Here is a 540,251-nt window from a genome sequence, read left to right on the forward strand (position 1 = left end):
GGAATAAGGGGAAAATGGGAGGGAGGGAAGAATGGGAGGATACAAGGGATGGGATAACCATTGAGATGTAACAAGAATAATTAATAAAGGAGAAAAAAATAAAAAAACAAAAAACAAAAAACAACAACAATAACAACAACAACAACAACAAAAACAGAATTGGGGACCACCAATGCTGAGAATACATGAATGTCACTTCTAAAATTTCACCACTTTTTTACTTTTTAATGGGTATAAAACATATTTGCTGAAAATAATGTATATTACTGTAAGTAACAATAAAGCTAAAAGCTACGAGCTCACCAAAAATATACCCTTTGGCCAAAATACTCTGTTTGTCCCCTTTTATGTCACCCCATCCCCAGCTCTGGATACTTGCACAAGACCTGCACACACAGAAAGGCAAGAAAGTAGAAGAGGGGCTGGTTGGGAAAAAGAAGGGGTGACAGCAGAAGTCAGGGAGATAAGAGATAACAATTGGAGTCATGTGACATACAGTGCATATGTGTGTGAAAATGACCAAGAATTAAATTTAATACACATTTTTTAAAAGAACATTCTGCAAAAACCTACTTTGCCAGATAATTGAATAATCACATCTCACAGAGTCAAGGATTACACACATGTGCCAATTTTATTACTGTCCTAACAATGAGAGACAACAAATAAGAGGCTTGCTGTTGTTTGAGATGACGTAATTCTTACTGAGCGCTGGCAATCTCCTGATTTCTCTTTCCAAGCATTGTGACTGGAAAGGATGGCTTGGCTTCACTGGGTTTGGAACCAAAGAACTGTTGGAAGAAGGAATCAGGGTCCAGCAGGAAAACATAGAAGTCACACGACTAGTTCAGTAAAAACAAAATTAATGTGTGAAACTAGTTCCGTGGCCATGTAAAGCCCTGAGCAAGCAGGGGAGGCAAGCCAGCCCACAACACAACAGCTGCAGAGAGCTGCTTTGTCTTGGAGCCTGGAGGAACCAAGGAAGGATACTGTGCTGAATCCCAAAAGCATCCAGTAGAAATCACACCAAGTGAGAGCCGCCCAGCAGGCGAGGACAGTCAACAGGACTCAGCTGCTGCTTCAGAAGCACCAGACGCAGAAATAATGTGAGCTTTCTCTCTTTTCCTATCACTTTCAACCAGAACACCTTCTTTGCCCAGCATAGCACAAGTCTCTCAGCAAAGGAGATTGAGGCTGTACTATGTCGTCTTTTACAAAGTAGCTTCCTACAATAAAGAGCAGACGGGGAAGCTGAGCGTGGTTGACACATGCCTTTAATCCCAGCAATGGGGAAGCAGACGCAGTCGGATCTCTGAGTTCAAGGCCAGCCTGGTCAACAAAGTGAGTCCCGGAGAGCCAAGGATACACAGAAAAACCCCGTCTCGAAAAGCCAAAAAAAAAAAAAGCAGACAGGGGAAGTACAGGAAATGGCGCTCAAAGTGAGGAGCAAATAGCAGGTAGATGCGCACAGTCAGACCCAAGCTCCTTACTCTTTTTAAAAAATCATTGTTGACACCCTGCCCTAAGAAGGGTGGGGGTCTTAATAATCATTAATGAAATTGCACTCCTTATCTGGGCACATTTAATTGTGTCATTCTACTCAATCTCAGAGTGTTCTGGCCATGTGATCTAAAGAGACACTGCTGTTGCCACTGCTGCTGCTCCTGGAGCTGAAAATCAAATGGGTTTTCCAAGGTCTTCAATCAACTAGTGCATGAATACTAAGCGGAAAACCCCTATTCTGACAGTCCAGGGCAGCATTCCTTCACCACATTGTGTTGACCCTTACTTGGCCTAAAAGTGAATTTTCCAATTTGCAGTCTCAACAGTAAAATCTGAGCATTGCTCCAGGACCTTAAAGGGAAAGCAGTTAACAACACCCGGGGTGGTCTTTCTTTTAAAAAAGAAAAGAGTTTTTTTGAAGTGTATTTCAATCCAGATCTACATGAAGAAAAGCTTTGTATAAATGAGAAAACACTTGAAATGAAAATTTAATTTCCTTGAAAAGCACCATTTCTAGGTGACACACTGAAAATCATGCCTGTGCCTCCTTGTACCCAAGATGCTTCCAAAGTAAATATAATATTTCAACTTATAAAATATAAAATATGAAGAAATTAATCTCCCAGTGGCAGTAAGATGAGAGAGAATATCAAAATGCAAGCTACATCATGACTAACACTGCAAATGTCGGCCACTCCAAACACAATATAAGGAGAAACTGGAATGTGGGGAGACATCAAGAAAAAAGATAGGACAGTGTTACCACGTATCTCAAACATAGCCGACTATTAAATAACTTAAGATGTCACCCAAATCCCTGGGTGGTAAATCCTATAGTTTGGCTCACTTAGCAGATATGCCAACAGCCTTTTCCTTTGCTCTTCTCTAGCTTAAGAGAAGTTCCTCCCCTCCCCCTCAGCAGAAACATAAAGCAGACCATAAAGGGGATAGTCATGTCTACCAATGAGTTCTGCCAGTAAAGTTCAGAAGTCCGAAAGTACAATGACTTTTTACAATGACAAAGATCGTTGTCTGAGGGGCCTGCAGTGTAAGTGGTTACATCTCTGCTCTGGACCCAAGAGATAAGACCCAGCAGAGGGCAGTGGGAAGGGTCCCGCAAGTGGCCCAGATGTGCACAGAAGCCTCTCTAACAGAACAGTTTTGTGTGTTAGCCACCACACACACACGGTTAAACACAGCAAAGTCAGCCACACTGGGACCAGGGCTGGCACTGAGGCAGGGCATCCTAGAGGAAAGACCTCAGCTTCCTGTCCCACTTACCTTTGGTTCTGCAAGGAAATACCTAACTGTCTATAAGCCTATATTTACAGAGCTTAAAAATCAGCCCACCAAATATGTATCTAGATAGATATACTAAGCCAAAGGTGGCCCACATAGAAAATGAACCAACTCCCCATTCTTAAATATGAAAGGGCAAATACTGGCCAGGAGCAGACATAAGAGAGACAAAGTTTCAATCTCAGGCCCTCAGTTAATGATCTCACAATACTTTAAGCCTGCTAACAAATGGTACCTGGCTAGGCTCTCAGCCTTTATTTACATTCTGGGCTTCACAAAACTAGTTCCTACTACAACACGTGTAAACCCTTCCAGGTCAGAAACAAAATGGCAGCAACCTGGGGAAGAGAATGAGAAAATGAGCAAGAAACCTGACGACACGACGGTGTCTCCAATTGATAAGCTCACTCTGCTATGTCTGAAATGCTTTTATTACTCGTCCTCCTGGGCCCAGCTGGGGCGCCAACATTTGAGAGGCAGAAATGAGAGCAGCTGAGTGGACGATGGGGCTCTCAGCCTCTTGCCTGGTGGTACTTGGAAGTGTCAGTAGACCAGGATACAGAGGTCTTTGAAGTTAGCAGCCAACCAAACGTATTTCCTCCAAAATAAAGAATTCCATCTCCATCCCCCCCCTCCAGTGAGCAAAAACAGGAAGGGTGAGAAGAAGTTAACCCTCATTAGAAGATAAGGTAGAGAAAGGTGGTGTGTGGCGTTGTGGGTTTTCCTCGTTAGCTCCTGATTGGTTGTTTTCTCTGTGTATTAGCTGATTAAAATGTAATAAACAGCTAAGCTGTCTTTTTAATATAAACTTCGATGATGTAGTATAGATTCTACTTCTTTCCTGTAATTATTTTCTAACCTTGATAATGCATCTTTAAATGGCTGGCTTCTCCATTCCCAATGTAATCGTTAAAATAATAAGCAATTCTGTGGGTAGAGATCATATTTCTAAGGAATTAAGAAACTGGAATGAAGTGATTAACACCCCCAGAGAGAAGCTGGGGTCGTAATTAAGCTGCTCTGTATGCAAGGACTACTCAAATTTTAAACCATATGCATGTTTAAAAATATTTGTAGAATTTTCTGAATTGATTATAAAGTATCGCTTTCATCAGAGACGTGATCATGATCTTGTGTTATTTTTAGCTTGTTTATTCATATGTCTCTTAAGAACACCTAGAGGGGTTATATTTACATGAATACAAACAAGAATATTCATAATGTCCAAACATCATATTTAGGTTGAAATAACACAAAGATGTCCTTCAACTCACTGGTCACCTTTCTGAGAATTTTAATCTCCCCCATTTTGCTTGCATTCTTTCCTAAGTAACTTTTTTGTAATGTTCTCCAACCTGGGGTAGACACATCTTCCCCAAGACTGTCAGCTAGGTGTCCCTTGTTTGATGACCTGTGTTCCTACTAGGTCTTACTGAAGCACAGAATACAATTGGACAGCCTCTCCTCCTGCTCCTTTTCCTCCTCCTCTTCCTCTTCCTACTCCTCTTCCTTTCTCTCCTCTTCCTCCTCCTATCTCTCCTCCCTTTCCTCCTGCTCCTCCTCCTTTTCTTGAGGCATGCAGTCTGACTTACCTCCACACAGTGACTTATCTAGATGCATCTGTTCACTGAGATTCACAAGATCCTCTACCACAGAGCCCTGATGAACCACACCAAGCTCTATCAACAGCTCTGATTTTTCCTCAAAGGGACAGTTCTGGATTTTCCCTATACCCAGTCAGCCTAGATTTTCCTATGACTGAAATTCTGCTTCACTTTCTTCCCAGAGTGACTGGAAAGGTTCTGGGAAGAACATGGTCTCATAGGATCCAAACTTTATAACAGGCTTCCAGGGACCAGATAGCCAGCTTCACAGTCAGAAAAACGTCCCTTACCTACCTAACAATTAGCATCTATGTTGATATGATGTTTTCTTACTTCCTTGATTTTCCTTGAAGTTATAGTCCTGTTTTTCTAGGAAATATTTTTAAAATATAGAAACTTTTATGATTATATAATGTATATTTATTGGCCTTTTTAAAAATATCAGATAAAACAATATGTAAATGTGAGTCTAAAATTTATTTTTTTAAAAAATAAGGAACCACACAAGAGTTTATAATGTTGCAAGGAAAGCCCACCAGAGACCATCATACACATATTCTTAACGCTGAAAAGAAAGTCTTTATTGACAGCCAGTGGCTGTATAAGGAACTTGCCCAAATCATGCAGCTCTGAGCCTTACCACCCTTTGTCTTTTATGCACAAGAACCGCATCCTAGCTGTCATGCTCCATTTATCAAGCAGAACTACAGAAGTCAAAAACCAAGGTTAGTAGGTTCTCCTACTCAGTGTTACCTCTTCATCAAAACTTGATCCAAAGAGAATATTCTGACATCTGTATAGTGTCTACTTACTTTGGGGTGACCTTCTGTATCCTTGGCATGGAAAGCAGGGAACAAAAAGGTATCACATTGCTTTTACCCACCCACCCCAAAACCCACCCACATTCCACATGTATCTGTTTCCCTGCTCAGAGAACATAAATGAAAACCAATTGTCCTGGATAAACAGATGATAATGTCTCCCAACTCAAATCCTATTATTTGGAGAAACTGTTCTTCCTATGCAACCAGTGCCTTCCTGTTTTCCTATCCCATGAGGAGACTGTGGTGTATACCATCCTAGAGGCCATTTAATATAACTTTCATTTTCAATCATTCTCTTAGTTAGGGTTACTATTGCTGCAGCAAAGGACCATGACCAAAATGCAAGTTAGGAAGGAAAGATTTATTCGGAGTACATTTGCAGATCATAATCCATCATTAGAGGAAGTCAGGACAGGTACTCAAGCAGGGCCGGAACCTGGAGAAAGGACCTGATGTAGAGGTTATGGAGGCATGCTGTTTACTGGCTTGCTTCCCTTATGGCTTACTCAGCCCGCTTTGTTATAACCACCAACCCAAGAATGGCACCACAGCAATGGGCTGGCTGGGCGCTCCCCCATTGATCATTAATTGAGGAAATGCCTTATACTTGAATCTCATGGAAGCATTTTCTCAACTGAGGCTCCCTCCTCTTTGAAGACTCTATCGGGTCAAGTTGACACACAAAACCAGCCAGAACAACCATGGTCCTGATCCCTTTGTCCTGTGAAGATGAATTTCCCTAACCTACTCTCTCAAGAAAAGCAACATCACCAACATACTCACGTCCACACCAGAAGAGCTCAGAGATCAAGGAAGAGTTTGAATGAGATGTTGCATATAAATGGAAAGATCTGAACTTGATCAGTTCCATTTAAAAGCTTGCCCTGGGTCCTTAACTATTAAATATTACCTTGAATCAGACTTTCAGTTGAAGAGTGATGAAATCCCTTTGCCCATCTTCCAGTTATATCAAATCTCCTGAACACTCTCCTCTGTCATAAAGAAAAATAGCCCTGTTTCTCCCCATGGGAAAGAAGAAACCAAGACACTTCTGTCTCTTCCAGGATAAGAGACCTCTACATTCTTATTGCTTTATTTATATTAGTTTGGGAAAATCTGGTATGAATGAAGATAGCAACCAATCACAAGGTCATTAAACTTGAGCTCTCTTATTAAACGCTCAATTAAGAATGCAGCTGGCTCCAATTGCAGGGTGTCCTCTGGGCTGCTCTAAGCTTAAAAAGTAGAGGTTCTGAACCATTTGTACCCAGGGGTTGGCATTTATGGAGCTACTGTACAACTGTAAAAATATCACCAGCATCTTTGTATGTCTACATTTATCATCTATCCATGTCTCTGAACAAACAAAAGTGAAAAAATATACTCATGAAGGCCACAGAGCAAGAAATACATTGGAGAAAAGAGAAAACTACAGATAAAGAGATATGGATGATAGTATATAAAACATAGGAGACTACCAAAAAATAAATCTTTCACTTGATGCCTGATCACTTGGACAAATTGCATAGTGATATAAAATATACTTGAGATGCTTGGAAAGTATTCCTCATTGCATAGTTTAAAGTAGCATTGCAGTAAATATAAATCTATTGACATATTACTTGATAGGTTTCTTTTTGTAAATTTATAAAATTTTATTGCGTGCATCCATTATACAAGACACTGTTAATAGGGCAGTTTGTTCAAATATACTGTACTGTAAGGGTAAGATTTTTGAAAGTTAATTTTGTGAACTTGCTTTAAAAAGAAATGATATAGAATCACACGGTGTTCGCAAGGAAGATAGAACTTGAAATTGGCTGTCTTCCTCAATCAGTGCCCAGTAGAGTTTTTGAAATAAGGTCTTTCACTTAACCACGAGCTTGCCTGCTGGATATACTGGCTGGCCAGTATGCCTGGGTTTCTTCCTTTGTCTGTTCTCCATGTGCTGGGATTATGGATGCCTGATGACATAGTTGGCTTTTATACATGGCTTATGGGAACCAAACTCAGGTCTTCATGCTTGCACAGCACTCACTGCACCTTATTAACTGAGCCATTTCCACAATCATCAACCTTGCTTTTTAAAACTAGAGAAGCTAACTATCCAGAGCTGAAAAATCTTTGGTTCCATCTGTCACTGGAACTCGGTTTTGGTTGCCCCTTGGTGGGGTACGTGTACCTCTATCCATCTATTCCCAGCTTCTGTCACTGTTTAGCTTTTCTCAATACACGATCTTCCTGGCCCTATTCTAACATCCCTGTGCTAGGGAAGACAGAATGACTGGCAGCATTGTTGGAAGTAGAAAAGACTAAACTTCAGGAAAGGGTTTGTCACAAGACAGCACAGGCCAAAGCCTGTACGCAGGGATATTGGCTCTGGGTAGAACAAAGTTTTCATTCATTCAACCACCCACCAACGTATTCATTGCATTCCAGGCTTATTCATTCTCTGTCCCACCAAATATATCTTAGTAGTCTGTTCTGTGGGGCCTGGGGACTGGCCAGTGGGAGTTCAGAGAACATAAGGTAGCAAGGGTTTGTGTCTTAAAAGAGCTTTCAATGTCACTAGTCAGATGAACACATTTACAGCTTTGGAAAACTGTTGCAAAGGTGTCTAAGACATCGAAGACATTAGAATTGGGGGAGGGCTCAGTCAGAGGGGCTACAGAAGATTTTCTAAGAAGCTACTACTGATAAGTGAGTTGGGATGCATATTGGCACAGAGAAAGGCAAGCAGATTCTAGGAAGAGGAGGCAATTTATGTGAAAATGAGTCCAAGAAGCTAACCCGGAGTCAGCAGCACAGAGATGGAGAGATCTGAAAGACGCTCACGAGAGACTGGGGCTGAAGAGTATCGGTAGGCTGCTGGCATGCCCTGTCCTGCAGCCTTTGCGGAGGAATCATGTGTCATCTTTACCTAGGTACCATGAGAGTGCACTGATAGCTTTGCCGTGGTTAGTAAAAAAAAAAAAAAAAAAAAGAGCGCAGGCTATCAAGATTATTAGATATGTATTCATTTTGTGTCTCAGCCTAGTCAGTAGAGAAAACAGAATCAATAGATGGAGACACGTAGCCAATGGTACAGGATAAATTCAAGGTATTGTTCTCAAGCAGGGAAGCCTTCATGAGAATTTAATCAATGTGCCTAGAAGTAGACATCTGCTGTGGTGTGTGTGTGTGTGTGTGTGTGTGTGTGTGTGTGTGTGTGCATTTGAAGGCTCAGTCCCCAGCTCCTGGTGCTGTTTCAGGGTGTAGAGGTTGCTTTTCCCATTGTTGGGATAAAAACACTCTGCCAAAAGCAACTTGCCAAAGGAAAGGTTTACTCTGACTCACAAGCCAAGGGCTCAGTCCATAGTGCTGAGAAAATGATGGCGGCAGAAGTTCGAGGTAATTGGTCACATTGTGTCTACATGAAGCCAAGGAGAATGAATGCAGTGTTTAAGTTCATGTTCTTTTTTTAAATTCAGTCCAAGACTTCAACCCAAGGAATCATGCTGCTATCCACAATTAAGGTGAGTCTTCCTGTTTCAATTAATCTAATCAAGATAACCCCTTGTCCAGAAACTAATATAAATAGACAATCCCTCACTGGCATGCCCAGGGACTTGTGTCATGGGTGATGCCCTGCGAAGTTGACAATATTAACCATCATAGGAAGCTTGTGGAATTTTCACAGCTTAAGACCCTCTAGCTGGCTGTCACAGTCCATTGTCTGTAGGCTGCCCCTGTTCTGGTCTAACTCTTTATTTCATGGGCCATCAAGATGGGAACAAGCTATGCCACAAGCCCCTGGTACCCAACAAGTCACAGCTTTCCTGACACCATGAACTGTTCTCTCTAGGCTTTGACTGAAAGTAAGCATCACTTCATTCCTTCTATTGATTTGTCAGTTAACGGTCCTGGCAGCAAGGACAGTGATATGCCAATCATCTGGACACGGTGAAAAAATACTTAGGAAGACAGGACAATAATAAGTCTTGGTGTAGAAAGCAAAATCATCAGAGAGGAATATTAAACAGGGGCTAAGTGACAGGAAGGCAGAGATATGATGTGTTTCTTAAGAAACCAAAGCATGCATCCGCTCAACAGAAGGAATGCCAGGTGGCAGCTAGAACATCTCTATAAAGACCACAGCACTCTCTGTTAGTCCCTAGTCTAGGAGAGAGTCTTTTGACATTACTCTGACTAAGGAAGGAACCACCGATGGATTCTGCCTCACCCAGAAATCTCAGAGCAACAACCTTCCAGACCAAAGAGGACCTAACAGCATCCACAACACTGTTAATATTTCCAGGTCCACAGCTGAAAATGAGATCCTAATGGGGAAAGCTCTGCCTAAGAGGCCCTATTAGCATTGATAATCACACGTTTAAGATGCTCCAAACCATCGTCAAGAAACAGAAAGGAAATTATAAGGCCAAATTAAGGATATCTCGAGAGAGGAATGAAAATAATGAAATCTATGCTGAGTATAAAGCAAAACCAATTAACTCTGCAACCGTGCAGGAGGTGATAAATTCTACTAATGTGGTTTAAAATAGAAAAGAGAGAAGAACACTAGAGTTACTGCTTAGCACTTAAACAAGGTGATTGTAAGACAAATAAGTTATCTTATTTATGTCGTGTCAGATCATAATCTGATATTTATAACAAATAGTCTTTTATTTATATTTGTGTTCTCTTAGTGTTTGCAGCAAGCTGCGGTCACCAGGCTCTCAGACCCCTCCAAGCTTATATGGCTCCCTTTCCCAATGTTAGCCTATCACAAGAGAGAGAGGGAAATCATTAACTTTCAGTGAAGAATTCTTAACTCTTTTACTTCCTTAATGGGGTTATTTTATTTCCATTTTTTGTACACATTCTTCTGGCTTACTACCAGATTCCTGGGCAAATGTATACATCCAGTAAAACCACTCAGTATAGATCAAGCCTTCTGCTGCAGTGGTTCTCAACCTGTGGGTCATAACCCTCTTGGAGATAGAAAGATATTTCCACAGGGGTCTCCTGAGACCATTGGAAAACAGATATTTACGTTAGGATCCATAACAGTATAAAACCACAGTTATGAAGTAGCAACAAAAAATTATATTTGGGGGTGGGTGGGGGTCCCGACAACATAAGGAACTATATTAAAAGATTAAAACATTAGGAAGACTGAGGATTACTGATCTACTGGCTGGTCCAGGGATAAGAACATCACCCAGGGCAGCCATAGAAGGAGTAAATGCTCGCAAGTTTATGGGCACAATTTAATAAAACACTGTTCAGTTGGGTTTCTGGCTGTGTAGAAGATGGAGGTTAAAGCAGTGGTAGCCTTCCTGTGATCCAGCTCAGAATCCAGCTGCTGAAGGATCCGATATGGAAAAACCAGATCTGAGGGACAGAATGAAACATGGTCTGAAGCCAGGCATGATTCTGAACTCAACAGCACGAGTCAGTGTTTTCTTTTATGCTGGATTCTGTTTAGATTGGTTTTCCTGGTCTGGTTTTTTTGTTTGTTTGTTTGTTTGCTTGCTTGCTTGCTTGTTTTGTTTTGTTTTTTCGAGACAGGGTTTCTCTGTGTAGCCTTGGCTGTCCTGGACTCACTTTGTAGACCAAGCTGGCCTCGAACTCACAGCGATCCGCCTGCCTCTGCCTCCCGAGTGCTGGGATTAAAGGCATGCGCCACCACCGCCTGGTTCTTAACTGATACCATATTTAGCAAATGTAAGAATGCCTCTGTATCTCATACACACACTTCCCATTATATGTTGCAGCCACAGACCATGACCGTGAACTCTATGCATATGGAATAAACCAGGCTGGACAATGTGAGCAAACACCTAAAAGACATGCCTCTGCTGTGTAAAGCATGAGAGACAAGTACAGGGAAGCAAGACCTTGAGGGCTTATGGCTGCCAGTCACCCGAATCCCCACTATAGAGATGCCAAGTTTGGCAAACTCCAACAGTAACAGTATCCAGGATAATCTACAAAGCCACTATTTATGCTCCTTCATGTATAAAGGACTCCGTTATATTTTTTTATATTTGGTTTACAAAAGTTGTATAGTGTTATAAGACCTAAAACATCTAAAATGATCTAAAGCCAATATGATATATTATATAAATAACACACACATACACACATGTAATGATAGTCGTGTTTCACTTCTGTAAATCACACTGGAATTTTAGTTCTATTTAGGAAAATGATTCTTTAAAAACTTTTTCTTCTGAATTTAAAGAAAGTTGAAAAAAAGGAGCAAGGCCTTGTGTAACCTTGTGTAACTCTAAGGGAGCTGAAACAGGAGGATTAGAAGTTCAAGGCCAGCCTATGGTAAGAGCTCACTCACTTGAGGGCACATTGAACAACTTGGTGAGGCTCTGTACCAAACTTTAAATATAATATGATGCACAATGTGTTTGTATGTATTTATTATTAAGCTGTGGATATATTTTAGAGGCAGGGCATTTGTCTAGCATACATGGGACCTTGGTCTCAATGGCAAGTACTGCAACAGCTACAACAAGGAAATGCCATATATCCTAACACACTTGACTAGTCCTCCCCAGATGACAATATCCTGTACAACAATAGCACAATATCCGAAGCAAGAAAATGATCCTTAGGTGATCCGGAGAGGCCACTCAGTGTTGACCAGCCTCTCACGTGTGTGCACGCTCCTGCACATTCCCCATCTGTCTTATGTACAAGACCCAGAATCATTTTTTTCCCAAGATTCCCTAGTGCTGGCCACAACCACATCCATTCCTACCTCCCATCCCTGGTATCCACCTATCTCTTCTCTACCTCTATAATTTCGTCAAAAAAAAAAATGAAAAAAAAATGCCAAGCAGATGGAATCATACCGCCTGTAACCCTCTGACACAGACATTTTCTTTCACTCTCCACTCTTCCCTTAGATCCTACCGCATTGCCCTGCACAGCAGTAGTTTTCTTCCGATGCCTAAGCAGCTGTCATAGTATGTATGGACCCTAAGGTCCCATAAAGGGACCATGATTGCTTCCAGTTTGAGGCCATAATAAATAAAACTTGAACATGTATTTTTGTGTACATGTTATTGTGGGAAAATATGTTTTTATTTCTCTGAACTAAATGCCCAAGAGAGCAATCAGGAAATGATTTTAAAAGACAGAACCTTCAATCGCCTCTCACCTCCCAAAGTCCTCACTCCTCGGCTCTCGGCCTCCAGCATTCGTGGGCTTCTCTAATTTCTACCAGATGCAACTTCTAAACCTTGGTAGAGCTGAGTGGGACAGATTGTTTCTCTCATTCTTTAACTCATATGCTAAACATTTTCCCCAACCTGCTGCCTGGAAACAAGTGGCTCTGAAGACATTGATTCTATCTCCCTGTCACAGTGAGAAGCTCTGGGCACCAACAAGGGCCACTTGGTGGCCATAAACCGCCTCCTCACACTGATTCATGCTTCACAGCCACAGCCACTTGCAATCAGGAAAGGTGACTTTTCAGGGACCCCTAAGAAACACTGATACTTGAAATTTCAACATGGCAAGGGCCTAGAAACATATGGCGTCTTTGTATTGTACTGTTACATTTCTGGTAAATTATATTTATGAGAGAAGCAGGCAAGGCATGAAATGTGATTCATAGAATGTTAAAGAATTTCTTATGTATGAGTTGTCAGATTTATTTGTTCCTGAGAGAGAGAGAGAGAGAAAAAAAATCCCAGGGGAAACATATTCAGCAGGCCACAGAGGAAGAAAAATATGTACTTCCTGCAACATACAATCCCTCCTTGCTTTATACAAGACTCCCTTTCGCCAACCTTGTTTGTTTTCACAGTGGTTTCTGAACATAACGTTTAGATGTTGTGTACCCAGCAGGGTCCCTGGGTGAGATTCAGACACATCTGCCCCAAACACCACACCATGCAGTGTGTTGCATGGGAACAGAGAAAACAAATCCAGCCATTTCTTCCATAATGCTTACGCCTGCAGGCCCCATGCTAAACACATGTGACTCACTAGAGTGAACGTGTTAGATTAAAAGTCCCTTCCTGCAGATGAGACAAAATTCAGGGTAATAAGTCCAGATACCCAGGAGCAGCATCACGGGGGGGGGGGGGGGGGGGCTGGGAACGCCACCACTTGAGTGGAGATATACTGAGACATTTCCCAGATATGAACGGCAAACGGACCACGAGGAGATGAGGAGCAGCGAGATGAAAAAAGAAAAGTGGAGTGGGACAGAGAAGCATTTTAGGTGCAGGACATAGAGCACACTTGTCAGCGATGTGGCTTTTTCAGCCACTGGGAAAGGCATGAAGTAGTCACGCACCGAGCGTGAGGAACTCTGTGAGCTAAAGGTGAAGAGAAAACAGACCCAGGGCTTGAGTGGGTCTGTCAGGAGGAGCTGGGTACTCTTTCCTTTAACTTTAACCCTGAGCACTGATGATAATCAGCATTGGTTTTCTTGATTGCTTGCTTGATTTATTGTTTTCTTTTCCTAAAATAAATCCTTGAGGGGGATTTGTGGAAAATAAAACATATATTTACTGAGGAAAAAATTCAAACAAGGCAAAATATTATTAGATTGTCCATTAAGGTTTAAAATTGAGAGTTAAAAGCAGGAAAGCATCAGATAAGTGTTTTCATGGCAAAGCTCCCTGGGACTCTGTTTATTCTAAATTCTCCACGCGTGTCATGCCCCATGTACATACGCATCCCTGGACTCCACATTCTCCATCACTCAGACTCAGAACCAAATAGCTCTTTACAGAGCACCCCAAGGCACCCACCTGATGTGTTGCTATGTTTTAACTTAATATATGGATCTTTATTAGGCTGGGATCCTTAAGGACAGCCTCTCTCTCTCTCTCTCTCTCTCTCTCTCTCTCTCTCTCTCTCTCTCTCTCTCTCTCCTATCGTGTGTGTGTGTGTGTGTGTGTGTGTGTGTGTCAGTTTTATATCTTCATTCATTCATGGAATAAATATGTACTGGGAGTTTTTCGTGTGGGCAGCTTCACAGGCTTAAGAGATGTGTCAGTGAATAGAGAAGTCAACACCCCTTAGCTTCTTTGTGTGTGTGTGTGTGTGTGTGTGTGTGTGTGTGTGTGTCTTTTTTAAAATATATTTTATTAATTTATTCATATTACATCTCAATTGTTGGGCCCAGGTGTCCTGCCCCTTAGCTTCTTGGACTTCGTACTACAAAACAGCACAGACGAGAACTGGACACTGCCATTTCCTGGTTCCTGAAGAGAAGAGTTTCAAATTCCCAAATTCTGCAGAGAATGGGTTTTATGATGGGATTGAAGTCCGTTGTCTAGTGCTCCACTTAGTCTAGATAAGACAGTCTAGAGTCTAACTTAGGCTTTGTGGAAAAGGAGGAACTCATTGCTCCCCACTGCTGACCTCCTGTTCTTTCCTGGATGCTCAACCACGCTGATGGATACTGACTACAGAGTACATCTCACGTTTGCTGGATCTGAGTTAAATTTGGCGATGGGAAATGCTAGCACACATTTCTCTAGCAGCAAATCCCTTTCCTTCTATACTTTAGAATGTAAAGAAAATTAAATAGGATTTGAAAATACATGTGATTTCCCCCCTCAAGCCCTTTGCGTTCCTTTGAGCGGCCACTTCACTGATGAGCAAGTCCTTTGGAGTCCTAGAATGAAGGGCTCATCACTGTTCATGATCAGGTCTTTGGGTCAATGCAGGGGCCAGCCCACTGATCTCTTGTTTCTAACTATATAAAAATTCCAAAGAACTCAGTAACGTTCTCTGCTCCTGAGTGTTGTAAGGAGTCTGTGTATTCATTTCAATAGATTCATCTCACTTTTACACTCTTCAGTTTGGGTATTTCATAGACTACCTCTTCATTCTGGGCTCTTAGGTCCTTTTTATCTCAACCTTCCCCACACTAGTGGGACAGCCTACAATCTCTTCTAAAGCACTCAACGCCAGCTCCTCCCACCCTTGTGTAACAGGAGGTCATCTGGAATGGTCTCAAAAAAAAAAAAAAAAAAAACCTGTTCAAGCTGAACTGTGTTCCAGACACATTTAAAAGCAAGTAAGAACACTTATATTCTGATTTATGACATGCCCCCATGTGCATCCTAAGGAATTTCCAAATTGCCGTAGACCACTGTTTTCTAAATACACTTACTGGTGAGGACAATATAGACTGCTTAATGCTGATTATCAGGTGCTTCCCTTTCAGGATTTCATTTCCTGAGTCTGCACAAGAAGAAGACATTCAGACTGTTTTCCAAGTCTCAGGTGAATCTCTTCACCAGTCCATTGGGGGCATTATCTCAGCCTCTCATGTAGCAGGTATTGCTTTCAAGTTTATAATTAGGAAAGGACTGAGGAATATCTGTCATGGGTGTAAGACCTTTAAAAGAAGAGAAATTTTAGAAATGTTTCACCTCTTTGTATTTAGGGAAATCTCCACATAGTTGCACTTTCTTCCACTTGTAGGACGAACGGCCTTGACTAGATGTAAACATTTCATGCATAGCTGCTGGACCATCTGCATCAAACCCGAATCATCAAGTTTCCTGGTCCAAAAACAAACAACTAAACATGACATGCATATCACTGCTCCCCGAGACTCAAGAAATATCATAGAAAGGATGTCCTTAAGGATGATAGGGAGATGGGATATGAAATGCTATGTCCTGGGCATACCACAGCCATTGCAATCATGAACTCGGGGTAGCTGCAATTGCCTGCACTGGTCCTGCACAAGATGGGGGCCTGACAACAGTCAGTCATAGATGGAAGAAGTATCCTACTCTTTGCTGTTGAATTATTGCCTAATAGATGCTGGGAGAGAGTCATTGTCCTCAGGTCTGAACACACCAATGAGCTCGGCAGCCTCCAGTGGATAGTTCCACACCCATAGCCACAGTGTTGGTTAAGCTCAATGGCTGCCAAAGCAAAGTAAAAACGACAAAAGCATGACAACGGGACTTGAAGGAAAAGGGGGTTGGCAAGGGTAAACGAGAGAGACAAGAGAGTTTCAGGTCAGATAATTATAATGCATTCCATAAGTATATAAAATTGTCAAAGAATAAGTTTTGCTAAGAAAAACAAAAGGGGTCATGTGTGCTAGAACACAAATGCAGGGCATATTTTACAAAGCTCAGGGAGAATGAGAAGGGCCTCTGGGAGGAAGTAATGTCCAAGTTGATGTACGGATCTCCTGAGTCTATTTCCTCATTGTGCAAAATGAGATCCCAAAGTCTTATTGCTCTGCACCCTAAGGCATCACTGGTGCTAAGCGCTGAAGTGACCACTTCCTTTTTGGAGAATGTTAAAGAATCAAAAGACAAAAGGCATTATGAAAAGGAGCAGAGAGACGGTGGCAGAGCCTCTCCCAACCTAACAAAGTAGGAAGCAATCACCATCAGTGTATCCTAACCCATCACTCTAAAGGTGAGCACACACGAATATCCCCAGGTACTGGTGCCTCCTCCTGGTCTGCATTTGGATGACATTGCTTCAGAGCAGAAATGCCCTCCCCTGCTTTCTGTACCATTTCTTATCCTGTACCCAATGCTCAGTTGAATAAGACTAGCTACATTTTATTTCAATTAAATTAAGACAGAGAGAGAGAGAGAGAGAGAGAGAGAGAGAGAGAGAGAGAGAGAGATCTATTTTGTAAGGCACCCAGAGTCATGAATCAAATCAAGAACCTAATGTGGATGTTAGATTCTTGCCATTTAATTATCCAGGGTTTATAGTCTATGGCAGAGGAAATCTGGAGTTTGAAGCCCTCTTACCGGCCTAATCAGAGGCAGCTAATGAAGATTTAAAATGAAGGCTTCCTGATTTCCTCTCCTGAAATAGAAGTACCAGGTCATTTTTCTAGCTGATAGCTAATTTATTAAGAAAAATAATTTAATGTCGCTAATATTCTGCCTTCGATGGAACACAGCCAGGAAATCACTTAAAGTCATAGCAATAAATTGTCTTAAAGTTTTTATAACACGAGAAGAAAAATAAAACCTCTAAAACTGAAACACTCATTCCCTCTGGTTATGAAACAGAAAAGTTGGCATTAAGTATAATGAAAAGAATTGCTTGTTAGACTTAGAAATTTGAAGTGGGTAAGTAATTTTAATTTGGGATATTTGGTCTTATCTGCCTTATTTGTTTATTTTAGTTTTATGGTGTCTTCACATTTGTAAGGTATCTTTTATAACAGAAAGAGATGTATTTAATGTACACTTTAATGTAAGATTTATGCTTAATTAAGCTGACTATAAAGTAAATATGAAAGAGGGAGAGCCTCTTTATGGAGCATTAAATAGGAGCACACACAGTCCAGCTTTTAAACTGATGAATAGGAATTCTGTAATATACAGGATCTTCAGCTAGAGAGATGTACATTCTTAATTAGTTCCTGAAACCGTATTTTGTAAATTCCACATAATAATCTAGCTTTAGGGACTGGGAAGAAAATGGCTCCACAGGTAATGACATTTGCCACCATGCTTGACAAGCTGCATTTAATTTCAGGAAAGAACAAACTCCTGCAGGTTGTCCTCTGGCCTGGACAATCTTGCAGTGGCATTCTTACAGCTATGCACAAAACCACAACAACAACAACAACAACAATAATAATAATAATAATTTTAAGCCAGATTTATAGTGTTTCTTAAAAAGAAGGAACCATCCCATTACTGGAGTTGCATGGCAACCATACATTTCAGGAGGGGCCTGTGATGTCTCCAACTGCCATCCTCTTACTCATCCTCACCTTTCGTTTCTGTTCTGAAGTCATCCTGAATTAGGAGCACTAACATTATCCTAACACTCGTGTGCAGGAAAGGAGATTTATCCAAGGAAAACAAGAGAAATTCCCATGATGACCCCAAAGCGCTGCACAGTAAGCATCAGAAGCGGCCTGGAACAGTAAGCATTTGTTTTGTTCCAAGTTCTGGAAGTCAGCTGCGGTTCTCTGGGGATGACCTGACTCTATATGACTCACTCTTCTCCAAGCACCGACAGATAAGCCCAGTGGGTTCTTCTCGTGGCCAGGGACAGACACAAAAAGGGGTAGGGGCAAGGCCCAACCCACCTGATGCCTGGGATCATCACTAGCCCACCATGACAATCAAGTTCACAAAGCAAGTTCATGGCTGAACCATTCAAGGAGTCAGGGAATAAACTGTCCTAGTGGGTGAGATGTTACATTGTTGGCGGCATAGAAATATAAGTCTAGGTTAAATTATTATAACCCACAAAGCCAGGCATAGTAATACAAAATATTAATCCCAGCACTTGGAAGGCTGAAACAAGGAGATTATGAGGTTTTGATAAGCCTGGGATAGGCTACATACTAAGATGGTGTCTCAAGACAAGACAAAAAAATAATACAAATACAAAAATTAGTAACCCTACCTTGTATTATAGACATATGATATGGTAGGAAATTTGACACTGAACAATAAATGCCATTTAGCAAGGTCAGAGTAAGCAGCACAGTTTCTGTTATGGTTTCGGATGGGGACACAATGTAAAAACACTTTAGGACGTTGCAAAACCCAAATCTTTCATCAAAGAGTTTGATCTTGACTCCTTTTAAGTCCTCCTCAGGACTCCTGTAAAGATAAGCGAGGACTGAACTCCATGCTACACTCCATGGCACATGTGCAATGTCACTAGTCTGTTCCTCTGAGCTCACTGCCGAACATATTTTAAAGATGTTTGCGGAAGCAGAGAAGCTTCTAGCCTACATTTTTTTTCTGCAAAATTTGTTGGGAAGAATTGACTGTTACTAAAGGACACAGACTCCAAGAGCAGGACAAATTTCCAGTGGCTTAGTTTCAGATAATTCCAGAGGTTGTGCCAATATATATTAGCTTCCTCATCTGTGAGAGACAGACAGGAGAAGCTGAGAATGTGAGGGTGGGACAGAGGGTTAGGAAGGGCTACACACACACACACACACACACACACACACACACACACACACACACACACACACACACACACGCCGTGCTGCTTCAGATTCCAGCTGTTCTCCAGCTGTGGAGGGTGACTAGAGACAACTGGTAACCCAGCTCTCCTGGCAGAGTTGCAAGATGGCATTCACCACGGCATTTTCCTAATTTCTTTCCCATTAAAGGATTTTAAAGGTATTCCTGGAAAAAAAAGTAACAAAATACAAAATTCTCTGAGTTTGATTTTTTTTTCTTGCAGTTGCTCTAAATAAATGTCTGCTATAAAAATCCAAGTGGAGCCACCATATCTGCAACCGTTGTTTGGGGTTGTCTTGTGAACTTCCTTGCATTATATGAAAATAGTAAGCAGGTTTGTTAAGAATAAGACACACTGTCATAAAATGGACATTCGTAACCATTTCCTCTGGATTGCCAGCTGACTCAGTTAATTGCTTCTATCCAAACAATGAAGACTATGAGATGCTGTCCCCGTGGATATGCAACACAAATTGGTGCTATAGTTTAAGAAAGTTCCCCAATGGTACATATGTAAAAGGTTGGTCTCTCTAGAGTGCTCATGCTGGAAGACACTATAGACATTGAGATGGTAGAGGTAAGACTTTGAGATATCTTATATTGTTGGATATACTTGGGGATATTTGTGTTTTGTATTGTCTATATGTCATCTATCTATCTATCTATCTATCTATCTATCTATCTATCATCTGTCTCTTTCTTTCCTCTCTCTCTAGCTTGAAATGTGAACATTCACTTTGAAACCCCCCCATAATGTACAAGTTTCAGTAGAGATTCAAACATATAATACTATCCCACTGTGGACTTTTACTCTCTAGAGCTATAGCCAAAATCTGTTTCTCTTTACTTTGTAAGCAGCCATGGTCAGATACTTAGGTATAGTGGTGCAAGGTTACTGTCACTAGGGAGATCTGCCTTGACAGCAGGCTCTCTGTCTCTCTTGTGCAGTCTCTATAAATAAGCAAAACCTGTGTTTGAGAGGTTCATGAATCAAAGAACAAGAAACTTAGGGTGGATTGAACCAACAGAGATTGAAGAACCATCATTCACCTAATACCCTTCAGGGAACTAGGTCCTGCCAATACCACAGAACTTAGAAGCAGCTCCTGCAACTACACACCATCTGGGATAGCTTGACCAACATTCTATTGATGCACTGGGAGAGGCCCTGAATCTGAGGCACACAAGTAAGATAAGGCTGGATTACTGACACACAGACCCTGGGAAATAATAAACGTGTTACTTAAATCCAGTCTCTTTGAGGAGCAATTTGTTATAAAATAACAGGTAGTTAATAAATAATAGGTAGTTCTTTACAATCATGGGTAGCCAATACATCAAGCATCAACCTCCCCTTGAACCATTTAGTTTCTCTTTCTCTAATACTTTTAAGGACAAAAATAAAAAATAAAAATGATGTATAGAAAAATGGAGATACTTCTATAGGATAAAAATGTTTTATAATCTTAAAATAGATTTAGGCAATAATACTGATTTGCTATAAAATATCAATGTACTCCTTGAGGGGACTACAGTTTCAAAGGATATTTTGTCCTCTCAAAGAGATGTGATCCCCAGTTCAGGTCTACTCTAATCTGAAGAGGAATGGAATTAACAGGGAATGATGGGGAGGCAGTACTCCAAGCTGAAGTTTTCCAAGTGAAGTGCTCCTCGAGAGCCATGAGACAGGGAACCTAAAAGAACTAGCAAATGAATACCCTGGGCTGGGGTAGCTCTACCTCAATCTGGTCCATAGCTAATAAGACACAGACATTTGCCTTAGATTTGGTCAGCCGGTACCTTTCTAACAGTGGGATAGGCTATTACGTAACATGAAGAAAGGAATGTGAAATACTATCCCAAACTGTATCTCACACAAAGGGAAAAAATGGCTTCCTTTTACCCCGAATCTGCTGCCTCCTTTCATTGTCTATTGAGTACTGCCTAATTAGGGCTTTGCTGCTGTGAAGAGCCCCTATGACCATAACAACTCTTATGAAGGAAAACATTGACTTAAGGATGGCTAACGCTTCAGAAGTTTAGTCCACCATCATCATGGTGAGAAGCATGCGGCATGCAGGCAGACATGTGGTCTTGGAGAGGTAGCTGAGAGCTCTACGTTTGGATCTGCAGGCAGCAGAAAGTGACTGTGACACACTGGCCAGGCTTGAGCTTCCGAGACCTCAAAGCCCACTTTCTAGTGGTGCACTTTCTCCAACAAGGCCACACTGCCTGGTAGTTCCACTCCCTGTGGACCCATAGGGGCCATTTGTATTCAAATCACCACAAGTATGTTGCTACTATACACCCTGCAAGCTGCATAAGATCTGAGTCATCAGCTGGGTATCAGAAAAGAGTTTTATTTTTTGGTTCTTTTTTTTTTTTTTTTTTTCCCCCGGCTACATGAAAGAATCTGAGGCTCCTCCACTTTGATTTCAGTGTGAGTGTGTGTGTGTGTGTGTGGTTGTTTGGTTGTCACCGTTTGGGCACTGGACTTCATGATTCTGTTGAAGAGAGCCAAGAAGAGCCTTCTGTTCATGGTGTTATTTGATCATCCCAAGAAGACATGACCAGAGAACTTCCACTCCCAGTGTCCCTCTTTGAAACTAAGGGCACACTGACCAGACCCCAATGGGTGCTTTATAAGCTTTTAAGCTTTGGGGACTATGTTTTTATTGTCACTTTAAGGAGGCTAAACTAAAGTAGGCACCTCCATCACCTCTATGGTTAGAATTTTAAAAGCCTCTTTAACATGAACAGCCCGTTGGAGTCTCACGTCCCCGGTCCAGTTTTTATTATTATAACTTTTATAGTTTATACTATTTTTTTCTCCTGGTGTCTGGAACTGATTGGGGGAAGGAAATACATGGTTATTAACTAGGCCTTTCTTGACACTGCTTTGTACATTTTCTAAAGGCTTCTTTCTGTTGGCTCTTTTATAATACGTACCTAGGTTTTCATCTTCTCTCCAGATGACCTCCCACCCTTTGACATACTTTGATGGCTTAGTGACACACCTTTAAGGATGCAGGTAACAAGGTACTTCACCCTTTCCCTATAGACCCCTGACCATAATCCCATTGAAGTTTCTCACCCAGAATCTGAACTTCCTGCTTTGTACATATTATGGGCTGGATGATTATGTTACCATCAGCTACTTCCCTGGCCTTAGCAATTATTCGAGCTCTTCCATCTCTGCTGCAATAGCAAGCCAAAACTACCACCATTTTGATGTATACTGTAGAAAGACTTCAATAGTTTGGTGCCTCTATACAAGTGTGTTACAAGAAAATGGTACATAAGGATGGTATGTAAGATAGAAAAGTGACATTATTTAATCTACAAAGATACTAAAATTTATTGGAGGTAATAAAATACCTTTTATGAAGTGAACACTGTGAGGAGTGTATCACACATTTAGCTATAGCAATGCTACCCACCTTGATAAAAAGACAAGATTTGTTGGGCCACTCAGGGAAAGCATCATAGAAGAAGAGGGCTTGCATTGAAATTTAAATAATAGTTGGAGGTAAAATAAGGAAAGAAGAAACTCCAAGCTGGGAAAATAACTTTGGTCTAAGCTATGAAATATAGAAAAAACAAGCCAAGCATATAAAGGTAACCACTAGACCTATCAGATAATATATAGATCTGCAGTATGGGCTACTGAGCGACCCGCCCTGCTACATACTGAAAGGGATCGTTCCTTCAGGCCTCAGGGAACATACAAATGACCATCCTTTTAGGATAGATCTAAAAGAAAAGTCCAATTAGTGCTAGCAAGGAATAAGGCTGGAATTGCCCCAGTACCAGGACAGGAATCACAACTTCAAAGGCACTTAACAAAACAAAATCCACTAGGGAAATTACATTTAATAAGTTGTCAAATTGGTTTTCTTTGAATCTATAAATACAGAAAGTGGATTTGTGGATGAATGACATCTTTGAAATATTGATTTTGCTAATCAGTAAATATTGAATGTACTTATCAATATTTATAATCTACTATACATTTTCTTGGTTTTCATCTCAACAACTTACAAATTTTTGTTAGAGTGCTTTAATGTTTTAAGCTATTTCAAATGTTATCACTTCTTCATCTTTGCTTCTGATAATTCATGTATAGATTTCCTAATCTTTGTTGTTAATTACCATTTGGTAATTTAATAATTAGTACATTCTTCTGAATCTCCCATTACCTAATTATACCATGTCAGAAACAGCAGTTTCTATTCCTCCAGTAACATCCTTCTAGGTTTCTTCTGTGTTGTTACTGGCCTTATTGTCCTATGAAGGCTATTAAGTGGCAGCCATAGACATTTTCAAATTTATTTAAGTATATTTCCCATTGTTTAAATTAATAATCCTACATTTTTTTCTAGTTCACAGATCATCTTAAACACATAATAACTGCAATTGAGTCAAGGATCTTTTCTGCATCACCAAGTAGACCACATGATCTTTTCTTCCTTTACTCTGTGATGTAATGTGAATTCACTCTCAGTTACTAGCTCAACTCTATAATTTTAGCATGAACTCTACTTGGACACAGCTGTTTTATCAGCATGCAATTTGGTAGAATTTTAAAAATCTATGCTTATAAGTGAGATGAACTATGATTTTAATTTTCTCATGCTAAAATTTGAGGTGTGTTATAAAACTTATGTTAGCCTGATAAAATAGACTAATGTGTACTAGTTCTTTTTGAGTTCTATAACTGGTCTACTGGGCAGACTGTCAAAATACGCGTGGATATGCAGTTATCTCTTGTTGAAACTGACTTTGTTTCCCTTAGGCAAACCCAGGAGTGATATAGTTACATGTTGGTACTATTTTTAATTCTTTTAACAGTTAAGAAAGGAGTTAACAACACACACATGCAACAGACACACAGAGAAAAAGACCCTCTTCAAAGCACAGGCAGGACTAAAAAAGCTGAAAGTCTCTATTTTTAATTTTTTAAAGAAAGTCCGTATTAATTCCACAATAACTATACTGATTTGTCTTCTCACCAAGAAAGCATAAAAGTTTCATTTGTGTTTATTGATAATGGCTATTCTGGTTTCAATGAAATAGAATCTCAATGCAGTTTTTATTTTCAGTCACCTGATAGCTAAAAGTATAGAAAATTTTAGTGTAATTCTTTAAACTTCATTTGAGACATGTCTTATTGGAACATTTACTAGCTTCTTGTTTCATGCAACCTCAACCTTTTGTTCATAAAGATTTTTGAGGTCTTTATATATTCTACATACCAGTCCTCTAAAAGACTGAAGGTTAAGAAACATTTTTATACCATATCCCATTTTGTTGGCTGTTTGCTCTGTTAATAGGTGTGTGTGTGTGTGTGTGTGTGTGTGTGTGTGTGTGTGTGTGTGCAAAGCTTTTTAATTTAACCTATTTCCATGTGCCAATACTTGTTGTTGTTTTTTACTGATCTATTGGTGCCCTGGCCTGTAGCAAGTTCTTTGAGAGTTTCTCTGATGTTTCAAAGTTTTATGCATTCATTAAGGTCTCTAATACACTCGGAATGGGGTTTTGTACAGAGTGAGCAATGGGATTGGCTTCAGGAGTATACACACCGACATCCAGCTTTCTTAGACTACAGGCTGGAGAAGCACTCTCCTTTCCAATGTCTCTTTGACATGTCATCAGTCGCAGCAGGATGTCCTAGTCTACTCCATCAGCCCCTGAAGCTCTGTTGTGTGAGTGCCACGTTGGTTGATTCTATTATTATGCCTCTGAAGTGTGATTTGAGATCAGGTATTGTGATCCTCCTAGCATCCTTCTTTCTCCTCAGGATAGCCTTGACTACTGATATCTTTTGTCCTCCCATGTGAATTTTATGATTGATTTTTAAAATTTCTGTAATTAATGGAAAAGTGGGAACAAAACTACAGTATAAAAAAATACAGTATATTGATTGTGTAGGAGGCAGAGTTAACAGAATGCGAAGTGGAGAAAGACATCCTAAGAAAGAGTAGCCTTGGTGTAGGCAAAGGGCCAGAATAAGGGGAGGGAAAAAGAAAGAAAAAGAAAAATGAAGAGAAGCAACAAGTAGACAGGAAGGTAGGGAAGGAGGAAAGAAGGGAGGGAAGTGGGAGGAAGGGAGAGGGAGGGAGGAAACGAGAGAAGAAGGAAAAAAGGGAGAAGGAGGAAGAGAGAAAAATTGTAAAAAGAAACACAGAAGTAATAAATGTTAAAAAATATTGCCTCTCCTTGTCACTGCGCATGATCTGAAGGTGATGCCGGGGCCCAGGTGCTTCTCTGCTGGCTTAATATGTGACCGTGTACTGTGGCCCTTCTAGCATCCTCCTTTCTCCTCAGGTAGTGCTAGCTGCTGATATCTTCTGTCCTTGCATGTGAACTTCAGAGTTGTTTGAAAAGTTCCGTAATTCATGGAAAAGTGAAACGTAACTGGATAGGAACCGAGCATAGCTGTCATCTGAGAGGCTTCATCCAGCAGATAATGGAAACAGATGTAGAGACCCACAGCCAAACAATAGGTGGGACTCAGGGAGTCTTGTAAAAGTTAGGGGAGGGACTGAGGGAGCTGGAAGGGTCAAGGGCACAACAAGAAGACCTATATAGCCAACTAACCTGGGCCAATGGGGGCTCATAGAGACTGAAGTGTCAACCAAAGAATAAACACGCACTGGTCCAAGACCTCCTACACATATGAAAGTGATGGGATGCTTGGTCCTCAAGTGGGTCACCTGACAGTTGGAGCAGGGCATTGTTTCTGATTTGGACTTTTTGCCTTTCTCCAGATCTCTTTTCTCTAGCAGGGCTGCCTTGTCTTGCCTCAGTGAAAGGGGAGTCACTTAGTCCTGATGTGACTTGATGTTCCAGGTTGGATCGGTACTTGGGGGTGAGGGGGACATTAGGGAAGTGGTTAGGACTTGGAGGGGAGGAGGGAGTGGGATTGCGATTGGGACGTAAAATGAACAAATAGATACATTAATGAAAAAGTAGAGTATACTGATTGTGCAGGAGACAGAGTTAACAGAACGGGAAGAGAACACTGTCACTCACTCTTGACTTGACTTTCCTCCCTTGTATGTTTCTGTCTCGATGGTAAAGTAGGATCAACACTGAGCTCATGCCAGCCTTTGTCAAGCGATCACTGACTAATAGATCTGAGAGGTAGCCCTTTGCTTCTACGTTTCCATCTCTTTTATTAAGAACACTGGCCATCAAAGCACGCCACTGGAGAGCAGCAGGGACAGCAAGGTGGCCTAGGTGATTTCCATACCCCTTGCAGCTTTATCATCTCTACAGTCCCTATAGGGCTTTGTTCACTAACACCAAAACATGGCTTTGTCTCTTCTTAACAGAGAACTCAGGCTCTGTTCATCAGACTTCCTGTCACTACAGAGAGTGTGAATCCAGAAAGAGAACTCACACCCAAGAATAGAACTAAAACCTCTTAAGTAGATTCACACACTAGCCACCAGGCTAGGCTTTCATGAGTAGGTGTCACCAAACTAACAGTGGTTAGATAAATGTTGAAGTGACTGAAAGCAAGAAGGGGGAACAATATGTTATGTCTTTAGAGAATATTCCGTTGAACATCAGGAGTCGTACACATATGCTTTTAAGTAGCTCAGGTGTAATAGTTTTCCTAGCAGAATACTGGCTTTGTGGCAGCATCAGAAAGGGCTGTTGTTAGCACAAGCTTGATGCTTTATGAGTGTGATGATGCTAATAGCCCTGCTTTTAAAACTACAAAAAATACTATGATTTTATAAGGGATTTTGGGGCAATTTTCATAGTAGGTTTCCTATTACTTTTAAATTGCCTTTTTTTTAAAAAAAAAATTGGGGTTTTTTTTAAAGGTGTTTTTGTCCTTTCCACAAAGATAAGAAGAAAGGGGACAATATCCATGATTAGTCAGAACAGAACACATTTCTAAGCCCACACATGAGAAACTGCTAAAAGATAAAAGCCATGAAAACCCTCATCTAGTTGTATCAATAAACTCTAATAGCCCTGTGTGGAGGAACAAAAGCCTACTAGTCTTGCTTGAATAAACATCCCCACAACACTCAGTCTAATAGTTTTGGGGGGCCACTCCATGGCAGCAGGCCGCTATGCTTACCCCCACCCCTTGACACCTCCCTTCCGTTTCACACAGCCCAGAGCAATGCTGTGAAGCTTCTCTTCACTTCTCTCTACCACAGGAAGGCACAGGAAATGAGTTCATGCAAATGCCGAGCACACCAACACCACAAGCTAGGAAACAGGCTGCAACTACTGAAATCACACGAGTGTTTTCACTCAAGAAAATTTTCCTGAACATAATTGGTGTAAAGCACCAATTGGATCTACCAAAAAACACGTTCGTCCCATCTATTTCCTACCATCTAAGAAAGCTAAGGAATGGAGGCTTTGCAAACCTTGTGTTATAAACTTTTATTAAAATTGGTATTTAACTGTTGATCTAAGACATTAGGAACAGTATGTTTCTTTCTGATGCTACTGGGAGAAAATGCATTTTCTCAATCTTTTGGAAAATTATACTTGATGTTGCTAAATATACTTGTTGTAACATTTCTTATTCTATAAAGAAAACTACTAATGATATCATAGCTTCTGGTTGGTTTATAGTATGCACTATTGTAAGCAAATTGCATACACACATATACACGTGCATACACATGTATATGTTAATAAAGATTTATATTAAAACTACCTACACTAGAAATCTAGTTCTAGAAACAATGCCACAATTTAAACTTAGTAAAAATTTTAGTGTGTTTATGTAGATTTCTCTGTAGTGTTTCATTTTTTAATATGATAAGTATTTGTATACTTTGAATTGTTTAAGAAATTGGTAAAAGATATTTTTAATTTCTGTGTATTAAAAATATTGAATTTTCTTGATTATTTTCTTTACAAGTATGTATTCAATGATATCATTTGCCTGTTGGCCTTTTTTCCTTTTTTTTTTTCATTCTGTGTGTATGCGCACATGCGAGCATGTGTTTGCACGTGCCTTTGCACAGGCATGCTTGCCCTTGAGCACTTAGTTGCATGTGTATGGACACATTTGAGGAGGGTAGGCACGTAAAATTGTGTATCCACAGTGATGCAGAGGCAGGCAAGTATCTGTGAGTTCGAGGCCAGCCTGGTCTACAAAGACAGCCAAGACTATACAGAGAATTCCTGTCTAAAAAAGAAAACAAACAAAAAGCACAAAAACTATAGAGAAAGGATTTTCAAGGTCACTCTGTTAAGTCATCTTGCTGCTGCATAGGGAGGTGATCTTACATTTTGGAGATAAGTTCTTTCTGAGTTAGAAGTGGAAGTTCAAAATATACTTTAAACACCTTATGAATATTATTATAATCATTTTGTATTTTCATACTTCTGGCCTGTATGATCTCTTTGTAATAAAACAATAGGATACATGACGGTTTTTTTTAATCTACAATTTTATTCTGCCTGGTATTCTAAGGCAAGTGTTTCTGAATTGTAGAACACTGGGAGTTATTCTTAGTAAAACCTAAATTATTGTGAAATAGTAGATGGGGAAATCTTGAATATAGACCAACTACCCCAGAGGAGATTTAGAACTGGTAACATTTCTACCATTTAAAAGGGTACCAAGACCAGATGGCTCTTCAGCTGGATTCTGTCCAACTTGCATAGAAGAAATAACCCCAATGTTATTAAAGTTGTGGTAGGCATGGAAAGAGACAGAAAGCTCTCCTCACCCAATTTAGTAATGTCCCTGACTGAGAATACCAATTCCAAAGAGAAAAGAGTAGGACAATCTCATTTGTGTGTGCAAAGGAAATTTTTGCAAGAAAACATTAAAAATGGATTCATGTTTTTCTCTCTTAAATATAAAATAAATAAGTACATTACAGCTCTGTTATATATCAAGGTATATGTCTTTAAGAATGATGAATCTTGGGAATAAGCAACACATCAGAGAAGGAAACCAAAATGCCTATGAGAGTGAAGATGTAGAGTTTCCTTACATGAGTAAGAATAGAAACATCCCTCTTTGACTTCTTCAAAGTGTGTGTGTGTGTGTGTGTGTGTGTGTGTGTGTGTGTGTGTGTGTCTGTGTAGTTTATTAATTTATTCATATTACATCTCAATTGTTATCCCATCCCTTGTATCCTCCCATCCCTCCCTCCCTCCCACTTTCCCCTTACTCCCTTCCCTTATGACTGTGACTGAGGGGGACCTCTTCCCCCTGTATATGTTCATACATGCAGTAAACTTCGAACCCCTACCCGGATCTACCCAATGGACAGGACATTATCCACAGCTGAGTGGAGAGTGAGGTCTGACTTTCACATGAACTCTGGTGCCCCATATCTGACCACGTCCCCTGGATGGGGAGGCCTGGTGGCACTCAGAGGAAGGATAGCAGGCTACCAAGAAGAGACTTGATACCCTCTCTGACTTCTAATCACTTTCTTCTTCCTTATATTGAGCCAAAATCTGTGTCTTCACAACAGGTACTGAGGGAGAAATGAAGACCCCCCCGGGTGTGAATTCTATAGTCAGGCTACAAGTTAAAAACACAAAATGTGTTTCTAATAAAGAATGACACAGACAAAACTCTTTCAGTCACTTACATATCCCTCTGGCCTTTGCCTTCTGCACTAATTGTGGCAGAGCAATGCAAAGCACAGGTGTCAGCACAGACACCAGCACCTGGCAGAGATGCGCACTCAAACCATACGACTCCAGTACAATCTGCTTCCAAGAAGTGATCTGTCTCCTAAGTACACTAAAGAATACATAAGAGGCTTAATATATTTGCCCATAAGCAACCCAGAGGGAATTTCAGTTTGTCAATTGGCTCTAGCTCTGGCAAGAATTAATAGGGTCATTATTAATATCATACCTTTTAAGCTAGACTTCCTTGTTGCTTTCTTATTTCCTTGACAAGGTGGCATGGGAGCAGGTTTGGGGGTGGCATACACTGTGAAATAGCATCCAGTTAAACAACAGTGATTTTAAAACACTATAAATAAATTCAATGGCTTGTTTTTTCTTAGTATTAGGAAAACAAGAAGTTCCTGAACCAAAGCCATTTCCCCCCACTTGGCTTACAATTCTGGTTGATGATTTTGTTACTGCTGAGTTAGCTGTGAACTTTTAATAACCAAATGAAATTATATTAATTTAACCACCATACTTTTAGATAATTATCAAGGTAAGTGACCTGCTTCTTTGGATTCCCCCCCCCCCCCCCGATACACACACACACATACTATACAATAGGAAATATGGACTTGTCCCCTAATAGGGAGTTAGCTGGACAATGGTGGTGCATGCTTTTAATCCTAGCACTTGAGAGACAGAGGCAGGTGGATCTCTGTGAGTTCGAGGCCAGCCTGGTCTACAAAGTGAATCCAGGACAGCCAAGGCTACACAGAGAAACCCTGTCTCAAAAAATCAAAAATAAATAAAATAATATCAGAAAATAATTTCAACTGACATCTGTATAGCTATCACACAAAATGCTGTATTTAAATAGCCATGCTACAATATTCCCTCTCAGCTTTCTTTTATGCATGGGGCTAGGACTTGCCTAGTTTAATGTAGGTTGCTCAGATAACGACCATGACCTTAAGCCACCTGGGGATGAAAGGGTTTATTTCACCCTGCAGCCTACACTCCCTCATTGAGACAAGCCAGGACAGGAACTCAAGCAGGAATTTGCTGGCACTTTATTATTGGGATAATTTTACTGGAAAATATTGCCACTGGTCTTAAGAAATTCATCTTCAAAATCGTACTGTTTCCTCTTACCAACAAATTCCAGTCATGGTTTACAAGCCAGTTACTCTGTTTGAAATGTTTTGTGGAGGCAGAAACTTCAGTGAGTTCTGTACCACTTGGCACAGCGCGAGAACCCTTCCACAGTTGGTGCGCCATGAGTGGTTACTGAGTGGGGTCACTTCTTTCTGATGAGAGAGCCAGCTCAATGGACAGCAAGAGCTGTGACTGGACAGTCCCTGATTCCAACTGTGCCGTCATCTATGCATAGTGAAGCTGAGGTGTGCCCATGGCGAGTTGAACCTCTCGTCACTGTTCCGTAGTCTATTATTTACTTATCCAGTTGCCATGACAACATACCCTGGGAAAATTAACTGAAGATGTAGTTTGCATTGGCTAACATTTCAAGGGTGCCATCTGGCAGAGCAGGGAAGTCATGGCACAAGTTGAGGCAGCTAGTCCCATGGCATCTACAGCCAAGGAGCAGAGAGAGGTGAATGCTTGTGCTCAGCTTCTTTTAAGACATTCAGCCTGAGACCCCCGAGGCATAGGGTGAGTAGGAGGCCCATACTCAGGGTGGGTCTGTCCACATCAATTAACCTAATCTAGATAATTCCTCATAGACCTGCCTAGACATTGGTTTCCACGGTGATTCCAAATCCCACCAAGCTGACAATAAAGATTGACCATCACACATAATATTTTAGATCTTTAAATAGTTGCTTGTTTTAGAGATACAGAACCATACTTACTGTGTTCCTGTAATGGTATCCCTTAAAAATAAAAAGTAAAAAGGAGAGACTGCAGAGATGGCTTTTTCATTAAGAGCACTGATTTCTCTTTCAAAGGACAGGGGTTTGTTTCTCGTTACCCACATGGCAACTCACAATCATCTGCAACTCCAAGGCATCTGACACCTTCTTCCAAGAGTACCAGGGATAATATATATATACTCTATATATTACGTATATTATATATGGCATGCTGCATGATGTTTACAGCCATAGCTACGCCCACCTTCTCAGATGATTAAAATTACAGGGACATGGATGGGCAAATAGACACTCAATCATAAATCCTTCCACACCAATGAATGGTGGTGACCTTCAAGCGGATAAACTTGTTACCAACAGTGAAAACCCAAGTGATGTTCCGGTACGTGATGCTGTTGAAGAGCAGGTTTGCGTATGCTGCTTCATGTGCCCTGCTTAGTTTTTATGTCTGACTTGACACGACCTAAGGACACTTGTGGCTGTATCTGTAAGACTTGATTGGTGATGAATGTGGGAAGGGCACAGCTGATTGTGGGTGGCACCATCCCGACTCAGGTGGGCCTTGATTATGCAAGATGAAGGGAGCCTAAAGCAAGCCAAGAGTGCTAGCTAGAAAGCAACATACCTCCAAGGTTTCCGTTCCAGACTCCTGCTTCCATGTCTTTGCTTTGAGTTTCTGTCCTTCCATAGGTATCTGTGAACTGGAAGTGTAGGCAAAGTAAATCCTTTACCTCCCCACCATGATTTTGGCCAGAGTATTTCAACACAGTAAAATAAGTCCAAACCTGAACTGTTGTTGTAGCCAAGACACACTAGGGTGCATGATCTGTTACCATCCAGAGCCTTTGCTTTGCTTCCGGAACACTTTTCTCTTCTCTTTGCTATCCCCCTGCTTCAGCACTCAGGTCTCTGACCGCATCAGACTTTCCAAGCCTTTTGAGAGTCATTCATGATCACCAAGTATTGGGTCCCTACTATATGCCAGACAGTATTCCGAGACCAGGAAAACTGATTGTGAACAGCTTGTCACATGTTAAGACAGAGTCACACTGAGTGCAGCCCAGACTTTCCTCAAAGCAAGCCTGTCAGCCTACAAAGTACACGGCAAGCATAAGCCACACCACAAGGTTAAACAAAAAAAAAAATGTTTTTAACTTTAGAAAAATGTAGAGGTCACAGGTCCACAAAAAGCCCCTTTAAGAAAGCCAGAATGTCCCAACAGATCTCTCAGGAGCCTTGCCTTTTTTACCCACCCACAATGGGGGGAGAACCTCCCTGCATGTGACTTGAGATAAGAAATTCAGAATACTTTCCTATCAGATAGGATAGGCAGAGTAGGTGGGCATTTGATATGAAGGCAGAAAAATAGACTAAAATCCACCCACAGTGCCCCACTCACCCTACCCACTAACCCAGCAAGACAGTTTTTATCCATCCTAACTCCATCCTGTAATCTCTTACAGGGCCCAGATATACACTAGATTTTAATTCAAATTAGTATGCAAAGTTAAGGAGGGATTTGGCAAATCACCATCTCTTGTTTCGTTTTCCAGAGCGGTGTGGCTGGTGTAGAATAAGAAAACAGTTTAGGAAAAATTGGTGGCAGGTGTGAATTCCTACTGACTATCCCAAGACCAAGTAAAGACTCTGGGTCCAGAGAGACTTCAAAGCAAGGATCCCAGCCACCAGAGATCCTTAATAAACCTCTAACCCACCTCTAAAGGTGCACAGGAGACCTGAGTTAACCCTTCTCCTCTTTTTAGCCTCAAAATATGCCAAAGCTCCAACGCTCCACGGACATCAGATTTGAGAGTAGGGAGGTAGGCAAATGCTACTCGGAGCCCGCTGCTGCGGCCCCGGGTAGGCGGCGCGGGTGGAGCCACCCCACGCGCGTCCCGCGACTCGCACTGCAGATGCGCCTCAGCCAGGCCGAGTTGGCCAGCGCAGCCCAAGAGGCGCAGAGTTTGCAAAGTCGCCGCGGAGCTCGGGAGAGCGAAGGGGGTGGGCAGAGTGGGGTTGCGCGCGAGAAAAACCCGCCTCTTGTGAGTTGAGCGGGGAAGAGGGGGGGAAAGGCTCCGAGTTCCGCTTCCTGAACGGCGTGTGGGTAGAGCAGGCTGGCGCGGCCCGGGGACCGGCGGGACACACTCGCTCTGGGGCCCAGGCGCGAGCGGCACAGCCCGCTATGGCCAGCGAGCGGACCCGCAGGTTCACCCGGAGCCTGCTGAGACCCGGGCAGGCGGCCGAGCTCCGGCACAGCGCCGCGTCTGCCGCCGCGGTGGCGGTCAGCAGCCGCCAGCAGCAACGGGTGAGTGCAGTGCGTCCTTTGCGCCAAGGCTGGGCTTGCCAGGGGACCCTAGGCAGGCCTCTCCTCCAGCCCTGTGAGCTCCTGTTTGGGAGCTAGTGGGTTCCTGACCCTCGCATTCTCTTCCCCCACCACCTAGTAGAGCGACCCAGGAGCTACCTCCGCCAGGCAGTGTCACCAAAGAATTGAGGACCAGAGGCACATTTGGGGACTTTAGGGACATGGGACGCTTAGATGAGCAGCTGCGTGGGAGAGGATGTGCCCACGTTTTAAGGAGGGTGGAGGAGTCGGGAATGCTTGTAAGCTGGCATAAGGTGACAGGAGTGACAGGGACCTGGGGCGGGGGTTGGGGTTGGGGGTTGGGACGGAAGTGGTGGTGGAGATCTACGCTGATGGAACCTGTAGATCCACAAGTCTGCGCGCCCCTCTCATCCCTGTGGAACCTGGAAAAGATGCAGGGTGAGCGCCTCAGCCAAACCAAAGCTGAAACCTTCGCCTTATATCTAACGGGGCAGTAAATGCAGTTGGCACAGCTCCCCCTCCCCCTCCCTCCACAGGCTGAAACCCTACAAGCCACTTTACACTATTACAGAAAGGGCTGGGGAGACAGGATGGAGGGGACCTGGGTTTTTAAGTAGCTGGTGGCCTCTGGTGTGTTTTCATGGAGTTCTCCCTCCAGAAGGTTCCACTGGCTACTTCCTTGTAGAAATACCTTCTAAGTGCTGGGTGATTTCCTCGGGAAGTCCCTGGGGTAACAACCCGCATCAGGTGCCTAAATCATAGCCAGGCGTCTCCAGATATTCATAAATTCCAGTAGGTGTCACAATACGGGATGGAAGTGGCAAGCAGGGAGCGCGCATCAACTGTGGTGAAAAGGGGAAACTGTAGGAGCAGCCTTCCAGCAGGAGTGGGACTCAACTATGGAGCTCTTGGCCGGACTTGGCTGGACCGGAATGCTCGTTGTGCATTTCACTTTCCTTTTTGCCAGTAATACCATTAGGAATTAAACAACCCTTTTCTAGAGTGTCAAAGAGAAAGTGTTGCTTTTGCCAGTCACCAGAGAGGAGAGAGCCAGAGCTGGTCAGAGCCAGTTCCCACAGCCAGAACCCTTCTCTAAAGCCAGAGGTCAGGAAGCTGAACAGAGCGGAAGCAAATTGCCTGGCAGAGCAGCCAAAGCATCAGATGCCCCGAAGGGTGGGGGTGGGGGCAAAGCTTGGGGTGTGAAAAGAACTAGTGGCCAGGCTGCCTTCTCTTTCCCTTCCCTCACCACTGACTGCAATCTGCAGTTTCCAGAGACGATTCGACCGTTAGCCAGTCCCTTGACAGCGCCAGCCTGTGGTTTTGATATCTGTATGCATATTTTTAGGGAAGAACAGACAAACTGTCAAATGTTGGTCATTCTGAAAAGCAGGGGGAGCTATTACGAAATCAGACACGCATAAAACAGTAATTTTTACTTTTAAAGCAGCGATTCTCAACCTCCAGGACAAGACCCTTTTGGGATTCAAACGACCCTTTCACCAGGGTCGCCTAACACCACCGGAAAGCACATTTACGTTACAATTCATAATAGTAGCAAAATTACATTATGAAGTAGCAATGAAAATAATTTCGTGGTTGGGGGAAATCACCACAACATGAGGAACTGTATTAAAGGGTCACAGCATTAGGATGGTTGAGAACCACTGTTTGAAAAAATTGCTCAGGGTGTGCCTTTGTTATTCGGCCATTTGCTTTATTAGATACTTTGCAGTTAATTCATTTTAAGGACTCTTAGTAATAATATGACAGAGAAGTTTAGCAGTGATGACATCCGACCAGCTTTGGCAGCATGGACTCTTTTCATTTGTGTTTTGTTTGTAAGTGGATTCTTATAACGTTTCTGTAGCAATGGAATTTCCGTAAATAATATGTATCCTAGCTGCCCTTGTACACACACACACACACACACACACACACACACACACACACACACACACACACACACACACAAACCTTCTCCAAGATTACCTGACATTTGAATCCTAGTGAATGAGTGCAGGGTCTTTAAGGGCAGTGAGAAGCAGCACTTGCCTCATTGGCACAGGTGCCCAGCCTTCCTCACTTCAGCACCTTGGCCAACACTCCAGACGCAATTCTTGCCAAGACATTTCAAGGGATCCTACTCATCTAAGTAGGCAGTGCTGGCAGTGATTTTGGCAGGAAGATGTGAGCTTTGCTTTCTCCTCTACCAGGGCTCTTGAAGGGAAGTAGGAAAAGTCGGGCTTTTTGAGTGGATACCACACTCAGTGGGACCCAGAGGGCCGCTGGTCTTTCAAAGAACCTAAAACCTTAGCTTTGGCCTCCGGGGTAGGTGATCACCTTAGGCTTCTTCAAGCTCTGAGTGTGTGTTGCTCCACATTCTCAAAGCCTGTTTGTCAAGGGAAAAAAAAAAAAGGTGGAGAATGGGGGCAAAGGGGAAATATCATGGTTAGTTCACTTCAATACAACATAATAGGCATCCATCTGTCTGGTGCAGCAAGCTGTCCTCTAGTACATTTGTGGGATTCTGGGGGTTTCTATTGAAAACAAAAACCTATTTCACTTCTCTGTTTATAGCGTTTTCTGAGAGCCCTGCAGGGTGTTACAGAGTCTTGTAGCTCCTGGCCTGTGCTATACCTAATAAAGATAGACGAGGAGTTCAGATGAACTACATCTGAGAATGAGATGACGTCTTCGAAATATATTTAGGGTGGGGAGAGCAAAGATCAGGGAAGCTGACAGAGGACATGGCCAAGGCCATCTTTGACAGTGTCTGGCACAGGAAGTAGAATGGGTGCCAAGGCAAAGTTGACTTGAGCATTACCCAAACCACTGGGTTAGGCTTACATGTGGACACATGGGACTCCCGCCTTGGACCTACCACATTTTCACTCTCTCTAAGAACCTTTATGCATAATAGACAGATGTTTTGAACAAAGTCACGGTTTCTTTAATTATTCTACCTTTATGTTTAGAAAATTAATGGTTAATAACTTATTTTATGGACAAATCATAGTACTGTCAAGTTTAAATTATTTACTGAAGTTGCTTTGTCTGTCATCTTATAAACAAGCTTTTCTAGTATGGAATTTCCATTCTAATATGATTGGAAATAAGCCTCCCATGTTAGGGAGTCAAGTGTTTTACCACCATGGTTGAATACACATCCACATACCAGATTACTTTTTTGTTGTTGTTGTTTCTTAAGGTTTTTTATTAATAATTTATTCATATTACATCTCAATTGTTAGCCCATCCCTTGTATCCTCCTATTCCTCCCTCCCTCCCGCATCCCTCCTACTCCCCTCCCCTATGTCTCTGACTGAGGGGAACCTCCTTCCCCTATATATGATCTTAGGGTATCGAGTCTCTTCTTGGTAACTTGCTATCCTTCCTCTGAGTGCCACCAGGCCTCCCCATCAAGGGGACATGGTCAAATATGAGGCATCAGAGTTCGGGTGAAAGTCAGACCCCACTGTCCACTCAACTGTGGAGAATGTCCTGTCCATCAGCTAGTCTAGATAGGGGTTCGAAGTTTACAGCCTATATTTTCCTTGGCTGGTGCCATAGTTTGAGGAGGACCCCAGAACCCAGATCTGCCTGTCATAAAGTTCCTCTTGTAGGTTTCCAGGACCTTCTGATCCTTCTATTTCCCCATTCTTTCATGCTTCTCTCACCTAAAGTCTCAATAGATACCAGGTTAATTTTAAAGTGGTATGGCCACTAGTTTGAAATTCTTTCTTGGTAACAAACTTTTCTTTAAAAATAATGAGGTATGTCTGTATGCATGAATTTTTTACTACTCATTAAAGTATGAACTTAAGATGTGTGAACTCTTCTGCATATGTGTTTGATTGCACTGCAAACAAATATCTTTAAAAAGCATAAGTAAGTTTAATCAAGCACCACATCAGATCTGCATTGTGTCTATAGGAGGAATGTGTTTAGGTGGTCAGAAAAATGAATAGCTTTGGGCAACAGGGAAAACATCAAATGGCAGTAAGCACACGGCCACATGGATGCTTGCAGAGCACTGAGTAACCATTTGGTCAATTTGTGTGCCTGACATATACTGCCTAGACTGGAGTACATTAGTTTCTGTGTGTACAATTCAACGCATTGTTATGCAGTACATCCTCTGTAACTAATTCTTAGTTGTATATACTTGGTTATTAACTTCTTTCAAAGAGGAAATAGCTTGCCAGAAGTGATTGCAGCTAACCATGGTTTCTCTATGCCTGCCCACTAAGGAAGGGTAAGCAGTGAAAGAAGAAAAACTCTTATCCTGTAATCACAAGAGCCCCACCTACTGGCTTTGATGTCTCCTAAGTGTGATAGGAAACATCAGTACTGCTTTTGATATTTTAGGGACCCCTGAATAAATAGAAATGTGGATCTTCCAAAGAAATTTTAAGAGGAATGAGCTTCTATCATATATGCATGAGGAATTCCTAGAAAGAAAAATGCTCTCCCCTCTGAACTTTATGACATTTAAGTAGTGGAGAGTAGGAGGGATTTTGGAAAGTTGAGTGGGGGAATCTGGAATTTCCCAAAAATTAAGTTAGAAGGAAGTAGAAAGATGTTGAAAATGCTATTGGATGAAAACAAGGCACTTGTTTTTACTGTGAGTGTTGAGCATCAAAAGCAATGTAAATGTGCCTGTTGGTTTGGTATCTCTGTCACACACAGCCCTTTACAAAGAAAGATTTGTTTAATTACTTATGATTTTTATGTGTATGTTTGTGTGGCTGTATGAGTTGATACACACCAGGGCCTATGGGAGCTAGAAGGGAGTGTCAGAAGCTGTAGTCACAGGTGGTTGTAAGCTGCAGTTAAGGCACTGGGAACCAAACTCTGATCCTCTGCAATAGTGGCAAGGGCTCTTAACCATGGAACCATCTCTCTAGCCCCAATATTTTTCTTGTATCAGGGTTCTTTATGACAAGAAGACTTATACGTTAGCAGAAATCACTCTCTTCCTTTTATCAATAAGAATAAATTCCTTGGACATTTTTGCTTGGTAAGGAAGTCAATGCAAAGTTCAAAAGATCAAGTCTTAATACAACTGATGCTTAAGACGTCATTGGGAAAGTAACATCTAGAAAAGTTTTAGAAGGGTCAACAATGAAGGATTTTAGGCTTTCTGGCCCTATGTCCAACCATTTCATGAAGACTTGCTTATCTTAGTCAGACTTTTTAATCACTGTGGGAAAAAACAAAAACAACCCCCCAAACAACAGCAAAAACCACCTGACATAAAGAATGCCAGGGAGGAAGGGATGTTTTCTTGTCTCCTGGTTTCTGAGAGTTATCCATCATGGATACTAGGAGAGTGTGGTGAAGCAGAGCAGCTCCCATTATGAAATGGCAACCAGAAGGCAAAGAAAAAAAGAGAGCAAGAGGAAGCCAGGGCAAGATATGGCTCTCTAAACCATATGCCTTGGGACACACCACCTCCAAGACCCAAGAATGCCATCATACTATGAGCCCATCTCAGCTGCATGTGGACCTAGAACCCTCGCAGTCTATTTATCTGTAGAAACATCCACATAGACACAGCAGAGGTGTGGCTGTCTAGTTTCTAATCTAATCAAGTTGATAGTCAAGAAAGGAGGGAATTATAACTGGATTACACTAAACCAGTTGTTGAGAACCTCTAGCATGCCCAACACAATATTAAATGCTTTACTTAATTCTTGGAAAAATACAATGGGGAAGTTACTGTTGCAAGTTCATGAGAGAAGGCCGTTAAGACTCCAAGGATTAAACTCATTGCCTGAGGCTGAGTGATTGACATGAAGCATTGCTTCTGCACACTAAATAATAACTATACTGGGTTACTTTTCTAATAAACCTCTACCAGGTTTGTGCCTCCTTCAGTAGCACCACTAATTACTGAGCATAGAAAGTTAACTTTGCTTATTTTTGTCTTCTGGTCTACCCAAGATGCAGCTAGCTCATCTAAGGAACAGGAAATCATTCTTCCCACTCAAGTTTCGCAGAAGCTGCTAGCATTCACATCATCCTTCCTGTGAGGTTCCTAGCAGCACTAGAGTTGTTCCTTGTACCTTTATAATAGACCCTCTAGAGGCAAGTGAATGTTCAGTTGCTAAATCTGCAAAAATGTGAACTCACTTGGTCATCTTCATTTTCCCTGTCTGGTGACACCTTGAGTGAGTCTTGTAAGCAATGGGATTGATGCTGTTCACATCCACTTCTGGGACTGCTTATGTCTCTGTTACCCATTTCACAACCCCTACCTATGATATGCTTGTGCATCCTGGAGCACATTTTCCACTTCTCTTAACCTGTACCAGCATTCTTGTTTCCACATCTTTTCTCATCCAGAACAGCAAATTTAAGTGTCTTACAAAGAAGCCTGTAAGACAGCAACCATTGTTAGTATCCCAAGAGTACAAAAGGCAACAGTAGTAAGAATAAAAATCAATATTAGGAAAGTTAGATACAGTCAGACTTGGTCACTGCAGTCAAATCAGTGTAATCAGTAAGTTTGGGAACTTTGCTAAAAGTTCTTCCTGTGGCCACGTGAAAACGGAAATTTGCTGTGAAGTTTAAAAGGTTCATAAATAAGGTCAAAAACAGTAATCTGCTCTAGGTATATTCAACATTAACTTCTAATGATACTCCAAGGACAATTCCTCATTATTTCTCACAGAGGAAAGCATACACAATTATGGACCCTTGCTGTGTAAAGCATATCACCAGGACCAGAAGCAATGGCATCACTTAGGAGCTAATTGACAGTGCAGAATCCCAGGACTCACACCACACATACCAAGGCTACACTTTAATAAGATCCTCCATCTATCTGTAAGCACCTTAACATTTGAAAATAAATGAGATATACCACCAGCCATTATTTTTTGCATATCATCAGTTAAATGCAATTGTGTGACAGTCCAATGCCACGTGGTTTACAGTGCAACTCTGAATGTTTTGCTTAAGGCAGAGGCAGAGTTTAGACTAAGCTACCTATTAGTGAAAATACAACCTAGGGATTGCTAAATGACCTCAGAGAAATCTCTTGCTTTCTTGTACATATTGCCTTCTCTACTTTATTGTAATACTAAATTCATTTAAGTTTTTAGGTTGAGAAAAACCAACCCTAGCATACTGTATATAGTGCCGATCCAAGTCAGAAAATGTCCTCACCCTGGGTGACAGAGTGAGAGTCAACACTCTAAAGATGAATGAAGTTGAGGTTATCACGCCTCATACATCCCTAAGGACTTTAAATAGTTATAACCTGTGAGTGATTGATTGAATGGAACCCTTCCCCATGCCCCAGACACCTGTGTCAGCATTTTAACTTACCCTCAGTACTTGGGGATGGTACCACTGGATGACAATTTGAGGTAGATTGGGTCATGAAAATAGGAGTTTTATGAAGGCGCTAATGAAGTAAGAAGGTTTCCTGCCTACAAACTCATGGACCAAAGATCTTGGCTTTGCAGCCTCCACAGCTGTATGAACCAAATGCCTGTTATTTAAGCAACCTGTGTTGTTACAGCAGCCTGAACTGTCTCATGCAGCATGCTGTTGTCATGGCTCCTTGTTGCTTTATACAAACTATTTTGCTATCATGTTGAAATGTTTGGAGATATAAAAATAATTCAATCAGTAAATTTTAAGATTAGAATCAGAAAGTTAAAAAGATAATTTTTCTCTCATAATCACAGATTAATATCTCTCTCTCTCTCTCTCTCTCACACACACACACACACACACAGTTTAAAACCTTGATTTCCTTATATCCTATGATGCCATGATCTCTTCAGTTGTTCTTCACTACCATTGGGATCCTCTTTCACTTCCTATCAAAAGTTTGACCACATGGGGTTCTAGTCAAAAGGTGTTATGAAATGGCAAGTCCTATGAAGCTGGTGTCTAGAACTCCATATCCAACCCCTGGGCTTATAGTGTGACATCACTTCTGTCTTTGGAGGCTCAGATTCTAGATCTGTGATTTTGGGTCAGATGTGATGTGCACACCTTTAATCCCAGTACTTGGGAGGTAGAAGCAGAAGGAGTGTTGTGAGTTCAAAGCCAGCCTGGTTAACACAGTGAGTTCCAGAACAACCAGGACAGCCTAGAGAAACTCTTGTCTCAAACAAAACAAAACACTTAAAATGAAAAAAAAAAAATCACATGATTTGGTCCTTGCATTTGCAGTTCTTCTGCTTCAGAGATCTGATAAGTTCTCCACACCCCCTGTAGGTCAAAGATTCGACCTGCTTAGGAATGTCATCCCGGGCATCACATGGAAGTTTCCACTCCACCTCTCTAAGGCCCATTACTCTGTTGATTTCCTAGCTCACAATGCTGCCTACCATGATCTGTTGTAGAAAATGTTTATCAAAACTTATTATTAATACATAGATTATTGCTTGCGGTGGTTATTATTTAACCCATTATTATATCAACAAAAGGCACAAGCACATATTAGATTTTTTTTTAAATAGCCTTAAACCACTGGGGCAGGGCAGATATCAAGCCCCTAAGGGACCTTGTTATCTCCCAGATCAACCTCCATGTCCTTGGGTATAAGTGTTCCTACTGGGCTACTTCCCATCCCAAATCCCATAAATACTTGCACATGTTTTCCATGCAGGCTGCTTAGCTCCACCTACCTCTCGTCTGCCCTGCCTAGGTGTAAGCATTGCTTTATTGGCCAATCAGGGATAATTTGCAAAGTTACACAGGGTTTAATCACAGAACATTAAGAATCTCAGGGGGTGGGGCAAGCAATAACATCTGAATGCATGGTGACTCCAGTTAATCCACCACAGCGATCTCTTGAACTTGTCTGTTGTAATTCTTTTATACTCTGCTTACTGTATGAAAGTAGGCGTGAAGCTTACTCACTGCAACTGAGGTACTTAAGGAGAGCCAAGACAGTGGGCTGGGTGCACTGAGTGGGAGGTTGGAGTGAAGGTAGGCCTTGCTGTCAGTGTGAGCTAATGATATTCCCTGATGTATAAGCCTCATAGTCTTGAAGCATGGAGAGAGCAATCCAGGAAGACACCAAGATGCCCTGTGTATCAGGTATTTTGTTTGGGTATACAGTCTATTTTCATCTCTTGTTTGTTTGTTTGTTTGTTTGTTTGTTTTTCAAGACAGGGTTCCTCTGTGTAGCCTGGACTGTACTGAACTCACTCTGTAGAACAGGCTGGCCTCCAGCTCACAGAGATCTACCCGCCTCTGCCTCCCCAAGGGCTGAAATTAGAGCCATGTACCACCACACCCAGCTTACACAGTCTATTTTTTAATCAACCTTTGGCAATGGGTTCCTGGTCCCATCTTATAAGTAGGAAGGTTGCTCACAGACAAGGAAGCTGCCCCTGGTTAGCAAGTGAATGGTGAGTCTAGAGTCCATTGCAGGCAGTCTGACTCAATGGCCCAAGTTCCGGAGTGGAGCAAATGAACCTCCCACCAGGTAGGAAGAGAGGAAGAGCCTCATTTGATATGCAGTTAGGTTCTAAGAGTGAAGGAAGCCATTCAGTCCCAGTTTCCAAAACGGGTTCTTAACAGAAAGCACTGGAGAGACTTTCATTCCGCTGAACAGTTGACCTGAGATAGCCACGCAGGGTGAGATGTCGGAGCTGATGATCTATCTCTAGGGCCTCCATCTTGGCCCTTAGTCATTTCCCAGCTACAGGGTTGGCACAGAGTGGGTTAAGTTTTGCAAACAAAGGACCCTTCAGTTCTAAAAGGAACATCATTCCATTCTTCTCCTTCTACACAAACACATTTTTGGCAAGATAAGCATGGAGTGGTTGGATTGCAATTTGCATCCATTATGGTGTCTCTTTTAGTCTTGATGATGTTTGTGTTTACAAATAAGGGGATTTCTTTCCTTCAGAGTCATATTTGTTTGCTTCTTATCATGCACAGCAGTGTCTGTGGACTACTAATAAATGCCGGTGTTTGCTGGGCTCGACATGTTGACCTACATTTAATGATGTAGAAATAATAAAATTTAATGAATTTGAATGAATTAGTGGCAAATAGACAAAAACATTTGCCTTGGGAAAGCATTAATATTCTACAATTGGACTAAAGTGGACATGTCTGCCTCTAAAATGAAGAGAATTTATAGAGCTGCATTATTCAAAGTCCCTTTCATTTCTGCTTCTAAAATATGAAAGTTCTTTGTTTTTATAATCTAATTTGAGCATACCTTTTCTCGTGACATAAATTTTGGGAAGCTAGGCAGCTCTTTAATTCAAACTTAATGCCAAAAATGGCAGAATTTAACAAAAGATTGGAAGGGAGTCTATTTGAAAAGACGACACCATTTGTGATCAACACAATGAGGTTTTTCCTCCCTGTAATGGTTTTAGCAATTACCAATTTAAATGACTAATTAAGGCTGTCAAAATGACCAGGGACTTTTGGCCTTTCAAATCACACGTTCTATGAAAAGAACACAGGTATGAACATTTGACTCGGCAAACAACCAAACAAAAAACTTCGCAGAACTTGCTGTTCAGTGAAACATAATAATTAAATTATTCTTGAACATGCATTGTTTATTTAATAAGATGCTCAAGGTCCCTTTGTCCTAAGTCTTTGGCATGAGAAAAAAAAAAAAGGAATTGAATGCAGCTAGGAAATCTTCACCAGTTGTGATTCATGTTAGAACTCTGTCACATTAAGGAAGAAAATGCAAACATGGAAAACTAATATCTAAAGATACATATTTTTTACGTTTTTCACGCTCTATTTAAAAATCATCCATTTGTTCTAAAAGAAGATGTCATTTATAAAGTGAATAAAATTGTATTCTGCTTTGCTTTATTACTATAGAGTAGGGCATGGATAGCTATAGATTTGTTCTAAATCTGAAAGTGCTAGTCATAAAGTTTATTGGAATACCAAATATAGAGATAAGATCCTTCCAGAACCTTCCTGAGTACCAAAATCATCTTGAAAAAATGCATGTCTTTATTATTAGCAAGTGCGGTTTCCAGGCAATGTATGTAATCTGGACCGCATAATTAACCTTTGGGTTACTTCTAAAATAAAATGGTCAACACCAAGACCTGGAAAGATGCTTTTTAGTTATGAACATCTAAGAAGTCCTTTGTGATTTAGAGGTTTCAGAGACAATAAAGCTACTATTTGGCTGGTTGGTTTGGTTTGGGTTTTTTGTTGTTGTTTGTTTGTTTGTTTGTTTTGTTTTATTTTTTGTCACACCACCAAATTGATGGATACCTGAGGTTAGCAGCTGGCAGAACAGGTTAAAATGTTTTACATCCAAGAAAAAAACACCAGCATGAGAAGTGATCATCAGGGAGAGGAAGGTTACTTAAGAAAGGGCCTGGCAAAATGGGACCAGACCATGACAAAGTTGGACAAGTCAGCTTCTTTCAGCCTTGTGGAGAAGGAGACAGTCCCATTTTCCTCTTTCTACCCTAAGATAAGGGAAATATTCACCTCACTCAGAAAGTACCCTTTCCAGGACACATAAGACTCAAGGCCTTGGTGAAAACCCTTCCCACACAACTGATGGGAAAACGTGAATGTTCCCCCTGGCCCTGTCTACCCTGTCCTGTCAGCCACTGATAAGACAATGAGAGTGTGCCCCCATGCCTCTCTCTCTAACTTGTTTTCATCTCTATGACCCAAGCGACCTGCTTTAAGCACAGTGTAATCTCAGAGGTGTTCAGAAGGTGTCTCCCCCCGCCCCACCCCCATTACCTGGGCAGCCACATTGCACAGGATGGGGCACCCACAGTGTGTTCACTTCAGAGCACAAATGAACTGTCAGGATAAACCAAGCAGAAGGCAGGGGTTAGGGTACAGGAGATGACGTTTAGATATTTGGAGATGAGTCCTAAAGGGCTGCTCTCTAGAAGTGTTTAAATGACATCTGTCCATCACAAGTTAAATGATGCTTGCTTGTGTTACTTCTTCTGGATTAAGAGGGAAAGATGTGGCTTCCCCCCCCCCCCATTTAGTTCTAATATTCTGAGGACTTTCAGGTCAGACATGTGGCTATTGTGTCTTATTTGCCAGGACAGCAAAACCCTGGCATACAGTAGGTGCTTAATGAGCACTCCTCAAATTGGAAAAAAAAAAGTCACATATGGAGATGGTAGAAGACAGATGAGGCATGTGAAAAGAAACTGAAGTGCCTGGTGTAACAGAAACAGAATCCATAGATATGGTCACACTTGGCTTCTGGTGTGAGGCACAGTCCTCCAGGCCAAACAGTTGCCATCTCTAGGAGGTCAGCAGTGTCTGCTTGTGAGAGTCCATCAAAATCAGGCCTGTGAACAAGAACTTCGCAGTATGGGCAATTCCAGTTGTCATGCCAACGTGGATGGGGGAAGTCATATGGAGTCCCTAGAAACTGCTGAGGGAGAGAGAACTCTTCCCCAGAGATGACCATCCCAATGGTCATCCAATCCAAAGTGGTCAACCATAAAATGTTAAACATATAGGCAACACTAAGCAAACTCAGTATGGTACATATCAATGTATATCCACACACAGAGACACAGACATGTAATTGTAATAATAAAGAATTATTTAAATTATTTAATTTAATTACTTAATCATTGTTTTATGATATATATAATTTAGAACATGTACAATATATTTTATTATTATTCAATAAATTAAATATTGAATTATTTTAAAACCGTGAATTTGAAAGGAGTTGGTATGTTTTAATTAAATTTAAAAAGAAGAAAACCAATTGAAGATTGGAGGAAAAGAGACTATGGTTGTAGACTGTTGGCATGCCCTCGTGGATGGAGGGATGGCACTGGGGTCTCTCTCCTGGGTATTCAGCCACGTTTCCCAGTCATCTCTATGCAGTTTTTGCCTTACGTGCAAGTGGTTTTGGGATTGGGGGAGGTGAGGAATATACAGCCGTCATCCATGCTGGGTGAAGACTTCTGGTATGGCTGCTTTGGAGTCTCTCCTATCAGAATTCCCTCCCCTCTGCTCTGTAAGTAAGACCAATACACTCACTGGCTCCCCAGAGTGAACTGTGGTGGAATTGTACGTTGATTTGTCATTGGACCTTATGAGTTGAGGGTAGCTGCTGCTCACATCTCCCCGAGGGAAAGAATTTTAACAATAGCTTTTAAACAATGATGTCCACCTTCTGTTCAAAAGTTGCAAAGTGGGTGGTAGTAAACTGGATAGCTTGTAATTCAAGATTCTTACAAGCCAGTAAAAAATTAGAAAGTCTAATCTTGAAGTTTTTAATCTGCATGAACCTAATAATCAACATTGGGCCACGCAAGTTTTTATCTGTTTTGTGACCCCAGGTCCTTGACTAGGTCACCACACAGGTCTTGCTGTTCAGCCTGGGGTGTTAGTGTCTTTCCTGCAGATGCTATTAGCAGAGAGTACTCGATTAAAATGGAGGTATCGTAGGACCACAGGGTTTTGATAGCAATTTGTTCCCAGTGCATTAATGGAGGGTGATTAAGATTAAAAAGACAGGACAGGTGTGGGGATAGTAGATTCCCCAGAGTATTGTGATTTCATCGGTGAAGGCAAATCCTATTTTAATTCTATTATTTATGCTGAAAACTTGCTGTTCCTGCATGAGGGGAGATGATGTTCCTGAATGTTATTCTTACTGCACTGCCTCCAGTGTTGAGACTTTGCAGTCTCTTTGTACATCTCGACTTAGAAAAGGTGGGTTTTTTTTTTATTCATTTAATAACTAAAGAAAAGCTTAATACTCACCCACAGTCTTACTGACAACTAATAACACATCTGTACTTCCTGGGTATTTATTTGAAGCACTTGTGTCTTTACAACACACCTTGTGACATAAATGCTAGCTAATATTGAATATTTAAAGTTTTAGTGTATGTCCGGCTATTTGAGCTAAGTTTTATGTTTTTTTTTTTCCTGCTGGAAACTTCATATACAAGTACAACCTGAAACTTATGCTAAGAACAAGGAACAAAGCTCCCCTTGACATTCTACAGCAGTAAGCATTTCAATCTAAAGGGAAATTTTTATCTGGAATACAAAGGAAGCTAAGCCACAGGAGGTAGCAGGGATGCAGTCAGGGTCACAGGGTCATGAGACAGTGTCTCGCCCTGTGCTTCTCCTCCATCTGTAGCAGTGAGTATAAGTAGATGCTTCTGCTTGTATTTCCTTGGACTCTTCAGGTAAGGTGAAGGGGCCTTCCATTGAGCAGAGGACTGCTCACTAAGGAGCTTCACTGGTCCATGTCCACCTAACATATAGACCTGTTTCACAACTTGAACATTTGAGGTTACATTGTTTGCTGAGACTCTGTACAGAAGTCTTAAACGTGTGTGACTATGTTCGTCTCCCAGTTGAGAACAGGTATATTCAGTTCATGGATGCAGAAAGGACCTAGATGTGCCATTGGGTTTGAGCCATTTCTGTGAGCTGACTGTTTTTTTGTCACCAACCCTAATAACCTAAATGACTATATTTGATCTCTCGGTGCCCTGAGAACCGAGTGACACTTGGCTGAACCTGGCTTGGTAAGATGTGAGTTTTGTGAATGGAGTTTTGTTGCTTTCGCAGCCAATGACTACAATCCAGTGCTAAGCAACACTGATTGTTTCATACCAGTGAGAAGTCGGTAAAGGGCTCTACAGGCTGTGATCAAGGTGACAGCCGAGCCTGTCTTTCTTCTGTTTCTTGTTCTGAGAACGTTCAAGGAAAATGTGTTTTGTGCTCATTTGGGTTGTCATGAAATTTAGATCCTTGAGTTTGTTGGGTGGAAACCCCTATTTTTCTTGTTGAGTGTAGATGGAGGTCAGCCTCTTCAGCCTGGCTCCCTTCTTCTGTCATCAAAGCATACCACTGTGGCTCAAGTACATCTCAGGCTGCATCCCTGCAGCCCTTTTTTTTTTTTCCTGCTTCCTCTTTCACTGATAAAGATTCATGCCATGACCACTGAGATAAACGGAACCATCTCATGATGTCCAGGTCTTTAATCTTAAATACATCTACAGTGCCCCTTTTCTTTTTTATTAATTAGTTAATTAATTAATTAGCTTTACATCCTGATCACAGCTTTCACTCCCTCCTCTCCTCCCAGTCCCACGCTCTCAACTCCCCTCTGTGCACCCCCACTTCCCTTTCTCCTCAGAAAGGTTAGTTGACCATTCCCTCAATTTCTGTTTCATTGTTATCCCTGTACATCTTTTAGGCAGAAAAAAAATTTTGAGTCAAAGGCTTTGTGGGTAGGCTGGTGTCCCCACCCTTCCAGACTCTGAGATTCCATCTTATAACCATCAGAATGGCTAAGATAAAAAAATTCAAGTGACAGCGCATGCTGAGGAGGATAAGAAGAAAGGGGAACATTCCTCCATTGTTTGTGATAGTGCAAACTTGTACAGCCACTTTGAAAATCAACCTGGCAGTTCTTCAGAAAGTTGGGAATAGTTCTACCTCAAGACCCAGCTATTCTACCCCTGGGGAATATACCCAAAAGATGGTCCATCATACTGCATGGACATTTGCTCAACTATGTTCGTAGCAGCTTTATTGATAATAGCCAGCAACTGGAAACAGCTTAGATGTCTCTCAACTGAAGAATGGATAAAGCAACTGTGGTACATTTACATAATGGAATACTACTCAGCTATTAAAAACAATGGCATCATGAAATATTTAGGCAAGTGGATGGAACTAGAAAGGATCATCCTGAGTGAGGTAACCCCGACCCAGAAAGACATGCGTGGTATGTACCCCCTTTTCTCTGTCTAGCTTTAATCCTAAATACATCTGCAATGCCTCCTTTTCTACGTAAATACATCCATAGTCCCAAGGAATTTGGTACAGATGTCTTTGAGAGGCGAGGCCCAGAACAAAAGATGCCCAGAAATATACTTAAAAAAAAAATTATCCCCCAAGAAACTGCTTTCTGATGCAAAAGTACAGTCAAAGAAACAGAGACCATAGGCCACGGGGTGGGGCCACCTGCAGTCAAGATGGGTCTTCCCTCCTCATTGAAACCTCTCTGACGATGCTCTTGCAGACATGCCTGGTAGTGACTGTAAGTCCAGTCAATTCGAAAATGAAGACTTACCATCACATTGTCACTATTTACTCCATCTCCTGTGCCATCTCCCTTGGGTTCTTACTTCTTGATCTTAGCCTCTTCTTTCTGTGTTTCCAGAACACCAGGCAATTTCCTGAGTTACCCTTGACTGCAATCGCATAGCCACTGCCTCATCCTATCCGAAAGCTACAGTTTTTATTGCAACTTCATATATGATTCTTGGTTGGATGGGCAAGCAGAAATATATGTTTTATTATGGCTCTTTTTAAATGCTCTAAACACTTCATGCCATTCTTAAAAAGGGCATGCATCACAAGGCTCATAGCAAGCTCCTCTTTTTTGCCTGATTTCCATGCTTTGGCGAGACATGCTTTTCAAAACCAAAAGCCCAGGCGTTCAAGTTCAATGCTTTTGAAAACATAAAACAGATTCAGATGATTTCTAAAGGACCTCATTTTAATTATTGCCTTTCAGGGCGATAATGGAACCATGGAAGGAAAAATGCATCTTGGGCCTGTTATTTCTTTATATTTTACGGTACAGAACCTATCATTTCTAACTTGGAATTTTTGGTTATCAACATTTACTTTTTTCTAAAATGCTTTCCCCCCCCCAGTCGTGATGAGTCATTCCATTAGATATTAAATTTGTAAACGTGTGTGTGTATGTGTTATGTGTGTATGTATATGGTATGTGTGCATGCCATGTATAGTGTATGTGGTGTGCGTGAGTATGTGAGAGAGAGAGAGAGTGTGTGTATGTATGCATGTGTGCATGCATGCGTGTGCACACATGTGTTCTTGTGTGCATGTAGACAAGCCTGACTCACCTATGAGCCTTGAGATCTGTCTGTCTTTGCCTCGTCTGCACTGGGAGGATTACAAGCACAGTCCCCCATGCATGGCTTCTTTTGCTTATCTCAGGGCCTCATGTTTAGGATGCAAGTGCTTTACCATTTGAGCTATGTGTCCCTCCATCCCTAGCCTTGGACATGAAATTTCTACAAGTTACTCTGTTGGTTGGAGGAAACATGAAGACACAATAAACCATCCTGCTGCTACCTCACGTTTTACCTCACGTTTTAAATCCATAATCTCCTTGCTGCCTAGGCCAAAGTTCTATGTGCCACAGTTGAGCATCTGTACATGGTATTTACCTTTCAATCATGGCCCTCATGTTCGGTCTTTCTTCTACCCAGAATGCTCCTATCACTAGAATCTCTCCATTTTTATCTCAAGGACCCTTTCTCCACTTCCCTAGGAAGCTTCTAAGTTTGGGGAGCTTTAGTTGGCCTGGATGTGTCTTTCTTGTGGCATCTGCCCTTACCATGAGCTTCAGCATCTGATGCAGGCACTTCCCTGTAGCCGTTGGCTGTGTGGATGCTGTGTGAGCCATTTCCGTCTTATTCAGTTTTCATCTTTTGCTTTAATGAACATTGTTTTCTAAACTTTCTTGTGCACAGACATGGACTTCTCTAGGGCAAACTCTTCCTCAACCTTAGTAATACCACAGGAAGGAGGTGCCACTTTCCACTTTCATGTGAAGCATTTCTTTCTACCATTGCTTTGACACTAAACTTTCTGTCCAATTTTTGGGGGAAAATTTAGCAGGTAGACGATGCTGCAGCATGACGTTTGTCCTTGACATTTTCCTGTTTAAACGCTAAAGAGCCTTTGTGTGTGTTATCCTGCTCTTCTGCCCACTGGCAGTTCTGTCTTAGATGATTCACATGAAAACAAGCGGGTCTGAAGTGAATGTTTAGAATATTAGAAGTTGTTCTGTGAGAGCAAACTTAACTGATTTTATTTGAGTTGTATTTTGAAGTCATGTTAATGTTCCCTCAAGATTATGCTGGCAATTCAACTCAGGACCCTTTCATCACCAGCTCTCTGGACCTCAGTGCTCACTACAAACCAGTCCATATAAGCAGGGACCACTGCAAATGAGTCCATACAAAACCTTTATAAGGAGATTCACAGCAGGAAACACAAACAGCCATCTTCATTTAAAGGTTTTTCAAAATTGTTCCTAAAACTAGGGACAATGGACATATTTGGGCTACACAGTTTTCTTGACCTCAAGCATTTCTTGTGAAAATCCTGCTCTATTGAAATCAATCTTAATTATACATTGAAATCTAGTTACATAATATAGAAAGAACTCCAGGCCTGCTAGGCGGACTGAAATTTCAAGGCTTTAGAATTTTCACAAAAAGAGATTCTGGTGATAGAACTTAGGAGCTCTCTGTTTAAAACTTGATTAAGGGTTAAATTCTACATGTTTATGCACATCTGTGGTTGGAGGGTAAGGTTCATGTCGAATATTCATTTTTGTTACCACAGGGATGTTATGGATAAGAAGTGTGACTTGGGGGAGTCTAACGGCCCCATTATACAAGTTCTGGTTAACAAAATGAAACTGTCCAGGCAGAGGTTAAAGAGGCCTGTATCACATCAAAACTGGCAATTCCAATGGAATCCAGTACAGTGTTGTTATTTGACTTGTCCAAGATGGTGCCGTTGTGAAGACAGAGCTACAAATCCAAGTTTCAAATCTCACGATTTAGCAACTATATTGTAAAATACTGTTCTGTGTGGATGTACACCCATGTACATGCACATGGACGTGAACATTAGAGTCCTATAAATTTAAAGTCACAGCAAGAAAATGCCTAATTAGGATAGGGTGAGCGAATGTTACTAAATCTAAACTCTAACTTGATTTGGAAAAACTGCAGTGCTGGAGGGTAGCTCAGTGGTTAACTACTTGCTTAGCATGTCTCAAAACCGTGAATATTATCATCAGTTCTCCCCAAGGTCAAAAAGGCCAAGCAGATTCTCTATAAAGCTCACAAGTTGTAGCTTAATGGAACAGAAATATTCATAACTTTATACTGTAAGTTATTTAATGCGTGAGTCTCATCTTTGGGTTATCTGATGAACCTCAGACTGGCTCAGTACTGTGACATCTGTCTATGCTGCCAGGAATACTGAAGGGCAAAGGCACTGAAATCTGTGTCTCAAGAAAGAACTGGGGGGGGGGGAGCTTTGACAGAGCTATCTTAGTTGTTTTCTATATTGTCATACCTAGTCAACCTGATGAGAGAGGTTATTTTGGCTTATGGTTCCAGTGGGGATAAGATCCCATCATGTTGGGGTGGCACTGACAGTGAACAGTAGGCATAGAGAGAGGACTGGGCTGCTGAGAGACCACATGTTCACCAGTGAGCATAAAACAGAGAGAATGAACTGGAAATGCACAAGGCTATGAGCTTTTAAAGCCCACCCCCAGTGTATACCACTTCCTCCAGCAAGATTGTACCATCTCCCCAAATAGCACCCCCAAACAGAAACCAAGTGTTTAAATACCTTAGCCTAAGGGAGACAATTCTCATTCAAACTACCACAGAAGCAAACAGAAACAGCAAAACTGGGTTGTTCTTTCTTCTACTTCTGTCTCAACCAAGTTAGGTAACAAAAATGCAAATTCAGCAAAGCTGAAAACCCTGAATTTTTGAGATTCTTAAAGAAGCCTGGAGCTAGGACTTTAGAGCAAGACTTCTAGGAAAACATAAGCTTTTGTGGAAAAGTCCCAATTTATTTTCCTGAAATTTCTTTCACTTCTTTAGTGACGCATTTAGATAGCAATTAGCTTTTTTAAATAGTAAGGGGTGTTTATAAGAATAAGAAATCATTGGTGGTCATCCTGAGGTAGGCAGCACCCCTGGTTGGAGTGAGGGAGCATAAGGATGCGCTTAGGAGATGTGAGCAGGAACAATTTATGAAATGATAGGTTTCCTGGTGTTTAACCAATCTTTCATTACCCTCAACATTCTGTGATGGACACAAGTGACGCTCATTTCTATTTATGTTCATGTAGTTAAAAAATATTATCTGCTGGGAGTGCTCACATTGTTACATGGAGATATGATCTGTACTGGGGCTATGTACATGATAAGGCACATACTGCTGAACAAAACAGTAGTGGATCCTGTCCCATTTGTATTCTCCTCTCAGGCTAAGATCAACAAGCCTTGACTTCAGCAAGTCTTTGTCTAGCTCTCTGCAAAAGTGTCATTACCAAAAGCAAATGCATAATATCTTTATAGATTTCCTGAAAACCAGTCTATATAAAAAATATTCTGCATCTTATATGCATTTCAACACATTTTCAAAGTTGTTTTTACATAAGGGCAAGAAGTGTGTATGTGTGTGTGTGTGTTTAAGTGTGTTTAAGTGTGTTTAAGTAGTCCAGGATCCTTAGAAATGTAAAATGTTTCTGTTTCTAAGAAAACATTCTAATGTATGTCAGAAGTTACATTTCTGGAGGTGCAATTGTTCTTTTTTTTTTTTTTTTAATGGTGGCAAGTAACATTTTGCTTATCTCACATTGAAATGCTTAGAACATCGATTAGAAAATTGCATCATCTTGTGACATCACTGAGCTGGCAAATTGTCCTCCAGGATTTTAAAATAGCTCCACTCAGAGAACAGAAACCCCCAGAGGACATCACAACGATCATGGTAACTGTTGTTCTTTTAAAGAAGTGTTGTAAAGTACACATTTTTAGAGGATAATCATGAGGAGAAATATATAGGGTAAAGTTGGCTTTTTGAAACTTGTAAGTTGCTCACCAACTTGTTTGGCAAGAAATAGACTCTGTTTCACAGTTAGCTCACTGTATTTCTATGCTCCACCAATGTGTTCACCATATTTTATCTTCATCTTCACTTTGACTCATCTGCTCTGCTCTATAGGCTATATTGACAACAGATGAGCATTAATGCACACGTCATTCTCAATAAAATGTCAAGTATACACAGTAAGAAGTGTTATGACTTACCTTTTTAAAATGCTTTATATTTTAATATCTATTTTAGACCATTTTACTTATGAATCATTAATGGGAGTGTACTAGACTGGGGAAGGGAAAAACAGTATCCTGTTGGCAGTTTTTAGGTTACAAAGGGCTGTGGAGCTAAGTGTTCTGTGTGTCGAAACGCAGGTATGTGCTGGGTCTGTATCTCTGACTCTGAGTTGGAGTCATAAGTTCTTAATTGCTGAGAAAACAAATGGGCTGAAAATATGCTTGAAATTTATATCCATATACTAAGGGGCTTGGCCTGTTGGTTCAGCTCTGACAATTGGTCACATAGCTGGTCAGAAGGCATGGGAACCAACCTAATTCGTACTCTGATTTTTGGCTGCTGGTCCTTAGCTTAATAACTGTCAAAATAACTACATCAGTGCTTTTGAGAATGAGGATTGTGGGGCTGGTGAGATGGCTCAGTGGTTAAGAGCACTGACTGCTCTTCCAGAGGTCCTGAGTTCAATTCCCAGCAACCACATGGTGGCTCACAACCATCTATAATGTGATATCATGCCCTCTTCTGGTCTGTAGATGTATATGTAGGCAGAGCACTGTATACATAATAATAAATAAATATTTTTAAAGAAAAGAGAATGAGAACTGAACTTTTGATCATATTTGCACTCTCATATCTCAGCATCACATGATGTCAGGGATAACGGCAGGGTCTGTCAAGCATCTTCAGTGATGAGCAGATGAGGAAATAAGTGAGCAGGCCAGGATGTGGACAGAAAACAGAAGTCATGAGATAGCTAAGGACTCAGTGGAATGTAGTGTTGAATATGCCCCACACAACATACATGATATAAGATTTACTGTAGAAGCATGGGGAGAGAAGGAAGGGTGCCCCAGGGGGACAGAGAGAGAGAAAGAGACAGAGTAAGAGAGACAAACTAGGTATAAGAGAGCAATGCATTGTGGCAGGTTTGTCCTTTTTACCCTGGGCCCCTGGTTGCCATGGCAGGTGATGACATCAGAGCTTGCTAAGCAACCTGGGGACAGGTATGTTACTATTTCCTCCCTTTTCCTATAATTAAAAAAAAAAACTGAGGACTTCGGATTGCTTTCCATGCAAGTTAAATTAAAGTATATAAATGTAGGTCCATTGGAACCAACTCTTGGCCACCATGAAAGAGGGGAAGAGAGAGAAGCAAGAACAACACAATGTCCAGATTATATGGCAAGAGGAAGGAAAAGCTCTGCCCTGGAAAGTTCAGGGTAGATGGCAGGGAATGCAGCAGACAGGAATCTAGGGGTGCTGGACTGATCAAAAAGGGGTGCAAAGAGACGGATCAGGCATGAGAGGCTGGAGTGGGGCTGGGTTGAGAATTGAGGACTTGCATCTTAGCCAGGAAAAAAAAATTAAACCACATTCTCTTGAGCTTTGAAGCTGCCAGTCCCCAAATTTACAGTTGTCTCCTTCTACTTAACCATGAGCGTCTGTTTCAGATCTTGTGAACTCAGGCCCTGTATTCATTGGGGAGTGTGGTATTTCCCCATATCTGCTTAGGAAACAATCACATCATGTGGTCAGAGTGACAGCATGAAGTCATTCATAGCTCCCCGCATAATAGTAGGGGTCCTGAAGCAGTAAAGGGATTCAAAAAGGAACCTAAAGAACAAATGGTAAGGGCCAGTCTCCACCCAGGGCCCCACCAATGAGGCTCTTTTCCATCTCTAAATGAACTCTTAAAGTCTTATGAAGAACCCATTAAAAAGGGCCTCAGAAGATGTACAGCCACTCAAAACAGTTGTTGCTATTGCTGTCAGAGCTATTCTTGAAAAGGCCTGGACCTTCTCTACTCCCAGTGGCAATTCATTTCCCTTCTATGGGAAAGGCTCCTCCAGGGAGGGGCTGGTGTTGAGAACTGATGTCAACCTGTACTTTGATTTAGGCCTTCAAGGAATGGCAGCTCACTCTACGCTGACCCTGGATGAGCGCTTCTCCCTTCCAGCTGGTGGGGAAACAGATGAACTGTTTGGTCCAATGGTTGATATGCTATTCAGACTAGAGCAGAGAAGAATAAACGCTTGCAAAGAAAAATTATGAAAGGTTTCCGAATACACGTTGCTCTGCATTTGGAAAGCACCGTGGACGTCGTGTCATTATAATTTTGCTTAAAGCTTAATTTTTTTTTTTTTTTTGCTATCAAAAAACTCATCAAATAGCAGATGTAGGACAGCGATGGGACAACTGTGCCATCACTGTAAGCTGAGTAAGTGATATGAAGAACCAGGGAGTGCGACTGGCAGCCAAACGGTGGCCTCTGTTTTTTGTTGACAGGGATAATTTTTTTTTTGTTGGCAGGGATAACGAAGAACAGATACAATTATGAATAGAATGATGGCCCAAACCAGGATCGCCAGGATAACTCAGTCAACACAAGGTTTTGTTTGATTGAATTTCGTAGATGATTTCGTCAATGATTAACCTAACATCATTAGTGGCCTCTAAAAGGAGGGCCCACATATGCACATTCAAGCAAGCCCAGCCTGGCATTTCCTTCTCACTTAGTTTTGTTCCTTTTAGCAGTGGGCATATTTCAGTTACTGACACCTGTGGCCATCCACAGTCAAAGCAAAAAAAAGATTAGTAATAAACTCAGTTTGGAGGTCAAAAGAAAATGGAAAGAGTGGAGAAGTAGCCGTGTTGAATAAATAAATTATCTTCAATGGTTTATGCAAATAGTGTACAAATCCAACTCTTTTCATCTCTCCCTCTTTCTTTCCCCTCCCACAACTACTCAAAGTCATCTTTATTTCTACTTCTATCTATAGAACGTGAAGATCTTTGTATGCATATCAAGGTTTTCCCAGGGGCTAAGAAATCTTCCAAATAGAATTTGGATGCCTGATTCCTTTCTAAATTAATTTTTTTGACATGTTGGCAATCCAAAAACATAGAAAATGTATTCGGAAGGCCCCAAGCAGAAGTGGTTGACCCTTGCCGAGTAACAGCTTACATTAGAAAATTCTTTTGAAGCTTCACCTCTTTTTGATCTAGAGCTTGGAAAACTTAAATATTATAAGGAAGAGAGCTTACCATATTTGATTAAAAAAAAACACCATTTGGATTTTAGTTACAAATTTGCTCTCTTGTTCACATTCAAAAATAACCCTCACAATGTTTATTTACAAATTACTTTAAAATTGTGTGTGTGTGTGTGTGTGTGTGTGTGTGTGTGTGTGTGTGTGTGTGTGTAAGGGGTTAGTGTATATTTAGATCACTATTGTGCCCAAAGATGCCAGAATGGTGTTGCAGACAGTTGTAAGAAGTACCGCATGGGTGTTGGAAATCAAACTCAGGTGCTCTGTGAGAGCAGTACCTGTTTTTAACCACTGAACCAGTCCCTAAAAGTGACCCTTATTTTAAGCATAAAATAATTTAGTATGCTTTTTAGTGTTTTAATTTTATGTACATGTGTGTGCCTGAGAATGTCTGTGCACCATGTGTATACAGCACAACCAAAACCAGAAAAGAACATCAGATCCTAATGGGACTGGAGTTTCAGGCAGTTGTGAGCCACCACCGTGTGCCTAAGAGTTGAACCTAGGTCCTCTGGAAGAGCAGCCAGTGCTCTTAACTGGTGAGGCATCTCTCTAGCCCCAAGGAACTTTTACATATAATGCAAAAGTACAAATAAAATAATACATTTTGACACCCAGATCAAGTATTTTATTTTTCATCTTCTCATAGAGGAAATTTCATACTATGACATTTAAAAAGAAAATTCCATGGTAGTGTCAAACATGTTGGCCAGACCCCTTACAGCCGCCTGAGGTTAGGTGAAGAGGCCATAGTATGTTTTCCCATTCACAGGAGTGGTGCGTGAATACTGTGAGGAGAATTTCAGTACACACTGTCTCATTCAATCCTAGAGATTTTCTATAATGGAGAAACTGTAGTTGAGAGTATTTGAGTGAAATCTCTAGCACAGAGGGCCTTATCTTGGCTAACTACCTGATTGTTCTGACATTTTGATGTGCCGTCTACTTTTCTGTGCCTACCAGAAGTAAAGATGGGGAAAAATATCAACAGGAAAATTGGAAAGAAATACCTGTAATCTACACATAACATCTTGTAATGCTGAGAGTGAAGCAGAAACAGTGGCCTGTAACCCAGGAGGCATTGTATGAACAAGTAGGGAAGGAGAACTCAGAAGGTCCAAACGTAAAGAACTGAAAAACAGATACAAGCATCCATTACTGTAATGTGTGCCTGGTGCACTGCACAGACGTACAGGTTACCACACCATCTCTCATTAATGTACACAATTGTTGCACGTTAACTGAACTAAAAGTGAAATTAAAAACATTGGCTTGCAGGCTGATGTTACAGAGCATAAGAGGAAGCTGAACGTTACGAAAAAGTACCAAGCTACCTCAGAAATCAAAAGATGAATTTAGTTCTTTGTTTTGTTTCATTTATTGTCTGTATTAGAAAGTTTTTTTGTAAAGACCATTATTAACAATTTTGTAAAATATGATCAGCTCATAGCATCTTGGGAGATTATTAGGTGCTCAGTCCCAGCATACACAGCACCATCACCCAAGGGCTGAGAAGATGCTTTATTCATGAAGGTCCATATGACAGAGACAGGTTTAGGGCCCCGCCTCTAATTGCTGCAGTTCACATTAAGATCTTTAAGTGGTGTGATATGGGTAGAAATATAGTGTAGTCAGTGAAGTGTTTGCTTTGCAATCATAAGGATTTGAGTTCAATCCCCAGAACCTGCACTAAAAACAAGGGTAAGGCAGCATGCGCTTTTCATCCTAGCACTGAGGACCTGGAGACAGGTTAAACCCGTGAGCTCACCAGACAGACAGTGAAGCTTGCTTAGAGAGCTCCAGCCCAATGAGAGACCATGGCTCAAAAAGCAAAGTGAATGGCCCCGGAGAAATGACACTCAAGGTTATCCTCTGGTCTGCATATGATATGCATGCACAACCACCTGTACACACATTCTCTCTCTCTCTCTCTCTCTCTCTCTCTCTCTCTCTCTCTCTCTCTCTCTCTCTCTCTTTCTCTCTTTCTTCTTCTTCTTTTCTCTCTCTCTCTCTCTCTCTCTCTCTCTCACACACACACACACACACGCACGCACACGTGAGCCAAGAAGTAGATTTTTTTAATGTCTGCAAAATTGATAATAAGAATAAACACAGACATGTCATACACATGAAAAATTTATACCTGATATTAAAGAACAAAATTCAAACTTGACCGAACTCAAAGGAAAACTGAAGATATTAAAGAAATACTAAATCCACACATGATGAAGGTAAGAGTAGTCAAGATACTAAAAGTATGAAAGAGAAAGTGTATAGCGTTAGCTGTGCTAACACCAGCAGAAGAAAGAACACAGTGAGCTCCTTAGTAAAAGCAAAATTAAACAAGAGGATATGCAAGGTGTGGTGGTTAAGCATCCCAGAGAAAAGTGCAGAGCAATGTCTGTGCATACACAAACTAAGGTTTACTAGCAATTACATAGTAAATGTAAAATTTAATCTCACCTATTACAAACTAAAGAATAGGCTTAGTAATAATATTAAATATACTACATATTTTTATTTTATTTTTGAGATGGGTTTGTGTGTGTGTGTGTGTGTGTGTGTGTGTGTGTGTGTGTGTGTGTGTGTAGCTTTGACTATCCTGGACTGCTTTGTAGACCAGACTGGCCTTGAACTCACAGAGATCTGCCTGCCTCTGCCTCCAAAGTGCTGGGAATAAAGGCGTGAGCCACAGTGCCTGGCTACATTTTACATTTTAAAAACCTCTAACAATAAGGGAACTTTTTTCAATTAATTGAATTTTTTTTAACTAACCAGATTTTTTATGAACAAAGAAATGTCCAAAGCTCTATCTCAAATTTTTTCTTTAATTCCAAAATATACTTAAGAGAAGTTTTTGGACTGCAAATTTTTGGACTGCCATGGCATCTGGTATCCCTAGTGAGTAACTGACACCATAAAAAATTCCTAGAGACAGAGAATCAGAAGGGTTAAAGTGTCCATTTAATTTGAGGAATTTTATTTCCTTCCACTGTCGACATTTTTCCCTCTGTTGTGTTTTTAAGCTGGATTTCTTATTTGTTATTACAAATAACTTTTTTTATTATGGCTGACCTCTTGGAAATTTTGAAATTTTCAATTCTTGCTATTATCTAAGTGGCAGTTTACTGAAGTGCACAGAAAAGAGAATAAATAAAGAACCTAGAGACGTAATTTGGAGGCTGGCAATTCCTGTCACCATTTGAGTATGGCATAAAAGCACCAATAAATGCACTTGAGTGGTCAAGGCACTTCTGCAGGAGACTGTTGATTCTTCTCATCCGACAGGAAAATGGTTCTTTTCCCAGAGAGAGAGAGAACTAGAAATTATGGTCTTTGAGTAAAAAAAAGAAGCATAGTTTGATTTTTAACAAGAACACGAACTACACGGCGTCTGTGATGTGAGTTAACTACAAGTGTTGTTCGGGTTGAGGTTTCATTTAGCCCTACTGTAGCTGGTCAGGAAAACACATCTCTAGGTTTTCTTATGCACCCGGCATTCCCAGATGTGACCCCCCAGGAACAACAGAATCTTAAGCAGCTTCCACCTTCTCTTGTTAAAAATGGAGGCAATGGCCATCCCAGCTTGCTTACGTGTGTGTGTGTGTGTGTGTGTGTGTGTGTGTGTGTGTGTGTGTGTGTGTATGGGGTTCCTGTGAAGATTATTTTTAAACGGCAAGAGTTGGGTTGCATTGTGCGCTGTGCTCTATCCCCCATGGCTCACATTGTTATGATAGGTTGTTACAGCCACAGCTGTATCTACGGGCTCCCAAAGCCTCCTAAGCTTTGGCCTATCTGATGGAAAAGTAGAGTTGTCTTGGCATTCTAGTTTTTCAGACATGGGATATAAGACAAAGAAAACACATGTTATTTTGTAAATACACTAAAGGATAAAGGGGATTGTCTTATTTCTTATTTTGCAAATAAAGTGGAGGCAGATGGAATTCAGTATGAAATTCTGATTGAAGTGAAAAGAACTCAGGAATGTATTTTGGTTGCTGCATGCATTCTCCCTGGCCAATTCTCATGTATGCCTGTAAGTGTTTTCCAAAACTCCTGATTTAAACAAAAGTACCATTCAGAATAATTGCTGCCTTCTGTTGTTGTCTGATTGCTGTCCATCATGGTTTGGACCAGAGTCGTTATAAAAGCCAGGTGGAGAGTGTGTAACCATCAACTCCCAATGCAGCACGTGACAAATGTCCATGCCCGTGTTCTAACTCCCCTTCTGTGTAACTAGAGGATATGGTGATTAAATATGAAAAATAAGATGCCAGGCAACAGATGCGATATGGAGAAGTTCATTGTAGAAGCATGTGAGAAAAGAAAGGGGAAGGGGTACCCCAGAGAAAGAGAGATAGAGACAGAGACACAAAGAGAGAGGAAAAGAGAGCAAGAGGGAGAGGAAGAGGGGCAGAGTGAGAGAGGGAAGGGAAGGAAGAGGAGGAGGGGAGAGAGAGGGGAGGGAGGGAGACAGAGACAGAGACAGAGAGAGACAGAGAGAGAGAGACAAGAGAGAGAGGAGCAGCTGGTACACCTAGTGGTTGGGCAGGTGATGATGTCATAAGTTGCTAGGCAGACTGGGGACAGGTAGGCTAACAGTGGCTCCATCTTGCTTATGAACAGCAAGTCTGAATAAATGGAATATTTCTGATAAATATTGGATTGCTATTGGTAACGATGATAGTGTACCATGCAAAGGCACTGTTGACTGCCTTTCCTACTTCCTACTTGGTGGATTTCGCAGAATCTCTTTCTCTGCTCACAGGCAGAGAGTTTGCCCTGCTATGGTTTTCTCTTTTGAGCATGTTCCCATGAGCAGCTCAGGTCGTTTTGATATTATTTTTCTTCAGTTCCCCACATCTCCGTTCTGAAGATAAAGCCTGGGACTTCACTTGTGAGAGGCAAGCTGTCTAAGGCTGAGCCGCACCGGCTCTAGGGGCTCTGCAGAAGCTGCAGGTCTCTTTCAGAACAAGTTAGGCCTGTGGGACCTTGTATACTGATATGGCTCCCGCCACCGCCCATCCCCCCATTTCCCAATCCTCCAGTTCCCAGCTTCCTGTCATTCAACCATAACAGCTCTGATCTTGACATGGAACAGTTTCTTTGCTGCCGTGTTGTCTTTTATTTAAAACCCAGGATTATGAAAATGTGTTTCCATTTCAAAGGTTTTCTTTGTTTTTTTTTTTTAATTTTAATTTTTTTATTTTTTGGTTTTTTTTGAGACAGGGGTTCTCTGTGTAGCCTTGGCTGTCCTGGACTCGCTTTGTAGACCAGGCTAGACTTGAACTCACAGAGATCCTCCTGCCTCTGCCTCCCAAGTGCAGGGATTAAAGGTGTGTGCCACCATGCCCAGCCTTTTTTCTTTTTTCTTTCTCTCTTTCTTTTTTTTTTTAAGTCATAATTGAAACCTCCAAGATGAACATTTTATTGCATGACAAAAACCACATGGGTCCTTGAGTCATAACTGTGGATGACTTCTGAGAGCACTGTGGTCACTGGTACTCGATAGTCAGCACCCTTTAACAGTTAAGTTATTTCAGCTATTCTGTGTAACTCAAGCTAATTTGGTTTTCAAATTTTTGTTTCCTCTTTGGCTGATGAGGTAGCAGTCACTTCAAGGATATCTGGAGTGAATACCTAAGTAGATTTGTTTGCCTTGGGGACATGATCCCTTTCCTCGCAGGAGCAGAGAAGGGAATTATGATGAGCATTTTCTCTACTTTGCATCAAGCCACAAGATGTTTTGGCAGCTACATCAATACCTTTCTGTGCTCCATCTTCCTTCCTTCCTTCCTTCCATCCTTCCTTTCTTTCCTCCTCCTCCTCCTCTCCCTCCTCCTCTCCCCTCCTCCTCTTTCTTCTTTGTAGATAATATTAACTGTTGTCAAGTCTTTGTGCTGGTGATTCACCAAGACCAGCTGGGAAAGACTCTGAGTGGGCCATCTGCTGAGACAGATAGCGTATCAGGGTCCCCATCACAGCTGTCAGAGAAGAGTGCCCTGCAGTGAGTCTGACTAGGTTTTCCTACAGCTGACTTCAAAAACCTGAAATGCTTTCCATGGTATCCCTTCAGAATAGTTCACTGATCCGCTTTCCAGGCCTTGGATTTGGTTTAGAGGAGTGAAGGCCAGAGCTGATATTAGAGTTGCTGTGCTGAGTGCTAGCTTGGAGGAAAAGTGCTCTGGGGTCGGGGCTTGTGCTTGCTGGGAAAGCCCTACTTTTGGATCCTCCCTCTCTGTCTCTCTCTGTGTGTCTCTCTATGTCTCTGCCTCTCCCTCTCTCTCTGTCTCTCTCTTTCTGTCTCTCTGTCTGTCTCTGTCTGTCTGTCTGTCTGTCTCTCTCTCTCTTTCCAGCTGTTTCCTTTTCTGCATTCGTTTCTCGCACTTGAAGCAACATGTTCAACTCCAATCCATTGTTTACAATGTTAACTTCCTAAACTGTGTGAACCATCTGACTCGAATGCTAGTATTCTTCCCTTCCTGAAATGTCCACTTGGTGTCGCCAGGCATGGTGGCACATGCCCTTAATCCCAGCACTCAGGAGGCGGAGGCAGGCGGATTGCTGTGAGTTCGAGGCCAGCCTGGTCTACAAAAGTGAGTCCAGGACAGCCAGAACTGTTACACAGAGAAACCCTGTCTCAAAAAAAAAAAAAAAAAAAAAAAAAACAAACAACAACAACAACAAAAAAACCAACCATGGTGTCACACAGGTACATTGGTGGCCTATAGCTTTGTCTGGGTGTTTGATGTATGTGTCTTCCCTCTAGGTGGATAATGTGGAGTTTTGTACCCAGAGGAGACAAGGTGAGGGAAGACACGTGAATGACATGTATGTCTTTAGCTTCGGATCATCCATGTTCCCCACGACCTCCGGCCTCTGGGAGTTTGTGGAGCCTTTGGGAAATAGTTCCTGGCTGGCAGATGTAGGCCACTGGAGACAGACATCCAGGGTTATAGGTTCCTGTCTTCTGGTTCCTGGTCAGTCATTACCATGTGAGAAGTCTTGGCAAACTTTGTCCCCAACAGAAAGTTGTCCCAGCTTCCTTGGGTTCCCCTCTGTGATAGACTATGCACTGAAGCTGTGGTCCTAAAGAAACCCCGCCTCCTTCAGTTGCTTCCACTGGATATGATAAGAAAAGTAACGATTGCAGGGTTTAGGAAAACGTCATCACAAACCCATTATTGTGTATGCCAACAGAAAATGTAAAAGATTCTGTTCCTTTACATGATAGATTGATAACATGATGCATCCCCAACCTCACAACCCCCATCTCCTGTCAATCTTGTCATCTCCTGCACAGTGGGCTACCTTTCCATGACTAGTGATTAGACTTTGTGCTTTGGCTAGATAGAAATAAACTAAACATATATACACAGAGAGGGGGGGGGGAGAGGGAGGGAGGGAGGGAGGGAGAGAGGCGGGGGAGGAGACAGAGAGACACAGATAGAGAAAAAGACAGAGAGACAGAGAGACAAAGAGACAGAGAGAGAGGCAGGGAGGCAGAGATATGGGACATAGGCACTTGTTCTGTGCCAGATCTACCCAGACAGCTCTCCAGCTCCTCAGTAGTACAAAGTGTTGCTTTCTGAAGTATTGGGTACTTGTTACTAAGCAACAGCCAATGGATGTACCTGTTAAAGGAATTAAGTGCCTTAGCCAGACAGGAAGAGAGCCCTCCAAAGGCCCTTCTCTCTATCTATGAAATCACATCTGCAGTAGCCCAAAGGAGTTAATTATATCGTTAAGTGTGATAGGACGCAAGCATTGTATTGCATCTAAATAAAGAATAATAATAATGTAATAGGTGTTTTGGTCAGTTTTTGTTTACCGCTGTTAGAGAGGTCTCTGCTTCCAAAACAATCCTTAGTATGTGGATTGTCTGTATTCCCTTCATCTGTACTTATTCCTTTTAGGTTTGCTACTGATCACACAGAAACAATGAGTTTGGGGGGAGAGTAGGAAATAAGAAAAAACATTTTTTTACATGAAGGATTGTAGGCTTCAAACTCTTTCAAACCTACTTTATTTGGGGTTCTTTAATGATTCTACCTCCCTTCCAACCCACCTACCCTAAATAGAAGAGAAAAGAGGTTAATGGGAACAGGAGAAGTATACTTTTTTTTTTCATAAAACAGTGGCTTTATACTTCATTGTTTATTGATATAGAGTCTTACTATCTAGCCCAGGGTGGCCTTGCTAAGGTGTCCTCCTATCTCAGCCTTCAGAAGGCTGGAATTAAAGGTATGGGGCTGGAGAGATTCCTCAGCGGTCAAGAGCACCATCTGCCCCTCCAAAGGTCCTGAGCTCAACTCCCAGCAACCACATGGTGGCCCACAGCCATCCACAATGTGATCTGATGTAGAGTCAGTTCCTTGGAGTGATTTCACTGGTGTAGTCAGGAGGATTCCAGCAGCCTGTTAAACAGCAAGCCCGTAATTCAACAAAAGTGACTGCAGCTGCAGCAGCCGGAACCCGGAACAGCAGCCGGAACCCGGAACAGCAGCCGGAACCCGGAACAGCAGCCGGAACCCGGAACAGCAGCCAGAACCCAGAACAGCAGCCGGAACCTAGAACAGCAGCAGGAACCCGGAACCTCAGAGCTTTTGCTGGAGCGGCTCTCTCTAGAAGCGACCTGAAACAAAGCAGTGAACAGCCAAACAATAGGAAATGATACCAAAGGCCTAGCCTGTTTTGGGCTCGTATATATTGACAAAGACCAAGTCCTTGAGAGAAGAGGTTCCTCTTCTAATGTATAAAGATCTCCCCATCCCACACTTGGGATCAAACAAAAACATGTTTACATCCACTACAAAGGACAGTTACAAAGGTCATCTCTGTTTTACTTGAAGAAAGTAAGTTGATAGAAGGGATACTTTATGCTTTCCTGGTTTGACGTCTCAATGAAAGAAATCCTCTATTTTTACTGATAATTCTGTCAAACATGTTTTAATATCCACCTTCCTATATAAGCTTTATATTTATAAAGCTCAATATCATCTTTTGTCAATATTTTATTAAATGATTAGTGTCTTACTTCCGTTAGAATATTATATATTAGATAAAATCAGATATTTTATGCCTCCTTAGTTAAAAACTTTTTTATTTTTCTATCATCTATGTATGTACCTATCTGTGTATGTATGTGTGTGTGTGTGTGTGTGTGTGTGTGTGTGTGTGTGTGTGTGTGTGTACCAATCTATCTATCATCTATCTAATCTGTTTTTGGAGATAGAGTTTTAATAACCTGAGTCCAACTTACTTGTGAGTTGGCCTAGTTATTCATGCATTTCTCCCTAGAGGGCGCCAAATCGCCTCTTCTCAATGTTTCCCATGTTGGCTTTTGGCCCCATGAAGGGAGTCATGCGAGATTGAGATCCTTTAGGTCACCAGAGTTTAATGGTTTTGTAAATCCATCAGCACCAGGCCCTTCACTTAAACACGATGAGTGTAAGTTTACTGAGAATATTTTGTGTGGGTGTTATGGCAAATGAGAGCTTGTGAGGGAACACAGCAATGTCTGTTACCATGGTTCCAGCTAACTGTTCAGTTCAGTCCTCCTTCCTAGGTTTGAGGGAGCATCTGGTCAACAGCGACAGTGAGGTGTCAGGTGGAATGCTAGGATGCACTCATTGGACCTCTTCTTTCAGCTGGGTCACATCACTTATATGTCTCGCCCCTTAGACTTCACTTTCATCAATAATATAGATTCAGTATGATTAGAGAACTTTCTAGAATTTTGCCACCTCTGTTAATCATGATTTTTGTTGCATAATGAGAGTTCTGTACATCTTAATAGCAGAAGTGAGATGAGGGCTCCCAACTGATGATATAATGGAAATTTACGTAGTTACCCTGTGAAATTTTGGTGATGATCTGGTGTCCGCTAGGGAGAAATGCTTGACTGAAAAGGAAGATTCATAAGCAAAAGGCCGAGGATGACTAAATTAAAATGGTTAAAATGTGTGTTTATAGAAATTTGTCAACTAAAAAGAATATCTGATTTTTCATCTAAGATATAATATTCCAGCAAGCCAAAGTAAACAGAAATTGTTAAATAAAAATTTAAAATATGCCACAGAAGATTATAAAATGTTGAAGGAAAAGAGCTGGCTAAGTGTTGAAAGCATAAATTCTAACAAAGATGTTTTGATCTTCTTAAGGCGCACACATTCCTATAAAGTTAGTCTACTACGTTGATATAATAATACTGGCTCAGAGGGAAATTATTAACAGCTAAAGATCAGCAGTGCCACACACAATGAAGAATCTTTGCTCAGGAGATGGTTGTTGCACTTATGATAGAGGAACAGTGCCTTCTGGGTAAAGTTTTTGTTTCTAGGACATTTTTGATGATATTGCGTCAGAAAAAAAGCTCATGTACTCTCTGCAGTGGCATTGTCTACCCCTTTTCAGTATGATGAACACATCATATTACCATGCACATGAAGGTGGGTTTTTGTTCATTGTTTGCTTGCTTGCTTGTTTTTAGTTTTTGCCATACCTTTTAAAAAAAAATAGACGGTAGTAGAATCTTTTAAAGAGTGGAGTTCATATTCCTGGCTATGACCACAACTTTTTCCAAAGTTAAAAAAAAAATGTGTGTGAGTGCTTGCATGTTGTATGTACACCACATACATCGTGTAGTGTCTATGGAGGCACAGCCCTTGGACCTGGAGTTGCAGCTGGTTGTGAGCCATCATGTGGATGCTGAGACCCACACTAGGACCTCTGAAGAGGTTCTTAACCTCTGAGCCATCTTGGCAGCTCCTTTTACTTTAGCGTTTTGAAAATAACTGTAGAGTCTTATACAGGCATACCTTTTCATTGCTATCTAGCCATGCTTCTCTGCATGCTACCTTTGAACATTTTCTGCTGTCGTTCCTTCCCTTTCAGTGTGTTGCTGTTTGTCCACAGTGTCTTAGTATGTCTTTGGGAACTACAGTATTGAAAGTATTATCAGGGACAAGAAAGCCTTACTGTCTCTTTGTCTCAATTTTTAACTACACTTATTTACTTGTTTATTTATTTGCTTATTGTAAGTGGGTGTAGGTATGTAGGTGTGTTTGTATCATAGCGAGCTTGTGGAGGTCATAGAGCAGCTTGTAGGAGTTGGTTCCTCATCTTCTATCATTTGAACCCTGGGGATCCAATTCAGGTCATCAGCCTTGATGACAAGAACCCATAGAGCCATCTTGCCAGCCCATTCTTTATTTAAAATACTATTCTGCAAGTCAAATTTAACATTCTGTTTACTTCAGGTTAGTTCTTATTGATGCCCAAATATTTTTTAAAATGCATCATTGAATAACATCTTTCCTTTACATATTTGTGATTTTTTTTTCTTTACTTAAACTAGCTAGCGTCTCCTTCTAAGCCTTCACTGAAGAGCAGAGCTTTAGACTCTGGTTACATGTGAGAATGTTAGGTTTATGGTTACATCAACCCACTAATTCTGCTACTAGATTCATGATATCAGAATGTTTGCATGGCCTAGCCTCAGGTCTAAATTAGACACACCAAGAGAACCATTATGCGCACTGCTGTAAACCACCTTCCAAAGATGCCTAGAGGAACAAGTCGGAAGTCATAAAATTCAGACAACCTTCCTATCTTAGTCCAAGGAAAAGGGAAACAAGATTCTCGTGGTCGGATTTGGTCTCAGTGATCTCTGCTGGTCTCTGGTAGCCTCTGTTTCCTTTCCCACAAGCTGACAGGCCATCTTGTTACTGCACTCTCTACAAATGAAGTAGGCAGTAAAACAACAGTTCAAAGAATCTACTCTCATTCCTTTTATAAATTCTGTGGTGTGCTGTGCTGTGCATCGCCAAGTCTCAAGGCCATCGGGCACATATCATCAAAGTCCCTGCCTGCAGTCAGCTGAGTTCAGTTGTTGCACTAGATAATCTCCTGCCATTGACATTGGTCCTCAGGGCTTCAGTTATGCTTTTCTAGCTGGGGATCTTGTTTTCTCTCTTCTCAGAGTTCAACTTACAGCACAGATCACTGTCAGTAAGGAGGGACTGAGAAGAGTAAGACAGCCTGTTCTACTTGGAGTGTAAAAATCTCTATTTTTATTCCTAGCGAGTTCAGGGATTTGTAGCCCTTAAAATACTCTGGTGGAAGGTGGTGAAGTCTCTGTCTCATGGTGCAAAGGTTTAAAGGTTGTTTTTTTCTAACAGGCATATGAGGTCTCGTTTCTCAATTCACTTCCAAATCTACTGTAATTTATCTAATGACCTCCTTTCTAAAATTAGTTTCATGAGAGGTTTTGATTGATCTGAGACTCTTTATACTTTTAACTTAATGCTCATCCTCCATTGTATTATTGCCCAGCATGAGTAAAGACAATTATGATTAGAGAAATAAAGCAGGCCCGTTGGGGGCCAAGTATAGAACGGTCTATCCCTTGGTTGGGAAGCTGGGCCACACATGAACTGAACTGCTGATGTTCAGACTCTAATGGCTCTTTTAATGCAAACAAAAAATTGATTCTGGGGGCAGGAAGCTGCAGGATGAAGCTGCCCTGAAACTCTGCCTCAGCACACATTCAGCATTCTTAATTCCCTCTTAGGGAAACAGGTGCTTTGTAGACTGGGAAGCCAGCCTGTGGCTTTGTGATTAGAGCTTACATAGAGTAAGGAAAGGAGACTCTCAGCTGGAATATGACTCTAGTTCCATATATTAATGCTTAGCTGTGCAACTCTGGGAAGCCACCTTAACTTCTCCAAGCTTCGGGTTTCTAAATATTAAGGATGCATGGGTTTCTTTCAGCTGTTGTAGCAAAATACCACCCCACCCCCACCCCTGATAGCTTACAATAACTGTAATTTACCCTTGTCACAAGCCAAAATCTGAAAGCAGTCTCTCATGGGGAGGGTCTGTGATGCCTCACCCAGTATGTAGCAACACTGGGCTTTTTTTTTTTTTTTTTTTTTTTTTTTTTTTTTTTTGGCTAGACTGTAGGACTTTAGTTCCTACCTCCATCCTCACAAGGCTCTGCTTCTCTTCTCTACACTCTGCGTCTTCTGCTCTGAATGATCCAACACACTCTTATTTTCACATCTGTAGTTCATCTCTAAATACGTGTGTTCCAGAGGTTGGCGCTAGCATGTCTTGAGGGACAGGGTACCACCTTGCCTACCATAATGATAACTATTTATTGATATCATAGACTAAATAATGAAGTGGGAAGCAAATTGGAAGCTTGAGAGAAATGTTAGTCATCATTTTATGTTTATTACATATCCTTTAATTTTGCTGTCATGACACTTACTTTTGAGAGAGCAGGTTGCATCCAACAGGAAGCTCTTGCTGTGACTCACAGATGAGCAGCTACGAGATTCCAGCTGAAGTGTTTTAAATAGAGGAAAGATGCCCTTTCTTCCAATAGCTTAGATATCCTTCGCCTTATTTTGACAGTGTGACTGCATGTTAAAGAACTTTTTAAATGCAGTATTCCTTGTAGATTTAGCAGGCTGGAAGCTCATTGGTGACCAGCCACGCTAATGACGAATAAACAGGGCTCTGTGGAACTTAGCACAACAGTGGCCATCAGAAGCAACTTTTCATTTGAAAACAAATTAAGTGAAATTTATTTTGGAGTTTGGGGCTTGACTTTGTACAAAAAAAAAAAGATCAATCCTTTATTGTTTGTTTGGGTTCTTGTTTTTGTTTTTGAGTGGGTCGTTTGTAGCCAGGGTTGGCCTCAAACTACATATATAATGGAGGGCAATCTATAGCTTCTGATGCTCCTACATCTGCCTCTTAAGAGTTGGGATTATAGGTTGTGGTGGTTTGAATGAGAATGGCCCCTATAGGCTCATATATTTGAAGACTTAGTCACCGGAGAGTGGCACTGCTTGAGAAGGATTAGGCTGTGACTGTAGTTTTACTGCTTTACAGGTTCCTCTTTCTTTCACCCTTCTCTACCCCTTTTCTTCCACCCTTTTAACTCCCTAACACTAGATAAGAGAGAGAGAGAAAAGGATGGAGAGGAAAGGAGAGAGATCCCTGAATAAAGTCAGGGGAAAGAGGACGATGTTATCATTAGACTACTTCCTGCTGACTAGGGTATCGAGCTCCTTGGGGCAAGTTTGGTCTTCACCATCCACATATCTGATTTCTTCTTACTGTTGTTTCTTCTCTGTGCACAACTACTTAACAAATTACAACCAACAGTCCACCTTCCCTCTTGGGGACCTAGCATTCCAAATATCACACAATCACAGAAACTATCTGCAGCTGGCAAAGCCATGCCTGTGCTAGAGTATGAGGCGAATTACAGTCAGCTGCTGCAAAGCAGCCCCAAATCCCCATGCCTGGGATTAAAATTGAAACATTTTGTGGTGGTGCTCATCTTTTTAAAAATATATATATATTTATTTATTTTTATTTATTTATTCATTCATTCATTCATTCATTCATTCACTTTACATCCTGATTGTAGCCCCCTTCCTCCCTCTTCCTCCATTCCCCTCCCCTGTTCCTCAGAGAAGGGGAGCCCCCTACCACCACCAACCCACCCCAGCTCATCAAATCACATCAGGACTAAGCACCTAGTCTTCTTCCCCTGTGGCCTGGTGAGGCAGCCCCGCCAGGGGGAAGTGATTTTAGCCATATAGTACAGGATAAAAGCAACTATAATTCAAAGACCCAAAGACGATAAGTAACAAGGATGACCCAGGAGAGGATGCTTAACTCTCACTCAGAAGGGGAAATAGAATAGACAGTGGACGTGGTTGAAGAGAGGGAGCAAGGTAGGATATGGGTGCAGAGAGTAGTGAGAGTGGAGATCAGACCTGGGAAGAGCAGGGGCTGGAGGACAGAGGGGCCTGCAGAGAAAAGAGAAACTGTGGGTGGGAGCGTCTCTGCGACAAGCTGGAGACCTAAGGCAGGGTAGGCTTCTGGGAGGATATGCGGGTGACTCTAGCTGAGAATCCTAGTAGCATGGAAACTGGAGAGGACACCTCTAACGAGACAAGACTTCTAGTGGGGAGAGGGGAACACCAACCCATCCTCAAGTACTTTGACCCAAAATGTACCCTGCCTACAAGACATGCAGGAGTAAAAATAGAGGAGAGATTGAGGGGATGTCCAACAGATGCCTGGCCCAACCTGAGACCCACCCCATGAGAGAGAGCCAACCCCTGACACTATTAATGATACTCTGCTATGCTTGCACATGGGAGCCTAGCAGAGCTGTCCTCTGAGGGGCTCCACCCAGTAGTAGATCTAACAGATGCTGAGACTCACAGCCAAACACTGGGCAAAGTATAGGTAGTCTTGTGGAAAAGTGGGGAGTATAGAGGGTCTGGAGAGGACAGGAGCTCCACAAAAAGACTAACAAGCAACTAACCAGGGCCCAAAAGGGCTTGTGGAGACTGAAGCACCAACCAAGGACCCTACACACCTGGTACAGAGATGTAACAGAGGGGCAGCTCCGGCTTCATGTGGGTCCCCTAGTAAGGGGAGTAGGGGCTGTTTCTGACATGCACTCTGTTGCCTGCTTTTTTGACCAAAAACATATTCTTATAATACTTCTGTGTTTTTAAGGAAAGAAAATTCAAAAATTGTCACTGCATTAGGAGGTGTGGCCTTGGAGAAAGTGTCTTACTGGGGGATGGGCTTTGAGGTTTCAAAAGCCCATGCCAGGCCCAGTCTTTGCCTATGGTTCAGGATGTATATACATCTCAGCTCCTTCTCCAGCACCGTGCCTGCCCGCCTCCATGCTTCCTGCCATGATGATAATGGACTAATCTCAGAACCTGTAAGCACACTCCTGGTTAAATGCTTTCTTTCCTAAGAGCTGCCTTAGTCATAGTGCCTCTTCATAGCAATAGAACAGAGGCTAAGATATAGGTACACATTAGCACACACCCCCGTTTTGTGCAGTGCTTCCTGCACGCTGGAGGAGCAGCCTGCCACCTGTGCTCCCTCCCAAGCCTGGCACACATTCTTTTGCTTAAAGGTGAACTCAGTAAACTCAGGAAGAAATTATTTCAGGATTATGGGTCTCTTCTCTGTCGTGGAGTGAAACCCTTTGCTGGGATGGTTCTGCTCTCGCCATACAGCACTCTGGTGGGATAGTGAAGCAAAGAGCCACTTCCACCTCCTGCCATCAGTGCGTTCAGCCTCTCCTATGCATGGTTAGCACAAACACTCATTCAAAACCGTAACCTTCCTGAACAGTTGTGGAATAGATGTGGAACGTGTAACTCACAGGGCTTTGCTTTAAGGGTGTTTGTTTTTTATGTTGTCTTCGTCATCATTGTCATTAAGTCATTGTTGTTAGTTGTTTCTATGCAGACCACACAGATCTGGTCATGTGGATTCTGAGTCCTTAGGACAATCTCAGCTCCTCCTGTCCTGGAAGCTGTGAGAAGAAGGGCTGTCACTAGCTCCTTTCCATGAGGTATAAATGACTAACATGCCCCAGTATGAGCATCTCCTAAGACATAGTGTAGCCATCGTCAATGTAACTAGTAACTACTGAAACACTGTTTCAATATTCTCATGAACTCAGGGGAACTGAACAGTTGATCAAATGCCTGCCAGAAAAGCCAAAATAGTAATGATATGTGTGTCAATAATGGGCTCTCGGAGGTAGAAGCAGTTTCCTTCCTAAACTCACGAAGAAAGTTCAGTGTTGCGTGCTGTAACATGTAGTTAGGGACCAAGACCTGGAGAAAGGAAAGCATGAATAAATGGCATTGGGGATAGCAGTTCCTTCTCACAAGGCAGCATGACAAGAAGGCCTCCTCTTGAAGTGTCCTCTATACATGGACACCAGGGGGCGATGCTTTTGTGGAAAATGCCAGCATATTTACTTTCTAAGGCTGTTAGCTTCCCAAGTCAGAGCCTTTCGTCAATAAGAATATTATCTTCATTTTTCTACCTGTATCAGTTATCCAACACTCACGACCTAGACTTCTAAGAAACCATGTCTGAGCCTCTTGGATGAATTAACTGGCCCTCCGCAGCCAGCATGGCTTGAAAGTTTTCTGTCCTTTTCAGAATTCTAAGGATGCAATCTCAGCACCAAGGCAAGGAAACCAGGATGGGTGACTCTGAGTCCAGTTGTTAGAGGGCAGAGTCTTCACTAATGAAATCAAGCCCTGGGCAGCTCTTTCCAGCAGGTGAGGACATAGATGTTGACATCTGTGACCTAGAAGGCAGACCTCTCCCCCAACTCTAAATCTACCAGTGCCTTAAGGGGTCTGGGGCTTCTCTATCTATTGGGAATGTAAGAAATGAATTTATATTGAGTATGGCACCCTGTTTTGGTAGCTATGGCAGTCTGAATGGAATGAGATATTATCTTTCCATAGTTTGGTGATTGAAACTCTGAGGATAATACACTAGTGCCTATAGCAGTCCTCAAATGCCTGTTGTTGACATAAAATAACCTTAAACCATTTTTTAGTAGGCCAGCTCTCCAATTAGTAAAATTTGAACCAAATGAACACAATATCTAGTGGTTGACTTTTCTCCTTAGTAATAGCTTGAGTTCTCTGTGTCTTTCTCAGAAGGGAAGACACAGGGCCACTGGCTGGCACATATCAGCCCCATTTTCCAGCCCTGCTGTTGACATGGATTTCCTTGAAACACTGAACATGTTGAAATTCTCTGGGCCTTCTGACAAGAGTGGCACTACTGCTTTCTATGAAACAGTGACAGGAAGATGACAGGAAATGCTCAGAACAGTACAGTGACTTCTTCCCTTATTGGAGTGTTATCCTTGAAGTTTTCCATGAAGGAGTTGGATAATGATTGTAATGATTGTGTGAGTATTATGATGAACAAAAAAAATTATTTTAGGTGCCAAGGTAAACTTAAACTTCAGGAATCTTCCTTTGGGTTCTTAAATGCCAGCCAAAGATGATTAGAAAGGACATTGGTGAAACTGAAGTCAGTTTTCTATAATGTGAAAAATTGGTGTGTGTGTGGGGGGTAAGTGACCTCAGTGATGTTTTACAAGACATAACCCTTGTGGCTTCAAAAAGCACATGGCAAGTCTTCCTTAAAGACAACTGTATTTTTGCATAAAAGGAGTAAAAAAAAATGAAAGTCACATTCTTTCCCCCTTTGAAATGCTGTGGTTTTTCTATCTCAAGGCCACTTGTTAGTCTAACACTAATTGCTTTAATGCCATGTGACATCAGACAGAACACAATCTGAAGGATGATCCAAGGGATGCGGTGATACTGCACATGACAATGCTTTCAAACCACGGCTCAGCCTGTCTGGGCATTTGCTATGTAGTACAATACAGATTAGTGTCCACTGCTGGGTTCTGTAATGTTGCAACCCTCAGGTTGGGAACCTATGAAAGGTTGCTTCTTTAGACTTAAAGTTTTCTTTATCAAAGTTATTGCCAGCAAAACAAACGATAATTTTTATGAATAGTATTACCTCAGGAAAGAATTACTTTCTTATGTATTTGCACCAGTGTACATGAGGGCAAGGAAAGCTATCTGTGTTCCTGTGTGTGTTCCTCTTCTCCTGGGACTTAAAATAGTATTTAACAGCACCCTGAAACTACTACTTCAATGTGGAAAGGAAGGGGAACTAATGTTCCAATGTCATGCATCAGAATATCATTTCCTGCAGTAGCATTGCTGAGGCCATTCCAGAGAAGATCCTCACAAAAAGCTTAGTTCTGTGAAAGGTCAAAAACAACACTTTGTAAGAGAAAATGCATCTGAGAATGTCCACCACCCTTTTTCTATATAAAATCATCTACTAGGGCATGCCCAGGACCCCTTTGATGGGGTTGAATGTTTGTAATAGACACCCTTAGCTTAAGAATAAATGGCAAAGGATGAAAAGGAAAGTAGGATCCGTAAATGAATTTTTCTGTTGTTTGCCAATGAGGGAAGGCCAAAGAGTGTCACGGACATTTCAAGACTAAATGAGATATTATTTTGTTTATCCTGTATGTGGGAGAAGATTTTGTGCTGCTTATCGGAAACAGCCAGCAGAGGGAGGAGGGTGAGTGACAGACCATGACCCTGGAAGACAAGAGTTCACAGAAACGGGGCTGAAGGAGCAAGAACTTCCCTCTCAACAGCAGGAAGGAGAATGTGGGGGGAGCGGGGGGGAAATCTATGGAAATATTTTAAGAGAGCAACAATCACACAAATAACACCACGCTACTGAGCCAAGAAATCCCAGACACTTCTGAGACATCTTGGTGATGCGTGTGTGCTACTTGTTCATTCATTTTTCACTCAGCTGGTAGTGTTGACTCAGACACCAGCAACTGAGGCAAATGTTGAAAGAAATATATGAAAACAATATAGTGCATAAAGTTCTAACAGGGAATGGTAAACAGGTTGCCATTTGTCCAGTCCCCTACGTTTTGTTCCTGGAAAGTAACAGCTATAAGGAGGTAAGGGGGGGGGGTGATGTTAAGAACTGAAATATTTGAAACATGAGAGCTTGTGTGCAGGCCACTGGGAAATCTGACAGTGTGGAGGAAGTTTGCAGCTTTAGACACTAACATGAGAGAAAACACAGAGAAAAGGGCAGTTGGAGCCAAGCATCTTTGCTTGGCAGAATGAGCCCTTATCTCCGTGCCCACATACCCACCTTCTGCTTCCTCTCCCTTTGGATTCGTTTTTTTGTTTGTTTGTTTTTGTTTTTTGTTTTTTGTTTTTTGTTTTTTACTCTATTTCAGCCTCTACTCTTCTTTCTGAGAGTCTATCATCAGATCTAGCATCCTCTAAGCACTCTGGGCCTTATGAAGTGGAAACAAAGTCTCTTAGAGTATCTTTCTCTACTATTTTCTACCTTATGCCTTTGAAATAGTCTTTCACTGGATGTTTGGCTAGGCTGTCTGGCCAACAAGCCCCCAGGGGAATGCCTGTTTCTGCTCCTCAACATTGCGTCTACTTCCGAAACTATGAGGGAGAACTACTACAGGAAGCGGATGAAAGAGTGATGTATCTCATATGCAGGTAGGCAGGGAGAACTCATCTGCTGATGCTGGACATGAGCCAACAACCTCTTCCCTGGAAGCTTCCAACGGGACATTACCAGTGAGGATCATTAGCGAAACCATGCTAACATACAAGCTTATAGAAAGGCGCAGCCTTGCTGTGTGTGGGTTTTGGTGACCTTTCCTATGGATGTTTCCCACTTTCAATTGACAGCTGTTAGTTTGAGTTTGTTTGCTTCTGGTTTTGTTTTTTTAAAAAAGCATTCTAAACATATTTTAACCTCAGTCCCTAGGAGACAGAAGCAGGTATATCTCTGAGTTGAAGGACAGCTTGGTCTACATAGTTCAGTTTTAGGCTAGCTGTAGCTACATAGTGAGACCCTGTCTAAAAATAAATCACATACTTTGAATTTCATAATGATATAGCACATCACTACTGATTTTGAGAGTTGTGAAGTGATTCATGAATAGTGACAACCAGCCACGGTGTCTCTTTATCCCTCTGTTGGGTAGCAACTGGACCCTGGCTAAGGTTCTACTAAGCTAATTTTCAATGTATTTTAGAATTGTACCTTGATCATATATATATTTCTAAAAGCCTAAGAACATGCTCAGTTTGACTGAGGCAATGCTTTGTGGACCCTTGCTTAAGGAATTATCAAGGTAGAAACAACACTAGTCTAGGGGCCCTATGTCTACTCCCTTCCCATTACCAAGAAGTCGCAGAGAAAAGTTCCACTTGAACAGTGGCTTTGCCATCTGGCAGCTTGGCACCCTGTCTTTGTTAAGGGAAGACAGAGAAGGCTTAGAAGAGGGAGGTAGGAGACAGATACTTTCCATAGTGAAATTTAAGCTCCCTTTGTGGAAAATGAGCGTTCTTTCTGTTTGTTCACTTCTGCACTTGAATGGAAAACAGGATAATGATGCTTTGCCTAAAGGGTAAACACCAACATCCTGCATTCTGCCTTGCATTCTTCTCTTCTAAAATGCTGGGAGCCAGAGGTTCTCCCCACCCACGACCGGAGGTTTCTGCTTTTCCAGGACTGCCAGAGCCTTTGGCAACGGAAGGCACAATGCGTGCATCGGCTATTATAACTGGAGACTGTGGATCTTGCTCAGTGAACTCGTAAATTCTAAGACCCCTTTCACTGAGCTTTTGTTATCCCAGGCATCGTTTGGATTATCTCATTACTCATCCTCACTTAAGAAATTCCCTCATCCCTGTTCTCCAACCACTTCCGGCAACAGTGAGGTCTGTGCAGCCTCTTGGAGAAACAGTATTGGCTCCACATATCAGCAGAATAAACTAGATTTTATTTTAAAAACAAGAAGGTTAAGCTTTAGGCTTTAAAGAGGAGGTAGCCCTCATCTTATGACTACCTCCACACTCTGCCCCAATCCTTCATTAAACCTTGGCTTGCCCTGTCTCCTTTTCAACTGTCTTTATCTGGGGGTACATTGGATGTGCTCAGATGTTCTCAAGGTGCCAGCCTCCTTCTCATCTTCATAATTCATCTGGGAGAACATTTGTCAGTGGCTTCAAAGACTGTCATCTTGGTGTTTGAAAAGCAACTCGTGATTATTGTAAACTAGATTTCAGTTGGGATGTTTAGGATGTGGGTGGTTAATTCCTGCCACAACTCAAAAGCAAAAGTGAGCCTTGAGGGATAAAACAGAACAAGTGCTGAAAGTACACTCAATAGCTTACTTATCTAGTGCCATCTGAGAATATTTTTCCCATAACTCGCTTTTGAAAATAACTCCATTTACTCAATTTAATCACTTAACTTTTCACCACTAATCACAAGAAGTACTTGTCAAAGTACAAATTCTGGAATGTCTTAGAGATTTCTCTGACCCTAAATTATGGCTACTAGACACTATCTGATATTTCTGGGTACATGGTGCCTTTGTGAGTCCCCCCTAATACCCAGGGCCTAACACTATGTCATTTATATCAACCTTTATTTTGTATAGAGCTCACAGCATAGATTAAGCCCAGATACCAACGGCATTAATTTTTTTAATCGTGTAATTTTTGTTGGGTTGGTTACCACCAGTCCTTCCCTTTGTGATAGATACTTTCCTTTGTATGTAGCTCATAGTTTAAGGTAGCCTCACTCAGCCTCATACTGAGCCCATTTCATAGGTGAGGTGGATCCATTTACACTTTCTTCTCTATCTCCCTTGACTCTGTTTTCTTATTCTAATGCCAAGGCTTTGCCTGTTGATTAACTATTGTCTTTTTTTCTCCTTTATTAATTTATTCTTGTTACATCTCAATGGTTATCCTATCCCTTGTATCCTCCCATTCTTCCCTCCCTCCCATTTTCCCCTTATTCCCTTCCCCTATGACTGTTCCTGAGGGGGATTACCTCCCCCTGTATATGTTCATAGGGTATCAAGTCTTTTCTTGGTAACCTGGTATCCTTCCTCTATTGTCTTTATACCTTGTCTTGGAGGACCATGACTTGCAGGTACATAGGAAAACATAGTTGCACTAATCGCAGTGCTAAAACAATAGGTAAGAAGTTTGTGCCAGTGTTATACACTGCCTTTGTTACAATTCATATTGGACAGTTAAGGAAAATGGAAGTCATGTTCCAGACAACAAAACCAGGATTCTAAGTCTGATCTCTTTGACCTCAGGGCTCATGTTTATTGCCTTCAGCCACTCCCTAATTTCCACACTGGAATAATGCAACTTCATCTTCCACCAGGAGCACAGCCAAAGTCCTGTCTGGTGCATGGATCTCAGTAGGTTGGCTTGATGGCAGGACTGACCATTGTCCTTTGGAGCAAAGTAGGCTTGCTTTCAACAAGAACATCCCTCTATTTCTGACTGTTCCATATTTGTATTGGATCAACACTCTACTAGAAATTTTTTTTGTCTCTGACCAAAAGCTATGGCCAGTTCAGTTCAGCAAGTGTCTATAGGGTCCCATGTAAAGTGGTATGACAATGTGAGATCCTGCCCCGTAAACTGCCTCCATAAGTTTTGTAAAATTAAACATGAGCCATCTCTTTCTAGCTCTGCAGAAATAGTTTCTGTTTCTTCCAGGGACTTGGCTGTGATTAGAATAGTTGAGGTTGCAAAATGAGAGACCTTAAGCTAACCAAACATTGTTATAACATTTTAAATTTGTTTACTTGTGGAAAATGACTGCATATAGTTCTGGAACTTGTGACCTGTTACCATGGAAACTAACTTCAAAACACAGGGGAGGCATATCTAAAATCCTTATTCTCCCATCACCCAGGGAACATTGTGTGTCCATGGACAACAAAAGGCAGGTGGAAAAAAGAAAACACTTGAGGAGGAGGTAGGGAGATACCAGGCAATATCAGGAAATTCTTAAGTCTCTTTTTCAATGATGATGAGATATGAAGGTTATTTGCTGTGTATGTGAATCAGAAATGAGCCCTTGACATGTGTGTTGGGTCCTTGTGAGTACTCATGTTTTAACAGACAAGGAAACAGGCTTTAAATTTTTGCTCAGGCTGAGAAAGGCATTAAGTGACTCAATGGAAACTTAAACTTTGGCAGTCTGCTTCCTTATTTTTATTTTTTATTTTTTTGCCTCACTGCTACACCATTAAGAAGAAGAAAGATTTACCATGTTCAATGCAACATAGACACCTGAGAAATGTAATACATGATATTAATGGAACATTTAAATTATCCATGCACTCAGCAGGAAGCACACTTAGAGAATGAAGAATAATTCCTTGATGCATCTAAGTGTAACAACAAAAGAATAATTGGCTTTTGTGTTGTGCCAATGCCAAGGGGAAGAAAATAAAGATAAAGGAGGACTTGGCAACTACACCTGTGTTTTTAAAACAAAAGAATCACATGCCTGTTCCCAATATGATTAATTGTACAACTCAGTCAGCACACAGGAAAGATGCCTGAAACAAGGAGGCCACTATAATTAAGTGAAAATAAAGAGAAGAAGAAGGAAAAGGAAGAACTCTACAGACAAAAGTATGGGAAAAATAGGTCATAGGTTATTATTGAAGTTCATACATTTGCTAAGTTCTTGAGTTGAAGTAGGCATGGGAGAAGTAAGTTGATGCCTTAGGGAGAATCACTTTGGTATGCATAGTTTCCACCTTTCAGCTATAAAAGCCCTGGTACAAACTACCTAGACATTAAATTCAGATTCTGTATGAAAGAACTTACCATCTGGATATAGACATAGATGAAATCCTTTCTAATTCCAAACCTGGTAAACAGCCAAATCCTGTGAACTGGTTTGAATTGACTTGGAAAGATCTATTTTCCTTTCATCTTTGATTATGCTCCTCCTTTGGGTCACTTTTTCTTTCTTTCTTTTTTTTTCATTTTTTATTATTATTAATTTATTCATATTACATCTCAGTAGTTAGCCCATCCCTTGTATCCTCCCATTCTTCCCTTCCTCCTGCTTCCCCCCCTACTCCCCTCCCCTATGTCTGTGACTGAAGGGGACCTCCTCCCCCTGTATATGCTCATAGGGTATCGAGTCTCTTCTTGGTGACCTATTATCCTTCCTCTGAGTGCCACCAGGCCTTCCCATCCAAGGGACATGGTCAAATATGGAGCACCAGAGTTTGTGTGAAAGTCAGATCTCCTTCTCCACTTAACGGTGGAGAATATCCTGTCCATTGGCTAGTCTGGGTAGGGGTCCGAAGTTTACTGCCTATATTTTCCTTGGCTGGTGCCATAGTTTGAGGAGGACCTCAGGGCCCAGACCCACCTGTAGTTTTCCAGGACCCTCTGTATCCTTCTATTTCCTCATTCTCCCAGGCTTCTCACACCTAAAGTCTCAATAGGATGTCCTCCCCTCTGACCCACTTTCCTGGTAGGTAAAGTTTTTCATGGGGACGTACCCCTTGGACTAGTGTCTCGATATAAGTGAGTATATACCATTTAACTCTTTTTACTTTTGGGTGAACTCACTCATTATGATAATTTCTAGTTCAATCCATTTGTCCACAAATTTCAGGAATTCCTTGTTTTTAATAGCTGAGTAGTATTCCATAGTGTAAATGTACCACAGTTTCTTTATCCATTCTTCTACTGAGGGACACATAGGCTGTTTCCATGTTCTGGCTATTATGAATAAGGCAGCTATGAACATGGTTGAGCATATGTCCCTGTTGTGTGGTAGTTCATCTTCTGGATATATTCCAAGGAGTGGAATAGCTGGGTCTTGAGGAAGCCCTATTCCCATTTTTCTGAGAAAGCACCAGATAGATTTCCAAAGTGGTTGTACTAGTTTGCATTCCCACCAGCAATGAAGGAGTGGGTCACTTTTTCTTGGAAACAGTTGAGCCTTTGAGAAACCTAACAAGAAGCCCAGTATAATTAGCAGCTCAATAGTGGTGGAGGCAATGGTACTAGTGATGATTTTATCTTTATATTTCTACTGATTGAGTTGTTCATCCTACAAAACTGCATTTTGCTCCTGTGTAAAGATCTGCTATCATTTACATAAGCAGAAGGGTTTTCTGGATCTCTGCCTTGGTCTCCAGGTCTTTCCCATGTTTTTCTCATCACTCAACAGTATATACCATATGGGGGTAAGAAGGCAGGTACACAGAGTCTGGGAGAGAAGTGGACTCTACCAACATATATGGTGGCCACCATCAGATTGTCATTGTATCTGAGGATAAGTAACTGATGCCCTATGTAGTTGTTGTGACATGGCCAACTTGTAGCTGGCTCTCCAGGACCTCCATTCTGGGGGCCATTTTGGTGTTGTCCATCCTCTCATATCATTAAGATCAGTGAGGGATTATATACATCAGAATACCGGCCGCATTTCCATATCCCAAATATACACATTGGTGGTATCCATGCTGGTTGAATGACTAAAATCATTCCAGCTAATGAACATTTCTCATGACAAACATATTTCTTCAAAACTTCTCTCATCTAATCTGTTGCTTTTAAATCCCCCATAAAATGCAACTTAAACCAATCATCACCCTAACAGTTTTTTAGAACTGAAAATTTTCCTCTGTAATTGTGATCCAAGAAACCCCATCGTCTTCTATCGGGGACAGGTGAGTTCTAAAGGGGTATTTTCTGGGGCTTCTTCCCTGATACTGTGCCTCACATCCAAGGTTTGTCTAGTATAAACCTGTCTTTGGAGGACAAAAGTTGACGCTGACGTATTTAACATTCAGAATTGCTTGTAAGGTTAGATTCTGAAGCCACGTGAGAAAATTCAGATTTTGCGCCTGCCTCCTCCCTGTAGCCACAATTCTATGAGCCACTCAGCCTCTCTGTGCCTCTGTTTCCTCAATTGCAAAAAGAGGGTGAACATAGCACTCTCCTGTAGGTGGAGGTATAAATAAATCTATGTGTATAAAATCAGAGTTGTGATACGCACACAGTGGGAGCTCTGTTCAGCTGTGCTTTCTTAGTGGTTCCATCAGATTATTGTCACACACGGAGTATTGTCTGCAAGGTGAGCCCCGTATATTTAGTCAGCCAAGTAAGAATAATCTTGGCTTTTACAGAAACATAGTTTCATAGTTTTGCTCTCTCAACAACTCCTATGAGCCACACTCGGTTTCAGTTATATCAGTTATATTAGTCATAGTAGTTACACTAATAGACTCAAATATAAAAGATGTACTCTCATTTTACATTGGCTACCTCTGAGATTCAGTTGGCCAAGTTCTTTGATGACACACTTCCTGCAGCTCATGGAGCCTTTAATTCAGCTGGGTTCTGAGGCTGAGGATTTTTGTATACGTGTCCCTTTGCTTGCTGGTTTCCCTTCAATCAAAGCATCATCAGGACAAGAATATCTTTAGACTGAAGCCATGTTGTTCAGACATTTTGAGTCTATGCGTGGTCCATTTTTTAAATAAATTATCTATGGATAGCTTTCCACAGTTGAGGTAACTGCTTCTGGGGACAGATGGACATTGGAAGTGTCCTTCTTCATTTGGTCATACTGACAATCTCTGCTTGATCTCTTAGAATAACCAGTTGCATCAACTGTAGATTTGGTTCAAAGATGTTTGAACCGGACTGGTAGATAGGCAAGATATTGCTCCTGCCAAAACCAAACAAGAGGGTTCTGTGAAGTACTAACACATGCATGTCGGGTGTTGTGGAAGAAATTTCCTCCTTTTGCAAGTGTTTTCAGAGGATCCTGGTGTGCTGCATGCTGAATGCTAGGGAGGCCTTCTAGTTGATTTCTCTAATTCCCTTGCCTGCTTCCTCCAGATGGGAGTCCTTCCTGGACGCCATGTGCTGAACCCTCCTGCTGAGCCCCTGTGACTCCTTGATCCTTCGCTATTAGTTACAGGTTAATGTGATCACATTCACTTTTCATATTTCAGTGATGTTCAAATTCTTTCCTGATGAAGGAACCCAATCTCCCCTTCTCATTAGTCCTTTATTGTACGACTCCATGATGTCTTTACTGGGTTTGGAGAAGAAGGAAAGTGACAGATGTGCTTTTTCTGCTGTCAGAGTTCTGGACCTGCAGGCTCCATTTATGGTGTAGCTGAACTCTGCTGGCTCACAGGCACATAGCACATGTATATGCATGTGCACATGCACATGTGCACGCATGCATGTACACACACACACACACACACACACACACACACACACACACACATACACACCAAACAAACACATGATGGGTTACACAACAGAAATTTTCTTGTAATTCTAGAGGCTGCAAAACTCAAATATCCTTCTCATTTATATAGCTACCTTCTTTCTGTGTCTTCTGTGTCCCCTCTATCTTGTGTACTTCAGGAAAAGAAAGAGAAAGAAGGAAAGAAAGAAAGAAAGAAAGAAAGAAAGAAAGAAAGAAAGAAGAAGCCTTCGTGTTTCCTCCTGTTGTAAGGACACTTGTCTTACTAGATTAGGGCACCTCTCTTCTGATCTCACTTAACCTTTAACTTCTTTCTCTAAATGTTAAATACCCTCTCTCTAAATGTTGCCATGTAGTGAGGAGTCCAGGGACATTGTGGGAATTTGATGATAGCACAGTTCAGTCCAACAACCCCAAATTTCAGCATTCCAATGCATTTCCCCTTTATGAAAAAGGTCTGCTCATAACTTATTACAGTCTTGAAATAGTGACCTAAAACTAACACTGAGTAATCAATGAAGGATGTCCAGATAACACTAAATACCATATCTGTTCCTACCACAAAACCTTCAGTGATCAGTCCTGGTTTGTAGTACATTGACATCACACAGAGTACAATAGAAGATCCCCAGATCCCAGCTGCAGGTCAACATTATCTATCAGGAGAAAACAGAGAGGTACCAAGTGTTTGAGGATGCAAATAACCCAAGGTAACTTCATCCTGCCCAACTACAGTCCAATCCAGCATTTCCGGGATAGATTTAGGTGCACGGCAAGATACATGAGATATACAGATATGAACAGACAACTCCTACATAATTGAACAAAGCTGGAAAACTCCAATACTTTCAGTTGGCATTACATATTTAAATTAAATGTGTTTCCTTTCCCATTAAAGAAAACAAGACCTTTGGATATACTACCCTAGTGGTAGACATGCCTGCTCCTACTCGGAAGGAACTTTTAAGCCAAAAAATCTTAGACAGCTACACTAAAAATCCCCTCCACTTGTCAAGATGGATGCTTCCCAGGTGAGGAGCAGTTTTCTGAATCAAGAGCTGGTACCCTCTTGATATAAAAGGATTTGGGGGGGGGAGTGATTTCTTTTCCTTGTCCCTTAATTCTTTTTCCTCCTCTTCTTCCTCCTCTTCTTATCTTTGCCCACTATTATTTTACTTCTTACTCTTATTTTGCTTTCTGCCTGGGGTACAGTAACCTAACAATTGCACTTTCCTTCTCTCTTCCTTTCGTTAATTTAAGGTTAATTTAAATCTACATAACATAGTTTTTCTCAAGTTCTTTTATTTTCCCCCCCGCCATGCATTGGCTTAAGATTTCATAAATGCTGGGTGAACTGATACTTAGAATGTCTTTAACTACTCTAAATCTTGCTCCCAACACTTTGGAAGCCTTAGTAATGCATATTGTTACCAACAGTAGCTCCTCACTTTAAAAAAAAGAAGTTTAAAATATCATCTATTGAGTTTACATTTAGTCAGTGTCTAACGAAATCATGAGCGAGTGCCCAGTTAGGAGAAGGACGTCGATGAAAGCGAAGGAAAAGTCTCTGTAAGTTACTTACAGGTTGGGTCATATTTGAAGCCAAATTAATGATTCATAAGGGAAACAGAAGACTCCTGATGAAGGGTGTACAGCTCGTTTTAAACTATTTTCTTCTTGCCCATGTACATGCTATATTGATAAGAGGGAACGTTTCTTTGAGCGGATTTCTGTCTTCTTCCCTGGCCTGACGCACCCCTTGCATTGATATAAGCCTTAGCTCTCAGAACCTGGCCCCTTTCTTACCACTTCGCTGCAAACTGACAATATTTCATGTTGAACAGGTCTTACTTCTCCCCTCCCACTTTTCATCCATTTTGATGCTTGACCCATGGATAACTGTTTTAAACACTGAATTTGAAAAGAAATGCCCATCGTCCTTGGGTATTTTCTGAAAATGGGGATTTAGAGTGAGAAGGCAAGAGGGTGAGAGTGAGGAGGGAAGAAGTGGGGAGGGTAGTGAGAGCCCACCCCTAGCAGTCTGTCAATAACACGGGGCAGATTCCTCTGAGGCAAAGAGAGGATCGATGCAGACAGGCTTCTTCTAATAGCTAGAAAGCATCCCGTGCAGATCCCTAAAGACTGTGCCATCTGCCAAAAACATCTGACTCCAAAAGCCACCCCAGAGTGTAACACAGACTTAAAGAGAGGTGACCAGAAGGAAGTTCAGGAGCCAAAGTGTGCCTTTGGGCCCCCAGGGTGTGTGGCTGAGGTAGGAGTCTTTTCCTCTCCATTTTCCAGCTAGAGCTGGAATGTTTGGTTAGCCACGTGCTCATGATCAGATGATCAGAACCCACATAAATGACTGGAAGAGGAGGTCTACGATGAGATTGGGAGTAGGTGGGTAGTGAGCACCCTTATTCGTAGAGCCTGGAGAAGTAGCCACATTTCAAAGGACATGAGCACAACGACTCACACTTGGCACTTGTTATACTTATTCAATAGACTTGCACAAGATGATCTAAACTGTGGCCTCTTGTCAGTAAATGCCCCAGTTGTCTGGAGTGAAATGGTTTAGACTAGAGCACAGGCATGCCGACAGAGGTCCAGAAGAAGTTAAGGACTTGCCAGCAGCGTTAGCATTTTATTTTCTTCCTTCTCTGGCAGCACTAAAATATGTTTTCTCAAAACAGAGTGAGAAGAAAATTATTGGCAGTCAGTGCTTCTTAAGAGAGGAGGAAAAAAAAAAAAGAGAAAAAACATGTTTTATTTCTCTGGCAGACATACCAATTAAAATGATTCTGTGTTATGACAGAGCACTGAGTAATTAATGCCTAATTGAGCATTTTGCTATAGGCTTCTGTGAGAGTGACTTGACTGTGGCTGGGCCAAGCACACCTTACAGAAGAACATATTTTCACTAAACTGCAGACAGTAGCACCCGATATACCAGGAGCTCCAAAACTCAATAGAACATTGCTTTGTTTTGATTTTTTATTTCAATCTCTGAGAGTTGGGCTGAAGGAATTAGCTTGGCAAGAAGATCCCAACATTGAAAATCCTCCTGGGATTTCATGCTTTCCTCGTTTGTAAGCAAAATCCATTTTCCAGGAGATATTTTTAGCGCTTGTATCCCCTGCTGTCCTATCTTCTTTCAGTATACCATTAGATCTTGAGGCCATTCCAGATGGGTCACGTGATTTCTAAGCATCCCTCTTCGGTTGCCTCTTAAGTGACTAGTCTCACAGAAGCCAGGGAGTATTAGACCCTTAACTACCGGACACCTCGGTGTGTTTCTGCAGAGCTTTGGTTCTTATTGATAGGATGGCAAAAATGTTTCCCAGCTATTTTCTAAGAGGTCGGCTTGGCAGAATGCACTGGGTGACCTCAGGCAGAGAGAGATCTTCAGCCCTGCAACCGCCTATGTAAATATAAAAATGTATTAGGCGGCAGAACTGTGTGTGTGGGAACAGAACAGCCTCACCATTGAGAAGAAATCACCACGGAGAACACTGGCATTTCTCTCATGGTTTGTGATCGCATGCATACTTTTATACACACTATCTTGATTCAGGCTACTCCATAGTTCTGGTGCCAATTGTCTTCTGGAATTTATGCAAAGTAAAACCCCAATGACTTAATGAGGTGACCCTCCCCCCACCCCACCCCTAGAGGGGAGAAACTTTCTTCAGAAAGTGCTTACATATTTAAAAAAAAAAAAAAAAACTATCGTCAGGTCAGTCAATATACTGCTCATTTGCCTTGGGAGAAAGTCAGCGTGACGTCAGATTTTTTCGACTGTTTAATTAGAAGAATGATTTATGATTGTGTGTGTGCGTGTGCATGTGCGTGCGTGCGTGTGTGTGTGTGTGTCTGTGTGTGTGTGAAAGATGTATTTACCCAAAGCTCCAAAGCAGGGATCCAAGACAGTCACTGTAATAAACAGAAACCATGCTTTCAAACTGCACGGAGAAGAAACCCTCTCTGGATGAAACGCTCTGGGGCTGAGTGTGTTCAGTTTCTGTGGATCAAATCTTTCCCATCTCTGCAGCCAAGCTATTTGGCGGTGATCAGATGATCAGAGCTCAAGGAAGGGATTGGAGCGTGAGCTGGCTGCAGCTGCTGTGTAGGCTCGTTCTCAGGGACAAGGAGCCACTGTTTTTCAAACATAGCATCAACATAGAAGTTATTCTGTAGGCTCCAGGATGCAGCGATGGGCTGCACTGCCAGCATTGTTCTGCTTCAAGCTTTTCGCACTGTGGTCCAGAGGAGCTGTCCACACATTTGTAGAAGACGCCAGGAGGAACCATCCCATGAAATCGTGCCTCTTGAAAGTGACGATGAAATGAGTAGACCCAGAACCCTCATAATGGTACTGTATTCTTGGCAAACAGCCTCTCTTGATTGAACTGTTATTACGGAGATAGATGCTACAATTTGGGAGGTTTGGGTGTTTGGCTTCAGGTCAAGATATGTGTGACCTAGAGTTTTCTATGTTCTTCTTGCTGTTTTTGTGTAGGGGGAGGGGATCTCTCAGAAGCATTGCTAATGTTCAGAGCTGATTTTCTTTCTCTTAGATCTGTCACGTAAATGTGTGGTGTGCGTCTGAGAAATTCTCTGCTTCTTAGTATTTGTATGCTGTTAACTCTGTGGCATCAGGGGAAAAGAACAAAAATTTGACATTTACTTTCAGTGAATTCTGGTTTATAATTCCTAGTTTGGAAGAAGAGCCCAGAATTGAGTTTCTTTATAGGTCACCTATAGGCAATCACATTTTGTAGAGACTGGTAGTTAGACTTCCAACATCAAGATATCTGGGGTTGTTTTTCTGTCCTTTTCCTGACTCTGAAACGGAAATGCTTTTTCAAAATACTTGGTTAACTCTGGCATGAAATCAGAGCAATGTACTGGGAGTTTTGTGGAAGTGTGGTGTTTTCATTTGAAAGTTTTTTCTTGACAATTGTCAAGATATATATAATGTGTGTTTTTATTGTAGCAAGTAGTGTTGCTGCTCTGTGCCTGTGTTTGAGCAGCAAGGATAAAGTAAAGAGTCCTTCCTTACTTTAAGGTTTGGGGACCTAGCTCTGCTTAGTCATTGAAAGCCCCTCTTGAGATATAGCCAGCTGGTGTGCTGAACTCTACAAAACTGGGGATGTGTTGAAGTCAGGGTGTTTTCAGCACAATCGACTTTTCTTTTTGCTCTTAGATTTCAGTGTTCAAGGATATAATAAATAATGAATGAAAAAATACCTGTTGCACTAACAGTTCTTAACGAAAGTAATTTGGTCCTGGATATGCCTCTGAATGACAAGTGACCACAGTGTAACACTGTATACCAACTCCTTTGACAAATCAAAGTTTGAGTTTTCACAAAGCAAAATTGCTCTTGAATTTTGGGATATGATTATCTCTTCATGGAAGTATGAAGTTCAATGAATTTCTTCACACTCATGACCACTATAAAACTTAAAAGGATTTGAGATCATTCAAAGGTCAAAAAGTCCTGTTTTCTAATTCTTATTAATAGCATAACATAATCACAGATTATATACATACATGTGTGTATGTTGTTCATACCAATAGTTTTTCAAAGTGGATAATAGTTTTAACCATGTAAAACATTTTAAATTATTCAATGCTAACCAGCTATTTTTCCAAGTATTCTTTTGATTTATCTAATTCTTTCACCAACATTAAATGAAATAATAAAGAATTCACCATAGCTAGTCACAACCTTTATGCATATGTTTTGAATTTATATATTTTATCCCATATATAAAAAAACATTTTTCCTAAAAATATTTTGGGGTGTGTGTGTGTGTGTGTGTGTGTGTGTGTGTGTGTGTGTGTATGTGTTGAGGATTGTAAATGAATGTTTTATCATGTTTATTTTGCTAGAGTGACTTTAAAACAAACTAAAGGTCCTAAACTCCAAAAACAGAAAGAAGTCACCACATCATCGTAACGTACAATGTATTTAAAAATCTAAAAGAAAGAATTTTTAGTGTTTTTCACCACAAATCAATGACAGATGTTTGAACAAACAAATACACATACCCCAATCTGAACATTATGCAATGAGTACATAGACTGCAGTGCCACATGGCACCCCATAAGTGTGTGCAGTTATCATGGGTCAATTAGAAAGTTTAACATGTTTAACAAGAACTTACTGATGACAAATCATCTTGCTCACAGTTTAAGTGTCAGCGCTACAAGCCACTACAGGCCTTGATTCCAAAAGTCAGTGTGCTTTCCACTTTGGTTGCATCTCAAAGAAAAATAAAGATGGAACTAACAAATTAACTGAGCTTTGATTTAAAACAGCAACAGCAACAACTCTGGGATCACTTAGGGTAGCATATGCTGGCCCACAGTCATTGTGCCTCTTGAAAACAACCTCTAGGGTAACTCCAAAATCCACACACCTAGCACAATGGAGAAAAACATCAGAAATCTCTGCCTGCACTGAAAGTGTGCATTTCAGGAGGTTTTTTTCTTATGGATGTGCTGTGTTAGGTTATTTAGTGACCACATCTGTTAATGAGAGCATTGCCCACCTCCCAAGATGGTGCTTTGATAATTTTTGCTTGGTCCAACTTCATGTGGGAGCTGCTATGCATGTAGATTCTTCGCCTCTGGGTTCTGGTACTTTTATATGAGCCGAGATGGTGGGGATGCTGGGACTCGGTGCTGTCGTCAAACAATTCTGGTTCATTCCAGCAGAGGATCACCTGGGATGCCACTATGAAGAGCATGAGAATCTAGCCTTTCCATCTTGATACCTTTCTACCTGATGGGTTTGAATTTCAACGCTTGAATTTGAGAGTCTCTAGAAGAGAGTAACAGGCTCTAGGGCTATGGAAGGCAAAATTAGGAGCAACAGGGACATTAGTAGTCAGAAAGCTATTGCAATGACTCCAGCTAAGGTGTAGCATGGTTTCCCCCAGGCTTATGGGAAGTGTTTGCGTACCATAACAACTAGGCTTTACTATGAGTTACTACCAAGTGTGGGGCAAAGAGAGCAGTCTGAGTTTGCTGTGCACATTTCTTTAAAGGGCTTATTTTTATCTTATATATTTGAATGTTTTTCCTGCATGCATTTGTACCATGCTCATGTGTGGTACCCACAGAAGGCATCCAATCTCAAGGGACTGTGTTACTGGTGGTTGTGAGCCACTAAAGGTAGCTCTTGGAAACTGATCCAGGGTCCTCTGCAAGAGCAGCAAGTGTTCTTAATTGCTGAGAGATCCCTCCAGCCCCTGCTGTTAAGTTTTGACTTGTACATTTAGAACCAAATTGCCCTCCAGGAGAAAAGTGTATGAGGACAGGCACTCAGGAGCAAGATTCTAAGTCTATTATAAAGGTGCAATGTCAAGTAGGATGCTTGACACGGGACTCTGGAGTTTTAAGGAAATTGATAAGGAGGAGTAAAGCCTGGATCTGTGTAAATACCAATAAATGATTGATGAACTGGCAAATGATCACTTTTCTAATGTCCTGTATTATTTATAATGTGTAAGTCCATTTTACTGTTAAGCACACATTACCTTTTAATCTGTCTCAGGCTAAACTTTCAATTGCTAGTTTACTATTTATATATATATATATTTCTTGTATTAGTGGTACATAGGAAATATGCACAGATAGTTTTTGAGCTTTTGTTTCGTTTTGTTTTGTTTTTTTCAGTGGTACTCAGAACAATGCCTTTAATAGACTAACACTGTGTAAGAATCTGTGCATTGACACCTTTGAGCAGTTAACACCAAGATGTTAACTTGGTTAACCCTAACCCCTTAAGTAATAGTACAGAAATGAATTAAGAAAGGAGATAAACACAAGAGTTGACTGTTGGTGTCCTGCAGATATGGTATGGCCGCTCAGGACTTGAATTCCTATGTTTGTACTAAAGGACTTCACTTTACTTGTTCTAAGTCCTGCGCAAGACTTTCGTGATTGTAGTTTCAGTGTGTGGTCCAAATACAGAGATTTGCTAAACATGAATATGAAGGATATAATCCTTTTAGCATTTTTCAAGGACAGAAATATCATAACAGGCTGAGACTGTTAGACTATTAAAGTTCAGTGAAGATGAACTGGAAAAAACTTCAAAGTTCTAATTTGCCTGTAATGCAGAAACTTTTCTGATGGGAGAAATTACAGAAATGTGCTGGGGTGTGTGTGTAGCTGTTGGTATGAAGACAGAATTCAAGCTTGGGTTTTCTTCCTTACAACATTTTCTATTTTTTTTTTCTTTTCTGAGAAAATCTTTCTCAACTGCGTGGAATTTACTGATTACATTAGACTGGCCGGCCAGCAAGCCTCAGGCACCTGCCTGTCTCTTCCTATTCAGTACGGAGGGAGTTTCAGATGTGTTTCCAGGGCCTTGTACAACAAACTCTTAGCCAACTAAGCTATTTTCTCAGTCACCCCAAAATATTTACAAACTATTTTTTTCTTATTCTACTTACAGCCTGTTTTGAGAAAGCTTACAGATACCTAGTTTATTTTGTGTAGACCTATTTTCTGCTTATTTCCTGTATTTTCTGGTGTCTTGTGGTCACTGCTAACCCCAGAGGTTTTCTTTGTTTTTAAGTCCTTTTTCCTTCCTCTCAAATAAAGAATGATTATCCACTGACACAAGAGCAGGCTGGGAAGCAAGAGTCAGGCAGGCTTCTGTCTCTGTGTGGCTTTGTAATAAATCCCCACACAACAGATTCACAGGTCTCAACTAGAAAGTGAAACATTTTCTAAAATCCGTGAGTGTTTTGAGATGATTCTCAAATAGTGGAAGCCATAAAATGTAAGTTTGGGGATGGCAAGGACACAGTATATCCATAAGGCCAACTGTGGCTTTAATTTTCATTTTTCTCAAAGATTAAAAGATTGTGGTAACTCTGGGCAGTGAAATCATTGCCAGCCAATAATATGCACTTACTTATCACCTTGAGTGACTCTTAGTTACAATTAAGGAGGGAGGGAAGATTGGGAGGATACAAGGGATGGGATAACCATTGAGATGTAACAAGAATAAATTAATAAAGGAAGAAAAAAAAACAATTACCACCCCAAGTCCTGCATCATAACTATCCTTTGATATTGTAGAGTTTCCTATATCTGATGCTTTTGTGAACCACACAGCATTTATGTCAAGTTCTGTCTTTAGTTCACAGACTGTGAAATAAGAATGGTTTTTACAATTTTAAGATGGCATAAAATGAAGGGAAGAAACCAAATATAAGGAGGAGAAAGGAAGAAATAAAAAAGGCCAGAGGGATATAGAAAGGATGATGGTGTACCAAGTCTAAAATACTATAGTGACAGAAAAGTTTACCGACCCTTGTCTGGTAAATGGCAAGGCCTTCATCACTAGGAAATCTTCTCTTGTCCTTCACTTTGACTTCTGTAGTATATTGTATTATCCAATTGATCCAAAGGAACTTGGATTTTCTTCTGGATCCCTGTCATTTACTTGAGGGTCTAGGAGCTAATGCGATTGAATAGTGACTTCTATATTTGGAGTCAAAAGAGCAAAGGCTGGAGTCTCAAATATCTTCTTTAATGAAAACCTAGGTGACCTGGGCATTCTGGATCATGTCTGTGGTTGACATAGAGCAAAGTGTATGTCTTGTCTATCGGAACATCAGAATATTTACCTTACAGAATCACATTGCACACCAACGAGTATTTGTGTTAGTTGCATTACTCAGCACTGTGGCAAAATACCTACAGAAGCAATTTAAGTGGGAAGAGATTTATTTTTTGGCATATAGTTTGGGGAGACTTCAATCCATCATGGTGTAGAAGTGTACACATATGGCAGAGACTTCTCACACTGCAAGGAAAGACCTAGAAGTAGAGTGGTCAAGAGTGGAACTAGGGTGGGGCCATAACCTTCAAAGGCCTGTCCCTCTTTATCAACTTCCTCCAACAAAGTAACACATATCAAATACCCTTTAGCCTTTAAAATAGCACCAAGGGCTAGGGAACCGGAGTGCAAATGTGGGTTTGTGGGAGACATCTCAGAGTCTACTGCAGCAGTGTCATAAGTGGTGGAAAATTACAAGTGTGCAGGCTAGCTTAGCTTAGGAGACAGCCTCTATAATCTTCACAGTGGTGATCTGTTACCCAAGTGGGTAGCTCATTGCAGCAAGACAAGGTGGTCCATTTGCATTATGAGTTAATGCATTTCTTCAGTATCCATTCTCAGAGGATGCTACGGAGAGTGTGGTCCAAAACCACAGGCCAAGGACTGTGTTGATACAGCTCTGCTTCAGTTACTGTTTGATCCTCCAAATTTGGATCTCTTTTCAAGCACAATTATCCTTGCTTTTTGATCAGGTACTTTAAACACCAGGATGAGAAACAAGGTGGAGGAAGGAAATAATTATTTATAAAAACAATACTTACATCCTCTGGGACTCATTTGTTTGTATATATGTTTAGTAAACAGAACAAGGCCCAAAGAGGAGTTTGACAGGGGAATGGCTTCAGAAGAAAATAAAACAATCTCTTCATATCCTCCTACTAAATAGTCTAATAAAACTTTTACAGAGGAATTCTTCACATTCTCCGCCCAGTTGCATATTTGTTGAATGGCTCTATGAGGAAGAGGTCTTTAAGGTCTCTAATCCCACACTAATGTTCTGCCTGCTTTAGTGAGAATAGATTTGAATATACTGACTGAGGACTTCCTCAGGAAGGGAACCCCATGTAAATAATGGAAATTGAGTGTGCTAAGGATAGTATAGCACGGAGCCTAAGACCCCAGAGAATCGTTGGCAGTATATTTTGCATGTGAACTCATTTTGGACCGAATCATGAAGCCATAGAAAAGAGGCAAATGCTTTGGGTGTCTTCTCCCTGGGTAGAAGAACTAACTAAATATGCTTAGAGCTTAGCCATTAACAACACAAATCTCTCAGGAAAAGGCTTATAGAACTCAAATAATGTATGGCATCCGGTTGTCCAAATGATAGTGTGTTGCTATTGTTTCCTAAGTTGTACCAGTTTTCAAAATGATAAGAAACAAAAAGTGTTTTAAAGTTAAAACCTATAATATGATAAATAAAAGCAGAAAGCCATGGGAGTGTTGAGAGGTGTGATAACCAGGGGTGTAAATCAAAACCAAAGCACAGATTCTACTACATAGACATAGTTATAAATATGTGTGTGTGTATGTGTGTGTGTGTGTGTGTGTGTGTGTGTGTGTGTGTGTGTGTGCGCATGCGTAAAATATTCTAGCTTGATATAATGCTTTGGGAGAAATCATTGTGTAAAGGTTGTAAAAATTATTATTACCAAGTAAACATATTTTGCTATATGTCTAGAAAAAAAGAATTAAATTACTGGTAATAAAATGTCCCTCAAATTTTGAAATATAATTAAATATAAATTTTAAGTGTGACATGTGTGCTTTCAGTGAGTGGAGGTGTGGGTTTAGGCTTATCCTTCAACTCTGTGACTCAATATGACCCTAACCCTAAACACTGATGTTATGAAATGATAATGATGTAATTAAGAAATTGAAAGAAAAAAAGTAATGATGCAGCTGAAAGTCAGATGTGTCCTCTGCAAGTCAAATAAAAATGTAGCAATTTGTCTTGCTTTTTTAATGAGGTTTTCCTGAAAAGTCAATTCATTTCCTTCGGGCTTTATCTTCATGGATCTGATTTGCTTAGGTAAGGGACTACAGTTAGGGTTGTTGAAATCCCTGATATGGTTTGGATCTTGAGTTAGGTGTTACATATTGGCCTGGAGTTTATGTAGTTCTCTGGAGATGGCGGGACCTTTACGAATTGAGGCCTCATGGAAGGAGATAAAAATCAGTAAGATTAGCCTGTGCATGCAATGTTTTGTTTCCCCGATGCCTGATGGTAAACAGCTTCCTTCAGTGTATGGATTCCTACCATGTGGGACCATGTTGCTCCATGTCCAACTGCCATGAACTGAAGTATCAAGAACTGAACCAAAATGAGCCTCTCCTTCTAAATTGAGTATCTTGGGTTCTTTTGTCTCAGCAACAGAAAGCTGACTGATACTCTTCACTTTCTAAAAAATCTATTTTTATTTTATATTTTATCTTAAAAGATGCATTTGCCAGTGCATCTCAATGTTTTGAATGTGTTATCAATTGTCTAAACATCAGTAATCGAGTATAGAACTAGGCCGAGCTGAAGACTGAGAGACAGTGTCACAGCATTCATCGGACACAGGTGACAATGGTCTGGCTGCTCTAGCCTTGAACAGTACAATAGCTTTTGCTGCTGTATTGGACAGTGTAGGCACAGCGTATAGTGAATTGTCCAAAGTCACACGCCTCAGAGGGATCTGTTGAACTACTTTTGAACCCAGGGCAGTACTTGCATCCACACCCCTGCACTACCAAACCCTGTGAGCGATCCACAGCTGAGCCTGACTGTGTTCATTTCTTTGGCTAAAACAGAAGCTAGACACAACAACAATAAACAACTGGCCATTTCATAGCTTTAAATTATGCAGAAAGGACATAAAGCAGACTAGGTCAACTGCTAATCTGAGTGTTTAAAGTGAATTAAAAATGTATCATTCTTCTCTTGTCCCCAGAATATTCTCCTAAAGTGGATAATTGGCAGCATTATCAAGTTGGCAAGTGGACGATAACAAAATAAGACAGAAATAAAATGATGCCTAGGATAGCGGTAGAGGCAGAAGTCTCCTGTGTAGCCATTGGCCAGTGTATACCTGCCACTTACCTTGCTGCTGGCAGCACAGCCATCCTTACACTTTCTTCCTGTATAACCATACCCATGCCTCTCTTTCCACTCACTGGGCCTCCTCCCCTACAGCCTGGCCGTATCCATCATTTTCACTTTTCTACCCCCTTTTCTCACTTCCAGACTGGTCGTGTCTAATATCCCCTCTTGCATTTCGTGTGTCTATTGTCTCTGGCTTGGATTTCTGGCTGCTGGGTTGAACAGTGCAGGCCCATCAGATAGTGAACTTGCCCAAAGCCGTGCCTCTCAGCAGGACCTCAATGGTTTTGAACTCAGAGCAGTGTCGGCAGCCGCACCGACACACCACGGAGCCCTGTGTAAACTATGTCTGATGGGACAGTGAGCATAAGAGCGTGCCGTTCTTCAGCATGCTGCCCAGTACTGGAAGAAGCCCACAGCGTTCCCTTAAGTTCACAGAAATTTCCAGTGAAGGCTCTTTAGAATAACAACATGTTAGAATCTGAGATTGCAGATTCTAGTTGGCTTGCTAGAACAGGAAGATCAAGAAGATAAGTTGGCATGTCGGTGTCTCTCTTTGACAGTTGGTGCCAGAATAAAGATCTTTGATAAGTTCTGAAAACCAAGAGACTCACAATATACGCTAGCCCTCACCCTTTAGCTCACAGGCGATGGGCAGCAGTTCCAGATTTCATGCCTAATTTCATGTTGAGCGCCATACGTGCTAGCTGCAGTGTGCCCTGGTAATAATAATGTCAGCAGTGTGCAAATGCTAGCCAGTTACTGATTGTCTTAGGAATAAATCCATTGGCAGGGATGAAAAGCAATTCTGCCTTTCTGTTCACTAGGGACTCCAGCTCCAAGTTAGTCCCTTGACTTTTCCTCAAGGACTAAATAAAAATAAATGCATTCAAGTTCATCTGTGGAGTTAAACGGTGACAAAGCTGAACAATGACAAGTTCCAGCAAACAGCTGTGGGGATCCGTAGGGCCCATGACAGACATGATGAAGGGCTTAGAAGGCAAATTATTCTCTTGTCATTTCTTCACATTAACTGCTTCCAGATTTCTGTTGGGGAACAGACACGTATCTCTGTGGCCTTATGGAACTCTGAATCTCAAAGATCTATGACAGAAACCAGATGGTTTAATGGCATGGCCAGCTTGTTTGCTATTTGGAAAATAGAGTACCTGAGGGTCAGTCCTTGAGTTCTCTGAGCCTCTGTCCTGAGTTGAGGCACAAAAATGACTCTTCATATTTCTGTCCAGGATGAGAATCCTTAGAGCACACTGTCCAGATTTTTCCAGGCACCACACTTTGTTATGTTCATAAAAAACATGGATATCCATTGTCCCCAGCACCTTAGAAATTAAGATAATGGCCTCTGTAGGTAGAAATTTGATCTGAATGTTATTTGGGGATGGTTTTCAGGAGACATCTTAGCATGCCATTTCCCACTGTTCAAGAAACTAGAATGCTAAGTTAGAGACTCAATAAGTAAACAATTTATCCAACAAAGAACTCTGTGAAAATGGTAGTTGTTTTAGTTAGGGTTTCAGTTGCTGTTACAAAAAGCAAGTTGGGAAGGAAACAGTTTATTTGACTTACACTTCCATATTGTTGTTTGTTATCAACGGAAGTCAGGACAGGAACTCACACAGGGCAGAAACCTGGAGGCAGGAGCTGATACAGAGGCCATGGAGGGGTGCTGCTTGCTGGCTTGCTCCTCATAGCTTGTTCAGCCTGCTTTCTTCCAGAACCCAGGACCACCAGCTGAGGGACGAAACCACCCACAATGTGCTAGGGCCTCCCAGATCAACTTCTAATTAAGAAAAATGCCTTACATCTGGATCTTATGGAGGCATTTTCTCAATTGAGTTCCCCCCCCCCCTTTAAGATAACTACGTTATGTGTAAAGTTGGCATAAAACCAGCCCACACACCAGTGAAACAAATGATGATCTCCAACTGGAAACCAATTAAAGTATTCTCTCATAAAGCTTGCTTTAAGAGAAATGTGCCTGTAGAGGAAGTTTTATTTAGAACATGGCTTCTCTGGTAAGAGAGCTCATCCAAAGACCTTCTAGGTCTGTGTGATCCAGCTGGAATACAAATACGTCTTTAATCCAGGAGACAGAGGCAAGCAGATCTGAGTTCACGGTCAGCCTGGTGTAGAGCAAGATGCAGGTAAAGAAAAGTATGGTGGTATAGTCATTTAATCCCAAACAATGATGGGAAAGTTAGTTTATAGAAGGAAGCACCCATGTTTGAAAGTGGCTTCTGTTGAGTGGCAGAAAAAGTGACAAATCAGGGAAAGATTTGACAGAACAGGATATGCCCAATTCTCGTGAGAAGGGAAAGGACAAGGAGGGAACACACATAGAGTGAGGAGAGAGGAGGCAGTTTTCCTGGGACCGTATTAGAGAGACAGGCTGCAGAGAGAGAGAGAGAGAGAGAGAGAGAGAGAGAGAGAGAGAGAGAGAGAGAGAGAGAGCGCAAGCTAGAGACAGATGAAGGCTGAATGAGCCAGAGAATAGGAAAAGGTCAGAGAATGAGAAGGAACCAGAAGAGTAGAGCAGATTGCTGGAGTTAGTTTGAGGCCAAGCAGAGCAATTCAGGGGACAAGAGAGAAGCCAGATTGGGTAACTCAGCTGGGAGAGGAGTTTGAGCCAGAACAGCTGAGTTGAACCAGCCAGCCCAGAGCTCAGAAGAACAAGTAATAGTGAGCTTATTCAGCAGTAAGTCTCTTAGGCTGAAAACATTCTAGGCCTAGGTTAGATTGTATGGAAGCTAGAAGTTTCCAGGGCTAGGCCTAGGTTAGCAGAAGGAGGTAGTAAGCCTCCAAGACAATTGTCTCAGGAGAATAAAAGTTCCCCTTACGTGTTTCCTAGTACCCCTTAAAACAGTGACATTACCATCCATATTGCTCTCCCACTCTTTTTTTATTCTTTAACATTTTTTTTTTCATGGTGGTTGCCATATTGTGGTCCAATATTACTTATGTCATTGAATACTGTTGAGTTTGAGTTGAGACTATATAAATCCATTTCTTTCATGTGGTTCAGCAAGTTAAGTGAAAAATGTCAGGTCTGTGAGTAACAGCACATTAGAGATTGGAAATTGTTGTTGTTTTCTTTTTTAAAAAAATAATTTATTCAGATTGCATCCTGATTGTTATCCCATCACTTGTGCCTTTCCCTTCCCCCTGCTCTCTCTTCTATCCTACTCCCCTCCACTAGACCTCTGACAGAAGGAGACATCCTCCCCCACCATATGATCACAGCCTATCAGGTCTCATTCAGATGGATAGCCTGCTTCCCCATCTTCTGAATGCTACCAGGCCTCTCCACCTAGGGGAAGTGGTCAAATTGGGGGCACCAGAGTTCATGTCAGAGGCAGTCCCCGCTATCCCCACAACTGTGGAGAATGAGCTGCCCATTGGCTAGATCTGAACAGGGGGGCTAGGTTTACCTTGGGTGGTACAGCAATTTGTGCAGGCACCCCTGGGTCTAGATCCTCCAGCCTTGATGCTGTTTGTTGTTGTAAACTGTGGGCATAAGAACCAGTAGATATCTTGGAGTATTGATTTGGAAAAATAACGGGAAATAAAACAGTATCATCAAACAACTCATTATGCACCATTAGGAAAAAAACAAACAAAAAGATATGCATGGCCTCATAATAATTTCTATAACCTCCAAAGTTACCTTCACGTGTCGTTAGGGAAAGGGCTGTTTGCTGTAACTGTGGTTAAAATTAAAAATGCAGATCATCAAGATGTTACCTGACCACCTTAAAGATGAAGATTAACAGAAGACTCAGGATTGTAGAATTGTTATCAGGAAACAAACCCAAAAGACTCTTTTCCTTCAGTCACATTGTCATGTCCAACTTTGATATGATAGTTTTTGCCTCATCATTTTAAATTTCATTTTGTCATGTTTGGATAGGCTCTTAGAAGCATCTTTTTTTCTAATGAGAGACAGAAAGGGAATGGACCTGGAGGGGAGGAACTGGGAAAAGTAGAAGGAAGGGACACTATATGTGAGCAAAGAAAATAAAGATGATATCTAGAAAATAGAAGTGAAGCATAAAACAAACCTCCCACTTTTCCTTTCATTTTTTATTTTTGACATGTTTGGTTGATTGGTTGGTTGGTTTTGGTTTCTTTGAGACAGAGTTTATCTGTGTGGCCTTGGTTGTACTGGAACTTGCTCCATAGACCAGGTTGGCTTTGAACTCACAGATATCTGCCTGCCTCTGCCTCCCAAGTGCTGGGATTAAAGGCGTGCACCACCACTACATGGCTTATTATTTATTTTTTATTTAAAATACAATTACATCATTTCTCCATTCCCTTCCCTTCTTCCAACTCCCTTAGTCCCTCTCAAATTCATGGGTCTTTTCCTATTATTATTGTCGTGATATATATGCATAAACATATAAATACAGGCTTCTGACTCTATTTAGTAGGCTTGTATGTATATAATTTAATAAGCGACTGTTTTGTATTGGATAACAAATTAGGAGCCTATCCCTAGGGAAAAGTAATTCTTCTTCTTTCAGTAGCTATTACTTGCCTATAGTTTTTTATTTAGGCATAGGATACTGTTATATTTCTCATGCCCACGTTAGCATGTCTATTGGTGTTGGCCTTGTTCAATTCTTGTTTATACAGCCATATTGTAATGGTGTAGCTTTCCTGTCCTTTCTTCCTTTCTTTCTCTTTTTCTTTTTTGCCTTGAGGATTTTGCTAAGAATTTATAGTTCCGTTAAACTAAATATTCAGTCTCATATGAATCAACAGTCCGCAAGGAAAGTGTTGGCATTTATTTAATATCTTTGGAGCAGCGTATTATCAAGTAAGATTACATTTTTTAATGAGCAAAGCACTAAAGGGGCCATGACTCCGAGGAGGTACCATCCATCTATATTTTTTAATTGCTTCCATATTACATATCAGAGAAATGTAAGCCCTTCAGAAATAACTTTGACAACAACTTGGAGGGAAGGAGAGCTCAGCCAGTGGATGATACCCAGGCTAAGCACTTGGGAATGTTGGTCAAATATCTAAAGGCGTCATAGTGTCTGTTGTCCCCACTGCATTGTGACGGGGTAATGTTAATCAATTAGTTCAATCCTGCCATAGATAGTAGTAAGTAATTGCACTCGCTGGAAGCCACAGTGGCCTATTAATAATGCATCCTAGTTTCTAAAAGTAGCATTTCTCTTGGCTCTTAAAAAAGCTGGTTTCTGTTCTTTGTTATTTGTCTATAAAGCTCATGATTGAAAGAGAGTTTATGTGCTTCTCATAAGTGACCTTATCAGAAGAAATACATAATTGTGAATAATATTTCTGATCTTTTCTACATAAAATTAGCATAATTTTCCTTTCTTTTTTAAGAATGCTAAAGTAACCTTTATGACAGTGTTTTAGGCTATAATATTCATGTTTGAGTCAACACTCAGTCAAAACTTACAGTCTACATGTGAACTTTCTGACATTCTTACCACTAAATCACACAGCTATAGATTGTCCCAGAAGTACAAATACAGCAAGGTTCTTGTTGACTACCCAGCTTTAGCACTGTCTTTCCTGTCGTAAGACGAGATCAATGTGGTCAGGGAGTGAATGCAAAGGGAAGCTAGTAACCAGAGCTATTATGATTTGAAACAGTCTCCCAGTGTTTAAATGCTATTGACAAACTCACACATCTACAACCATGGAGGAAAGACTACAGCTCTGGGACGGAGTTGAGTCCCAGGCTGCCTGCTTGTAATTCTCACATACAGTCATATTAGAGTGTCACTGTAATTGAGCCATCCAAGTTCAATAAATACCTAACCTCCTTAAAGACACTACAATTACTTTGGCTGATGTCTGTGGAAGCTTATTTTGATGCTATGTAAATATAAAGCTAAGGATTATATTTTAATTTCCAAAAGTATGTGCGCCAGCTTCTAATTCAGAAGGATTTCTATGGGTGTTAGTGAATAAATAACAAGTTAAACTATGTTGCCTTGACTCTTAAACAATCAAAGAGGGAGTGTAGGCATCTGTAGCTCACAAAGTAAAACACCAAAAGCAACAAATGTTTTCCAAAATGTGTTTAAAAACCAGAAGGAACCTCAGCTGCTACTTCAGAGGGCAGTAGAGAGGGACCCAGATGACCACTATATGCAACTAAATGGAGCCATTAATTTTTGTCCTTGCTGACTGCAGTGCTTACCCAGTCCTTACTAAACACCACGAACATCCACCTGTGCTTCATCTAATTAAGCTGAGATTTCACAGAGACCCAGCAAACCCAAACCCACTTATTTAACCAGATACTGCCCTTCACCTAGTTCAAAATTAAATCACTTTAAGTATTTATTTATTTATTTAAAGGTGTATTTTCCAAGCTGATGTACACAAGTATTTTGGTCATACTATTTGCCATCAAAAATGACTCTGGGAGAGATGGGTGACTTGGCTCGTCCTTGGAAAGGAACAAGCCAATACTAGAAAGATGCAGACATCTCTCCCTGGAGTCTATCCCCTAGCTACCTTGTGGATAACAAGTGTCACTCTGCTTTAATGCCCTTACAGCCCAGTGTCAGTCTTGTGTCCTTGCTAAACCCCAGCAATCAAGATGTTGCAGTCCCCTGCTTTTACGAAGATACTTAAAACTCTCTGAGTCAGTCATCTGCTCTACACATCAGGTGCAAACCTTGTTTTCTAAACTGTGTGGCCCAGAATTGAATGTTCTGAAGCTGGGCTCCTTGTTGCCTGTAGCACTAGCCCTCAGAAAGTTGAAGCGGGAAGATTGTCGTGAGTCCATGACCAGCCTGGGAAAGAAGGACTATAGTTAGAATATTCTAAAGGCAAAGTGTTTGCACAAAAATAAGCATGGGAAACATCACACACCACAGACTCCCAGGAATTTTGTTTGCATGTTGGAAATGTACAACTAACTCCGGCAAGCTCTGCACCAAGGAGGCCAGTTTAGTTAGGCGCCTGCTCATGTTTCCTAAGTGTAGCTGACTTTGTGAGTCCCCCAATCTTAGGACGCTAGGGAACTCTGGAAACTGGAGGAGAATACAGAGATACTGACAAGAGGGGATGCGGTTTGCAGCTTCTGAACCGGGAATGTCTTACTTAAGCCCGACTTTCTCAATAGAAAATGCTACCATAGGAAACAGCCTAAGTGTCCCTCAGTAGAAGAATGGATAAAGAAACTGTGGTACATATACCCTATGGAATACTACTCAGCTATTAAAAACAAGGAATTCCCAAAATTTGTGGACAAATGGATTGAGCTAGAAATGATCATAATGAGTGAGTTAAGCCAGAAGCAGAAAGACTCAAATGGTATATACTCACTTATATCTGCATACTAGTCCAAGGAGCATGTCCCACGAAAGCCTTCACTTACCAGGAAACTGGGACAGAGGGGAGTACATCCTATTGGGACTCTAGATGAGAGAAGCATGGGAGAATAGCAAAGTAGAAGGATCCAGAGGGTCCTAGAAACCTACAAGTAGAACATTATGAAAGGCAGATTTTGGCCCAGAGGTCCCACTCAAACTAAGGCACCAGCCAAGGACAATACAGCCAGTAAACTTTAAACCCCTACCCAGATCTAGCCAATGGACAGAACATTCTCCACAGTTGAGTGGAGAGTGGGGTATGACTGTCACACGAACTCTGGTGCCTCATATTTGACCATGTCCCTTGGAGGCGGAGACCTGGTGGCACTCAGAGGAAGGACAGCAGGTTACCAAGAAGAGACTTGATACCCTATGAACATATACAAGGGGAGGAAATCCCCCTCAGGAACAGTCATAGGGGAGGAGAATAAGGGGAAAATGGGAGGGAGGGAGGGAAGAATGGAAGGATACAAGGGATGGGATAACCATTGAGATGTAACAAGAATAAATTAATTTAAAGAAAGAAAGAAAAAATGCTACCATAGGAGGGATGGTTAAAACAAAAACATTCCAACATTAAATTTTATGAGGGTTATATAAAAGAGAAGAGGAAGTTGAGAGTGAGTACCAAGTCCCTAACCTTACTTTCTAGGTGGATGTAATGCCGTGAGCATGGGAAGACCACATGGAACAGGATTTGAACGATAGTGCTATGAACGTTTGAAGGAAAATAGTAAGGCATCTTTTTGTTGTTAATTTTTTTTTAGTATTTTCTAATGCAAATTTCCTATCATTGCACTCCTCAAACTATCTCCTTTGGGCTCTGTGTGGGGAAAAGGACTTTATCTTTTTGATTACCCTGAATAGTGTAGTATCTGGGCTCATTCCTGGAGTAAACAAGTGGCTGCCAGCAAGGAATAACAGTTGCAAAAGGAAAGTGGCCTTAGCGAAGAGTAATAATGAACCAGGAAGTGGGTGTAGTGCCGCAGACTGTAGCTAAAGTTCAGGACAGGCCCTGGGGAAGCTCAAAGAGGAATAGAGCCCCAGAAACAATGACGAAAAAGCGTGCAGAGCTGAGAACACTGCGTTGGTATAAGTTGTATCTGTGTTTTTGTTTTTGTGCCATTTCTATCAGGCCGTAAAAGTCCAGCGGGGTCCGAGCACTTTGATGTGCTCTGGGAGGTAAAGGGATTGATGTGTTACTGAGGAGAAAAATCCATGCACGTTGACCATATAATAGGAAGAAGAGAGCGAGTCTCCCAGCTGCCTTCACTCTGTCCTGTGCTGTAGACTTGAGGCTCCTGATTGCTAACCAAGTCTTCATTCAGTAACCTTTAGTAGGGATTGCCCACAATGAGTCTCTTCAAAGGAAGGAGTCAGGTAGCACTCAGCTTCAAGAACCTTCTAAAACCACTACTTTCTCGGTGTTGGCTTCAGTTCTTCAGCTGCATTCAAGTTGAATGTAGGAGTGGGGTGTGTGTGTGTGTGTGTGTGTGTGTGTGTGTGTGTGTGTGTGTGTGTGTGTGTATGTGCATGTGTGTGTTTTAAGAAGCATTTATATGCATATTTCATCAAGCTAATATGAGGAAATTAATTGAGTGTGAAAATAAGGATAATATTCTTTTCAATGTATGTTTACAAACCTTTTGAAGGCCAGTCATGTCAGAAGTTTCACTTGCTTATATGTGAATGCTCTGTAACAGAGGACAAAAGTATCATCTTTGGGGACACACCATAGGGACTGAATATGTATAGAGAGGGCTTCTAAATGGAAATTGCCTTTCTTTTCCAACAATCATCTGAACTAAGAAAGAAAAGAAAAGAAAAGAAAGAAAGAAAGAAAAAAGAAAAAACAAAGGCTTTTCTTTTTCTACACGTCAATTTACTTGAAAATAGATGACACAGATTGGGTTGCTTAAAAACACAAAAATATACTCTACCAAGGATGAGAAAGGCTTTAGGACAAAGACATCCAGGGAGACTACTTTTTTTTTTTTTTTTTTTTTTACCCAAAGTCACCCAGCACAGAAGTGAAGAGCTATAACTCACTGGAGTACTCTTCCTAAAAGAGAGAGAGAGAGAGAGAAAAAAGTGGCTTATCAAGGGCAGTCTCCACTCCACAGCTACGGCTCCTGAAACACAGAAGTGAACACAAATTGAAAGCTGGCTTCTGAATATACACATCTCAATGGCAGCCCAACCTTAAATCATGCCAGTGAACTTTTGGTGCAATCTAGGTACCCGATCTCCTTCCCAACCTATAGCATCCTTGGAACAGAGTGAGCAGATTAAACGTCCCTTTGTCAGTGTACTTTAATACCTGCTTATATCCTTGAAAAGTTATGGGAAAAGCTTAGGGGAAGACAGAAAATGAGGTGCCATGTGCCCCCCTTTGTCCTATTTACAACATCAAATTAGTAATTATAATAACGGCCCTTGCCACATGCCAGTAGACGACCCAGCACAGTTGAGACATAAAGATCACACTGTTTATGGCTCTGTGTGTTCCCAGACCTTGTTTAGGCGGGAAAATAACCATGAAAAGATAAAGCAGCATATGCTATTGGTTAAAGCGTGGCTTTCTAACTTCCTTGGCATTTGAGCCTTCTTGTGTGGGATGAAGGGAGACGACAGAGAGAGGGTAATTGGAACCTTTTGTGGTTGTGTGACAGGATGATTTAAAATTGAAATGACAGCGTTGCAAGAGGCAAGAGGCATAAAGAAGTCGGCTGTGGAGGGTACGCAGGGGCGGATGGGCCACTTCAGCTCATTATTGGCATCCATGCCAAGTGGGTCTTTTACCACTACCTTCATGTTGGCCTGCTCCTGACACTGCCACCTGCAAAGCACTTGTGTGCCCTATGGGTGTCCCTGCCTCTCCTTTATTCTAATGGTCATAGCATAGATCTCTAGGGTCTTTACCCATTTCTACACACATTCCACAGGCACCCAGCTTCAACCCAACTCCTCAAAAAGATTTCCTCATAGCCACACTTACAGCTAAGATTCATGGAGCACGTTCTTAAATCCCAGGCACTTGGCATATACTCACTTATCAACTCTCATGACATCCAATGAGGGAGGCATCATGGCTCTCTTCATGTTAGACGGTGACTTATCCAGAGTCCTGCAGCAAGTGAGACTAGGCATCCGACATAAGCTGGCTTATTTACAATCATTGTAATCTCACAGCGGCAAACACCATGCTTCCATCTCTACCCTCCATGAAGGTACTCTCATCTCCAACTAACCTAGGTGTTTAGCTTGTCTCTCAGAAGATCTCATCTGATGGCTTCCAATCTTCCCCCAGTAATACTAGAGGCATGCATAGCCTCCAAACAGCAACACAAGCCCAGAGCCTCAGAGAATGGTCGTTTGAGATGCTGTAGAGAAGAATAAGAGTTGATGCCAGGAGGCCAGAGATTCTTTCAAGTGGGTCAGTTCAGCATTTCAGAGGCCCTAACTAAGCTTGAGGTAAAGACACCCGCCCACCGTCATCCAGATGCCTAATGTGAACTTGGTTATCAGACAAACACTGCATCTGAATCCCCACATGGGGCAAACATAGGCTGCCTCCCTTCCGAGGGAGATTGTGTGGTGGATGGGAGATGGTTGACTGTCACAATGGAACAGAACTGCAGGTTGGCAAGAAGAAGAAGAAGAGGAAGAAGAAGAAGAAGAAGAAGAAGAAGAAGAAGAAGAAGAAGAAGAAGAAGAAGAAGAAGAAGAAGGTACAAATTGCATCTCCTGGGGGAGAATCCAGAAAGACGCAGTCCTAAACATCCCACAGTGCACGGGATTCTCCTTGGCAAAGAATGGGCTGGTCTAAAATGTTTAAAAGTCAAGAATTCAGTCTTAGACAATGTGGTTTAGATAATAACTTTAGAGAGGCGTGGCAAGCATAGCCACCTTTATTAAGTTATAAGCAGAGGAACAGCCCATGAATAGGAGATGACGTGAAGTCAGAGGTGGGTGTGACATATAAAAGGGGAGTGTGAAAATAGGTCTAAGGGTCAGCTTTTGATGGCTGGCTTGACTCCAGAGGTTTCTCCTCACTCACCCCAATATACAACACAATACAACTGGTTAGTTAATTTCCCTGATTGGGGGTACGTTAGGGAAACGAAGAACTTGGTTGGATAGTGCAGTCTCGGTCTGGCATAAATAAATAATTTGCATATGGAGGTGGTCCCCACAAGAGTGCTAGTGAAAGATTCTCTGCCTAAAACACTGTTGGGTGAACTAATTTCCTGGTCACTGTTTCTCAAGGGGTGTTCTATGCAGTATCTGTGGTGCATATTGCCAGGCTGCTCAGTTTAACAGTAGATGACTGGCCTACATAAGACTACTCAGGTCCAGGGTAGGAATCCACTGTTTTAACATCTTTCCTTTTGTAGGTATATTGGAGATTTTTCTTTGGCTCTCATTACCATGGTGATGTTAAAGACACTATTTTGCCTTTGTTTTGTATTTGTTTCCCTTAAAAAATTATATAGGTAAGCCAAGTAGGGTGGATAAAAATGTGTTATGTGTTATTGGCACTGATTTCTTGTCTTTGTGCATGGTGTGTGTGTGTGTGTGTACGCGCGCGCCAGAGGTCAACTCTGAGTTTCCAGTGTGTATTTTGAGACATTGTCTTACTGAATCTGGAGCTCACTGATTCAGCTAAACTGGTAGCCAGTGAGTCCCAAGAGTCCTCATTCTCCGCCCTGGCACTGGGATTATAGATGAGAGTTCTGCTGTGCCCAACTTTTGTAAATGGCTACTGGAGGTCCGAACTCAGGTCTTCAGGCTTGGATGACAAACATTTCACTGGCTAAGCCATTTCCCCAGATCCTACCCTTGATTTCTGAAAACATATCCTTTCACAATAACAAAGATAGTGGCAATAAAATCTATATAATGGTGATATTCTATAAATGAACCAAAATTCCCATTGATTGCTGGTCTTCTCATTGTGTATCATATGATTTCCAGAGTCATTATTAAGGAGTAGGAGTGGGGGGCATTTATATTGAAAGTCATCACTAGGAATGGTAGGATGCCAAAATTTTAGGTATGTATTTTGTTTTTTGGGTTGTTTTGTTTTGTTTTTATTTTTTAATTTTTTTAATTTTTAAATTTTTTAAATAAAAAAATTTTAATTGCATATTTTGTTTTAAAGGGAAAGGACTGTGGTCTGTAGTAAATTTTGCCAGCTGGAGTGGGGTCTAAGCCAGTAAGTAAGCAAAGAAACACTTCTGTCTCTGTGGAAAAGTCCACTGTACAGCAGTCTTTATCCACTGAAAAGAGATAGCTTTTATTTAGATTTCCTAAGTTCCATATAGAAGAGGCTGTATTTGTGTGTTTCCACTTGGCAGTCTATGAAAGAAATCATCTGATCCAACCATGAATATCTTGTAGTTCTTCCTCAAAAGATAGAGAAATGATACTATGATTTTTTTAAAAGTATTGCTTTTTGAGACAGTGCATTGCTCAACCCTCACCAGAGAGGCTGTGTCTTGAAGTGGAAAGCAGTTAACCCAGACACGCACATTTGTTCAACCTTCAGAGAATAAGAGACATTAGAGTACTCAACTTTAAGTGTGACGTCTACATCACATTCTTGACTTCAAGACGCAAATATTTATGTGAGAAAGGGTTTAAAATGATCGAAAGAGCCAAGGTGGTAGAGGACTTTAGGGAAACAAGACACGACAGGGCAAGAGTATGTATGAACTACAGACATTGTAACAGTATGTGCAAGGTCTATACAGGCTCAATGCAGACAAAAATCCCAACATAGAGAGGCACAGTGGGCACGAAGTTCCACTCCTGATTGCTGGGTAGAGAGAGTCAGAGTTCTTTAATAAAATGATACTTGCTATATCAATGACATTCCATGGCAGGCCTCACCCCCATGAGTAGTCAGCCAACACAAACTGGACTAGACAGACTTTTAATGAAGATACATAGACAAGGACAGACACAGAATGAATATGAAGTTAAGTGGGTAGGAAGGTAGGGGAGGATCCAGGAATAGTTGAGGGAGGTGGGTAAAAATGATCACAGTACATAGTGTGGAATTCTCACGGGAATAAATAAAAAAACATTATACAAATAAACAAATCATATAACTTGGAGGGATTTCCAGGTTCTTTTCCAAGATGAAAATGGGAGGGGGGATAGAGGAAGAGAAGGGACTGGAGAAAGAGAGGGAGTTGATAAATACACAGAATATATGTTTTTTAGCAACTAATTATATTTTAAAAATTGTAGGATGTAGAAGAAAAAAGTGATTTGCCTTTGGAACAAAATGTAATGGAAAAAGAAGCCAAGGAGAGTTAGCACCCCAATTCTTCTAAGATAACCATGTCAGTCTAACTGTATGTTTTAATATGAGCCAGAGGAGTAAGAATTCCACTCCAGCCATGTTTTTGAAGTTACCATCATTTCTTTGTTTCCATAACCTGATGTCTGAGGATGGAGGCAAACGGGTGTGGCTTAGGTCCTCATTTTCATCATGCTTGGTCCTTGGAGTGCTCATGTTTTTAATAACAAACTACCCTGATGCTGGACACATTTCAACACACATTACCCATTAAAGACAGGTGTCATCCATAGAATGTCAGCCCCTATTCCTTATAATAAAGCATCAAAAATTGTAAGATTAAAGATGAATAAACTCTAAGCCCACCAATTTTAGCAATGTAAGACTTATGGCAAATTGTATAAAACTACAGTGTTTTTTCTAAAGATGGAAGTCTGGGACAAATGAGAAAGTCTCTGATTGCTATTAGATTCTAAGACAGGCTGAGAAACAGGTTCCTTACCTTCCGTATGCCCTATCCCATCTATCCTGAGTCAGAATTTTTACCTGCTGAATTCTATTCAAATAATAATATGAATAGATGTCCTTATAATGGGATACATGTATGAACGTAACTGGATGGGTTACTATAAGTTATTTTAATGCAATGAACACATTATAAAAATCATCATGCCCAACTGATGTACTTACACATTAAGTCAACACACTATGCCCAGACACACAACATACAGACACCATATGCTTCTGTTCCTACCTTGTTGTAATTCATACTGCCTGGTACTTCTTATTTTCCATGAAGGCACAAAATACTTTATTCTAAAAACAATATTATTTGAAAGGAGAGGTACACTAAGAGGGGGAAAAAAACAACCATTGTATTTTACCAACCATGCCCACTGATGGCATTGTGTATAGAAGTGGGAGGTTTGGTTGAAAAAATTCCTGCTACCTTTGGTGACTCAGAACCGTGCAGCTAAGTTGGCCTTTCACACAAGCGAAATGGGCTTACAGGCTTGAGAGCTAGTAACCTGAATAGTATTTCTGTCTGGGCCGAGACTCCAGTGAGGATGAGGAAGTACCGCCTTGGTGCTTGGTTTCCTCTATCTGTGCCACATGGTGGTGAGCAGTGCTTGCAGGTGCGCTCCAAGGACCAAACTCGATTTACTCTGAGATAAAAACAACAAACAACAAACAAACAAAAACAAAAAACAATGCAGTGAGCTCCCAGCAGGCAAAAGGAAGATCAATTGGAAACAGAAGAAGAAAAGATATATAGAAAATAAGCTCCTTGGCCACTCTTCAACTCTAAGGAGGTAATTGGCAGGTTCTGAAAAGCTCAAGTGATAATGCAGGGAGGAGGCACTGAAGGTCAGCTGGCTGACACAGGTGAAAGTGCTGCTCACACAAGTTCAGATTCAGGTTTGCAAACCTGGGCGGCCTCATGTGTACACGCACAACTCTCAGCCCCCAAGATTCCTGATGTTCTAATTCTTGTAGTCATTTTTAGGAAGTGGATTTGAAAACAGCTATGAGACACTATCAAGTTTCTGTCCCAGATTTAGGCTCAATGATGACATCACTAGCAAATTGGATAGCCTGGATAACTGGATGCAATCGTAATCGAACATTTTCAAGCATTACATAATTGAGCATGTGAAAGGGTCTTCTTAAAGCTGTCTCCTCTACTGATTGCTTTTGTTGCCTGCGCATATGCTTGATTATCCCTGTTACTTCACTTCCTCTCTTCCAATTTCGTTTCTTTGTGCTACCCTCTTATATTTCTCACCTTTATTTCATTGTGATGTTTTTCCAGTAAATGATCCACAGACTCAATTTCTATTTACTCCCACTCATTTTCAGCTCAGTAGAGACCTAGATCTCACCAAGCTGCTCAGTGGAAACCATGTTCAAAGGTCAGATCTTTTCTTCACCTACCCCTCCTTCTCAATATATTCTTATGTTTAAAAACACCTTGAAAAGTTAAATGCACAAAATGCCAAACTATGCTGAGGTGGATGCTGTCCTTGTGATGTCCCCCAAGGAGAATCAAATGCTAATCTTCGGGTGCTCCTGGGCCATGTTTTAAAGGTTCTGAATTAACGTGGTGTGATTGTTCGTTTGGAATGTCAATTTGCTGGACCCTGAATTGTATAAGAGAGAAGAAAACTATGTCAGCGGAGTTAGCCCCAGCAAGCAAGCAGCCTGGGCTCTCTTGTTCCTCCCTGCTCGTGAAGGGGGACATGGTGTCACTGGCTGCTCTGAGTTCCTGCCTTGACTTCCTTGCAGTGCTGGAGTGGAGCCTGGAGTCTTAAGCCGCACAACCCCTTCCCTCACCTCTGCTGCTTTTGGTCAGGGTATTTTATTACAACAACAGAAATGAAACTAAAGCAGGTTACTAACCACATGGCCAGAAAAGATTTTGTGGATGATTCTAGAAAAATAAGATTGCCTTCCCAAGGCCTTAGACACCCAGGCAGTTTTCATTCTTAGAACAAGGGAAGCAGAAAGTGCATTAGAAAGATGAGGTACAACATGAGCCAGTGGACTTTTCATTGTAAGAGGGGTTCAGCTGCCTCTGACTTCGAATGGGACTATTAGCCCAGGATCCTGTAGGAGCCTCCAAGAAACTGAGAGGAACTTCAGGCCTCCAAGAAATGAATTTGCCAGCCATCTCCCATGAGCCTAGAAATGGATTCTCCCTCTGGAACTTTGAGAAAGGTCACAGAAGTACCAGCATCCAGATTTCAGACTTGTAGGACTCTTATAAGTAAGGACCAGTAAGGTCCTGGGTGCTCAGACTTTTCACTTTTGAAGACTATGAGATCATAAGTAGGGGTTGAGTTCAGTCTCAAGGTGTATGGCAATTTTTCATAAGAGCATTAAAAAACAAAAATAGATTGCCAGCATACATATTTTCTCAAATTTCTGAATCTTAGTATTCAGATTCCTATTTCTTTTAAAGCATGACTAAGATTGTTTGTTTTAACTTCCAAACAACTATTGAAAATTGCAAATGTACTTTTCCTGGCTGGACACACAGTCTCTGAATGCACACACAAGGATGTGTAGCCCCACGAGTGTCCTACTTTTCACCTACCCCTACTTATGTGCTTATTGCTTCTTTCAGAAATTCATACAATGCATGTTAATCATACTAACCACTTCCCCCAAACTCTGCCTAGATTCACCCTCCTTTCCTACCCACTCAATTTTTATCCTCTTTTTAAAAAGCCTAAGGAATACCACATACTCTTGGATGTGGCCTTCCCATGCAGCATGGTGGACACACCAAGGGATATGACTCTTCTGCTAGCAGCGATTAGCTGCCAATAGCTCCCATGGTAAGCGTAGGACTTTGTGCAAACCTCCCCTTTCTGTGCTGGGATGTGGTCTGACACGGCAGGGCTTGTTCGTGCTGTCGCAACCACTGCGAGTTCATATGTGCAGCTGCCCTGCTGAATCTTTAAAAAAAAAAAAAGCTGTTTGCTTGTAGTCGTCTTCCTTGAGCGCTTACAGTCTTCCATGCCCTGTCTTCCACCATGATGCCTGAGCAGTGTGAACAAAGGATGTGATAGAGATATCATGTCCTTGTACCCTGACCAGTTGTGGATCTCTGTGATAATTGCTACCTACAGCAAAAAGGTGCTTCTCCAATGAAGGTTGACAAATGCACTATTATATAGGGTACAAAAGGATGAGTCAGCGGGTGGTGGTGGCACACGCCTTTAATCCCAGCACTCGGGAGGCAGAGGCAGGCGGATCCTTGTGAGTTCGAGGCCAGCCTGCTCTACAAAGCTAATCCAGGATGGCCAACATAACATAGAGAAACCCTGTCTCAAAAAACCAAAAATAAATAAATAAGTAAGTAAGTAAATAAATAAATAAATAAATAATGATGAGTCACCAGGAGTTGATTTAAAACTGTGTCCACTTGACGGAATAATAATAGTAGGTTTCCCTCTACAGCTCATGACTTGTCTAGACAGTTTCTTGGGCCCAGTAACAGTGACAGTTATGGGTTCCATCTTGTGAATCAGGCGTTAAATCCAATCAGAAAGTGTTTGGTTGCTCCCATGACATTTGTGCCACTATTGCACCAGCGTCTGCTCTTGCCAGGCTGCTCATTAGTGAAGCTCACAGGGCTCACAACTGGGTAAGACCAATGATTACTTTTCTCCTTTGACAGCATGCAGAGCACCTTCCAGCACTGTGAGAGCTAGCCAGTAGGGAATAAAGCTTCCAGGTGAATACCAGTTTTATTTCCCCATGTTTTATGACTCAAGTATGTAATGTCTTCAACAACAGGGTCTTATCATCAAGGTCAGAAAGAGTAAAGGCAAGAGACTATAATTTTAGTGTCTCCAGGACCTTATTAGTCAACAACTCTTTTCCTGGAACTGGGGCTTTTATTTGTTAACCTCTGATGCCTAGTAGAAGGATTTTTCACCTTATTGTAGGGCAGTTCCCTTCAAACCCTGTTCGTATATGCTTGTATGTGTATATTTTAGGAAGCTTCTACAGTAGTAGGTTTCCACATGACTTTTTCAACATTTCTTTAGTATTTCTTATCTCTTCCCATCTTCTCTCTTCTTAGACTCTGTCCTCCCATAACCTACCCAACTTAACCCTTCCTATTCCATTATTTCCCTTTAGCCATTTACAGCACCATCTTATATATCCTCTCCTGTAAAAGAATCCCAACACCTAAATAATTTCATGACCTCTATGAGTATTCCAAATAAAACACATAATTTCTGAAGATCCAAAACTAGCATCGATAAGCAAGAGAAAGTGTGTGAAGTTTGTCTTCCTAGGTCTAGGTTCCCTCACTCAGAATGATTATGTCCAGCTCTATCCATTCACCTGCAAATATCATAATTTTGATTGTATCTGCCTCATATGCTACATAGGCTCAGATCCTAGACCTATCCCTGCCTCAGGTGTCACACAGCTTTCCTTCTATACGTCTTACTAGAATGCCTGGGCTCTGCACTGTGCTGGTAATCATTATGGCATCCCAGTATTTTCTGAATTGACTTCCACCTGCCACATTCAGAACAACTCTAGGATCATTTCTCGATTCTATATTAGTTTCTGCAAACTTCAGTTTATTTTTTGTAACCTCTCAGCTGAACTCTGTCCATGTCTTTCCTTTTCACGTCTCCAGCCTGGCTCTTTCCCTACAATTTAGGGATGTGCTTTCCTGTATCTTCTTGACTCAACATTCAGCACTGAGGATTCATCTCCCTGATATACAAACTCGAAAACCTACAAGATAACTGGCTTTGGGACTCCTGTTACTGTGGGCCCGGCTATGGCTATCTTCTTATATAATACTAGGGAGGAAAAAAGAAATAATAAACTTACTTCATGGTTTAAATAAGCACTTGGGCCAACACCCAGTGCCTATGTTTGCTCAACAAATTCATTCCATTATCTTATTATTCAATTGCTAAGTCCTTTTTTATAGCCTCCTTATAGTCGATGCTGTAGGATGATACAACTCGTTGAATAACCGTCTCGGCAACCTACCCAGTCTATAGCTGCCAAATGAGGAGCCTCCTAAAATACCATATTAGTTAATATTTAGAAATCCCTCAGTAGTCACTATCATTTTCAGACAAGGCAGAAACTTTCCTAATCCGGACATTCGGATCCATGAGGGAACTATTTCTGGCTTCAATTTTCCATCCTCTCCACTCCTATTTAACTCTTGGCTCTAGGTACCTCAACATCTAGCTTTTTCTTAATATTCTGTTTTGCTCTACCCATTAGCTACATTAACTGATAACTTCATTTATGATATAATAAGCAAGGTAATACATTGACTTTTTAAAGCATTGTCTTGGTTTTCCTTATAATTTCTACAGAGCAGTGACTATGACGTGCCTGTTTCATCAATGCAGAAAAGGAAACCTAACGAGGGTTAGCAATTGGCCAAAAATGATCAGTCTCCATGACACTGACCATTGTCCCCTGATGCCTGGTCATGCTACATGTCCTGACCTGCAGGATCTCTGCCCTTGCACTCACCTTTTTGGTACTCACCCATTATTCAAAACTTCCTTAAAAATGACATTTTCCATACATCTCCCACAAGCTTCTGCAAACTCTAGTGAGATCCAACACAGCTTCCTAAAACTAGGGGAAATGTCTTGCATTTCTACTAAGGTCCAGCAATGCTTAAAAATCAATTCTGATTATATGCTATAATCAAGTTTTTGTTTTGTTTTGGTTTTGGGGGGGGGTTGTTTGGTTGGTTGGGTTTTTTTTGTTTTGTTTTGTTTTGTTTCTGATAAACGTGACGGTGACTTTTTCTGATTGGGCTCCTGTCTGGTTTCTCTTTATCAATAAATGATTCTTGCTCATTGTTTTTGGGTTTTTGTTTTTGTTTTGTTTTGTTTTTTAATTTTTCAACACATTTCTGAAAAAAGACTTATTTCAGAATGGGACAAGATGCCACAGGATGCTGGTGATGCAGACTTTAGAGCCCCCTCAAATTGCCATCCCATGGGCCGTGGTCTACTGATCTATTGGGCTTTCCCCCACTTTGCAGTCACATGGGGTCAGTCTAACTAGACTCAGTTTGGTAATGCCTCTTTTTAAGGGAAACTGTGTTCAACAGCCAAAGGGATAGAGAAATGACAATGACGCAGTTATTTTTTTTCCCTCAGGCTAGGTATTAAAATCCACCCTCACATATAAATTGTATGAGTTCTTCTATGGAGCTACAGCTCCAGCAAACATGAGCCAGTTTTAGATTGCAGAAGCTGAGGCATGGGAGGAGCTCCAGGATTCAGAACTGAGGCGCCTAAAGAGGAATAGAAGACAGACTATATGCAAAGATTAGAAAGAGAGGAAGTTGCTTGGGAGTTTCTTGAGATTATTATGTTTTTCTTATAAGGTGTTTTGCCTATTGTCTAAAACTGTAAGTGAAAATTTGGAGTTCCATAGTTAGAAAAACCAACAAATATGGTTCTAGAGTGATGATCCCTGCCAGGCTTGGCAGTTTCTTAACACTTGACACTGCTCCACTGAGAGGGTCCATGAGCTCTTAAGTGTGTCTATGAGAGAGAGAAAAAATAAGTTGTAATTATTTTCCAGCCATGAATATAAAAATATATCTTACACTGGGAAAATCAAGTGATGTGTATGCAGTCTCCTAACATACCCTATCAAAAAAGGTTACACAGGGAAGTCTTTTTAGAATCATTCATACAGATGCTCAGTGGTCTATGTCACTGTCATGCACTAAAGAAGGTGGCTAGGGGGACCCTATGCATAAAAGCAGCAGTTCAACAGCTGCTAGTTCGCTGCTCACAGGAAGTGGTGACTTGTGGGTTTGCCTTTCCTTTCGGTTGAGTTATATAGATGCAGTATGAACACTTCCCTTCTCAGGGGAGCAGAGAGATTTGTTCAAGCAGCTCAGTGAAGCCCCAGAAAGAAAAGGTCTAAGGACAGCCGTACTTTTCAAATATTTTATGACTCAAGTTCAAGGCCTATGATGAGCTTCCGAGGAAAGGAATTTTGGAGGAAGAGGCGGACAGTGAAGAGAGTGAACCCAGAAGGAATCCACAGGGTTAGTGCTGTAGGTATCTGCGCCGACTTTTCAGCTGATTGTCCATGCTTTCTCTGAAAAATGATATGCTTTAAAGCAGGTTTCTACCACAACTTGGTAGACAACGTGCTCTATAAAACAGCATATTCTCTTTGGCTCATAAATAACCTTTTAAAAAATTAGATATTTGTTTTGATAGTTGTGCCATTTTTAAGCTTCATGTTTCTGAAAAAAGCTGATACTAGATTTAATCTGAACATTGCTAATCAGAATTCATCTAGGGTTATCTTAGTATTTATGTATTAATACTTCTGAAATTGTTTCTCTTGGTTCTATTTGTTTGCTTTTAGATTTATGTTTTGGTCTGAGTTCTGGGTTTCTATTTCTGAGACTGAGTCTCCCACTGTTAATCTAGACTGGTCTGCAACTACTATGGGGTCCAGGCTGCCTCAGGTTCCCAGAAATCCCTCTGCTTCAGCTTCTGAATGGAGAGGTTACAAGTGTGAGCTGTAACTCTCTACTCACTCTTTTTCTCCAAGAATCATTTGCAGTTCCCTGAATTAAGGCCCCAGCTTGGCGAGATGGCACATACCTGTAATCTCAGCACTCAGGGAGACAGAGGCAGATGGATCTCTGTGACTTCAAAGCTAGCTTGGTCTACAAAGTGAGTCTAGGACAGCCAAGGCCACACAGAGAAACCATCTCAAAAAACAAACAAACAAAAAGACTCCAAAGTACTTGCCTGTTTATATTGGTGTTCTATTTTTATCAAGTACCACTAATTTACTTTAACATTCCTAGAAAGACTAATTAAAGGAAATAAATAATAGCTAGAAATATTCTTAGAAAGAATAATGCAAAGGAAAAAGTAGAGTTTCTTCGACAGAGCCAAGGAAGATTATAAAAGGTCAGAAAGATTTTATCTCACCATGAAAATGGTTCTTCCTTATCCTTTTTGCAAAATGAAAGAAAAACTATGGGAGGATACATGTCCTCACAGATGTGCGTCTAGAATATTCTGTAAGACTCAGTGGCAGTTGACTGCCAAGAAGTCTTCTGTAACAGGGAAGGCTCACTTTATATGGTGAAGGCTGCAGCAATGTTGTCGAATAGCTCCTTTTCAGAAGGTTCATCATTTTATAGAGCCCTCCAAGTTCTGCTTAACATCAACCTCGACGTCATGGTCATTGGGATCTGAACATCCTTATTGTGGGGGTTCTTCTGTGCATTGTAAGACATAGAGCAACATACCCGCCCTTTATTTATGAAGTCTTGGTGACAGCCGTACTGGAAGACAACTCTATCAAGTGTCCTTGGTGGGAAAGACTGATTATTGGGTTGAGAACTGGTTTTCAAGGAGTTAAAAACAAAACAAAACAAAAAACCTGATAAACCCTTTACTAATGCAAACATCCAGATGTGAAAACAGAGATGACTTATAATCACACATATCATACATACACACATAAATATATATATATATATACATTATATATGTATATACATATATACATTTTATACATGCATATACATTATATACATACATATGTATATAAATACATACATGACTTTCTTTATTCTAAAATGGTTTGGTTGCTATTTAAAAGGAGCAGCATCTATTATTAGCAGTCTGGCTTTTAAGGTTAGCATTGTGTTGTTTGTTCGGCTTCTATCTCACTAGTACATACCAGCATTAGACAAATTCACACGTGTCCCTCAGCATTTTTCTCCATGCATGTGAATTGGGTTTGCCCCCGAATTTGCTCCCCATTTGCCAGAAATGTGAGCTCAGTTGTCTCCTCTTGACTAGCCCCAGAAGAGCATCCTCAGCTGTTTATCTGTGTCTGCTAAAGGGTATAAATATTTCAAAAACTCTCTCAATGTGTGATGGTTTCAACCTTCAGACCAGTCCAGGAAACAGAATTCTTCTCTTATCTCTCTTTGTACTTAAAGCACTGTGGCTTAGGTCACCGTGAGATTTACTTTTTGCTTCTACTAAAAGAGAAAACACAGAGAAGAAAGCGCCTGTCTTGCATCCACCACACGTACAGTATTGGCAAGAGGACAGTCCCCAGTGTCTCGCAGTATAATGAAGCTAATCACTCTATGAATTATCTTAATTGAATTTGAACGTATTGCTACCGAGTACTATGGGAGAAGCAGCCAATAAGGGCCTGGTGCTTCCCCCCCACCCCCCCACACACAGCATTTGGTAGCAATGCATTCAAATTTAATTAAGACCATTCATATAGTGACTAGTTTTCTTCTGTGGAAGGCACTAGGGACTTTCCTGCTACAGCTGCCTGGTTTGGGTCTGCCTAAAATAAGGCTATCTACTTCCACAGGCTTTCTCTTCTATTGAGTAGAGAATTGTTCAATCCATCCTAAGATGTGGCTTTTGTTTTGGAAAGCAGACTCCAAGAAACTGAAGGGATTAAATTAGAGGGGGCCTGCAGGAAACCTGGGCGCATACTCTCGCTCTCTCTTTCTACTCACATGCAGATTATTTAAATCACTCTGAACCTGTGTTTCCTCTTCTGGGAAATGCTCACCTAACTCCCTTCCTACCTTAAGACCGCTTGTTAGAACTGCGCTGATGCCTTCTGAACCTAGTTTGAAAGATGCGAAAAGATAAAAAAAAAATTTTTTAAAGTATTGTTCTTTCCAAGGGCAAGGGGAACGTGGACACAATTGCAGTGCTCAGTGGAAGCCACAGAGGTACAGGGGATTCTGCCGTGGTGAGAGGAGCAGTAAATGTAACTCTGGTTATGTTAATGCTATGTGGATGGAATGGGGCTTGCCTCAGAAAGGGTGTGTCATCTCTCTACTGTGGATACCTAGGTTAGCAGAAGCCCACCCAAATGGAACTTTCCATTGCACACTTATCTAGGCTTCTAAACTACATCACTAGGTTGCCCTCACAGCCTCCTGAAGAGATGGTAAAGAAGATATAAATCAAGTAACAGAGTTCCTCCGCAGCTCCCCAGAGACTTAAAGTCATGCTAGGGAATTTTAAAAAAATGTATGCCTTTAAATTTTTTGACTATTGTTATATATAATAGTGAAAGGAAGATAGTGATTGCTAGATATACTTATCACAAGTTCTTTCTTTCTTTCTTTCTTTCTTTTTTTTTTTTTTCCTTTGTAATGATCCTGTGAACACTGGCACAACACTTAATCTTTGCTCTCTGGCAAAATTACAGTTTGCTGAATTTTATAGTAATCTAGAAAACGTATTCAGAACGAGAACTTCCTGCGACACATGCCTTTCAAATATTGTGCTCTCTTGACCCAGACTGATGGATTTTGTGCATTCTGCGTCCTTCAAGGGCTGCTTAAAGTTGTATAACTTACTCTGTTGGAATTCTTTTTATTTTGAGGACTGGAGATAGAGCTGAGTGGTAGACGGTTTGCCTAATGTGCAAGGCACTGGGTTAGACCCCCCAGCAACTCAGGAAAAGAAAAATCATTGTTACAACCTCCTTTGTGTGGCATTTTAAGCCTTTTGGAGGCTTAGCTTATTAAACCAACTTCAAAATGCATCAGCCAAGAAAGGCCTTTATGTATTTGAGTTCATCTTCCCCTAGGCAGCATACAGGTTAGGCCAGCGGTTCCCAACATGTGGGTCACCACCCCTTTGGAGGTGGAAGGATATTTTCACAGGGGCCCCTTACAAAATATGCTGCATAGCAGATATTTCTAATAGAGTTCATAACAGTAGCAAAATTACGGTCATGAAGTAGCAATGAAAATAATTTTCCATCCAGGGGCTCACCACAACATGAGCAGCTTTTAAAGTGTTGCAGCATTGGGAAGGCTGAGAACCACTGAGTTAGACAGTACTCTGCTGAGAGAAGTGTTCAGGAGAAATGAAACTTACTTGTGGAGCCATTGCCAGTCTAAGTCGTTGAATCTTAGACCTGTGTGTGCTGTTCTCCAGTTGATGGTTTTCTCTTAAGCTGCATTTGTATGTTTATTTTTAGCTTTTTTTTTTATCAGGACTATTTAATATGATCTCTAGTGCATAGGAAGTCTTAATGAAAAGATCATTTCCTGTGTGAGTTTCATGGCCTAATTTGAAAAGATCAAATCCATGATTGGGCTCTGTTATTAGGTCTGTCGTCTGTCCAGTCAGAAGCAAATGCGGAAGTTTAAAAAATAAATGTGATTCATTGTTTTCAAGTTGTCACTGGCTTGTGAGTTATTAAGCTGCAGGATTTCTGGGTGTCTGGGGAAACTTGGGTACGTCTTCTCCTTAGGAATGCGGTTGCCTTGGAGCACTTTAGAAAAATGAAAACTATAGGTAGAAACACTAATTGGAGAGGCTTCTGTTGGTTTCCCAAACTTGTCGTAGCATACAGCATTGTTTTGCTTTCTTTCTGGTCAGGTCTAGAGTTCTTATCGACAATACCTCTTGTAGGCTGATGTGAATCATCTCCCTTCCTGGTCACATCCTCCCTTGCTGTCCTGTTATGTACGAATGATTAGAGTGATGTATAGTTAGCAAAAGGGAAGTACAGAGTAAGATGACTGAAGTGACTGCTCATGGTGCTCTTCCATTTTCTTGTGACACTGGGGATCAACCCCAAGGCCCCGCACGTGTTAGGCGAGCACTGCCTACCGTTGGGCAGGATGCTGCCTGGGGAACAAGGAGTAAAACAAAACTGGATTGCCAGAGTGAAATTCACAAAAGGATACTGTGAAAGAAAACAGAAGAGAAGAGTTTCCAGAGACTTCTGAGCTTACTCAGTCCACACAGAAAGGAGATGCATGCTTTGAAACCTGATCCAGACTGAGAGTTTATGTGAAGGCAAATCAGAGGAATCCAAGGAGATGGCAGAAAGGGCAAAGGTAACTCAGGTGCCAGAGAGCTGCAGAAGGGCTGCCTCCAAATGGGACTTGGGAGGGGATGACCTCCATTTCCTTGGTGCTGACTCTTGTGGGGAAAAGAAATGATGCAGGAAAGGAGCACCTGTCCATTAGAATGTGCGGTGGGCCATTTGTAAGAGGAGAGAGGGTTCAGAGTGCACTGGGCTAAGGTCGTGATCCCAAACCTTTCCTAATATGGGATGTTTAAAAAAGATTCCCTTGAGGGCTCGGCATTCTCGCTGCATAAGCTTGAGGACCCAGGCTAGGGTGGCACTAGAGGCCGGAGCTCATTGAGTAGACGGCCTAGACAGAATGGGTGAGGTTGGGTTCTGTGAAAGGATAGGGCAGAAGCGGGAGGGAGAGAGGGTGGGAATGGAAAGACAAGAGTGAGGGGATAACAAGTGGGATGTAATGTGAATAAATTATAATAAGTAAATTTAAAAAAAAAGGGTGAGGCAGAGAGCAGTTGAAGAACACACCTGACACTGACTACTTAACTCCAAATGGATGCACATGGACATGCACCCTCATACACACATACACACACCTGCATTGACAGGTACATACTCCATACACACATATAAACACAGCATGCCCTCAGTTAGTGGCAATTTCTTATGTGGCTCCTGACAAGGCATTATCTGTCTTCATTATACAGTTCCTGCATCTACCTTTTCATTTTCTTTTCTCATCTTCCTTGCACTCGCATAAATAATTCCTTGTCTTCCTTTCCTGCCAATTTCCCTTCCTGGGGGACCCAATGATCTCTTCTAATGTTCTGCACTGTTAAGAGAAAAAAAGATCACAAAGTGGGCAGGAAATAGTATTCAAAATTATAGATCTGTTCTAGCATCTTCCCAAGAGGAAATAATTTCTGGTGTTTTGGCCCTTGCAAGTCCAAATTATTGACAGGGAGGACCACAGTCTTCAAGGTGAACCAGAACAAGATATCAGCTCTTCCATCAACTTACTGGTCAGATTACACAAGCTTTCAGAATCCAAGGATCTCTGTTTGGGGAAAAAAAATAATCAACACTGATATTCTCTTCTAGAATTAATATAGTTTTTTTTGTCATTGGCCATAACATCAGCAATAAGAATTGTTATTGCCATTTATGATAAACTTATTTTAAAATGACAGTGGCTATTGTTACTATTATGAAGTATTTTGATGTGGCTATGGAATTTTTCAGTAAGCAAACATGTATGAATTATTCTTAATATAAGTCATATCAAATGTGATTCCTGAGATGAAAACAATAGAATGAAACAACATGACGTGAGCCCAGGCATGGCTTCCAGCTGCTATTATAAACCTGAGAGATCTGCCAACACTCCCCGCACAAAGAGGTACCTCCCATGGAGAGCAAAATTATAGTCTCTGACTGTCAGCACTGAAAGCAAATGTAGCCACGTACTCTTTTTGGTAGCTTTCATAAGAAAGTGATGGTTGGATGAGTCTGCCCTGATAGAAAATCAGAGATTAGAGCTACCCTTCATGTATGACCCTGGAAAGCCAAAAGCTTATTGAAGCCTCTCATTCATACAGCGCATGGTACCTAGTGTGTTTTTTCCCCCACAGTATGAAACGCTATTGGGGTGTATCAGTAATACACAACTGTTCAGCTCCTGCATTTCAAATGCAGAAGTCATTGGCTGCAAGAGGTTGTTCTTGGGCATTCAGATCTGAATTTTAACTTGGGAAGTGATAGGCCCCTCTTGCGGCTACTGGTCCTGGTATTACAGATCACAGCTCTATCATTGAAAAAATTTAAAATCTACTCACATGAACAGACACAGTCCAGAGAAGGAAGCTGAAGGCAGGCTGTAGATAGGCTTGGGACAGAGCAAGTAGGGGCTGGGGGGGAAGGGGGGAAGGGGAGGGGAAAAGGCGGGGGGGAGGGGCGGGAAACCTCAGAACCACGGAGGTAGTGGGAAATCCTATCATCTTGGTAGTTGGAAGCAACGGCCCATTTTGTGAAGCTCAGCCCCAGAGATGTAGAAGCTTCCATCCTCTTTCTCAACCCTGTCATCCCTTCATTCAAAATTTGGAATTCCAGAGGGAAAGAGTGAATGAGCTTCACTCAGGCTCCCTTCCCCATTGACCCAGAGAAGCAGACATTTTCAACAATCAGACACATCATGACTAATCTTTAAGGAAGAAACTACAAAGAATGGGCTATCATCTGGAGATTTGCTGAAAGCATAACTAGTTGGAAGACTCGTTCATGTTTGTTTTGTGCTTATATGTATGTACGTGCACATCACATACAACAACAACTTGACCTGAGAGTGAAAGTTTGTACAAATGCCAAAGTATTAAGATTGTATTAGAGTATAAGCTGGCAGTGGCTTTCATCACAGACCTTCTATAAATTAATTTAAAGTTCCCTGCAGCTTGTGCAGAGGCATTAATTTCCCTGGTGTCAGGCTGGCTTGTAATTGGCTTGTGATGTATTTTTAATGATATTTATTATCTTTCAAGTGTTTCTAGAAAGCTAAATGAGACGTGTAATTTAATTTAATTTAGATCTCTTGTTGGATATTTTCTATATCTTTACAAGTACAACCATCACATGGAGAAACAGTCATTGATTTCAATTTTTATTTGCTACACAGAACCTTGGACCTTTTGCCATATTACAAAGATAAAGATATATATATAGGATTAGCAGGGCCTATCACTTCCCAAGTTTCTAAAAATAAAACAAGACTGGAAAAGGGAATTCCATTTGAGAGTGTCCCTTTTACAGTAAATTCTTTAAAACTGGTTTGTCTTTCATCTGTAATGAAATTGTTCTAAACATGAAAAATTGACCATACTAATCTCACATTTGATAAAGTTTTATACACTTTATCAGGCTGATATTCATGTTTCTGAAATGAACTAATATTCAAAGAGCAACGACTTCTTGATTTCTTCCATGATCTGTCTGTCTTTGTTGCCAAGGAAACCATTTTGAAACTCAGCTGAATCTGAGTTTGCCCAGCTGTGTAATTCTTAACTTTGATTTTAGCTAGTGTTTTTCCACTCTCATGAAACTCTGCGGTTCAAGACAGAAAGAAGGTTAAAGGTTCAGCACAAGATGGCTTATTCCTTACTTAATAATTTCCTTTCTGGTTAGAAAAGCTGCTGTTGTTTTCTGAAGCCCAGGCTTCTGAGATGCTGTCCAGCGGAATGCCCCCTGATGAAAGGCTGAATTAAATCTGTCACAGGACCACAGGGTGACAGCTGTGGCCATAGATGCAGCTGTGAGGGTTCTCTCCAATCATCCCATTTGTTCCAAACACAAGCAGTGTGGCAGTTGGCCCCATTCCCATCACAATAAGGCCAGAGAGCCCTGCATTTTGTTAGCATCTAAAGAACTCTTGTTCATTTGAATTTTTTTATTTCTTCTAAAAATTTCATGCACACACACACAACTCTCTCTCTCTCTCTCTCTCTCTCTCTCTCTCTCTCTCTCTCTCTCTCTCTCTCTCTCTCTCTCTCTCTCTCATTGTGTAGCCCCGGCTGGTCCTAGAACCTACAGTGTAGACCAGGGTGGCCATGAACTCTCAGAAATCTACCTGCCTCTGCCACCCAAGGGCTGGGATTGTAGGTTTGTGCCATTCTCCCTGGCTAGCTTGTTATCTTGATGACTCTGAAGTTTGTGTTTTACTTTATATTTTGTTTTTTATTGTATGGATGTTGGTATTCTGCATGCATATATTTCTGTGTACCCTACGTGTGCAGTGTCTGCAGAGGCCAGAAGAGAGTTTTGGATCCTCTGGGACTGGAGATACAGACCACTGTTAGCTACAGTGTGGGTTCTGGGAATTAAACTTGGGTCCTCTGTGACTGGAGATACAGACCTCTGTTAGCTAGCTACAGTGTGGGTGCTAGGAATTAAACTTGGGTCCTCTGGGACTGGAGATACAGACCACTGTTAGCTAGCTACAGTGTGGGTGCTGGGAATTAAACTTGGGTCCTCTGGAAGAGCAACCAGTGCTCTTAACCACTGATTCAGCTCTCCAGCCAATCACCAAAGTTATTTGACCGCTATGTTGTTTGTGAAATGATCTGTTGAACTAAAGACCGGAATGATGATGATTACGATTATAGATAGTTTAGAATTCCTCTAAATAGCCTATGGGCAATCACTGAGGGCTGTTTGCTTTTCTGAATTATCTTGGGTACTAATAGAGTTGAATCTACTGGTCCTTGAGTAAACTTTTATTATTTTCCTGTGTCATTAATTATATTAGTCATATATGGGTTATATACCACAAAAAAAGGCATCTATCTATGATGTTATGTTATGTTAGTAAATGACAGGATATGAGAGTAAAGATTCAGATACGTAGAAATGATGTAGGGTGTGGAGGATCAAAGAAGACTGGCAAGTCCCAAGTAGCATCACAGGATCACTGTATGACACAAAAAGATCTTGAAACTTCACAAACACAAGGGAAAAACTATTTCATGCCATTTCTCTGAAAAGACTGGCCTTTAATGAGAACCAAGATTAGCTAATGTAGAACAACAGAACTGGAGGACCCAGTAGAGACCTTCAAAGGCTCACATCCCCTGATTACACTTCCACTTTAGGACCCAGGTGCATGAGTGTGTCCTCCAAATACAAAGGGTTAACTACTTTCCAGTTTCTGCCAGCCTTTCCCTGTCCAAGGCTCCCTGCGGTGGGCAGACTCATTTGTATTTGTATAAATTAGAGCTACAGAGTGAAATTGGAGGCATAATTTTTATGACATTGATTTTTCTCTGGAAATTTGTGTCTGCAAAGTTAATTTGCTTTATATTAAACCGATTTCAAATTTGATCATTTTCTTGTCATCTGAACGTATAAATACAAAAATATTTTCTATGCTATTTTTCAGGAAATGCGAGAGGCAGATTCTGAAAGCCAATGTTGAGTTAGTGACAGGCATACTTAGGGTGCTCACCTTCCTTTTCTGGGATGGCAGAGAGAGGCCAGCATCTCTTATTATTTGAGATGATGATGATGATGATGATGATGATGATGATTATGATTATTATTATTATTATTATTATTATTATTATTATTATTATTTTGGTTTTTTGAGACAGTGTAGCCTTGGCTGTCCTGGACTCACTTTGTAGACCAGGCTGGCCTCGAACTCACAGTGATCCACTTGCCTCTGCCTCCCCAGTGCTGGGATTAAAGGCGTGTGCCACCACCGCCCGGCTTGAGTTTATTATTATTAATCTCTTACTTTGATTAGAATTATTCCATTTCAATAGAATTTTAAGAGAAATTTATATAATAAGTGTAAAACATAACAATTCTTGGTAAATGAAGAATCCAATTTTCTGGGTATGATTGGTTGGACTTGATTTAAGTATAAATCTCTGGGTAGAATACTTTTTAAATAAAACAAGTCTGCATTTTGCTGGTATCTAGTGGTTCTTCTACCACACTGACATATTTTATCTGCTTGATCTTGACAACAACATGCCCTTTTTTATCCACCCTGATTACCTTCAGCCAAGATCCTGATGACTTGCTCAAGTCACACAGCTGGTAGGTATGAGATTTTAAACTTCCCACTTGGAATTCTTTGCTTCAAGCCCCATTTCAGGATGGTGTTTAAGCAACTCACCAGATGTTTGTGGCTCCCTACAAAGCTAAAAATAGTTCAGTTATTAAATCTCTAATTGTGCTTCTCTGTTTTGCTGGCATGAGCTTCTAGAACCACATGCCCAATCTGTAATTATTTTCTCTGGTCTCTTTTCCCCAGTGTTTTGTGTATCTTTTGTTGTAATTACTTGAATCTGTTAGTGGTTGGATTTCTATGTGAAGCCCCACTGTGATATTTCTGGGCTTCCTCTCTGGTGGATTTTCAAAGGGTAAACAATTTTAAAATCAAATAACTCCCCCGTGTTTAATGAAGGCTTGATTCTTTTGAAAACCCAAGTTCATCCTTTTACCATGATGAAAGCAACACATGTCCATCCAAAAACATAAAAGTAACAGCATCCTAAATATTATAGTACCACTCAAATGAAATAAGCTAATGATGTTTGAATGTGTATACTTAGCTTTCTTTATAGTTTTAAAGTCTTGTGTAGTTAGTCTATTATGTAATATTTATTCTAATTTTCTTCAAACACTAATAAATAAGCATTTTTACCATAAACTTTAGAAAAAACTATTTTAATAAGTGTTTGATGTTTCATGGGCTTCATCTATTATAATTTCTGAGTCAGGCCATTCTATGGAAGCCTAGTGACTTCTTAGAAATTTAGGTAGTATAAATTGCAGTTTTCACTCAGTCTCATGAGTGGATCAATATTACCTTGAACTGATCACTTTCTGAGACAGTACCTTTGTCCTTCCATACGGACCTTATCTTACTCAGCTGTTCAACAAAACACCAATTATATGCAAAATATTGACCACTAACTAACACTAGTGAAGCACTGAGGAATCTAGAAAGTCCATGGATGTAGTGTACAGTTCTCCACTGGTTTATTCCAGACCCTATTCTAGTCTTAATGTCCTTTCTAAAGTGCCTTACTCTCTTACCCATGATTCTTGAAAATTACTGCTTTTGAAAGGCTATACTTTAATGTCTTCACAGGTTAGGAATGGCTACTTTTAACCTCACCTACCTTTTTTGCTATGCTTGGATGAAACTGAATACATTTCTCCAACTTGTAAAGAAGATAATGTTGCAAAGACATCTTCATATACATCTTGGATTTTGTATGTGTTTATTCCCCTCAGATGGAATCTAGGCTATCCCTGGATCTGGAAGAAGGGACGTATTTACTTAACTCTGAAACACAGGTTTATTGAGTGTGCCCTATCCACATTACAAGTACATTACAGGTGCTTTCAATATACAGCTAGCAACAATTGTAAGCCAGTCTTTATCTACTTAACATTTGGGAAAACAGTATTCTAGATTGTGTATTATTCTAAGAAGTATATCATTTCATCCTCTGAGGTCATCCCTACTAAGTCATTTCACAAATATATAAAGTAAGGAATGAGGAGTTTAATGCCCATGCCCAAAGTGTCCTAGCCCATAAAGGTGAGCAGGCATTCTCAATGTTTTTTCATAGAAAGTCTACTGCCACATCCTCTCATAGACTTTGAACTTGGCTAAAACAAGGCTAGATAGTCTAGGTTGATTTCTAGTTGGAGAGTACTCTGGAGAAAGGTTGGCAATTCAGTCATGTGATCTTTAGAGTAATATATTTTAAATGCTTATTTTCTTCAGTGTCCTTTCTTCACCCAGTTGATTTTGAGTTGCTCTGATGAAAACAATACAGAGTTTTGTGTTGTCCTCCTTTACTCAAAAAATTAAAACCCCCACTTAAGATGTGCACAATCTACTTGTCTCAAGCTAATTGAACAGTCTTGACAGCCTGGACTGTTACCAAGATGGCAGCTTGACTACTCTGGAGCTTGCACATTGTGTTAGCATACCATTAGGCGCTGAGGAAGAAAGCTTTTGTTTTTGTGACAGGAGTCCATTCTAATGTTGTGAAGTTGATTTGGAAGGGAGCTGTGGACTTGGGGAACCACATCAAACAAATCTCTTAATAGTGCATAAGAAAAATAGAGCCTGCTACCACTGTGGTGCAACACCTCCTGCTCCACAATACCAGGTGCTGGTGGTGGGTGCTTTTCCCAGGCACAGTGACTTTAAAATGGCTAATGAAATTCATTACTCATTTGAGAGAAAGAGTAAGAGTAAAAAGCACTATTAAAATCCAATCCAATTCAGGGTAGTCTTGGCACATACCTTATCCTACTTGGTGTATATCCAAAAGAAACGGTCTCATTAAATTCAGGAGGGACAGTTTGATCCTTGTTAAAGCCATTAATGCTGCTCGGTTCCCAGCTCCACTCGGTGTCTCTGCCATGGGCAAGAGTAAGAAAAGAACTGATCCCACCATCCTTGAGTATGCCTTTCTCTCTGAGCAAGAGGTTGAGCAGTCAGCTCTCTTGCTTTAGAAACATCTGCTGTCTGTCTAACATTGGGCTCTCCCCACAACAGAACTAGCAACTCTCCATGTAGGCTTTGCCAGCTTTCAGCTTCTAAGTGCTATGGAATCTCTTAGTGACCTTTTGAATCATTTGTTACAGAGCCTTCTGTATCCCAGACTGTCTTTGAACTCACCAATCTAGCTTAGGATGACCCTGAGCTGTTCCTTCTACTTCTACTTCTATCTCCTGAGTGCTGGGATTATAGGATTGTATGACCACATCCAGTCTATGCAATGCTAAGGGTGGAGTACATGGCCTCACACATGCTCAGCAAGGACTCCATCAACCAAGCTACATCCTTTACCAACATCAGTACAATTTACTTGCTAAATTCATATACAGAGGGCTACAAAAAGTAGGAGGTCTTGAGTGATACATATTAAGAAAATCCCTGGAAGAACAAGAGTTTACTAATGTATTCCACAAGCAAAGCTTACTGAGCAGATATTCTAACTCTGAGATTCCCCATCTGAAAATAATCTCAATACACTGTCTAAAATAGGAAAGGACTAAGGGATGTCATTCACGAGTTCACTGATGTGCCATAGGTTGATTCAGATGCATAAAAATTCATCTTTCCAAATGTTTGTGATCTATATCTTTTACCAATCTATCAAGAAGAGTTTCTGGCTTCCTTTGTAATTTGTTGAGTCAATAGTTTTAGACTGGATCCCTGATGTGCCTCTTGTACTAACTTGAATAATATTAACTTTAGCTAAAGTTTGCATTTCAGTGGAAAGTCTTCTTTGAAATGTCCTTTTGCTTTCAATTTCTTCTGTATGCATGTTGGGGGAGTATGCCTCCATGTACACATGTGTATCACATATGTGCCCCTGAAGGACAAAGGATAACCTTAGGTGTGATCCTCAGGAATGCCAGTCATCTTCTTTGAGACCAGCTCTTTTACTGGAGCTCAACAATTGAGCTAGCCAATGGCCACCAAGGGCTACCTCCTGCCCCTGCCACTGTGGTGCTGAGAGTACAGGGTAGTCAACCAACATTATGCCCAGCACTTTTACCACAGGTCCAGGGGGTCAAACTCAAGACCCAGTGCTTGCAAGGCAAGCTACTTCATTTAGTAAACCAACCCGTTAGCCCCATTTTCTGAATTATGTCGTTTCCCTTTAAGTCTTTGGGTTGCAATGCACTCACACTACTGCACTCCTGTTCACACCAGAGGAGAAAAAGAGAAAGATGCTAGCAACCATTTCACAGGCCATTACAGTGAGTAGTGACCATCATTGCATGCTTAAAAGACAACACTAGTAAAGGAAGCGCCTTAAATGACCCACCCCGTCTATGGCAGAGATAAGAGCTTTCTGATGAGTTTCATCATACATTTTTGTTTTGACTTTATGTGTTTTATATATACATATTAATTTGAGGCCAAAGAGAAAGACAGACCAACAGGGGGCAGGGAAGACAGAGAAGATTGTTTTATCCTTTGAAGGTCCAAAAGAGTAGTTTTTAATATAAATTCAGGTTGTGGCAAGACCAGGAATTATATAGAAAAACTGAGACCTGTGGCTGCCCTGGAGTGAAACACCACTGCTTAAAGACATTCAAGGCCAATGTAAGTTGGGATTTGGGAGATGGCTTAGTGGGCAATGTCAAGCCTGAGGCCCTGAATTGGATTCCCAGCACCCACATCGCGTGCCTTTAGCCTCAGTACCGAGGAGACAGAAACAGAGGGCCCTAGGAGCTCACTGGCCAGCCAACCCAGCCAAGAAAGGTGACGTCCAGGTTCACTGAGAAGTTTTTTTTCTCAAAAACTAAGGTTGATGGTGATGTAAGAAGATACTGGTGTCAATGTCCAACATCCACTGCAAGTCTACAGCCATGCGCATCTTCATGCATGTACATGTGCATATTCGTACACTGCATGCACAGTCTTCCTCTTTTTGTGATCCTTGGAATTAGCTTTTGACTGGGAAATAAGGAGATGTGAACTGAAAAATAAGTGTTAAAAAATCGAAATACAACAAATCTAAGAAGAGCTTCCTAACTGCCCCAGAGCTTCTGGAAATTCCGGCTCCAAAATGTACAGTGTTTTACATCACTGTCAGAAAACACACCATGTTGGGCAACTCAACTCCTTTTCTTCAAATGTCCCATGGAGCAGTCTTTATTTTTACTTGCTACGTGTACTTGCCAGTGGGCTTGATGGGCCCTTCCAAAGAGAACACTCACTTCACCAGTTCACTTAGGCATTTGAGGTACTGGTTTGCTTGTTCTGTTTGTTTGTCTGATTTTCATTTGACCCAGAAAAATGGATGGGTATCTTTGCTATTGTTCCATGATGCTCACATTTTGCTACTTCTACTATTTGGAAAACCATCCAAACAAATATTGACTGCTATTTTAGGAAGCCCATTAGCAGTTTTGAAAACATCGATGAGAATTTAGAGGACTATGCTTTACAGAGGTGGGGCATCTAGTGGGAGGCCAGGAGGTTGATAGGACAGTTGCTACTGTCGTTGCTATTTACAAGACCCCATTAGCACCAGGGTTTCATTGTGATCCTTCACACTTCACACTTCTAGGACCCGAACCTCACAAACAAACCTAAGTAAGGACCAGTCTCTTCATTTCATTTGCATGAGGTCCATCGAAGGATTAGTTTGGTTTTCTGTTTTGTATTACTTTCTTCAGGGGAAGAGCCCTCTTTGTGATCTATGTTCAGGGCAGAGCAAACATATCAACTCTATAATGACGCATTGCTTCTCCCTCTAGAATTTATCTTTTCACACTAGTGGGGTAGGGTGCTTCTTGGTGGTTGTGCGGCTTCTCTTGGGCCCAGGATTTTAATACCATATAATTCTCTACATATTTTTTCAGCCTCTTCCATTTCCACCACAGAGTCTCTCTCATAGTTGAGTTGTTCTCTTCGGGTAGAGTCTGAGCCAGATTCTCTCTGTAGAGGCAAAGAAGCACAGAAGCAAGCAATTAATCTTGACACAAGATCCTCGGTTCATTGACAACAAAGGCAGCCTGCAGTCGTTTGACTCCTAGCAGGGTGCCAACGTTTGCAAACTGACCTAAGTAGGACTCACAGAGTATCTGACTCAGCACAAGCTGTGAGGATCATTGTCATAGCACCATCCTGAATGAGCAGCCCTTTCCAATGTAGGAAAGATCGCGGCTACATAAACATCTACCCTGTCCCTATCTGTGCAGGCCCAGGGAGCCTTCCAGTCTTTTAGGGTCCCCTTACTTTATTTCAGATCTGGAAATAACCACTGTGCAGTTCTGCCACTTTGTCCCAAACTCCTGGTGTCTGTGTGAGACCACACTGCAACACCCCAGTGACAGCTTAAAAAAAAAAAAATGGAAGCAGTCATAGAGAAGAAGCAGGACGATACTCATAAAGACTCACTCCATTTTCTTTTGGTTGCTACAGCAGGAAAAACCAAGACTTTTGGAGCCATTGGATTATGAAACTGTCATTGAAGAACTAGAAAAGACCTACCGGGACGATCCTCTGCAAGACCTTCTGTTCTTCCCCAGTGATGACTTCTCGGTAAGTATCCTCTCGTCCTTTCTGGGGCCACCTTATCTCACATGACTGCAGCAGAAGGCTGTTTCCAGCTATAGAATAACAGAAGGGCATCCTCAGCTTGGAGGAGTAGATGTGAGGTTCCAGAGCGGACACAAAGAACCAGGGCTGCCTCAGTCCAGTTAGTACCCATGTTTCTGCCAATGTCCAAGGCTCTTACCATGGCCTTCCTTTGACCTGCAGAGTGCTTCTCCCTTCAGACTTTTGTTTTGGTTTCTCAAAACAGGGTTTCTCTGTGTTCCAGCTCTGGCTGTCCTGGCTCTCACTCTGTAGACCAGCTGACCTTAAACTCACAGAATCTACCTGCCTCTGCCTCCCAAATGCTGGGATTAAAGACACGTGTGCCGCCACCACTCTGCCCCTCAGACTACTTCTAACTAAAAGCTCCTAAGAAACAGAACTCAGCCAGGAGAAAGAGTAGAAGTTTACTGGTACAAAAGAGGCAGTTATTTCAACCCATCATGAATCTTTTATTCAGGAGATGGTGAGGCTTGGGGTCAAAGCAAGGATATCTTGGTGGAATGATTTATGATGTGAGATATGTTCCCTTCAGGACAGCGGATATTTAAGATGCTCCTGAGGTTCGTGGAGAGAATGAGCAAGAAGGAGGAGAGCTAGCCCTATAAGCTTGCCATGCAAGCATGAGAACCGGAATCCACTCTGGCAGAACCTACATTTAAAACTCTGGTGCACTGACACATACTTGTACTCCCGCTGCTGGGAAGATAGAAATAGGAAGATTCTAGGAGCTGGATGGCCAGCTTAGCCTCATCAGCCAGCATCAGGTCAGTGAGATAGACCAAGAGAGAAGGAAAGAAAATTAGTATTGATAAAGTTGAGGATGATAAACACCAGTACACCCCAAGAATTAAATTATGTTACTTGTAGTCACCCGGAGCACTGAAACACTGTCAGTAAATGGCTTTGCAAATGGAAGTTCAGAGGTTGTGCTGGGCAGTTGGTAACAGTTTCTACTTTTTCTTAAGACAGCTCAGTCTTCAGACTGTAGTCATAAACATCTCAGACTTCAATATTACAGATGAAAAGGCAGCTGGAGGGTAACAGTGCAGAGCAGGCTGTACCCGTGGGTTTCTCAATGAGGAAGTACTGGCCTCAGTTTCCACATTTTACTAAGGCAGCTTTAGTGGCATACTCTCTCACCTTTGGAGATACATCTGGCTTCTGGCTTCAAAGGTTTTTTTTTTCCCTTCATGGATTTAAGAGTCACATGAAAATTGACAGACCTGAGGATGCAGCTAAGTCGAGAGAGGGCTTGCCTGAAATGCATAAGGTTCTGTGTCTAATGGAATGCAAAAAGGAACTGAGGAGATGGAATTAATACTTTTCTGTTCCAAGTAGGGATAACAGTGGGAGAAAGGAGGCAGATACAGGTATAAGAAAAATCATTCTTCCAGTCACCAGTTTAAAATGGCTTCTACTTACTGCTGGCACATTTTAAGAGAAACTTACCTCTGTAGATGGCCGTTCTATGGTTGCACCATGCACTGGGCCTTGAACTGCAACACAAAGCTGAACAACCTTCTTCCTCTTCCTCTTCTTCTTTTTAAATTCCACATCCTTGTTTTGATTCTTCAGCCTGGAGGTAAACCTACCCAAAAGCCTTTCTGTCAGACAGCAACAAATTAACGAGTCTTGGAGCATCTTTTCCTCCAGCTCTGTCATCCAGAAATATGCCAAGTACCACTTAGAAAGCCCCTCCAGCTCAGAAAGAGAGTGGGGAAGCAGGGGTGAACTTCACTTTTGCTCTGAATTTGAACTTTAGATTTGTCAGTGTCTCAGCCTCATTTAAACATTGTTTCTGATAGTTTTCTTTCTTCTTTCCCTCCCTCCCTCCCTCCTTCCTTCCTTCCTTCCTTTCTTCCTACCTCTGCTATCCTTAGCTGTGTAAATAGAGCCTATAATAGCATATCACTCTATTTTCCCAATGTGAGCACTCCAATCAGCTCACAGGACTATTTTATAGAGTGCCTGTTCAAACCCCACGTGTGGTTCCTCGTTGCTTCAGTAATGAAGTTGTAGGGAGGGCTCAGTGAGTAAAGGAAGCATCTTTTTTTGGTCCTACCAAGCTGAAGGACCCAAGTTTGACTCCCCAGAATGCATACAGTGGAAGGAGAGAATGCATTCCCACACTGGGTCTTCTGGGGTCCTCCTACCCCAGCCTACTTCACCCCCACAGCCACTTCCGAGCCCACGGAAGTAAAATATTAATCTAACCATGTTATTCCATCATACATCCCTATTCCCTCCATTTGTTCAATAAGAATGAGATGTTAAATACTAAATATTAATCATTGTTCTAAGAATTAAGAGGTAGCAGTGATTGAACAGAAATATCTTGGTTCTAAGGGTACTGAGCATCTTATTGATATGTCAGGGGAAGATAATAAAACTGATTAATGAATCAATTAAGAAAATACGGATTATTTTATAAGGTAAAAATAGGGCAATATGATGGAAACTGAGCTTCAGGACTGAATTAGTCTGGGTGACTAGGCAGCCACTCTGACTAGGTGACATTTGAACTGTGTTCTGATTTCCAAAAGGGGACTAGACACCTAAAAAACCAAGGAAGGGCTGGTTTATGCTGATAGAGGACCAGGGGTGAGGTTATGAAAGCTCTCAGGTCAGACAGGGAAGGCTGCATAGAGAGTTTTCTGAGGCAAAGTTGCCCAAAGATGAGATAAAGCTTTCGTACCCTCTTCTAAATGCAAGCAGCAAGTCGCTGGCCTGTCCAGAGAACAAATGACTGCGGTTTACTATTAGCAACATATGTGACCTCTGTGTGAACAACATGTAATGGGGTTTAGAAGAAGGCATTGGCCAGCTTGGAGAAAAGCACCCAATAGTGCAGCCAAGAGGTAAACAACGGCCTCTAATATTGTTAGAAAATGACATTTCCTATAAATGGCTGAATTTTCATTCATATTATCAGGGAATATTGAACACTAAATCAACACAAAATTGCCAGGGATTTTAGTAACAGTCTGACATACTTTTCTCACTCTTTCTTGCCCTGTTTTTCTCGTTCATGTCCTATGCAATTTGGCTTGGAATTCTACACCCCATGGACAGTGTGCTGCCTATTTTTGTGTGTCCTGTGAGCTAAGAATTGTTGATTTAAATAGTTGAATAGAAAAAATGTTGTTGGTAAGAAGTGAAAATGATCCAAAATGCATCCATAAGCCGGGTCTTACTAAAACACTTGTACCGGTTCATTTGATCATTGCCAGTGGCTTTCGTGCTGCAAAGGCAGGGCTCTAAGTGGTTGCAGAAGTTTGCATGGGACACACAGCACTGTTCTAGCTCTGTTGCTGTCCTCAAATATCCTTGACTAAAAACAACCTAGTAAAGGTACGGGCTTACAATCTCAGGTTAGTCCATGACTGTCAGGACTTAAAGTAGGGCATCTATAGGCAGAAGCTGGGAATAAATGCATGGATGCTCACTTGCTGCTTGATGTGTGTGTGTGTGTGTGTGTGTGTGTGTGTGTGTGTGTGTGTGTGTGTGTGTGTGTATATATATATATATATATATATATATATATATATATATATATATATATATATATGCTCAGCTAGTTTTCTTCACTCTTGTACAACTTATGGCCCAGTTCATGAAATGGTGATGCTTGCAATGGATGGAGTCTTTCTGTACCAACAACCAAGACAGGCCTCCTAATAGGCATACCACAGCGCCACCTTGATCTGCATCATTCCCCATTCAGAATCTTCCCACAGGGCTCTCGATAGTATCATGTTAACAGTTATAACTAGCCAGAACAAGCCCTAAAAAAACTTACCTCTGACTCTATGCATCACACACACACACACACACACACATCACTCTGATAAAATATAACTGTATTTGTTATGGACAGTTCTTTCATGCTCTAAATTGACTATATATTGGTCTCTAAAATGTCTGACATCTGACATGATGGGTCCCATTCAGAGCCTATGTCATTTAGCAGTGTTGCTCACCACCAAAACCACACTCATGCTCCTGAAAGTATATCATGCCCTTGACTCGCTGGAGCCTTGGGATTCTCTGTGGTGTGTCTGGACAGCCTTCATCCATCCAAACAAATGCGGCAATGAAATGACAAAACTAATCTTAAAGGGTAGAATATGGAGGCTCTTAAAACTCCCACCTGTCCATCCAAACACCAGCAATCAGGCTCCTGTTCTTCAGATTAAAGACCCAGCTCATTTCTCTGTTTCCATGGTTCCAAGCACCCACACTTCCTGCCAACATGATTCATTAGTTGCTTTGTTTAGTCAATATTTATCCAGCACCCACAGGGTGCTGAATAGAGAACAATGCTTCCTAGAAGAGTGAGACTGACAAGGAGAGCAACAGTCTTATGCTTTACCAATCGTGCCCTGATGTGGATAAAGAGTAAGGTTGGTGAAATCACCTGTGGTTAAATACCAAGGGGCAGCAACTGCATCTGGCATTTGATAACCACCACAAGAAAGAGTTTGCCTCAGCATGCAGTATTCTTGCATTGCAAGCATGAAATTTTTGCCTCTTCACTCCAATGGCATGAGATCCCATTCTCACTTTTTGCCTAAGCCCCCAGAATTCCCATCAAAATGTCTTGCTTTGTCCATAGACATACTTAGATTAATTCACATTCAGTCCTCATGGGGAACTTTCAGAGTCACAAGCCATATAGCCTTGTGCCTCTGCTTAGAACCTTCCTCCACCCAACCCAACTCTTCACTCTTCTCCCGGTCACCTGGCTCCTGATGGTCTCAAAGCCTTCGTCTCCTGACCTCATCCCTGTGTCACCACACAGAGCCCCTGACATTCCTTCTGTTCTCATGCTTAGCAAACACTTTGCCTCTGAGGGACCTGTGCTCCTTATACAGCTGGCTCCTGGGATTCTTCTGTGACTTAAATGTACATGTGACCTGTCTGTTTGTCTGTTTGTTTTTAAACAAAATCCTAAACATTAGATTTCACCAATAAAGATTCCGGAGCCAGGTGCTGGAGTGAAAGCCTGCTAGCTCAGAGAGGCAGATAAAGCAGCCACCTTACCTTCATCGTCATCCAATGTCCCAAAAGAGCAGGCTCCTTCCCCCTACTGTCTCAAAAAACCTTAACTTTCTGTGCATTGCTCTATCCATCCTCCTGACTTCCTCTTATACTCTTTATGGTTTTTTTCTATTTTCACTTCCTTTCTACTGATTGCTTGCTCTGCCTCTTGACCTAGAGTTAAATTTATTTTTCCTGTTTATAATATTCAAGCAGAAAGCTCATGGATTAAAGGCGTGTGCTAGGGCTAAGCCACACCACAATTAGAACAGCTTTTCCAGTAAACAACACAATCTCAAGGTTCACAGTGTGACCAAATATCCTGCAACAGTGACCTCTGTAAAGAAAAACCATTGAAGTACAGCCTTCTCTCCTCCTGTACCAGATTTACACCTATAGCTTCACTTTAGAGTGTTGGTTACTACCTGAAAACATCTCCATCTTTGTTTGCTTGTTAACTCCTTCCTGTACAGTTCTGGGATGCAAGCCCAGGCCTCTGTGCCTGTACAGCAGGTACTCTACCACTGAGCTGATCCCTTACCTTTCAGTTTGCCTTCTTCACCTTCCTAGTACTTGTTTCGCACCAACTTACAACTCCAGCAAGCCAAGGATAATTTCCTCCCTTATCAATGTAAGACGCACAGCAACTAAGGTAGCACTTGGCACAAAGCAAGCGCTTGGCACAAGCAATAAGTTTAGTGACTGGAGATACGGCTGTGTGGCTAAGGCATATAAACATGGGAACTAGAGTCCAGACACCAGCAAGTGCAGTAAATTTCAAGCAGGCATGGCAGCCTGCTGAGAACTTCAGCCTTAACTGACTGAGGCAAGACTAGCTCAATTGTTGGACTCTAGGTTTGGGTGTGACACTATTCTTCAATGAATAATATAGAAAAGCGGTGAAGAACGATTCCTTATATCAGCCTTTAGCTTTCACATGCAAATGCATTTACATACATGCAAAACATACACACACACACATATGTGTACTACACACACATGAAATACAGAAAAAGAAAAAGAAATAATAAAAGTTAATGTCATGAATTTTCTTTCAGAAGCCATTGGGTTGTTACTTTAGGAAATGACTTTGATTCTTTGAGTACCTTAGAAACCAAAGCCATTCTAAAGTAAAATTCTTCAGTTAGAAAGAATTTCTTTCTTAGATGAGGAGAAAATGAAGGTTCATAAGAAGCTCTCCTCTTTGACACAAATCAACATATTGTCTTAAAAAGCAAAGCACTGAGAACTTGATCCCCTCTCCAGAGGCTCACTCTCTAGTACAGTGCTGGCACACAGCTGACATCAGCAAAGGCACTAGTGTACTAATTTGATTGATTTCTGTTGCTAGGTAAGGGTGACATTAGTTCATTTCCATAGATCACGTACCCAACATACTGTATGGCTCATGGGCATTCAAAAACATCTGTCAAATAGTGAGTTATGTGTTCTTGCAGAAGCATTTTTCTTCAACTTGGCACATCAGGTAGAAGCCACTCTCCTGCTATGTGGATTCAGGAACCAGACTACTGGTTCTGTATCACTTCCATCATAATCTTCTGGTCTGAAAAGCCAATGAAAATGTATGTATTAACTCATGTATTCAAAGACGTGTACTGCTTCATCGTGGAATTTGTTACTATTTGTTTTATTTTTAATTTTGAAGTTGGTAGTACTAGAAACGACCAAAAATATGGTTGGTCATCTACGTGTGACTCAGTAAAGTTGCTATGGGGTATAGTGGGGGAAGGGGAAGCTGAAGAACAGTTTCAAGGGCACAATGAATCATGTTTGATGACTCACAGTAAAAACGAAGGCAAAATCACATAACAGAAGGAGACAGGCCCGTAAGTGACTTTTTTTTTGCTGGGTGAAAGGTGCAAAAGGCCTGAGATAGAATCACTTAAACAATGAAGCTCAGATATCTAGAAACAAGGGACACTACCCAGGCCGCATTGTTTCCCGGTGGTGCCCATTTAGACAAAACTCTATTAAAGTTTAACTTTGAGAATGCTCTTTAGTGAGCTAAGCATATATATCAATGTGGACAAGGGGCAATGCTCACACTGAGACAGCAGGGCTTTCTGCAGCGAGAGGGCCAATTCCAAAGCCATAGTTCTCAGCTCTCAGTTCGAAGAAACTACCCCATCTCCTCAGAGCTCATCGTTTCTTTTTTCTTTTCTTTTCTTTTCTTTTTAACTGATTTTTTACAATTAATTTATATGTTAACTTTATGCCCTGATGATTACAGTCGCCCTCCAGGTCCCTCCCTCTGACCCTCTTCCACCTATCTCCCTTCCTCTTCTCCTCATAAAAGAGGAGACCCGCCACCACCCACCCACCCCAGTACATCAAGTTGCGTCAGGACATGAAGATCAAACTGCCCGTCTGTGATATATGTGGGGGAGGGGGCGCCTAGCTCCAGTCCATGTGTGCCCTTTGCTTGGTGCTTCAGTCTAGGTTAGTTGACTCACTTCATCTTCTTTTGGCATTCTTGTCCCCTCCAGGTCCTTCTATCCACCCCCCCACCCCCCCCACCCCCCCCACCCCCCCACCCCCCCCACCCCCCCCACCCCCCGCCACACACACACTCTTCCACCAGACTCCCCAGGCTCCACCTAATGCTGACTGTGAGTCTCAGCATCTGATTGGATCAGCTGCTGGGTGGAGCCTAGAGTCCATCTTCTTAGTAACTGCTCAGCCTCAGTGGTTCCGGAGCACTCGGCTTCATCATGCATTTGTCACTGGCGGCTGCCAAAACTGAATGAGAGATTTCATCATTTATCAAGGACTTAACAGTTTTTTTTTCAATAGTGTATTTTTAGTGATTGAAAGCAACTGGCACTTGGGGACTTCCAGACTTTACCACAGGAGCCCTTCTAAGAGAGGAAGTTGAAAGAGCTCACTATGGTTAAAGTTACAAGGCAGAAAGGTCGTGAATTATTTTTTTTTAATCTGAAATACAACTTAATATTTTACAGGAATCTTGACTCTTTTTAAATCTGTGGCTTTTGAGTCTGGAAAGCAAGCTTTAAATGGCTCATAACATTTGTACAAGGACACAGCAATTGTGATTTGAAAGCTAAGTATTCAGCTTGAATTCAGTTAGATTCTTTCTAAGTTATAATACCCCTCTTGTTGCAGTGGACAGGCCCTTGACCAAGGTTGTAAGCAACTGAATAAAAAATTCAAACATAAGCACCTTGACTCTTTGTTTCCTTCCAAACAATATAATATATAACCTATGCTTCCTAAAAAAAAATTTTTGTGAAGCATCTAAGTGGGAGTAAATGTTGATTCCTGAGATCTCACTGTGAATAATATCAAAGTGTCAATGTGGCCGTCTTTAGCTGCAAACAACAAGATCATGTTAGTCCCAGCAAAGTGCATGGAGCTGGACATGGCATAAGTCTTTCAAAGTCACATGTTGCACCTTTTCTCTCATAGGAAATCTAGAGAGTAGAGATATGAAATAAAAGGGAGACTGTTAGGTATTTGGAAGGGGAAATTGGGAGAATAAGAAAAAGTGATAATGGTGGTGAATATGATCAAAATGCATCCTATACATAAATGGAATTGTTGTGATGCAGCCTCTTTGGATAATTAAGACATATTAATTTAAAAGAATAACAGATGAAAGCAACAAAATTAGGGTAGTGAAGCAATCCTAGCTCTTCATCTTAAAGATGGTATGTCAAGGCCCCTCTCTGTGTTTCGTTGTCCCCAAAATGTATGTCCACAGAAAGTTTTATACCTAGAAGGTTCACATAAGCATAGGCCCCCCAAAAGGACTGACTCACCTGAACTGACTAGAAGTCAGAGATCTACATGTCTCTGCCTCCTGCTGGGATTAAAGGCATTTTCCACCACTGCTGGACAAATTGGTTTTTTGTTTGTTTGTTTTTGTTTTTTGTTTGTTTGTTTTTTTACCTGAAACTTGCCCTATACCAGGCTGGCCTTGAACTCAGAGATCTGCTTGCCTCTGTCTCCTGTGATTAAAGGCATGCCTGTATTCCAGCTGAATCACACTGACAAAGAAGGTCTTCAGATATGATCTCTTGCCAGAGCAGCCATAGTCTGAATGAAAACGTCTCTGCAGCCCTAAGTCTGGCTTATCAAGGGGACATGCTGGAGCAGCTCATACCTCTATGCTGATGGAGCATTTTTCTCTATTACTGCTCACATCTTCCCTTATGCAGAATGTACAATTAAGTGCCTCTCAAGAAAAATTTTAGTGCCCAAAAGGACAAGAATGTTAACTACCCAGATGTGACCATTGCGTGCTATGCGCGCATCAGATTGTCACATGTACTCCACTAGTTCTTCAATAACTCAAGTAATAGTCATTGTTAAGGAAAAGAATGTTTCATTCTTACCTCATTAGGAAATGGAAAATTCACCTTGAGTCTAGAACAGTGGTTCTCAACTGGTGAGTCACGACCCTTTGGTGGTTGCATATTAGATATCCTGAATATCAGATATTTAAATTTCACTTCTTAACAGTAGCAAAATTACAGTAATGAGGTGGTAATGAACTAGCTTTATGGCTGGTAGTCATCACAACATGAGGAACTGTATTAAAGAGTTGCAACATCAGGAAGGTTGAGAACCACTGGTATAGAAGATGAATCACAGAAAAGTGAAATAGCTTTTTTCAGTACTTTGCTGGTCTGAGAGTAAATGACCTTGTAAATGACCTTGAACCTTACCCACATACTTAAATAGTAATATGACTAAGTTGTCATGCTGGGCCTTGCTGCATCACGGGTGATAGATGATGGCTCACAGTTGGTGCAACCTATTTTCTGTAGTTTTCCTCGAAGATAGAAGACTCCCCATAGAGCACATTGAACTTATTAAAGAGACATTCTCACATAGTTAACAACAAATAAGAAAAAAACTCATTGGAGGTGTTACTTTCAGAATGTAGTAAAAAGTGTTTATGAAGGAAGTACAGTAATGTGTCTTCTCCAACAGAACTCAGCATAGGTGCTTCAACCTCCTAAGTTAGTGGCATTTCTTTTTCAGTACATGATTAAGCCAGGGCAGATCTTAAGCGTGCATTTCTTGCTCATGTGGAGCTGCTTTCATCTAGTTTAGGGCTGGTGAATTACCTTTACTTTAACAGGCTGTCTTTTCTGGCCTTGCCTTTAGCGACTGGGAACTACCATAAGTTCTGACATAGAAGAAAGTCTTCTCAGGCCCAGGCTTTAGCATTTAGCCAACCGAGAAATGGGCCCTGTGCACTTAGGCTGCTGGCTAATGTGGAGACGTTTTAGCCAGCAGAATGGCAGCTGCAGTGAGACCACAAAGACTACTGAGCGCAACATAGAAGGAACTAGAAAGTAACGGGGCTGCAGGCAGTCAAAGACACCAAACATCATAAGCCTAAAACTGCAAACACAGGCTTGGGGCCATTAGTACAGAAGTTTTCCTATCCAAATGCCTGACAATACACCCCTTGTAAAACTCTTGCCACCAGATGAGGAGCTCAGCAGCGCCCCAGTGCTGTCTCAGATCTGTTCCATGCTACACTAATTGTGGAACCGAGCTTTAGTAAAAGGAACAGGAAGTCTGTTGTGGCCAAGACGATTTGTAGCGGTCTGAAAGCATCAACTTCTCAGAAAAGAAATTCTTTTTAAATGTATTAATATCCTTAACAAGTAGAATTTTTTTTATACTTCTATTTTGAACAAGTTACTTGTGGTCCAACACAAGCACTTTAAACAAATACAAAACAAGTGGAAGAGAACCAAAGTTTTGAAAATTCTAACCTCAAATCCTTAGGGATTTTTAAAGACAAATCTCCCAGTGTCATACTGAGAGAGCTAGCACATTATGGCATGCACACACCTGCACATGCGCATTCCTTCTCTTGTGCCATGTTGCTGTTGACCTGCACAGGCATTGTGAAATATGCCCTAGATTTATCACAGGGTTTCATGAGCATGAGTCAGCGACAATGGTCTTAGTTAACACCAGATCAGCATCATTTCGTGACTACAGATGATCAGGAGTCCCTCAGTGTGTTGTGCACATGGGGGGGGGGGCGTGTTGTCTAACTGCAGGGATGGTCTCTAGCCTCATGTGCTGCACGTGGCTATTAACTTACTTAATCCGTTTATCTTCATTATTCTAGACCACTAATGAAATAAGTAGATACTGAAGCCGACTCCGGAAACTTATCATTTTGCTTTCTAACCCACCGCTCTTTTTTCACCAGCCAAGCAGTGATCTTAGTAGAACAATAAGCTTATGGTGTCACTTGAAGCTTTGTTTGGAATCACATTACTCTGATTTCCATCAGGCTTAAGGAGTATTTTAGGATGGCTGTAATCTAACAAATAAAAATAAAAACAAGAAAAAAGTGCCATCATCTTAGGAAACGGGAAAAATAAATGTATTTAAAAATGTATAAAAATATGTATAGTGCTGTGGTATTTTTTTAAGTTACAGAAAACAAACTCTGTAATCTCAATTCCGGACACTTTCTGAAAACAAAGCCAGTGGCCCCATGCATCTGTGAGCTGTCTCTCCAAAGTCATTCCTGCATCACTGAAATCTAAACAACGGTCCCCAAGGCTCAGTCTAGACAGAGTTGTTAGTATTCACAGAGAGACTAACAATAAAGGAGCCACTTGAAGGAGGAAATGTATGAGGAATTAGAAATGAAAAACTCCAGCTCTACCCCGCCTGGCTTCGTTGCACTCCACACAGAAACAACCACTTCCTGGTCTGTCTGCAGACTTCTGCTCCACCGGCAAGATGTACATTTACTCTCTCTGTCTACACCAGGTTTAGATTGTCAGTTGCAGCCCTTGCATCCTCTTTCCTGCAGTCCTGGAGCCTGGTGAGCTTGCGCTGTGCCTGTGTTTTACGTTGAGCATCACTTTTACTAAAGTAAAGTATCTGGAACACTATTATTTTTTCATTACTTTAGTCCTCTGATCTTAGATGCCCATGACATCCTTCCTCTTCCACAGTGATGAAATCCATGCCTCCCATGCACACATGCACATGCACATTCCTAAAGACAAATCCATGTATCACACACATTCACACATGCACAGGGATACACAGATTGACACAGTACAGGCATGCACACACCACACCCGTGAGCAGCATCTATGCACACTATAATTGCACATCCTTTTGCACAACCACAACTACACACCCACACTTCCTGTACAGACACACTCATACATTATACTAATCAGACACACACACACACACACTTAGCCGCTCGCCACACCCACACATAGCAGACACTCAAATGTGCTTCTGTACACCCACACATCCTTACGCTGAACACTCGCTCCATAAAACACTCAGAAAAAAAATTGGACAGATAACCAGTGAAGCACCCTGTTGAATATTAATGTTATGACAGTGACAATAAACAAATTATTTTTCTACATGGGACTTGTATCAGTGGTAAAGGGAAAATTTAAAGAAAATCCCATGTCTGGGGTCAGATAAAAAGGCCCGATGCCCACAATGCTGCTGTTGCTGGCAGAGCTGGCTGCAGCACCCATGAGCTCAGAAGACAAAACTCCAAGAGCCCTCTTGTAGCCATTTTTCCTAAACGTAACTGGTTTCTGAGACTCTCATCTGTTTCAATCACTGATTTAGAAGCGTGCTTTTCACCAGGACCAGTTTGTACAAACTGTAGTTTGTATTTCAGAAACTCTTAGGAATCGTTTGTGTTTGGGGAATGTGTGGTATAAAAGCTCTCAGGGTTGGTACCATGGGTGGGACTGTCAGTCATTTTCATCCTTCGAGTATACAGACTTGGGGAAGCTGGCGGCTGTGATGCAGTCATATTAGAAAAGTGATAAGCCAGAAGCAGGAGGCACATCAAATGAAAACAGCCTTTGAAATTCTAGTCCAGATGTCTTAAGACACACTTTACATATCAGTTTATGTGTACCCATTTAATAGAATGCTATTTGTTTAAATTTGTGGAAAAAATCTTTACTTATTTCAACAGAAAATAATATGTAAAGCCTGATCTATTTTCTTCAAAGTCCAAGTTTATTGTACATTCTTCCTGCCATATACTTGTGTACACACACACACACACACACACACACACACACACACTTCCCCAAAGAGGCTAAGTTTACATGTTACTATTTACAAAAGGATTTTTGTAAGTTCTTAAACCTCATTTCAAATTTATTTTAACATGAACAGCAGGAACAGTAACAAAAGATTGCAATAGAAACAAGTTACAAACACAGATGTTCACATATTTCCTCTCAGTAATAAAACCAATCTTAAAACTTGGAGCCCCACAGATGGAGCAGCATCTACGGAAAGGCTAGTAGTCATGGTTGGGGGCTGTTTGGCTCTTTCTTCTTTTGTAGGGATTAAATTCATAAGGGGCTGGAAAGCCTCTCTGCCCAGCTCCATGACAATCTATTTTCGGGATAAAGGTCGGCGGCTCCATGCTTTCAAAATGGAAGGCTTAATTTCTTTTCACTGTTCTTCCCAGACAGCCACGGTTTCTTGGGATATCCGAACACTGTATTCAACGGTCCCGGAAGAGGCGGAGCACAAAGCAGAAAGTTTGCTGGTGAAAGAGGTAAATGTGATGTTTTCATTCACCCCAAGCCACCATGCGAGGCACTCTCCCTTTTCTATGTCTATCCTTCCGTGTTCTCAGAGACTGGTACAGATTGTCTCAGTCATGATGCCTTTCAGTCTCCGGGTGGCCCTCCATCTTTCTGTAGCCATTTTTTGTTTTGTTTTGTTTCTGTTTTTCGAGACACAGTTTCTCTGTGTAGCCTTGGCTGTCCTGTACCAGGCTGGCCTTGAACTCACAGCAGCGCTTTGCCTGCCTCTGACTCCCGAGTGCTGGAATTAAAGGCGTGTGCCACCACGCCAGGTCTCGGTAGCCATTTTTTTTTTAATTATACTGCAACTGCTCAGCTTTCGGTTTCCCTTTTATTTGTTCTTTTCTTTAAACTTCCACACTGCGAAGTATCGTGTATTTTAGTAGAAAGATTTGATTTGGTTTTACTGATTCAGACAACGCTGAAAAATGAAGAGAGTAGTATTTGAGAACGTCGGGTTATATAAAGTATCTGCTTTTACTAATATTGTTCTCTTGTCTGCTATGAAAACAGCTGAGGGTACATTTCTGCAGACAGCGTGAGGAACTGACTTAACACTCTGTTGACAACATTTACTTGAATTCAGTTGGTGGAAAGTTTGACTAACCTTCTGACCAGACAACAGGCTGCTTTGGGATTGGGCCAGTCCACAGCAGCTGAAAGCAAGATGAAGCCAGCCCCTCCTTTACACACAGTGGAGGGTTACAGTGTAGTTCCACACAGCTTAACTGCTGGAGGAAGGGTCTGAATGTCCTCTTTACTTTAAGAAAATGATGTATCCTAATTAGGATTCAAATGACACTTTTATGATACTTAATTATCAAGTTGGACTGTTAACCAGGTTGTCTTCTGTGTCGTTCACTAAGAGCTGCTTGCTCTTCATAGTGTCACTGATTGGTTACTAGATTTAGTTCCTGGTTCCTTCTGGTTTTATTATAAAGGAGAGTACAATTTTTAAAGTACAGTTACTTTTCTTACTGTTAATTGCTAATGTATTTAACATCTTTTAATCTATTGATTTTAATATGAGTAACAAATTCATCAATTCTTTATGGCTATTTTATTTTCAGATTCATTGGTTTTTAATTTATTTATTTCTAATTTATTCACTTTAGGTCCCGATTGTAGCCCCCTTCCTCATCTTGTCTCAAGTCCACCCTCCCTCCCTTTCCCCCCCCCTCCTCCCCTAGTCCTCAGAAAGGGTAAGCCCTCCTCCCCTACCACCTGACCCCAGGTACCAAGTCTCAGATTCATAGGTATATCATTTGTAAATGATTGAATTTTCTTCTCAAATAAGCATATTATATCCTTCATTTTTCCTCATTGTATTATCTAATATCCATAAAATAATTTTGGATACTAATGCTAACATCAAATGGGCTGTTTTGCTGTCTGATTTATTTTGATTTTCAGGGGAAGTCATTATTATCTTTTCTATCTTATAAAATACTGGCTCTTACATTGGTTTCCGGTATTGCACAATTGTCTTTTAAGAAATGAATTTCTTAGTACCTTTGAAGCACTTATCAATCTACTGATATATAGCTTTTCTGACATAGCTCAGCACTGAAGTAGATTTTTGTATGTTTATTTGCATTTCTCATATGAACTTTCTTCTTTATTTTGTATAATTGCCCTAATAAGCGAGTAGATTTCTTACTGCTGTTTTATTACAAGCTTTTGTATCTATAGGCATGAGTAAATTTTGCATCTTATATATGAGTAAATTTTCATCTATAAACATGAATAAAGTTTATTTCTGGCTTTTACTTTATTCTGTTGGTATTACAGAAAAATCTGGCTTTAATAAGTAAATTGGGGATACAACAATAGTGGCTATGGTAATTAAAAGATTGACTAGACATTACTAAAATTTCTTGGGAACAAAAGCATAATTTCACAAGGACATAATGAACGGAGAGAAGAAGCCCCATGTGGCTTCAAACACTCTCGCATCATGTGACCACATTGACGTCATCGAATGGTCATGAATTCATTGTACAACAGTGAGTGTGTACCAACAGCAGCAACAGTAAAAGCCATGTTTGGTGAGCCAGGCCAACTTAAGAGAATAAAAGCAGTGAGGTTAGTTTTAGAGAACTCCTTTTACACGTGCTAGCAAAAGAATGCAGTCCATGTGACTTCATAGCTAAAATTTAGTTTATCTATAATACCCATGGCATGTCATTTATGCCTTCACTATACAATACAGGGCCAAACTTTAGGTCTCTATAATGGGCAAATGAGCAAACATTAAATTAATCGATGTAGTCATCACAGTATCCTCCCACGCTCATGGTCACTCTCAAGGATATTTCTCTGAAATGCAAACATGCTCATTGATGAATTGCCAGTTTCTGTTTGGAAACAAAAAAGCACCTTAGCAACCATCAAATTTCTTTATGTCCCCATTCTACTAAATTACAAGCTATCAAAACGGCACACATTTTGAAAGTTTATAATATGCAAATGAACTGTCTTCTTGCCGTGCTGTAACTTGAGATAATAAAGAACTTTCGAAATAAAATTAAAAAAAAAAAAAGAATGCAAGTATTTTACATACAAGGTCCACTGTGCCAACAACTCCCAAGAATCTCAAATTCCCATTGGTACCGGAAATTGGACCCAAAGCTCTGGTGGCTGCAAAGTTCCTAGAGTATTCAATAGAATATGAAAATCTGCTAATGTTTTCAGGGCCTGTAGTTCAGTCAGTGATGCTTTCGTGGATAGCCATTGCCTGTGAGCATTTGGACTCCAAAGCTAACTGCTAGGGAGGTCATCTTGTTCTTCTGTGTAGTGATGGAGATGACGCAGAGCCTGTGTTTTACAGAGTAGGAAGCAGGAAAATCCTACTTACAAGTGTCCCCCAGTAACAATGGAACAGCAATAGTCAGGCCTGCCTGCAGGTGGCAGATAAAAAGTGGGAGGGGGAGAGGTTTACAGAGATCTGCTTTTAGAGGGAGAAATGCCTCAGAGAATTATACTGACAAAAAGTCTTAACCTTTAGTACTAATAGCAGCCAATCACTATAGCCTACTTGCTTTGTGCCAAATATGATCTAAACCATTCACTTATAGTAATTACAAACAAATGTCACAGCAAGCCATCCTCTTTTGATGACGAGGAGCAGGCATCATAGTAAAATTAACGTGAGCATCCAGTATCCTGCAGGCAGATACATTCCAAATCTAACCCCAGACCGTCCCGCTCAAGCTCCTGGACTTTTGATTGACAATGCTAACTGCCAATGTGAAGCTGTTCCCTATATCCTCTGGAAAGTATCTCCCCTAGTAACTATGCTCCAGCCCCTGCCCAGGCTATTCTGATATATACGGTCATTAGACTGCACAGTGGACACACTGCTAGCATTTCTGAAACCAGATAAATAAAGCTAGCACTGAAGTGGACACAGACAGTAGCAGGGTTTTTACAGAAAGCCATCTGTTTGACCACGGTTGCTGTACAGAGCTTCCTCCTTGGTCCGCCCTGTATTAAATTGCCCAGTGACTCCTTGTGATGGCAAGGACAAATGTCGTGGTTGCTAAGCAACAAATCGGAAAGAATCTGGTTTTAATACATCCGGCTCAATAAAAATCTTGAATGCTCTCTCACATTATTCCACGGTGACAGTTCATAGCCTCTTGTCAAAGGCAGTGGGCATTCTTTTCGATAGTCTCGAGTGATTTCATAGTTTTAAAGGGAATTCAATAAAATGAACCATGTCTCCATTTTTCTGCTGAATCTCTTAGTAATTATCCTCCCTGTCAGGTAGGAGAAGCTTAGGTGTTTTCCACACAAAAGCACAGGCATATTTCACAGATACACTGTTGCCAGTTATGAAAACAGCCAGCCAGGGTTAAGCAACAATGTACAAACAGGACTACCTTTAAAGATCTTGTAAGGCAGGCATAGTGAGCTTCCTTTACACCCTCATCCACAGAGCATAAAGGTAAACGTGGCTAACTTACCCACGTGCACAGAGTGACATCTCAACCTCTGCCCACTCTATGCCTTGACTCCAAACTCCTTTAAACCCAGTGCTTGGCTTTTCTGCTGATAACAAAGAAACATGCTGTTAATTTTGACCTGTCATTAGTCTTTCTGTTTCAGTTTCTCCATCTTACATAGGACTGTTAATCCAGTGATGTGATCCTGAAAATAAAGCTAGCAAAGATATGGGAAAACAACAGCTTGGGAAGATTGTCTCTATCCTCCGAAGTACTTTAACATCTATTTCCATAACCATTTAAAAAAAATAAGTAAAATCAAATGCTCCTGGGATAAAACAGGCACCACTCCCACTGGGGACCAGGGCAATAAAAAGAGTCTATATATAGAATTCAGGCTTCCTGAGCAAAACGTCTATAGTAGAGTTTCTGTTTAAATATGCACAAAGGGGTAATATGAAGCTGGGGTTGAGCCCACTAATTAAAACTAAGCTGCTGGTTTGTTCTCTCTTAACAAAATAATACGAAGGAACAGCAAACCGAGCAATATGATGGCTCAAAAGAAACCAGGCGCTGGGAGCACTTAAGCTGAGAGGGTGAGGGGAACACAGGCTACATACAAGTACTTAGCACTAAGGTTCCAAGTTCCTTTGAGACCAAAACCCATCTGGTTAATGGAATCCAATCTCCCTTTGTGGCAAAGGCAATGTAAATTGAGAAGAAAATAATGAAGTCAAGAATCTAGGTCTCACTTTGGCCCTAGAATGAAATACTTAGGAACTGAGTGAATCAGAAACAATATTTAAAGGCAGAATTAAATTCCTCTATGTCTCTAGATAGACTGGTACACAGATGCACACAACCATTATGTCCTGTCTTTCTGCCGCCAGTTCGGAGTTACCGGGGAAAGTCCAAACTAGAAATAGTGGAGTTCTCCAGAAAGATAAGGAAAATAGGGCTTATGACTAAAGAGAAAAGATAAATTAATTTAAGAGGAGAAAACTAAGCAGCCAAAGAAAAGTCACACTAAAAGCCCGAAGACCTCCTAGTTTGAATCAAGGCACAATTTCATCCTAGCAGGGTGTTCTTTAAAAACAAACAACAACAACAACTAAAAAAAAAAACACACGCACACAAAAAACAGTTTACCAAAGTATTTGCAAGTATTACACACACACACACACACACACACACACACACACACACACACACACACACACACACGGGGTGGGGAGGGGACTGACTTTAATTAGTAACATGAACCCAAACCAATTTAGAAGGGAATATCTTATTGACCATTTCCCAGACTGGCTTGCTCATTGATAAAACAATCTGTTTTCTCCTAGTGTTTTGAGAAATACATTTGATAAATGCTAACCTCAAGCTGATACAAAAAGATCATCCTGAATTAAGAACCTAATATATTTCAATAAAATAGAAGTAGCTAACAGGGAAACCCAACACGTATGCTTGTCTTTGGAGTAGTTGCTAATGATGCAAAGAAGAACATAAAAACCTCCAGTGAGCAAATAAGTGATAATTTTTTCTTATAGCCAAGTCTCCACTATTAACTCTTATTGTTAGGCTCAGAACTCCAGCTTTTGTCCATGAGTGGCTGGCTCATTACGAGGACACAACTCCCAGACAAGCGTCTGAGTAAACTTTTCTTCTGGACTCTTCGTCATCAAGCAAACTGTCAGAATAAACAAGACCAACTTTATGTTTAAAGCCAGTGATGAAACACTTGTTCTGCCATTAAATAGCTCCTCTCCATCCTGTGTCCAATTAGCAAGCTATTCTTTCTGTTTTCCCCGAAGTAAATTTGGATGCAGGAACATAAACACATTGCAACTGCTGCTACCCCTGATTGAGTTGCATGGAGTTAATTATGGCATCTTTCTGAAGGGTTAAGCTCTTTGAATAGAAGTTCTATCCCCACTGGTTTACTGTTACTGTGGGTCATGTCGTAGCTAAGTTAGCACGGAAGTAATGAAGGGCTCAACCACTAACGGAAACATTGGACTGGATTAACTATTTAGCGTGTACCATGTTGCTGAGAAGATGCCACCCAGTGAACAAAGCACACTCCATGCTCTTGAAGAGTTACAGCACTAGGGAAAAGTCACATGCCTGTGATCAGAGATTTGCACTTCAATCTGAGAAACCACGTGAGTTTTACTGAGAAAAAGAAGCAAGGTCAGGTTCACATAGCAAGAAAAATACAACAAAACACACTGAAGAATAGATTTGTCCTGGGGATAGTGTCAAAGCTTGAAGAGAAGCTGGACAAATATGAGGCTATTTATAGCTCAGGAGGGTTATTATACAGACATATAATAATAATAATCACATCGTTGTAGTGGCAAAAATAAAAGCTAATAAAGGATATAGAATTTGGCAGGATCTAGGGACTTAAAAAGAAAGTAAAAGTGAGGAATGTGGCAAAGGTCACTGACTCACATGGCTTGGACTACTGTGACATTAACTTAAATAAGGTATGTACAATTATTGGAGCAGGCTTTTAAATGTGGAAGAGAAGCCTGTGTATTGAGACAGGGGGAGGTGGAAAGATGGCAGAGTGTAGTGGGGAGACAGGGAAGTGGGAGAGAGGGGGAAGGAGAGAGAGAGAGAGAGAGAGAGAGAGAGAGAGAGAGAGAGAGAGAGAGAGAGAGAGAGAGAGAATATACAAAGAAGAAGTAACTGTATAGGTCCAAAACACAAGAGAAAGATGGGGACAAACGCTCTGAGTTGGACTGAGAGGGCAGGACTCTTAGTTATGTCCTAGAACTAAGGACCTTGCATAGACAGCAGAGAAGTGTGGCAGGAAGCAGAAACTGATACTCAGAGCCAAACAAAGATGAGTAGCAAAAGTGCATTTATGGCACAAAACATCAAAGAGGGAGGAGGATGACATCCACTGAATGTGGTCCTTTGGAGCCATCACTGGCCTTTAAGAGAAAGCTTCAGAAGTTAGGGGCACAGCCTGCTTATAGCTATAGCACATGAAAGCCCAGGGAGATGTGGGAAATGTTATCAACAAACCATTATCTATGAAGTGCATCAGGAGTAAATTCAATAGAGATGTGCACTCCTGAGACAAAATGCCTTATGCACAGTGCTCACCCAGGTGTGAATTGATCTTGAGCTTGCGTACCCAAGTACCAGTTCACTATTGGAAAGGGCAAAATTTCCCAACATTAAGAAGCAGGGTGATGAAGAAAGTTAATGCTGAGAACGAGTGTATTGAGACAGGGGGAGGTGGAAAGATGGCAGAGTGTAGTGGGGAGACAGGGAGGGAACTAGTCTCACCAACTAGATTTTGTCACAAGGCACTCAGTGAATCCAGGAGAAAAGTGGGAAATCCAAATTAGAAGCCACATCACACGGCTTCCCGGAACAAGGCGTGGGTGCGTGATGGAAGTTACGGGAGTTGAAGAGGAACTTGACACAACTCCAAATGAACTTTAGGTTCCTCGTCTCTGTTAACCAGAAGGAATGTGTCTAGTCATAAAATTGATCTCATTTCAAGGGAAGTTGGCTTTATTTTTGTCCACAGTTAAAATGGTTTCATGTCTGATTTTGGACTGCCATAAACATTGTGAAGAACCCACTCATGAGAAACGCCTTTGTTTCGTGTAATTGATACAAATTTCTGAATCTCGTGCATAGAAGAGCACGAGACACGTAGAGAAGAAAGTCTTGCGGTAGTTTATTTGTGAGGAGGCTGCACTCATAACTAAGTTGGATTTGAGGTATCCTGTTCCCTGCTTCTAAAACATGGCAAAGGGAGGATCCTCTGACCAGAGCCCAGTGTTTCTTACTTTACAGCTGACTTCTGTAACATCAGGCTACAAGAAACACTTGTGTTCCTAAGAACATTGAGAGACATACAACATCCAAATCAGAATGTTAAAAAGAAACCATATTCTTTCTCAACAAAATTAGGGTTAATAAAAACGTTGCACTTGTGTATTTTATGTTGACTTTAATGGTTTAATAGTCTTATTAATGAAGGAAGGAGGCTCTTGGCTCTTGGATGAAGGTCTTGTTGGAAGCTGAGAAACTTTTCATTTGGTGTGAATTATTTACAAGATAATTTTAAAGTAAAGTTTACTTTATAGCCTTGAAATTTTTTAATTTAAATTTTATTAATTTATTCAGATTACAACTCAATTGTTATCTCATCACTTGTATCCTCCCATTCCTCCCTCCCTCCCGCTTTCACCCTATTCCCCTCCCCTAGGTCTATGACAGAGGGGGACCTCCTCCCCCACTATATGGTCATAGTCTATCAAGTCTCATCTTGGTAGCTTGCTTATTCTTTATTTGAGTGTCTCCAGGCCTCTCCACCAAGGGGAGGTGGTCAAATATGGAGCCCCAGAGTTCATGTCAAAGTCAGTCCCCACTCTCCACGTAACTGTGTAGAATGTCCTGTCCATTGGGTAGATCAGAGTAGGGGTTCAATGTTTACTATTGTATTGTCCTTGGTTAGTGCAATAGTTTGAGCAGACCCCCTGGGCCCCAACCCACCCATCACATTTTTCTTATTGTAGGTTTCTAAGACCCTCTGGATCCTTCTATTTCCACATCTCCTATATTTCTCTTACCTAGAGTCTCAGTAGGATGTCCTCACATCTATCCCAATCTCCTGGTAGGTGAAGACTTTCGTGGGACATGCCTTTTGGGCTAGTACCCAATTATAAGTGAGTATATACCATGTGAGTCTTTCTGCTTCTGGGTTAACTCACTCATTATGATCATTTCTAGACTCATCCATTTGTCCACAAATTTCAAGATGTCCTTGTTTTTAATAGTTGAGTAGTATTCCATAGTGTAAATGTACCACAGTTTCTTTATCCATTCTTCAACTGAGTGACATTTAGGCTGTTTCCAGGTTCTGCCTATTATGAATAAGGCTGCTATGACCATGGTTGAGCATATGTCCTTGTTGTATGGTGGAGCCTTTTCTGGGTATATTCCAAGGAGTGGAATAGCTGGTCTTGAGGAAGCCCTATTCCCTGTTTTCTGAGAAAGCGCCAGATAGATTTCCAAAGTGATTTTACACGTTTACATTCCCACCAGCAATGAAGGAGCGTTCATTTTTCTCCACATTCTCGCTAGCATGTGATGTCACTTGAATTTTTAATCTTAGCCATTCTAATAGGTGTAAGATGGAATCTCAGAGTCATTTTGATTTGCATTTCTCTGATGACTAAAGACATTGAGCATTTCTTTAAGTGTTTCTCAGCCATTCGATATTCCTCTATTTAGGATTCTCTGTTTAGTTCTGAGGCCCATTTCTCAATTGGGTTATTTGGTTTGGTGGTATATAATTTCTTGAGTTCTTTATATATTTTGGATATTAGACCTTTGTCAGATATAGGGTTGGTGAAGATCTTTTCCTAATCTGTAGGCTGTCACTTTGTTCTGTTAACAGTGTCTCCGGCCTTACAGAAGCTTCTCAGCCTCATGAGGTCCCATTTACTAATTGTTGACCTGAAGGCCTGGGCTGTTGAAGTTCTGTTCAGGAAGTTGTCTCCTGTGCCAATGTGTTCCAGGCTCTTCCCCACTTTTTCTTCTAACCAATTTAGTGTCTCTGGTTTTATGTTGAGGTCTTTGATCCACTTGGACTTGAGTTTTGTTCATGGTAACAAATATGGGTCCAATTGCATTTTTCTACATGTAGACATCCAGTTAGACCAGCACCATTTGTTTAATGTACTATCCTTTTTCCATTGAAATTTTTGGCTTCTTTGTCAAAAATCAAGTGACCATATGTGTGTGGTTTCATTTCTGCATCTTTAATTCAATTCCATTGATCAACCAGCCTATTGCTGTGCCAGTATCATGCTGTTTTAATTACTGTTGCTCTATAGTACAGCTTGAGAACAGGTATGACAATTCCTCCAGAGGATCTTTTATTGTATATGATTGTTTTAGCTATTCTGGGTTTTTTGTTTTTCCATATGAAGTTAAGAATTGATCTTTCAATGTCTTTAAAATGTTTTATAGGTATTTTGAAAGGGACTGCCTTGAATCTGTAAATTACTTTTGCTAAGATGGCCATTTTTACTATGTTAATTCTCCTGATTCATGAACAAGGGAGATCCCTTCATCTTCTGATGTCATGTTCAATCTCTTTCTTCAGAGATTTAAAGTTTTTTTTTCAAATAAGTTCTTCACTTGCTTGTTTAGAGTTACTCCTAGATATTTTTAGCCTTGAAATTTTAATGGAAATATTAAAGGCCTATTTTCCTTATTTGGCCTGCTTTCATTTGCACACAAGAGTTAGATTTCTACCATAGGTAGGAGTTTCAACAGTACGCTGTTAACACTATTTTTACTAATACTAAGCACACAAAAGACAATAAAGGTAAAAACAAATGCAGTAGAATTGAGTGATATCAGGGTAAAACATACCAGGAAAAGTACTGATAAAAATATTGGAAACAATTTTGTCATGTTTCATATTAATAATCTGAAGAAATTAATTTTCTGTTTGATAAAATCTTTAGAAAAATAGTCTTGGTAAATACAAAAAATGCTCCATTCCAAATTGGAATTGGCTTCTTTATATAGACAATGTCCCACCCCATGGAAAGGTTCAGCAGCACACAGAAACCCATGCGTACCAGTTAGGAAACTTGCAATGTAAGACAATAAATTTGCATTTTGAGTTGGAACTGAGTTTTTCAGTCATACTGAATTATAACCCAAGTCTCATGTTTACATGAGTAGAATGGTTGAATCATAAAATAATTGCCAAGGGTTTTTAGCATCAGACATTTTTCATGTCCTAAAAAATTACTGTTAGGATCATGCCCAAGGATTGCAATATGCATTTCCAGGCTTGGCCGAAGTGTTACTTGTAGACGTTAATCTGATTGATTTAAAAGAACACATTTTTAGGAAAATATGACTATATTTTGGCTCATTTTAAAAACCTTATCATTTATTTTTATTTTATGTACATTGATGTTCTGCCTGAATATATGTCTGTATAAGTGTTAGGTTCCCTGTAAGTGAAATTACAGACAGTTGGGACTTGCCATGTCATGCTCGTAATCGAACCCAGGTCCTTTGGAAGAACAGCCCATGCTCTTAACCACTGAGCCATCTCTCCAATTACCAGCATTATTAAGGGACCCTTTGGAGTATTCTCAATTAAGAAAAAAGATGGAAATGGCATTCACTTCTTTCACTTATGGTGGCTACAACATATGACATTCTGTTTACAATGAGCATACTGAGCTTACATACTTACATATAACACTAATATTATATGGTGTTTTAAAATTTTATTTTATCTCTATTTGTGTTTTGCTTGCGTGTATATCTCTGTGGGGGTATCAGAAGCCCTGGACCTGGAGTTGCAGACAGCCGTGAACTGCCATGTGGATTCTGGGAGTTGAACCTGGGTACTCTGGGAAAGCAGCCTGTGCCCTTAACCACTGCACCATCTCTCCAGCCCCTCCTATGATATTTTTAAAAGCAGAATTGAAGTTCATTATATAAGATTGTTCCCTGATATCTGAAACTAAGTCATGCTTATGTCCCGTTTTGTGTGGCATCTAAATTCCTTTTTACTTCCCGGCTGAGTATTTCACAAACTCTTTAGCTGCCCAGCTTGGTTTTATGCAGCAGGAATTAATTGTTGTGCATTAGGGGAGCACACGGCATGGGTGATGCAATTGAAGAAGCCATTGTTCTCTGTGCCTTTTCTTTTGTTTCTGTGGTATCCATGTATTCGGGGCCACATGTCCTGCTTTATAGGAACAATCTCTTGTGCTGTCGACCTGGGTAATGGCACCTCTGTTGCCCCTTGAAAGGTTTCATGTAGGCAATAAATTATCCAGTCATCCTTTCAATGTGTAATTGGCCTCACTCAATTTTATGATGCTTCATTTTCCACATGTATTCAATGGCTATGGTATGCGTATAAAAATTGTTGTATTTTACAAATGTAGAATTACTCCGTGAGGATGAAGAGCCACAATGGGTACCTTTTATGGCTGCATTCATTTTTCTGGCAAGAAACTACTTGTGTGATTAAATAAACCTCCATGGCCAGGAGGGAAAATAATTTTACGACTAATAAGCCATTTGTTACCTCTTGAGTGCTCTGTAGCCAGAATCTAATCATCAGCCCTTTGAAGAGGTTGACAAATTGTATTGCCAAACAGAAATTGCTAGTTCAGGAATCACAACATGATTTGAATTGATCCTAATGCTCCTCTGAAGAGGGAGAGAAGAGGGGGAACGGAAATGTTTTCTTTACACTACTTTAGGGTGTCCCTTATATCTTTCCACTTTTCTCAAGTACTTAGGTTCTTTACTTCAGTCATCTTTAAAAGAAAAAAACTGCTATTCCTTGTTAGAGTTTTGATATAAAGCACCCCATATGGGCTTATATATTTGAAGAGTTGGGGCCCAGCCAGTGGCGGTGTCTTCAGAAGTCACAGAATCTTTAGGATGTGGACCTAGCTAGAGGAAATGGGTCACTTGGTGACAGGGACTGAGGTTGTGTACGGTGCTTCCAGCACCTTCTCAGCTTCTTCACCTGTGGCAATGCAAGCAAGCAGCCTCGCACTGATGGACTGTGTGCTGTCAAACTGCGAGCCAAAATAGACCTTTTTCTCCCTTGAGCTGCCTCTTCTCCTGTAACTGGGCACAGGGTGGAGAAAAGTAACTACTAATAACTATTGTGTGTCAAACACATGTTGAATAGCCCCAAAAAGTAAAAATCCTGTGTTACAGGGGATAGTACTGCTTTTAAAACATGTATGTAAGGGTGAGGGCAATGTCTTAACGGCTAAGACCACTTGTTGCTGTTGCAGAGGATTTTATTTCTCAGCATCCACATGGCAACTCATAAATATCTGTAAATCCCATTCCAGGGAATCTTACATCCCTTCCTGGCTTCTGCAGGTACCAAGGAAGTATGTAGGATATAGATAAAGATTCAGGCAGTTATACACATAAAATATAAATAGGGGCTGGAGAGATGTCTCACAGTTAAGAGCACTGGCTACGCTTGTAGACTTGTGCTCAGTTCCCAGCTAGCCACCACCTGGAAATCCAGGGCATCCTGTGCTCTCTTCTGGCCTCCATAAGCACTACATGCAAACACACACACACACACACACACACACACACACACACACACACACACACGTGGTTCACACACATCCAAGAAAAATGCCCATACACATAACATATAGTAAGTAGGATATTTTTAAATAAATGAGTCTATAATGTGTATGAGTTACTAGAATCCACAATTTGAAGCCTAATGCCCTAGGTCAGAGTGACAAGAACCAGGTTCCATTATCACTTCTGAAATATGATGAATTGTACCTAATAAAGGAGCAGTGTTTCTTTACATCATTCAGAATTGCCTATAGTATTTCTTATTATATATCATATATATATATATATATATATATATATATATATATCATGTATGTTATGATTATATATATATATTTATCTTATGGTGTATATTTATATGTGTGTTGTGGTTATATATAATATATGCATATATACATATGTGTATATGCATGTATGTATGTATATATGACTGCAACACCTCTACAGAGATTCTGACTTTGTGACAGTCAAGTGAAATTCAGATACCCTCAAGGGATTTATGGGCATGGTTTCTAAAACACTAGCATAATTGTTCAAAAGCCTTCAGTCATGCCAACTTTAGCTAGGATTTTTGTGTCTAATCACACACAGACAGAGATGCTGAAAATAGATACACATCAAACAAAGAAATAAATGAAGAAAACTACAGCAGGATATCTGCAAGAAAACAACCACCTCCACTAGTTCTTGCTCAGTCCTCTACTCCGAAGTACACGGTGCCAGCCTTCAAATGAAAGGGACACAGGGAGCTGGTGATTTGACACCGGGCTCAGTACCAAGGGCGAGGGCGATCATAAGAGAAAACAGAAGCTATTGCCTCCTAACAGGTACAACTAGCCTGTGACTCTGGATTTCAGCTTTGCTTTTGGTCAGAGAGATGCTGTAGCCACAGGCCATAACTGTTTTTAATGATCGTCTTAGAGTGACTGTGTGGGCTGCAGCAAAGAATAGGGAGTAATTTGCTATGCATAGCCTTGGAAAGTGAAGGGCCATAGCTGTGTAGGAGAACCGTGATGTGTTTCTAAAATGCACTGGCTTCCTCAGACTCAGAGAAAGTGCAGATTGAGAAGGGTTCTCAAGAGCCAGCCAGCCAAACCTCGATCTTCACATACCCACCTCATGTGTGAAACCTTGCCACTAAGTGCAGAAGAAATATGATGAAAACAGAATTCTTCAAAATTGATGCTACTGCAGGTCCCCAAACTCTACTTACACAAACCAAGGAAAATGAGTTGTTATTGACAGTTGAAATGAACACTATGAGTTACAGTTTGGATCAAACTTGCAGAAGGAATTGATATTCTTTAAAGCAAATACTTGCGGAGTGCTTTTCCTATGCTAAGCGCTGTATAAAAGTTATTATTGTATTTGGTCCTTGTGAAATCGGTATTATTTAAATGGATACAGAAACTTAGAGCTACTAAGACACTCATTTGAGATGCCACAGGTAATCAATGAAAAACAAAATTCAAAACCAGACCTGTCAGAGTCTAGGAGAAAAACAGAAAAATCAAACTTTCAGAATGATGGACCAGATGTGTTTTTAAAAAGCAATATGCAATAGTCAAATGATGCATATGTTTGCTGAATGGACTTTTAGAGCCAGGCAAATCCATTCGAATTTTTCTATCTATCATAGATGGTTTCTAAGTAAAGAAACAGATCTTCTTGTCTCTCTGATCTATTAAGTTAGAATACCAAATCCCAAGGCGGTGTGTGCAGTGCCTAATAGCAAAATATGTGACTAACATTGGCGATGGAGAGAGATAAAGAAGGAAGGAAGAGGGACAAATGGAGCGACAGAGAAAGAGGGGGAAGGAGGAGGAGAAGTAGAAAGTCCACTGCATTTAGCCAGTAAATTTAATGGTCAGTTAACTTATGGCCTACTGCAAACAGTGTGTGTAATGCATATAAGGAAGCATATTTATCAAGGTTGAAATAGCTACCCATAGGAAGCAAAGTTGAGTGAATCCTAGGTCTATGTATGTGTATCCCACTAACACTTTAGATCACCCAGCCCAGTGTCTACGTGGTCAGAAGCTGAATCTGAGATCCTAATAAGTAAAACAATTTCACCAAAATCATTGGCCACTTTTTTTAAATGAAAAAAAATTGAACTACTTTGAGAATTTTGTCCTAAAGCTAGCATCTAAAGTGAGTGGTGTTTAGAGAAGGGATGGGAGGCCATAGGCAGGAAGATGTATACCAAGCAAGTCTTTTCCATAATGGCACCCGCTTTGATGTCACTGTAAAACCAAGTGACTTTTCCCCCTTCAAGTCCACACTCACATCATCTTTTCTGTAAGATCCACCCTCTTTAAATCACATCTCCCATGCCCTTCCTCCACTGGGTTCTTCTTCACAACATTCATAACCTCTGACATATGACATAATCTGTAATTTTTGCATTTACTGACTATCCTTTCACAGTGACGGAAAGAAGAGGTGGATTTTTGCCTCTTGTTCACTGTGAAGTTCTCACCACCTAGAACCACTTCCAGGTTGGATTAGGGCTTCACGGAGGCTTTTCAATGAATTGCTGGATGATCAGTCTTCACATCTAGGAGAGTTGGATTATGGAATTATAGTATGATATCTCTTTCATCTATAAGTAAAATTTAGAAATCAAAATGGGGTTGCGAGGAGTGTCCACCAGAGAAAACTGCTCAGACATGGGTTTAAGCCAATAGAAAGCCTTCATTCATTGGCCAGCTTCTACACTGGTGTTCGAGATCTGAGCATAGCACTGACATACTTCAGCTTACAAGAACAGTTACCCAGAAGTAGAACTGCAGAGCAAAAAAATAAAAACAAAAACAAACAAACAAACAAAAACCAATGTTAGGACACTTAGAGACTTTCCCAGAACTGTGGAGTTTGATGCATTAGGCCTTTGTTTCACTTTTGGCAGATGCTGCTGTCTACATGCTGAGTATTACACCCTGAGTGGCACTTCCAGCATGGAGTCAGTTGTACTAAGGCTTCAGGACATACTAAGGTCTGGGGCCCTGTTACAGGGGCTACAGATGTAGCTGTGTGATATTATGGTTGCCTAACGTGTTCAAGGTCCTCAGTTCAATCCTTTGTACCACCAAAATAAAAACAATAATATGGGGGAAAAAAGAAAAAAAACAAAATAGAAATTGAATGCAAACATCCTTAAATTATATTAACTGAATAAAAAGCATATCCATATACAAATGTCAACTTGGAGACAAACTCAACAAAACTGGACTAGAAAAAATAATAAAACATGTCCTAGAGGAATGAAAATAGGGAGTGGGCATCATGCCTTTGTTTTCCACTTTAAAGCACATTTTGGCAGCTATGGAGATGACTCCGTTATTAAGCGTGCTTACTGCTCTTGCAGAGGACCAAAGCTTGGCTCCCAGCATACACGTGATAGCTTACAACCCTCTGCCACTCTAGTTCCAGAGAATCTGATATCCTCTGTGAGCTTCCAAAGGCACCCATACATGATGCACACATAAGCAGGCAGACAAAATACTCATACGCAGAAATTAAACATAAATAAATCTCAAAACGCATTCTGTCCCACATGAAAACAAGCATAAGGTAGGAAGTGCAGAGAAAGTAAGGCAGGAGAAATGACAGCTACCCTGGGAGTCCAGACAGCTTGACTCAGCACACTGTTGGCCTTTCTGCTTCTTGTCAAAATGCTTGGCATTTTTGTCTAAGATGGCGAAAGTTTAGCCAAGGACCCTATTAAGGTTCAGCGTTCTTCAGCTGCACTTTGCAAATCTGGCTCAGGCATTGGCAAGTGGGTGCTGAGTGTTAGCTAAATATACTGTTTTGTTCAAATCCATTCATTCAATTCTTTCAGCCCTCCTTAAATTCCTTTCTTCTCCATGTTGACCTGCCTTACTAGGGTCCTTTTTAGAGAGGGGGAAAAGAAAACTGCTTTTTTAAGATAGATTTTTATTTCTAACATGCACGCAATAAATTTTTATCACACTCACTTCCCACTTTTCCTCCTAACTCCTCCCAAATTCACCACCCTGCCACACCACACACTACACACATGCTCCCAATTTTGTGCCCTCTTTGATTTGTTTTGTCATAACCCACCAAATCCAGCTTGTGTTGTCCATATACTCTTGAGTGTGAGGCCACCCATTGGGTTTCAGAGGACCTACCAGGGGCCACGCCTTTACAAAATTCGACTTTCCATTCCCCAGAAATAATTAACCATTGACCCCTCAGCTGGGTGTGCATGCTCGTGCAGCTCCATGCTGGATTGCTGACTGGCTTGATCTTGTACAGGTCTTATACAGCCAACTACAGCTGCTGCATGTTCATAAGTGCAACGATCCTATGAAGCCCAGAACCCTGATACCTTAAGTCCCCCCTGAAGTTTGGGTCTTACAGTCTTCCTGACTCTCCTCTGTGAACTCCTTGAGTGGAGAGAGTATGACACTGGTGCCCCATTTGTGTCTGAGCACTTCACAAACACTTAGCATCTGCTCCTTGACTGGCTGTGAGCTTCTTTATTAATGGAAGTGCAAAGAATACACAAAAGATGCCCAAAGGATGCCCAAAAGATGCAGAAAGAACATTCTCTAATGAGGTCTGAGAGTTGACATTTTCATTTACATTTAAAAACTAGTAAAGAATGCTCAGGAATTAGCTAAATGCATAGAAGCACTTGCCATGCAGTCTGAGCCCCGGGGCCCATATTTTTTTTAAAGCCAAGTGCAATTGTGCCCATTTGTATCTGTGACTTCAGTATCCCTAGAGCAAGAAGAGATGCAGAGATAGAATAATCATCCAGAAGCTCAAAGACCAGTTAACCTGATCTTTTCCAAGAAATAAAAGAGACCCTACCTCAACAAGGTAGAAGGAAAGAACCAATTCCCAAAAATTATCTTCTAACCTCCACAGGCATGCTGTAGCAAGTGCACATGCCTGTGCATACAGAGAAACACACACACACACACACACATGCATGCACACACAAACAGTAAGTGATTTTTTTTCTTAAAATTAAAAAACTGGTATATAAAAGTATGCATGTTTATGAAATGACACAGTGTTACATGTATATGTTATATAATTTCAGATCTGAGTCAGCATCTGCTGCCTCACATTTTTGCCTGCTTTTGTGACAACATTGAAAAATCCCTTTTCTAGCTTTTTGAAATCGCAGTGCATAGAGCTATGAATGGTCACCCTGCTGTGTCCTGACATGCAAAAAGTCTTTATTTGTAGCCGACTACAATTTAGGACCCAGTGGTCACACTTCCCTCTCCTCTCCTCCCAGCCTGTACTCTCAGCCTCCATGCACTCAGCTTTGTTTTGAAAGCCTTCCTTGGCACTGTGCTCATACCGCCATCCAGCCTCCCACTCCTGCCTTTGTCCTGGTCTAACATGTTTTGTTCTCGGTTTCCAGTTTGTGCGTGGGCCCTTCCCTGAACAAATAGAGCCATGGGCTGAGAGAAATCCAGAACAGATAAGGTCCCCTCACCTGCCTGTATTCTACAGCTGAAGTTCTCTGCCTCAAACCTCTTAATAGGGTCCGTGTCTAAACGGTCTCATTTTAAGCAAAGTTGTCAAGGATCCAGACAAGGAACAGAATGGCCACAGCAACTCTAATCAAAGAACTCCTGGGGTTGTGGTCCTTTTCCATCCAGCTCCTTTACTGACTTTCCTTTCTTACTGACTCCCCCTGTCTGCAGTGCACTGTGACCCCTTTCCATATAATTCTGCAGAAACCATGATCTCACTTTCCTGCCTGCAGTATCTATGTATCTTCTCTGTCGTGTCCTCGGTTACAAAGACAACTCAAAGCCCATTATTCCTCAGAGGTCAATGAATTTATTACACTTCAAATTTTTCCCATTAGTGCAAGAAGATAAAGTATGCTTGTACTCCTAATGCACAGATGTTTAATTCTCAAAATCATTTCATTTTAGAATTAAAGGAGTCTTAGAATCTGGTTTGACATACTGAAATCTCCATTACAACTCTATGGTCACTACAATAAGCTAAGTGGTAGGTAGGTGTCTGGAAAATAGTTTATGTCCATAAGTAGTATTAAAAAAAAATCAAGGCTTGGGGTGATAATAACATCAGTAGAGCTGTGTAGGGAGTTGACTTCCTGTCTTTGGAACCCATATAAAATTCTAGGCCTAGTGAGGCACACCTGTAATCCTAAAATGGTGGATGATGACAGGCAGACAGAAGCCAGAGGATTCTTGAAGCTCACTGGCATACTATTATTGCCTAATTAGTGAGTTCCAGGATCATTCTCAAAAGATAAGGCGGAGAGCAGTAACACTCACATCCATATATGGCCTCCATAATGCATATGCACACACGTACACATCTGCATACATACAACACACAAATAAGTAAATGGTATAAAACCAGCCATCACATAATTTACTAGCTTCATTTTCGACATAAATCTATGTGATCCTTTATAATTAACACTCTGTAAAACTCAGGATAATGGAAAAGACTGTGAAAGATAAGTTTGAGAGAAAGCTGAAAAGCCAGCTTCAGGCTGGGCCAACAAAGGTAGTGATATCAAAGGACCAGAAGAAATAGTTCAGAGACTAAAGCAGAGTGAGAAAAAAGAGGCTAGCATCATGACAAGACTAGACACAAATAAAAACATCCACGGTTACTAAGGACCGTTAGATGATGGGTGAGATGACAAGTAACGCTGAAGAAATAACGTGTCTTGTGGAGAGCTGTGCATCTGCTCTGAGTCAGTGATGACTGTGTTCCGTTTCCTGGTGATGGGGTAAGACACTTCCTCCTCCGGGAGTCTGGAGAGAATTTCGTGACATTGGAGGATATCTGACGGTTATGAGGAGCTCTTATCTACCTTGAGGTGGCTAACGTGGCCACCTCTGCCCCGCCTGTGATTATGAGAACATTTTGCCAGCACAGCTGACTTCTAATGGCAATCCTTATCACTGTCTCTTCTGTTTGTTCCAGGCTTGTAAATTCTACAGTTCCCAGTGGTATGTGGTAAACTACAAATATGAACAATATTCCGGAGACATTCGACAGTTACCCCGGTAAGAATGTGACATCTGCTTATTATAAAGACTAGGGGGGTGGGCGTTGTGCATATTTAAAAATCACCTCTTCGTAAGCTCCAACATTGTTTATGAACACTTGTGTTTGTATGAGTCAAAGTACAGACCAGTTTGCTCAGCATCGTGTAGTTCTGTTGGCACAGTGAGAGTCTGGAATGAGGCTTGGTCTTCTCTGATTTGATGTCTAGTTGGAGTTCAAGCACTTGCTCACTGTTTCATCACTCATCAGTGAACTGACCTGTCAATGGTGGCACTGGGAAAGGCCAACATGGTTCACAGAGTTTCTCACCAAATCTCCTATAGCTTGATATCTGCCACTTGCTATATGTGCTTTCACTGTGGGGTGTCAAAAGGCGTGAAAGGGCATACATCCAAAAAGAGCTAGACAGAAACCAGATGCCTAACTTCCCTCTGACACTTGGGACCACAGAGCCTTTAGGAAGGTCACTTTGTTCCATTTGCCCTCAAGCATCACTTCCACAGAAATCCACCTGCTGGCCTGAACTGTACAGTAAGTATTTATTTGTTTCCACTACTGAAATAAAAGCCTTCAAAGGGTAAGGAATTTCCCTGATGAGTCTCATTTAGGAGAATTCCTGGCACATAATGCCATGCAACACTTCACTTTAATACACCACCTTCAGAAATAGGGTTGGAGTTGCTGAATATTAAAACAACAACAATAACAAAAGCCCCGCTTCAAACTAGTACCTTCTAACTCATCGGTTCATCAAACAAACATGATGCAAATACTTCAAGGGGGGAAAAAAACAACAAAGGGCAATGAAAAGTTCAGCGTCAGCTTATATACTCTCTCAAGGGATTCATACTGGGTCTAAGGTGTTTTATTTGCCCATGATACAAATTTCACCTCTACTTGGCAATACTTTCTGTCCCCAGACAAATCTTTCCAAACCAGGACACTTGCAAGTGTTGCCTCGCTTCGTAAAAGGCAGACTCTGAAAGGGGGAGCTTTGAGTGCATCTCAAAAGGTGACACTTGAACTGTATCCCAAGGGACAATAACTACCAGTGTTCTGATCTCAGGAAAAGGAGTCCCTAGGGGAGAGGGGGAGTTGTGATGGGGGACAAGAGCAAAGGCGCCGAGACCAAGGTTGAGCACTTGAGCAGAAGAAGAGGCTGGGGGTGAGGCCTGGAGGGGAGTGTAGCAACAAGAAGCCAGGGACAGGGACTTGGGAACCCTGGAGGCCAGCTTAGAGTTTATTCTCCCTGTGATAGACGTCTTGAGGAAATGTCTTCCAGGGTGTAACATCTTTTAAAAATCACTTGGCTTCTGTTAAGAGGAGTGACATGGAAGAAGAAGGAGAAGAGGAAACCTTTTGTCCAGAAGCTGTCTCACAGAGAAGAGCAGGCCAAAACAGGAAGTCCTTTTTTATTTTTTATTTTTTCTAAGAAATCACTGTGCTGTAACTCTCACAGATGTCGAAACATTTTTGTAAAACTCGGGATTCCTTAGTGATAATCTCTTGTTGGGAAAGCCCTGTCACACCCTGAGGTTTCTTGAGTTCCATTCAAGATGTCTGGGTGCTAGTCACACACTTCCTCTAGGTGAGACGGAAAATCAAATTCCTAACATCTGCACTCCCTCTTTCTAAGAACAGTTCTGAGAACCAGTCATAACTTGGAAGCTGTATCCATACTTGAAAGACCATGGATTAAATGACGGGACCTACGCAGCCGCATTCAATGCCCGTTATTTTTTGCGTATGTCTGTGTGGTGTTCATGCCCATTTATGTGTGTTCAAGTGCATGTAGGGACCTGAAGCTGGTGTCGGGAGTCCCTCTATTTTATTTGTAGCAGCAAGGTCTCCCGGTTGACTCGGAGCCTGCCAATATGGTTAGTCTCGTTAGCTAGCCATGCCGGTAAGGATCTCCCCGCTGTCTGAGCCGCTAACTCTGACGTTACAAGTGGGCAACCACGCCCACCCAACATTTACAAGGGTGCTGGGGTGGAACTTCAGTTCTTATGCGTGTGTACAAACAAGTGCTTTGCCCACTCCTCCCCCAACCCTCGCTTTTGAGTAAAACTCTTTCCACTCGTACCTGGAGCACTTCAACTACCAAATACTATCTGTTATTACAGTGACGATGCCATGAAAGCAGGAAACACAATATTGCATGCTTACCGAGTCCTCCCTCTATTAAAGGGATGGATACAGAAAGCATGTCCACTGTGGAGAGATTCTGGGCACGACTACTGAGTTAATGCTTGGACATATCTCCAACGTGGTAAGAGAAAGTAACCGAAACATTATTGAGAATTTCATTAGCATTATCTAAAGGAAGTGGAAGTAGATAGTAAAAGGAAAATAGTTTGCCACAAAGTAAGAAATTTTAAATTATTTTCCTTATATCCTCATAAAACAATTCTATCATAAAAAATAACTTGAAGTGTAGAATCCCCTAGTATATGCCCCAGAATAATGACTACTTCAACATTGCATAGTAGAATTATTTTTTAATGACTTTACAAAGCTAAGAACTGCCCCCTAAAGACTATCCATATTTAGGTCAGTAGTGGAAACAGATTAATTTACTTGGGTCTTCTGAGTCTGGTAAAAGTAAATCATGTTCATGCCTCTTGGATTAGAAAAATTCTCCTAAGTCTGCTACCAATTTAAACTGATCGTTTCTTTTTCCAAGTTGCTAAGGCTGCAAAATAAAAATTTTAAAAGATGAAATTATGGAAAAATTTTTAAAAAGTGAAATATATTATTTAAATTTGCAAGTATGCTAAGCTAAATTTAACTCTTAAGACCCCTGTATATTTTCAACTATGCACTCAAAAAAGCAAACTAGAGAGATACATTATTTTCTACAGAACGTGAAATGTGTGGCCTCACACAGTCAACATTGAGCTTGGAGTTCCTGGGAAATTCAAATGACATAAAAAATTATGATTCTGCTGATTTCACTAGAGCACGGGTAGAATACAGAGTTGCACAACGTAGAAAACAAAACAATAACAACAAAACTTTACCACAGTTCACCTGATAAGGAAGAATAGCTTTCATAAAATACAAAGGTAAAATACAGAAATGCACAACACTTAAAAAAACAAACAAGCAAACAAAAAAAACATCAAAAACATAAACATAAACATACTTTACTATAGTTAACCTGAGAAAACATAATATTTCAATGGTATATTTTTTAATCAGGAACTCAAAATCATTTTCATCTACAGAGTGTGTTCAAGGCCAGACTTGCCTATCTATAACCCTGTCTCAAATATAACAGAAAAAAAACACACCTTAAATAGATAAACAAATACTTGTTCAGTGTCAGCTGGGTGGTGGTGGTGCAGGCCTTTAATCCTCTCAAAGGCAGGCTGATCTCTGAGTTCAAGGACAGCCGGTCTGCAGAGTGAGTTCCAGGACAGCCAGGCCTACACAGAGAAACTTGTCTTGAAAAATAAAAACAAAACAAAAATTTGTTCAGTTTCTATGCTGTGTTAGACTATGACAAATGTGGTACGTATATTTTTCTCATGTAACACCCATAAATGTACATAATAGGAACTGTTATTACATTTTACACAGGAAATATGGGCATCAAGTTCACAGATAATAACTGAAGGGACACTCAAGTATTGCCCTGATCCTATTTGGGGCAATAGTAGGAACTTTGGTGAGGAAGTGAAACATGATATTTTCTTTGCTCACATTGGGTTCAAACTCAAAGTATGAGGTCCTTGGGGGAGGGTAGGGGTGGGATTTTTTGCGGTTTTTGTTTTTGAGACAGGGTTTCTCTGTATAGCCTTGGCTGTCCTGGACTCTCTTTGCAGACTAGGCTGGCCTTGAACTCACATTGATCCTGATTGACCTGGCATGTGCTAGCACACCTGGCTCCCCTGGCCAGTCTTTTCTCTTGAGATTCCAAGGGTTCTTAGAGACCAGCCAATGCTCCCTCAAGTTGAAGTTTTGAAGGCAATAGGCAGAGATACAACCTTTATGCTATCTTTAATGAGAGAACAGACATTGTTTAACAACCATGCAGACTTCAGAAAAGGACGGCAGGGCTGGGTTGTTGCTCTTTTAATGTAAGGCTGGGGGTGTGTTGCCTTGGAGATCAATGAAGAAAGAGTTCTCAGTTGCTCAGAGCCTCAGAAATGCTTTAAACACTGCCTACTTCCTGCACCCAGGAGCTTTTCCTGCACCACTAATTTCCCTTCACTCCTGGGTGTTCCAAACACGGTCTCTCCCCATGATCTTAATTACGTTTCTCTCCATTAGAATGATGTGTCCCAGCTCATCACAGGACCTGCTGTTCTTCACTGACATCCATGAGTCTCAGAGGTGGCCTGCCTTCATCATTTTGTCTGACACAACTACATAGTTACTCCTTTCTCTACGGTTTTCTTTTCCAATTTATTCATATTAATTCTTTGAGAGTTTCATACAAAATCTCTTGACCATATTTGAACCCTTTTCCCCTAACTCCTCCTAAATTCACCCTCATCTGTTTACCCACCCAACTTGATGTTCTGTTGTTGTTTTTGTTGTTGTTTAAGTCTAATGAGTCCAATCTGTCTTGTCTAAATACTCTAGGAGTGTGGTCAAGCAATACAGGGTCACACCTAAACAAACAAACACCAAACTCTCTCTTTCCCAGAAGCCATCAGTTGCCAGTAGCAACGGTAGGGGTTAAGACTTCATGCTTACCTCCCCAGTCCATGCTGTGGTTTTGTTTGGCATGAGCTCAGCCAGGTCTTGTGTTGGAATGACTGCTGTGAGTTCATATGTGCTCTGTTAATGTCTCAAAAACACAACTTTGCTTCAACCATCCACCATCTTTCTGACCCCTCCTCTATAATGGTCCCTGAGCCTTGTCAGGAGGGGGTATGATATAGGTGTCTCATTAAGAGATAGATGAGCATTTCACAGTCTCTTATTCTCTGAATGTTGACCAGTTGTATATCTATATGTTAACTGGAATCTATTGCAAGGAGAAACTGTGATGAGCACTAGGAAATACACTAATCTATAGGTGTAAGGATAAGTCATTAGGAATTGGACTAACAAAACTCTGTCTACTTACCAGAGTAACAGTAGTAGGGTCTTATCTAAGGCCTATGACTTATCTACATAGGTGGCTATATTATTGGTCTCATTAATGGTGTCCAGTATGGGTTTCATCTTTTGGAACAAGCCTTAAAGTCAATCAAAACAAGTGTTTGGTTATTGCTATACTAGTTATGTCACTGTGGTACCAGTGAGCATGTCTTGTAAGACTGGTCCAGATGGTTTCAATAGCTGCTGGTACCCTCCAGAAGTTGATGATGAGGTCCTATTGCTGAAGATACCACATATTACAGTCATAGCACAGGTTGGCTCTGACATGGAAGCGTCATCGTTGCTGGCTAGAATTCAGTGTTGGAAGATGCTATGCATGTTACCAGAGGAGAAAAGTAGTCATCAATTTTGCCTAATTAAGAACCCTGTGACTTACAGTCCTGGCTGCTCTTGCAAAATATGCCCACTGGTACCCAATGGCAAGAGAGTTATGGGATTAACCAAACACTTTGTGATTGGATGTAAAGCTCATTATGCTTTTTTATTCATTGTAACATGAGATTATATTATATGCTCCTGTCATGTGCAAATTGATGTCTTGAAATACAGAGGCATTGTGAAATAGTCAAGCCTAGCTGATTAGGAAATGACTCACTTCACATCAGCATGATTTTTGTAGTCATAGCTCTTAAGATCACTCCCTCTACAGTTTACAAAAATGTATGTACAGCCACTTAACATGCAAGTTTCCACCACCCTGCCTTTACGGCCATACCATCAATTTTTAAATCCCATAATGCCCTCATTTCAGATGAAATTTTTCAAGCAATTGATCTAAAACTTGACATTTGGACTTGCCCCTCAAACTCAGATGAAATGTCACCTTTCATGAGAAGGAGAGGGGAAAAGACTGCATTCAGAAGCTTTATTCTGTCAATCAAATAAAAAAAATGTGAAAGGAGCAGTCTCTTGTTCTTGGAGTATAATGTGCTATTATGGAGAAAAATAATGGCGTAGGAAGTTTTTCCCAGTGATCTGAAGGTAATCAAGTGAAAACTACTTGCTATGCCTTCCCAGGAAGGTGACCGGGACCAAAAGGAACAGAACAAGTTAACATCATTGTGGCGATTAGCACAGATGAACTGGAACACATCTGAGGCTCTGCAAAGAAGAGAGAGAAAATTTCTATGTTCTTTCTAGTGTTTTCAGTGATGATTTGAAGTCGTCTTTCCTGATAACGTCATTTCAGATACCTCCTCCAATCCCCTCTCTTCTGTGTGCTTATACAAGTGGCCCCTACTCTCTTCATTTTTATCTCTGTAAAATAGCAAAATTAGGCAAAACTGCAGCCCCAGAATCACGTACAGAATTCTGATTATACATATATGTGGCTAGATAAGGAACAGTAATCCATGCCTATTTAAGTTTGCATACTAAGCTTCCATCTATGGTTTTAAGTATCTTCCAACCTGTCAATAATCCATGGAGAATGTCATATTACATGTTATTAGGTTTTTTAATGTGCCAGACTTGAAAAGAAGGCAATCTCTGTGTGTGTGAGTACGCATGCACGTACGCCAGTAGGCGCATTCTTCACTGTGTGGACAATGTAGATTCCGTGGGGTCAACATGGAGTGTATAGCCTATCATTTTCAGCCTTATTTTCTGAGACAGACTCGCTCACTGAACCTGGAGCTCACATTTTATCTAAAGGAACTGGCAGTAGCTCCTAAGAACTTCTTCCTGTCTCCCACCCACCCCTATAAGTACTGAGATAATAGTCATACAGGAGCACATCCAGTTTTTACATCGGTGCAGGGGGTGGAGCTCAGATACTTATACTTGCACAGGAAACGATTTCCCCACTGGACCATCTCCAAGCCCAAGAGGATCATCTCCAGATAACACTTTCTACAGCTCTTCTTCCCACTTTTAACTGTTGAGAAAAATTCTTACCACTTGCAAGTACTGACCAGTACGTCTTGATATTTTTCAAAGACCACAGACAAAAAAAAAAAAAAGTAGACAAGAGAATCAGAACGAAAATGACAGAAGAGTCCATATTTCATCCTTAACACTCAATCTCAGATCCTTAAACACACAATCTCAGGTCCTGTGTTCGTCACAGTAGCGTGCAGGACCCGGTGATGGAGCATGTCTGGGCACCGGTAATGGTGATGGATGTAAGCACTTTCTAATTTTTGAGACTCTGCTAAGAAATGGGCAGTGCTTAACAACGAATGGGATTGTGTGCTACAACTTCCCGTGGTGCACGGGGAAGCAGGCATGGTGCTGTTCTGCAGAGGGAGGATAGAAGAGCCCTTTACATCCATTAGGTAGCAGCCTGTGAGAGTGCACAGGAGGAACTTAAGTGTCAGGAGCCTTTAGCCTCCTCCCTTTCTCTTCAGAACACTGTCAGCTCAGGAACGGATGTGTAATGGGATTAACAAATTCACCTTTGGTCTTCTTTTTCTCATAGTCTGGTTCAGATTCCGCATGATATGTCATCTTAAATATGAAATATCTGCATGTGAGATTTTATGCCTTAAAAGGTGGCAAAGGGCTGACAATCAAAGAAAGCCTCAACTCTAAGTGCAGAGTCTGGCTTCCTCCAGCCTTTCATTATGAGACAGACTTGAGCCAAGGAAAACTTGCTTCAGACTTATTCTGTGCCTATAAAGCCAGGTGTGCCTTCCTCTTCCCCTGAGATGGCAGATCATGCCACAGGCAACACAGAAACTTCTGTGATGCCAAAGGGTGCGCACAGCATGTGCAGCCTCCACTGCTCCATCTGAGTAGGCTGCTGAGGGGCTCCCACAGGGCATGACACAACCTGAAGGCCAAAACATCAGTTGCTTCTTGGGATTCAAATCCTTTCGTGCCTGAAGCTGCTTGGGGAACATTCCGATACCATTGGCCATGTTACATACAGGTGACCCAGAAAAGCTAACACAAGTGTCACTGCTTAATATTCTACTTCAAGAATGCAGAAGAGGGAAGGCGCAACACTCAGATTTATATCCACCCTCTCTGCTCTCAGCCACCATAAAAAATATGTACAAATCTATGTCAATGATAACTCGTTGATTTAAAATATATACTTAGTAGAAATAAGATACAATGGTGTAAAGGGAAATTTCACACTTCCCAGAGAAAAGGAACCCCAGATTTTAAGGTTGCAAAGCTTACAAAAAAAAATCAGAACCATGTTTATGGAGTCATTGTGATCTTGGGAACAACAGAAAACAAAAGCAAGATATCAGATGGCAAAGTAGACATTTTTTTTCATTCTTTTTCAATTATCAGAGCAGAACACAAGCCAGAGAAACTTCCTTCACATTCCTTTGAAGTCGACCATGAAGACGCTGATAAGGATGAAGTAAGTGATTGTTGTGAGTGAGTGACAGGTTTAAAGTGCGATGGCTGTTAGTTCCTGTCTGCACTGGCTTCTTTGCAATGTGTTTCTCCTGAGCAGCAGGAACCATTTGTGTTGGGGCTTTTAGGCAAAATGAATCATGTTTGTTTTGACACTGAACTTGAGTATCGCAGATGAGTCAAAGAGGAAAAGGAGTCTGGTTTTTAAATGCAGTGTCTAAGATCTGGGCTCCGCAAGGCTGGCTGCAAAGCTAATGATGGCTTTTGTTTCAGGATACTACATCCCACTCATCCTCCAAGGGCGGTGGGGGAGCTGGAGGCACTGGTGTGTTCAAGTCTGGCTGGCTTTACAAAGGGAACTTCAACAGCACTGTGAACAATACTGTCACTGTTCGGGTAAGGACACCATAAAAAAAACCAAATCCCTGATCTGTCACCTTTCTTCGCATCTCTTCTTGGGTCACAGCATGGAGAGGAGCCATGTGCATGAAGTTTATGTTTTCTATAATATTTTATTTATAAAGAAATTTGAAGACTTGTCACTTCCGTGGGTAGCAGCATAACAGAATTCAAACTCCCTCCTTTTGTGTTTTATTTAGTCGTTCAAAAAGCGCTACTTCCAGCTGACCCAGTTGCCAGACAACTCCTACATTATGAACTTTTACAAAGATGAAAAAATATCCAAAGAACCCAAAGGTTGCATCTTTTTGGATTCCTGCACAGGTGTGGTGCAGGTGAGTGAAAAAAAAAAATCCCTCTTCCTCATGATGGTTTTATTGTTGTTGCATGATACATGCAAAAAAAAAATACTCAGAATATATATGTATAAGTCAAACCTGTTCTGGACTCTGGGTATTTGTGGGAAAAGACACAGTGTAGATCCATACTCCCACAAAACTTACTTTAATGGGGGGAAAAGCAGGAAACAAGCAAAGAAACAAGGAAACAGTGGAATCAACGAGACATTTTTTTCCAGTAAAACAAAAAAAGAGCTAAATAGATGGAAGAAATGTGTGTCATGATATTGAAAAGGAATATTGGTGTTTGAAATGAGGCATTTTTGAAAGGAGACAAAAGTAATTAGAATGAAAAGAGACTAAGGGATCTGTGGAGTAAGGAACAAGAGGGAGCCGAGTCCCGAAGTGTGAGCAAGTCTGAGCTATTTCTTCAAGGAAAAGAAGAAAATGACCCTTATCCAGGCCACAGCCTAGAAAACCACTGAACTAATGTAACTCCTAAAGGAGGCATGTCAGTCAGAGTCAGGCATAAACTGTCTTCTTTTCGTTACCGGTAGTAGATCCCATGTGTGCACAGAGCATCTTTCTTAGAAGTGGAGATTTTCTTTAAAGTCACAGGTTCCTTTGATTGCAAAAAGTTTACAGACAGACGCTTCTGGAAGCTCTTGATCTTCAAGCTATTGGCCTTAGTATTGCACTTGTCATGAACCACTGTGTCAAGTGAAAGGAGAGTAAATCCATGGATGTCCCCCAGTCTGTGGATATTGGATGCCCTTTTCTTTCTTTTTTTCTTCCTATTTTTTTTAAACTCATACAAATTCATTATTTCATTTTATTTAAGAGTTGAAGCAAATAACTGTAACAGTGCTACCCCCTCAAGTCTTACAGGAAGACTCTGGACCTTAGAGATATACTCTCCGTATTTAACACACTGCAGACCCTCACAGAGCCTGTGCTGTCCTAGCTGAGTTTCCACCCTGCACTACTCTGGAGTTCACTCAGATCTAGAGAGGCAACACAGAGCGCTCTGCGGCCTCTCAGGCCCAGGCCTATGATTTCTGAACACTTCATCTGTTAAGATCTGGAGCTCCTCCAGGAAGTAACAAGACTGAACTTTAAGGATTAATTCAGTGTGCCACCAGAGAACCCTGCTAGAAGTGGAATACGGACTGCGTTCTAATGCAGAAGGCAGCTTTCCACATGGAAAGGGCAGTGCTGATCGTAATGGAGAGTGGAGATTCTTGTCTCTTGTTGGTCACTTGGTCACTCGGAGACCCTCTGGCCTTATGATCTGGAGCACATCTTTAACAATACTTTGGAGATCGGTGATTACATTTTATAGTTACACTGACCTGAAATTTTTAATTTTTCCCCTTTTTTGTTTTTCTCTGATGATTCATTGTTTCTAAAAAGTCCCATCATAGTCTTTTCTATATAGTAAACTTCCTGGGATACAGTTTATATCAAATGCTACTCTAACACGCCACTTTATGTTTTAATCTGTCTATCCCACGCACCTGTCTTCACCATCTCTAACTTGAGTTCTGTTTCAGTCCCTCTCAAAGCGCTGTCTTAGGAAGATCCTGGCAGAGAAAGTAGAAACCTGGGGTTCATTCTGGTCAGCATTCGGACACTAGTTGTGCTGTTGACATCCTGAACCCGCTGACCTCAGGTTTCTCCTCAATAAACCTAAAGAAAGTGTGCAGAGCCTTGGAAAGGATCTGGGTAATAGTGTGTCCTCAGCCTGCTTCCCCGATGGCCCCGTAATAGTTCACAACTTTGGAAGAAAAACACTCCATTGTAGAAAAGCCTCATGGGAAATTGTGATTTGTATTCCCCAAACTGATCCCTAAACATGCTAGCTAATCCTTATCTTTATTCAGTAACTCGCTCACTCATTCAGCACCTTATTTAGTGCTTATGTTATGCTTAGAACAGTTTTAAGCATGAGAAACTCGCTCTCCTGTAAAAGTCAACATGAGAGATAGACATCACAGCAGCATGCTTGCTGTTACATCAGAGCAACATGCTCACTCTTACGTCAGAGCAACATGCTCACTGTTAGGTCAGAGCAACATGCTCACTGTTACGTCAGAGCAACATGCTCACTGTTAGGTCAGAGCAACATGCTCACTGTTACATCAGAACAACATGCTCACTGTTACATCAGAGCAACATGCTCACTGTTACGTCAGAACAACATGCTCACTGTTACATCAGAGCAACATGCTCACTGTAACGGCAGAGCAACATGCTCACTGTTACATCAGAGCAACATGCTCACTGTTACATCAGAGCAACATGCTCACTGTTACATCAGAGCAACATGCTCACTGTTACATCAGAGCAACATGCTCACTGTTACTTCAGAGCAACATGCTCACTGTTACATCAGAGCAACATGCTCACTGTTACTTCAGAGCAACATGCTCACTGTTACATCAGAGCAACATACTCACTGTAACGGCAGAGCAACATGCTCACTGTTACATCAGAGCAACATGCTCACTGTTACATCAGAGCAACATGCTCACTGTTACATCAGAGCAACATGCTCACTGTAACGGCAGAGCAACATACTCACTGTAATGGCAGAGCAACATGCTCACTGTTACATCAGAGCAACATACTCACTGTAATGGCAGAGCAACATGCTCACTGTTACATCAGAGCAACATACTCACTGTAATGGCAGAGCAACATGCTCACTGTTACATCAGAGCAACATACTCACTGTTACATCAGAGCAACATGCTCACTGTTACATCAGAGCAACATGCTCACTGTTACATCAGAGCAACATGCTCACTGTTACATCAGAGCAACATGCTCACTGTTACATCAGAGCAACATGCTCACTGTTACGGCAGAGCAACATGCTCACTGTTACATCAGAGCAACATGCTCACTGTTACATCAGAGCAACATGCTCACTGTTACATCAGAGCAACATGCTCACTGTTACATCAGAGCAACATACTCAACTGTAATGGCAGAGCAACACTCTCCATTACATCAGAGCAACATGCTCACTGTTGCATCAGAGCAACATGCTCACTGTTACATCAGAGCAACATGCTCACTGTTACTTCAGAGCAACATGCTCACTGTTACGTCAGAGCAACATGCTCACTGTTAAATCAGAGCAACATGCTCACTGTTACGTCAGAGCAACATGCTCACTATTACATCAGAGCAACATGCTCACTGTTACATCAGAGCAACATGCTCACTGTTACTTCAGAGCATCATGCTCACTGTTACTTCAGAGCATCATGCTCACTGTTAAATCAGAGCAACATGCTCACTGTTACTTCAGAGCATCATGCTCACTGTTACATCAGAGCAACATGCTCTCTGTATTCAGCAACCCTTGAGGACAAATGGGGCAATGAATAGGAGTCTGTGGCAGGGTCTAGGAATGCAGAAGAGAGATAACTCTTACTCCGCACATCTCAGAACTAATCTTCCTCACTTCTGTCTCCTTTCTGAGATCTTCTGGAGTCACAACACAGATTCTATGCAGAGTCTCACTAGGTCTTTAGGATTCCCCAAGATGGGTTTTACATGTGTGTCTTTTACAGAGTTCATCAATAAATCCCTGAATTTATTAAGACCTTTCCCAATAGCTTCTACCTTTATGGAAATGGGGCCTCCAGTTTCTTTAAGTCACTCTCTTGGGGGACAGGGGGAGGACACACACATCACTTTCTGATAGTAGCAGCTCTCCCTGATTTACACATTTTTACACCCAGGAAGGAGATTTCAAGAGAGACCATGCAAATTTTAAACATCACTCTAATAAGTTCTTGGGCACATTTTGTGCTTAAAGATGAGTCACACGTGCACAAAAGCACAGAACAAATGAATAGCTAGGGTGAGTCAGATCTGTTTTGTCAGGGATCCTTGCCATTTTCTCTTGAATAAAAAAGAATAAAGAAAATAAAAGAACAAAGCCTTTGCTTCAGTAAGTGCTACCTAACTTCTTGGATTCTTTGAGAGTTCCAGTTTATAACAGTCTCTTAGTGAACACAGCATTGTAGCTTGCCTCATTTGTACCACAATAATTATGGTACAATAATTTTTTTTTACTACAAATAACTATTGGAATTGTAAGTCACATACCAGGGGTGACCTCAAGGAGAGGAAAAAGTCAATTCTGTCTCAGAATCATTAAATGATGTTTGTGATTGCTAGGTTCTCGAGTCATGGTAACAAACAAAAAACCTAACCATGCTTCTTTTTTAAAAAATACTTTTAACAAATAACATTGTGTGTGTGTGTGTGTGTGTGTGTGTGTGTGTGTGTGTGTGTGTGTGTAACTAAGAAATATTTATGTTTGGGTTTCCCACTCTTGATCCTTCAGGCTTTTTTCAGTCATTCACTCATCTGTTTATCCATCTGTCCATCCATTCATCCTTACATTTCAGGTCTTGCCAATATTGAAGAAAATAAATGACCCAAGAATCCCATTTGTCTGAGGTTCCATCTCAACAGTGCTAGTGGCTGAAAACATGTCACAATGGTTCAAGTTGGTAGTGGAATGACAACCGCCAGCACATGGATATGGAAAATTAAAACACACACACACACACACACAGAGAGAGAGAGAGAGAGAGAGAGAGAGAGAGAGAGAGAGAGAGAGAGAATGCATGAAAGGAAGGATAAGAAGGAATGAAAGCAGGAAAAGTGAAATTCAAGTTCAACGAGGCAAAGTATTTTGTGTGAATATTTGCTAATGCTGTATGATTGACACAAAGGAAGTACTTGGTAAGTTTTGTTTCCCGAACAAATGGATAAAACCTAAAGAAAGTGGGAAAGATGGCATGGATGTGAGCCACCAGCATCATAAGCCTGTGAGGGATGCCATGTGTTAGATCATTCTCCTTTGGTTCCTATAAAAATCTGTAATCAATTTGTGTAATGTGAGAGGCAGAATGCAGTCCATAGTTTGGGTGATTTTCCTCTTCACTGCTGAGTCCTCTGTTGGCATTTGTACTTTCCCTACAGTCTGTATATTCAAGACATCTCCGGGGGCAGAGAAGACTCACTGTAGACTGTCTAGCACCACTCAATAAGCACATAATAGAGCCATAGAATATGTTTCCTATTGCTTATGAAGCCATGTAGTCTTGACTTGGCAAAGCCTTATGTCAACTGCAGAGGAGATTGATTTAAAGAAAAAGGAGGGAAATTGGGAGAGTATTAAAAATTGTCACTACCCCTTCATTAGTATTTCAATGACAACAATTGCATGTTGGAGTTATTCCATTACCTTATTGATTTTCCATGTTCATCTTCTCTTTTTGGTTGTTGCATCTGAGGTTATCTTTAGAATTACAGAGAGATCAGAAAGGCCTCCTACTTGTCACCACCCCCACCATAAGCTCCTATACGCTGCAGGCAGTTCTGTGTCTCAGACTCGCAAACACAATGCTCATTTCATTTGTAAATCACCTGTTTTGAGAAACAAGAGCTTGTTATACTTTGCTGAATTTTTTCAAAGATACATACTTTAATAATGCTTTTGAATTATTGAAACATTGGCAACCAGATTCAACTCATCTCACGTACAGAATGCACTTTAGAAAGTCAAGTCTAATTTCTAAAACTGGATTCCAAAGCTGATTGCAAGTGAATCCACTTTTAATTCTGACCCAGAGGAACATTTGATGCAGGTGTACAGCTACTCTTTCTCCAACCTCGAGTTGTGCAATCGACTCTGCAGTACTGAATTTCCAAGCAACACCAAGATTTGTCTGCTTTGCACGACACTCCAATCTTGACAGCTTCCAAGCAGAAGTGATGCCCATACTCTAGACATCCCTAGTTCTTTCCAGGGTGTCCATTTGTATTTCTCTTGTCATTCAAAGCAATCAGAACCTGATAGGAAACCTGTTTTCTAGCCCCATTGTCTTTGCCTGTAGAGCTGTGTGTCATGAGTCTTGGGCAGTCTGAGAGACCTCCTCCGCACCACAGTTTACCAGAAGGGCATGTTGGGGTGGAGGGAGGGAATCGGCCCACCCCTCCCAAGGAGAGCATCCAGGACTTGCATTTCTAAGATCACTATATGCTGTTTGCATACTAAGTTCAGGGCTGCTGCCTTTCTATTGGTGTTCCTACACTGTTGAATTGATCAAATCTTAAATCTTAACCATTACCTTGTTTTGTCCAAATAATTCTATTCTGTGTCCTTAAAGAATCTAAAGTTTCTTTTTTTAATATAGTTTATTAATTTATTCATATTACATCTCAATTGTTATCCCATCCCTTGTATCCTCCCATTCCTCTCTCCCTCCCATTTTCCCCTTACTCCCCTCCTCTATGGTTGTGACTGAGGGGGACCTCTTCCTCCTATATATGCTCTCTTCTTGATAGCCTGCTATCCTTCCTCTGATTGCCACCAGGCCTCCCCACCCAGGGGACATGGCCAAATATGGGGCACCAGAGTTCATGTGAAAGTCAGACCCCACTCTCCACTCAACTGTGTAGAATGTCCTGTCCATTGGCTAGATCTGGATAGGGGTTCAAAGTTTACTGCATGCATTGTCCTTGGCTGGTGCCATAGTTTGAGCAGGACCCCTGGGCCCAGATCTGCCCGTCATAACGATCTACTTGTAGGTTTCTAGGACCCTCTGGGTCCTTCTATTTCCCCATTTTCCCTTGATTCTCTCATCTAGAGTCCCAATAGTAAAGTTTCTTTTTTAAAATGTTTATATGAAGTTTAAGTATGCTCATGTTCCGGTTGTATGTTTCTATGGCTAGTTGTTTAGCAATTATCTCCCCAAGTCTGCAAAGCACTGCAAGCTTTGCCCAGTACAAAATGCCAGCATAGCAAACCCCTCTTCTGTGGCAGTGTAGCATCACTCACTAAGCTAAATGCCAATGGTCAAAAGTTAGCCTCTGCACATGGGACCTGTGTGTTGTTGGAGAGCCAGGCCTGTAAGTGAGTCATTACAAAGCAAACATACCCCTTGACCATGATGGAGAAGGAGGAGCAATGATCTCAGAAGACTTGACAAGGGAGCATTTGCTCATGCTAAGACCCACAGTGAGCGTCATTACTAACTCTTCCTTCTCTTTCACTTCTTGGAGTTGACACTGTCTCAAGGCTTGTGTTTTGGATCCCGTATATTCTCAGTACTTAAAAAAGCTGTGCCTTTGTGGACAAATGGATTGAACTAGAAATTGTCATAATGAGTGAGTTCACACAGAAGCAAAAAGAGCTAAATGGTATATACTCACTTATATCGAGACACTAGCCCAAGGTGTACGTCCCCATGAAAAACTGTACCTACCAGAATAATGGGTAAGAGGGGAGGACATCCTATTGAAACTTTAGGTGTGAGAAGCCTGGGAGAAAGAGGAAATGGAAGGATCCAGTGGGTCCTGGAAAACTACAGGAGAGTCTGGGCCCTGGGGTCCTCCGCAAACTGTGGCAACAGCCAAGGAAAAAATAGGCAGTAAAAACCTTGAACCCCTACCCGGACTAGCCGATGGACATTCTCCACTGTTGAGTGGAGAAGAAGATCTAACTCTCACACAAACTCTGGTGCCCCATATTTGATCATGTCCCTTGGATGGAGATGCCTGGTGGCACTCAGAGGAAAGATAATAGGTCACCAAGGAGAGACTTGATACCGTATGAGCATATTCAGGGGGAGGAGATCCCCCTCAGACACAGACATAGGGGAGGGGAGTAGGGGGGGGAAGTGGGAGGAAGGGAGGGATGGGAGGATACATGGGATGGGCTAACAACTGAGATGTAATATGTATAAATTAATAAAAATGTATTAAAAAAAAAAAGCTGTGCCTCCCTGTATCATGAACATCTAAGCATGTGATGGTGACAGTAGTCACCCAGCCCAGCTCAGTGGGATCACAGACATAGAAGTATAGCAACAGCCCTTCCCTATGCCATTGCTCAGTACAGGTTTCCACCTTAAATTTACATTTCTCATCTGTGTTTGGAATATAAAAAAACTCACAGTTGTTCTTGTGTGTTTCCTCTTTCCCCATACCCTTCATTTTACAGATTTCAAGTTATGCATCAACTTTGGGGGGAGGACTTCCTTGGCCACCCAATACAAAGAATCTATTCAGAGCATCAGCTCATATTAATTCTATTCATCAACAACTATTTTTCCACTTGTTTTTGTGTTGTTTTGTTTTGTTTTTGGCCATTCCTTCAATTGCATATGTACTCACAATTTTCCTGACTAAAATATCAGTTTTAAGAATTAGATTTCTCGGGGATTCCAAGATGGCGCCGACCAGTAGGCACCATAGCTGATCTTCTCTGAGGAGACCAGGGACTTGAATGGAACCACAGACTGCTGGATTTTGAGAACTGTAGGTGAGTGGGACCCCAAACTCCGCAGACCACCAGGGGGTCCAACCCCGGGACAAGCGACAGCCCCGAGGGCTAAACGCACTCCCCAAACTCTGAAAAGGAATCCACAATCAAGCTGTAGCCAGCACAAAAAACCCAAATTCGCCATTTGGGGAGGAGATTTTCCGGAGCCCCAAGCATGAGGAGTCTCAGCGAATAGGGTGAAACTACCATTGATCCTGTACATCCACACCGCGCCGAACTGCGGACGGCACCTGCCTAACCCGGGTGGAAACACAGGTGGCGAGTCTCACCAAAACCAACTAGATCTGGGGACCGCGTCCGCGTCCTGCGCTCAAGCTGAAGCCAGACACAAAGGTTTGACCCTGCAAACTGGGGCAGTTAGCAACCGGCGTGGTCTGCTCCCACAGCCCAGTGGGTCCGCCCACGTTATAGGGAGCCGAGGGTCACGCTTGCAGGGACTAACTACTGCCCTAAAGGGAACTGGCAGTACTCCGGCAGGAGATTCACGCCAGCGGTCTGAACTGCCTTTGGCGCCAGCTGCGTGGCCCGACTGCCGGCAATCCCCAAACAACTGAACTAACTGGGCCCATCTTTGTGGGCCCGCGACAGATCCACCCAGGTTATCGGGAGCTGTGGGTCTTACTGGCAGGGAATAACTGCTGCCCTAAGGCGACGCACGCTGCCTTTCTCTAGCAGAAAGGGAAAATACAGGAGATTTGTCGCCAGCCGAGGGGAGGAGCTGCTGGCTCTGACTGGGCTCTACCTGATCAATAGACCTAGCAGGGGTCATTCTTGCGCACCCTCGTTAGGACCGCCCACTTTATCCGGAGCTGTGGGCCTTGCTGGCAGGGAATAACTGCTGCCTTAAAGCGTCTGGGAGCGGTCTAACCTGCTTTTGTCCCCAGCCACGGGGACGAGCTGCTGGCTCTGACTGGGCTCTACCTGATCAATAGACCTAGCAGGGGTCATTCTTGCGCGCCCTCGTTAGGACCGCCCACTTTATCCGGAGCTGTGGGCCTTGCTGGCAGGGAATAACTGCTGCCTTAAAGCGTCTGGGAGCGGTCTAACCTGCTTTTGTCCCCAGCCACGGGGACGAGCTGCTGGCTCTGACTGGGCTCTACCTGATCAATAGACCTAGCAGGGGTCATTCTTGCGCGCCCTCGTTAGGACCGCCCACTTTATCCGGAGCTGTGGGCCTTGCTGGCAGGGAATAACTGCTGCCTTAAAGCGTCTGGGAGCGGTCTAACCTGCTTTTGTCCCCAGCCACGGGGACGAACTGCTGGCTCTGACTGGGCTCTCCCTAGCTGTATCCCACAATATAGGGAGCTGAGGCTCATATGTGCAGGGTATAACCGCTAATTTATAGCAAGCTGGGAGTGGCCTGGCATACAGGAGCGTGGAAACTGCTACCTCCTCAGATACTGCCAGTGGCCTGAAACCGTATGGTTACAGGCACAGATCCTGTAATCTCCAACAGGCAGATCCTAGCTGTGTCAGCTCCTGCAGACCCAGCAAGAACTCCCAAATTCATGGGAAAGGCTGAACGCTCCTAAGACAGCTACAACCCAGAAGATCTGATCCACCTGGGGTCTTGGCTACAAAGCAACAGGAAAGACAGACAGCTGGGATCAACCTACACAACCAGAGAGCTTGTGTGCTGACCTTACTCTAGATCCCAATACTGCTGACTTGAGATACAGCAGTAAGGGGAAAAGGCCCAAACAGAAACCTACTTCGCGGGACTCAGCCTCGAGCCTAAGGTGTTGAGAAAAATCTACAGGAGTAGAATCTGAATCACCAGCCTGGTCCAGGGAAGTACTCCCTGTTCCCCACAGATAAGGACACCCTACCTATAAGCAGACATCAACTATCCACTCCCAAACAGGGAAGGTCACTACAAACCACCTCCCAACATTAGATTCACCAAAATGACAAGGGGACAACGAAAGAATGCTAACAAAAACCAAAACAGGATGGCATCTCCAGATCCCAGCAATCCTAATGAAAACAACCTGGAGAACCCAACAACAATGGATATAAATGAAAACCACCTCAAATCCTTAGTAAGTAAGATGATATTGGAAGAATCAAATAAATTTTGTAAACAAATGCAGGAGGAAGCAAACAAGAGGGCTGATGACTTAAAAGAGTCATATAAAGAGGCATTTGAAGAATTTCAGAAAAACACAAATAACCAGATGAAGGAAATTATTAAAACAGTTCAAGACCTGAAGATAAAAATGGAAGAAATCATAAAAGAACGCACGGAAGAAAAACGCGATCGAGAAGCATCAGAAAAGAAAGCAAACATCTCAGAGGTGGCCTTATCTAACAGATTGCAAGAAATGGAAGAACGAATATCAGGACTTGAAGATACAATCGCACAATTGGAAACAATCATCCAGGATAATGCTAAATCTGAAAAGTTCCTGACACAAAGCGTTCATGAAATAAAAGACAACATGAAAAGACGAAACTTGAGAATAATAGGGATAGAGGAAAGAGAAGGTAACCGACTCCACAGCCCAGAAAATATCTTTAACCGAATAATAGAAGAAAATTTCCCCAATTTGAAGAAGGAGATGCATACGAACATACAAGAGGCCTACAGAACACCAAATAGAATAGACCCAAAAAGAAAATCTTCCCGCCACATAATAATAACAACACAAAATATACAGAACAAGGAAAAAATATTAAAAGCGGCAAGAGAAAAAGGACGAGTAACATATGAAGGCAAACCTATCAGAATCACTCCTGACTTCTCAGCAGAGACCATGAAAGCCAGAAGGGCCTGGACAGAGGTTCTGCAAACGCTAAGAGAACACAGATACCAGGCAAGACTACTATATCCAGCAAAATTATCAATAACCATTGGAGGTGAAGACAAGATATTCCATGACAAAAACAAATTCACACAATACCTAGCAACAAATCCGGCTTTACAGAAGTTACTAGAAGGAAAACTCCACCCCAACCGGTCAAACTACAACCAAAAATACATAAGAAATAAATAACTACACCATTGCAAAATCACAACTTCACAAAAACTCGATTGTTATAAATACCAAAAATGAAGGGACTTACCAATCACTGGTCATTAATATCTCTCAACATTAATGGTCTCAACTCTCCAATAAAAAGACACAGACTAACAGAGTGGATGCATAAACACGACCCAACATTCTTCTGCATTCAAGAAACACATCTCAACCACAAGGACAGACATTGCCTCAGAGTGAAAGGTTGGGGAAAAATATTCCAAGCAAATGGTCACAAGAAACAAGCTGGGGTAGCTATTCTAATATCTAATAAAATAGACTTTCAACCAAAATTAGTCAAAAGGGACAAGGATGGTCACTTCATACTTGTCAAAGGTAAAGTCAACCAGGAAAACATCACGATTTTGAACATCTATGCTCCGAATACAAGGGCTCCGACATTTGTAAAAGAGTTATTAACAAAGCTTGCCCCATTCATCGATACCCACACATTAATAGTGGGAGACTTCAACACCCCACTTTCACTCAAGGATAGGACTTTGATTTCAAAACTAAGCCGGGAAATAACTTCATTAACCAATGTCATGAATCAAATGGATCTAACAGATATCTACAGAACTTTCCACCCAAACGCAAAGGAGTATACCTTTTTCTCAGCACCCCATGGAACGTTCTCTAAAATTGATCACATAGTTGGTCACGAAGCAAACCTCAACAGATACAAGAAGATTGAAATAATACCTTGTATCTTATCAGATCACCATGGTCTAAGGCTGGACTTCAACAACAATAGAAATAACAAAAAGCATACCAACACGTGGAAACTAAACAACTTTCTACTTAATGACACATGGGTCACGGAAGAAATAAGGGAAGAAATAAAAGACTTCCTGAAATTCAATGAAAATGATGGAACAACATACCCAAATTTGTGGGACACATTGAAAGCAGTGCTAAGAGGAAAATTCATAGCACTAAGTGCCTTTAAAAAGAAAATGGAGTCATCCCACATAAACAACCTAACAACACATCTGGAAGCCCTAGAAAAAAAAGAAGCAGAAACACCCAAGAGGAGTAGACGCCTGGAAATAATCAAACTCAGAGCTGAAATCAATAAATTAGAAACAAAGACAACAATCCAAAGAATCAACAAAACCAAGAGCTGGTTCTTTGAGAAAATTAACAAGATAGACAAACCGTTAGCCAATCTAACTAAAAGACAAAGAAAAGCTATCCAAATTAACAAAATCAGAAATGAAAAGGGAGACATAACAACAGACACCGAAGAAATACAAAGAATCGTAAGGACCTACTTCAAAGACATTTATGCCACAAAATTTGAAAATTTAAGGGAAATGGACAAATTTCTCGACCGATTCCATTTACCAAAATTGAACCAAGACCAGATAAACAAATTAAATAGCCCTATTTCGCCTATAGAAATAGAAGCAACCATTGATAGTCTTCCAACCAAAAAAAGCCCAGGGCCAGATGGTTTCAGCGCAGAATTCTACCAGTCCTTCAAAGAGGAGCTAATACCGATACTATTCAAGCTATTCCGAAAGATAGAAATGGATGGAATATTACCAAACTCCTTTTATGAGGCCACAGTCACATTGATACCTAAACCCCACAAAGACCCAACAAAAAAAGAGAATTTCAGACCAATTTCTCTTATGAACATTGATGCAAAAATACTCAACAAAATACTCGCAAAGCGAATACAACAGCATATCAAAGACATCATTCACCATGACCAGGTAGGCTTCATTCCAGGAATGCAGGGATGGTTTAACATACGGAAATCCATCAATGTAATCCACCATATAAACAAACTGAAAGAGAAAAACCATATGATCATCTCTTTAGATGCAGAAAAAGCATTTGACAAAATCCAACACCCATTTATGTTTAAAGTTCTGGAGAGATCGGGAATACAAGGCACTTTTCTAAACACAATAAAGGCTATATATAGCAAACCAATAGCCAACATTAAATTAAATGGAGAGATACTCAAGGAAATCCCTCTAAAATCAGGGACCAGACAAGGCTGCCCACTTTCCCCATACCTCTTTAATATAGTTCTTGAAGTTCTAGCCAGAGCAATAAGACATCAAAAGGAGATCAAGGGGATCCAAATGGGAAAGGAAGAAGTAAAATTATCCCTATTTGCAGATGATATGATAGTGTATATAAGTGACCCCCAAAATTCCACCAGAGAACTCCTACAGCTGATAAACACCTTCAGCAAATTGGCAGGATACAAAATAAACTCAAAAAAGTCAGTAGCTTTCCTATATACAAATGACAAACAGGCAGAGGAAGAAATTAGAAAAATTACTCCCTTCACGATAGCCACAAGCAATATAAAATATCTAGGAATAACCCTAACCAAGCAAGTGAAGGATTTATTTGAAAAAAACTTTAAACCTCTGAAGAAAGAGATTGAAAATGACATCAGAAGATGGCGGGATCTACCATGTTCGTGGATTGGAAGAATCAACATAGTAAAAATGGCCATCTTACCAAAAGCAATTTACAGATTCAATGCAATCCCTATCAGAATACCTACTAAATATTTTGTAGATATTGAAAGAACAATTCTCAACTTCATATGGAGAAACAAAAAGCCCAGAATAGCAAAAACAATCCTTTACAATAAAAGATCCGCTGGAGGAATCTCCATACCTGATCTCAAGCTGTACTATAGAGCAACAGTAATTAAAACAGCATGGTACTGGCACAGCAATAGGCTAGTGGATCAATGGAATCGAACTGAAGACCCAGAGATGAATCCACACACATTTGCTCACCTGATTTTCGACAAAGAAGCCAAATCCATTCAATGGAAAAACGACAGCATCTTCAACAAATGGTGCTGGTCTAACTGGATGTCTACATGTAGAAAAATGCAATTAGACCCCTATTTGTCACCATGCACAAAACTCAAGTCCAAGTGGATTAAAGACCTCAACTTAAAACCACAGACATTAACCCAGTTAGAGGAAAAAGTGGGGAAGAGTCTGGAACTCATAGGCACAGGAGACAACTTCCTGAACAGAACACCAACAGCCCAGGCCTTAACATCAACAATTAATAAATGGGACCTCATGAGGCTGAGAAGCTTCTGTAAGGCTGGTGACACTGTCAAGAGAACAAAGCGACAGCCTACAGACTGGGAAAAGATCATCACCGACTCTTCATCTGACAAAGGTCTAATATCCAAAATATATAAAGAACTTAAGAAATTAAACACCACCAAACCAAATAACCCAATAGAGAAATGGGGCGCAGAGCTAAACAGAGAATTCTCAACAGAGGAATATCAAATGGCTGAGAAACACTTAAAGAAATGCTCGACCTCCTTAGTCATCAGAGAAATGCAAATCAAAACGACACTGAGATTCCATCTTACACCCATCAGAATGGCTAAGATCAATAACTCAACTGACACCTCATGCTGGCGAGGGTGTGGAGAAAGAGGAACACTCCTGCATTGCTGGTGGGAATGCAAACTAGTACAACCACTTTGGAAAGCTATCTGGTGCTTTCTCAGAAAAATGGGAATAGGGCTTCCTCAAGACCCAGCTATTCCACTCCTTGGAATATACCCAGAGGATGTACTACCACACAACAGGGACATATGCTCAACCATGTTCATAGCTGCCTTATTCATAATAGCCAGAACTTGGAAACAACCTACGTGTCCCTCAACAGAAGAATGGATAAAGAAACTGTGGTACATTTACACTATGGAATACTACTCAGCTATTAAAAACAAGGAATTTCCAAAATTTGTGGACAAATGGATTGAACTAGAAATTGTCATAATGAGTGAGTTCACACAGAAGCAAAAAGAGCTAAATGGTATATACTCACTTATATCGAGACACTAGCCCAAGGTGTACGTCCCCATGAAAAACTGTACCTACCAGAATAATGGGTAAGAGGGGAGGACATCCTATTGAATCTTTAGGTGTGAGAAGCCTGGGAGAAAGAGGAAATGGAAGGATCCAGTGGGTCCTGGAAAACTACAGGCGAGTCTGGGCCCTGGGGTCCTCCGCAAACTGTGGCAACAGCCAAGGAAAAAATAGGCAGTAAAAACCTTGAACCCCTACCCGGACTAGCCGATGGACATTCTCCACTGTTGAGTGGAGAAGAAGATCTAACTCTCACACAAACTCTGGTGCCCCATATTTGATCATGTCCCTTGGATGGAGATGCCTGGTGGCACTCAGAGGAAAGATAATAGGTCACCAAGGAGAGACTTGATACCGTATGAGCATATTCAGGGGGAGGAGATCCCCCTCAGACACAGACATAGGGGAGGGGAGTAGGGGGGGAAGTGGGAGGAAGGGAGGGATGGGAGGATACATGGGATGGGCTAACAACTGAGATGTAATATGTATAAATTAATAAAAATGTATTAAAAAAAAATAAATAAAATGGAAATGCTTACAGTAAAAAAAAAAAAAAAAAAAAAAAAAAAAAAAAAAAAAAAAAGAATTAGATTTCTCTTTTTCCTTTAGGAACTATGACTGTTTTGAGCAATGTGTGAACTGGCATAAGATCCAGTATTCAGCAAAACTCTCCACTTTTAAAGTGTGTTTGTCAAGGAAGATTTTAAAAAGAAGGAAGTACTTACTTCCAATTTATTTTGTACACTCCATAGATCAAGAACTTTTGTCTCCATATTCTAAGGTTGGAAATTGAATAATACTTTTAGAGGAGATTTGAAGAAAGAATATAACTCATGTCAGCACATGAGGAGCAATCGTCTGCCCGCTGTTTATTTGGAGACTATGCTTGGGGTCTGGCTCATTTCAGCAAGAATGGTGCTGAAGGGGGGTAACTTGGGAGACTATGGTAAGGCCTCTTTGCTTGGGCACCAAACCCAATGTAAAGATGTCATATTGAAGAAGAATGAGGAAGTTGCTTCGGGTGTTGTTGTGTATGGATGATGTTGGAGCCCTTAGACTAAGTGAGAGTGCAAAGAATATAAGGCAGGGCCACGAGGCTTATTTGGAGAAATGGCAAAAGGGAAGATCCATCAGAGACTGGGAGATTGAAAGAAAAGCAGGCATGGCGAGGGTCCAGGGTATCTGCGATTTTAAGAAAGTGATGGCTGACATGTCAGCTATGCTAAAAGGTCAAGGAAGATGCAAAGGGAGAAATGTGTCTTGGGTACTAAGGCATTATGCAACTTATTAGTGCCATAGTGGGTGCTGTGTCTAGAGTGTGGTGGGGTCAGAAGACTTACTAGTCTGAGGAACAGATAGAATTTAGGTGACAAAATGAAAATGCAGCCTCCAAGCAGTTGTCTGAGAGATGTCTGCAATATATTCACACTTAGGCCTAAAGAGGAATGTTCTAAGCCAAATTGCCATTCACTCAACCAAAACAGACATAAAATATTTTAAGTACAAAAAGTCCTAAAAATAGATGATAGGTATATAGATAGGTAGATGATAGGTAGGTAGATGATAGATTGGTAGGTACATAGATAATACATACATACATACATACATACATACATACATACACACACACATACACACACACATACATACATATGTATATACATACATACTACATACATACATACACACACATACATACATATGTATATACATACATATATACATACATACATACATACACACACACACATACACACACACATACATACATATGTATATACATACATACATACATACATACACAGACAGACAGATAATAGACCAAATGACTGAACTCATCTAAAGCTCTGTTGTGTTTTGTCAGGTCTTTTTGCCGTTCACCTGGATGGAAACACTTTGGAATCCCAAGACCACATAGACCTCTCTCTCATGGCTAATTGTTTTGTTCATTCTTTTTATACCACAGAATAACAGGCTAAGGAAATATGCCTTTGAATTGAAAATGAACGACCTGACCTATTTTGTGCTGGCAGCTGAAACAGAGTCAGATATGGACGAGTGGATCCACACTCTCAACCGCATCTTGCAAATCAGTCCTGAGGGGCCACTCCAGGGAAGGAGGAGCACAGAGCTCGCCGAGCTGGGGCTAGGTGAGAGCTCGGGGAAACTGTCACTGTGCTTTGGCTAAGTTCATGTTGGCAATTAGTAGCTGTGATGGCTGTCCGGTTTGACTCATATGTCCTTGAGCTACATGCTCTACGACACGCACCCCAGATCTTTACTGCTACTGAATTACCACAGTTGCTACATAGAGGTATAATATGACATTGACTGAAAGGGACTTGGGGCCATCACCCAACAAACAAAGTTAGGTCTCAGGTCCCAGAAACACAAGAATTATACACATTTCTATTGGGAAGATTGTACAAGGGGTACATTTTGAACTTGGGCTTTGCATTGCATTTAATAAGTACAGCGTATTGTACTTATGCTGTGCATAAGCATGTTCTCCTTCCTCTTATCTGCAAGGCATCTTTGATTCACGTTGTTTGGACAGTCTTGAGGTCAGCTGATATGTGAAAGTTCCAGCAACATCTGTCATGGTTTCCTCGTGAGAAAGTTAGTTAGGCTGGAAGCTTAGTTCAGTGACTACAGTCCGAGGCATACAAGCCTGGTGATCTGAGTTCAGCTCTCAGGACTGGTGTAAAAATCTCGTTGCAATGGCATACACTTTCCAACCCGGTGAGAGGGAGGCAGAGAGAGGAGCATTCCAGGAGCTTGCTGGACAGCTAGTCTATTTATATCCATGAGCTCTAGGCTCAGAGAGAGAAGCTGTCCCATAAAATAAGGTGGACAATCACCAATGGATAGTTCTATTCTAAAGATCACACAGATATTTACTATTTAAACTAAAAGGGTCATAAAATGAAACAAGACATCAGGGGTCAGAGGAAAGGACTAAAAATGGTGGTGTGATGGCCACTGGACACGAGACAGGAGAGAGAGTGGGTGAGGATAATGACAACATATTGTACACACGTCTGAAATTGGCAAATAAACATTTGATGACTAACAATGTGAGACAGAGGGCAGCTGAGGAGGTCCACTGGCCTACACATATACACATTTGCAGGCACATATGAACATGAACACACACATGCACTCACAATTTCTTTTCTTTTTTCCAACCTAGTTCCTTCATAAGATTCTACTCATTGTAGACAAAGAGAAGGAAAAGAGAAAACACAATAGGGTGAGAGTGTGAGTCAACTCTTAACTGTTTAAATGGGAAATTCTGTTCTGCAAGCTCAGTCAGTGCTCCCCAAAGAAAACCATTTTACGATATTTTAAGACAAGCGTGAATCAGAAACCAAAGTACAGCCATTACCAAGCGCTACTTTCTTGTCCCCTAACATGAAAACGTCACATAGAAAACTTTTGGGGGTTTTCACACAACTTCCATAAGCCATAGCAGATGTTTGACAGCCACTTGCTATTTACTTACTAATTGCCAAATAGAGTATTCCTGTTTTCAGTGTTCTACAGTGTTTAAGTAGCTGAAGCTAAAGAATGGATTCTAAGTAAACTCCCTGACCGTGAGAATTAGGAAAAATATTCATGTATTTGAGGAAATTTTGTCTGGCACTGTTGAAAGAAGCCAAGACTACCTATACACATAATCATCATTAGGACCCAAAGTTCTTAGTGATTCAGAATATTGGCATGGTAAGACTATTAAAATGATTCTTAAATATTTTTGTTTTCAACCCCTAATTGCTTAACATTCTGGCATAGTGTACTGTAGACAGGCCAAACAGAAGGCTAAGGTTCATCAACAACACTCTGAGCTCTCGAACTTATTCCAGTATTGTATGTGCGGAAAATCTGATTGATATTGTTAAATAACCTGTCTTTTCAAGATCCGCTGGATAACGCCGCAACTTGTGAATGTGCACTGGAGGAAACAGACTCTCCAGAGAACAGCCTGCATCCGGACTTCACAAAAGTAATGAAGCTGGCAATGTATTTCCACATGTGTTTGATCTGCTTACTTCTTTCGAGGAAACGATGCCATTTCCTTTTCTTTAAGATGTAGACTAATAACTAATCTAGAGCTTTTCATCAATCTCTAAGGGTTTTACTTAGCATGGCATGGCCCTTGAAAATAAGAGCATGCGTTTATAAGACTTGCCTCGTATTGGTGCATGACTCAACAGTAATAAAACTAAAAGGCTGTTTCTTGGCCTTCGTGGGTGTGTCTGGGACTACATGGGGAAGTCTAGACACCAGGGACTAACACGGGTCTCTCCGCAGTATCTCACAGAAACCGAAGACACTGTCAAAACAACGCGCTCCATGGACAGGCTCAACCTGTTCTCGCTGGACCCAGACATAGACGTAAGTCAGGATTCTGAGCAGAGATGAACTTGACCCATATAGCTGTCGGTTCTAATTGAAAATGTCTTTTTTCACGATGAGTGTTGGCTAACTAAGATATCTGAAAACTGCTTTTTTTTTTTTTTAGACCCTGAAGCTTCAGAAAAGGGACCTTTTTGAGCATGAGTTTATGATCAAGCCCTTTGAAGAGAAAGCTGCCAAAAGAATCATGATCCTCTGCAGAGCTCTCAACTTAAATCTTCAGGGATGTGTTACGGAGAGTGAAAATGATCCTGTGACCAATGTAGGTTTCTCTCTCATTCTATGGCGTGAACATCCAGCTTTCACCATTCCATCCTAGTCCAACCTTTTCTACCCCTGCTAAGCCCAGGATCCATCATCTAGGATACAGGGAGTCTGCTTGCCAGCACTGCCCATATTGCAAAGATGTACACGTTCTGAGGAAGTGTTCTTCATATACTGCTATAAAAGTTTTCCTTTTAATTTAAATGTTTAAGAAGCAACAAAAAGACAACATTCTAGAATTCTTCATACAATGGTGTACCTATCTGGTGATAGTGATGATGACATTTATTTATTGTGGTCCTGAGGGTGGGACTCAGGGCCTTAACAAGTGCTAGGCAAGTGCTCTTCCCATGTGCTACAGCCCTAGCCTTTGGTTTTATGAGACAGAGTATTACTGAGTAGCTCAGGCTAGCCTAGAATCCATGATCCTCTTGGTTCAACTTCCCCATGTGCTTGAGATGACAGGTGCACACCACCATGCCTGGTTCAAGATGGCTTTTAAACTGACATTTGTGTTTTGCTGCTACTTGGAGGAAACCCAGCTAACAAGTATGCTCTAAAGTTTCATAGTATTCCTGCATACAGTAAGACTAAATGATAAACCAAGTGAATAAATCGTAGAGAAACATTAAATGAAAGTGTGGTGTCATAGGCAATGGTGACTATCACAAAGGTGCTTCACTGTATTTACAAAAATATAATACACAGAGTGTCAAACCCACACAGAATTTCTTCTCTTACTAAGGGAATTCTCTTGAGAATCTCCTCTTAGTGGGAACATAACACTGGACAATTCTAAACTGACTGCAGTTGTATGTATGAGAAAAAAAACGTTGGCTTGCAGAGAAGAAAGCAATTCACTCATCACCCTATCTTTCTTTCATCCTCTTTCAGTGCATTCTGTTGTAACATCTAGTATGCCTTGATTGCTGTATTCTCTCCCAGGAAAGAAATTTCATTTTCATGCTCTTGATGCACAGTGTGTTTTAGAAGGCAAGAGTGGCATTGTTCACCTGCTTGGCCCTACACAATCCCACACCTGCCTCCACCAGGACTGAAACTAACTTGATGAGTTGGGGCACAGTGGGTCCCAGGAGAGAGTGCTACCTCTTCTCCCTTGCACCTCTGTTTTCTTTAAGCCTCCTACCTGTTACTGTAGTGTGATAATAGGTCCATATTTTCCCATCCTGTTTGATGAGGAGAATTCATCGTGATGGGCAGCTTGGATCAGATTCTGTAGCTTTTCAACGTAAGAACTGGGTCATGTGTTCAGGCGTCTTGCCTCAGTCTCCTCTATGTAAGTCGTGTGCAATAGCAGCAGCCATTTCAGATGGTCGTGGGATGAACAAATAGGTAATCTTTGCTAAATTCTTGGTGCAATTTAGCATCCATTCAGCTCAAAGAGGCAACTATGAATGGACATGTAAATGTGAAGATCTAGTTTAGGCACTGACCTGGGGAGAATCATCTAAGATTTTCTGCATGCATAGAGAAGGGAACAGGTAGGAAACATTTAAATGGGACAAGCAAAGCTACCAACCAAAGACTAAGAAGGAACTGCTGTTAGAAGAGAGATAAACCAGAAGAATGAAGAAGAGGGACCAGTAGGCATGGCAGCAAATTGTTTCACTTCCATGAAAAAAAAAAAAAAGATATTACAAGGAACCAAATCGTGCTCTCCTGCTGAACGTAAAACAAAACAAAGTGCCCCAAAACTTTGTCCTTTAAACTATTTGGAAAAATAATCATGATAACACAGCAGGCTGAAAACCCAAAGAATATGGAGATCCCAATAGAATACTACAACAGCAGTTAAAATTTTTTGACTACATTGTCATTGATATGAAAAAACCACAAATGCTAACAATAAAACACTTCTTAATAAGAAGCCAACAAAAAAAAAAAGAAAAGAAAACTTGATCCAAATCAAAAAGCACTTAGTCAGCACACTACATAAAAATAGATGGGCTTTGTCAACTCATACATTGATCTATACCAAAAGTGTCAATATTTTAAATCTATGGTTTTCATCCAACACATTCTTTAGTGCAATTTAAAAATCCATTTTGGAAACCAAAAGCCAAAGAAAACGGGCATATTTTTGGATATGAGGGTGATGGGAGTTTGATAAAATCTGTCCCCCGAGTGCCCCAGCCTCCCCACGATCAGCAAGGTTGACTTGGGGGTTCTGGTTGGCTAGGAAGATGTCGCTATCATCCCTCACCGTTTGATGGGTGTCTCCCCTGAGAGCTGCATGTGTGGTTAAAGAGCGCGGCCTTCCCTGATACAAGGATAGACAGGGACATGCCAGTAGCCGCCCTCCTCTAATGAGCCTCCGCAAAAGCTCCCCGAGACTATGACCTGCCATTGCCAAGACATGCGACTCCACCCCCCACCCCCCACCCCCTGATGCAGATCACACTCAGAAGCTGCGCGGCTCTATTTGCTCAAGTCTCAGCAGCTCTTTAGATGCATTTTTTATTTTTTACTTGATTTTAGTCCATTTCATTTCACGTGCATCACTGTGTCACAGGCATCTGGGCATGTTTACCTTAAGTCAGCTGCAAAAACAGTCAGTGCTCCTAACCAATGAGCTGCCCCTCCAGTCCCCTGAGAGTGGCTTTTGGATGTCCTTTCCTGTCTCTCAGGCCAAGGGGTTTAGTTGACTTTGTGCATCCGAAAGCTGTTTTGAAGTAATTTTACAGTGGGTGGGTGCCCATGTTTAAAAAATAAACTGTGAAATTACTTTTAAAAATAATTTCATTGTCCTTGCTAGTAATCATAATGAAATCAGTAAAACAGCTTCTTTGGTGGCATATTTTCACTGAATGAAATTGGTTCTGGAAACCTCTGTGTTTATCCATTGGCACTCTTTTACTAATGGCTCTCTTGAACTTATCATTCTTACCTTGATAGTTTTTGTTTTTTAATCTTTTATTTATTATAATTTATTCACATTACATCCCGATTGCTATCCCCTCACTCTTATTTTCCGTTTCCCACCCTCACTCCCTCTTCTGCCCTATTCCCCTCCCCTAGACCTCTGGGGGAGGAGGGGGGAGGCGGCTTCTCCCCCACTATCTGACCACAGCCTATCAGGTCTCATCAGGGTAGCCTGCATCCTCTTCTTCTGTGTGCCCACAGGGCTGCCCCGCCAAGGGCAGCAGAGTTCATGTCAGAGGCAATTCCCCCTCCTCCTACCTCCGACCCACCCCCATGTGGACAATGAGCAGTCCATCTGCTATATCTGAACAGGGGTTCATGGTTCTCTGCATGGATTGTCCTTGGTTGGTACAACAGCTTGTGCAGGCACCCCTGGGTCCAGATCTGGCAGCCATGATGGTGTCCTTGTGGAGGGCCAGACCCCTCCAGGTCCTTCCGTCGCCCCGACTCTTTCGTAGAACTCTCAGCACTCCATTCAGAGTCCAGTATCTATCCTCATCCATGTTTTGAAGACCGGTTCTCCACGTTTTAGGATAGCTAATTGCTGTACTCAATACACGAGTGTCTAAAGACTCCATGAAAGACTCTTATGATGAGGAGACAGACTGTAATGTATGTATTGACAGCATGTAATTTTTCAGTCAATCAACTAGAACATCAAATTCTACGTGTTGGTTTTATAGCGTGAAATATTTCTTTGAACATAGGAATTTACTCCAACAATCAGAGCTAATAAAGCTGTCCCACGGTAGCTACATTGGAATTTTCCTGTTCCTGAATTTTCAAAAGAAACTTATCAGCCTAACCCTCAGTAGCCTACAACTTAATTTGTCAAGCTTTGAAGGTGCTTTGGTAAACAAATCCATCCTCAAAGGCAATCATTCAGAAAGAAAGATTTGGCATTTTAGTTGAGAGGGTGGATTGGAAAAATAAGTGAATCATCATGAAAGCGTTATTAACAGGGGTGATTTATTTGCATTCAGCAAATGGAGGTAGAAGTTGAAATGCAAAAATTCAGGAAAAAATAGCGATTTTTATATCTTGACCTTCAAAGTGTTTTGTGTACCTCACTAATCTCTCTATTTTTACATTTCCACTCTTGCCAGACTGCAAGTACGACAAACGAAGAGTTTTTCTAAACTAAATTAAATTACTAAAATAAATTTTTTACTTAATAATTACTTTTAAATAAGCATGAATGTGTGTATGTGTGTGCATATGCATGTGACTGCATGTGCAACATCTGATAACGTGTATATATGCTTGTGTGTGGATGCCTACTCACACATGACTCAGTGGATATGTGTGGAGGCCAGATGTCAAGGTTGGGTATTGTTCTGCACCTTAATTTTTTTCTTTTCCATTAAGGAATTTTTTTTATTTACTTTACATCCAGATCACAGCTTCCCCTCCCTCCTTTCCTCCAAGTCCTTCCCTCACACCTCCCTTCTCCCTACCCCCACCCTCCTTTTCTTCTCAAATAAAGAGAGCCCTCCCATGATGTCAACCCACATTGGCATATCAAGTTGCAGTCTTCTCCAGGGGGTCTAGGTCCAGTCTGTGCATGGTCTTGGTTGGTGCTTCAGTCTCTCCAAGATATTCTGGCTCCTGGTTAGTTGGCTCTGTTGGTCTTCCTGTGGAGCTCCTATCAACTCCAGGTCCCCTATTCCCCCACTTTTCCACAAGATTCCCTGTGCTTTGCCCAATGTTTGGCTGTGAGTCTCAGCACCTGTTTGGATCTGCTGCTGGGTGTAGCATCTCAGAGGACAGCTATACTAGGCTTCTACCTGTGAGCATAGCAGAGAATCGTTAATAGTGTCAGCGGTTGGCTCTCTCACAAGGGGTGGGTCTCAGGTTGGACCAGGCATTGGTTAGACATTCCCTCAATCTCTGCTCTATCTTTATCCCTACACATCTTGTAGGCAGGGTAAATTTGGAGCTGAAGTTTCTATGGGTATGTTGGTGTGTCCCTCCCTCTACTAGGAGACCTGTCTAGTTAGAAGGTGGCCTCTTCAGTCTCCATGACCCCTGCTACTAAGAGTCTCAGCTAGAGTCACCCCCATATCTTCCCAGAACCCTACTTTGTCCTATGTTTCCAGCTTGTCTCAGAGATACCCATGCCTACAGTTTCTTTTCTCCCTAGAGTCCCTCTATCCTCCCAACCATGCTCTCCCCAGGTCTGAGCTCCAACCTCATTTCTCTCTGCATTTATTTTCCCTTCTGAATGAGATTCAAGCATCTTCCCTTGGGCCTTCCGTCTCACTTAACATCTTTTGGTCTGTGGGTTATAGCACAGTTATCCTGCACTATATGACTAATATCCACTTATAAATGAGTATATATCATGCATGTCTTTCTGAGTCTGGGTTACATCACAGTTGTACGAGGAGCAGCACCTTACTCAGGATCATATTTTTTAGTTCCATCCATTTGCCTGCAAATTTCATGGTGTCCTTGTTTTTAATAGCTGAGTAATATTCCATTGTGTAAATATGACATATTTTCTTTACCCGTTCTTAAGTTGAGCAACATCTAGGTTGTTTCCAGTTTCCAGCTATTATAAATAAAGCTGCTATGAACATAGTTGAGCAAATGTCCTTATAGTGTGGTAGAGTACCTTTTGGGTATATACCTAGGGAGTGGTATAGCTAGATTTTGAGAACAAACTATGACCAATTTTCTGAGAAGCCACCAAATTGAATTGTAGGATGGATTCTCAGAGTTGTTTTTATTTGTATTTCCCTAACGACTAAGGACACTGAACATGTCTTCAGGTGCTTCTCAGCCATTCGAGATTCCTCTGTTCAGATTCCTCTGTTTTATGCCTATACCCCATTTTTAATTGGGTTATTTGGTTTGTTTGGTGTCTACCTTCTTGAGTTGTTTACATATTTTGGATATTAACCCTCTGTCAGATGTAGGGTTAGTGAAGATCGTTTCCCATTCTGTAGGCTGCCATTTTGTCCTATTGACAGTGTTCTTTGCCTAACAGAAGCTTTTCAGTTTCAGGAGTCTTTTGAAGCTTCAAAGCCAGCCCTCAGTGATATACAACAAGGCCACACCTATGAATCTTTTCCTAACAGTTCTACCAACTAGGTACCAAGTATTCAAACATATGTGCCTATGGTAATCACTTTTATTCAAACCATCACATCTGTATATTGTTACTTAAGTAGGTATTCCATTAAAAAAAAAAAACCTCACAGGTTCTGATTTCTAGCTGAGTTCTCTTGACTGGCCTGGAACCCCAAAAACTAATGTACCCATGGCCATTGGGATACCTTACAAAGGACTTTTTGTGCCTCATGAAGAATTCATCTTTATGTCTTTACCCTCTCTGTTAGTGACCGTTATTATGTGCTTATGTTCCTACACCCACAGACCTGAAAATAGTCTTTTGACCTATACTGTGCTCTGCTTTCACATATCCTGTGGCTGACCAAGTTTTAACATCTCTCCAGTAAGTCTCCCACAGACATGGACAGATCCTAACTAATTTTGCCTCTACCCTGATCCCATACTAGTGTGTTCTCTGTGACCTTTGTATGAACTACTTGTTCACAGAATATTGGCAAACATGGAAAAGTAACGGAATTTGAGATGCGGGGACATTCCTTGTATTAGTTTCAAATAAGAAGGACTTAAGAAGGGTTTGCTCAAGGGACTCCTAGACAAGATGAGTGGAAAAGACATAGTGACAGGAAAAGTCCATCTTCAACTTCTTTCACAGCATCTAGGTGACAGGGTCAGTGAAAACCTTGAAGATGCTTGGATGCAGGTGAACATCCCAGACCTCTAGACAAGGGAAGGGGAAAATTACACAAAGGCACAGAAATGACCTGCTGCTGGGACTGTCGAGATATGGGATCAGGGAAGTCTAGAGGGGATAGTTAGAAAAGATGACTGGCATGGTATGGAAAATTGTCAATGTGAGCCAGCAAGAAACCTGAATGGATAAGTAAGTAAATAAAGGTTGCCAGTGGAACCCATATTTCTCACTATTATACAATGTAAAAATAATATTAGGAAGAATCTCTGAGTATTTGGATTAGAAGTGAAGGTTTCAACTTGAGCTTGCCAGTTTTTAATAATTATTCATATATAGATAGAGACAAATAATTAGAGATTAGAGTACTGTGTGCCTGCCTGTATGTCACCTTGTGTAAAGAGAGAGCATGGGATCTACGCAGCCCTCGTGACTAAGTACCAGGACCCAGATGTTGATTTCTTAATGTCAGTCTTACCAAAAAGGGACAGACAGGGTCCTCCCTGGAGAAACATCGGAGGCATGGAGAGTATGAGGCAAATCTAGAGTACATTGTTGAGTAAATAAATACTCAAAAAGGGAAAGAAAAAGAAATAAAGGAGAGAGAGAGAGAGAGAGAGAGAGAGAGAGACAGAGACAGAGACAGAGACAGAGACAGAGACAGAGACAGAGAGACAGAGAGACAGAGGATCCCTGCCAAAGCCACACAGAAGTGCTTTGAGGCAGAGACTTTAGCCAAATCTAGAACAATTGAGCATCAGTAGAAATAATGACCTTAAATATTAGGGTTAGGGGCTCACAGAGACTGCCGCACCAACCAAACAGCATGCGTGGGCTGTACCTGGCCCCCCTACACATATGTAACAGATGTGCAGTTTGGTCTTCGTGTGATTCCCCTAATAATTCGATGGGGGGGGGGGGGCTCTGTCTCTTACTCTCTTGCTTGCCTTTCCCCTAGCTGGGATGCATTCTCTGGCCTCAGTGGGAGAGGATTCCCCTAGTCCTGCTGGGACTTGATGTGCCAGAGCTGGTGATACCCATGAGGAGCCTCCCCTTTTCTGAAGAGAAGGGCAGGGGGTTGTGGGTGGAGGGGGCATGAGGGTGAGACGGGAGGAGAGAAGGAAGTGAATAACTAAATAATTTAATGAAAACAAACCAAAAAAGGAAGAAAAGAAGGAAGGAAAGAGAAAGAAAGAAAGAGAGGAGAGAGAGAGAGAGAAGCAGTAAATTTGAAAAACAGTTCAACTAGTGAAATGTTTCTCAGTGCACTCTAGAAACTTCTAGGATCTCCATTTAATTTTTCACAGATCTGGAGAGACTGGGGTAAAGGGTGTTTTCTATGTGTATTGGGGTAAGCAAATAGAAGGCTGTTCAAGTTTAATATGCTAATAGTGGAACATGTGGAATAGAACACTTGAGTGGGAGTCTAGGGTCAAGAAACAAATGAAATGCAGCCCTGGGCTTGGAGGCTGCTTCTGCAGAGAGCATCTCTGGGTACTTCACGGGGGGTCAAAGACAGTGTGATTTCTGCATACCTTTCATGCGATGTGTTAGGAAATACAATGAGCCACATTGGTGCATTGGCAATTGGTTTATGTCTGAACCACCTGGTTTTTGTTTTCCCCACAGATTGAGCCCTTTTTTGTGAGTGTGGCACTTTACGACCTCAGAGATAGCAGGAAGATCTCTGCTGATTTCCACGTGGATCTAAATCACCCCACTGTCCGGCAGATGCTCCCAGGGGCCCCACTGGCCTTGGAAAACGGCAATATCGACACAGGCACGCCAAGACAAACAGAAGAACCTCACGCAAAGGGCCTTCCAGAGGAATGGCTAAAATTCCCAAAGCAGGTTGCACTTTTGTTTACTTGTGATGGGACAGAAAAGCCTTGTTCCTTAGATTGTTCTTGACAATAGGTCATACAGAATGGGCAATTTCCCAGATAAAAATTCCTTAAAGCTGTCATTTTTTAAAATATATTTTATTAATTTATTTATATTATATCTCAATTGTTATCCCATCCTTTGTATCCTCCTGTTCCTCTCTCCCTCCCATTTTCCCCTTACTCCCCTCCCCTATGGCTGTGACTGAGGGGGACCTCCTCCCCCTGTATATGCTCATAGGGTATCAAGTCTCTTCTTGGTAGCCTGCTATCCTTCCTCTGAGTGCCACCAGGCCTCCCCATCCAGGGGACGTGGACAATTATGGGGCACCAGAGTTCACATGAAAGTCATACCCCACTCTCCACTCAACTGTGGAGAATGTTCTGCCCATTGACTAGATCTGGGTAGGGGTTCGAAGTTTACTGCATGTATTGTCCTTGGCTAGTGCCATAGTTTGAGCAGGAACTGTGGGCCCAGATCTGCCCATCATAATGTCCTTCTTGTAGGTTTCTAAGACCCTCTGGATCCTTCTATTTCCCCATTCTCCCATGCTTCTCTCACCTAGATTCCCAATAGGATGCCCTCCCCTCTGTCTCATTTTCCTGGTGAGTGAAGACTTTCATGGGACAAAACACTTGGGCTAGTGTCCTGACACAAAACATACAAAAAAATCAAGGACACCATGAAAAGCTGTCATGTTTTTAAGTGACACTTTATGAATGTCTTCGAGGAGGTTTCTATGGTAGTCATTACTGCTTTCTTTGCACACAGGCTATATTCTCTGTGAGTGATCCTCACTCTGATATTGTTTTGGTAGCCAAAGTTGAAAAAGTCTTAATGGGAAACATTGGCAGTGGTGCTGAACCTTATATTAAGAACCCAGACTCCAACAAGGTAATGACTATTTTCTCATGAATAATTTCAATTGCTTTAGAGAGATAAAGTCATGCTGCCTTTCTGGATTATAAAATGTGATAAATGTATGTCTCCAAACATTCACCTAGCAGCATAATTAATATCTACCACAAATGTTTTAAATTATACATTTTTGGTTTATGCCCTTTTGACTTGACTGGACATAGACTCTGGTGAATATGAATCTCCTAATAGACATAAATTTAAACTTGGGTACCATTTTAACCCCAAAGATCAAAGAATTTACAATAACAAAGTTAGAAGTCAGGATCAAGCAAAGGCGATTTGCTAAGATATCAGCGAGCTAACAATGGGCTCAATAACAAAGCAAATGGTTATACATTAAATGTCTTAATAATGACGTGTCGGATGATAGAGACGGGAAGTAATAATGACGTGTCAGATGATAGAGACGGGAAGTAATAGTGATGTGTCAGATGATAGAGATGGGAAGTAATAATGACGTGTCAGATGATAGAGACGGGAAGTAATAATGACGTGTCAGATGATAGATACGGGAAGTAATAGTGACGTGTCAGATGATAGAGATGGGAAATAATAATGACGTGTCAGATGATAGAGACGGGAAGTAATAGTGACGTGTCAGATGATAGAGATGGGAAGTAATAATGACGTGTCAGATGATAGAGATGGGAAATAATAATGGCATGTCAGATGATAGATACGGGAAGTAATAATGACGTGTCAGATGATAGAGACGGGAAGTAATAATGACGTGTCAGATGATAGAGACAGGAAGTGGTGTGAGTGGCCTGAATGGCAGGACCAGTGAAGATTTTGTTTTCTTCATTCTATCACCTTGGTATTTCAAATAATCCAATTATGGATTGTTACTGTTTCCTAGAAAAATAAAGAAAACTATATATTTCCCACACAAAGAAAAGATATCAAAGAAATAACTCAAAACAATTGAATTTGAGCATTGCAATAATTTAGACTGTAGTTTAACATATTCATATCATGGTTCAACAAACTATCCGTTCAGACCACATCCCAGACGTTATCAGCTTCTATAAATAAAGTTTTATTGACAGTCAGTCATACTCCACTTGTTGCCTAGAACTTGTGAAGCCCTGGGTTTGCTCCAGCACTGAGTAATTGTGACAGAATGCAGATCTGTGCAGCCCTATACAGAAAACTCTCTTGATGAACAAAAGATGTAATCTGTTACCAGATGTGGATATAAATTCAATAACTTTCCATTCAAGAGTTGAACTCTCTGAGGCAGGTGGATCTCGGTGAGTTCGAGGCCAGCCTGGTATACAAAGTGAGTCCAGGACAGGCAAGGCTACACAGAGAAACCCTGTCTCAAAAGACAAAAAAAAAAAAAAAGAGTTGAACTTCTCTTAGCTGAAAGGAAGGGAAGTAAGAAGGCAGGAAGAAATGTGGGGGTAGGGAGAAGTGAATAATAGTGAATACTTCAAAACTAGGGGATTTTCTACATTTAGAATTTGCAAATTAAAAAGAAGGTCAAGAGTTGTACAATAACTTGAATACAAAAAGGTATCCTGGGTAATTTATGAGCCAGTAAGGAGAAATTCAGTATTTCAGTGGACAATAAAATGGAAAAATAATCATTATTCCTGTTCACAGGTATAGTTTGTAATTGGCAGTCCCTAAATAATGTTTTATTTATTTTCTCCTCAGTTTGCACAAAAAATACTAAAATCCAATAGGCAGTTCTGCAGCAAATTGGGGAAATATCGGATGCCATTTGCTTGGGCCATGAGGTAGGTCCTACTTTGCAACTAACAGAATAAAAACTCTCTTACAGTCTACATTAGAAGCTGTGGCTTTGAATGCCTTTATGTTGTCTATTGTTTTTAATGGAGATGCACCTGAAGAAGTACAAACATGATGTCATCTTAATAGACACCACAAACTCTGCAGAGACAAACACTCCACAAATTAGTTCAGGGAGACAGCTTATACGAAAGGCCCCTGGCCTGTACACAGAGTGGACATGGCCAGATGGACTAGAGGAACTTAGCAAGTACCAAATGAAAATCAGAATTTGTTTGTACATAACTTGGTTAATGAGGACAATGTTTGTATCAGTCCAGAGAAGCTAATGGACATAAGATAAGGAAGGACACTGCATAACTTCCTGTGCGCCTGCATGCTTTCTTTTGTGCACAGAGCTCTGCTCTCTATGTGAATGTCCAAATGAAGCCATCAAATGGATCCCTTCAGCTGTCCTTGAGTTGGGTGTAGATTAACACAGACTCTGTTGACTCTGCAGGAAATGCTGAGTTCTGTGGGCACAAGTGGCAGAGCATCCTGCCCAGAATGGGGACCTTTATGGAAAATAGCATTTGATCTACCAGTAGTGTCATCCTAGTGTTGTCAGTCTCACTACACCTGCATTGGTATAAGAATTCCTTAAAGGAGGAAAACCCTGCCATAGACTCATAAGGAAAACAAACAAAGATCGGCTGTGAACAAACTGAATTAAAAGGGGTTAATTACAGGCTTAGAACAAAACACGACACTTAGTGAACGCTGATAGCATTATCCCAAAGGCAGTCACTTCTATTCACCATTCAAAGCCCAGAAGGACAGGTTAACCTCTTGTGTGTTCTTCAGTTTGCACAGTTTCCATTGAGGAATGGATTCAGTGAAACCCCATGGTATGCAACAGAGTGTTATGGTCATTATTTAAAATTAGGGACTGGCAAAGCGAAGGAGGAATGTGGACCCCAAGACCAGTAAACCAAGATCACCTGCAGGCTGCAAGTACCAACTTTTCTTTAGACAGCAAAGGGTGGAAGAACCAGGAGGCAAGGTAAACCCAGCCCACCTGTCACCTGTCAGGGTCAGGCCGCCACTTGCTGTATCATTGAGCAAGGTTCTTCTCTGTTGGATGCAGTAGACAACATCTGTCTTGTGGGTACGAAGTTCTGTTAACTTCAGACATACATGGCTTTGGTAGAGAGCATGTCATGGATCTTCTTTTCTCTCTCTGTCCATACCTTTCCTTACAGAGATAACTAATGATAGACATGAAAAACATGCTATGTACATTGTTGTTGTTATTATTATTATTATTATTATTATTATTATTATTATTATTAATTATGAGAGGTGTGGAGCTCATATTCACACTCTGCAACTTCCCATTTCTCATAAATTTGGGTCAGTGAAGAATAGTCTGAGGACAGAAGTAAATGATGCATCAATTATCGGAGAACAGTACTTAGAAGTAACCCCCTGACTCTGAAATTGTCAGGACACCGTAAGGAAGACAGATGATGCTCCCGTGGAGGCTCAAAGTGTTATCAACTCTTGGAGTAATTATTACTAGGGAAAGAGAGCTAGCTAAACCACAGGCCCACGCTGGATCAGGGCTCAGTTGGTGCTTTGACTGTCATTGGGAACTGTACGCACCACCAGAGATTTATATTTACTTGAGTTTCTCTGGCAAATGAGAAAAGAAATGACTGACCATACAGAAAATATGATGAGCTGGGTCATTTGGATGATCTGTCCCCCAAAGAGCACACGGCCACCCAAAAATACAATCCCTACCCCGCCTCTCAGTGCAGACCCTGCTTCAGCTATGAGTTGGCAGGACCCTCAGAAGGCCAGCTGTCACTCACATCATTCTGGAATAGGCCAGCTCCACGGCGTAGGTAATACATTGTTGGTACAGCCTGTTCTCTACCGGCTTTTCCTTCATACTTTATTTCCTATCTTGCCGTTTGATTCACAGTATAGCCCTGGGTGCACCCTAAAGTGCTTCAAAGCAACTGTGGTTAAAATAGTAGTATTAACAGTTGCTTGGAACCAGATTTTTACCCAGCTGCTTCAGTACACACAGATCTCATAGCTGTGAGCATTTAATTTGACTTTTATCTGGTATGTTCTCAGATTCGGTACCAGCTGTACCGCCGCTCTTTAGCAAAAAGATTATCCTTCTAATAGATGTAGGACACACAGACACAGATATACAGACACACACACAGAGAAAGACAGACAGACAGACAGACAGACAGACAGACAGACAGACAGAGACAGAGAGACAGAGAGAGACAGAGAGAGAGACAGAGAGATACATAGGATCTTTTACAACAATTTTAAAAGAAGCTGGATTCTAAGTGTGCCCTTCTACAGTTAAACGTTCCCAGGTATATCAGCCCCAGGATCACAGGGGCCCAAGTCCACACCAGGGTTACCTCTCAGGTCCTTGTACACTGGCTAATTTTAGCTTACAAATGACTAACTGACAGTAACTTATAAACGACTGACAGTGCTCAGTTTTCTTTAAAGTCAGTCAGGGCTATGAAAATAAATGTCCATCCCCATATCTGCACATCCAAAGATGCACAATGCAGTGATGTCTAAGATTCTCACGCTGACAACATCCCAACAAGTGGTGGTCCACCTCTGCTTGCTGTATTCCAGTGACGAGGCACCTAGTACACCCTCACCAGGTCCTTCTCTCTGCCTTTTTAAATAGGTTTAATAGGTTTATTATTAGATAAGTCTTTCTTATACAATTGAAACTGTCAATCAACCAAATTTGCTTTTTCTCCCTTATGAATTCTAGGTAAATGTAGTACCACTGAAATACATCCTCGGTCCTTGAAGAAGTTTTTGTTTTTCAATTTTTTCTTTTTTGTTTTACTATTTTGACACAGGGCTGTCTGTGTAGCTCATCCTGGCTTTGGACAGCCAGTCCTCCTGTCATCTTTACTACCCCAGCGCTGAGATGATGGTCATTTGCCCATGTCGGTCCCTAACAACCACTTTGGTCTTTCATCTGCTGTATTCAGGCATGCAGAGAAATGTCTAAATCCCATGTGATGGAATACGCCTCTCACCTTCACACTTGAGAGGGTGACACAGAGGGATCAAGAACAAGGCTCTCAGGCTGCAGTGCACTTCATGAATGGCCATTCCAAATGACAGATGTCTACATCAGCTGTGGATCTGAGCAGAGTTTGCAACTCAGATAGCTTAATGTATTTGCAGTAACTCATTCACTGAAAAAAAAATCATTACTCAACCTGAGTTTATAACTCACTCTTGTACTGATAAAATACATTGTACTGGTTGCAGCCTGTCAAATACTTGCTGAAATGGTCTCTAAAGTATTTGTCCAAAAGTCATTCTTAAGTTCAATGCTTTGAAGCTTTTATCAAGTCTTAGTGTATTTATTATGTGGGCATGCACAGCCTGCCGCGGCACTCATATAAAGGTCAAAGGACAACATAAAGACTCAGACTCTCGCCTCCTCCTGTATAGGCCCTAGAAACTGAACTTGGTGGGCAGGCTTGGTAGCAAGTGCCTTTACCTGCTCAGTTAGCTCTTCAAATTAAATGTTTCTATTCTGTTTTCCTAGTGTTATTTCTTTAAAATTTTATGGAGAGATATTTTTTATTTTTCTCTGGTTACTACTTAACTACAAGAATAGCAACAAAACTGTGAGCATAAAATTTTAAAGAGCATAAAAATATCATCTCAATATATTTCCCTCCCATGTTTCTTTTTTTCTATGTTATTTTACAAAAAAGTTCTATGGCTGGTATTAGTCTTAAAATCATTTCGTCTACTTTATTGGAACATTTGATTCATTTAAATGATAATAAAATATCATAGTTAAGGCTCTTAAGCTAGAAAAAATAAAAATCCAACATTTGCTGCTGAAGAAAAATCAATTATATGTGAAAAACATAATTATTTCTTGGATGCATTATAAATATGGGCTGACATCAGCAAACTGCATGTGAAGCAATTGTGTTTTTAAGTAAGGCACGGTACTTCCAATGAAATGGATCAAGGAAAGAAATAATGTAACATTAACCTTATTAGTGCAAAACTCTGACTCATAGTTCCTGCATTTTACCTCTATTTCTGTCCTAAAAGTTAGAACATGGGCTCTTTATCTTCACAAGGGCATTTTAATACTCTTACTTTCTACAGCTATACAACCTGGTCCTTGTAGCACACTCTAATGGTGCCACAGAAAGTTCAACAGCCCCTTCTTGCGCAGGTTAGGATACCTTGAGAAAACAGCTAGTCAGAGGACTTTAGGAGATGGCTTGGTCAGTGAAGTGTTTGCCTTGCAAACATGAGGACCTGATTTTGAGCGTAGGTTAACAACTGGACATGGTGATGCCTGGCTGTAGTCATACCACAGGAGAAGCAGAAAGAGGAGGATAATGGAGCTTCCTGACCAGCCAGCCTAACCTCTTTGCTGACTTTTAGGCCAGCGAGAGATCTTACATCACTAAACAAAGTAGACAGAGCCTTGTGCATGTGTCCACATGTACACACACACAGACACATACACAGACACACACACACACAGCACAACTTTGCCAGCACAAACACACATGCAAAAAAAATATTTTCTTGTTTGCCTCAGCTCTTCGAATACTCCATGGTTCTGACATGGTAATAAATGTGAGACATCATGAAAAGAGTTGTCACAGGAACTGCTCCCACTTTAGATACAGAGTTGAAAATGAGAATGACCAAAAACGTGTTTATGAATAGAAATACTTTGTCTAAGAAGTGGCTTCTTTTTTATTTTGATACGGCCTTTGAGTTCTTTTCATTGTAAATTGGACTGATTGAATTAAACAGTAACAAAATATAGGCCTGAATAAACATTCTCTTCCTACAGATCCGTGTTTAAGGACAACCAGGGGAATGTGGACAGAGACTCAAGATTTTCACCATTGTTTAGACAAGAAAGCAGCAAAATATCAGCTGAGGATCTCCTGAAGCTGGTATCAGACTACAGAAGGTAGGACATTCTAGATGCCCCTTGAAGTAATGTAGGCTATTGCCAACATTGTTTTCTTTCTTCATAACAGGAACATTTGATGCCCTGACTCTCAACTGCCCAGATGCCTCCAGAAACAGATAGTTTTCTGGTGACTTCCCCTTTGTCCAAATGGTGCCTTAAGAGGCAGTGGACCAGCTGGGTGCAGTGGCGCACACCTGTAATCCCAGCACTCAGGAGGCAGAGGAGGTGGATTGCTGTAAATTTGAGGCCAGCCTGGTCTACAAATCAAATCCAAGACAGCCAAGGCTGTGTAGAGAAACTCTGTCTAGAAAAACCAAAAAAGAAAAAGAAAAAGAGTCAGTTTCCCAGAATCATACAGATTTGTTATATGTTGCGATATATCATCATCTATAGTGTAGGACAAGCCCCACCCCTCCCCCAAAAACCCTCAGTATCTGGAAATATCATTATTTATGATACTCTTGATTCTGAGATTTTAAAGTTTCTCTTCCACACATATTACTGGCTGGCAGAGGTGAGCTGGGACTGGAGAATCAACTTCTTCTCCACAGGAGCCGCCTCTTGAGCTGTGTCGATGCCCTTATTATAGTACATTGTTAGCCTCTAATACAGAGGCTCCCTGTCCTCCTCAGCCTTCAGGGTGGTCCCGTTCCTCCCACCTGAGGGGGAGCTCTCTTATCAACTAATTTTGTATGTCCCTCAAAAATATCATGATGTGTTTTAACAAGTGTGGCCAATACCTTCTGAAGAACCAGGAAATTAATTTGCTTCTATTTACTGAGAAGGGCAGTCTTCTTCTTCTTCTTCTTCTTCTTCTTCTTCTTCTTCTTCTTCTTCTTCTTCTTCTTCTTCTTCTTCTTCTTCTCCTTCTTCAATTGAAGTTTTTAGAACATCACTAGGATTATAAGTAGACACTTAGGCAAGACCCTGTACTAATATTAATTCTTTGTGGTCCAGGCAGAGCACTAGTAGCACAAGAGACTTTTCTTCACTTATCAAAGGTCCTTGTCAAAACCTACACCCAGGTCTTACAGGGCTCCTCAACCCACCATGAGAAAATACAAAGGGCTTTTCCTGTTGCCTGTTAGACAGTCCACCAAGGCTTGAAAATCTGTAATGATGAGAAAATGGGATGTAAGATTTGGTAATAAATCAAAATAACACACAGCAAAACAAACTCTGCCAAACTTCTGGTTGTCAGTGAGTACAAAGAAAGTATAAGTAGCATGGAAGAGGCACCTCAAATACGCACTGCAGTGCTGACATCATTAAGTTAAAATGACATTAAGTTAAACTTTCTCCCGGTGACCAACTTCTATGCTATAAATTCAGTTGTCATTGCTGACTTCAAGCCACCAATGTGGTTCACTGAACCCGGGGCTGGGAGGAGGTGAACAACCTTGGAGCTCGACTATGGTATGTGTTTGAGTTCTTTTTCCAACTGCTGTGGCCAAAACCCTGACCAAGGCAACTTCAGAAAAAAGAGATTGGGTTATGTTGGCTTAGGCTCTCAGGGGATATAGTTCTTTGTGGCACAGAAGATACAGGGACAAGAGCAGTGGTCAACTGGTCACATTGCATCCACGATCAGGAAGCAGAGAGTGAACAACAGAGCTGGGCTGTAAAACTCCAACACCTGCTCCCAGTTCCCCACTTCCAACTGCAAGACTCTTCCTCCTAACGGTTCTGCCATCTTCAAAGAGCACCACCATCCGGAAGAAGGGCAGGAAGCAGAACTTCCAGAGCCAAAGAGTGGACCTGCAGGATGATAGGCCAGGGAGAAGAGCCTACACACACAGTCAGATCATGGTTAATCAAAACAGCAAAATGCAAACTCAGCAATTGCAGCAAAAACTAGCTTTGACAATGAGATGCTTAAGAAAATTTAAGTAAGTATTGACAAGACAATACTATTTAATGTTACACTCATGTGGTCACATGTGTAAGTGAAGACAGAGAAAATAAGCTTAAGGTATTATTCAGGATATCTGTAATCTGACTTCTCCATGATTTTTGTTTTTATTTACACTAGCTTTATTTTACAGGAATTAAACTAACCAATGACAAAAACCAACACACTATCATTTGCTGTCTAGGCTTTACTCTTCTCAAAGCTCAGAATTATAGTAGAAGATAGGTTTTGCTTTGAAAAGGAAAATAATACTGTGTGTGTGTGTGTGTGTGTGTGTGTTGTCGTCCTTTCACAGAGCTGACCGGATAAGCAAAATGCAGACTATCCCTGGAAGCCTGGATATTGTTGTGGACAACGTTCCCTTGGAGCTGCCAAGTATGATACCAATATCGCTGATGTCACAGTTCATTTAGAGATTTCTGAGTATCCTGTGGAAGGGGTGCTTGTTTGGTTGGTTTCTCAGTTAATTGGTTGGTCCCAAAATTTGGGTTGTTTAGGGGATTTTTGTCTCCCAAAATGGAAATGGCATTCGTTATGCCCTAGGAATAAGGGACTTATTTGTCCACTGAGAGTGACTTTATAATGTTAACCAAATCCTGAATAGCCTATGACCTCTTATACAACTATGGGTTCAATATCCAGAAAGAAATTAAGTTATTCACATCATCCTTAAAGCCCTAGAGTGTCACGATGAAAGTCAGGTCTCGTAGACAAATAGCCAATAGTAAGAAAATTCAGATTCTATCTGACTGGTTCTGCCATACCATACTGCCAAAAAAATTACTTTGAGCACTGAGCATAGCCACCTAAGGGACTGGATATTATTATGCATAATTTCTACCTCCTCAGGAACATGGTAAAACTCCTGCTTCTACTGACCTAAAATTGAAGAGTTTCAGAACACAGATAGAACCAAGGTTCCCTCTAATAAATGACTGGGCAGAGACTAGTGACAGGGAGTATTAGGCTGGCCATCTATCCTGATATGTCTCCACAAATCATTTTAATATAAACTATAATGAGAATTCTACCTTAAGCTCTGACCCCAAATCATTTTTACATTGACTAATGGAAAACAACGGAGGGCAAACTATTTCCTCTGTGTGATTTAGGGAGCAAGGTTTTATTATATATAGCCTATGGAAAACACAAAGCACAGAAGAGAAAGCTAAATATCTTTGAAAGAGTGGTATGGTATTTGAGAAATTTGAGCATATAAAAATATTAAATAGATCCCTGGTGAAGTATTATAAATGTTCCCTGACTTCCAAGTATACATATCCCATCCCTTTTGAGCCCAGGACTGTTCTCTACAGAAAAGGAAGGCATCAGCAGGCCTTTCTCTCTTTCAACATCACAGTTTCTACCTTAAAATAGTGTAATGACAGAAGTTGATTTGTACATCCCTAGATATTTTTCTTTATTTTTTTCTTTAGGGTATTAATACAAAGTTATATTTTTTAAGATAGTAAAAATCGAAGAGAAAGAAAAGTAACAAACATGTATAGAAAGATTTAGGCATTTACTGTAAAATCACTCCCTATATGAAAAATTACTATTAATTCATCTGTTGCTATCAATAAACTACCCACTGAATAACTTTTATTCTGCCATGCAATAATATATGTGTTATGTTTATAATAACAAGTAAATGCCAATGGGTTACTCTTTGTTTTATAAAATCTACCTAGTATATTTATAGACAGGAAACAATATAAAAACTATAAATCAATCTCAAAGATTTTCCATGTTTCTTATCCATGAGTTTCAATACTAAATATATGACTTTCTCATCCCCAAAGCCCAGATCTCACATTTTTATGCTCTTGGAACACAATACCAAATTTCTGTTTTAGATGGATTCATGTTAAAATATGTTAAGCATTGCTCACTTTAGAAGACCCATAGTAAATGACAAGCTCTTATTTTCTGTTTTTTTTTTTTTAAGACTGTGTGACATCGTCCTTTGTCCCTGTCAAGCCCTTCAACGTGATGGCTCAGTCAGAACCTACAGTGGAAGTGGAAGAATTTATTTATGACTCAACAAAGCATTGCCGTCCGTACAGAGTATACAAAAACCAAATTTATGTGTACCCCAAACACCTCAAGTACGATAGCCAGAAATGCTTCAACAAGGTATGGCACATGCTTTTGTGGCATTAACTTCTCAATTCAACATAGTCAGACCACACAAGGTGGTTCTTGAAAGACCCAAAACCAATAACTATGGGCCAACACTTGAAGGAAATGCTTAGCCAGAGGTGGGTTCATCCTAGAAGTCACTTTAGAATTACTTAAAGATGAGAGTATTTGCAGTATCTTGGAGTGTTACAAAGCAGTTCTCATAGAGTTCTTCATCACTACAGAGTTTTAAGATTCATGGTTGTGTAATACATTAATAATCCTTTCTAAAATCAGCCTGACATGAATTTGATCTAGACCATTTTTTTTGTTTGTTTCTTATAATGCTCTGAAAATAGCATGCTTAGTCCTGTACTGTGAGCATTTTTGTTTCTTTTAAAAATCTCTCCAAATCCTGCTGTTTCTGAGGACCATGGATAGTGTCACAAGACAATGTTGGTTATTCTACAATTTTTTTCAGATTTAATTAGAAGCTTCTACTTATTTTAAGCCCTTACATTGTTTGGGGTGTTATTTAAGAGGAAATTACCATCTCCATTTTCCCCTCACTATAATTTCAGGCACGAAATATAACTGTGTGCATTGAATTCAAAAATTCTGATGAAGATGGTGCCAAGCCCATGAAGGTGAGTCAAGTCACCTGGGGACACAGCATGAGAGAGGGGGCAGGCACCTTGGTTCTTTGCACCACTGGGAGAGTTTGATGTGAGTGTGGCTAAGTGAGGAGTGATTTCAGCCATCTGTGAAAAATTCTAGTCTCCCATAGTTCTTCATCGCAGGACTTGGAAAAAGGGAAGTCATTACAATGTGAAACAAGTACACGAATACCATGTGAAGAATCTGTCCTGTGCACCAATTAGCCCACCCCTTACCTCAGCATGCTTGATTTGTAGCAGTACATCTAGCCTGCCTCCGTGCAGAGAAAGGCTACTACACACAAAGGCCTCTTGGCTAATGCAGGATGTCCCTTGAAAGCTCGTACTTATGTACAGGTCTGTTGACTAATGCAAGGTGTCCCCCCATAGAGCCCAAATTTATGGAGCCAACTGCCCAGGGGACTAGAAGATGGCTCTTAAAAAAAAAAAAAAAAAAACAGTCCAAGTTGTTGATCATATGAGTTGATATTATCACTATTTTGACCTATAAAACTTTAACTGGATTGCCCTTTCCTAGAGTTCATACATGATACGGGCTTTTTTAAATTTTAGGAGTATCAAATAACATATAAAAATAAAGAGGGCCCGGGCGTGGTGGCGCACACCTTTAATCCCAGCACTCGCGAGGCAGAGGGAGGCGGATCAATGTGAGTTCGAGGCCAGCCTAGTCTACAAAGCGAGTCCAGGACTACCAGGGCTACACGGAGAAACCCTGTCTCAAAAAATACAAAAACAAAAACAAAAAATAATTAAAAATAAATAAATAAATAAGGAGGGAAGTTATTTTTTTACTAAGCCTATAGTCAACTCTTCTGGGTTGCCATGAATCAGAGGGAGGAGGAAGTGAGGAACCAAGACAATGTCTAACTAACCCTACCATAGCCTCCAGCTCTTTGTCATAGCACCATCAGGTACAAATCATGCTCTAAGTTGAGTTATGCAGCCAAGAAGTCTGAGGTCTTATTTCAATGCGTGATGATAATCTTAAGGATAAGCTGACTGATGTAAAATAAAGAGGGACTCCTCAAGATAATTTTGAGGCACTGTGAGCATCCACACAAACCAAGCTTTTCTATAGCATAGTTTCAGGAAAGAAAAATTATCATGTGATGTCATTGTTAAGCAAGCAAAAACAATGGCCAGGTAGGAAGTATGGCGGTCTGAACCACAGAAGCGCTTGTAATGGGGATGGACTAGCAAAGAGGCTGGAGAGCACCTTCAATAGCAGGTGTCTGGGTTCCCTGCTTCATTGAGTTCTTAAGAGCACACAGAGACATGGCATGACCATATGTAAAACTAGAAGCCAGGCCCCAAGTTTCAGATATAGGTGCCTTCTCACCTGTGTGATTCATGAAAGCCTATCTAGTCCTCTGGCCACATCAGAAGGCTGAGATAGACTATAAAGACCTAGGTCTGACCTCCCCGCTCCACCATGGAACTGGCATCCAGCCTAGCCTTAGGACCTTAACTCTAGACAAGGTTGGTTCCATGGGCCCCATCAGGAAGTCATCCTTCAGGAATCTGTCTTGAACATCAACTCATATTTATGGTAGCCAGGAGTTATATATCAAGTTGGTTCAGTACTCAACCCTTCGGCCACACCTCTAAGCTAAGTAAAGGCTTTTAGGTGTTCTTTCACATCCCACTGCATAGTACTTACAGGACAATGTACCAATAAAGCTCAAAGCTAACTAGATGATGTCCTGGGAAGCAAATCACCAAGGGTGCCTTGGGACTGGGCCTAGGAACTGAAGAGTTGACTTTCTTGAATATTTCCAGGCACTCACGATTGCTTACCTCGTAACTTTCTAAACAGTGTATATACGGAAAACCTGGCGGGCCCCTCTTCACTTCAGCTGCCTACACAGCCGTGCTGCACCATTCTCAAAACCCAGATTTCTCTGATGAGGTAAGGGTCAGGACCTCACTGCCTCTGCCTAAAAGTAATGGGCGAGCAGGGCAGGGCTGCCTTGTCTAGACCACATCCCACACTGAGAACAGTCATATGCACTTCCCAAGACCGGTAAGTGACACTAGCTGATGATGATCCTGGTGAATGTTTCAAATTCCTGCACTGAGTACAAGGCCAACCTTAAAAATGTGATGGTTTTATTATGTTATTCTTTTCAAGTTGAGACTAACTTGTCTCATTTATTTTATGGGTAATTTTAATAAAGTTTAGATTAGATAGCTTTATCAGTCTGTGGCAGCATCTCATGTGATAGCCAGAAGACCAGATGCTGTGAATTCTCAACACTGTTGCTCACACCTGCCTGAATTTCACTGAGCTCAGTCTCCTCATCCTGTGTGGTTAAAAGTGTGACTTGCCCTGGAAAATTCAACACTCTTACCATGCACCAAGCGTACCCCCGTCACCTCACTTAACTCCTCCATAACTCTGAGAATCAGACACTGTTATCACCTCCTGTTGTATAGATGAGGACACTGTGGCTCAGAGGAATTACTTTACCACGATCATATAATTACTAAGTGACAGTCAGCACTCAAACCAGGCCATATAACTCAGATAGAGGCTTCCCAACTTCCTATAACATAAGAAACATCACTAGGCTTAGTGGTAAATTGCCACACGCAGATTAGCTATGTTATAAACAGCTTGAAACTCAGCTTCTAACCATAAGGCAAAAAAATGAACTACTGTAGCCAGCTAGGATTTTATGAGCTCCTCTACTGATGTTGTCACAAATTAGCACCCTTTAGTTGCTTTAAAAAAAAAAAACACACTGTTTACAGTTCTGGTGGCCAGAAGTCTGAACTGGCTGCCATATGGCTGAAATGATGGTACTAGTGAGGCAGTATATCTCTCGAACTTTCTAGAGGAAAATCCGTTTCCTTACCTCTTGCAGTCCCTAAGCATCACCTCACACCTTAGTCGGTGACTGCTCTCCTGCCTACCTTTTATAAGAACTACCTTTGGACCGGAAATGTTGCTTAGTTGATAGAGTGAGTATTCATTCACCTGGCATCTCTTAAGCTCTAGGTTCTATTTCCAGCACCACATAGCACTGGTGAGGTGAGCAAGCCATTGGGAAATAGATGTGGGAGGATCATAAAATTAAGACAAGTCTTTGCTACCTAGAGAGTTTGAGGCCAGCATGGGGTACATGGGATCTTTTATGAAAAGGAAGGTGGGATTCATATTGATCATCATGTCTTACCTACTTTTATTATCTTGCACAATCCCATGATTCCCCACTTTCATCACATTTTTGAAGTCCCTTTTGTCTGGCACAGTCACATATTAATGGGTTCTGGGTCTTAGAAGACAGAGTCATCTTTGGGAGCCATTCTCTGTCTACCACCCCATGTCACACGTTTATCGTTTTCAAACTAATTTACAGAATTCCATTGCCTTCCCTCCTACCTCCAGCTCTATTTAATGGTCTTATTTTACTTTCATCAATGCAGGTCAGAAGGCTTTAAAAAAAAAAAAGCTAAGGAAAAGAGTTATGACCACATTACTGAACATCTACAGTATTGATTGACCTTTTGACAAAGCACATGTGAAAGATGCGTTTTCTGTAGCTGTAAGAATTTCTGAAATTGGTGTTCTCACTGTCTCAATGCTATTAAGTCTAGATTTTAATCTTTTTTCATTTTCTTATATTTCCTGGAATCTCATAAAACCTATAAACTTTCCACATGACATATAGATTATTAATCAGTTAGTGGTCTCTGCAGCACAGATTTAATACTAAAGTTTTATTTTCCTGATTACAGGAAAAGTGATCACATTAATTTTAAAATGGGTATAAATTATCCAATGCATTGTTATAATAAAATGTGGATATTCGCAGGACTTTTTAAAGTGAGGGGTTACGAAGGCTACTTTCATGTCATTTTGTCACAAGCTAGAGTCACTTTAGAAGAGAGACCCTCAGTTGAGAAAATGCCCACTCTGGATTTGCCTGTGGGAAAGCTTGTGGTACATTTTTTATTGTTGTTGCTATGAAATGGTGTTGAAGAACCAGATCGCTGTGGGCAAGGGCTCCTGAGCCGGGCTGGTCACTCTGGGCACTGTAAGAAGACAGTGTGAACAAGCCAATGAACAGGATTTCCCGTGGCTTCTGCGGCAGGTCTCTGCTTCTGCCTCTGGCTCCAGGTCCTACCCTGATTGAGTTCTGCCTGTCTTCCCTTGATAATGGACTGGGAGGTGGGACCATAGGCTGAGACAAGCCCAGTCCCGTAGCCATGGGTTCTTCTTTCTCCACTCCTTTTTCTTTCCTTTCAGCCCTCTAACACTAGGTAGGAGAAAAGAAAGGATAGAGAGGAAAGGGAGATATGGTATCATTAGACCACTTCCTCTTGATTAGGGGCATCATGCTCCTTGGGGCAAGTATGATCTTTGCCATCAGGATATATAATTTCTTCTTGTTGTTTCTTCTTTGTGCATGACTACTTAACAAACAATGACCAACAGCAACCAACAGGCAACCAACAACTCCCGTATCAGAGCTCTAGCATTTATATACCCTCTGAAAAGTCCCCAGAATTCCAAACATCACACACTCACAGAAACTATCTGGAGCTGGCAAAATCTCCCTGTTGGAACACTAGGCAAACCATAGTCGTCAGCTGGGAAGCAACCTCATATCCTCACACATAGGATTAAAACATGTTCTTATAATATTTCTGTGGGTTTCTTTTTTTTTTTAAAGAAACAAAATTCTCCCTACAGATTCCTTCCCAAGTTGTTTTTGGTCATGATGTTTTATCACAGCATTTGCTGGAATTCTTGAGTATTTGATGCATTGTTATGTAATCTTGAAGTTGGCTAAGAAGAAATGTCCTAGTGTTCTGCTTATCATTGTGTATTTTGAAATGTATACTGGCTTTTATAACTACTTTAGTACACTGATACAAATAATATATTAGCTGGCAAATCATCAAAATCAAGGGATCCTCAAGCTTTATCATACATATGAAGTATCTGGAAGATTCTTTAAGAGGGATCACTAGGATTCAGGTGTTTAGCATGTCTGGGTTAGGCCTGAGATTGTATGGTTCCAGGTGATACTGATGCTACCACTGCAGGGACCACACTTTGAAATCTACAGTCCTAATTCCTTTCTTAAATAGAGTGAAAGTAACTACCCAGATACATAATACAAATATTGTTACTAATACTAGTAGTCCATTGTAATTGGTCATTGCTTGACGTAACTTTTCTCAGAACAACTTAGCGACTCATACAAAGCTAAGTGCAGGTTACTTGGATAGGCTCCTGGAATCCTGGTGTACAGGGGCCATTAGAAGATTCAGGACTGTCTTGGAAACCCCCTATCGCTAACTCTACCATCTTTTACTCACCCAGAGCTCTCAATATCTCTGGCCTTGAGTCTCACCTCTGTAGTATCCCCTTCACAAGACAATGGGGGAACTGAAATACATGTGACAGAGCTTTGAAACCTACCTTGGAAGTTGCTATAAGATATAGGTAGTTATTTCAAACCCATTCTTTCCAGACATATAGAAGAACCCATGGCAATCTTATGTTTTATATTTGTGTCTAATCAGAGGCATCATGTTTATTTGCTACTACAATAAGCCATTTCATATGTTTGTGTTGTTTTAGAGAAGTAGATGCCAGGCTTGGGTTACCTTGCTTGCAGGCAGAGTTGTCAGTGATGTGCACATGAATTCCCTGGGCACCATAGTAAAGGGCAGGTGTTGATTCTGCGGCAGTATCTGATATTCTGTACTGCAAACAAGTGTCCGTGTAATACTCACGTGCATGAGCACACTCTGGAGGCCAAGACTTATGCTTTACTTATAGTAGTTCTTTAATGTTTTCTTTATGATCTGTATTTCTGTCGGTAAATATGTGTTTATGAACATATGTGCTTAATACATACTCTAGAAATGTAAATTATGGAATGAGAGGCAATAGAGACAATCTAAATTTCCATCGACCACAATGAGATGTAAAAATAGCATATTACAATATTACAGCCATCAGACTGAATATTTGTTGAGCATTAAATCATTTTTGATAAAACACGGACCTAAATTTCACTTTGCCTCCTTCAAGGCTGTTGTCTTGTGCTAATGCTAAGCAAATGATTTTAATCCCAATTCAACTGTGATGTCTTGACTTGCAGGTGAAAATTGAGCTACCAACACAACTCCATGAAAAGCACCACCTTTTGTTTTCTTTTTATCATATCACATGTGACATCAATGCCAAAGCTAATGCCAAAAAGAAAGAGGCTCTGGAGACTTCAGGTACTTACCAGAAGTGACCTCAAGTAGGTCAATGTGACATAACTCAAGTTGGAGACCATTTTGAAAAGATGTGATTTATTGATTCTTAAATGAAGTTAATGTTCATAGTGACAGATGGTATGTCTGTGCTTCTTAGCATAGAGGTTTATCTTCTAAGTTTTCTCTGTGTTGTTTCTTTGCAGTGGGATATGCTTGGCTTCCTCTGATGAAACATGATCAGATAGCTTCGCAGGAGTATCATATCCCAATAGCAACGATTCTGCCTCCTAATTATTTAAGCATTCAAGATTCTACAAGTGGAAAGGTATTGAATAATGTATAATTTACCAAAAATAAATAAATAAAGATCAACCAGGAAATCTGGCTATCTTTTTCCTTGCTATTTAAACTAGCATGATAGTATGCCCATTGTAGTTACAAAGTCAATTTATGATAAATAATCCAACTCTTATTTTATTTATGGCTTCTAAAAAAAACATTAAAAAATTACTCCATGAAAGTATGTCAGGCTCCATGAACTCTGGTGCCCCATATTTGACCACTTCTCCTTGGTGGGGAGGCCTGGTGGCACTCAGAGAAAGGATAAACAGGCTGCCGAGATGAGACTTGATAGGCTGTGACCATATAGTGGGGGAGGAGTTCCCTTTCTGTCACTGACCTAGGGCTGAGAAATAGGGTGAAAGAGGGAGGGAGGGAGGAACGGGAGGATACAAGTGAGGGCATAACAATTCAGATGTAATCTGAATAAATTAATAAAATGCATTTTTTTAAAAAGCCAATGCTCTTCTACTGAAGAACAACAACAAAAAGAAAAGAAAGAAAGAAAGTATGTCAGGTTCATCCAAAAAACTTCCAAATGAATTTGCACATTTTTCCATCTCTAGAGCAATTGTGGGAATAACAGTTCAGGACAGCAAACTGTCCTGGCTTGACTCCTTTCTCTCGAATTGTCAGTGATGGTAGCAAACTCTTCATTGCAGCACGGCGGAAGCGACGTTAAATGGGTCGATGGTGGCAAACCACTTTTCAAAGTGTCAACCTTTGTTGTATCAACAGTGAATACTCAGGTGAGTACCATGTCCTACAATAAAGGCACAGGCTGTGATGTAAAAATCTGACAGTGACTCCTGCGTGTATAGTGGGGAAAGCATCGTTTCATGAGATGTGAGATGGACAGGTGGCTGAACGTGCCAAGGAGGAGACTTAGAGTGTACTCTCTGAGAGACCCCTAATGTCATTCAGATCTTAGCACCACTGTCACTTCTCCTAAGTCTTCCTGGTTCTCTGAACAAAAGACAACCCTGGGCTATCTTGTCACCTGCCCAGAAGGCATCTTGCTTTTACTGTGAAGCACTCCTCAGGTTGTAAATAAACAGGTGCCTGTGGAAGCTGGCCACCCTGCTGCTAGACGGACAGCCCACAATTGAAGTGATCACATCTGCCCTGCTCTCCTTCTGTCAAAAAGACCGACCAGGAGCCTGACAGGCAGTCAGCTAGCTTTCGGTAACTGACAACCAGCTGGACAAATATGTAAAAACATATCTGGGAGGAAATGAACTGCAAATAGAAAACGGGAACGGCACACCCTGAAACGCCAGTGCGAGGGGAATCCATGCCTGATGCCCACCTAGACTGTCCACTGGAGAGGCATGACAGATACATTTTCAACTTCACATTGTTTTTTCATTTCTCGACTACATAACTCAGCTCAGAACTTGGAGAGATTCCAACAGATTAAAAAAAAAATAAAAAGATTTCCTGGATTCTTATGTCACACTTTGGCTTGTGCCCTAAAACCAGACCAATGCTGACACGTAAAGCCTGGTAATACCCCTAGGCATGTCAAAAGCTACAGTGCCCTTCTGAAATATGTAAGAGAGTTTTATAAAGTTCTTTTGAAATATAATGGACATTAGAAAGAAAAGAATATGGAGGGAGGAAAGGAAAGAATAAGAGGATAGCAGGAAAAGAAGAAAAGAGGCAGTCCTGGCCGAGAGAGAGGGAAGGAAGGAAGGAAGGAAGGAAGGAAGGAAGGAAGGAAGGAAGGAAGGAAGGAAGGAAAGAATCCAGCCAGCCAAGGTTTGTCATTCTCTAGCCAGGGCTATTTGGCCAAGATGGATGAGGGAACTGTGAGTATGAAACATGTGAGAGAGCGGGCATCCTCGGAGTGCTGTAGTTCAGACTGGGGCCTTCAGTTGACCCCACTGTCTCTGGGGAAAGGGGGCTTTAATGTCTGATTTCATGAGGAAACGCTGTCTTGAAGGGCTGGCCGCTGTCACCGAGTTTGTGTGCCATCACAAATTAACCCTTCTTTTGCCTTTGCAGGACCCACATGTGAATGCGTTTTTCCATCACTGCCAGAAAAGAGAAAAAGACATGTCTCAGTCGCCAACCCCGAGTTTTGTCCGTGCTTGTAAGGTAACGTGGCATGTGGAATTAGTGGTTTCCTGCATGAAAACTGGCAGAGCCAACCTATTTCCCATGAAGAGCAAGCTAAGAAGAGGTGATTAGTCAGGACTTTAAAAGGCATTACCTTTCAGGGAGCAAATGACTTTTACTTCATAATTTCTACATGGTTCTGACCTATTTAAAAAAAGGGAGAAAAGTCAAAGATCAGCCTTTTATCCGAAATAAAGTATAATTGAAAATTAGAATGTATTTACCATTGCTAATTAGGCAGAATCCATTCAACTTGACCTACACTCTCTGCCACAGGGAAGCAAGGAGATGAAAGGTCAGACAAAGTGGAGCTGTGCTAGGCACATCCCATTCCTGAGAACACCTGCAGAACGTGTTGGCCTATTTCCCTTGTTTATCTGTGTGTCTCTTTCCACCAATTCGCTGCAGAACTTACTAAATGTGGACAAGATCCACTCCATCATGAGCTTCCTGCCGATCATCTTGAATCAGCTCTTCAAAATTCTAGTGCAGAGTGAGGAAGATGAAATCAGTGCGACTGTCACCAGGTATCCATAGCAACGTGGGTAACCTTTGGTCATGCAGAACCCTGATGATATGTTGTCAGCGAAACAGCCACATAAGAGCTGGGTGCAGTGGTGCAAGCCTCTAATCCCAGCACTAGGGGAGGCGGGCAGAGGTAGGCAGATCTCTGTGAGTTCGAGGCCAGCCTGGCCTACAAAGTGAGTCCAGGACAGCCAAGGCTCCACAGAGAAACCCTGTCTCAAAACAAACAACCAAAGACAACAACAACAAAAGAAATAGCCACATATGTATACATTTCATGTGAGCATATTTTTCAGATTTAAGCATTTCTCCCTCTCAAACCCTTATTTTCTGACCTCTAATTATTATCATTAGTAGAGTGCTACATGTGTTTCTTTTGTGTCTTTAGTTTATTTTTAGATAACTGTAGATTCATAAGCAATTAAAAGGGATAATATGAAGAGGATGGGAGTTCCTGTTACTTATTCTCCCTGACTGGCAGCACAGACACCTACCCATCTGTGTATGTATGAAATTATGCTGTGTGTAGTCAGTTGGCGTTAGCTTTTTTCACTCATCACAGTTTTCCTAAGATCCACCCAGGCTGTCCATCTGCGACTAGGTCACTTCTTTTCACAGCTGAGTAGTAGTATATGATACGGATCGTACCACAGTATGTTTAAGGATTCAGTTGTTAATAGATGTCCCAATTTTTTTTCCATTTGGGGGCTATAAAGAATAAAATCACTTTAAATATCCATATATAAATTCTATGTAAACGTAGCTCTAATAGTTTACCTTTGACATGAATCCACTGTAAGGCACTAGCTGTACAATTCATTTGTTTAGTGTTAGCCTGGGTTTTTCTTTTCTTTTCTTTTTTCTTTCTTTCTTCTTCTTCTTCTTCTTCTTTTTTTTTTTTTTTTTTTTTTTACTATACTGATAGAGTGTTTACCACAATAGTTGTATCATTTCATAGTCCCACAGAATTTTTTAATTACATGTTTCCTTTCTTTTGTGTTAAATTTGGTCACAACCTACTCTCCCGCCATCACTAATGAGTCTGGTCATGAACTCAGAATTTCGCATTTACATTGTTTTGAATTAACAATATACTTATATTGGTTTGTTTCAAAAGTAGCCCTAACATTATGGGAGAAAATCACAGCTAGTGTTGAAATACTGGCTGTATCTTCCTAGCTCAGAGATATACTACTTATCCTTTTTGCAGTGAAGGCTTTTACCTTTGTTTTTAACATAAACCCCTGAAGTTCTGAGAATTTCTTTAAGGTCACTATCATTTCCACAACTACCCAGTTCTGAACCTAGATTAAAAATCCCAAATTGCACAATTAACTAGTGTCCCTTTCAGCTGAGTGCTTATTTCCATGTTGATTTTTCAACAAAATTCTTAAATATGGCCACCTCTACATCTTTTGGTATTTCTGAGATCTCCCAAAGTTCTCCAACGATGTAGCAACTGGTCATGTTAATATGAAAAAGTATCAGTGTACCGCTGCTCTATGAAACCCTAGCCCAGCTAATGAGGGCACTATACAGCTTAACCTAATCTCTTTTTCCAGAAATAGGTCTTCTGCTCACAGGTTGGAAGGTGAGCTCTTTAAAATGGAACATGATCGTTAATCAGAGCCCAATTAGGTGCTTTAAAAATGATACCTTTTCCAGGAAGACAACGTCAGCAAGTGCATACATTCAACTCGAGCACAGTGCGTCCAGCTATTACACCCAAGGCCTTATGTATACCTTAGTCAGTGCTTGGGATGCTTCTGCTTGGAAATGGCTCCCAGGTGATAGTGAGTGAGGAAGGCAAGAGAAGGATGTAAATCGGTTGGTTCATTCATTCATCTATTCACCCGTTCATGAAATACCCCATCTTCCAAGCACTACAGTGTTAAAATAAAGTGCTGTCTGCATTCCTTCTGCCAGGGCCACTGAACATCCTTGGTTTTTTCAGGGTTCTGGCTGACATTGTGGCCAAGTGTCATGAGGAGCAGCTAGACCATTCCGTCCAGTCATACATTAAGGTAGGGAGTCACCCTTAGGGCACTGGTCATGTCCACTGTGCTGTGTGGCTTGTCTTGTTTCCTGTCTGCACTGAGTGGGGGGTTCTCACCCTGAGGTTCAATGGTGCCCACCATGGTCAGAACATAAGTCCCCACTAGCAGAATTCCATGCCTCTGCCTTCATGGGCTAGTTGTATTGCTTCAATGTAAAAGTGCTACATGCGTGTGTAAATGAATATTGTCATGGAAATAGTGGAAAGGGGGAAAAAAGGAGAAAACTAACGTGCTGCTCCTTTGAAGCTGACATTAGAAATATTTGAAATTTCTTCGCTAATTTAAAAAGAGGTCTGCGGGTTTGTTGAATGCTCTGTGTTTCTTCTGTAACGTTTTCTTAGCTCTTTTTATTGTTTTCTCAGGCATTATTTCATTTCCCCAGTTACTGTATATTTGTACCTGCTTCTGGTATGTTGAGTCCTTTATCTTCTGGCATGAACCATTTGCCCATCTCATTGGTGTGCACTGCTTCCTCGGTGTCCCTTGTCAAGTGTCTACTTGGAGATGTTCTATTCTCATCCTCAGTCGGCTGTGAATTGATGCCAATGAACTTGGGATGATGTTTGCATTCTGACAGCTCTGCCCCAATCATGGTTTCATTGACTATACAGAATGAATCCAATCTAGGAGTGGATACAAGCATCCTAAATTACTATATAATACATACAGAGCTTACATTCCTATTTGGATGTTGATTTGGGAAGGAAATATATTCAAGTCATATATAGGAATAAACATATATTTGTGCATCCTAGATGCTTATAAATGCAATTGGATAAGAATTAGAGCCCTTTGTGATAAAAAAATGCTTTTTTAAAATCAATAATTGGTGTCAATAGAAATGTACCTACAAAAGAAAGTAGCTATAAATCTCATTCTTGAATGGACCACTCTGCGATTCCCCTAGCAATGGTTCCTGACTGTGTATTTTCTGCCATAAATGTTGGATAGCTTCCTCAAATACCATAGCATGGGTGTGTGCCCCTCTTTAAAATAACCTGATACTAGAAATAGTTATTTCACAGCAACATCCCTGGGATATACTTTTATATGCTTGGACCCTGACTTTAATTGACAAAAGCTAATTCCACTTACAAATACCCTTACTTTGCTAGTGGATTGATGAGTGTACTCACCAATGGAATTACTGGGAGAGAATTTATCTTCTCAATGTTTACCCCAACTTTCTATTTCAACCTACAAAGAGAACAAGCAAATAAAACGATGCCTTGAATCTTTGTAGGTTGATTCTGGCAACTCCATTTCAACCGTAGTGTCAATATCCTCTTTCAAATGGAGTTGTCTAAAAATATATTAAGGACTTCAACTGCCATGGCTACTTCTGCCATCACCAAGGTCAGCTCCTGTGAAAACCTTGGATGCTCAGACTCTTCCTCTACGGAGCTCCTAGAAATGTATCTTGGAATGGGCTTCATTCCCAACCAAGAAACATGAAATATCTTGGCAAGAGCATCTCAGTCTGCAACACAGAAGAGAGGCAGTTTATCTTCTTTGTTCTAAAGTAGTTCAACTCCAGAAATACACTTACAGGAAATGTCAGATTGAAAATTCCTAAGAATATTTTAGAATTCATTTTCAAATAAACAAACATTTCCTAATAAGTACAGCCAACCCATGTGCCTTTCTGGAAGAATCCCTAAACTAAGAAATGAGAGACTAAAGTCTAACCAGTAAAGTGCCCTGAAAAGAAGAAACATCACTTTTTTCCTATGATACACAAGTTATTTGGTTAACAGCCTGACCTTGAGCTGGGAGTCTGAAGTTATTTTTACCATAGACGGAGGGGCATTTAACATATAGGTGTATATTAAATCCCGAACTCATTAGCACTGTTAAAAAAAAAACTGATGGGCTGATTCTAACACATGCTTGTATATCCTTGAGTGATGTGATAGTCATTGTAATTTATATTATTCACAAGTAAATGAAACACCATGTCAAGTTCAGTGGTACTAAGTGCTGCTAACTCACTCCATCTACAGTATCAAAATTGCACACATACACCATGTCCTTTTCAAAGATGTGTGTCTAAGTCCATCTAATGAAATGGGGGTATTTCACAGGGATTTACAGCACTGGAAATTCTAAGAATCAGGTTTGCAATGTAAGGATATCCCAGTGCTTGCTGAAATGAATTACCTTTCAGGCTCAATAACTGCATTGGATTAGACAGTTGATGGTGGGTTTGTCTATATATGAAGCACAATGCTTAAGGAAAATTAGTCACCCTTGGCTGTAGCTGGTTTTATGAGTCCACTAACTCTGTGTCTCGCCTTTGAAAGAGCTTCACACCTCAGGGCATACCATGGTCCTAATGTGCGTCCAAGTCCAAAGAAAAAATACAAATCCAAAAGACTATGTATCAGTCTCTTGGCTGCCTTCCCTCTCAGTTGTAGCCTATCCTAAATTGTGACTGCCGTGAAGGCAATATCCTTTCCTGAGGCAAACCCATCTCCTATATAAGCTACTACAATTCCATATGAAACATTTTATGTCTTCAAAATGTGTGTGTTGATATACGTACGTTCTTAAAATATATGAATAAATAAGAGGAAGCATCACCAAGATAATCCTTAGACAAAAGAAAGGCCAAGTAGGCTGCATTTGTTATCTTACTGATGGCTGATGCTTATCAACCTCTTGATGCTAGAACCTGGCCTTGTGAGGGACCCACGTCCTCACCTCTGGAAGGCACCCGCTTCCCCACTTGGCTATTTGAGTGGGTGCTCTACCCTTTCAGGATGAAGAATTGCTACCATGCCACCCGTTACCGGTGGAAGGAAAGAGAAGGGGAGTGTGTCCTAAGTAGGTGGGTCCAAGCCCTCCGTGATCCCTTGAACCTGCTCAATGGCTCTCTGGGCCTTTCTCTTGATTTCTACAAAAAAAAAAAAAAAAGAGTGCCCAGGAGAGCTTAGGTGAGCAGGGCCCTATTCTGCAAAGACCCCAAATAGGAGCAAGTGTGTCCTACTCATATCGCCAGGCCTCCATGACTCCATGACAAAAGCTGACACAAGCAATTGATTATGAGAAATGAGATATCTGTATAACCTTAGAAGTGTTTAAAGGGTAATTAATTTTGTTCACTTTTTGGGTTTTCTTTAGTTTGTATTCAAGACCAGGTCCTACAAAGAAAGAACGATACATGAAGAACTGGCTAAAAATATGAGTGATCTTTTGAAGTCAAATGATTCGATGATAGTCAAACATGTCCTAAAGGTAATTCTCTTCTTAATAGTGGAAACAGAATTCCTATCACAGGGCTCGCTGATCTCCACAGGTCTTTTCGCTTCTAGATTGTAACATAAGTTTCAATTCAAAACTGAGTTATATCTGCGTATCAAGTAAAAGGGGGTGTCTATATCAAGAGAGCAGAGGGGGATAGGTTGTACCCAAGTTAAGCACTTTGATCTAAAGGCAGAATGGATTACTATAAAAAATTATTAAAAACATTCACAAACAGTAAGTATAGCATGAAGATTGGACAGCTAGTTACAGTAAGAAAACTTCTTAGGAAAGGGATATAATGGTATATTAAAGAGCATATTTACAATAAAGAGTAAGTGAGTGATAGCAAGTTTTTGGTCTCAAATTGGAACACATAAGCAGGCATGAAAAAGAGACCATAAAAAAAACCTATAAAACAATGTTATGGAACTCTGATTTTTAGATGCAAGCTTCTTGTCTATTGTGATTTGACAAATTCACCTAACTAGAGCAAATGATTAGCAAATACTTAGAAAGGTAATATGACATCATAGGCCATCAGCAGAAGTTCACACACAAAAAATATCTAAATCTGACAGTCCAAGCAGCTAATTTTTTAAAGGAGCCTTGTGAGTATATTCATTCATTCAACCAAGATAAAGCAGCCAGACGCCTGATACTTGGGATGCATTACAACAACGACTAAAATTCCGTGTCCTGGGAGTTTATCTTATACTGGGGGCAAAATGAGCTATTGATTAAACATCAATTATACATTGATGGCAAATAGAATGAGAAAAAAACATAGAGTAAGTAATAGGAATAAGCATGCTCAGGGAAAAAAGTGAGACTTGTACCTCTACGAGGGTAGACAGGTGGCCTGATGGAGAACGGAACCCCTGAGAAGAAAATGGAAAGAAAGTAAGGGAGCTGCCCATGGGGGAACCAGAGCACTGCAGGTTCAGGAAGGGTCTTTACTACTCAGTAAAGATGTAGCACAGCTCTGGGTCTGCGAGTACCACTGTGGACAAGGATGGGAGGGGTTAAATGAACTCAGAGAAACCATGAGCATTGGGACATGCCTGTGGACCACCATCAGAGGAGAGAGAATCTGTTAACTTCAGAAACAAATGGCGGGACATTTGGTATACTGAGTACAGTTTGGGACAAGGTAGGTGATGGACGTGGTTTCAGTATGCCTTGGATTCTTTTTTAAAAGTCCTAATACTGTGAGTTTCACTTCCAACATCAAGCAGACACTTTGATTTTTTTTCCTTGAAGTGATGGAATCCCTTCACTAAGCCAGACATTAGCCCCGCCTCCCTTTCGCCTAAGCCACTCCCTCTGAATGAGGTCGATGCTCGTGCGTAGGTTTCCAAAGCACTGCGCCAGCCACGTATAAGATCACCATGAGCATGTTTGTTCTGCCACCAAAGGGCATTTGAAACACAGCCAGTTTGTGGCCGGTGCAGTACTATGACCCCATGCTAATGGCTCCATAATGATGAGACAGACTCTAAGCATAGTTTGTTGAATTAAAAGGGCAGTCTCAGGAGAACTGGTTAAGAATAGCACTTTCTATGTGGAGTTTAGTGATTAAAAAAAAATTTAAGTACACTGTCACTGTGTAAGTATTGGTGGGAAATAATTAACACATATGAAAATGAGCACAAAATTGAGAGCCTGATGAAGATCCTGCCACAAACGCTTCATTTCGGTTCTAACTTACGTGCAACAGAATCCCACAAATAAATCTTTCATGAGCAAGTGCTCAGAAAGCCATCTCAAGCAAATTGTCAACTTTTTACCCTAATTGTTTATATTATTAAGAAACTGGAATATATATTATATATGTTATGTATAAATATATTATATTATATACATATATTATATAATATATAACATATAACATATAATATTATATAATATGTTATATATTATATATAATGTAATATATTATATAGTATTATAATATATTATAACTTTGATAAAGGTTATCCTATAGTAGCAGAGACTGTGTCACTGCCCCGGCCCATTTGACTTACTAATTTACTTTAAGATATGTTACTGCTCTAGTCCACTTTACCTACTCATTTACTTTTTAAAAAGCACAGCTCTCTTGTATTGTAAACATTATAATTATCATTATTTTACCATAGATTAATAAATCCTCTATTATTTGTTTTTCCCTTACAGCATTCTTGGTTCTTCTTTGCAATTATTCTAAAATCAATGGCACAGCACTTGATTGACACAAGTAAAATTCAGGTAAGCTCACAGGTAATACAGCAATGTAATATCATCCAACAATTACACTAATGAACATATTCTCATTAGTTCCACTTTTATTGGCTGTGTAAAACCTTAGCAATTTATGTTAATTGCTTTTTAAGTGCAATAAATGGCCGTGTGTGTTAATAGAGGCCCATTCAGAAGCAGATGTGAAGACAAAAATTACAAATACAAAGATACATTGAGGAGACATAACTATAAAGGACAAACAGGACAGGAAATATGAGGTGGGCAAGTCTGATAGCTATGAGAGAAAATGGAGAAGGAAGAGGGGCTGTTTAAAATGAGCCAGCTTTCGGCCTGGCCAATGTGTCCAATCTGGAAGCAAAGGATGGTTGTTGGAGAAATGGTGCTCTGCACACACGGATCCTGCGGGCAAGTCTCTGCCAGCTCCATCACTGACTGGAGGCAGCCTGAGATAATGTGCTTTTGCCAGCAATGATTGTTTGGGTCTCGGATATGGCAGCTTTTTACATGTTTTTCATGCATTACAGAAATGTCCGGGCTTCTGCAATCTGCAGTTATCATGGCACAGGGCACACAATGGAGAATCTGCTCCCCCACGGGCCCCGATAGGCCTCTCTTAGAAGAGCAGTGGGTGGAATGAACTCCAGGTCTTATTACAGCTGCTGGTCTCCTCAGAATCCTGCCTGCCTGAGCACACCATCCCTTTTTCTCCACTCCAGATCCTCTCCCTCTAGCTCATGGCTGGGAAGGTCTTGGTGACCCAGCAGAGTGTGTGACCCAGACCCTCCTCCCAGAGTGGGGACAATCCGGTGGCCTGACATTGCTGCAGCCAGGGTGGCCGCGTGTGATCAGGCACCCGACCGTGAGCACGCAAGGGAATGCCTTGGGTTCTCACACACCTCTCTCAGCTCCCATTTGGATAAAGCCAAGGAGGAGCTCTAACACGCGCCCCCGCCTACCTGCACCGCTGGGAGTAGAGTCAGAACAGTGGCGGGCACGGTAGGGTTCAGTGACATCGTTCTGACTTGCCTTCCTAGTGGGAGACAGGCATGTCAGGGCTCTCTCTGGCCAGCCTCACAGGGACAGCTCCAACCAATGAGCTCCATGCTCAGTGTTGATCCAAATGTCAGTTTCTTCTTCATGTTTGATACCTCGATGGTACTTGAAGAGATCGTCCCCCCTCTTTCTAGTATACATAGCCTTGGTAATTGTCCCTAAGGCTTTCTGAAGAAAAACCGATCTTTTTCTTTACTGCACACGTTACTTAGTACAGTTTTCAGAAGCTTTCCTCTAACTCAGTGTTCTCTTCAATTCATATACACTGGATGTAGAAGTTAATTCCGTCCAGAAATCTACATAATGAAATAGACACCCTCATCTTCCAGTTTCTGGCCCTGAGTCCTTTATGCATGTCAGTTACCACCATTTCCCAGCTCCTGAGTATTTCACACATCATTATCCAGCTGTATGTGTCCCTCAGAGTCAAGTTCCTAGGATATGCCCCTGGCTTTGCCACTAGTCACGACCCCACAGCCAAGCAAATCACATGACCTCTGTTATTAGGGTGACCCATTGCCCCTATGGCTGTTAATGAATCAGTCCTATGACTGCCTCTGCTGTCCACAAGACACCATGGAACATCAAAATGATGAGAGTATCAGCACCTTGTTGGTGACTGGGGGTCATTCGGGTGTTTACTGTGCTCTCTTGTGCGACTTCGTGTTCTAATAGGCTTAATGGTCTGAGTTAATAGCAATTCCTACGTGTATGCTTCCTTCTACAACTCTACCCCAACCTGCATCCTCTGCTTCAGTGGCTAAGACATTTACAGTTTGACTTCAAGTGACATAAATCCATTTCTAGGATCTGAAAAGCCATCAACGCCTACAGGAAGTTACCTACTATTTAATCTCACATGCTCATAAAATGCCTGCTTATCTCTTGATCCTAATGTATGCCCTTTTATATTATATCCCTTTCATCAGATAGCTTCAGGGTTCTAATATTAAATATATTTCGTGTTGCTCTTGTAGATGCTACCTAGTTTTCATAGCATAGTTTTCATAATTCATAGATTATTATGACAGCTCCTCTATCCTTCTTCGTTGGGCCCAGGAAGCCTTTAGGTAGAGAGGCCTTTTCAGCAAGGACGAGGTGAGTCTGCTTCCCTAGACTTTGTCTATTTCCTTTCAAAGCCACAGCTTTGTGGCATTTTCTCTAATGAAAGAAGAGCTAAATGTTAGAGGGAGATAGGAGACACTCTATAACCAGTAAAGGTGAAGGAAAGCACACAGGGGGCCTCGCATCCCCAACCAGAAGACAGCTGAGGTTACTCTCTGGCCTCCACCCCTCCACACACACATATATATACCTGTCTGCACACATACTCCACACAGACACAAGCACAATAAGGAACGAAATGACTACTGCTTTTGTACAGGTAAATTGGTTACCCTTATTGCTAGGGAGAAGAGTAAAAATGGAATGTGTGATTTAATTGGTGTATTTTTATCAATTTGTATGATTTCAATAACAAATTTTAAATGTACAGAAAGAGCAATGATGAGGCTTCAAAATACTTACAACTGGTATTACAGAAAGAAAAATAAAAGTCAGCACCGATGTCCTATTATTAAATCTCCATTTAAAACAACTCTTGTAATAACAGCCCTCGCGTTTTGTATTTTTACAGTATGAAGGGCTGGGTGCTTGCAATTGAAAATTACATGCTTCAATCTCACTCTAATTGCAGTGACAAAATTACTAAAGCCAACTTGTAGAGATGAATGGGTTTTATTGACCTTACGGGAAAGGCCGGTATATACACAAAGAAACAGCTTGCCTCTCTCAAACTTTCTCCTTCTATACAGACATCTGAACATACCATAAAGTTGCATTAAATATATATATAACCTCACATCCATGTTCTTCTGAACTTAGTGTCATGAGGATCTTGATATATCTTATTTGTGGTAAATTCTGGAACCAGAGAGTTAGGCTGACAAGAACTCATGTCATAAACTATTTCAGACCAGTGTCTATTCTCATCCAGTTATGTACTTATTTATTATAGGTTTTTACACTTTTATTGTTGTGTGTGTACAATGTGCGTGTGTGTGTGTATGTGTGTGTGTGTATGTGTATGAGTTCATATGGAGGCCTGAAGTTGACATCAATCACTCTCCACCTTATTTTCTTGAGACAGTCCCTCACTGAACCTGTCATTTAGTGATTGGCCTCACAGTCCAGCCATGAGCTCCAAGAATCCGCCTGTCTCTGCTCCTAGCCACTGAGATAGGGTTGACAGTGTAAGCCTCTAGGCCCAGCCTTTGCAGCTCCTCCTGCTTCCAAAGCAGGCAATTTGTCAACTGAGCCATCCCCTGGACATTCATTATCATCATAGCTCTTTACATTTTGTCAATGGCATACATAGATACAACATATTACAACCATACCCACCCCTCCCCATGACCCTGTTTTCCCCCTTCCTCTCTTTCTGAACCTCCCCTCCCCACCCCCCCACCCCCCCACCCCCGCATAGGCTACACCTATGACAAAGCTACATCCCCTCCTCCAGCACTCACTAACAGTCATTAGCCTCTTTGGGAAGCTAAGTAGGCTCTCATCAGCACTTTCTCTACCCATGATTGAAAGCTTAAGGGTCCAGTCTTGTCCAGGTTTCTATGGGCACAGTAGCCATAGCAATGTCATACTTGGATGACAGCAGTTCAGGACACTCTTCCCAATCCTCCATGTTTTAAATTCTTTTCACACTCTCTTTTGTGATGTTCTCTTGGACTGGGAAGGGCTCCTGCCTATAGATGTCTCTTTTAAAGCTGGGCACTCATAGATTTTACTGGAAGGATTCCTATATGTTAAATTTTATTCTAAATTAAAATAAATGGAGCTATTTGAGTGAAAATTGTTTTAGAACAACATTAATTTTAAATTAATATGTTTTATTTAAAGTCTAATAGTTATTTCTTGGAAGGCAAGAGGAAGGAATTAACATATGAAGGCATATGAATGCACATGTCTTTGTGATTTGAGTATTTGAGATGAACAGTGTTTAATGAAAAAGTGTAAATTTACTAGTCAGGCTAGAAGAGAACACTTAATAAAAAATGGTAGAATTATGATCTTGAAACTTAAAAGGCTTTCAAGTTTTATTGCTGCTTTCAAGTTTTCTAAAGAGTTCCTTTGATTTGCTGTCCTATAAAATAAGGTAAGTCTTTCTGTTGCTGTCCTGGCTTGGTAATTCACACACCACATTTTTAGTAAAATTATTCTTTCCTTAGCTTCCCAGAGCTCAAAGATTCCCTGAGTCTTACCAAAGTGAGCTAGACAACCTGGTGATGGGCCTGTGTGACCACGTGATTTGGAAATACAAGGAAGCCCTTGAGGAGACGAAAAGGGCGAACCACAGCGTTGCCAGGTTCCTTAAGGTACATCTATGTGAGGGCACAGTTCTGTCTAAGTCACTCTGGAAGTGGCTGCAAGAGATCCTAAGTGTCATTAACGTACTCTCTATTTATGATGAAGTATCAGAACTCTGGAGTAAGAGGAACACTTCCACTTCTACATCTCTTCTCTTGAAATGTGTTTTAATACTCATTCTAACTTACAGACTCATTAAAGATAAATAAAGGTTAGGTAAAAATGGGCATCCGAGTGTTGTCAAGTCAGGATGCTTTCTAAATAAGTTCATACAGTAAGAGGAGATGTTGAAAGGAGCTACATTGTGGTGATGTCATTCTCCTGAGGTATGTCCGCCTGTGACATGACATTTTAGATGAGCCATTGATGAGATAATGACACTACGTAGCCAACTTCAAGATTATGGCACTGCTTTTATGTGGCCTCTGGCTTTCTTTAGCCTGATGGTAATGTTATGAACTATTCATAGAAAAAAATGATCAATTTGAGTATGAAGCAGGTTTTATTTACATTTCCAATTATCTCCCAAACTAGTAGGATTTCATAAGGCTTTTTCAGACCTCTTTAGTTGTGATCATGCCACCTACTACCCCTCTTTCTCCTCGTCCCTCTGCCCTCATACCCACTTGAACCTTTGGTGCCCAGTATTTCCTCCCTTGCTTTTCCATCTCACATGTGTTCTGTTATTTCCTCTTAGATTTTTTACTTGGGTTTCCAGGCAGCGTCTTCACACACACTCACCCCGGTTAGCCCTTCCCCAGGCCTCTGGCTTCTCATCCACATCAGGCTGCTAGCTACTGGGGCCTTTACGTCCTCACCGTCCCTGTCTCTACTTTCACTGAACCTACCTTCTACTACTCACTTCCCCTATTTATTTTCCTTAAAATAGAAAAAAAGAGGGTGATATGCATTAAAAGGGATGAGAGCATAAGAGGGAAAAAGTGACTTGCATTTTCTACCACACGTTAAGGCCCATGAGAATAAAACATATTGCTGTGCTGCTAGCGTACTGGAAGTGCTTGACAGAGTAGAAAATTCGGTGCAAATATTTATATGAAGTCCAGCTTGTAAGCAAAATACACTTAAAGAAACAACTGAGGTTTTCATCCCTAAACTGAAAATAAAAAATGATGACAAAGCAAATTTCAAAGAAGGGGAAAAGACCTCATATATACTGCTCTTGGCTTAGATGTTTGGTATGTGTTCAAGTAGAGAAGTGTTTATTTGTAGTGTATTTATACACAGGTAATTGCTGCCTATGTATAAACCTCATGTGGAAGCAATTGAAAATGTCCAAGATGAAAAAGTAAACGGTAATGGTGAAAAGCATAGTTTGGCAATAAATACATATAACTAATAAAAATAACAAAAGATCACATAGATTTCAGTTTGATACACATATACACACACAAACGCACAAGAAGTTTGTGAATGGAAAGATTTTTGTGTTGTAAATGTCCACCAAGCATACATACTTCCAATTTAATGGCATTTATTAGCACAGAAGACAGCAAAGGCTTTGGGGGTGGTTGTTAGAAGTAATAGTAAAAAGGAAACAGAAACAGTACCAGATTTAGAGAATGTAAAATTGAAAGTCTTGATTTGGCCCCATGGTAGGAAACGGTGAGCCCTGAGCCTTCCTATCTCAGCACTGCCCTCTGGATGCCACATTATAAATCTCTTGTGCTCTCAGCAATCTGCTAATGGCCGTTCCTCAAGAAGGCTCCAGATGTTTCCCACTTTGGCTTGTCTAGTTCCTCATCAGTGGTCAGATAGTGTGAATCAGACGATCCTTACTTCCCTCAAGGCTGTCACAAGCTGCTTGACAGGAGCAACTTAAGGAGTGACTTGTTGACTGCTGGTTTCAGGGTGCCACAGTCCATCTCCCCAGGGAAGGCAGTGGATCCACTGTTCTATGGTGGCAGGAGGGTGTGACAATTTGTTCACATAACTGACACAAGGAAACAGAAGGAAGGCCAGGGCCGGAAGCTTCAGAGTCCCCCTCCTAATAGCCTACTCCCACTAGTGGAAGCAGTACCTTTGCCGGGTACTGAATGAAAGATGAATTCCATAATCATCAATGTGCCCATTATAAACTTGACCTAAGACCCTCCCAGCTGGATTAAGAGAACCTGACAACAGAATATGCAAGTCACAAACAGGTCCCTAATGGCTGGAGAGATGGCTTAGTGGTTAAGAGTACTGACTGCTCTTCCAGAGGACCAGGGTTCAAATCCCAGCACCCATATGGCAGCTCACACCTGTCTGTAACTCTATGATCTGACATCCTCACATAGTCACAAATGCAGGCGAAACATAAAAATAAGTAAAAAAAAAAAAAAAAAAAAGAAAAGAAAAGAAAAAAGAAATCTCGAGTTCTCCTCTTTTTGTTCTTCAAATGTATGCTTCTCGGGATGAAACACAAAACAGTTCCTTGCTGAAGAAAGCCAAGAAGAAAGAAAAAATTGCTGGCCCATTGTACCACTTCTCATCGCACCCAGAATGCACAGCAGATGGTCTCCCACCCCCACCCCAAGCCACTCTGGGATCACTGTACTAAAAACAATAATAAAATGTAAGCACATAATTAAAACGCAGACAAACCTGAAAGAGAAAGTCTGAGATGGCTCACTGCAAGATTCCAAGCAATATTTTAAACAGCCGATGGGTGCGGGTTTGGAACGTCAGACGTTTATACTGTCTGTGGCATTTTAAGTAGTTGCTACCTGCAGAGGAGTATGTCTACATGCCTTAGAGATTTTTTTTAAACACTTACGTAGCACACTTAGTTAAATATTACTCTAAAATCCCTCAAGGAAAAGATCTGACTTCGGAATTGTATCTTCTCAGCGCTGTTTTACCTTTATGGACCGGGGATTCGTGTTTAAGATGGTGAACAATTACATCAGCATGTTCTCTTCTGGTGACTTCAAGGTAAGGACCAGGGACAAAAGTAATTGTTTGCCAAGTCCAGCGTTGTAACTAAGGAGCTCTCTGTGTGTATCTGCCTGAAACACTGGCCTAGCATCCATTTAGTGAGTCATAAAATAAGGTCTGTACCATCTGGTTTGGAACTTTTCTTTGTTGACTGATTTTCTAGAACTATTTTAATCTTGTTGATTGCTGTGAACATTTAAGCTTTGTATTTTCTCCTAATTTAATTTTATTAGATAATATACAACTAATAACTTATTCATTTACTTTAGCTATCCAAGAGTTACAGTTACAAAATATTTCCTAACAGTCTTCTGGACCTCATTGCACTTTGTTATAATACCCTTTTTATCTCTAATTTTATTAATTTTTATAGTCTCTCCTTTCTTTAGTTAATTTCAATAAGAGTATGTCAATCATTTTTATCTTTTCAAAGATCCAGGTCTTTGTGTTGTTGACTCTTTGTGTTGTTCTTTCAGTTTCTGTTTCGTTAATTTCTTCCCTTTCTTATTTTTATCATCTACTCTTTGAAGTTCTGCATGCTCTTCTTTCTCTGAGACCTTGAGATGCACATTAAGTTATTTGTTAACTTTCTAATTTTTACATAGAGGCATTCATACCTGTAAAACTCTATTCTAGAAATAATATTAGCTGCATCCCAAATGTCTTTTAAATATTTCTTTAAAGAATATTCAGTTGTAGGTGGGTGTCAGTTTGAGAACAGCGTGGTCTGCAAAATGAGTCCAGTACAGCCAAAGCTACACAGAGAAACCCTGTCCCAAAAACAAAAACAAAAACAAAAACAAAAAAGAATATTCAGTTGTGTCCCTATGGTGCATGAAATGAATAATTTCCATTTGAATATAATTGCACTAGACCTACATATTTTTTCTGAAGATCAAGTGGTATATTGCCAGTGAAGAATAATTAATGTGTGTGTATAATTTAATTATACACTTATTCTTGTGCGAAAGGGCACATCAAATACAGTTCTTGTTTGAAATGGCAATTTTCTACATTATTGAATGATGTTGCCAGAAAATAGAGCTCTACTCTGAGGTAAAGGGATATTTTTGTATTTTGTGAGTTGATAGTACCGAATGTAACAGTGACAAGCTAGCTTGCTATTAAGGGATGATTATCCATCAAACATGGGTGAGGATATAAAACTGTTAGGACTGTGCAATCATTCCTCCTGCTGTGATTGCTCTTAAGACCTGAATTATGGTTATCTCACGCCAAGTCTGAACTCTATCGTCACGGTCCGAATCCAGGTGTTATGGAAAAGGTACACCTTTTTCAAATGCAGGGAGGAAAATAGAGCAAAACAACGCTGAGAACTGGTGGCACGTGGGTTGACTCCTCTTCAGATAGTGTGTACCATTGTCTCCTATGACACTGGGCCCCATCTCTTCTCAATCACAGTCTGCTCTATGTTTTGAGTTGGATTTTTGAGAGAGCTCTAATCACATGATGCAAAGGGACTGAACACACAAGAAAAACATTATACCATAAGCTAAAACATGACTCAGGATTTTCTCTCACAGAAGCGGCTCATGGGCTACAGCTGGTCTCCTTTGCTTAGGTGGCCTTGACTGATAAGGAATGTGACTACAGCAAGCACTTCTGAGGAGACAAACTCCTTTAACTCTAATAACTACTTGGTTGTCATACAAAATTAGCTACACCTTCTTTGTAATGGTCAGACTGAAACACACATTGTTTTTGCTTGTTTTAATGAACGTTATCGATGTACAAATCATAGCCGTCTGTTTGCCTCCATTTCAGACTTTATGCCAGTATAAGTTTGATTTTCTCCAAGAAGTTTGTCAACATGAGCACTTTATTCCCTTGTGTCTCCCCATAAGATCTGCCAACATTCCAGGTAACAAGTCCCCACGTCGTCTTAAGTCCCTACAAGGCTGGTAGCTTGCTCCGACTCTGTTCTCCAGCCTCCTTAGCCTTTGTGTCTGAAGATGCAACCTGGGTATCTAAGCCTAATCATCTGATAAGAATCCAAAAGAAGTTACCCCATGTGGCTGATGGCTACAACTTTGTATTTCTCTTCCCCTTTTCATCAAAGAGAAATCCAACAGAATTTTAAACCTTGCTGCTATAAATCAAAGAATTGCCAACTAGAGTCCTACTAGCTCCAAAAGACAGGTTTCCATTGATTTTGATACCTAAAGACGGAGAGGAAAGAGTCATGGGTATAATTTTAATGGACAGTATTAATTTCCATACATAACTAAATCAGTGGTGCAAAGAAACCTGGAAAGTCAGAAGGAAGGAGGGATGGGAGGCATATTATAAACTCTTTTTTATTAATTTATTTATTTACTTTACATCCTGATCATAACCCCATCTCTCCTCACCTCCAATCCCTCCCTACATTATAAACTCTCCGCACTGCTAAGCCAGAGAGTGGAAGAGATTGGGAGCAGAGGTCGGGGTGAAACATATTTCATTTGCTAAATTTGATGTACAGCATTACATTTAAATATTGCACATAAAGTGTTTATTTTGTAAATTTGAAACCTTTATACATATGTGTGTATGTGGTGTGTGTATGTGGTGTGTGTGTGTGTGTGTGTGTGTGTGTGTGTGTGTGTGTGTGTGTGTGGAGAAGAATCACAAGCGAGAATATAAACATCAGAAACTAAGTGAGAATCAAGCTTTAACAAGAATAGTGAGGTTGAGTCAGGGACTTGAAGTGCCTTGCTACCAAGCTGTGAGTAGATGCTCACACTGCCATGTTGATGGTCAAGAAATCATAAAATAAGAAGGCAAAGAACCTTCTCATGCCTATGGCAGCTTGCATTGACATTACAGAAAGAGAGTTATGACAGCAGGCTTAGAAATGTATTTGATTTTCAATTTTAAATATAATCTATATGCACCTCCTCACTCTTTTTCTACTGTGCTGTGCACATTCCATAGCAGAGGAAAAGAGCAGAAATTATAATCCAGACAAAAACATTTTTAGACTTTGAAATTTTTTGGCTTGGGATTTTATTTTGTTTGTACTTAAGTGTAACTCAGTAGTAGAGTCCTTGCCTGGACTGTGTGACACTTAAGGTTTGATCCCCAGCACTGAGTAAGATGATGGGGGGGCAGGGTGGGAAAGCAGGGGCCACAAGAGGAAAGGAGGAAAAGGAGGAGGAGTTCTTTTATTAAGTTCATGCCAGGTTATTCCTGGCTGGATAAGTTGATAAGATATTCAGGAAGGGATCAAACCTTTAGGAAGGGATCAAACCTTTATTTGGACACTTTAATTCCAGTTATTCATTCTCAGTCAACAAAGCAGTAAAAATCCCGATAGTCTGTCATATATTTCATACTGGGCAGGTTTTTGGTACAAAAACCTGGCTCTTAAGTAGGCAGCTAAGAACTGAAATAATTCTGTTCATGACATTTTGAGGGGGCAAACAACTTAAGTTTCCCTAAAATTGGTGATATAATAGCAAATAATTTTCAACGTATTTTAAATTTCTACTATAAATTAAACTAATTAATGGATGTATATATGTGTGGATGCATGTGTATTGATATGTCTGAAGTTACCCTCTGTTCATACTAAATCTAGATCCTGTGACACCTTCAGAATCAATTCAAGAGTTTCACGCCTCAGGTAAATAATATTTCCTATTACCTACATAAGCTCCAGAGCAGTATTATCATGTTGATAAGTACAGTGCCACAAATTCCTATGTGTTAACATATATGCAGCATATCCAAATATTTGTCTGGACTTTTCTCTTTGTAACACATATTTGATATCTTCACTTTAATTCTTTCTAGTTCATTCTTCGGGGGTTGGAAAGCTTTAATTTCCCAAGTCATCTGAATTTTTCCTATGTGCAATAAATAAAGTCCCCAGATATACACACTGGTTCCTTACAATTTGGTCTGTATGACTTAGACAAAACATTACGCTTTTTTTAATGTGAATTACAGACATTTTAATGAGAACCAAAGGCAGTCACTGCCCCCTTCCCTGGTATTTTGAAAACCCCCAAATCATTTAAAATGGAATCAAAACATTACTCTTAATGAACAATAACGTAGTATCTAACACTTCCATGCTACATAGTTGGCCTTGTAATATATCATCCTACCACTGAGAGTTTTTACCCTGTGAGGAAAATGCCTCATTTCTCACATCTCCCCAGTCACTTGAAACTGCTTTTCTAGTCTACTTCCATGAGCTCAACTTGTAACTTCCACCCTTGAGATTCTTCAGTACCTGTATTGCGTTTTCACTTCCCAGAGTTCCCTCTATTTGCAAATAAAACCAGAACATTGCCCTCCCCCACTTCATACCTCTGGGATAAAAATCCTAGCAAATATGGGGTTACTGGTGTTTCTTTAAAATGATGATTTTATGTAAAAGTCTAAATGGCACATGCTGACAAGATGATTGGAGAAAAGAGGTCCACTGTACAGTCTTGGTAGGAATATAAGTTAATAAAGCCATGAGTGAAAACAGCTTAGAGACCTCAAAAAAGCAAAAGATAAGGGGGGTTATATAGATGATAAATAGACAGACAGATAGATAAAAAGATGATGGATAAATAGATAGATGATAGATAGATAGATAGATAGATAGATAGATAGATAGATAGATAAAAAGATGACAGATAATAGATAAAATATGATGGATAGATAGATGGAGAGAGAGAGAGAGAGAGAGAGAGAGAGAGAGAGAGAGAGATAAAAAGATGATTGATAGATGGATAAAAAGATAGATAGATCATAGATAGATAATAGATAAAAACATGATAGAGAGATACATAGATAGACAGATAGATGATACATAGATACAAAAGAGTAAAAGCCAAGCTACTATTGATCCAGCAACCCCCCCTACTGTGTAAATAAGCACAGATGTGATTGTCATGTCCTTGATGAAGCACATGGCCACTAAAGCACCATTCATAGGAGACAGGAAATGGAAACAGCGTAGCGCCCCAACTGCAACTGCTAATGAACAAGATGCAGATTGCAATGTGGATGCTATTTGCCCATTAAAAGTGAGACCTTGTCATTTGTGGCACTGAATCTCATCCTGGGGAGTTAAATGAGTCAGAAATAAGGACAAGTTACACTTGCTCTCATTTATATAAGATTCTAAAACATAGGCCCCCTAGAACTAGAGAGATGGCTCAGAGGTTAAGGGCACTGACTGCTCTTCCAAATGTCCTGAGTTCAATTCCCAGCAACCACAGGGTGGCTCACAACCATCTATAATGTGATCGGATGCTCTCTTCTGACCTGCAGGTATACATGCAGGCAGAGCACTGTACACATAATAATAAATAAAGAAGTCTTTTTTGAAAATGGGCCCTGGAAGTTGAGAGTACAGTTGTGGCTCTGAGAGGCTCAGGAAGAACGTGAGGGAGGGATGGAGAAAGACTGACCAACACATAACCAGTTCCAGTTGACTAGAAGCTAGAAATTCTGGTTGCTATTGCACAGTAGAGTAACTCTGCGTATCAGTAATGTACTATACATTTCAAAAAGCTAGAAGAGAGGACTTTGAATGTCCTCATGATGGAAGAATAATATATACTTGGGAAATAAATACACTTAGCTGATTTAAATGTTCTGCAACACACACAAACACACAACATTACATGCCTTGTTCATATGAAGAAATATGTTTTTTGTGTATTGGTTAAGAAGAAAAAATGTTCTGATTTCAATTTTTTTGGACATATATCCTCAAGTTGCACTACTGGATGGTGCAGTAGTTATGTCTTTACTTATATGAGGAATCCCCATTCTGATTTTCCATATTCGCTGTACCACTGGGGCAGGGTGTTGGGTTCCTGCTTCTCCACTCCATCCCTATCACGCGTTATCATTTGATGGCTGACAGCACTCTGACGAGAACGAGCTGATAGCGCATTGTGACTATGATTTGCCCTTTCCTGGTTATCAGTGGTATTAAACACATTTTCCATCCTCTTGTTGGGAACTGTAATGTTTTCCTTAGAGAACTGATTGCCCAAGTTCTCTACTCATTTTTTAATCTGATGATTTGGGTTTGGAGTGGTATCTTATTTTGCCATTAACTTGTGTAGATTATTTATGCCTTACCATTTTTTAAGATGGATTTTTTTTAAGTGTTAAGACTGTTTGCCTGCATGTATTTATGTGCAACACCTGGGTGTTTGGGGTCTGCAGAGGCTAGAAGAAAGCACTGGATCCCCTGGAACTGGAGTTCCAGGTGGTTGTGAGCCACTGTCTGCTGAAACTGAGCCAAGGTTGTCTGCAAATAGGAGCAGGTGCTTTTAGCCGCTGAGCCATCTCTCCAGCCCCTCTGTGTTTTAAATACAAGCTCCTATAGGATATGTGGTTTGCACATAGTTTCTTGCAGTCTCTAGATTGACTCCTCCTCCTCCATTTTCTTCCTCCTTCCCCCACCCCCTCCTCGTTCTACTCCTCTTCCTCCTCTCTTCTTCCTCCTCCTCTTCCACTCTTCTTCCTCCTCCCCCTTCTCTCTTCTTCCTCCTCCTCCTCCTTCTTGGTTACCTTTGCTGTCTAGAAACACTTTCTAGTTTTATGTATATAGTTTTAGTTGTATATTTTTGGCTTTTGTCACCAGGATTTGTGAGGTCGTATTCATAAAGGCATTAAACATACTCACATGAAGAAGTTTTCCCAATGATGTCTTGGGTGCTAGCCCACTAGTATGAGGAATTACACTGGGTGGGGAGTGGGACATGATGCACAACTCCAAGTTAGTCTAATTATTACACAGTAATTAACAAAATGGTTCAGATTTGACAGTCCTACAGGCTTTTCCCCTTCCTTTCTCCTTCATTTTCTTCAACCAGCCAGTCCTGGTGTCCCTGCTGCTGCAGTTCCTATGACCCTAGGCCAAACACCATCTCTTTTGTGCCCTCTACTTTTGAGTTGCATACATCCCCACTTTCTAATTAATCTAAATCCAAATTCTATCTTAATAAGTCTGTAAATCACAGGTGCAATCAGGGCATTGATCTCAGTGTCCTTTAGTGTCCTAGCCTTTCCAACAGAACTTGAGTGAGAGGGACCCAAGTGCTAGGAACGGAATGTGTTCTTACGTTTTGCCACCATCTACTCCCAATATCTCAAGCCTCGATTCCTTGATCACTGTATTTACTCATCCCTCACATCCCACATACCTGTCTGCATTTCAGAACTAAGTGCCATTGAACATAAGCCTTATCCCTCTCCCAACATCCTCCCCTGGCTCCATTGCCTCCATTTACCCCAAACAAACCATCAGCCACCCCCAAGGTCTCGCTCAGTGTAGCCGTCTTTTCCTGGAACCTTTCTCAATGGCTACTGACGTGCTGTGTTAGTACTTATTTATGCTTGTGTTTATGTAAGCAAACATTTTCCCTTCTGAGGAGACACTCCCAAGGTCGCAGTGGGCCAGGCTGTATTATGGAATCCCTCCTGCTTAGGGGCAGAGGTTTTAAGTAGCTGTCTGATTTGCCTTTTGTAATCGCAAAGTGGTTATTCAGTTTTCAATAACATAATCTCTTCCTCCCAAAGATATGCCTGAATACTCCGTCACAAATGAATTCTGCCGCAAACACTTCTTAATCGGAATTCTGCTCCGAGAAGTTGGCTTTGCCCTGCAGGAGGACCAAGATATCAGACACTTAGCTTTAGCTGTCCTAAAAAATCTAATGGCTAAGCATTCTTTCGATGACCGGTACAGAGAGCCCGTAAGTAGCCTTTCTTTCTCCCTCCCCCAAACGCCATTTAATGGCTCGCTGCATTAAATAAATATAAAACCCTTGAGTCTATTGATTTTCATGTGAGTTGTTTCTCTTGTCTGCATCTACCTAGAGGAAGCAGGCACAGATAGCAAGCCTGTACATGCCCCTGTACGGCATGCTGCTGGACAATATGCCCAGAATCTACCTGAAGGACCTGTATCCTTTCACTGTGAACACATCCAATCAGGTATGTTTGCACAGCTCTCCAAATGTCTATTGCCTTAAGGCATTTCTCATTTATATTTATGTGCAGGGTAGCCATTTCTTCCTACTTATAATCAAGCTAGGGTTAAGCCACTCTTCCTATCAAGTGTTCAATAGATACCATTTGTCCCTAATGGTTGCTTGCAGCAGCATCTACCTGGCCTGACTGTCTGTCTGTCTCTGTCTGTCTGTCTCTGTCTCTGTCTCTGTCTCTGTCTCTGTCTCTGTCTCTGTCTCTGTCTCTCTCTCTCTCTCTCTCTCTCTCTCTCTCTCTCTCTCTCTCTCTCCCTTCAGGACTGTTTTTTTTTCCTTTATTTTCTGCATCACCATCTAAGTCTTCTCAGCTGTTGCAGCTTGTATAATCTCTTCATGGCCTTTTTTGAGTCTACATCACTCACCTATTACCCCCCCCCTTCATTTCTCAACCCCACGGGAGCTAAGTGTCTCACATAGTCAAAGGCCTGATGTGTCCCATTGTGAGTATTCTCCACTCAGCCAGCATGGTGACAACATGAAAGTCTATTTCAGGGACCCAGAGATGACTTAGGTGGCAAAATGCTTGCATGAAAGTATGAGGACCTGACTTTGATCCCCAGCACCTCCATAAAAGGCTCAAATCTGTGGCATGAATCTATAATCTCAGCACGGAGAGGGTAGAGACAGAAAATTCCCTAGGGCTCACTGGCCAGGCACTCTAGCCAAACTCTGCCATGTTCCAGGTCCATTGAGAGACCTTGTCTCACTAAAACAAGATAGGAAGTGATTGAAGAAGACACCTGGTACTGACTTCCAGCTTCCACATACACATGTCCTGTACACACACATAGGTGAACATGGGAGCAGAACACATACACAAAAATAAAATGAGGAGAGAGGAAAAACACACTCTAAATCTAGTAGTAGTCTAAGATAGACCCTTCTAAACATTAAGGTTACACTTTCAGAAATGTTTTTGTATGGGAAACTTCGATCAAAGCCCAGCAGAGTCATGTAACATGTATGTACCCTTTAGAATATTATCCAGACCTCTAGACTTCTGTTTTCATGTTTGTAAACTGGGGTGAAGCTCTTAACATAACAGGATCCTGAATATCAAGTTGTGTAACAGAAAACATTTGCCACAATGCTAAGAACATATGGATCTAAAACCTAGTTCCTGGTGATATTAATGTACACAATATGATGATAATTATATCTATAGTTTAATACATTACTATATCAGTAATTGTTCTAGTCCACATCTAAAATATTATCTCTGCTAAATCATTAAAAAAAATCCCAGAAGAGGGAGCAGAAAGAATTTTTAGCCAAACGTTAGGGAAGAAGACTGTGACATGGCTTTTAAACTCAGGAACTCAGAGCGGCTATGATTTCCTCATAAGGCCCTGCGTAAGACTGGGCTAGTATGGGGAGGGGATCATGGGACCCACACACATACACACCCTGGGGAGCTAATGACAGTGGAGGCTGATGGAGAAAAGAAATCCTTTGTCTCCAATGATGCAGCCACCTCGGAGTTACTCACGCTCCAGTGGATAGCCCACGCCTGCTCAAGTAGCCTCTTTCAAATCCAGTGAGTCACGGTGCAGAAACAAAAACAAAAGACATAAAAGTGTGGTGAGGACTTAGTGGGAAGAAGGAAATTGTAAAAGAATAAAAACTTTAAAATGTTGCATAAGGAAATCAAGCTGTGAACAAGACTTCGCTTTTGACAATAGTCATTTTCACTGCCAACTTCGGTGGAATGTCTTTGCTAGGATACAAAGTGTCACATTGAATACCTAAATTCACAGAGTTATAAAAGGCATAATGGTCTACCATTCTGAAACAACCTAATTCCCATTGTCTCTTCCCCTCGTTGAATGCAGGGATCTAGAGATGACCTCAGCACCAATGGAGGATTTCAAACCCAAACGTCCATGAAACATGCAACTTCTGTGGATACATCATTTTCCAAAGATGTCTTAAATTCCATAGCAGGTAGTCAAGAGCTGCTAAGAGCATTCATGGTTAACACTCATGATGTTTACATTGTATATCACATGCTTTCTATTCAGAATTCAAATGCATCATATACCTGACAAAGTAGACCCCTCTATATAACTAGAGCTGTTAACATATTTCTTTGAGTGTCATCCAGTGACTTCCACTCTACTTGGCTTAAAGGGCTGTCTACTCAGATGTTATCAAATTACTTTATTCTACAGTCTTTAGCTTTTTGTTATGCACAGCCTTTTAAAATATAATAGCTCTTCAGCTTCAAGGATTATATTAAGAACTATTTTCAAAAATGTCATTTTTATTTCTCATAAACTGTCAAGTTAAACACTCCTTCCTCCAAATCATCTTCTGTTAAAATAAGAGTTATCTTTGTCTATTTTTTTAATGGCATTTTTAGAGATCCAAAGAACAAACGTTATATCCACCTAAAATGGTTTAAGTGTTTCTAGATCCACCATGGCCACTGTTGGGATGCTTTAAGTGTAGCACAGTTTCTGTGCGACTCCCAGGTTATATTTCATAATGCTGTGTCCACCTCAGCAATGTGCAGCTCTGTTTCATCATCTGTGCTGTTGTTTGTGCTCATCCATCTCATCACCATACCGTGTGCTGTGGCTTATGTTTGCAGCATTTTCATCAATAGCTATTTCTACAGTGAACCACGCAGACTCCAGAGCCTCCTTAGCGAGCCTCGACTCCAACCCAAGCACCACGGAGAAGAGCAGTGAGAAGACAGACAACTGTGAAAAGGTGCAGCGCCCCTCCCTGCCCCCAACACCAGGCAGCGTAGTTTCAAGCCTCGACACCCCGAGTCTTATGCATCCCTATTGGTCCTTTGTTTCCCAGATCCCAAGGCCCTTATCTTTGATTGGGTCAACCCTCCGCTTTGACAAATTAGATCAAGCAGAAACCAGGAGTCTTCTTATGTGTTTTCTTCATATTATGAAGACCATTTCGGATGGTAAGCGGAATGTTTTCAAGTCCATTTAAAGGGAGAGAAAGAAAGAAAACTACATCTCTAAGAGCCTCTTGCCGCACTGTGTTTCTTTCTAGAGACTCTGATTGCCTACTGGCAGAGAGCACCCAGTCCAGAGGTGTCAGACTTCTTCAGCATCTTGGAGTAAGTTTCAGGTTGATCCAATAACTTATTTTCTGGAGCTTTCAAAATAGCTCAGTATACCACTCTTCATCCAAAGAAGCCTTAATGGTAAATAAATATCAAGAATAATACATGAAATATGTAAAGAAAATATATTATTTTTCTTTCCATATATTTAGATGAATTCTTATGTATAAATCAAAGAATGTGAATAATTACAATGTGATTTTTTTCCTCTTTGTAGTGTTTGTCTTCAAAATTTTAGATACCTGGGAAAACGCAATATAATAAGGTAATTGTCTTAAATTCTAGTAGACTAATACAGTCTTTTTTTTTTAAATCATGGAGTTTTGAATATGGCTCAGTGTGTGAAATACCAGCCATGCAAGAGTGAAGGCCTTACTTTGCATCCTCAGAACCCACATAAAGCCAGACACCAGAAAGGCTCTAGGAACCCAGTGCTGCTGTAGAGTTCTCTTCCCACTGGAAGCTCCCACGTCAGGTAGTCTGACATTCACAGGGAAAACAAGAAACTCTGTCAGTCTCAACAAGACAGAAAGTGAGAACTAACAACCAAGGTTGTCCTCTGGTTTTCAGAAGAACCAGTCATCACACACACACACACACACACACACACACACACACACACACTCAGAGAGAGAGAGAGAGATAGACAGAGACAGAGACAGAGGCAGAGACAGAGACAGAGAGGGAGGGAGGGAAGGAGAGAGACAGAAATACAGATGGAGAAGAAAGAGAATTCATTATTTAGAATGTAGATAGATAGATAGATAGATAGATAGATAGATAGATAGATGATAGATGATAAATAGATATATTGGTAGATTGATAAGAGTGAAATACATCTATTTAAAAACATGCTTCCAGTAAGCTAAAACCAAATCTTAGTCTAGGATTACTAAATGCTGGCATCATTTGTCACAAAGACAAAAACATCCAAATCCCTATAATTTCCTATTCCTAGAAGAAACTGAAATGTTGATTTTATTTTCATTTTTTGATGTATGTAGTGTTGGTGTATATGTATTTGCATGTGGTTGAGTGCAATCAAAGGTTGACACTAAATGTCTTCCTCACTCTCCACCAAAAATACTGAGTAGATATCTTCACTTGAGGCCGGAGTTTACCAATATGGTTATCCTAGCCAGCCATCTTGCCCAGTGGATCCTGATTCACTGAGATTACAGGCCGGCCTCCATCAATATCGATGCTAGAGCTCAGAATCCACGTCCTTGTGCTTTCTTTCATAGCAAGCACTTAACCAACAGAGCCCATCTCCCTGCCCCTTACTTTTCATTAATTCACAGACTATGAAACATCTCCTTGTTCGGTAATAGCTTGTCACTTGTCATTCTGTTTTTATGTATAAATTATAAATGCAGAGGTGTGATTTAAACTTGTGTCCCTTGCAGAAAAATTGCTGCAGCATTTAAATTTGTGCAGTCAACCCAGAACAACGGAACTCTGAAAGGATCCAATCCTTCATGCCAGACCTCAGGCCTCTTGTCACAATGGTAATACCACCTTTGCTTGGCATTTAAAATTATATATGTGTTGTTTGTATGTGAACATCCATGTGGGGGGGGGATGGATATGTTCTGTCATGTACATATGTCAAAATGAATGCAGTTTTAAGCAGCTTATGTATGTTTATCTGAAGAAACTCCTTAGCTACTTTCCGACCTGCCTCACTGACTTAAAAATCAAAACCTAAGGACTATGCTTTAGTTATGTTCCTTTAAAGCACAATGCCTTGAATGGAAAAACATTCATGGCCATTTCGATTTAGCTAAAACCAAAAGTGCATAGAATTCTCATAAGATGCTCCCCTTCCATCTTAGCAATATAGGAAAAGAAAAAAACCAACCCTGGTACTGTGACTCCCAGTTCTGCTGAATTCTTGGTGCTCTTGAAGTTCGTGCTTGAAGTTTAAAGGGTCGGAAGCCACAAGGAAGCCCGGGAACTCACGAGTACCATTAGATTATCTAATTACTAGAAAAGCTCCAACTTTGCAGCCCCTGCTCACCCCCTCATTAGCCTGCCCGGTCAGAGCCACACACCCTGAAATTCTGCCTCCAAGATTCTCTGGTCTGACAAATCAATATTGTTTCCCTAAACTTTCCTGACTTTGATTTATTCTTCTTAGGCACATCCTAAGGATATGTGATGTGTATATTTTAGAAAAGAGCTTCAGGAAGAAATAGGAAAATGTATATAGTCAGTAAATAACAAAATAAATTTTGCTCCCGTCCACGGGGACCTGTAGAAATTGGCCTCCAGTGAGAAAGTAAATTTAAAAGATGTAATCATGGGTTTGCTTTTCAAACTGTAATATAGGAAAACACAATAAAAAATTGCTTCACATGTTTCATAGCAATTATAACACACCTAAGGTCACCACAGTCCATCATGCATGATGGACAGATCTTACGGCTCCTCCTTAGAGACTGGACAGGGCCTACCAGTACTGGCTCTCATCTCCTGGAAACCAGGGCTTTCCCCCACTTCCAGACTCTGCCATAGGCTCAAAACCTGGGAGATAAATTCAATCCCCCAAAGTCCCACCATGCATCCCAGAACTCATGACTCCCTCTAGATGCAGGCAGGATCCAGACTTCCTAGGTTACAGAAAGCCTCAGTTGGCTCTGCTGGGATTCAACCAGGACAGATCCTTGAATACTTAGCCTAGAATACTGCAACAGTGACAAAAGCCAGTGTTCCTTCTGACTCGCAAAGGCATCTCTCACTGGCAACCTTGGTCACAAAGGTGTTGCTTATGGGTTATTTACATGACAGAGAATCTCCCACCATCAGGGTGCTCTCTGGACAAATGAAAATTGTGCTGAACAGGAAGCATTCCAAACTCCACAAAGACAGTGGCTAGTTTCCCCTAGGTGGATGTTACAGAGTACCAAAGGAGACACACTAAGGTCATTGTCATTGCTGTACTAGGTGAGCGGTTAGAAGCACGAGGACCTTCTGGTGCTGCTTCCCTGACACTGGGAGATGCATGGCCCAAACAGATCATGAATCAAGGGAACTCCCAGATGAAAAAAACAGATGCGGAAAAGCATTACTTTGCTTTCTTCAGTTCAGCTTGTATAGTTTGCTTCAAAAACAAACAAACAAGGGGATGTGTCTGCATTATATTTTTAATACCTTCTTGCCTAGCCAGATAATATTCTTTCATTTTTGTGAAGTCTCTGAAGTAATAATGAACTACAGTTTTATTTTGAGTGCCTTTCAGTGTTTTGTTTTGGTTTGGTTTGTTTGTTTGTTTGTGTAAGATTTACATGTCTGTAGCTATAGCTTCATTTACAAAATGGACAATATTTACTTGCTTAAAATCAATGGATTAGGCCAGAAAACAGTTTGAGATCCTGTTTACCTAAAAATTATGTGACCCTATGGTCACATACAATGAAGTTAGTGGCAACTAGGACAGACAAGACTTATAGATGACTGAATCTATATAACAAGGTTCTGGGCAATCAAAATAAAAAAAGAAGAAAATCAAAATATGATTTTTAAAAATATCCACTGTGTCTTTGTCTCATTATATCTCTTTCTGAATATTATTTTGGATTAAATAAATTTCCTCGAATGTATTTAATGATCTCCTCCATTGTGCTGCTCATAATCAATATTGTCAGTAAAAAGCTTCTTTGCAGATATTTTGTGTGCACACTATTTGGATGAATACTGGTTACGGCATTGCTGGGGAGCATCAACCACATTTCTCATCTCTGTTCCAGGATGCACACCACTTCTGGTCACGAAGGACATAAACAGCACAGATCTCAGACTTTACCTATAATTCGAGGCAAAAATGCACTTTCCAACCCCAAACTTTTACAGATGTTGGACAATACCATGAACAGTAAGTAAAACCAGAAGCAGTTCCCTCAGCGTGTATGCAGGACAGGAAGTGCATTGTGTGAGGGGTAAGAGGAATGTAGTCATACTGGTGAGGCCACCGTTCTAAAGTCTGCTGTAGGCCTGAAGATATTTCTTCAAAGAAAGAATCACCAGGGAGTTGCCAAAAAGAAAATTGAAAACTGCCCTCACAGGGAAGAAAGGGGCAACAAAACAGTGTAATGTGCTTAGGGTAGCTTGTCTATGCACTTTTGGTATTTTGAGATTTATAGGGCTCCCCCCCCCTCTTTCTCTCAACTAGGTAATTTGGTAACTCTAGGGGAAGCAGGTAAAAATGCCCATGTCTCCAAAGCAGTAACCATGACATCATGACTCCAGAGATACGCAAAGTCCAGGTGGACAATAAGATAAAAAAAATAGAACCTTGTGTTGTGACATATGGAAATTATGAGCATGTAACCACAGTTACTTGTTTAAATCTATATTGCCTTAATCTCTAAATAGACTATGTCCTTCCAAGGAGTCTGTTTGTGTAGACTGTCCACTGAGACCATACATTTAGTCTATTAGCCCAGAAGCAGGAACCTTAAACAGGCTGATTACAGAAGAAATGTGATTCTGTTGATGGCAGAGTTAAAGAAAAAGAGTTTTAAAAAATAATGGAAATCCTACAGCTGATGTACACCAAGGACACACATGTCTAAACTCTACCCAGTGTTCTTATTAACTGAGGCAATAAATGAAGTTGATGAAATAAAAGTACTTTGATTTTATAAATAAAATATCAATAAACACTGTAATAGAAGGACATGTTTTACTGGCCTTGGAGAACTGTCTCATGTGTTTATGCACTGTTCTGTTTTGTATTTCGTAGGCAACTCCAATGAGATAGACATTGTCCACCATGTAGACACAGAAGCCAACATCGCCACAGAGGTTTGCCTCACTATTCTAGACCTGCTGTCTCTCTTCACTCAAGTCCACCAGGTGAATATGGTCATAATGTTGTCTGCACGATGATAACTTGGGAGGTGGGAAAAGCCTTGAGAAGTCTAGAACACTTTTTAAAAGATGATTTATGAAATCAGTTAACCTCAGGTAAATCAACTTACACACCATAGGGAAGCACGTTAAAAATAAGATTTCTGGATGTTGCCAGAAGTTGACTAAACCCACTCAGGTGTTGCACTGCTGTCATTTTTATCTTTTTCCTAATTCCTCTTGCTGTGCTGTCAGGAATCTGACAGAGTGAGAATGAGACTCCACAATTTTTAGATAAAATATATATTCTTATCATAATTAGTCATGTGATTTTTAATGACAGAAGCAAATGTTGAGAAGAGCATCACTGAATGATTTTGTCATTATATGAGTATTATGTTTTCTTCATACAAGATGGTTAATCAATCACTATGCAATACAATATTACTGATCCATCATATGCATAGTTCATTATTAACTACAATGTGTTATCTGCGTAAGAGTACTAATATGTGACATAATTATGTTACTTCTTCAGTTTGGGTGCCAAGCCTTCACACATGTGCCTTTGGAGGACATTGGAGACTCCATTTTTTTTTCCTAGACAAAATTTCTTTGTGTAGCCGAAGCTGTCCTGGAATCATTTTGTAGACCTCACAGAGATCTGCCTGCCTCTTTCTCTCAGCGTGCTGGGATTGCAGGCATGTGTCATAATGCCTGATTTGAGACTCCTTATTTTTTAATGGAAAAGCTAAATACAAACAGTGCTGCATATTAAATGATAAATAAATTTTTGGAAAAAGGCTAATGCCAAGAATCTTTTATTTGCTACATATTCAGCATTGATGAGGTGCCATTATGATATGATTAATAAAATGTCTAGTGCTAGCTACACGATGTTTTGACAAATATTTAGAGAAACTAGAATTCTCATTCATTGAGCTAAGAATCCAAGTGTGAAAAGGCAGTTTGGAAAACATTATGGTGGCTTCTTTAAACACTGACTACGGAGCTGGAGAGACAACCTAATGGTTGAGCATTGAGTACAGTTCCCAGCATCCACACTGGAACACTCATAACTGCTTGTAATACCAGTTCCAGGGAATCGCATGCCATCTTCTTTCATACATACATACATACATACATACATACATACATACATCTTCACATACATGGCACACACATACACACATGTCCATGCACACACATATATACATAAATAAAAACAAATATTTTAAATGCTAATTATATACTTATCATATGACCAATCATGGACAAGTGAAAGCACCTCCCCATACATAAAGCTTTGCACACCAACAAGCATAGCATGTTTATTTTAAATAACAAAAAAAAAACTAGAAACAATCTGAAGTATGCATCAACAGGTGAATGTACAGGCTACACCATACATGAAGCTTCAGAAGACAAACCAGTGATGTTGGTTCCCTTAGAAAATCTCATCTAGTAGAAACAACAGATCAGAGACTGATTGGACCTGTGGAGATTAGATAGGAATACAAGATTACAAAAATATATATGAAAACCTCAGGAAGTGGTGGGTAACTTTATGCATTTGTACTATCTGAAGGCATACAGTTTCTCACACCAGTTGCATTTTAATAATGCTGCTAAAAAGCATTTATAGATGAACTAAATGAACCTGCTCTAAGGACTGCACCAGGAAAGGTTGGATCTGCTAAATAAGCCCTTTCCCCCTAGCAACAATGCACCAAGAAAATGTTGCTTTCAATGAAATGACAACATGGTGGGAGAAAAACACAACCATATTTTGATTCTTTGTTCCGCCAAGGACATGTGCCTGAATATCACACAGCTGAAAGGCCCTCCAAATGCCTACCTGCTGGCTCATCCTCGCCCCCATGACCCAACCCACTACCCATACACCAGTCACTCTGCTCTGCTTCCTCAGCCTTGAATGCCCAAGCTTCTCTCCAACCCAAGGCTCTTACTCCATGGCTATCCTAGAAGGTCTCTCTGAGGCACATTGCTTCAGTTCCATTCATTCATTGGAAGGATCTCGGCAGACCCTCGTAAACAAAGTAACCCACCAGCCACAACAACTGCTTTCTGCACCACAATCCCATTGTAACTCTTCTCCTGTCTGGGCTTGGTTTGGTTTGCTTTTGACACTGATGTGTAAGCATCCCTGAGCACACACACCAATCATGTCTTCTGGCTCAGCACTGTCTTCTAGGCCTCAGGATTGTGCTCAGCACATAGTAGGTTCATAATAAATGTTTTGAAGGAAAGCCATTGTTCCTCTACTTTTCCTAAACAACATCTATTCTGAATTTCAGAGACAGCTCCAACAATCTGACTGTCAAAATTCACTCATGAAAAGGGTCTTTGATACCTACATGCTATTTTTCCAAGTCAGCCAGTCGGCCACGGCCCTGAAACATGTCTTTGCTTCATTGAGACTGTTCGTGTGCAAGGTAAGAATGCTCCAGGTCCCAGTGAAAGCTCAGCTAAAGGTGACAAGAAACACTTCAAAATCTTTGCATTTCTCAGTGTGCCAGGCAGGAGGCTTGTTTTGTGACATTTTGGTTCCACTAGCTTCTAATCATTTGCTGTCTCAAATGAACAGGATACCAAAAGGTGGTGGGTATTGAAAACTAAGCAATTACGTGGTTGCTCAGTTTTTTAGCATCGGAAGTTTTGTGGAAATAAAAAAATTTTTTAAAAAATCGTCAGGCTAAAAGTTCCACACCATCAGCCATAAAACGACTATAAACAGCATCTGATATAACAGTGTCAAGTGAATAATGGAACATTTCAAAGATCTGTTGTATTTCGGATTGTTGTCAGTTGTTAATACATGGAATTTTGTGCAAAAGAATAATTAATACAAGAGAAAAATCTTACTGAGTTTATACTCCAATAATAAAAGCATACCTTCCTCTGCTGAAGAGAAAGCATATTTTAAGTAGTATTTTATTCTATAAGTTTGAAATGTGAAAGGGCATGGCTCGCTCACTCCCTCTTCCATCTCTCTAGTTCCCTTCGGCCTTTTTTCAGGGGCCTGCTGACCTCTGCGGATCATTCTGCTATGAAGTCCTAAAATGCTGTAACCACAGGTCACGCTCAACTCAGATGGAGGCCTCGGCGCTCCTGTACTTCTTCATGAGGAAGAACTTTGAGTTTAACAAGCAGAAGTCCATTGTCCGGTCCCACTTACAAGTAAGCCCTACCAGTTTTCATCAATGCTGTTGATAAAGCACCTGGTGTGCTTCAGGCATGGTTAAAGCATCTTGCTCCCAGGAAACCAGTCAACTGAGTTTTCACACACCACGACACATACACTTGGTCCTTCCTGATTTATATGAGAGGAGAGCTGGGGAGAATGAACACATTTCAGTTTACATCTCTACTTGCACCTGATTTTCTTCAGCCCACTCACTAGAATCCAATGGAATACACAACTCCGACAGGCATGGTAATCTAGGAGCCCAAATCCCACCAAATCCCAAAGGCACCCATGTCTTTCCTCAACACATTACGAGATTATAAGACTCTTGCATGTCTCCCTGGTTATGTACAGTAATAAGGTCACTAGATCATGTGGCCTTCAGAAGAATGTACACTTAAAGATGTCATTTGTTGGACTTTCTACTGTGGAATGTATGCTTAGTAAGCCTGGGGACCTGAGCTCAATTCTTCAGACCCAGGTTTAAAGGCCAAGTGTAATGGCACATGTTTATAATCACAGCTGAGGAGTCAGAGACAGGAAGGCCCCAGGGGCTCACTGGCCAACTAGTCTAGCCTACTTAGTGAGCTACAGACCATGAGAGATCCTGTATCAAAAAACAAAATGGATGACACCTGGGAATCAGCATTCAAGGTTGACCTCTGGCCTCCAGCCCCATATGTGCACCCATGCAATCGTGCCCTCACCTTCCCACATGCATCCGTGAAACACAAAATGTAAATTCTCGTTTTGCTTAGAACAGTACTTCTCAACCTGTGGATTGTGACCCCTTTGGGTGTTGAGTGAGCTTTTCCCAGAGGTCACATATCAGATATCCTGCATATCAGATATTTACATTATAATTCATAATAGTAGCAGATTTCAGTTATTAAAATAGCAAGGAAAATAATTTTATGGTTGGGGATTACCTCAACATGACGGACTATATTAAAGGGACACAACATTAGGAAGATTGAGAACCACTATATAAAAGTATTTGTTTTTCTTTTATCTTCCAGCTCATCAAAGCAGTGAGCCAGTTAATAGCTGATGCGGGGATTGGAGGATCTCGGTTCCAACATTCCCTCGCAATTACCAACAATTTCGCCAATGGAGATAAACAGATGAAAGTAAGGGGTGCTTCGTGGGCTTTTTCTAAAGAATCAGAACTAAACTGAGATGGACTTTTTCTTTGACTTATCAATGCTTATGAATCCTATGCTTAGCTTACTGAGACTTTGATCACTCATATTGTCTGCTTCTTTAAATTTATCATTGTGAGTTCTCAAACTTGCAGTACATGATGTTTTAGGTGGAAATTCCAAGATGTGTGCTCAATTGTTATAGAACAACATTTTCCAGGCACGTCATTTACTCATATAATCATACTCACATAATATAATCATCTTAAGCAAATTCCTCTTTTCCTCCTCTTTCTTTTAAGCACTTCTGGAAACCCAAAAGTAGAAAAAGCTTCAATCATGGCTCAATCTAGAGATCAAGAGAGCGCTTTCAATTCCCTCTCTGTCACTTGTTTTGTCTATTTATTACATCCATTTCTCCTCATTTGCTCCATTCGTAGCTGACTCTGGATTTACCTCCGAAAGTGTAAGAACACTGGTGTTGGGAGTGGAAAAACACTTCTTCAAACACTACCAATCCAAGTCAGATGGAATGTCTTTGACCTACGTGTATATCAAGGATATGATTGGCCAGTTCAGTGCCATGTCGTGTCAATAAGAATGAAGTCAAAACTTGTTCGAATGGCATGAGTTACCATCAGAGAGGACAGACTCTCAAGGGCAGTCAGGAAGCTCCTAGTAGAAAGTTGGGCTACAGGACAATAGAGTCCGGCATAATTCTTATTACCGAATGTTTGAATATAATCACAGTCACAATATATAGGGTGTGAACATATATGAACCATATATGAAACACAAAAGCTTGTGGTGTCAAGTCATAGTTAAGAGTATAGGTTGAAGTTAACAAATGAATGCTGAACAGGTAATGACCCAGGCTCTCTCTTTTCCAAAGAACAGCAATTTCCCAGCAGAGGTGAAAGATCTGACTAAACGTATAAGGACTGTTTTGATGGCCACAGCCCAGATGAAGGAGCACGAGAAGGACCCCGAGATGCTGGTGGACCTCCAGTACAGCCTAGCAAACTCCTATGCAAGTACCCCTGAGCTGCGGAGGACCTGGCTGGAAAGCATGGCCAAGATCCACGCAAGAAATGGAGATCTGTCTGAGGTGATGAGCAAAGCTCACCCGTTCTTCATCAGTATCGCCCCGCTTATCCAAATAATTGCCTTCTTATGTACAGCATGAAGCATAAGACATACCAAATTTTCTACCAGTGTGTATAATATGCATCAAAACATTAAGTGCAGTAGCTCAGTATGCAGGGCTCAGTGACACCTGATTCTAAGAAGAGGACATCAGATTGTGGCCAGATATAGAGGTGACAATACAGGAAAGGATGTCTGAAACCTGAATCTAAAGAGAGTGTTGTTTAAAGTATTCAGAAGTTCGTAATTGTATCAGAATTAATAGTATGCTTTCTGACTTGTTCCCAGAAGTTGGAGGAGAGCAGGGATGGTTGCTGCTATGCTAAGTTCATCAGTGTTCATTTGAACCAGCCATAAAGAAAAATCCATTGTATGAAGATGGGAAATCAACACTTGATTAATTTGACTTTTCCATCACAACTGTAATGCTGGATGGCTTTGTGCACAGCAATTCACAGCCTCCAGGGGCTTCTGAGTTACCACTCGGGAAGTTCTGCCTTCTCCCAGAAGCATGTCCCTCTAGAAATGGGTAATGAGCTTATCTAGGATAAGCCTGAAGCCCATTTGGGAATCGGGGTCTCTAGAACTGTGGTGTGTGCACAGTTTGGTGAGATTTCCAGTTTCCCATTCCCTCTTTAGAAAATGGCAAGATCCCTTCATGAACCCTCAAAAGAAGGTATCTGGAGCTCTAGGACCATCATCAAGTCAAGAGTTAGTGTATCCAGCAATGATGAAAGCATCTTTAGGAGAGATAAAATATATCCATATAATCAATTTGAGGAAAATCTTCCTGTTACACTAGCTTACACAAGATAACCAAGAGCTAACTGACAAGGCAACCATTCTGAAGGCAAGGGCAATTAAAGAGGAGCCAGCTTTAGAGGGAGAAAAATTTAGAAGGCAGATGTTTATTATTTCCATGGCTTCTCCAGATGCTAGAGTCTATAGATTTGAGAAGAAAAAAAGATATATAGCTTTAAGAGAGTAGTGTTATTTGGTGGGAAAGTTGTTTAGGCTAACTCAGTCTTCCGATTTCAAGTCTATATCATGAAAAATAAACAAAAATATTCCCCAAATACCCATTTTAGTCTTGATGATGGACTCTGACATTTTCACTTCTCTCATAATGAAGGGCTAGTCTACATGACACATTCTGAGCGAGCACACTGACGCCCCTTGGGAAGCCACTAGTCTCATGGAGAATTACATCCATCCTTGGAATATCTGTTTTCTGTTTTCTTATAGGCTGCTATGTGTTACATCCATATAGCTGCACTCATCGCGGAATACCTAAAACGCAAGGGTAAGAGGGCCATGTAAAGGGGGCTACAATCCTGGAAGCCAGCATCCTGGAGCCTAACTTCATATAAACTCATTAAATTTATGTTTTGTCAAGTAACTTTCTCACTATGCTGTACTTTAATATTTTTAAGTCTATGATGTCACTGGCATATTCATTTTATGTACAGTGAGGCTAACTAGATGTTCAACTTTTGGGTTCAAATTGATGATGTTTCGTTGGTTAACAATGTGTGGTTCCATAAGCTTGTATTAACAAGAACATGCAGCCATGCCCTAACCTCATCTTGCACTACCATAGGTTACTGGAAAATGGAAAAACTTTGCACACCACCCCTGCTTCCAGAAGACACCCACCCCTGTGATAGCAACCCATTACTAACAACTCCAGGCGGAGGAAGTGAGTTGATCTAACTGCGCTCAATTGCCTTTGATGCTGAGGAAATCAAATTTGCAGCTTAAACTCTGCTTTAGGAAACTTCTGGAAAAGTGTTCTTAGAGGCAAAGGCCGCTTCAGAGCAACAGAATTTACTGTATAAAAATCTTGAGCTCTGACCACTCAGAAATACTATCCTACACTTAAGAAGTTTAGCTTACCTCTTAGTTTTCAGCAAATGGAATATTACCCAGGCTTCGGAATTATGAATTATGTTCATACCTATCTGCATGCAAGCCTGCCATTAAGCTTTTAACTTGAAATTGATAACCGTGTAAGCTTTTAAGGAGACTCTAGTTTGTGAGTGTAATAGTAAGAATGTAGGTCTATGCATTCACGCAGGTCTTTATGATAGGCGTGTTCTCTTTCTCTTCCTAAAGACTGTGTATCTCAGTGATACAGTATTTGCCGAGCAAATGTAAGTCTTGGCATTTGATTTCCAGCATTGCAAATTAACAACTACAATGATGACGATGATGATGATTTGCTCTGACAATTTATAACATATGATTGATGCTATTTATTTACTTTCACTGAAAATAGTCCTCCTTCAAAGTCTAAAATAAGATTTTGTAAGAACTATAGTACTATATGTAAAAAAAAAAATGTGGCTGGTGTCATTAGTACATAGCACAAAGAGATTCTACAGTCTCTTTGAAAGTCCATTCAAGTCCAAAGGTTCTGAACAACAATGTACTTGATAACATTATATCAACTTGCAAATTGTTGTTGAAAACTCATAGCAGAGTGAATCAAAATGCCCAAAAAAAATGAAAATGGACTTTTATTTGCAATGTCTTAGAAGCGCAATTCGTTTTCGTTCATTTAAACCTAAGTATATTTTCAAAAAGGTCACAGTAAAATTTCCAAATAACGCATTTGCGTCAAATCACCTAAGGGAACTGTGCGATGGTGCGGCCTGTTGCTTGGGGGCCTGGGAGACAAGATCAGCTCTACCCCGCAGGAGCAGATCCACCTTAAAGCCCTTCTTACTGCCATATGCCAAATGCACACTAATTTTTATATTCAAGTCATCAGATATCACTCGACTTATTTAACATGTCCTTCCTGCTCGGCCGTTTATCATCTCTAGGTCCTGTAGAGCAACACAAAGACTTGCACATTGTATCTAAACCCAAACTGAAGAAAACTGATAAAACCCAAGTGTCAGTTTATGTCCCAGGCCTTCTGAGACTCTTTAATATTTAAGTGGTTTAAATACCCCCTGCTACATTGAAGGAAATAGTGGCTATAATGTGCTATACCTATTGAAGAGACGATACACTTATGAGTGGACATTGAAACGAGAAGGTGACCGCTCGTTCATGCTTCATTAGCATACATTGCTATTTATCAGCATATATCTGAATCCCACGGATATGTTTGAAATCTTTAATATTACTTTATGTTTTGACTTTTCAGAGAGGAGAAGTAAATGATCCCTTTCTTACAATGTGCATCTGATAAAAATTTCAGTGAACACAGGCACTACCAGAAACCATGGTCTATCTGACCATCATGTGCCTTGCCTTGCATGTGCTATGATACTGTCAATACCAACCTCGTGAGGCAAGCGATGCTCTAATCCCAATACGAATTGCCTAAGATGATATTTCACTGTGTTCGATCCCCTCCCAAGGCATGTTCTCTATGGGATGGCCAGCTTTTCTAAGCATCACCCCAAACATCAAAGAAGAAGGAGCCATGAAAGAGGATTCTGGAATGCATGACACCCCCTACAACGAGGTAGGACACAAATAACCAATGTTGTTCATTAAGTTTAAAAATGCACTGAATTGTGATTTTTGTGTGCATTCAAAAGTCAGATAAAGTTGTTCTATGTTATGTTGAGGCTCAAATAACACTGAGATTAATAGATATCAGATTCCATTGATGAAGCATAATCTTCATTGAAATTTTAAGCTGAGCCTGATTTATTTCTCTTAGATGGAATCACATGTATGTGTATATGTATGTATATGTGTGTATGCATGTATATATGTGTATGTGCACATATATACACAGATCTATATAGTCAGCTCTTCTGTAAGATACACAAGCTCTGTGTTCTGGGAAAATGTAGTAATGATGCCAATTGTTTTTATGAACTTGTCACAGCTGTTTCCTTATGCAAGTTTATTTATTTATAAATTTGGCTCAGTGAAAGGGCTGACAATTCTGTGGGAAAGCCTTCTGATAAAGCTGGTTAGTTCTCACAAAAAAAAAAAAGCAGTTTTCTAGTAGGAATCACATAACGGCAATTCTGGTGGATAAAACAGTTTCCTTTACCAAAAATTACAATATTTCATAAGCTAATTTTTTAAATATTAATGTTATATGGATGTGGGAAAAACAGTACAGATTTGGGAGATGGATTTTTGTGAACTTTAGCTTGGTGCCTATGACTATAGTAAATACAATTGACATTTATAGTAGTGATGGCAATGATGCGTAAGAGCCTTTTATTAAAAGGTACTGTCAGAAATATTCAAATTATATTATATGTTTGCTTTAGAGATTATATAATTTTACATAGTTGGACATATTAATTAATATAGCACCACTCTAAAATATTATATTAAGGGCAGGGAAACAAAGATAAATCAAGCTTAAACCCTGTTTTTAAAGAGTTCAGAATCTTCAAAATAAGAACTGAATACCTTGAAGGTGAGAAGTAGCGAGTTCTGAAGAGATATCTAATAGCTATAAGTAGTGGCCTTATAATTTGGAGAAAGTGGAACCCATGACGGTACCACGGTCTCATGGTGGGCTGCAAATCTCAATAACGAAGATCAGGAATCCAAAGTCACCCCTTAAAAAGACCTAACGCTAAAATGGGGAATGAGCCACATCATTAACCATATAAAAAGCCTCATTTTCTCTGGCGAAATTGCAGACTCTCCTGGTGGAGCAGCTGTACATGTGTGTGGAGTTTCTCTGGAAGTCTGAGCGATACGAACTCATCGCCGATGTCAATAAGCCCATCATAGCTGTCTTCGAAAAGCAACGAGACTTCAAAGTATGTGTTTTATACCCACGAAAGCCAGGAAACCTTCTCGCTTTAAGTTGGCAGATGACTTACAACATTCAAACATTGTAACGTTCTCTTTCTATGTCAACATTGTCTTCACAAAACTTTCTGGTTTATGGTTTCAGAAATTATCAGATCTCTACTATGACATCCACCGGTCCTATCTGAAAGTGGCCGAGGTGGTGAACTCCGAGAAGCGCTTGTTCGGTCGCTACTACAGAGTGGCATTTTATGGGCAGGTAAGAACATTAGAGGTAGCATGGCCTGGCCATTTCATCCAGGTTGTCACCCTTTCACTCTCTCTCAGACATCTGACTACGTGCACCAGTGGGCTGCGGGAGAGATGTGTCCACACTTGGGTGGGTTTTTCTATGGATGTGACCACTGATCAGTTGGCCCATAGAAATGTATTAAGCGCAAATATAGAGAGAAATCCATAAAACTTACAACAAGTTAAGCTAAAAAAAGAGTGATCTCTCACCTTTGGAAGTAGAGGAGGCTTTTTTTTAATTACTCTCTGCTCTGTATTTTATCCTAATGTATCTAACAGGTTTATGTGATAGATTAAAGTGCAGTCAAATCAGTCATGTTCTAAGAAATCGCATTCATAGCACCTTCAATGTTCATTTCCAACCACCCATCGATTGTGCAATCATGTACGCTGTGCCTCCTGTTTTCCAATCACAACTGTTGCAAAGCAGACCATCTCAGGGCTGTGTTGTTTCCTATGTCACAGGCTGATGTGATTTTAAAGTTATCTTTCTCAGTGCACTACATCAGCAGTAAACAAGGTTAAAGGTGTTATCTAGCCAATGCATTGCCCTGAAGGGTTGTGTTACACACTCGTTAGGAATATCTCTGCGCAGCAATGCTTTAAATGGTATAAACCCAGGGGCATCATGGTTCCCTTTCCTTTTCCATCTCAGCAGAAGTCTTTCTCAGTGCTGTAGACAAATCTGTCAGCCTATTTTACATTCGCACTGGCTCTCAGACTTCTCACTGGCTTTTCTCTCCATCTTGGGAGCCACAATTGCTCACAGCACCTTGTTCTCCTCAGAACCTTTTAAGGCTACAGATAGAGTCAGGTGCAGTGTTGGTCCTACAGATAATTTCCCACTGAAGTCTTTAATAAAAACTGATTTTCTTCTAATCAGGAAGGCATCTTTAAAACTAACTTCAGAGTATGTCTACCTGAAAAGGACCCATGAGTAGTTACCTCCTTCATCAACTTCATCCTACCTGGATCTTTCTCAGTTGCCAACAGCATCACAACTATAGAGACAGAGAAACCCAGTGGTAGAAGAGCAGTCTATTGGGGAAAAGCTATCTATAGACATGCAGTGGGGGGGGAGGGGGTAATCTGAGGTAGCAGCAGTGCATCTGTCCAGGAAGAAAGAGAGAAATGTAAAGGACTTTCAGATGAGAGGAGATGGTATGTCAGAAAAATATACAATGTGTGGCCTTGGTGAAACAGTAGCAAAAAAAAAAAAAAAAAAAAAAAAAAACAGGAAATCCCACCAAGAAGGGGGTGTGGGGTTGAATGGCTAGAGGAAAAACTCAGGGCACCTGGGCAGCAGAACAAAGGTCCTGTAAGGGGTGATTTGATAACCAGGATACAATGGCAAATCTTCAGGTGACCTGGCCAATGAAAACGTAATGGCGTTCCATCAATGCCCTGGTTCCATTGCGTGCCCTGGCCATGCAAACTGGTGTGTGAGGTAGGAGCTGGTGAACAGATGGGACAAGCTTTGCTGCCTCCCAGCTAGTTTTTAATGCAGATGTTTGCTCTTTTCTTCCTTTGGTATTGATCGCTCCAGGCTGTGGTAAGTTCATCCTCTGGGTGTCCCATTGCATGCGCTAATAATCCTCACACTTCCCTCATGACAGCTTTACTGAACCTTAACACTTTTGTACAGGTCGACACTTGGTATAAAGAGTGAGATGGCTGCTTTGATTCATTTTGGAAACATCTTGTATTTCTTGAACTAAATTCCATTTATTCCAGTTACTTGAATTACAAAAAAAAAAAAAGTATCTTTGTTTATTCACATTATTTTTGTCCACAGACATAGAGGATGTAATCTAGAAGCTTTGCACACACACACACAATATATGTGTGTGTGTGTGTTTTAGCATGTTTTATATAGATACAGAATAGAATTAATACTGGAGATGACCTACTTATTCGATTTATCATGAATCATAACCTTATGGCAGTGGTTCTCAACCTTCCTAATGCTCCAGTCTTTTAATACGGTTCCTCATGTTGTGGTGACCCCCAATCATAGATTTATTTTACTGCTTTTTCATAACTGTAATTTTGCTGTTGTTATGAATCATAATGTAAATATCTGATATACAGGATATCCAATATGTGAGCCCTGTGGGAGTTGCAACCCACAGGGTGAGAACCACTGCCTTACAGAGATGAAGGTGGTCAGAAGTTGAAGTAGTGTTTGTTTACAGACACTTTGCAAAGAGTCCCTTTGAGAAGCAAGTCTCTGTAGTAGTAAACACTGATCATTTTCAGAGGTGAAGGTATCAATTCCAAACACAAAAGATTAAGGAGATCAAATCTTCACCCAATAGGCTAAGTCTTCAGAGATGCCCAAAGAGGAAAAGAAAGTTCTAGAACACAGACAAAGCAGAAATTACCTTCCAGTATCAAGAGCTCTCAGAAAAAGAATTGTCTGAAATTGCCTATCTTCAGCCATTATTTTAGCCTACAAAAATGGCATCGTTATGTGGTGTGATATAATTATTGTCCATTAAGGCAGAAAGCAAAATTCTTTCAGTGTCCACACATTCTGTCAGCATTCAGCTCTTCTCATCTGAACAATGCATTTTTTTTGTAATTCTTTACATTCCCTCCTACCTCCATGCCATGTGTTTTATACGTTCATTTGCAACCTTGGACTCATAAGTCCTTCACTTACCGACTAGAACAATACTTGGAAAACCATGTACTAAACAGACAGAGGGGACCACCGGGGTATGTCGCTTTCAAATGACCTAACTTTGTTCTTTTTGCAGATTTCTTTAAAATGTGCTGCTGGTGGTGCATCTGACTTTTGTAACAGTGGCAGGACTATCAGTTGCCTTTGGTTAAGGAAAGTAAATCCAGTCGAGCTTAGAAGAAAAAGTATTTTGTTGTTGTATGCAGAACTGTACTATTACCTAAGCATGGCCCTCCGTGTGTTTTGCCATCAGCTGCCTTTGAGCAAGGAGAACCTGTGGAGTTCATCCTGACAAGTTCCAAATTAGAGCTTTAGTGATCATTATGTAAATGATATTCAAATGCACACACCGGAGCACCAAATGGCAAATGTGAACCGTGTATTCAACAGGAGCAGACAGCCCCCATCCCTTCACCCTGTTGATAAGGAAACCAAAGCAGCCTTTGGAATCCTCCTGAACCTGTGCAAATGAAGGTCCCAGAGCTTAGCGATGAGCTCTCTAGTGCATGATTAGCATAAACTCCATACTCAAAAAAAAAAAAAGCCACTTTTTGGTTGAGGTGTCATTTTAGGTTCCTCTAAATCACAGCTTCTCACATGCGCATTGACGCATGTTGCAATCATGCTAAAAAGGTGATGTGATTATAACATGGACTAGGCTCTTTGCCTCTACAAAGTCCGTTGAGCACCCAGTAGAGTCTTCTGTGGACTAGTGCTCTCATATTACCATACTGGCTAGGGTATTTAATATTAATCAAGTTTGCAATGAATCATGCACTAGCAAACAAGTTGAAAACTCTTTTCTTTAGTATTTTATTAATTTATTCATATTACATCTCAATTGTTATCCCATCCCCTTGTATCCTCCCATTCCTCCCTCCCTCCCACTTTCCCACTACTCCCCTTCCTTATGTCTGTGACTGAGGGGGACCTCATCCCCCTGTAAATACTCATAGGGTATCAAGTCTCTTCTTGGTAGCCTGCTATCCTTCCTCTGAGTGCCACCAGGCTTCCTCATCAAGTGGTTAAATATGGGCATCAGAGTTTGTGTGAAAACTCTTTCGTCACAGTGAGGACTTTTTTTTTTAATGTTAAGTCGTGCGTAGCATGGAGTTTCTCACACAGCAGCTAGCATCATGGGCTATGGTTAGAACAGCCTGTACCCCTCCAAGTTCCCTCAAGGGTCCGTTGGCAGAGTAAGAAAAAAGTCAGAGCACTCAAACACTGTCTGTAGTCAGTGAAACCCTTAGGACCTGTCCTTTAGCAAGCAAGCAGGCCAACAAATGCTTGTTGCATAGCTTTGAACATCCGATAGACCCGCATTTAATTAGCTGTTAAAAGCCTTGGAGGGATTTATTCAGTACACCAATTGCTATAGATTGTATGACTCTCAGTCATGCCTCCCTCATGGTAGATGCATTTTAGAATCTGATGGAAAAGAATTTGAAGGGAGTGGGGGACACACATGAGTAGTTGGAAAATAAAATAACATCTCCACTTTGGGATGTGATAACTCTTTCGGTGCCTTGCCTCCTATATAAAGTCACTGAACCTCTCTCTGTCTCTGTCTCTGTCTCTGTCTCTGTCTCTGTCTCTGTCTCTGTCTCTGTCTCTCTCTCTCTCTCTCTCTCTCTCTCTCTCTCTCTCTCTCTCTCTCTCTCTCTCTCTCTCTCTCATGTAAGTGTGTGTGTGCATATGAGAGAGAAGAAAGAGAGAGAGAGAGAGAGAGAGAGAGAGAGAGAGAGAGAGAGAGAGAGAACATAATCAATGAACTGCTGTTTATCAGAAACAGTGTCTCTGCATCTTCAGCCCGGAGCACTTAGCCCACTACTGTCAGTCTCTGCACTGACTCTCCTTAGACTGCATCGTTTTACTTGTGAGCTTTGGACTATTCTAACATGATAGCGGAGGCACTCAGATTTGACATCCCAGTCCTGATCCTGATTCTGAAAAACTTGTATACAAAAACCTAAATATAAATCAATAATTGTATTTGTCATTTTATTAGAGTAGATTTTTATCCATATTTACTGCCTGGAGGCTTCACAGTCTATATGTGTTAACTCTACTGACCCCAGTGGCTTGCTTAACTGGAATGTGCTATTTCAGAGAGACAGCACATTAAGGCATATACTGCCTTATAAACCAGCTTTAGAAACACACAGGCCACATTTCCCACTGCTTAGAAATGCAGCCAGTCCACAACCCGGACACTAAAGCAACGTGGGAAGCCGCCTCTTAGTCGGTATCACCCAAACCCCACTCATAAATCACTGACTCTGTGTCGTGCATGAGAAGAAAACTTTCCCTCAGATCACGCCTTGCAGGTCAGTAGCCTCTGCCCTCCATGATGGTTTCCCTGTCATAAGTGAAGGATCCACTCTAGGCATTTCCGTAGCTGCCCCTGGTCTGGCTCCAAAAGGGCCTTTCATACACCCTGACAAGCAACATATTAAATTATTTATTTTGCTACCCTCTTTCTTCCTACTTCTGACTCAGAATTATCAGTAGAATGTACCATATCACATCTCACCCGTGTGTGTGTGTGTGTGTGTGTGTGTGTGTGTGTGTGTGTACACACTCACACAGAGAGACATACAGAGAGAGAAGGGCCTGGGATTAGAGGACTGGCTCTGTGTCAAAGTGCTTGCCATGCAAGCGAGTTCAGATCCCGCAGAACCCACATGAAAAACTGGGCATGGCAACACAAACCTGTAACCCCAGCCTTGGGAGCAAAGATAGACAGATATCTGAAGCCCACTGGCCAAACAGCCTAGCCTAGCCAAATCTATATACGTCAGGTTCCATCAGAAAACCTGTCTCAAAAGCTAAAGGTGAAAAGCAATCCAGAAAAGCAACCAAGGTAGGCCTTAGACCTTCACACACACACACACACACACACACACACACACACACACACACACACACACACACGATAACTCATCACATGTATAGCACCAAAAGAAAACTTTAAAAAAAGAGGATTTGTTTCTTACCAATCAATTACCCAAATATTGCAGTGAGGATCAGTCAACATGTTGCAGTAAGAAAAGTTTACAGTTCTGATACGAGAGACACTGGGGCTTGAATTCTTAAGCAGTGAAAGTGCGGTTAGATTTACATACAAGCAGAACTCACGCTGTTTGAAGGCCATGAAGTATTTTCATGATTGTCATCATCACTTTCATAGCTAATACTCACTAAAGGTCCTTTGTGGACCAGGCACTGCCCCTAGGAGCTCCTGGCACATGGCTCAATGTGTGCTCTCCATCCTACAGACCAAGGAGCCAGCATGAAAGAAGGCCACAGGTTACAACCAAGGTCACAAAAGTCACAAGGGCCACAACAAAGGTCTGCTTCTCTCTACTCCCTGCTAACCGGGATTCAGAAATTTGCCTGGAGGAAAATTCACAATGAAAGCCTCTCCACACTAGTTTCTATGTTACACGGTAGCGTGGGAGAGGGGTGGGGGTGAGCTGGGAGCAGGGATGAGGGTAGGTAGAGTCTTTTCCTGAAACTTGGAGTCCATGAGGGGTTTTGTTTTGTTTTGTTTTTTCTGTTGCAATGGAAGTTGTAAGTGCTGCTTTGCCAGAGACCCTCGGAGAATTCTGGTGTTTGGCTTTCCAAGTCTTATTCCGCTGGTGTGTCAGTCTGTCAGTGTTAGCTACTGACCCCTGACCCTGAATCTGGCAAAACAAACAAAAAACAAAAAAAAAAAACCAGAGTCAGCAGTGGAAAAAGCAGAGCAGACAGATGGCACATGGAGAGAGAATCAGACCTCTCTGACCCCGCCCAGAGTCTAGCGCATGCGCAGGAACAATTTTTCAGCTTTCTATCTTCTCCATATCACAGTCTTAGCAGGCCAGGATTGCGCATGTATCCAAAATCAGCTACTTGGGTTGGAATGTTTATCAAATAATTTCTATAAAATTCTTATTAATTAAATTTATTTATTTATTTATTCATTCACTTTACATCCAGATCGTAGCCACCCTCCTGGTCTCCTTCCAATCCCATCCTCCCACCCTCTTCTCTCCCCCCCCTCCCCGCCCCCGCTTCCCTCCCCTAGTCCTCCTCCCCTATCAACTGACCCGAGCCTTTCAAGTCTCATCTGGACTGCCTGCATCCTCTTCCTCTGTGGCCTGGCAAGGCTGCCCCACCAGAGGGAAGTGATGGAAGGGCAGGCAACAGAGTCCATGGCTGAGACAACCCCTGCTTCCCTTACTAGGGGACCTACATGGAGACTGAGATGCCGTTGGTGACATCTGAGCAGGGAGCCTAGGTCCTCTCAATGCATGGTTCCTGGTTGGTGCATCAGTCTCCACAGGCCCCACTGGGCCCAGATTTGTTAGCTCTTTTGGTCTCCTTGTGGAGCTCCTGTCCTCTCCAGGTCCTTCTATTCCCCCCACTCTTCCATAAGACTCCCTGCGCTCCGCCCAAAGTTTGGCTGTGAGTCTCAGCATCTCCTTCGATCCTCTGCTGGGTAGACTCTTTCTGAGGGCATCTATGGTAGGCTCCCATATTTGCTTTTTTATAAAGAGCAAGGGAACCTTTTTTTTTTTTAAGATTTATTTACTTATTATATATACAGGGTTTTTGTCTACATGTATGTCTGTGCGCCAGAAAAGGGCACTAGATCTCACTATAGATGGTTGTGAGCCACCATGTGGTTGCTGGGAATTGAACTCAGGACCTCTGGAAGAACAGACAGTGGTCTTAACCTCTGAGCCATCTCTCCAGCCCCGAGCAAGGGAACCTTTACCAGGTGCGTTTGAGGGAAGCATACCTTCCTGAGACATACATCTTCTAAGAACAAGTTCATTCATCTGTGCATTCATCAGCAAATACAGTGACACCTCCCTAAAGGGCAGACAATGTGCCCAGAGCTGGCCATGCATTGTCTCATGCCTGAAAACCCAATGTCAACTAGGAAGATGGACAAGCAGACAGGAAGTGCTGGCTTGACGTTAACAGAGCTGGGAAATGGATCCTGGGCATTGGCTTCTGCAAACCTATAGCCTTCCATGATGCATAATGAGCTGTTGGTGATTGCATTGGCCTGAGAACAAGAGCTATGCAAGTATTCAGCACCGGAATGTTGTGAGCTTAATCATTATTCTTAGATTACATCACAATATCCATGAAGGGAAAAAAAAGCATTGGGATATTTGGTCATAATTTTTCAAGAGTAATGAATATTTTGATCAAAAAATGATTTTTCTTTCGTGTGTGTGTGTGTGTGTGTGTGTGTGTGTGTGTGTGATGCACATGTATGTATTTATCACACATAGGTGTATTATACATGTTTGCATGTGTATGGGGCACACATGTGTTGGGAGTCTAAGTGTACTTGAGTGCTCATGCATGTCCAGGCTGGAGAGAGAATCGTCCTTGTTCACACTTCCACCCTCTTCAATGAGGCAGTCTCTCAGTCCACCCCAGAGATAACTGATGTCTCCTTAGCCAGCTTACTCGGAAGGGGGCCCTGTCTCCATCTTCTGGGGCTGGAATTACAGGAAGGCAGGCCTAAGCCCGGGCCTCTAGGCATAGAAATGCCTGTCCTCACATTTGCTGCCAGATAGTTAACTACTGAGCCATCTCCCCACACCTCAAGAACAAATTTTTAAAATAACATTCTTTCTTCTTGGCCTCAGTAGTTTTACAAACATCAAAATCCCTTTCTTTTTAGGTAAACTCTGCCATCAGAAGAAGCAGATAATGTGGGTTCTTCTCTCTCGGCCCATCTAGTATTCTGAGCCCACATCTATTCCAGAGGGTCAGTAAGGGACATCCTCCTGTCTCTTCAAGCAGAATGGATTATAAGAAACTTCTCACTTGGTTATCTACAGATAATGGGATCTTCTTTTTTCCTGGCTTCAAACTGGACAGATATATAAAGGCTAAAACCCACAGGGCTCTTACGAAATAAAAGTGATGGAGCATTGTTACTTCCAGTCCTGTAAAGTCCACCTTTTCAAGAGTTTTTAAAAATGAGTAATTAAGTTGCATGTGGCTAGCTTGTACCTTAAAGTCTTTGAAGACATGCTAGTGTGGGTGTTTTTATGTAGCTGTAATTGGAGCGTTCCATTTGTAATTTCTGTCACAATAACAATGCAAAGTGTCACAGGTCTGCAGCCAAGGTGGTGTGGGGAAGTGTGGTAACACATTTAGATTCCGTTGGGTGCCATATGGTGTTACCTGCGCTATTCTTACAGAAGACTTAAAATGGTAATGAATGCTCTAAAAATTGTCAAACGTTAATCAAAATGTTGTGTTCTACTTACAGCTACCACAAGAGGGCATTCTTCCTCCAATTTATATGCAAGCAAATACTTTGATTTCTACAAGTAGAGAAAAACATGTGTAGGATATGTGCCTGGCTAGGGAATATTTATGTTGTCGTCTGTTTATGACTCACTATTCTCTGTTCTTTACTCTCTTCTTTCTGCTTTGAACCCTATAGGATGCTAACTAATAGCTTCAGACAGCTGAAAGACTGGACCATTTTTATTTTAGTAAATAGCTTTTTTTGTCTATAATGTGACTTGTCATTGGAGTTCTCTAATAGAGCCAGTGGTTCGCCATGTGTCTCCCTTAGGGGTTCTTTGAGGAGGAGGAAGGTAAAGAGTATATCTACAAGGAGCCTAAGCTGACAGGTCTCTCCGAGATTTCCCAAAGACTTCTCAAGCTCTACGCAGACAAATTTGGAGCAGACAATGTCAAGATAATCCAGGACTCCAACAAGGTAGGGCAACAGTGTTCATGCAATGTGGCTTGACTCGGCCCTTTTTTGTTTTCTAGCTACTGCTTTAATTTCCTAGCTGATCAAGCAAAACAAACTACCCAAAGTGTTTGAGATGTCTTGCTTATTGGTTGGCTTGGGAGTTTGGGATATTGTTTTTTTTTTAAATAATATTTTTATTTATGTTTCTCTGTATCTACATGAGTTTATGAGCACCATGTTTATGCAAGTGTTCACAGATGTCAGGAGAGGGCCATTGGATCCTCTGGACTGAAGATATGGGTGGTTTTGGACCACCATGTTGGTGCTGATAACCAAATCCAGGTCCTCTACAAGAGCAGTATGCACTGTTACCCACTGGACCATCTCCCCAGCACGCTTATAAGTTTTTACTTGAGTAATTTTTATAACAGAAGCAATTTAGCAATCTTCTACGTTTTCAATAGTTCATTTGCATTTGAAGAGAACTTAGAATGTTGAAGTGGCTGAGCTCAGAAGGGGAGTTGCAGGGAACACAAATAGAACATACCCCTTTAACAAGTCCAGGAGTTCTTTGCATGTGTTGTTGAAAGTTATGGGCGTTCTGAGGAGCCCAACTCATGGTGACAAGAAGGAAAGCACCATTTGTGTTTAGGGTGGCAGCTCTTTGAAAGTCTGAGGGTAAAAGTCTGACCAAGAGGAAAAGTTGATTTGTGACCAATGGCATAGAGTTCTGCTAAACCATAAAACAAAGTCATTTTTTTTCCTGCTTTCTTTTACAAAGCTGATATACAGAGGAGTTTTGATACAAAATTTATGGTTCAGGCATAAGTTATTACAAATATATCCATCATTCTTACCTTGAAAGATACAGTCATGTTTCCTATAAAAGCAGACAGACTATTGTAGTAGTGACCCATACGCATGAAAACAGTAAACAGGGGAATGAGAAAAAAGGTAGATTTAATACCAGAATAACATGTAAAATTATTACAGTTATGCCTACCCTACCATGTAAATACAAATAGCATTATAAAAACATATTCAAAAAGTTTCTGAATTTTCTAGAGTTGCATAGGAAGTGGTTAGATAGAAAGATGGAGAAGATGAAAAGTAGGCCCAAAATGTGAGATGTCTTTAGCAAACAGGCTGAGAACCATCCTTCTCAATCTCAAAGTGGAGTCAGAGACGTTTCCTCAGATTTCCTAGCACTATCTAGCCCATTTCCTTCCTATTAGGAACTCTAGGGCAAAAGCAGAGTTGGCAACAAAAAAAAAAAGTTGGGTAGAATGGTTTGTTGCTGATAAGGACTTGAGATGTGGCAAAAACAAAAACTTGAGGCTGATGAGATGGATCAGTAGTTAAATCTAGTTAAAGAAAGCCACACAAGCATGAACATCTGAGGCCAGATCATCTGAACTCATAGCTGGGCGTGGTGGCCCACATGCAATTCCTGCTCCGAAGGCAGAGGCCCAGGATGCCCTAGAGCAAACTGAACGACATGACTGACTCCATCATAGATGAGCTCTGGATTAGACTAAGACTCTCTGCCTCAGTGAATAATGCGGAAGAGCTAAAGACAAAGATTTTCCAGGCCTCCACACATGTGCACACACCCATAAACATGCACATGAAAAATGCATATGTACACATGCAACACACACACACACACACACACACATGAAAAATGAAAATACAAAAACCTGTGGTCATTTATCAGACAATAGAGAAATCTGCCAAGGAGACAAGGAACCTTCCTCTACATTACCAGTCCAAAGCCATGGGCACCAGTCTAGGTGCGTGGCTACACCACAGAGGAACAGAGATGTGTTTCTGCTTCCAAGAAACTTTCACTCTGCACAAGGGTGGCTTGTTACAGAAGGAACATAGAATAAATGTTTAAACAACACCCTAGCCAGGAATCTGTGTTGAAAAGATCCACAAGGCAGTCTGGCTCCAGCATGGTGAGCTAGCCCCAGCCCCTGTGGCTACCATAGCCAGCCTCTTACCGCCTCTCAGCCACCCAGTCTTCTGTGATCTAAAGAGCACAAACGCCTTTTATCCACCAGGAGGCAGCAGAGAACCCATAAATCATCTGCAGCTCACTGCTATGCCCTTAATGTGTTGACACAGGTAAATCCCAAAGATTTGGACCCCAAATATGCCTATATTCAGGTGACCTATGTCACACCATTCTTTGAAGAGAAGGAAATAGAGGACCGGAAGACAGATTTCGAAATGCATCATAACATCAATCGCTTTGTCTTTGAGACACCCTTCACTCTGTCAGGCAAGAAGCATGGAGGAGTGGCCGAGCAGTGCAAGCGGAGGACAGTCCTGACCAGTAAGTGCAGGGGCTGGCCGCCAGCAGACCTTCCTTCCTGATTTCAGGACAAGTCAGTCCTGCTTTAGGCTGGATTGGCATAAAGCAAGTGTCGCCGCAGGGGCTCAGGGAGACATTTCAGTTAGTAAAATGCCAGTTGTACATGTGTGAAAACATAAGTTCCATCCTAGAACCCACCAAAAAAAAAAAAACAAAGCCAGGTACGCAAGCATGTATTGATAATCCCAGCACTGGGCAAGCAGAGGCAGATGGATCCCCAGCATTCACTGGCCAGCCATGGTAATCAGGGAGCCCCAAGTCGGTATCTCAAAAATGCCCTGTCTCAAAAATAAGGTGGTGAACTTCTGAGGAGCAGTACTGATATTGACATCTGACCTCCAGACACACGTGTGCACACATGCACAAGTGCGCCTGTACATAGGTACACACATATGAAGTTACTTCAATCCTGCAGATAAGTTCCCAAAATATGCTGGCCTGGAACTGTTTAGGGGCCTAGAAGATGCATCGCTATGATAAGAAGAAGCCCCGCATGCTTTGATAAAGGGAGGTGGGGGTGAACATCTCTAATCCCAGTAGTGGGGAGGAGCCTAAATTCTAAGCCAATCTGGCCTACATGGCCAGATTCCAACTCAAAATAGCAATAGAATGGCAGGCGGGGGGCTTTGAAAAGATACTGTCAATGGAGTTAGTTGGCCATCCTTTCTCTTGAGATTCACACATATCGTGGTATCATACCATGGGGAAGACATGGATGCTAAACTCTCTCCTCCTCTCCCTGAATCCAGCTTTCCTTGCTCCTGAGTCAGCAGCTATTGGCATGATAGGCTTTAGCACGATAGGCTTTAGGGCAACATTCTACCCACTGTAGGATCCCAGCTCTTCTCTTACATGAAGGTAGGCCTTAATCTACAGCGTCTAGTCCCATGCTCTCTGCATCTATTCTGTGAACTAGTCACCATTCTCTCTCTCTCTCTCTCTCTCTCTCTCTCTCTCTCTCTCTCTCTCTCTCTCTCTCTCTCAGACACTGAGTGCTGACTAGACATTGGGCTTTCTTCAGAATCCTGGCAATTCATGTAAATAAAACACGCCTTGCCCTTATGGTGGGCGTAGCACAAAGACCAAAGTAAAGGAAGAATTTCCAGGGAATGCAATATAATTTTTTTTAATGTAGGGGAATAGATAGGTCCAGGATGCTAAGGCCCACAGAGGGAAATGAGTGAAGGTTCTGCGGTGGAAGACTCCCAGCTTATGTTGAGAGACCCCCAGTTTTGAGTTGAACCACCAAGAATCACACTGCCTTCTAAAGTATGACAAGCATTCACCCTCAGGAGTCCTACCCAGAAGCTTTTGGTTAAGACGCATCTAGAGCAAAACTCCTGTCTTCTATTCTGTGTGAGAATTCGTTACTGTAGGTCTGTGTTGACTTCATTACAGCGACAGGTTTCAGTGCATGCTGTCATCCTCTTTTGCTTTGCCTACTCTGCCCATCTTAGCACAGCCTGAGGAACTTGATGTGAGCTAGTGACAGTGACAAGGGACACCAGGAGAAGTAGCTGGGGGCAAACCTAAGAAACATAAGACAGAGTGATCCCTAGGAAAAAAAAAAAAAAAAAACCTCACATCCACAGACACCACACAGACAAAACGTGGTATACACCCAGAACAATCCTGAAGACCTTTCAGAGAACCTTGGACTTTTTTTTTTTTGATCCTTTAAATCTCTTTGTATGCCTTTTGTGCAGCCAGCCACTTGTTCCCCTACGTGAAGAAGAGGATCCAGGTCATCAGCCAGTCAAGCACAGAGCTGAATCCCATAGAAGTGGCAATTGATGAGATGTCCAGGAAAGTCTCTGAGCTTAATCAGCTGTGCACGACAGATGAGGTGGACATGATCAGACTACAGCTCAAACTCCAGGGCAGTGTCAGCGTGAAGGTCAGTAAGCAACACCCAGAGAAAGCTAAGGCTCACGTGTCCAGTGGAACCTCCTATAAGAGGCTCTAGAAATCTGTTTTATATACTCATTTTATCATAACGTACATAAGAAACATTCTGGCTATTTGTGTTGCTGTCTGTATTAGTCGCTTTCCTCGGTGCTGTGAACAAATACCTCCAAATACCTGAGAAGAAACAATTTTGGGGGCGGGGCTTGTTCTGGGTCACAGTTTACATGTAAGGATCAAGGTAAGGAAGGTATGGTGACAGGAACATGAAGGGGCTGGTCACAGCATGCCCACAGTCAGGAATACTAGAGAGAGGAATGCTGATGTTAATCTCGTGTCTATCCAGCCATGGAACAGTGCTACCCACATTTAGGGTGAATCATCCCATCCCGGCTAAGCTAATATTGAAACTCTCTCACAGATAGGCCCAGAAATCTATCTTCTGGATGGTTCTGGAGCCTGTCAGTTGACAGCATTAGCCATCTAAGGAAGGCTCTTATCAGCATCTTTAAAATTAGATTGATGCCAACAAGCTTGAAGGAAAGGTTCCTAAGGCCCCACTTCTAGCTGAAGAGCTAAAGGTAACCACAAGCCCTGCGTTAGGTCACCCAAGCCTAAGTGGCCAGCCCTAAGCCATGAACATGTGGGCAACACTAATTGGAGGTTGTTGGGGGTGGGGGATGGGGGACTGTTGTGCACAAAACAATAATAAATATAGAATAGGTCATTAATTGCAGAGGGAACGGGGCAGACTAGGGAAGAGTTGAGGCTGTGGAAGGGATGATAATACAGTGCAGTTATCTCTAAAATTCTCCAAGAATACATTTTTTTAATCTAAATTTTAAAAAAGAAGTGGGAGGGAGCCTCAAGAAAAAAAATCTCTAGTGAGAGACGAAGATAGATGAGGTAGGGGGTATGGTGTGTGAAAGTCACTAAAATTCATTATACAAATGTTTAAAACCACCAAAAAAGTTAAAACATCCATATAAGTAACTGAGTTCGGTTTAATTTTTTTTCTTCTCTCTAACCCTCCTATACTTTAACAAATGAATTGGCCAAGTAATAAATTTTTCACTCCATATATATCCATTGTAATGAGCCTTATTCATTCCAAAATATCTTAAAATAATGTTTACTAGTTCAAAATATGTATTAGTGCTTATGGGCTGTGAGAACTATGACAGACAGCATATAGAAGGAACAGTGGGTGTTGTGAGGCTTACGTAAGTGTTGGAACCATCTAAGAAACCTGGTGTTTTTAGCTGGTAGAGGCACTAGCCACATTCCTAAAACTAAGGATGCTAGCAAAGGAGGGTTGGTGGGAACAAAGAAAGTGAGGGAGCACTAATAAGGGACAGGCATGGCCTCTCTTGGAGTGCTCTGAGGAGGTTGCTGGGATTGTACCCCAACCTGCCCCTCACTGGGGAGGGCAAGGTGAGGCACAGAGTTCAATCAGTAATAAGCATAAAATAGCACCTTAATATATTATTTTAAAAGTCAAAATTAGAGCGGGGCAGTAGTAGCACATACCTTTAATCCCAGCACTCGGGAGGCAGAGGCAGGTGGATCGCTGTGAGCTCGAGGCCAGCCTGGTCTACAAAGTGAGTCCAGGACAGCCAAGGCTACACAGAGAAATTCTATCTCAAAAAAAAAAAAAGTCAACATTAATGCAAAAAATCCCATAATGGACAAAGAGAGAGAGAGAGAGGCAGACAAACAGACAGACAGACACAGACAGACAGAGAGAGACAAAGAGAGACAGAGAAAGAGAAATGTAATAAATATGTCAAAGGCAACATTTTTGATATTTAAAGAAAATAAGAAGGAAATGTAAAGTAAAACCAGATCAGCAGCAATGCCATTCCCTGCTGCTGGCAGGCCTGTAACAAAGGAAAAAACCACGGATGCTGAAGCTATGTCTCTCTTTTCTGTGTCCCCACTGACTGACTCCAAAGATTACAATAATTAGATACGCACATATTAAATATGAAGGCAAGACATGTCAGCATCCCTGGCACTGATTTGAGTAGAAGCTGAGCCTGGAGAACCAAAGGGAAAATGTAGCACCAATGTCTGTGTCCACCGCATTGCAATGCCCAGTGCCCAAGAGCTCCTGATTCAACTGCCACATCGTCTCTCATCCTGTCATGGTCCCATTTCTGCTAGTATTATAAAATACTTTCACAGAAACCAACTTCAGGAAGAAAGGGTTTAACCCAGCTTACAAACTCCAGTGATGGCCCACCACTGTGAAAAGGCAGAAGCCTTGAGCAGCTAGTCACACCACATCTCCAGTCAGGATCAGAGAGAAACACATCAGCAGATGGACACTTGCACGCTCAGCTTGTTTCTGCACCCCTTACACACTTCCGGGAACCCCTGCCTAGAGCATCACACTGCCCACTGTGGGCTGAGTCCTCCCCTGTCGATTCTCACGTGGAAAACAATCCCCAACAGACATGCCCACAAGCCAATCCAGTGGAAGCAATCCCTCATTAAGACTTTTTTGCCAGATGGTTCTAAACTGTCAGGTTGAAAATTAAAGCTAGTCATCATGTCTCCTAACCCCCATAGCCATAGTAACAGGTTATGTGCACTGAGAGAAACAAACCCCTTTGCTACCATAAGCTCATGCGCATGAGTGGGAAAAGAAGATAGAAGCTGGTATTGTAAGGTTGGGGTGGGTATCTCAGTGGTAGAGTATGTACATATCATAGGCAAGGTCCTGGCCTCAGCCTCCTCCAGCGTTGCAAAATAAAGTAAATAAATAAAGAGCAAATCGCTTGGTTGTGCATTCATCCAGCAACTCTGATAAATGCTTCCTTGGCTCAGATCTTAGCAAGGCTTTCAAGTGGCACACAGAGGAACACGGACTGCCAGGGCGGTGCACACACCACAACCTCTGTGGAATGTCTTTTCATAACAATTGTGTGTTTGTTTTAGTGATAACAGAAAAGGAGGGGGGGAAATCAGACACTGGATGTCAAAAGTACTAAACTTAACTTCAGTGAAAGGACTTAAGAGAAAGGGGTCTCATTTTCAAAATTGTTATAGAAAGGGCGCTCAAGAAGTGTGTTTGAAGATGACAAAAGGCAACAGGGCTGTGTTTGTGACATTTCCTTGGGAGGTGTATACAAACATCTGCTCATCCCAGACAGGGAGCCAATAGCAAAGGTAGCAGTGGTTCTACCAAAGTCCAACTCAGCAGACCAGTAAATTTCTTTGGATTACTTACTGGACTGTGGGTGAGGTGTTACTTACAGAAGCACAGATGACACAAATGTAGCTACATCGGAGAGTTCCTCCAACACAGGTGACAACTCACAACAGCTGCGTCCCTGGAGCTCTCTGCTCAACTTGCACGCAGACTGCCCCACAGGCTAGAGTCTTTCTTCTTGGCAAGTGTTCGCAATTATGTGCGTCTTTTGGGAAGGAGTCCTGTGAATCTTTTCAGCTGTCTGTGATATACAAGGTTTTGTCTATTTCTTGAGTCTCATGAGCTGCTCTCTTCTGTTGGGGGCAGGGATGTTTCAATGCAAAGGAAGTTGTCACATTATAGGATGACACATGACTGAATTTGGCAAGGTGATCCAGAAGGCCAGAATCCAGTGTACCTATTAGTGCCTTACTGACCCTTAAAAAAGAAAGAAAGAAAGAAAGAAAGAAAGAAAGAAAGAAAGAAAGAAAGAAAGAAAGAAAAAGAAAAGAAACAGCAGGTTCAGCAAGGATCCAAGTGGTGGGTGACAATGTGATGGGAGAGTGTCAGAGGACCACATGATTGGTCAGAAAACTGATCTTCCCGTTACCATGGAGAAAGATCCATAAAGGAGAGAAACCAGCTTCAGGTCAGTCTCTTCTCCCCACAGGTCAATGCTGGGCCAATGGCTTATGCCCGAGCCTTTCTTGAAGAAACTAACGCAAAGAAATACCCTGACAACCAAGTGAAGCTATTGAAGGAAATATTCAGGTAAGATTCTCTTTGTTGAAATGTTCTCCTTTTAAGTGCCTCATAGAGAAAGGCGTGAGCCCCCCCCCCACACACACACACACACACCTTGGAAAGCCACTCAATGAACCTGCTTCAAGGTGGCAGTCTATCTACCGGGCGTTGGACCCAAAGTCACTGGACTCAATGCCACTCCCCCGTGAGTGGCTTTTAATTTGTTTATTGTTGCTGTTCAAGGCAATTTGCAGACGCGTGTGGGCAGGCTCTTGATGTGAACGAGCGGCTCATCAAGGAGGACCAGCTGGAATACCAGGAAGAGCTGAGGTCCCATTATAAGGACATGCTCAGTGAACTGTCCGCCGTCATGAACGAGCAGGTGAGCCGCCCCTGCTGGGACCCACACAGTCCCTGGCTATTGCTGGAGGGACTTAAGAGTGTTTCCCTAGTGTGAAAGACACTGTTTCTCACATCAGCACTGTGGTGTTGAGTTTTTCTCTCCCCCGTGCACAACAGCCCTTGGCTCGAAGCACAGAAACACCTACAGAAAAAGGAATATGAGAATTGAAATGATTTCCACAGTTTTTCCAGGTATTTGCCCAAGCCATACAGACTGTTGACTCTCTAGAATGTGCAGATCTGGTTGAATACTGAGAAGCACGAGGCCTCACTAAGGCCTGCTGCCACTTCATCCTTTTCTTGAGGACTTTACAGTACCTAGGAGATGGGATGGCATTTCACATTGTTGTCACGAGGAGATTCTGCACACCTCAAAGAGAACCTCGGGATTTCTCATGGGCCTTTTCCCTTGAGACTTCCTTAGCAGGGGCTGGGCCTGCTGCAGAGGTCTACAATTGGGAGAAAAGAAATATATAAATGATAGATTAGAGAGAGAGGGGTGGGAGAGGGAGAGAGAGAGAGAGAGAGAGAGAGAGAGAGAGAGAGAGAGAGAGAGAGAGAGAATAAATAATTTGATAGTATAATATATTATCTATATCAAACTCTAATACATAATCAAGTCATGAATGACCCTGGGCATGTATCCACCATATTTTGTATGGTTTGCATGAACTGTGACCATTCAACAATGTCAGTATCTTGGAGATGCTAAAAGCACTCAGTTGAACGTCAAGTGATCCTCCCTAGCCTGCTTTGCAGCATCCATCAACCCTCACGCTGTCCTTGCATGGTGACCTGTACCCTTTAGAGTAATGTGCTACCGCAGGTTTCATATCAGCGCCCTCTCCTTTCCCTAATGATCTAGTGCCATCACCGCAGAGCAAGGCAAATACTGCAACTGTTATTCTAATTTCATGTAGCATGCCTTCCTTGTTTCCTGCCTTCTGCCACCTACTCCTTTAGCCCTCCTCAGTAGCTCAAGGAGGGAAAACGGCAGGTCGACCTACGATGGAAAGAATAAATCTCAGTAGATAGGGTTCCCAACTAACATCATGTTCATTTGAGATTTCCGAGAAGTGATGAGAATGAAATGCTGTGGGAGGTGCCTTGTGCACACATGGGAGACATTATTAAACGTGGGACGAACTGAGGAAAATAGATGTCAACTCTGGGAAGTATGGTGAAGCCATACTTGTCTCTCACTGTAAATCACGCCTGGCCTTGAAACATCTGGCAAAAAATGTTTTTCTCTTTTTTTCCTGGCAGCTCTGTCGAGGTCCGTGTCTATACAGCTTCCGCTCCTCTGTGTCTAGCATTTCCCTCAGTACTGTGAGCAAGAGTGGTATGTTTCTCTGTCCGTATGTCTATCCTGTCCTGCAGCCTTCTGTCCACCCACCTCTTCCTCACTGGTTCTTTGCCCCCAGTCATCTTTGGTGGCTCAGTTTCTGTAAATCTCCATCGCCACTCTGAGACATGTCATGGTAACAGCTTAGCTTTTAAAAAGAAACCTCACGCTCTTTCACCTTCCAAGCGTATTTGGGCTCCTTCGATCTTTAAAAATAAGGACCTGAAAGATCTTCATGATATTTCAGAATATAAAACAAAAATATAGAAAACCAGGTGGTGAAGAGGAGAAAAAAAGTAAATTTTTGTAAGAAAATCTTTAACAAAAGAGATAAAATTCAACTCTCTGCTTCCTAGAAACTGATCAAAGAGGAAAACCTGATGGATTCCTCCAGTCTCATTATTCGGTAAAAGTAACGTATCTATTGAAAAGAAAGGTCATTTTTCTACTGGTCTTGATCTTATAATGGGCCTGGCCACATGGGTGACTAGATAAAAGTATATCTTCCTGTGTCTGAATGGGAGTGTGCGTGCTCCAAAAGCGGGGACACAGGTAACTAACTAAGTGGGGAGAGAGCTCACCAACCACGCTTTGGAAATCAGAAACAATTTGAACCAATTGACATAGAAGTAGAAACAGAAAATTAAATTAGTTATGCCATATGTACCCCACAGGGCCAAGAAAGGCCTTAGCTTGAAAAATATAAAACAACAACAAAAAACAAAAAAACAAAAAAACATGCTGTTAGGGGGAAACCTCACTATAAGAGGAAATAGGGCCATGCATGTAGCACGTGCCTGCAATCTCAGCACCTGAGAGCACAGGACTTCAGGAGTAGCTCAAGTTAACCATTGCCTACATAGCAAGTTTGAGGCCAGGCTGAGATACAGGCGATCCTTTCTCAAAAAGAAAAGAAAAAAAAAACTACCTGTAGAAGCACATGATGGTTCACTGACTGAAGTCTCTTGTCCCCAAGCCTGATGACCTAAGTGCTCACATGGTGGAAAGAGGATCATGACTCCCACGGGCTGTCTTCTTGTTTTCCACATACATGCACCCATACATTTGAGAGAGAGAGAGAGAGAGAGAGAGAGAGAGAGAGAGAGAGAGAGGAGAGAGAAGAGAGAGAGAGAGAAAAGAGGAAGCAGAACCAAGTCAGAGTAAGCAGGCATGTAAAACAGAGATGTGGAAAACAAGTAATTTGCATTGGTAGTGACAGGCAGCCATTCCTTTAATAGGCAGTCAGAATTTCACACTGTTTCATAAACAGCCCGAACGCAAAACTATAAAGAACGTTCTCTGGCTGGGGCCAGTGGAATTCATGCAAGCATGCAAGCAAAGCCTAACTGTAAGATGCTCTTTTGGACCCTGCTTCAGCTGAGTGAGGATGGCAGCAGAATAAAGTCAGCTGCGGTCATGGGTGTCCAAGTGAACACACAGAGGAGGGAACAGAGCCATTTGCTTCCGATGACACAAAAGAGAGATGTGAGAGAGCATTGCTGTTAGAGACTCAAGACACACTTTAAACCCATGAGGAGTAAAGTATTCATGGAGGAGCATGTGACAGTGGCCCTAGGGAGGGTGTACTGAAAACATGGAACACTTGGATGCTGGGTGCCCTGTGGGAGAAAGCTCTTGGGTGAGAGGTGAAAGCACTGATCTGAGCCCAGGATTCTAGTGTGGGAGAACCATAGCTAGAAACCTAAAATCCTCATCAAATCTCTTTTGTACGAAGATAAACTTCAGAGATATACCTCCAGTTTCTGCGGAGCTATGGTTACTGTTTGCATATGGCTCTATTGATAGCGGTGATAAGGTATCATTTAGATATGTTGATATTATTTTCAGGTAAGTCAGATTCATTTTTTTAAATATTTAATGCAAACATTTAAGTGAGTGTCCTGATATTTTCCCCTTTAGGGTAGATGTCAACAATACAAGTTATAAGTTTTTAGAAAAGGATGAGCTACTGAAACGACTCAAATACATTTGTAACCACTTACCCATTTATAAATTCATATCTGACAATCACAGTATAGTGACTGTTTTGAACATCCCCATAGCAACCGGCATATGGGCTTCGAAGAAAATATCCTCCAGCATTACTTTGGCTAGGATGTGTTCCAAACTTACTAGCACCCCATTGGGAATGAGTCACTGTTCTGGATTTTCATTGTGTTTGAGGGTATGAAAATTGATCGCTACTTGTTTTGTGCTTATGTGTTGTGTCTGTCTTGCTTTAAGATTACGGGCAGGGACGACCCAGCAAAGCACGGAGCGGAGCGGCCCTACACACGTGTAACTAGCAGAGTGGCTGCAGCTGTGCCTACGCTCTCCATCTCCCCCAGTGCTGAAGTTTGAGGGGAACCCCAAGGCATCAGATGCACCTCTCAGCAAACTCTCTAAATTCTTGCAGCTAATCTCGGGGAAGAAAAACGATAGATTTAATTTATTTGAAGTTTTTACAGTGTTAATATTTTTGTTTACCTCGCTAGCTTGAGAATTTTGCCAGCCTCTGAATTTGCACATTTCCTACAGTTTCTTCGTTTCCTTTGAGTGGTATTGATCAAACCACACTGAACATTTGTCCTGAAATTCCGATGAATGTGCAGCTTAAAAGCAAACCGAGTTTGCTCCTGGGTATAATTTGTTCACTTCCAGGTCCTCATACACGTATTTTAAAGGTCAACATGAATGTTTTTGTAACATTTAAGCATATTTCATATGTAAATAGAAGATTGTAAAATATATGGTTTTTATCAAATTTCAAAGGATGTTTTTAGTTACTACTTACAAAAGTACTAAAATTATATGGGTAACAATTTCAGATAATGTTATATTAAACTATTTGTGTATGTGTAAAGAAGTGTTGATAAATACTAACCTTTAAAGTTTGTGGAGTTCCTTTATTTGTAATATATGTGCTTTTAAAAGCAATGGGATGTGAAATTATAAAAAGTATTTTGCTGTTGTTAATATAAATAAAAACACAGTTACTTTGCACCTGATTTCCCTTTGGGGGCTGGGTTGGTAGCGTGCTTGCCTGGCATATACAAAGACCTGGGTTCAATCCTCAGCTCTGTATAAACCACATATGGCAGCGACACCTGCCACCCCCACATTCAAGAGGTAGAGATACGAGATGAGAAGTTTAAGGTCGTCTGCAGCTATTTCATGAGTGAGGGGCCAGCATGAGTACATGAGAGGAGGCCAAGTTGCTGCTGTGGGTGAACCATCACAAGGCTGCTATTGAGCCTTCTAATGCCTTACCAAAAGCCAGATTGGCACCCAAGCCTCAGCCTGGAGGATCCTCTCAACATGAATTAAACACAGAGAGGATTTCTAAACATAGGATATTAGAATGACTTAGGAGTAATAAGAACCAGAATCTTGATGGCTTTTGTGGCCATGCACACATCTTCTATTTCTGTACTCCATAAACTCGCAGTAGGATTGTACTTTGCTGCCCCTTGGGGAGATTTGCTGTGACCACTGAAATGGGAAATATGAACCGTTGACCAAAACTAGTTTAGCGAGAGGGTTAAAAGCTTGTTCCCTGTCCCTTCCCTGAAATAAAGATCTTCAGAGCACACAAAGAGAGAGCCTAAGTCATCTGTGTCATCCCTCGTCCCCAGGTAATCACACTGAGCCAGACATGCACATAGCCCGCCTAACCCCATAGCTCATACCGGGGTCAGAGAGAAACACAGTCCTGAGTGTTAAGGTTCCCAAGACTGTGGATTAATTGTGGTTGCAGCATAATTTTTCCTTGTGAGTGTGACTGTTTGGGAGACACTGACCCATCTCCAATAATTTGCTACCCCAAAGCCTTGCAGAGGGTGGCGTATCATGAAGTGATGGCCCGATTTTGAATTACCAAGGCATCGAATCTTAATTTGTGTCCTTTTCACTTTTGTGTAAATGAGCCTGTTTGCACATCTCCATCCGACATCACCCGTGGTGGCATCTACTGACCACCACACCCTGCTGCAGACAGCAAGCTACCGAATGACACCATACAATCGCCTTCAACAGCCATTCCAAAGTCTTGAGCTCAAAGGGGGGTTTTAGTTGGGCCTGGTCAGCCTTTGCTATACTCGTTTTATTAGCCAGTATCAGCACAAGAGAAGAAGGGAGTTGATAGGCGTTGGAGGAAAGCTTCAGATGCCATGAGCCCAGAAGTGACAAAGGATATTTTGGGTGCAAACGCAGAGGTCTCAGGACACACCTAAGCGCTCTGTACTCCAGAGCGGCTTACCACTTTAAAACTGCCCGGTGTTGAGCTGAACTCCGGCTCCCAAAGTCTCATCCCACATCACTCCGGCTCCTGGTCTCTTCGTGCCTGTCTTTTCATTTCCTCCACTTAATATTGTTAAGCTGCCCGAGATACAGCATTACAGCTCAAGCAATCTAGGAAGAGTGTATCACTGATGCGATCTCTACTCTCAGTCTTGCCTACGAGGTCTGAGTCCTCATGCTCTACTCAGCCATATTCTACCCACCATATTCTTATAAAACAAACAAAACGAAAACAAAAACAAAAAAACTTGAAGCCACCCAGATGTGAAAGTGATTCCTTAGAATCACTAAGGAAACAGGCACACTACATCCTTTGGACTCTAAGCTAATGCCATCCTGGCTTTGTATCACAATTATGAGCATGACAAATGGTTTTACTGTGATTTGCTCCTGACATGCCTTATAGAACAAAAAGTTTGAATATTCTAGAAAGGCCCAGAGCTCTTTTCCAAGCAGCCCTGAAGCAGGCTCTGTACCATCCCAGCCCCCTTATTGTTTCCCTTCGTTGCACCATGTATATCAAATAAGCAGGTGGTGACTAGACTTAACATCCATGTTTTATCTCCACATAGCATTTTTTAAATTTCATTGTCAGCACATTAGTGTCAGGTGCATTTACATAGAATGTGAGTTTCCTGTTTCCTGTTGAAAGCCAGGGCATTTGGATTCGTGTTGGATTCACATCTCCCACAAGGCACAGAATGTAAAACGAGACAAGGCTAAGCCTTCCCATGTGCTTTCTGGCTTGCCTCAGTCATCACCAGGCCCCAGTCAGCCAGTATCAATTAAGTCATTCTTATTTACACGTCCTAACTGGAACTCATAGGCTTAAGCAGACCCCACGACAGGCAGATGTTCGGTGTCTGTCCAGTTGCCAACAGCATAGCACCAATTTCCAAGCCAAAACAGATACATTCTTTTTTTTTTTTTTTTATACGTTTCTGAGCCTCATTAAACCTTCTGAGATAGACGCTAGTCAGGCTGGAGTCCAGTGCTGGGTCCACATGATTCTTACACTAAGCATGTGACTACACTGAGTTCTCCAATAATTTGCTACCCCAAAGCCTTGCAGGGGGTGGCGTATCATGAAGTGATGGCCCGATTTTGAATTACCAAGGCATCAAATCTTAATTTGTGTCCTTTTCACTTTTGTGTAAATTGGCTTTCAATCATTTCCTCAAAATAAGCTCAGATTTTAAAAGCTAGTAGAAAAACCCTCTAGTTCTGCAAAAAGAAAAAAAAATGGCTGAAAATGGACCCAAACACCTATTACAGAGTAAGTGTGTCTTACACAGAAGGTTAGTCCTGCTCTGTTTCTTTATGCACTCATCAGCCTGCCCTGTGACCACCTCCCTTTGCATTCTCATTTACTTCAAAGCACAAAACTTCAAGACCTGTGGAGCTCCTGTCTCCTCCGGGTCTTTCTATCCCCACTCCACCACCGCCCCCCAACACACACACACACACACACACACACACACACACACACTCCTGCCCAATGTTTGGCTGTGAGTTTTAGCATCTGTTTCCATAGGCTGCTGGGTAGAGCCTCTCAGAGGACAGCTATGCTAGGCTTGCAGACAGGAGTCTTCAAGCATGGCAGAGTATCATTAATAATGTCATGGGTTGGTCCTCTCTTATGGGGTGGGTCTCAGGTTGGGCCAGTCATTGGTTGGACACTGGGCGTAGGGGGTGGGGGGAGGCTGCCTCTGACATGGACTCTAATGGCTGCTTTTGATCACTTCCCCCTGGCGGGGCTGCCTGGCCAGGCCACAAGGGAAGAAGATGTCCTCAGTCCTTATGTGCTGAGGTGAGTTTGCCAGGGGGAGGGGGCGGGGGGAGCACCCTTTCTAAGGAGCAAGGAAAGGGAAGAGGGAGGGATAGTGTGATGGGACTGGGAGGGAGGAAGCTACCGATGAGATGTAAGGTGAATAAAAGTGAATAAATACACTAATAACTTTTTTTAAATGTCAAGGCTTTGAAGAAGTCAGCACACTGCTTTAGTTTTGATAGCAGTCACATTAGAAACAAATGTCCTTTGTCCAAACCTCACATTGTGCATTCCTGTTCACGTTCACAGTCACTGAGAATTCAATATCAATGGAGTAGTGTTTTCTTCATCATTGATGGCTCTCTGTAGCACATGGTCCTTAAAAGATGGAGAACACATCACTAGCAAACTGGCTTTCCGAACCCTGAACATTGTTCTGCACAGAAATTTCATCATATTTTCAGACTGGTGATTTATTATTTCATATTAGTCAAAGTCCAAAAGCCTAGTCTTTCTCATGAGCATTAGAAGATAAAAAATATCTGAGCGCAAAAGATGACAAAATGATCCTAAGCCTAAGCCAAATTATTCACAAGGGTTACAAGTGGGACCAATGCCGCTGTACTTGCACCAGTGAAAACTGTGTAAGATATGTGCACCATATGCTGCTAATAGGACACTTAGTTCAATAGGATGAAGTGTGTTTTACATTATTCAATTTGCACTCAAGACCACGCAAGGAGCCCCTTTCCTTCCTCCTATTTTCATGGCCTGTCTGCTTTCCTATGCATACCCTTTATAAAGTTTGTCTTCTGGTCACTTACGAACACCCTATCTTGCTTGTCCTCCCAACAGAAAGATTCCTCTCAGTTTTCTCGAGCTATTTAAGTCTACTGCATGTACATCAGGACCCTGATCGCAGCTGCACAGTAGGGGCTGAGTTATCACAGCTACAGCTGCATTCAGAGCTGAGGCCCTCAATTCCTTCACCTGCTGCACTCCAAGCAAAGCCCTCATGCCCACAACCATGTCACGAAGATGGAGTTGCCTGAGAGTGAGAAATAGCTTAGCTGTTTCGTTCTCATCTGAGTCCTTCTTGCCCAAGTCATTAGAAAAAGAAAAAGGGGGAGAGAGACAAAGTGAGACTTTGAGGGGTGGTGTACAAGTGCACACACACACATACACACATATGTACATATATGTAATATGTACATATATATAATATTCAAAGTACGATCATTACCAAGAACTACATGTGAAGGAAAGTAAGAAAAGAAGTTTGAAAACAAGGGTAAGAGCTGGGTGGTGGTGGCACAGACCTTTCACCCAACACTCAGGAGGCAGAGGTAGGGAGATCTCTGAGTTTGAGGCCAGCCTGGTCTACAGAATGAATTCAAGGACAGCCAGGACTACACAGAGAAACATTGTCTTGAGGTGGGAGCAAACTAAAAAGAGGGGGAGAGAGAAGAAGAAGAAGAAGAAGAAGAAGAAGAAGAAGAAGAAGAAGAAGAAGAAGAAGAAGAAGAAGAAGAAGAAGGAGAAGGAGAAGGAGAAGAAAACATGAAAAAAGTTTATTTAGTATTCTAAGTATTTAAGAGAGGGGAAAGAGGGCATAGGGAAAGCTAATATCAGAGAGCGCCCCGCCCCCACGCACCTGCCCCCTGCTGCTAACCTGTGGAAAAATAGGAAGACCTGTGGCCCTCTGAAGACACACAGTACTCTTCTGGTACAGAGTTCATCTGCCCAGCAGAGAGCACAGGAAGAATTGATCCTCCCATGGACACAGTAGAGGAGCTGATCCAACTGCTAAACAAGAAAGCAACATTGAAATCAGAGCAGAGGTGACTAAAGTGTTCCAGTGGTGCGTGGAGATGTCAGCAAAGACAGCCTCACGGAAGGGTGACTTCCTTCATCCTTGGATGTTCCTGCAACAGGATACGTGTGAGAGGAGCTGGAGTTAGGTAAAAATAATCTGGTGGAGCGGTGATGAGTTCCAAGACTCAACAGACATTACACTGAGGACACAAGGCTCATCTTAAAGTAATAGGAAGGAGAGAGGTCAAACTGTTCTCAAAGTTCATTTGGAGGAAGAAATGATTGAAGCTTGAGTAATTGAGTCAAGTTTCCAAAACTAGTGTTAAATAGCACCAGGGTAGAGGATTCTCCGGGAAATCTGTTTGCAATCCCGTTGCCTCCCTTGTTACTAATGCCCTAACTCTAACATCAGAGTTTCCTGACTAGACTCCTAATGTATAAAGGACACCGAATTCTGGTCCTCTGTCTTGTTACAAGCAAGCAGTCATTTCTGCGGGACATTTGACCATACTGAGTCACATTAGTGATATTTATTATATGGATGGTAGATAAGCAATTTCTAAAAATGAAATAGTGGATTATGGGGAAATCTGGAGATCAGCTTACTGTCTAGTTTTCTTTGCTGTTTTCTTCTTTTGCTTAACTTTTTGACAAAGATAAGAGCAACTTGAAAGTGAGTTTAAAAGCACAAGACAGTCCCATGAGAATATTTCCAAGCAGCAAGCCAAGCCTGGGGGAGAGACCGTTTGGTGTCTCATCTCAGAAACATTCTCGACTGGCCCATCAGGTTCCACAGTGTGGTGTCATATCTTCAGTCCCTCCCTCCTGAACAGCCACACAAAAAGGCATTGTCAGATTGTCATTGTTAGGCTTGTCAGGTTGGCTGCTTCCAGCTAACGGATATGAGAGATGCAATGCCCTTTATGTTGACTTTAATGTCTAGAAGAGCTAAACAAGGTCTTTTCTAAGGAAGAAGGAGAGAGAGAGAGAGAGAGAGAGAGAGAGAGAGAGAGAGAGAGAGAGAGAGAGAGAGAGAGAGAGAGATCATTTACATTAGAATTTTAAGCCTAAGAGTTGCAGATAATGATCAAAAGTATCTTTGATCTTCCTTCTGGGGACTCAGGTTCAGTTGCCTGTAAGTAGGGCTGGGAATGTTGATTATATATAGTCACAGCCTTTCCTAAACTAGTATTCGCTGCTTCTGTAGTATGACTTGGATTTCTAACTATGTTGAGTCTTTACTTCTTTTTTTTCCTTTCTCTTCCTTTGTATTCCTATCATTTCTGCTTTGAATGAGTCATAATCCCAAGGGGCTATGGATGGGTACCACTCCCCAAGAGTGGGGATTTCCTAACATCTTGCATTTGGCAAGAGGAGAACAAGATGTTCTTAAAATGAAAAATTTACAAGTGAGTATAGACCAGCAAATTCATCCAACAGTTTCCAGCTCCAGGGAGGTGCCATCTGCAAAAGCTCTGATACAGCAAAGCATCTGTTTGTTTCTGGAGGGTATCATGGCAGCATCATTTTATTCTTCCATTTGGTTTTATTCACATGTATGTCATTGGAAATTGGGGTGTTTTTTCAGTAAAAATGTTTTTTAAAGTCACAAAGGATTGTATTATTTATTTACCTAAAATTACATAGAATGTATGCAAATCTATGTGTATACCTAAGAAATTTCCTTACACATGGGTTGACAATATTCCCCACAAGAGTCATAGACTTGCAAGCAAAGAGTGATAATACAAGGCAAGAGAATAGTGAGGGTCATCCAAGAGACTCCCAAAACATATAGGCTACTGCTGTTGACCTTAGTTGTCTCCCAGACGTTGAAGATAAGTCTATATTGCTGAAGCCACATACATGTCAGACATTAGGACTTGCAGGACCTCAGCTGGGTCAACCTAAAGCCTCCTACCTGGAAACTAGGATTCGTGATACTCATACCTAGATATGATGCCTGTGAACTAAAACAACGAACAGCATGGCACAATAACTCTGAGGGTGCAATGGTGTCAAACATACTTGGTGGCAACCAAGAGTTCTCTAATTGGACTTGTGTTCCATTCAACAAAAAGGAAATCATTCTTGGCATTAGAAAACCTAACAAAATATCTGGGGCTAGTGTGGTCTTGGATCTCGGAGGAGAACCTACAACTTCTGTAAAATTTCTAACTACATTCTAAATATTTATCCTTGCACTCATAGTATAGTTCTCAATACAAACAACAACAAAACAGTGTGTGTGTGTGTGTGTGTGTGTGTGTGTGTGTGTGTGTGTGTGTGCATACGTGTTGAACAACAAAGAGGTCATGAAGTGAAGAGAGCAAAGAAGTGTACATGGGAGGGGTAGGAGGGGAGAAATGGAAGGAGAAACTGATGCAATTATATCTTCATTTCAAATAATAAAAATGGAATTTTAAAAACTGGATTTTCAAATCAAGTTGTTAATACAATAAGCAATTTAAATTTGAAACTTAAATTTGAACAATAGTTTCAATGATGCTGTGGTTATTACTGATCTTTCCAACTCTGACAAAATGTGCAGCTCTTTTGGTCTTTTCAGAGAAAGGTTAAAAAAAAGAGTAGTTTTGACAAAATGAAGGAGCCAAGGAGGACTGTAAGTGCAATTCAGGTATCTCTCTCTGCAAGTCTCAGAAATAGCTCTTGGCTGGAGTTCCAAGCAACTGCCCCTCACTCGTTCTCACAAGTAGCCTTGAGTAATTCGAAGCTGTTACAGGTGGAAGCCTGCATCATATTGACTAGTTTCATCTCTTTAGCAGATTTAACATATACTTAGGATGCTTATTTTTCTCTAGTGTATGATGTGTCCTCTGAAGCCTAAACTGTTAGTCTTAAATTAACAAGTAAGATTTTCCTGGCAGAATAAATGCCTTACGTTTTCTACACTATACTATCTTAATATTCGAATATGCAACTGAAATCAGATGTGGAAGATTTCCTGGTGCCAAAAATGGGCCACTGTCACCTTCCCCTGCTGTGGTAGAGCATAAAGTAATGAGAAGAGAAATCCAATCACGAAAGTCCTTGGAGGTTGGAATTGCCCAGTGTTTGCCTTAAGGTTCCAGAGGCTAGCAGAGAAGTTGGCATGGGCAAGAGTTTCTACAAATGCTTGCTGAGTTCACATGTGAAAAAATTTCACAAATGAGTCAAAACGAAACAAAGGTTAGACTTCTTGAGGCAACTCTATACGGACTGATGCCTCTGGTTTCCTCTGGTGGAAGCAGTTAATCAAAGCGGAGTGGTCATCACTCTGTCCGTGAGGGAGAGCACCCAGACACAGATGGCCAGCCCCATTGCTGATTGCCCTTGTGACCTTGAGCAGGGATCCACAGTTGCATCTTCTGGAAAATGGTAGAAATAATGCTTAAGGGGGTCAAAAAAAAAAAGAACAAAATGTTCTTCATTCAAGAACAGGCAACCGTAGATGCCCTGCACGCATGAGCTGTAATAGGAGCGTGGTAAACAGAGCTCAAGTGAGACACTGGACTTCGTGACCTCACTTAAAAGGGGCAGAAGCTATGTAAAAGCAGAAAGGCTGCTCTATAACCCTGGCCTGGCAGGTATTTCAGAGGTTGAAAGATGACAGTTATTGAATTAATGTTTACAGCAGTCATTTATTATAAATTAATCATTTATTATGATCAACACCCAACACCTGGCTCAAAATGGAATTCAGGGTTTTTCAGAGCACTGCTACAGAGAACAAGCAGATACACATATACATATGTGTGTGTGTGTTGCTATATATATTGCTGTAGAAGAAGTGTAAAACCAAAATCAAAATGAGACTATAAGAACCTAAGAGCATATAGGAGGTTCCTAAAACACACACTGAATTACTGTTTAATTCAAAAGACCAACACATGCATGTACATGTGCACATTTGTACAGAGGACTAACATGACAAATGTGACTAAAGAGCTGGAGAATGTATGATGATACTCCTTGCTACACACTGGATTTTTCATAACACCTACCTCCATTCCAAGAGTGTAGCAACATAACACACGAGGCGCTCAAACACAGTCACGTTGTACACTATGGGCTATAGATTAAATAAATCAGAGTAAGCAAGTTGACACTGTGTACTTCTCCTCAAACCCAACCCACTGTGACTAAAATCAGAACCCAGCCAAGATGCTTTGTGCCAGTCTCTGGCAGAACTGCACGTAGGGACTTTGTGAACTACATAGACTCTACTTTAATTCAACACTGATGTCTTACGTCGTGTCCTCTTGTGGTGCACTGGGAGACTTCTGTAAATAGTGTGAAAGGAAAACTGGAGAAAAAATGGAAAAGAAAAGAAAGGACAGAGCATAGAATAGGGTGAAATTCCAAGCTAGTCTTGGACTACCTATGTTCCAATTAGAGAACATACGAATTCATCTCACTTAAGCCAGTGTTCTTCCTGTATCTTTACTAACATCCTGATGTGCAATTTCCAATCAAAAGATCTTTCTGGACTACCCTGAAACACCTTAAGGCTCTTTCTGGTCACCTGTGTCACTTTTATACTTAACTTTTATCTCACCTTTTAGAATATGACTGAGCAAATTATTGTATTTCAAGATATTGGAAGCCTTTGTTTAAGCCAAATTGTATTGAATTAAATCTAACTTATTGAATTATCTATATATACCCTGAGAACAACTTCTTCCTATTTAATCATAAATATGGGCTTAAGGATTTTGGTTTGCAAAAAACTAATATAGAAAAAAATGGAAAATTGAATTTACCTACCAAAAAGTAGTTCACTGCAGGTCTTTGTTAGTACCACTAGATGTCCAAGAATCTGTCCCTTCCTTTCAGCCAAATTTATGTCACTGGCAATGTTCCAATGCATATTCCTTCCATGTGGCTTCAAAATCAGACTCCAGCTGATCAAGATTATAGTTTTTCAGCTTATAAACCACTGAACAATGCACTTCCCCAGATGCCATGTATTGCATCGGTACTCAGTAGATATTCATTAGTCCACCTCCACTTTCATAACTCCTTTTGGCATTAGTGTTGACCATGGGTTTTGCTTTGGCTAATGGAATGTTACTACTTGTGAGGTGAGTTAGAGATGAAGTAGGTTTTCTCAGTGGCAGTTGATCTTCGACCCTTAGTTTTCATCATTAGGAGGCTATGCTTTCATTTAAGTAGCCCCTGGCCTAGGAAGGATAGAGGATACATGGAACAGGATCCTGGCCAAACCCAGGTTCATACAGCCAGACACCAGCCAATCTTAGCATGATGAAAGAGAAATAAGTACTTGTTGTTATATACAACAAAGATGTTGCCCCATGTAGCACCTATGGGGCAAAAACTAATATACATGTAGAATTCCAGAAGCATTCTTTGATCTGATATCATTAAGTCAGTGGTTCTCTAGAAGTGGCCATGATCATTACTCAAGGAACAGAGGCTGCATTACCTATAAACTTGCTGATAACAATCACTGAAGGCAAGAAAGAAGAACATGCTGATGAAGACAAGGGAGAGGTGGAAGAGCAAGAAGTGATATTGCCAGGGTGACGTGAGGGGTACAGGAGGAGATGGAGTGGGAAGTAGGGGGTGGATACCATCTAAGTATATTGTATTCGTGTATAAATTGACCAGAGAAGATCTGTGTGTTCTCCTTCATTGTGTGAGTGCTGGCCTTGAGCCCTCAGAAATGTGTCCTTAAACTGGAGTAGCCATGTAAGTCAGGAAGATAGTAAGAGACCATGAGGAAAGCTCTCAAAGGAATGATAGAATGCAGGTGGTATAAGGAGGAAATGAGAGAAATGAGGCAAGAAGAGTTATTTATGGTGGGAGAGGGAAGGGAGGAGTATAAAAGATAGTGTATATTTGATGTTAAGACTCCACTGCTGAAGATAACACATACCTGAGCCATACAACATGGAGGCATCGAGCTGATTCTAACCTGGAAGTTTCACCCCTACTGTCCATCTCACACAGTGCTGGGAGGTGCTATATAAGCTATTGGTGGAGCCTTCACCCAGCTCTGCAACCTGTGAGGTACAATAATACCCGGCCTGAGCACTGGTGCAATAGTGACGTAAATGTTAATGGAAGTTACCAACCACTTCTTGATTAGATTTGAGGCCCACTCCACGAGGTGGAGCTCACAGCAGGTACTGTTGACCAGACCAAGAACTGATGGTTGAGTAGACCATAGGCTGTAGGGAAGAACCTACCACTGTTACTGTGTTAGGTGGACACAATATTAAACTCTCTAAGTTCCCATCTTTTTACTCATAGGTAGTACATCTCTAAATCATCAGAGAAGCTTCTTTTTGCAGAAGATGGTGATTAAAAACAGAGACACAAAAGTAGTCAGTGTGAAGAGAGTAATAGACTGCTCAGCGCTAAGTGAGACCTCTGTATTAACCTGCCCCATGCCTCTTAAGACTCAAAGATCATCAAAGAAGAGAAGGCAGAAAGATTGTAGGAGGCAGAGGCGATGGACGATTGCAACAAAACAGTGTTTTTCTGGGCATGACAGGGGTGTTTCACAGAGGGAATCAAAATGGCCAGACAAAATCCCAGCAAGGATGGGAAGGGGGTCTCAAATCTGACTCCTGTTTGGGTAAGTACTGGCAATTGACCACTTTTAGGAATGCAGAAGTCAGTTTTCTTTGAGGATGCAACTTGAGAGCTTACCCCTGCTCAGTTAGATGACCCTATACTCATGCATATATTGGCAGTAACAACAATGCAGTTATTAGGTTTAAATACGAAAAGAGTTCAGGAAGTTGGGAGAAAGTGGAAGAGGAATAAGAGAGGAAGTGAAGGGGAAGGAACAGGGATGAGCTTGAACAAAACCCACTGTTCTTGCCTATGAAATTCTCAAATACTAAAAATTAAGTTTCTAGCTGGGCATGATGGTGCATGTCTGTAATTCCAGCACTCAAGGAGTCAGAGACAGGTAGATCTCTGTGAATTCAAAGCCAGCCTGTTCTACAAAGTGAGTCCTGAAGAGCTAATCCTGTCTCAAAAAAGAAATTTAAATTACTAAAGAAAAAAATTTAAAAGATCACTGGGATTGGTAGATAGCTCAGTCATCAAACTACTTTCCATGCTAGCACTATGGCCTGAGTTCTACTCCTAGAGTCCACACAAAAAATGCAAGGTAAGATGCCACACATGTTCAATCCCAAAAGTGGAGCCAGAGATAAACAAATCCCTGAGGAATCACTGCCTAGCCCAGTTAGCTTAAGCAATAGGTCCCACTCCCCACTGAGAAATTTTGTCTAAAAAATGCAAAGCAGGTGACACCTGAACAATGAAACTCAAGTTTAACCTCTGCCTTCCGCACATATGTCCATGCACACATATGCACACTCATGCACACACACACACACCAGCTGTCCAACTGATTCTGGCTCACTGTAAGACTTGAAACCCACAGATCTAGATCATACATACAGCCATCCTGTGCTCCATCATGGTGATGTGATGCCTCCACTCCAGGCTAAATAAAGGTGCAAAGCATTCTGCTAATTTAAGAAGGAAACAAGGTTGTGGGGTTTTTTGTTTGTTTGTTTGTTTGTTTGTTTGTTTGTTTGTTTTTTGATGGGATAGTTATTTCCCCTGTAATTTTAGTTGTAGCTTGTCCCTTTGGGGCGGAATTTTCCTTCTAGTAATTTCTGACCACTTCCCCTTGGTGTTGGTGAGGAGGCCTGGTAGCATGCAGAAAAAGAATAGGAAAGCTACCAAGATGAGACTTGATAGACTGTGACCATATGGTGGGGGAGGAGGTCCTCTTCTGAAACAGACCTAGGGGGTGGGAATAGGGTGAAAGAGAGAGGGAAGGAGGAATGGGAAGAGACAAGCAAGGGGATAAAAATTGAGATGTAATCTGAATAAATGAATAAAAGAGGAAAAAAAGGAAACAAAGATACTATGAAGGGAAGGAACTTCAATCACTACTGCAGCGTTATTAAAACAGAGTTCTCACACTGGGCAGAGAGCTCACTGGATAAAAATACTTACTAGACAAGGATAAGATCAGAGTTCAGATTTTCTGCACCCACATAAAAGCCAGGCATGCCACTTTGCCTGTAACTGCTACACTTGGAGGTGTAGTAAGAGACTAGAAGATCACTAGAGATTATACAGGCTTAGCATCCTCTCCAAAAATGCTTAGGGTCAGAAAAGGACCCAGTTTCAAAAGATTAAGGCGAAAAGGGGTAGAGCAGGGTACCCAGTGTCCTCTTCTGGCTTCTGTATATGCATACAGGTACATACATCTGTACATGCATGCATACACCCTACACACAAAGCATACACATAACACATATGCACAGATGAGAGAGGGAGCTAATTGAAGAGACAAGAAGAAGAACATCAGTGTTTTCAACAATTCTGCAGGAACAAGAAAATGGGCACAAGAAAAGATGTCTTGTCTGCTGTTCAGTTCATGAAATTGATTGAGGCAAGCAATGATATAGTTATCTCTTCAATTTTGCTGACATTCAATACAGATCTGATGAATTAAATAAAAGGACACGGTTTGGGATACAGCGAACCATGTATCATTTTCAAAAGTGATATGAGTTGTCACACAAATCTTTCTTAGTACAACTAAGATAGATATTGTTCTTAGACAAACAGTGCCCATCTATCAGACAGTTGAATTCCTTTGACCGAGTCTGATGAACCAATAGAGCAACCTATGGTTTTCAGTGATCTGAGATATGTAAATGAACTACAGACTCTAATGACTGACATTATTTTTTAATCTCTTCTTAAAATCTGGAAATAAAAGAACTTTAGAACTCAAAGGAGATATTGAAAACTAAAAATATATTTTTAAAAAGTAGTTATTCCACACAGACAACAACAATAATGATGAAGCTACAGGAAAATAGAAAAGGAGGAGGAAGGGAGAGAAGAAAACAGAGAAAGAGAAGGACCCCAGGGGTTAGTGTATATTTCCAGTATAATAGATGAACAAATAAGAATTAGAAAAGATTGAAGCATTACGCATCCAGGAAACTAACAGGCCTCTAAACTGAAGAGAACAAAACTGAGTAACTGTCTCTCAGGAGATTGAAGTAGCTGAGCACATCACATCCGCCATCAGAAAACAGAAACTGATGATCACATGCATGCTGCTTGGTCCCCTTCTCTGTTTACACGGCCAGGATCCTAGGCAGGGGGATGGTTGGTGAGTCTTCCCACCTCAGCATATGTAATCAAGATAATCCCCTACACCATGCCCAGAACCCATCCCCAGGTAATTCCAGATTCATCAAATTAACCATCATACAAGAGAAAGAAGCTGTGTGGTTATCACAATTGTTGCAGGAAAGGCCTCTGACAAAGTTAAACATTCATTCATGCTAAAAAGCCAAAGAAACTAGAAACATAAAGAACATACCTCAACTTTATGAAGGCTATATACAATAAAACTACAGTCAATATCATAATAGAAGAAAGCTGACACAATTCTCCAAAATTAGAAATGAGACAAAGCCATCCACCCCTTTCACTCCTATTCAGTATAGCCCTTGAGGTCTTAGTTACAGCAATTGTACATGAAACATTATGTAAATAAGAAATTAATAAATAGAATTATCCCTATCTGCAAACAATAAGACCCCCATGCTTATTAGATCCTAAATATTCCACCAGAATACCCTGAGATCTGATAAACGCTTTAAGAAAAGTAAGATACAAAATAAATCACAACAGTAACTTTGATATATACCAATAATGGACATGCTAAAAAAAAACAGAATAACACATTTCACAGTAGCCTCAAAATAAATAAATAAATATAGATAGATAGATAGATAGATAGATAGATAGATAGATAGATAGATAGACAGACAAAATACCTAAGGATAAGCCTCTCAAAGAAGGTGACGCTGCAGTGAAAACTTTAAAAGACTTAATAACTGAAGCCACTAGAAATGAAAACATATCAGCAGAATAAACTTTATAAAAATGGTTATATTACCAAAACTACTCTACCAACTTGATGACTCTTCTATGAAAATCCCAATGGCATTCTTCACAGAAAAAAAATTGTATATATACAAAATATCTTCAAGTAGTCAATGCAATCCTGGATTAACAAAACAATGTTTACACCCAATTTCATTATATGTGTCAGATAGCAAGTAAGAGGAAAGTCCAGTACTGCAACACAGGCCAGTGGAACAGCACAGAGATGCTGAAGTAAAGTAACCAGCCATGGGCATCTGATTCTCAACAGAGGTACAGAAACATTCATTAGAGAAATGACAGCATCTTCTCCAGTGCTGGAAAACTCCAGATCTTGCAAAATATAACCTTTATACTCCTTAAACAATAGCTTCCCGTGTACTTCAGCCCCTGGTAACTGCTATTTTACTTTCTGTTTCTATAAGTTGCATTGTTTTACGTACCTCATAAAATTAAGTCAGTTATGTATTATATTATGCATAACATATATTACATATCCCATTTCTGTTTAGCAAGACCAGAACGTTGTAGATTTGTTCCACAAAATAACAATATTTAACATTATTGAACCATAGAGTTAAGATGGTAAACTTAACTGTATGTGGTTTTTACTGTAACAAAAAATAATTTTAATAAAGGGATTTCTCTGCCTAGTCTGATAGAACCAGGGAAAGCTGCTATAATCATTTTAAAGGTGGCAATCATAGAAGACTGTGGAATCCAAAAATCAAGTAAAAGACAGATATGGTTTTCCCCTGCACAGACTGATGAATCACTCTGGGTACCTACAGGGAAGAAAGAAGAGCTATTATCCACATGAGCAGAGCTGAGCAAATTCACAGGCAGAGTCAGACTCTGCAGAAAGCCTCCTGATGTGAGGAATAATGAGTGTGCTCTCTGGAGCTGCAAATAAAAAAAGCATTTAGGTTAGAATTTTATCTCCTAAAATGACAGCAAAAATTTTGCATTTTATGTTTTAGACTTGCTCCAAAAAAAAAAAAATCATGTGCTTAAAAAATAAGAGCTGGAGCTAGAGGTTTAGTCCTGTAATTGAGTGCCTGCACACCATGCAGGACCCCCTGAGCTTAATTCCCAGCACCACATAAGCCAGATGTGGTAGTGCATGCCTGGAATCCCAGCCCTGGACTAATGAAGATAGGAGGGTCAGAAAAAAACCAAGGTCATCCTTAGCTACCTAGTGAGTTTGGCTGGAGCGCGGGACCCATGAGCAGTGGTTATAATAAATAAAACATGTTTCAATGAGGACTCTACCTGCTATCATGAACATGCATCCAATATGGAAAAGGCAGAGAACACATTGTATGATACTTTATCCATTCTTCTCTTCTGAGTTTCGCAATCTAACTCTTGGATTTTAATTATCTCCTTGTTACAGATTAATTACTCCTGCTCATAAATCCCAGAGATTGTTCTTGGAAGGAACAGCTCATATTGTCCCAGTTCTGTCTCCATGGGGCCATCAATCATTTTTGGAAAAGCAAGATCAGTGTGTCACTGGCCAGAAAAGCAGTCCTAATGCAAACCACCCCGCAATGGTTTTGTAACCCCAGGTCTACTGTTGTCTCTGGGTAAAGATGTCTGTTTGCTGAATGTAGAGAAATCACTATCTCACCAGCTTTCCACACTGTCATGGTGCCTCTGAAGAATGTCAAGGAGAGAACCTTCCACAAACTTGCCAAAGGAAGCTCAATAAATCTGAGTTTACTTTGCTGGAGAAATGTCATTTGGCTCCACTCTATCAATGTCTCATGGTCTCACTACTCTTCGAATACTATTGAGCTATAAATAGTGAACATTCAGGACTATGAAATGGAAACTGGAATCTCTCCAGGAATTAGACTAGTGTACTCTGGGCTAGGCCATGCTTGAAGGACAAAGTACAGACTCCTTTACAAAAGAGCCACAGTTGCTATGTGTATCTCAAAGCTTAGTTGCACTGACAGACATGAACCTGAAGCAAATGCTCCTGGAAGTGCTGGGAATAATGGAGAGGGAGTTTGAGGATGAAGAACTTAATGCAATGCAATCAGAACTTGCCTTCATGAGGCATAGTTTCAAGTCAAGTTGATAAATACTACCTACACAACCCTAAAAAGGCACCATCAAGTGTCCAATTTTATGGTGTCTGCTCTATTTTGAAAAATAATTCAGAGGCGGAAAGGACCGAGTTGATATATAGTGTTGAAAGGGGCTGAATAAACTTAATGATGTTCCAGCAGGTTTAGTAAAAAGAGACAAATAAATAATGGAATTTGATATTCAGGAAAAATTTGAGGCTAGTGAAAGTGCTCAGTGGGTGATGCCCTTACTAAAAGAGCCACAAAGGCTTGAATGCGGATCCCTAGAGCTCATGGAGAGCCAGGCGCGGCCACATCTGCGGTCTCAGTACTCCTGCAGTGAGAGGAGAGGGAGACAGAAGATCCTATAGAAGCTTGGGGGACAACTAAGCTGAAGTGTGCAGCACAATAACAAACAGTAAAGGTGGCCAACCTCCAAAAGGATGGATGCCTGGCATTGTCCCTTCACCTCCATACAGGTACCATGGCACGTGCATGACCACACTCTAGCACAGGAATGCTTATGCACACGTGTGTGTTTGCATGCACCAACACACACACACACATACATACACATGCACTAATAGTAATAATAATAATAATAATAATAATAATAATAATATCCATAAAGCAAACCACCCATATGCTTCAGTGTACATGCAATTATTTTTCTCTATTTGCCTTCTTATCACACTTCTATCAGTCTATGCACTCCTCTAATAACCCATCATTCATCTTTTTTTTTTTAATATCTCTACATTAAGGCTCAAGGGATGGATCAGTGACTCAGGGCCCACACTACTTTACCGAGGACCTGAATTTGGTCCTCATGCGGGGCATTTCACAACAACCTGTTACTCCAATCCCCAGGGAATCCAAAGGCTTCCAAAGCCATCTGCAGGAACACACAGATATGCTCTCGCAGACTGACAGGCACACACATAGTTGAAATGTTTTCTTCTGTTTTTCATCTTAAATTGCTGGCATCAGCCCAGCTTAAATGTATCGCAGTTCATTTGACAAGTGATGGCCCCGTATCAGGCATCATCCCTGTTTCAATCTATATCTACACTATCTTCACCCCAAAACAAAATATGCATAAAGCTATAGAATAGTAACATTATCATAACACCTTCCTTGGGTTGTCAAAACTATCTGACAGTCGTAGTTGACTTTCTAGGTAGCTCATGACAAGAGAGTCAGGTGAAATGTCGGATCTTATCTCCCACCTAGAATCTGAAAAGCAACTATATGTAAGGGGGAAAAAAGCCCTCCGTTCAGTGCTCTGACAAATACAGGTGGCCACACCCTGGCCCAGAAAGTTCCCTAACAGTAGCAGACAAGAATGAAGCAGGTTTATACCTCAGGCTCCAGCACAGTAAAGCCATAACTTTCATCTGTTTTCTTGCTGTTTCATCTATCAATGAGAAACGTCATCTGGCATTTGTCTCGGCACAGGAATTCTCTAAATAAATGATAGTAGAAGGCATTTAGGGTTTTTTTTTTTTGACATCTGGTGCAAGGTGAGAAACCACTATGATTTCTTATGTTGATGCTCCGTTCCCCAGGGTCTTTAGTGGAAGTTGTTGAGCGTAGCTCCTGCAGATTCTAGGTCTGGTAGTTATAATGCCACATGGCTAGCAAGTCTCTGCTGTTGAAATGGGAAATAAGAGCTTTAGCCATGGAGCCCAGAAGAACCTACAACCAACATAGCACCCTCATCTTAAAGAATGGGAAGGTACCCCAAGATCCAGGGAATGTAGATAAAATGCCCCTGTCCTTCACCTGGCTGCTGCTGCTTACTGACTGTGCCAGGGATGTCTTGACCCAAGGCAACCATGCAGAAAGCAAAGACACTGCACTCAGAACTGGGACAGGTACACAAAGAACTAGACAGTCACCCAAGGGCAAGACTCTTTACCTGTTGTTGTTTATACCTCGGGCATAGTAGGAGGACCCCTGCACTGTTGCACCCACACATCTGAGCTGGCTCCTTTGCAGTCAGGTCACCAGTAGGTTGGAAGACACCATTTTGAGTGCATTGACAATGAAAAGGTCATGTTCATGGTTTTTTTGGTTTTTTGTTTTTGGTTTTTTTTTTTTTACTTTTGACAAAAAGTTTCATGATGTTGCCCAGGTTGCCCTAAAACTCAATTGCCTTCAGAATGATAACGTGACAGCCATGACTCTTTAATCCCTGGCTTTGTGTTGGTAGCCATCCATTTCCCCCATTTTAGAACATAAGGTCAATAGAATTCTACTGAATCATTATTGTAAGGCTTCCAATGCTTGCATGCGTCAGTAGTTTATCCTTATGGGTGCTACACTAGTCTACTGCATGACCACACCGCACTTTGTTCATCTTGTTGATGACCACACAGTCTTTTTCCAGTTCAGAGCCATTATTAATAAAGCTGCAATAACCATTGACTGTACGTCTTTTTGCTCCTTTTTGTCAGGACTGGAAGTGAAATCACTGTGTCAAGTAGTGGGTTATACATCTATCTTAATTTTACAAAAACAGTCAGACCTTTATCCAAATTGATTGTTTCATTTCATGTTCCTAACAACAATGTGGGACAGTCCTGTCTGCTGCACAACTTCATCAACCTCAAGGCCAGCAGTCTCTGCGTGTAGAACATTCTAATAGATGTGTCTTGTCTTTTGGCTCTCTTCCTAATGATGTTGTTAGATGCTGGGACCAAAAAAGAAGGGGAAAAAATAACCCCACAGATTATACCAGCATCGATTGACAACACAGAACAGAGAAAGAAGAAAACAGGAACAGGAAGACAAGCAACAATGAGTCTTCATGGTGCACTTTAATTAGATTTTGCTCTATAACACTTCCATGAGTTTTACGTGTTCCTGAGAGCATGTTGGGAAGGCACATCAGACGAATACTCAGACCCATAATTTATATTTTATTTTTGCTTCAAAACATAAGGCCAGAGAAACATGTTCAACGCGTTATTTACAAAACTGCATCTCCTCAGAGAATGCTGGGGAAAACAAGAGCACGATTCATCTATGGGGTTCATTATTATCTGTCCACATTGTACACAGCAGTCACTCCCAAAGTTTGAAGAATTCAGCGTAATGACAGCATACAGTGCTTAATCTTGATTCTAGTCTGAATGTGTGGGAATTGTCATCACACTCAGGGGAAGCAGTCATTTGTTGTTGTTGTTGTTTTTTATCTGAAGTAAATAAAGTAAAAACCTTTTCTAGTGAGGCCCAAAATATCTCAGCAAAAAAGAGTCCACTTGTCTTATTCACAAGTGACTTTTTTTTCTAAGGAAAAAATTTATTAAATATTTTTTTCTAAAGTATTGTGTCATGTCACCAATTTCATAGATAAAAACTTCAGGAATATCTGGGTGTCCTGTAGGAGAAGTTTGTGAGCTTCTCGCTTCCTTCATGATAAGATGGATGTCCTTGTTAGAACACATCTCTTCTGGACATAGATCCCTTAGTGAGAGATGAGCCCCCTGAATGGGTCTTTGTATGTTTGTAAGCCAGAACCCCATATAAAGTCTTACACTAGAGAAAGTTCCAACCTACTTAGAAGCCACCTGGAATGTAGGCAGGACATCCAGGACTAACTAAGCCCACTGCACCTCCCTTTGTGGCCCCACCTGGAGGCTGGGCAAGCCAGTGGGTTCCTAATGGGTTCGCTTTCCTTACGTGTGAAAATAAGGGGCATCAGTAGTTAGAAATGCAAGACTATCTTCTCCCCTCTCATCAAAGCACTCTAGTGGCTGCACACAGCCTGGGACTGGAGAGACAAGCCTTGCTGCAGGCTTCCAGACTCATGGGATCGAGCCCATGCCTCCCTCTGTGTCACCATTCCATTTGCGCCCAGGCCTCTGTGGAGTAGCCACACTAGCCTTCCTAAAAGCTCAATTGCCATTTAATTCAAGATGAATAGAGGAAAGTGGTAACAGACCATAAGCATAGCAATTTTAGCTATTTTTACATTGACATCCTTTAGCTTTTCTGATACTCTTAAAATTCCATATCCTTATATTACTGTTTTCCATGTGGGCAACGTACCAAAAAGTCACACATTTGATCACCAAGACTTTAAGCAATAATGATGCACTTTTCTCCTCCAATCGCAAAGCCCAAATCTGGAGAGGCCCTGAACGTTGGTTGAGCGGATGAATAGCTACCTATACAAACCCATGGCCATTTGCTTAATTTATAAATGTTTACAGTGGCTAGGCATTTGAGCTGAATACAAACAAGAGTAAACTGTTAATTTATGGGAGGTAATTTAGTGCACTGCAAAGATAACAAAAGTCTGTATATTCAATTAGGTTTAACTTCTACATCTCCATAACCATGAACAAAATTTCATAGATAAGCCCACTGAAGCAAAATTAGAACAAACTTCATTCAAAATAAGCCAGATGGGAATCAAAATTCCAACTCTTTACATGGACTTGTAACCCTGGAGATTTCAAAAAAAGGACTCTGCCCATCTTGTCAACGTGTGTAGCAGCCCTAATGCCAGATGATCCCACTGCTCTGTGAAGCCATTGCCATGACCTGGCTGTTTCTCACACAAGCTCTCCTATGAGAACAGGGACTGTCTGAAAGCTTCCAGCCCAGACAGGCTGGGTGAAACCACATCCCAATGGCTGCATCAGGTTGGGCTCTGGAGTCAAATACTTCGACCATTTGTGTTAGTGATCCTTTCAGGAGACGCAGATTCAGGGCTTGTTTGTAAGTATACTAGCCATTTCTTCCATGAACTGAATGGGGGGGACATTCTTATTTCTTTTTCTACCAAAAGATATCTGATTTTTTTTAAAAAATAAATTCAGAGAAAACCACTATTCCTTTTTGCTTTGTCCAACACACCCTAGTAGCCTAGGGAACAAACAACGTACTTTGTTCAAATACAATGCAGCAGACAAAATTGCACAGTTTATTTTGAACAGTCTTTTATAGAAACCAATAAAGGAGCCAGGTGTGATGGCTCACCTCTTCTATTTGGGATAAGAATGCTGTGCCCCAGCGAAGATTCCATCACGATTCTCAATTAGTCGGCTCATCCTAAGATAAATCTAAGGCTGCCTTACCACTTAAAGTAATCGGCCACGGCTAATATTTCTTGACAATAAACTGTGCTTTCTCGCTACAAGCAGTGAAGTCCTCCAGCAAACAGGATCCCTGCAAAGAGAGCATGAAGAAATCATGGCTAAGTTTGGTGTTGAAAACTACTAAAATCTCACCTGGGGCAGGAATCCCTTCTTGGCTTTGCATCTTAATAAACTGCACAAATATCCTAAGTCCTCCTGTGTCGTCACATTTCTTACTGGCTACTTATTGTCTGCTCTAATCCACTCCCTGTGTCTCAGCCCCAAACACCTTTTAAACCTTAAAATAAACTAACGAACAAGCAAAGCTTTTAACCCAAACACCTTTGGGTGGTTTGCCAGGCCTTTGACAGTCTGGCTGAGCTTCCTGAAGGGCAGTGATGGTTCAGAAAGGCTGTCTGTCCCTGACCACAGTCTCCAAAGAGTCATTCATCCTCTTGGTAGTTTCTCCCTAATGCTAGCCACAACCAAGATTTTTATGATCTTCTGTATTTATTTGACTGTCCTCTCTACTACAGGCATAAATTCTGTCTTTTTCCAGAGTCCAATACAGATATCACACTTAGTATGGACTTGCCTAGTATATAAATGAGCGAACAACTTCAGTCTTTCTCTTTCTCTCTCTCCTTCCCTCCTTATTTCTCTGCCTCCCACCCCCGCCACACACACACACACACACACACACACACACACACACACACACACACACAATATCAGAGTAATGGTAAAGAAATCCTTCTAAACTGCTGTATCACTAACCTAAGAATATTAAATAAGTTGCTCCGTTTATGCTAAGGCTATACAGCCTACACCCTCAGACTTATAGAAAAAATCCTGAATTACCAAGGGCCTGGCCCTTGGAAATAACAGTTTGAGCAGCGCCAAAAGCATAGCTACTGCTACTAAGCACCTGTGAGACATCCTGGATTGAACCCCTTCATTTGCACAGCAAGTAGAGGTAAAACATCAAAGACACTGAAAAATTCAGACAGCGGACATTTGGAGGCCAAGCCTAAAGGGGGTATAACGACATCTGCACATGTTCTATTAGTCTGATATTAGTCACGTGGTTAGACTTGCTGCTCTTCAGAAAGAGCAGCCTGAGTAGCGCTGCCCGGTTCCTTGGCGAGGGAGGCTGCGTCCACTTCTGTGCTGCTCGCACGGTGAGCACTGCGAACCAGAGCTGAGTATGCAGGCTGGCCATCGGGTCACGGTGTGGGCGGCGTGGAGGAGAAACCAAGGTAAATATTGGTAACTTGGGAACTGGTGCTGGTAACGGAGAGTTAGAAAGGGCATTCATTCAGTTACTACGAATGCGTAAGAATTGTATGCGTTGCCAGAAATCCTCCAGGTTTTGCCCCTCTGGAATTTGAAGATCCCAGAGACGCAGAAGGTGCAGTTCGAGAACTGGATGGGACGATGATTTGTGGTTCTCGAATGAGAGTTGAGCTATTAACAGACATGCCTTGGAGATCTCGTTTTTGGTAGGCTGCCTGCCCGTCGTCCCTTTGCTCCTAATGATAGATGCTGTGAGTATGGTGAAAAGGGACATTATGCTTATGACTGTCGTCGCTGTAGACGTCGAATAAGAAGCAGATCACGATCTAGATCATATTCCCGAGGCAGGGGAAGGCGATACGGTCTTGCTCACGCAGCAAGAACCGGGATAGAATATCAAGATCAGCGTCTCTTCGACAAACAAGGTCTGTGTCTCTTCGTAGATCCACAACAGCCTCGCTCAGAAGATCTAGGTTTGGTTCTGTGAAAGGATCGAGACCCTGCTCAGGGTCGAGGTCAAGATCCAGGTCTATTTCAAAGATCGAGAAGCAGTCGTCCCCCACCAGGAAGTCCACGCAGAAGTGCACGTCCTCAAACAATGGACTGAAGTTCTCAAGTTCACCCACTAGGGAAAAACTATTTTTGCTTACATTATTGTAAGGGATTTACTATGTAAAATATAACCTAGAAAGGATCAACTATCTAATCAAAATGGATCTGGATTATTACTCTGTAAAATTCACAGCAGTACAATATTGTTTTTGTTGAATGACCTGAAAATGTGGGGTCTTATTTGGCACATTTAAATAAAATGTTTCTAACTAGGGAAAAGAAAAAAAAAAAAGGACAGCTTGGAATAGTTTATCTGTGAAGCAAGGACGAAAACAAGTAAGGCTAGTAAATACATTTAAATATATTCATCTGAGGTATAAATTTCCATTTGAAGATTGTTATGTCAATCCAAGAGCTTTGTCAGTCATTTTTAATATACATGACATTAAAAGGTGTTTGGGGCTGTAAAGCTTTGTCATTCAGTTTCATTTCCTCTTGGGGACACAGGTGCTTTGTAATTCCAACAGGGTCAATTTGTTGGCAGTGGGATCAGAAATCTCTACTTTTGCAACTCTTAACTACCTTCTGAGGCTATGAGCCAGATGTCTCTGCTATCCTATTTTCAGCCTCCAAATTCTTATTTCTTTATTATCTTCATTATCGTTAGTAAACCATACATCTTACTAATAAAATTCGTCACATATTCTTCCAGGCATGTTAATTAAAAGTATTTGTCTTCTTTTCCCTTTACTGTTTATGCTCATTACAGGTATTTTTATCCTGTTTTCAGCTCTTGCCTTTCACAATAGAGGATTTCTGCAGTTTTCTTTTAATTATTTGTTACCCAGGCATAGTCAAAGTGAGGTATTACAAACTCATGTTAAATTCAGTGTATGAATAATTATATGTATCTGTGTGGGAGAAAGAAACAGACAGAGACAGTCAGAAACAGAAAAAAAACTGATACAGAAACAGCACAGACTTCTTCACTGGTAGGTTTCATTCCCAGGTGATCCCACTCAAATGTGCATATTGTACATTGCAATGTGCCATCCCTGCGTGTTGACAGCCACTGGATACTTCCAAACAGCCATTGGATACTTCCCAAGTCACGGGTCCTGCTGAGGAAGGGCTGGTTTTAAGGACTCCATCCAGGCTTTCCGTCTCACCCTCCACGTGGGCTTTCCTACGGACTTCCAGGTTGGCTGACATTTAATTTAATTTATTTATATATTATTTTATGTGTACGGGAATGTGTCTGCATGCATGTCTGCGTAGCACATGTATGCCTGGTGCCCTTGGAGCCCCGAAGAGGAAGTCAGATCCTCTGGAACTTGAGTTATTAATGGTTATGAGCTACCATGTGGGGTCTGGGAATCAAATTTTGGCTTTAAAATTTTGCCGTCATTTTTTCTTCATGGTCTTTCTAGAGCCGTTTGTCCTTCTCTTTAGAGTAATTCTGACAGAGAGTGTAGAGAAAACACTTGTGTTCATCCTGCTGTGCTGGACTGCAAAACCGGGACACCACTTTCTTTACTCCTGTTGTTAAATTGTCTGTGTCACTTTAGTTTTTTAATGATTTTTTAAGTTTTTTTTTTCAAACTTAATGACATAATACAATTATACCATTTCCCGTTCCCTTTCTTCTCTCCAATCCTTCTCATCATCCCCCTTTCTCTTTCTTTTGAATTCATAGTATCTTTTATATAGATATAGATATATAGGTATAGATAGATATAGATATATAAAGATAAATAGATAGATAGATAGATAGATAGATGATAGGTAGGTAATATTTCTGAATACTTAAATATAACTTTACTATCTATATTATATTGCCTGTGTGTGTGTATGACCTCAGGGATGACCTTTTGGTATTGGATAGCCAACTGGGGACCCCTTCTCTGAGAAGACCATTTCTCCTGCTCTCAGCATTCACCAGTTGCCTGTAGTTTTTTGTCTAGGGTTGAGGTGCCAAGAGCTTTCCTCAGTTTTAAGCCTTTCCACTGTAACCAACATTTATCTAGATTGGACTACTCACCCACCTCCAACTGTGGTAGTTTGAATAGGAATGCCTACACAGACTGGGTGTTTGGATGCTTGGCCATAGGGAGTGGCACTATTAGGTGTGGCCTTGTTGGAAAGTACCTTTGAGGCCTCAGATGCTCAAGCCCAGGCTCAGTGGTCCAAGTTCTTTTCCGGCTGCCTGTGGATCCAGTTGTTAGAACTCTCAGTTCCTCCCCCACCATGTCTGCCTGTATGCCACCATGCTTCCCGCCATGATGATAATGAGCTAAAGCTCTGAACTGTAAGCCAGCCCCAATTAAATGCTTTCCTTTATAAGAGTTGCTAAGGTCGTAATGTCTCTTCATAGCAATAAAACCCTAACTAAAGCACCAACAAAGGCCCAGCTTAAGCAGTGCTGTAAAAAAAAGTCCATTCGTAATTAAGATAATAAAGTCATGGTTAAACCTACTCTATTGGGAGAGACTGTATTTTCTAGTCATCACCATTTTATTGGTGATTATGTACATTTTATTTCTATGGCTTTGAATATATGAACCCTATTTCTACTTTTCCAGCCCTAATCATTACAAGTTTGTCAGATTTATCTAAACCTGTATTCTTCTGTAAGTATATGGAATGTGCCATAATCTGTGTCTTCCCAAAATAAGCAAAGACATAAGTACTTCATCATCCTATAATATTTAATGTCACGCATTATGGGATTTTAAACTCCAGATATGTTGCTATTACTTTTTAATATTACATATCAAAGATTAATAAGATATCTCAACATTTCACTGGTTTGTTTACATATCAGTTCTCACAACTCAGATTTTACTCTTTTCTGACTCAGTTTTTCAATTGGTACAATATATCTTAAACTCATTTTTTGCAGAACATTTGTAAGGGTAATCTTTCAGAGACTTAGCAGGTCTGAAAATCCTTTTTTTATCACAGTCTCATACATAAATGAATGTTGTGCTGGATATAGGATTCCAAATTCAAATTTATTTTATCTCAGGACTTGGATGATGCCTTCTTTCCTTACAAGCATTCTGTATCTTAGAGTTTCTTCTCCTTCCAAAGCTTTAAGGATTTTCTCTTAAGGGTTCTGACTATGAACACATTAAGACTCATCGATATATATAAGACCTTTATGACATTCAACCCTTTAAGACAGGAAGACACAAGAGCATATGTCATTCTTTAGCCCAGAGAAGCTTCCTCCTTTGTTTCCTAACCTCTGTTGCAACTGTATCAATTACCCCCTGCTGTGGTAACAAACCACTCCCACATGTCACTGCTTAAAAAGAGTATTTCTTTGCTTCTCTATTCTCTAATCCTGTAGGTTAGCTGGGACACACTTCTACTGGTATTGCCTAAGGCCATGAGTCAGTCCCGGTAGGCTGGGGTAGTCGGGTGGCATGGCTATCAGGCTGAGGCATGCTCTTCATGTAGCTTCTTTGTAGCACGACCATCTCAGGACAGCATTCAGGGACTGCACCATCTATCAAATAATCAACTCTAAAAGAGGAGTTTGTTTGGGTTCACAGTTTTCAGCCCATTGTCAGTTGGCTTATCTCATGGGGCCATGGTTGAAGGCATATGATAGACTAGACATTTTACCTTATTGTGACCAAAAAAAAAAAAAAAAAAAAAAATGTAGAAAGGGGAAGAGTTTGGAGTCCCAATATCTCTTCTGGAAATACTCCCTCAATAACTTATCTACCTTCCACCAGGCCTTGTCTCCTGAGAGGCTGGGTAGCCACCTCCCAATGGCACTAACGGCCAGTGACCAAGCCTTCAATATTGGAAGGAAATTACCCAGGCTCTTAGGAGAAGCAAAGGGGAAATATGAAAAGTTCTTAAGATCCTAGCCTTGGAAATCACACGGCTCCACAATACCCTACTAGTAAATCACAGCACGAGACAAACCAGACTCAAGAACTGGAGAGCAGACCACAGAGCTCAAGCGCGACATAGCAAGCACTGCAAAGAACTTGTTCTCATAATCCTGGATGCCCGTTGACTGTTTGGAAACTGTTTCTGTAAAGAAGTTGGAACTTCTGTGCTCCATCCCAGTGTCTCTAAACTCTTCCTTTTGGGGACTAGAAAATGTAATAAACACTCAAGACTGCATTCACCATTGCCCCTGAGTAGTGCTACTGCTTCTTGCTAGAGCTTTTAGCAATGTCAGACCACAGGGATTACAGAGGTGGCTCACAAGGTATTAAATGCCCCAAGTCCCTACAGACTAATACAATAAATCCTCTCAATAGAACTATGATTCTGGGAAATATGTTCAACTTGTGGAACACGGGGGGCTGAGAATCCCCACTCACTCTGGTGCCATTAATGTTTTCCTTTACATAGAAACACCTCAATAAATATCCACATACGTGTTTAGTTGAAAGAAAAATATCACACTCTCTTACTTAATCACATTCCTTCTAAAACAACCGCAAATCTTTTTAAATACATTCAAAGTATTGGTTTTAATTTGTTTTTTCCCCTTTGGCTCTGCCCTTTCATTTCACAGGTGGGAATTAGGAAAATAAGATGATTTACCTCATTCTCGATTTAAGGCCATCAGGCTTCCAGAAGATCTGGGTACCTTCAAATGATCTAGACCTTACCCAGCTTACGGCCCTGTGCTAATGCTCATGTGTCTTGTTTATTAATCATCATACAAGAGGAATTAAATAAATTTTAATTAAAATTTGAAGTCAAATGCCTTCCCTTCATCATGGCTACACTAATTTGAAGATCGAATGTGAGATAATCTGTAAGAGCCTATCCAAGTATATTCAATCAATCTCAGAAGCCATTCACTTGGCTAATACTCATTCAATATCTACTGTGTGGCAGCTACTTTCGTTAGATAGGGTGGCTCTACTAAAGTCTAGACAGGCAAAGCCCACAATCACAGTGTGTATGTTCTACTGGAACATGAAGAATAAACACGCAAATAATTTTTTTTTTGTCATGTGGTCCTTCATCAGGAAGAAAATTAAGCCAGGATGAGGAATCGTGACATGGCAAGAACAGGTTTTCAGACAGTGACAATCTCTTTCAAGAGTTCCCCGGGCAGCAGAACACTGAATGAAGTGAACAATAATACGACTTCATTCTTCTTTTCTCTATGGTACAGTTGTGGTCTTAGTTATTTATACAGCCATGTCTTTATAAATAAATTAGAGCTACAAAAATCAATGAATGTAGCACATAGAACTCTAAATGTCTATCCAGAGCCATTCTGTTAAAAAAAACAAAAAAACAAAAAAAAAAAACAAAAAAAACTATATATATAATTTGATCACTGCCCCTTGGTGGAGAGGCCCTGTGGGAACACAGAGGAAGGGGATGCAGGCTCTCCAGATGAGACCTGATAGGCTGTGGTCAGATGGTGGGGGAGGAGGACCCCACTGGACAGAGGTCTAGGGGAGGGGAATAGGGGAAAAAAGGGAGGGAGGGTTCAGATAGGAAAATAAGAGTGAGGGGATAACAATCAAGAGGTAATGTGAATAAAGTATAGTAAATTAAAAAACAGAAAATATATAATTATATGATCACAGCACTAATAATCAAAGGAAAAGAAGCTGTCAACTTGAGAGTGGGAAGGGCATGAAAGGAGTTCCAGGGAGGGTAACTAGAGAGGACTGACTGGGTGGAGGAAGGGAAGGAGGAAAGTGATGTAATTCTATTTTAATCAAAATAATATTTTAAAAACTAATCTCGTTTTAATAACAAAATACCACAGACAGGGTGTCTTGCTCAACAGACACTGAATTTCTTACAGGCCTGGAAGCTGAAAAGCCACAATTAGGCTGTTGGGCAGTTTGGTTTCTTGCAGATGATCTCCTTTTTGGTATGTCTTCACTTGGCCTTTTATCTTTCTGTTCACAGATAAAGGAGACACTAACTCACTGGAGCCACTTCTAATATGGGCACTGATCCTATCAGATCATTACCCTTATGATCTCATTCCCTTCCTTAAAGGCCCCATTTCCACATACAGCTATACTAGGAATTAGGGTTTCAACAAATACATTTTGGGGACATCCAATCCATTGAAAGCTTTATACCTAGGAAGTGGCACACATGCAATTTCAACCCTGAGATATCTGTCTGTAAAGTTCATTCATTTTGTCATTCATCATGACAAAATAGCATCCAACTGAACAATATGCCCTGTAGAAAACAGAAAAGACTTTGTATTGTATTAGTGGACTACACAGGTATAAAGCAGTGACATTATCCTAGGAATGCTGCCATTTCTTATAATTTAAAACTCTCTTGAAATGCCGGGAAAGGTCGTGCCGTGCCTGTAATCCTAGCATTCAGGGAAGCAGAGACAGACGGATCTCTGTGAGTTTAAGGTCAGCCTACCTAATCTACAAAGGAAGTTCAGAACAGCCAAGGCTACACAGAGAAACCCTGTCTCAAAAAACAAAAACAACAACAACAACAACAAAAGTCCCTTGAAGCACTGGAGTTTCATTTCATACCTTTGGGTATGATAAATAAGCATTAAGAAGTAAGAGATGAACATAGATCAATTTAACATTTATGAAAGGAAACAGTAATATGCAGCAGGTTAGAATGATAGCCTCCAGAAAAGATACAAACACACACACACACACACACACACACACACACACACACATGCACACACGCACGCACGCATGCGCACACATATGTACTGTCTGTATTCCCCACCCTCCTACATGCTACTGGTAGAAGATGTTTGTCCTTTATCTCCCAAAGGTCGTGACATCTAATTCCATCAGGAGAGTAGCCAGGACTTCAACGCACGAATCTGGCAGTGGAAGGAAGGAGAACAGTCAGGTCATGACATTTCTCCAAGGGAAAATGAAGGTGCCTGCCTCCTGGAAGCCTTGACTAGGAAGCCATGTGACTTAACCCACCCCACTCCCCAAGTTGTTTTGTTGGCTTTCTGCAGTATATGGTAAAAAGCCAAATAAGTTGCCTGTTGTTTAAAATGTGGGTAACTCATGGAATCTGGACTCCCAGCCTTTTTGGGGGTGGGGGTGGGGATGTACCTCAGTTTGCAAAGTGCTTGCCTAATATGCATGGTGTCCTGGGTTCAATTCCCAGCACCTGGTAAATAAGACATGGTGTATGATGTGGCACACACTCGGGATCACGGCGCTCAGGATTTGGAGACGGGAGACTCAGAAGTACAAGGCCATTCTTGGCCACACAGTGAATTCCAAGCCAGCATGAGCTACATGAGCCCTCATTGACAAGAGGCCAAGTGGGAGTGGAAACACTAGGACTTCATTCTTCTGTGGCAGCACCTCGTTGGAGGTAAGTAGCTGCCCAGCTCAGTATTCCCATTAATTTATTTTATTCATCTTGCTTCTGAAGCCATTTGATTTATGCTTTTTTGGCCAAGTTTATATCTTAAGTTATGATCTCAGATCTCCTCTCACATTTTACCACTTTAATATTATTCCTTGTGGGCCAGTCTCAGAGTGGGGACTGGGATATTTGTTCTCTATACATCTTCACTGCAGCTCGCAGATATCAATGAATTGTTGCTCGTTCCATACCTAGGTCCAAAGAAGTCTCTATAAGTGCAAAAAGCTACCCACGCCAAGGCCATCTCCCATCCTGCTGCACATCTGTCTCTTTCATGGGAGTTGACCCAGGCTAGCCTTAAACATCTCTCCCACTGACTTATGGCCGTGTCATGAGCGCTGCATCCATCAAAGTCTTGTGCTTTCCACTTTCTTTTCCACATGATCACTCTGTCCCTGTGTAGTCTTTAAATGTCAAAACAGTAGCAGAATGACAGTCTGTCAGATGTGGTCCTGAGTCAGGACCCAGAGCAACAGCAGATGCTCTGGGCACCAGGGAAATCGCTATGACAATAGATGTATATCAAATTCAAGGTCACGGTGAACCATCAGCAAACACCGCACAAGTAGAATTTTTTCAAGAGCTTCTTAAATAATTTATGACAGAAAGATAAGTTTCTGCTTGAAGAGGAGAACATACAATTTCATGCAAGTGACTTTTTCCCTACTGCGTCAGCAAGGGTAAGGCAACGGGTTATCACTGCATGGAAACAGACGTGACTGCGTGATAATGATCCAGGCACAATGCCAGTGTTCTCTTCTGACCTTGCTTGTCGTCTCAGTTAGTCCCTCACTTGGAAATTCTGGCAGGTAAGGAAGCCTATAGTCTAACCTTACTCCCAATATTCCAGCAAGGAATGATTTATACCCAGAAAAATTTTATATAATATTTGTTTGAGGCAAGTATAAAAAAAAAAAGACACCTTTTGGTTCCAAGTCTCTCTCCTCTAAAACAAGATATTCCAATATGTAAGGAAGCTCCCATTGAAAACCTTGCTTTGGATCTAAGAGGGCTAACCATCTATTCTCTTATGCTGACTTACGCGAGTGGCTGAGGGTATGAGGTTCACTGGGTGATGTAGACAAGGAGTTTGGATATGTACGTATATGAAGTGGATCTGGACATCGACATCTGTAACTTAAGATAGCCATATGCTTATGAACAAATCATGTATTCAAATGCTTGGTTCCTAGTTGATGGAAGAACTAAGAGGTTTTGTTGGAAGAGATGTGTTACTATGGGAGGTGGTTTTGAAGTTTTAAAAGCCCAAGACTTTCCCCAGTTAGCACTCCTCCCCAAAACCCTCAATAGATGATAGATAGATGGATAGATAGATAGATAGATAGATAGATAGATAGATAGATAGATAGATAGATGATAGATAAATAGAAATAGATGGTAGGTAGATAGATAATAGATAGATAGGTAGATAGATAGATAGATAGATGATTGATAGATAGATGATCCATAGAGATTGATATGATATAGATATGATATAGCTAATAACCTGTGTCTTTAATGTTTGTAGAGCAAGATGCAAGCTCTCCTCTACTTTTACAGCACCATATTATCTGCCTGCTGCCATGCTCCCCACCATGAGGGTCATGGACTGTAACCCTTTGAAACTGTAAGCCCCAAATAAATCCTTTCCTCAACAAATTGCCTTGATAATGGTGTCATATCACCTCAATAAAACGTAAATAAGGACAGGTGGTATGCATATATACATAATCATATCCAAAATCATCCAGAGTCATATCACACAGAGATAAGAATGATTTTCCTTTTAGATATGTCTTTTCAATCCTTTGTACAGAGTTTAGGTTTTGCTCTATATACCACTGGGTACACTATGTTTTTCATTCAGCACTTTAAGGTCCAGATGATTGTTTTCTTTGTTAATTTTAATTTTATTAATTTATTCAGATTACAACTAAATTATTATCCCATCACTTCTATCCTCCCATTCCTCCCTCCCTCTCGCTTTCACCCTATTCTCCTCCCCTAGGTCTAAGACTGAGGGGGACCTCCTCCCCTACTATATAGTCATAAGCTAGCAAGTCTCATCTTGGTAGCCTGCTTACAGAATATTTTTTGTATATTTATTTTTTATTTATTCATTTATAATCTTTTGAACATTTAGATTATTTCTAAGGCTTTTCTATTGATTTATAGTGAATCTGAAAATTATAAATGAATTTAATAATTTATAGTTAAGAACTTGTGTGTGTGTGCTATATATACATTTGCATTGCGTATGTGTGCTTTCATGCTCCCACAGTATTCACTTTCCTGACTGAATCACCTCCCTAGAAATAGTAAGAAGTAAAAATGTCTTTAATGCTTGATATTTATAGATAAATTGTTCATTTTAAAAATATTTATATTTACCAAGTCTGTGGAGTTTTTGTCACAGTTTTTACTAACTTCTTAGGCCCTCCAAAAATAAGTATTTCAGTACATTAATATCCAACATTACTTTTCAAGGAATGTTGGTAAAGAAGCAGCTTTGATGGTAAGGAAGTAAATCAAAATACACACATGTCATGTTTGTTTGCTAATAAATTGAGAAGAGATACAAAATTGACTATTGGTATATTCTCTTTTCTTTAACCAAAATAAAAGCAGGCTTCTGGTTTTGAGAATGTAACTCACTTGAATATTGTGGTTTACAGGTTGATCTCTGTATTTTAATGTTTGAAATGCTGTTTTAGGAATGTTGTTTCTAGCCTCATGTGTAACCAGGGTTTTGAGGATAGAGAACTGTATTTTTAGAACTCTATATAACATATTTGTTTTGAAATAACTAAATGCAAAATGACATCAGAAAAAAAATCCAACGTTACTCAGAAGTCAAGACTTTTTTCCATGTTTCTTCTTCTGTATTCTTTCTCAGAACTGCTTTTCATTTTGTCCTGTAAGCTCATGAATATTACTATATTGTCATCATAACCTTGTATTATATTGAACGATAGAACTAGATAAGCCTTTACTCTCAGATGATGCATAGCCATTGTTTCCAGGTGACCTTAAGAATAGCATTGTCAATTTTTCAAGTCCCATTGAGACTTCAATTGGGCTGCCATGAAATGTATAAATTATTTAAGACATACAGTCTTCTCGCCAGGAATCAATTTTCATTTTCTTATGTTCTTTTACAGGCCTCAATAAACTGTATTCACCAGAAAAACATCAAACTCTATAAAGAAAATCCTTGTGCATCTTACATGTGAAGAGGACTTGTCACTGGAACAATTTTCAGCTATTTTTCTACATACTTATTAGCAGTATTTAGAAACACTATTGATATTTTTAATGTACTTATTCTCTGGAAAAATAAAATTTTGGTTCCATTTTCTCCAGTTTCTGAAAATATAATCAAATTGTCTATAACTATAAGTCTCTTATAATTTCCAGCAGTTAAGCATCATTTTATGTCCTATGTTGTTGAAAACAACTGCAAAAGTGAGCTATAATTTCAATACTAAATGTAATTTTAAGAATGATTTTTTTTACTACCCACTTGTGTAGAATATTTTCTAAAATATCATTTTCTCTAAGACAGAACAGATGTTATGATAGTTGCCTTCAGAAGGATGGCCTTTACAGCTGGATGGCTTAGCCCAGGAGGCCTATTGATATATACTATGTTTTAAAAGAATGTGTACAATGCATTCGAAACCCTTGAAACTACATTAGACTACAAACAGCCAAGGAGGTAGGAGATGTTGGTTCTGAAGAAGAGAGATTCCTTGGAGCCTACTAGAACAATGGTCCTCAACCTTGCTAATGTTGACACCCTTTAACACATTTTCTTACATTGTGGGGAACCCCCCCAACCATAAAATTACTTCATAACTGTAATTTTGATGCTGTTATGAATCGTAATGTAGACATCTGTGCTATCCAATGGTCTTAGGTGACCCCTGTGAAAGGGTCATTCAACCCCCCAAAGAGGTTGTGACCTAAAAAGTTGAGAAAGGATGTGCCAGAAGACTTTCATAAAAACAAAGGTTAGATGTGTTGCCAAATCTTTCCAAAAAGGATGTCTGAAAACAAGCTCATGGAGATTAGTTAAAAAGTAAGAAGTAGCTGAAGCTGTCATTCAACTGGTAGAGTATTTGGTTAACATCCCTGTGGCCCTGAGTTTGATTTCTAGCCCCCTGGAAGCCAAGTGTGGTGCTATAACACCAGCATGAAGAGAGAAGGAGATCAGGAGTTCAAGGTCACGCTCAGCTACATAGAAAGTCTGAGTCCAAACTAGGCTAGTGAGGTCTTACATCTGTAGTGAAGATTTTTTGTTTCTCTAAAAGCCCAGTTATGTCATGTGAGTATGTTTTTCTTTTAACCCCAAGTGTGGAATAAGAGGCTGCTTCACAGCAGGTGATTATGATTTGCCTCATACCCTAAAGCAAATAGTTCATGTTTGGAATTCTGGGGACTTTTGAGAGGGTATAAATGCCTGAGCCCAGAGAGGGATGGAGGAGGTCAGAAGAAAAAGAAAGCTGCTGTCCCCCCCGCCCCTGATCCTGGTTGCTATTGTTGCAGTTTGATGAAGGGAAATTGGAGATATCCTGTCTGGGAAGATCAACCCTGCCCTGAGAAACTCAATGTCCCTAATCACCAGGAAGTGGTCTAAAGAAGTCAACATTCCCTCTCCCCTCTAACCCTCTTTCTCTCCTGCCTAGTGTTGGGAGATTGGGATAGATTGGGGTGTGGAATGGTGGTAGGTATAAGAACTCAAACAAAATAACTAAAAATATACAACAACATACCTCCACTCACCCCCCAAAAATGTAACAAATTCTGCAAAGAAACGTACCCAAATGGAAGTACTCAAAAACAGGGTCCATTACAAACAAACTATGAAACAGATCTGAACATCCAGTGAAGATTCGACTAGATTGTCATTACAATCCCCTCTTACTTTATATTTGTGTTTATTTTCATCATCCATTTGTGTATTCTCTAGGGAGCCTCATATATGTGTATATTTGCTGAAATTCATTCACGTTAAAATAGAAATAACAGATGAGTACAGCTTACTTATTTTTTAGGCTAAACTTTTAATAAATATATCCTAAAATTTGAACATAAAAAAAAAAAAAAGGAATCTGTTGGGAGGGACTATGGGACTGCATCTCAGTTAGCAGAATGTATGTCCACCAAGCACAAGGTCCTGGGTTCAGTCCCCAGTACTGGTAATAAATAAGTACATAGTATTAACAAGCAATTTTGTTTGGTGAAAAGAGCAATGAGACTTAGCTTGTGCTTCCATATCTGTAGTATGGGATCAGTCAAGGAATGTCTATTAGGCTGTGCAGAAAATGTCAACGTACGTAGGAAGGAGAAGAAGACAGTTTTCTAATCAATTTCACCCTGTTGAGAAACTCATTTATGTTTAAACATTCACTGAATTTCTAAATATTGCCATCAGAGAATGTGCCATTTAGGATTGTGCGTTTAACTCCCAACAAAGAAACCTCTTGAGGAAACAGGTAATGAAAGCTGTATCTGCCTTATGCCTTTCTCATTCAAGATTAATGCTCACCTGGATCTTCTCACGCTGCAAAATCTCCCCGGAAAACCTTTCCCAAGAAAGCATCCTAAAAGCCAGTAATAGAAAAATGTATCTGTGTGCACAGAGACCTACTTATCTTGAAGGTTCTATGCATAATTACCAAAAACACATTTCAATATCATCCCTATAGTTAGTTCATATGTCACCTGTGGCTAACATCTGCTTTTCTTAATCAACAGACGTCAAAATTAGTAATTTGTCCCAAAATAGAGAACTAAAGCATATTTTACAAAGCAGAGAATTATTTGTGTGTCAGGTTTGATGTACTTGTAACAGTTGTTGATCGGGTGAACATTTGATCCCGGATGTGGCAATCGTGATGATGAAGTAATGATGGAAACAAGAAACCCTGGCCTGTACTGGAAATTTTTGGAATATCTCTTTCTCCCGGACACAAACAGTATTCTGTGTCAGTTGATTGATATGAGATGAAAGATAGAAAAGTACTGCTCAGGAAAACAAAACCCAGGATGAATAAGTCATGGAGATCCTTTGCTTCCCTGGGCAGCCGAACCCAGGTGCTGAAAGACGGCAGAGGAAGCCATGAGCTCCATTGGTCACGTGACACAGGTTGCTTATGGGCAGACGATCCCGCCCACTGAAGAGATTATGTATTTGGCTCATGAGAAAAAGTTGGTCTGTGAGAAGAGGCCATGGATCCTAGCATCCAGCTCATGCAGGTTATCCAAGAAATGCGGGTGGAAATCAACAGACTAGAGAAAGAGAATCATGCTCTCCGCGTGCAACTCACTTCAACTAGTCAGCCAGCCCCCAGCTCAGGGAGAGAATCAGAAGATGAAAGGGAAGAAGCAGCGAGTGGCCGACCTCCAGGGACCCTTCCTGGTGGTATTCCCGTTGATTCTACACCAGCTGTGCCGAAACACCAAGGTACCAAACATATGTGGCTCACCTGGGAAATGCTTACCTTCTCAAATATCTCCCAAATAACCTCTTCATTTTGCACTTGATGTGTTTTCATCTTCTTCCTCCTAGTAGATGAACTTTGAACTTCCTAGTCAAATTTTCCTTTAGGTTCTTCAAGGCATGTATTTTAATAACAATAAAATGACTTCTGGGTGTCCTGAGAAAGATAAGAACAGGTGTGTAAAATTCAGTCACATTCAAAATAGTTTCTTTTTTTTTTCCCCCGCCTTGACTTTAACTACTTAAAGTCTGCAGTGCAGAACAACGGGTGTAGATGTTGATTGGCGTGCTCATTTGTTAAGCTGTAATCGCTTTTTAAGTGATTAGCATATGGATCAAAATCAGACAAATATGGTTCTCAGTGATTTGTCGCTCAGCTACTTGACTCTGAGCTCCTTATTAAACTTCTTGAATCTTATTCACCTGGAAGTACCGTAGTACCTGCCTCTGTGCTGACAGTGATGACTTACAATGATAAGTAATGCCTGGCAGAATGTGATAAATGACAGGTACTATCTCATCCCTTTACTAAGGAGCATATATTTATATATATTTATACATTGTATATAATACCTCAATATAATTAGTATTATATATGTGTATGTGTATAACACTATATATATAAACATCTCAAGATGCAAAGTCAGTATTTAGCTTATTCTAAAAGTGAAATACCTCATTTTCACAGAAGAGACTTCATCCCATAATTAGCTAAAAGGTTGGAATCAACTGTAAGAAGCATATTGTGCATTTAACTTGTCAGCGCTTGCCTACAGCAACATATTCAAATAAAACTGATATACATAATTACCTACTCGTAGCTCTTAACATCATCCATCAAAGACTTCAGGCAATGCCAATTAGTGGTTGAGAACGGTTTGACAATGGAACATGTCACATTTGCTGGTTCCTTTTATTAGAGACGTCTCTTCTCTAGTATTGAGGCAAAGCACTTCAAAGCTGCAAACACATTCCTATCTGGATCTGCGCAACTCTGCCTACTGAACATCTAAGAAAACTATTAAAAAAGATAACCTATAAAATTAGACCTTCTCCCGATTGGAAAACTGGAAGAAAAGATACGGCTGTTTGTAATTTATCCTCACTACAGGGTTTGTAATTCCCTGCAGTGGCGACATTTGGACTGAACAGTTCTTCACTGTGGAGGTCAGTCTGTATGTTTTGGGATATTGAGCATCTTCTGTGCTCTCTAGCAACCAGTGGCTGTAGCACCCACCCGTTCAACACTGGTTACAATCATCCACTTGTCTCCATCCAGGTATGGATGTCAGTAGCCCCTGTACGCAAGAGGCTAAAGCCAGAGAATCCTGAGTGGGCAGCTAGCCTCAGCTGCACAGTGAGTTCAAAGCTAGGCTGGGTTATGAAGAGAGAATCTGTCTCAAAACAAGTACAAAATGTCTCTGGGCACTGCCAAATGTTTGCCAGTGGATACCTCACTCTCCATCACAAGCCACCCACCGACCTACTCTAAAGGTAGATAGGACTTCCTCAATTTCTTTCCTATCCTGATAATCCAAATAACAAAGCAACTAGAGCTTTCACATCTTAGTGCCTTATTCTAAGATAAGTACTGAGTCACTCAAACCATTACCCTTTATGCTCTCAGGAGATGAGTATTATTAAGCTTGAAGACATTAGAACATTAGCAAGGTCTAAGCACACAGTGGGAATTGCACTTTGTCCACACGTAAGTAATAACTTCCATTGAGAACATTAGTACTAAGTTTGAGATGGACTAACTGAAATAGATATCATGAAAAATCAAGAACATTATCTTCACCAAATGATCAGCCCTGAACACATATATACAAGTGACGTATACAACTGAGCAGTCTGTAGCTATGTATCAAGGACTATTATTTGTACATACATATACATCCTATAAATATATAATGTACATAACAACAATTAACTTTTTTAAAAGAGACCATGAATCTTACATATTATTAAGGGGGCATATATGGGAGGATTTTGGAGTAAAGAAAGGGAAGGAGCAAATGATATATTATAACTTCAAAAACAAAGAAATATTTTTAAATGATATTTGTCTTTTTCTGTTACATGATTTTTCAGGAGTAAGTGGCTGAAGTGCATGAAACTTAGGAGATCCACAAGGGTCCTCCCTCCAAGGTTATATATTCAGTAAGGACTGTTAGGGAAAGAGGAACATCCGAGTTTGCTCTCTGTTGCTTTGATAGATAACTTTGTCCAAAGTTACCTTGGAGGGGAAAGGGTTTATTCGGCTTACACTTCCATATTGCTGTCTATCATTAAAGGAAATCAGGACAAGAACTCAAGCAGGAACCTGGAGGCAGGAACCGAAGCAGAGACGATAGAGGAGTGATGCTGACTGGCTTGCTCCTCCTGGGTTGCAAAGACACCTCTCTTACCCAGTCCAGGCCCTCCTTCCAAGAGATGATACTGTCCACTGTGATGTGGGGCCTTGCACATAGTTAACAACGAAAACAAATGCCCCAGGCATGCTCAAAGCCAATCAGATAAAAGCAGTTACCAAAATTTCTTTTCCCAGGGATGTCTAGGTTTGTGTCAGTTGACACCTGAGTCATTGACAAGAAGACTGTCCAACCTGTCAAGTTGCCTCTTAGTCATGCCAAAAGCAACATAGTTGCAACTTTCATGAGCTATCATCCATGCTAGGAAGGGCTTCTCACTGACACAGCTGCCTTTGAGTCAGCCATGCTCCTATACGGAATCCTAGTAAACTCTTCCGGTTCCACAAGATGGACGGTGATAGAATTGTTTGGTTTTGCTTTGCTTTCGTTTGGTTCTCTATCAGGGGTGAATATACAGTTGTTCACATCTGCTCAGGAGAACTCACACAACAGTACCCTCCCATAAAATCCATGATCTTATCCCGATCTCCTGCTAAAAGGTTTTTTATCAAATCTAAGTTTTCCAGTGAAATATGTATGGTCTTTTAAGAATAGAATAATGTCATTTTCCACAGAAATAAATTGGCTTTTATAAAATAAAAGTAAATAAAATTGTGTCATTTTCAGGAAATGAATGGAACTAGAGATTATTGTTTTAATGAAATAAGCCAGACTCAGAAATGCAGAACAAATTGTTTTCTATAATATGTGGACTCTAGACTTAAAAAAGAAATTATGTGATATGTAAACAGAAGGGATACTACTTTAAAAAAAAAAGGGAGAGTCTATGGAGGGACAAGTGAGGGTAATAGACAAGTTGAATTCAATATATATGAGCTAATTAAAATCTCATAATGAAACTCATTATTTTGAACAGTGAGTATACAATATTTTTAAATATCAGGGCTTGCAAAACAGTACCATTGTAAAATGTCTGCCTTGCAAGAATAAAAACTTGAGTTTGAGCCTAGAATCTATGTTTAAAAAAAAAAGCCTTGTATGGTGGAGTGCACCATAAAGCCAGCAGCACTGGAGAGTCTTGGGGTGATGGTGGGGTTGTGGGGCTTGTTGCCCAGGAAACCTAGCTCAGTTGTTGAGTTCCAGGCAGCTAAAGGATACTGTCTGGAAAAAAAAAAGAAAAAAGAAGTGAAGGAAGGAAGGAAGAAAAGATGAATGACATCTGAAGAACAATATCCAAGATCATCCTTTGGCCTCCACATACACACACACACACACACACACACACACACACACACACACACACACGCACACACACATACACGCACACACACATACAGCACATATACACACACGTAACATAAATAACAGTACAAGCAAAACTGATGTGAATTTTTCAGTGATAGTTATCAAAAACCACTATTATACTGAGAAAATATTATTACTTAACTTACATTACACATTTTTATTGAAGGTTTTAGTGGTATAGGGCCAAGCATTTGAATCCAAGCATTTGAAATTTGAACTTGCAGTGGAATCCTAAAAAATCTATTACATAGGAATTTTGGAGTGCATCCTGTAAAAAAAAAAAAAAGTCTCTTATCTTACAAATAATATAAAACCCAGAACATTTAAGGAAGCAACATCTTCAATATGTCTTCAAGAACAGCATGATACAAAAATATCCTCTGATAACTAGATGACATAAAACAGAAGTATGTATCTCTCTTCAAGACAGAAACTGATTCAAAGGGCCTGCAAGCAAATCATTTGGAACCACAAGTTCTTCCAGATGTTGTGTGATAGACACAGTGAGTAAAACAAAGGAGACATTCTATTGAGTAAAGTTAGCTTTCCCTTTAATTGCCTGAAGCTAAAACCCGAGCTACAGCTCAGGGGTACACCTCTTGGCTGATAAAATTGTGTTTATTATACAAAGAGACTACAGACTGCCTTCTCAGAATAAATCCTCCTTGGAATAAAAACATGTTTGTAGAAACATCTGCATTGCATAGTTTTTGGTGGATAGAAAATTTAACTACGACTTTACAAAATGCCCTCCTTACTCTGAGCAAGCTCACCTTATGGCTGCTATGAATGTTACAATTTGCAGTGGGGAAGATAAAAGAAACATCTCGTTTCAGAATATTCCCAGCACTGCCAGCCCTGATTTCTTCAATCTGCTCCTATCATTTACTGCCAAGTAAACTGCATTTGGCAATGGTCTTTGAAATCCTGTGATGCTGTGTTGACTATTTCTTCCCTTGTGTTGATAAGAAAGGAAAGAATAATTTGTGACCCACAGAGATGAACAAAGAGCTTATTTGGTAATCAGTACCACATTAAGCATAGTTCTCAAATAAAACAAATTCAACTGTGCTATCATCAGCATAATTTTCCCTGCTGGGTTCCCTAGAACTCAGGATGGATACATAGTTTCCTAATTCTTTTAAACAGAAACTTTTATCTTTGTCAATTTTCAAAAAACTGGTTGTTACATAATTGCAGATGGTATACACTACAGTCCCTGGAAGTGCTTAAAGATAATTTATGAATAGCACTTGTAGGTAATTTGCATATATCTGTTCTAAACTCTTACCTAAAACTGTACTTTCTGATCTTCTAAACTATTCAAGACCAGGGCAACCTTCACTTTATGCAATGGCATAGCACTTTCCATCTTTGTCCTGCAATGACAGGTGGCAAATTTAAATAAGTCACTGTAGTTATGGCATTCTCAAACCATAAACATGTTGCATAGCTTTTATTATATTTCTATGCTGGCTAATAGCAAAGTTATAACAAGCAAATAAAAATACAATTTTGTCTTCCTAGATAATCTATCATTATCTGAATTGCGTCGTGTATTGCTTACTTATGGTGTATTTTCTACATAAGCTACATACTGTAAGCTCCATGCAGGCAAAACGTTCATGACATCCATTACCCCATATTTTGAAAAAGGGTCCAGTATGTGGCTGTATCCACTAACACATCATCAAATTGATGTCTTTGCTCAATATCAACAAAGTTTGATTGACATAATTCTTCATTTGTAAACATCCTTAGGGGTAAAATGGTTTTTTAACTTGGATTTTGTGCTTCCTGTACAGGCAATGTCATGATTGTTAGACGCTATGCCATTTCGCCATCAGTTCACTCATATGCAGCAAATGACCCCTGGAAAGCTAGAATCGGACTTGCAAATGATGGAACATCGTTGGCGTGTTCTTCCACAAGAAAGCAAGACAATGGAGAAAAGATGTTGGTAAATGACATGTATAGCAGCAATAGCTCCAGCCAGAAAGCTTCTGATCATGGTTTTGTTGGCAGGTAATGCTCACTGTGTCTCTGGTTAATTTACAGGCACCCACTGAGAGGTCACCAAACATCCTTCTAGACAAGCCAGGATGATGCATCCACTGGAGGAAATGAAACCAAAGAGCACAAATAATTTCCAGCTCATTGACGGCCATCTAGGGAATCAAAAGAACAAATTGCAAAACAAACAAACAGACAAACAAAAAACCTAAATTGTAATGAGGTCAAATGGTACCTTCTAACAGATGTCTGTAATAAGCAGAAAACTCAGTCTCTGTTCCTTCCTCAAACACTGATCATACTCTGAGCCAGGTACTAAGAACAGAAAACTTGGCTCAATAAGCCATTAAATGGTGAAAAAGACACATGGGCAAACTGGCCACTAAGTAGTATGTCTCAGGGAGATTAGCTGCCTTAGCAGCTAAACACACACTTCCTTTCAGAGAGAGGAAGCTTCTTCTGAAAGCAAATGTCTTCAAGGGAGTTGGGAGAAGATTATTATAACGAACTGTTCAGGCATAACCCCAAAGGTCCAACGTACATGAACTGGTATTTAAGCAATGTCCTGACTTTAACATGAAGTGTTCCCTAGTCTCATGTGTTGGACACTGGACATCCCAGATTGTGACACTACTTATGAAGGTTGTGGAAACTGACAGATGGAACTTAGCTGGAAGACGTGAGTCACCGGGGTCACTTCCTACTCTCTCCCTGTAGTTCCCTTTGATCAGACTGCTGTGGTGTGAACAGCTATACCCTGCCATGCACCCCTGTCACCAAGATGTTCTGACCGTGTAAATGTATAATAAGCTGAGAACGTGGACCCTTCGCCGTATGGCTGAGAGAGTGATTTTTAGCGCAGACATGAGGGAGAGCACAGGCAGAAGCATCTGGAAGAGTCCAGAGCAGGGAGGGAAAGTGTTAGACTGAATATGGCCAGAAGACTGGACCAGGCCATGAGAGAAGAGATGGGGGGGGCAGGCGGGGTGGGTAGCAGGAGAGAAAGACAAAGAGATGACCAAGAAAAGAAGACAAAAAAGAGGCGCAAATGGCTGACATAGTATAAGGAAATGAGAAGGTGGAGGAGGGAAGCCTGTGAGCTGGAGAAGCTTGGGGTGGGGAGCAGGGTGAGAAAAACCACAGGTACTTGTGGTTCTGAGGTCGCCTGGAGGCCAGCATGTGCTTTGGTATGCTAATAGGCCCCACAGATAGCCAGTTGTCCCTTTTGACAAGTGATAAGGAAACGGCTCCTTTGGTAGAGGGGCATAGGGCATTAAGGAGCTAGAATTTGAGGCGTGGAGTTGCCTATGAACCTGACAGTAGAGATGTTCAGCCCACCAACACTGGACCAAAAACTATGGACTTGGACGGGCTGATACTGTGACCCAAAATGTATTTATTTTACTCCCTTAAGTTGTTTCTGTTAGGTAGTTGGGTCTTAGCTACAAAAAGTAACTAATAGGAGTTAGCAGAAGCCTGAGAAGTAGAAGTTGAAACACTTGACAGAGTAGCTGGGGGTTTTGAAGCTGAAATACCTGCCGTCAGTCAGTACATGGGTAGGGCCAAAGCCCATCCAAAGCAAGACTGTCCACTCTAAAGGCTGCGACGCCGGGTGTGGCTTCTTCCCCCACCACTCTTCTACCCTGCCCCCAAGAAAGCTCTGACTCTGGCAATGTCTCCACACATCTGTCTTGCATGAGTCAAGTAGAAAAATAAAGAAGAGGGGATGTGAGCTTCATGATGGGTTTATCACAGAGAAGGAAAGGGGGAAAATAGTACTGGTGAGAGACTGACTACGTGAGTCATCGAACTTAGTGGTGGCAGGAAATCAAATAGAGGAATAACCACAGGCCTGCAAGAATTCTTCTACATACTGGAAAGAGAACAGATTTCCCACCGGGTGTGGGATGCAGAGGCTCCAGCGCTTTGATTAGGATTTCAAAAGACGGAGCAAAAACGTTGTGTCACTTGTACAAAGTTGCTTTAAACAGAGGGTTACCCTGAGTCATAAAGATGGTTTGGATCTGGTCAGTCAAAGAAAAGGGGGAAAGGTATAAAGGACATTAAAGACTGAGATATCCCAACTTAGAGACAAACTGTGGGAGTGGTATAAAAAAATGAGGAGGGAGAGCCAATAGGATCGATCATAGAAGGACTTTAGGGAAATGCTACATAATATCTTGCCCCATACTTATTGGAAATCTAGTTTTGAAAAATGTCTTGAAAGTTTTCAAGACACATCTCCTCAGTGATATCATAAGCACCAGTATATTCTTCAATAAGATCTTTGTGAGACGGTCTTTTGTGTCTATCCCTCATGCTCCCCAGGGGTAAATGTCATCATGAGCTGTGTTTTGATCCTTTCCATTTATGGCTCTTCACGTTCACTACGCCCATCCATCCATCACTCAGCAAATGTATCCTGAGGGATCACCTTCCGGGCAGGATTCTGGGCCCTGCTATACAGCAAGAAGCTACTGCAATGATAATCAATGAATCAAAAAAAATGTAAGAAGTACATGTTACGTTAACTACTACAGAGGCCAATAAAGCAATAAGAGGAAGTGACGGGTTAGAGGAGGGACCATTGTTAAAATGAGTGATACTGCAGCAAAACATGCAGTGAGAGGAGAAGAAAGGATGTGAGCTCAAAGCATCTGAGAGAAGAACTCCCTGGATGGTGAGAATAGCTAAATGCAAAAGCCCCAGTTAGGGGGGGATGGAGAAGAGGCCATGGGGTGAGCAAGCCACAAGAAGCTCAGCATGGCCTCTTGGCCACATCCAAGGACTCACTTGCTTAATCTGCACTATTTTTTTTTATATTATTATGCAGGAAGTCCTATTGTGAAAAGGCTGCAAGGGAATCACAAAAATAAGGATGCCAGGCTTCAGATTATAAGTAATCTATGCAAAGAGTGATTATTTCTGGGCCAAGAATAATCACCACGGATGTGGTTTCTAGGTGTATCTCACAGTTGGCAACAGGAGAGTTTGTTACCAAGTCCAACATGGGATATGGAAACAGGAAGTACACACCTTACAGTTGAGTTCCTGCAGCCATGAATCTTCAGAGAAGAGGAAGGAAAGATAGAGATAAGCTATTTGGTTTTTTTTAATAACCAAATAAACTTATACTGGATACACATATGTAGTGTATACAAACACAGGGATATATACACACATGTATCATTTGGTGCTTTTACAAAATTGGTTGACTACTATTCATTGTAAAAAAAAAAAAGATAGTAAGGGCTGAAAGTATAAAACTTGCACGTTATAAAATATACTTGTACACTTCTTTAAAATGTGCTTGTAATGGTACAAAGTATATTGTATTGTTTGGAGTGTAGAAGAGGAAAATTCATTATCTTACTTCCTGAGTGACTACTCTTTAGATTTCGATTGCTATCTTGTGTCTATGTATTTGGAAGTCAGCGACTGTTAGTATATTTAATTTTTGCACTTAGTAAGACCCATAGGGCTGAGAAAGACAATACTATTAGCTTCCCATTTCAATTTATATTGTTTTTTATGACAGTTTGGGGGAACTAGCCAATGTTTACAAAGTATTGTTTTTCTGAACCAAAATGTTTTCCAGCTTCCAAGCTGCCAGCTAATAAACTCTGTAGAACAGAATCCAGTTTGAATTTAGACGTTATTTAAATTTGAAAGACTGAGCCAAGTGCAGCACTGCATTAAAAGAAGAAAAGTCCATGTTGGATTAAAATCAATATCTGGGTTGGCACAAAAAGCTGCTAGTGAGAGAGAATTATTTACTAGGAATTACTATATTTTATTATTGTCCCTTTTCAGTCTATTTCTTATGCAGTCAGGAATTAACTGGTAAATGGCATGTCATTTTTCTGATTTGGAAGGTTCACTTGCCTCCTCATAACTTCCAAAGTTCTACAGAGACATATAGAGAGCCCATTTCTTTTCTATAGCTGGGTTTTCAATCATGTCAGACATTAAGCCTAATTTGGTTGTGATAATTTCTATTATACCGTAAAAGCAGTCCTGCTTCAGATCAATGCTTCTATCAACATCTCTAAGAACCCAAGCTTTCCAACAGCTAAGGTTATGGTTTTGTTTTCACTTTGACATGGAAACCATATTGTTTTTCTTCTTGGGTTTCAAGAATAAATAATTTTGTGATGTGAATAAAATTAAGGAAATGGGTCTACGTAGAAAATAAAGAGCAAAAATAAAGATGTTGTTTTATGGAATTTTCTGATTGGAGGGCCAGCAATTTATTGCAGTGGGGTAAAGGCACTTACTGTCAATCTTGTTGACCTGAGTTCCATCCTTGGGCCCTCGATGTGGAAGCAGAGCAGAGACTCTTACAAGTTGTCCCATGGCACACACATGCACACATACATACACAGAGACACAGATACAGACACACACACACACACACACACACACACACTAAAAAAATGCAATAATTTTTTTCTTAAATGCATTGATTGAAGAAACCAGACCTATTCTAATAAAAAAAAAAAAAGGAATCTGTACTTTTCCACATGAATGTGCCTTTGGATTGAGGTGGCTGAAACCCTAGCCTCGTCGCTCTCAAATACTGTGTTCTTGGAAAGAGTTAGTAATGTGTCATTTGCCACAATCTATTCTTTGGTGCAATGGGAGTCATTATAGCAGTTACCTCACAGTGCTTGTGGAGCACAGGGAAATATCTGAGCGAGTGGGTCATTAGCTGGCAGTGGCTGTTACTATTTTATTGATTCCCAACTCAGGGAAGCGCTGGTCCACCTTCTTCCCAAGGGAAGGTGCAGATGTGTTCTGAGATGCAGGCCACGAAATGCCGTTCTCTGAAGCTACACCCTTATCTGCCACAAAGGAAAACAGCAGCTAAGAAAGGGCAATCACTTCAAACACTGTTCTTCAGACTGGATCTTAAGGGCAACTCCTCCCGGGGAAGGTCAGAAAGCTACATAAAACTTTGGAGGGAAAAGAAAAAGTGAGCTAGATGAGAGGATCCACTCCCCCAGATGACACCAGCCCTTGCGCTTTCTCCTTGTCCCCATTGTGATTAACACATAATGGATGTTCTGTAATCTCAGGGTCAAAGTAAACAGACTGGTCTGAAGTCTAATATGTGCTTCTATAGTTAAATGCATCTGACATATTTAAACTATAAAATTGTGAGACTCTTAGCTTAAGACAGCACAATATTCAACTAATGTATTCACAGTTTTATCAGCACTATACATGGGGTTTAATTTAAAAGCCAGTTCCGATATACATTCTCACATTATTTTTAAGCAAGATTAATAATAGTTATTAAGAAAATAACTATTGTGAGCTGGGCAGTGGTGGCGTATGCCTTTAATCCCAGCACACAGGCAGATCTCTGTGAGTTTGAGGCCAGCCTGGTCTACAAATCTAGTTCAAGATGGCCAGGGATACACAGAGAAACCATGTCTCAAAAAACCAAATAAGAAAAAAACTATTACGATACATAAACCTTTAACACTATATATTCTGTATTCGGTGGTGAAAAAAGATGTTACATATCAAGGTTTACTAAAATGTCTTTTTTTCTCTCTCTTAATTTGTTCCATGTAGGGAGAAGACAAAGACGGTCAGTTTCCAGTTGTCCAGGGAGAGGTCATCAGTTCTCACAAACTCACATCCTTTGAAATACTCAGCAAATCAGACCACAGACCAGCTAAGCATCATTACCCAAAAGGATGTGTGAAATAAGTAGGATCCCAGGAGAAGGGCATAGCAAGATCTGTGCCAGTGACCTCCACAGGGAAGAACTCTGCCAAGATGTCCTGTAAGACACACAAAACCTCAGCATTCAGTTGTTGGCCTCATCAGCCAAGGAACAGGAGCACTAGTGTTGTCATGTTGCTGAATTTGAAGGGCAAGTGTGTGCCCAGTGTTTAGCATGTGACACTGGATCTTACTTGTGCTGAGTGCACAGCGCTGCACTGCGTACCATCTGGAAACATTTCCTTTTTATTATTAATTTATTCAAATTACATCTCGATTGTTTCCCCATCCCTTGTATCCTCTCATTCCTCCCTCTCTCTCTTCCTCCCTCCTACTTTCCCCCTACTCCCCTCCCCTATGACAGTGACTGAGGGGGACCTCCTCCCCCTGTATATGCTCATAGAGTATCAAGTCTCTGGAAACGTTTCTGCGTCACTTTCCATATGAAGTCACAGCAAACATAGAAAAGCTGTTTTGATTTAGCAACGGTTCTCAACCTGTGGACTGCAACCCCTTTGGCAAGCCTCCTTCTCCAAAAATATTTGTATTACCCACTCATAATAGTAGCAGAATTGCAGTTATGAAATAGCAGTGAAAATAGTGTTATGGTTGGTGGGGGGTCACCACAACATGAGGAACTTTATTAAAGGGTCACAGTGTTAGCATTAGGAAGGTTGAGAACCATTAGGTTAATAGCAAAAAAACGACCATGGTGATCCTTTATAACTCATGCTGTACCGATAGCTCACTGCTACTAACTGGTTTGTTCTGTGGTAGATACTAGTTAGTTTGTTCTATAGTAGTAAAAGTCACTGGAACTGGGAGCACAAGCAAATCCCTAGCATACACTATGGACTCAGAACCTACATCCGCAAAGCCATCACAGCTGATAAGGACAAGAGAAGAAACTCAAACCATTATCACTCAAAGGCCTGAACTTCTCAGAACACGCCAACCCCTAAGCTTCCGCTCCATAGGCTTTTTCCCACTCCAGTTTATAATAACTTTATTTATAAAACTCATGTCATTTTCAAACAAAGATCTTGTTTTATAATTAGCAGTATTAAATTCAGTTCCATAAGCCCTGTTTTCATTTTTTAAATATATTTTATTAATTTATTCATATTATATCTCAATTGTTATCCCATCCCTTGTATTCCCCCATTCCTCCCTCCCTCCCATTTTCCCCTTACTCTCCCCCCCTATGACTGTGACTGAAGGGGACCTCTTCCCCCTGTGTATGCTCACAGGGTATCGAGTCTCTTCTTGGTAGCCTGCTATCCTTCCTATGAGTGCCACCAGGCCTCCCCATCAAGAAGATGTGGTCAAATATGGGGCACCAGAGTTCATGTGAAAGTCAGTCCCCACTCTCCACTCAGCTATGGAGAATGTCTTGTCCATTGGCTAGATCTGGGTAGGGGTTCGAAGTTTACTGCACGTATTGTCCTTGGCTGGTGCCATAGTTTGAGATGACCCCTAGGCCCAGATCTGCCAGTCATAATGTTCTTCTTGTAGGTTTCTAGGACACTCTGGATCCTTCTATTTCCCCATTCTCCCTTGCTTCTCTCACCTAGAGTCCCAGTAGGAAGTCTTCCCCTCCGTCCCATTTTCCTGGTAAGTGAAGACTTTCATGGGACATGCCCCTTGGGCTAGTGTCCAGATATAAGTGAGTATATACCATTTGACTCTTTCTGCTTCTGGGTTAACTCACTGATTATGATCATTTCTAGTTCAATCCATTTGTCCACAAATTTCGGGAATTTGTTGTTTTAATAGCTGAGTAGTATTCCATAGTGTAAATGTACCACAGTTTCTTTATCCATTCCTCTACTGAGGGACATTTAGGCTGTTTCCAGGTTCTGGCTATTATGAATAAGGCTGCTATGAACATGGTTGAGCAAGTGTTCTTGTTGTGTGCTGGAGCATCTTCTGGGTATACTCCAAGCAGTGGAATAGCTGCATCTTGAGGAAGCCCTATTCCCAGTTTTCTGAGATAGCACCAGATAGATTTCCAAAGTGGCTGTACTAGTTTGCATTCCCACCAGCAATGAAGGAGTGTTCCTCTCTCTCCACATCCTCACCAGCATGTGGTGTCACTTGAGGTTTTTGATCTTAGCCATTCTGATGGGTGTAAGATGGAATCTCAGAGTTGTTTTGATTTGCATTTCCCTGATGACTAAGGATATTGAGCATTTCTTTAAGTGTTTCTCAGCCATTCAATATTCCTCTGTTGAGAATTGTCTGTTTAGTTCTGAGTCCCATTTCTCAATTAGATTATTTGGTTCAGTGATGTTTAATTTCCTGAGTTCTTTATGTATTTTGGATATTAGACCTTTGTCAAATGTAGGGTTGATGAAGATCTTTTCCCAGTCTGTAGACTGTGGCTTTGTTCTGTTGACAGTGTCTCCTGCCTTACAGAAGCTTCTCAGCCTCATGAGGTCTCATTTATTAATTGTTGACTTTAAGGCCTGGGCTGCTGGTGTTCTGTTCAGGAAGTTGTCTCCTGTGCCAATGTGTTCCTTTTAAATAAAACACTCCAGAGTGATTTCTGCTGTAGAGCTATGCTTGTCGTGCACTACTGTAAACACCTAAAAGAGAAAGGCCCAGGGCTCTCCAATTCCAGCCCCACGTCGAAGGAGAAACAAAGGCAGCAAGGCAAAGGTAAGGAGGATTCCATGCTGATCCTATGGAGAGGTTTCCAACAGTCACAGAGAGACTCCAGAAGGGAGACAGAGGAAGCTACAAAACCTGTAGTAAAAGTAACACACTAACATCAAATGTTTCCTTTATCACTTTCATTCAAGATTAACAATATTCTCCATCACATAGCAGACTGGAGAACAAGAAAAGGTAACAACTGCAGGAAAAAGACACAGATGAGATATAAAAGCACATGCCCTAAGAAATAAAGACACACAGTAGACACTGGGCTGTCAACCACGAAGCTGCCATGCTTCTTGTTTGTGCACGGTCACAGTCACACATAAACCATATTAGCTTTATTTTAAGCGTGAAAAACATTGCTCAAATTCTTGGCTTTTTAAAAGTAATACACAACAACCCCTCACGTTATGTCATAATTAGAAAAGTTACAATGACTAATTTTCCTTAACGACAAACGCAATGACTCGTGTATGACTGGTATTTTGTTTATAGTCATTGCTCCAAGCTGAATTGGCAGTTGTATGAGTTTAATATTGCCAAACAAAAGCAAGCAAGCAAGCAAACAAACAAACAAACAAAAAACATAGCTTCTAAATCTAAACTTTGAAATTAAACTCTCTGCTTCCTGAGGGTTTAGCTGTAGCCTGTTGCTAAAACATTAGATATTAAGATTTCTAATACTACTTTTATATATAATGAATGACAAGTAACATGGAAAAGTTCAGGCACACTCTAACAAGTGAATTTCATTTCATTACTATTGTTATATACCAGACTTCCAGTGCTATGTAAGCCAGAAAAGTCAAGTGCATGCCAGGGACAAGTACACATGGGTGAAAACTCTAGAATAGACCCACATGTGCCCCACCCAAGAGGGACCTTGGTTAGTCACCTTAGTAACACAGCATTACCATTTGACGCCATTGTCGAGAGATGTTAAGATCCAGGTACTTATGCACGATCTCCTGATTCACAAATATTGACATGTTCACTTCCTTTTTTTTTTTTAACTCTGTGAAAGGCAAATACAGTATACATAGGAGCAATGTCTAAGTTCTAGGCGGCCATATTTCACTTTCTGACTCAAACATAATTTCCTAAGCATAGTTACAAAAAAAAAAAAAAGTGGGTCAGGAAAGCTGTCTTTAGAGGATGCCAAGAGGATAAGGAAGTCTGGGGTTGAGAAAAAGTCAGGTGGTAGGAGAAATGAAATCTTCTTGGACAGTAAAGCTGAAGTTATGTGCCATCATAGCCCAACTCAGACAGAAGGTGAGGGCACATGAGCAGATTTTGCTTTAACGTTGTTTCAGTGCCGGAGATGTGGGTTGGTTGGTAAAGAGTTTGACAAACATGTAGAGGCCCCGGGTTTCAGCACCACATAAAGCTGAGAGTGATGGCTCACAGCAGTAATCCCAGAACTCAGGAGAGGCAGGGACGTCTTGGGCCACAAGATGCTATCATGGGGAAATATGTCCACCACTGGTCTTGCTTGATCAAGAAGAAAAGATAATCGACAGGAACACTTCCTGATTTGTTTGGCTTTCATCAAATGCTGGCAGAGGGAAATGTGTTAGGAGTCATTAGCCTGTGTTTTAGATTTGGACCTTACCTAGGGCCACAATTCTAGCCTGTGCATAAAGAACAAAGAACATTCCCTGAAGAGGCTTCTCTTTCAACATGTTTTACCTGCGAACAAAGGAAAAAAAAGATGTTGAAAGTCAGTTACCACACTTCAGCAGGCCCCTCACAATGCTGCCTCCTACCACTAACGCTAACAGCTTCCGTGACTTCCCTTCCAAGAGACCAACTCTTGATCCCTGAGCCACACTTAACTTAAACATTCTCCATTCACGCAGTCTCTGTTGGGAAATGCATAGAGTTAGGGAACATGCTTCCTCATGCAGGAATAAAGAGCAGGTGTCTGTCTCTATTTCTGGTGCTACAGCCATTCAGCATAGTCAGTGGCTACTGCAGTCTTCTCTAAAAGGAAAGAGAAGAAAAGCTATGGTCTGCTAGCTCTCATATTTCTGCTTAGTCATTTGGAATTCCTAAAGCCACCTGGAAATGTTTAACTTGAAGCACCATTCACCTTGAATTCAGAGGGAGAATAAACTTTCTGTTTAGAAAATCCAGGATTTTCTAAAAAGGTGATTCCCTGTGGAAGTCAGATTTCTAGTCACATCTTCCCTTGCCCCCTTTCATCCTCATTTTTATTATTTCAATTTTTTGTCCTTAAATCTTCTCAGGATTATACATGAGTACTGTATTTACATCGTTTCCACCTGTCCCTTGTCCCCTTCCAAGGCCCCTTGTATCCTCCACTCCTTGTCAAATTATTAAGCTCTTCTTGTTGTGCACACACGCACACTCAAGCAAGCAAGCGCGTGCGCGCGCACACACACATACACACACACAGAGAGAGAGAGAGAGAGAGAGAGAGAGAGACTCATCTGCTTTGTCCCAGTTGTGAAACTCGTGTAGACACTCATCTTCACCTTAACATCACAAGGAATACAAACTCGTCTTCAAGGACAGAATGCAGAGTCTCAGGTTCACTCATTCATCCCCAACTCTGAGCATAATTCATTCCTAGATGCTCACCTTTCCTTTTCTCCATCAGCCATAGGATGCTCAGTTTAGGTACAGTTGCTGCAGACTAAGAAGTCTGAGGAACTGGGAGGGACGAGTAAGACTTTCCACATAGATGAAAGCATTGATCTCGGAAATGTCGTTGGTTTTTGAAATAACATTTTGGCCAATGTCTTAGTTTATTTCCCCAATGCTGTGATAGAATATCCTGATAAAAGCAAACTTAGGGGGGGGGAGTTTAATCTGGTTCACGGTTCTCAAGAGTACAGTCCTGTATAGCCAGGAACCCAGGGTGAAAGAGGCTTCAACAGATGGTCACATTGCATCCGCTACTGAGAAAGGAAGAGTGATGGATGCCTGGGCTCTTTATCATTCAGTCCAGGATCCCAAACCCAGAGAATAACACTGCTAAGTTTAGCCTGGTCCTTCCCATCTCAACTAACCCAAGTAAGATAATCCCTCACAGGCATGTTCCCCAGAAAGCCTGTCTCCCAGGTAGTTTTTGAGCCTGACAAGTTGACAGTTAACAGTAGCCATCACGTCTATTAACCCTGTTCTCTACTGTCATAAGAGACTCAGGACTGGGGGCTAAGTGAACAAATGGGCAGCGCAGGAGGAAAACATTCTCTTTTCCCATTACTATACCAGTTAACATGCTGGCAACCTGCTAAGTGGCCCCAGCTGAGTGGGTATCCACGAAGTACGCCAATTGCTGCCTTTCTAATGCTATTGCCTGAGCTATTTGGTGAATGACTTTATATTGTCTTCTCAAACTACAGGGCTGTTTTTCTTTCATCTCTGGCATAGCCTTTGTTTATGGTCACATCTGGGCTGATCCTGGGGCAACCTATTGTTCATCATTATATGTAGAAGAAGGAGACCTCACTCTCGTCTCTGGACCAGAGCCACAGCGTGGGAATAAAGTTCTCATCTTTTGGAATCTTTATTGGCTCTGAATGACTCCTTGCTCTTGGAGTATAATAACTCCAAACTTGCCACCACCAAAGCTCACCAAACCAACTCAATGTGTAGCCTGGCACAGTAATTCTAAACCTATGGCAAACATGGGTGTCTGTGCAAAGCAACATCTGACAAAAATCCCTTCCAGAGGCAGGTCTTCACCCCAGAAATCAAAACCGGGGGAGCCTGTGCCTGCTAGGCTAGTCCCTTCCAGTGGGCTAGTGACTCTTGAAAAGGCACCAGCATTTCCTCTGGGGAAACTCTCACAGTGCATAAAGACAGAGAACCCTGGTTCTCTCTGTGATGTGTGACCAGAATCACACATTCTAAAACATCCTTCCCAGCTTCCTCGTATCCCCAAAATTTCCAATAAGAAGAAGAACTGGGTTCAGTGTGCCAAGAGTCAGGCTGCAGGGATCTAGTCATGGTGCCTCATGGGGAGTGGTGACTGTGGTGAAGGCCCCATGAAGGTCAAATGCTGTGGTTCTGGTCCAGAGACAAGAGTGAGGTCCTCCCTCTACTACAATTATACATATTTCTCCTTCTTGAAACAGGAACTCCTCCTGGCATAGCCTCTGTCCTGTTCTGAGCCCACTCATTTAGTGATCTTCCCAAAGACTGGCTCCTTTTTCTTCCCAGTTTCCTTCGTTGCATTTTTAGGGCCCCACTGAAACTTGGTCTCTACCACAGAAACTTGTTATTGCAAGCTATGCTTCCAGAAGCTATTCCAAGAAAAGCAGCACCCCAAAAGTTGGAGCTAAGATGAGAAGGTCTCAACACTCTCAAAATCTCCATGTATAGCAGTGACTTCCAACCCCGGGCTCAACATACTATCAAATGACCCAGGGCATACCTGGAAACCTCACTGCCCAAGCCACTCCTGTGAGGGGTTAATGTCAGCATCTCTAGAAAGGGACCTTGGCTTAAGTAATCTTTTCCTGCCCTCCACCTGTGGCTAGCCTTACCGTCTCGTCAGCAAGAACGACGCTGCACACACAAACAGGATCCTTCTGCAGTAAAGCTTTATTGCCTCTTGAGAGGAAGAGCATAAGCTTACAACACGAAAAACGGAGACAGAGAGAGCAAACAGCAGAAACCCCTCCCTTATATAGGAAACTGTCCTCCGCTTAGGATGTCAGTCCCTGATTGGCTGTTGCTCATCGGGCGAGATGATGCCACGGGAGAGGCAGAGCACAACGAGTGGAAAATCCCTTCGCACATGCGCAGATTAGTTGTTTGTCAGCATGGGACACAGGGTGTCAGCGCCATCTTATAATGGCGAATGTGGGCGCGGCTTCCCACATCCACCCACTCTTTTTTTTTTTTTTTTTTTTTGGTTTTATTTTAAGTGTATGTATATACTTGCCTGCATGCACACATATGTGCGCCATGCACATGAGTGGTGTGAAGGCTCCCCTGGAACTGGAGTTACGGACACTTGTGAGATGCCATGTGGCTGCTGGGAATTGAACCCGGGTCCTCTACAGCAGCAAGCAATGCTCTAAACTACTGAGCCATCTCTCCAGGCCCTCTCTATCCACTCTTGACAACAACACTCCAGCCGGACAGTGATTGAAATTGTAAAGGTGATAGGTTGCGAATACCAGCCCTTCTGGTCGTCACTCTTAAAACAGAAGGTACCCAGGATGAAATCAGTCAGTCTTCTCTCTAACACATCCATAGGAGCTTGAGGATCACTAATAGGTCTCTTTAGGTCTCAGATCCTTGGTCTGTAACGTGGAGGTATTCTGGCATTGTCTACATGTCAGAGATTTAATGAGCTAAATTACTCAAAGTACTAAGAGTGTCGAACTCCCAGGAAGTACTGAAGAGGTAATTGTCCCAAGAAAAGTGACATTAGGTACAAGATGTAGTTTCAAGGATAATGAAAGCAGAGATGCATTCAGAATCCAAGCCTGCACGGGGAATTAGGGATGCCCTGTTTACATCTCAGAAACCCGTCTTCTGTCTCATGGTCTAATATCCTTTCCTCAGCTTAAATCCTGCACAAGATGATGTCAGCTGTTCAGTGACTGGCAGAGATTTAAGCAATGAGTAACACTGGACATGCCCTCCATGCTCTTCCTCATTAAAAAAGTATGTAATAAATCTACTTTTAAAACAACACACTGAATACTTTTTTTTTTATTTTGTATGAAGGCCAGGGTGTCTTTCAACAATTTCAATTAACCCCTGACAGTTTCTCCTCAGTTGCATTCCTACAAAAGAAAAAAGAAAAAGAGCTCCTCCCCACTGTGACTATCAATTACAGAGCGGCCAAGCTGCAGGGAATGTTCTAGTGAAGTTGTAATCACCTCTGAGGACATTTACAACCCAGTTTCCACACTGACAACTTTATACCAGAGAAGCTTGACGTTCTGCTGCCCTGTTGGGCCTGGAGCAATCCTGAGGGAAGGGACAGGTAATTAACTGAATGACCCAGTAAATGGAATAGGCCAAGGAATTCTATTTTGGAGGTAGAAAAAAAGCCACTCTGGTGAAGCAGCGGTTTACTAGTTGGCGTGCACAGGAAGTTAGAGAGGTTTGACGCCTGTCCCCGCTAGGTCCCTGCCTTTCTTTGATCTGATGCTTGCTATTCTATGTCTTCCTTTAGGCGTGGGGTTGTTTGCTCTGTGCCTTGCATTGTAGAAGGATGTGGCTTGTCTCTTACTTCCTAGGGACGCACAGCCATGAGCTTACCTTTGTTCTGAGCAAAGACTCTGGATTTGAACTTTTGAGCATAGGAACTGTTAAAATCCTGGGCGCTTTTGGAGGTGGAAGCCATTTTGCATTATGAAATGAACATGAGTCGTTGGGAGACAGACACAGAGACCACTGTGCTTTGGCGACTAAATGGCCCTCAATGCTCATACACTGAAAGCTTGGTCATGACATCATTCTCCAAAGATCGCTAAAAGTGGACTTAGGCAACATCTCTTCCATTACCCCGCCCCCCACACCTGACTCTGGCATCTAATTTAAGTTCCCTCCCTGCTGATTCTGGTGACTTACCTGTGTAACCTTGGCTCTCATTCCTGAAGGCTAAGGTCCCAGAAATCAAATCCCACTCAGTCCAAGAGCACTGTGCTTGCATCTTCACAGAGACAGACAAGGGAAGAACAGTCAGGACGTGTGCATCACTGTGCATTCTCCTTGATCCACTACAGCTCTGGGGAGCATCTCTAGTGCCTCTGAATTCATTCAGCATGCACTGTGAGTGCCAAGGCTTGTAGTGTTAACTGCCAGGTGTTAAGAACGGATTGGGCTTTTTGTTATTGGTTTTTTTTTTTTTTTTTTTTGCACCATCGTTGCATTAAGGCTTCTACTCCAACTAGCATGGTATCTTGTATGTGGCAGATGTTGAATAAATGATTTTGGTTGGCAAGCTCACAGTATTTAATCTGGGGCCATTTTATGATCACTGAGTCTTCCAAGGGACTTGTTGACTGACAGTATTTATAATAAAACAACATGTGCACTTTTGCTTCTGACATAAATAAAAGCCATTTGTCTGGCTTAAATTAACCTTTTTAAGAATATTGAAACCTGAGAGGATACAAGACAATTTGTAAGTGAACATGTAATTGTGTGTAAACATAAGTAAGAGGGATTTTGAGTAGGACATAGAATATTAAGAAGATAACTGAAAATAAATAGGGATTGAACTCAAAGCCAATAACTTCTGGTCAATGTCAGCATTTCTCTTCAGAATGTGATATTGTCTACTCAATACAGAAAAAGCACCAACATATACTTTTATCATATAAAATAAGAATTCAAATATTGTATATTAATGCATACTTTAATAATGAAGATATTGTAAATTACCGCATGATGTCTTCCTCCCTCTGAACAAGTGAAAATAGAATTCATGTCTGCATTTTTTTTCCTTTAGCTCACCTGAACACACATCTGTTCAGAAATACAAAGCATTCCAAGGGCTGGTGCTGTAGCTCGATAGGAGAACATTTTGTATCGCATCACTGAGGTCTAGAGTTCAATCCCCAGGACAACTAAAGTTAAAAAAAGGAAAAGGGTTGGGACGAGCATATGGTTTGGTTGATAGGGTGCTGGCCCAGCATACAGGATTCTTTGATACAGCACCACCAAAACTGGGTGTGCAACATGTTAGGGCCTGGAGTCAAGAGGGTCAGAAGTTCAGTAGGTGTGGTGTGTTCACGTGTGTGTGTGTGTGTGTGTGTGTGTGTATGTGTGTGTGCATGCACACACACATTTAAATTGCAGAGCATTCCATCACACAGACACATAGTGACCTAACACTCCTCTAGTTAAATTATGTCTTCACAATATATCACTACTAATCAATTGGATCCTGGGCTTACAATGATAGAATTTAATTTATCTGAGAATCTAATCTTTTATTTATGGACTATCAATAAAATATGTATGACCCTGGCAATGCAGAATTAATCTTATTGTATTTTTCCCTTAACAAGTTTTACATATTGCTAATCATGACCTCCTTTTTTCAGCTTGGCTCGCATTTATTAAGTAGAAGGCAGCAGAATGATGGAATTCTAAATCATGGCAGTCTCTCTACCTATAGCTTCAACTGCCTTGTTTGTGGCAAGGTTGCATTGCTAAATCTGTAGGCCTTCCTACTACAGATAATCTATAATTATATGAACATAACCATAAGATAGTTATCTATTTGAGAAGGGAAAAGTAGATATTCCCAGCACATATAAAACAGTATGTCCACCATTTCAAAGAGATTAAGGTGAACTTCTTCAGTGAAACCTGATCATAAAACTGAAGAAATTCCATTAGGTCAAGAGAGATCCATAAGTGCTCCTGTTTCTAGTACTGGTTTGGTGAGGTTTGTTGTGGATGAACATCTCAGGGGTGACAATGTTACCCAGAAACTGTATTCTAGAGACAATGTCTCTTTGTAGTCACTCATGGTAGGGTACGTTCTGTAAGGTTAATATGCTATGTAGTAAGTAGTGAATACTGAGCCATAGGGCTAAGAGAAATACAAAGTTAGGGTCCTGTGAAGCACTGGTCTCAATGACTTCACTGACTGATTTATATAGTTGTTTTTATGTATGTCTCCATATAAAAGCACCTTGTTTCATATGTGTGGGATTTGCCATCAATGGACTCACAGTCAACTGTCTCAAAGTTCCTGCCCAAACACATCCATCAAATGCTTGCACCTGCTGTGTAAGTCACACATTGCATACCCTTCTTGCATTCGTACCAATAGACAGTTCTTCAGCACTAGGATTGAGGGGTATTTTAAACAGTAAAAAATCAATAACAACAACAACAGAATGACACCACTGACTACAGAGAAGACAGCATTTAAACCTAGAAAAGTAAAATGGGATTATGTTAAGAATTGAATTCTTCTCAACTCAAGTTAATAAGGAAGTTTGTACAACAATGTATACATTAATAATGCTTTAGGCATTATACAATGTATACATGTACTCAAACATTATGCTATGTACCATAAATATATACAGCATTTGTCAGTTTGCATACTTCAAAAAAAGGAAAATATATGCAGGAATTCTAAAAATCATGAAGGAAAGGGGACACTTCATGATGTTTTATATTTCTCCAGAAAGATTTTGTAGCTCTGTTTGAATCTTTGAAGAAATATTCTGCATTTATTTATTTGTTTATATACTTATGTGTAATAACAGTCAAATAAAAGAGGCCAGGAATTTGAAAGGAGTATGGAAGGATTTGGAGGAAGGAAAGAAAATGTGGAAAATAATGTGATTGTATTTTAATTTAAAATATTCTGTGAAATATTAGGAGAGCCACTGGAAGACTTTACTATCTATGCAAATTATCTATGGCCACCAATTCTGCTCTTAGAATGTCCCCAAGATAAATAAATACATTTGCACATACAAAGCCTTATGTAAGAGTGTTCAGCTGGGCAGGGGTGGTGCATACCTTTAATCCCATTGCTCAACAGACAGATCTCTGTGAGTTTGAGGCTAACCTGCTCTACAGAGTAAGTTCCAGGATAGCTAGGGCTACACAGTGACTCAAAAAACAAACAAACAAACAAAAGCTTAAAGGGTGCTACTATTAATTTTAAAATAGAGAAACTAAGAAAAAAGTAACTAAAGAAATTGTGATATAGTTGCCCAATGAAAATAATAGCAATAAAAATAAGTGACATTCTACCCCTGCCTCACCCCACCCCCAAAACGTACTAGCCTAGCCTAGACAGGAAGCAATCAAAAGAACTCTTAAAAATTGTGATAAGGAATCTTAAGTGTTGCTCTCTCCACATCTTATGGCTTCTGGCAGGTGGGGAAGGACTCAGTTTTCTTTGAGGAACTGGTCACTGGGAGTTTGACCATGCTCTAATGAATATTGGAGTATTGGGCTTGGTTGTTTCTTCTTCTTCTTCTTCTTCTTCTTCTTCTTCTTCTTCTTCTTCTTCTCCTCCTCCTCCTCCTCCTCCTCCTCCTCCTCCTTTCCCTCCTCCTTCTCCCCTTCCTCCTCTTTCTCTTCTTTCCTCATCTTCTGTTCCTTCTCCTCCTCCTCCTTTTTCTTCTTCTTCCTCCTCCTCACTTCTTATTTTTGGGGGAAGAGGTTAAAGGGATAAGAAGGAAGACTTGGAAGTACTGGGAAGTGGCTGTGATTAAGATGTGTGATGTGTAATTCACAAATAATCAATAAAAATGTTGTGTTAAGAGAGAAAAAAGATGAACTTCAGAAGTGTTACATTAAAATAAAGAAGCCAGACCCAAAGAAGCATGTTATATCGTTCTGTCTGTAAGATATTTTTTTAAAAATGGCAAAACAAACCTATGAAGATAGAAGTTGACTAGTGGTTATTTCAGATGAGTGACATTGACTGGGGAGGGACATGAGTGAGCTCTCTGGAACAGTAGAAATATTCTATCTTGTTATGAGTGGTGAAACACAGATTTATAGGTACATAAAAATTCACTTAGCTGTTGCATTATGTTTCTGTGGTTGCCATAACAAATTATTACAAACTTAATGGCTTAAGAAACACAAATTTAATTCCCATGGTCTGTAGGCCAGAAATCAAGCAAAAGTCTCCCTGGGCTGAAATCATGGCTTATTAAGGTTGTGTTCCTTTCTGAAAGTTTTAACAGGAGCATGTGTCATGCTTTTTTCCTGCTTCAAATGTCTCGCCCATTCCTTGATTCACAGCCTCCCTCCTTCAAAGCTAGTAATTTGGGTTTTCGGGTCTCCTTCCCTTGTACCTCCCACTTCTATTTTTGAGAACTTATGTGATGGCAATGGGTCCATGTGGATAATTCAAAATAATGTATTCCTGTCAAGGTCCTTTGTTTAAGCACATCTGGAAATTTTCTTCTGTCATTCAAGGTGACATAGTTATAGCTGTGGCATTTCTTTGGAGATATTAGTCTGTTGTTCACTTCAACATCTAAGGTGCATTTGTTTTGCTGCTTGGGTATAAATTATACAGCCAGAAAAGGCCACAAAGAAAGTATTTCAAGAATACATACATACATACATACATACATACATACATTCATACATACATACATACATACATACATACATACATACATACATTCGTACATACATTCACTGGAGAGATGGCTCAGGAATCAAGAGTGCAGAGGATACACTCACAGTGGCGTCCTCTTCTAACTCCCTCTAAGGGAGAGAACATCCAAATACGGGGGCACAAAACTTGGCCCCAAGAATAACAATCCTTGTAAAGAGATTTATCAAAAGTCAATGCAGGAGCCAAACAAAGGCCAAACTACTGAAAGTTAATTGACATCTCATTCATTGGTGTAACAACAATTACCAACCTAATTTAGATGTAATAAAAAAAAAAAAAAAAGCCCAAACTAGGTCTTGGTTCAACTGAGGGGCCTATGGAAAGAATAAATGCAGCACAATAAATACAGTAACTTTTGTGTACAAAAATTTATGTACAAAAATGCAGCACCTAAAAGCACTGTGGATCCTGACAACCAGTGCATCTGTGTTCATCTTGGACCCCTTACTGCTTCTCCCAGGAAACTATTGACTGTTATTGATCATATGGGTCATTTAATTGGTGGTTCATGTTGACTTTTAACAAAACAAACAAGCCAAAGGATGAATAATTATCCAGACCTCAGAAGCTTTTATTTTGAGCTACACTGTGCAATGAAATTGAGAAGTTCGCTAAATTTAACTGATTTTTTAAAATCAAAAACACGGGAAGGTAATTTAAACATGGAAGCAGACCCAGAAGAGTGCTATTAGCCTTATTTTTCAGTGGTAGTTTAGATATTGCCTTGTTCAGATCAGTATCTATTCACAGCAGATACCTGCTGTGTGAAAAATAATAGTATTTGACTAATGAGAAAATAAATATCCCACCATATGGTCTCAGTCACATTTGCACTGTTTTGCCAACACATATTATCATATTTCCTTGAAAATTCTTCTGTGGATTAAGCTTCAAAAATAGCATAAAACGAAATGCTATCCCTCTGGCCCTAATCCAGTCTAATCCTGCTTACCTGAGTATGCACCTGCTGTCCTGCTAGTGCCCGGGGCTATCATGGCCCTCACTTGCACCTGGGCCTGTCGACCGTGCCAGAAGTCTTTCACCAGAAGCAGTATTACTCTTCTGACGTCTATAAACAATGTTAACCAGAAAGCTGGGGCTTTTCCAGGAAGGGAGAGTACATGCACACAGTGTTCTAGGCAATCCCTAACTGTGTCTGGGCATGAGAAAATGTATTCTGGCGTCAGAAATTTGAGAAGGAAGGGGGCTTTTCTAGACACGGAGTTTAGTTTCTCAAGGTAAAGATCCAGATCCCACCATTAGCAGGCAGTCCCCGCCCTTCTCTGCAGCCATCTGGGCTGCTAGAACTAAATGTTGTCAACTAAGTGACTTACAGGTGTCAGAAATCTTCCCCTCATAATTCCGGAGGCTGGGCAGAGTTAAGGGGACTATGCAGTGTGTGACGATAACTCACATCTAAGTTCAAAGATGTGCTTTTTTCCCCCCTTCATACAGCTGAAGAGCCAAGGGCCTCACTGTAGTCTCCTCTATAAGGGCATAATGCCTCATCCTTGTGACCTTGTTACCTCTCAAAGACCCCAAGTTACGGTCTTTCCAAGCTCATATCGAAATTGCTGTTTTATTAGTATTCGTATGAAAGGGTAAAGGTTTTAAGGACTAGTTAGGCAATAAGAGTTCTAGCTTCATGATTGGATTAATAGAACGTCTGTAAAAGGTTGTGTTTCAGGACTTTTTCTGCACACGCACACACGCATACACACACACACACACACACACACACACAGACTCATAGCCCTTCTACTTTATGCCATGGAATGCTGCAGCAAGACGTTCCCTGTCAAATGTCAAACATCATGATCTCTGACTTGCCAGTCCTCAGACTGTAAGAAATAAATTCCTGTCATTACAGATTATCCAGTCCTGTATTTTGTATTATCACCACACAAACAGACTAGGACATGTGCCACCCCCAACAGGAGTTCAGCAGTTGATTCAGGAGGGACCCAAGCCATCAGACAATTGAGTTCACTCTCCTAAAGTCATGCTGATAGCAATGGAACCAGAGTCTGAATCCAGACAATCAGATTCCCCTGAAATTCAGCCTTATTTAATGTCATACCTCAAGCCACAGAGCCATACTCAGACATGTGTCCGCCTTAATACTAAGTGTTGAGACGGAATCTCCTGAGTGCTACATAGAAAAGATAATTACGTCTGTTTTAGGAGCTGCAGTTGGAGGAAGTGGCTTTCAGAGAAATAAGAGAAGTAAAATTATTTGCATTCCACCCTCAAACCTACAGGGACTGTTTGCCAGCTCCTAGTGCCTCTGGGTCTTTAAGGAAAAGAGAATAAAGAGTCTGAAAAAAATGACTTTGAATAAAATCAGAATTTTGCCTCTGTGAGATCTCAGATCAGAACATTTGTAGACGCATCTGGACCCCAATACTAAGTGGAAACCTCAACCTGCAGAAAGCCTGCCCTTTCACCTTTCTCGGGGTGTGTGTAGGTGATGATACGTCCAGTCACTCAGTGAGACGGTACCTCGTGAACTGTGAGATTACAAAGTCCCTCTCGCCCAGGCTTGTGCGGTCCCTTACTCTTTTTATTGTATCACACGAACCACATTATGTTATACTTTCTAGTCCATATTCCTGGCTTTAAAGAGTTTGTCCCAGTGGGCAAAATGGATGGAGCAAGGAACTGCTCCAGTTTCTCAGCCTCAAACTTCCAACTACACCAGATTTTTTTCATAAATGCCCTCCTCTATTGCACTTTGCCCTCAGAGTGAGCTAGACTCAGTTTCCCTTGTTATTAATTGTATCTGGCATTGTCTCCTGCTCCTGTTCATGAGTTCAGAAGATGCCTCCTTTAAAGCCTTATCTTGACTTCATTTTATTTGTCTCCAGGCAGACCGTCGAGCCTGTCCCTGCCAACTTCTGGAGAAGTTTAGTCCACACCTGGCCTACACCACACTGCACAGGGACAGTAATGTGTTCTCTGACCTAAGAGCCACCAACCTAGTCTAATTCCCACCAACCCACCCAAGTGATTGAAAACGGGACACAGTTTAGTTCTTAAGACAACAGCTTTTACCCTCTAAACTTCCATACTGGGGGGAAAACAAGATAAGATTCTGCTGCAGTAAGTCAGGAGAGTAAGGAGGGGCTGAGAACAGCAGCTGACTGCATGCTGGGACCAATAGTGCACTGCAGATGAGCGGCCTTCACTCCAGGAACTCACTGAGCAGCACAGCTATGATGCTAAAACAAAAGACAAAGCAGGATTTGAACTCTGACCCAAGCACCACCCTTCTTAATCCTCAGCCAACACAGGCCAGGTTTATGCTGATCCGTAGTCTCAGTGCTTTACTGTCTGTCTACCAAGCATTGCCTCCCTCCAAATGAGCTTAGTCTACTTATCTCAATGCAAATGCTGACTTCTGGCACTGGAGAGATGGATTGCTGGTTAAGAGTGCTTTCTGGTCATCCAGAGGGCTCAAGTTCAGTTCCCAGCACCCACTTAAGGCAACTCACAATCTACTGTAACTCTAACTCCAGGGAACCTGACACTCTTTTCTGGTCTCCAAAGGCACTTGGACACACATGGACACACACACACACACACACACACACACACACACACACACACACACATAGAATAAAAAAAAGAACAAAAGCAGATCTTTAAAACAAATAAATGTTCTGACTACACTATAGTCGGTAGGTACCTCCCATTACTAGCCTCCGCCCTTCCTTGATTTACTTTGTTAGACTCCCATAACTCACTCTGAAGTGGTTGGTTCACTTGTCTTCATCCATCTGCCCACCCCAGGGATAGCTGAGCTCCATAAAGGTGGATGTCATATTTATCTTGTTCACCACTATTTCCCTGCCTTCCAAGACATAGCAGCCTTCAACACAAACTATTATTAGATGGATGAAGGATACATAATTTATGCAGTGGTTGATTACTAGTACCAAATAAGAGAAAGAATTAACTTGGACCAATGTTTTCTAAAATACTTTTATTTAGTAGTAGAAAGAGTTGTGAGTAAATTGTTCTCTCTCTCTCTCTCTCTCTCTCTCTCTCTATATATATATATATATATATATATATATATATATATATATATAGAATTATTATTATTTTAAGTGTGAACTTCTGCAATCTGGAGTGCTTAACAAGGAGATGCTTATCTTTTAATTAACAAAACTCCTCCCAGGAATTTTCTGATAAAGCTGACTATTCAGAAGCTGGAGAGATGTCTCAGCCAGTACAGTGCTTGCCAGGCACTCTTGAGGACCTGAGTGTGAACCCTAGGACACAAAATTTGAAAAGCCCGGCATGATTCTAACTCTTGGTATCCCAGTACTGGGGAGACAAGAGACATGTAGAGCCTTGTGTCTTTCTGGTACCCAGCTTGGCTAACTTGGTCTCCTAACGTAATCAGGGTGCCCAGGTCCCAATGAGAAACCATCTCTCAAAACAGAGTCGGGCAAAACAAAACAAGGTCAACAACTCCTGAAAAACCACCCAGGGCTCACCTCTGGGTTCTACCTACACTCCCACACATGTACCCACATACACATGAACTCACGCATGGAAACACACTCACAAGAACTCACACACAAGGAAAAACCAACCGCTCATATTAACTATAATCATCTCTTTTTGGAAAATGATTTCTTTTCCAGAAACGTTATTGGAACTGAGTGATGCATCTCTCCGACGTTGTTAAGTAAAATCTTCATTCCTTATAAACACACAGGCTTTCGGTAAATAGCGCTATGTTTACTTTTGCGAGTAAGCCTAAATCCCTTCCTTGAGGAAGGAATTCCTAATGAACACAAACAGCTGCCTGCCACAAAGTTACTTTATAAAGCATAATGCCACTTGGCTGAGCTTCCCGGGGCTGTGCTTGTTCTGCTTTGTGAACACAGAAATGCATAAGCTCCCCGACCTCAGTGTGCCGGCTTGTTTTAAACTAGCCTCTTGTAACAATCCCGTGGGATGCTCTGATCCCAAATCGGTGCAAACAATATGTCATTTCTGGTTATTGATTTCTTTTCACTATATTTGCTGGCCTAGCTTTTCTCATATGAACATCCCCCCCTCCCCCCATTTTGAGATAATCTTAATGAAGCCCATGTACCTAGGGCTTACCTTGAACTGTTTGTTCCTCTTGCCTCTCTACCTCTTGAGCGCTAGGGTTACTGGCATGACACTTGGTTTTGTGTGGTGCTGTCGATCGAAAGCACAACTTTGGGTATGCAAAGTAAGGCCTCTACCAACCGAGCTACAGCCGTTGTTGTTGTTGTTGTTGTTGTTGTTGTTGTTGTTGTTTATGTGCATGCACATGTACATACACATGCACAAATGCACACATGCTACAGCGTATATGTGGACGTCAAAGGATGGCTTATGGAAGTCAGTTCTCTCCTTTCACCACGTGGCTCAGAGGGATCAAACTTAGGTCATCAGGCTTGGAGACAAGCTCCTTTCTCACTAACTCATCTTGATGGCCCAAGTTGCTGACTTCTCCCACTTACAACAGAAACAGAAAATATTAATGAGCATACCAATAAGCTACTTGGATCCAAACATGGTGAGAAACTTAGTATATGATTTTTGTTCAGTGACTTCAACATGATAGGTCATTGATTCAGTCTTAAGTAGTAGGGGAAAACGAGATTTGAGGAGAGTATCTGAAATCTAGGTGCTGTTATCTGAGGAGCTGGGGGTTCTGATTCTGAATTAGGACTTCACAAATGATAGCGTATGTAAAACTCACCCAGTGTCCTTGCTAAAGTTCCTCGGCCCTGTCCCGGAGATTCAAATTCAGAAGGTCTCAGGTAGAACTTGCTGGGTGATGCTAAGGTTGCTAATCCCAGGGTCAGATGCTGAATAAGGCAATCCTTCTCTCTGGTAGATGTGAGACACACCGGAACGAGAGGACACCTGGTAGTCTTTCAGCTTTGTTAAGTGAACGCACATGGACGCTCCACGACATATCCTGCAACTAGGATAACCTGTGAACTTCCTTTCATTTCTTCTGTGAAGCAATTTCGCTAGGGCGTGTTGAATTAGACCCTATGGAAGCTGTCTGTTTGGTGTTGCGAGTTAACCTTTTACGAAGTCCTGGCAGTGGCTCTAAGTGTTAAAGTGGGTAATTAAAGAATAATGGTGGCTTGTCATAATGCCACTGTGGTAGAGTATTTAAAAAGCCAGAAACTTCCCCCCACCACACACAGCAGCCTTCGCAGAGAAGCTCTGCTACTTTTCCCACACACGGCTGGAGTGCATTTTTCAACCACTTAAGAATCCCATCTGCCTTTGTGTCTTGTTTCAACTATAGAATGTACTAGCAGTAATGCTATGCAAGTCCAAACCCCCAAGAGCATTACCACCTTTACTTTTCATCTCTTTTTAGAAAATGGTGCAGAAATTGTTATTGGAGGATTGCTGGTTTGACCTAATCGAGAGTGACATGGTCACTGGGGGCGGGGGGGGGGGGGGGGGGGGGGGGAGGGGGAGGACTAAGCGACACACCCCAGCCAACAGATAGTTAACTCAAGTACCAGCTGTGTGTGCGAGAAGCCCAACTGATCCCCTAAAGGCATTACATGTGTATCCCCAAACAAACCAGCAGGTGACCTATCACAGCTACCCTTAGAAACATGAGACACAATCAGCTATTGCTTTTCAGCCTCTGACTTTTGAGCTGCTTTGTTGAGCCGCAATACCTGGCACACTCACCCTTCGTGTTTCAGTGACTCTTAGTAAGGCAGGTGGAGGGCTCGAGCAGGCCTGAGTGTGGCAAACATGGCACTGACAGGTTTTGCCCTTCCCCCTTCCCCTCTCTCCCCCTTGCTAGACCGTTAGATTACATTCCTAAAGCTAGCCACCAAGGTCCATTCCCTAATTTGGCCAGTGATTCATCCCTGAAACTGATCACCAAGGTCCAACTAACAAAACGTCAAGGTCCAGGAACCAAAACTTACTATTTTGACTGGCCTAATTAAAATACCCAATCAGAACTTACCAACACATCCTGGGCCATCCTAATACATTGTTTCCATTTTTCCTCTTAAAACTAACACTTGCAAAGCTATTTGCTGCTGTTTCTGTCGGTTCAGATTCAAACACTAGGTCCGTTTGTTTAGTAAAGGATCCTTTTACATTTGGGTTGTGCTTGAAAATTGGTGTTTGGGTGTAGTCTGTGCCTAATGTGGGGTCCAGAGAGGAGCACCCCGCAGTACTCTGGACCCTTCAGCAGGGTCCTGAGGTCTGTAATGAGAAAAACGATGGCAGATTTAAATCCAAGTAAATGAGTTGACAGCCTGTGCTGCAATCTACCATCATCTCTTACATTTAATTCACATGAAGCATTTTGAAGTACAAAGAAGTCACTCTTTTTTTTTTTTAATAAAAAAAATGACTTGGAGCTATCTTGGTTGTGTCTTACCTAGGAAAGTTTGGATCATTACCTCTGCTTGAGACAGTTCTCTGTGTAACTAGTAGTCAAATAGGCCTACAGTGCTTCCCTCCTGGGTTAATGCTGGTTATGATAACAGAGTGAGAGTTTTATGTAACTTTTATATAACTTGCCTCCTTGAAAATCTGATCAAAAATTGAGTGTAACATTATATTTGTTATGACTACAGAACTAGAACACTCAAATCCCCGGACCAGATAATGAGAAATACTCCATGGTTGCAAAGCTTGCTTAAGAAACACAGAGCGTGGCCAACAGAGAAGCGGATGCTGGGAATTCCCCCACACAGTGAGGCAGACATTGCTGTGAGTCAAAGGGAGTAAATCTTTCCAGAGCACAAGCGTTGAGAACTTAGCAGTTACTCCTTGAAGCAAAATGGACTGTGCATTGAAGTATAGCTTCTTCCTTAGTCCTGATAAAATGACTTGAGGTATCCCATACTACTGTCTGTTGACAAACCCTTTATAGCTTTAGCTTGACTTTTAAGGCAGCTGATTTGACCCTCGGAGGTACAATGATGTCTGCCTGAATGTCCCCACATTATGGAAGTAAAAACAGACATGGAAGTCCAGATGAAAATCTTGGCCAACTCCTGACTGATGAATCATCCCTGTTTCAAGAGGTCATGATGAGGTGGCTGGGCCATCCGACAGTTCCGCACAAAGTAAGTGTTCAGAGGATTTCTTTAGAGTTTTTATTTCTTCCACATTTCCCTCAGTTACGTGTTCATTACATCTGGAGTGGGTTCCCTAATCTTCACATTTAATGATGATTCCCAGTGATTGTTACATGAGTGGTCCTCAAACTAGATGTTGGGGAAATAATGGAGAGATTTGAAAGCACAGTTTGCAAGCCCCAGTTACTGCTTGACCTTTGAAAGGTTTGTCTCGGAGCTTAGAATCGATGTCTATATATCACAATTGCACCTTGCTGATGTGCTCCGGCTGCCAGGACCCAGTTACAAGGTGGGCCACTAGGACAACAGAACTGCATTAACGCACCATTGCAGACTTTGCAAGGAGTCAACAGAGTGGTCTCCTCTCCCAGATTCTGGGAGTTGACTAGCATCTTTGGCATTCCTTGGCTTGTGAGCCTCTGTCTAGCAGTGTTTCACATAGTATTTTCCTTGGTGGCTGCATGGAAATTTCTTCTCTTTCGGGGGCAACAATCATATCCACATATAGATCTATCCTACTTTAAGACCTTGTCATAATTAATTGCTGCACCAGCAGCAATCCCACTTCCAAATAAGGGAATATGGGAAAGTCCTGGATGGTAAATCAAAACATATGAGTTTCAGGGGAACACAGTTCAACCCATGGCAAGTACACGTGTTCCAAAGCTATACTCACACTTTAAGGAAATAATATGTAACTTATTGAGCAGTGTATCTGGCATTTATAAGCCCTACTCAGAGCTGAAAATGTAGCACAGTGGTAGACTACTTGCCTAGCATATGTGAGGGTTTGGACACTAAAAAGAACCAAAGTCTAGGCTGGGCGTGATAGTGCAAACTTTTAATCCTAGCACTGAAGACGCAAGTCTGGTCTACAGAGAGACTTCTAGGCAGCTAGAGCTACATAGTGAGGCCATGACCCAAGAGGAGAGAGATAGAGACAGAGACAGAGACAGAGACAGAGAGAGGAGGGAAGGGGAGAGGAGGAGAGCGGAGAGGAGAGGAAGAAAGAGACACAATGTTAATAAATAATAGCCATTAACTATTAGTATATTCTTTTATCTCCCTCAACATTCTCCCTTACAAAAGGAAAACATACATGTTTTACCAAATACAAAAACAAAAACAAAACGTATCGCTTGTGCAAGCCCTACTGAGGCACTCTGGGTCTGAAAGCTTCCGGGAAACAAGGCATCAGCTTTGATGCTCTTCTTGTTTTATAAGGCAAGTTATTTTTTTTTCTGTAATGCTGCTTTTAATTATATTGCTTGGGCCCCAGGGTTCTAAGTCTTCTCTAATCTTTTTCCTGTTGTATAATGGTTTTCCAATTGTTTTTCGGATTTTATTTACTTATTTATAATTCAACTAATAGGATTGTTGAATCCCTTGGAAATTAAGGTAATTTAAGGAGTTTATTGTTTAACTTAATAATTAAATTCCCCATGCCCTCCCATGATATGGCACTCCTTACTTATTGCAAAGGGAAGACTCGCCATTAAAAAGTAAGTAGACTTGCATAAGAGCGATTCTCAGAATAACTATCTCCCACAATCCTCCAGCCAATTAGCTACTTCACATAAAAACAGACACTTAGAGGATTGGCTTTGTCTTTAACCCTCTAGTAGCTTCTTGCCAGCCTGAAAACGCTCAAAACACGTCATTTCTTGCCTGTCTGATCAGGATGGTATGACCGTGTACTAAAGCTGGTTTTATACGTGAACTTAACTAACTTGGCGGTGCCCATATTAAAAGAAAAACTGTGTCTGAGCTAGGCCTGTGGCTTGATGGCAGAATGCTTGTTTAGCAAGCAAGAGACCATGGGGTAAATCCCCAGGGTGAAAAAAAAAATTTAAACTAAAATTATTTCTGGATGAGATTTGCATTGGAGTCAGTGGACCCAGTTAAAACAAATCGCACCCCCCCATGGCAGCAGGGCCTTGAGAGCCAGAATAGAACAGAAGGTGGAGGGAGGAGGAAGAAGAGATGCTCATTTTCCCCTCTTTGCTGCTTAAACTTTCCTCTTGGCAGTTACTCTAGTGGGTACCCTTGGGTCTCAGGCCTTTTGACTGAACTGTTCGGCTAGCTTTTCTAGGCCTGCAGCTCTCAGACAGTAGACCACGTGGCTTTACCACCATAACTGCATGAGCTAATTCCTCTTAGTAAATTTTCACGTGTCTCTTATTGGATCTGTTTTGCTGCAGAATCTTCACTAAATAAAATAAGGTTCCAAAAAAAATTATAAATACTACAGCTAAGGTCATTGGCATATGATCTAAGTTTATATATTCACCAAACCTTGTCTATGCTGATACATATGCTAATACATAGAGCTGTTGGCATCTACATTAGTTAAGATAAAGAAAACTAGAGATTATTTGCATCTTACTAGTATCTCCCTTAGTAAAACAACCCAAGTAAAATAATTTAGGATTATCTTTATAAGCTTCATAAACCCCTTCATCATCTCCTTAAACTCCTTTATGATTTTTTACAGTTCAATTAAGGGATTGAATTTGGTTCTGTTTAGTAAGACAAGATACGTTTTATGTTCTCCATTGCAAAAGTTTCAGATTTCAAAGCCCAGTACATTTCAAGCACCACCCTGCCTCCCATTATGTCATCACCTGGTCTACTTTAGGTCATGTGACTGGATGAGCTGATCCTTGACCACAATTACTGACTCAAGAACAGGTCTTGAAGTCAACATGTTGCCAAAAGAATTGTCTTTTGTTAGAACTGCTGAAAAAGGAGTACTTTCTAGAAGGTATGCTGTGAATAATGGGGTGTCTTTGTTAACACAGAGAAAATTCCCAGAATAAAACCAGCATAAAGAAAAAAAGAATCAAGAACTAAGAAAGACATATTACTATTGGTGGTGTTGGATCCCTAGACTGAGTTGGTGCTGAAACACTACTGTTTCTCAGATATTTGTGGGCAATAATCTGTGGTCTGGGATAATTTAATGGCTGCTAACATTAACATGTGAACACAACTGCAATATACACATAAACATATGTGGATTGTAGAGCCAGACATTTCAATTTCAGTGTGTCTTTTGATCTTTCCCTAATTTTGGTTGACTGTTTTTCCATTGGTAAACAAAAAAAAAAGCATAGTCACCTCAGGCCTCCACTGTAGTAACTAATTAATTTTACTGATTAACAAGGACACTTAGATTCTCCAGCAGAGACTGGATTATAATATCTCTTTGACTGTGCCTCCATTGGTATGGTTGCATAGTGATTTTATAAATACGTCAGCGAAGGTCTAAAGTAAGCATGCTAGGAGAAACCACGTGATTTTGCAAATCAGTTCCTTTCTTTGCCTTTTGTTCTTTACTCTCTCAGATCTGGTTCCCCAGAAGGTGGCCTCAAAAATGGGGCTTCGTGTACAAGGGATTGATTTAGGTAGAGAGGAAAGTGGTTAGAGGAGAAGGGGGAGGAGGTAAAGGGAAAGAAACCAAACAGGAGCAATTGCAGGGATAGACCAGTGGGGTGGGGCTGCAACTTCAGCATGATGCTACTAGGGAGCTCTGGAGTGTAGGTTACAGGTCGCAGTTGCTCCTGCTGGAGCCAAGGTAATTGAGTTTTTCAGATTCTCGCCTCTTTTTATTATACTCCACAAAGGTCATGAGTTTTTATAAACAAGCAAAGTTCTCTAGCTCCTCCAGGGCGATGCTCTGCAAAGCCAGAGGCTGTTGGACACAAGAGTACACAGGGGGAACAGAAGGCTCAGAGATAATGTGGTGCAAAGGGATACAGTGCCATTTGGGCAGATCCCAGTGTTATCTACTGCTCCCACCAGACTTTTCTGCCACCAGTAGCTTCGGGGAAGATGGTTCCTGAAGTCATGCTTGAAGCAATGTGGAGACAGAATAGCACTTGCCTTGGTCAAACATTGTTCTTAATTTTATACAATCAATTTAATACCCACACTTCAACAATAATAAAATGTCAGTACTCCAAACATTGACATGTCCACAGTCAACTGGGCTTCAGAAATTCAACAGAAACATTACAACAAAAAAATTCTGATGCTTCCACTGCTGCCTCTTCCGGCTACTAAGGTCAGGAACCCTGAAAAACTTCTGAAGTTATTCCAGGGCCTTGTTACCAAGTCTGAGAATTCTCAGGGGGAGGAGGGACCTTAAGTGGTTCACACCTAACTTATGAGTAGAGAATAGTTTTATGCTGTATTCTACAGCCTTCAATATTTTGCACATAATGAGAAAGCATGAGTTTAGATCATCACAGTGCGTTTACCATGTACCAAAAACTACAAGCATATTTTAAATCTTGTCATGCTTGGCCATGATCTGAGATATAATTCCCCCCCCCAAAATGTAAAGTTATATATACTCATATACTTTCCTGAGTCAACGATCAGTTTCCCCTCTGTCTGTAAAATCAATCTTTCAAGCGTTAGGCTCTATAGCAAGAAGAGTAGAAAAAGCACCAGGAGACCAAACAGAATAATGTGGGTTATTCTTTTGAAAAACTTTCTTCCTTTGGGTAAGTCTTGTTTGAATGACGGGAGCCAATCTTTGTCTCCTGAAAAAAAAAAGAAGAAAAAAAAAAAAGGAAAAGACATTTGCAGAAGTGGGGAGCAAACGTCAAAGAAGAGTTCCAGATCTCCACTCTGGCGGAAATCATGACTAGAAAAAAACCTAGCTCTTAAAGAGCCTTGGGTTTGAGTGCCAGAGGCTTGCAGGTTGGGCTTTCAAAGCCTGAAGCATACAGCAGCAGACCCTGGAAAGGGAGAGCTGTTGGCTCTGGCCTTAGTCTAGAGCATCGGACACGGCTCGGATATCACATGTTTGCATCATGATTCATAACAGCAGCAAAACTACAGCTGTGAAGTAGCAGTGAAAATAAGTTTATAGATAGGGACTCCACAGCCCGAGGAACTGTATTAAAACGCCCGGGCATTAGGAAGGTTGAGAACCGCGGCTCTAGTCTAGACCTTGTGTGCCAGCGGCTCAGTAGTAGCAGCTGCAGTGAGTTACAGCCCTAGCTGTTCTACAGGTCAGAGCTCTCTCAGCTACCCTGGGCAACTCAGTAGCTCAACGCAACTCTTCTAGCAGCGCCGAGTTTGTAATTCCTCTCCACTCTTTCCCCTCCCAGCACTTCCGCAGTCCCTCCTAGTCTCCACAACCTCTACTTCCTGGAGCTCTCTAGAGCTCTTGAGTCGCCTTAGATCAGCAGCTGTCAACTTTCCTAACGCTACGACCCTTTAATCCAGTTCTCCACGTTGCACTGACCCCCAACCATAAAATTACTTTCTTTGCTACTTCATAACTGTAATTTTGCTACTGTTAGGAATCGTTGTGTAGATATCTGTGTTTCCTGATGGTCTTAGGCAACCGCTGTGAAAAGACCTCTTGACAATCTTCCCCAAGGGGGGCTGGGGGGGGGCTGGCGACCCAAAGTTGAGAACCCCTGCTCTGGATGCCGCTGTTGGGTGTGCCCGGGGCTAGCAGCCAGAAAAATCAACCAACCACTGGTCTTTATTTTATACAGATCAGAAATGGGCAATAAAAACATTCACAAAAGACTTTATTGGGATCTAATGTTGCAACATGCTGGGAGGTCAGGCTGAAGCAAGTAACGATCAGGAAAAAGGTCTCCTAAAATAACCCAAGATGAAAGACGCCCCTGCTTATACGCAGGCGCCATTGTGGGTCAGGGAGGTTCTCCTCCGCAGCAGGAGTGCACACTGCTCTGTTGAGACCCAGGCTTATCTGGAGTGGCTGCAGGTAGCTACCCTGAGGCCATCTCAAGCTGCTATGGGCTGAGCGCCAAGTGAAATCTTTCCTAGTGCCAGGTAGCTGAAGGCAGTGGGACCAAAGCCGACACTCCCAAGGATGCAAAGCGTTGGTTGTACGGGTGGCAGTGACAGCCGCAGACATTTCCTCAAGTCCTCTCTGTGGCTTGAAGTTCTCCTAAGCAGCTGTGAGATGTTCAAGATAGGTTGTTGCTGCCATGAGGAAACCAGAAAGAAATGGCTGTTTGACTGACAACTGGGCTGTCACTATGAAAATGGAGGCTTCCCGTCTCGGGGATGTGTGTGGGAAGGGGTGTGATTGGGAGGTGGTGGTGCACCCCAGGACTCAGGAGGCAGAGGCAGGTGGATGTCTGTGAGTTCGAGGCCAGCCTGATCTACAAAAGGAATCCAGGCCAGCCAAGATTACACAGAGAAACCCTGTCTCAGAAAAAAGAAAAGAAAGAGAAAGAGAGAGGAAGGAAGGAAGGAAGGAAGGAAGGAAGGAAGGAAGGAAGGAAATGTGACCAGATTTCAGGAGCTGAAGTGGGTACTGGTCACAGTCCTCATAGACTTGGTCTCTGCAGGGAAAGAGCAGGAACAGGTCCATCTGGCCTCCACTTGCTGTAAGATGATCATTGCTTAGGGGCAGCTGCTACAGTGTCCCTGCAAAGGAAAAGAGTGACAGCTGTCAACCAAGTGGCTAAACTGCCAGCAACGGAAGCCTTCCATCTTTTAAAGGGGGGAAGGTTTTAGGAGTGCTACCACAAAGTCTAAATGTGCACTTAACAGTTTTTTCAGCACATTTTTTTCTACTAACACTTACCATCTAGGCAGCTAACCTTGGGAGGATTAGCTACTCCCTGAACTACCGAACACAGGTTTTTCTATTCATCCTCATTTCTTTATGTCAACATCAAAGTCTTAGTACATAGCAAATCTATTGTCACAATGCCCCCAATGTGGCAAGAATAAAAGGTGTACATTCCTTCTTTATTGGGGCCAAAAGTAAAGTTAATAAGAACAGTCCCACAGAGATCACTTCTCAATTTCAAAGTTAAAGTTTTCCAGACTTTCTTCTAAGCTTTCCTTAACTTTTCCATAGCCCCTCTACTTCCTCAGAACTGAACAAACACCAACCAATAGGCTGTGCAGCACTCAGGGAAAGCCTGAAACATTTTTCTCACTTTGTAATTGTACTGAAGATCAAAATCACACACTTTAATACAGTTGTATATTAAATCATTAATTTTATTAAAAAAACATTTCAGAGTCCAATCAAAACTATATTTATCATCCTTATAACCTAGAAATATACTTGGTCATATTACATATTTACATCTAATATATTATCTATAATATGTAACATTAAAGTGTATTGTTTTATTTTGGTAAGATATTATGTATACGTATACAGGTAGTTTCTAGGCAGACTAAATGTCACCACGTTTACATGTGTTGCCTTGGTGCCATTCACAGGCTAAACAAGCACCTTCCCCTTGCTCAAAGCAACCAAAGGAGCTGTTCTGAGAATGGTGCTGAATTAATGGATCCACCCTTGAGGGGGCCTGCTTAAGTTCCTCAAACTACAGTACACTGTGCTTCTTAAATTCAAAGCTATCTGGCTGCTCTCATGAAAGTCCGCCAACCATAACCATAGGAGAGTAATTTGCCATCCAACTCTCATCAGTATGCAAACACCAAGGGAAACTCAGACGGTAGATTACTGAGCCCCATGGGAGTGCCAAGGAACTCACATTTCATCCAACTTAAGCTTTGCCTTGTGAGAAAAGTCTTGCTTGACTGTTACAGACACTGTCCCCACTATGATAAACATTAGAATAAGGTGTCTCACACCTTAGCCATAAAAATATGTGCTGCTGTTTTTGTACCTATGGTGCACACTTATGGCATCATTCATTGTACCTTAAGCCATTGGCTATTTGGTCAATCAGTTTCATATATGATATCGGCATTGGTTGAGTTTGTTGGAGGTGAAGAATAATATGAATCATGGTGCACCAAGGGATGTCTGTGTTTCATTACTAATTTATCCCACAAATGTATCCCAGACCTTTCACAACCTCATTAACTAGGTCTGTAACAGTGATCTTTTCAGTATGAAAAGGTGACCACATGTCAAACACAGCAGACTACTTTTTTTTTTTTTAGTAATTTTAACTGCTTGTTAAGTGCTAAAGAATGTCATTACCAAGAGGCAATATTTACAGGGTCCAGAGAGGCAGCTCAGTTCGTAACGTGCCTGCTGTACAAACATGAGAATTCCATTCCCCAGCACTCATGTAAAAAAATAAAAACTAGGAGTATGCCTCTAACCGCACTGAGGGTGTGAAGAAAGGCAGATCTCTAAATACCACTGGCTACCTACTCCAGCTGCACGGAAATAAGCTTCATGTTTGAAGAGATATTGTCTTGGAGAAAGAAACAGATATTCTTTATTTCAAAGAAAAGAGGTGAGGGGAGATAGGGCCCCTAGATTGGTCCCATGCCTCTGCACAAATGAGCACACTCCTAAAATACAAGTACATATACTACATTATACAGAAAAGGAGGCAGACAGATAAAGCACAATACAGAGAGAGAGAGAGAGAGAGAGAGAGAGAGAGAGAGAGAGAGAGAGAGAGAGGGAGGGAGGGAGGGAGGGAGGGAGAGAGATTATCAATTCAGGTTCGTAATCATTTTACTCAGTATCCTTTAGGATCAGCAGAGACATTTCCAGGACCTTTTTGAGTGATGCTTTCCTTTATTAATATACGCTTTAGGGAATATAAAGTAGGTAATTTTTGTTGACATGTTATTTAAGTTGCAGTATAACTAATTCCCAAAAGAGTGTCCTCAGGCCTGGATCCTTGGTGAAACATTCCAATGCATCTTGTGAAAGTCAAATCAGTGGCCCAGTGCTTCTGTGGTTTATCAAAAAAGACTTTTTTTTTTCTCCTGGTCATGTACATCTGTATCTAAGTGCTTCATCTTACAAGTCAATTTCTCATCCTGCCTTTCAGCTCTCTGGTCTGCACTACCCTGATGCTATAAGTCTTGTTTACTGATTTTATGCCTGACTCCTGGAATTTATGGTCTGGGAAGAATTGCCAGCCAAGACTGAAATCAGCAATTCATTTTCAGCTCCCTTTGAGTAAGAAACCAAAGAAACATTCAGAAGTATGACAACTTGAAGGAAATGTGGGGTGGCTTTTTTTCCTCCTCTTGAATGCAGTTTTTACACATGATAATAGTATGTAACAGGGAACTGAGTGCCATTGCCTACAGAGTTCCACCATGTACCCATTACCAAATGGCTAGGACTTTGCCTAGCTACAGAGATGAAATAACAGCAGCACTTGCACACCACATGCTGGCTGTTACAGACATAAATCATATGACTCTGAAAGTGAGTGCTGCTGATATCGTCATGCTAAAATGAATACACTAGAGTCTGTCTGGTCAAAGTGGACATGTATCTTTGGTATACATTAGTTTCGTAATGAAATATATTTTTGAGCAAAGACATTCTGCTTAGATTTGAATGTCATTTTTTTATCCTACTCAGCCTCCACAGATGTACATTAATTACCACCTACATTGTATCTTCAAAGAGACTCCTCCTGTTCTCTGTTTAAATGCCGTCAGCCTTGACCTCATCTTTCACACCTTTAATTCAAATAGTTTGTCAATTCTAGGACATTCTTAGACACACAGTATAAGATGACATCTAACCAAAATTTAGTGGCCCTGATATTTTGATACCTTCCAGTCTTGAAAAGTTAACCAAATTACCAAGATGATGTTGAGCCACTCATTCCTGTAGCCTTGACAGAGTCAAAAAAAAATATGTCACCTCCTGCTAATTAACCGTTGTTTCTTTTGTTTGCTGATTTTTAATTTCCTGCTTATGAAAGAGATTTGTCATTAAAGATTCACTGCTTTATTCAATTAGTGTGATGAGAAAGCCTCACAAGGGAGGCAAACTGGATTGTCTAATTACCTAAATTGTACTAATTAGCCCCACGTGGTAAAGCCTTCCACCCTTTGCAAACCTTAAATCCGTGGCCTCTCAAATTAGGAGTTTCTTTTCCGTTGCAAGGTCTTCATGAAGGGTACCCAGACATCCAGCACCGGTGCACAACAAAACTGTTAGTGTGGCCTCTAGAGGGCGAGCCTTCCTAATTTTCATAGGCTTTGGGTCTATGGGCCGGAGCTAGAGGACTCCCCTAGCCTCAACCTAGGTAACCCTTGGCCTGTGAAGACCACAAGAAAGGAGAAACCACTACAGCTTCCAAGCTCCCTGTGGCTCACCAACAGCCTGGGTTTCACCTCCCATACCACCCTCTTCCGTTTTCATTCCTCCATCGATATGATGTTGACCCATTGACATTCCATCTGTCTGTGTGCCAACCCATGCCATCTTCCTCATGGGACTTTATTTCTCTGTGTTCCATATGGATATAGTAACTCATCAGGTGTCCCTTCCTTAGCCTCCTCTTAGTGACTTTTACTTGGTTTTGTTTCTATGCACATAGGTCTTACTATATGAAAACAAATCCAAATCATTACTGGTAAGCAAGGTACCACCTAAGAAATGACGGCTAGCCACATACTGTGAACACATACAGTTCATAATAGCTGTTCTTGCAAGTTAAAGTCCCCAAATCGTTTTCCAAGGGGTTTAATTCTCCTTGACAAAGACGGAATTGAACCTCCAAGTTTTAAAATGCTTATCTGAGATTTAGTTGCTAATCCATGCCCAGTCTAGAATTCCACCGATAGCCTCCCCACACACATAAGCACCCACTGAGCACTTCTCACGTGTCAGACACTGCCTGACGCCGTGCCTGGTGTCATTGATTCCCTACAATGACTGAGCAATGTGTCCACTCACCTTAATAATGATGACCTTGAAGCTCAGAGATATTAACTGGCCCTGGAACTCAAACCACTTCCCTACCACAGTCTGTTCTCTTGCTCACTGCTAATTTGTCCATCTGCAAAACTTGCCTCAAATGTCCACATCTTATACATTTAAGTGTTTGTTCTCCTTTTCATTTTTCAAAAATAGTTAAGAGAATTCAAATAAAACTCAGGGGGAAAAATGAAGAATTACACTGGGGGTTTTCCCTCTTTGAAATTAGCAGTTTTCTGCTATGCTTGCAGACAGGAGTCTAGCATAACTGTCTTCTGAGAGGCTTCGTCCAGCAGCTGATGGAGACGGATGCAGAGACCAACGGCCAAGCAACGGGCAGAGCTCAGGGAGTTTTGTGGAAGAGTGGGAGGAAGGCTAGAGGGAGCTGGAGGGGTCAAGGACACCACAGGAAGACCAACAGAGTAATCCAACCCAGGCCCATGGGGGCTCACAGAGACTGAACCACCAACCAAAGAGCACGCAGGGACTGAACCTAGATTCCCTACACATATGCAGCAGATGTGCAGCTTGATCAGCACGTGGGGCCCTTAACAATAGGAAGCGGCGCTGTCTCTGACTCTGTTACCTGCCACTGGCTCCCTTCCCCCTCGCTGGGCTACCTTGTCACTCCTCGGTGGAAGAGAGTGAGCTTAGTCTTTCTGTGACTTGAGGTGCCAAGGTGGCTTGCTACCCCTTGGGTGCCTCCCATTTTCTGGGAGACGGGAGAAAGGGGAGTGGCAGGAGGGGTGTGGGGTGGGACTAGGAGGAGAGGAGGGAGGGGGGCTGGGATTGGGCTGTAAAGTGATTGAATAAATGAATAAATGGGGAAATTATAGCAATTTTCTTAGCCTTGCCACCATGGACACATTAAACTTGATAATTCTTTACTGTGGTAGCTGTCCTGTGTATTATAGGATGTTCTGAAACATGCCTGGTCTCTACGTTTACATGCCCACTCCCAGCAAAGCTGTCTCCGGTGGCTTGGAAATGTCTAACCCTTGATTTCAGACCAGCGTGCAGAAGGCAGTATTGAAACATGTATAAGTTGCACATTCTGGGACTAAATCACATAGATTGAAGCCTCAGCACCCCACTAACAACAATAACACCAACATCACTCACAAGCTGACTTTAAGCAAATTACCTGACCACCCTGGGTCCCACATTCATCTTAGAACTTGGATGACCATGCTTCTCGGGTAGATTTTATAGATAGCTATGTGAGAAGCACTTGTGGTTATCTGGTCTGTACTCCCTCTATGTGAATTCTTCCTGCTTTCTTATGTCAGAGGTGAGAAAGAGGGTTACTAACAAGCATTGTCAGGGAGGTATAATAGCTTGAAAAGACAGCGTGTGTATCAGTTAAGCTTAACATTGAAGTATCTCCTGTAAACAATCCAGTGTACATTTGTGGGGGTTTTCTAGTTGATATTACGTCCATGGGTTTATAGCACTTCCATAGCTTATAGACAAGGAAGAAAGTCTACCTAATTCATTAGGTCATATGTGAATTTCATTCAAAAGTCATATCCCACCCCCTTGCAGTAAGATTAAAATGCCTATTTTTTAAATTAAAAAAAAACACTTCAGAAGTCAAAATTATCCTTCAGAAAAATAAAAAAATTCTATCACACCGAGCGTAGATCCTTCCCGTCAAACAGTTCACGAAACTCGTTATTTTACCACCAGCTTGGTCTATGTTCCAGGCTAACAACTCTCCTTCACTAACAGTAGCCCACAACTTCAGTTCCAGGGGTACCTCCTAGCAAATATTGTACCCAAAGACACTAAGTCTGTGGCACACTGTAAACAAACTCCCGGCCTCTATTTATTTGCCTTTTTATTTTCTTTATACTTAGAGCATCTGTTAACAAAGCAAACGGCAAGGAAGGCAAGCCTTGTAACCAGCTGCTGGAGGTGACATCATTGGCAGGTCCCCCCGGGGCAGGACTGCAGACCCTCAGTTATTTTCTTCAAGGTATACTTAGACGGGATCTGTATAATTATCGCTCTGTGTGTCAGCACATCCATCTTTTGGCAGTCTCCCTTGTACTGCTTTATGCAACTTTTTAAAGAGAAATTGGATTTTGGCTATAAGAAGAGGTAGATGGTCCCCTCCATATGTAACTGGCTTGCGTGACCGAGCTAAGAGTTCATGAAGGGACAGGTATTGGCCACAACCACATAATGCACACCTGTATCTCGGTGCATAGTGCAACAGTCTTTAATTTATACTCCTAATTTCATTTCTAAAGTTCCTTCTCATAATGGCATCTGTGAATTTCTTCTTTTAAAATTATAGCAGTTGTATTAATCTTGCCACCGTGGCACATTGGACTCGATAATTCTTTACTGCCCTATGCACTATGGGATGTTCTGAAACATCCCTGCTCTCTGCTGCACTTGCGTGCTGATAACAAACTCCTCCCCTGGGTTGTAAGAATATTAAATCTCTCCAAACATTGCTAAACATCCCTCAGCAGGAAAAAAAAATGATACCTTGCTATGACCCATTTATCTTCTTATCCCTAAAGGAGACATTTGTACCACCCTCCCAAAGGCCCAATGAACAACATGAAAGAGGAGGCAGGAAAAAAATGTATAAGCTGGAGGAAGGAAAGTGTTATTCAACCCTGTCTTCCAAGAAGGGCATGGTCCTTGTACCCTTGAACTCTCAGCCACACATGACTAACTGATCAAGAGCTGCACAAGACTGTGATGATCAACATTATATTATGGAGGCAAAGGCCTCACAAGGCTTTCTAAGTCACTAATGGTTCCTGAGGGGTAAGGGGAGACCTTTTCTTCAGGAGTACCCATGCTCCTGTAAATGACCTTTCACCTAGGACAGGCACTCCACAAGAAGACCAAAAGAGCCAACTCACCAGGGTCTTGGCAGGAGGCTGAGGGGTGGGGGAGGGGGCAGGGGCGGGGCTGTGGAGACTGAAGCTCCAACCAAGGGCCATGCTTGCACTGGACCTAGGCCCCCTACATAGATGTAGCTGATGGGCAGCTCAGTCCTCATATGGGACCCCTTGTAAGGGAATGAGGGCTAACTCAGACATGGGACTCTGTTGCCTGCTTTTAGATTACTTCCCCCTGGCAGGGCTGTCCTGCTCTGCCGTGGAAAGGGAAGAGGAAGTGCTCAGTCCTGATGCGACTTGATAGGCTGGGATGATGAGGATGGGGGTGGGGCGCTCTCCTTCTCTGAGGACTAGGGGCGGGGTATAGGGGAAATTGGGAGGGAGGGTGGGACCTGAAGGAGAGGAGGGAGGGGCTATGGCTGAGATGTAAAGTGAGTAATTAAAAAAAAAAACCCTCTCACCCATGATCCTATAAGCAAATCTAATTAACCTCTTGGGGTCACACACAGAACATGAAAGTCGAAGAGGACTAGTTGGGAACAGAAGAAGATCTACGGGAGTAGCAGGTGAACAAGGGAGGGTAATGGAGGTGAGTAACATCAAAATACACTATGGGCACATATAAAGATGTCATAATATAAACCAGTTATTATGTACAACTGGTGTACAATAATAAAAATTCAAAACCAAAAATAATCATTCACCAACTGGGACTGTTCTATAAGTTTTAAATTACATCTGATGCTGAATTCTTAGTTTCAGTTTTCGCAATAAACGTCAAAGAGTTTCCTCTTTATTGTACTTTGTGGTTTTTCTGCCAATAGATGGAAGATTACTATGCAAAAATCATAAAGCCTTAATGGGGCCTTGTTGAGTTATGAAAACTATAAGCTAATGGCTGCGTGATAACGGAAGCAACGCATTAATGAAGCGCAGCATTGTCTGCACACCTGTTCTCCCATTCAGCTTATCTGCGGGCCTCCAGCATCCGGCTCTCGTGAGGTCTTCCTGCTTTCAGAGTGTGAACCGGCTCACAGGAGCCTCGAGACAAAAGCAAGCAGTTGCCTAATGTGGGTGATGCCTAGCTATGCAGAGCAGGTGCAATTCGGAGCTCAGGAAGCCGTGGGACTTAACAATACTGCCTCTGTGTAGCCTGATCGCTGAAGGAAAAACAACCTGTATATTCAAAGTACAGACGTTTGTGGCAGCCTCGCTCGGATGAGGTTATCACCTGTACCTAGGTCACCTTGGGTCACGTGCCACCACCTTTCCAACATCCTCCTACCCTGGAACCATTTCTGAGTACAACTTTCGTGGTCCTGTGTATTCCAGGACTTCTGGTGGTTAAACCACCCCCCACCCCCCACCACACCCCCCACCCCACCCCCCACCCCACCCCCCACCCCCGTTTGTATTAGCCTTTCGTGAACCCCGTTTCCGGATGATCTCATCATCTAAGCTGTCATCTGCTAGCTCAGCATTTCTAGACAGGTGGCTCAGGACGGGCTTACCTTCCTAAAACGTATCTCCTGGAGAAGCAAGGTGGTTTTGAACTCTGTGGCTTAAATGACTACGTGCACACCACCTGAAATTTTATCTAAAAATTCCCGGGCACTATTTTGTAGCTTTGACTACTACTGTCTCTGAAATTCACTCTGTGACCTCATATCCTTGCACAGTCTTCTTCGAGAAGTTGGTACTAAAAAGATCTTGCTCCTAAGACTATGGCAAAAGCAAGAAGATAATGCTTTAGGCTTTTCTGTATCTTGGAGGATGTGTGCCTCCTGATAGCAAAAGGCCTCAGGGTTATCTGAAATGCCCGGACAAATTGCACCGGTGCTGATAAGGTGACCTCAACAAAGGATTGATTGATGTTTCTGTTCCTGCTCCCATCCATCCAATCAACATAGCAGTGTATTGTGGGTCTGCCATACCCTGCCATACATGTGGGTCAGGTCCTGGTAACTTATATTCATCTCCATATTATGATGATGCCTTGCAAGTGGGCTGTAATATAGTTAGAGTAATTTTAAACAGATCCACAAAAATTCTCATTTGAGGAACCTTCAAAATTGGTTTCTTTGGCGGAGCAGGGTGCAAGACAGGGTTTCTCTGCATAACAGCCCCGGCTGTCCTGGAATTTACTTTGTAGACCAGGCTGGCCTTGAACTCACAGAGATCCGCCTGCCTCTGCCTCTTGAGTATTCAGTTTCTTAATAAGTCACTCTATTTGTTAAATGCATAATGGAGCCGGGTCCAGTGTTGCGTGCCTGAAATCCCAGCAAAGGCAGGCAGATCTCCGTGAGTTCGAGGCCAGCCTGTTCTACAAAGCAAGCCCAGAACAGCCACAGACAACCAAACAAAACAAAAATGCATACAAGGAATGTAAAATGGCCACTTTGAATAGCATTTACACCTTCTTAAAAATAAAGACTAAGCACGCATTTAACCATATTATGTAGCATTTGTCCTAGAGAATTAGAAATATATGTGCCCCTCAGACCTGCATGTGGTTGTCCATAGCTACTGGATTTGAAGTGGGCAGACTGCAGACTGCAATGTCATCAATCTATAGAATACTACTCAGCCACAAGAAGGAATAAATTATTGATATACACAACTTGGATTGATCCCAAGACTATTATAGCAGCCAACCCCAAAAGGGCATTTTGTTGTTGTTGTTGTTGTTGTTGTTGTTGTTGTTTCCATTGATAGAACTGTCTCAAAATGGTAAGTTTAGAAAAATAGAAAATAGTTCAACGATTGCCAGAGCTTGGGAATAGTGGCTAAAGAGCAGGTACCAAGAGCAGTCTTTGTGTAAATGGATTAAATCTGTGTTTTGATTTTAACAACTGTAACTGGGTCTGCATACAAGACAAACTAGCATAGAACCATACATACACATTGTATAGATAGCAGTTTCCTCATTTTGTTCTTGTATCCAGTGGGGGAAAGTGAGTGAATTGAGCACAGGAACTCACTATATTACCTTTGCAACCTACTATAAGCCTATAATTTCAAATATATATATATATATATATATATATATATATATATATATATATATATATATATTTGAGCTGTTAGGAGACAGCTGGTGTAAAGCAAATCACTTATCCTCTCACTAGAAATCCTGAAATTCATATACCATAAGGATTTATGACATCTATCTTAGATATATTTTTCCATCATTAAAAATGGTTAGAATTCAGTTGGGTGTGGAGGCACAAGCCTTTCATCCCAGCACTTGGGAAGCAGAGGTAGGCATATCGCTGTGAGTTCAAGGCCAGCCTGGTCTACAAAAGAGAGTCCAGGATAGCCAATGACTGTTACACAGAGAAACCTTGTCTCAAAAAACAAAAACAAACAACAACAACAAAGTGGTTAGAATTCAATATCTCCCAAATTCAGTACCTTACTGACTCCCAACAACACTCTTCCAGCTTCTGAGGTCCTCACTTAGAGTTAACTACCACCCATTAAGCGAGGGTTGGCATCCCCGGCTCAGAAAGACCCGAGGTTATAGCAGCATCTCAGCAAGTGTTAGGCAAGTTCACATATATAGGAGTATTAATAGCAAGTATATAATAATACAAGAGAAAACACCAGGGATGCCTCCAAAGGAACTCTAGGAAGAAAAATTAATAAATAGTAACATGTAATGCTAGAAAATTTGTAAATGGAAGGATGAAGAAGTCACTTCCTGTACAGTGTTTTATATAAATTCTCAAAACTCTTCTAAAAGTCAGCCAGTCTAAGAAAAAATAATCAAGAAGAAATAAGGTTTTAGCTTAGTTCAAGGAAATTCCCGAGTGTCAGTGAAGCCAAAGTGCTGGTTTTATGTAGCCAGATGTTGATAGCCAAGCTCTGAAGGTCTGTAAGGTTATTTTAATCTGGTTCTTGAAGCAGTGATTTGAATGCAGACAATCAGTTATCTTTGGGTGATGTATAAGTGTCTATCCTATTCTGCACATCTCTGTACTTGACCTAAACAACCTTAGTTTTAATGTTATTTCCTTCCTCCCAAAGTTTGGTCTGGTAAGACCAAGGCCTTTAGGAGCCAGTCAGGTAATGGAAAAATAGAAATGAGTCAGGCCAGGAGTAGGAAGCCTTATACTAATTGTAGGAGTAGGTACATAATACAGTCATTCACATCCAATTATAAAAAGAAAAAAAAAAAAAACACCTTATGCAACCTCGGCTCCCAACTTGTGACCTCTGTCAGACCATGACGGCCTGGAGCAGCAGTTACCACACACTTTAGGAAGCAACCATTGGCCTTCCACAGGCCTACAGAGACTGAGGCAGATACCAGGCTTGTTTGTTTTTCTTTTGAATCAGTGGGAGGAGGCAGAAGCGCTGAGGCACGTTGGCAGGAATGGCAGCGGGCTCCTCCCAATGTCACCCACTTGTTGAACTGTTTACATTATGAAGCGTTTGGCACAGAGCCTCGTGCTATCACCAGTGCAATGAAATAGGCTACAGCCCGGAAAAATAGACACACGTTCAGGCCGAGAAGTCGCAGCCAGCTGTTCATTTACCTCCTAATCCTCCCTCCCTGCAGAAATCTAATACTAGTAAAATTAGGACACTGATGATACAGTCCTGGGAAAAAGTGAGAAGTAGGGAGCAATTCCCAAAAGCTGGTGTCTTGGTTTGTTTGTTTTTTTGTTTTGTTTTGTTTTTTTCAGTTTCTATCCCAATGACTATAAAACCTGAATAGCACACTACAAACGGCCAACCTAAGAGTTCATTTCCCCAACTCCAACCAAAGAGTTCTAAACCTATTCATGCAGGCTGGAAATCTGGCAGTTTCTATTATGTGATATTCAGAAGCAAATTTGGCTCCTGATCCAAGTTGTTTGTTTAAAAATGCAGTGTTTATGTGTGCTTAGTGCCAAACGCAATTCAAATGGTTGACATCTGGTCTGTTATAAAATCCTGTGTAATTGGAGTCCTGATCACATTGGTAAATCTTCCTCTGTGGCTTCCAGAGAGTAGACTTTACAAATGCCTTATTCTTAGTTGCAGAACATTTCAGAATATATATATTCCAAATATGTCATATGTGTCTATGTGTGTATATATATAATATATACATGTATATTATAATGCATATATAATAATACAATGTATACTGCAACACACTCACATATATAACTGAAGGGCAAGTGTGTGTGTGTGTGTGTGTGTGTGTGTGAGAAACACATTCATTTGTCTATCTTATTCAATGAGGGTTATTGAACAACCATTATTTACCAGCACGTATTACAGAAACGAGGAACAGAAGAATGGGTGTTTAAATCCTAGTACCCACTCCCAGCAATATAGTCTCATTGTACTTACAAACTAAGTTGTCTCATATACTTAGGCCAGTGCTACCCCATTCGGGAAACTCAAAGTTTATTCCATTTACTTCTCAAAGATGATAGTGGCCTACAATGGCAAGCTTCTCAAGCTATTTGGATTAAAAGAGATTCTACTTCTCAGCTGAGACACTGGATGACGGTGAGGATGTCCCCATCCATCTTTGCCCACTGGTGGCAGTGTCTCTTCCTTATCCCTACCTAATTTAACTTGACCACAGCACATGAAAGTTAGGCATAAGAAAGTTTCTCAAAATAGGTTTCTTGTAAGCTTATCGTTAGTCATAAGAGCATTGTTTTGGTAAAACTATCTTTGAAACTAGAACTTGCTTATGTTTATTGGGCCTGGAGGAAAGGTAACTGAGCCAAAACAAGAACACAGAGAGAGAATAAATAAGCTCCCAAGAGGGGTTCCTGTTCTGGAAACCTCCAAACCATAGTTCTTTTTGTAGCAAGCACTGCTAAAATTTCAGCTGCATTTTATTTATCTCTATCCTCAGTAGAAAAGGATCAAAAAGTGGAAAAAGGATGGGGCTCGGGGTGGCTCAGTTTATGAATGGGCTCTATCACGGAAGTGACTAATTCTGATTCTGAGAATCGGCTAGGCCTGACCTGGGTGCAGCTTTGGTGTTCACCCACACAGTATGACTATCTCAAATCACTCATTCCACTCAGGAGTCATCACAGATTCAAACTGAGAGTGGTAGTTGACATGTGACAAAAACAGTACTCTGGTGGTGTTTCGTTCCTGACCCACAGAAAACCAAGGATAATACCACAAGATGGCATCTTACCAGCCGTGCCTAGCCTTGGTTACCCGTCACAATCATCAATCAAATAAGTTCCTACACTAAAGAGTAAGAGATCTTGGGGGTTCTACTACCACATCCGGTATCACATTTTGGGACAATGACTACAGGCGACCATTTATCTAATGACCTGGTCATATCACTTAACATTAAAAGAGTAGATCCAATGAATAAAATGGAACAATAGATAGAACTTTCCTACCTACTTCAAAAGTGTTTAAGTGGATTAATTTAAAAATAAAACCCAGTATTTACCACCTTTCTTTGAAAATATCTCTACATCAGCTTTTAGTGTAAGTTCAGATTTTTTTAAGAATTTACTTCATCTTTGTGGGCTATGTTTGCAAGTAAAGCAAATGAAGGAGACTCTAGTTTTATTATTCCTCAACTTTTTTTCTCTATTAGATTCTAAACCCAAAGAGAATTTTCCATTTCCAAAGGTCATAGTTGGGTCTTCCAGCTGCTACTGATGGGCTGTGTAATAGACTGAGTTTTGTTTTGGGTTTTCTGTTTTTGTTTTTATTTTTGTTTTTGTCTTCAAGACAAGGTTTCTCTGTGTAGCCTTGACTGTCCTGGACTCGCTTTGTAGACCAGGCTGGCTTTGAACTCACAGTGATCCACCTGCCTCTGCCTCCTGAGTGCTGGGATTACAGGCGTGCACCATACACTGAGGATTTTAAAGAGTGCCTTCAAGAGTTCCATAGTAGATATAGATTAAATATACAGAAAATATTCCAGAATTTCTCACTACAGCAATAGCATCTACTGCTTCTGTGCCACTTTTCTGTTTACATCACTTCTTTGGATTCAGTATTGAATTTTATTTTTCATTTTCCTATGAAGTCGTCTTCATTGGACCGGTATTAAAAGACATGAAAGGTGAAGACATTAAGAGCATAAGAAGTCTTACTTAGCCAGCTAAAAAGTAAACTTTAAACTCAGGTTTGTTGGCAGCTATTCTTAATTCTTTTGAAGACTTTTTTTTTTTAATAAAAAATGCTGTTCACCTTGAACATCACTGACAATGTGCCCCCTGAGGAATCTGTCTAGCCAGTAACAAAGAAGCACACTCCCTGGTACTGGCTCAGTTTGGTTGTTGTTATTTTAGCCTGTGATGAAACTACTGCTTTGATTTTAATATGACAGCCATGCACGGTTTAAGGGTTATACCCATGTCATTTCTCTTAGTCCCCATATTGCTTACTTTATATGTAATAAGAACTCCAAAACCACAGGCCTTCCATTACATAAAAAAAAGAAGTCAATAGAATGTATTTTTTCCATAGCAGCATCCATCTTCCTAAGAAGTTCTTGAAACAGATGATAATGACTTTTTTTTTTAAAAGTATGTTTCTCTGATTTACTTGCTTCCAACAGGATCACCTCCCAAAAAATGTTCACCACCTTTGTCTTGAACTCCTATGGTAAAGCTCATTATGTTCTGTGTCTTCATACATGTCAGCCACCATGAAAAGCTCCACATGCTCGGACATCTTGGGATCTTTCTCATCCTCGTATCCACGAGGCTCTGTTTCCCTTGTGCAGCTCCAGCCTCCGGCCTCCCCATACTCGGAAATCTTCTTAAGTTGTCCTCTGCAGTCCGTGGTCCATCCCTTGCAGGTCCCCACATTCTCAAGCTGTCTCTAAATGTTTGCTTCTTTTTCTTGCTCTGAGCCAGTGGTCTTCTTTGTCTTCCCCAACCTTTGTATCACTTGAATGTCTGACTAGAAAGATAAACAGCCCACATAGTCTGATCTTCCCCCTTCTGAGCTCCTTCACCACCGATACTATCTTGTTGAGGACAACTCCAATCTTCCTGGTTGTTTAGATCAAAACCTTGGAGTCTTTCTTGTTTCCCTTTTCTAACACACCCCACATATTCAGCCCGTAGGAACTGCTGTTGGCTCTAGTTTTAAAATACATGCAGAATCTAGATTCTTCTTGCTTCCTGTTCCCATCCCACCACTGACCTATTGTCATCCCTTGCCTGCAGCTCTACATTACCACCCTTAAAAATCGCCCTGCCTTCACTTGAGTCTCTTCTAGTTCTTCAGCTTATTTTCAACAGAACACCCAGAGGCAAGCTTTGACTACATAAGTCAACTCATGTCACCATTCTGCAGAGCCTTCCAATGGCTACCTATTGAACAGTGTAAAACAAACCAGTCTTCAGCGTGGCCTGAAGGTCATTTGGGATCTGACCCTTGGTCCACAGAGCTTTTCTCTCACTTTCCTTGACTCTCCTTCCAGCCCTTGCATACCCAACGCTGCTAGCAGGAACTTGCATGAATAATCCAATGTGCTTAGGGCATCTGAAGTGTTTCTCCTTCTGGAAGCACCCGATACTCTCAACACCAGTGCTCCTTCTGCATTCTTCTAGCTTTTGCTCTGCCTAATGGCCGTAAACTTTCATTTATCATTTTCACGTTCAGCCCCTGTGGGGATACACCGCCAGGGCCCTAGACCTTTCCTGACTTTATTCCCTAAGGCATTCCAATTGTCTATCTAGAGCAGACTGCCTCAAGACTATTTCTCACAAACCTGCCCCACCACAGATTCCGCCCCCCCACCTCAAGTGGCAGCAACTCCACCCTTCAAGGGACCCAAAGCACAGGAGGCATCCTCAACTTTTTATCTGTTACACCCACATCCAACCAGTCAAAAAGTCCTGTTGATTCCACCTGCAAAACAATTGCTCAATGACTTTACATTGAAGGAGGAACTATATAAGGTTAGCTAATTACATGACCCAATCTTACTTCCACTAATCATTTTACACATCTCAGACATTGACACACCATCAATTCCGTGCATAGGTATTGGTAGTCTTGCTAAATATTAATGTTGAATCTATATTTGTCTGGCTTGGCTTCTACTTTTCACAGAATTCATTAGCTACCTGAGTGCTGGAGTCGTGTACAAGATGTTTGATAAATCTCATAGTTCTTTTAGCTATGAAGGGATCAGTACATATTAGTTTATACTAATGAAGCTACTGATTTCATAACCGTCTACGTCATAATTCAAAGTTCTCATTTTATTAAAAAGCCAGTCCATGAGTTAGAGAGATGGCTGAACTGGTAAGCTGTTTGCCGCATAAACAGGAGGACCTGAGTTCAGACCCCTAGCAGCCACATTAAAAAAAAAAAAGTCATGTGCACAATGCTTAGGACTCTAGCCCTGGGTGGGAAGAGACAGGAGGATCCATGGAGCTCACTAGGCAGCTCGTCCTGCTGAGTCAGTGAGCAACAGGTTCAGTGATAGACCCTCTCCCACAAAGTAAGGTGGGGAGTGGTGCATATGGATAGTCAACATTAAATTGTACCCCATACATACACACATGCAATTGCACCTACATACACATAGGCACACATATAACATGAGACACACACACACACAAACAAACAGCTAAAATCAACTCTACTAGGAATTCTACTGAATGCCAGAGATAAACAAAAGTATACAAATCTCAATAATTATATGATAAAAAAAAAAAGTAGATATCTCAAGACAGTGTGACAAATGGAGCACAAGTAGTGACACAAGATGAGAGTCAATGGCTCAGTAAGAAGAAGGCATATGGGAAGACAGGGGACATGTGGGAAAGACATTCTAAGCAGGAGCAAGCTGAGCACAACTTTTTCATTTGCTTTTGAGTGTCTGCCCTTCGTTATAAACAACACTGCTTTTGGGCTCTGAGGACAAATGACAAGGGAATATTCAGTTTATGATCCAGGGTTCATATATTGTGGAAGGATTTGGATTAAATCACTTCTAAAACCATCTACCAAATGTTGAAATATGATGATTCAAATGATCAAAAAAGAAGGGGGGGGGGGAAAGACTTTATTTAGTCTAGTTTTGACTCAGAATGCTTTTGGCAAAGATTGCATGAATAATACTATTTCATGTGTCTGATGCCAAAACTGAAATATTAATAGACCATGTTAAGACTTAAATCTAGCCTTCAACGTGTCTCCAAGATGCATGCTAATTAGGAGACAAAATAATCTGAAGCCATTTCTTTCTGTGAAGCTTTAAAACTGTGAACAGCTACAATCTGTCCTTGCATTTTCCTTGAAAGTAAAATTGCCAAACAACAAAGGCAAAATTCCCTGTTCCTACGCAACAGTCCAGCAGAGCTCTATTTCAACTGTGCTTTGGGAAATTTTGACCACTTGTTATGGCAACATTTTAATCTAGATGCTGTAAATTGATCCTAGCATTGTTTTTCCAACTGGCATGGATAAAAACATTCGTATCTGAAAACTGAAAATGTGAAACAAATTGCACCTTTCCTAGAAAACACCATGCTTCTTTTGACATTCTTGATTGTGGGCATACATATGCATATTTATGCGTGTGTATGTTTGTGTGTGTGTTTGTGTGTGTATGTTTGTGTGTGTGTCTGTATGTGTGTTTGTGTGTGTATGTTTGTGTGTGTGTCTGTGTGTGTGTTTGTGTGTGTGTGTGTGTGTGTGTGTGTGTGTGTGTGTGTGTGTGTTTGGCTGGACTTGCCCAAGAGTTTGCATGTGGAGGCCAGACAAAGCCTTATATCACATGTTATTTTATTGGTCCCCAACCTACTTGTGAGAGAGTGCCTCTCACTGTACCTGGAGCTCACCACTTTGGCTAGACTGCCTGGCCAGCAAGTCCCTGAGATCAGCTTGTCTCTGCTCCGCAGAACATGAGCTGTAGGCTTTTTCATACATGCAAGGGATTTGAATTCAGATCCTCATCCTTGCTTGCACAGCGAACACATTACTCACTGACCCATCTTCTCAGTTCCCTCTTTTGACCTTCTTTAAGCCACTGTTAAAAATGGAGCTTAGAGCTGGACATGGTGGCACACACCTTTAATCCCAAACACTCAGGAGGCAGAGGCAGGCAGATCTCTGTGAGTTCAAGGCCTATCTGGTCTACAAATCAAGTCTAGGACAGCCAAGGCTACACAGAGAAATTCCGTCTCGAAAAACAAAAACGAACAAACAAAGAAAAAATGGAGCTTGCTTGGAATGCTGATTCTAGCACAAATTAGACAATTCTTCCTAAGAACCTCTAGTTCTCTGCTTGCAAAATAGAAATAGTAAAACTGTTTTGTTACACACCATATTTGTGAGTGCCAATGAGACAAGAGGTTTGAAAGATCATCCCAAATACTAAGATACTTTTTATACAAATAAGCAAAACCAAATTTGTATAGTGTTTTAGCTGCATTGTTTTTAACATCTGGAAAGTAGGAGGAATCAAATTTTTGTCAACTGATGAACGTATGAGCAAATTGTAACACAACAGAATATTATCCAAACATAAAAAAGAATGAAGAACTAATTTGTTACCACAAAGATGAAGCTTGAAAACAATATGCCAAAAGAGGCAAGCTGGAGTACAAAAGCCATGTTTGTATAACTCCATTTATGTAAAAGACAAGAGTAGGTTAATTCATGGAGAAAGATAGCTAATTGTCAGCACCTGGGAAGGAGACCATGAAATTACTGCTAATGGTACATGGTAATGAAAAGGCTCTGAAATGAGATAGCAACACTGACTACAACACTGAATTGTAGTACACCTCACAAATGAAACCATAGCCACGTGAACCATAAAGTGATTTTAAGTATAAAATACAAATATAACATATAAACATTTAACTTTTGTCATTACTCACGAGTCACTTGTTTCCAGGTTAGAGATAAGATCATTGTTTTTGTTTGTTTGTTTGCTTCATATAGAAAGAAATCTCTCTTTGGTCCTGAAGGCTGGCCTACTCAGGTCCTGGGCAAAAGTTACAGACAAGTGGTATTTCACAGACAGCAGGGGCTAGACACAGCTGAGTGAGGTGACAGCTTGCAAATCTGAGAACCAGAGCTTCCTGTGAAGAGCCAGTGTAAAAGAAAGGCCATGCAGGGAGACTCACGCTTCTAAGGCCAGCACGGGGGCTGCAAAGACAAGGGGATGACTGGGGTTTGCTGACCAGCTAGAGACCTTGTTTTAAAAGAAAAGGTAGATAATAGCTGAGGTTGTTTTCTGGCTTACACGTGTAAGCATTGACATATGCAACACACACACACACACACACGCAACAAAACCCCATGTAAAATGGACATCTTGGACAGGTAGAATCTACTCTAGTAGGATCTCAGACACCGGCTTATGCTCTCACCACACTCGCCGTTCAGGTTTGTATCCTGGACTTATTTTCATGCAATGTCACCTGGGGAAAAAACCGAAGATGTGTATGTGTGTGTGATTGAGTGTGTGTGTGTGTGCGTGTGTGCGTGCACACACATATGTCTACATGTGATTGTGTGTCAAGGAAAAAATACACTTTAAGTGGGGGCTTTTGTTTGTCTATGGCTAAAAGTCACTAGAGTTTTACTGTTCCGTGTCCTAATTGTTTTTCTTGATTTGTGTAAATGCTGAGCTACTGCTTTTTCAAAAGTACCCAGCAGAGGGTGGTCAAAAGCATAGCGGTAAGTAAGGGGCTGGAGAGATGGCTCGCTGTTTATAAGCACTTGCTGCTCTTCCCGGCACGGATCTAGATCACGGTCCAACACCCACATCCGGGAACCAGACACCTCACAGCTGCCTATAACTCCAGCTCCACAGGATCAAACAACTTCTTCTGATCTCTAAGGATGTGTGCATACATACAGACACAAAAATAAAAAGGGAAAACCAATTTAAAATTATGGATATAATATTTAAATATGCCCTCAGATTACATTATCCCAAATGTGACACATTATTGACTTTTTTTTTTTCAAGACAGGAGTTTCTCTGTGTAGCCTGGACTCGCTTTGTAGAACATGCTAGCCTTGAGCTCACAGAAATCCTCCTGCCTCTGCTTCCCTAAGTGCTGAGATTAAAGGCATGTGCCACCAAACAAAGCTATTGAATTTTTTTTTAATCCATAAAGTATTTTCAGACAAAAGGCAATGTAATTTTATTTCCCTTGGTCATTTTCTAAGAGCAAATAATAAATATAGGTCAGATAAAAATAAATAAATTTGGTTTTAAAAAATCGCATGAGTTTTTAAAAAGAATTATTTCATTCTTATTCTGATTATTATCTTTTATGACTCAAAGGAATAACACGGAATAACAAATGCATAAGAGATCTGGGGTGGTGAAGGAAGCTCAATTGGAAGAGTGCTGGGCTAGCACGCACAAAACCCCAGGTTTGATCCTCAGCAGTGCATAAAACAAGCATGGTGGTGCACACCTGGAGACCTCAAGAGTTAGAGGAAGGAAACCCAGAAGTTCAACATCACCCTGGCTACACAGGGAGCTCAGGGCTAGCCTGAGTTTGTTTGTTTGTTAATTTTTAAAAATTGAAACATTAAAAATACACACACACACACACACACACACACATCTCACAAAGTGAAAACAGGTGTAAAAGTCACAAGCATACACTGCTGCTCAGGTAAAACTATGAAAGACCCTATCAGACTGTTAGGTGTCTCCTAGATGTGACAGACAATCTTGGTTTCACAGGCTCATCTGTGTTCTGTCACCTTCTTACTTTAAAGATATAATAAAGATGGGATCTTTTTAGGAGGAAAGAAAAGAAGCTTCATGCAAATGAGAACTCTGTCACTACTCAAATTCACCTTTACAAAATGGTGTCCTCCCCCTAAAAAAGCCCAGGCTCCCTGAGTTAGAGAGCTTGACAAGAACGCAATGGGCAAGCAAGGACAACGGTCCAAAGCATGTCCTTTAAAAGCCAGAGACCGGTTAAGTCATTTCTACTGTTTAACTAGATTTTTTTTTCCTTTTTCAGCTGTTTGGTGACCATAAGGGACTCAGCCTAAATAGCATAATGCTTTTAGAGAAATGCTCCTTTTTTTTTTTCTATTTTATAATGAGATTTTAAAAATAATTTGTAATTAGGACATTGCATGCAAATATCAGATGACTAAGGTTTTTTTTAAGGCTGAATATTTTTGTTTACACCATTACTTATGTTAGTAAGATCTCTATTTTCTTAGAAAACACAAAAGCTTGGTCTATCGTGTCTACAAATATAATCGTTGCAACCAATTCTTAGGCAGCAAAAGGCTGACCCTCCTTGCAGTAAGAGAATTCTTTCTGCCTAGACCGTCTTTGATCTGGAGCAACAAATCTTTCCTTTACACTCAATCAAAACATTGACTGCCCTTGAGGTCTGCAGTCTTCTGTCCTCTGCATAAGAGGACATCAGCTCTGCTGGGTGTCCAGCCTGCCATCTCTCCCAGCAGGCCTCAGGACTTGTCAGCCTCTTTAACCCTGTGAGCCAATTCCTTACATCTTTTTAGGTGTGTGTGTGTGTGTGTGTGTGTGTGTGTGTGTGTGTGTGTGTGTGTTCCATGTATATGTCCTATGGGTAAGAATACTAATATATACTGAATAGAAGAAAATATGATCTCAGAAAACCTCAGAGCCCCAGGTCCTGCTGTTCCCCAACTCTTCAAAGTGGCCTCTCCTGAACATGTGTTGGGGCTGGGACTTAAGACAAGCGCCCTCACTCTTAAATGCTACCAAAGCAACCTAGGCTAGCTTCTGCTGTCCCAGTTGCTTCATTTGTTTTTATTGTCCTTTAAGCAAACTGTCCATTGGTCACGGAAAAAGCAGTGAGTGCTAACTGTGGGACGTGTTAGTTGTACATGAAGGCTTGCTTATGCGCAAACGGATATGCTAGGCCATGTGAAGAGGGTGTCGAATAATACATAGTCCCCTCGGCTATGGCGAGTGTCTGCAACTGTGGTGAATGGTGGACAACACGGTCCTGTGTTTGAGTTGTAGATTTGTACACCAGCACATCAGCCCCTGGGGCAAAGGTATTGAGCCTGGGCATTGTTTTTGTTCAGTTCAATTGTCATCAACAAAGAATGGTTTTTAGTATGCCTCGGAATGTATAGGCAGGCATAGAAATGGAGAAACAGAAAGATGTAAGAGCAGTTGTAGGACTCCTGGGGAAGCCAAATGCTTTAGAAAGTGCCTAGTAAATCAGCAGGTGTTCTTTTTAGAGTCTAAAATGTTAACAGTTTCATCACATAGCCTTGAACTCTTGATCTTCCTGCCTCGGCTTCCTAAGTGCTAGGGTTAAAGGCATGAAACATCATGCTCAGTTTAAACAAGCTTGTATGGGCAATAAACCCTGAATTTAATCTTTCAGAAAAGGGAGCAATGATAAGCCAAAGTTAGAGTATGCGAGAGTGAGCACACAGGCAAATAAGTAGAAAGGGAACATGGTTTACATTGCCTCCTTTGACAGGATGGGACTGATCTTGGTCTACAAACAAGAAATGTGAGGCCCTTGGAGGCTTCAGTAATTTTAGAATTTAAGATGCTACATCAGGCAGTCACTACCACCTTTTTGTTGTATTCATTTCCTGCCACGCAGCTGTAAGACAATACGAGGGCTTCTCAGAGAGTGAAGCCAAAGCTTGCAAATAAGTCACAGACAGCTAGATTCAGTACAACAAAGGGAAACTATAATTGTCTTTACTGGAAAGATTTTTACGTCCCTATCCTTGGCCACAACTGATATTTGAGCTATTTCTATGGTACCTGACTTTGAAACTCCAGAACAGGTGTTTACTACCAGGGTTCTGGGTTTATTCCAAAAGAACACTGGATAGGAAGTCCAGGCATCCGGGGCTGGAACCAGCCACCAGGCTCCATTTTTTGTCAACTTGTGGTAAGGATCGCTGCCTTGCTTTCCTGAGGGGAGTTCATCAGCTAAAGAAGCATCTGAGACTTTCAGGAGTGTCCTGCTTGGGTCTCTCTTGTTCTCCATCTTCTCTCCCTCTCTCTCTCTCTCTCTCTCTCTCCCTCCCTCTCTCTCTCTCTCTCTCTCTCTCTCTCTCTCTCTCTCTCTCTCTCTCTCTCTCTCATTCCTTTTAACCCTTCTACTCCCAAGATCTTATTCCCTGGCCTTCCCTTGGACTTCTTGCTTCTCCCAAATGGCATATCCAGGTGCTGGGAGAGATGGCTCAGTTGGTAAAGGGCCTGCTGTTTTAAACAAAAATGCATGAGGACCTGAGTTTGGATCCCACATAAAAGGCAAGGTGTGATTACTCACCTCTGTAACCCTAACTCTGGGTAGAGAGGGAGACCAGCATATCTCTATCGCTCACTGGCGAGACTGTCTAACTGATGACCTCTGACTTCAATGAGGGACTCTCTCTTGAAAGATAAAGTAGAGAATGGTAGTGGAAGCCATCCAATGTCAATTTCTAGCCTCCACATATAAACACACATGTGCATACACATACATACACCTATATACACATGTGTACACATTATAGTACACACACTACATAAATCAAATAGATCAATAAACAAGTAAATAAAAAGAGAAACACATACTTTAAAAAAGAAAAACAGAAAACCAAATCAATCCCACTAGACACTTAGTGCTGGTGACAAAACCAAGAGGGTTTAAAGCACGTGTCACTGCTAGGTGCTTTTATACCATATATGATGCTCAGAGCGATGCACTCTGTTCTATATAAGAAGAAGCTGATGCTGCAGACATAGCATGGCCTGTCTGACACCTCAGGGTTCTGAGATTGCAGCGCAGACCTCTTGTCTCGGGCTGTAGGCACTCCCTCTTCCACCTTCTGCCTTTGCCAGCACTGTTCTCTACTCTGAAAAGTACAGAGCTGCACTCTGGCTAAGGTTATAAAGATCTGTTTCAGGGAGGGAAGGATTTGGGAGAAGGAGAGACAGAAGAGAGGGGAAGTGGGAGGCTTTCTTCCAGGCTACACCCCCGTCCCTGAACCTATACCTCCTCTATGTAAACAAACACATCCAAAAACCCATATTCATTTCCTCTTGAAACCCTGAGAGTCTTACATAGAAATTCATATTCTTCCCATTAACATCCAATTTCCTTAAGGCCTTGAAGCTGTCGTAGTTCCATTCTGTGGCTGTGATTAATACCATGGCCAGAAGCATTGGGAGGGAGGGGTTTCTCATTCCAGTTGAATGCTCATTGGCTCACACTCAGATCACTTTCTTATAGATAGCCCAGGTCCACCTGCATAGGGCTGGTGCTGCCCACAGCGGGCTGACGCCCCGCCCCCCTCCATACACATCAATCATCAGTCAAGACAACCTCTGGCAGACACTGGCCACGGGCCAATCTGATCAAGGCAATTCTTCAACTGAGGCTCTCTCTTCCCAGGTGACTATAAATTGCATCAAGTTGACAATAAAACCTAACCAGGACAGAAGTGCCGCCTTGACGTTTCCTCAGCTCATAGTATAAAGAATTAAAACATGCAGGGGCCAAATCCCCTTTACCAACATCAACAAGGAAAGGAAGGCGAAAGAAAATGAGAAGTTCCAAAGTTTTTTTTTTTTTACAAATCAAATATTTGATAAATTATCATTAAATGTTGGTATCTTTTTAATGTTTTTATAACTTGATATAAAATGACTCCAGAAAATACAACCTACAGGCTTGGGACTCTAGAAGATCTCAGAGCTGGCTCCACTCACATGCATTAGAGGAAACTTGTGGCTGCGATGGGAGGGGGACTTTGGGGGCCAGGAAGAGGCGTGCTAAGTGAGTTGGGCCCTGTGCTCTGAAAGCCTTCCATGTGATGGCAACTACTTATTTAAGTGAAGAAATGAGAAAAATAGAGACAGCATGCCTTCATGCATTTATAATATACTCAGAGTGGAAATCCATTCAACGCTAATTGCTTAGCAAATTAACAGGCTAACAGAATTGCCCAGAAATTGTTATTTACTTATGTGTAACATAATACAGTGTGTTAAATACAAACTATTGCTGACCCTAGAGGAACTTTTATTTAAGAAGAAGAAGAAGAAGAAGAAGAAGAAAATCATGCCTTAAAGCTTTCCTTTTTTTTTTTTTTTTTTAAAGCCCTCCACCATCTGTTTGGGTGAAAGATTGTGTAAGGCCAGTACTCACCATTATCACTAATTATCTGTCGCTAGGAATCTTTTCAGTTTGCCATCAGCAATGTATTTGAAGCAAGAGACAGGCTTATTAAATCCTAGGTTGGATTTTTATTCTCCACAAAGCTTTGTCTTTTATATAACACTTTGATGTTCCCAGGTGGACTCTAGGGTCAAAAATATCCAGCAACCCAACCATCTGAGTCAGTATGGCCAGCTCTGAGGAGGCAGTTTTCATAATAAGTGGGTGAGAAGAGCTGTTTTCTGTTGGATGTAGGCATAAGGCTGGTAACGATTGTTCTCTTTTTAAAAAAATGTTTTTTAAACCAATATCTAATACAATAGATACTTTTTTTGACATATTCTACCAGTTTGTGTCTGTGCACTTCTCACTCCCTGTGTTCACCCCTGGTACCTCTGTTCCCGACTAGCAGCCTTCCCAGAATCCTCATTTCCTCTTTCACATCCATCTGTCCTTCTACCCACTCCTCATCTTTCCTCGTCACGTAATAGTCTTCCTTAGCCCTTCCTGTTTAAATGTGAATCTCATAATCTCATACATATATGGTTCAGATCAGTATACCAGCCAGGCATGGTGGTGCATGACTTTAATCCCAGCACTTCAGAGGCAGAGACAGGTGGATCTCTGTGAGTTCGAGGCCAGCCTGGTCTACAAAGCAAGTCCAGGACAGTCAAGGTTACACAGAGAAACCCTGTCTCAGAAAACAAACATATATATATATATGGAAGAACACTCAGGGTCTTTTTCGTTCTGAATTTGATTTTCCTTGCCCAATACTGTACTTTCCAGGTCAATCCAGTTTCCTGAATTTTTCATGATTCCATTTTTTCTTCACAGCTGAAACATGTTTAACAGTGAACAAAATGTGGTTTGATCACCCTGCACGATCACACAAACAGTTGTTTGCTTCAAACGGTTGTTGGCCCACAGAAAAATCCTGATCACTGTGGTTAGTTGAGGTTATAGTGAAATGACTACACGTATCTTATCCTGATACCTCAATTAGTTTCTGAAAAATGATCTCCAGAGAGAAGAAGGGATTCACCTCTCCTTACTGGGTTATCCAATACAAAGCTGTCTGCCATGAAGTCATATTCAAACAGGCCACACTGCACAGACCCAGGAAGCTGGGAGGCCGTGTGTGTGTGTGTGTGTGTGTGTGTGTGTGTGTGTGTGTGTGTGTGTTTGTGTGTGTGTGTGTGTGTGTGTGACAATAATCAAGAAGAGGCCATCAGTTTGAGAGGAAGTGAACAGGAATTAGGGTCTAAGTTTTACAGAGAGGACAGGGAAGAGGAAGAACGTGGCGTAATCATAGTTTAATTTTTTAAATATTTAATTTAAAATGATCTGTTAACTTTTTTTGAGAATTAAGATAACAGGAGGTCTGTTTTCTTTAGTGTCCTACTAAGCAAGGTCTTATTCTGGTTATAAAAGTTCTAAATGTTTCAAGTTGGTATTTAATGCCTTTGACAGTTAACTACCAGTTCATTCATATTTCTAGTCTCATTGCCTTTTTTATTGTTGTTGTTTTGTTTTTTGTTTGTTTGTTTGTTTTTGTTTTTTGAGTCAGGGTCTCTCTGTGTTAGGCTTGGCTGTCCTGGACTTGCTTTGTGGACCAGACTGGCCTTGAACTCACAGCGATCCACCCGCCTCTGCCTCCCGAGTGCTGGGATTAAAGGCGTGCACCACCACGCCCGGCGCCTTCTTATCCTTATGTAGTTTGAGCTTCTATAAATCCAGTTCATATAATGACACTTGAACTTTGACATCTAGTTAATTTGAAGAATTTACTCCACGTATATAAAATACATTTATTTGCACCACTTATTTTTCTAATAGCTAATTTCTTCCATGTTGCACCACTATCCAAAGGCTGCATGTTAACTGAGTTTGGGGAGATATAGCCTCCTAAGTTCTTTACCCTGAGAACTGCCATCACTCACTCCAAGCCATCAGGGCTGCCCAAAGACAGCATTTTTATCATATGTACTTACTCCTGTTCTCGTGGGATGAGTCATTTGGGGCTGTGTAGCCAACCAATCAGAGGAAGCTATGTAAAAGCTCATTCAGGTGTGTTCTTGAGTGAACACCACAGCAAGCTCAAGTCAAGTACAAAACACATGTGTGGGGATCAGATGCCAAGAGATAGCAAAGAGCCTTAGTTTGTGGGACAGGAAGCGTGTACTTGCTAAACCATGCAGAGAAGGCTCCAGTGGCCACTGAAAGGCAGCTCTTGTCTGTGGTGGCTTCCCCAGTGTGCAGCTCCTTTTCCAGCTGTGTCTCATATACAACATTGAGCTGCCACCTAAAAATAAGCTCCCTTTCTACTAGAATGAATTGGAGAGTGGTTCTGTCTCTTACAGCCATTCAACGTTGCCTTTTAAAAAAATTCCCCAATACCAGCCTAGGGATGGCACCACCCACAATGGGCTGAGCCTCCCGCATCAATCACTAATTAAGAAAATGCCTTACAGTCGGGTCTTATGAAGGCGTTCTCTCAATTAAGGTTTCCTCTTTCAGATAACTCTAGCTTGTGTGTCAAGTTGACATTAGGACTAGCCAGCACACCCGCTCTGCTGACAGGTTTTCCAGGGTGGATTTTGAAATCCATCTCAGCTTAGAAGATCCTTGCCTTGCCTTGCTATGCTGTCAGTAACCTGCCTCCTTTCCTATTCTCACTGTCTTCCAATCCCTACCCCACATAAAGAGGCTTGGATTAGTAATCTGCCGATGTTGGGGCAGGGTTTTCAACCCAGAGTAACTTCACACTTGGGCTATGTTACATATCCTCTGTTTACCCAGCTTGATGGGCAGCAGTGCTGATGGATAGAGAGCAGAAAATGCTGTGAACCATGCTGCCCCTTTAACAGCAATATGTGTCTTTGTCAGTGCAAAGTGTAGAGAATTCTATTATAGAGTCCTGGGCAAATGACCTTGGCAAGTTATTTAACTTTATGCTTTCAAAACTCCTTTTGTGAAAATAGATATATCTCCTACAGGGACCTCATAAGAGTTAATATAGTGCCCTGGGCCTTTCTAACCTGCCATAGTTATATTAACACATGAGAAAAAAAAACCTTGTCTAATCATCATGTCATTGTAGAGCTATATATTTCACATTTTAGCTATATTGAGGTTGGAAATTTCTTGGCAGTTATAAATTACGTTTACCAATCAAGTGTTTTAAGGATTCTGAAGGCTCTGATTTGAACACACAGAATAAAATTTACCTCCTTAGTGCTTTCTGAATGTGTGGTTCAGAGGTATTGAATGCATCCATACTGCCGAGTAAGCGTCTCCACCATCCCTTTCCAGAAATCCTTTCATAGTGTAAATTTGAAAGCCTAGACTCATTAAACAATAACTCCTAGTTTCTTCCTCCCAAGTCCTTGGTACAAACAAAATTTTGCATTTCATCGCTATGAATTTCACTATGCCAAGTATCTCATATAAGTGGAGCCTTGGGATCTGACTTTTGCAGCTGGCTTATTTCATTTAGAAAATTGTCCTCAAGGTTTATTCATGCTGTATAGGATTCATGCTGTAAAAGGATTTTCTTCCTTTTTTTTTTTTAAACAGCTGAGTCACATTCCACTGTTTGTATTTGCCACATTTCCCCCAACCATTCATCGGCAATGGACACTGGGTGGATTCCACCCTTTATGTTTTGGCAGTAATGATCCTATAAACATGGTAAGGTACAGACACATCTTTTCCGAGACCTTGCTTTCAGTTTGTTGTTGTTGTTGTTCTGTTTTGTTGTTTTTCTTTTTGGATTTTTGAGACAGGGTTTCTCTGTGTAGCCTTGGCTGTCCTGGACTCGCTTTGTAGACCAGGCTGGCCTCGAACTCACAGAGGTTCACCTGCCTCTGCCTCCCGAGTGCTGGGATTACAGGTGTGCGCCACCATATCCAGCTTGCTTTTATTTGTTTAAAGTAGAGATGAATCTGCTGGATCTCACGGTAATTCTACCTCACACTTTTGAGGAACTGCCAAACTGCTTGCTCCATTTTATGTTCCTATCAACAGGGCAGAGGGGTTCCCATTTCTTCGTATCCTTTCTAAAAAATGCTGTTTTCTCTATTGCCTGCTTATGTATAGTAGCCTTGCCAGTGGGTGTGAGGTGGCCTCTGTATATGGTTTTGATTAGAAATTACCCACAGATTAATGACATGAGCATCTTTCCTTGTGCTAACTGGCCTTTCAAATCTATTCTGTGGAGAAATATCTAGATACTCTCCCTGTTTGTGAGTCAGCCTGTCTGATTAGTTGTTTTTAAGGGTTAGGTGTCCACAATACATTATGGACATTTTTCTTTTTACCAGCTACTCTTTTTTTGCATTCTGTGGGTTGCCTTCTGTTGTGTCTTTGATCAACAACAACAACAACAACAACAACAGTTTAAATGCAATTTATTTTTTATTATTGTTACCTAGGTCTTTGATGTCACATATAAGAATTTACTGCCAAATAAGTCAATGCTGTGTGTCTTTGCCTTTGTTTTTTAAAAGAGTAACTTACAATTTTTTCAAAAAGATTTATTAATTTTTTATGTATACTGTATTCTGCTTGCATGTATGCCTGCAGGCCAGATGAGGGCAGCAGATCTCATTATGGATGGTTGTGAGCCACCATGTGGTTGACGGGAATTGAACTCGAATCTTTGGAAGAACAGCCAGTGCTCTCAACTTCTGAGTCATCTCTCCAGCCCAACTTAGAATGTGTGTGTGTGTGTGTGTGTGTGTGTGTGTGTGTGTGTGTGTGTGTGTGTGTTTGCATGCCACAGCACAAATGTGGAGGAGAGGACAAGTTGTGAGAGTTGGTTTTCTCCTTAGGCCAGGTTCTTGGCATTGAATGCAGGTTGTCAGGCTCAGTGGCAAATGCCCTTACCCACCCATTCATCTTGCCAGCCCTGACTTTAGTTTTTAAGGTGTTTTCACTGTTATTTGATTTTGTTTAATTTTTTTTTCAGTCTGTGCTGGGAACTCAACCCAGAACCTTGTACATGCTAGGTAAGTACTTTACCACTGAGCCGTATCCCCATCCCCTTACAAGGGTTTTATATAATGGTTTATTCATATTTTTAACTTGATTTGCTTTTAAGGGTTTTAATTTTCCAGGCTAAGTCTGCAGCTTAGACATGCCTGGGCTAAAACACACACACACACACAGAGATACATTATTTGGTGATGAAATGCAAAAAGGCAGCATTGAGAACACTTTTGTGTTGTATCTGCATCCTTGTACATGTACCCACTTGTGCACAATGTCCAGGATATCACTTACTGTTAGAAATAAAAGAGGATTTCAATAGAAAAATAGGAAAAATAAGTATACTAGATAGGGTAGATGAACAGCTAAACAAAGAAATAAAAAATTACCATTTAAGACAGCAAAATTATTTCTTGCTTAACATTCAAAGTGAATGGTAGGCTGTCCTCCAAATGATGATTCAGAGGATATATGATCCTTCCTTTTTGTGCCATCTGTCACAAATGGCTTTGAAGGCTGCCATGTCCCTCCTGTCAAGCTGGTAGAAAAAGACAAAGAGTAAAGAAGCCAAGCTGACTTTTAACCAGGCTATTTTGGAAATGACACAAATAGCTTGGACTCTCGTGTTTTTTGGCATAACATTAGTCACCTGGTGTTATAGTCTGACTATGAAATATCCACCGAAAAGTGTTGGTCCTCAGCTGGTGGATTCCATTTATTGAGAGCTGATTGGATCCTGCGGGCTCTGACTTAACCAATAAACTCACTGGTGGATTCACAGTCTGATGCTATTATTGGGAAGTGACGAAGCTTTCAGAGGTGAGGGCCTATTCGGAGTGCAGAGGTCGCAGGAGGCATGCCGTTTTGGGGTGGATGCTGGGCGCTTCTCTGTCTCTTTCTCTGTTACTTGGCTGTCACGAAGTAAGCGGCTCTTCTTTCCCACATGATTGTGTCATCATGATTCTGTGTCGCCTCGAGCATGAAGCAATGAGTAAGGGAACCGTAGCCTGAAAACAGGGACCAAAATAAGCCTCTCCTCTTTGTAAGTTTTCTCAAGTATTTGTCACAGCGGTGGAAATCTGATCAGCACGCATGGCCATGTTAGATAAAACACAACATGGAAATGGTGTTCCTGCTAGCACACCTGGTTTCCATCAAGTATTCTTGCAATATGGTAGTTACCCACCACAGGTGGCAACTGAACAGGTGGGATGTGGTGGGTTAAAAAGCGATATGTTCTGCAGTGGAAAAGGCATATCAGACTTTGAGGGTTCACTATAGAAATGAGAATGCAAATACCTCAACAGTTTTTTTTTATTAATGTATTCAGATTACATCTCAGTTGTTATCCCATCACTTGTATCCTCCCATTCCTCCCTCCCTCCTGCTCTCACCCTATTCCCCTCCCCTATGTCTATGACTGAGGGGGACCTCCTCCCCCACTATATGGTCATAGGCTATCAAGTCTCATCTTGGTAGCCTGCTTATCCTTTCTCTGAGTGCCACCAGGTCGCCCCACCAACAGTTTTAAACTGCATTTTGAAATGGCATTGTTGATATACTGAGATAGATTATATTATTTAAATTTATTTCATCTGGTTCTTTTTCTTTAAAAAAAAGAAAAAAAACATGGCTTCTAGAAAACTTTAAATTACATAAGTAAGCAGGGCATGGTGGCAAACCATTTTAATCCCAACACCCAGGAGGTTGAGACAGGCTGATTTCCGTAAGTTCCAGAGTAGCCAAACTGCATAGTGAGACCTTGTCAAAAACAAAACACATGGTGGCCCACGCCTTTAATCCCAGCACTTGGGAGGTAGAGGCACGTGGATTGCTGTGAGTTCGAGGCCAGCCTGGCCTACAAAGCAAGTCTATGACAGCCAAGGCTACACAGAGAAACCCTGTTTCGAAAACAAAACAAAACACAAACACACACACACACACAAAATAATAATAACACAATAACAAACAACTACTCAAGTGGCTCAGAGGTTATCTCTTTGTATCATGCTCTTGTGGCAATCAGCCTTTTATGTTAAACAGATTACCTATTTACCTATTTCACAGGCAGGAAACACTTCTCAAACTAGAAGGAATTGTAAAGCTCTCTAGAGTCAAAATGCTTAGTTGGGCGGGGTATGGTGGGCACGCCTTTGCGCACGCCTTTAATCCCAGCACTACGGAGGCAGAGGCAGGCGGACCACTGTGAGTTCAAGGCCAGCCTGGTCTACAAAAGAAGTCCAGCACAGCCAGGGCTACACAGAGAAACCCTGTCTCAAAAAAAACAAGGGGGGAAAAAGATGTATAGTTGGTGTGATGGGGTAAACATCTGTATGTTGATGGTAAACTCCGGTGAAGCCTGCTCCCCAGGAGTGTTTCTCAAACAAACCAAACAAGATGTGTGTTATCCCTTCTTCACTCGCCACATACCTGATCACCGGATTCCTTCTGCTGCCTATTTTTGTAGGCACATGTGGGGTGGAGTGCGGTGGGCGTGCCCGCGTGTGGGCATTCTGAGGAAGACAGGGACTTCATGTATCATTCTTCCTCATCTACCATCCACCTTGCTTTTTGAATCAGGATCTCCTGGCCTGGGGCTTGTTGATTAGGCTGGGATGCCCAGTTGGGATGACCAGGATCTAGTGGGCCGTCTCTGTCTTTCCGGTGCTGAGATTACAAGAAGGTAATATTACACCTGGTGTTTCACAGAGATTCTGAGGAGAAGCGTTGGCTCCTCGTGCTTCTGTAGTAAGCATTTTATAAACTGTGTTCTCTCTCAAGCTTCCCCAACCCCACCTCGGTTTATTTAGCCTTCTTTATCCTGGGTTTGTCTGTCTAGCATCTCTACCAGTTCACTGTAAACAGCAGTGTATCGCTGCATGTCTGTAATCCCAGTGCTCAGAGAGGCAGAAGCAGGCAAATCTCTGAGTTCAAGGCCAACTTGGTCTACAAAAAACGAGTCCAGGACAGCCAACGCAACACACAGGAAAAAACAAACAAACAAACAAACAACCCCCCAGCAGTGTCATCATATGGTTTACTGCCCACTTACAAGAAACAATGGAAACAGGTTCTCAAAAAGAGAATACGGTTAGGTCAGACAAACCAGTGATACGCTTGCTCAGCCTGTAAAATGTGTAAACATATTTGGCAGCTTGGCAGCTATTAACATTCTCTGGTTTTTATACGTCATATAAAAAGCATCAAAGCAAGAGCTCTGCTGAATAGGTGACACGTTTAATCTGAGGGTATATTATTTAACTCATGTCATTACTAAAGAAAACATGTAACTGATCTCCCTTTCTAGGGCTTGTACTGATGCCCAGAAAGAGTCAACAACTCTGGCAAGCCTTGAATTACCAACAGTGTGGCTTAGACTCCAGGAAACTCAAATAACATCAGATTTGGCCCATAAGACTAGGCTCATTAAACCACATGCATAGATTATAAGAGGAGGAAAAACATAAAGAAGGGGACTAGAAAGGTGGCTCAGGGGTTAAGAGTATTGGCTGCTCTTCCAAAAGAACTGGCTTCGAGTCCCAGCACCCTTGTGGCAGCTTTTAACTGTCTATAACTTCAGTTCTAGGGGATCCAATGCCCTCTTCTGGCATCTGCTGGCACTCAGCACACATGTGGTACGAAGGCATACATGCAGGCAAAGCATCCATACATATAAGCAATAACATTTTTTATAAAGGTCACTCACTTAAAAAATAGTTATAAATGGGTAACATAGTCCCAAACACAACTCTGTCTGACAGTGGAGCCTTTAAAGTCTGGTGTCATTCTCCATGGTTTAAGAAATGTCTCCAAGTTGTCCCTGTAAGAGTCTATGTGCCCTGCAAAGATCACCGTGTTGGATGCATTATCTCTATTAACCACTTAGAAAAAAATAGATCTTTTAAATGTTATATCTCGCCCAGAAGAAACAATGGAGCCTTTGAGGAATGGAATAGAATGAGGGTGATTTATGTTCAATGATTGGGTTTGTTTTATTTCGGAGTCTGTCCTCAAAAAAGATTTCACGGGTCTTGGACCCTGGGTATCTAGGGGGCAGGAACATACCTGCTCTGCTAGGCTGATGGACCCTGAGCTGTGAAAGAGATGCTGTTCTTAGCTGTACCACGTTCCTGGCCTGATTTGAGGCAGTAATCTTCAGAGTCATTGGAAGGCTCCGAGGTTCCTGAGTTTGCTCCGGCTAGTCTTACCAAAGAGGAACTGACAAGGGACTGAGAAACAGAGCTCAGTTCTGTCACTACTGTTACATTATTTTTAGTAATCACATACATTCACTAAAACACTATTTTTAAACATCTATTATTGGCATTATATTATTTTACTAATCACACATGTATTACAAGGACATTTAAGATGTTTAAAGGCCATAAGCATTTGGCTTTAACTAATGCACAGTTTATAAAAGCTTGGTGACTTCCTATCAGTGCTGTTTGGCTAATAGTATAAATTTATCCTAATTGAAAGTTAAGTAGCCTTCCTAAAGTCCTGAACATCCTGGTGAATTCTGTAGTTAACATCATGTGGATTCACAGGAGTCTGACACAGATGATATGTAATGGTAGAAAACTGAGTTTAAAACATGCCTCTCAGGGGCTGGAGAGATGGTGCAGGGGTTAAGAGCACTGGCTACTCTTTTAGAGGAGTTGGGTTCAATTCCTAGCACCCATGGGGTGGCTCACTGCCATCAGTAACTCTCATCCTCGGGGATCCCACATTCTCTTCTGGCCTCTGTGGGCATAAGATACACAGACATACACGAAGGCAAACTACCCATAAACATACAATTTAAACAAGTAAACATGCTTCTCTTTTCTATTGTTTCACATTTTACAAGAAAAAAAACCGGACACTCACGCTACTGTGTTACTGACACTTCAAATAAGTTTTAATTAGTTTCTCTGACAGAGCAGTAAATCTTTAAATTAAAGAGTTCAGGAGTGCTTATCCCCATAAATTCTCTAAGGAAATTTAAATAGGAATAAGCTTTAAATACATCATTCTTGGTGCCCCTTGACACATGTCAAACATAAATACACACCGAATCTCCAAGAGTCCCATCACAGACACTTAGTAAAATAAAATGTCATGATGTTAAGGAATTAAAAGTCAAATTCTCATGTCAGAGAATAGTACACAGAAAATATCTAACAGGGATTATGTGCCATGTTCTTCTGTAATAAGAGCCAACATTTACTGAGGTCTTAGGGAACTCTGTAGCCTGTGTTAAGTGTTTTCCATTATTTCAATATTTAACTCTTTTACCAACCTTACATAATGGTATTATTATTATTTACATTCTAGCGATGAGGAAAGAGGAACATTAAACATCTTTGAATAATGTCCTAAGAATATACCACCAGCAGGAATCTGTAGAAAAGGCTGTAAGTGTGTCTACTACTTTCTTTATGCTTCATCCACGTGATATAGACCCAATCTTTACTTCCAACTACCACGGCCTCTTGCAGCCATCTCCGTGCTATGCAAGACTGGCCAGAGTTCAGGACTGGAATCAAAGCCCAACCAATGACATGTAAGATCTGGTACATCATCTCCCGGTTCCCTCACCCACGAATAGGACATCTCTGAAGGTCACGTTCTATATTGGCCACCAAGAGTTCTTGAGTAGAATGAAGCTTCAACCGCCCACCCTTATGACTTCCTTGGAAATTCATAACCTATCCATGTCTTTCTAGTCCCCTTCTTTTTTTCTTTCTTAAAAAAATCATTTATACTTTATCTGTACAGGTGATTTTGCATGTATGTGTATCATGTGTGTGGAGGCTGGAAAAGGGCCCCGGAAGCCCAGGAATCAGAGTTACAGATGGTTGTGAGCTACCACGTGAGTGCTGGGAACTGAACCCTGGTCCTCTGTAAGAGCAGTATATACTCTTAACCACTGAGTCATCTTTCCAGGCTCTATTCTTCTTTTTACTATCTCACTGTGTAGCCATGATTTCCAAGGTCAGGTCACTGTAGACATATTCTTGTCTCAGGGTTCATTTCTGGCAGGTCAGAAACTTAAAGAGGGCCCTGGCCAGGATTAAACTAAGAGACAGCCTAACTGTGGGCTTTGTGTCATTCTTATTCAGCTACCACATACAGACAACAGGCATGTCTATTCTGAGAGAGAGAGAGAGAGAGAGAGAGAGAGAGAGAGAGAGAGAGAGAGAATATGAGAGAGAGGGAGGCATGAGAGAGAGCGAGAATGTTTTTGAAGGCTGTTATTCAAAAACCCTTATAAGAATCAGCTTCAATAAAAGCAGTCAATAACCTCATTGGATAGGGACTTTCAGATATGACCAGAGGCTTGTTTCTAAGTGAATCCAAATCCAGTCAATTTGATCATGAATATAAACACTGACTAATGAATTTGCATGCCCCAGTTAAATAAGGGCTGCTAGACAACCTGCGGCTCCTGGATCAGGGATAGAGGGCTTTTTACTCTATAGGTAGCGTCCACATTTGCATTGGCACCCAACACTGGTTTTCAGTAGGGTAAGGCAAATGAGTGTAGACAGCTGAGTATGTAGTGCAGTATAATACATAAGAAGCCCTAAGCTAAGGGACCTAGCTCTTTAATATCATGTGTTGGTGACTGTTCTATTGCTGTGAAGAGGCACCAATGACCAAAGCAACTTATAAGAGAAAGCACTTGATTGGGACCTTGCTTACCGTTTCAGAGGGTGAGAAGCATGGCAGTAGGCAGCAGGCATGGTGCTGGAAAAGTAGCTGAGAGCTCATGACTGATCTGCTAGGTAGCAGGCGTGAAGAGGGAGACTGGGCCTGGTGTGGGCCTTTGAAACCTGCAAGCCCATTCCCAGTGACAACCCCTAATTCTACCCAAGCAGTTCCACTAACTAGGGACCAAACATTCAAACATATGCATCTATAAGAGCCATTCTTACTCAAACTACCATATAGAGACAACAGGTGCGTCTGTTCTGAGTAGGGGGGTGGGGGGTGTTTTTCAAGGCTATTATTCAAAAATCCTTACAAGAATCTGCTGCAATAAAAGCACTCAGTAACCTCGCTTGAAAGATGTGCACAAGCTGGTGCTGTAGCTCGGTTGGTTGAGTGCTGACCTAGCTCGGTTGGTTGAGTGCTGACCTAGCATGCACAAACCCCTGGGCTTGACCTCAAGTACCGTAGAAATGGGGAGTATTTGTACACAACTGTTATCCCAGGACTCAGGAAGCAAGAGCAGGAGGGTCAGAAACTCAAGGTCATCTCTGGCAACACAGCAAGTGTGAGTCAAGCCTGGGGTACATGAGACACTGGCACACAAAAAAAGAAAGAAACAAAGAAGAAAGGAAAGGAAGAAAGGAGTGAGGGAGGAAAGAAGCAAAGGGAAGGGAGGAAAGAAATGAAGGGGGAGGGGAGGGAAGGAAGGAAGGGATGGAAAGAAGGAAGGGAAGAGTGTGGGGCAATGCCCAGACTCATGGGAAATTGTCCTTTGACACTTAAATCAAGAATTATGGTCAGGGTTTTATCACAAAGTAAAGCCATATACTGTGTGTGATAGAAATGGAGAGACAAATGTAAAATTTTAAGAATGTTTCTTATTCTTAGGTTTTATAATTTCTTTTCTTTCATGCTCACAATAACCCTACTACTGACTGCAATAAAGGTTAGGCCTTTACAACTGAGGGGAATTCCTCGGAAATATGCCATTAGTTTTTTTTACTGTTCAATTTCCCCTTTCTTGTCTTTTTAGGGCGATTTATATGTTGTAAATCAGTCACTGGTGAAGCTGCAAATAACAGATAGCTGTGGGCTTAGAATTCAGCTTCAAGAAAAACCTCTGAGAATTATCAGAGTTGTAGCATTTTCATTTAAATGGGGCAATATATATATATTCAGCATTTTGTGCATCTTCCAGTAGAGAAATGTGCATAATTTCAGCATGTTTGAAAGCTTGAGCCACTGTTGCACTTTCAGACACACTGTGGATACATTGGGGTAGCTCTGATTAGGGCACAGTTGACCTGAGAAAGAATACAGCCCAAGTTCTATTATATCAAATTATAGTGTAAGTGCAGTGTAAATGTGTTATGTTAGGAAATCCTAAAGTGAATCCCTCTAGGGAGAAAGAACAGCAAAACTGCAGTTACATAAATGCCCTGGTGATGGGGAAAGTCTTGGTCAGAGACTTTCAAGAAACTCTGGTATCCTGGTGATAATGGATTCAGTGTGTGTGTGTGTGTGTGTGTATGAGAGAGAGAGAGAGAGAGAGAGAGAGAGAGAGAGAGAGAGAGAGAGAGAGAGAGAGAGAGAGAGAGAGAGAGATTTGTAATAAGGGATGCAGAAACAGAACTAGAAACTCTAAAGATGAAACATGCCTTTTCTAGAACACAGTGCCTAACAGTATTAGATGTTAAGGTTTTGCTCTTGGCTTCCCTTTGTTAAAGAGATTTTATAGTTCATTTGTGGTACTTTTTTCTTCCTTTGAAGATAAATATAACATACAAAAATTATGTATTTATTTTTGTATTTTTCAGTTATTTAATAATTTTTAAAATGTACTGGCTATACCATATATCAGAAAGCCTTTAAAAGTCCAGTGTTAGACTGGGGAAATGGTTCAGTGTGCGTCATGCTCACCACACAAGCCTGAGGACCTGAGTTCAGATCCCTGAAACCCACACAGAGCCTGACAAGGCAGTGTGCATCTGTAGCCCCAAGGAAACTACTGGAATATAGGACATAGGGATGAGGCGACCCCAGATGCTCTCTCTCTCTCTCTCTCTCTCTCTCTCTCTCTCTCTCTCTCTCTCTCTCTCTCTCTCTCTCTCTCACACACACACACACACACACACACACACACACACACACACACACACACACGTGGAGGGGAGGAAGAGGGAGAGGGACAGAGAAGAGAGATTAAAAATCTGATGTTGCAGGGCACTTTCATCAATTAGCTGAACCATATCAGATTCTTTTTTGTAATTTTCCCATCTGGGCACACGCAATTTGTCCAAATCCATAACACGGGCAGTCTTCAATAAAGTACTACTGTAGTTAGTGAGAAAAAAACATCAATTAAGCATATATAGCTTACTCAAATGTATCTACTTTTTCTGGCAAATTAAATTCATTTTGCTCCAAACCTTGAAAACTTATTTCCTTTCCTTAATATGCTGAGAAGAATATACTCAAAGAAACAATATCTTCTGACTTTAATTTGCACTTTTCAGTATACAGAGATTGTCTTTGTGAGTGAAGATCCTAAGAGTGAAAACAGGGATGCACAAGGATGCAAATAGCACAAAAACTGACCGACTGCACAAAACACATCCCAAAGCAGGCCCATGGGTGTTTCCTTCAGCTGGTAGTATGTTGCTTTGCTCTGCTGTGTCATCTCACTGACTTTATCTGTTCACAATCATGTCGTTTATCTCACCAGATCAACTGATTCCATTTCTGAGGTTCTGGTCATTTAAAATTCAGCCATAGAGTGTATTAATGCTAAAGTCAATCTTGATCACAGAGTATTTTTGTAGAGCAAGAGGGTGATCTGTTAGAGAGGTTAAGAGCTTGGTGAAGGCCTTGCCCACTTCCTGCTGGGGTTCCATTTTCTGATGCCCAACTTTTATGCATTTCATCCCATCCTATGGCTTTGGACCATAGGCCCAAATAGATGACCTAACAGAAAACCAATATAGTGGGGAGCAGACAGACTAACCAACATAGTGGGGAGCATACAGACTCCGTACTTGAGCATACCTGGCATTAGTTAAAAAGGAGGGAATCCTTCTGTGGTGTTGTTGGTAAGACACTTAACTTCCCTCAGGTGGGACAAGTTGCCGAGCCTCTGTGAGATGACTTTTCTTACTTGTAAAATGAGGCTCACTGTGCAGCCTTGGCTAAATGCTCCTCATCAGCAGGGTGCTGAATAGGAGTACAGCTCATTTCTTACACCAAGTAATTCTTGCGACCACCATGAAGGTACCCCTACCATGCTTCTCTTCTCGGGAGCCCTTGGGGTCATTCAGCCAATGGAACCCTGCACTCTTCTATACCACGGTGAGAATACTGGAGTGCTATGTTGTGAGGAAGCAGCAGGCAAAGCTGTCATGAGCGGTGCCCGGATCACATGTTTAACCAACGACAGCCCTCCTTTCCCTTATAAAGGTCTACCGGTATAAGAAGCACCAGAAACTGTGTTAGCTGTTGTTTTGCTTTTAGAAGCAAGTTAATCTCCTCTTTTAAAAGGCAACAAATTGAGGCTCGAACTGACCTAGAATACTAACATATTTCCAAAGGACACTTTGCTGATTCCGCCACCTCTTCACATCTTTTGGGAAACACGGCAGTAGGGCAGCCTCAAGCATTTGAATGGTTTTGGAGTGACTAGCATACACTTTTGAACCAGTCAGGTCTGAATATTTCTGAATAGCTATGGTAACTGTAAGCAAATTCATTGAGATGTACAGGCTTTGGGTCTGGGCTCGTTCATTCGAGTGGCTTCATTAATCTAGCTGCATGGTTTTTTCGGTTTTTTTGTTTTGTTTTGTTTTTTAATTTACAAGTGGTTTAAAATATATTGATTTTTTAAAAAGAAGTAAGCAAAGAGGCCTCTTCACCATCTTTCAAATTAGTCTGTGGGCAACCACTTTGTTTGCATTTGCCTCTGGCTACCCTAATCTAAAGGGCACATGACAAAAGAAAACAGGGGATAAGGTTTTGCTAAGTGCCTCTGAAAGAGAAGCCCAGAGAGTGCGGGTGTCTGTAAAAACATGCGCACCTATGTCTGTGGTAGGCCTGTGGGGTAGATTTCACCTCTTTGAGGGTCTTTAGCTGTTAGGCGTTTCTCTTGGTCTTCTCATTTGTATGTGAGAGCTCTCCTTTCAGTGTAGTTGGGCCTGAGATCACAGGTTGAGAAGCACTGCTCTAGCTTCAAGTTAATAAGAAGATAAATTATATATATATATATATATATATATATATATATATATATATATATATATATATAGTGACTATAGCGGCCTTGCCGCCAACCAGTGGTGGAGGCGAGTGCCCCCCAAACTGTCATAAAAATGGGCTAGAATCTGCATGTACTATATCTTGGTTGTGAGTTGACTCTGGGATTTTTGTTATGTAAGACAGTGATCTGATTGTTCTTACACCCATTGAAGTGGGTTTTCTGTCTTGGTATGGAAAGCAATTTAGCTGATTCAGATACACTATTCTTCTCACAGACAATATTAGTAGTTAACCATCTCATTTAATGTATTTTTTTTTCTAGTTACTCATCTACTCCACTGCTGTCAAATAATCACAATAACTGCTACTTTTGTGTGTTTACAGAAAAATCTTATGGATCTATAGAAGAGTTGGCTGGCTTGTTAAATTTTTGAACCTTCGCTATACCTACCCATGGTGACATAACACAAAGTGGCAGGTGTGCTAAATTCATCCAAAACAGTGGTGAATAATGACTCAAACAAAAGGGAGGAAAGCAGGGAGGATGGAGAGAAGGAGGGAAAGTAGAAAGGAGTAAAGAGGGAAGGAAGGAAGGAGAAGAAAGGAAGGAAGGAAGAAAGGAAGGATGGAAGGAAGGTTGGTCTGGGCACAATTATAAGATGAGCTATCTTCCTCACGATATAAATAAGAGGTACTTCAGGACTGTGGAGCGATGGCTCAGTGAGTAAGAGTACTCACTGTGAAAGCAGGAGGACCTGACGAGCAAGTGACAGTGGAAGTCATCCAGCAGGCAGATCCTGGCTTATTTACTGACACTGACTACCTTCAGTCATCTACTCAAGTGTTTAGGAATGGATCTGACTACCTGTATCACCCGTACACATCCTTAGATAAAATCACCAGCCGAGCCACTTGGGCTAACACGGTTGGAAGTGAGAACTGCTCTCCAGTAAGACCATCCCCAGTCAGAAATTCCCCTTAGAACAAAAGACCAGGAAGCTAATAAGAAGCATGTCCTTCCTGCAAGAAGAAACACCACTGTCATCACTGTCATAATTAATTTATGCAAATGTGTAGCCACCTTAAGAGTCCAAGCATGGGGGGGTGGAGAGATGGCTCAGAGGTTAAGAGCACCGCCTGCTCTTCCAGAGGTCCTGAGTTCAATTCCCAGTAACCGCATGGTGGCTCACAACCATCTATAATGTAATCTGATGCCCTCTCCTGGCCTGCAGGTGTACATGCAGACAGAACACTGTATACATAATAATAAATAAATAAATCTTTAAAAAAAAAAAAAAAAGAGTCCAACCATGGGAAGAAGTTGTTCTAAGAAGCCTGAAGGTTCGTGTAAGGATAGGCACTTTTCAATGCGAACTTCGGCCACAGAGAAGACCCACTCCTCACGGACTCAGACATAAACATTCTTGTTTGGTTTTGTTTGTTTGTTCAGCTTTTTTAAGACAGGGTTTTTGTGTGTAGCCTTGGCTGTCCTGGACTCCCTTTGTAGACCTCACTTTGGCTGGCCTCAAACTCACGGCAGTCCACCTTCCTCGGCTTCCCGGGTGCTGGGATTAAAGGCTTGTGCCACCACATGCAGCTGTTCATTTGTTTTTTTTGTTGTTGTTTTTTTTTTTTGTTTTTTGTTTTTTTTTAACTCAGTTAAATGTAAAGTCGTCAGATTCATCTTAGCAACGTGTCCATGTTGCCAGCATCTGAGCACGGCTCACTTAGTGGATCCTTTACTAAAAACCAACCATGAAACAATGAGAGGATCCTGAATGTGGTGGCATAGAATCAACTTCTCTCTAGGGATTATTTCATTATTTCATTATACTAACTGGGCACTGGACATGGCTCCATCGATCTCGATGTCTTTTCATCAGTTCCTGTTAATTCTTTCCTACCAAGGATGCTTTAATTCACTCACACGGGACTCCTACAAGCTCTAGATAGAAGAATTAAGCATATGGTTTCACTCTGAACAATAAAGACAAGAGCTTTTTGAAGAAGTTTAAGGATAATGCTATTTTATTACACTTGTAGGTGGCTAGTTTATACAATTACTGAATGTAGGATAAAATTGAGACTATTTGCTTTTATGGCTCTCTGGCATCACTCTGTAGCTCAACTCCAAAATTACCTTACAAAGAATGAGCTGATGAGCTATAAATTTCAACATATACTTTAGCTGTCACGAATGAAAGCAGTTCACATTCATAATTGTCCCCTGGAGGCTTCTTGGTATGGTTACAGCTACAATGTTATCGGTAGGAGGAAATTATTTTTCCTTTGAAATAAAATCATGTGGAAGCGAGCATGGTGGTTCAACAGGTAAAAAAGCACCTGCCATACAAGCCTGGTGACCTGAGTTCAAACCCCAGGATCCACATAAAGCTGAAGGAAAGAACTGACTCATGAAGTTGTCCTGAGTTCCAAACTTATGTTATGGCACATATCATCCATTCCCTCCGCCCATGCTAAGAATAAGTTAAAAAAAAACCCATATGGGAGCAATGTCTGTAATTTTAATTGAGAATCTCTATTCTGCCAAGATAATATATTCATATTTTTATTTACAAAAGATTCACTTACTGGGTAAAAGTGGAATAGACAGAACACTGTCTAAGTCAATTACAAAGTTTCTAGAATTGTTCTCAAGATGTTTAGCATGACAGTGTGATGGAAAATGAAGATGCATTTTTATGAAGTAATCAGGCATGTAGAATTTTTCTTTAGTTGAAGCTGTAGGTTTATCTCATATGCTTGTAGGTCTCATACACTTCTGGTCTCAGGATGTAAGAAGAAAAAGTACACAGTAAAGATGTACAGTTCTTGCACAGCCAGGTTGAAGTGGTTAGTTTGCCAATGGTCCGTCTACTCCTATTTCTCCTATTTCTGTTAGCAGGCATCCAAACAATTCCACATCCAATGACCAATAATAGCTAAGGAGACAGAGAAGAAAGAAGGCCTAGTCCCTTCATGCGCGCAACTGGGACTCTCTCTACATCTGTCTTCTAATCTGAAAACCACGCAATCTCCCTTACCAGGGTCTGTTCAAAACCATCAAATTCTAATTGAATTGGTAGGCTCTGAGTTGATTTAATAACCAGTATCTTTACAATCAAACATGTGAGTCTGCAGCTGTGATTACAGAGACTTGGTTTCCTGGATACCTAGAAACTCACAGCAAAGAAGAGGCTATTATTCCCTTTTACAGGCTCTTCACACCTTATGGTGCTTTTTTTTATAGACTGGGACTCAGAAGAGGAGCTGGCCCATCCAGCTGCCTGGCCTGACCTGTCTGACTGCACGTCGTCCATGTGGATAATGGAAATGGGGCCACTGTTTGCCTGTGTCAGGACACTGTCAGCAGGAGTAGGAATAATAATTGTCAGCCATGCAAGATCTAGTGTGTTCCTATTGCAGTGTGCTTGCTCTGCTGGGAAGGTAGCTGCTTGCACAAAAGACAGCATCCTGAAAAACCATCTTCTGTTTGTAAGTCAGGGACCACCACAGGGCAAAGAACAGTCTACTGATGCTTAGAAGTTTCTTCCTATACATTTTGAGGATGCTGTTTCCTTAGAAAGAAAAAAAAATATCTCTGACTTCTGGACTGAAATATACAGGAAACTATTGCTCAATTCAACTTCGGTTTGTGGTTTCCAATTTTGAGATGTAGAAAGGACTTTTATGATCGGTGATGGTGGGTCTCAACTCATTTATTCACTTTAGTACTTCGCATATATGCTGGCAACTTAGTAAATACTTGAATAAATGAACAAATAAATCAGCAAATTTCTCAATGAGATAAATTTTGAAGCATTTTTGTAGTTTCTTTGCGGTTCAAATATAAGAAACAGTTGATAGTGATTCGTTTAAATGTAATTGAATTTTGCTTAAATCACACAAATGTGAAACTCTGTGTTTGTAAAACAAATGAAAGTGATTCGATAGCTTTACACTTAAATAGAATAGGTTTTAAGGTAGTTAATTCCGCTAGTCTGGCCTTTGGTGTTTACCCAAGTTCGTGGAAAAATGAGAAAGATTAGGGCAATGTACTGTTTTTCATAAGGCTAAATGTACCAGTGCATTGGACATTTTTTAATTCAAAACTTAATCTTCCCAATTTCTTGGTTAAAAATATCTTTTGTTAGCTGGGTGGTGGAAGCCCATGCCTTGGATCTCTGTGAGTTCAAGGCCAGCCTGGTCTACAAAGCAGTCCAGGATAGCCAAGGCTACACAGAGAAACTCTGTCTTTGAAAAACAAACAACAACAGCAAACTTGTTTATTAAAATTATGGGAATGGTTGTTTTTGTAAACTTAATTTTAATAAATAATTTTTGTTACTTTTTTAAAACTTGCAAAAATAAAATAAAAGCATCACATTTGGAAGGCCCAGTGACCATCTATAGATAGAACTGGCATTCAGATGGAAGGTGTGGAGCGTCACATTACTCTTTTACACTCTTACTACTGAATGTATCTTATACACTTGTTCACCACAAGAGCAAAAAAATCAGAGACAGCCCTAGAACTAAAGATAAAATTAGCTTTATACCCTTTTTCATAACTTGTGTCCATTATCTGCGTTCAGTCTCTCCTGATACCCTTATACTCATCCCTTCTTCTTCTTCTTTCGTCATATTTTTTTCTACAGTTTTGTAGACATGTACATTTGCCTACACATTACAAATAATTTTGGCTAGATTCTCCTTATGAGAGAACATACAGTTTCTTTCTGAGATTGTGTGACCCCGCTTAATATCATGCATTCTAAGTCCGTCCAAGTTCTTGCAAATTGAACTTCATTTTTCTGAGTAGTAAAACAAACAAACAAACACTACCTTAGTTAATTAATTAGCACGTGTACAAGTCAAAGGACAACTTTGGGTCAGTTCTCTCCTTCCGGTCCTCAGCTTGGTGAGTATCCGTCTAGTCATCCCACCCATCTGGTTGTTCTTTTACTTGGCAAAATAAAATTGGCAGCTTCATAAGGGCTCGCCAGTTTTCATGGTTTGTGGCATCTGAGCTGCAGACTGGCTTTCAGATATGACCCATTTAATAAAAGCATGCAAGTTTTTACTTATCTTTTAGGAGGCTGGTATAACATCCAGTAAAATGATTAATATGACAGCCAGCATATATTGCATGGCTGCTGTGATGTCTTTTAAATTTAAAAATCTATTTATTATTGTTGTATGTGTGACTATGTGGGTGGTGACATGCTACAACATCCTCTGTGTGTGTTTGTGTTTGTGTGTGTGGGCGTGTAAAATTCAGGTTCCTCAAGCTGGTGTAAGGCAAGCACATCTACTTCTCCCTGCTGAGCCATCTTGCCAGCCCTCTGACGGCTCTTAAAATGTATTCACCCGCTGAAATTTGACAGCAAAGTACTGTCTCCATTTCAAAGATGAAGCCCTCCAGACCAAGTTGCCAAGTCTTAAGTCTTTGCCCTCAAAGACACTTAATAAAAAGTTAATAGAGTGGCAGAGCTTAGAGAGAAACCAATGGCTCCAGAATTCATATTTTAATTTTACTAAGAAATAGAGCTATGTGACAGGACAGCCAACAGAAGAGTGTTTTATATTCTGATAATTATGGAAATGGAGATCAATAAGTATACAAATTATAAACTCCTACTCGATACTTATAAGAGCTCTTGTTTTATTTAATCCGTTCTTTGTTTTGTTGATTCTTTTCTTTTTTTTTTTTTTTTGGTTTTTAGAGACAGGGTTTCTCTGTGTAGCCCTGGCTGACCTGAACTGGCTTTGTAGACCAGGCTGGCCTCGAATTTACAGAGATCTGCCTGCATCTGCCTCCTGAGTGCTGGGACTAACATGTGCCACCACACCTGGCTTGTTGGTTAGTTCCAAGACAGGTTTCTCTGTTCTAAAGTCCTGGCTGTCCTGAAACTCACTCTGTAGACCAGGCTGGCCTCAATCTCAGAGATCTGCCTGCCTCTGCCTCCCAAGTGCTGAGATTTAAAGGCATGGGCCATCACTGCCCAGATTAATCCTTCCTTCCTTTCTTTCTTCCTTAAAAGCTTAGTGTATAAAACATTCTTCTTTTTGTTGTTGTTGTTGCTGGTTTTTCGAGACAGTCTCTCTGTGTTAGCCTTGGCTGTCCTGAACTCGCTTTGTAGACCAGGCTGGTCTCCGACTCACAGTGATCCGCCTGACTCTGCCTCCCAATAGGATTAAAGAGGTGTGCCACCAAGCCATGCCACATTCTTCTGAAACTTCTGTTTGTTTTGTTTTTTAGAGATAGGGTTTCTCTGTGTAGCCTTGGCTGTCTTGGACTCGCTTTGTAGACCAGGCTGGCCTCGAACTCAGAGGTCTGGCTGCCCCTGCCTCCCAGTGTGCATGCATAGGCTTTAAGCTTCTGTTTTAATTGGTAAGGTTTAATTTTTCAAACGGAGAGACCGAGGGCCCAATTCAGTAAGTTTAGCCATTACAAATAATTTAGGGCCAATTCAACTGTAAACAAGCTTTATCAAGTTTTCTATTTTAAACAGCATTTTAGAGCTCAGCTATGCACATCCCAACAACAGTTCATTCAAAAACTTGGGAAGAAACTCAAGACTTCCTTGTGGAGTTGGAAACTGCAATTTCCAAGTAGAAATTAGGACCTAGGCTTCGTACTAAATTAAAAGCAAAAGGCTATCAAACTAGACATTTCCGACTATAATGTGATAAAGAGTACCCGCACAAATACTTCTAAACCTCCAGCAAACTTAATTTCATGGTGATTTTGGTTTTATATGATTTGTCAGGTGTTTATTATTATGTGTAACACAAATCATTAGGCACTTGTTTTATTTCAATACAACAAAAACCAGGTTTTAACATGAGCGGGCTCTGGATCCTCCAGAAAGTATCAATCAACAAACCCAAGAGCCGGCGCTGCGTAGGAAAGCCTGGTTGGCTCTTTTCCGAGGCGTTGCAACATCTAGCTAAATACAGGACACTAGTTTCCGGGTCCGCAGGTAACTCAGGCACAAACACTGCTTTCAAGTACCCATCCCTGGGCCACGTGCCCTAGAAAAACAGCAACAGTTCTAGGACGGAGAGCCGTCCCACTCACACCCCACACCCTTTCCCAGGACAACCTGCAAGCCGTCCCAGCCCAGCTCAGCCGGGCGAGCCCTCAACAGAACACTCCAGGCTTTGCTCCCGGAACTTCCCCCGCCCACTGTCCACGTGACACATCACCTTCCCGCTCCACCAATCAGCAGGCACCGCCGCCTAACCGGGGGCCTCCGACCCTCCTCTTTTGAAAACGGAGATACGCCTACTGCCACAGGCACCGCCCCCTTCCCGCCCCCAGGGCGCAGACCACGCCCACCCACCCCGTCCACCGCGCCCTCCCTTCCCGATCTTCGCCCCGCCCCGCCTCCGGCCGCCCGCCCGCCCTGATCTCGCGAGATCTGACGTCCCCGCCGCGGCCTCCCGCCTCCCCTCCCGTCCTCCCGCCCCCTCCCCCATCTCTCCACTCTCCGCTCTCCTCCCTCCCTCCTCCCCCCTCCACCCTCTGGGCCGGATCTCGTCTCGCTGAGGCGGAGGAGGAGAAGGAGGAGGAGGAGGACGTTCGGCCTGCGCAGTGAGATGTTTGTCCGTCGCCGCCGCCGCCGCCATCGCGGAGGAGCGCGATAAAGAGAGCCGAGCCCCGCGCGAGGGGAAGCCCGTGGTGCCGCCGCGCCAGCGCAGCCCCCGGTCGAGCCCGAGCCGCCTCCCCCGCTGCCGCGGCCGCCTAGGGGCCGGCCCGCCGCCCAGCCCAGCCCGGGGGCCGCGCCGCCGCCCCCCGCCGAGCCCCGCGGCCGCCCTCCCGCCTTCAATGTGACACCGGCGCCTCGGAGTGCGAGCCGCAGCCGCCTTCGCCGCCGCCGCCGCCGGGGAGGGGCCGAGCACCATGTCGAATCTGAGCAAAGGCACGGGCAGCCGGAAGGACACCAAGATGCGGATCCGGGCCTTTCCGGTGAGTCGGTCTTCGGCGCCCGGGACCCGGGAGCCGCGGCCCGGAGCCGCACGCGAGGCCGGGGCTGAACTCCTCCAACAGGCCGCAGCCGGCCTCCCCTCCCCCACGGCCGCCGGTGGCGGGGCGCGAGCCTTCCCGGCAACGGGGCGGCGCGGGCCGGCGCGGCCACCTCCCGGGCCGTTCCCCGCGCCCGGGCCGCCCCGGGCCTCCTTCGCGCCCGCCTCTGTGTCGCGGCCCGGAGGGGATGCGCGCTGCCGCCGCCGCCGCCGCCGCACCCCTCGCGTGGGGCGTGTGTGTAACTTTTAGCGTGTGGTTTCCAGAAGGACCCTGCTTAGCTTTTTACGGTGGTGGGGAGGACAGCCTGCCTCAGCCCCCTCCTCAGTCAGGAGCGGTCTTGCCATCCGCCCGCCGCACTCACTGACAGAAATGCCACGAGATGCCCAGCGGCAAAACACTACTAGCACCGGGCATAGTATTTATAGCATCTTTGATCCTGAAAGCCTCCCCAGCACTTTGCCCACTCGTGGTCAGAATCGTCCCTCCGCTTCTTGGAGGGTCAGCCACAGAGCGAACTGGACTCTTACTTTTCCATTTCTTAGCCAAGGAGGTCCCCCAAGAAGAGTCGCCGCTCAGACTTGTTCTACCTTGTACGTTTTTTAAGCGACAGCGAAGGTTTTCTCATCAGAAACTTTTTCTCTTGGCGTTAACGTTGAGTCATAGGCTTACGGTGTTTTGTAGATGGTGTTTTGGATGTCATGCCTCGATCAGATAGCCAGTGTCAGGCAATTAAAATGTCCTGTTGTAACAGAGGAACAGGACATACTTGCTCATGTCGCTACAGAAACAGGTAGAAGTCAAATAGACAGACCTGCAGTGGAGCAGATTTTTTAAAGTAAAAGCAGGGAACGGTGTTGTTTTTCCCTTCTAATGCTCGAGAGCATTCTGACGTGTGGGAGGAAAAGGGGGCTTTGTCATCACTTTTTAAACAGGCTTTTCCTGAAGTACCCTTTGTAGTGAGGAAAGGAAAGACCACAGTATTACTGTCCCGAGTTGAGTAACTTTACCCTGGTGAACTTGAGGGCCTCTGAATTCTTAGTGTCAGGAAAGTATACAGCTGATGCAGAGTTGTGAATTTGTGAGGAACATATTGTCAGTGTCTAGGTACTTGCACTTACATATTTACTTATGTAAATAAACAGCCTCTATGAAAACGTACAATATAGTCAAGAGACTGAGTATTTTTATATTAATTGCGTTATGAATGGTTTTTCTAAATAAATAAGAGATTACACCAGAAAGTGAGAAACGCTGGGAAAACAACACCAATAAAGTTAAATATGTTTTCCTTTGTAATTGGACAATTAATGAGGTTTATGAATTTGAGTAATTTCCCTACTGAATCAACCATCCAAGTGATTGTCAAATCGGACCCCCCCCCCCCTTTTTAAGCAGAATTCAGAACTAGTTGGTTTTTTCTTCTTCTTCTTCTTCTTCTTCTTCTTCTTCTTCTTCTTCTTCTTCTTCTTCTTCTTCTTCTTCTTCTTCTTCTTCTTCTTCTTTTAAATCAGTGACTCTGGTATTCTAGGAAATGTTTGCTCTTGGTGCTCCTGTTTCCTGACGTCTTTGTTGTTTGGTAAAATGTGAAAGAGATTATATTTGACCAGTAAATATTTTTCAGGTAACTTGTTGTTCCTCTATCCGTCTTTGCAACTCTCTTGACCTCTAGATTTCTCTACTTGATGTGTTTTCCTCTCCCATCACTTCATTGGTCCAAGATACACTGAGTACTGTCTGCAGACACTATTCATTTCTACAGCTTTAGGGTCTTTCAGTAGATGTGGAAAGGCAAAGATCTGTGTTTTTTGGAGCTAGTATTAGGGATTAGAAGCAGGAGAGAATTTTATCCCATTACCTGAATAGTGTGTGACAGGCAAATACATAGTACTGGAACTGAATTTTTTTTCTAGTTCATAAGTAAATAATTTTAGGTAGTTCCATTGAAAATGAGCAGCTATTGTTGAGGATGGGTAATGCTCCCAAGATCTTTCATTGAGTTCTGGAAAGGGAGTCCTTAGATTATCAGAATTCATTTCATTCAGATTAGGGGTCTTGTTTATAACTACAGCCCACATGGACTGCTAGTCAAAAGTTGTAAATAAGCCCTGTGTGGTGGTGTATACCTGTAATCCCAGCACTTGGGAGGCAGAGGCATACGAATCTCCCAGTTCCAAGGCCAGTCTGCTCTACAAATGGAATCCAGGACAGCCAAGGCTCATGGAGAAACCCTGTCTTGAAAAAAGCAAAACCAAAACAAAACAAGTTGTAAATAAAAAGTATTTTACACACAAAAAAAGCCATTTATGCTTGCACAGACATGTATTCCTACAACTGGTGTATATTACACCGTGTGGATGTGTAATTAGCTATAACTCAGGGTTAATCGAAAGTTTCAGTTGCTCATTTCAGGTTCTTTTACAAAATTGATGTGTAAAAGGAATGAAATAAGTGGTCTCACTGTACAATAGTGGAAAGTTAACTTACAGAATATTTCATATGTAAGCAATAGTACTTTTGATATGGTTTTACCAAATAAATCAGGTTCTCTTATATTTTTAGTGGATATTTTAAGTTTATTTTCACATTATTCAGCAGAGTAAAGTTGTACTATAGTAGCTTAATGCGCAATTTAAGTTTTTTTATGCTCCCCCAGTTTAAGTAAACCCAGGTAATTCTGTATTTTTAGCTGTTGACAGAAAAAAAGTTTCAATTTTTACACTTTCATTTTTTTATATAGACTACATTTTATTTTACATCTTTTTGTTGGTAATTTTTTAAAAAGATTTTAAAATAAATACTGTGTGTGTCAATTTGTGCATGTCCCTGCAGAGAGAGGGCAGAGGAGTCAGATACCCTGGAGCTGGAATTACAGGCCACGTGGGGTTCCCATTCCAACGCTGGGAACCAGAGTTCTGGTCCTCTGCAAGAGCACTGAGCATGTTTAACCACTCAGCCCCTGTAGATAATATTTTTGTAAAAAATTGTTGACAAAATATCAGCTGGGGCTACAGAACTATTATTATTAAGAAGGAAGATTATGTATGGATTTGGGCTAATTAATTCCTCTGGAAGAGATTCTTTCTGTTACCATGTGTCTTAACTCCTGTGTTGTCAGTTGGGTTAGCTTTTCTCTGAAAACCATTCCTCTCTGTATTGTCTAGAATTTTGTTCATATGGGCTTTAACAGGCGTGGTTGGAATTGGAGCTGTGATTCTTGAATGAAAATGCTGTCCTTAGAAGATTTAGGGCACACTATGAAAGTTAACTTCTACAAAGTGACCTGTCTCGTAAAACTGCTACCATGGGTCCTGGATGTAATTTGAGTTAATAGTTTATGAAGCTTGCTAAATCATAACAGGGACAGCTGTGGATGTTATCTGCTCCATGATTGTAGGTGAATTTCACCTATGTAACATGGTCAGAGACTGATGCCCACAGTGCGACTGCCAGTAGTGTTAAGCTCATTTATGACATACATTAGAGTGTAAAGAGATAAGGACTTGGGTGTAGTTAATGTCTTTTTCTTTTATTTTAGCTCAGTAGCATTTGCCAGATTTAAGGGACATCTTTGATCTTCACATTAGGTTTATTTCCTAGAGCAGGCACTTGCAACAGAGAACTGAGCTAAATAACAGTTTTAATCACACAAAGGCAGGAATTAACTGTAAATCATTCTCTTATTTTTTTTTTTACAGAGAAATTATGAAGGAAGGTATTTCAAAATGCTGCTTAACTTAGTCTTGCACTTCCTACTTAATAGTTTTGCAACAGTGTTTATAGTTAGCAAGTAGTGCCTCCTTGTTTTAGATTTGCGGAGAAAATAAAAAGCATAATATATTAATTTTCATCTTTAAAAAATAATTGTGTGCATATGAATGTTTGGCCTGCTTGTATGTTTGCATTGTGTGTGCGTGCATGCGTGTACCTGTTGGCCTTGGAGGTCAGTAGAGAGGGTCATATCCAATGACACTGGAGTTGGAGACAGTTGCTAGCCACCACATGGCTTCTGGGAACTGAACCCTGAGTCATCTGCAGTAGTAGCAAGTGCACTTTACCATTGAGCCATCTCTCCAGCTTCTTTGTTTTTTAATTTTATGTGTATGCTTGTGCCCATAAGTGCAGGTGCCCATGGAGGCAGGAAGAGGGTATTGGATCCCCTGGAGTTGGAGTTATGGGAAGTTGAGAACTGATGACTTGGTTATTGGGAACCAAACTGGGATCTTCTGCAAGAGCAGTGCACATTTGGTTTAGTCAGCTCTCCTGTTCTAGGTTACAGTGCTGTTTTAGGTATAGCAGTTCAGAAGTCTCTGGAAAATTGTATTTACTTGTGGAATATGTGTGTGGTGTAGGCGTGTGTGGCTTTTTTGGTTTTGTTCTGTTTTTTGTTTTTGTTTTGTTTTGGTATGTTTGAGGAGGCAGAGGACTTTGGATGTTCTTATCTGTCCCTACCATATTCCCTTGTGATGTGTTCTCTCACTGAACTTGAAGATGGGCTGGCAGCCAGCAAGTCCCAGGGATCCTCCTGTCTCCACCCTTCCATAGAGCTGAGGTTACAGGTATTCATTCACACAAGTTTGCTCAGCTTTGCACTTGGGTCTGCAGATCCTTATGCAAGCATTTTTCTTCACTGAGCCACTGTCCATCCACATGAATTTTAAAGCCTATTTGCACAGTATATGCTATAATGTGGAAATTTGGCCTTCCACGTATAGTACATTAATTATGAAGTTCAATCATTCATATACAATAGTCATTTGTTTGAAGATCATCCATTCATTAAATGTAGCGTAGTGGTAGTAGTGGACAGAGTTATTGTGCCCAGTTCAGGAAGAGTATAGAATTATGACTAGAAATAATGTCACTTTTCTTTGTATTATAAATATGGGGAACAATGTATTTTTTGTTACTCTCAGGATTCTCAGAAACATCTTTGGTATTAAAATAAGTTAATAAAGTAATAAGTTATTGTTTGCCTGTTACAAAATAAGCTCCAAAGTATTATTACTAAGAATCAGAGATAAAATATGATTTGTAATACTAGATGTATTATGCTTTGACAATTTAGTAGATTTTCTAATCATGAAAGTGATATATGCTAGTGATAGAAAACATGATAAATATCCAAGCTTACAACTTCAATAATACTACCACTTAGAAATAAAAAATATTAACATTTTGATATTTCTTTTTAATGTTTCATATCATGGTGTGTTTATATAGTTTAGTTGAGTTTTATTTTGTAAATTGCCTTTTTGTGGTTTGGTTTCTTTTTGTGGTATTAGGGAGTTTGATCCCAGAGCCACACATATGGTAGGCAGGCACTGTTAACACTGGACTCTTACATCTACAACCCTGTAGTCCTTTTCCTTTAAAAAAAAAAAAGAGTTTACTTTTATTATTATTTTATTATTTCATGTATATGTGTTTTGCTTGCATGTGCACTTTTAAAAAAATTATGTGTGCTTGTTGCCCGAGGAAATGGGTGCTGGGAATCGAATCCTGGGTCTTTCACAAGTGCCCTTAACCACTGAGGGTCCAGACTCCTGTATTCCTTTTTAATGATGGCTTCTACAGTACATATAGTTAGATTTTTTGAAAATATTTTTAGTCACTGATACCTTATAATTTCCCACATTAGCTTAATCATTTGCCTCCTGTAAGGTATTTTGATTTCTTCTAGGAAGTCTGTTTTCTCTGTTGTACAGAATGTAGCTTGGACTCTGCATAGTACTTGTATGATTCTAGATTTACTGAGCTAAATAGAGTTTAAATATCTTATATAATGGTTGTCCAACAATATAGAAATATAGCTGAAACTTGTTGAATGCTTTCCATGTACTGGGCAGTCTAAACTTAATCTTGAAGCTCTCTACCAATGGTTCTCAACCTGTCTGTGGTGGTCACAGTGCCTTGGGGGGCGGTCACCTAAGACCCTCTGCAAATTGGATGTTTACATTAAGATTTGTAACAGCAAAAGTACAGTTACAAAGGAGTAATTAAAATAATTTTATAGTTGGGGGTCACCACAACAAGAGGAACTGTTTAAAAGGATAGCAACATTAGGAAGGCTGGGAACCACGGGTCTATACTACCTTAGTGTTACCTGTTTCGTAGATGGGGGCTTGGGAATTTAATTTGCTTGAGGTTTGTCTGTAAACATCAGAACCACGGTATTTATAATTGGTTCTGGGGGAATGTGACTAGGAAGTATATACCTTAAGGTTGTTTGACTTTGAGTCTTGGTCAGACACTTAAATGGTTTTGTTTTTGTCTTTTGTTTTCCACTATTAGTAAGGATAACTGGGTAGATCCTGGGGAACTTTTAGCTTTTCAGTATTCATATGTGTTAGGTATGTGGCTAAAAAATAGACCGAGAAAATAGCAGTTATAAAGTGTGGGCTCTTTACGGCCAGAGTTTGAACAGCAGGTCCACTTCTTTGTAATTTCACTGCCTCCTAAATTAGCTTCAATTTTCTCTAGAAAATGAGAATATTAAAAGGATATGCTTTGCCAGCTTGTTGTGAGATAAAGTAAAAAACTCAGAATACACCTAGCACACTGTTAACTATAATTATGTCAGAGTCATGATTTTGCCAAAATGTATTAATACTGTGATTTGTTTTGGGTATATTGAAATTAGTGATGTAACCTTCCTCCCTATTTTATTCAAGTTCTAGCTTAGCGTTTTTGAAAGCCTGCAGGACCAATTTTTGAGCCACCCAATAGAGCGGTCTAAAAAATATAAGGTTGGTACCTCTGGGGTTCTGTCCAGGAATGGCACTTGTTCTTGGGGTATGGCTTCAAGAGAGACTTTCCAGTCATTCTCACACAAATATATAAACACTCATTTGCCATGTGTATACACCCTAACAATACATTAAAATATTCATCTAAAGCATTGACGTTGTTAACTTGTGGGCCCTGATCCTTTGGGGGAATAGGAGTCGCATATCAAATATTTACATGACTACTTTTTGTTGTTTGTTTTAATTATTATTTCCCATCTCCTCCCTTTTTTTGGTATCATTCCTCATTTAGATTGTGGGTTTTGCCCAGTGCTTATACCAGACAGCCTTTTGAACTAGAGTATTTAGCACTCAGTATGCATGATTGATTAAGTGAAAAACAGTAGGAATTGATTATTTTAGGGCAAATGGTGGCTTGAAATGTTTTGAGTCTATAACTGAAGTAGTAGATCATTGATGGTCTTGGGTTACTTTTCTTAGAAGGGTAATCTCCTTAGTGTCTAGAACAGAAATTACTTGAAAGTAAATAGTATGATGGGTTACCATGTTCAGCATTAGGTTAGATTCATCGTTTGGAGGTGTAATCTTGAACCAGGTATTTTCTGTATCTTAGCTGAACTCCACACTACACCAGAGCAACTGTGCTGGGACACACTTGAATGTCCTCTCCCTCAGCCCGCTTCACTGTGCAGTCTGATCCACTGCTTTCGTTGTATGTTAACAGACTATGCTCTCTCCTCATGATTTTCTTGTTTTCTCACCTTCTGAAACATGGCTTAGCTCTGAGGATATAGGCTTATCTTAAATTCAAGTTCCTATTTTTCTCACACTCTTGGGTCTAGAATGCTGTTTACTGCTACAGCCATCATCTTTTTTGTCTCAGACTTTTAAGAACTATTTTCCTTTCTGACCAACTTTTTACTCATGCACACTCAGCTTTTGAGACTCTTTCATAGACATAAATTATCTCTAGTTCAAGTCTTTTATCCATTACACATCAGAATATTTATTTGTTTAATTTAAAATGCTTATGTACTCCTGAAGTATTAGTAAACCATCTTGGATGATGCCACCTATTTGCTTTCATTGCTCAAGTTTTCTAGGCTGTGGTATACTAAAGAAAATTAAAAGATAGTGGACGCTAATTTAGCTAGACATTCGGTGACTTGAAGCATGTGTGTGTACCATGCTGGTAAGCTCCTCACCTTTCCTGCTCAGTATTCAAAACAGGTTTAAATAATTTATTTATTTTTGGTCTATGTGCATTGGTGTTTGGTCTATTAAGAATTCTTTTACCTCCCCTCAAGAAATCTAACAGTTGTTTCTCCACAAACACACTAGAAAAACCTGTGTCAGGAGATGAAAGTTCTTCAGCAATCTCTGAATTTATGTTCTTGAACATGACTGAGAAGAAATTGTTGTTGTTTGGTTTTTTTGTTTCTTAAGACAGAATTTCTCTATGTAACAGCCCCAGCTGTCCTGGGCTCCCTTTGCAGACCAGGCTGGCCTTGAACACAGAGATCCGCCTGCCTCTGCCTCTCAAGGGCTGGGATTAAAGGCGTGTGTCACCATGGCCTGAGAGAAACATCATTTTTTTATTCTTCATTACCAATTTCATCTTGTTATCGTAACCAAGACTCTTGGTAGAATGGTCTATATCTCTTTATTTAGGAGCTTTTAGAGGAACCATCAAGTCTTTTTGTAGTGATTTTCATCAGTCTAGTTATAATAGTACACAACACAGAGTAGACACTATTCAGTAAATGAAGTAATACAATCAATATTCTTTAGTCATTTCTTCATATTTAATATGGCACAGCTAAGGACAGTTTTTTCACAGAAAATTATTAGTTAATGAGATAGTATAGTATAAAAGTTAGCTTCTAATAGTGGTGTAACTGGGAGATTTAAAAGAATTGCTAAAGCTAAAATTTTCATTTTAAAATGCTTAAGTCTTTTCTGTAGGGTAGTCACATTCAGACACAGATTGCAGGGAACTAGAGGGGTTTGAGATAGAAGGGGCATTTTCAGAATTGTCCTCTGGTCTTTTAGAGCTGGTTCCATATTGCCATTGATACAGGATTCTGTAATAGATTTCACTTAAAAAGGTTAACCGTTGCCTTAATATCACTAATTACCAGCTTACTTGACAGCGCCCTAATTGCCTAACTGGGTAATAATAGGAAATTGAGAACTAGCCCTATAGTCTAAACTACTGCATAGCTTATGTTTCTAAAGCCAACCAAAACTGAAGTAATTAAGTAAAACTTGTTGATTTGACTTGCTACATTTAAGACTTGGACCTATCTTGCTCTTTAACTGGGAAATGCTATGGCTGAGCAAGTAAACAAAAACTTCAAAGGGAGAATGGACCTTCTTTGGAAAACACAAGATTAACTTTTAGTGAACCTTTAGCCTCTGATACTGATACATTCTCTCCAAGTAATAATAAACACTGTTTTCCTCTTTATGTTCAGTTACTTTTCCATCTCCAATAAAGATGAGTCACTTCATAAGATTAGTAAACAGCTAAATGTTGAACACCTGTTTTATTCTGGATATTTTAAAAATTTTTTGACTGATCCCAAATCCTGAAAACAAATTTTAGTTGAGATATTTTACTCCTGTTTTAAATCTAGTTGGAGTTCTGAGAGACCAACTAAAATATATGTAGTATTACATGCACACATAGGAAAGAGTCGAGCCAGGATTCATATCCAAGTGTTTGACTCAAAAAAACAGTGGTATTGTGATTTGTAGAAGTGTTGAGTCACGTTCATAGGTACCCTAGCATGTGTGCATGCAGCCCATGGAGTACAGGTTGATCCTATGAATGCTGTGTATACTAGATTACATACTTACGTTATTTTTTTTTTTTTAGATTCTGGAATAATGTACTTTTTTTTATTAGAAATATGTTGGAAAACTAATTCTAAGGTTGTTGAATTTACTGGCTGGTGACAGATTCAGGAGGCCTGGAGCTTATACAGTATATATGGCACAGTACAGTGTATCTGAAGTATATACTTAGGAAAACTGGATTCCTTGAAGTTAATATGTCTAAGTACTTCTAAAAAAGATTTAGCGTATACTTAAGTTGTAATAAACAGCAAAATGAGAATAAAGCACAAGGATTGGAGTCAGTCAATATTTCCCTTGGTATATGTAAGTGAAGCATGAAGTGTAGTTTTTAAATGAATTAAATTAGTCAAATTTAACTGTATTCTCCTTCTCCTTCTCTTCCCCCACCCCACTCACTTGTGTTTGTGGGTTCAAGCAAACAAGTGCATGTTTGTGTGCTTTCTTCTGCAGTCCTGAGGTCCAAGTTGGCTTCAGTCTTTTTTCCACTTACTATTTCTGAGACAGGCTGTCTTGGTTAGAGTTACTATTGCTGTGATGAAACACCATCACCAGAGCAATTTGTGGAGGAAAGGGTTTATTTGGTTTACACTTTCATGTCACTGTTATAATCAACGGAAGTCAGGACAAAAGCTCAAACAGCAGAGCAGGAACCTGGAAGCCGGAGCTGATGTAGAAGCCATGGAAAGGTTGTTCCTCATGGCTTATTCATCCTGCTTTCTTACAGAACCCCAAACCCAGGCCTCCTCCATCAGTCACTAATTAATAAAATCCTCCACGGGATTGCCTACAGCCCAATCATACCTCTATCTTTGTCTTCCTAGCACTGGGGTTATAGGTATGCACCACCATGCACAGCCTTTTACATGGTTGCTGGGGATCCAGACTCATGGCCTCATGCATTTTCTGGACTGAGCCGTCTCCCCAGCTCCTAATTTTAAGAATCTAGGTAGAATTGTCTCAGTAACTAAAACAACATACCATAGACTGGACAACTTATAAAGAACATATATTTATTTTTTCATACTTCTGGATGCTGGAAAGTCCATGATCATGGTTTTCTTAAGTTCAGATGTTGCAGGCTGTTCATTGTTCCCAAGATGACACTTTGATGCCACATACTCCAGAGGAGAGGAATACTGTTTCCTCTTTTGGCAGAAGCAGAGGGCCAAGGTGGGTTACCTCTCTTCATTAAGCCTTTTGGGAAGGTTACCTAATTCTACTCATGAGGGAACCACCCCTATAACCTACATCCTCTAAGCCTGGGTTCTTAGTATTGGTAATTAAAAGCTTTGGCGCAGACACAGATACGCAAGCCATAACAAGGACTTTAGGGAACATTGGTTATCAATTTTACAGATGAGAAATTTCATTGAGGACTAGATAAGGTGATTTCACCCAGGAACTTGCACCTTACTTGAACAACTACTAACACCTGGTTTTTAGTTCAAAACTTGTTTCTGTGGACCAGACTAAAATAAATGTGTAGCCATAGTAATTCATTGTTAACACTGGACTTCTTAATTGAAAAAATCTCATTATGGTACAGTCGGAGGATACCTGGGGTTCGTTCATTGCTCTTAATAGTTTTGTGGTCTTTAAGCTACCTAGTCTGTTTTCTATTTTGTAAAATAAAGAGAGAGATTTTTACTTAGCGTTTACCTTAGGCACATTCTAGCTCTTTAAAAAATTACAGTGAAAGGGGGTTGCTTTATATATAAATCTGGGAAGTAATGCCTATGTGCTTTGGAATTCCTGAAACATTTTGTCTTACACAGCAGACATTATTTAACATTTCAGAATTCAGTTTTTCTTAAAAATGAGATGCTGTATTCCACTGATGATGGCTCAGTTCTCATGAAACAGTGTGGAAGTTAGCTAAGTTCTGGCATGCTTTGTTTGTGAACTGACCATTTTAGGTAAGGTTAAGAAGATTCCACAGTGTATCTTTGTAATAAATGTATGTGTGGGGTCTTTAACTGTCATAACTTATTACAATTAGTGCATTCAAAGACCAAGCATTACACCACCATATTTGTATTTCCTCTCTCCCTTTGGCTTATGTATAATTGACTCTCCAATGTAGCTACAATTCGGTAATATCTTATAGTTAGAGGTTTTATTTGGAAAAGCTGTTTTATTTGTTTTTTTTTTTAATTCTTTTTCTCCTTTATTAATTTATTCTTGTTACATCTCAATGGTTTTATTTGTTTTTTAAAAAGTGATTTCAGCTAAAGGAAAAAACGATAATGTCACTGTTATTAAAACAACTAATTTTAGATTATGGAAATAATAGATTTTAGTCATGCATTCAATGCATTTTTCTCTAAAAACTACTTTGAGATTCTGTCTTTTTTGCATCAACAATGAAAACAGCACCACTGGTAAGATACTGGCCAGCTCTGTGCTTCAGGAGGAAGAGAGTCTAGTCACCTAAGACCTCGTACATCTCTACTTAGTTTACTTGTAGTCCCTAAACTACGAATAGCAGCAGCTATTTGTATAACATTTATATTGCATTGATATTATAAATAATACAGAAATGACGTAAAAGTACCTGGGAAGATAATGTACTTTCTCAAATTTTGGTATCCCCAGGGTTCTTGGAACCATTTTTCAACAGATTCTAAGCATGAATATACTTGGCTCTTACTATGGACATACTGGATTGTGAAATGTTTCTCATATATAAAAATTGTTCAGGATATAATTGAAATAAATTATTAATATTTGTAAGTCAGATCTGTTAACCAAATGGGCTTCAGTAGACTAATATGGAAACTTAATCTTCTGTTTTTGAAAAGTAAGTTCCAAATTTTCAACATGTCCAATGTAATGATACCTGAGCATCCTCTTGTGTTGAAGATTGAAATACTGGGCATAATTGAACCTCCTGTGGATTTGACATTTTTTATTACAGATGTAGCCGTCCTGTAAGATATTAGAGGCAAGTTGGGTATAAATAATCTTATTTTGTGCTTTGGTGGAATTGTTTCATGCTGCTGTGCTTTATTGATAATACTTTTTTCCCCTTTCAGTCTTTTTTCTTCCTCATGTCATAGTTATTAAGGTGTTTTTGTTGTTTTAGTTTTTGCATGCCAGCACATTTTTATTTCTAAATGGACTCCGCTTAAAAGAATAAAGTATTTAAGCCAATGTCAGTCATTTTATACTCAAAGTCACTAAGCAACACTCTCTTGTTCAGTAAAGGAAGAATCAAATTTACATTTATTAAGCAAATGCTATGTTCTGGGTGCTTTCATCAATGTTCTCAATTGTTATTCTGTACACTTTCTCCCATTTCTTCACCAAAAACAGATAAATGAAAGCAGAGTTTGTAAATTTAATAACTTATTTATTCAGTGCCTTTACTCTGTAGTTTGCCTCAGAACTTGGATCTTTGGCTCTGTTTTTGATTGTTAACATTATTTAAGTGGTCAGTGCGGGGAGGGGGGCTTGGGAGGGGTGTAAAGTGGTTATTGCTGATACCATGTCATTGGATCCTGTCATCAAGTAGCATCCTTTATAAATATTAGCTAATGTCACCTACTTATGCCATGTGCATATATGCATGTATGTCATAGGACATACGATAACAGTGGAAAAGAGACTGCCTTATTAGTCTGAGGTGTTTAAAATCCGAGAGCTGCATTAGTAATCAGTATGTCTGTTGGAGCTGGTAACAGTATAGATTCCTCAGAAAAATATACCAAGGAAGTCTCATTGAGAGTGAAGGTTACGATTAAACTCAAACATTTTTCTGTGATGTCTGTCTTTCTGCCTGCCTGCCTGCCTGCTTGCCTGCCTCGGTCGGTCGGTCGGTCGGTCTGTCTGTCTGTCTGTCTGTCTGTCTGTCTGTCTGTCTATCTATCTATCTGTCTATCTATCTATCTATCTTAGTTGTGTCAATTATGAATTGCTTGGAATTTCAAACTTTCACCCTTTTTGCCCACCCACCTTATTCCAAAATCTGGTAGAAGATTATTCACAAAACATTAAAATGTTGTTCTCTATACATAGTGAATGCAAAGAATACAGTTCTTTTCATCTTAATTTTAACTTGTTTAATGATGTAGTTCTACCCAAGCTTTTAATAACCGCAGCACCTTCAAGATATGTAATAGACATCCTTTCAAACTCAGGTCTTTGGAGGTTATGCCATTTGAAATAGTGCAGATGAACAGTTACAGCTTTTTAAAAGACAGTAGTTAGTTTTATTGATACTGCCTAATGAGGGAATTATAAACTAAAAATAATTATGTATCTTTTCTTTAAAGATTGTGATTTTTTTTCTTGTTGAGATAATTTTTTATAGCTTGACCTCCTTGAGGCAAGACACTGAATGTATTTATAATTGCATAGAGGACATTAAATTAAAGTGTGTGTATGTGTGTGATACATGTACCCCCCCCCCCAAAAAAAACCACCTTGGTTCTCAAAACTCCTGACTTACATGTAGTTACAACAAATTTAAGCATATAAGTGTTTGCAGTGAGACTGCTAAAGTTCTGCTAGAATAATTTAGATAGTTACAGTTTTGATTTTTGGTTTTTTTAAATGTGTATAGAATAGAACCTTGGGATTTTTTTCCCCCTCATCCTATGTAAAGTTTAGCCTGAATTCCTATGATTAAAGTTGAAGTGAGTATTGAGTGAGAGATCAAAGCTTATTGGTAAAAAATATTTTGTCAGTATTGATGTGCTTAATGCCAGGAATAAATCATGGAGGAATGTATATTGATAGCCTGTTGTATTTGTTTTGTTCCTAGACCTCTTTGCTTAGGGAAAGAAAGGTATAGCTTGTTGATCCTTTCCCAGATGGCTCAGTCAGTCCATTAGTTCATCCCAACTAACACTTAATAGTGAAAGCAGTGAGTAAGCAGATTTCTGGAGTCTTTTCTAGTGGGTAAGATAAATGAGTAAGTATGAAGATAGTTCCTGACAAGAGATTTTAGAACCCATTGTTTTGTCCCTTACTATTCTTTATTTCAGTTTGAAAAAGACACTTGAATATTTTAAAAATTTGATTGATTGCTGCAGAAAAACCATTTAATTTTTTCTGCTATCCTTCTGCCTAGTACTGGTTCACATTTTCAAAATGCAAAAGGTAAAATGACAGTCATTGGTTTATTACCACTGAAGTGACACTGGAGAAACACAAGTCCTTTAGGATTCCTGTGGTCAGGTGGAAGAAGTGGAACAAAATAATAGTTGATTTTAGAGGTTGGTAGACCCTAAGTGTTAGGGAAGAGGTGTAGACAAATGTTGAATTTTGTTGTGGCCGGGAGGAAAAATCAGAAGAGTGTAGTACCTGCCTGGGTTCAGATCATGTAAAGAGTCAGATTAAGAAAAGAGAGGGTAGAAAATAAAACACAGGCTAGGAAGGGGTGGAAGAGGTTCTGCAAAATATTACATGCAGTTTTGGGAAACTTCAGACTTTTTTGCAACCAATCTAGAATCTGAACCGTATGTGTGGATAGTATGTGTTGATATAGTCAGTCAGTGAGTGACTCACAGTCTGATTTACTCTACCATATGAAATGTAAGGTGAATCCAGTGCTTTGGATTTTGTAGTACTTGGTGATTTGGGGTAAACTTTGTAATTTCTTTGTGTTTATTTTTATTTGATTGTTAAATTTTTCTTAATCAATAAAAGTAACATGTTTGTCCTCTGCCCCCAGTCACTACTTTATTTATAACGCATGGGCATAGAAAATTCTACTTATGATACTGGCTTGTAAAACAACTCTTAAATATATAAATTTTAAAAATAGTTTGTCGTAATAGTGTGAGAGTGCTTAGGTGATATTAGAAATCATTTTAGTACTTTGTGCTATGTAGTGATGCCTTTGTGCTTGGTCTAGCTTATGTTGGATAGTAAAGAGCCTGAAAAGATCTTTTGACAGACATTTTGTGATATAGCTATTTTTAGAGTTAATAAGTTAAATATTTTTCTTTTTTTGTATGCTTACTATTTAATGTCATGAGATCTCTGTGTTATTACAGTGTTGACAGACAGCAATAGACTAAAACCTAATTATATATGAATAAAGTATTTGAAGCCATCATCTTCTGTATCTTTTTTTATTTGTATCTTTTTGTGTATGTGCCACACCTTTACATTTTACAGACATGCTATTTTGTCAGGCAGGATATCTGATTTAAAAAGTAATGTAGGTATAGAGGTAGATTCCCTTTAAGTGTCTAGTAGCTCTCAGATGTGAGAGGGATTTGGTGGATGGAAGGAAGGCACTGTATTAGTGCATCTCATTTTGTAGTTTACTCTAACAGGCTAGAATTGTTATACTGAGCTTCAGTTAACTGTTTAAGGATCCTTTGATTCAGTTGAGCTGCTATTTTACAGCTAGGGTAAGCAAAATAATTGTTTTCTATACATACTTTCTCACACTTTTTTGCATAAACATGACTTGGACTGAATTCCACTAACTCAGTAACTCTTACCCAGTTATGCCAGAATGGTGTTGACCATTGAGCAAGGACCTCCTTGCTCAAGTATTAGCAGAAAGATCACTCAGTCAGCAGCTACAAATACCTACTCTGTACCAAGTATTACTTAGGTGGCTATTTACTTTTTTTTCTACCTTCGTGAAGCTAACATTTAACTTAGAGACACCAGAAAAAGAAAAATAATAGGGGTAGATTTGGGGGTCCGTAGTGAGTGGAGCCTGCTATTGTCAATAGGATGGCCACTTAGCATTTCTTTGTCAGTTGACAGATTTGAGAGATTCAGATATGTCTGAGGGAGAAACATTCCAGACAGAAAAGGTAGGAAGCACAAAACCTAAAATGAGTTTATTTATTATGTATTCCAAAGAATTCCACATTGGGAAGTGGGTGTGGACAAAGGGAGAAGATGAAGTTGAGTAAGATCAGACAGATCTCTGTAGAAGAACTTTGCAAGCATTTGACTGTAACTCCAGGGAAAAGAAAAAGTCATCTGAGGGTTGTGAATAGATAATGACATGATTTGATTTATGTTTTCAGGAGCTCACTTTCTGGAGGCAGGCCAAGAATTGTGATGTAGCTGTTAGAACTATTTGAGAGATGATGGTTTTACCATGACTGCATTAATAGAACTAATGTGAAGGGGGTGTCCTCTGCTTGTGTTTTGAAGGTGGAGAACAAGATTTGTGTTTTGGGTTGGAATTGATGTGAGGGAATAGCTAAGGATGATTATAAGATGTTTGTCCTTAGCACCTGGAAGGAAGAAGTAGACATTTGTTCAGCTGGAAAAGACTGCAGGACAAGTGGAAAGTGGGGAAAAGATGAGAACGAGAAGTGTGAGATGCTTAGGCATTCAGGTGGGGAAATTGAGTAGGCAGCTAGGAATATCATTAGTGTGCAAAAGGCAGGGCCAGATGGGACATAGAACATTGGGGAGTAGCTTAAAGTTATAGAAATACATGAGGTCTCTAAAATGTGAATTTAGGATTAGAGATGGTGATTTAGAGCCAGAAGCAGACTGACAAATATGAACCAGTGAAATGGGAAGAAAAATAGATGGCTATATAGCACTTAGAAAGCAAGTGAAGTTTTTGTTGTAAACAATAGATTTAGTAAGCTTTCAAAATACTGCTGAATTGGAGCTTTGACCATTAGATTTATGAATGTAGAAGTTACTTGCGACTTTTTAGGAATTAGTTCCAGTGAAATAGGTGGATAAAAGATAAAATGGCAAAGTGAAACTTGAAGACAGTCAATGTAACTATTTCAATCACCTGCACTTTAATTATTTCACTGTAAATGGAAAGAAATTGTAATAAAAGGATTGTGAAGACTTGTTTTTAAGATGGAAAGGTATTAATTTTGGATGTAAATAGGAATGATTTCATAGAGAGGGAAAATCACTGATGGTGACAAAGGTGATTATCAAAAAAGATATTCTTCAGTAGGTGACTTGGCATGAAAGACTTTATTCTGCTTACATTTTATCTAGAATTGCAGGCTTTTTTTCTGTAGACCTGGGGTATGGGGCCTGACATCCTGTGTTTTTCTGATTCCTGTACTGTACTGTACTTGGAGTGTAAGATTTAACAGATAATATTGGCATATAGCCAAAAATGTTGGTGGATATGGTTGGTTAGGACAGTGTCTCACAGTTTTTATTTCTCAAGTACCTTGATAGAAGGGTTACATGACTTGTAGATACATAAATCATTGTGAGTTTAGAGAGTTTTAGTATGCTTATAGAGGAGGAGGTTTTAAAGGATTGAATAAGAATGTTTCTGTTTGCTCAAGCAACTTCTGATGTATCCCTGATTTTGCTAAAATAAAACAGTCAATATCCCTATAAATGATGCACGTTTGTAGTCATAGTCAAATTTTTATGATATGAACAAATGTAGAAATATTTTCAACCTTTTTTCCCTTCTCTCTCTTGGATATTGCAGATGACCATGGATGAAAAATATGTAAACAGCATTTGGGACCTTCTGAAAAATGCAATTCAAGAAATCCAGCGTAAGAATAACAGTGGTCTTAGTTTTGAGGAGCTCTATAGAAATGCATATACAATGGTTTTGCATAAACATGGAGAAAAGCTCTACACTGGACTAAGAGAAGTTGTTACTGAACATCTCATAAATAAGGTATCCAATTTAAAGGACTGTTGCTAATACAATTTTAACTATGGAGAAATCTTACATTGTTGTATTTTTACCAGAACATTCTATTCAAGGCTACAGGAAGCCTCTATTTAACATGTCACTGTAGTGTAAAACCTTACTGAAAACCTATAATTGGCTAAATCACAATTTATGATAGTTGAGATGAAGTTTGTGGTCTGTGATGAATTGCTTCATAATTAATGAAGCAAACATTTAAGTGACTTATAAATGCTTATTTATTAAATGCTAATTATAGATACATATTTTTCTTTAACCAGCCTTTTAAGCTTTCTCTTCTGTGTATTTGAAAACTATATTATTATTTTAAAGTATTCTCTTAAGATTTTTTACTAGTTAAAATAGACTACTCAGTTTAGTTAAGTTTTGTGGCAAATATGAAATCTTTAAAGAATTTCATTTATGAAATATCCTTACTATAATGTCTTGCTTGTCAAAATGATTGCCAAATATAATATGACATATCATACATTCATTGATACTTTTTAGGTAATATTCATTTCTTGAATATTTTTTGGGGAAAAGTCAGAAATGTTTTATGAATAGTAAAATGATCTTATATTTTTAACCTATATATTTTGCTACCTTTTTTTTTGCAAATCATTGTATCACTAATTTTTATTTATTGTAATTGTTATTGAACTATTAGAGAAGAAGGTTTACATTTCATTTACCTTAAATTATTTGGTTTCATTTCTCTTATGAATATGGAAGTTCTCTTATATATACAAAGTGGTACGAAGAAAACTAGACACTTTAATAATGATAGTGTAGTCCCATGCTACCATTACATTCAGCTTCACTGGTTGTTCTTTATAGCAGTGATGTCTCTGGTGTAATTTTTTTTCTGATCTATGATCCAATCCAGGATCACATACTAAGTTCCTCAGACTTCGTCTGTCTGCGCATTGGCATTTTTGAAGGCTGTAGGTCAGTTGATTTATAGATTGTCCCTCAGTTTTTGGTTTGTCTGATTGTTTCCTCATGACTAGTTTCAGGTTGTGCATTTTTGGCAGGAATAATACATAAGTGATGTTGTGTCCTCAGTGCATCACATCAGGAGGCACATGCTGTCAGTTTATTCCATTATTGGTGATGTTAACTTTGATCACTTGGTGTCCGCCAGATTTCTTCACTGTAAAGGTACCATTTTTCCCTTTGTAATTCCTAAGTAATCTGTTCAGTGATATTTTGATACTGTATGAATGTCCTATTCCTGTAGAAACTTCCATGTGGTGGTTTCAGCATTCATTGATGGTTCTTTGATGAGTCATCACTGTAGGGCTGCAAAATAGCAGCTTTCTGTTCCTGTCTGTCTTCTGGAATGTCTTTCTCTGGAAGGTGGAGTGGAGAGATTACATGAGCTAGGTAGTTTAGTATTTCATGACATTAAGAAAATTATGTTCATTGTGCAGTCAACTTTTTGTTAACTACCCCTACTTGCTTGCTTTCCAATTAATGAAAAATGCAACAGATGCACAGAAATAGAGTATACTATCCCTTCCTGGGGTTGTTTTTACTGTCATGTGAGAGATGATACACTTTTAGTAATAATGTGAAACCCTGTGCATTAAGTGGCAAATGTAGGTGATAGTAGTTTACGGATTATGTGTGGGAAAAATTACCCTGAGCTTTAAGATTTCATGAGAAAGGAAGAATTTAGTAACCAAAATTTTAAAGAAAAGATTAGGAGATGTATCTGAACACTGTGGGAGGCACTCGAGTATAGTAAATAGTATATAGTTTTTAAGAGAACAACTCTTAGGGGAAACGGGGATGTTGGAAAGTGTGATAATTATAGGATTATTTATTATTATATGGCAAAGAACATGGGAAAAAATTAAGGAAATCTGAATGCATCTCTAAGGAATTGAATTAAAAAGTGGAAGGATTTAAGAGGTACAAGTTGGTGACAGTATAACAGTATTTGGAGATTACTAATACAAGAAAGAGATATTAGATGTAGAATTGGGAGAGTCTTTATTAGAACCTGAAGAAAGCCTTGAAAGACCTGAATAAAAATACTAGAAATGAGTGAATGGAAATAAGACAGGCAAAATTAGTTTGCTAGGAAAATTGTGGTACACCCAGTAGGAGTACAGTGAAACAGAATAGAGAATAATTTGTAGCAAGTAAAGAGGGGCGGTTAGTTTTATTTTAGTTTTGTTTTCTGTTTGCTTTTGACAGTTTTTAATCATTGGAAAATACCTTAGAAGTCATTTTACCTGTGAGTCATAAGATCTTAAATACAAGTACATATTTGTAGATACACTTGCAAACTCAGAACTAGATGTGGATATTTGTATTTGGTAGTGTGTCCCGAGCAGTAAGCATTATATTCAGAGAGTGAAATGACCAGAGTCAGGGGATGAGTGTTGAGCAGGAAATTTACAGGTAGTTGCTGTAAATAAGGAAGATTCAAGAGGTTAGACATTAAAGGAAAGAGCAGAGTGGAGTGTTTGCCTAAAGCTACTGAATAGTGGACGATTGGAATACTGGAGTTTTTGTATGTGGGATCAAGAATCATGGAGAGATCTAAGAAAGTTGTGTTCACATTTGTCAGGGAATAATGATGATAATACTGATCATAACTTTCTTTTGTATTTACTATGTGTTAGACCTTCCCCTAGTAGGTGGGCTTTCAGGTTAGTTGAATATAAGAATTAAATAATGTCTTTTGAAAACAAGAGAAGAGGGCCTGGAGAGATGGCTCAGGGGTTAAGAGCATTGGCTGTTTTTCCGAAGGACCTAGGTTCAGTTCCCAGCATTCACATGGCAACTTATAACTGTTTTAACTCTGGTTCCAGGGGATCTGGCACCCCTCACACATGTAAGCAGGAAGAATACCAATGTGCATAAAATTTAAAAATAAATAGATCATCTTTGCCAGACACACTGGCATGTGCCTGTAATCCCAGCACCTGGGGAGGCAGAGGCAAGTGCCTCTCTGTGAGTTCAAGGCTAGCCTGGTCTAAAAAGCAAGTCCAGGACAGAGAAATCCTTTCTCCAGAGGGAGAGTGGGCAGGGGAAGAGAAGAAAATATAAGAAGATACTTGATGTGGTCCTTGTGGAGACTACACTAAAGAGTTGGTGAAGGATTTTACTAGGAGTTGGTTAGAAGGTGTAATTTGGTAGTATTACTATTATTTTAAACAATGCTTTGTAACTTGGGCGTAGGCTCAGAAAAAAATCTACAGACATGTGTTGGTGAAAATTGGCTCATGGAAGAAGTAAGGAGATGAGAAGTGAGGTCAGTGTTTAAGTGAATAATATTTGGAATCTGAAATGTGATTTAAGTACATAATAAAGTCATAAGAATAATAGTGCCATGAAAAGTGTTAAAAGAGTTTAGGTTTATGTAGTCCCATAACTGTTGTCTCATATTGGGTTGCCACCACAAATATTACAGCCCAGATGACTTGAACAACAGTTCTTCACAGCTCTAGATGCTATATAGTCCAAGAGCAAGATAGCCATAGATTGGTTTCCTGAGGAGAGCTGTTGGCCTGGTTTGAGCATAGCTTCTTCCTTTCTATTTCTTCATATGGCAGAGACAGATTATGATTCATGTACAAGAGGGCCCTACCCTCAGTATGTTCTTAACGCTCATTCAAGTTGATTATTCTAAAACTTAAAGTATACACAATAAATTCTGATTTTCTTGTGCATAATCTCTAATATGTCTCTAGCACCTGAAATGCTGTTTTTATTTCCCCCAACACATGTAACAAGCTGTTTTAAATGAGGAGGTATACTGCTCTGCACATCTGTTTCAGATGAATTAGATTTGAATCCCTGCTAGTATCTGTGCTTTCTTTCAATTTTGTCTTTTCTATTTATATTCATTTTTATTCTTACGGGAAAAAAGGTAATAGCAGCAAACAGTGTTACTATATGAACAGGCCACTACCAAGGAGAACTAAGAGGCAAGTATACAGTAGCTCAGAATGCTTGTCTCTGGATATGGGAAATATCAGCTGCTTCAGTGGATAAGTTTTTCAGCAATGTTAAGTATGATATAATAGTGTACATAAGTATATTCTGCATGGAAACCAGAATCACCTACCATTGCATTGCGTTTTCTTACTGCCTATAATTACCTGAACTATCTATATAATATATCAGTAAGATAAATAGGAAGGTAGACAGACAGACAGACAGACAGACAGACAGACAGACAGTGCCATTGTCTAACCAAAAGCTATCTTTTCAGATTGAGTATTTAAAAGGAAATTGAATTTTTACATGGATGTACTTTTTAGTGCTTCGGTTTTGAGATGAAAATAATGAACACTTTGATATGTTTTTTGCTAGAGCAGTACAGATAATGAAGGTAGATGAAGAGATGTTGTAGAGAAGACATAGGATAAAGTAGCTGATTTATTAGTCTAAGTAATTTCCCAAAATTGAAAAAAGGTTCAAATAATCCAAGTGCTATTTCCTGTTAGGAAACCAAGAAACCCCCCCCCCCCAATTAGTGAAATACTTGAGAACACAAAGCAGAACATGGGTATGAGGTCTTTGTGTCTTCCCATAAGAAAAATACTGTCTGATTTTAGTAAGCATGTAAACTTCAGTTTTCCACAGATTTGTTTTCTCACCTTTCAAAGAAAAGAAAGTATGGCTAAAAAAATTCTTGATACTTTCTATATTTAAGGAGTTTTACATACTAGTTTGTGAGTGCCTTAGAAGTATCTTTATAGCTTATTGTTACAGAATTCAGTATACTGTATATTTCTTAATTGCTAAGCTCTGAGTTGAGTGTTAGGAATATATTAGTAAACAGAGCATACCTGATCACTACTCATGGAGTAAGCATGCTTGGTTTTAAAAATACAGTAAAAGCACTATAGAGGAAAAATAATGAGAGTTAGGGCTAATTAGAAGAAGTGGTAATGTTTAGCCTGGGACTTAAGATGAGCCGACCCTCAAAAGAAGAGAGGGTTGAAGAGCACTCTGGGCGAAGAGAATGCTTCAGCATGTTTTTCTGTATAAAATCAGATGTATTTTTGTTTTTCTGAGCCTGTCTCTGTCATACTCCTTAGCTTTTCAGAAGCACAGAGCAGCAGTATACCATATATAGATGAATGTTTAGGATGGGAGTCCAGTGAAACTTGATTTTAAATAGGCAGTAAGACATCTTTTACCAGTTTCCAGAGTAAAGATACTGTTGAAATCTGCTGTGAATGGAGACGTGTAAGTGAATGGGAACAGTATAAGATGAAGAGTCAGTCAGGAGCCATCATGCCCGACCTTGAAGCTGTGGCAGAATGGCTTGGTTCTTAATTATATGCATGGTAGAAAGCCAGTTATGGTCTAAACAAGACGGTGACATGCTGTTGTATAGGTTATTAAAATCTTTCTTATACAACTGTTTGGAGAATTAAGAGGGCTTAAGAGTAAAGACTAGGCAGAAGTAATACATAAGTTGATTTATACCGGTGATGGTAATAATATACAGCAGTATAATAAGAATTACAGAGTGCAAAAAGTTGTCGGATACATGGCATCTCACATGTATGGTGTGATCTGCTGATGGTTGGATGTAAGGAATTTAGAAATGTTGAAAGGTAACTTTGCTTTCTGTTTAGAAATAGTGACCATTTGCCTGGCCAGTTATTGATAGGGTAATTAAGGATGAAGCCAGCTTCCTAAGTGCTTCTATTTGGGATGCTAAATGTAACTGACACCTCTTTGGAAGTTGTCCTTCTGCTGAGCATCTATTTAATAAGTAACTTGGGTGTATCTGCAGTGGGAAAAGTACTAAGTAGAAATCAGAACTGCACTTATAAGCCTAATTCTTCTGCTAGTAATCTTGAAGAAATTATTAGACTTTTTCTAAACTTTTATTGATTTCTAAAATGAAACTGAGGTTAGAATATGTCCTTTTTAAATCTTAACTGTTTAGTTAAATAAGAATTGTATGATAAATCTAGGGTTCTGTTGTTGGTTTCTTTGGTTTGTTTTAATGACTTTTTCTTTTAAATTTTTACCCTTTTAATATTTATGTATTTATTTATTGAAACAGTTTGTCTATATAACTCTGGCTGTCTTGAAATTCGATGTGTAGAACAGACTGGCCTTATACTGGCAGAAATCACCTGCCTCAGCTCCACTTTTGCCTTTGCCTCTGCGTCCTGAGTTCTGGGATTAAAGGTATGCGTCATCATTTCAGGCTGTTTTCTACGTCTTGAGATAGAGTCTGTCTGTATAACCCAGATTAGCCTCAGGCAGGCTCTATAAACTATAAAACCCCAATTGCTCATTTTACCAATAAAGACTCAGGAGCTAGATGCTGGGTTGAAAGCCTAGTAACTCAGGCAGAGAAAGCACTTAGCTGACCTTCTTCCTCAGCTCACATCTCAGATGGAAAAGCCAAAAGCCCCTTCTCCACACTGTCTTAATAGCCTTCTCTCAAAGTCCCTCCTTACTACTTAATCCCTTCAGCTGGTTTCTTGCTTGTCCCCTGACCTAGGGTTAACTTTATTTAGTTCTTGTCTAGAGAAAGTTCTTGGATTAAAGGGGTTGTACCTAGTGCTGAGCCACTACACAGCTAGAAACTGATTTTTACAGTTCACAGTCTCAGGGTTCACAATGACATTAAATATCCTGCAACACTTCTGTGCTAGGCATGATCCATCACATTTTGTGATGCTTTCTACTCATAGCTAAACCATAAATATTTTTAGAGTAAAACCTTTTCCTTTAAATCCAAAAATAAACTAGTTTTGATGTGACTTTTTACTGTCTGTTTTTAATACATAATATGTTTCTTGAGTTTGGCTTATTATTAGGGCTAATATCCAACAGTATTAGTTGAGTAATGTAGTATTTTATGAATGAACCTATGAAAGCTTTGGATTGGCTATAGCTGAAGAAAAAAGCAAGTTGACTGTTAAACTCTAGAAGCTTCTTACTGCTATATAGAGCACTTGGGGCTGGGGGGGAGTTCAAAGCTTTCTTATCCAAACATCTTGTTTGTTGAATGCTATTTGAGTTTGACTGAATGGGAAGAAGGGAGAAGAAGAGAAGGTTCATTTTGCTCAGTTTTTCTTCATTCAGAAAACTGCTCACTGGAGATCTAGTATATTCCAGGCCCTGGTCTAGGCAGTTGTAGTCAATTAAGAAAAGCTCACAGCCTTTGTGTGCATTGAGGTTCACATACTTTGATATGTGGGTTGTAATTCTGAGCTTACTTGTAAATGCTAGGGAAGTTGGAAAATTGGAGCCATAGTTTAAAATTTTAGGTGACCTTCTTTTTGGAATTGATTGTAAATGCAAAGTCTTACTTTGCATTACTTAGAACAAATACTTTGCTTCTGTTTTTTGTTATCTGCCCTATTTGGTAGAGAATTGTGTTTGTGTAAACTAATTTCTCAATATCTTGAATGTTTTCCCATAATTTAGGAGAGGGAAGGAGAAATACTGTATTAAATGCTGTGTATATAGATGATTTAGAGTATACCTATGTGAGGGTACTAGTTGTAGAAATGAAGTTGGTGATTTATTTATTTATTTTTATCTTCAAACTGTTTTGTAGGCCAGTTAGTTGAGAAGACTTAACTTTTATATTAATTTTTTGAGTCTTCCTCTCATCTTAGGCTAAATGAAAAGCAATGTAGAAGAGAGATTTTAATTGTATTAATACATAAAATACAATGATAGCAACTGTTAAGACTACTTACTAGTCAGTACAATGGGGGAAAGATTTCCATTAGCGTATCTGCAGATTCATGACCTCATTTTCCTTAGCTTTAGTTCATATGCCCACAGATACCAAGTTTCTCCTGTTTCTTTCCAGCCACCCTAAAATGAGACATGATTGATTGCCTTCCAAAAAGAAACTTAAATGAGATAATCAGAATTGATGGAGAAATTATTCTGTCTGGGGAATTTAAGACGAGATACAAAAAGGAGGTCAATTTTGGACAATCACTAAAATATTATTAGTGATATATCATGTAAACAAAGACAAAACAGTTCTAATAGGAAAATACTACATGTAAAAGAAGTCAATGTGTAGGTGGCTGGAGTAGAAAAGATCTTCCAAAGAATCTTTAGCAATGAGCATGGCAGCTAGGCTGGACTTGTAAAAGAGCCTTTTTTAAAAAGAGCTTTGGGTCTTTAGTATTCCTGGAGGAAGCCATTAGTTTTAAATTTTTAAAAGAAGGTGACCGCAGCTGAAGCTGACAGTGTAAAATGCTTAGTGTCAATCCCATTTCAGTGCTTCATTGCTTCTTTCTTTAAGTTCTTGTGAAGCTCTAGACAGAGTTTCTGTGTGTAGACTTAGCTGTCCTGGACTCACTTTGTAGACTAGGTTGGGATCACAGATGGGAGCACTACACCTGACTTTCTTGTGAAGTTTTTAAAGCTGTATTACTGAATGTTAGTAAAATTCTAGGAAAATCATGCATCAATCAGAAAAAGTAAATTGTAGTGAACATAGTAGTGTTTTTTTTTAAGATTTAGAGATGATATTTTTAGTTTATAAAAATTAATTAAAATATGGTTAGCCTGGCTAATAATGAGTTTATGACATTGAGAAAGTCAATTCATGAAAAAGATACAAAATTTACAGTGTAAAATTTTATTCTTCTAGCCTTGATAGATGTTTAGTTTGAGATACACAAATCTAAAATATGTAAATGAATAATGGCAACACCTATTCACCAAATTAATGTTAATGTGTTATACATTAACTCTACAAAGTATGAAAGTAATCATGTTAACATTTCTGGTTTAGAGGGAAAGATAGTAACTATGTGCTGACACTGGTCATAATTATGAATATGATATATAACTTATTTAAAGCATTTCTTGGGAGGAAAATGTGTGAGGTAACCGGGACCCTACCTGACCGTGTATAGTTAATATAAGACTCAACGTTTATAACTAGAAACAGATGCTGTTTTTATAGGTCATGTAAATGTGGGATGTCATATTTATTACGCTGGAGCCCTCAGATGAAATGACTGTTATGTCTTAGAGTTTAAAAGCAGACTGTTATTTAAAAATACTAGGAAAACCCCTTTAAAAAATGATACAAAAACAATAAAAACTGGATAAAGCAAAATCTTACTAGTATAGCATCTCAGTCAGGCATGATAGGAAGACACAGATCTGATCAATCACAGACATACTTTATGTAAGAAAGAGGACAGTTGAGTGACTCCATCAGAGACCTGCATAGAGTTGTCTGAAAATGATGATTTTGGTTATTTTGGTTTCTCAGTGAAGATTTAAATACCACAGATTCAGGAGGACAATACATGCCCAGTTATACCTCCATTGTACTTTTAACATTCTTTGCTTAATTAGCACATATTCTGCATGGTTCATTGCCTCATTTCAGTTATGTTTATGTTTAATTATGTTTTCAATGAGCAATATAGAAGAAGTTTGTCTATATCGGGACTAAATATTGTCTGGACTTTTGAGTCTTTTAAAGGAAGTCTTCAATTTTGTTTCCACTTTGTTACAATTGTTTTAACAAATGGCTTGGTTACAGTTTTGATAAACTTTAGAATTATAAACTTAACATTTAGTTTTAGATCATGATTTCTGTTTTGTCTAGGAAGTTGGTTAAAATTGATTCTTTGGGCCTTAAAATTTAAAAGGTGAGAGTTTTACTAATGGTTAAAATTGTGTGTGTTAGAGGTTGGAATATTATGGCAGAGTATTTCTTAGATTTAGAGTAGTGGCCTTGCATCATCCTTCTTGTCCATCTACAGGAACTTTTGGATGTAGAAACTTAAGAATAAAGAATTGGACATTCTGTCAGCTGTCCTATCAGGTCCCATTTCTTCTCTTTGCCATGTGGTTCATTGACTTAAGAACATGTATATTATAGCTTGAGCACAGTTTGTGGGTAAACAGGTTTTATTACTGAAAATAAAGCTTTCCTTTAGACTCAACAATTCAACTTTAATCCTAGCTAAAGTTGAGTTGTCTCTCTTTTTTAATATAAGAAAAGCTTTATTCAAAGAAATAATTTGCAAACTTGGATTGTTATAGTATCAGTTTAATATGTTGAAGCTATTTAATACTTTCAACATTTTTACATTTAAGTTTTTTGTTTGGTTTGGTTTGGTTTTTGTTGTTGCTTCTGCTGCTGTTTGGTTGGTTGGGTTTTGGATTTTTTTGGGGGGGGGAAGGTTGTTTGTTGTTTTGTTTGTTTCTCTTCACGACAGGGTTTTTCTGTGTAGCCCTGGCTGTCCTGGACTAATGTTGTAGTCCAGTATGGTCTCAAAAGCCATCTGCCTGCTTCTGCATCCTGAGTGCTGGGATTACAGGCGTGCACCACCGTGCCTTAATTTTCTCATTTTAACATCATCTGTGGAACAAAACTTAAAAGATTTTTTAATGGAGTCCAGTTTCTCCTCCCCCCTCCCTCTCCCTTCCTCCATCCTCTTTTAAGCCATATTTATAAGTCATGGGGGCAGTTGCTTAAAATTATCACATGATACATTTTCATTATAATAAAGCTCTTTCCCATGATGCTTTGCAAATAAAACCAAGTACTGTTCTTTAAAGCAAAGGTTAGTGTAGCGTGTTAATCAGTGGCTTAAATATCAGGAGCCATAATTGTGCAAATACTGTTACAGCAAAATAAAAATGTTGACGTTGAAGTGGTACAAAACCCAGAAAAGTTCTTTAAACCAGTGACCTCTTGCACCTGGACCTTATCAGAATTGCCTAGGTAATTGTCTATTGTCTGCCTTTGGATTTGGGGGTCATCCTAAAATTTGTTAAATTATCCTTTGCTTTCCAGAGAAACTTATATTTCTAGCAAAATTGAATGGAGGATACATCAATTTCCCCTGGCTTTCACTGCCTCCCCTTTGACCAACATTCCTTACGGAGTGGTACATCTGTTTTGTTAACCTATACTGATGCTTCATTACCACCCAGAGCCCACAGCTTACATAAACCTTTAGTATGCGCTGATTCTGTAGCATTAAAGGTATAATTTAGGGCATGTATGGAACCATTGTACTCTGCTAAGGTTTTTGACTACCCTAAAAATCTGTGCTCTGCCTACTCATCCTTTCCCCTGACAATGCAGTATTTTGCTGATCTCTTAGTTTTGCCTTCCCCCAGAATATCACGTAATTATAATCACAAAGCATGTAGCCTGCTCAGATTGACTGCTTGAATGATACATTTAAGTCTTTTCTTCTTCACAGCCTGATTCCATATTTTCTTTTAGTGTTTAGAACTATTTCACTGTTCATGTGCCAGTCTGTCGAATTTCATATTGAATGGGAAGAGGTTTTTTGTTAGTATGTTTGTTTGAAATAAAAACTGTTTATTTGCATTTCTGTGAACAGTGAATAAGAGGCTTCCTGCTACACATATCTGTCAACATGTGGCTTTGACTGTTTTATTTTAGCCATCCTGATAGGCATGTAGAACCACCACATTGTCTTAATTGGCAGGTGCCTAGTGGAATGGTGCCAAGCATTTTTTTTTTTTTTTTTTTTGGTATAGTTATTTGCTGTCAGTGTCTTTAGTTAGGTACCTTTTATTGCCCATTTTAAAAATTATTTAGTACTTTGTTAAATTTTAAAAACTTTTTATATGCTTTGAAAAATAATAGTTTTTGTTCGTTTTGCTTTTTGTTTTTATTATTTTTATCAGATAGGTCTTTCTAGCCAGTGGTGGTCTTCTCATTCTCTTCATTGTAATCTATTGTTCAAAAGTTTTTAAGTGGTTTTAATTTTCTGCAGACTGGCTGATCTCTGTTCTGTGAGACTTTCTCATTCTTTTGCACCCAAGTACCACACACAGCCATTAGTTCTCCACTGCTTATTTTATCCTTCTCATCACAGTTGGTCCCATCTTACTCTTAACTTCTGACCCGTGGTTACTTCTTCCGTGTTTCTTCTTGTGTTGCTCTTCAAATGCCACCTCTTCACCTGGATGAATTTAATGTAAGTTTTCTCTCAATACTTGGTGTATACAAGTCCCTTTATTCTAGAACTGCCTCTACAACAGGTCTGGTGAAAGAAAAAAGGTAATGGTGATGTTAATGGATGATATTAATGGTGTTATTACATAGGTACATGTTACTCTGCTAGTCTCAGTTTTTGTGTTAATTTTAAAAACAAGTCACTTATTAACTTAATGTACATTTTAGCTTCTCTGCCAACTTACCTTCCTTTAAAAATGTGTTAATTTTTATTGTTTTCTTCATCTTATTTTTACTGTTGTGTGTTTGGGTAAATATGTTCACTTTCATTACTTAAGGGTAGAAAAATATGTAGAAAATTGTTAAAAGAATTTTCTCATACTATAATCTTGAATAAATAAGAATAGAAGAACAGCTTACAATTCTAGAAGTTTAGGATCGATAATGATTGGACAGCATGGCAGTAAACATGACAGCAGACACACGGCTGGAATACCCAAGAGCTCGTATCTGAGACCCAGACAGGAAGCTTTGAAAGAGCTCATTAGAAACAGCACATGGGGGCTGGAGTGATGGCTTAGTGGTTAGGAGCGCTGTTGGCTCTTCCAGAGGTCCTGAGTTCAATTCCCAGAAACCACATGGTGGCTCACAACTATCTATAATGTGATCTGATATACACTGTATACATAATAAATAAATAAAATTTGGGAAAAAAAAAGGAAAAAAGAAACAGCACATGGCTTTGAATCCTCAAAGTCAATTCCAGCAACATACTCCTTCCAGCAGGGACACACTTCCTAATCTTACAGCCACCAACTAGGAACCAAGTATGCAAATGGCCAAGCATTATGGAAGGCATCTCAATCAAGCCACCACACCGACAAACACTGTAAACATTGCATTACATACAATATTTGTTGAGGATTTTTTGTTTTTTGAGGAGTGGTGGGGAATTGGGTCTTTTGAGACAGAGTCCCTTTGTGTAGCCTTAGCTGTCCTGGACTCGATTTGTAGACCAGGCTGGCCTTGAACTCACAGAGATCTGCCTGTCTTTGCCTCCTCGAATGCTAGGATTGCAGGCATGTGCCAACGCTCCTAGCTATGTTGAAATGTTTTTAAGTGTATAAATCAGAACGTTTTACAGAACATCTTTCAAACATTAACTTCTAATTTGAGTGGTCAGTTTTTCATTCCTGCAACAAATGTGTTAGGTACATTTAAGAATAATTTCCTGAATTGAAATGTATATTTACCCAAGCAGTGGTGGCATGTGCCTTCCCAGAACTTGGGAGGCAGAGACAGGTGGATCTCTGGGTTCAAGACCAGCCTGGTTCTACAGAACTAGTTCCAGAAAGCCAGAGCTTTAGAGACAGAGAAGCCCTGTCTATTAAAAAAAAAAAGAAAGGGAAGGAAGAAATGAAAAAGAAAGAAATGAATTTCCAAGCTGGAGTGATTTACTACAGCTTACATTTAACTTGATTTATAATAGTTAGGAAAGGTCACTTTAAATTTTTTAAGAATAGTTGGCTAGATGTTTTGGTATTTGCAATACATGACTTTGATGGTCTATAAAGTTCTTGTTGCTGTGTAACCCAAAGCTGTCTTTGGAACTTGGGATCCTCTGTCTGTGCCTCCTCCCAGTGCTTGGGTCCTAGCTATTTACCACCACACCTGCCCTGCATTGTCATGTTCTCATTTAATTACTGCTCAAGCTTAGTGGTCTGATGAAATATATGAGGCTTAATTAAGGCAGTTTCAGCTTGCCTGCCTTATTGATTGATTCAGTGTTATCTACTTTGCATCTGACAAGCGCTTGAGCTACTTGTATAGAATATATGTGTGTGTGTGTGTACACACACATACTCATTAATACTCAATTTTACAATCATGTACATTTTATGTGACAGTACTTGATTAACATAGCTCTGTCAACTAACATGCATTTTTTCCTCTTTTGGTAAAGTCAGTGTACTCATGGAGCAATTCTAGGGCCTATACTTTAAGGTGCTCAATCTTGTAACAAAAGCTAAAATATGGGTTTATGATATAGGTTAGTAGTTTTCATATTATACATATAACTACCTTTCTCCAGCATAAAAGAAAAAATGGGATAGCACTTGTTGTTAAGTCTGATCTGAGTTCAATCCCCAAAACTTACATAGTGGATAGAGAACCCAATCCCATAGATTATTCTGTGACCTCCACATGAACAGAGTGTCATCCACACTCCCATATATACATATCTATGCGTGCACACATACAGTAAACAGATAAGTAAGTAAACACATGTTAGACTGTTATTCCAATGTTAAAATATAAATTAGACATAATTTTCTCGGTTTTAACTTAGCCTGTTGTACTTTGAGGGCATTCTGTTTGTTTAATCTTTGCTTGTACCCTCTTAATTGATCTACTATGGAATGGCATTTTATTTACATGTATTTATCAATTCATTAATTGACGTGTTTTTGACGTGTTTTCAAAAATGCACCATGACTTGAGATTCTCGCTGACTGCACAAGGTTTAACATGTTTGGTGTTATAAATCTGTTTAGGCTGGAGTTAATGAGAGTTGAGTTGTCTGTGGAAGACTTGTTGGAATTAAATATTTGTAGAGGTTGGCAGTGTAGTGCTCATCTCTTATCCTCTTTGGTTAGTTCTACGTCTCCTGCAGCAACCAGTCTTCATGTTTAGTTAGCTCTCTTATGTAAAATCTATATGTGCTTGCTGTCCAGCATATCCTCCCCTATCCTTGAACTCATCTCTAAGTTATGGGTAGCAAATACAGTGCAAATGTTCTGAAAAGGCTTTTGTGCTGTGGTGTTTGGGGAATGACAAAGAGCTGTGTATATTTTCAGTAGAACACAGGATTTTCTCCCAAATATTTTTGATGAATTATTGCTTGAGTCTGTGGATGTAGGGCACATAGACATGAAGGTCCAACTGTGTAATTTCAAAGAATTATACAAACTTGGGATAGAGCTATGTTACGTCTTCATTCTGAAGCTATAAGCGTAGAAGAAAGTCTATTTTCTGGGCAAATAATCTTTGCATTAGGCTGATAGCATAGCAGCAGACTTAACTAGAAAAGGTGGTAGCAACCTTCTAGATTAGGAAAGACTTCTAAAGTTGAGTGGTCTTTTATTAGGATTGGATTAAGAAGACATTTCAGATATGAGGGAACTTCATGAAAATGCTTAGCTGGTTGAAAGTGACTTGTAGCTGATATCATCATCTTCTATATACCAGACACTATTATTTGTAGAGGACTAGTGTAGAACTCTAAAAAACATTCTGCCACCATGGAGAAATTAAGATTTTAGTGGAAGAAGCAATAAAACGATATGTAATGTCAGGTAGCAGTGAATAGTACAAAGAAAAACAAAGCAGAGGGTGAAGAAGTAAAGAGATAGAAATAAAATGTATATAGTGAGATAGCGAATTAGAGTATATTTATACAGAGGTAGAAATAGTGTATATATGGAGATTTTTGAAATAGTGTAGGTGGAGAAAGGGGGGGAATAAGAGGTAAGGGAAAACTGGGGGTAAAATATGAGTAGAAGAAAGTGAAGTGAAGCCATGTAATTTGATTGAACAGGACCGTGGCAAACATGGTTGTTGCTGGAGGTTTACATTTATTTTTCGAGAATTACAGGCACTGTTCTCAGTACCTTAGTATTTGTCCCCATGTCAATCCTCCGAGGAGATACTATTTGATATGTGAGGAAGCAGTTGTCCATAGGCGAAGTAACTAGAGTCACAGAGCTATCAATGACCTAGCATTCCATCTCAGTGACCTTCAGTTTCATATCTGGGGAAAAAGTACTAGGAAATTTCATGGGCATGGTCTCCTTGGGACAAGAACAAAGCCTTGCTCATTGTAAGGACTTGAGATTTTTATATTATGTTAAGCCAGTGGGTATTTTGGAATGCCAAGGAGGGTTGCTTTTGATTCTAGAACTCAAGATAGAAATCTGAATTACATGAGCACATTTGGTAGTCTGCTATGTGTAGGTTATAGATTAACTTCTGCCTGGCCTATAACATTTCTTTGATTTATAGCTAAGGATTCTACTTGGTTACTTTATTGAAGAAATGCATGTATATGTATGACTGTTTTATGTTCATAAATAAACTAACGAACTGTTCTGTTAATAGGTGCGAGAAGATGTACTAAATTCATTGAATAACAACTTTCTTCAAACACTAAATCAAGCTTGGAATGATCATCAAACAGCCATGGTGATGATTAGAGACATACTAATGTATATGGTAAGTAGAGTTTTTCTTGTCTTTTCCTTTATAAGTCCAACATTTCAAAACAGTGGCTTTCTGTCAATTTAGTTGGATGCTGGCTACATCTTTGTTGAAGATAGTTTTGTTGTAGCTTGTTTGTTTTTGTTTTTAAGAATATTTTGCCTGCATGCTTGTATGTGCACCACGTGCTGCAGTGCCCATAGAGGTCAGAGGAAGACATTGTATCCCTAGGAACTGGAGTTACAGGTAGTTGTGAGCCATCATGTGGGCAGTGGGAATTGAATTGAGGTCCTCTTTAAGAGCACAAAATGCTCTTTACCACTGAGCAATTTCTCCAGGCCCTGGTTGTTTTAGTAAAAATATTTCCTTTGTAAACTGTTGGCGCCAGATTTTATCTCCGTTTTGTGTATCTTCAGCCTCTACCTCCCTTCCAATAGTCCCAACCCTAGGTAGGAGAAAAAGAAGGTTAGAAGGGAAAGGGGATATAGGCCTCTTATCTACTTCCTGCTGGCTAGGGTCATTGGGTTTTTTGGGAAAATATCAATCTCAGTCATCAGGCTATCTAGCAGTTCAGCAATGGCAAACACAGGATGAACAAGCAGCCTTCTTCCTCCTGTGTTTATCTCCTCGAAGCCCTTGCCCCTTTTCTCTCTGGGCTCTCATTGAACTATCTCCATCTGGCAAAGACCACAACCTCTTTGAGCCTAGGAAGCAGTAAATCAGCTGTGAATAAACTAAAGCAGCCCCATATCCCATTCTTGGGATTAAAACAAAAATATATTTACATAACATAAGTGAATTGTTAAAGAACCCAAGAATTCCACTGTAGTAAAGGCCACCTTCAACTTGTGTAAATGATGTCTTAATCCCTCAAACTTATATAATATTAGAACAAAATATTGAAAAGGCATGACTTTAAAAATTGTTTTATTGGGCTGGAGAGATGCAATGTCTCAGTGGTAAAGCACTTGCCAACCGAGCAAGAGGGCTGAGGATCCCCAGAGCCCGTACCAGTGCTCAGTGGGTGCAGTGGCTCATCTGTGTTTGCAGCTTTGAAAGGTAGAATTATGGGTCCACAGAGATACCTGTTGTACTGTGTGTGTATTGTCAAAATTCTGGGTTTGATTGAGAGACCCTGTCCCCAAAAGAATTGGACCTCCACAGGCACTCACGTGTAGGAGCATGCATATGAAAAGGAGAGGACAAAAATGCTTTCTTAATATTTAGCACTTATGCTTCAAACCAAAAAGTATTAAAAAGTCTTACTAGATACCTCTTCCTGAGGCAAAGGTAGTTAAATGACAGCATGAGTTGAAAGCTAAATGTTCTAAGTTTATGAAACCTAACTGTAAATATTTTCAGAGACAAAAATGTCATATTCATATAATCAGTTTCTCATGGTTGTATTCTTCATAGCTGCCATCCGTCTCTTCTCTAAATTCTTGCAGTGTTATTACAGTCAATCTTGCTTAAGGATATGGGCTTTATTGTCTACATAATCTGTTTCACTTGGTATTGCTGTCTTCCTTCCTTCCTTCCTTCCTTCCTTCCTTCCTTCCTTCCTTCCTTCCTTCATCAGTCAAGGATAAAGATGTTAGCAAGCTAGATACTGTGGTACATGCCCCTAATCCCAGTACTCGGGAGGCAGAGGCAGGTGGATCTCTGGGGAGTTCGAATTCAGCCTAGTGTACAAAATGAGTCCAGGGCAGCCAAGGCTACACAGAGAAACCATGTCTCCAAAAACAAAACGAGAAAAGGGATAAAAGATTTTTGAAAGATGGCTTAGGAAGCCTCTTGCTCCTTTTCTTTTCTTTTTTGTTTTCTTTTGTTTGAAACAGGGTTTCTCTTTGAAGCTCTAGCTGTTCTGGAACAAACTCGGTAGACCACACTGGGCTCAAACTCAGAGATCCACCCAACTCTGCCTTCCAAGGAAGTGCTTGGATTAAAGGCATGGTCCCAGCCTGAAAATTTCCCATCAATTAAAAAATACTCGCAAGCTTATAGAATGAATCTAAGATCTTCAGTTTAATTTATTGTGCCACTGCAAAATTAGTAAGTCTAATAGTTTGTTGTCCACATTTTTCTTCTTTGCTTAGGTGCATGAGTGTTTTTCCTGCATGTGTGTTTGTACACCATGTACATACACTGCATCTGGTAGCCAGAAAAGAGCATTGAATACCGTGGAACAGAAGTCATGGTTGTAAATCATCATGTGGGTGCTAAGAATCAAACCCAGGTCCTCTGACAAGCAGCCAGTGCTCTTGACCATTGAGCTGTCTCTCTTCAGCGCTTGTTGTCAGTGTTGATGTTGGAGAATTGGGCATAGTGATTTTAGTTCAAGCCTTTACCCTCTTCAGCTTTATTTTCAGTTCTTTAGTTGCGTTATGACAACAAAAGGTTGTCCTAGTTTTCTTCACTTACTAGAATAAAGTAACATTTGGAAAATAATTCAAAGTAAAACAAGTAGGCAGTTTTTTTGTTTGTTTTGTTTTTGTTTTTTTCTGCTGAATGAATTCAGGCAAGCTTTTACCTCTGATTTTGTGAGGACTGCTTAGTGCCAAAAAGGTGAGGGAGACTCTACCTTATTTTTCAGGCATGAAGTCCAACAAACTAACGCTTTCTGAGTATTGCTTTCTGTCTGGTTATGGGGTCACTCTGTGTTAACAACTTGAGGAAAAATGAGGTAGCTTGTGAAAACAAATACCTGATGTTTAGGGGCTGGAGAGATGGCTCAGCGGTTAAGAGCAGTGTCTGCTTTTTTCCAGAGGTTCTGAGTTCAATTCCCTGCAACCGTATGGTGGCTCACAATCATTTATACTTGCTAATGCCCTTTTCTGGCCTGCAGGTGTACATGCAGACAGAGCACTCATGTACATAACATAAGTAAAATCTTACAACAAAAAAATCCCTGATGTTCAAGTGTGAAGGAAGGTTGCCACTCTTGTCCTCTTTGTAGTTTTAAGAGGACTGAGTCTTTAAATTCTGTACCAGCTGCCTAGTAGTTATAAAACCACTAGGAATCAGAATTTTCTTAGCCATTGTCTCTAAACGAACTACTTTAAAATTTGTGTACTCATTTTTGGAATTGTTTCATTTGTTTTCAAAAACAATGAACTCTCAAGGCTTGTATACTGGCTCTACTTCTTACCTGACTAGGTCAAACAGTTTATTAATTCATGCCATATGTTGCTCATTTCTAAAATGAAAAAAAAAATTACTATTGGGTACTCTTGAGACTAAGATGAACCATTTATTATTGTAAAACATGGCCATAGTAATAAACTCAGTAAAAATTAACTAGTATTAATACTCCTTATCCCTTAATATTTTTGTTAGTCCATATGGTAGCACAGTGTTGAATAAATCCAGTGACCTATCTTAACCATTTCATATACTCTACTGGAGGAAATCTCACACTAGATGGGTCGGTATCAGGATTTGTCCACTCACACAGACCTGGCAGCCCTCTACATTGCCTGGGTTTTAAATACCTTTTCTCTGGGTCCAGTGTTCTCCTGATTATTGCTCATCAGTCTTGCGGTTGTGCCCCTTGGCTTTCCTCCTAGTAAGAGATCTTAATACTTTGCTTTCAGGTAGTACCTATGTTTGTTTGTTCGTTCATTCATTCATTCATTGGTTCATCCTGTCCTTCCCTCCCCTCCCCACTACTCCCTTCACCTGTGTTAATGCTAGAAGGCATCTCCTTCTGTTACAGGCCAGTTTTTGTTTTTGTTTTAACCTGTGTTAGGGAACCATATCCCCTACTACCTGGTCTATATCCTTAATGCTTGGGAGTTCTGATGTTTTTGTTTTTGTTTCTAATTGATCCTGTCAGGGTTAAGCATGTTCAAGCCACTCATGCTCAGGATAAAATTCAACTAGATTTTTCTGATGGACCACCATCTTCCAGGGCTCTTACCTGCCTCTCAGGTAAATGTCTCATTAACAAATATTGAAACTTGCTCTCTTTTTTAAAATATTCACTGTCTAAATGAGTTTCAGTTAAGCATCTACCTCAGTTTTTGTTCTGTTTTGTCCTTAATGGGATCACGGTGGAGAAGCTATACATCTGAATACAGAGAACACTGCTAGTCCTCCTCCTTGTACTTTTCAGCAGCAATTGGCACTGCTAGGTGCACTTTTAATATATTTGTCCCTGGTTACTGTGACAAAGCACTGTGTGCATCCTACCTTCTGCCTCCTCCTTCTCAGCTACTGTTTCTCCTTACGTCCTCTTCTTCCTCCCTCATAAGTCAAGAACTCCTTGGACATTTTGATTTTCCTTTTCCTACTTACCCTTACAATCCTTTGTAGTTCTGTACACAATTGCCAGATATAACTGTTCTCAGATTTGGCTGACACTGTCTGGTTGGTGGCATCCTTTATTGTCTGCAAGGTACCTCAAAATAGTCATTCTAATTGTTCATACAGAAACATGACACTTACTGTAATTCCTTCTCCTTGCATCTTCCTTTGTTAGAATCCGATTCTTACATTCTTATCTATTGGTCAAGATCAGGCCTCTTCCTTTTCTTTCTTTCTTTCTTTCTTTCTTTCTTTTTTTTTCTTCTTCTTGAAGTTAGTGTAACTAGTCTTAAAAGAATGTGTGTGTGTGTGTGTGTGTGTGTATGTGTGTACAGGTAGTCTTAAAGCATCCACTATACACTTCTTTGTTCTGTCTTACGTATTTCTCCCAGAGGTATGTGTTGTTTGTTGTTGTTGGGGTTTTTTGTTTGTTTTTCTTATAAAAATCATACCACTGGAATTCCCTTATCCTCTGTGAAAAGTTTTGAAAAATCTGTCCTTGTTAGGATTTAATATTTTGAAATTTCTTGTCATTGCTGGGGTATAATTAGTGGTGACCCCACATTTGATCCCTGTTCTTGGAAGGCAGAGTCAAGAGGATCAGGGCTTGAAAGTCATTATCAGCCGTAGGCCTCAAGGAAAATGAACAGTTGTAACTAGTGGTCTCCGTTGCGGTTTGCCGCATAGGTTAAAAGTGTGCTGTCAGTGTGCTCAGAACTCTTCTTAGTAACGTTCATGGCATCCCTTCACTTACTGAAAATGGGAGCTCCTGTTTAGTATGAGAATTACTTGAATAGAAACAGTTGTACTTTTGTGACTTGTGGGTCTGAAAACTGAGTTCCTAAGTGGAGGCTGGGAGCAGGATGTTGACTACTGCAGTGTGGGAATTTTAGACAGACTGTTGATTCATTCTGGTACGTCAGAGTGAGACGGTGAGGTTTCATGTTCTTACTTAATTTTAAATGTGTAATTTTAAACTTAGGAATTGTTTGTTTTCAATTTTTTCCATTTAATATTTGTAGCCATTGAGAGCAGACCTTCAGAAAAGGTGGGCTATTGTCCTAACTGTATTGTATGGTTCATCTGCTAGACTGAAGTAAGGACAGGAACAATGCCTGTACATCCATTGTGTGTCATAGCAGGTAGCACAGCTGCTTGTGCAAACTAGACACATGCAAGCAGTATATTATATGATCCTTTTGAATTGACTGCCTTTTCAAAATGCTTATTAAAATCTTATTTTAGATTCAGAAAGAATTATCTTCACATCCCGTAAGCCAAAATGTTTTATGTTCTTCATCCTCCTGTTTCATACTACTTAAATGCATGCACTGTTTTGTTTTTATTTAAAATATAACAGAAATGACATTTTAAAACAAAGAAAAATGTATTCATGCTGAAGAGAAATAATTTTTGAAGTTTTACATATGGATTATTTTATATTTTTATTATTTCTTTGAGAATTTCTTTCAGCATGTTTTGATCATATTCATCCCTCTCTGCAACTCCTCTCAGATCTTCTTCTGCTTCCTTACCTACTTCATGTCCTCTCTCTTTAGCAAGTCCAGCCTGGGTGTGAGTAGTTGTTGATAGACCAGGTGTTGCTGCCATTTGAAATGGCATGATTTTTCTTCTAGTAGCAGTCAAATGCCAGTAGCTCTTCAGTTAGGGATGGGACTTCATGCTTACAGCTGCTCCTACAGACGGGGATTTTGTGTGGTTTGAGTTTATTCAGGTCTTATGTGTACTGTCACATTTGATGTGCATCTTTGTTGTATCTCGGAAACAGTTTCATTCCTTGGAAGTAATCCAACACCTCAGGCTCTTAAGATCTCTCTACCCTCCTCTTTCACATAGATCCTTCAGCCTTTATGAGGAGATGTGAGATTTGCATTACCTATTTGGCTATTGAAGACATTAGTTTCTAACTGCTTTATTTAAGCTGACTTTATTAGTATTCATTTTTTCCTTGTTACTGGCTTTTTTTTAAGATTTATTAATTTTTGTGTTTGAGTTTGCCTGCATGTATGTATGTGTATCTACCTGTTGCCCTTAGAGATCAGAAGAGGGAATCAGGGCACCTGTAACTGGAGTCAACATTTGGTTGTGATCCATCATGTGGGTACTGAGACCCAAACACCAGTCTTCTTTTAGGAGCAAGTGCACCTAAGTACTGAGCTTTCCAGCCCCACATTTATTGTTGCCTTATATGTAGCTTTTAAGATACTTTGGGGGCCATTTGGGGGAAGTTTTATTTTCATTTTGGATTATTCAGAAAACTAATAATTGGGAAAAGATTTGTAATTTATTTGAGACAGAATCTCATATAGTCCTGGTTGGCCTCAAATTGACTGTGTGATAGATGACTGTGCCTTCATGCCTGTGGTAGTGAAGAGGGAACCTAAGGCTTTCATGCATTTTTGGCTGGTACTCTACCAACTGGGCTACATTCCTAGCCCTATTTGAATGTTTATAGAGTATATTTAACATACTAATAGACTGTATTTAATAGTTACTTGTGTAATTATTAACAGCTGTTTTCCCCCCTGTATCCTATGGAAGTAAATAACAAAGGAGAAGTTTTATAAGTGTTCTGTAGGCTGCCTTTAGCAACTAGAGTTAACATCAAAGGAATAGAAAAGAACCATTTCTGTATTTGCAGGGGTGGGGACTAGAGGCCTATACTACTATGCTTGTACAACACAGGTTGTGTTTTCTTTTTTTCCCTCTCTCAGTTTTCTGAAGTTTATCTTTATCTTCCTCTTATTAACAGTATACCTATGTATCAGAAGCACAGTAAGCACTTAGAAACTATGACCAGTAATCCCAACCAATACATTCTGTGTTGGTCTTTGAAAACTGGGAGCACAGCAAAGCGTTAGTAGAATTTCCCAGATAACTTTGTCCTAATTCTCCAAGGAACAGAAGGGGTTTTGCTCACATGGATTGTGGGTTTCTTTCTCCCAGAGGCTGGGCTGAGAATCTGGTCACAAAATTTTCTTCAGCCTTCTGTAGGCTAGCTGAAGAAGGCTCCGTCTGCGAAGAAGGCTTTCTGGGCAGGGAGGGAGTGCTGGGCAGCTGCTGACAGCTGGGTTGAGACAATAAAATCTGCATCCCTTCCAGAGGGGAAAGGCTTGTGAAAGGACAGACCACACTTGATTAAAATAAGAACAGTCAAGAGTCAAAGAACTAGATTTTAATTCACTAAGCTTAATGATAAAAGAAAGACAAGGGGAGAGAGCTATGTGGGAGAAGTGGGTGCTCCCCAAACCTTCCAGCCTCTGGTTTTTAAACTTGAATAGCAGGAGACAATCCCTGGACACTTGGGGGGAGGGGGGCTTGTCTCCAGGGCACCTTCAATATGTTTTCTTCAAAGAACCAGCTTTTGGCACCTTTTGTGTAGGTTAGGGTCTGCAAGGAGCTATCTTTTTAACACATTTGGGTCTGGTGGGTTGTTAGCAACAGGGTGTCTGCTCACCTATGTTCCAGCACGAAGTTTACCAGAAGGGAGCATCTCCTCCCTGCAGACAAGGGCCCATAATGTATCCACAGTAACCTTCTTTTACACTTCACCTGAACTTCAACTAGAGTATTCTGAACTGGATTTTGTATATATTTTTTAAAATTTTATTTTCAACACATTTTAATCATTTTCTTGTTTTCTCCAGATCCTACCCACCTAACTTCATGCTCTCTTGCTGATCTAGTGTTCTTTCTTGTTTAAAAGAAGAGTCAAGTTAAAACAAATGAAGCAAAAAAAAAACCAAACACCCAACATTTTGTGTTGGCTAACTACTCCTGAGCATCGGGGAGTGTGGATGATTGACCCAAGTGACACTCCATTGTAGAAAACTGATTTTCCCTTTCCCAGAGGGTATCAATTGCAGATAGCTTTGTGTCTACTACCCTTCTCACTTCAGTGCTGGGATTCTGTCTGGTTTGAACCTGTGTGCAGGGCTTGTGCTTAGAGCAAAAGTTTCTTGATGGAGCACATGGAATAAAGCTTTCCTTTGGGGTGGGGTGCTGCCAATGTATGTGGGAAGTTTGAAGCAGTGAGAAAATGCTTAATGATGAATTAAGAGAATCTTAGCTTTAGTTCCTGCTTTGTCATTAATTTACTTATTTAACCCTTTAGGTGAGCCTGTTTTTCCTTCTCTATAAAACAGATGTATTGTGTAAGAGTTCTGGTGCTTTCTGGGAGTCAGAGAACTATCAGTGCATGGAATTCCTGGATCCTGTCCTAGAAATAGTCATACATGTGTTCATGTACTGCACAAGACTTGCTTTTATTTGCATGGCAGGGAGCATGAAGCCATCTGTAGAACCTGGAAAGGATATGTTGGTTAGATCATTAATATTTCAGGGTTCTTTCAGCTCTGAAGCTTTGAACTATCTTAATACTGAAAGTGAACAGCAAGATACAATATCTGGAGAATGGGGAAAAGGAAGAAAACAGGGAGAGTGGGTAGATTGGTATTAAGTGGATCACAATTTAGGTGCTTTAAAGTTAGCAGCCTTGTGTAACAGCACATCTACTTAGTGATAAGTAGATAAGTAATATATTTAATGATAGCTGACAACACTTCCATAGTCCATAGTGTGAGCCAGGCACTATTTATCATTTAGTCTTTACAATATATGTTTTTTCATTGTTTTTAAGTAGAGTACTAAAAGTGGTTAAGCAATAAAAATAAAATGCTTCCTGAGTGTATGACAGTAAATATCTCTTTACCACATAGCTCTTTCTTTTCAGTACTTTAAATACCCAGCTCACAAATGAAATATTATTTCCTCTGTTTTGTCAATAAAGAAATTTGAGGTGTAGTAATTAAGAATTGGGGTTAGAGAGATTGATTTGGCAAGACTATTCAGTTTCTATTTAACCAAAGTAGTGAGCTGATTTCCATACGACTTTACCCCATGCCTGTGCTCTTCACCACTTGGCTGTCTCACTTTGGAGGTTGCGTCATAGTCAGTAATAAAGATCATCTCTGTCGAGTCAAACTGGTGGTGAATGCAGAGTTGAACTAATACTCACCTTTGTGTTGTGACAACAGGTTTCAGTAATGACTGGCTCTGTTTTCCAGTTTCTTCTTTCAACCAGTTTTTTGTTTTTTGTTTGGTTTTTGTTTTTGTTTTTTTAATTTTCGAAATTGTTGTTTCCCATACCCAATTTGGTCATAATGACTAAATCTGTGAAATTATTGAAAATGATTTTCTTGCTTATGTTGAAAGTGATAGTAAATCTTACTCTGAAGAAGTCAGTTTCCAAGATTAGATCAGAAGTTCTGAAAACTGTCATGGGAGTACTTAGAAGCTCTGAAACCATAGTCACTCTGGCAGTTAACACCATCCATCAGCAGATTATAAGTGTATGCCTATTTAAAATTTTTGAAGAGTGACAAGCTTTCATTATCAGTTTGACACAACCTAGAATCAACTAGGAAGAGTCTCAGTGAGGGTCAAGATAATTGCCTTAGCCTGTGGACATGTGCATGGTGGATTGTTTTAGTAAGTTAATTGATGATAGGCAGATCCAGCACAGTGTGGGGGGCAGTACCATTTCAAACTAGTGGGTTTTGAACTTTATAAGAATGGAAGAATTTCAGTCAATCAAACGAACATGCATGCATTTCTCCCTGGTCTCAACTGTGGATGCTGTATGACTAGCTGTTTGGAGTCCCTGACTTAACTTCCTCATAGTGATAGACTGCAACCTGGAATTGTAAGCTGAATTGTAACTTGCTTTTTATAAGAGTATTTTATCACACCAGCAGAATGAAATTAGAACACGTGTGTAACGTAAAAGCAAACAAGTGTTTTGGTCAATTTTTTTTTTAATGTGGGTTGTCTCAATATTTACTTTGAATAAAATTTCTTTGTCAGATACATGAATTACAGTATATTGTCTTTCATTCTAGGCCTGCTAGGCCTGCCCTCCTTCCTTCTTGATAAATCAACCTAGATTTGTTAGGTGGAGTATGGTGTGGATGCCCCCTTGGTCAGGTCTGTTGACCAAATCTCTGTCTTCCAGATTCTTGCTCCATTTTTTTGACAGTTTGTTTGCCACTTGCTGAGAAATGGTCTTTTTCCTTTTAACTTAGTAGTTTGAGGTTCTGATTAAAAGGAAATATAAATTTAAGATTGTTTTGTTTTCCTGTTGAACTGTCTTTAATTTTTATGGAATTGCTTCTTGTTTCCAGTAATAAGTCTTACTTTGGGGTCTGTTTTTGAAACTGCTCTCTGCTTTCTTTGGTTAGTGCCTCTGAATGGCAAACTTACCATTTTCAGGTTATTTTAAAGTATATCATTTGTATCATGTTTAGCATGGTTCCTAACCTCATCTGTCTTGGTTTCTTTCCTGTTGCTGTGGTAAAATACTCTGACAAAAGCAACATCAGGGAGAAAGTGAGTTCAAGGTGTACTTGCAGGGAAGTCAAGGTAGCAGCAGGAGCTTGAAGCAGCCACTCCCCAGCCTGGTGTGGGGGTGGGGAGCTGAATGGGGAGTGAGAGAGTGCTGCTCAGCTTCCTTTCTTTGTTTATACAGTCATCTGGGATCCTCAGTGAACTTAATACCCCATAGGCATGCCCAGAGGCCTATCTCCCAGTTGATTCTAGATTCCGTCATGTTGACCATTAGCGGTAATCACCACAGCCATAAGTCAATATTTGATTTTAATTGTAAATATTTAATATTCACTTATACTTTATAAGTATTGGTACATTTAAATGTTTTTCTTTATTGTCCTTTTTTTTTTTTTTGGCCTTGGTCTAGGTTTTATTACCTGACCTATTAGCTAAAGATTTATATGTAGTCCCTTGTTACTTTTGTGGTTATTATAGCAGTTACAATGGACATTCGTGACAGTCTCAAGAGGTTTTGTATGTTTGTTTTTAGTTATCATTTTTTGTTGATGTTTTGGGTGTTTTTGGGTTTTGGGGGGGTTGTTTTGGTTTGGTTTTTTTGTTGTGTATCCTTGGGCTATTCTGGATTTGCTGGCCTTGAATTCAGCAATCCCCCTGCCTTTGTCTCTCTGAGTACTGGGATTACAGACGTGCTTCACCCTGTCCGGCTTATTAGTATTTTTACTTATTCACTTTACATCCCTATCAGAGCCTCCTTTCCTCTCATCTCAGTTCTACTCTCTTCCCTTTTCTCCCCTCTTATTCTTCCCAGAAAAGGGGAGTGCCACCACTACGAGCCTGTCCCACCATATCAAGTCACCTCAGGACTTAGCATGGCATCTTCTACTGAGGCCAGACAAGGCAGGGGAAAGTAATGCAAAAGCAGGCAACCTAATCCATATTAGAGACAGCCCCTACTCTTAATTGCTAGGGGACTTCCATGAAGACCAAGCTGCCCATCAGCTATGTATGTGTAATGCATGCTTTTTGGTTGGTGGTTCAGTCTCTGTGAGCTCTCATGGCCCTCCGTTAGTTGACTCTTCTTGTGGAGTTCTGGTCCCTCTGTCCTTCCCCCAACTCTTCCACAAGACTCTCCAAGCTCATCCTTGGCTGTGGGTCTTTGAATCTGTTTCATTCCGCTGCTGGGTGGGGCCTCTCAGGAAAGTTACACCAGTCTCCTGTCTGGAAACATAGCAGAGTATTGTTCATAGTGTTGGGGGTTGGCTCTCTCCCATGGGGTGGGTCTCATATTGGGCCAGTCATTGTTTGGCCCTTCCCTCAATTTCTGCTTCATTTTTACCCCTGCACACCTTCTTGGCAGGTTAAATTTTGGGTCGAAGTTTTTATGGGTGGGTTGCTGTCCCACTCCTTCCCCTTCATCCAGGTGCCTGGGTGTAGGAGGTGGCCACTTCAGTCTCCATATCCCCCACTAATAGGAGTCTTAGCTAGAGTCACCCCCATATCCTCCCAGGAGCCTCCCCTGTCACAGGTCTCCAGGTTGTCCCAGAAAATACAATCCTGAGTGAGGTAACCCAGAAAGACACACATAATAGGTCCTCACTTAGAAGTGGATAGTCACCATGTAGTATAGGATAACCATGCTACAATCTATAGACCAAAAGAAGCTAAGTAACAAGGAGGGCCCTCAGAAGAGAAAATAAAATAGACATCTGAAGTGGATGGAGAGAGAACTGGGTGGGAAGGGGGAGTGGTGGTGGGGGAGTGCAGGGGTGGGAGATAGGAGGCCTGAAGTATTTGGGTTTTTGAAGCCGCTTTCTGTGTGAGGTAAGGGTCTTAGAACACTGGATTTCTGGGTTGTGTGCTATCCTCCTCCTTGACCACCACCTCCCATCCCTGACCCCTGTTACAGTATTCAGACATTTGAGTCTGAGTTATTTGTAGTTTTGTGTTGCAGGAGAGCAGTGTTAATAGTTGTGGATTGAATGCTAGTGTTGTATGTGAAAAACAGAAGGCAGAGGATGGTACCTTCTGGAGAAAGTTTTATTTTGCTTTAGTAGGCTGACAAACTAGGAGAACATCATATAGTGGAAACTCCTTTAAGGCATTACTAGTGTTAATATGTTTTTAGTTTCTTTTTTCTTGTCTATAATTCTCTACACAGTGGCTATAGCTCCTTTAAGATCTCAGCTGAAAGCCTGAGGTATCTATATTACCATGCCTGACTCTTAGGCTGCCAGCCTGACAGTTAGCCTCTTGTGTTGTGTTCTGTTTGTTCTGTTGCGTCTTGAGATGTTTTATTTTAGTTTTGTTTTTTGTCTGTCGGTAACTGCCTAAGTCCCAGTCTGGAAATCTGACTGGGGCCAAAAGGATACAGACACAGTAGTAGAATGAGGTGGGATGAGCTGTGTGCTCTGATGGAGACCCACCAAACTCAGCTCTTACATTTTGTATATCTGAGTGAAGTCAGGTTTATAGTACACAACTGAATGAAGAAGCAGGTGGCTTAGCTAATCTCATCTTGGTAGGAAGCCCTTGTAGGGGTGTAGTCTCAGGCTGCAGTCATCCTAGAGCAGAAAACTGTGGTTGATAGACACTCTTACATTCACATTTGAATCAGAAGAAGGCTTTGCCAGCCCTCATGCATCTGAAGTATTGGGGTCCTTGACATGGCTGTGCTCATGTCAGCAGTGCATACTCAAGTAACGAACTCATGAGTGACAGAGTTTGGTTGTGTTTCTTTTCCTCTTCAGAACCTTTGCCTGTTTGATGTACTAACGTGTAACATTGTGCCTAACTACACAGGAGATACTAAGTGACAGTAAGTGTATTAGTGCTAGTACAAACTGCTGTTCTAATTGTACTTGCCTCTCCTGGCCCCCATAAGCCCAAGTCGCAGTGATAATTTCAAACATTGGGGGATGGAGTGTTAGGTTTTAAGATTATGGTAACTCCATCCTGTAGAATTCTCCTTATAAAACTGAAACTCTTTACCCATTACCAACAGCTCTCCCAGTCCCCAATTCTGCTCTTTGCATCTGTGAATTTGACGGCTGTGAGTACTTTATATAAGTGGAGCAATACAGTATTTGTTCTTTTTCACTTAGCACATGCCCCTTCATGTTATAGAATATATTTATTTTTCTTTTTTGTCTGAATAGTACTCCCTTTATATATAAACCACATTTTGTTTGTATCATCCATTCATCAATGGTCATTTTAATTGTGACTTTTGGAGCTTGTGGAATTGGAATATGCATAACCTTTTCGAGATTCTGCTTTTTGTATTTTATGTACAACTACTCAGTCATAGGCTGACTCTGGTTTTAGATTTTGACAAATTTTGATGCGATTTTCCACAGCTCCTACTCTGCAATATTGAGTTCAGTTCCCCTGCATTCTGTGCACTTACTGCTGTTGTTTTCTTGTTGTTCTTGTTTTGTTCTGTTCAGTTTTTATTTTATTTGGGTTTTTGGGACAGGGTTTCTCTGTGAAGTCCTGGCTGTCCTGACACTTTGTAGACCAGGCTGGCCTCAAACTCAGGTCTGCCTCCTGAGTTTTGGGAATCAAGTAATGGGCCATCACACCCAGCTTTGGTTTTCTATTTTAACAGTGGGCTTATTTTTACATTTGAAGGGGAAGTCGTAGTCAGTTGTTGTTAATATTACAAATAGATGCCAATTCAGGTAGATGTTTACAGATATGAAAGTCATAGTTATTAAGTAGCAAAAATAGGACTGATTGAAAGAAATTCTTTTCTCTTCTCTTCTCTTCTCTTCTCTTCTCTTCTCTTCTCTTCTCTTCTCTTCTCTTCTCTTCTCTTTTCTTTCTTTTGCCTGGAAGTGTGTTTGTGCATCACATTCATGCAGTGCCTGCCAAGGCCGGAAGAAAGAATCAGATCCCCAGGACTGGCGATACAGTTCATTATAAGCCATCATGTGGTTGCTGGGAATTGAACCTGGATCCTCTGCAAACACTGCGAGTGCCCTTAATCATTAAGCCATCTCTCCAGCTCATGAGTCAGTGATCTTAACCACTGAATTGCGTCACATATCTTCTGAACTTAAATAGGTCTAATGAAAATTATTTCCTAGTGTTTTTTTACCCCTCCTGTTCATATATTATATAAACTTTTACAGTGGGGAACAATACATTTTAGTATGATTTAGTACAGTTCTACATAGCTTCACAGAAATGTAGTTTTCATTTATCTTGTATTTTGATAGGCAATTTCTGAATGACAATTACAAGATTTTTTTTTTTAACTTTCAACAACTAGAATGTTATAATTTAAACTTTTCACAGCCTTGAGAAAGAGTTTGAACTCTCTTTACAGTGGTTAAAACCATGACTGAGCTTAAGGTGTCTAAGTCACCACACCTTGTTTTTCAGTAATATATCCTGGTCTTTTCTACTGAGTTTATCTGAATATAATACTGTGTTTTCACACCTTAAGTATTTTACACCTTACCCCTGGTACCTTTTGCAAAAGTGAAATCAGGGAGTTATATTGAGGAAGTACCGTTTATTTTGTAAACTATGAGCTAATTAGACTTTTTTTCTAATTCTGTAAAACGTTTTTTGTGCTCTTGCTTTTTGTTGTTGTTTCTGACTTTATTCTGTGAAGCCTTTTTAAACCTTTATTTTATGGCTTAACAGGAACCTTATTTGAAAACACCTCTATTATTTTCTTGATAACAATATTGCCTTGTGTTGAACCTATTGAGTGAGACAGGTTCAAACATATTCTGACAGACTAGCTATAAAGAGCTTACTTTGGGGGCATTTTGTTGTTGGGGTGTGGGTATATGCCACAACCCCCCAGCACCTATTTAATCTTGAAAGCAAACATAATTCAAATGAACACTAGATAGAAATGCTAGAATTTAAAGTTTCCTCCTTTTGCACACTGATAACTCAGGAACCTTTTCTGTAGTATGACTTTTAATACCATTTCTTCAGTAATAAAACCATTTGGCTCACTTACAGAGTTATTTCTTGACTCTATTTTAGTTAGCTTTCTTAGAAAACTGTACTTTTGTATAGTGGGTTTTGGCACTTTAAGACATGCTTTTGCATTCTGAGTTTGATCTTTTATAACCTATAAACAGTTGGGTCTTCTTGGTGCTTTTGAGCTATCAGTAGGAAAAGGATGTATTTGCTAAAATGATTGAAGTTTTAATACTGTGGCCTTGTAGAGCCAAGTAGCTCCTTAACCCTTCCCTGTTGGAGATAATAGAGACCACCTAGGCCTTAATTAGCTATTGGAGGAAGGAATTTGACCTGGAGATGACCTGGTTAAAGCTATATAGGTAGACTGTATCTCTCTACCCCAATTGCTATTTTTAAACAAGTAGTGCTTTCCTTAAAAATTGTTATCTAGTCTTTATAGTTATTAGCAAGGTCTGAAAAACTATTCTTATAGATACATTATAAATGATGTATTTACAAGTTGGTTTATGAAATGGACTATGAGTAAAGTCAAGCTGGATCTGGCTCCTGACCCAGGTCTGTGAAAGGTCAGGCATGAGATGGTCCCCATATTTGATTGTCTCCTTTCCCCCAGGCACTGCCTCCCAAGCCTGGGATGGTTCCTGTCCACTATAGACTGCTTGGGCAAGGAATAAGTCCTATGACAGAACTACAAATGTGGTTTATTTCTATGCTGATGAAAAGCTTACTCCTTTATTGAACTTTTAGATATTTTCAGAGTGTTTTATATTTAAAATGTCTGCATTTGGGATTTTAAAGAGCAAGTTAAAAGCAGGTAATTTTATTTGCACTCTTTACAGTACATAGTTACTACTGTTAGACTTAAACATAGCTGCACTTTGTTCTAATCCTGATATTAAAAGATTTAAAATTAGTCTTTGGTGTGTTATCTGTCTTTGGGGGATGGTTTTTAAAGTTCTGGTTCCAATAAGATCAGTAAAGAGACTATACATTAACATGGAACCATCTGCAATTTAAATGGTTAGAGCTACATTATTAATGTATTACATAAAATCAACAATGTAACGCCAGGTGTTGGTGGTGCATGCCTTTAATCCCAGCACTTGGGAGGCACAGGCAAGCGGATCGCTGTGAGTTCAAGGCCAGTCTGGTCTACAAAGTGAGGCCAGGACGGCCACGGTACACAGAGAAACCCTATCTAGAAAAATAAAAACAAAACAAAAAAACAACAAAAAAATCAACAATGTAGTTAACTGGAGTAAATTGTGAAAATGCTCTTGTGTACCTACAGGCTGAATTCCTTCTCAGTGTTAATAAGCAGTAAACAAAACACTCAGCAAATATTTCAGTGTATCTATCTCATCACACTGTCTACTATTTTACTTGCAGATCTTGTGAGCTTGTTTAACATATGCCTTTGATAACATGAGTTAGTCAAATTACAGCCTTTCTCTTACTTGATGATAATTACCCATACATGTCAAGTATTTGCTATAAATGATCATTACTACTTTTATGTAGTTACTTAAGTTTCTGGGGTGTTCTTTATACTTTCATTGGCTTTCTGGTATGTCTCCTTATAATAATTGTTTAATGTTCATACACTTATAATGTAGCTGAAAGAAAAGACTTCTTGCAATTACGGGTATTTTCCATTTTAACTCTATAGTAGACAAAAGTTCTTTAAAAATTTTTTTAAAGGCTTAATCTTACATAGCATGAGAAGTACTAGAAATTTCCAAAGTGCTTAAAAAAACTTTATTGTAGGTTGTAATTATTATATTATGTTTGCAACAATTTTGCTTAACATTATTTTGTTTTAATTTCAGGACCGTGTATATGTACAACAAAATAATGTAGAAAATGTCTACAATTTGGGATTAATAATTTTTCGAGATCAAGTTGTACGTTATGGATGTATTAGGGATCATCTTCGGCAAACTTTATTGGATATGATTGCCAGAGAACGGAAAGGAGAAGTTGTAGACAGGTAATACCATTTTTCCTTACTTTTGGTTTTGGTTTTTCATGTTTATATCATAAGAACTGATTGATGTTGTAATTTTATTAAAACAACAAAAACTTGTATGTTCAATATTTACTGAAATCTTCAAAGGGTTTTACTGTTAAGGACTTTATCTTAAGCTTCTTGATTTATTTTTAATAAATTAGCCTTCTGTTTTGGTTTTTCCTGTCATTTGTTTCTTTTTGCTATGTAATAACACTTTTAGTCTTTTTTTTCCCCCTTTAAGAGCTTTAAAAAAATTTTTTCCCCTTTCTCTTACTTTGTCTATTTTGTTTTCTTTGTATTACTGGGAATTGAACCTAAGACCTCATGCTAGGCAGGTGTGCTGCCAATGCTGCATCTACAGTCTGCCTCATTGTGTTGTAGAAGCATGCCTCACTATGCTATGCAGACCAGTGTTGAACTTCTCTGTCTCTCAGATAGCCTAAACTGTAGGCATATATTATTGTGCCCTGGTAGGATTTTGTCTAACTTTGACTCTTCTTTTGTAGAAATACTGGATATGGCCTAAAATACTCCAGGACTACTTCCAAGTCCTAACTATCACTTTTCTTGACATGCCAGTACCATTTTTGTGATGTTACTGCTAGAGTGGCTTGAAACATGTGGAATTCCTTCTCTCTTTGGTTGCAGAGGAGAATTGAGCTAATAAAGTTCTTACTGATTTAGCTTAGTGTTTAATCAGGATAGTCCAGTGGCCATTTATTGAAAAATCCTGTATTGCTTTGATATTAGGTATAGGTTGTCCTCCTGCCTTACCTGTCTGTCTTTTCCTCTCCAGTCATACCCATTAAACTACCTCTGTATTTTTTAAATATTTTTTATTTTTTAATTTTTTTTTTCAAGGAATTACAAAGCTACTTTTAATACTTTGGGGTGTGCCCCACAGGAATAAAAAACACTGGGAAGGGGTAACCCCCTCACCCCCAGGAGTGGCCCAGGGGGAGAGAGGCTACCTGAGGGGAAGGAAGCACAAAAGGAACCCGCTGCAGACGCAGGGCAAAGGGGAGGCCATCGGTGCTGGGCCCTGTGAGCACTACAGGAAGAAACTCGAGCATGGTGGGACTGCTCCAGGCACACAGGCGGAGGGCAAGAGGGTTGGACACGAAGCCACAAAGCTACTTGGGTTCCTCCTTCTTCTCGATTGCCTTTTTCTGCTTCTGCTGCATGATCTCCGAGTCCCTCTGCTTGCGGGCGGCAGCAGAAAGCCCATCATCTCGGCGCTTTCCCTTAACCGAGTCGCTCTGCTTCTTCATGTTCTTCTGGCGGGCGAGCTCTCGCTGGTTACCGCGGGTCATGGCGATGGCAGCGGCTCCGACCTGCCTCCTCTGCGTCCCCTCGTTCGGGCCGACGTTACAGGCCCCGCCCCCTCCTTAAATATTTTTTAAATAAATAAAAACTTTTCTTACCATAAACATACTTTATTTAAATTTTTATATGACAAGGTAAAAGTAGCTGTAGAGTCAGGATAGGATTTTTGATTAAAATTCCATGTCCATATTTTTTGAATGAGTTTATTATGGAAAATTGGTTGGTCATTTTGATAAAACTAAACGGTTATACAAGTATTTCTCAACTTTTGCATATTTTATGTGTCCTTAATGTATTTGATTATAAGTAATTAAATTTCTTTTGACAGAGGAGCAATAAGAAATGCTTGCCAGATGTTAATGATTTTAGGTCTTGAAGGAAGATCAGTCTATGAAGAAGATTTTGAGGCTCCCTTTTTGGAAATGTCTGCAGAATTTTTTCAGGTAATCAGTGACTATAGATTAATGCTCTTTTATGATGATCATAACATTATTCAATGTAGTTAATTAATCTGAACATTGACCTGTTTTGATTAGAACCCATTGAAGAGGAGATGCTTCAAAAAATATTCACAGAATCTCTACTCTATGTTCTGATACACCAGTGAGGTGCTTATTAATAATAATTGAAAATTTTGAACTTTAAAATTTTATGTTTAAAAACATGCTTAGGGCTGGGTGGTGGTGGCGCACGCCTCTAATTCCAGCACTTGGGAGGCAGAGGCAGACTGATTACTGTGAGTTTTAGGCCAGCCTGGTCTACAAAGCAATTCCAGGATAGTCAAGTACACAGAGAAACCCTGTCTTGAAAAACATAAACAAATAAATAAATATGCTTAGAAGTATCCGTAAGTCTTTATTGTATTTATCTGATTACTATAAATTCACAGGCAGTATTACCAATGGAATCTCTGCAATGCTTTTAGCTATCAGCTATTAATACAATAAATATTGGCAATTTATGAGATTCCAGTGGCATATTTGCCTAACTTAAAGGTTACTGATTAGGAAATTAAAAAGCTGAACTGAAACAAGGAAAAAATTTTTTTAATCCCATAGAGTTTCAAACCAGTTAATTCTAACAGTGATGTTATAGTAGAACAAATTAATGATGAACTGTGGTAACAACACTGAGTACTGACAAATATAAGCATAGCTGTAAAATACTGATAGCGAGGCATCCTTCCTTAAACATTAACTGTGTTTCACAGAGCAAATGTACTGGTGCCTAACTACAATACTAAGTTTTTTATGCTGATAATATACATGATTTTAAAAATAAATCAATATAAAAATCAGTTAACTTAGAAGTTCAGTAATTCATTCATTGATGTGTATTAAAATAATTTACCAGTAAGCATAAAAAAGGTAGAATTGTTGTTTTCTTTCAAATTGGTTTATAGCCAGCCATTAGGAAGATCTTTATGCCTCCACTGGAGAAGCTGGGTCATGCTTTATGAGTTTTGTTTGTTGTTTTTTTGTTTTGTTTTGTTTTTTGCTTTATGAGTTTATAATCTTGGAAACAGTGTTTGTATTTTAAATAATGTTTCAGCTGGTTTTAGTGCTAATTTCTTTCATCTCCAAAATACACTACAGTTATATGCGTATTACAAGTATACTTAGAGACACACTTACAGTGTTTATTATGAATGGAGATGGCCTTACCAAGATTTGTGTTTAGTGTGTTGAAGTCTTTTCTTAGGAACTTGATTCTAAAGATGAAAACTACTTTTGCTAGGTAGAAAATGTTAACTTATTTTTTTATATAACATATATTAACATGTATTATGTAGTTCTTAGATGTATTAATGAATGCTGCTCTTAGGTGGGTTAAAATCGATTGAGATGACACTAGTAACTCTGAAACCAGTAAGGCTAGTGTTTAGCAGACAAGATTAGTAGTTATTTAAAAGTTCTTTTTCTCAAACTGTGTGTATGTGTACTTTAAGCTTGGGAATGGGGTAGTAAAAGAACTTCAGAAACAATGGTGTATCAGCAAAGCTTATGACAGACACAATGAATCTTTCTAGATACAGCTTATAATAATAATGGAATAAACTCTTCTCCTGACTTGGGTCAGATGCTTAAACTTGTATATTAGCAGATCTTTAAAACACTGCTTATAGATAATGTGCTAATTTAGTTTTGCATCAATAAATGCTTTAAAGATTAGACTAAATGAATCTCTGTAGTAAGAAACTATATGTGAAATGTCTTTAGCTATTATACTACTTAGGTCTGTTCATTGTAAAAGCTATAGAAACCCTGTTAGAGTAGAAACACATTTTAAATTTAAGTTTTTAAAAAATTTTAATTGCAGATGGAAAGCCAGAAATTTTTAGCAGAAAACAGTGCTTCAGTATATATAAAGAAAGTAGAAGCTAGAATTAATGAGGAAATAGAACGGGTGATGCACTGCCTTGACAAATCCACAGAAGAGCCCATTGTGAAGGTGGTTGAGAGGGAGCTCATTTCCAAGCACATGAAGACTATTGTAGAAATGGAGAATTCTGGGCTAGTACATATGTTGAAAAATGGAAAGACAGAAGGTAAGTGTTATCAATTAAAAATAATTCTAACTTTCGAATCTCAGTTTTCAAAAAGCTATGTTTTATAGTAATAACTTACCCCAGTGAGCACTAGGGTTGGGTTAAAACTTTACATTATATTATTCATGAAAATGTTACATATTTCTAGTGAATTCCATGTTGAATTTGAGTACTCTTCTAGTCTCACATATATGTTCGTACAAGGTGGTGGGTGTGAGTGCATGTGTACATGTGTGTATGTTTGTGTTTCATATTAGAGTATTTAAAAAAACTAGTAGACAAGCAAAAAAAAGTTAGCTTTTTTTCTTAGATAATACATTCAACTGTAGCAGTTATTGCTAACTTTAATTTGCCATATTTGTCTTGAGGTTAGGAAAATGAATAGTGTTCTTTAAGAAATTCTTGGTCTCTGGTGCTTTGCTTTCAAGCTTTCCTTTTATATACCAATGATGTTTTTTTTTTTAATAGCCACCATTGTTTTCCTGAGCCATATCATAGGCTCCTAGCAAGCATTGCACAGGGATAGATAGCAGATGTTTCAGACTTGTGTGCTACTTCAGTGAAAAAGTAGCCACTGACAGTGATACTGAAGGAAAGAGCTTGGCTTTTTAAATAAACTACATTATGGAAATTAAACTTTTAGGGGCCAGGGAATGGTTGAAATTGCTGGATATGCTTGAATGACAGTGATTCTGTAAGCTGTGTGGAGATTTGTATTGTGAATATGTTAGGTATGCCCATTATTATGGCATGCACTCTGAATAGCAGAATAGCCACTTACCATGCATGGGTTTGCTGTAGTTAGTTCTCAGTGTCCTTAGTAGGTAGCTACCTGCGATTCTAAATTTAACTTTTAAATTGCCTTTAACTTCCCTGCCCTTCCACTAGAAGCTTAATTGAATAATGTGTTGATTATGGTAGGCCTTGCTTATGAGCATTTGTTGTCAGACAGTGTGATCATTATTAATTCTTACTAATCAGAAAGTGAAAGATAGTTAATTTAATATGAAGAGAAGATAAATGTACATTGATCATTAGATACAGCAGTATATATTAATAAGTTCAAATGGTATATTATTGGCTTATTTTTAACTAAATATAGAGAAATAATACATAATTTTTGAATGCCAAATAGTTTCCAATTACTTGTTCACATTTTCTACTATTCCATTTTTTTTTTTTTTTTTTTTTTTTTTTTTGGTTTTTTGAGACAGGGTTTCTCTATGTAGCCTTGGCCATCCTGGACTCACTTTGTAGACCATGCTGGCCTTGAACTCACAGCGATCCGCCTGCCTCTGCCTCCCGAGTGCTAGGATTAAAGGCGCGCGCCACCACGCCCGGCTATTCCATTTATTTAACTACAGTGAATCAAACAGAATAGTGAGATTATATTATCTACAATGCAACTTAAATGTACAAATAAGTAGAACTTAAAACATAGAAACAAAATAGTGGTAGAAACACTTTGCCATAGGTATTTGGTGTGCACAGCTTGCTGTAGTTTATAAATTGCTATTGTACTTGTAATGACTTTAATATGAGAAACTGATGATAATGCAATAAACACACAATATATATAGGTTACCCTGGAATGTATTTTAGATAAGAATTTGTGTTGATGTAACTTGTGATTAATTCAGTGAAACAAATATTAGTGACTTGTGTGGGCTAAGCTATTTATTTTTAAAAATAGACCAACATCAATTTTAGGTACTAATTTGCTCTTATAAAGTTCAAAATAGATCATGGCTTGTCAAATCTGGCATGTTAGTTTAAAATTTAAAAATTAGAATAATATGTCACAATATATATATATTTTATTCATAAAGCTTTATTTGCACAGTCACAGTCAATCATTCATTCTTTCTCTTTATATGACCCATTAGCCTAAAATATTTATTGTCTGGTGCTGAACAGAAAACTGTTAGGTAACCTTGACCTAGAAACTGCTGTTATAACACCATTTTCAAAAGTTACTGACAGTAAAAATTTTTCTTATCACCCATAAAGTTCTGACATTATAGTCTTCCAGTAAACAGTTCTTGAGAGAAACACCAGGCAAATGGGAGAAAATTGCTACAGATATTCCTGTGGTGGTGTTGAAAATGGTATGAAAAAATGAGTGAAGAGCAGAGTCTAAATTGAAACAGTGTAGCATGGTGAACCCATTATTTAAAACACAGATACAGACAATGCCACTGGGAAATACTACTAGTTTCCCAGAATTGCTCAGGGTAAGAACTTTTTAAAGGGGGATGGTTATATAGGTTGTAAATTTTATGTAAAATTTACCATGAGATGCAATGAAGTAGTAAATGTTATAATACATTTCATTTATTATGGTTGCCAATACAGCTGTAAGATTATAATTGGTTTTAAATTTCTTCCTTGTTGTGACTTCTAGCTATACCTTTTAGCAGTCAGTGCATAGTATCTGTAGTTTCTATATTAGAGTAATAGGATAAGTTATGTATAAGTTCAAATATTTGTCACTTTGGTAGCATTGTTTATTATACTGTTCCAATTCTGTCTCTTCTGTATAAGTTAAAATATGCTAGATACTTTATTTGCGCTTTCAACACATTTAGCTAAGCACTGTAGCTCATAAATTGTTATAACTTTCAACTAACCCTCATTTTTAAATAGCCATGTGGACAGCAAGTAGTGATAATTGATAATCTTTTTTAACATATTCATGTTTTTACCTTATCTTTAATGTAACCAATCTGTTTGATTTCTAATTCCAGACCTTGCTTGCATGTACAAATTATTTAGCCGTGTGCCAAATGGTTTGAAGACCATGTGTGAATGTATGAGTTCTTACTTGCGGGAACAAGGAAAAGCCCTTGTTTCTGAGGAAGGAGAAGGGAAGAATCCCGTTGACTATATCCAGGTAGATAAATGCTTTACATTCATGATAAATATTTTGCAACTGCTGGGTTTTGTTGCTTTTTGGTAACCTATTCAAGATTTGTTTAATCTGAATAATAAAAGAGCTGTATTTTATGGTGTGTTAGTATTTAAATATAAGAAAAGCCAAGTTGTGTCTTAAATGCGTAAATCTCAAAATGTTCTGTTTTTAAGCATTACTTTGACTAAATTATATTTTAAGAGTTGTTTTAATATGAATAATCTGTCTTTTGTGAGGTTATTTGTTTGTTGGTTTGGTTTTTTTTTTCTCCTTCCTTTGGCTACCGTGTTTGGTCCCAACAAGATGGTTAGGAGAAACAGAAGCAGGCTTTTTAGTTGTTTGTTTCACTAAAAAAGTGTTTGCATTTCATATATTTATGGGGGGCATAGTACATGCATACACATTTGCCATGTAGAAGTCAGAGGGCAGTCATTTCTCTCCTCCTATCATGTGGGTCCCAGGACTCCAACAAGTATATTTACCTGCTGAGCTATCTCTCAGGCCTTGTTTGACTTTTTTCCTTTTTTTTTTGTATGTTATTATACATATATGAAAAATAGAATCCTTACCATCCAACACTAACATTTGAGCTTATTCACAAACTGGAAAATAATAGCCTGTAAAATTAACTCAACACATAATTACCAACAAACGTAAGGTAAACATACATCGTAAGTATTTTACTTACAAGAACATTTTTATAATGTTTCTCAAATTTGTTTTTATTTGTAAGGGCTTATTGGATCTGAAGAGTAGGTTTGATCGCTTCCTCCAAGAATCCTTCAATAATGACCGGCTCTTCAAACAGACTATTGCTGGGGACTTTGAGTATTTCCTAAACCTCAACTCCAGGTCTCCTGAATACCTCTCATTATTTATTGATGATAAGCTGAAAAAGGGAGTCAAAGGGGTGAGTCATAATGCATTTGAAAGTACATTAGATTCTACTTACTAATTAAAATTTGGAAATAAATTTAAGAAATGTTAATGTCTTAGACATGCTCAAAAGTTGTTAGACAGTTCACATACACGTTCTTGTATGATTGTGTTTTAAAAAAAAAAAAAGTCCCCAAAAGAAAAAGCACAAAAATCACAGCGATTGATTTTGTAGCTGAAAATCAGTGTGAGGGATGACAAAACTAGAGAACTTGCCATCAGTTGTAGATTGTTCTGCTTTTATCTGGTTCTGATCATAGGATATCAAGCAGGGCTTGGTTTGAGGAACAGTTCTAAAATACTTTGAAAGTTCTATATACTGAATCTCAATTTTCAGTTTCATCTCTTAGGGCCTTAGGAGCTCACTTAGATTTATAGAAAATCCAGTTAAGGTATTTTAATCACATGCAGCCTTTTAGAATGTCATCTGAGAGACTTTGAGATGAAGAAGAGCACCAAAAGACTGCAGGCTATTGAGGCAGCAGCTGAGTGTGAGAACAAAATCACTGACTGCAGAGAAGTCACATCCAATTTAATCTCTCATTTCTAAAATAAAAAGCTATTTTCTTCCCTGATTTAAGAGATAAGGTAAAGAAGTCTTCTTAGCCTTGGATTTAACAAACATTTACCTATCTGTTTGCCAATTTTGAATTTTTAATGAGCTTTAAATATCTCTATGGCTATGTAAATTTCTGTAGAAAGTTTTACTATATTCTTTGTCAATGAGAGTTCATCTGGTCTTGATCATCCCTTAGCCCAGTGCTGTAGTAATGAATCTCCCATCTGAGTAGTAGCGCTCCATTCTTAAATGTAGTAGAGAGGATGGAATGTGGGGAGTAGGCCATACTCTCAGACCTCATACCTTAACCAAGTAGTTTGGTTGTTTTCAAACTAGATTGTCTTTTGATTAATTTTTCAGCTAACAGAACAAGAAGTAGAAACGATATTGGATAAGGCAATGGTCCTTTTTAGGTTTATGCAAGAAAAAGATGTATTTGAACGCTATTATAAACAACACCTGGCAAGGAGACTGCTCACCAATAAAAGTGTTTCTGATGACTCTGAAAAAAATATGATCTCTAAATTAAAGGTAAGCTTTATTTAAGATGAATGTAATATGCCTAATTAATGTTGATTGTGTGTCTGAACACAACACCAACATAAAATTAGAAGTTGTTTCATTTCAAATGTTTACTTGCAAACTTACTAAAAGTGGTCTGGTTTTAAGCAGGGTGCAACTGTTGCTTCCACTCATTAAAGGTGCAGAACATCAGAGTTCTTTAGTACTGTTTCATAGACTAGTTTCTAAACTAACCTGTAACAGAATCACCTGAGATGTTTGTAAGAAATTTCAAAGTGGGCTGGAGAAATGGCTCAGTGGTTAAGAGCACTGTCTGCTCTTCCAGAGGACCTGAGTTCAGTTCCCATCAACCACATGGTGGCTCACAACCATCTATAATGTGATCTGATGTCCTTTTCTGGCATGCAGGTATAAATGCAGATAAAGTACTCATATACATAAAATAAATCTTTGAAAAATTTTTAAAAAGGAAGAAATATCAGAGTTCCAGTCCCACTTTCCCTGGAGTTATTGGGATCTCTGAAAGAGCCTGGAAATTATATTTTTAATAGAGGCTTATAGCAGCCAGCGAGGGGCATCCAGAGGAGGTAATCGGGAAAGGCAATAACATGAATAACTTTGTTTCTATACTTTCTCATGGGAAAGTCCACTATTTATTTGTACATATTTGTCATCTTTCTCATAGACTGAGTGTGGATGTCAGTTCACATCAAAGCTGGAAGGAATGTTTAGGGATATGAGCATCTCAAACACAACTATGGATGAGTTCAGGCAACATCTACAGGCAACAGGGGTAAGAGTCTGCATTAATTTCTTCTTCTTCTTCTTCTTTTTTAAATTAATTCACTTCACAACCACAGTTCCCTTCCTTCCTCTCCTTCTCCCTCTCCCCCTCCACTCCTTCTCCCTTTCTCTTCAGAATAAGGAATATCCCATGGATATCAACCTGCCTTGGCATATCAAGTTGGAGTAAGACTAGGCACATCTTCAGTTGAGGCAGCCCAGTGGGGGTAAAAGGTTCCAAAGGGGCTCTCTGACAGCCCCTGCTCCCACTGTTAGGAGTCCCATATGAAGACCAAGATACACAACTGTAACATGTGCAGAGGACTTAGGTCAGTCCAATGCAGGCTTCCTGGTTGGCTGTTCAGTCTCTGGGTTTTCTTGTGGTGTCCTTGACCCCTCTGGCTCCTACATTTCTTCCTCCACACTTCCACACGATTCCCCAACCTCCACTTAATGTTTGTCTGTGGGTCTCTGCACAGTTTCCGTCAGTTGTTGGGTGAGGCCTCTCTGATGATGCTTATGCTAGGCTCCTATCTGCAAGTATAGCAGAATATTATTAACAGTGTCGGCATGGCCTCCCTCTTATTATTACTTGACCACTCCCTCAACTTCTGTTCTGCCTTTGCTCCTGCATAGCTTCAAGGCAGGACAAATTGCAGGGTAAAGGTTTTGTGTCTGGGTTGACACCTCAATTCCCTGATACTAAGGATGTTGCACATTTTTAAAGAGCTTCTCAGCCATTCCTCTGTCGAGAATTCTCTTGTTGAGATTTATACCCCATTTTTTTTTATTGTTGAAGATCTTTTCCCATCACATAGGCTGCTATGTTGTCCTTTTGATGGTGCCTATGTTAATTTCTTATCTCAAATATTGAATCTTTGCTTTTATATTTAGAAGGTCTGTTCCTTCAGTTTTATTAGTATCTTTGGCAGTTTCATATACTTTACGTTCACTCTTTTCATGCAGTCCTAAGTAGCTGGAGCTGGACAGATGGCTCATTGGTTACGAGCTTTTATTTCTTCCCAGCTCATGTTTTAGGCAGCTCACAACTGCCTATAACTCTACCTCCAAGGTCTCTGACATGGTTTCTGTGTCATGAGAGCAATTGCACTCATGTGCACAAAGTCATAGAGACACACAGATAAACATAGTTGAAACTTAAGAATTTATTTTCAATATTTTATTGAAAACTGTTTATGCTGCAGACCTTAAACTTTAAATTTCCCAAGCCGTTCCCTGTATTGGAAAGTTGATGACACAGCAGAGTCAGCCAAGCAAAGTGTCAGCATCCTCACGTCTTTGAAATCTGTTAAATGGGGTGCATCTTCAAGCTGAAGACATTCTTTTAAGTTTTTTGAAGGGTCTGTTGAAGTCTACTCAGCATAGTGAGTCTTTGATCTACTTTCTGGAGTCTTACAACGAATACTTTGTTTAAAAAAAATCTAACTATATCTGTGATTATTTATAGTACTATAATAAATTATAAATATTCATTTTGTCCTTTGTTTTTGTAAAAAGGACAGAAAGTCTAATGTTGAGTGTGACACTAATAAATATTTTATTGAAGTTGTCATCCATCATACAGATATGTTTATTGAAAACAGATCCTTAACACTGTGCCTACAGCTAATGTTAGCTGTCTAATATAAAAATGTGAAAAGCAGATGAAAGATACGGTTTTTGTCTAAAATGATTGTATTCACATGTAAGAATTACTTTGTGTTCATTATTTTTAAGTTAATAGCTTAGGCAATAATTAATCACTTAAAAAACATTAAATAGATCCAATCATTAAGATTTGTTTGTTTTCATTAGATTCTAGACATGAAGATACCTACTTTGGTACAACTACTTTGATAATTGTAATAGAGCCTGTATGGGTAGGTAATGAATCTAGTCTTTTGTAGTTCATTTCTTTCTATTTGTATAGGTATCATTAGGTGGTGTTGATCTCACAGTCCGGGTTCTCACAACGGGATATTGGCCTACTCAGTCAGCCACACCAAAGTGCAACATCCCACCAGCACCAAGACATGCTTTTGAGATATTTAGAAGGTAACACCTAAAGAAGGCTCTTTTTCTGAATACAAATAACCAAATTTGAATTATGTCTTCGCATTACTTCGATTCCTAATTGATGATAAATATATTACACTTTAAACCTCATATTCAGGATATTTTGTGTTAGTAATTTTTAGCTTGTAAGAACAGATTGTATAAAACTTCAGAAGAGTGTCAGTGTCCTTTCTTTAGCAGTGGTGCATGTTAGTGTGGGTCACTGGCTTAGGATAGGCTGTGGGAAAAGTCTTATGAAGAGCTGGCTTGGTCAGAAGAGAAATGATTTACTGTGTTGGTACCTAGTTAAGTTGCATTGGTCTTACATCAGCCACCCCATACCCTGCCCCCAATTTCTCTTTTGGTAAAAAGCAGGAACAGAACTTAATTCCTAAGGGCCTCCTTCATCTTTTTTTGTTTTTGTTTTTGTTTTTTTGATTTTTCAAGACACGGTTTCTCTCTGTAGCCTTGGCTGTCCTGGACTCGCTTTGTAGCCAGGCTGGCCTTGAACTCACAGAGATCCACCTGACTCTGCCTCCCGAGTGCTGGGACTACAGACAAGTTCTACCCCACCTGCCCAGGGCCCCACCCCACCTGCCCAGGGCCCCCTTTATCTTTAATGTCTCTTATTAAATGTGTAAGTTGTATGGTTTCCTAAAATTTGGTTTGCTTTGCTGCAGGTTCTACTTAGCCAAACATAGTGGTCGACAACTCACACTCCAGCATCATATGGGGTCTGCAGATCTCAATGCCACTTTTTATGGTCCAGTTAAAAAGGTAAATATTGACACTTTCAACATGCAGGGTAACTTAAAATTCATGTACAGTACTGGTGTATGGCTTGGGCTTTCTGAGTATAGATGTTACTCCCCATCTCATATGTTAAAAAGCTTGCTTTTATCTACTATGTCTATTCTTTATTTGCTAACTGCATTTGAAAATATCAAGAGCATACCTTCTTTAGAGAATAAAATAATAAATTATGTATTTTTTAAAATAAGATTAAGCCAGAGACCCCGTTGCTGAAAATAGTATAATGTAAGTTGATTGAAGGCAAACAAGGCAAAGTTGTGTGCCATTTTTCAAAGTTTTGTCTTTTAGTTCTTATATCTGGCACACAAAACCTAGGAGATTATTACTTGATATACTAGACATGTGTATATACTCAAAGAATCATTTTAAAAAATGATGTACTCGTAATTTGTTTTTAGAAAATAATTTCTTAAAAATTTTTTTTTGAGGTCTAGAGTAATAATTTATTCTTATTACTTGGTTTGAATCAAGCCATGGTCATTTTCTTTAAAATTGAAAATTAATCAAAAAACTTAGGCGGCAAAAAGGTCTTTTTGTTTGTTTTTGTTTTTTACAGCAAAAAATTTTAATCTAGATTGTAAACTCAACTTGTTTCATGTGACAAACTGCTATGATACCAAAGCATTTTTAGTATTGCTAAACACATGTTAATTATCGTAGTTTTTATGCATAATTAACAAAGATGAGAAATTTTAATTTATTTACTTGAAAAATATTTGGCACTGTTGCCTATTTAAGTATATAATCACTTTCTTGGCTATTGAAGTGTTTACTGTATAGGGAAATGGGGATAATCCCTTATTAAAGAGGCAGGTGTGTGTGTGTGTGCATTACAATTTTATTGGGCAAGAAGAGATTATGGGATTTTTAAAAACATGGCTAAAGTTGGTAGAAGGAGATAATGTCTTGTTTATTTTTTTAAAATTTCAATAGGAAGATGGATCTGAAGTTGGCGTTGGCGGTGCACAAGTAACTGGTTCTAATACACGGAAGCACATACTGCAAGTCTCCACTTTCCAGATGACTATATTAATGCTCTTTAATAATAGGGAGAAATACACGTTTGAGGTATGGATTATAGTAATATACGCTTTGACCATTGCTGCATATTCAGCCATACAACTTTGGAAGCATTGTCCATTACTGGGTTGTGTTTTGTTTATGTTGTTTTTCATTGACACTGTTGAGGTATATATAGCTTTTATATTATATAAGTAGAGCTAAGCTTTAAAAGTGGGGCGCCTCTGAATCCATTGTCATATTCATGAATACTACTTTCTATATTACTTTGTGTCTATCTGTAGTCAGTTCTGTCCAACTACTCTTGGTACCAGGTAGCAAATGATTAATGTTTTATTTCTGTGGGTTGTTTTGCCTTTTAAGAAATTCTATGTAAGTGTAATTATATGTGTTGTTTATGTTGAAGTTTAACAATTGAGTGTTTTATTTTAAATTGGTCCCTGATATGTCAGTAGTTCTTTTTACTGCTGAGTAATATCTTAGTATGTGGATTTAATACATTTTCTTTTATTATTTCACTTGCTGATACAAGTTTTTAGGTCGGTACCAGATTTGGTCTGCTAAGAATAGAACCATGGAGCTGGAAAGATAACTCAGTCCGCATAGTCATTGTGTTACCTGAGTTTGATCACTTTAACCACTACCAGTACCATGTTAAAACCAGATATGGTGGTATACACGTATAGTCCAAGCACTAGGGAAATGAGCACCAGATCACAAGTAGGAGGCAGAGAGCATTAATCTCTTGAAAACTCAAGCCTACCACTAGTGAAACCCCTCCTACAACAAGGCTTTTTAAAACTACTACATTTTTATTGGCTTCGTATTTATTGTAAGCCAGTGTTTAGCTATCAAGTGACAGGAAGAAAAAAGTGTGAGTTTGAAATTAAGCAAGAAGGTTAAATTCAACATCTGTTTTAGTACCCACCATCATGCTTTTGTTTTCAGGCAAACATTCAGAGAATGCCATTTTTGTATGATGTTAAAAGAAAGCTGTTAAACGTAGATGTCTTAGTTCAGTGACTAAGTGAAGAAACTCCTTTATATTATATATATTTAACAAGTGGATTATACTTAATAATACTAATTTTCATGCACAAATTACATGGACTCATAACAATATTGATGAAGCAAGCATAAGGTGTATCTAAAGTATACATAAAGCTTTTTACAGAGGTGGAGTTGGGTTATCTTTTTTATAGATATGAGGGAATTATTGGCATGGTTCACTGTATCAAGTTTTTCTTAAGTTCCATTAGCCAGCTATTCTACAGAAATTAGAGGAGATACAATACTAGTCATTTTAAAGGAAGCTGGCTTTATAAAGTCTTCTGAGTTCAGTAGGGTAGGTGTGTCAGCCACAAACCAAATCCCAAAATGGTGTGACTTAAAACAACCACTAATAATTCATCTCTTGGTTTCTCTGAGTTGAGTGCTTGCCAGAGCTCATTGGGATACCTGTGGTTTAAGGACCTTACAAGACCCTTTTGGCTTAAGGTTCTTGACAAGGTTGAATTTAGATGTCAGGTTGAGCTTGGAAAATCTAATGGTTTGACTGGACTTGAGGGGTGCACTTTCAAGGTGTGTTGCATGGTGGGCTGATTGGTTTGGGCTGTTGGTGAAAGTCTGTAGTTTGTAGTTCTTTCTATATAGGCCTTTCTAGTTGACCTTTTGGTCACCATTACACCCTAGTGCCTCACTTGTCCTAGAGTGAGCACTCCTAGAGCTCCAAGAAGAAACTCTTGTAGAGTCTTGGCTAATCACATATTGTCCCTCCCTTACTTGTTCGGTCACCCAGTCAGTAACACTACCAAAATGGTTATGAGCTGTCTTTAAAACTGAAAACAGAGATGATTTTGGAGTATCATATTTAGTCCATAGTAACAAAATTGTTGAAGTTTTTTGTTTTTTTTTTTCTTTTTTCATGTGTTTTTGAATAAAGTTTACTATGATCTAAAATAGTTAGAAGCATAGGATAGTAATTTATATACTTAATTTTAATAACTTTGGTTTGTAAAGCAACATGAGTAATAATTCCTGTATTGTGCTTTTTCAAAGTTCTGAGTCTCAAGTATGAGAGCTAATTTGGACCTTAATGTCAGATATAATTGAAGTGGAGAAAACCACTAAACATTCCATCAGGTGTGATGATATTCGCCATTAATCCCAGCACAAAAGAGGAAGAGGCAAGGCAGATCTCTGAGTTTAAGGACAGCCAAGGTTACAGAGAGAAACCTTGTGTATACGGGGCGGGGGGGGGGGTGTTAATTCCATCTGAAATTGATAGCAATCATTGGTGTTACTATGTGTAATGCTCTAATAGTTATAAGGAAATACTTAAACATATTCATAGGAAAATAGATGTATAATCTTCGTAACATACTTGTTGACTAATGATAAAATAATTAAAAGGGATATAGATGATTATACGATACAGCACAAAGTACAGTTGAAACCTTTATATAGAATTCAGACAGCTAATAGACACATAGTTCTTGAAATAAAGCTGTATGTGGCACAGCTGTGTTACCAAAACTGAAAAGAGAAAGAGACGTTACTCTTACAGATGCATGTTATATGTATACTGAAAGAATGATGCACAAGTGTCTAAGTAATGCTTCCTTGGAATACAAAGAAGGATCTGCTTGAGGAAAATGAGTTAAAAGACAGTTAAAATGTCTTGGAGGAAAGTAAGCACTTTTTAGCTGCTGGACACCATTTTAAGGCAAAAAGCAGTTGATCTCTACAGATACACTGAAAGTATTTGGGGATGATGCCTACATTTGCTAGCACAGTTGCTCTAAGGTTCTTGGGTTATTATAAATATCAGCAAAGAATTAACAAATGTGTACACTTACAGACACTATATCATTATGAGCTTGGTTGATCACTCGAGAAAGTATTCTCAAAATAATTGTGTTGAACATCAGACTTTCTGTAAAAAAGATTTTCATAGGAAGCGACATGAAGAGAATTTTCTTACCAGGAATCATAACCTTACTTATAATCATTGTAGCAAGAAATAGAGGATTTATATAAATACACTAAAAGCAAAAATTATGGAAGGTATACCAGATGAGAGGACTCCATTAAATCACCTATTAATTTGAAGAACTTTAAAACTTAAACTTTTTTTTTTAATGAACTTAGCTGATCCCAGAATGTATCTGGATGCAAAAGTACATAAGATTAAACAAAAATATTTTTTTCTTTTTCTCTTTTTAAATGATAGAGGCTGTCCTGGAACTCACTCTGTAGATAGAGCAGGCTATCCTCCATTGTCCTGCCTCTGTCTCCCAAGTGCTGGTCTTACGGGAAAGATCATAGATGACAAACTAGTTTGAATTAAACAGACTCCAGAAACAAATTGGATCATTAGATACTTGAGATACGGTAACTTTATCATTATAGTCAGTGTGGATAATGTTTGGAAGTGTTAGAAAGCAGTAGGGGAACTTTAGTATCATATCACATCATATACAAAGGAAGAATCAAGCTAAGTGTATAAATTCAAAAGTTGATTTGTAAGTATAAAGATACCACCTAAGAATGTATTTTCCATTTTTTCAGTATAACTAAAATATGTTATAACTAACCATCTGCAGTCTAACAATTAGTTCCTGTTAATTCATAAAATATATGTCATGTCTACATTAGTAGTATGCATTAATTATGTGAATCAAAGATATGTGTAAAATAGCATTTCACAGAATTCTGACTTTCACCTAATTCATGTTTTCATAGATATATGTGAATTAAGTCATCTGAATGTATAGTTCTCTTAGTTATCCCATTGACATGAGAACAATGAGTTAAAAATTACAGTTCTTTCCCCAGGTGTTTTTATATTTTTCACAGTATAACATACATAACACAGTATTCATATATAACATACACAGCAGTTATCAACTAGATCTCTTACTGATTTTGTATTTAATGTTAATTTCTAGTAGTCAAATCCTGTTGTGATCCCAGAGGCAATGAATATGGTCAATCCAAATTCTAATGTTTCTTTTCATAATGAAAGCTTAAACAAAGTGTGCTATAAGTAAACTTGGGAAAGAATATAGTAAATATTCCTGAGACTGATTCTTGTAGTAGTTTATTTTACCTGAATGCCTTCAAATTTCTAGTGATGCCTGCAGATGGCATTTTTAGAGAACGCATTGTGTATTTCTTGAAGCCGAAATGCCCTTGCCTATAACAATTTATAATTTGTTCAAATAATGAGATTTTAGTAGCAAGTCATAATAGTCAGGAGATAATTCTTTAATAGAATGTACTTTTCTGTAGCTATTCGTGATCGATTTATTTGCTGATTAACTAATGTACTTTTAATCTTTGGGGGAGAAATCTAATTATGTCAAATCTAATGAAATTTTTCAGGAAATTCAACAAGAGACAGATATCCCTGAAAGAGAACTTGTTAGAGCCCTCCAGTCCCTCGCCTGTGGTAAACCAACACAGCGGGTCCTCACAAAAGAACCCAAGTCAAAGGAGATAGAAAGTGGCCACATATTTACAGTTAATGATCAATTCACATCCAAACTACACAGAGTCAAGATTCAAACAGGTACCTGGAATTAAGTTTTCCTCTTAAAAATGATGTATGTTTTATATAGAAAAAAATCTACTCATCTGATGGATGTCTTATTTTTTAAAAGTAATTGTTTCATTGTTAACAAAAATAATGCTTTGTAGTATGTTTGTACTTGACCCTAAGACAAGAAACAGGGTGAATGGATACCTGAGCATGAAAAATGCAGCTGAACCCAAATGCAAATGAAATACAACCCTAAAGACTTGTTAACACTGATGGGGTAATTCTTTTTTTTCAAAGCTTGAGTTGATCAAACTACAGAAAGTTTGATCTTTGGATATTTTCTAAGTTTTGGAATTACAAAACCAGTATTACCTTTAATTTAAAAGTATAAGTAACAACCATTATGAACAGTTTTTAAGAAAGCCTTTTATGTTGATAATGAAAATACTGCTCAATATAATCAGTGTAAGGTTTTTATTTTCTATGTTTGTAAATGGCAAAAGCCTACCTCTTTTTCCCCAATGTTTAGAATTAAAGCATTCCACTACCTAGTTTTAAGGTTAATATTAGTCCAGACAGACATACTTCAGCACTTACATCTCCTTAAAGTAAGATATTTTCCTATATCTTATAATTTTAGTATCACACTTGATAAAAATAATTTCATATATACTACCTATGTTTGTATATTCTCAATTGTCTTTAAGGTTCCTTTTCTGTCTTAGCTTTTGGAACTGGGATTCTTTCAGGGTTTCCACATTTTACCACTTATATTTTATTTCTCTTAATGATATTTTTTTCCTTTGTGTAGATTGTGATTTGCTTTTACTTTTCCTCTTAGCAAATAATACCGAATGTAGTTTTCTCTTATGTCTGTGTGTGTGTCTGAGTGAGAACGATGGAGATAGGATTAGAATGGATGGATGAATAGATCCTTAGAAACATCGGTAGATACATAGATATATATGGTAAGATACTAGGGCTATAGTCCAGGGCCTCACCCTGTCCCCAGCAGAAAGCAGTATTTTGAACTAAGAAACTTTGCCTACAGTTGTAGTAGCTAAATGGTTGTGTATATCAGAATAACTTCATAAATTACAAATCTGCTATCTCATGTCTATGTATAAGTCAGCATATGTTTCTTTGAGATTTTCTGGGTTTTGCTATATCAGTTACAGCATAGCTGTCCATTAAGTCTTTATTTTTCCCCTTTCTGGTTAGTTTGAACACTACAAAAAAGACAAAGTGAGACTCTCTTAAAGGCTGGAATAAAGTGTGAATGTAATGCGATTATGAAAAGAATTTTGTTAGGTAATAGAATTTAAGGAGGTAATTGGCAAGTCCTACAGAGGAGTATTTTATTGCTATAGAATCCCTTTACTGATACCTCAGTAATGCTTTTTAATTGTTTAACTGATAGAATCTTGACTATAGCTGCTCTTCCCTCTCTTACAGTGCCTTATGAGTTAGAGACATCAGATACTTGCCTAACTGAACTAAAACTTGAAGCCGTGCTGGAAAACTAGGAGTTGAGGTCTGAAAGCAATTTGCAAATTGTGTACTGCTAATTTTAACACTGGAGAGGTCCACTACCATTTTTCTCCCAAAATAGGAATTATGCTAGTCTATGAATAATTGGCTTTCAGCCAGGCTTGTGTGCTGTACAGTTTTAATCTCAGAAATCATGAGGCCAAAGCAGGTGAATCTCTTGTGAGTTTGAGGATATCCTTGTCTAAATAACTTCTAATTGAGGTGAACATGAATGTTTGCTTGTTGTGTGTTTACTTGTATGCATACTCTAATTGAGATGGATTTTTTCTGAATTATATTATGTTATGTCTTTTATTATAAACCAAATTTTTAATTGCATTTCTGATAAATGCCCTTATTTCTGTTTTAGTTGCAGCCAAACAAGGTGAATCTGACCCAGAAAGGAAAGAAACAAGACAGAAAGTAGATGATGACAGAAAACATGAGATAGAAGCTGCTATAGTGCGAATAATGAAGTCTAGGAAGAAGATGCAGCACAATGTTTTAGTAGCAGAGGTAAGGGCACTGCAACGTCATTATAGTGTCATACAGCACTGCTCACCAAGAGCAAGATATTGTGCCTAAAACATACCTTTATAAACAGATGGCCTTTATTTCTGAGCATTAATGATGGTTATCATTTTTTGAGAGCTTCTTTTTACAAATTAGGAAACATGAGGTACCATTAGCATAGTTGGGTAACAAAAGCCTCAGTTTATTACTAATGATGGGAAATGAGAAGGATGAGTTTAACACCCCTGGGCTTCTGGCTTGAGTGAGCAGATAGAGGAGAGGTTGGGCCCCTTAACTACAAAATGAACAAGAATAGTGTGCTTCTGTGGCCCATATCTTAACTAACAATACACTGGCACATGTGGGGCCAGACGTTCATTGGGGCATTGAAAGTCAGCTAAAAAGTTAGAAGGCGTTGAATTGAGAACTCATATCATTTGGGGATATAGTAGCAACTGAGTTCATACTAAATTGCTCAGGAGTAGTGTGAGAAATAACAAAAGAAAAAAGGGGGAAAAACTACAAAGAAGAGCCCCACAGTACCATATTTAAGCACTGAGAATACCTGATGACACTGAGAAGAAGCCCTTGAACACTTGTTGTAAAAGGGTTCTTTCTGAACCAGCTGTGCTACTGTCACCAGTCTTAGAAGTTCTCAGTTCACCCAAACCTACTGAATCAGAAATTCTAGGGTCAGCAGTCTGGCCTTTAACAGGCTCTAAAAGCTTGGTGGAGGTGGCACACACATTTAATCCCAGCACTGTGGAGGCAGAAGCAGTTGGATCTCTGAGTTCAAGGCCAGCCTGATCTACAGAGAGAGTTCCAGGACCGGGAAAGGCTACACAGAGAAACCCTGTCTCCAAAAAAAAGCTCTACAAAGGTTATTATGTATTGTGTGTTCAAATTTGATGCCTTTCCAAAGAAAAAAAGGAAACTAAGCATAGTGAGTAGTCAGTACTTCTAAAGACTGTAAAGTTTGGATGAATAACTGTATCAACAATCACTAGTTAACTTTGCCATCCATTTTCACTGGCCTGGTAAGAGTAGATAGTTGATGGAGCACCTGGGAAGGAGGTGGAGGTGGAATCCACCAAGAGTATTTTGTACTTTGAGACAGTGGGTCCTGGTAACAATTAGAAAGAAGTGTTCTATAGGACTAAGTGATGGAATTTGGGTTTTACTTGTAAATGGGAGATTATTGATGTTTATACTATGAGGAAGAGGTGTTAGGTAGCTAGGACAAGAGGGTAGTGAAGTCTGGGAAAGAAAGGAATGTTAGTGGCCAGTTGTAGAAATAATAGGTACTAACTGAATGTGTCTTTTCCTGAGAACACAGTAGAGGCTCACAGTCTGTGCTGACCAAGAAGTGATGAAAGTAGAAACACACAATGTAAGGTGGGAAGATGAGGAATATCAAAGTGAAATGAGATGGCTTCTTGTTTCTGTGTAAAACAAGGTAGTGGTTGTACAGCACCATGGTTGGAAAACACATGGAAAGCTCATCATCAGAATTAGTGATTCTATCTGCAGTAGAGTAGTAAATTTTAATTCATAAATTTGTATTTGGGTTCCCTAGAGGTTATCAACCTTTATAAAAGGCCAGTTTTAACCTGAGGACACCTGTAGCATATACAAGTATAGCTAGATACAAGTGATTTTATAAAAAAAAAGTATTATGTGGTATTTGAACTTAGAGAACAGTTTGACAATTCCTAGTTTATACTGATAGTGATTTCATCAAATGGTACTTATAAAATAGGGCCAAAGAATCCAGAGTTGAAGATGCTCTTGAGAGTTGAAGTGATCTTGAATGCAGTTTAGACTCTGTAAGGAAAGAAAATAAATCTAAAGTTAAGGATTGACAAATTCAAGTGGGTGGTAGCAAGATTTTTGATTGTTGTTGTTCTAATAAGTAGGTTTATTAAGTACACTGTGATATGCAGAGAGGCTGCAGTTGAAAAAGAAGAACTGTCAAGAGCAAGGTTTTTGATAGTAGAATGACAATTGTGGAAGGATGATAGGTTGTAGTTACATAGTTGAGTGGTCAAAGAATTCCCAACAATTAGTTGTTGGAAAATAGCCATGATCAACAAGAAAATCTGACTTGTGGGTGGATGATAAGAGTTAGGGTGGGTTATTGAAATGAACATTAGCTTTGAGGTTCTGTTACTAATTGTTAATACCAACTAGTTAATTTTTTATAAAATGAAACAGCCCACATTACAGTTAAAAGCATTAGAGGAGTGTGTGTTTGTGTATGTGTGTGTGTAGAAGTACATTGTGATTGGTAGTAGTAGACAGGCTGCTACAGTTAATTACTGGTAGCATCGTGCTTAAGATACAACTCCAGCTGCAACAAAGAATGACAGAAGTTGCTCATAGTATTGGGTGCCATTGCTGCGAGGCATTTTATCTATTGACTCATCTCTTGAGATCCTAGAGCTGTACTGAGGTGAATCGGAATTTGAACCCAGAGCTTGTGCTCGTAAACCACACTGTGCTACCCAGTAATATCATTACTATGGTTAAACTATATGCAGAGTAGTGAAATATAACTAATCTTCTTTAGCATCTACATTCTGGCACATGGAAGTGTGTTCTAACCATCCGTAACATTTTCAAGTAAAATTTTTACGTTTTCTTGTACTCTTTATTTTTTAGTTGTTTTATCTGTCTTTTATGTTGAGTCATGGTAGTCCTCCTGCCTCAAATTTTCAAGTGCTGAGATTATAGTTATTAGTCACTCTGCCTGGTCCATCTGTATTTTTATATTAGTTATACAATCACTAAAATGTGTTCTTCTTAGCTTTAAAATGGCATGTCAGCTCTAGTAAAACAGGGATTTTTGTGTGTTTATGGGGAAGTGTTTTAGTTAAAATTAGACTACCTTCTCTTTTTAGGTAACTCAGCAATTGAAGGCTCGATTCTTACCAAGTCCAGTTGTTATTAAGAAACGTATTGAAGGACTTATTGAGAGAGAATATTTGGCACGAACACCTGAGGATCGCAAAGTATACACATACGTAGCATAAAATGCATTCAAAATTTTGATTTATTCTTGGACTGTACTCTTCGCATGGACTGGGAAGTTCTTTTCAATCATTACTATTAAGACGACCATCTCTTCTGTTAAATTGCAGTACATGTTATAGACCACTCAGATCAAGCCTCTACTCCCTCTGAGAGTTTTGAACATCAGTTGATTGAGCTTCAGGCTTTCCAACGTTATCCCTGTAGAGATCATCTTTACAGTTCCTCGGGAAAATGTGAATGTGCCGCGTTTTGTTTTCAATATTGTATGAAAACAGGAAAAAAATAAAACAAATTTAGAAAACACAGCTCATTAAAATAAAATTGTTGGATTTCATTTCCCCAGGTCTTCAGTGTTGATGTAAATGTGTTTCTGTAGTGTTGCTTATTAGCACTTTGCGTATTGTGTAAGTTGGGTAGCAAAAATGGCAAAAGAAATGCAAAATTCCCAGTTATCTTGCTATGCTTGTGACATTTTCTTAGCTGGTATTGTTTAAAGGTTTGATAAATATACAAAGACCCAGGTATACAAATTGGCGCATGCTTTTCCTACCACTTGCACTTACTAGTCTTAACAGCCTTATGACCAAGGACCTTTGTTTGGACATCAGCACATACCCTGAGTTGTTCCTGCCCCTACCCCAACCCCCATTGTAATCTGAAGTTCTCCAATTTAAGTTCTAAGATGATTAGGTTTTGCTCTTGGTTATTTCTAGAGAAAGAAAATATTTTAGTATGTATAAATTGTACAATAATTTTTGCTGTTGTACTTACTGCTAATAGTGGATTGTATAGGGTGGTGTTTTTATTTCATTTATTGTAGACAAAATAAATGAATTTAGTATTCACGGATACACTAATTCAAGTATGTCAGAGCACAAAGGTGGCAGCTGGTTATATTTAATTCAGTCTCTTTGAAAAGCACATACATTCTACCCTTTGTTTATAAATATCATAGCCCCCATTCCACACACACAGTTTAAATATATATTTTGGTGAAGCTGTGGTACACCATTAATTGTCTGTTTCAAAATGCAATCTAAAGATGCAATAAATAGATTACCTTGATAGTTTGAAGGAAGTCTTCAGTTCTTGCAGCTGTGTTTTGGAAAGTGATTAAGCAATATTTTTCAAACGTGATGAGTCTTGGATATTAGCTGTCCATTGTCTTCTGAAGAGTTTTCAAGTTTTCAAAGATGTGCTTTGTGCTGAAGATTTTTGTCTGTCACTCTGTGCTTCCAACTATCACTGAAGTTGTTTTCTACCTGACTGATCTGCCAAGGATTACAGTTTGCTTTAACTTGAGAGTATTTTTATCTTCTATTTTATTTAATTTTGTTCCACTTTTTTCTCTTACAAGATGATGTTTTAGATATGTAATTGGGGAAAACCACTATAGATTTGTCAGAAAAATGAAATGTTACTGAGTTCAAGTAACCAACTCTCCGTTGAATATCAATACTGTTGATACACTTATTAGAATGTATGTCTCAGAAGATGGTTTCTGTTTAAATTTATGAAGTTACAATTAACTGAATTCTAATATGGATTAAAAACTCCACATAAATATTTTCCCCATGCGTCTTGGATTATAATTTTCCTTTTAGACCTGCAAATATGCTTTTATTGCACTTAAATTTGCTTTTGTGCACTGTATGATTTTAAGTTTTATGATCTTAGTCGCTGTATGTTTTCCACTTTTACATGAAATGGAAGGTGTGACCAGTATGGACAGGTTCTCAGCACACTTTGCTGTTCTTGCACAGGTACAATGAATACTGAAAGTTGCTTTCAGGTATAGTTGGAATTTTCACTAAGGAAGCTGCGTTTTAACACTTTGGAAGTAAGGATAACTCAGGTTGGCGGCAATAAGGAAAGCTCTGAAAGCTTTAGTTACTGAAGTCAGACATTTAAGACAAAATGAGGCTATAGCTCAAACCTTTAAATCTTGGTCTATGTTATCTTCAGTGTGGCTATAAAGATCAGGTCTAGTGTATATGCAGGAACATAAAGATTAGAGATTTGTGCTGGTAGATGCTTCTGAGTTAAAGTAGACTTGCTGGGCAATGCTGGCTCTGCTACCTTACAAAATTTATGTAATACATTTTGCTATTTCTCTTTAGCAGTTGGTCACTGACATTTTTATCCACGTTTAAGGCTTTAATTTGAAAGAATATGAGATTTTTTTTTTTTGTAACTTGAATTTTAGGGAAGATGGATAATTTTTCCAGCTACAAAAATGTCATTAAGTAGCAGTTCTTTGCTGTCATTTTTCTTAGGACAGAATTTATTTTTTAATTGTCATTTAAGTATTGAAAATTTATTCCAATTAGGAAATGGCCTCACAAAATAAATGGTTGTGATTACAAGGCTTCTTTATGTCAGTGAATTTAAACAGAATTGAAGGGGTGCATGTGTGGGGCATTGTAAGTACAGGGCAGGAAGGCACCATGTGGAGCTCTGGAAAATACTGATATGCCTCTGCAGTGAGAATCTTAAGGACAGTGAAGCTTGTTGACTTTTGTTTTTTGGGTTTGGTTTTGTTTGCTTGTTTTTTGTATCCTGGTCAGACAGAGAAAGGCTTAGGTAAGAACCAGTGCTCTTACAGATAATGTGTGCATTTCAAGAACCTAGTGCCCTGACTGACACCTTAAGCTTCTGAATACTTAGTTTCTCTATCTGGGTCTTAATTTTGGATATTCACTTTGAACAGGTAATACAAGATATTTTCCCTTACCTGTCAACTGTCTTTTTTAGAGTAGCCTAATTTTTCATTTTACATGTTTTACACACCATAAGGTTCTGTCAGTCTTAGAAGGAAAGCTTCTGTGTACGCTATTTATGTGTTAGACTATATGGTACTTTTTTATTCAGTAAGTTCTTCATGTTGTAGTAATACAAATGAAAAATCTAAATGAAATTGTAAATTATTTCTAGTCCCAAGAGCAGGAAGTCAAGTCACCCAGGTGTTTACAATGTGCAGACACTTCTGAGCTCTTCCTGTGGTTTATTTAGTTGTCATATCCTCTGACAGACCAGTGTTGTTCAAGGTACAAGCTAGGATTTGGGCCTTGGTTTGATTCTAAGCTAGGACTCTGGAGCTTGTCTATGTTGCAAATGGGTATGGTTTTCCACTTAAATCTGTCCTTGTGTACTTATTTTGCATGAAGCAGTGGATTCAATGTGAAAATGTATCTCAGTATGGAATTCTGCATGGTTTTTTTGGCCCATATTTGCTGATACCAACATTAGGCAAGAAGCAAGGATGGTGATGGCTGCTGTTTTGGAACATGTCCATTTAAAGGAGAATATACTCTAAAATTCTTAGTGTGAGGCTCACAAGGTAAGTGGTTATTATTAAAATCTATTTTTAAAAGTTCTTTTTTAATTGCACGATTATCCATTCCAACTCAGTTTTCCAGGAGGTATAGACACAAAATACATGAGTTTAATAGTGAGTGGTCATGAAGATAGCTCATATACAGAATCTCATATAATACTCTTAGAGATCTGTAAACATAAGTTTATTCCATTTTTGATATTTGGTTCTAATTTGATCCTGAGTGGGCCTCACTGAAATGCCTGGAAGTATATGAGAAGATCCAAGTAATGTGTGCTGTATTTCTAGTTAATGAAGTCAAAGTTCAACATTCTAATAAAGTACAGCTTATAGAGCATAAAACTTCAATGTGCACGGTTCTTGCAGTGTGAAAAATTAACATACTGGGTCTCCAGAGTCTTTTTCTGTTGTGGTTCCTGAACGAATGCCTTAGCAGGATCTGGTGTGGTGGATGTGGCACTCATAAGTACTGGATGTGCTTTACCATCAGCAGGTGTCTACAACTCTTAGGATTGCTGAGCTTCCTAAGTTAAAATCTACAATGAAACCCAAGCATCATGAAATAAAAATATGCGCAAGACACTTTACCCTGAAAAACTTAAGGTAGCATCTTACAGTATCAACTCAGGAGCTTTATTTGGTGCATTTAACACAATGAGTAATTGCAAAATCCAGACATCTTGGCTCTGTGAGATGTGCACTCTCTTTGGTCAATATGATGGTAGGATGTATTACCTTTTAAAAATTGCAGAAATTTACGTGGCAAATGGTTTTAAGTTGATGGGTAAATGTTGAAATATTTTTATATCATTTATACTCTCATGACCCACTTAAGTTGATTTGATTTCAGTGAAAAATTATCTTCAAAGGTAAGTTTTCCCTCCTTCCTGGGATGGGGTGTAAATTACTACAATTAATATGCATAGTGCACAATTTTGTGCAAAAGAAGTGTGCCAGCTGTGTGATAATGTAAATTTATTAGAGCAAAAGATATATGCACAAACTTGTTGCTACTTAGATCGTTGAAGCTTCTAGGACCCATTTTCTTTCACTGGTTTAAACTTGAGGGAAAAATCTGCAAAAATTTCAGTTGTTTAAGCAGTACCAGAATTTGGACACATCTCATCCTAAAGCCTGTGTTCTTAACAACTGTTAATGCACCGTCTCCAGGAACCAGTGGTTTGCACAGAGTAGGCAATAGTTTGCAAATTGAATTTGAATCTTATTTCTTGGCATATATTTTGGTGAAAGTTTGTGTTGGCTTAATATTGCTTGATGTTGAAACAGTATGCACAAAAAAATTGTAATGGCATATTAGTGTATATGATATGTATATAGTCTTTGCTGTCGTTTGCAAAAAAGAACTTAATGTCAGATATCAATGCCAATGGAGTTAATATTTTCTCTGTGTTGCCTTGATTATGAAATAACTACTAGCTTGATGTTTTACAGGTAGAATTGTAGATGAAACAAGACCGAGAAATTTAGCTTAAGAGCATGATGTAGAGTGAGATAAAACAACTTCACTGTTACAATGCAGCTCTAGCAAGAGGCACAGCCTGTGTATAACAAAACATGAAGACGTGATTATGATGTCTAAATGTAGGAGGTAAGGAAGAGGCTGGGAAAGATCTTGATTTGATTCCATTTCAGAAGCTCCCCTTATAAGGTTGTCCACAGATGTTTTGTAACATTCCTAGGAAAGGTGTTCCTTAAACAAAAGTTTGTATTCTTATTAGAAGGTGTCTAAATTGATCTTACTTGAGCTCATTAAAGGAACGGACCATTTTCAAGGGTGTGGTTTGTTGTCATCAAGCTTATAGAAGAGTGTCCAAGACTAAAAGTTCAAGAAGGATAGTGGCCAGGCCTTTGTTGGTGTTTATGCTAATTTCACACCAGAATGTAAGAGAAGCTTGGGGGGCGGGGCTATCCCTTGTGAAGATTATGGTTTTATAGGTGCTAGGTGAAGCTTTGGGGACAACTGTGTTTGGGAACTATTGTGTATGTTATTTGTGCTACACTAACTCCCAGTTTCATTAATTAGCTAAAAATATTCATGGGATAAGTTGTGAGCTCTTTTAATCTTTTTTGTACTTACTAGACTTAAGGTGCTTAAAACAGCATGTTTCTCAAGTTAAACGATTTTATAACAAAATGGGCTCGTGATCACAGGTCACATTCATCACAGCAAAGCCGTTCTTAGTCTTCATTGGGAGAGGGTAGTGTGCGTCATGGCGCCTCCACAGAAGAAATACAACCTGTGGTCTCTGGTAGGTCTTGTCTCTAAGAAAATGAGCTTAGAAACCCAGCATTCGAAGTTCAGTGACTTCCTCAAGTCCAAGTTTAGGCAGCAATGTGTTACATTACTAAAAAGCAAGTGCCTATTGAATGGATTTGGAATTTGTCCCACTAGAACCATGGGTTATGAAGTGACTTAGTCTGGGTAACAGAAATTAGGATTTGTATAGCCAACTTTGCAGAATAAGAACATAAGTATAATCATTGACCTGGTAATTGCCAATTCTGTTTTTAGCCTTTGATTTGAAGATTGTCTACATAATCTAACATTAAGATAACTTCCAGAAGAATGTAATACTCAATTCCCTGGTGTAAATTTTTGGTTATTTTTTAGTAATGAGCATTCATAGACGTATCCAGTAAGAAGTTTAAGGTATGTTTGCTCCCTCATTTGATTGGCACAAATACTGCATAATCTAAGTACATAAAACCTGCAAGCCCTTAAAATCCAGTCCAATTTTCAAGGTTAATGAATCAGACTCCCCACATTTAGGCCTCTACTGTTGCCCTCTTGAGATGTATCTGCCCATCATAGACTTCTCAATAGTGAGTGCTGTTCACAGTTTACATGAGTGCATAGCCTGGAGTTGACTTCTCTCCATGACTATTCTCTAGCCTCTGGATCCAGTGCAATCTAGGGTAGCAGGTGGCACTGCAACTCTTGTGGGAGGTTATTTTCCATCTCTGGCCTCTTCTAAAAGTTTGGGTTTACTAAGGAGCAGCTGATGGCATACTCTCACTGAAACAGCTCTTAGTATGGCACCTACTGGTCAGTTTTCAGTAACTGTTCACTTCTTGCCCCATTAAGGACAGCAACAGTCTTTATAAAGCCCTAAATAGTTTGGGTGCCCCCACTTGTATAGTTAGTTAGTAACTCTCTACCTGAGCTTAAACTGCCCATTAGCTATGCTTTATCATGCTCTGATCAACGGAATTTATCACTTAGAAATTATAAACCTGATTAAGATATCTTTCCATTTTATGCTATTATAACTTCCTAAAATATAAAGTCCCATTTTCCCTGTTTTTTGCAATCATTATAATCAAAACATGAGATACTAAAATAGCTACAACCAGCATTTGGGAGGCAGAGGCAGGAGGATCGCTGTAAGTTCTAAGAACCAGAAAGTTAAGTAAGATAGGAAAGAGTTTGTCATCCCAAAGCACCCATTATGGGTGGGAAATGAGCAGTGAACATAGTAAGAAGTACATAAAAGTATGTTTTCTGAAGGACTTGTGCAACGGCATGAAGAGTGGCAGGAATAGATTAGCATGGCATCCATGTTTAGGAAGTCCTTCTGGAGGAGGTAGCATATAAGTTGAGACTTAAATGTGGACAGAGGTATTAGAAATAAAAATAAAACCTTTGAGCAAAAAGCATCTTTGCTAGACTATGGCAGTCAAAGGAGAGGCTCTGTAGAAACGGTTGGAAAAGATAAAAGACAACTGAAGCATAGCCGGGAGATAAATGTAAGACAGACAGAGGAATGATGGGGATAGAGAGGGTGAGCTCTGTTGCCTTAGAAAGCTGGACCATTACTCTGGGCTCTTAACTCTTCCATGAGAAGTTCCTTTTATACTTAAAGATTATCTCACTAGCCAGGCAGAGGTGGCACACATTTTTAATTCTGGCACTTGGGAGGCAGAGGCAGGCGGATCTCTGAGTTTGAAGCCTACAGAGCAAGTTCTGGGACAGCCAGGGTACACAGAAAACCCTGTCATGAAAAACCAAAATTAAAAAATAAAAATTATCTCACTGCTATTCCCCCTTATTTGCCTGTTTCACTTCTGGTTATGTGTGTTCCTCTTGTTTCCAGCTAAGCTGAAGCATCTTAAAGGAGGTAGTTCCTTTAGAAAGCATGTGTGCCCACAGAATATATCCACCTTACCGTGTTTGTCTTCTCTGGAAATCCCTATGCTGAAGCCTGATCTCCAAGGTGCTTGCAATGCTGAGGTATTTGAAAAGGGTTAAGTCGTGAGGACAAAACCTGTAAGGACACAGCAAGAAATGTCCTGTATGAAATAGCCTGAGAGTTCTCTCAAGGTCCTACACCTGCCTGCACCTTTATCTTTTCTTCCTACCTTTTAGAACCTCAACAAATAAATTTCTGTTAAGTTTCCCAGTTGGTGGCATTTTGTCATAGTAACTGGAACAAACTAAAACATACTCTCATCATAAAGAAAAGAACTAGAAAGTCTTAAGGGCACCACTTCTAAATGCAGCCTCCTGGCTACTAAGTCTGAATTGCTTCCTATGTCGAACGCAGATCTAGATATCCCCGAGGCACTGGGTGAACTAGACTGCTTCCCTCATTTTTAATATGACCCATGGTGAAAGTTACTGTCCCATGGACTGTCTTTGCCTTGCACATTTGGTGGAACGAGGGAAGAATTCATACTTTTTTCTTCATTGGTTTTTCCTCAGTCTCTTCCTGCAGCTGTGTAGCATGTTCACCTCCATCTCCCTCTCCTGACCCGTCTTTCTTCCTGATTTTTACTGTTCCTGTGTCCTCTTTGAAGAGACCCGTAGATAATGTCAGCCCCAAGTAGGTAAATCAGGATACTCTTCTTTAAGATAGTTTAAGTCACTCTGCTGCTCTGGGGATTGGCATATAAACATCTTGAGGAAGCTACTATGTTGTGTACTACACCAAGTAAATAATTATTTTTACTTTTTTTGTTTGTTTTTGTTTTGGGTTTTTTTATTTTTTATTTATTTATTTTTTTATTTTTACTTTTGTGAGAAATAAACATTAAAATAAGGTCAAGCTTTATTTTTTGTTTCAGATGGGAACCTAAGGGATTTAACAGTTTCTGCTTAATAATGTGTTGTGTGTTAATTAGCATAACTTCAAGGACAATGTATATTCTTTCCCTTCACATTGGTTTGTTTCTTCCAGTTGCTTTATAACATACAACATTATGATTTAGTAAAAGACTAACCATGACTCAGATGATAATGATGCTTGCCACCATGTCTGATGATCTGAGTTTAGTCACCAAGACCTATACAGTCAGAACCAGTTCACACAAGTGCTCTGGCCTTTGTTCACAGGTGAACATAAACACACACATACACAAATGTAATATAAAAATATTAAGGCTACCCTTTACTGTTGTTGTACAAGTCATTTAAAAAGGGCTGCCTAAAAGTATTTGATCATTAGAAAATAAATGTCAAGTTAATGGCTATAGAAGTGGTTCTGGGGGTCAAATGACCCTTTCACAAGGATCACATATCAGATATTTACATTATGATTCATAATAGTAGCAAAATTACAGTTATGAAATAGCAACCAAATAATTTTATAGTTGATGTTATTACAACATGAGGAGCTGTACTAAAGGTCACAGCATTAGAAAGGTTGGAAGCCACTGGTCTAGAATGTAAATTTGTAGCTTAATTATTTTTGCGCTGATGAAATGTATGTAACAACTCATTATCCTAGCATTTGAAAAGCCAAAAGCAATGAGAGGAATAAAGGTAGATTGAGATTGGTTTAGCAGAAGCTGTCAAGAATCCCCTACATAAATGAAGATGATTATACAACCATCTTACAGAATACATCAACTCTGAACCAAGGCCACAAGGGGCTACAATGACAGCAAAGGAAAAACAATTAAACAAAGGGAGCCAGGCATGGTGGCACATACCTTTAATCCCAGCACTCAAAGTAGGTGGATCTCTGTGGAGTTCAAAGCTAGACTGTTCCATGTGGAGTTCAAAGCTAGACTGTTCCACGTAAGGAGACTTCCAAATCCCCATCCTCCAAAAAGCCTAGTGAGGTGGCTCCATAGATAAATGATGTTTGCAGCCATCCTATCACCAGGACGCACCTGGGTGAAGGGGAGATCAGATGCCCATAAGTTGTCTTCCAACATATACACACACATATACAAACAAACAAAACAAAACATTTTATTTGTACACAGAATAGATCTACAAACTGAGAGATACAAGTCCTATTAAAAGTCCATTGTTTTACCTGAGATGAGTTAGGACTTTTTAACGAGAAAAGGGAACATAGTGCATTCAGTTCAGTGATTTATGGGGAAACTGCAAAGGTCCAGCTATTGGAAAGCTTACACTAGTTAGCATAGTGATAAAATTTGAAAAAGCACATCAATGTCCAGAGCAGGACCATAGTTGAACAGGCAGTTGCCTGGCCTAATTTCTACAGAAATAGTCATGTGAAATAGTCATTTCCCTTTTTTACTGTAGGCCTTCATGACAGTAACTCCTACTAGTTTTGTATCACTGTGACAAAATCCTCAAGAAAAAACATCATGAAAGAAGAAAGGTCTACTTTGACTCACTGTTTCAGATGTTTCAACCCATGTCTCCATGGACCTCTGGGTACCATTGAGGAGTATATGGCAGAGCAGGCTGCTTATCAATGATGGCAAATTACCGGAGGATGAGGGAACAACAAAATCCTGCCCTACTCCTTTCAACTAGATCCTACTTCCCAAATATTGCTGCTTCCCAATAGCCCATCAAATTATGAACCTGTTAATGGATTAATGCACTGGTGAGTTGAGAACCCTCATGATTCAGTCATTTCCCAACATCCCTCCTTCTTGCTCCTATGGAGTGGGGGAGGGGGTTGACAGGTACATACTGTCCTGTATCCATTGCAGTGTTGTACAGAACAACTTCACTGCCTTGCAAATCCCTTCCTTGTACTCCTGTCTTCCATTCCTCCCCTTGTCCAAAGAACTGCTTATCCTCTTACTACCTCTATTGTCATACCAGGCAGCTGGTGGTTCCTCAAACTGCCTCCTGCCACTTAGTAAGATGCATTTTAAAGCTCTCCATGCCTTTTCGTGTGTGGATAGCTCACTCCTTTGTCATTAAATAGTGCTGTACTTCCCAGTAAGGAGCTATTGGCTTTATTCATCAATCAAATGAGACCTCAGTGTTTTCCCAGTTTGGCAGTTGTGGACAAAGCTGCTGTGTTAGTGTGCAGGGTTTGTGTGGACATAGGTTTTCAGCTTTTTAGTTAAATGCCCAGGATCGTATGGTAAGAATACCTTCAAGACACTGCTGAACTGTCTCCCATGGTGATTGAAAGCACTGAGTGAGAGAATTTGCTATGTCTTGGGTTCTGCTTTTGTTATCGATTCATTTTTTTTTCCCCTAAAAGACATATCTTGGTTTTTAATGTGAACTTTCCTAATCACATATGATATGGGACAACTTTTTGTGTACTTATTTGTCATTTACATATATTTAGTAAGTTAGGTGTTGAGTCAAAAAATTCATTTTGTTCATTTTAAAATTGGGTTAGTGCCAGAGAGATGGCTTGGCTAGTAAAAGTATTTGCCACTATTGTTGCAAAAACACAACCTTTACCTAAAAGATGCTAAGAGATGGTTGTTTCTAGAGCCAAGTATTAGTGGCCATGGCACAGGAACACAAATTTTGGTTACCTAAGATTCTGTGTCCCAAGATTGCAGCAGTTTTGTAAAATTTTTGTCATAACAAACAAAACACTTTTCATTGAGCTTGGTGGAAATATTAGATATGCAGCTTCATGAAGCTCAGGGAAACCCCAGCGATAGACCTCAGATGCTATCAGAATGCAGTCTTGGCCCTTTCTTTGGTGGAAACTAGGGAATTCTTGGTACATTTCAAAGGATTTACCTGATAGTCGCAAAGATGTTAGGGCACATACAGAGGAGGGAAATAAGTGGCTATGAAGAGCACAAAAGAGTAAGCCAAGATAATTTGGCTCTAGACTTGAAACATTCCAACTTTTGATAGTTTTTGAAGTCTTAATCAGTTAATCAGCCTTGCAGAAGGCTTGCTGTAAGGTTATGTTCTTTCCAGGAACCATGGTTAACAACACAAGCCTGAAAGCATAAGTTCATTGCATTCCTGGAGTCTGCAGCAGAGAAAGCCAACTCTTGAACGTTGTCTCTTCCCTCCCCCCCAGCCCCCACATACACATACACACAAATAAAATACATTTAAATATAGGATTGTTTTCTTTTTGTTGAGTTTTAAGATTTCTTCATGTATTTTATATAATCCATTATCAGATACATGAGGCTTACCTTTTTTGTTTTTGTTTTTTGATAACAGGATTTCTCTGTGTAGCCTTGGCTGTCCTGGACTCACTTTGTAGACCAGGCTGGCCTTGAACTTACAGAAATCTTCCGGCCTCTGTCTCCCTGAGTGCTAGGATTACCAGCAAGGCTTACCTTTTTTTTCTTTTAGCACTGTGAGTTTTAAATGTTAGCAAAGTTCAGTTTTCATTTCCTTCATGGAATGTGTTTCTGTGTTCAATCAAAAAGCTCATCACCAAGTCTAAGATCAGAGAGGTTTCCTTCTAAGTAATTTTCCAAAGACTTTATAAGATTTTCAATTTAAATTTAGGTGCATAACCCATTTGAGCTCATATCTGTGAAAGGTGCAAGTTTCTTTGTTTTCTCTTCTTTCCTTTGGTCTACCTGCTTGCTTCTTCCCATGTAAATGTTTCTGTTAAAGCTCCGGTTATTGGAAAGTCTGTCTTTCTCTGTTGAATTTCCTTTTCTCTTCCTGTTCACTATATTTGACTGAGTATATTTCTCCACTGTATTTTGCTCCATTGACTTGTTTGTCCATTCTCTGTCATCTTCACTGTGAGAAGTTTGTAACAAGTTTTGAAGCAGGGCATCAGGCTTATAACTTAAACATGAGAAGTGTTATTTAGATGGACTTCCCTCCTGAAATTATTTTTTTCCTACATAGTGAATATCATCTTGGTGGTACATTTCGTGATTAAAGTGGGGAGCCCAGAGGACCTCTGTCTCTCTAACCTGTGTTTGTTTGCATGAAATTGATTATTATGTATGGTGCAATAAGCCCAAGTCCATCCCACTCCTGTTAATTGTCAAGTGGCTGTGATGACTAAAAATGTGGAGTTGGACTAGGAGGAGCTAGAGGAGGGAAAACACTGATCAGAATATATTATATGGAAAAAAATATTTCCAATTAAAAATATAAGCATACATATAATTATTTTTTAAATGTAGCCTAAGGACCTGCTGTGTGGGCTCCCTCTCTCACCTGCTCTTTCAGCTGTGTTTATCAGCCAACATGGAAAGAGGCGAATCTCACAGTCCTGAGAAATGAGAACTATATTCCAATTCCAACTGCTGCTCACGAGTATCTACTTGAGTGAGACAAATGCTGCTGACATATTTGCCACCAGTTATTTTGTAGAGGACAGATCGGCTCTAGGTAACTTCACTTCAGCCTTCATAGGAAGCCTGCCTACCACAGACCACTGCCATCTCAGAAAGGAGAAGACATATATCCTGACCGGGCATAAAATGTAAGCTGGGGCTGCTGCAGTCTGACCAGGATGGACACTGCAAAGCCCACGTCTCCTGCTATACAATTATACCCCCACCATCCTAAGTGGGGGTGGGGACAGATAAGAATCCCCTGGGCAAGAGCAGCCAAGTGAAAACAATGCGAAACTGAACAGTCAGCAAATGGCCCCAGGACAGAATTAACACAGAAAGCAAGGAACAATGGACCAGTATTTAAAAATTGTTTCAGACTCACTGATTCAGGGATATTGGAACAATAAACCAATATTGTCAGGGAAAAGGCTCTGACCATAAAAATAAAGACTCTTTGAAAATTAAAAAAAAAAGCCAAAATATTCTCAATTCAATAGAGACACTGAATGGAATGTATATTCCCAAAAATGAAATAATGGTTTGAAGAGTCCAAACAACAGAGGAGTTGTAGGGAAAGTAGAAACCCAGAGAGGAGAAAGAACTTCAAGTTCCTGAAATAGGAACACCAGGAAACCAGCAGTAGAACTCACCAAGCTCAAGAATGAATGAACTCGAGATCCAAACACCTCACACATGCTCAGTAGGGACGCTTAAAACTTGAAACAAAGTAGAATTCATTTGACCTCTCTCAACAAAGTACGAAGGGAGGTCTTCACATGAAGCAACACGCTGAGAGTTGCTTACAGGGGACGGAGACTCCAGATACTGGGTGTGGTGTCAGGCAGCGCTGAGGAATTTCAGACATCTCAGAATTTCATACCATAAAAATGTAAAGGTCCTTCGTGAGGAAAAAAAAAAAACATACAATGATCTGAAATGAATTCTGAAGTCTTCCAGCCTAACGTGTGAATCTGAATTTCAATTTGAAATACTTGGGCATGAACTCTTGATGACAAAGGATAATGATGGTCATATCCTACACAGAAGGACTAAATCAGAGTGCAGCATGTTACAGATTCGTAACCAAGAAGCTTTCTACTCAGTAAGCCTTGGAGCACTTTTACACTTTACTCCCACTGGTTTTATGTCATTTGGCAAGAAGCCATCATTTACGCACTACTGGGCCTAACTTGGTGTCCTGTTGGCAGGCTGTGGGTTGATGCACCTCTGTCCCTTGTTCTGCCCACTGTGCTATTGGAACAGAGGGCTAGACAGACTGTGATCCTCAGACACTCATTTGGGTATAAAAGAAATGCTTTGGCCTCAAGTTGGACCTTGGGTGCCACTGGCTGGACACTGTTAAACTGTGGCAGTCCCGTGATCCTCTGCATGTGCTGCAGATACCTGCTTCTGGATCTTGGAAGAGAGAACCCAGGAGTTTGTTTTTCTAGACTCTACCTGGTCCTAGTTGCCCCTCTGCTCCTCAGTTTCACTGAAACTTGCTGGAGGTCACACTTTTCAGGTTACAGTCTTGACTTTACCTGCTCCTTGCCAGTCCAGTGCTGTCCAGTGTCCTCACTGTCTTCTCGGCTTTGAACAGGATGAGACTACAGTCCTAGTCGTGTCTTGACCTCACCAGTGTCTCCTTGGTTAAGCCAGGGTGGGTTAAACATCAGGCTCCTTCCTTGCCTATGTAGGAACAGAGTGCATGGCTACATTTCACAGGACCCTTGTCACCCAGGCAAGGGTCAAGAGGAGGAACACCACCTCTGTGTCTTTCTCATGCCCCACCCCCTTCTTGCTCTTCACTGGACCACAAAGGGCAGGCATGCTTTTTATGTCCTGCCTCTGTTTAGTTCCCTCTGCCGCTCTGGAGCCAAGACCTCCTGGATAATCTCCTAGCAAGCAGAATAATTTGTGTATGAATTCTAGAAGAATCTCTGCAACCTTCTAGGCCAGGCATTTGATATATCAAACAGAAGCAAAGGAATTTGGACATTTGCCTTCAACTAACTTTCACGAATATTTTTCTGTTGTCTAACTGCAAAATCAGACTCAAATGTCAGAAACTGAAAAACTCTTTGTTCCTCGTTACATTTCATTTCTACAAAGGAATCTTAATAATTCCCATTTCCTGGCTTTTCCTCTTGGTGGTAGAAGAGCACCTTGAACTCATATATGAGGAAAGGCAGAAGAAAAAAGTGTACACATTTATAAAATACTGTTTCGTGCCACTGAAAATGTACAGTAGATTCAAAAATGATTTTTAAGGTAGTTATGAGGTGAACAGAGGATAAAACTTTTAACATAAGATTGATATAATATAAAAATAAATATTTTAGTAAAATGCTCACAGCTCTGTGTTGGGGTGGGCAGAAGCAAAGGGATACATTAACAAGCAAAAGGGTAACAAGAATTACAAAGATTACACAATTTCTGCAAAGAAAGATGCCATTGCTCTTCTAAAAACAGAACAGGCAGAAAGTAGAACTGAAGATGTTCTTTAGAATTCTCTAGCAGCTGGGCGTGGTGGCACACGCCTTTAATCCCAGCACTCAGGAGGCAGAGGCAGGTGGATCTCTGTAAGTTTGAGGCCAGCCTGGTCTACAAAGCGAGTCTAGGACAGCTAAGGCTACACAGAGAAACCCTGTCTCGAAAAACCAAGACAAACAAAAAGAGAATTCTCTAGCAATAGTGTTATTAGCTGTTAAAAGCTAGAAATGGCCAGAAATAGTCAGTGAAGGAATTGCTGGAGTAGATGCCTTTACTTTTAAGTAGGAAACAGACTAAACACTCAGTTTAAGCCTGGAATAAAGTAACCACTAAATGAATCAAAAGAAAGGAAATGATATAATATAAAATTAGCAATTAATGGATAAAGAAATGAGGGGCTATGCTAAGGTTTCGCTTTTGGAGAAGGCTAAATCCATGAGAGAAGCATTTTAACAAAGATCACCTGTGAGAATGATTGAAATGCTGCTTACATTCAGCCTAGCAGGTACGTACTCGCACCTCTCTTCACCTGAAATTGCACAAACAGAAGACCAGTAAAGGAGTTTCCGTTTTCTTTCTGTTGATTCTTCCACTACAATCTTCCACTACAAAGCAAGCAGACGGGAGCTGTGACTACAGTTAGCATCTGCTCTGCACATCATGGTGTCTTTCTTACCATGCTTGCACTGGATAAAATCAGGTAGCAATTGGACTTACTCTATAGGACCTTCCCATCTCTTGGGTACTAGACATATCAGGAACCTATGGATATGGAAGAAAAGGTTAGGCTGTGAGGCAGGGAATGTGCAGGCATTCAATTGGAAAAGCATCCCAGGATCTTTTAAATGCTTCTCCTTCATCTTCCATGGCCCTAGAATTACTTTCAACTCTGGAGTAAGGAAAATGGGCCAGAACAAGTTGGGAACAAACCATTTTGCTGGGAGCGGAGAGGGTGTAAATAGAAGTTGACACACTAAAGCTTGCAGTTTGTTCCCAAATTGAGCTCCCTCCCAGAATCCAGGCAGACAGTGGCCACCCTCTAGCAGGCTGAGAGGAATGGATTTCCTTGATGATGAAAGACAGCGTTGACATCAGGAGCACGCTAAAGCCATAACCTGAGCAGAGCTTCTCAAAAGAAAGGTCACAATCAGGGTCACATTCAGAGCTTCCAATCTGCTGCTTGGCTCCCTATTTTTACACATAAATATGAGTATCGACCTACATAATGTACGGAAAAGAATTTTAAAAAAATATTACCTGGGAGCAGAATAACACTGCAAGTGTAACACGTGTGTCATAGAACAATGTTTGTCTTCAAGGAGGCTGAAACGAAAGTTTTAAGGATAAAATGAAGATTGCCTAAGCTATTTGCACACAGTACTTTCTGGCTATCAGGATCAATTAATTACAAGGGTCGAATCTGTCCATTTTTAAACAGCGCCAACCCTAGTCTTTTTACATTTGGAGGCAGGATCTTGCTGAACTGCCCATTCTGGCTTCAAACTCTGAATTCTTCTACTTCAGCCTTCTAAGGAGCTGACATCACAGCCACCACACAGCAGGAATTACTTTTCTGTAAGGTTGCGGTGGCTTCTGTGCAAGGCTCTGGTTCTGGCAAAGTCTTTTGTGACAGGTGCTGTTCTTAGGCAACCACATGCACTGCCTCTTCCTTTAAAGTCTTCTGGCATTATTACTACTTGTAGTTAGAGTTGACATAAGTAACTCTATTTGATCCTGACAACTTTCATATGAGAGACCAAGACATTGATTGCTCTGATTTAAACATTTGACTTTTTTCTCTAAAAATAATAGATAAAAGCTGCGTGGTGGAAGTGCATGCCTTTAATCCCAGCACTTGAGAGGTAGAGGCAAGTGGATCTCTGGGAGTTTTGAGGCCAGTCTGGTCTACAGCATAAGTTCCAGGACAGCTAAAGCTGTAAAACAGAGAAGCTCTGTCTCAAAACCAACCAAACTAACTAACTTACAGTCGTCCTTTGATCTCTACATGCATATCATAGTACACACATAAGTAAATAAACGTAGTTTTAAAAAATCTAAAGAAAATATAGGGGTTGAGGATTTACTCAGTGGTAGAGTGCTTGCCTAGCAAGCACAAGGCCCTGGGTTCAGTCCCCAGCTCTGGGAAAAAAAAGAAAAAGAAGAAAAAGAAAATATATATATATAGTACAAATGAAGCAACAAGACACACTAAAAATAAAACAAAACACAGTACAACAGCCACTTTCCCAAAGCACTGGAAAGTAAAGATGTACTTTTAGAATTCAGAATACTATCATAGAAATGAAAGACAGCAAAAGAATTGGAGGATAAAATAAAGTGTACTAGAAAGCAAGAAAAAAAACAAAAACAACTGGTCTAAAATGTTGGAAGTCTACATTAATTCCAGAGAAAACTGGGAGGGAGGCATAAGATAAGGGGAAAGCAGACATAAAAGAAATTCTTATTCTTCCTTTTCCTCTCCTCCTTCTTTTCTTCCTTCTCCTCTTCCTCCCCTTCCCCTTCTTTAGGTGAGGACAGAATGATGTGGGGTCTCAGGTGGACTGGACCTACTCACTGCTAAGAATGGGTCCAATACAGCATTATCATGATGAGACAAAATTTCAGAGCATTAGGAGAATTTCAGACCACAGAGTAGGATGGAGATGTGCTTAAGATGTAGAGAATGAGGGTGGAAATTCTGACACTTAACAAAATGGACCCCGGGAGCCATGATAAGCCAGGTTCCTTTACTCTCTTCAGGAGACAATAGCAAAAAGCAGAAAATTATTTACTCAGTGTGTGACCACATTGGGAAAAGAAACAAAGAGATGCAGTGATACCCAATACCCAAGTCATCTTCAGGGTCCTGGAATGAGGCTTATGTTTATGCAAAGGGCCAGAGGTATGTGTCGCTAAGCCTAGCCCAGCATCCCCAGTCAGGGGATGGTCACTTGATGTCCATCACCCAGTATTGTCTGGACTCGAGTATTTTCTACAAGATGGTCTGACAAGTTGTAAACTTCTTTCAGGAAGACAAATTCCACCTCGGATTGGCCTAGTCTTCAGTCTTTTTCCTTTTCCATCATAAAACTCCTAGGGAATCCCAGTTTCTTGGGGGTGCATTGTTTCAATAGTCTGGTAGCCAAAGGGAGAGTCAAAGTGTCTCTGGAATGTTCTCATTCTCTCCAGGCATGCCAGTTACAAAGAGTCACCAAGCTAAATAGCAGTTAGACATCATACAGGTCCTAGGAAAACATTTTTTGAGAAGTGTAAATCATTAGTGCTGGTGGGAGACGAAGTAAATGTTATTAGATAATTATAGTAATTTTAGGTATAACTTGGATTTTTTTAAAATCTTGGTAAAATATTCAACAATACCTCTGCCTTTTGCTTTTTTTTTTTTAATGTGGTCAACTCTTATGCTATTATTTAGATTAAAATATCATATCAGGGGGCTGGAGAGATGACTCTAGGTTAAGAGCACTGCCTGCTCTTCCAGAGGCCCTGAGTTCAATCCCCAGAAACCACATGGTGGCTCACAACCATTTATAATGAGATCTGGAACCCTCTTCTGAGGTGCAGGTGTTCATGCAGTAAGTAGAATACTATATCCATAATAAATATTTTTAAAAATAATATTTTTTCAGGATTGGTTTTTGATGTTACTCAACTATATGTTTGTATGTGTGTATGTATGTGTATATATGTGTGTGTAAACTACAATGTGTGTGTGAATATGTATACTCTCTAACATAGAGAGAAAAGCTTGGGCATAATGGCTCACAAATCTTAGCACTTGGGAGATCAAGACTGAAGGACTTCCACAAGTCTGAGGCTGGCCTGGCCTTCATAATATTAGGTCATCAGGGCTGCATAGTGAGACTCTGTTTCAAAATAAAACAAAATAAGAATAAAAATGAACAACCACAGGCACAACAGAAGTAGAAAAATATAATTATCACAGCACTTAACTTTTGTAGTAGAGAATTCTGCTGCATATCACACCAAATAATACAGGGAACACCAAAAGCAATTTTTGCTTAAAATACAGAGATAATACATTTATTCACTTGAAGAACATTTTTCCCACTGGGTCTTGTCAGTACATACCAATCCTTACCTGAATAAAACAGCCTTCCATAGCATTGATGAGTTTTTGATACACATTGCAAAGGCAGACTTCATCCTTAAAAGAACATTGATTATTAATTTACAGCCCAGCTCTGGGTTTGGCCTTGTCACAGCATAACTTTTCTGTATGCAACTGAGGTGTGGAATTTGGACCAGCATGACTGGCCCAATTAAACATTCTCTCTGGGTTTCACCTGTATATGCTTTGCCAACTTAACAAAACAAAACAAAACACGATTGTCTGAGCCATTGGCAAAGACAACTTTATCCAGTTCTGCTGGGTGACAACACAACCTACTGTCATGTACAGGGCTGTCTGGTACATTTACATAACCTGTCTGGCCTCTGGAGGCGTTGAAGTCTCACTCTAGAAATTTCCATAAATAAGCACTTGAAGAATCCACCAGGGGTCAGCACACCAAGTCTGAGCACCCCAGCAATCTTATGAATTGAAAGCAGATACTGTTTGTGACATGGACTTGGTTACCTGCTTTCCATCACTTTGCCCTAATTGGCCACCTTGCCTGGACTCAGTGGACAAAGAGGAGCTAAGTCCTGATGTGCTGGAGTGGTTTGGTGGGGAGAGGGGTCTCCCCTTTTCTGAGGACAAGGGGAAGGGGAATAGGAGGAGAGGAGGGAAGGGGCTATGATTGGGATGTAACGTGAATATATAAATTAAAAGTAAATTTTTAAAAATCCAAATATATTTTTAAATTATAATAGACATATAAGTGAAAGGGACATTTTTTTCCTTGTCTGCTTGACTCTGCTTTGGTTATTGCTCTGAGGACTAGCGGCCCAATAGTCACTAACTCTGACTTCAATACTAAATGACGCCACTGGTTCTCCTATCAATTAAATTATGAACCCCCATCAAAGACATGCTATTTAAAAAGCGAACTGTGAAGAGACAATCTGTTTAAAAACAAAACAAATGGCTTTGTGGGCCAGACATTGACCAGAAATGCTCTATTAAATGCAGTGTCCAAAAGAGACCTATGTTGACATTATCAAAGAATATTCCTCATTAGGAAGAGAAGTGAGACAGAACACAAAACCATGAGCAGAAGCCCAGAAGCTAATAAAATATAAGCGAACATTTATTAGCTAACTGCCGGCTCTAAAACAGCAGCAAACAGAACAAAAAACCCACGAAGTTTGTTTTGTTCTGCTTCAGTAAGTTCAAAGCTGACTCTAGATGTGGGTTAACTGAAGCAACAATGTGGATGGTGCTTAGGGTGTGCTAAGGGTTCTTTTGCTGTTGTTCAAGAAAGAAAAAGTTACTACACATTTTGGATTCATTGGAATGTATGGTCTAAAATGTGTGTTAAATAGGTAAAGATAAGTAGTCCAAAAATGAAGCATCACCTGTAGGGTCAGTAACAGAAAGGGAAAACCCTAGGTTTTACAATTCGGTGGACTATTAGAGAGGAGAAAGAGACAGTCAACAGAAAATCAAAACAAGGGAGAGAGTCATTGTAAATTAACCAGTAACCTATGCTCTGAGATATCATTAGATCACTATAAAAGAAAAAAATGAGAGACTCTAAAATCAAAAATTTGGTTTTAAATCTTGGCGTGGTGATGTAGTGCATTCAGCTTAGAACAACAGATGTTATAACCTGTGTGATTTACAAATGACATTCATCTTTCATGGTTCTGGAGGCTGGGGAGTCTGAGGGTTATTCACCAGCAGAGTGATATCTGGTAGGATTTCTATTTCTGGCTCACAGATGAAGTCCCCTGGCTGTGCCTCAGGTGATAGACAAAGATGGGTTGTCTCTATAAGAACAAGAATTGTAGCTTTGGGACCCTTTTACCTCCAAAGGGCCCCACTTCTTAACACTGTCGCATTGTATTGGAGACAATGTAAGGAAAATATGACATTCAGACCACAGCAAATAGTTTTCTTGTGCAAGATACACATACTATTAAGCCACCAAGATAAATTAAAACAGAGGATTAGAAAACATATTAAATAATAATCCTAAAATGCTATACTGACAATGTAAATTTCAAACAAACTTAACTTATGGAAAAACATGCATTTCAAAAAAATAAATAAAGGGGACATGTAGTGCTTTCACAAAAATATGCATCTAAAAAGTATTTTAGGTCGGGCTCTTAAAAGATCATTTCTCTATTTCAAACCATTTCACGGAGAAAAAGAGGAAGTTACTAGCTAATTCTGTAAAGCAAACATAACTTTAATACTCAGATGGGAGACAGTATAGGAAAAGAAAGTCTTAAGCAAATTACGTAGATGATTTAGATGCAAATATAGTAACTAAAATACTAGCAAATAGAACTCAGCAAAATGTATTTCAGGAGGCCGCCTGAAGATTTTAATGCCTTGTTGGACCTGGCTTCACAGTCACACGTGCTTGTTTTTTTCTTGTTCACACACACTAGCTCTTTTTCTGACTTGCATATGGCTGTAAAAAGCAAGGGCTACCTTTTAGACACTAAGTGCTCACATATTTCATTAGCTTTTCTAAAAAAAATACTACTTCAAGTTTTTGAGACAGGTCTCATGTAGCCCAAAATAGCCTGGGCAAAGTAGTTAAGATTCCTGCCTCCATTACCTGAGGGCTGGGATTATAAGACTATGCCACCATGCTCAGCGTTTCCAGGGCTTCCTGTAAGCAAGGCAAGCACTCTACCAACTGAGTTACATCCCAGTCCCTAAGTTCTTCACGTAATCAAGATAACCATTTTACTTTGAGATAACTATAGAGTCACAAAATAAAATACCATAAATATATATAAATAAATATATATATATGATATCAATAACAGACCTGTGGTTATCTCTTAAATTATATATGCAATATATTATTTGTAATATATACAATTATATAGTATCATATATATAACATACAATTATAATATATATCATATATAGGATATATTATATAATATATGATATGTTATATGATTATATATAATATATGTCATATATAATTTAAGAGATAATCACAGGTCCATTTACTCAGTTTCTGATGGCAAACATCAAATTAAATAGAGAGAAACTCATATAAATTCCACTAAAATCAGGGACTAGACAAGACTGCCCACTCTCTCCATATCTCTTCAATATAGTATTTGAAGTTCTAGCTAAAGCAATAAGAGAGTAAAGGGAGATCAAGGGAATCCACATTGGAAAGGAAGTAGAAGTATTGCTATTCACAGATCATATGACAATATACATAAGTGGCCCCCAAAATTCCACCAGAGAACTCTTACAGCTGATAAATGCCTTCAACAAAGTGGCCAGACACAATATTTTTTTAAAAACCAGTAGCACTCCTGTATACAAATGACAAATGGACTGAGAAAGAAATTAAGGAAACTACACCCTTCACAATAGCCACGAATAATATAAAGAATCTTGGTGTAACTCTAAGCAAGCAAGTGAAAAACTTATATGAAAAAAAAAAAAACTTCAAGTCTCTGAAGAAAGAAATTGAAGAAGATATCAAAAGATGGAAAGATCTCCCATGCTTGAGGATTGGGAGGATCAACATAGTAAAAGTGGCCATCTTGCAAAAAGCAATCTACAGATTCAATACAATCCCTATCAAAATACCTATACAATTCTCTACACACTTGGAAGATCAATTCTCAACTTCATATGGAAAAACAATAGACTCAGAATAGCTAAAACAATCCTGAACAATAAAAGATCTTCCAAAAGAATCTCCATCCTGGACCTCAAGCCATACTATAGAGCAACGATAATAAAAATGGCATGGTTCCAGCATAGAAACAGACTGGTGGATTAATGGAATCAAATTTAAGGCCCAACAATAAACTAACACACCTATGGATACTTGATTTTTGACAAAGAAGCCAAAACCAGACAGTGGGAAAAAAAAGATAGTATTTTCAACAAATGGTATGGGTCTAACTGGAAAATGTAGAAAAATGCAAATATATACATATTTACCACCCTTCACAAAACTAATTCCAAGTGGATTAAAGATCTCAGCATAAAAGCTGACACACTAACTCTTAGAAGAAAAAAGTAGGGAAGAGCCTTGAACCCATTGGCACAGGAGACAACTTCCTGAATAGAACAACAATATCTCAGGCTCTAAGATCAACAATTAATAAGTGGGACCTCATGAAACTGAAAAGCTTGTTTTGTCAACAAAACAAAGCAACAGCCTACAGACTGGGAAAAGAGCTTTACCAATCCTACATCTGACAAAGGGCTCATATCCAAATTTATAGAGAACTCAAGAAAGTAAACACCACCAAACCAAATAATCCAATTAAAAAATGGTATACAGATCTAAACAGAGAATTCTCAATGGGAATATCAAATGGCCGACAGACACTTGAAAAATACTCAATGTCCTTAGTCATCAGGGAAATGCAAATCAAAATGAGTCTGAGATTCCATCTTTCACCCATCAGAATGGTTAAGATCAAAAACTCAAGTGACAGAGCATGCAAGCAAGGATGTGGAGAAAGAGGAACACACCTCCATTGTTGCTGGGAGTGCAAACTTGTACAACCACTTTGGAAATCAAGCTAGTGCTTTTTCAGAAATTTGGGAATAGTGCTACCTTAAGACCCAGCTAAACCAGGGCCATACCACTCCTGGGCACATACCCAAAAGATGTTCCACCATACAAGGACATTTGCTCAACTATTTTCATAGCTTTATTTATAATGGCCAGAATCTAGAAACAACCTAGATGTCCCTTAACCAAAGAATGGATGAAGAAACTGTGGTACATTTACACTACGGAATATTACTCCGCTATTTTTTTTTAACTCCGCTATTAAAAACAAGGAAATCTTGAAATTTGCAGGCAAATGGGTGGAACTAGAAAAGATCATCCTGAGTGAGGTAACCCAGACTCAGAAAGATACGCATGGTATATACTCACTTATAAGTGGATATAAGCCCAACATAGATGTCCTCTGACAGACTCCACCCAGCGGGGAATTGGGACAGATTCTGGGACTCACAGCAGACTCTGGATGGAGCACTGAGAGTGGTATGGAAGAGTGAGAGGATGGAAGGACCTGGAAGGTTCAGGTGCCACACAGGGAGACCATCAAGGCCAGCGGATCTGGACCCAGTGGGGCCTGCACTAACTGATGCACCAAGGATAATTCATGCAGAGAACCTGGACCCCCATTCAGATGTAGCCAATGGACAGCTCATTCTCCATATGGAGGGGATTGGTGGGAGGCGGGGGAGCGGGGGAAGAGAAGCAGGACTGCCTCTAACATGAGCTGTGGTACCCGTGATTTGATCGCTTCCCCTTGGTGTGCTGGTCTTGTGAGCACACAAAGGAAGGGGATGCAGACTATCCTGATGAGACCTGATAGGCTGTGGTCAGAAGGTGGGGGGAGGAGGGCCCCCTGTCAGAGGTCTAGAGGAGATGAAAAGGGAGGGAGGGTGGGAACGGGAAGATATGATTGAAGGGATAACAACTGAGATGTAATGTGAATAAATTATAATAAATAAAAATTTTTTGAAAATTTATTTCATCCTAAAAAACAGTATGTATGATATATGATATGTTTTATCATATAATTATATCATTATAATTATATAATATATTTTATATAATATATCACATACATAATATAAGAGATAGTTGGGCGGGAGAGATAGCTCAGAGGTTAAGAGCACTGACTGCCCTTCCAGAGGTCCTGAGTTCAATTCCCAGCAACCACATGATGGCTCACAACCATCTATGATGTGATCTAATGCCCTCTTCTGGCCTGCAGGTGTACGTGCAGACAGAACATTGTATTCATAATAATAAATAAATAAAAATATTTTTTAAAAAAGAGATCGTCACTGGTCCATTTACCCAGTTTGTTCCTTTGGTAACATATCGTTAACCTATATTGCACAATATTATAACTAGGATCTTGCTATTGACACTGCTATAAACAGAAATGCTCTAACACCCATAAGGTACCTTCCTAATCAATTTTTTTAAAGGACAATTTTTTAAAATCCTGTTTTACCATGGAATCCTTTGACTTGAATAACACTATTGATTCCCCAGGTACACAACGGAAAGTATTAGTTTGAATCTTCACTTGAAGGGAGTATTTAAAAAAAAAATGGTTCACAGCCATTTATAAGGCCAACCCTTATAAACCCATCTTCACCTGGAACTTGGCAAGCGTTAGATCGGTAACCTGATGCGTGATTTGTTTCTGGAGGCCACACAGAGGTCCTATCACAAGTGGTCTGGCTGCCCTTTCTGGGTGGAGGGCTCCTATTTTTGGAAGGCAGATCATCCAGGGTTAGACACAGCTTTCCCAGCCAGGGCTGGAAGAAGCCTTCTGTGGGCTTCTGATCTGTGTGGGCGGTAAGTCCCTTTCAGTTTCAAAATGCCACAGTTCCTAATTCCTTTCGTGCCTTAGGGTTCTGTGACCGCCCCCTCCCCAGCATAGCACAGCCCATGCTCCCAACCCCCTTCCCCTGCATGTTGAAAATGTATGGGCACTCTGAGAGAACAAGCTGGGTGGTCCTCCACATGCCATCACTCTAAGACAATTAATCACCCCCACTAAGTCCGGCTGGGCTGGCTTTTATACATTGAAGCTGATCCTTGTGAAACAAGTAACTAATAAAGGCAGTTGTCTTCAGTTCGGTGCACAGTTGCCTGGAGATCCTCTCACATGAATGAGAGCCACAGGGCTCTGGCTGAGCCTGCCAACCCCTCCAGGGATGACCTTGGGAATGAGAAAGATAGAGCTACTTGGGTCAGATCTGTAAGAGAGATCTGGAAAGGACAGAAAACCTCAACCCCTAAGATCTTATAGATACGTGTTTTGTGTCAGCATCTATCACTCCATTCACAGCTGGGGAAACCACTTTTGTGGTCCTTTGTCCTGGCTAGGTGCGATCTACTGGCCAGATTCCCTGGGGAAGGGTGGGAGGTAGAGAGAACGGGGACCTATCTAACCCAACAGGACCACACTGGAGGGCGGTCCACCCAGCAAGTGAGTCTCTGCAGTGGGCGTGCCAGCGTGCAAGCAGCAGTGACCTCGCAGGTTATTGGTGTTGGAGAGGAAGGGAAAAACAGAAAAAAATTATCAAGGAGAAGGGAATTCTTAAATGTTCCTTTCTGATTTTTTTTTTTTTTAAAGGACAGAGCTGCAGCCAACTGCAGAATGGCTCAACCGGAAGAGTTTGAAGCTCAAAGGACAACAGAACACTGGGCCTTGTGTCTCCGAGGTGACTCTTAGGCTACTTCTGGCTTTAGTGAGAGTGATGGAATCCATCTGTCCACAGTCCTCTGAAGGGTGGAATAGACAATGCACATGTGTGCAATCTGAGCCTTCTGAACGTTTCTTGTTTGTTTGGGGGAGCAAAGAGTCACAGGCTATTCTAGAGCAGAAAGGTCTTAAAGCTGCATTGCATGATAAGTGGCAGAAAAGACTCATGCTTTCAGAAAAGAGTATGGCTGGGCAGTGGTGGTGCACGCCTTTAATCCCAGCACTCGGGAGGCAGAGGCAGGTGGATCGCTGTGAGGCCAGCCTGTCTACAAAAGAAGTCCAGGACAGCCAAGGCTACACAGAGAAACCCTGTCTCAAAAAACCAAAAAAAAAAAAAAAAAAAAAAAAAAGGTGCGAAATTCAGGAGACAGCATAAAGTCCAAAAAGAGAAAAGGTACTTAACATGCCTGGGGGGGGGGGGGGTGCTAGTGTAGGATAAGAGGAGGGCAAGGGAAAAACACGCTGACCCCAACTTGACCCCAAGACCAGGGCCAAGAAACAAATCCCTACCAAACCCTGAGCATGAACAAACCACCTGAACAGGAAAACCCACCAATCCCTGAGCTCAGGGGATTGGAATCTCACCAGTCTTCACACCCCAGAAATCTCCACCCTGGAAAGCTCTGCCCCTCCCCACAAGAAATCCAATATAAACCCTGCTTTCTGCTCAGTTCCCTGCTGCTTCATGCCCAAGAAGAGGCGGGCAGCCACCCTCCTAGGTTTTCCCTCCCAATAGATCTCTCTGTGTGAGGTTTGTTGAATAGTGTGACTTTGTGGTATTCCTTGGCTCTAGACTGCCAGGATATCTTTCCCTTCAGAGCTGTAATACTTTCTCCAGAGCAGAGCTGTAACACTTTTGCTGGGGGGAGGGAGAAGGAAATAAATAAATTATATATATATATATATATATATATATATATATATATATATATATATATATATATATATATATATATATACACACACACACACACACACTTAAATAAATACATACATATATACATACATACATACATACATACATACATAACATACCTCCCGCCCCACCCCCACCCCAACAGAGCAGAACAGTCACATTTGCATTGGGGAACCCTTTTCCCTGCAGCAGCAGGAGCACAGCTGTCACACTTCTATGGGGGAAGAGCCTTGCCCTACAGAGCTGCAACACTTAACACCTAGTGTCTTTCTTTGCACCATCTCTGAGAGGAAGTCTTCAGAGTGACTCCTTCTTTCAAGGTCCCATCAGGGCTTGGATGGGCAGATTCCCCACAGCCCTTGGTCCTGTTCTAAGGGGAACGCAGACCTAGCATATGTGGCACCCGCAGGTGGAACAGGGCTTTGCAACCTCAATAGGTTACTGAGGTATTGGGGACACAGTGACCAGCGTGGCAGAGATGATTCTCAGAGGGGAACAGACAGTTGAGCAGCCCCTCGTCACCAGAGAGACAGAAAAATGGCAACAGCCACTTGCAGCACATTTGGGATCTACTGGTGGGGCTGAGTGTGGGCACAGGGGCTTGCCTGGTACCATAGGACTGGCGTGGGCAGGACTACATGGTAAGCCTCCTAATGCCAGCTTTGCCTGAATAATTGGACCTTTGTCTCCTTCCCTTCCCCATGTTCCTGACACCTTGGTGTGACCCCCTTGGGCTTTGAACTTCCTCAACTTCCTGAAATCCATCTTGTCTGAGTTGAAGGTGCCTCTTGCCATCTTCCAGGACACAAAGTAGCCACCCTACACAGAACAGAGAAGGACAGAAACTAAGCTTTTGGATCTTGGCCAGCACAGCCTGACGCCTCTCCCACACTGGACCTAAAAGACCCAGCAGCTGTTTAACATCTCGGTGCATACCTAGTAGCTGCCAGCCCAGACCCAGTGGAGTTGGCTCCTTTGGATGGATTTTCAAAAGCCATTCTGGACTCTCTCTGCATAGTTATGGAACTCACTACGTAGATCAGGCTGGCCCCAAATTTACTGACATCCATCTGCCTTTGCCTCTCAGTGGCTGGCATTAAAGGCATGTACTACCATGCTTGGCTTTCTTTCTTCCTTCCTTCCTTCCTTTTTTCTTCTTTTTCTTTTCTTGGCATGGCTTGACATTTTCTTAATTTTAATTTGTTATATCTAAGAATAATAAAGGCGGGCCTGATGATACGGGCCTTTAACTCCAGCTATTCCTGAGGCCAAGGCAAGATAATATCAAATTCAAGGCCAGTCTGGACAATTCAGAAAGGCTCAGCCTCACAGAGTACAGAGGGCTGAAGACACAGCTCCTTTGCTAGTGTGCTTGCCTAGCATGCTTTAGGTTCAATCCCAATCATATTGAAGTGGTGGGGGGTGGGGTGGGAAGTGCTCAGTAGTGAAGCATATAATGAATTAAGGCAAATGAATGTGAGCGGGCACTTCCGTAGGATTGCTCACAGGGCCCCTTGTAAAGATTTAAAGTCTCTTCGGACGGCTGATAGTTTCCAGTTTGTTGTGTCATTCTCAAGAACAGCATCTGTCCTTCCCCAGTTGCAAAGGTGCCATTGAGAGTGTGGGGGGAGTCGGGGAGGAAATGAAAAAAAAATGGAACCTGAGTTTCCTATCTCTGGAATCCTTAAGTCATGAGCAGAAATGAGAGAAAGGAAGAATAAATTAAACAGTAAGTTAATATTGCTCTCACTCTGTTCTCAGGAACCTCAGGATGGGATTTACATGACAAAGGTTGAATTTACATCATAAAAGAGTCTTTTAGGCATTTTGTAACTAAATCCTCTTAGGCAAAGGCCTGCAAAGCGTTGCCTGGCCTCACTGAGCACTATTTATTTGGCTTTCTAATTCTACCGGAGATGAGAGTGAACACTGGTACAATAGGTGATGGGTACCATCGGAATACAGCTCAAAAGACTTGGTAGTGGGAGTGTGTGGGAGTAGGGCCCAGCTGCATGGATGAAACCTTGGCCCAAGTGAGAGTGAAGGGTGCCCTACATATCTCGATGACCTGCCTGGTGATGGTGCGGAGGTGGGAAAGAGAAGACCCCAATAGAAGACCCCAATCATTAATCCAAAGAGGGTGGCCTGCTTAGTTACTCCCAGGAGGTCAGCCTGGAAAAGGGTTTGGCTGCTACAAATAGGCCTTAAAGCCCCCAGTCAGGAATTTTAGTGTGACGCAAGGGTCAAAAGGGAAGAACAATGACACGCTTCAGAAGAAATTCAGGGAGCTGCCTATAGCTGCTCGAGAATTCCCAGCGTGGGACGCCAGTGGGCCAGTGGTTGTGCTCTGAGCTGCTTCACAGTGGGCAGATCAGTGGTTTCAATGGTGCCTTACCCTTAGTGACTCCAGTATACAGGGCAGCTCCTCTCAAAAGCTGTACTCTACATGAGATGCTTTCGTACTGTGTAAAACAGTGGTTCCTAGCCGGGCGTGGTGGCGCATGCCTTTAATCCCAGCACTCGGGTGGCAGAGGCAGGCGGATTGCTATGAGTTCGAGGCCAGCCTGGTCTACAAAGTGAGTCCAGGACAGCTAAGGCTGCACAGAGAAATCCTGTCTCGAAAAACCAAACAACAACCACAACAAAACCCCAAGGGAAAAAAACCAACCAATCAACCAATCAAACAAACAAAAAACACCAAAAAACAAAACAAAAACACCAGTGGTTCCTTGGGTTGTGCACCTTGGTGGACACATAATACCATCTATCTAGTGCTACCTGTGGGACATAGGCTGATAGACAACTTCTCTATAATTTATCAGCATGGACTGGCATTATAGGAGCACATGGGCATATTAAAACCCTATCGAGAAAACCAGGCCATGAACTTCTCTAATATACCAGACTGAGGAGAGGGTACAATGCCCTCCCCTGGACACCGTGAGCCTAATGAGTTGATGGTAACAGTTCCCACCAGCCTGTAATCTGGCCACCCAGGGTGTGCCTCAAGATAGGGCAGGGAACTCAGGACTCCCTCAGGGCTTCAACTTGGCTCAGTTCCCAAAAGTGCTGTGACCTATTTGAATCGCCACTCATCCACATTCCGTTAGCTCATCTGCTGTGGTCCACTCATTTATCTGGCCAGATCTAGTCTGAACCTTCACCTCCATGGTCTCCAGGAGCCCATACTTGGCTCTCCGCAGCACTCCACAGTACTCCTCAGCACTCCACAGCAGCAGTCCCTCCAGCAGACTTCCAGCAGGGTTTATTATTTGACGTCAGCAGAGATCCCTTTAGCATTCCTATCACCTCCAACTTCCGCGTCTTTATTAGGCCTCTTTGAAACTCCTTTCACTCTATTGTGGTACCACTTAGCCATTCCCAACCTCTCTCTCTCTCTCTCTCTCTCTCTCTCTCTCTCTCTCTCTCTCTCTCTCTCTCTGTTGTGTGTGTGTTTACTGTGTGGTGTGTAATGTAGGAGTTAATCTTAGCAGTCAGCATTGGAATAAAAAAAACAAAAACAAAAACTTGTGATTTCCTTTACCACCTATCAAGGGAAAGCAGGACCTTTTGTGAAATTGCTGCCAGGGAAACTAGTGTAGCTTGTGACTTCACTGTCATTTGATACATTCTAACACTATGGAAAGACACAAATGTGTCCTCTATGTTTATGACACAGCATGCTCATGATAGTTCCACTTTGAGAACCTGTGTTAAAGGAGAATGAAGTTATGTCTTGTTTGCGCAAACAAGCAGCTACCATCTGTCCAGCACAAACTATGAGGTAACGACTGATAAATGGCTTATTTATGCAAATAAAATATTACCATCTATGAACATATGGATGTATCAGAACCATGTCATAAAAACAGGCCTGGGAACTTATCAAATATACCAGAACATTGTTACTGGAGCCTTACCCTGGCCTCCCCCTTCAGCTCCCCAGTATTTGTAATCTCAAAAGTATTCTGACAAACCTGTGGTGCCTGTAATCCCAGCACTTGGAGAGGCAGAGGCAGGTAGATTTCTGTGAGTTGGAGGCTAGCCTGGTCTATAAAGCGAGTCCAGTACAGCCAAGGCTACACAAAGAAACCTTGTCTAAAAACAAAACAAAACAAAACAATGCCCCCCAAAAGTATTCAGATAAGACACAAAGAGTGTAGTGTAGAAGATGGATGTTTTACTTCAGAGTAAACTGGGGTACACTCAAGGCAGAAAAGTGGACAGTAGTAGGGTCCTTAGCAGAGAGAAACATTCTCATGGGAAAAGAAGACAATAGCCCAAGAGACCATTGTGTCAATCTACATAGGAAAAGGCAGCTTCCTGAGGGGTATTTTCTTCTCCATTTCACCTATCTGTCCACTTGGACTAACTCTTAAAGGGATGGCTAATAGCATGTCTTTAAGGGGACAAAGTGTCTTTGTTCCTTACCAGAAAAGCCCCAACTATATAGTAATCTTGTTATCTTTGGGGACGTTTAGAATGTCATCACTAGACCAGTGATGCAATCTGTCTTTTGACAAGTAAGTAAAGTCTTGCAGTTTGAGGTGCTAGTTTTACAAGCTACTAATACGGAAAAGTCTATCCTCAATAATATTCAAGCGTCCTACTAGCTGACTAGCTCCCTAGCAACCCCCACTCAAAAGTTGAAACTCTAAAACATTTAAGGAATGGCGCTTAGTTCCTTTCCTATTGCTATAAGGGGATGCCATGTCCAAGGTAACTTATAGAGGAAAGAGTCTATTTGGGGCTCAGTTCCAGATGATGCGTCCATGACTATCATGGTAGTGAGCCAGGTGGTAAGCTCTCACAGTAGCTGAGAACGTACATCTTGAAACAACAACCACAAAGCCAAGGGAGAGCTAACTAGGAAGATCATGGGCTTTTGAAACTTCAAAGCTCATTATCCCCAGTGGCACACCTCCTTCAACAAGGCCACATCCCTTAATCCTTCCCAAATGGTTCCACTGCCTGGGAACCAAGCATTCAATTATATGAGCCCTGGGGAGGGAGCATTCTTATCAACCCACCGCAGATATTGAATAGATCTGACTACTTAAAGCTAAAATAAAATATAAAAGGATTTAAAGTCTTCACATGCATTGACTTTTAGGTTTTGGGATAATCAAGAGAATTATGAGAGACTGAATTAGATTGCTACATGATGCTATCAGGGTTGATAGCAAATTAAAGAACAACAAAACAAAACAAAAAAAACCCAGCATCTAAGTACCCAAAGACCAAAGACCGCTATGAAGATTCTAACAGGCACAGCCACTTCTGCCCTGAAAATCTGAAAATCCATAGCTCAAATCCATAGCTTGCAATGATATCAGTAAGTTCAAAGTGCCCTGTTTAGAGCCTACAGTGTCATATTGGAGCCCACAATAGACCTCCATTGGGTTGATGTCCTGCACTGAGTTCAAGTTATACTTGTATGGAGTACCGGGGGTATGTACTGTGATGCTCAGAGTTCCTGGAGCTCTAAGGCCCCTGGGTGTAGACCATAGCCCACCTAAACAGAGTTTTCAGTACACCCACTGAGAGATCATACTGCATATGTATAGAGTTCTCAGCGCACCTTTCATAACCACTCCACGCACAGTGTGGAGCCCATATACACCTGCATAGAGCTATAGTGCCCTGTACAGTCCTCACAGTGAACCTATATTGTGCCCATTACCGCCATGGATTAGGCTCAGAGTGGTCTGTTTAAAGCTGATTTGGCATCTTCATTGAGGTAATAATGCCCTGTTTTGGACTCCCACCTCACTCACACAGAGACCATAGTATATCTGTATAGAGCTCAGAATGCCATGGCCACAGCTTATGTTGCCCTGAGCATACATCTTTGAACTCTGTGTTGAGCTTACAGAGCACTATGTAATTCATAATGCCCTTTATATAGCCCATAGCGCACCTCTATGTGGCTCATACTGCTCACAACCAGAGGCTATAATGACATCTATTATAGCAGTTTTGGTGTTTTAAAAACTCAATTATGATATGTAAATGTCATATCATTTTTGTTTTAATCCCACATGTATGGGGCTGCTTTAGTTTGTTTGTCCACAGCTGTTAACTATGATTGTCTCGTGCTCTGGCAGGGACGTGTGATCTTTGCCAGCTGCAGATAGTTTGATTCTGAGGACTGTGACAAGGAATAAATTTCAGAGCCCAGGGAAGGATTGAGGGCTCTGAGAAAGAAAGAGGCGGCTGCTCCTCCCCCTGCTGCGTCTGGTTGCTGTTGATGCACTTGAACTAGAAGAAGTTGGAGATATCCTGAAATGAAGATTGGACTGCCCCAAGGAACACAACTACCCTAACCAGCAGGAAGTAGTAACGAGACCCTCACCCCTTCTCCCCACTTAACCTTCTTTCTTTCTTACCTTGTGTTGAGGGATTGGAAGGTATTAGGGTGGAGAAGGGAGAAAGGTGGTAGAAGTGTAAGAACCCCAATAAAATAGATTAAAAATGTGCACTGCGACCTATAAACTTCACAGTACCCTCTATAGAGCCCAAGTTCCCTGCACAGAGCTCACAATGAACATGTCAGAGTTCACTGGCCATGGATAGAGCTCACAGTCCATGTGGGAACTTGTACTACAGTGGTATATGATCATGGTATGGCAGGGTAACTACAGAGCTCCCAGTCTCCTCTGTACATCTCGTAGAGCAGTTGTAACAACAGCTCACAGTGGCCTCGGAGGTCTCATGCTGCACTTATAGCCATCTCATAGTGTCCTTTATAGAGGTCATAAAGCCATTTATGGAACTCATAATGCCGTGTATATTGGCTTCAGTGACCTGTTTAGAGCTTGTATTGCCTTGCTTATATCCCACAGTACGCTGTGTAGACTTCATAACATTCTTTATGAAGATCATAGTCCTTCTAAGTAGAGAGCATCATGGTGCAAATTTATTGAGTCCATAATGTCCTGTATGGGGCTCATGTAGCACATTTTGTAGCAATCATAGTTACCATTGCGCATTCATTATGCTTCTCTGTGTGATGTCATGGTCCTGTATAGCATACATGATGACCTACATGCAACTCCTAATGGATACTATATAAGCTATTATTTGCTGTACATAATTAACTTTGACAGTTCTAGAGGCTACATAATGCTCTGCATAAGCTCCATGTTAGACTATATTGGATTCACATTGCCCTGCATAGAGCTTATGGTGCATCTATATACTGACAACACGTTTGCCTAAAGTAGATAATTCCATTTCTGCACCTAATACTTGACCATTGATAGCTGATTGTGCATTAGAATGAAGGATATAATTCCCTATATGGAAATTGTGGTACCACCAATTCATCTTGTATTATGCTTTTGTTTAGATGCATCGTGGTCTGAGCAGTGTATGTATTTTCAGCATTTGTATAATCTCATAACAGAAATTATAGCTGTCATCCTATAGATGTCATCAGGTTATAGCTAGAATGACAGGGCCTGGTAGCTTAGAAGTGTACACAGAATAGACTTCTTGAAGCACGGAATGCATTAATAATCACTAAAAGTACTTATAATCCCCCAGATTCAGCTCGCAGTTCCCTCTATAGGAACCATATTGCAATTCATAGACATCATAGCCCCCTATATGATCTCATGCTGCCTATATTGATCGCTGTTGCTCTGTACACAGCACACAGCTGCTGAATGGAACACCTAGTGTTCTTCGTCAAGCTCTCAGTGCACCTGTGCATAAAGAATAACCTAACCCTTACTGAATGTATAGACCCAGAAGCCCCTCTCGTCTCAGTAGCTCACAGATCCTGCCTGCTGCACCACATTTCCTGCACAAACTTCTCTCACTCTCATTAGCACACAGCTGCTTGCAGACTGCTATGGCTAGGAGTGTCTGCTGTCTGGGTTCTAACCCAGAAAGCATAGCTATTTTCTCCTTTCCATCTATCTAACACTGGCTAAAATCCCATGCCTGCTTGCCCTGATGCTCTGGGAATTCTTATTCCCTCTGAAGACCCCTCCGTGCTCCAGGAGGCTGCATGTAGATTTTTTTTCCAGACGCTACCTGCCTTTTTGACTCTAACTCAAAAGTCCACTTTCTCCCAGCAGCTTTCTTTAGCTTGCCTCCTCTGTTGGTTTCACTCTCGAATTCCAATAAAAATTTCCTTGAGTTTTTCTTTTTAAGTCCGTCTTCTAATTCTGGTAACTATGAGACTAGAAGTCTATAAAAGGGACCCTTTATCATCTGGTACACTATTTTCTGTAAACACTCTCATGAGCATACTCCAAAATTATGTTTCACCAAATCTCTCAGGATCCTGTGGCCTAGTGAGGACAACACACAATAACTCTAAGACATGGATTTTTTTTTTTTTCATCAAAAGGTGTTAGAGCAGTAATTGCCCTCATTCCTTCACACAGAGACCCAGCAGCATTCACAGAGCCCATAAGGGAATCTCAGCTGGATTATAAAGCAAGGATCCTTTTTTCTTCCCTTGTGGTGATGTGGGGGTCTGTTCTACTCCTGGCACTGGAACTAAATTTTTCACTGACTCTCCACTCCACTGAATTCTCTCCTTCTTGAGTATGGGATTGTCATTGGTGTCAACTGTCACTGTGTGTCCCATTTACACCTCTCCAGAAAAACTGGCCTCACCTGGTCTAAAGTATGCACCATGGAGTCAAGGTAAGAACTCTTTCCCTCACACGTGGGAGTCACTCTGAAAATAATACTTGAACTGATGGAGCTGGGCTGGGAGGTGAAATTCAGGGGTAAGGGTGCTGGCTTAGCATGCTCAAGGCCCTGAGTTTACCCCAAGGACCACAATACAAATCACAACAAAACAACTGGCATGAGAAGGCAATTACAACAAGTAACCCCTCTGTGAAGGTCCATTGCACATTACATGGCAGGCTACACTACACTAAAACAATAAGACTACATAAAGACAAACAAACAAACAAGAAACAAAACAAAAACCTGCTTTCATTTATTTATTGCTTTTTTTCCAACACAATATTTTTATTAGTTATTTTGGAGTTTCACATCAGGCACCCTGATCACACTCACTTCTTAGTACTCCCTTCCCCATCAAAAAGAGTAATAAGGAGGAGGAGGAGGAGGAGGGGAGGAGGAGGAGGAGGGGAAGGAGGGGGAGGAGGAGGAGGTCCAATTTGTGTTGCCCATATACACACTGGGCCATGGCCAGACTCCCAATAGTCAGCCTCTTAAAGGAAACTGAGTCCTTCCCCACCCCTACCCACACCAGAGGCCATCAACTGTGGAGAGCTATGGTAAGGATTCAGCATCCTTATCATAATTTTTAAGAGTTCACTTCAATGTTTTTCCATGTAGGTGGTTACTTTGTTGGGCTGGGGGGTTGTCACAGAAGCCTTCTATGTCTCTCTTTTCCAACTGAGTCTGCAGTCATTGATATCACTGTAAAAATAACTCTCTCTTTACAGTAAAGGGGAAACATGCATCATGAACTTCCACATGGTTTCTGGCATCAGCACAGTCCAGGGACACCAACCATTATAGCCCTCAGCTGCAGCACAGACCATGGGCATCAGCACGGTCTCTAGGGCAACACAGACCATGGATGCCAATATGGTCCCCAGTGGTAACCTAGCCCATGGGCAGCAGCACAGACCACTGGACATCCACACAGCCCTCAGACACCAACAAGATCCCTAGACACAGCAGGACCACAGACCCCAAGATGGTCTCAGGAGGCAGCACAGGCCATTCATATCAAGGTGACCACCTCAGCTGCACAGCCCACAGACATCACCATGGCTTCAGGGGACTGCACAGATCACGGATATCTGCACAGCTTTCAGTGGTAACAATGGCCGCTGACATCCACATGGCCTCCAGTGGCAGCCCAATCACAGACTTCCACGAGCCTTGGACTTTAACACAGGCTAGGGCAGGGGATCACAGATAACATCATGGCCTCCAGGGGCAGCACAGACTGGACCAGACCATGGAGGTCTTATAATGAGGTTCAGTCTAGAAAACGAACCGTTCTTCATCTTAGACATCCTGTTCTGCTCTGAACCAGGGTGATTGTGAGGCTGGACAGTAGGTTTGGAGACTGAGTCTATACAAGCTCCAGGCTGTGGCACACATTACCCTGGTGCCTCTATTCAGCAATGACATATTCTCTGTACCATCACAGCCTCCTCTCACACCTGTAACAGCGTGGAGTCTCTAGTTCTGCCTTTCTCCACCATGCACTTGTCACTCTGTACCGCCATCTTCCCCACCACTCCGTCGCATAGTCATCACTTCAAGGTTTCTGAAACACCATAAATATTGGACTGTTATTGAGACTGGTCTCGGTTATCCCGCTGTTGCCCAGAGTCAGGGTGACTTTTTGACTTAACGGTGTGTGTGTGTGTGTGTGTGTGTGGTGTGTGGGGTGGTGTGGTGTGTGTGTGTGTGGTGTGGTGTGGGGGTGGTGGTGGTGGTGTGGTGTGGTGTGGTGTGGTGTGTGGGGTGGTGTGTGTGTGTGGTGTGTGGTGTGGGGTGTGGTGTGGGGTATGTGTGTGTGTGTGTGTGTGTGTGTGTGTGTGGTGTGGGGTGGTGTGTGGTGTGGTGTGTGTGTGTGGGGGGGGGTGGTGTGTGGGGTGGTGTGTGTGTGTGGTGTGTGGTGTGGTGTGGGGTATGTGTGTGTGTGTGTGTGTGTGTGTGGTGTGTGGTGTGTGTGTGTGTGGGGGGGGTGTGGGGTGGGGTGGTGTGTGGTGTGGGGTATGTGTGTGTGTTGGGGGGCAGGTCCTGTGTGAGCTACTGACTGCTGCCCACCTCCCAACTCTCTATGTCTACAACCCTGATGCTTTCAAGGCTTGATCTTTGTCCCTGTAGCCTGTGGGCAGTGTCATTGCCAGGAGGAGCTCTCTATCTCCCAGCAAGGACAAACAGCATGGGCTTCAGTTACAGTGACTCCATGCTGGGGCCAGTAGGCCTACAGACAGCCCTATTCAGTAATGATGTGTTTCTGCAGAAGCTCCAGGCCACTACTGATCCCCATAGCTCAAAGGGACAGCCTTTGTTTTTACCTTAGGCTTCTTTACATATGGCTGGTGACTGTCTTCCAAGTGCAAACAAACATGGACATCTCTTAAAGTAGACACCTGAGAGGGAGGGCTCGGGATCGTCTTGCAGATAACTTACCTATGAGCATGCATATATATGATATAAGTGGCTCTGTCCTAGGGCGATTCCTAGGGCGATTCCTAGGGTGATGGAGTAGTAAGGTTGGTTTTTTTGGGGAGGGGGGTGTTTGTTTGTTTGGTTTTTCAAGACAGGGTTTCTCTATGTTATCTTGGCTGTCCTGGACTCACTCTATAGACCAAGGCTGGCCTTGAACTCACAGCAATCCGCTTGCCTCTGCCTCCCGAGTGCTGGGATTAAAGGCGTAAGCCACCACGCCTAGGTAGTAGTGAGTATTTTCAGCGCTGTGACAGAATGCCAGGCAGAAACAAATGTGGTCTGTCCACCATGGCATCAAGGCCGTAGTGGCAGGAACAGCTCTGTCTATGGAAGCAGGAGAGAGAGGTGGTGGCTGGTTCACATGGCAACAGACAAGCAGCAGCTCAGGTCAGTACCAGGATGTATTTATCCTCCAAAGGTCTTTCTGACTTGCTTTTACTAGCCAGGCTCTGTATTTAAAATAGCACTAGTAGTTGGGGACTGACTATTTAAGATATGAGCTTGCCTGGGCACGATGGGACACTCCCTGTAATTCTAGCTCTTAGGAGGTAGAGGCAGAAAGATCCTGAGTTTAAGGCCAGCCTTCATTACATAGAGTCTAGGATGGTATTGAACCTCTATCTCAAAAAAGCAAACAAAGACATAATCCCATGGAAGGTATTTCAGAGTCAGATCACAACAGGTGGTTACAGACCAGAGAAACACAAAACACAGAAATGTGAGACTGAAAGCCCAAGGAAAGGCTAGTGGACCAAAACCGGAATGCTAGTGGCTCCACGTGACTGAATTCCCTGTCTGTACTCACTTGAGTGTGTTTCTTGCTGAGTGTTTTCTTTCCTTTATGCCTGGATTGACTTAATGAGCTTGCCATGAAGAATGCTTCACGGACTCATGACTTCCCTGTTTTTGTGGGACACAGACCATAGACTGAAAAGTCCCCTGGAGAGCTGGCTTCACCAGAATGCACAGCAGTGTTTGCTCCTGAACCTTAGATTCTTCTGGGAAAGTAAGCATTTGGCTTCGGGCATTTCAGCTCGTTAGGAGTATCATACAACATTTTATTTTATTTTTTGCCCATGGACTATGTCACAGGAAGATATCTGAGAAATACCCATACACTCTGTGTTAGCTTTACGAATATTATTTTTCCAAGGTAGCTGTGGTAGAACCAAGTGCCTTAGCCCGATACAGAGCCTGGAAATACTCTGTTGGGTAGTTTTAGAACATCTTTCCTTTTTCCTGATGAAACTGATAAGAAATCATTTTTCAAAAAATGCCGCATACTTAGTTTCTTATAAACTTAAAATCCTTTTAGTGAGAGGATGGGAAACTATTTTTTTTATTAATATTCCAGAGAATTTTTTTTCCGCGTGACATTCTAAAAAAGGAAGGAGGTGATTATTGTGGGTTGGGTCTGTATTCGCTGGCCTCCCTGTACTTCCTAAGAGGAAGGCCCTGGACAATGGGGTCATGAACTGTTAGCTCACCATGATTATAAGTGGGTGTGTCCAAGACACATCCCTTTTTGAGCTTCCATTCCACTTAAGCAGACCATCTCTCATACCCCCTCTACCCCCAAATCAGGCTTTCAATAGACTCACAAAGAGAAGGCTCACACACTTAACTAGAAAAGCAGTTCTAGGGCTAGGCGATGTTTGCATTTGGTTGGATAAAGTTTAACTTTGCAGAAGATGATTAGTCATTTTTATTTAAAAAATAAGGTAATTATTGGCATGGATTTTTCTAGTTACATATGAGGGGCAGAAGAGAGGCAGAACGTGCATGCTCCAATGTCAGCACATACTCGGGAAAGGTGGGCTGACTAGTAATGGTCAATACTTGTCAAAGTTTAGATTCTTTCTGCAGCTAACAGACAGCTTGTAGCATGGCTGCTGTACAGCATTAGGATCCACAGCAGACTGAGGTTTCCCCTATGTTGGCTTCTCACATTGTTTACTTACTGCTTTTCCAAGCCTGGAATGCTCCAAGTGTTGGAGAGCTTCAGAAAAAAAAAAACAAAAAACAAAAACAAAAACAAAAAACCAAACAAACAAAAGACAAAACAAAATCATAGAGCTCTACGGTCCTTCCCTTCTAGAGACAGACATCTTGGGGTTAGTTGTAGTCCTGTGCCCAGTGCAGTAATGTGAGTGTGACTATGGTGAGATCTGTAGACATTAGGGAAGGTTGTGGAAGAAGGAATACTGAGTTCCTCAGGCACAAAGTGGAGGTGGGGGTTGGTCAGACAAGGGCATCAAAGAGGGGGTAAACCAGTGAACATCTAGAGGGATGCAGCTTGCTTGTTGGGGAAGATGCAAACAGATGCTTGAAGCTGGAGGCCAGCTCTCTTCTTCGCCTGAGTGAAAGTCAGCTATCAAATGTGTGAGGTGTGTGTGTGTGTGTGTGTGTGTGTGTGTGTGTGTGTGTGTGTGTGTATGTGTGTGTGAGTGACAGGGCCTTGGGTGTCCAGCCAGGAACTTAGATGTACTCCACAGAGCTCTGGAGGGTTTAAGCATCTTTGATACGTGTGGTGATGGTTGTGGTAGGTAGGGAAGAGGCAGAAGACGACTGAGGTAGAGTTTCAGAGATGGATAAGGTAGAGAGTGGGTAAAGGCTAGGCAGTTGTGTGCACCATAGAGATGAACCCCTGAAGTTTTGGGTGCTCCCATTTCCTCATCTTACCACACTGACAGGAGCATGAGCCATCTTTTAACACTGTGGGGGTGCTTCGATGATTTAATGATATATGAGATCATGACAACAGTGTTTGGCCCATCATGAAAAGAGCCTTGTAACTAGACACCAGCCACATGAACAAATAATAGCTCTGAGAGTGTGTTCCTGTGGCCCAGTAGAGAAAGGTTTATGGGACACGCCAGTGACAAGGAGTGTGGAGGTCACCAGACAGGGAGTCAGGCTTGTTCTTATTTGATGGCCATCAGCATGTCCTTTTAAAGGCCCTTGTAGATCCCAGAGGAAAGAAGGCACCTGTGTTAGTTACTTGTGTCCTTGCTGTGACAAAAACAACTTAAGGAGGAAGGATTGGCTTTGGCTCACAGTTTGAGGGCACAGCCAGCCAAACGAGGAAGCGTGAAAGCAACTGTCTATATTTACTGACAACTAGGAACCCGATAGAGACAAACGCTGGCATTCAGCATGCCTTCTCCTTTTCATTCAATCCAGGATCCCAGCCCCTAGAATGGTACCACCCAAATTTCTCATCTCTGTGATCCCTCACAGACATTAGGAGGCTTGTTTCCATGGTGCTTCTAAATCCCATCAAATTGAAAATCGATATTATCTATGCCAGGACCCCAGCCTTACCATCCATGAAGGAGGCTCTACTCCAAATACAGCCACACTGGGCATTAGGGTTTCGGAGCGTGAACCGTGGCGGGTGGGGAGACAGACATGCAGTCCACAGTGCCCATCAAACTGGCTTGAATGCTGGACCCCACCAAGCATGGTAGGTGCTGAGTCTGGTCCTTAGACTCATTATTTCCAGAAGCCTGTTTGCTGCCTTTGAATGTCATTGCTGATTAGCTTCATGTAGTGTATATCTTGGCTGTTTTCTGAGCACCTCATTAAGATAGAGTCTAATTGCTTCCCAGAGAAACCCCAAGCCTATGTCTCCTGCTGCATTTTCAGAGCTATTCTCATATCTACTTAATATCAGTCTGAGATAGGTTTGAGTCAGGCCCTTGCTGGGCTCCTCCCAGGAAATGCCCTGCAAAGGTGCAAGATGGGCCTGACTCTACAGTGGTCTTGCATCACAAATGACCTGCAAGCATGGATACCCAAAACCAACATTGTCCTATGTCTCCTGGAATTTTTCTTCATTGTTCTTGGGGAAAGCTTTAGAATTAAGCTCTGATTTTTTTTTTTTTTTTGAGATTTTGGTGGGAAAGAAAAATAGAGAAGTAATTTAGTTGAAATTCTTTCACCTGCAAAAAGTGATGATCTTTGAACAGATGCCTGCATTGTAGCTGTTCCCATGGTGCCTCAGGAATTGGGAACACAATTGAAAGAGATGAAAAGAAACAGTGCCAAAGACCTAGAAAGTCTAGTATGTGGCTTGAAAACAGGATTTGAAACTTTCTGAATTCTACCTTCACAGCTGTGTGTCCTGTCAGATCCGCCACCTGGATAAATACCCTTGAAAGCTAGCACTGACATTTAAGAAAAAAAAGTTTAAACTGGAAGAGAGAATACTTGGATTCCAAGGGGCTGACAAGTTTTCTAGAAGGTAGCCATTTTTATACTTAATGAGTTGGGTCCCGTGATGAGTCAGAAGTGAGTACAGTTGATGCTTCCATCTCCTTTATTTTTCTTTTCTTTCTTTCCTTACTCTTTGCTTTTAATGTTTCTTAAGTAGGTAGCCCACACTCACTTTGAACTCACTATGTAGCCAAGGCTGGACTTGAACTTCTGATCCTGCTGCTTTCATCTCCTAAGCGCTGGGTTACAGGCATGTGCTACCATGCTCAGTTTACTTGTTGCTGGGAATTGAACCCACCTCAGGGTTTTGTGCACTCCTCCTGAGCCTTGTCTCCAGCCGTGACCCATCCATCTGTGTCTTGATTGTTTCCTTTAACATTTCTGCCAGCTGAACATAGAGCAGAGTCAGCCTGATTATGATGAATAATCTGATATGACAACCCGAATAACTTGATTATGATAATATAGCAGATTAACAACAGGTGAACAGTGTGTATTGTGTGTGTGTTGGTTTGTGTTTATGGTGTGTATAGACATTAAATGCATGATGTGTGTATGTGTCGTGTGAATTTACAGTGTGTGGGGTATGGGTGTGTAGTGTGTGGGTGAGGTATGTGAGTATATAGTGTGTGGATGTGTATAGTATGTATATATGGTAATATGTTTGGTGTGAATGAATATAGTCTGTAGAATATGTGCGTTTGTTGTAAAGTTTGCATGTAGTATGTGTATACTGTGCAATTGTGTTGTTCTTTTAATGTAAAGTATGCATATAGTCTCTGTGTATTTTGTGACTGTGTTATTTGCTATGTGTATGTATATGTATGTATATAATATGAGTTATGTATATGTATATAGGTTTGGTGTATATGGTGAGAATATGTATGATATGTATGTGCGGTGTGGTCGTGTATGGCATACATGCTTGTGTGAGTATATGCATATCCTGTATATGTGTTTGGTGTCAGTGTATGCGTGATATAAATGGTTAGTGTGAGTGTACTGTGTAGTATGTGTATGCTGCATGCATACATCTGTTTGTGTGGTATAGGTGTTTGGTGTGAGTGTGTGTGATGTGTACATGCATGTGTGGTGTGTGTGTGTGTGCGTGTGCGTGTGCGTGTGCGTGTGCGTGTGCGTGTGCGTGTGCGTGTGTGTGTGTGTGCAGATGTGGAGTGCGATCACAGCACTGCATAGCCGGTAGATCAGGCAGCCCTGCGTATCTTCACTCTGCCTGACTGATAAAGCATCTTGTATCTCTGCATGAAGCTCGGCACAGTGAGCCTGCCTTTAGCAGCAGCACTTGCTCGAGAGCTTGAACTGCTCACAGTGATGGCATCAAGGCGCTGTCAGGCGTGCCTGTGAAGGCATTCTTGGGTGTTCACTAGTTACCAAGCAGGTGGACTGTGATTTCTAAAAAATTTCACTTTTGTTCTAAGCATGTTTACTGGTACTGTGACTATACTATGTGTAGGAATTTTTGTCTAAGTGTCTGTAAAGCCAGAGATAAAGAGAAGCCCTTTCAGTGAGAATGTGGTGCTAATGAGGGTACGGTCCCCCAAGACAAGAACAGCAACTCCATCAATGACAGATAGACCATGCTCCTCTGTGCTCACTGTGACCAGCTAACCCACACCAAAGACTCTTTGTTGTGAGAGCAAATGGGTTAAAGGAAAATGTATCTCTAAAGTATCTGCATCAGAATCGGCCAACAAAATATCATCCATGTATTGGCAAATGATAGATTGAGGAAGTACCCTCCAATGGTATCTCTTTATTGGACCGCTACTGTGCAGAGTAGGTTCTGAGAAAGCAAACCTTTCCCTATCCTGCTGTAAAAATACTGTGAAAAAACAAGCTTTTAAGTCAATTACTATTATAGGCCATGACCTAGGTAACAAAGAAGGTAAAGGAATTCCAGGCTGTAAAGGACCCATTGGTTAAATTACTCTATTTACTGCTCTTAAATCTGTTACCATCCTCCATTTTCCTGATTTCTTTTTTACAACAAACACAGGAATTCCACGGGCTGGTAGACTCTTCTGTATGGTGAGCCTCCAGCTGCTCTTGTCCCATTTGTTGAAGTGCCTGCAAATTTTCTTTTGTTATAGGCCACCGCTCTTGCTACACAGGTCTGTTTGATATCCATTTTAGGGGCAAGGCCCCAGCAGTGGCCCTTTTTATAAGTTTGGAAACTCAATACCTGTGAAGTTCTGTGTGTGGGCCATGGGCCCAGCTTGTGGCTGTTCTTGATTACACATATCAATACCTTCTCCAGAAGCATCTACCATTTCACCATTGGCTGTCTCTGTGATGGCAGGACTATTAATTTGAGTACCCCATTGTTGTAAAAGATCCCTTCCCCATAAATGTATGGGTATGTCAGCCACATAGGGCCCTAGCTTCCCTGTTTGCCCT

At 40.6% G+C, this 540,251-nt stretch overlaps 4 protein-coding genes and 1 pseudogene across 19 annotated transcripts; 4 read left to right on the top strand and 1 right to left on the bottom strand.

Annotated features, from left to right (window-relative positions):
- Window positions 1-33,789: 33,789 nt before the first annotated feature.
- On the top strand, window positions 33,790-292,937 carry DOCK10 (dedicator of cytokinesis 10). 12 transcript variants are annotated; one of them, XM_084780928.1, is made up of 57 exons: window positions 33,790-34,020; window positions 135,834-135,953; window positions 149,548-149,637; window positions 169,732-169,814; window positions 178,177-178,249; window positions 178,519-178,641; window positions 178,845-178,979; window positions 196,227-196,410; window positions 198,181-198,266; window positions 198,575-198,658; window positions 198,786-198,941; window positions 207,282-207,503; window positions 208,308-208,430; window positions 210,120-210,202; window positions 215,104-215,226; window positions 217,437-217,516; window positions 219,090-219,277; window positions 219,844-219,909; window positions 221,756-221,848; window positions 226,062-226,185; window positions 226,368-226,489; window positions 227,166-227,252; window positions 228,511-228,603; window positions 229,033-229,151; window positions 231,104-231,173; window positions 234,330-234,443; window positions 236,628-236,699; window positions 240,989-241,135; window positions 243,978-244,061; window positions 245,850-245,946; window positions 247,648-247,692; window positions 251,610-251,785; window positions 251,910-252,026; window positions 253,912-254,023; window positions 254,673-254,794; window positions 254,891-255,005; window positions 255,098-255,164; window positions 255,388-255,435; window positions 256,577-256,678; window positions 258,920-259,044; window positions 259,915-260,027; window positions 262,340-262,477; window positions 263,040-263,222; window positions 264,249-264,359; window positions 265,264-265,479; window positions 266,763-266,820; window positions 267,118-267,216; window positions 268,892-268,998; window positions 270,149-270,271; window positions 270,409-270,522; window positions 279,839-279,985; window positions 282,095-282,305; window positions 284,051-284,241; window positions 288,116-288,216; window positions 288,433-288,571; window positions 289,858-289,933; window positions 292,181-292,937. In XM_084780928.1, the coding sequence occupies exons 1-57, from the start codon at window positions 33,898-33,900 to the stop codon at window positions 292,240-292,242; spliced, it is 6,582 nt and encodes a 2,193-aa protein (XP_084637054.1). In that variant the 5' UTR covers window positions 33,790-33,897; the 3' UTR covers window positions 292,243-292,937. The 12 variants fall into 12 exon arrangements, with proteins under 12 accessions (XP_084637054.1, XP_084637055.1, XP_084637056.1 ...); XM_084780929.1 differs by having other exon boundaries at window positions 135,837-135,953; XM_084780927.1 differs by lacking the exon at window positions 33,790-34,020 and adding an exon at window positions 89,496-89,925 and having other exon boundaries at window positions 254,700-254,794.
- Window positions 292,938-303,233: 10,296 nt separating this feature from the next.
- On the top strand, window positions 303,234-316,861 carry LOC311596287 (annotated as a pseudogene). The gene is made up of 2 exons: window positions 303,234-303,364; window positions 316,172-316,861. The product of its transcript is annotated as an uncharacterized misc_RNA (transcript).
- A 13,571-nt stretch (window positions 316,862-330,432) lies between these two features.
- CCDC195 (coiled-coil domain containing 195) lies at window positions 330,433-336,412 on the top strand (the record flags this gene model as incomplete). The annotated part of the gene is made up of 2 exons (XM_084779539.1): window positions 330,433-330,667; window positions 336,189-336,412. The coding sequence occupies 2 exons, from the start codon at window positions 330,433-330,435 to the stop codon at window positions 336,410-336,412; spliced, it is 459 nt and encodes a 152-aa protein (XP_084635665.1).
- An 83,060-nt stretch (window positions 336,413-419,472) lies between these two features.
- CUL3 (cullin 3) lies at window positions 419,473-495,110 on the top strand. 4 transcript variants are annotated; one of them, XM_084780110.1, is made up of 17 exons: window positions 419,479-419,607; window positions 437,680-437,877; window positions 438,961-439,056; window positions 453,983-454,096; window positions 471,532-471,692; window positions 473,368-473,482; window positions 475,359-475,587; window positions 478,335-478,480; window positions 479,232-479,408; window positions 480,354-480,524; window positions 481,201-481,308; window positions 483,229-483,353; window positions 484,034-484,130; window positions 485,100-485,234; window positions 489,573-489,759; window positions 491,630-491,775; window positions 494,673-495,110. In XM_084780110.1, the coding sequence occupies exons 1-17, from the start codon at window positions 419,542-419,544 to the stop codon at window positions 494,802-494,804; spliced, it is 2,403 nt and encodes an 800-aa protein (XP_084636236.1). In that variant the 5' UTR covers window positions 419,479-419,541; the 3' UTR covers window positions 494,805-495,110. The 4 variants fall into 4 exon arrangements, with proteins under 4 accessions (XP_084636239.1, XP_084636236.1, XP_084636237.1 ...); XM_084780113.1 differs by lacking the exon at window positions 438,961-439,056 and having other exon boundaries at window positions 419,473-419,607; window positions 437,680-437,749; XM_084780111.1 differs by lacking the exon at window positions 438,961-439,056.
- On the bottom strand, window positions 472,575-473,094 carry LOC311596540 (small EDRK-rich factor 2-like). The gene has a single exon (XM_084780114.1). It carries the CDS (start codon window positions 473,024-473,026, stop codon window positions 472,847-472,849), a length of 180 nt encoding a protein of 59 aa, XP_084636240.1. The 5' UTR covers window positions 473,027-473,094; the 3' UTR covers window positions 472,575-472,846.
- Window positions 495,111-540,251: the final 45,141 nt, after the last annotated feature.

Source organism: Acomys minous (genome assembly GCF_964271855.1).
Source record: "Acomys minous genome assembly, chromosome: 4".
Taxonomy (NCBI): domain Eukaryota; kingdom Metazoa; phylum Chordata; class Mammalia; order Rodentia; family Muridae; genus Acomys; species Acomys minous.

Excerpts from the sequence above, each read along its gene's own strand:
- DOCK10 (XM_084780925.1), top strand. The coding sequence starts at position 89,767 with ATGGGCTGCACTGCCAGCATTGTTCTGCTTCAAGCTTTTCGCACTGTG. Across the intron at positions 263,223-264,248 it reads TTGTCCGGTCCCACTTACAA|CTCATCAAAGCAGTGAGCCA; the intron begins GTAAGCCCTACC and ends TTTATCTTCCAG. Across the intron at positions 284,242-288,115 it reads AGGGCAGTGTCAGCGTGAAG|GTCAATGCTGGGCCAATGGC; the intron begins GTCAGTAAGCAA and ends TTCTCCCCACAG.
- CUL3 (XM_084780110.1), top strand. The coding sequence starts at position 419,542 with ATGTCGAATCTGAGCAAAGGCACGGGCAGCCGGAAGGACACCAAGATG. Across the intron at positions 471,693-473,367 it reads AAAGGAGAAGTTGTAGACAG|AGGAGCAATAAGAAATGCTT; the intron begins GTAATACCATTT and ends TTCTTTTGACAG. Across the intron at positions 491,776-494,672 it reads ACAATGTTTTAGTAGCAGAG|GTAACTCAGCAATTGAAGGC; the intron begins GTAAGGGCACTG and ends TTCTCTTTTTAG.
- LOC311596540 (XM_084780114.1), bottom strand. The coding sequence starts at position 473,026 with ATGACCCGCGGTAACCAGCGAGAGCTCGCCCGCCAGAAGAACATGAAG.